The 576,716-nt window shown below is 39.6% G+C and overlaps 5 protein-coding genes, 1 long non-coding RNA gene and 1 pseudogene across 14 annotated transcripts in view; 5 read left to right on the top strand and 2 right to left on the bottom strand.

Moving 5' to 3' along the window:
- Positions 1-36,578: 36,578 nt before the first annotated feature.
- On the top strand, positions 36,579-121,852 carry CYFIP1 (cytoplasmic FMR1 interacting protein 1). Of its 2 annotated transcripts, none has more exons than XM_053888814.1 (30): positions 36,579-36,701; positions 36,777-36,866; positions 38,246-38,323; positions 38,576-38,677; positions 39,556-39,737; positions 42,877-42,973; positions 43,085-43,213; positions 44,469-44,573; positions 46,941-47,032; positions 50,154-50,271; positions 54,959-55,081; positions 56,147-56,272; positions 63,764-63,930; positions 65,144-65,291; positions 66,526-66,679; positions 68,394-68,550; positions 69,740-69,836; positions 72,146-72,222; positions 72,321-72,429; positions 73,447-73,566; positions 75,621-75,820; positions 82,590-82,677; positions 94,333-94,476; positions 97,305-97,395; positions 98,506-98,636; positions 112,734-112,806; positions 113,364-113,458; positions 117,875-118,113; positions 118,591-118,738; positions 121,036-121,852. In XM_053888814.1, exons 1-30 carry the CDS (start codon positions 36,585-36,587, stop codon positions 121,198-121,200), a joined length of 3,762 nt encoding a protein of 1,253 aa, XP_053744789.1. In that variant the 5' UTR covers positions 36,579-36,584; the 3' UTR covers positions 121,201-121,852. The 2 variants fall into 2 exon arrangements, with proteins under 2 accessions (XP_053744789.1, XP_053744790.1); XM_053888815.1 differs by lacking the exon at positions 66,526-66,679 and adding an exon at positions 66,106-66,253.
- Positions 121,853-140,640: 18,788 nt separating this feature from the next.
- On the top strand, positions 140,641-142,477 carry LOC109260143 (uncharacterized). Its single transcript, XR_002076883.2, has 2 exons — positions 140,641-141,305; positions 142,323-142,477. It is a non-coding gene; the product is annotated as an uncharacterized LOC109260143 (long non-coding RNA).
- A 627-nt stretch (positions 142,478-143,104) lies between these two features.
- Positions 143,105-169,248, bottom strand: NIPA2 (NIPA magnesium transporter 2). Of its 2 annotated transcripts, none has more exons than XM_019438167.2 (7): positions 168,962-169,248; positions 168,068-168,204; positions 160,149-160,376; positions 158,772-158,828; positions 149,544-149,634; positions 147,985-148,145; positions 143,105-144,605 (listed from the first exon to the last, which is right to left on the bottom strand). In XM_019438167.2, exons 3-7 carry the CDS (start codon positions 160,285-160,287, stop codon positions 143,971-143,973), a joined length of 1,083 nt encoding a protein of 360 aa, XP_019293712.1. In that variant the 5' UTR covers positions 160,288-160,376; positions 168,068-168,204; positions 168,962-169,248; the 3' UTR covers positions 143,105-143,970. The 2 variants fall into 2 exon arrangements, with proteins under 2 accessions (XP_019293712.1, XP_019293711.1); XM_019438166.2 differs by having other exon boundaries at positions 168,997-169,248.
- Positions 169,249-179,193: 9,945 nt separating this feature from the next.
- NIPA1 (NIPA magnesium transporter 1) lies at positions 179,194-262,669 on the bottom strand. Of its 3 annotated transcripts, XM_053888813.1 has the most exons (6): positions 242,892-243,011; positions 225,268-225,316; positions 224,156-224,203; positions 223,086-223,176; positions 183,476-183,636; positions 179,194-180,584 (listed from the first exon to the last, which is right to left on the bottom strand). In XM_053888813.1, coding segments are annotated over exons 3-6 (765 nt in total). In that variant the 5' UTR covers positions 224,157-224,203; positions 225,268-225,316; positions 242,892-243,011; the 3' UTR covers positions 179,194-180,072. The 3 variants fall into 3 exon arrangements, with proteins under 3 accessions (XP_053744788.1, XP_019293708.1, XP_019293710.1); XM_019438163.2 differs by lacking the exons at positions 225,268-225,316; positions 242,892-243,011 and adding an exon at positions 262,253-262,669; XM_019438165.2 differs by lacking the exon at positions 225,268-225,316 and having other exon boundaries at positions 242,892-243,013.
- Positions 196,910-197,477, top strand: LOC109260141 (putative teratocarcinoma-derived growth factor 3; annotated as a pseudogene).
- A 32,460-nt stretch (positions 262,670-295,129) lies between the features above and the next one.
- Positions 295,130-563,181, top strand: HERC2 (HECT and RLD domain containing E3 ubiquitin protein ligase 2). 5 transcript variants are annotated; one of them, XM_019438149.2, is made up of 94 exons: positions 295,130-295,242; positions 295,433-295,472; positions 295,900-296,002; positions 307,631-307,745; positions 330,808-330,945; positions 357,153-357,372; positions 361,190-361,290; positions 361,804-361,960; positions 363,792-363,902; positions 364,670-364,841; positions 366,757-366,930; positions 368,505-368,693; positions 369,301-369,452; positions 371,442-371,599; positions 371,688-371,801; positions 378,870-379,121; positions 384,089-384,282; positions 390,064-390,264; positions 395,717-395,945; positions 396,042-396,166; positions 400,110-400,288; positions 406,069-406,253; positions 407,487-407,642; positions 408,313-408,498; positions 414,950-415,120; positions 415,509-415,612; positions 416,935-417,085; positions 419,227-419,441; positions 419,912-420,044; positions 420,144-420,271; positions 420,356-420,551; positions 422,949-423,082; positions 423,633-423,806; positions 423,885-424,021; positions 424,386-424,537; positions 425,484-425,675; positions 440,208-440,395; positions 441,489-441,681; positions 443,101-443,283; positions 445,421-445,602; positions 446,171-446,318; positions 446,397-446,593; positions 446,827-447,057; positions 447,930-448,068; positions 449,606-449,749; positions 452,804-452,946; positions 464,280-464,547; positions 464,694-464,830; positions 465,319-465,417; positions 467,033-467,201; positions 467,302-467,427; positions 471,193-471,301; positions 471,417-471,556; positions 479,704-479,894; positions 480,827-480,932; positions 481,022-481,113; positions 484,478-484,653; positions 492,451-492,562; positions 493,997-494,078; positions 494,185-494,328; positions 495,822-495,912; positions 496,212-496,389; positions 496,576-496,657; positions 496,741-496,912; positions 497,679-497,823; positions 498,534-498,759; positions 505,267-505,438; positions 506,303-506,492; positions 507,034-507,174; positions 511,484-511,675; positions 514,452-514,605; positions 526,687-526,794; positions 527,600-527,731; positions 528,169-528,327; positions 528,410-528,528; positions 529,345-529,470; positions 531,303-531,458; positions 531,857-531,972; positions 532,072-532,270; positions 536,132-536,346; positions 541,688-541,865; positions 542,485-542,646; positions 545,241-545,332; positions 545,537-545,676; positions 549,614-549,801; positions 550,316-550,513; positions 553,291-553,374; positions 557,525-557,666; positions 557,831-558,025; positions 558,912-559,024; positions 559,637-559,827; positions 560,731-560,836; positions 561,225-561,437; positions 562,540-563,181. In XM_019438149.2, exons 3-94 carry the CDS (start codon positions 295,931-295,933, stop codon positions 562,810-562,812), a joined length of 14,514 nt encoding a protein of 4,837 aa, XP_019293694.2. In that variant the 5' UTR covers positions 295,130-295,242; positions 295,433-295,472; positions 295,900-295,930; the 3' UTR covers positions 562,813-563,181. The 5 variants fall into 5 exon arrangements, with proteins under 5 accessions (XP_019293694.2, XP_019293693.2, XP_019293691.2 ...); XM_019438148.2 differs by having other exon boundaries at positions 416,908-417,085; positions 443,104-443,283; XM_019438146.2 differs by having other exon boundaries at positions 416,908-417,085.
- Positions 563,182-572,858: 9,677 nt separating this feature from the next.
- Positions 572,859-576,716, top strand: part of OCA2 (OCA2 melanosomal transmembrane protein) — a 516,689-nt gene continuing 512,831 nt past the window's right edge. The window contains exon 1 of the mRNA XM_053888812.1: positions 572,859-573,006. The gene's annotated coding sequence lies outside the window, so the exon portion shown is untranslated. The remainder of the gene's footprint in view (positions 573,007-576,716) is intronic.

Raw genomic sequence — 576,716 nt, 5'->3', positions numbered from 1 at the left:
CTGTTACATGGTTTGTCTGTCTTTTCCTTGATCATTTGTTTTGTTTCTTAAATTCCACACAAGAAATTGTATGGTATTTGCCTTTCTCTGCCTGACCGATTTCACTTAACATTATATCCTCTAGATCCATCCATGTTGTTGCAAATGGCAAGATTTCATTCTTTTTTTATGGCTGAGTACTATTGCATTCTATGTATATATCACATCTTCTTTATCCATTCATCTATTCATGAGTGGTTTCCATAATTTGGAGGTGTAAATAATGTTTGCAATAAACATAGGGTTGCATATATCTTTTCAAATTAGAGTTTTCCTATTCTTTGGATAAATACCCAGTAGTGGGATTACTGGATGATAGAGTAATACTATTTTTAGTTTTAAAGAACCTCCATATTGTTTTCCAGAGTGGTTGCACCAGTTTGCCTTCCAGCAACAGTACCCAAGGGTTCCTCTTCACATCCTAACCAACACTTGTTTCTTGTGTTTTTTTATTTTAGCCATTTGGATAGGTGTGAGGTGATATCTCATAGTTTCGATTTGCATTTCCCTATTGGTGAGTGATGTGTCTGTTGGCCATCTGGATGTCTTTGGAGAAATGTCTGTTCATGTCTTCTCATTTCTTTTCTTTCTTTCTTTCTTTTTTTTTCCTTTTTTTTGAAAGAGAGCATGTAAGCAGGGGAGAGGGGTAAGGGAGAGAGAGAAAAGCTTAAGCTCAGTCACACAACCCTGGGATCATGACCTGAGTTGAAATCAAGAGTCTGGCGCTCAACCAACTGAGCCTACCCAGTGTTGCAGGGAGTATGGCCGGAGTCGCAAAAGATGAGTCCGCAAAGTGCAGTTAAGTGAAGGTCCTCATACTCAAGTCGGATTGAGGCCCCGAATCCAGAATGAAGCTTCTTTTTATTAGGATAATTGCTAAAGACTATGTGCATAAAGTCAGCTAAGCAAGTGTGTTAATCAATCTAATGGTTTAGCTTTTCAAGGTTGAATTTCGAGTTAATTGGTTTCTATAACACTAGGAAGGGTCCAGTGTTAAGGAGGATCCGGCCCTGGACAAAGTTAATGGCTCTAGGCGTTCCTTATAAGCCTAACTGCAGCTGCATTCAGCTGTGTAAATATGTCCTAAGGCCTTGCACCTTCTCCAGGCCTTCCCTTTTGAAGTCCTTTCCTTTGATGCTCCTCTCCTGCATCTCCCACAACCCAGGCTCATTTCTTAATTGGATTAGTTTTTGGGTGTTGAGTTGTATCAGTTCTTTATATATTTTGGATACCAATCCTGTATTGGATATGTCCTTTGCAGATAGCTTCTCCCATTCCATGGGTTGCCTTCAGCTATGTTAATTGTTTCCTTTGCTGTCAGAAGCTTTTTATTTTGATGTAGTCCCAGTAGCTGATTTTTGCTTTAAGTTACCTTGCGTCAGGAGACATTTCAAAAATGTTGATGTGGCCAATGTCAGAGAAATTACTGCCATGCTCTTTTCTAGGATTTTTTGGTTTCATGTCTCACATTTAATTCTTTAATCCATTTTGAGTTTAATTTTGTATATGGTATAAGAAAGTGGTCCAGTTTCATTCTTCTGCTTGTGGCTGACCAGTTTTCCTAACACCATTTGTTGAAAAGACTGTCTTTTTTCCATTGCATTTTCTTTTCTGCTTTATCAAAGATTAGTTGACCATGTAGTTGCGGGTTTACTTCTAGGTTGTCTCTTCTGTTTCATTGTTCTGTGTCTGTTTTTGTGCCAGTACCATACTGTTTTGATCACTACAGCTTTGTAATATATATAACTTGAAGCCTGGAACTGTGATACTTCAGCATTGCTTTTCTTTTTCAAAATTTAGGGTCTTTTGTGGTTCCATACAAATTTTAGGGTTTTTTGTTCTAGTTCTGTGAAAAGTGTGGTTAGTATTTGGATAGGAATTCCATTAAATCTGTAGATTGCTTTGGGTAGTATAGGGATTGATACAATTTTTATTCTTCCAATACATGAGCACTGAATGTCTCTCCATTTCTTTGTGTCATCTTCCTTTCTTTGATCAGTGTTTTATAGTTTTCAGAGTACAGGTCTTTCACCTCCTTGGTTAGGTTTATTCCCAGGTATCTTGTTATTTTTGGTGCATTTGTAAATGGGATTGTTTCTTTAATTTCCCTTTTTTTTAATGTATAGAAATGCAACAGGTTTCTGCACATTGATTACTTGTATCCTGCGACTTTACCAAATACCTTTATGAGTTCTAGTAGCTTTTTGGTAGAGTTGTCCAGGTTTTCTAAATACAGTATCATGTCATCTGCAAATAGTGAAAATTTTACTTCTTCCTTACCAGTTTGGATGCCTTTTATTTCTTTTTGTTGTCTAATTGCTATGGCTAGGACTTCTAGTACTGTATTGAATAAAAGTGATGAGAGTGGACATCCTTGTCTTTTTCATGGTCTTAGGGGAAAAGCTCTCAGTTTTTTCCCATTGAACTCTCAGTTTTTCATGTAAGGCTTTTATTAAGTTGAGGTATGTTCCTTCTAACTCTACTTTGTTGAGAGGTGGTTTTTTGTTGTTTTTTGTTTTGTTTTGTTTTGTTTACCATGAACGTATGTTTTACTTTGTTAAATGCTTTTCCTTCTTCTTTTGAAAAGATCATATGGTTTTTTTATCCTTCCTCCTGTTGATGTGAAATATCACATTGATTGATTTGCAAATATTGAACTACCCTTGCATCCTGGGAATAAATCCCACTTGATAATGGTGAATTATTTTTTTAATCTATTGTTAGATTCAATTTGCTAGTATTTTGTTGAGGATTTTTGCATCTATGTTCCAGAGATACTGGACTGTAATTCTCTTTTTTTTTTTTTTTTTTAGTGCTATCTGGTTTTGGTATCTGGGTATTGCTGGCCTCATAGAATGAATTTGGAAGTTTTCCTTTCTCTTCTATATTTTGGAATAGCTTGAGAAGAATAGGTATTAACTTTTTTTTTTTTTTTAACGTTTATTTATTTTTGAGACAGAGAGAGACAAGAGCATGAACAGGGGAGGGGCAGAGAGAGAGGGAGACACAGAATCTGAAACAGGCTCCAGGCTCTGAGCTGTCAGCACAGAGTCCGATGCGGGGCTCGAACTCACGGACCGTGAGATCATGACCTGAGCCGAAGTCGGACGCTTAACTGAGTCACCCAGGCGCCCTGGTATTAACTTTTTAAATGTTTGGTAGAATTCTCCTGTGAAGCTTTCTGGTCCTGGATTTTCATTTGTTGCAAGTTTTTTGATTAATGATTCAGTTTCATTGCTGATAATCAGTCTGTTCAAATTTTCTATTTCTCCTGCTTCAGTTTTTGGAGGTTGTATGTTTCTAGGAATTTATCCATTTCTTGTAGGTTGTCCAGTTTATTGGCCTGTAGTTTTTCATAATACTTGCTTAGAGTCATTTGTATTTCTATGATGTCAGTTGTTATTTCTCCTTTTTCATTGGTGATTTTGTTTGAGTTCTCCCTCTCTCTCTGTTTTATGAATCTGGTTGGAGGTTTATCAATTTTGTTGATTTTTTTCAAAGAATCAGCTCCTGGTTTCATTGATGTGTTCTATTGCTTTTTTAGTTTCTACACCATTTATTTCTGCTCTGATCTATTATTTCCTCCCTTCTGCTGGTTTGGGGGTTTGTTTATTGTTCTTTTTCTAGCTCTTTTATGTATAAGGTTACATTGTTTGAGATTCTTCTTGCTTCTTGAGGCATACCTGTATTGCTATAAACTTCCCTCTTAGAGCTACTTTTGCAGCATCCCAGAGACTTTGGATCATTGAGTTTTCATTTTCATTTGTCTCCAGGTATTTTTTTTTATTTCCTCTTTGATTTCCAGGTTGACCCATTCATTGTTTAGTAGCATGCTTTCAACCTCAATATATTTGTGCTCTCCAGATTTTTTCTTGTGGTTGATAGCATTGTGGTCAGAAAAGAGGTATGGTATGACTGATCTTTATGAATTTGTTGAGATTTGTTTTGTGATCTAATATATGATCTGTTCTGGAGAATGTTCTGTGTGTACTTGAAAAGAATGTGTGACCTGGTGTTTTAGGATGGAATGTTCTGAATATATCTGTTAAATCCATCTGGTCCATTGTGTCAGTCAAAGACCCTGTTTCCTTGTCGATTTTCTGTTTCAATAATGTGTCTGTTGATGTAAGTGGGGCATTAAAGTCCCTCACTATTAGTGAATTGCTACCGATTAGTTCCTTTATGTTTATTATTAACTGTTTTCTGTATTTGAGTGCTTTCCTATTGATTGCATAAGTATTACAATTGTTCTATCTTCTTGTTGGATTGTCCACTTTATTACCATATAGTGTCCTTCCTTGTCTCTTGTCACAATCTTTGTTTTATTTATTTTTGTTTTTTATTTTAATGTTCATTTTGAGAGAGTTTGCAGGTGCTTGTGCGAACAGGGGAAGAGAGAGAGAGTGAGAGAATCCCAAGCAAGCTCCTGGAGCTTGGAGCCTGATGTAGGGCTCGATCCTACAACTGTGAGATTGCAACCCGAGCTGATACCAGAGTCAGCTGCTCAACTGATTGATTCACCCAAGCACCCCTACAGTCTTTGTTTAAAGTCTGTTTTGTTTGATATAAGTATTGTTATCCTGGTTTGCTTTTCACTTTTTTTACATGATAATCCTTTTCCATCTCTTCCCTTTTAGTCTGCATGTCTTTAGGTCAAGGAAGCATATAGATGGGTTTTGCTTTTTTGTTTTATTCATTTGTGTCTTTTGATTGAAGTGTTTAGTCCATTTGCATTCAAAATAATTATCGATAAGTATGTATTTATTGCCATTTTGTTACTTGTTTTGTGCTTGTTCTTGTAGTTCTTCCTTTCTTCTCTTGCTTTCTTTCATGGTTTGCTGGCTTTCTTTAGTCATATACTTGGATTCTTTTCTCTTTATCTTTTGCATATCCATTACTGGTTTTTGATATGTGGTTATCATTAGGTTTATATGTAACATCTTATGTATATAGTAGTCTATATTAAGTTGATGGTTGCTTATGTCAGAACTCACTATTTGTGCCTTTTCCCCCAACATTTTAGGTATATGGTATCATACTTCACATCCTTTTAGTTTGTGAGTCTCTTGACTGAGTTGTTTAGGTATACTAAATTTTACTGCTTTTGTGCTTCCTACTTTTCTTACTCCTACTTATGGTCTTTTCTTTCCACTCAAGAGTGGAACATTTCTTGTAGGGCTGATTTAGTGGTGATGAATTCCTTTAACTTTTGTTTGTCTGGGAAACTATCTGTCCTTCTGTTCTGAATGATAGTCTGACTGGATAGAGTATTCTTGATTGTGGGCTTTTTCTTCCAGCATTTAAATATATCATGCTACTCCCTTCTGGCCAGCAAAGTTTCTCCTGAAAAGTCCACTGATAGCTTTATGGTAACTATCTTCTTTTCTTTTGCTGCTTTTAAGTTTTTTCTTTATAACTAATGTTTGCCCTTTAAATTACTGTATGTCTTAGGGTAGATTCCCTTGGGTTGATTTTGTTGGTAGCTGTCTGTGCCTCCTAGATCTAGATTTCTGTTTTCTTCACCAGATTTAGGAAGTTTTCAGCTATTATTTCTTGACATAAATTTTTCTATTCTCTCTCTTTTCCTTCTGGGATCCCTATGATGAGAATGCTATTACACTTCATGATGTCACTGAATTCCCTTAGTCTGTTCTTATTTTTTATTATTTTTCTCTCTCCTGTTCAGCATGATTGCTTTTCATTACTGTGTCCTACAGGTCAGTGATCCATAGTTCTGTTTGCTCTCATATACTGTTTGTTCCCTTTAGTGTATTTTTAATTTCATTTATTGAGTTCTTCATCTCTAATTGGTTCTTTTTTGTTTTCTGTTTTTTTGAGGACCTCCTTGAAGTCCTCCATTCTTTACTCAAGTCTAGTATCTTTATGACCATTATTTAATTTTTTTAATATTTGAGAGAGAGAGAGAGAGAGAGAGAACATGAGTGAGGGAGGGGCAGAGAGCAAGATGGAGACACAGAATCCCGAGCAGGCTCCAGGCTCTGAGCTGTCAACACAGAGCCCGACGTGGGGCTTGAACTCACAAACTGTGAGATCATGACCTGAGCCGAAGCTGGATGCTCAACTGACTGAGGCACCCAGGTGCCCCAGTCACCATTGTTTTAAATTCTTTATAAGGCATATTACTTATCTCCATTTTGTTTGGGTCTCTTGCTGTGATTTTTCCTGTTCTTTCATTTGGGACATATTTCTTTGTCTCCTCATTTTGTCTAACTTTCTGTGTCTATTTCTATGTGTTAGGAAAGTCAGCTCTGTCTCCTGCACCTGAAAATAGTAGCCTTATGAAGAAGAGGTTCTGAAGTGCCCTACAGGGCAGTATCCCCTGTTCATCAGAATGTCACATTTCAGGGGTATCCCCCATGTGCCCTACTGTTGTGGCTGAGCTGATTTGCCTTCAGTCCAGTCATGTGCAGTGGCTTTCTTTGCCTGTTGTGGTCAAGATTTGGTTCCTTTGTTGTTAGTATGTTATTCTGGGGCTGTCTTGGTCTTTTTTTTTTTTTTTTTTTTTAAGTTTATTTGTTTATTTTGAGAGAGAGAGAGAGTGTGCAGGGGAGGGGCAGAGAGAGGAGAGAGAAAGAGAATCCTAAGCAGGCTCTGCACTGCCAGCATAGAGCCTGACAAGGGGCTCAAACTCAAGAACCATGAGATCATGACCTGAGCCAAAACCAAGACTTGGACACTTAACCGATTGTGCCACCCAGACACTCCAGGGCTGTCTTGGTCTTGAGTCAGTTCAGGCATTTGCCAGAGCTGCAGTAGCACTGAACTAAAGGTTGCTTTCCCTGTATTGTCTCCTGAAGATCTTTCATTAGTAGGTAGGGCCTGCAGTCAGACCAGATGTCTTCTCCTAGCCTACTGCTGGGGCCACTGTCTGACTGGTTGTGTGCCTAGGCAGAGGCACTTTGAAGTGGTGTTGGCCTGTGTTGGGGCTGCTTGCATACTGTTAGACTTGTGACACCTCTTTGGGTGAGCTCCAACCAAGAGTGTAGTGGATGGGGCAGTCCCCAGGAGAATGCGTAGGTTGGGCTCACAGTGCCTACAAGGTCCATGCTGGTCCATTGTAGGAAGGCACCTGCTGCTCCTTGGGAAAACTAGGCTCGTGGGTTTGGTGATGATGGGTCCACAGAAGTGCTTGGGGGTAGGGGTGGGGCATACTGTTAGCAAGGTAGGTGGAGAGTGTGGGAGAGCACTGGTTCTCAAAGGTGTGCTTGTATTATATCTATGCTGGTGAGTTGGGAGGGTGGAGAATGGCACCCACCAGCTCCTTTGTTCCTAGTGAAGTCTCCCAAAGATCCCTGCCCTTCCAGGTTATGTTCCAATATTAGTAAATAAATCTCCTTCCTGTATTCCCCAGGCGTTTTTCAAAATGTTGCTTCTCTCTTGTATCTGAGGGGGACTGTTTGTTGTGCATTGCTTGAAGGGTGGGGACTCAGTTTTCTATTGCCCTCAGGCTCTCCCAGAGCTGACTGAGCTCACTGGTTTTTAAGGTTTCTGGTGTGATTGTAAGAACTTGCAAAGTTAGGCTCCTCTGGTTTTGAAAACTGAATGTTATGGGGATTCATATATCCTGTGTGGGAGCCTTGTGTGGGGTTCTGCTCCTTTCACCTTTCCATGCTTATGGTTTACCTCCCTCCTGAGGACAGTTCTGTGGGTCCATTTGGCTCCCGACCATATCTCCCCCCTTCCTACTTTCTTTTCTGTGGCCTCTTCTCTACATTTAGCTGTAGAGGGTCTATTCTGCCAGTTTTCAGGTTGTTTTTTGGGTCATTTACACTGATGTGGGTGTTATCTAGTTGTACCCACTGGACAAGGTAAGTTTGGGTTCTTCCTACTCCACCATCTTCCCTAGAAGTCCCTTTTTAAAATTTTGATGCTGTTGGAAATAGAATAAATAGAATGTTTTCTTTATATCTCTTTTTGGTTGTTAATTGTGACATAAAGAAATACAGCTGATTTTAATGTGTTGCTTTTGTATCTTGCAGTTTTGCTAAATCATTTATTAGCTCTAACGTTTTTTATTTTTATTTATTTTTTTTTAATTTTTTTTAAATATTTATTTATTTTTGAGACAGAGAGAGACAGAGCATGAATGGGGGAGGGTCAGAGAGAGAGAGGGAGACACAGAGTCTGAAGCAGGCTCCAGGCTCTGAGCTGTCAACGCAGAGCCCGACGCAGGGCTCGAACTCAAGACCGTGAGATCATGACCTGAGCCAAAGTCGGAAGCTCAACCGACTGAGCCACCCAGGCGCCCCTTAACGTTTTTTTTTTTAATATTGAGGATGTACTGCATATAAAATTATATTCTCTGAAGTTTCATGTATTATAAAGCTGTGTTGTTGGGTGCGTATGTGTTCATGATTGTTAAATCTTGCTGAGAGATTGGCCCTTTCATCATGTGTTTAGTATCAATTTTTATCAAGTGTATTTTGTTTCATATTTAATATTAGTAAAGCTACTTTTTGCTTACTTTTGGTTTCTCTTTACATAGTGTGTCTTTCTCTATTCATTTAGTTTCACATATTTTTATCTTTGGATTAAAATGTGTCTCTCATAGCATATAATTGGTTCATTTAAAAAAATTTATTAGGTCAGTGTCTGCCTTGGGATTGCTTAGTCCATTTACATTTAATGTAAGTACTTATATGGGAGGGTTTATATCTGTCATTTTGTTGTTTGTCTTCCTTATATCTTATATCTGGAGAATATCTGGTCGCAAGTTGGGGCCTTAAGCACAGGAACTCTGCAGGAGATTGTGGAGAACCTAGGCCCATGAGTGGGGCATAAACATGTCAGCTCTGGCCTAATTTCAGGTTATCTAATAGGATTTCAGAACATTTCAGTGATAAGATTTGCATTTGTATGAATTTTCTGCGTTGAAAGCCTCTTAGAACATGGTCTCAAGGAAATAGGGATGTGCTTTTTGTCTCTGGTGTGCATTTGTACTGTTAGCAGAAGCTTATTGAGCATTCATTTAACTGGTTGGTCCCTACCCAACATTATCATGACTGCCTCATCTTCTGTGCATGGCTGTGGGGATAGAAATGATGGACCTTAAATATGGCTTTCAGAGTTTTTAGTTGTGAGTATGACATATGGACAGTAATTACTACTGTGACCTAGAAACAGCATATTTGTGATTTGTATTTATATCTCAGGTATTCCACTAGCCAAACTTGTTAAGCCCAGTTCTTTGCTCTCCCTTGGGTTCATTTTACTCCACCTGGGAGAAGAACCAATGCTTAGAGAGCAGTGAGTTTCATCTTGGATTCTGATTCCATAGCCAGAATTTTGTGCCCAGACCTAGCATGGTCATTCCTGGTGCCCATGTTGTCTTGGCCATGGCAGTGGGGATGGGTGTTTATTCATCTTTCAAGATACTTGTCAAAAGAAGGTACGCTTTGCTCTGAAGAACCTTCTGGCCTCAAGTCAGAAGTAGTGATGAGTATTTGCATTGTATTTAAATCCCTGACCCTCTCAAGCTGTTTACTTTAAATAATTTTCTTCTTTTTCCACAAATCCTGCCTAGAAGGACCAGGCTTCGCAAAACCAGTGAGCTCTAAAACGACATGGACTCTTGATTCCCTGGGGTAAGCTGTCCCCAGAGATCACTGAATACCTTAAGTGTGTTAAATCAAGCAGACTTACGCATGTGTGTGATAATTTCATTGGCTCTGGAAAGTCAGTCTTGCTGCTGCTCTGGAGACCACACTCATAAGGTTTTTGTACACACAGTTGTAGTTTTTCCTTTGTTTTGATGGGCATGGGGGTTACGGGTCTTAGGATTCTCCAGAGAAACAGCCAATAGAGAGAAGGAGAGGAATTTATCTTAAGGAATTGGCTCACAGGATTATGGAGGCTGGCAAGTCTGAATTTGCAGTACGCTGGCTGGAGATGCAGGGAAGAGGTGATTTGGCAGCATGAGTCCAAAGGCAGTCTGGAGGCAGAATTCCTTACTCTTTGGAGGACCTCAGTCCTCTTATGTTTTCTCTTACAGCTATCAACTGATTAGATGATGTTCACCTACAGGGTGGAGGGTAATGTGCTTTACTCAAAGTCTGCTGATGTAAATGTTAATCGCATCTAAAAAATACCTTGACAGGGAAATACAAATCAAAACCACACTCAGATATCACCTCACACCAGTCAGAGTGGCTAAAATGAACAAATCAGGAGACTATAGATGCTGGCGAGGATGTGGAGAAATAAGAACCCTCTTGCACTGTTGGTGGGAATGCAAACTGGTGCAGCCGCTCTGGAAAACAGTGTGGAGGTTCCTCAAAAAATTAAAAATAGATCTACCCTATGACCCAGCAATAGCACTGCTAGGAATTTATCCAAGGGATACAGGAGTGCTGATACATAGGGCACTTGTACCCCAATGTTTATAGCAGCACTTTCAACAATAGCCAAATTATGGAAAGAGCCTAAATGCCCATCAACTGATGAATGGATAAAGAAATTGTGATTTATATACACAATGGAATACTACGTGGCAATGAGAAAGAATGAAATATGGCCTTTTGTAGCAATGTGGATGGAACTGGAGAGTGTGATGCTAAGTGAAATACGTCATAGAGAGAAAGACAGATACCATGTTTTCACTCTTATGTGGATCCTGAGAAACTTAACAGAAGACCGTGGGGGAGGGGAAGAAAAAAAAAAAAGAGGTTAGAGAGGGAGGGCGCCAAAGCATAAGAGACTGGTAAAAACTGAGAACAAACTGAGGGTTGATGGGGGGTGGGAGGGAGGGGAGGGTGGGTGATGGGTATTGAGGAGGGCACTTGTTGGAATGAGCACTGGGTGTTGTATGGAAACCAACTTGACAATAAATTTCATATTAAAAAAAAAATACCTTGATAGTAACATCTAGGTTGCATTTGAACCCAAACTAGGTAATACCATAGAATAGCCAAGTTATCACATGAAGTTAACCATCACATTTTTCCCATTTAATTAATTATATTAATTTTTAAAAACTAATTTTCATTTAGTTTTTATTTTGTGTTTTTTTATTTATTTTTTTTTTATTTTTTTTTTTAAATTTTTTTTTTCAACGTTTTTTATTTATTTTTGGGACAGAGAGAGACAGAGCATGAACGGGGGAGGGTCAGAGAGAGAGGGAGACACAGAATCGGAAACAGGCTCCAGGCTCCGAGCCATCAGCCCAGAGCCTGACGCGGGGCTCGAACTCACGGACCGCGAGATCGTGACCTGGCTGAAGTCGGACGCTTAACCGACTGCGCCACCCAGGCGCCCCTTTATTTTGTGTTTTAATAACTTGAAGTTTAGATAATTGCCTCTTCCAACAAAGATTGGCTGAGTACGTACTGAAGGGTAAGTCCATGCAAAGGGTGGTCATGGGTACAGGGAGGTCCTTGCCTTCTGGAACTGCCAGCTGTGTGAAGGGAGAGTCAACACTTCCCACCTGCCCTCTACCAGGAAAGGGGAGCACATCCTTTCACGTGTCACTTTTAGACCTTGCACATGAGCTGTGGGAGGCTGTAACCCTCTTCATGTCCATATATAGCACCCCCCAACACACACCAGGATTGCCCAGAATGGGGTGAGCCTACTTGTGGATGCCTCTGCCAGGGTGGCTGAGGATTGGGGTATTTGCCAGTTGCCACGGGGGATGTGGTTTCTTTTCGCCTCTCTGTGACCCTGTGCTGAGTTCCCTATGTATCATTTGTATTCTAGTCACACATATTGGGCTTACACCATAGAGTTCTGTAGAATTAGTTGTGATTCTGGAAGGGCTTTTGAGAAGCTTTTGGAACTCTCTGTTGCCCCAATTCTGCCCCAGGTCAAGGCAGGAAAGGAGATATGCTGTATTGTCTGATCTCTAGGGTGTGACTCAGTCTTGGGGACCCCCCAACAGACTGGGGTAGGGGTGGCCCTGGGCACTGTGGCCATGCACACCCTTCCTGCAGACTATGAGTGTGAAAGTCTCAAGGTCCCTCTGAATTCTCCCTTCTTATATAGGTCATGTGCATTCCTACAGTTACCCGAGATGATGTTTTTGAGAGTGTGCTTAGAACTCTGCCTCAGGAGGGGCGCCTGGGTGGCTCAGTGGGTTAAGCGTCTGACTCTTGATTTTGACTCAGTTCATGATCTCACACTTTGTGAGTTCGAGCCCCACATCAGGCTTTGTGCTGGTGGTATGGAGCCTGCTTGAGATTCTATCTTTTCCTCTCTGCCCTTCCCCTGGTTCATGCTTTCTCTTTCTCTTACAAAAATAAAATAAACTTAAAAAAAAAAAAAAGAATTCTGCGTTAGGAGCTTCTTGATTTCATTTAGAGTAATTGGGGAGCATGTCCCCACTAGAGAGCCCTGCCAGCTTTCCCAGAAGGTCCTGTTATCAACTACATGAGGAGGGGACATGCATGCTTGAAGACCAAGTCAGATTCCTTAGCTGGACAACTCAGCCAAGGTCTGTCCAGGCCAAGCTTAAGAACTAGTTGGTTCCTTGGCACAAAAACAGACACTCAGATCAATGGAACAGAATAGAGAACCCAGGAATGGACCCACAAGCATATGGCCAATAATCTTTGACAAAGCAGGAAAGACTATCCAATGAAATAAAGACAGTCTCTTCAGCAAGTGGTGCTGGGAAAACTGGACAGCAACATGCAGAAAAATGAACTGGACCACTTTCTTACACCATACACAAAAATAAGCTCAAAATGGATGGAAGATCTAAGTGCAAGAGAGAAAGCCATCAAACTCCTCGGAGGAGAAAGCAGGCAAAAACCTCTTTGATCTTGACCGCAGCAACTCCTTACTCAGCACATCTCCAGAGGCAAGGGAAACAAGCAAAAATGAACTATTGGGACCTCATCAAAATAAAAAGCTTCTGCACAGTGAAGGAAACAATCAGCAAAACTAAAAGGCAACCGACAGAATGGGAGAAGATATTTGCAAACAACATATCAGATCAAGGGTTAATATCCAAAATCTATAAAGAATTTATCAAACTCAACACCCAAAAAACAAAGAATACAGTGAATAAATGGGCACAAGACATGAATAGACACTTCTCCAAAGAAGACATCCAGATGGCCAACCGACACATGAAAAAATGCTCAACATCGCTCGTCATCAGGAAAATACAAATCAAAACCACAATGAGATACCACGTCACACCTGTCAGAATGGATAACATTAACAACTCAGGCAACAATAGATGTTGGCGAGGATGCAGAGAAAGAGGATCTCTTTTGCACTGCTGGTGGGAATGCAAACTGGTACAGCCAGTCTGGAAAACAGTGTTGTAGACTCTAAGTCTAAAGTTCTCTTTTGACCAGCAAAAGAGTGGACGTAGGATTAGAGCGAGAGATGGCTAATATCTGGGAAAAGACAAGAGCCCTGAATAAGGGTACCTGCCCCATATTTATTAAGATCAGAAGGCTTACAAACATGGCAATGGATGTGCACAAAGAGACAAAGAAACTGTGAACATTAACTTAAGGATGTGAGGGAAAAGGGGGGGGGGGTTTGAAGATATACAGTGTTTGGGGTTAGGGTCAATATAAAACCAAATCCTGGCATTGGGCAGATGGGCAGATGGTTGTTAACGGCAGACAGGAGGTGCGAGGCACTGCATCTGTTTAACTTAGCCAGCCTAGAGGATGAGACAACTAGAGGGAATAACCTCAGGGTTAATAAGGCACTTTTTCTTTTGTTAACCATCTCCTCCCTGGGCTGCTTTGCCTGCAGTGCAGTGGTCCATAGTCCAATTCACCAGTTTACCTAACTTGGCCCTTTCCTGCTGTGAAAGCAGCTTTTCTGGTATAGTACTAAATTGGGGGGCATTTTTGCCGTGCATGCCTGATCTTGCTTATCTCATATACCTTTGTATTGGGAGTCTTTGTACCCATTCCTATTTTGGGCCTTTGCCCCTCCCTCTCTATTCTGGGGGGTCTGCACCCCCTTTCTATTTGGGGGTGTCTTTGCGCCCCCTATTCTTGGGGTGCCAATCTGGTTTACCCAAACTCGGATGTGAGTATTCTATGGCTTTGTATTTCTTTATGCCTTGTTAACCCATTGGTGTAAGCCTGGAGGATTCCTAAGCCTAACCCCCACAAACAGTGTGGAGGTTCCTCAAAAAGTTAAAAATAGAACTACCCTACGACCCAGCAATTGCACTACTAGGTATTTATCCAAGGGATACAGGTATGCTGTTTCGAAGGGGCACATGCACCCTAATGTTTATAGCAACACTGTCAACAATAGCCAAAGTATGGAAAGAGCCCAATGTCCATCGATGGATGAATGGATAAAGAAGATGTGGTATACACACACACACACACACACACACACACACACACACACACACACAATGGAGTATGACTTGGCAATCAAAAAGAATGAAATCTTGCCATTTGCAACTACGTGGATGGAACTGGAGGGTATTATGCTAAGTGAAATTAGCCAGCCAGAGAAAGACAAAAATCATATGACTTCACTCATATGAGGACTTTAAGACACAGAACAGATAAACACAAGGGAAGGGAAGCAAAAATAATATAAAAACAGGGAGGAGGACAAAACAGAAGAGACTCATAAATATGGAGAACAAACTGAGGGTTACTGGAGGGGTTGTAGGAGGGGGGATGGGCTAAATGGGTAAGGGGTATTAAGGAATCTACTTCTGAAATCATTGTTGCACTATATGCTAACTAACTTGGCTGTAAATTAAAAAAATAAAGTAAAATAAAGAACAAAACAAAACAAAAAGAACTGGTTGGTTTCTGATGATTGTAGCCCCACGATGGTTCATAGCCTTTTGCCTATTCAGCTGGCTGCTCCCAGGAGGGAGTGATGGAGTTGTGCCATTTCCTCATCCCACATCTCCATCCATATGCCCAAGTTGGTACTTCTAAGTACCTCACGTTGCTTGAAAATTCAGTTTAAATAAATTATACACATTTACTCAGTATTTCTCCTTTCATCTTTTTTCTGCTTTATTAGCTCCTCCTGAAAAAGAAAGAAAGAAAGAAAGAAAAAAGAAAAAAGAAAGAAAAGAGAAGCAAAGAAAATTGTTTTTGGAAAGCACAGCATTTCACATCCCTATCATTTTCATCTGCTTGCTCCATCCCTAACATGACTCTGAACATGAGCTCCAGTTGGTGATTTATAAATGTAAACAGTATCTCTGTCCGAGTTTGGTGGGTCAGTCATAAAGTATGCATAGTTGATAATAGATAATAGTTTGAAAACTAAGTGATTGAGGTGTAGGAGACAATGTTGTACGATGTTGTAGTTGTGGTGGCCTTGTGCTGGCTGTCTTAGAACTTCCCATGCTTGCAAGTTGGAGTGAGGCTGACTGAACTGTAGTGGGTGCCTGGGCTGCTGGTACTCCTGATTTCCTCCATCTCCAGGATCTTTGCAGGAATGAACCTTTCAAAGGGTTTGTGTGTTAATCTGTTAAGGCTCTTCTAACCAAGTACCACAGATTGGGTGTCTTAAACAACAGAAATTTACTTCCTCACAGTTCTGGAGGCTGGAAGTCTAACAACAAGGTGTCGGCAGGGTGGTTTCTCTGGACAAAGCCTCTTTCTTTGGCTTGTAGATGGACATCTTTCCTCTGTGTCCTCACATGGCCTTCCCTCTATGCCTGTCTGTCTCCTAATCTCTTCTTATAAGGACACCAGCCATATTGCATTAGGGCCACACTATGACCTCATTTTACCTTAATGAGCTCTGTAAAGACCCACTCCCATGATACCTAAGGGATGGGGGATTAGGGCTTCAACATATGGATTTGGGGTAGGGGGAACATTTCAGCCCATAGTAGTTCATTTAGTTAAAACTTGGTGTTAACAGTGGCACTCTTCAGTTCCCTGGGCCAGACCCTCAGTGATAGGGCACCTGTGAGTCCTCAGACCTGTGGGCTACCACTGGTTAAGGGAGGACTGGGTCAGGTGAGTAGCTGTTAGGGCAGCTTAATTCCTTGTCCTTGTTAGGTAAAAATACAGTTGCCCCCTGTTTTCTTATATCATTGCAAAGGATTATATGGTATACCCCATATGGGAGACCAGTGTCCTGAAACAGTTTCTTACAGAATGGGCCAGAGACTCCTACCTTAGAATCAATGCAGGAGGTTAGGGGGTGGAGCTCTAAAAATGCAGGTGTCCAGAACCACCCTACCTCTAAAGAATTTGGGAAAGGCCTGAGATTTGGCATTTGGCATTGTATGTAAGTGATGAATCACTGAATTCTACACCTGATACCAATTTTATCATATATGTTAACTAGAATTTAAATAAAAATTAAAATTAATAAATAAATAAAATTTATAAGTAATATAAGTAAAATTTCAAAAAAAAAAGCCTCCCTGGTGGTTTTCTGCAGTATTTAGTCACAGCCAGCTCATACCCCAGCTGGGTATGAGGACCATTAGGGCATTGAGTGGGAGGGTCCCACTCAGAATTTTATGGTTTTCTGAATAAAGTATTCATCTTATGAGCTTTGTAGCAGCCTGAAAATGGTTGCAAAAACTGTTATCTCTTGAGGAGTTTTAATTACCACAGGGAAAAAAAGATGTAGACAATTAAAACTAAGCTGGAAGGAACTTCAGGGTTTTAAATAGGCGGGAGTGGCTGGAACCCTTTGTGTCTGCAGGCAGAGCCACTACCTGCTGCCTCATCACCCACAGGGACAAGGGATTTGAAATCTCATATATATGTGTATTAAACTGTTCATTGTGAGCAATTCCAAAATGTACAGAGATACCGAAAATAGGATTATGATCCCTCAACAGTGATCTTGGTTTGTCTGTAACCACCACCACACATGCACTGTTGTGAAGCAAATCCCAGATGTAGCATTTCATCTCATTCACAAATGCTTCCATGTGTATTCCAAGAGATAGGAGTTCTTTTTAAGAACATAAACAGTGTTGGAATTTTGTTTCTTTTTTTCTGGGCCAGAAGTGGAAATGGTTTTGCACTTTCAAGGTCTTTCACTATTTTCTGTAAGCTGTTTTCTTTCTGATCCTAAATATCTGGGAAGTATAAAATTAAGTAATTGAAGCTAAAAATTTGGGATACTATATATTTTCTAAACAAAGCCCAGCAATTTGTAGTAGTCTGAAGTGTTCTAGTTAAAGTACTAAAATGATCATTTCTGGGGGCTAAGTCACCTTTTAAAAGCCCTGCCTGAGGTTGTGTGCTTTCCAGGCCACCTCTCCATGAGGTCTTTTAGAAGTTTTCTTCCAGGAGTGTAGGACTCTGGGCAAAACCTTCCTCTGGGCGGACAGACATAGGGATTTCCAAGGTAGGTACTGTGGTTGGAAAGATTTATTTTACTTTGAAGTGGATGCAGGTGTGTAAACTTGCCATGGGTCATAGCAGTAAGGAGCTACTGAAACACACCTCCATTCAAGGACTTAGGACACATCTGTTTGAACATTAAAAAAAATTTTTTTTTTGAGAGAGCACGAGCAGGGGAGGGGCAGAGAGAAAGGGGCACACAGGATCTAAAGCAGACTCTAGGCTGAGAGCAGTGAGCCCGATGTAGGGCTTGAGCCCATAAACTGTGAGATTCAAGACCTGAGCCAAAGTCAGACACTCAACTGACTGAGCCTCCCAGGTGCCCTTTGAACATTTTTAATTCCTTTTCCCTTAGGTTCATAAAAAGTTTTCAGGGGAGTATTCCATTTTTACCCTTTTTAAATAATTTCAAACTGACAAAATATTGCAGAAAATAAAAACAGTACAAAGAGCATGCACACAGAGAAAACTTTTCCCTACTAATTTGAAGCTGTTTACTCTGAAACACATCAGTGTATATTTCCTAAGCATAATGTATGTATCCATAGGACAGCTACCAACTTCTGGCCTTTTTATAGGAAGTTTACTGACCCCTGCCTTACAGAATTCATTGCACATGTATTAATGTGCAAGAATTTTCCTCATAATTCATGATAACAAAGACCCTGTAACCAGCCTCGTGAGATTGGGCCCATAGACTATACTCCATTTGTTCAGTGGAATAGTATACACCTGTCAAAACCACTCTTCAAAGCAACCTGTGGTTGTGGATGCATCTTAGTGATAATATAGCAGTGGAAAAAAATTAGACAATTATATATAGCATGTTTTCCCTTTTTTAAATTTTTTTTTCAACGTTTTTTATTTATTTTTGGGACAGAGAGAGACAGAGCATGAACGGGGGAGGGGCAGAGAGAGAGGGAGACACAGAATCGGAAACAGGCTCCAGGCTCCGAGCCATCAGCCCAGAGCCTGACGCGGGGCTCGAACTCACGGACCGCGAGATCGTGACCTGGCTGAAGTCGGACGCTTAACCGACTGCACCACCCAGGCGCCCCTGTTTTCCCTTTTTTAATGATTAAAAAAGTGTCTTTTAAGAATATGTATAGATGAGATGCAACTTATATAAAAGAAAGTGGGGGATCAGTGCCTCCTGTTTCTCCTGTGGATCACATGTAGGTCCCCAGCTTTCATTGTGGATAGGAGTTCCTCTCCTGTTATGGCATTATTAAACATAATTAAGTTGAAAGATGTCAGGGTCTAAGAACAATTGTGCATCTGAGGTCCAACTTTCTGTGGACCTCAACATTACTTTGAAGTTAACTCTTGGGGATTAACTGTTGTCTCAAAACTGTTTCTCAGATGGGCAGTGTTTGACTTACGGAAGTGGGTCAGCAGTTTGCTGAGATGGGAGCTATGGATTAGAAACTGCTTCCTTCCCTGGGTGGGGCTCGCAGAGTTCTTCTGGGTAAATTTAGAAGTAAAAGAGGAAATTCCAATGGGAAAAGGCTGAAAAGGTTGATATGATAAAAATTTTATTTATTTATTAATTTTAATTTTTATTTAAATTCTAGTTAGTTAACATATATGATAAAATTGGTATCAGGTGTAGAATTCAGTGATTCATCACTTACATACAACACCCAGTGCTCATTCACAAGTGCCCACCTTAGATCTCATCACCTGTCTAGGCCGTCTCTACCTCCCTCCATCAATCCTCAGTTTGTTCTCTCTTGTTAAGAGTCTCTTATGGTTTGCTTTCCTCTCTTTTTTTTCCCCTTTGTTTATCTGTTTTGATATGATACAAATTTTAAACTGAAGTTTCAAAGAAAAAAGTGGCAAGAAAGGCATAGAAAGCCAAGTAACCTGATCTGGGAAAAATGTTGCAGCAGCTTTCACATGGTTTTAATGTCTTAATATCAGTGCTGTAGTGACCTGCCTGTAAACATTGATGAGGAAAATACCAACATTTTAAAGGATGAAATAACAGGAAAATAAATCAAACTGGCAAGTCACACAAGGGTAAAGAAAAAAATCCCACTAGGTTATTGTATAGGAATGTGTTCAGCCTTAGTAAGAATAACAAGAATGCATATTAAAAGAACATTGAGATACAGTTCCGCTTACTAGATTATAAAAATGACGGGGCTCCTGGGTGGCTCAGTCGGTTAAGCGTCCGACTTCGGCTCAGGTCATGATCTCACGGTCCGTGAGTTCGAGCCCCGCGTCGGGCTCTGTGCTGACAGCTCAGAGCCTGTAGCCTGTTTCGGATTCTGTGTCTCCCTCTCTCTGACCCTCCCCCGTTCATGCTCTGTCTCTCTCTGTCTCAAAAATAAATAAACGTTAAAAAAAAAAATTAAAAAAAAAAAATGAAAGTGATCCCTGGGTGCTGTGCTGAGGCTCCATGCTATCATCTCTGGGCCCCTGTGGTAGGACACCTCGCCTGAATCCACCTGCAACTTTTTTTGCCTGAATCCACCTGCAATTTTTAAAAATTGAGATATAATTGACATATAGCATTGTATTAGTTTACACTGTACAACATAATGATTTAATATATACATACAGTGAAATGATTACTTATGACAATAAGTCTAGGTAACATCCATCACTTCACATAGTTACAGAAAACCTTTTTTCCTGTGATGAGAACTTTTAAGGTTTACTGTCTTATGAACCTTCATATATGCAATACAATATAATTATTAACTGTAGTCACCATGCTGTGTATTACATCCCCAGGATTTATTTATTTTATAACAAAGTTAGTACCAGTTGACCACCTTTACCTGATAGATGCATCCTGTACCCCATGCTTCTGACAGCTACCGATCTGTTCTCCATATTTTTGAACTTGGGTTTTTGGTTTTTTTCTGTGTGGGTTTTTTTTTTTTTTTTTCAGATTCTAAGTGAGATTGTACAGTATTTGTCTTTCCTTGGCTTATTTCTCAGCATAATGCCTTCAAGATTCATCCATGCTGTTGAAAATGGCAGGATTTCTTTCTTTTGTATGACTGAATAACATTCCATAATGTGTGCATGTGTACACACACACACACACACACACCCCCCACATCTTCATTTATCCATCGACGAACACTTAGGTGGCTTTTGTGTCTTGGCTGTTATGAAGGATGACTCAGTAAAGATGGGGTTTAGATATCTTTTGGAGTCAGTAACTTTGTTTCCTTCAGATAAATACCCAGGAGTGGGATTGCTGGATCATCACTTGCAGCTTTAAAGACAGTAGTTTGATTTAAGAATCTCCTCCTGGGATGCTCAGCCAGGAAGGTCATCTGAAAACATACTGACTTTTCTGGTTAGAGATGGTAATCTTAGGCTTTTCTCTAGAAGAGAAAAATGTATTAACTTAAATGGTTAATACGAAGGGTCCGAGTGTTTGGAGAGCACTTATGAGGCTGTGTAAGTAAGGATGAGGCTGCCATCCAGTATGGAGTGTTCTTGGTGATGCAACCTGGGCAGGAAGCATCTAGGTCCACACTTATGGGGACTGGGCTTGGGACAGGCTAGGAGGGTAGGCCTTTTGTGCACTCCTGGGGGCTGAAGACCAGTGTGTTTCCTTTCTAAGTTTTTGTGCTGCGCAGGTGTTTCTGTGATGGTGGAGAAGATCTGCATGAGCTCGGTGAAAGAACTGCTCTCTGCTTTTGTTCAGTTGAGACTAAGTGCCAGCTGATGGCTTCACTGGTCTGGACAGATTCACTGTTGTTTTGGAGAGAACTGGGGGGTATCTGGCTCTAAGAATCAGGATTTTGGTTTCTATGAAGCTAAGATCTCCTCCTCTGAGTTCCTGCGCCACTTACAGAGTTGGCATCTTTGTGGGAAAGCCTCCTGCCTGTGCCAGGACCTCTCAGGACACCCGCTTCATGGGAACAGTGGGGTCATAGGGCACAGAGGAAGACAGCAAGTCTGATGTGGATATTTTCAGGCTGAATGGCTTGAACAGCAACATCCTGGGTAGAAACTGGGGAGTAGTGCGGTATAGGTAAGGTGGTGGCTAAGGTCAGGGTCATGGCCTCAGGCTAGAGGATACTAGGTGGAGTCTGGCCCAGGGCCACTGTCTGTCTGGTGCCCCTCAAGGGGTACTCCTGGAGTGGGAGGAACTTGGGCTGCTAGCGGGCTGCTCCAGAACCACTGGGGACTTTTTAGAACCCCGGTTGGCACCCTGCTATACCCAGACAGATGGGGATGTGGAAGGCTAGGGTCCTTGCTGGGTCAAAAGAAGGACAAGGAGGCACATTCAGGTAGTGTGAGGTGCCTGGTGAAAGTTGACCCTGCAACTTCTGTGCCTTTTTGTCATAGTCCTGCAGCTTTCTTTACCCTTAGAGGAGAACTTAGGAAGCTGGCCTAGCACTTGTTAGGTAAGGCCAGGGAGAAGCAGGCCTCACAGCCTTGAACCTTATGAGACCTGTTCCTCAGCTGCCCACAGGATCTGGTCCTTCAGAGCACAACACATGATAAGGGGAACGAGTCGAATTGAGAAGGCTAAGAATGCCCAGCCAAATGATGAACAGTGGTATTCCTCACCAAATGCTTAAGACAGTGCCCAGTGCTCATTGTGATGCTTCTGCACTCTGCATCACTCTTTTCATACACAACTGCTTAGGTGAAGGCGGCAGCACCACTGAGCTGGGGTTGCAGGGACAGCATAGGCCAACTTGTGGAGTGGGGGGGGGGGGGAGGGGAGAAGCTGAGCTGCTCCAGGGGAGTACAGTGGACCCTCCAGCTTCAGCTTCCCCCACTGTGAAGTGAAGAGGGTCATCATCCCTTGCACAGGGCAGGTCTCAAAGTTTGTTGATGGGCTTGTGTGGTGGGTGTAAGCCCATGTTTGGGTTAGTCTCTCTCATCTTCCAGGGCTTAATGCTGTCACTGAGGAATATAATATAACAGTGTTACACTAGTTTCAGGTGTACAATGTAATGATTCAACAGTTGTAGATATTACTCAGTGCTTATCATGGTAAGGGTGCTCTTAATCCCCTTCACCTATTTCACCCATCTTCCCACCTACTGTCCTCCCCACCCCCCTGCAGCTACCAGTTCTCTATTGTTAACAGTTTGGTTTTTGTTTATCTCCTTTTTTCTTTGTTCATATGTTTTGTTTCTTAAATTCCACATGAGTGAAATCATATGGTATTTGTCATTCTCTGACTTATTTCACTTAGTATTGTCCTCTCTAGCTCCATCCATTTTGTTGCAAATGGCAAGATTCTATTCTTTTTTTTATGACTGAGTAACATTTCATTGTATACAAATAGCACAGGTAGTGCCCTCTCTTATGGATTGACACCCAGACACATACCAGAGACTGCCACCGTGGGGTGTATTCTACTACCCACCTGGATATATTCTTGACTACCTTTGATGTCTCTTAAACATGTACTGGATTCTGTGTGAAAGATGAAAGACCACCACATTCACATGAAGAAACATTTAGCAATTAATACAACATGCTGTCTCTCTGGATCCCAGACCATGGAGGAAAACAACCAGCCCAGCAAGGAGAGTCCTGCTTAATCTGAATGTCTGTCAGATGGCAGTATATCAGGTTCTGTGGTGCTTACCTGTGTGCCTTGCATTCAGCTAGGGGGCCATTTCTTTCTTTTTTTAAGTATTTATTTATTTGGAGAGAGAGAACGAGAGAGCGTGCACATGTGCATGCAGGGGGTTGGGGGAGAGAAAGACAGGGAGATAGAGAATCCTCTCCTCAGTGTCGGCATGGAGCCTGACGTGGGGCTCAAACTCATAAATGATGAGATCATGACCTGACCTGAGCTGAAATCAAGAGTTGGATGCTTAACCAACTGAGCCACCCAGATGCCCCTGCGGGACTGTTTCTAGTGTTTCCACTTTCCCAAGGGACCCACAGGGGGCCATGGGAGGGAGAGCACCATACAGGCATGTCAGGCGGGGCCTGGGTGTTAGGGAGCTGAGGAAGGACAGCTGCAGGCTGTGGGGAGCGCCCTTAACTTTACATCAGGGATTGAGACTTTACTCTGGAATACTGGGCCCATTCTGCCTGTTATTGATTATTTTAGCATCAGAGTAGTTTCTTCATACAAATCTCAGGAAGTATACCAGTATATTAAATGGTAAAAGCAGGGCTACTTTCCCTTGCCATTATGGGGTACCCCAGGGTCTCACAGAACATGGTCTGAAAACCACAGCTATAGGTAGCAGTAGCCAGTACAAATGTAAAGCAGGAAAGTAACATGATCAGAGTTGTGCTTTGCACAGTTAAAAGAAGTTAAAAAGGAGGGTGGCAGACATGAGTGCAGGTTTGGAGTGTTCCGTGTTAGGGAGGGGCTGGACAGACAGTGGGGCAGTAGCAGGAAACCTGCAGTGGGGGCAGGAACCCTTTCAGGAGGCTGATAGCTCAGTCTTGGGAAGACCACACCTAGGGGCAACCTGACCCCCAGGGGGATGGAGAGCAGTGTCTTGGAGGGGGAGGGGTCCAGAGAGTCAAGATTCCCAACCCGACTCCATCTCAGGACTTCACCTTATTGTGATTTTCAAGCAGACTTGATTTTGTTTCTCTGTTGATGCAGCAGTTCTTTTGAAGTGATAGTAAAAGAGACTAGTGCTGCATTTGAGAATGGAATTTGAAGTTTTTGTTCATTAAAACAGTTGAGTTTCTTCAGCATTCAAGCTTGGCTAGAAAATGATGTTTAGTTTTTAATTATGAACTTTTTGCTTGGTGATCACAGCAGCCCCTTCCCCGCCCTTCCGTATCTCCCCTTAATCTGGAGAAATAAAATAGAGTCCATGCTGGTTGGTGATACAGAAAAACCCATTGTTTTATTTTTAATTTTTTATCTTTCAAAGTTTTAATTTAAATTCCAGCCAGTTAACATATAGTGTAAATTTAGTTTCAGGTATAGAATTTTAGTGATTCAACACTTACATACAACACTTGGGTGCTCATCACAAGTGCCCTCCTTAATCCGTGTCACCTATTTCAGCCATCCCCCACCCACCTCCGCTGGGCAACCATGAGTTTGGTCTCTATTTCCTGGTTTGCCTCTCTTCCCCCCACACTGCTGTGTTTCTTTGTGTTTTTTCCTTGAATTCCATATTTGAGTGAAATCATGGTATTTTTCTTTCTCTGACTTATTTCGCTTAGCATAATTCTAGCTCCATATAAGCTGTTGCAAATGCAAGACTTCATTGTTTTTGATGGCTGAGTAAATGGACACTTGGGCTCTTTCTATAGTTTGGCTATTGCTGATAATGCTGCTGTAAACACTGGGGTGCATGTATTCCTTCAAATTAGTATTTTTGTATCCTTTGGGTAAATACCCAAAGTATTTATAGTAAGGCACATTGTTTTAAAATGTGGGAGAGAAAGGCAAGGTTCAGTAAAGTATGCTTCTTTTCTTCACATGATTTATTATTTTACATGTGAACAGATTGCATAAAAATATTGGACATTTCTACTTTTCTGGGAAGTACCTTTATTTGCATATAGAAGAGGAAGAAAATCAGTGTTCATATGTTAGCAGAATCATTTCAGTTTCTTCTTTGGTTATGCTGTGGAGTTTGGCAAGCAAAATACTTTCAATTTGTAAAATAAAAATTTAGAAATACTGGGAAGACTCCTCTTGGTGGTCATGTTGACTCAGGGTGGAATCAACACGTGCATGGCACTCTCACTGTGGGTGCCACAAGCAGGACTCTTGAGTGGGCACCAAAGTGATCAGTTCTGCATTTTCCTGCCTGTGGTTTCACCATGTTTTGTAACCTTGGTGTTGAGCTGCTTTGGCAGTTTCTATTTTAAACAAAGATTAGTCCTCTCAGTGCCTGTGTAGAGCTGCCACTTGCTGGCTCTTGGATAGGACACACCTTCACTTGGCTTGTCTGACAGTGGGCCACACTCCTTGCAGATGTCCCCAGAGGGAGGCTCTGGATCTCAGTCTGTGCTAGACTCTGTCTCCATGTGTGCATGGTGGTAGTGCCTCCCCTGCAACATACCCCTGGGTCCCCAGCTTCTGGCCTCTGAATTGGTGTCCCCATGCCTCATTCCTTCCTTAGAGCATCCAGGTGCTAACTATTGCTGTACATACTGCTGCCTACCCTTCCAGAGCTTCAGGTCAATTTTTGACCTCTTTGTGAGCTGGGTTAGCTGCCACCCTATCTTACTGACAGTGAGAACCCAACCTAGTCTGGTTCCTGGCCCTTGGATGCTTACTATTTATTAATAGGCATGTACCTAACAATAGTTTTTTTTTTCCTAAAGTTTATTTATTTATTTTGAGAGCGATTGACAGAGAACAAGAGCGGAAGAGGGTAGAGAGAGGAGAGAGACAGAGTCCTAAGCAGGCTCCGCACTGTCAGTGTGGAGCCTGACTCAGGGCTCAAGCTCACAAACTGTGAGATCATGACCTGAGCTGAAATCAAGAGCCAGATGCTCAACCATCTGAGCCACCCAGGCACCCCCTCCCTCAGCATAATAGTTTTACTTTCATTTCTTTTTTTTTTTAATGTTTATTTATTTTTGAGAGAGAGACAGAAAGAGAGCACTAGCAGGGGAGGGGCAGAGAGAGAGGGAGACACAGAAACTGAAGCAGGCTCCAGGCTCAAACCCACAAACCATGAGATCATGACCTGAACTGAAGTTGGATGCTTAAACAACTGAGCTACCCAGACAGACACCTCTACTTTCATTTATATTTTTGTGGTGGACAGTAATTTATCTAGGTAAGACCTTACCTTAATAAAAGTTACAGATCTGTGAAGTTATTTGTTGAGTTCCTTTGTGAGTATGTGAGACCTACTGGAGTTAAGTGTTTGATTTACTAAAGATTTAAATTTAGAGGCTGTAGTAGGAACAGAAGTAACCAGAACCAGTTTGCTTACTGTTTATGTTTGAGCTGTCTCTCTTAGTGTTTTAAACCAGCCTTCTAAAGAAGCCACCTTAAGCTTGTCCATCGTCCCTAGGTTCAACCTTTATTGGCATTTATTTTCTTTTGCTCTTCATTTTTATTCTTTTACACTGGTAGATGACTGTCCTTCTTCCAAATACATGCAAATGATTTCACCCAAAAGTGTTTTCAGATATTTTCTGTTTCTAGAACAGTGTTAGAGGAATGGTGATAAAACAGAAATACATCTCTGTGGTGACAGAAGTTTATCCTCTAATCTGCTAAAACATAACCCCCCGGCCTGAGTCCTGCTCTGGGCTGGCCTGGGCTGGCTCCAGCAGGCAGTGCAGACTGAAGTTGTCCAGGCTCAGAGGAGGCCTCGTGTGGAGACTTCAAGTCAGCTCTGTAATACTGCCCCAGGAGCCCTGTGGTCACCCTGAGGTGCTGTTGGGGGTCTGAACTAGGGCTGGACCCTTCAGGAACAGATGCCTCCATGCTGTGCTCTCAGGGGACCTTGGCAGGGATGTCTGGACTGTGGATCCTCTTAGGCACCCCTTGTCAGCAGCCCCCAGCCACCTGCCAATCCTTTTGCTTCACCTGCCATGTCCATGTCTGAAGGCAACGGTCTTACCTTACACCTTTGTTTTGTTTTGTCTCTGCCACACCTTTCCTGACAGTATCCCATTTCCTAGGGATACTGGCTTATTGCAGACACACTCATACTGGTACATGTCACGCACACACACACACATCACTTTTTTTTTTTCTTTCTGTTTTCATCTCTTGGCACCACCCATACTGCCAGTTGAAAATCAGTCTCACTGCTTTAATTTTTGTGAATTCTTTGCAGCCTAAGTATTCTTTTTTTTTTCTAAGTATTCTTTTTTTCGAAGACCATTGAGTTGTATAAGGACTCATTGTGTATCGTTAACTTTTAATGGAACTGCCAGCAGACGGAGGCTTCCCTTTCTTCCCTCCCACCTACCCCCATGCTACCCAGAAACAGGGCAGACTATTAAATCATATTTATTTTTACTAAAAAGTTCTCTTATTCACTGTTCTTTGCTTCAAAAGAGTGTGGTAACTATTACATTTTATAGAAATCATCTTGCCTTTTCGCTTGGCTGCTTACTGTGGCTCTGTCCCCTGTTCCCATGCTTCCCACCTGCCCCTGGGCAGCTCTTTCGGGGGTTCTGGCTCTTGCTTGCTTCTCTCTTGCCCCTCAGGCCTAAGCTGCTTTAGAAAGCACACACACACAACACTCACCCTTGTGAAACTCGTTTTATTGACTTCTCTGTTTGCCTCTGGCCTTTACCCAAGTGGACACAGTGCCTGGTGCTGGGGTGGGTAACTCTGTCCCTGCTCTGTGGGACCTCTGAGCCTTACTCTGCTCATCTGTCAGAGTGTGATGGCCCCACCTTGAGGGTGGGTGAGAGGACAACTTATTGAGAGGATGTCAGGATAAATCTGAGCCTGAGGGGCAAACATTGCCAGGTGAAGGAGAAAGAAGAAGGTCAGCAGCCATGGGCCTTCAGCATGTCAGGTGGGTACTGCCCTTCTAGTGGGCAGCTGTGAGGAACTCCTGCCCAGTGCTGGGAACTCCAGCCTTCTGACTACTTGTGATTGCTTGACCTCTGCCTAGGGTCCTCTGATACCCACCTGTGATGGCCACCTGAGATACATGAGACATCATCCTTGGGCTCTAAGTCCAGGTGGGAGATGAAAGGAAGAGGTGCCCCTAGTTCCCTCTGCTCAGGAGCTGCACTGGCAGCGTTGTCCAGGCTGCTGGCCCTGTGTGAGGGGATTTATGCATGCCAGTATGGTCTGTATCACAGCGGAAGAGGGGAGTCTGCATTTAGATACCTCTTATGGAGGCAGATGCCAGCAGGATTTTGAAGACCCTGCCCTGCACAGACCTGAGCCTTCATTTGGCATGAGTCTGCTCCTGGCCTTGAGCAACCTGCAGTTTGACAACCACCTGAGGTCACCTGCATCCTGGGAGTGCCTCACTCAAGGGCAGGGAACTTGGGGCATAGAAGGAGGAAGTAGCCTAGCTGGGCTGGGAGTGTTATAGTGTGTCACAGCACAGCCTTCCTTCCTCTGCCCTGTTCCTCCAGCTCTAGCTCACAGGCATGTGGTCCACATACCAGGGTCATGCCATAGGGACCCTGCTGATCACTCAGCAGTGTCTTCCCCGGACACAGGCTGAATGAAGGAAAAGCTGGGTATGTGAGGCGCACAGTATAGTGTGCAGGGCTCCCTAATTCATACCACTGGCCAGCTCTCATGCACTAGTGTGAAAATGCTGAGTAGCTATCCAGAGCATAGGTGTCCCCTGAGCCAAAGGGACCCCTGCAATTGATTCAGGGGTACTTGAACAGTCACTAGAAGAGCAACAAACATATTTAGTATGTCCTTTGGAATGTTTATTTTAAAAGCTGTTAAGTTTACAAAATCAGTTGATGGTTTGTTAAAATGGCAGTTTTATAACTTGACAAGCTTGGAGACAAACCTGAGGGCTGGGAACTGCTGCCAATGGAGATTCAGTCAAGGAGGAAAAGCCTAGCTTGACATCATTTGTTGATGAAATGAGGGAGAGTTTGTTATTTGCAGTCATTTCTCTGTGACGGGAGGTGGATGCTCCCACACCAGAAGTGTCTATACTAGCTCTTTAAGACTGAGGCTCAAGCTTGTTTTTATTCCCAGCCATCTGCTTTTTCTGCATTGAGCATGTATTGTTTCATGATCAAAAAACAGTAGCGCATGGCGGATTTTAACAGCCAGTTGGTGCAAGGGCATAGGGACCCTGTCTGGGCAATTCTGCTCAACTCATTCTAGCTCTGTGTTAGTTTTCTTAGGCTGCTACAACAAATACCGCAGACCAGGTGGTTTAAGGAACAGAAATATATTGTCTTACAGTTCTAGAGGCTGAAAGTTTGAGATCAAGGTGTCTTCCAAGGTCTCTCTCCTAGGCTTGCGGACGGCCACCTTCTGTCTTGTGTTCCCACGTGATCTTCCTTTGGTGCTTGTGGTCACAGGCCACCCTGCCGTGACCAAGCCCCAGCTGGTGCGCATCTCTGTACATGAAGCTGTATGTGAGCTGAACTGGTGGAGACAGAAATGGGATTGAGTTATTAAACTGTAAACTCCCACCAGGCAGCACTGTTGGGTTTGAGCACTGTTCCAGATATGTGATTTTCATTACGCTTTTGGGCATTGGCATTGTGGAAGCTGGTTACAAAGTCTTATCACTCCTTCCAGTGCTCTGTCCCACAGGCCTTGTGGTAGCCAAGCAGATGACGCACACTTGTCCTAGGGATACCCAGGCTTTGTGGGGGCTGACAGTAACATGGGCAGTAGCATGGACCTGAGGGGATGAGGCAGGAAGAGGCAAATTCCTGTGGCTTGGGGCAGCTAGAGTGGTTACAGAGAGCATGGACTTCATTTCTAGAGTGGTGTGATGCCCATAATGAGCACAGGATTTGCTGGTGGCAGTTAGAGATGGAGAAAAGTAAATAGATTTAAAAGAAATCTTGGGGGTGGCTCAGTCGGTTAAGCCTCTGACTTTGGCTCAGTTCGTGATCCTGCAGTTGGTGGGTTCGAGCCCTGCATCGGGCTCTGTGCTGACAGCTCAGAGCCTGGAGCCTGCTTCGGATTCTGTGTCTTCCTTTCTTTCTTTTCCTGCCCTGCTTATGCTCTGTCTCTCTCTCTCAAAAATAAACAAACGTTAAAAAAAATAATAATAAAAGAAATCTTGGAGGTGGAACTGTGAGGTGTCAAAGAATAAATCAGGACAGAGACTTTGGAGACTTGGACCCAAAGCTGACTATTCCAAGTTTCTTTAATGTGGTTGAGGCAGAGGCCATGCAGATATACATTTGTGGAAGATGCACAGGATGGAGAGACGTGGGAATGTTTGTGGGGCCCTGGGATTGTGTATGTGTATTCATGGCAGAGTGTTTGTTGAGGGGTGTTTATGGCTGTGAAAAAGATGAAAATGTGACAAATAGGAAAGAACAGTAGTGAGGCACAAAAGGGCCTTGGCCAGTGGTCCACACAAAGCTAAATGGGTGCTGCGGGAAAATGTTCAATAGTTTGAAAATTTTTATTTTGAACATTTTTATGGAAGTTGGAAGAAAGAAGCAGCTTACAAAACAGCTTGTATCATATTCTCTTCATTCTGTGGGGGATGGAGGCTTTATGGACTTTTTTCTCTTTTCCATATTTTCTGATTTATGTATGGTAAATATTGCCTTTTTTTTTTTTGCTCCTGATTTTTGTTGTTGTTGTTGTAACATCAAATTTACCATTTTGACCATTTTTAAGTGTATAGTCAGTGGCATTGAGTGCATTCACGCTATTGTGCAGTCACCACCACCAACCTTTCCAGAACTTTTCTCATTTTCCCAGATGGGAACTCTTGTACCTATTAAACACTAACTCCCCATTCCCACCTCCTTCCAACCCCTGACAACCATTGTTTACTTTCTCTCTATGACTTTGACTACTCTAGGTACCTAACATAAGTATAATCACACATTCTTTGTCCTTTTGTGGCTGGTTTATTTCACTCAGTATGAAGTCCTCAAGGTTCATCCATCTTGTAGAATGTGTGAGAATTTCCCTCCTCATTAAGGCTGAATAGAGGTGTGTGTGCACCATACAAATATTGCTGTGTTTATATGAGAAAAGTATTCTTTAATAGTGATTTGAATAGAGCATTTATGTTTTTCCTTGAATGTGACCTAAGTGTTTCACTGAGTCTGTCTGCAGCCCTCTTGTACCACCTCTTCTCCCATCAAAGGTGGTCTTGGGCTCTCTTGGGCAGAGGTGGAGGAGGAAGAAGGGTCCTGTGGGCGCTGGGCAGAAGGCCAAGATGACTGGTCACATGGGCAGTATGGCTGTCCCACGGTAGTTAGCCTGACCTGTTTTCTCACTGACCAATTGCACAGGTGGCATGGGAGCATGGAGGGACTCCAGGAGCCCCCAAGCCTCTCCTGGCACAGATTGGGCTTGGGCCATGCAAAGGGCCAAAAGCAGGACTCAGGGCTGGATCCATAGGAGACATGGTGCCTTGGAAGATGTTACTGGGACTCCCTACTCTGGCTCTTTAGGGCAGTGGCCAGTGCGACAACCAGCCTTCACTACTTGGTGCTTTGCTATCCTGGACTTCTTCTTTCATAAGTATGCAGAAGAGGAAGTCATGATGATAGAAGGAAGTTGATGATGGAAGTTAAAAGGCCATCTTCCTTGTTTACAAAGGACCAGATATTTTGAAAAATTATCTGCTACATTTTAAATTTATGGTTAGAAACATGCAGAATAGATATGTTGTTGAAGGGACTTTTGTGTAAATGCTAAGTAGTCCCAGTAGGTCCTAGTATTCAGTTCCTCTGTGTTCTGGCTGATTTTCTGTCAAGGACAGAATTGTTGCTGTCAGTGCACTTGTGTATTTACTTCTCCTTTCAGTCCTGTTGGTGTTGGCTTGTTGTTTGAAGCTCTCTCCTTAGATGCATCCACATTGAGCATTGTTCTGTCTCCTTGGTGAATGACCTTCTGTCGTCACGCAGTGCACCTCTTGAGCCCTGGGAATTTCCTTGCTCTGAAGTTTACCTCTCACATAGCCATTCCAGCTTCCTTGGGACTGATGCTTGCATGGTTTATCTTTTCCTCTTTTACTTTCAACTTATGTCATTATATTTGAGGTGAGCTTCTTGTAGCTGGCATATAGTTGAGTCAGGATGTTTTTCATCCTGACAGTCTCTGGTCTTTAGGGTGTTTAGACTGTTTGTGATCAATGTAATTATTGGTATGTTTGGATATAGGTCTACCATTTTATTATTTCATACTTTTTATATTCCCACCCCACATACACTTACATATTTTTGTGTGTATATATGTGTGGCTTATAAACAATAGAAATTTATTTCTCACAGTTCTGGAGGCTTAAAAGTCTGAGATCAGGGTGTCAGGGTCCCAGCATGGTCTTGTCTGGTGAGGGTCTGATTTTTAATAAGAAATACGTATTTGGGGGCACCTGGGTGGCTCAATCGGTTAAGCGCCTGGCTTTGACTTTGGTTCAGGTTATGATCTCACAGTTCATGGGTTCGAGCCCTACATTGAGCTCTGCCCTGACAGTGCTTGGGATTTTATGTCTCCCTCTCTTTCTGCCCCTCCCCTGCTCATGCTCATGTGCACTCTCTCTCTCAACATGAATTTAAAAAAGAAATATATATATATATATATTTATATATTTGGTCTTCATGTGTTTCTGACAGAGAGCTCCTAAAATCCTTGTAGTTCCCTAAGTGGAAAAGAATACAAAGGTGTCTTGATATTCATTAACAAACCCCTTTCAAAAAATTTTTTTAACGTTTATTTATTTTTGAGACAGAGAGAGACAGAGCATGAATGGGGGAGGGTCAGAGAGAGGGAGACACAGAATCTGAAACAGGCTCCAGGCTCTGAGCTGTCAGCACAGAGCCCGACACGGGGTTCGAACTCACGGACCGTGAGATCACGACCTGAGCGGAAGTCGGCCGCTCAACTGACAGAGCCACCCAGGCGCCCCAACAAGCCCCTTTCAACCACATCTGAGTTTATGTTAATGAGGTAACTTTTGGAAAACTCCTTAAAAATGGGAGCCGTTTGCCAGGATTGTGGGGGTTGGAACTTTTAATCCCACCTCCCTGACCTTGGAGGTTGAATCCTTTGCCAATAGCCAGTTATTTAATCAATCATGCCAATGTAAGGAAGCCCACAAGGACAGGATTCTGAGAATTTCTGGATTAATGAAATATGTGAACATTTGGGAAGAGTATGGAACACTCAGAGAGGGCATAGAAGTTCAGCACCCTTTTCCATAACTTGCCCTATGCCTCTCTTCCATCTGGCTGTTCCAGATTTATATCCTTCATAATAAACTGGTAATCTAGTAAATAAAATACTTTGCTCAGTTCTGTGAGCCATTCTGGCAAATTAATTGAACCCAGGAAGGGGGTTTTGGGAATCTTTGATTTCTGTCAGAAGCACAAGTAACAACCTGGACTTTTGATTGGGGTCTGAAGTGGCACAGGGGGCAGTCTTGTAGGATTGAGTTCTTAACCTGTGGGATCTGATGCTATCTGCAGCTAGATAGTGTCAGAATTGAATCATAGGACACCCAGCTAGTGTCTAAGAATTGGTTGGTGGTGTAGGGGGAAAAAACCCATGCTTTGGAATTGGTCACAGAATCAGAGGACCCTTTTCCAGGTTGCAATCCCCAGCTTCTCATTGTGTCCTCAAATAGCAGAAAGAGGATCCCTATTTTTTCCATTGCTCTGCTTCCTTTTCCTGCCTTCTGTTGGTTATCTGAACATTTTTAGTATTCCATATTAATTTATTATATATGATCTTTTTATAAGTTATGTTACTTTTCATAACTTTTTTATTGGTTGTTCTAGGGATTGTAAAGCACACGCTTAACATTTCAGTTTACTGAGAATCAATATTTCACTACTTCAAATGGATTGTAGAAATCTTAACACCTTTCCCTTCCCCCCCTTATGTCATAGTTCTCTTACATATTATGTTTATAGTCACTGAAATCCTATTAGACAGTGCTTTAATTTTTTACTTTCAACCACAAAATATCTTTTAAAGAGCTCCAGAAGAAACAGTCTATTCTCTTGTTCAGTTTAACCTCTGGATCGCTTTTGCTTTGTTCTATGTGTCCCAGGTTTCCTTCTGGTATCACTTCCCTTTTATGTAAAGAACTTTGATTAGCCTGTTGTCTATGAATCCTCTTACTTTTCCTTTATCTGAGAATGTTATTTCACCTTCATTCTTTTTTGTTTTTAATTTTTTCCAGTGTGTATTTTATTTTTGAGAGAGAGTGCATGAGCATGAGCGGGGGAGGAGCAGAGAGTGAGGGGGACAGAGGATCTAAAGCAGGCTGTGCATTGACAACTGCAAGTCTGTTGCGGGGCTTGAACTCACAGTGAGATCATGACTTGAGCCTAAGTTTGACACTAAACCAACTGAGCCACCCAGGCACCCCTTCACCTTCATTCTTGAAGACTATTTCACTTGATACAGGAATCTGTGTTGACTGTTCTTTTCTTCCAGACTTTAAAAAGTGTCATTCTACTTCCTAAGGCCTCCTTGGTTTCTGAGGAGAAATCAACAGGCATTCAAATTGTTGTTCTGTAGGTAATGCATTTTTTTCTCTGTTTTAAAGATACAGTTTTTTCATCAGTTAATTTTTTTTTAAATATAGTTGACACCCAATATGTCACATTAGTTTCAGGCATACAACATAGTGATTTGACAAGTTTATACATTATGCTGTGTTCACCACAAGTGCAACTACCATCTATCCTGATACATCCCTGTTACAATACCATTGACTGTATTCATTATGTTGTGCCTTGTATTCCCATGACTTATTCATTCAAGATATCTTTTTTTTCCTTTGCTTTAGTTTATAACAGTTTGATTATGATCTGTCCCGTAAGGATTTCTTTAGGTTTATCCTGTTTGGGATCCATTAAGCTTCTTGAATTCATATGAGTGTTCTGCCAAATGTGGGAAGTTTTCAGTCATTGTTTTCAGCTATTTTTTTACCCACTTTCAGCACTCCTTGCACTCATAACACAAATGTTAGACCACTTTTCTCATCCCAAAGTTCCCCTGAGGATTTTCACTTTTTTCCCAACCTTTTTTCAGTTGTTCAGATTAGATAATTTCTATTGTTCACTGAATCTTTGTTTTGCTCTTGAGCTCATGTAGGGGCTTTAAAATTTTTCACACAGTATTTTTAGTTCTAAAAGTTTAAAGATTTTCTTTAGTTCTTTATATAAAGGTTTTTTTTTTCCTTTGACATTCGATTTTTTCTTTCAGTTTGGAAGTGTTGTCATTGTTAGAGCATTTTTTTTAGTAGTTGCTTTAAACTCTGATGCATGATTGTAATATCTGTATTATTTCATTGTTGGTATGTTAGTCATCTTTTCCTATAAGAATTAAGACATTTCTGGTTCTTTGTGTGCTGAGTCGTTTGGACTGCAACTGGACGTTTTGTATATTATGAAATGAGACTCTGGGTCTTAAGTCCTAGGCAAATGCTGACTTTTTATTTTAGAGTCAAACAACCTGGTTCAATTTAGGGTGTGGTTTTGACCTGCTTTCTCTGGCGTGTGATTCAGTGTCAGTTCTGTTCTTAGAGCCCCTGCGGTGCCATTTGGATCTGTCCTATGAGTGCTGCCTCTGGCCATCTGGGAGTTTTCTGTGGTCTCAGGGATTGGGGTGTGAGAGGATCAGATCCATGCATTTGTCTCTTGGGCATGGGCCCAAAGTTCATGAGCAACTTTATGGGCTTGCTCTTCTGAGATTCTTCCTCTCCACATTGTCCCTGGGGCTGTCCAGTACCTTTGGGTTCCTTTTTTGGTTCTTAAGCCAGCAGCTTGGGGGTTTGGTAACTTGCCCTACCATGTACTTCTATACCCACACTTTGTCTGGGGCCTAGTGTTGGGAGGATCTTCTTCCATTGAGTGTTCTCATCCAGCCTGTCTGCTGCTGTTTCCTTCTCACAATACATGTAGCTGCCTCATGTGTCCCATCTGGGGTCAGAGCTGCCCCACATGTCCTATCTGGGATCAGAGCTGCTTGGTGTGTCACATCTGGGGTTGCAACTGCTTCTACTCCCTGTGGCCTATCCAGGTTCAGACCAGCATTCAGCTGGAAGCAGGCTGGAGTGTGCGGTCTCCTCTCCTGGAGCTGGCACAGATGTGTTAGATGACATCCACCTTCATTTCTGTGCTTCTCTGTACTAGCCTTCGAGTTTATGCTCTCAGTCCTTTGCTAACACCTCCCTGTTTCATGTTGGCCCTTGGCCCTCAGCTTAGCCTCTACAGGCTGACCATGGAGAAAGGGCTCTGGCCTTTTCCATTTTCATCCTTAGTGTGTAACGTTGCTTAGAGGACCCACCTGGGAAGGTCTGCATGCTGGGAAGCACTGTTGCCCCCTTAGAGGATGTGCTGGCTTCCTTGAGGGCAGACATGGTGTTGAAGATGATATTCCCTACTCTGGCCCTGTAAGAGCCCCTCTGGGAGCCCTCTAGAGACGATGGCCTTAAGGTGGAAAGGGTGACAGGAAGCATGTACCCTGTTCTATGACACTCCTGGAAGCTAGAAGAGGCTACATCATGCCTCCATTGCCAGCAAGCCCTAGAAGAGACACCAGACTCTGGGGGATTGGTCCTGACACCTCATCCACCCCCAAGTTCCCTCAAGTGAGGGGTCAGGGGAAGGGGGTCTGATTGCCACACCTTGGAATGGTTGTCAGAGTATTACTACCCTTCCTCACAGTACAGGTGGCTCTGTGTTTTGTTCTAGGCCAGGATGGCAGCCCAGGTGACACTGGAGGATGCACTGTCCAATGTGGATCTCCTGGAAGAGCTGCCTTTGCCTGACCAGCAGCCCTGCATCGAGCCCCCACCATCCTCACTGCTCTACCAGGTGTGTGCCGAGTGGAAGTGGGGTGCATTGTCTGCAACACTGACCTCCACGTGATGGTTTTTCTCTTCCTTTCAGCCAAATTTCAACACTAATTTTGAAGACAGAAATGCATTTGTCACTGGGATTGCAAGATACATTGAACAAGCAACTGTCCATTCTAGCATGGTAATTCCTTCTGTATGTCTTTGTTTTCCTTGGGGGAATAGTACCTGTAATGACAAATGTAAACCTTTTTGGTATTATCCTGATATGATCTGTGGTAAGGAAAAAAAGAAGAAAGTGGATGAAAATGCCTTATGTTTTTAAAAAGACCTTTGTGTTTCTTATTATAAACATAATACATATTCTTTCTGAAAATTTAGCATTTATGGCCCAGAGAAAACCTTTGTCAGCATTTTGAGGGAGTCCCATTCTCTCTCCTCTTTATATTTTTATTATTTTTTTAATGTTTATTTATTGATTTTGAGAAAGAGAGTGCACAGTTGGGGAAGGGGCAGAGAGAGAGAGAGAATCCCAACCAGGCTCTGCACTCTCAGTGCAGAGCCCAGTGTGGGGCTCGAACTCGTGAACCGTGAGATCACTACCTGAACCGAAATCAAGAGTCAGATGCTTAACCGAGCCACCCAGGCACCCCTCTCTCCTTTTTATTTACACTTGTATTCACGAACACAGTTATACACTAAGATATGACTTCGATTGCATGAATGAATTGCAGTGTTATTATGTATTTTAATGATTTCATGAACTTTTCACTTGTCTTTAAAATGTGCCAGATAAGGTAATTTTTCATAACTGTATAGTTCATTTTGTAAATGTCCACAGTTGAATTACTTTTGCATGTTTACTTAGTTTCCCTTTTTTTCTTTGTAATAGAAAATGCAGTGATGAATATCCTTCCAAATCCATCATTATTCCCATTGGTAGATTTGTAGAAGTGAAGTTACTGGATTCAAGGTTGTAAACATTTTAAAGCATCTTAAGAATATGATGAAATTGTAGTTGATGTTTTCAGAACATCTCTGAACTTCTTACCATTTTTATCAAAGGAAACAATGTGAAAGGAGTAGACACTAAAGCAGTTTAAAAATGATGGCAGTCCTCTTTGCATGGATGCTCTCTCTGGATTTTAAGTGTTGCAGAAATATAGCTTTTCCTCCCCTGCACTGGGGATGGCAGAGCTGCCTCAGTCTTAAGAGCCTTGAAGACCCTGTGCGCATCTGTGCTACTTCAGGTCTGCACTGGCAGCAGGTTGTTTAGGGTTGAATGGAGCTGAGGAATAGTGGCTATGGCAGGTGCCTTGGGCTGTGCTGGCTCCTCTCCAGCCAACAGAAGCCGTGAGAGTGTTTGGGCGGTCATTGTGGCCACACTACTGCACTGAACGTCACCAGCCTCTTAGCACCTGTCTTGTGGTGTGCAGGTCCTGGTACTTGTCTATTCTCAAAGTGAGAGGATACTATGAAGTATCTGGGTTTTAGCAACATGGCATTTCCTTTCTTATGATCATTTTCCTACTTGGCTTTGATTTGCCCTTTGTACCCTTGCAGAATGAAATGCTGGAGGAGGGCCAAGAGTACGCGGTCATGCTATACACCTGGAGGAGCTGCTCTCGGGCCATCCCACAGGTGAAGCCATCCCAGCCAGGCCACGCTGTCATTCCCGTGATTCCATCCCTGCTGACCACGCCCCTACCACAGACCTCACTCCTACCCTTATGGTTCCCTCATCTCAGCCAGACCACACCCCCATGCCACCAGCCCTGCCTCTATCCCACCAGTACTTTCCCCCTCCTGCACCCTACCCCACAGCCTGCTGGGACTGCCTGCTCTCCTATCTAGCTAATTTGAAGCCTCTATGTCATACTTGTTTATTCCTAGGTGAAATGTAACGAGCAGCCTAATAGAGTGGAAATTTACGAGAAAACCGTAGAGGTCCTTGAGCCTGAAGTCACAAAACTGATGAATTTTATGTACTTCCAGGTAAAATGGTGAAATAATCCTAGGGGTTTAATGCAGAGGAGTAGGAATCTGGCCCACTCTCACCCATCACCATGACTTACTAAACAAAGTGTATGTGAATTAAAGCAGCCATCATGGCCTCTGAGACAAAAGGGCACCAGACCTTTGTCAGTCTACAGCTTTATTGGCCCTTCTAGAAAAAATACGTCTTTTGTGTTTCACTTCTCTTATTTCTTTAAGAGTGAATATTTCCTTCATGAAGACTGCTTTCTGTCAGTTCCAAATATGTTTGTCTTTCTGTCAGTTTGTACTTTTGATTCATCTGGTTTTTCAGATGTTTTTCTCTCAGCCTCTGCTGACTGTCCACTTAGTGGTCCTTGGCCTGCCTTGGCTCCTTTGGCCCATCGGTTGGGTGGAGTAGCCACAGGGAGGGGACTTGCTGGCTTTTTAAGGATATACTTTGGAAATGTATGAAGGTTTTTATTATAGATTCCTTCAGCAAAAGGAGAAGATAGAACTTATTAGGAGATGAATTTTTGTTTTATCTTAAAGGTTATTAAGAGGAATAATTTCCCTGCCCCCATCTTCACCTCTGAAAGTGAAAACATCTGTTTGTAGACCTTCTATTGGAGCATTTCCTCAGTAACTTTGCTTGAATAATCAACAAAATTCTTTTATTTTAGGGATATAGTTGGTAAAGTGGAAAATTAATGGTGATTATCACAGAGCAAAGGCATGTGGAAATTACTTTATAGAACAAGTCTCATTACCTGAGCTGTAAATGTCCACTCATTTGGGTGGGTATTTCATCAAAGAGTAACAGTGACTGTGCTTGAAGGTGGGCATGGAGTTGGCCCATCAGTGACAGCAGGTTTTTTGCCCTCCCTTCCTTTTTTCAGAGAAATGCCATTGAGCGTTTCTGTGGGGAGGTGAGGCGCCTGTGCCACGCGGAGAGAAGGAAGGATTTTGTGTCTGAAGCCTATTTGATCACGCTGGGAAAGTTCATCAACATGTTTGCTGTGCTGGATGAGTTAAAGAACATGAAGTGCAGTGTGAAGAATGACCACTCGGCATATAAGAGGTGAGCTTTGACCTTGTGCCCTAGGGCCTTGCAGAGAGTGCTCAGGCAGGCAGAGTGGTTCTTGATATAGCCGCATGCTCTGCACCTAGTAGGTGCACATCCCATATGTGCTGAAATAACCACAACTGTTTGGTAGTGGTTGTTTGGCAGGCTCAGGACTATTTGAATACACACTCCTACGTATAAGATGCAGGGGTAGCTGGCAGATTATGTGTGTGGCGATGTATTGAGTGAGATGTCTTCTCATAGAGTATGTGTACATTGTGGTTTTATAAGCTAGAGCGGAATATGGACACCCTGGTCATCCTCAAATGTTCGTTGAGGACCTCTGGGGGCTCAGCACATGTGAGAAGACAGATGTGCACAAGACCAATCCCTGTTACAGAGGGTTAGGGTCACCGTAAGGCTTTTGGCTCCATAAGCATCTTGATGAACAGCACCTCACTTCCTGGTTGTACATTTTGGGAAGGTACACACCATCACAGCAGTGGGCAGAGCTGGCCTGTGGACTGTCTTGGGGTCACACTGAGCTTCCAGGTCCCCAAAACCAGCTCTCCTCCAGGGAGAATGTGGAGAACTTCTGGAGAAGAGAATTGGAAAAGGTGGGTGTGCCATGGAATACTGTGAGGGAGCAGTTGATGGCAGGAAGAGGAAGAAGGGTGGTTGGTTAGAACAAAGCGAGCTGTCTTCTAATAAACTTTCTTTAGAAAGTCTGTGCTTGGTACTGTTGAAGGCATGGTTGGCTGGAATGAGATGCTGACTACTGTTTCTTCTGCTAGACAAAGAATCTTTGCTGTGAAATTAAATTTGATGAGATTTTACTTTGCATTGGAATAGGCTTTAGTTGTGTTGTATCTGAAATCACACAACCGTTGTCGGGTCTTTAAAATAAAATCAACATGGGATATAGTGCTAAACAGATCTAAGGTTGAGGCAGCAGTAGGAGTTAAGCTGGATCACCTAGGGTTTTAAGCTTGGTCCATGTGAAGTTAAGTGTAGGCATTCATCACCTAGAATTAGCTCTATACAGAAGCCTGGATCTCCAGAACTAGAGAATCCTTGGAGTTGACCTATTAACCTTGCTTGAATAGGAAAGTCTGGAGTTGACCTTGTTTGATGTGCTTGCAGGCAGTCTGCACCCCCTCTAGGAGCCACCCAAGCTCTCCTGAGCACAGAGTGGGCCTGGGGCACCCCCCAGCTTCCATTGGCTTCTTCCTGTGACCTCTGTTTGGGATCCCCTATCATCTTCCCAGATAGTAACCCCCATTTCTCCCCAGCCCTCACACACTTACACTCACACTTTTTATTTGCACCTGGAAATAGCTAACAGTACAAATGCTTCTGAGTATAAATGCCAGGATAACCTATATGGTGAGGCTTGAGGAAAATAGAAAACAGCATCTTTGATTTTAAGTTTATTTATTTTGAGAGAGTGAGACAGCATGTGCCTGTGTGTGTGCAGGAGAGGGGGCATCTCTCAGCACATAGCCCGATTGGGGACTCAGTCTCATGAACTGTGAAATCATGACCTGAGCCAAAATCAAGAGTCGAACTCTTAATCGACTAAGCCACCCAGGTGCTCCAAAAAAGTGCTGTCATATCAGGGTTCATATTAGGTTTAACTATATAATTTATTTATTTATTTTTTATTTTTTAATGTTTATTTTTGACAGAGAGAGAGAGAGAGAGAGAGAGAGAGACAGAGCATGAGCGGGGGAGGGGCAGAGAGAGAGAGGGAGACACAGAATCGGAAACAGGCTCCAGGCTCTGAGCTGTCAGCACAGAGCCCGACGTGGGGCTCGAACTCACAGAGTGCAAGATCATGACCTGAACCGAAGTCAGACGCTCAACCAACTGAGCCACCCAGGTGCCCCTAACTATATAATTTTTTAAAACCCAGAGAAATAATAGTGGTTTAAACAAGATTGCAGATTATCTCTCATTTCTCTCTCATCTGAAAAGTCCCAAAGTAGGTGATCTGCAACTGATGAGGGGATTCCACAGTCCTCATACCAGGGCTTCTGCTGTCCTGCTGCTCTGCCATCTTCATGTGTTGTCTCATGGTCCAAGATGGTTGCTTGAGCTCCAGCTATCATGTCTGCATTCCAGTCAACAGGGAGACAGTAGAATAGAAGGGATCATACTGTTTCTTATCCATATACTTCCAAGTACTTTGCAGTGCTTTTCATTATATCTCATTGCTCAACCATTGGTCATGTGAAGATGAAGCACATTGCTGTAACATGGAAATTCAGGATTTATTCCTAAGGAGGTATGGAGGAAATGACTGTTGGGATAGGTTATTAGCCTTTACCATAGGAATTTTTTTCAGTAAAACCCCAAAGTTTTTAGGTTGCACAGACATGTCCTTAGGTGGCCAGTTTACGCTAAACTTTTTGGGGGACAGCCCTAGATGTGCAGAATGCTCACATTCGCTGCTTTATGCTGCTTTGCAAGACTCAGAGACTCAGTGTGTGCCTTTCAGTCTTATTGGACCTAAGTGTACAGGCAATTCTGTGTATGCTGTTTCCTCTCTCCTCACATTTTCTCTGTGGGTAGGTCAGGTGGACAGTTGTTTGTTATAGATGTGATAAGTGAGGTTCAGGAGAGTTCAGGAGGTCAGTCCAAGATTGAGCAGTGTTTTGGTGGTGAAACCAGGATTCTGTCTCTGACCTTTGGCACCAGAACTGTGTGTGGTCCCTGACTTGTGGGAGACATGGTGGCCTGGAGGATTCTTGGTGGAGAACATGGACAGTGCCGGCCATCTTCATTACCATACTCTGGGAGTCACAGAGGGGGAGGCAGTCTTTCTCAGACTTAGGAACAGGTAGCCCAAGGGAGAGGCCAGTGTGCAGGAAACCCCCAGGAAGGCCTGTGGTTGGTGCTGCCATGTCTCTGAAGAAGTCCATTAGCTGTTGGACAGTGAGGTCGTGAGCTGTCCAGGTTGGCAGAAGAGTGACCTGGAGTCCAGGGTAGAGAAGTTTGAGGAGGCTGAAATTATAACTCGCTTCTAAGACCTACATTATCACAGATAACTGTAGCCAGATAAAGTAATGCTGATTTTCTATGCTTTTTTTTTTTTTTATCATTAAGTCCGTTGGTTATATGACTTTTTTTTTTTTTTTTTTTGCTTTCAAAGGGCTGCTCAGTTTTTACGTAAAATGGCGGACCCACAGTCCATCCAGGAATCACAGAATCTGTCCATGTTCCTGGCTAACCACAATAAGATCACCCAAGTAAGGCTTACCCCACCCTCCCCACTTTGGCTGATGGCGTGCACTGCTGGGGTCTGAGGGCCAGGGAGCTAGGAGCAGTCAATGGCATGGATTTCCCACTTTGTGTTTCAGTCTTTACAGCAGCAGCTTGAAGTGATTTCTGGCTACGAAGAGCTCCTCGCTGATATTGTGAATCTGTGTGTGGATTACTACGAGAATAGGATGTACCTGACACCCAGTGAGAAACACATGCTTCTCAAAGTACGTGTATGGGCATGGCTGCTCACATAACTGTGCAGAGAGACAGCCTTGCTCTCAAGAAGAGGCTGTGCTTTGACTGTGATGCTCTTGCCAACCTTATCTTATTCTCACGCTTGCCATGTGTGTGTGTGTGTGTGTGTGTACACGTACGTGTGTTTGTGTACACAGCACCCTCCACCCTGCTCACAGCCTGCACTATAGGCTCTCCAGACATATTCCTTTGAATGTGTCCCAGGCTTGATCCTATTGTCAGGTATATGACATGCCTACCCCTGGAGAACGTGCTCATGACTAAGGAGTCCTGGTCAAGGGCTTCTGTCAGCATTAGCTTCTTGTAGCAAAGTTATCATCAGATTCTACTTGTTAAGGATGTGATTCCTAAGAATTAACACTACTGTGTCTCCATGATTGTAGTAGACTTTTCTTGGTCAAGAGCATGGCCTTTCACCATACTTTTCTTTATTACTCAGTTTTAAATTGGGGAGTGTTTTCAGTGACATTTCTTACTGGGATGAGGAGAAGTCAGTTCTGCCATTGCATTTGCTCTGCTTTCCACCTTTGGGAAGGATGGCCCTGAAGAACACTGTGCTGAGTGTCCTGTCAGCACAAACCCTTCCCTATAAGAGTGGGCCCAGCCCCAAGATCTCTTCCCCACAGGAGAGCATGGGCGAGTTGGTGCCCTCTCTAGTGGAGCACTTTATGACAGTGGAAATATTCTATTTGTGCCATCTGGGGTGGGAGTCCCTGGCCATGGATACTTATGGAAATACATACTTAGTATTTCATTGGGCTTAATGAGAGGTGGGTGTTTGTGCCTGGAGAGGACAGTAAAATACTCACAAGAAATGACACAGATAAAAGAAGAGCTTCTTATGAAGGGATAGCTATTTATGAGGAGCTTTTAAAAGTGCTTTTTGAACTTTTTGTTTAATGTTTATTTATTTTTGAGAGAGAGACAGACAGAGCATGAGCAGGGGAGGGGCAGAGAGAAAGGGAGTTACAGAATCTGAAGCAGGCTCGAGGCTCTGAGCTGTCAGCACAGAGCCCGACGTGGGGCTCAAACCCATGAAACCTCGAGATCATGACCTGAGCCAAAGTTCGATGCCAACCGACTAAGCCACCCAGGTACCCCTAAAAGTGTTTTTTGAAAGAAGAATGAACTCCCACTTCAAATATATGAACTGTAGCATTAGAAGTTTTTATGAGTAATTAAACTTTTAGGTCTGAGTTTTATGTGCCATTTTGTGATTTTTAGGTCATGGGATTTGGTCTATACTTGATGGATGGGAGTGTCAGCAACATCTATAAACTTGATGCCAAGAAAAGAATAAACTTATCCAAAATTGATAAGTACTTCAAGGTGAGTTACATTTTTTTAGATAAGCCTTTCTTATCAAGTGTATACACTTAATTTTAGGAGTTAAACCTCTGTGCCCCATATTTGGAAACATGGGTGTGGGCAGTGGGGCGGGGGGAAATCACTGGCTCCCATCTGCAAAGGCAGCAGTTTTGTCTGGGTTTGAACCTTGTATAAAGGGCATCATGCCGGGTGTACTCTTTTGTATCTAGCTGCTTTCACTCACTTACTAGATTCATCTCTGTGAGATCCTGAAGCTGTAGTCCTTAGGTTTTCATTGTGGTATCACAGCCCATTTTATTATTATACCTCAACTTATTTATCCATTCTGCTGTGATGGACATGAGTTTTGGCTGGTACGAACAGTGCTCCTTTGATTTAGTGCACATCTGCGCATGTTTGTGTTTGCTCAGGGCTAGGATTGGGGGCCACAGGCATATACATTTTCAGTGTTAGATGTAGGCTAACAACTTCCCACATGGCTATGCTGATTTGCATTCCCATCAGCTATGAGTGAGCCTTCCTGTTGCTCCACATCCTTTGCCAACACTTGACACTCACTTTTTTGAGGAAGTGCATCCTAAAGGGTGTACATCATTGTGATATTTTTGGCTGGCATTTCCTTGTGGTTTAGTTCATATTTCTCTGATAACTTCACACTCTTCATCTTTTGTGTGTTCTCTTGTGAAGTGTCACTTCAAGTTTCTTGCTCCCTACCCCGCTCCCCCACCCCCCCTTGATTTATAGTTCTTTATATATTCTGGGTACGTGTTCTTTGTTGAATACATGTGTTATAAAATACATGCATTCTGTGCTTCTGGCTCTCCTTTTCACTTTCTTAAAGGTGTCATTTGGTGGACAGCAGTTTTTAATTTTAATGTAGTCTAATGTATCAATCTTTAATATCTACTTTAAGAAATCTTTGTAGGGGTGCCTGGGTGGCTCAGTTGATTAAGCTTCTGACTCTTGGTTTTGGCTCAGGTCATAGTCTCACAGCTCATGGGATCGGGCCCCATGTCAAGTTCTGCACTGACAGTGTGGAGCCTGCTTCGGACTCCCTCTCTCTGCCTCTCTCTCCCTCTCTCTCCCTCTCTCTCTCCCTCTCCCTCTCTCTCTCCCCCCCCCCCCCACTTGCTTTCTCACTCTCTGTCTCTCTAAATAAACAAACATAAAAAAAAAAGAAATCTTTATATAGAGCAGGCTTATGAGAATTTTCTTCTTGTTACCTTCTAGAAATAGCACTATTTCTTTTTCCGTCTAGATCTATAATCCTCCTCGATCTGGCCTCTGTGTATGGTGTGAAGAAGGGTGTTGACATTTTTTTATTTTTTTTTTCCCCTTATGGGTATCCAGTTGATTCCATCCATTTATTGTAAAGGTCATCTTTTCCCCCATTGCTGTGCATTGTTGCCTGGGTCATAAAGCAGGTGTCTATATATATGTGATACTGTCTTAGGTTTCCTGTCCTCCACCACTGCTCTCCATGCTCCAGGGCAACACTGTCTTAGTTGCTATAGCTTTCCGTAGAACAGATCTGCTTATCAAGAAGACTTCAAGTTACATTCTTCAAGATTATCTTGGATATTGTCCCTTTACCTTTCAAAATAAATTTTAGAATTGGCTTGTTGATTTCCATATACACAAACACATATATGCACTATCCATAAACCATTTTTCTTCTTGGAATATTGTTTTGTTTTGATATTTATTTATTTTTGAGAGAGCATGGGTACGGGAAAAGTAGAGAGAGAGAGGGAGACACAGAAACTCAAGCAGGCTCCAGGCTCTGAGCTGTCAGCACGGAGCCCGAAGCAGAGCTTGAACTCACGGACCACGAGATCATGACCTGAGCCAAAGTCCGGTGCTCAACTGACTGAGCCACCCAGGCGCCCTCTTCTTGGAATATTGTTTGGGATTCCATTGAATTTATAGATCAGTTTAGGGAGTAAAAAGTACCAAGTCTTCCAAAACGTTAACTTGATATATTTCTCCAGTTACTTAGAACTTTAAAACTTTCTCTAGAATTTTTAGTAGTATTTTTGTTTAGAGGTCTTGAACATATTTTGTTAGATTTATTCATATATATTTTAGGTTTTTTTGATGCTATTGCAAGTTGTTTCCCTTTAGATTTTAATTTTCTGTTTGTTACTAATATATAGAAATGCAAATTGATATTTTTTTATGAGCATGGATCTAGCAACAAGGTAGGTTAATTGTAATATTTGAATTAGTTTTATGAATATTTGTTCTTAAATTGTATTATGTGCAGAGATAGTATTCAGCCCATAGTAATTACTACCATTATTCATTGATTGTATTTGGTGAGTAAACATACATAATGACCTTATTTTTTTTGTTCTTTGAATATAGCAGCTCCAGGTTGTTCCACTATTTGGGGACATGCAAATAGAACTGGCAAGATACGTCAAGACCAGTGCCCACTATGAGGAGAATAAATCTCGGTAGGAGGAGAGTGAGTTGTCCAGTTAGAACATTCTGCAGTGTTCTCATTGTGGTTTTATAACACTTATTTTTCTAGAGAGAACACCTTTGACAGTTTTAATCATCTGGAACCAAAACCAAAAACCCATCTGGTAGGCCCTGTCACTTGTGACTGCCTACTTTTAAATTTATTAAAACATGCAATTTATTTTCTTCGTTAGAGAAATTTAACCAAGAAATTTAACCAAGAAATTTATTTTCTTGGTTATTTTCTTGGTTAGAACATCTGTATTTCATTTTTTTTTTAAATATGTGAAATTTGTTGTCAAATTGGTTTCCATACAACACCCAGTGCTTATCCCAACAGGTGCCCTTCTCAATACCCATCACCCACCCTCCCCTCCCTCCCACCCCCCATCGAACATCTGTATTTCAAATGTTAGTAGTGGCTACTATGTTAGGACAGCTATAGAACTTTTCCATCATCAATCGCTTCTCAGCCTTTTGGTTAAGATAAAGTATAGAACTTTTCCATCATCACAGAGAGTTCTTTTGGATAGAACTCACGGAGAATGTCCAAGTGTAAACAAGTGGCACACTGGTAAATGCTTAACAACTAGCCCTGCTGGGCAGTGGGATGTTTGCATTTATATTACAGAGCTTATAAAACTATCACTGAAGAGCCAAATCCAGCCCAGGGCTGTTTTTGTAAGATCTCTGTTGCTGTGAATGGCCTTTACATTTTTTTTTTTAATGTTTATTTATTTTTGAGAGAGAGAGGGAGACAGGATCCGATGGGCTCTGCGCTGATAGCAGAGAGCTCGACAGGGACAGGGCTTGTTGAACTCATGACCTGAGATCATGACCTGAGCAGAAGTCTGAAGCTTAACTGACTGAGTCACTCTGGCCTTTACATTTTTAAAGGGTTGGTTTTTGTTTTTGTTTTTGTTTTTGTTTTTTTTTTAAAGAAGACAATGGCTGTGTGACAGTGTAGCCCACAAATTCTGAAGTATTTACTTTCTGACCTTGTACAGAGAGAGTTGGCCAGCCCCTGGCATAAAGAAAGGGTCTGTAGCTCACAATTACAGATGAGAAAAAAAAACACACCATACTCTTTTTTTTTTTTTGTAGATTCCACATAGCTGGTTGAGTCTTCACGGGATGCTTTGTTGACTCTTGCCAAACAGGTGTATCCATAGCCAACCTACAATTGCAAATAGCCATGATTTTGAAAAATCAGTTACATCTCAATCTGCTTATTCAGAGGTTGGCAATCTTTTTTTGTAAAGGCTGAATTATAAACACTTTAAGGCTTTGCAGGCCACATGTGGTATCTGGCATATATTCTTCTTTTCTGTTATTGTTGCTTTTTTTTTAATTTAAGAAATGTGAGTACCATTTTGTATGGCTCTAGGGCCGTATAAACACAGGTTGTGTTTGGTCTGTGCTGTAGTTTGTTGAGGTCTGTGCTAGCTTATTTCCCAATAAAATTTACCATTAAATTTGATATACCATCCAGTTAGGTGACTTCTCATTCTTCTCTAAGTTACGTTCATTAAACTGAAACCTCTTTCTGCTTCAGCACTAATTCAAGCTCTGATCTGGAGCATGTGCTGATTTACATGGTGTAAATACTCCCGCCATGACTGACTTGAGGCTAACAACTTGTTTCAGCTCTAGTAGCATGCCATTACACAGTGCTTCTACCCTAACAGACACAGATGAGCTCTAGATGAGAGGTAATGGTAAAACCAGTAAGACAATCAGGAAACAATGAGTTTTGCATGCTTATTTCTATTTTTTTTTAATTTTTTTAATGTTTTTATTTATTTTTGAGACAGAGAGAGACAGAGCATGAATGGGGGAGGGGCAGAGAGAGAGGGAGACACAGAATCCGAAGCAGACTCCAGGCTCCGAGCCATCAGCCCAGAGCCCGACGTGGGGCTAGAACTCACAGATCGCAAGATCGTGACCTGAGCTGAAGTCGGACACTTAACCGACTGAGCCACCCAGGCGCCCCTTATTTCTATTTTTTTAATATGATTTATTATAAGTCAATAGCATATAATTGGTGTTAGTGGGCATTTAACAGCCACCTTGGGAGGTGCCTGAGCAAGTAGCGGTGAGCTTTGAGAGCCCAACCCACTAGCCCTGCACCGACATCTGGGTCTAGAAAGGGTGGCCAGAGTGTGTGATGTCAGCAGTCAGGTTCTGGGCTCTAGGGCCTTGCTTTAAGTGGACATGCTTTTTGGGGCCTGCAGGGGAGGCAGGTTTATTGAGAGTGGAGCCTGGTCTAGGGCCTGGGCCACATGTACTCATTGCAGACTCAGGGAGCCACCTTGGATGATGCCAACATAATCATTGCATCATCCTATGGTGGAATCAGAAAGTAAGAAAGGACTGTTGCTTGAGACAGTGTCCCCATTATTTTGAAAAGTGGTAATCTGAATTCCTTCCCTTCAAGCAAAGAGGACCAGCTTGTTAAAAACATGGCGAGAGTGTCTGTGCTGAGTGTGAGGGAGCAGTGGTTAGAGCCCTAGGGCCCATACTTTCTGCCTAAGAGCTCCAACAACTTTTAATTCTTAATAAACTTCTTTCCCATTAAATTGACTATTTGCTGCTAAAATGGTGTATTGTGCACATAAGTCAACTGTCTAACTTCCAAGTAATGTCAGTTTTCAACTCCCTATAAGGATAACTTTTGTTTCGGAGTCTTTGGCTGACTTGTTTTCTACTATAGCTTATGTTTTCACATGTGAGTAATAAAGAATTCTTAGTTCCCACCAAATCTGCAGTATGTGTCAAGGGTCCTTGCACGGTGATGCAGTATCCTAAATCCGGCAACACCTCTCAGCTTTTTGAAAGTAGTTGGCTGATTAAAGAGAAATTATGATTCCTTTTCCAAAACGCAGGTATCGGAAGATAGGACAGTGACCCTAACACAGGGAGATGGGGCTGGCTGGCTACTTCTTTGCTGAGAATTCATATTCTCTCCGAGCCTCTTTCTCCTTGGCAGCATGCAGGACCAGTAGGCCATCCTGTGTGTCTGCTGTGCATATGTCCCAGGCCACTCAGCATTATGATGTATAAGTCTTATGCAGGTACCCTTTCAGGTAATACACATTTTCCCTTCACTGCCAGATGGACATGCACATCATCCAGCAGCAGCCCGCAGTATAATATCTGTGAGCAGATGATCCAGATCCGGGAGGACCACATGCGCTTTATCTCAGAGTTGGCGCGCTACAGCAATAGTGAGGTAAGTGGATCTTCCGTGCCTGCCTGTGCTGGTACCTAAGGCCACAGCTGTGCAGGAGCCTCTGGCTGAATAGGAGGACATATCCTGTGCACCCAGAGGAGGGCCTGTAGTTGGGGGTAGAAGGAAGCACTGTCTCACCTATAGGTCTTTTTAATTCCTTCCAGCTTTGCAGCTGGGTTTTCTGTGTCCTTATTTGGGCTGGTCACATTTTTCTCATCTGCCAAGCATAGCTCCAGGCCAGCCCTGCCTGTATGTGGGGTGGATAGGAGTGGAGAGGTCTGAGTCCAGAGGAGCAGTGGGAATGTCATTTTTCACATCTGAGCAGGCAGGGCAGCGAGGTCAGGGACAAGCAGTAGTCAGTGGTATGGGTGTTACACATAGTCTTTGAGGGACCTGGGGACTTGAGACCACATACACCGGTCTGGTTTTTGAGACTGTGGTACCTCAGGGTTCTCAGGAGGACCATTAACATTTGGAGGGAGTAACTCTGTGTTGACCCCACCTACTGCAGGGCAATGAGCTCCCCTGTTTCTCACCCAGCAAACACTAGCCATCATGTAACCAGAATGACTGGAAGATAGTCCAAATGGCTCAGAGCACATGCTTATTCCAAGCAGACCCCTGGTGGCCAACTCCCCAGAGAGAAGGTAGTATCTCACTCCTTCCCAGCCACCAGCACAACCCACAGGATAGAAATGGGGTGGGTGTTCAAGAAGGCTGTGCTGATAGAATTGTAAACCAAACTCTTGGAAAGCTCTCAGACAACATGTAGAGTTGATTTCTACCCTAAAAATAGGCGCATTTGACAGCATGTATGGTTCCTGTCTATTTTTCCTCTGATTTCTGCTGTCATACCTTTATAATTACAGTAACGGTTTGAATAAGAAAAAAGAGATCTGTCTTTGAATGCTGCACAGTTGTTTTTTTTTAAATAAAGTTTATTTATTTAGAGAGTGAGAGAGAGAGCACAAGCAAAGGAGGAGCAGAGAGATGGAGAGACAGAATCGAAGCAGGCTTCACACCATCAGCACAGAGCCCAATGCAGGGCTTGAACCCACGAACTGTGAGATCATGACCTGAACCGAGATCAAGAGTTGGACACTTACCGAGTGCCACCGAGGCGCCCCTGCACAGTTTATTTTTAAACAGATTTATGGATATTTAATCCACATACCATACAATTCACCCATTTAGAGTGTACAATTCAAAAGTTTTTAGTTTATTCACTGAATTGTGTAACTACCATGATAGTCCATATTCGAACATTTATTACCCCCAAAGCAACTCCATACCCATGTGCTTCTGCTCTGTATATAGATCAGAGGTTCCAACCACCCTCTCCTTTGGGTTTCCATGTGACTTACAGAGATAAGGGCTCTTTTTAAACATGGCTATAGTACCATTATCATACCTTAAAAAAAAATCAAGTATTCCTTAATATTAAAATCATTGTTTAGTATCTTCTATCGACTCACAAATGGTTTATTTTTCCAAGTTTGTTTGCCTCAGTATCCAAATAAGTTTTGTACACCATAGTTGGTTGGTGTGTCTCTCACTCCCTGTGGTGTCATTTGCCATTGATATGGTTTGAAGTGTTGGGGTTCAGAGCCAACAGCCAGGAAAGAATTTTTGAAATGTCTTTGGTGCATAAAGGTGGTTTTATTAAAGCCCAGGGACAGGAACCATGGGCAGAAGAGCTGCACTAGGGTTGTGAGGAGTGACTAATTATATAAGATGTTTTGGGGTTTTTTTAAGTTTATTTTGAGAGATTGCACACGTATGTGTGTGTGTGAGCAGGGTAGGTGGAGAGAGAGAGAGAGAGAGAGAGAGAGAGAGAGAGAGAGAGAGAGAGAGGTTGTGTGCACATGCAAGCAGGGGAGGGGCAGAGAGAGAAAAAGAATCCCAAGCAGGCTCTATGCTGTCAGAGTAGAGCCTGGCGCAGGTCTTGATCTCATGAACCACGAAATCATGATCAGAAATGAAATCAGGAGTTGGACATTTAACTGACTGAGCTACGCTGATCCTCCTACATAAGATTTTCTATCCTTTGGAGGACAGGGTAATGTTAAGGCTCCAGGAAACAGTCTGTAGGTTTCTGGAGATTACCTTTTTTCTTATAAATCATTGAGACTGTTGCAAACTCACGGAGACTCGTCCTACATGACTGTGATCTCTATCAGTTAACCCTTTGTTTTTCCCTTCCTTTGTTCTTGGGTAGCTAGGAGTGCCTGAAGAATGTCACACATATCCCACTGGGGTGTGAGCTTGTGCTTTGCCTTCAGCTTGCCTTTTGCTCCTTCATCATCATGTCCCCTGTGCTTCCACTGCGTTAGATTCAGGGGCCTGATTAGACTCCTCTTTCATCTGGCCACCTGGCCCATAATTTGCTGTGCTGCAGTCTGCTAGAGTGCTGGCTGTCTCACCTGGGTTGTAGACAACCACTGTTCACTGCCAAATGTATGAATTCATTAGGGCTGCAACCTGATGGTACTCTATTCACTCCTTCTCAACTCCTCTAACAGTTGAGCCTTGCTCTGCATGTATGATTCCTTCAGGAGAGACAGGTCAGAGCTGGATGCCTTTACTATGCATATCACATTTTCAAATAACTGATTCTCTAGCATCATCTAAGGTAATAAACTTTTTTGAATACTCTTTTGAAGTAAATCTACTTCAGATTCTTTTTTTTTCCCTTTCATGCTGAAAATCCTGGTTCTTAATTTGACTACAGCATTTTTTGACTTGATGTCTTATCTTAGTATACACTTACCAGTCTTAAAATAGCAATACCAGCACTGCTAATAACCATATAGTTACTAGAAACAATATAATTGTATATTGTCATATGCGATGTTATAATATATTATAATGACAATATAATTACTAAAAAGTATTTTAAGATTTCTTTTGTAGTTAATTTTGTCCTTAGATTTTCTCCCTCTAGGATTAGAGAACAAATCATTTTCTTTCTTTCTTTCTTTCTTTCTTTCTTTCTTTCTTTCTTTCTTTCTTTCTTTTTCTTTCTTTCTCATTGTTTTTCAAAGTCACTTGAAGTGGTTTTTGTTGGTCTCAGCCTCCTGATAGTGATACCTGAGGGACTCACCTATCTTTGGCAGTCTCCATAGACATGTCCCCGAGCAGAGCCAATACTGTGGCTGCACAGGCCCTGTGGTTCTTACTACAACTGCAAGGTGTACCTCAGCAACAACCATCAGGGAACTTTGGGGGAAAAAGGCATATGTACTCAGAGTTCTGGAAGGCACATGGCATGCCTGGAGCCACAAAGTGAAGTGACAACGGAGTGTGGACCTCGAGCTCTGTCTTTATTAAAAGACCAGGGTGTAGGGTATCTAGGATTTCATTGGTTTACTCTTTATAGGCAAATTTCAAACATAAGAGCAGGAATGAGGGCAGTAAAGTGGGTCACTCGAGTGATGAGTTATGTAGGTCACCAGAGCTTTCTAGAAGGGGAACTTCATAGATTGGGCTACCTGGCTCTTTATCTACTTATGTAGCTGGTACTGTGTTTATTCTAGATGGATGTTTTTGAAATAGATGCCTCAGCAATCAAAAGCTTAATGCCAGGCACTTACACTATAATAAAAAAGCTCATTGTCAGATACCTGCACTACCTAGTTCCTCTGTGCAGTCATGCACCCAATTCAAGTACACACTTTAATTCATTGTTTCATTTTGCTTTTGAGTTTTAAGGATTGCTTTTGTCCCCTAATTTAATTTTATATCATAATTATATAAAATATTTATGTGGTTCCAAAGTCAGAGGTACAAAAGGAGGTATATTTCTCTCCACCCTGCACTTTCCTGTCTTTTAGGTTGCCATTCTTAAATTTTTTTTTTCTACATTTATTTATTTTTGAGAGACAGAGACAGAGCACAAGTGGGGGAGGGGCAGAGAGAGAATGAGACACAGAGTCAGAAGCAGGCTCCAGGCTTTGAGCTGTCAGCACAGAGCCCGATGCGGGGTTCGAATTTACAAACTGAGAGATCAGGACCTGAGCTGAAGTCCGATGCTTAACCGACTGAACCACCCAGGCGCCCCTAGGTAGCCACTCTTAAATACGAGTTTTCAGAGGCACCTGGGTGGCTCAGTCAGTTAAGCATTAGACTTCGGCTCAGGTCATGATCTCACAGTCCGTGGGCTTGAGCCCAGTTCCAGGCTCTGTGCTGACAGCCTGGAGCCTGCTTCAGATTCTATGCCTCCCTCTCTGTCTGCCCCTCCCCTGCTCACACTCTGTCTCTCTCTCTCTCTCTTTCAAAAGTAAAACATTAGAAAAAAATTTTTTTAACTCTTTTAAAAAAGTAGAAAAAATAAATTTAGGTTTTCATTTTTTATATAAGCAAATACACAGGATGTGCATGTTTTCCTTTATTAGCTAAGTAGAAGCATAACTATGCACATGGTTCTCTTAACACCATGTCCTAGAGATCCCTCCAGCACAGTCTGCAGAGACATTCTCTTCTTTGAGAGCTGCAGAATGTCCATTATCAGGGCTCTACTGTTGCCAGCCTTTTGTCATGGTAAAGGCTCATATGCCTACATCATTTTGTAGTTTTGCAAATGCACCTTTAATGTAGATTCCCAGTGGGTCTGATAGGTCATGGGGTAAATGCATAAGTGACTTTTCTAGATGTAGGGCAACTTCTTGATGTTCCTGTGTTGCTCTAGGTTGTCACAGGGTCAGGCCGCCAGGAGACTCAGAAGACAGATACCGAGTACCGGAAACTCTTTGACCTGGCGCTTCAGGGCCTGCAGCTGCTGTCTCAGTGGAGTGCTCACGTGATGGAAGTGGTAGGCACTCTATGCTTGCTTCTATTTGGAAATGCAGAGATCTGAAAGAACATATACCCCTGGTTGGTTACAAGTGCTTTTCTTCCCAAGGCCATCAAGAAATTAACTAAATGATATTTTTTCTGCATTAACTTTAGTCTTTGGTTCGAGAATGAATTGGCTTTTTATTTCTAACCCTAGAAATAAAAATGTGTATCAGTCTAAATCTTTCTAAGATGGCTCAGAATATGTTTTGTCTGTTTATAAAAAAAGTCTTATCTTTTAAAACATTTAGATAGAATTTGTACCATTATGATTTTTAATTCTCATGCAATTTATTATTTATTTATTTATTTACTTAGAGAGGGAAGGGAAGGGCAGAGAGAGGGGGAAAGAGTGAGAGAGAGAGAAAGAGAGAGAAAGAGGATCCCAAGCAGGTTCCATGCCCAGCATGGAGCCCAATGCAGGGCTCAATCTCACGAACTGTGAGATCATGACCTGAGCAATCAAGAGTCAGATGCTTAATTGTCTGAGCCACCCAGGTGCCCCTAATTCTCATTTTTTTAAAACGCTTTCTCTGTGGAGTTCCAGCCATTGGTTTCTTTTGTTTAGCATTACTAAAATAGTTTCTGATGTGATATGAAGATTTGGATACCTGTAAGTTTTGGAAGATTTTCCCTCCTCTTGTTTACTTTGATTAGATGAAAATTATTAAATCAGATGAGCACATGATCATTTGAAGAGCTGATTTTAAAAAGAAGTGGTGATGAAATGGCTAGTTTTAGATATTCAACACAAAATATCCTGGACATTTTACCTGATATATTTCTTAAACCTGAAGTCACATGGCTAGAATGTTATGGAGATGAACTCTGGTTTGTGTGTGTGTGTGTGTGCGTGCGTGTGTGTGTATGTGTATGTGTGCATAGTGTATGTGTGAGCATGCATGCATGTGTGTGATTTTCAGATGCAGCTAATATTAAAAGACTAACCTTTGGTTACTTTGGTGATGGCCATGTCAGTCAGACCAGAAGGTAAGCATTTTACGTTCAGTGTGGATGTCTCCCCCTTTTCTGACCACACCAGTATTCATGGAAACTTGTGCACCCAACGGACAAGTACTCCAACAAGGACTGCCCAGACAATGCTGAGGAGTATGAGCGCGCCACCCGCTACAACTACACTAGTGAGGAGAAGTTCGCCCTGGTGGAGGTGAGGTTTGCTTTCTTTTCCTCCTTTGACTCTGGCCTCAGACTATCTTCCCATTCAAAGCAGAGGCAAAATCTTGAGTAAAATTCAATGAATAGTTTCATGTTGTTGCTTCTGTATAGGACAACCCTTTGTATCTGTTGTAGTTGTCAGCAGAACAATAAAATAGGATGTGGGTTTCTGGTCTCTGTATTGATAGCTCCCCGTGAAGATCAGGGGTTTGTTCACAAGTGTCTGGGAGTAGGACACATCTTGGGGGAGGGGGCAGAAGAAGAACAAAATGTGGACCCTGGTGGTCTGAGAGGACCCCCTGTGTTTCCAGCTGTTGTCACCAAGTTCTTTGCTCTCACATATGTTGGCTGTGTTCCCTCAGCTCTGTAGTGTCTTCATGAGCCTTTTGATGAACAGAAGTTCTTAATTTCAGTGCCATCGAGTTTCTTTTCTTTTGTAATTGGACTGTTTTTTGTCTTGTTTAAGAAAACTTTGCATACCCTAAGGTCATAAGATATTCTCCTCTACTGCCTTCTGGATGTTTTATTATTCTGACTTTCACATTTAGATCTGAAGTTCACCCCAAGTTAGTTTATTTTTAAGTTTATTTAAGTAATCTCTACACGCAACGTGGGGCTCAAACTCACAACCCCAAGATCAAGAGTCACATACATCCTCTTCTAACTGAGCCAGCCAGGCATCCCTCTCCTCCCCCCGCACCCCAGGTTAGTTCTTAAAACACTTCTGCCCCCATTGCTCCATCTTGCCACCTTTGTTGTCAGTCAAGCGACCATTCATATATGGGTGTGATTCTGGTCACTTTTCTAATCCATTGTTTTAATTGGTCTATCCTTGTTCTAACACCACCTCCTTCTTAATTACTGTAAGTTGATTCTGTGTCAGGTAAAGCAAGCTTTTCTGTCTTCAAGAGTTCCTTGGTTATTCTTGCCCTTTGTATTTTCATACAAATTTTAGAATCATTTTTTCATATCTCACAGTGAAACCTGTTGGAATTTTTTGTGGATATATGAATAAACCTATAGATCATTTTAGGGAGAATTGATAAATTTAGAATATTGAGTCTTTTATGAACATGATATATCCCTCCACTTATTTAGATTCTCTTTTATAATCTGTAAAACTCTTCCACATCTTTTGTTAGCTTTATTTCTAGGTGTTTGATACGAGATGGTTTATTTTAAATTTTTTCTAAATGTTTGTCACTGCTATTTAACATGTAAATTATTTTTTGTATTTTTCTTTATATCTACTAACTTGTCTAAACTCATTTATTAATTGTAATAAGTTATCCATTAGATTTTCTACCTATATAATCATCTGAAAATGATGGCAGTTTTATTTATCCCAATTTTCCATTTTTATTTGTTTTTTAAATCACACTGGGTAGGATCCCTACTTGTTAAATAGGAGGCACTAGGCTTTGTCTCATTCCTCATCTCAAAGGGAAAGCTTTCAACATTTCACTGTATAATGTGTTTGCTATAGGTTTCTTAATGCCAACAATCATCAGTTTAAGGAACTTGTGCTCAATTCCTTATTTGCTAAGAGATTTTATTATGAGTTAATATTACTTCTATTAAACACTTGGCATCCACTGAGGTACTCCTGTGACTTTTCTCTTTCATTCCATTAATGTGTTAATGTTGTTGATTTATATTGATTGTGAGGGTCCCCCCCCCACTGGTTGGTTTGTCTTTTTGTTTTTTTGTTTTGTTTTGACCAGGTTTAAGGTAGCCTTGCATTCCTGGTATAAACTCAACTCAGTCATAATAGATTATCCTCTTTATATATTGTTAGATACAGTTTGCTAATATTTGGCTTAGGATTTTTATATCAAACTTGATGAGTGAAACTGTCTTTTACTATCCCTTTTAAAATAAACCTTTTATTTTAAAATATTTTTAGAGTTACAGAAAAATTGCAAAGATTATACAGTAAGTTCCTGTATACCCCACACCCATTTTTCACATTTTATATTAGTATTGTTATAATTAATAAACCCATATTGATACATTATTATTAACTAAAGTCCATATTTTACTCAGATTTCCTTAGTCTTTCCATAATGTCTTAATTCTGGTCTAAGATCCCACATTACATTCAGTTGTCATATCTCCTTAGGCTCCTCTGGGTTGTTTTTCAGACTGCCTTTGTTTTGAATGACCGGTCAGGTATTTTGTAGAATGTTTCTCCATTGGTATTATCTGATTAACCTGGGGTTATAGGTTTGGGGAAAGAGGATCACAGAGGTAAAGCACCATTTCAATCATATCACATCAAAGGTACATGTGGTCAACAAACTCATCACTGTTGGTGTTGACCTTGATCACCTGGCCAAGGAAGTATTATCAGGTTTCTCTGTTATGAAGTTACCTACACCTTCCCCTTATCCCTGTTCTCCCCTTTTTATAGTGTACTTTAGGGAAGGAAGTCTGTGCTCAGCCCACACCTGTGGAATGGGTAACATTACTTCTTTATAACCATCCATTCTAGTTTTCTGGATGCTGGCTTCATAAAACAATTTATTGAGGGCCCCCTTCTTTCTGTATTGTCTGTAGTGGTTTGTGTAAGGTTCATATTCTTCCTTAAATGTTTGCTAGCATTTATGTGATGGTTTTTGGTGATCAGTTTCTTTACCATGTACATTTTCTATTTCTTTTTATATCAGTTTTGGAAAGTTGTATTTTCAGGGATGGTAAGTTGTATTTTCAGGGAGTTCAAAGAATCTTTTAAATTTTTCTAATTTTTTTTGTAAAGATTTTTTAAAGTTATTTTTAACATTTATTCATTTTGAGAGGGGGTGGGGGGACAGGATACTAGCAGGGGAGGGCAGAGAGAGGGGGAGTCACAGAAACCGAAGCAGGCTCCAGGCTCTGAGCTGTCAACATGGAGCCCGACATGGGGCTCAAACTCCTGAACTGTGAGATCATGACCTGAGCCGAAGTTGGCACTCAACTGACTGAGCTACCTAGTCGCCCCTAAAATTTTCTATGTGTCGTAAAGTTTTTCATAATAAATTCTCCTCTTATTTTGTTAACAAATTTTTTTCCTACATCATATGCAATTCATCTGTTTTGAAGTATAAACATTCAATGCTTTTTTTTAGATATTCACAGAGTTGTGCAATCACAATCAAATTTAGAACATTTCTGTTATGTCAGAAAGAAACTTTGTACCCATTAGCAGTCACCCAATTCTCCCCTCCCTTTTGCCCTAGGCAGCCAGTCTGCTTTGTGACTCTGTAGATTTGCTCATTCTGAACAGTTCATATAAATGAAATCGTACAATATGTGGCTGACTATGATTGACTTCTGTCACTTAACATAATGTGTTTAAGGTTCACACATGTATCAGTATTTCATTCTTTTCATTGCTGAATAATATCCCATTGTATGGATGTATCACATTTTATTTATTTATTAGCTGATGGATATTTTGGTTGTTTCTACTTTTTCGCTATTGCGATTAATGCTATTAGCTTTTGTGGACTAGCTTTTGTATGGACTCATGTTTTCATTCCTTTTGATACACCTAGGAGTAGAATTGATGGGTCATATGGTAACTCTGTGTTTAACATTTTGAGAAACTACCAGATGGTTTTCCCAAGTGGCACCACTATTGTATACTCCTCTAAATAGTGTATGAGGGTTCTACTTTCTTAGAATCCTTATTAACACTTGTTAATTGTCTGTCTTTTTGGTTCTGGCCACCCTACTGGATGAGAAGTATATCTCATTATCATTATGATTTTGATTTGCATTTTCCTAACAACTAATGATGCTGAGCATATTTTCATGTGCTTGTTGGCAATTTATAAATCTTCTTTGGAGAAATGTCTATTCAGATCCTTTGTCCATTTTTTAATTAAATTTTTATCTTCTTATTGAGTTTTTTATATATTTTAAAGAGTTCCTTATCAGACATGATTTTCATTTTCTTCCATTCTTTGGTTGTCTTTTGACTTTCTTAATGGGGTCTTGGGAAGCATAAAGTCTTTCATTTCAATTAGGTTCAGTTTACTTATTTTTTCTTTTGCTGCTTATGCTTTTGGTTTTATATTTATGAAACCATTTCCCAACCCAAGTCATGAAGATTTACTCCTATCTTTTCTTATAAGAATTTTATAGTCTTGCTTCTTACATTTAAATGTGTGATGCATTTTGAGTTAGTTTTTTAATATGGTGAGGTAGGGGCTGTGTTAGAGGTTCCCAAAATTGCCCTTGGGCTTGATTTGCTAGGACTCACAGGACTGAGTAGCTGTTCTACTCAAAGTTATAATTTATTACAGTGAAAGTGATGAAGTTTTGGGGTGATGATGGGGGTTCGGAGCTGATGGCCAAGAATGCATTCTTCAAGATGTCTTTGGTGCAAAAAGGTGATTTTATTAAAGCACGGGGACAGGACCCCTGGGCAGAAAGAGGTGAACTGGGATTGTGACAGGTAACTGATTATATACCCTCAGGTTGGCAAGGGGGCAGGGACAGTGTAAGTCTCTAAGGAATTTTAGAAGCAAGGTTTCCAGGACCTTGAGGGGCTAGCTGCTGTTAGGAAAACACCATTTATTACTGTTTAGTAAAACCTCAGTCATGAGACCCTTCCGATATATATCAGGGGTCATGGCTTGGAGTCTGATTACCAGTGTTTATCTTGGGGAAGTTGAGATATAGGAAGTTTCCAAAGGAATTTTTATATGTTAGAGTAGACTTAAAGGTTTGGGGGGGGGGGCTTGTGGTGGTCAGGATAATGTTAAGCCAAGATTCTCTTTTGCCCCTAGCAAAGTGTCATCATTGAGGCAGCTGAGCTCCTAGAAGGAGGTCACTCTGCCAGTTTCAAGGACTTGTCAATGGGCTATAGGCAGTAAGGGAATTTAATTTTTTATTTGCCTTTGTTTCCCGTATTACCATGGCAAGCACTTAAACCCCTTTCCTTTGTTCTTGGGTAGCCAGGAGTGTCTGAGGAATATTACACATATTCCACCTGGGTGGGTCCAGGGGCTGCTGTTAGCCTGTACTTTGCCTTCAGCTTGCCTTATGATCCTTCATCAAAACGACACAGATTTAAATCAGCAAAAGGCACCTGGGCATAGTCTAGGAGAAACCAGATGCAAACTTCTAGGTATCCCCTACTAGTGCAGTTGTGCAGGATGTACTTTATTTTCCCGGCAAAGATGAATGGCAGCATGAGAAAAATGTTGCCAGTTAGGGAACCTTACGCAAGATCTTAGTGTCCAGGTTTAATAAAAAACCTCAATAAAGGGGGTTAATAATGTCAATAATGTAGGTCAGTAGTGTAGGCATGCAGCATGCCTGCATGATTGACCTCAGCTGCTCAGACTCCAGACGCCAGTGCAAAAATAGGTGTTTACCATAAATTACATTGTTGGTATAAACTATCTAGTCACACTGGTACTGCAGTGGCCCAGAGCCTTAGGTAGCCACAAACACTCTTTTCAGAATATTCGGAGGCTCAGAGCTCAGTTCCTAGGAGTTGGCCAAGGAAGGGCCAGTCCTAAAAACAGGGCTTTCTTGGGAATATGCAGGGTTTGATTATCTCAGTCCTCAGAGTTTATCCTTTCCTGCGTAGGAGTGTTTTGCATGTGGATATCTAATTATCCCACTACTGTTGAAAAGGTAATATTTCCCTGTTGAATTGTTTCCACACTCTTATTGAAAATCAGTTGACTGTAAATTGATAGAAATGTGTAAATTTCTGAACTTCTATTTCTATTCCATTGACGTGTATGTTTATCTTATGTTGATATAGTCACATAATCTGTTAATAGCTATAAACTGTGTGACAGTTGATAAGGTGTTTTGGGGTGATGGTAGGGTTCGGAGCTAATGGCCAAGAAAGAATTCTTGCATCATCCTTGATGCAAAAAGGGTAATTTTATTAAAGCACAGGACAGGACCCAGGGGCAGGAAGAGCTGTCCCAGACCCTGAGGATAGAATAGTTATATACTTGGGAGTTGGGGGGATGTAAAGTCTAGAGGAAGTTTCCAGTAGGATTTTCTTGTGCTAAAGAAGACTCATAAGATCCCGGAGGCCTAGCTCTTGTCAAGCTAAGGTTGTTTATTCCCTTTAGCAAAGCATGAACATTAAGACTGTAGGGAGTTCCTAGAGAAACATTTTACTCTATATTTGTCAATGGCTGCAGGTTATAAGGAATTTTAATTTTATTTGCCATTTCCTTCTTGCCTTTGTTTCCCCCATCAGTAATCATCCCCTTTTCTTTCTTAATGCTGGTAATTGTGGCTTGTCTATTTTTCTTGATTAGTCTTGGCTGGACATTTGTCAATTCTATTATTTGTTTACTTATTTTTTTAAACAGCTTTATCTTCATTGATCACCTTCTGTGATATGCTTGTTTTCTGTTTTGTTAATTTTTACTTTTATTTACCTCTAGTTCTGGGGGGGGTTATTTTGCTATTCTTTTTGTAGATTTATGATGAATATTAGATTATTATTATTTTCACACATTTTTGTTTTCTAATGTATGCCTCTAAAGCTCAAAATTTTACTTTTTAGCATACTTTTCCCACATACCATAAATTTTTAATATGTAGTGTTTTCATTTTCATTCAAAGTGGTTTGAATTTTATTTCAGTTAAAAAAATTTTTTTTAATATTTTATTTATTTTTTGAGAGACAGAGAGAGATAGAGTGCGAGCAGGGGAGGGGCAGAGAGAGAAAGACGCACAGAATCCGAAGCAGTCTCTGGGCTCTGAGCCATCAGCACAGAGCCCTATGCAGGAGATGATAACCTGAGCCAGTCTGATGCTCAACCAACTGAGCCACCCAGGCACCCCTTGAAATCAGTTTTAATTTGAATTGGGACATTTGCCTTTTTTTTGGCAGAAATCCCCCCCCCCCCCATTAGAAAAGCAACACAGAACCATCAAATAGATCCCTAAAGCAAACAAATAGAACACTAGAGTATGTAGTAAGCGCAGTATATGATGCTGCCACAGAGATGAACTTTAAGCATTTTAGTGTAGTTTCTTCCAGGCCTTTTTATGCATATTAATTTAGCATGCTGTTACTGTTTAGCAAGTGGAATTTGGGCTATAAACTCTTATAACTTCTTCTTTCTTTTCCAACTAATAACGTATTTGCTTTCTGGAATTTTTTTGTTCTTTTTCCTTTAAAGTCCTTCACAGGGCATGTGCCTTTATGCATTTGGGAGTGCTTTGAGTCAGTCACCAAATTCTCTGTTAGCTCCATGTCAAGCGAAGCAGATCCATCCCTGCCCTCAAGGCACTCGTGGTCTAATGGAGTCAGACCCTGGCATAGGGACAGCTACTGAGCCAGAGCTCCTGAGAAGAGTTACAGGGCAGCAGCTTCAGAGCAGAAACATAGGAGGCCAGGGAAAGGTACTATGCATGAGAGGGAGGCAGCTTCTAGGTGCAACTTGGCATCACCTGAGAAGGAGCCATCGCCTGTTCTCCTCCACCATACTGAAAGTCATGTGTCCCCCTGCAGGTGATCGCCATGATCAAAGGCCTGCAGGTGCTAATGGGCAGGATGGAGAGTGTGTTCAACCATGCCATCCGGCACACCGTCTATGCTGCGCTGCAGGACTTCTCCCAGGTTACCCTCCGGGAACCACTCAGGCAGGCCATCAAGAAGAAGAAGAATGTCATCCAGAGGTCAGCCTCAGTGTAATACCTCCCTGTGAGCTTGGAGTCCAAAACTGTTGAATTAGTTTAGTTTAAACAACCATATAGTTACATTTTCATAACTATGCTCAATGCATTTATATTCAACCTCCAAAATCCCTTCTGGTATATGTCCTCTAAATGTAATGCAGTGGGTACAATTATTCACCTGAACAATGTATAGTAAATCAACTACAGAATGTCTAAGCAGTGGAGCCACAGGGACAAGGGTGTATTTATCTTGGGGCAGGAGAGTGTCTCAAAATCTGTTTGATTATTCTAATCACCAGGCTTGTGGGGACAGGAAGCCCAGCATCACATTTTCCATCTCAAAATGTGTTGTCTTTAAGTATTTTTGCTTCTGTTCTTTTTGGCCTGTCCTACAAATTGGCCAAAAAATACATAGATATTGCAGACATCTTGTAGCGATCCTGAGCTAGTTTTCTCTTAATATTTAGCCTTTTAAAGTTGTCTTTCAGAGACATTTATGTAAAATGAAGCTTACAAGGGCTCACAAGTGTATTGATTTCATTTTCTTGCTTTATAATTGATGTGTTTATCACCTGGCTTGGTATGATTTTTAGCATTAATAAAATTTTATACTGTGAGTCTTCCCATTTTGCTCATGCTTGCTGTAGTAGGAAGCTAACCACATGGGAAATGTATAGTCTAAGAGTAACTTGGGTTTTAACTAGAATTTTCACCACGAGATAGGATAGGTACATCTGCCAAGTGTGGTGCCTATGGGGGGGTCTCCACATGGTGGGATGGGAGCATGTTTCAAATGTGTCTGAGACATAGACCCAGTCCCCACAGTTGTGTTGGTGACATGTTCCTTTAGAAATCAGGGAATCAGCCAAGGGAGGTCGAGTTTCAGCTCCCTAGGTGGATGTTTGTGGTCTGTCCTCTTGTTGCCCTTTGCATGACAGTGTTCAGGAAATAAAACACCACTTCCAGGCTAATTGATGCAAACTGCAGCTAAGTCAGATCTTCTGGGGCTACTAATGTCTCAGAGAAAACAGTCTATCCAAAGATAATTTCACTTTGAACTGGTCCATTATCATATCTCACACTGTCCCCAAAGGAAATTAGGTGTGAAAATTGGTTTTCCAGCTATGTGTTAGGTGAGGAGATGCAGTGATTGTAAAAGTCCTGAAGCTATAAGTGCTCCATGCCTCACTGATGACTTGATGGGGCTGTTTAGTGTTCTGCAGGCCATCAGGAAGACCGTGTGTGACTGGGAGACGGGGCACGAGCCCTTCAATGACCCAGCCCTGCGGGGTGAGAAGGACCCCAAGAGTGGCTTCGACATCAAAGTACCCCGGCGTGCCGTGGGACCCTCCAGCACACAGGTTTTCATCCTCCCTGCTCCCCTGCTCTATCTGTTCCCCTGAGTGGGCTAACCCAAAGCTGAGGGTTGGTAAGCAAGACCAGGAGTAAAATGACATCACCACTTCTGCTCAAGATGATCAAGTATTGCCTGTGCCTTTTCTGCTCCTTGGTTCCCTGCCCAAGTGAATCTGGAGCATTCTTGTGATTCTCAGATTTGATCATTTGCATGCAGAACTTAATTTGACTGCATCAACTCCTATCACAAAAATGTGGGTGAAAGTCTACGTGTCCGTATTTATGCTGTGTTTCCTGATAGGTGTTTAAATGTATGGTTATAATTTTTACATTGGGCGTAAAAATGATTGTTTCTGAAGATAAAACTTTTAGAAATTTAAGAATATACCTTTTTTGTATCCCTGGTCTTAAGCCACCACTGCTCTTCTCTCTCCTGCCATGCTCAGCCCCCTGCTCCCCAAAAGCAGCCTTATTCTGACTCTCATATCTGATTTAGTATGTCCTTCTGCTTTTCTCTTCCCATTTTGGGATGTAGTACTTCTTAACTCATCATTCTTCTGTTGAGGGTTTTTATAATCCCTTCTTGCCAATCTTTCAGAGAACTACCAGCAAAACACATTGTTGGCTGTAAATGAAACCTCTCAAATATCTGGGAGGAAAGCATTTGGCCCACCCAAGGAAGACGCTTGTCCTGATTCTGTCCAGTGTGCATGCACCCTTCCCACCCTCCGTTCCCATGTGTGTCTCCCCACCCCATGATGTGTGTGTCCTGTGACTAACGGCTCTCTCCCACCTCTCCCCCCATCTATCCATGTCTAGCTCTACCTGGTGCGCACCATGGCGGAGTCCTTGAGCTCTGCCGAGCTGCTGAGGCAGCTCAAGTCTTTGGGCATGGAAAGACTCTTGCATGTGGTAAACGCGTTTCTGAGGCAGTCCTACACCTATCCGCCTCTTTTAACCTTTGGTGGTAAGACATCATTTGTTTTTCTTGTTGACATTATGGCACGGAGGTGAATTGCTCCGTTACAAGTTCTTTCTCACAGGCAGCACCAACTTGGCTACTTAGATGGGCGCCCAGACCCACTTTGAGGAGCTGGCATAGTGGTAGGCTTACTGCTGCAGCCTGGCTCTGGTCAGGGCATAGCACAGTAGTCTTTCTCTTGTGGTTTATCTGAGTTTGGTATAACTAATGTGCCATGTGTATTTTCTCCCCCACAAATGTTTCCTTGGATAATGCAGCTTTACATGGTGAGAACCATGCTAGAGTCCCTCATTGCAGACAAAAGTGGTTCCAAGAAAACCTTGAGAAGTAGCCTTGAGGGGCCCACCATATTGGACATAGAAAAATTTCATCGAGAGTCATTCTTCTACACTCACTTGATTAATTTCAGTGGTAAGAGCTACTGCTGACCAGCGTCTGGCCCAGCATGTTCTAACACTGCTAACACTGTCTAGAATGCTTCTGCTGACCATCCCTGCTGTGGTCCCCTCACACACCCAGACAATGATCCATGTTGTAACCTTCGTGGTATTTCCTTGCCTGTCGCTTTAAATGCACGGCTGGCAGGGCTCCTTCCATGTGGCGTTGCCCTTAGAAAGATGAGGGCCGTGGGCCTGCAGCTGGCTCTGTGACCTGAATGCAAAGCCTTTGTAACCCATACAAGGTTAGAAACACAGACAAATGTCATCTGTCACCTGGCTCGAGAACAAGATAGTGATGAATATGAGAAACAACCTCCATGAGCACTGATGTGTGGAAGGTGGCAAATCACCTTGACCAGGGCATTGGGTGGCTACCCTTTGTCAATTTGGAGTCTGTGTTTACTCCAGTGCTGCAGCAGCTTCCTCAGAGCAGGAAGCCTCTATCTTGGCTGGGAGTATAGTGGGTTTGGAGTAAATAGTAAGGCTTTTGTTTTTCACTTGTCAAATGATGGAAACTTTTTTAAAGTTTATTTATTTTGAGAGAGAGAGAGAGAGAGAGGAGTGGGGAGGGGCAGAGAGAGAGGGAGAAAGAAAGAATCCCAAGCATGCTCTGCACTGACAGTGCAGATGCGGGGCCCAAACTCATGAACCGTGAGATCATGACCTGAGCCAAAACCAAGAAGTCGGATGCCTAACTAAGCCATCCAGGCACCTGGAAACATTGTTTTTAAAAAAAATTTCTGTTTTGCATTAGATAGATTTGTATTGAATATGCATGTAATGCTGCATCTTTATCCTAAAATAAAGTAACACGGTTTTTATTTATCCTTTTATTATTTGTTTATTTACTTACTTAAGGTTTACTTATTTTTGAGAGAGTTGAGAGAGACAGTGTGAGTGGGGGAGGGGCAGAGAGAGATGGAGACACAGAATCCGAAGCAGGCTCCAGGCTCTGAGCTGTCAACACAGAGCCCAACGTGGGCCTCAAACTCACAAACCGTGAGATGACCTGAGACAAAGTCAGATACTTAACCAACTGAGCCACCCAGGTGTCCCTATTTCCCCTTTTAAAAAGGCCATTTTGGGGCGCCTGGGTGGCTCAGTCGGTTAAGCGTCCGACTTCGCTCAGGTCATGATCTCACAGTCCGTGGGTTCGAGCCCCGCGTCGGGCTCTGGGCTGACAGCTCAGAGCCTGGAGCCTGTTTCGGATTCTGTGTCTCCCTCTTTCTCTGACCCTCCCCTATTCATGCTCTCTCTCTCTCTGTCTCAAAAATAAATAAATGTTAAAAAAAAAATTTTAAAAATAAAAAAAAAATAAAAATAAAAATAAAAAGGCCATTTTCCCCCTTCCCAGTCCCTCAAAGAAGCTCACAGGGTTGACAAGGTCCCATTGGCAGGTGGTGGTATACCAGACCAGCAGGGGCCAGATGCTGAATCTTCTCATTTTGTGAGCAGGAATGTGCAATGTCTAGGGTGGCTTTGCTTGCAGCCACTTCGTGGTTGTCTCATCCCTAGTGTGAGGTGCCGTGTGACCCCCCCCCCCCGCTCATATCTGCTCCCGCATGGCTCACGGCTGAGATTGAAAGAGTCAGCATCTCACACATGCCCCCCTCCCACCTGAGATTGTCCTGCTGAGTCTTTTCTGCTTGCAGAAGATTAACGTGATGTCGTTTGAATCCTTCAAGAAACGCTGCAGCAGTGCTGTGACCTTTCACAGTTGTGGTTCCGAGAGTTCTTCCTGGAGCTGACAATGGGCAGGAGGATCCAGTTCCCCATTGAGATGTCCATGCCCTGGATCCTGACGGACCACATCCTAGAGACCAAGGAGGCATCCATGATGGAGTGAGTGCCCTGTGGGCCTGTTTTAGTTATTTGTGGTAACCAGGGTCCGTGGTGGCATTTGGGAGCTGGGAGAGGGAGGAAGGGGCTGGACTGTTTTCAGCACTTTATTTGAAGTTGTCATACTTGGGGTAAGACTTCAGAGATTAATACAAGTAACGGGTTTCTTGGCTTTAGACTCCAACTGGAACATAGCAGAAGTCATTAAGTCCCACCATGTCCAAGTAAGGCCCTGGGGACTCAGCTAAGATCAGCAAAAGGAGATGTGGCCTGGCCTTTCGTGTGGCACAGCCTCTGAGCCAGAAGAATTTGGGAGAGAAAGTGTTAATTGAACAGCTTTGTTTTGTGGTCAGGACTCAGGGCCAACGGAGGGGATCAGAGATTTTGAAAATATGAGGTCCATGAAGGTAAACTAATAGAAAAGGGAGATGTCTTAGGAAGATTGGGAACTGACCCAGCAGGTTCTTCAACACACAGAGCAAATGTCTTTGTCTTTGCCTATGCACATCAGTTCTTATGTGGTGGTCAGGAGGGTGGCCTTCCACTTTCTCTGGAGTGGCCATATCCTCTGTTCTACAACACTGGAAATCTAATGCAGAGGCCTTGGCATGCCTCTTTGTCGCATATTTGGAGTTGAACTTGACCCCACTGCTCACACAGCCTCCCTTGCTGTGAGGTGGGAGTGGCCTTGTACACTCAGAGGATCCTTATTACTGGAGACCTCTGGCTGCTGCCTTCTGTCCAGACATGGGGCAGAGGGAAAGGGGCTTTCAAAAGCTATGCTGGTCATGGTCATGGTCAGCTGTAGGACCCGGGACCTTTATGTTTTTCTTGCTAAGTCAGACAGTTCATTCTTAGAAATAAGAAAATAACTTGTTTTTGTGGTTATAAAAAATACTGTATTCTGTGGTGAGAAACTTTAAACATAAATGAGAACTGCAGCTACAGGAGGCCCTTGTGGACCCAACGGGCCCTGGGCATGACCTCCATAAGTGTGTCCCATCTGTGGGATTGTCTGGCTTATTAGTCCATTAGGATCCTGGACAAAAACCTAGTTTGGTGTTTGAAGTAAGAACTGTTTTTCCTCATGTGAGAGGTCAACAATGAATGTTAAATTTCACTTGGAGTACGGGATGTGAGAGCCGAAAAGCCCTTTGTGGAAGGCTGGGCTGACCACTCGCCCCCTCTGCAGGTACGTCCTCTACTCCCTGGACCTGTACAATGACAGCGCACACTATGCCCTCACCAGGTTCAACAAGCAGTTTCTCTACGACGAAATTGAAGCAGAGGTGAGGGCCCAGGCACCTTTAACAAACTTTAATTTCCTTTTTCTCTGAGTGTTACAGGAAGCAGATTTTCTTTAATAGTACAGGAGGTTTAAACAATAGAATGAACTTTGAAATAAACATTTTGTAGTGAACCCTCCTATCTGTACTTTTCTCTCTGCATCTACACATGTGATGATTGACAGCATGTCATAAGCACCTGTTTCCTCACCTGTCTTCTGTTAAAAACACAGTTTAAAGCAGGTGCATCTACATAGTAGATGCACTGAACCAACCCCTATTTTATTTCTTTCATTTTAGTTTCTTAGTTTTGCATATTGTAAGTAATGCTTTGATGAACTTCCTTGCACCTAATTTTTTAACTGTGTTCAATTATTTTTTGAGGACAAATTCCTATAAGTGGAATTATTAAATTTTTCTACATGTAGCTAAGGAGATAAATCTAAGGAGAAAATTTAAAAATTTTCTAGTTTAATGTATAAGACAGTTTAAAGCTCAACAAATTACATTGTGCATCTGGATTTCCTTCTCTGCCTCCTCGCAAAAACTAAAAAACGCTTCTTAAGGGCAGACACCTGCAGGTCCTGTAGTGGTTCCCCTTTGAGCACATGGTGTCCTGTGAGCACCATGTGGGGTGGGGAGGCTAACCCTATTTGCAAGGGAGAATACAGTTTTAGGGGTGGAGTCATAGGGGTTTATCCATCCTGTGTGTCTTCACCAACCTCAGTGCTTAGAGCAGCCAGCCATGCTCCAGAGGATGCCACCACACACAGTAGTTCCTGGGACACACAGCCTGGTGGCAGAGCAGAACCCAAATACAATTAAACCACTGAGAACACTTGATAAAGAGAGACTTTTTCATACTCCTTTGCCTTTAAGAGACATGAAGCGTTTTTCTCCATCAGTAAGAAAGGTTCTGACATAATTCCAGTGGCTGTGTAGTGGTCACTCCTGGCCACACCATAATATATTTAATCTGCTGGTGTTAGACAATGAGTTTATTTCTTGGGGTGCCAGGGTGGCTCAGTCAATTGAGCGTCAGACCCTTGGTTTTGGCTCAGGTCATGATCTCATTCATGGTTTGTGGAATTGAGCCCTGCCTCAGCACAGAGCCTGCTTGGGATTCTCTCCCTCCCCTCTCTGTCTGCCCCTTCCCCACTTGCTCATGCTTGCTCTCTCAAAACAAATAATCTTAAAAAAAAAATTGAGGTTGTTTTTTGTCTCTCTTTGCTAATAATTGCCTTTGTTTGCCTTAACAAAAGATTTTCTTTTAATTTTATATTCCCAGAACTTATTCATTTTATAACTGAAAGTTTGTACCTTTTGACCACTTTCACCCATTTTGCCTACCCTTACCCCTGCCTCTGGAAACCACCAGTCTGTTTTCTGTGCATTCTTTTTTTTTTTTAAGTTTATTTATTTTTGCAAGAGGGTGTGAGTGCTAGGCGGGGAGGGGCAGAGAGAGAGAGGGAGAGAGAGAGAATCCCAAGCAGGCTTTGTACTGTCAGTGCAGAGCCCAGTGTGGGGCTTGATTCCATGAACCATGAGATTATGACCTGAGCTAAAATCAAGAGTCCGCTCAACCGACTGAGCCACCAAGGCACCCCTCCCCCCTCTTTTTTTTTTTTTTTTTTTTTTTAAGATTTCACACATGAGATTGTACTGTATTTGTCTTTCTTTGTTTGACTTACTTCAGTTAACATAATGCCCTTAGGGTCCATCCATATAGTTGCAAATGGTAGGATTTCTTTTTTTATGGCTGAATAGTATTCCATTATATATATATACATATATATATATATATATATATATATACACACACACACACATATATATATACCAAAATTTCTTTATATGTTCATCCATCAATGGACACTTAGGTTGCTTCCATGTCTTGGTTATTGTAAATAATGCTTCAGTGATCATGGGAGTGCAGATATCTTTTCAAGTTCATGTTTTTAGGTTTTTTTTTTTTTTTTTTTTTTTTAAACGTTTATTTATTTTTGAGACAGAGAGAGACAGAGCATGAACGGGGGAGGGTCAGAGAGAGAGGGAGACACAGAATCTGAAACAGGCTCTAGGCCTCTGTCAGCACAGAGCCCGACGTGGGGTTCGAACTCACGGACCGTGAGATCATGACCTGAGCCAAAGTCGGACGCTTAACCGACTGAGCCACCCAGGCACCCCTTTAGTTTTTTTGGATAAATACCCAAAAGTGGAATTTGCTGGATCAAAAGATTTTTTTTTTTTTGAAGTTGGGTTATTTGATCTTTAGGGAATAAAAATCTAATATATGCTTTCTTTTTCTTCAGGTGAATCTATGCTTTGACCAATTTGTTTATAAACTGGCAGACCAGATATTTGCATATTATAAGGTTATGGCAGGAAGGTATGTGGTTTATGATTTGGACATGAAATCTTGGGTTAGTTGACATTTCCATTAAAATTCACAGCATATGAGAAATGTCTTCTCTTCCTCTCTACTAGTTTGCTTCTTGATAAACGTTTACGATCAGAATGCAAGAATCAAGGGGCAACGATCCATCTCCCACCATCTAACCGCTATGAGACACTGCTTAAGCAGAGGCATGTGCAGGTGAGCCAGACCTCTCCTGGGCATTGTGAGGCATGGAGCCAGCACTGGAAATAGTGTGGTTTTCTTTGAGCTGACTGGGTATTAATAGATGTCAGTATGTTGTGTTACTGTGGAGAGATCCTTGTAAAGTGTTGAGATTTTAAAGACAGTTTCTTTTGGATACCCTGAAATACAGAGGAAGATTTGTAGCACTCTGCACCCTGTCCTGTTCTACCTCTGGGGAAAGGCATGGCCCCAGAGGGCTTGGGTCCTCTCTAAGAGCCCAAAATTCAGAACTTAGAAGGAATGAAGGTGAGAAACACTTGTCAGCTGAGTGTTACAGAGGAGCTCTCTCTTGGCCAGAACAAAGAATAAAAAATACAGTGTTTACTTTTGTTTCCTTAAAAACAGTATGTCAGAAAAATGAGTAAAATACAGAAAACTGTAGGGAAAAATGCATATAATTCTACAGATAATTACCATTCACATTTTGAGACATTTTCTACCAGGATTGTATCTATATGTTTATGTTATTGAAATGATATTGAGAAACACATATGTTTTTAGGATTCTGAAGTAGAGAGGGAATAATTTTCTCTTATTCATTCTTGTAATACTGTGAAAGTTAGGCATGCGCAGGCTGCTCTGTAGTGGGGGTTGGTCCTGAACACCATTGTGAGGGGTCCTAACTGACAGACCCAGATTTTCAGGGTGTATGGTGAAACAGAGTTTCTCTCCATGATGTTAAGTATAAATTCAGCAAAGGATGCTACAAAAGTCCTTTATGGTTTTGACCTGAAGGAATTTTAGCTCTAGGAAAGTAGAGTATTTGATCATGACACCTATATATATAATTTGATCTAAAATGTTTACATTTTGTGTATTATTTGTTTTATCTTTTGGAATTGGATTCTGGAACAGATATATTTAATATCTGTATAGGTGTATAAGTATATAGATGTACATATACATATATACATATACATATATACATTTGTTTTTTATTGCTCATTCTTTTTTCCTTTCTCCATCTTCCAGCTCCTGGGCAGATCCATAGACCTTAATCGCCTGATTACTCAGCGTGTTTCAGCAGCCATGTATAAGTCTCTGGAACTGGCCATTGGACGATTTGAAAGTGAAGACCTGACATCAATAGTTGTAAGTGCTCTCCCCTTTGTCAAGCTCAGCAGAAACTGGTCACAAGGATTGGAGCTAATTTTAATTTTGTGCTTATGATAAACTGAACCAATAGTAGGTTCAGTTTTTGCATAGAAATCAAAAGCTTTGCACTACTCGAGCTTGGCCTATCCTGAGTATCGTTTTTTAGTGTCTATTCTTATTGGCTGCAATTCTAAGATGACTTCAAAGAACAAATAGTCCTAACCTTGAATAAATTACACCTAACTATGGCAAGAGAATAAAAGAAGGAAAATTTGGGGCCTCTGGGTGGCTCAGTTAAGCATTTGACTCTTGGTTTTGGCTCAGGTCGTGATCTCACAGTTCGTGAGTTTGAGCCCCATGTTGGGCTCTGTGCTGACAGCACAAAGCCTGCATGAGATATTCATTCTCTCTCTCTCTCTCTCTCTCTCTCTCTCCCTCTCCCTCTCTCTCCCTCTCCCTCTCTCTCCCTCTCTCTCCCTCTCTCTCCCCCTCTCTCCCCCTCTCCCTCTCCCTCCCCCCTCCCTCCCCAGCTCCTCTCTCTCTCTTTCTAAATAAATAATTTTTTTAAAAAAGGAAAATTTTAAAAATCAAAAAGAAATGAACACAGAGAAAAAGGATTTGAAAGAAAATCATATAGAAGATTAACAATGAAGATCCAACATACAATACATATCACAAGGGTCTCCGAAGAGAAAAACCAAAGCAGTGTGACCTGAAAATTGTGTTTCCAGGAAACATGGATAAAATTTAGTACATGCTATAAATATATATTAAAAGCCTGTGGCATGTGCCTGGGAAAACTGACCCAAAGTGGCCAATACCAAGGAATATTTCAGTGGAAGTATTAGATTTTTTTTTTAATGTTTATATTTTTGAGAGAGACAGAGCATGAGTGGGGAAGGGGCAGAGAGAGAGGGAGGTACAGAATCCAATGCAGTTTCCAGGCTGTCAGCACAGAGCCAGATGTGGAGCTCCATCTCATGAGATGCAAGATCATGACCTAAGTTGGAAGTCGGATGCTCAACCAACTGAGCCACCCAGGTGCCCCTGTAGAAGTATTAGATTTTAAAGGAAAAGAAAAAATTAATCTGGATATCTGAGCAGAGTGATAAGAGAAAGAAAATTTGTCTTCAGAGCTTTGTCTACAGCTATTCATGCCAGAAGCCAAGGAAAGGAAATGAGAATTAAGGATTTTATGCCAAACCAAATAGATCTTCCAAGAATGAAGGCTTCAGACATTGTTAGTGAACATGTAAGAACACAAGGAAGGTTGTTCATTACTAAAGACACAGTTTTGGCTAGAACAAGAGAGGCGTCAGTGAGCACTGGGCTTCAGCAACTTGGGTTCAAGCATCTCCACATAGGGTGAGCAGTGCTCCTCATATTCTTCCACAGAATCAGGATGACTACATAGATATCTTATATTCTTTGTCTTCATACTTGGTCTTTTAAAGCTGGTGTGTAACTCACATGTACAGTGCACCTCAGTTTGGACCAGCCATGTTCTCATTGCCATTATGTGGCCATTGGCTACTACAGTGGATAACACAGACCTAAGCATATTTATGAGCAAATTAGAAGTTTAGAAATCTGTCTGTGAATGCACTTGCTGACTGTGCTTTGTCACTGTGCACAGTAAGAGAGGCTGACTCAGGCTGATGCCTGAGGACACATAGCATGCCAGCAGGGCAGGGGTGGATGCATCCTAGTGGTCTCTGCCCTAGGGGTGGTTGGAAGCCAGTGAGGGGGCAGTGTAGAGGTTTCCTTAGTGAAAAAAGGATGATTGCCCTGGAGGTGTGACCATGGTTAGGAGGGGTGTTTCCAAAAGAGTGGAGAGGACATAATGAATTTAGGTGTAAGAAGCAAGCTCCTGTGGCCTACTAGACCCCCACTGTGTATATTCTTGGCCTAGCTCACCAGCCTTACCTCTGTGTATCCTATTCTCTCCTACCCAGCCCACCCTAGCACCATGGCACTGCCCATGTAAGGAATGGGGGCCAATGAGCTGGGCTCAATTCTGTCCTCACACCCCTGTCTTTGTGGTCCTATAGGAGTTGGATGGCCTCTTGGAAATCAACCGCATGACCCACAAGCTGCTAAACAGGTACCTGACACTGGACAGCTTTGACGCCATGTTCCGGGAGGCCAACCACAATGTATCAGCGCCATATGGGAGAATCACCCTCCATGTCTTCTGGGAACTCAATTATGACTTCCTGCCCAACTACTGCTATAATGGCTCTACCAACCGGTGAGCATGTAACCTCATGGATAGTTTTGGATGCCCTTTCCAAAGGGTTACTAAACAGGATATCTCTGGGCCTCCACACTGTCCATTAAGTTGCTGTCTTTTTCCCTGTTCCTATCATTTGTCACGTCCAGGGTACTCAGGCCCTCCCAGTCTCCTCTTTTTGCAAGTATAGCCTTAGGCCAGCCTCTGGGCATGTTTTATGGCTTTGCATGTAGAGACTGCACTGGGGCACTTGCTTGTAGGTCAGGGCAGGATCTCATAGTGCACGTGGACAGTAGCTGCAGGGTCTGCACCATCTCCACCGTTGTCAGTCTACCTGATGTTGGAATATAGTGGGTGACTTTCTATTTTTCTTCCATTCTGGGATGTTGGGGTGTATGAAGATCAGTTGGTGAGCCACACTCTCACCAACCTACCATTTACTACTATGTTGAACGACATAAAAGTGGCCAGTTATGTGGGTGGCATGGTTGATAAGTGGTTTAGCCTCCTGATGTGGCCCAAATCCTGGGACAGCCCTGCCTTGGCCTCTGTGCACTGGGCAGCCACCTGTCCAGGTTTGTTCTCTGTGCTCTACTCTAAGCTGACCTTCTGCTCTGTGTCAGCATGTGCCAAAGACGTATGTGTGTGTGTATGTATGTGTATTATGACCACTTTTTAAAAATCACTGTCTTTGGCTTTTCTGCTAGATCTGAACATCCCACCATGTATTAGCTGAATTATTACTGACTTTCAAGCCCAGTTTTATGTCTCAAAGGACATACCGAGGACAGAAGGGAGGCCCTCCTGTGGTCTGATCATGTCTGCTATTGCCATTTTCTATTTAGGACCTCAAGGTTGGATTTCCTTATAGGGACACAGGCTTGGCCCAAGGTGCATGGGGCTATGCCATCACACCAGCCCCAGGTGGCTGACACTTGCCAGGCAGCAGTAGTGGGAACGTGACCATAGCTTCCAGAGCCACAGGGGGAGGAGTCCCAGTCAGTCTCCTCAGATTAGGGGGCTTCTGGGCCTGGCTGGGCATATACCAGAACCAGACTTTACACACTACTCATCATTGTTTAACTTCTTTGAAGGTGTCTAGTCTCCTGAAACAGATATCTTTCAAATTGTTAGAGTCTGGATTAACTGAAAATATATTTTTATTACATAAATAATGCATTATAATTGTAGAAAAGCTAGAAATCATATATACATATATGAGGAGGAAAATAAATCCCTAGAGATTGCTTGCATTAAAAAATATATCGATGGGGGGGGCATCTGGGTGGCTCAGTTGGTTACTGAGGTTCAGGTCATGATCTTACAGTTCGTGAGTCCAAAGCCCCACATCAGGCTCTGAGCTATTAGCTCAGAGCCTGGAGCCTGTTTCGCATTCTGTCTCTCTCTCTCTCTCTCTCTCTCTCTCTCTGCCCATCCCCTGCTTGTGCTCTCTCTTTTTCTCTCTAAATAAATAAACACTTAAAAAAATGTTTTGGGGCTCTTTGGGTGGCTCAGTTGGTTAATTTTCCGACTCGGGCTCAGTTCATGATCTCATGGTCATGAGATTAAGCCCTGTGTTCGGGCTCTGCGCTGGGCATGGATCCTGCTTATGATTCTCTCTCTCCCTCTCTCTCTACCCCTTCCCTACTCTCTCTTTCTCAAAATAAATGAATAAACATTTTTTAAAATGTGTATTTCTTCTACAGTTTTTGTCATACAGTCAGATATACATATATATTTTTTTATTTTGCAGAAATGAGTGCTATTAGGCATGCTGTTATATACACATTCTTATTCCACATGATATATCACAAGGAGGGTCATTCTGTATTAGACTATAAATATGCTTTTCTGCTTCTGAAAATCTGTATAAGTCATGGCTGATGTTTGCAGGACCAAAGAGTTGTTTTGGTTGATCCATTTGGAACCTTTGGAATTAATTTCTGTTACCTTTCCTTAAATTGTTTTTGCCTTGTCAGGTGTCTCTGAAGGTTACATGCAGCAGAACTCCACTATCAGTAGGCTGAAAAAAGGTGTTATGGTGAGGTTGGAATTGGGCAACACAGGAAGTTGTGATTTTTTTTGGTATTATTTTAGATTGTATTTTTTAAATGTTTATTTATATTGAGAGAGGGAGAGAGAGAGAGAGAGAGAGAGTGTGTGTGTGTGTGTGTGTGTGTGTGTGTGTGTGTGTGTGTATGTGTGTGTGTGTGTGTGTGTGTGTGTGTGTGTGTAGGGGAGGGGTAGAGGGAGAGAGAGAGAGACAGGGAATCCTAAGCAGGCTCCATGCTGTAAGCACAGAGCTCAGCCTGACTTGGGGCTCAAACTCACAAACTCTGAGATCATGACCTGAGCCAAAACCAAGAGTCAGTTGCTTAACCAACTGAGCTACCCAGGCTTTTTAAAAATTATCTAGCATTTGGTCTTCCTTTAAGGGATTTCTCAGAGATCTTGCAAAAGGAATAATGAAAGGTGTTCCCTGAGCCTCCTTTATGCCTGTTGGACTGCCCTGGTCTCCTTGGTGATGGTTCAATGGGTCAAGTCCTCAGAATTGATGTGAGCTGTGTAGAAGATCTGCAGAGGAGGATCAGGATTACATGATGATGAAAAGCCAGCGTTTGCCGTAAACTCTTGTGTTGAACTGCTATGTTTTCTGGAAGATACTTTAGACATATGAACACAAGTTTGGTGAGGAAGAGTGGAGTTAGGGAAATGGATCAAATTCTGAGTCCCTGCCCACCAAGATAGGCCCTTGTTGGATGCCCTGTTTGGGACTGATGATGGAGAACATCCCCCCATTCAAGGCTGCCTGGCCTGCTGGCAGTAGGGGTCTTATTGTCAAAGACAGAATTGACAGGGCTCAGGTTAGGAAGTTGGTACTATGAAGGGTAGAAAACCTCCAGGCCAGTGTCAGTTATAGGACCCTGGTAGAACTGTGTGAGGAACATTGAGGCATCCAATATGTAACTGAGGAGTGGTGTCAGGTCACACCTCAGCCCTCAGCTACCTGAGACCACACAATGTCTGATGTAAATGACAGTGAGCAGAAGGGGCAGCTTTGGGTGTTTCATCTCTTGTGGCATATTTCTTCCATTGGCCCATGAGATGTGAATACCCCTGTTTGCAGAGTGAGCACAGAGCCCATGGAGGCTGTGAGTGGGCCCCACCTGTGTTGTAAGGAGGCTGCTCTGCCCACCAAGGCTCCTGAGAACTGAACTGGAATCCTGAGAAGACAGACAGAATTGTGTCACCCAGTATTTTAATTCCATCCCTGAGGGTTTTCTAAGAACTGTTCAAGGGAAACCAGAACTTCACTGGTTGCTTATTTTTGATTAGTGATTTTGCCTGATGGCTCTAGGAAGTGGTTTAGGGTAGCCTATGACTTAAATTTAACCTATACAGCTGATAATTGTGTGAAAATGCTATAGCTCTGGAAATAGGCAATGATTGGGATCAAAGTCAGGCCTCAGAGGGAGGAAGGCCACAGAGGAATGGGTGTGTCCTCAGTGCAGTGTACAATGAAGCAAAGGGCATTACTTTGTCCGTTACTGGTGATGTTAACTTCTGTCTTTTGGTTAGGATGGTGGCTGCCTGGTTTCTCCGCTGATATGTTATCATTTTTCTGCTTAGAATTTATAAGTAATTTATAGAGAGATGGTTGAGACTTCATAAATAAACTGTTCCTCATTAAAATTTGGCCTACTAGTTTTACCATCTGTTGATGATTCTTACCCAACTCAGTTATCATTATGGTGGTTGACAATGGTGATTTTCAAATGTCATCATTCCATGTATATATATTAGTTGGCCTTCAGCTATATATGTTGGCATATATTTATTTGTTTATTATAAGTAAAGAGTTGCAGATTCTAACTCAGCATTGTAATCTGTTATTATCATGATTTGGTTTTTGTGGCTTAAATTGACCCCATTTTGGCCAGTGGGAGCCCCTTCCACCTGGTTTTGGTGTCCTATTAGCTGTCCACATCATTTTGAAGCACTGCCCTACTTTCTGCACCACAAAAAGTTCCAGGTTCATCTTGTACTTCTCCTGCTCTATCTTTGCAATTTGTTATTTCTACAAGGATTCCTTTTAGTGGAGAATATTTTACAACTAGGCTTAATGTTTACAAAGTAAGTCTGGGTGTTAGGTATGCTCATTGCTACTGGAATGTCATTGTTTCTAGACTCTTTTGATGTTCAGAGCTAGGGAGTACCTGACTATGTACTGTATTAAGTCCCTGTATTACCACAAACCTTGGGGCTTAAAACAACAAAAATTTATTTTCTCACAGTTCTGGAGGCTAGATATCCAAAACCAAGGTGTCAGCGGGGTTGTGCTTCTTCTGAGACTCTGGGTAGAGACTTTTCTTGCTTTTCCCCAGCTTCAGGTGGGTGGTCAGCAATTCTTGGCCTTCTTAGCATGCAGCTGTATCATTCCAGTCTCTGCCTCCTTAGACACATGCTGTTTTCCCTTCTTCCTACAAGGACATGAGTCATATTGGATCAAGGGCCTGCTCTGCTTCAGTATAACTTCATCTTGACTAATTACATCTGCAGTAGCCCCATTTCTAAATAAGATCACATTATGAGGTACTGGTAATTAGGACTTCAGATTATCTTTTTAGAGGACACAACCCCATAAAATGTTTATGTGGTGGGGGGTGGGGGTTGCTTCTCTGTAGCTGTCTACATGTTCTAACCCTGAATTCACACTAATATCTTCAATTCCAGTTCAGCACTGCAGTTCTCATTCTCGTTTTCTCCCTCCCTTTCCATTTTTATAACTCCTTTCTACAGTGAGAATCCTGTTTCGTTATTAGTATATTTACTCATTTGCTTAATTCTAGAAAATGCAGAAAATTCAAAATTACTAATCCTTTCCACCATGAACACAAGTCTACTAACTGGAATTCCATTTTTTTTAATCTTTACATTGAGTGTATATATACTCAATATATTTGACTATATATTTATATATTACATATGTATATAAATATATAGTCAAAATACAGTGCTTAAAAGTTATTTGGGATAATGAAGTAACAGGGTTTGGATATATCTTTTGCCTTAAACAAGTGAAAAATTTATGAAACCACTGTTTCATACATTGCCTATTTCTCTAGGGGAAAGGAAACAAAGGAGGTAAGCCCTATGACTTCCCTGGGTTTCTGCTTGGAAGCACTTTCTGGGCTTCAGTGTGGAAGGATGTATCCCAAGTACAGCTTTGAAGTCTTATTTGTTAGAAGGGACAGATTGGAAACAGAGGATGCTGAGACAGCTGGAATTTGCAGGGCAGATTTGCAGTATGAGAGAAGAGAGAGCTGCATAGAGGAATAGCTCCTGAGACCAACTTAGGGGCCCTTTAGTCTTTGCTTGAATATTAAACTGTGTGTGCATTGTGGATTGTGGAAATCCATCTTTGTGGATCTCCACGAAGATGGGCAAAGAACAACTTTTTGGGGCCTCTAAGCTGAAGAATTCCCAGAGCTGACACAGAGCTAGGAGCCATCTGAGGCCCTGCCAGCAAGAATGGGGAGACCTCACCAAATACCTATGCATTCAGTAGAATTGCCAGAAGGGCCTGCCTTAGTACTAGCCCTAAGCTGTTTACAATACCATGCCACCCTAATTATGAAAGGTTCCAGCTGACTTGCAAGCAGTTTTAACATTCTGCCCAATATAAGTCAACAGTCTTTAGAGGGTAACAACAAAATCCAGACACTCAAAAGCATGACATTTCTGTGTAAATGTACTCCCCTCAGATATGCATGTTCATTTCATGCACTGGTGGTATTATGCCAAGTACATCCTTTTTTATTTATTAAAGTGTAATATGTGTTAATCAAGTGCTTCATGTTTAATAGTTAGCAAATCCATGTAGTAATGATGCTTCTTTATAAAAGTTTTATAAGGTTTTTTGTTTTCTTTCTTTCTTTCTTTCTTTCTTTCTTTCTTTCTTGAGAGAGAGAGAGAGAGCAAGCAAGCAGGGGAGGGGCAGAGAGAGAGAGGGAGGGAGAGAATCCCAAGTAGGCTCCTCTGTGCTATCAGCACAACACAGAGCCCGACACGGGGCTCAGACCCATGAACTGTGAGATCGTGACCTGAGCCGATACCAAGAGCCAGACATTCAACCAACTGAGCCACCCAGGAGCCCCCAAAGTTTTATATGTTTAAATGAACTCTTCTGATATGAAAGTATTATCCAAGCTTTTCATGTCCACTTTAAAATCCAAGCATTTGATTTTCAAGGTCTCCTAATCCATTATCAAGCCAGTATGTTGGCTAAATGAATGTGGTTATAAGTACTTAGTTTGCTCTTTCTTCCCATTAGCTTGTAACTAGTGATTCGAGTAACTGGATATCAGTGCCTGTATCTTCCTTCCCACTCCTATCCCCGAGGTCATCACCATGTCCAGAGGCCCAGCAAGGCCTGAGTACTAGGTCATTACCACTTGTCAATGGACTGCATTAGGCATGAAATGGTCCTGGTGCCAACAGACCAGACTGTCTTCCAGAGTTTGGAGACTGCTTATGCAGTGGTAGGACCTGGGTGTTCTCACTCTGTGAACTCTGGATACATGTATATCATATTTCAGAGTGTTTATATCATCCGTACTATGGTTTTTGATTTCTTAGACTTTTCCTATGTGATGATTGTATCAGTTAACTGTGAGGAAGATTTAACTGATGGGTAATGGAAAAGTTCTGAATTTTAAAGAAGTGCCATTAAATTTTTTTGTTTTCTTTTTCTTTTTTTTCTTTTCTTTTTATCCATTTTGTTTAGATTTGTTCGGACAGTATTACCATTTTCTCAGGAATTTCAAAGAGATAAACAGCCTAATGCACAACCCCAGTATTTACATGGATCAAAGGTAGGTTCTTTTGTGTTTGTGTTAAAAAATTTTTTAAGTTCTCAATGAAACATATTTTCTAGTTTAGTTTAATTCATGTTAGTTGCAGTGATTTAGATGTATCATGCCATGTGTGAAATGTTATTGTTTTCTTCCATTAGCATCTTCCTAAAAAGTAATAGTAGTGTTAGGACAGCACTCTGGCTGTCGTAGGTGTCCAACTAGGCCTGGCCTCACTCCTGGCACTACAATAAGTGAGGTTGTCAGCAGATTTAATGGTTTAAAAATATCAAACCAGGAAAGTGTGGAATAGGCTCAGGGCCATATCTGTGACAGAGAGGGCAGGATATCTTGTCCAGGTGTGATGCCACAAAGGGAGGGGCTGAGGTGGGAGGGGGCGTGGAGAAAAGGGTTGACATCCAGAAACCACAGGCAAGCAGGCAAACTGGCAAAAGCCACAGAACCACTGCTGTCTAGTAAGGTAAGACAAGTGTCCAGGCTGAGGGTGGCTGAATTTGTAACAAGTTAAGAGTATTATTAAAGGTTAGTTTTGTTAATAATTAAAGCACTCTTAGGGTTTCATAAAAAAAAGACAAACCCTCTATAGTAAAAATGAGATAGATTTAATGAGCAGATATTTCCAAAAAATGTAGTAAAAAAAATAGGAATAGGTAACTGGCCTCACCAGTAATTAAAGAAAAATAAATGAGTGCACATGGGACTGTATGATTCTAGGGAGCCAGCTGAAATGTTTATCAATATTTAAATGTTCTCACTTGTAGGAAGCTGGACAGCTAAGGGAATAAATCAGACAAGTATAAAGTAAGGTCTGCTATGGGGGTGGTCATAACAACATTGTCATAAAAAATATGGAAGCAACCTAACTGACCATCAGGTAATACTCCAATAACTTACTGTCCACTGGAATACAGTCATCACAGGTAATTACATAGATTTTGTGATAGGTTGTGGGGGCTGTATTGTATTAAGTTGAAAAAAAAAAAAAAGATCACACTCCAAACAGAATATTCCTTATTACAAAAAGATAAACCCAGAGAAAAGATTAGTGGATGCTAAAAAGTGGCTGTCTCTGGGAGGGCTGAGTCTGAGAAACGTTTTCCTTTTCTGAACTCACTTTATGATGTGTGTGCATTGTTCTCACTAGTTATTTTAAGCTGTTCCCTCTGATGTTGGTGTCAGCCTCGGTCTCCACACAGCCTGTGGGCTGTGTGGGGAAGTGGATCATGGCCCCTGCCTGGTCATGGACACCAGCGCCTATAGCCTTAGAACCTAAAGCTCTGAGCAGCTGCTGCTTCATTCGGCTCTAAAGCTCTGAGGGGCTGAAGTTTGGGCAGTACCATCTCCATATTTTCTGCACATTCTTCTCACAGGTGCAGAAGTGAGCCTATTAATAATGACACAAAAGGACCACTCTTCACATCCCTAGTGCTGGCTCTCAGGAGGGTGTCAGAATTTCAGCCTTCCCTTCTGACTAGTTTTTGAAGAGACAAGTCCTTGGCTCACCCTCCTTCTCTCCCTTCAACTTCTCCAGGCTTGTGATGTCATCTCCCTTTGGCCACTTCTGTCTTAATCACAGCATCATAACACTTTACAAATTAATGTGACCATTTAAAGTTTTCAACCTGTCAGCCAAGAAGGAAATGGTAGATGTCTTAGTGGGATAAGCCAGAGGGTTAAGTAGAGGATATATTTGGGAGGAAGGGGAAACCAGTGTTGAGAGAACTAGAAACTGCCTGTGTTTTGCAAGGATATGTGGAACTTCAAGCTGAAATGGATGCTGTCTCTGTTTTCCACATTTGGGTGGTGCCATGTACTCTGCATTGTGTGTGGGAAGGGCATGTCCACTTGAGAAGCAGCATTCCTAGGATGCTGTGAAAGGAACTGTTGTGATAGAACCTTGGCTGGTTTTTAGAGAGGCCTTGCTCTAACAAGATCTGGATGCTGAGAAGGAACCAGCCCTGCACAGGACCCCGTGGGCCCGAGTCTCTGTCACAAGATGGGGGTGGGGAGGGGTGGTGTATGACAGGCAGCTTGGGCCGGGGTCTGAGGGAGGGACCAGGAGCAGATGGAGAATGATGCCAGGTGGGAAGATGTTATCCTAGTCCAGGCAGGAGGTGGTGCCTTGGACCAGGTGGCATTGACAGAGATAGAAGTAGCTAGACTCAAGGGGTATTTTGGAAGTGGATGTGACTGGACTTTGGCTAATAACCCAAAGATTGAAGGGGAGAGAAACGGAAGACCCAAAGATGTTTCCCAGGTTTCTGGCAGTTGGTGGGTGGAGGTGTCCATTTTTGAAGTCAGGGCTAGATTTAGGAGGGTTAAAGGGAAGAGGCCTTTATCCCTGGGGCCTGTGTCCACTCCTCTTCCTAGGTCTGTCTGCTCTGCACGTCATAGACCTTACTGTGAGCGGGGGAGGATGCTGCCCTGCTGGGTGTCTGTTTTGGACACATCAGGCAGGTTTCATGGCTCACTCAGCTGAGGCAGAGGTTGTGGGAGTTGGTGGGCTGGGTTGGAGGATCATATTGCCCCGTTTGTTAGGGTCAGGATTTTGGCTGCTGTGTTAAGCCTAGTGATGATGACCAGGAGTGAAGAAGTCCAGATGTCATTGTTCTTTCTGCTGTGTTCTGGGACTGAGTGTCATTTTTAAAAATATTAAGTAATGTTTTTCTTCTACCTATACCAAGTTGCAGTCATAGTCTCAGGGCTCACTCAGCAAGTGTTTCCTGAGCATGCGCTGTGACCCAGGCTGCACCTGGCCTGAGCCAGGGAGCAGAGTTCTTGGCTCAGCAGGTGAGTGCAGGCCTTGTTCCACAGAGGCCTGAAGGTGTGGACTGGGCCCTGGTGTGCAGACAGGTACCAAGAGCCTGGGCAAGGGAAGGGCACCCCAGCAGTTTTGGGAGCATGGCCAGTGAGGCAGGGAGGGTGGAAAGGAGACTGAAGCTGTTGAGATACAAGCAGGGGGCCACATGTCCCTAGTCTCTCCCTTCCTCCCACTTGGCCAAAGATTTCTCGCCTGCAGAGGAGTCCCCAGCAGCACTGCCTCAGAGAAGGGAGGTGGAAGATAAAGCACCTGACTCAGTGCTGCCTCTGGGAAACCCCACTGGTCAGACAGGTGATGCTTATGATGGGACACGAGGCCCAAGCAATTAACAGACTCTGCTCCTGTCCCATGCCCAGGAGACACCCACACTCTGTGGACCCTGAGAGAAAGCTGTTCTCATGCTCTGAGCTGCTGGTCAAGTGTAGCTGGCAACAGGTGTAGACCTGTGTACATGTGTTGAATCTCAGGGCAGTCGAGGCTAGGACACAGGTCAGGAGCTGAGGGGCTGCTACCCCACATCACCTACACTAGGACATCCTTTTAGATGTCAGCTGATCTGAGAAGTAGAAGAGATGCTTCTAACACATTCTTTCCTAATCTATTCTTTAGAGTGTGAACCTTTCATTTCTGTCTTCTTGTTTGCCTTCATTGCTGTCACTACAGATGGTAACTTGAACTTGATTGTGCTAGGACTACGCCTTTGGAAGTGGGCAAACACTGTGATTCTGGCTGGTGTATTGGTGTAGGCTGCCCACCTCCTCTGCCCCTCCAGAAAGGCATGAGGATTTTTAGAAGTATTAGAATAAGTACTCTATGCCCCCTTTCTGAAATTAAAATGTAATCAGTGTTGAAACCTATCCCGAAGCTGACCACCTGAAGTATGTATCAAAGACGAGTGAAAAGTCTTATTTAGGGGAACAAAAGAAAGCAATTATCAGAGAGAACTTAAAACAACCAGAATACAGTGTACAGGTATAGAATTCACATTCTATACTGATGCCACTACACTGATGCCATTTTACTCAGAATATATCATAGTTATGTTTAGTAAAATTCAATCATTTAAAAACAAATAAATAAATAAAGTGTAGTATTTTACCTTCTTGGAGCTAAAAGAAGTTTTATATAGTTTTAGAAGATAGGACTAGAAATTTTGGCAAGTAAGATAGAAATTTCTTGGGTCTGTGTTAACTAAAAGATTTGCTATGAACTAGGCTTGATTCTGAAGTTTAATCCCTGTCTTAGGCATGACCACAAAATATGTCTTTATAATGCTAAGATAAAAAGAGAAGAGCCTGTGGGAAGGAGGAACCAAGAAATGAAGTGATTTTTCCATTCTCTCCTCCATTTCCTCCCCTGCCCCAGCATTTGGAGAGGATGACAAGGCGTAAGGGAAGTTTGGCCCTTTGAGGAAAGGTAGATGCTCGTGATTTACCACACATTTGCACAGCATCTGGCCATGGGGTGTCAGACCAGCCTCCCGCATGGTCCTTGGAGGGATGGATTCCTGGGAAGAAGGCTTGTGGTGTTGGTTCTGAGAGAGCGGTTCCTCACCAGCACTATTGTGTCCATCCTGCTGCCCAAACACAGTGTGCATCCATCCTGGTGTTAATGGCTCAGGATTTGGTTTTATACTGCAGGTTTTGGTTTTATACTGATTTTCCTCCAGGAATTCAGGCAGCAGTGTTACTGCTTCTTGTACAGCAAAGATCCTGAGGGGCGTGGGGTCTGTGTTCACACCTCATGTGTCTTCAGGGGCGTGAGCAGTCTAGGGTCATCTGCTGTACCCATTTGGAGGAAAAGAAAGATTAGATGAATTGGACTTGATTATTCTTTTAAAAGTGATCAGCTGCGACCGAACTGCAGATTTCAGCCTCAGTTTGACAAATTACGTTTGTGTCATTTTCATTCTTATGCCCTAAACTAGTAATTTTTGTTAAATTGTTTGGATTCTAACAAAAAGTCTGCCAAAAATTTGGGTGAGTGACATCGATGTTGACTGTTCATCTTATATGATACTTTTTTGAGGACCAAAAAAAGCAGAATGACAATATATTATGATATCAGAGTTGAATATTGTATTCAGAACCATCATTTTACTTCATTTTGTTGCAATGCAGTTTATAGTGTTTGTACCTGTGAGATTATGGAATACCATGAATCCAGTTCAAAAATCTAATGTGTTTTTTTTTTATTTTAATGAATGATGAACTAGGATAAGTGTCTTGTGAGAATAATATTGACTTAGATGAGTGGCTCATTTATGATGCTGTTTGGTTCTTGGAATATCACCACTCTAAGTGAACATGCTCTTGAGTATGTCACTGATGTTCTCTTTCTGTAAGATAAGTAATATTGTCCCTGACTTACAGTTGAAGACTCATACCTTCAAGGGTGTTAGAGAACCCAAGACACACCACTAGTGAGTCTAGCTCTGTGTCCTCTGGTTTCAAGGTGAGACCCAAGTCTTTGTGTCAGGTGTGGCTGGCAGAGTGTTTCTTGAATTGAGCTGTAAGTATTTATTTTACAATAAAGTATTTGTAACTTTGCCCTTTTCAGAGGTAGTGCCTTCTCTTCTTCCTCTGAGTAGTTACACCACTTTAGTTGTAGTGCCCCTGGGATGTGCCCTATTTGGGGTGAGTGTAGTCCATAGGGAAGCTGGACATTAGCTGGGGGGTGGGGGAGTATTTTTTTAATGTTTTTTTTTTTTTTTAATTTTTTTTTTTTTTAACGTTTATTTATTTTTGAGACAGAGAGAGATAGAGCATGAACGGGGGAGGGTCAGAAAGAGAGGGAGACACAGAATCTGAAACAGGCTCCAGGCTCTGAGCTGTCAGCACAGAGCCCGACGCAGGGCTCGAACCCACGAACTGTGAGATCGTGACCTGAGCTGAAGTCAGACGCTCAGCCGACTGAGCCACCCAGGCGCCCCTTTAATGTTTATTTTTGAGAGAGAGAGCATGAGTGGGGTAGGGGCAGAGAGAGAGGGAGACACAGAATCTGAAGCAGGCTTCAGGCTCTGAGCTGTCAGCACAGAGCCCGATGTGGGTCTCAAACCCACAAACCACAAGATTATGACCTGATTTGAAGTTGGATGCTTAACCGATTGAGCCACCCAGGAGCCCCTGGGACCAGGTATTATTAAGCCACAGTCCCTACGCAATTCAGGGCAACTTTTGTTTGTTTGTTTTGTTTGTTTGTTTTAATTTTTTTTTTAACGTTTATTTATTTTTGAGACAGAGACAGAGCATGAACAGGGGAGGGGCAGAGAGAGAGGGAGACACAGAATCTGCAACAGGCTCCAGGCTCTGAGCTGTCAGCACAGAGCCTGACGCAGGGCTCAAACTCACGGACCGTGAGATCATGACCTGAGCCGAAGTCGGACGCTTAACTGACCAAGCCACCCAGGCACCCCTCAGGGCAACTTTGAAAGTGAATTTTCTCATTTGTAATATGAGGCCCTCAGATTTATTTTTGTTTTTAAGTTTTATTTTAATTCCAGTTAGTTAACATACAGTGTTACATAAGTTTAGGTGTACAATATACTGATTCAACAATTCCATACATCACCCAGTGCCCATCATGACAAGTGCACTCCTTAATCCCCATCACCTATTTCACCCATCCACCCCTCCTGTAACCATCAGTTTGTTCTCTGTAATTAAGAGTCTGACTCTGGGTTTACTCCTCTTTCCTTTTTCCCCCTTTATTCATTTGTTTTGTTTCATAAATTCCACATATGAGTGAAATCGTATGGTATTTGTCTTTCTCTGAGTGACTTCTTGTGTGTGTGTGTGTGTGTGTATGTTGTGTGTACACACACACACCCCACATCTTCTTTATCCATTCATCAATCAGTGGACACTCAGCTGTTTCCAGTTTGTTTATTGTAAATAATGCTGCTGTAAGCATAGGGGTGCATGTATCCCTTTGTGTTAGTGTTTTTGTATTCTTTGGGTAAATACCTAGTAGTGCAATTGCTGGATCACGTGGTAGTTTTAACTTTTTGAGGGACCTCCATAATGTTTTTCAGAGTGGCCGCACCAGTTTGCATTCCCATCAACAATGCGAGAGGGTTCCCCTTTCTCCACATCCTCACCAACACCTGTTGTTTCTTGTGTTGTTGATTTTATCCATTCTGACAAGTGTGAGGTGGTATCTCATTGTAGTTTTGATTTGCATTTCCCTGATAGTAAGTGATATTGTACATCTTTTCATGTGTCTGTTGGCCATCTGTTTGTCTTCTTTGGAGAAAAATCTGTTTGTGATTTCTGCCCATTTTTAATTGGATTATTTGCTCTCAGGCCTTTGAGTTTTATAAGTTATTTATATACTTTAGATACTGGCCCTGTATCAGATAGGTCATTTGCAAATATCTTCTCCCATTCTGTAGGTCACCTTGTAGTTTTTTGTTGATTGTTTCCTTCACTGTGAAGAAACTTTTTATTTTGATGTAGTCCCAGTATTTTACTTTCGCTTTTGTTTTCCTTGCCTCAAAAGATATACCTAGAAAGAAGTTGTTACAGCCAATGTCAAAGAGCTTATGGCCTATATTTTCCTCTAGGATTTTTATGATTTCAGGTCTCACATGTAGGTCTTTAAACCATTTCGAATTTCTTTTTGTGTATGGTGTAAGAAAGTGGTCCAATTTCATTCTTTTTGCATGTAGCTGTCCAGTTTTCTCAACACTGTTTGTTGAAGAGACTGTCTTTTTCTCATTGGATATTCCTTCCTGCTTTGTTGAAGATTAGTTGATCATATAATTGTGGGTATATTTCTGGATTTTCTATTTTGTTCCATTGATCTGTGTGTTCATTTTTGTGCCAATACCATCTGTCTTGATCATTACAGCTTTGTAATATAGCTTGAAATCTGGAATTGTGATGCCTCCAGCTTTGCCTTTCTCTTTCAAGATTGATTTGGCTATTTGAGGTCTTTTGTGGTTCCATACAAATGTTAGGATTGTTTGTTTCAGCTCTGTGAAAAGGCTGTTGCTATTTTGATAGGGATCACATTGAATGTGTAGATTGCTTTGGGTAGTATAGACATTTTTAACAATGTTCTTCCAATCCATGAGCATGGGATGTCTTTCCATTTCTTTGAGTCTCTTGGAGGCAGCGTATAGACAGGTCTTGTTTCTTTATCCATTCTAACATGCTTTGTCTTTTGATTGGAGTGTTTAGTCCATTTACACTCAGAGTAAATGATGGATATGTATTTACAGCCTTTTTTTTTTTTTTTTTTTTAACTCATTTTGTCATTGTTCCTGGGGATTTTCTCTGTTCCTTTCTAGTCCTTATCGCTTTTGGTCTTTCCTTCCCAACTCAGAGAGTCTCCAATATTTCTTTTAGGGCTTGTTTAGTGGTTTCGAACTCTTTTTAGTTTTTGTTTGGGAAACTCTATCTCTCCTTCTATTCTGATGATAGCCTTGCTGAATAGACTATTCTTGGCTGCAGATTTTTCCCATTCAGCACTTTAATATATCCTGCCACTCCCTTCTGGCCTGCCAAGTTTCTGTGGAGTGATCTGCTGCTAACCTTATTTGTCTTCCCTTGTAAGCTAGGGACTTCCTTTGTCTTGCTGCTTTTAAGATTTTTTTCTTTAGCATTATATTTCACAAATTTAATTACGCTACATTTTGCTGTTGGCCTACTTTTGTTGATTTTTGATGGAGCTCTCTGGTTTTTAAAGCCAAAATTTATGAATATTAGTCCTCTTATGTGAGCTCCCTGGTGCAGAAGTTTTTTTCTCTGTCCATTTTACACACTCAGTTCCCTCTTTTCTGTGGGCAGCCTCCTTCTGCCTTTCTGACCATTGTAACATTTCAGATGTAGCTTCTTCTCTGTATTTCGATGTGGAGTTTGTTCCCACAGTCTTTGGTTAGCTCTCCATCTTACTGACTTGGAAGTGGATCATATCTCATTGAAAACATGGGATGGGGTAAGCTCAGGGTCTTCCTCCTCCACCATCTTTCCTAGCTCCTGAAACCTTTAGATTTAACTAACAATTTGCATGTTTTTCTTTTGAAACAGTAGAACTTATCAAGCAAAAACCTAACATGGAATCCCAGCACTTAAATGCAAATTTGAGGAGGAGTTAGGAAGAGGATATATCTGGTCTGATGATCAAAATATGCCCCTTTCAAGTGTGATTGGGGTTGTAAGTGTGGGCACAGGACAGGCGCTTGGCAGTGCTTCCAACCTGGTCAGTGTTTTATTTGAAAATTGTTTTCAGTTTTCATACTTTCTGTTTTGGGGTCCTAGGACCACCCACACATTTTGATTCTCCGGAAGAACTCACAGACTCACTTGTACTAACAGCTATAGTTCGTTATAGCAAATGGATGCAAAACAGGATTGGTAAGGGAAAAAGATGTATCAGGTGTGACTGAACTGGGCACAGGCTACCAAAGTTGTCCTTCATGGGGGTTGCTTGGGATGTGTAGTTTTTCTGCCCAGCGAAGAAAGGTCCACTCAAATCCTCAGGTCCAAGGCTTTCACTAGGGCTAGGTACATAGGAATATGCCACCTATGTTGACTGTTCATAGTTACTGAAACCCCAGAACCCCCAGAAGGAAAAGAGCCCATCATAAATCACTGTTTGTACATATAACCTAAACAAGTTTATATAGCATGGTTAAGTGCCCTAGTGGTAGAAAACAACCTTATTGTGCACAGGCACCCCAATGTTTATAGCAGCACTGTCAACAATAGCCAAAGTATGGAAAGAGCCCAAATATCCATCGATAGATGAATGGATAAATGTACACACACACACACACACACACACACACACACACACTGGAGTATTATGTGGCAATCAAAAAGAATGAAATCCTACCATTTGCAACAACGTGGATGGAACTACAGGGTATTGTGCTAAGCGAAATTAGTCAGAGAAAGGCAGATATCATAGGACTTCACTCATATGTGGAATTTAAGATACAAAACAGATGAACATAAGGGAAGGGAAGCAAAAATAATATAAAAACAGGGAGGGGGACAAAACATAAGAGACTCTTAAATATAGAGAACAAACTGAGGGTTGCTGTAGGAGTTATGGGTGTGGGGAAGGGCTAAACAGGCAAGGGGCATTAACGAGGATACTTGGGATGAGCACTGGGTATTATATGTAGGGGATGAATCACTGGATTCTACTCTGAAATCATTATTGCACTATACGCTAACTAACTTGGATGTATATTTAAAACAAAACAAAACAAAACCCTTATTAGTTGGTAACAATCCAAAGGATGAATTCCCAGGAATTGCAAGCAGGCCTGCTGTGCTTGTTCTTCAGAATCCTCACTTTTCTGATGTGGTTTTCAGTGTATGTAGAGGAAATATTTAAGACAATGATTAAGGGGGCAGGAGGAGGATACAGGGAACCTAAATGGAAGTGAGATTGGTACACTTCAATCAAAGTGGTAAAATGTTGGTAACAGTGGATTATGATTAACTTATACAATGTATAAGACCTAAAACAACCACTAAAACATCCGTGTGAAGAGATACTCTTGAAACTACTATAGGTCAATTGCAGTGGAATTCTAAAAAATGTTTAAGTGACCCAGAGGAAGTCAGGAAGAATGAAACAGACCCTACTTAGATATCAATAATTACATTATGTGTAAATGTCCCAAATGTAAGTGAGACATCTAAATACAATTAAAATACTGAGAGATAGGCAAAGTGGAGTTAAAAAGTTGATTAAGCAAGACATGCACTTCAAATTAATGATATAGGTAGGTTGAAAGTAAAAAGATGGATTAAGATATACCATGCAAACATTAATCAGAAGAAAGGAGTGATTCTATTAATATAAGATAAAATAGAGTTCAAAACAGAGAATATTAATCTGGGACCAAGAGGAACATTACATAATAGGGTCAAACCACCAAGAAAATAAGGCAGTCCTAAATGTTTGTGTACCAAACAATAGAACTTCAAAATACTTGAGGCAAATACTATACTAACATGAGTGAAAGAAGAAATGAACAACTCCACAATTATAGTTGGGGAATTCAACATTTCTCTCTCTTAGTCATCAGTAGACAGAAAATCAGCAACAACAAAGAAGTAAACACCATCAAGCACCAGTAAATTATTGACATGTGTAGAACACTCTACCCAACAAGGGCAGAACATACGTGCTTTTCAAGTGCCCCTGGGGCTTCCCCCCAGAGAGACCATATTCTGGGCCATCAAACAAACCTCAAGAAAATTTTAAAAGAGTTGTTTTAAAAAGACAACCAAACTAAATGAAATGCAAATATATCAAAATTTGTGGGATGCACCTGAAAAGTGCTGAGAGGGAAATACACAGCACTGAATGTTTATTAGGGGTCTCCCGGCTGAGTGTTCAATCTGTGTTCTTAGACAAGCTTGGAGGTCTCCTCCTATAAGAAACCACCCTGATTTCCTTTCTCACCCATTCTCCCTGCAAGGGCTGCTGTCCCAGCTCCCCATGTGTCCCTGAGATCAGTGTTTGCCCCAGATGTCTCCACCAGGAGACTGGGAACAGCTCCAAGGAGACAGCAATGAGGATGTATTTGTTTCTCATTCCAGGACCTTAAACTGGCACTTTGATAAATCTTTGAAACCAAATGGCTTTGTTTTCTTTTTTCTGTTTTAGCAAGCTTGCTTGTCATGTTTTTATGTTGAAGATATAAATACCAGTAAGGGCAGTCTAATAAATTCTCTGGAATTCTCCATCTTAAGGGCATGGTGTATTGAATGCATCTTTGGTGCAGCAGTTTTTTCATCTTGGCTTCATAGTGACCACATTGAAAATTCTGGAGATTTCATTAAGCCCTTATATTCTTTGTCCCTCAGGCTTTGAACTTGGCCTACTCTAGCATTTATGGCAGCTACCGAAACTTTGTGGGGCCTCCGCACTTTGAGGTCATCTGCCGGCTGCTTGGCTACCAGGGCATTGCAGTGGTCATGGAGGAGCTGCTGAAGGTCGTGAAGAGCCTGGTATGTTTTCCTCAGTCTGCTTCCTTTTCACAGTGCAGTGTTCTGCACCCAATTCTTTTTTTTTTTTTTCCATTTATTTTGGGGACAGTGCAAGTAGGGGAGGGACAGAGAGAGGGGGACAGAGGATTTGAAATAGGTTTTGCACTGACAGGCTGATAGCAGCAAGCCTGATGTGGAGCTCGAATTCAAAAAATGAGAGATCCTGAACTGAGCCATGGTCAGATGCTCAACTGACTGAGCCACCCAGGTGCCCCTGCACCCAATTCTAATGTGGGGAGGGGGGTTTTCCACTCCACTGAGCAATTCTCGGATACCAACTGGGTGTCCTATAATTCAGCTCAATTCTAGCACTGTCTACCTTGAAATAGCATGAGTTCCTACAGATTAAGGGCTCTGACCCACAAGACTGCCCTACCCTCACCCCCACTAGATTTCAAGTCTAATTTGTCACCTGTGCCTCTGACCCACTGGCTGTAAATCAGAGGTTTCTATAGCCCCCTCCTTGAGTTCAATTAATTTGCTAGAGCAGCTCACAAAACTCAGGAAGCTGGTTTACTCTCTAGATTACCAGTTAATTACAAAGGATACAAATCCACAGCCAATGAAAAGATAACATAGGGAGAGGTCCTGAAGACAGGAGCTCCTCTCCTTGTGGACTTTGGAGCCCCTCATAGTGGCCTGTGGACCTGTTCTGGTTCCCAAATCTGTAAGCTCCCCAGACCCTACCCTGTTGGGGTTTTATGGGGGTTTCAGTATATAGTCACAATTGATTAAATCTCTAGCCTTTGGTAACTAAATTGACCTCCAGCCCCTTCTCCTCCCCAGAGGTCTGGGGGTGGTACTAAAAGTCCCAAATCCAACCATGGGGTTGGTTCTCCTGGCAGCCAGCCCCCACTGGTGGGTGGGCCTCCAAAAGTGACCTTAATAATGTAATAAGAGATGCTTTTAAGGCTCTCAGGATAATTTGAAGGTTTTAGGAGCTCTTTGTCAGGAATAGATACAAGACCAAATATATATTTATTATAAATCACAGTATCACACATAACCTTAAATTTTCTGGGGTGGAGAAGCCAGGGGTCCTTCCTCTGTGGTGTTTAGCACCACTTTTGACCATATGTAGTTTGATTTCTCTCCCATCTATCTTCCTTTTTTCTTTTTTTTTTTTAGTGTCTTTTTTTTATATTTAAAATTTTTATTTTAATTTCTCCCCCAACTTTCTTAATTCAAGAGAATAGGTCCATGTTATTTTAACTAATTTGTAGAAAAAGTTAAGGGGTGCCTGGGTGGCTCAGTCGGTTAAGCCTCCGACTTCAGCTCAGGTCATGATCTCATAGTTTGTGGGTTGGAGCCCAGCGTTGGGCTCTGTGCTGACAGCTCAGAACATAGAGCCTGCTTCAGATTCTGTGTCTCCCTCTCTCTTTCTGCCCCTCCCTTGCTTACTCTCTGTCTCTCTCAAAAATAAATAAACATTAAAAAAGAATTTTTTTTAAGAAGTTACGTACCAAAATATAGCTTTCTTATAAAGGACCACTGCTGTTGCCCAAGGGAACCATAAAGGCATTATGGAGAGACCATGTTTTAGTTGGCAAGCATCTGGGTAGGGATAGTTGTATGGAGAGGCCCATTTCTGATTGTGAAGTAGGAGTTTTCTTAAAACACAGATTTCCAGGAAACATTTATACTGGGGGATATGGAGGAGAGTCTGTTGGCCACGAGGAGTTCAGAGCTGTCTGTGGGGTAGGGCTGAGCAAGAGGCAGATGGGCTCAGCTGTGAGACAGTGGTGTGGGCAGGGTCCCGCTGCTGTTCAGACTTCTGTTGCCCAGCGATAGCTGGTTGTACCTGCAAGGCTGATGATGTGCGCCCCTGTCCTGGGTGCTAAGGGTTAAACTGTGAATAAAGGATTCAGACACTCATCTGTGTAACTTCAGATTGAGGTCAGAAGTTCTATGCAGAAGTATTTTATTTAAGTCTTTTTGCAAAGAGAAAGTGAGAGAATGATACATGTAGACTAACATGGATTTAGTTTTCTATGTGCTATTTCTGTTCACTGAGAAAGAACTTTATAAAATCTTAATCTTTAATCTTTTTCCATTATTTTAATAAACTACCTGTGATTAAGCCCATTTCTTTAAAATTTTTTATCGCGAAATAGAGACTTTCAGGTATTTCCCATGCTTAAAGCTGAATTAATGGCCACATAATTAAAGTAGCAGTCCATCAAGGAGATGATATGATCATTAACACAAAGCAAAACCTGACAGAATTCTAAGAGGTTGACAAAATATACAACCTGTTTGGATCAGAAATCAATTAGAATATATAAAAGTTGGGTCTTTTGGCACAGACACGAGCCCATGACCCACTCAGTCACTGCTGGGACCCCCAGCTAGAACCTCTGCCCCAAAACACATAACTTGTAAGGTGTTAGGCACATGAGGTGACATGGTCCAGTGTTGCAGCTACACCAAATCCGTCAGAGGAATACAGAAACTGCCCCATGAGGATGTCACTTCTTCAGAGCCACCGCACTCACCACAGATGGATACAACTAGAGCTCCTTGCCCTCCCACTGTCATACCTCAGGCCACTTGTCTCCTGAAAGAAGAATTGTGTTTTAGAAGATGCATTTAGTTATTCCTGTAAAGTCACTCTGGTGGAGGTTGTTTTCTTTCTGTGGATAGGATTTCCTTTCCCAGCCAAAGTGATTCTCAGTCCTGGTCATTACCATGTGTTTTACTAACAGACTCCCTTTTAGAAGCCCCACGCACCACTCACAACCTTTGAGACAGTGGCAGCCAGTGGCTGATGCAGCCTATTTCTCCTACAGCTGCAAGGCACAATCCTGCAGTACGTGAAGACGCTGATGGAGGTGATGCCCAAGATCTGCCGCCTGCCCCGTCATGAATATGGCTCTCCTGGTGAGTATGGGCACCTCCCCAGGAGTGCAGTACAGAAGGGACAGCATAAACATTCAGACCTCAGTGCAAGATGTCAAGTCAGAAATTACTGATAAGGGTAGGATCTCCTTTCCCCAGGTGGGAGGAGGCCACGAACCTAATCAAAGCCTGGTTGTTTCCAATGGAACAAACAAACCAGCCTTTCTTTTGGGAGCAGGTGTGTTGGAATCATCACACTTGGGTGAGGAAGATATGGGGAAGAGGGGCAATGCCGCCTAGTCACTGATGGGTGATGGGGCTCTGAACTCTGAACCCCTGACTCTTGCACAGCACTGGGACCTTGAAGATCACCAACCAGGGAAGGACAGGGAACTCAGCTTCCAGGTCCAACTGCCCTAGGGATCCTTGCAAAATGGCATTTGGTACCTGACAGTTGGGATGAGGGGTTTGAAAACTGTTAAGTCTCCAACTTTGTTCTTTGTAGAGTTGTTTTGGCTATTCTAGGTCTTCTGCGTAACCACATGAATTTTGGAGTCAGCTTGTGGACTTTTGACTGGGTCAGCATTTGAATGTATAGATCAAATTAGGGAATATTAGCTTTCTTCCCAGTGTTTATGCCTGGTGTCTTTTTGTGCCGTATCACAATGTGCAGGATCTCCAGGACAGTGATGAAAATGTGTGGTCTTGCTCTGGGGCTCAGAGAGAGAGAATGCAGGTTCCACCACTGAGACTCATGACATTAGCTGCAGGGCTTTTGTAGATGTACTTTAGCAGATTAAGTACATCCCTTTCTACCTATGCCTGAGAAGGGATAATGAATTTTATAAAGACCTTTTCTGCCTCTGCTGGAGATGATGATGTGGTCTTTCTCCTTTATTCTTGTAATGTGCCTCCTCAGAAGATACAGGGTTGACAGAGAAAGAGGCTTTGGAGCTGAGTCCCAAGGCCCAGGTGATGGACAGGCTACTGTTGCAAGGAGGATGTTGGGGTCAGGACACATGGCCATCTCCATACCAGGCACGATGGCAGTGTCAGAGGATGTTTCATGACCAACAGAGATGCTCCCAGCCGTAGAGCCCAGGCTGTGCCTCCAACCTCCCCAGTCCCCTTACTCACTCTCTGCTACTACAGGCATCCTAGAGTTCTTCCACCACCAGCTGAAGGACATTGTTGAGTATGCAGAGCTGAAGACCGTGTGCTTCCAGAATCTGCGGGAGGTGGGCAACGCTGTCCTCTTCTGCCTGCTCATCGAGCAGAGCCTGGTGAGTGCTCAGCCTAGCCAACCCCCAGGCCATGTAGAGTTATTCCCCATAGGTGACAGAAAAAAGAATTTTTTAGAGGCTTGATTTATTGGGGTTATTTAATGGGGGTAAAAAGGGAGTAAGTGTTACAAAGCACCATTTTTTTGTGTGTGACTATTTAGACTTTAATTTGAATTTGTTTCCTGCAACTGAAAAACAAAAATACAGTGTAGTTCATCATTTAAGAATGTTCTACTATGTGAGCACTGTGGAAATATTTTAATATGTAGTATTTGCTATACCTAAACAAACATGGGACATGTATGTAAGGATATAAAGCACTACTGCCCAGGAGAGCTGTTTGCATGATGGGAAATTCTATATCTGAGGCTGTTGAGCACTTGAAGTGTGGCTTAGTGTGACTGAAGAACTGATTTTTAAGTTTGGTTGAATTTTAATTACTTTATGTTTAAAAAGCTATATTAATGTCCCATGACTATTGTGGTGGATAGCATAATAGAGCAAATTCTGGAAGCTTACTACTACTGAAAAATTGCACAGGGGGACACCTGTTCTCTCCACTGGTTGCCTCCTTGTGGCGTCATTTAGCCTGTCTCTCAGTCCCCTCATGACAACTGACCATTCTGAATTGGAAAACCTAGTGACTGTAACATACACACTCTTGTGGCCTTACTCTGGTTTTCTCTCTGTTGTGACTAAGGTGGGCATCTTCGTTTGTTGCTTGTTTTTCCTATTCTGTTAAATCCTCATTGTGTCTTTTGCCCATTCTTCTCTAGCTTTATAGAAGCTCCTTGTATATCCTTTGTGTTTTACATGCATTGCAAATACTTCTCCCTGTTTGTGGTGTCTTTTCACTCTGATAGTGGTGATTTTTTTTTTTAATAAACTGATACTCTTAATTTGTTTTTTTTTTTTAAGTTTATTTATTTTGAGAGAGAACATGTGCAAGTGGGGGAGGGGTAGACAGAGGGGAAGAGAATCCCAGACTGACAGCGTGAAGCCCAACACAAGGTTCAAATTCACAAACTGTGAGAGATCAGAGTTGGACGCTCAACCAACTGAGACACCCAGGCGACCCCCTTTTCATATCTTTTTGACAAAGTTCTTTCCTACCTAGGGAGTCATAAAATACTCCCTTATATTTTCAACTGAAGATTTTAAGTTTTGTTTTCTAGATTTAAGTTTATAATCCTGGAATTGGTTTTTGTGAGTGATATGAGTGGATGAAGTTTCTTTTTTCTCTGTGGAGCTAATCAGTTGTCTCTCCTCCAGTGGCTGAAGAACCCCTCCTTTCCTTTATGATCTGCAATGTCATTGTCATCTGCCATATTTCTGTGGATGCACTGGTCAGTGTCCAGGCTTTTGCAATGTCCTTTCTGCAGGCCTTCATGCGTTGGTCATGTTTATGTCCATGGCATAACAACACATTGTCTTATTCCTGATAGCTCTCACTTAAGTCTTGCTACCTGACAGGACATATTTCCTTACCATATTCTTCTTCAAGGGTGTGTTGCCTCTTCATACATTTTTGCTTGGCTTAAAGTATCAGTTTACCAAATGTACTGAAAAAGCATGACATTTCAGTCTTAATTGTGTTGCATCTCTATACCTATTTGGGGAGATTTTTTGATGTGTTGTTTCTTAAAGGAGTCTCTTGTCTTCAGGACCTTGGGAGCTTGACAGAGGCAGGGTCATGCTTTACAGTGACCGGGACCAGGGTGCCTATATACATTTCAGGCCATGGCAGCCAGACTACCATACTCTAAGGGCTGAGCCACTGGATTGGCCACTTTACACCTAAATTTAAAAAAAAAAGAAAATACATTGTCAGAGAGTCCAGGGCTGGATGTGGATACCTCCAGGAGCTGATGGCCTCCCATTAGGACCTGCATCTTTTGACTTTACCCTCTGTTACTGTATTCCTGGGTAGACCCTTTCCATGTGTGTGACACAGAGGGGGAACCCCAGGCCATCTGCAAGTCAGCATGGACTCTGAGTGAGCAGCCCCTCATGTGCTATCCTCTTCCACAGCAGGAGTGACAGCATGAGGTGGAGGACCCACCAGAGTCACTTGGTGGGCTGGGCAATTCTGCAGAGAGCAGGTAGGCTGCCTGTAGAGGGAGCAAGCAGCTGATGTCCAGGGCAGCCTCGCTCCAGGAACATACTAGGGAGAACTGAATCTTATACTACAATATTTTGTGAATTTTTGACAAGCAGATAAGCTAAAAAGAATTATTTTAAATCATAATCTATCATGAAGTTTAAATATTTAATATAGGAAGATTCCCTTCATGTGTGACTTTTCCTGAACACATAGTGCCACACAGTATAAAGTGCCATCTCTCTCATCCATATATATCTAAACCTGAAGGTGCGTTTTAGTCACTGGCATTGAGTTATGGCAGGGAGCCCCAAGTTTTACTGAGGGAGGACTGCCTTAGAGAATTGACATTAGTTACTGGCAGAGAACCATTAGAAGGCTGATTTTTCTCCTGATCCAGCTGTGCTTTTAGGAAATACAATAAATGGTCAAAACCTTTTCTTCACCTACAAAATAGAACATGTCCAGGAGGCCTTGTACGGACATAAAAGAATATTCTTTTGTATTGGTGCCTCAGCAGTGGAAGAATCCCCTGGGCCTCAGGTGCCTGGTGAATGCTGGGTCTCTAGCAGCCAGTTGACACAGCTCCCCTTCGTTCTCTCCCTTCTGAGACTAGGCCTGTATCTCAAGTGTATACTCTTGTGCTTAGTTCCTTTGAGTGACAAGCATAGTATTGGACACTGAGAAAAGATGTTAATTAGTAGTTGTCAGTTGATTTGAAAGCAAACTTTGGCTTATGAGTATATGAATATTTCTGAAACAATGAATAAAAAGACTATCATCTACAGTTTAGTCATGTGCAGTTTTGTTTTTCTTTTTTTTTTAAATTTTTTTTAATGTTTATTTATTATTGAGAGACAGACACAGAGGTGAGCAGGGGAGGCACAGAGAGAGGGGGAGACACAGAATCCGAAGCAGGCTCCAGGCTCTGAGCTGTCAGCACAGAGCCCTATGTGGAGCTAGTACTCACAAACTGAGATCATGACCCAAGCCGAAGTTGGTACCTTAACCAACTGAGACACCCAGGTGCCCCGCAGTTTTGTTTTTCATGGCAGATCCTGTGACCCATGCCTGAGGCATAATGAACACCATGCATGGCTCTCTTCTGGTCGTGGTAGCCCTTCCCTATAAAAATGCCTGTCACCACCCTTCCTCAGGCCCTTTGCTTACTGTCACCCCTTCACTTCTCCCTTCTCCAGATCCCCTTGTCAGTGCACCTTGTGGAAGCGGTGAGAAGCCACATGTTCTGTGTTGGGCACGTCTGCTCCCAGGTTCAGTCCCAGATAGGAATTTTGTGGTGTTGGCTTTTGTCCTGTTGGAAGTAGGAGGTTATATTTTGCAGTATGTCCACTAGGGTAGAATTTCCCATGGTGGAAGGAGGTATGGCTGTTGTTCTCAATCTATCTCAGATGATTATGCCCAAGTCCCATCAAACCCAGGGACAGGTTTGAAGACACTAGACACTGATCTCTTCTTAGTGGTCTCTCCAAGGAAGGTGGTAAAAAATAAGTTTTGGTATTTGTGTAGGTTCTCACTATTATAAATGGAGATATTAAGGGTGAATCAGATTGTCACATTAGAAAAGTGGGGTAACTGTGACCCAGCTGCCAAGGCAACAAGTATTTGGGTGGGGGCCTCCAGGGCCTGTCTATATGTGGCCATGCAGTAGTTGTCCCAGTTGGCACCACGATTTGATTCAGTAACCAAAAATGTTGATCTTTTTTATTCTGAATTCATGCATTGGGTAGATACATGTGGTTTCCTGAAGTTTGTTTGTTTCATTCTATTTTCAAATTCTGCTCCTTAAACCCGACCTGGGTAGTATTGTTTTGGTGTTTTTTAGTTTATGCATGTGTGTCTAATAAACTTTTTTCCTTTTTATTTCTTTCTTTTTCTTTTTCTTTTTCTTTTCCTTTTTCTTTTTTTTTGTTTCATATGTAGAATTTACTGATTCATCACTTAAATACAACACTCGTGCTCATCAGTCATCATTAAGTGCTTTCTTAATACCCATCACCCATTTAGCCCATCCCCCTGCCCACCTCCCCTCCAGCAGCCCTCAGTTTGTTCTATATACAGACATGTATACAATGGACATTTAGGCTCTTTCCATAGTTTGGCTCTTGTTGGTATTGCTACTATAAACATCAGGGTGCATGTATCCCTTCAAATCACTATTTTTGTATCTTTTGGATAAATACCCATGAGTACAATTGCCAAATCATAGGCAATTCTAATAGATCAGTTCTATTTTTAGCTTTTTGAGGAACCTCCGTTCTGTTTTCCAGAGTGGCTGCACCAGTTTGCATTCCCACCAACAGTACAAGAGGGTTCCCATTTCTCCGCATCTTCACCAACATCTTTTCTTTCCTGTGTTGTTAATTTTTTTTTTAAGTTTGCAAATGCTTTATTCTTTGTCTTACTGAAGACTATAGCCTGAGAAATGGCCTTTTAGATTGCTCTGAAGAACTTTGAAGCTTGTTAGCTACAGGGGATTTTATATATATATATATATATATATATATATATATATATATATGGGAAAGGATATACGTTCTTTTTTTTTCTTTTTTTTTTCCTGCTCCTTTAATAGGATTTTTTTTTAATTTTATTTTTTATTCTTTAAAATTTACATCCAAATTAGTTAGCATATAGTGCAACAATGATTTTAGGAGTAGATTCCTTAGTGCCCCTTACCCATTTAGCCCATCCCTCCTCCCACAACCCCTCCAGTAACCCTCAGTTTGTTCTCCATATTTATGAGTCTCTTCTGTTTTGTCCCCCTCCCTGTTTTTATATTATTTTTGTTTCCCTTCCCTTATGTTCATCTGTTTTGTCTCTTAAAGTCCTCATATGAGTGAAGTCATATGATTTTTGTCTTTCTCTGACTGACTAATTTCACTTACCATAATACCCTCTAGCTCCATGCACGTAGTTGCAAATGGCAAAATTTCATTCTTTTTGACTGCTAATACTCCATTGTATATATATGTATATACTACATCTTCTTTATCCATTCATCCATCGATGAACATTTGGGCTCTTTCCATACTTTGGCTATTATTGATAGTGCTTCTATAAACATGGAGGTGCATGTGTCGCTTCGAAACAGCACACCTGTATCCCTTGGGTAAATGCCTAGTAGTGCAATTGCTGGTCGTAGGGTAGTTCTATTTTTAAGTTTTTTGAAGAACCTCCATACTGTTTTCCAGAGTGGCTGCGCCAGCTTGCATTCCCACCTGTGTTGTTAAGTTTAGCCATTCTGACAGGTGTGTGAGGTGGTATCTCATTGTAGCTTTGATTTTTATTTCTCAGATGATGAATGATGTTGAGCGTCTTTTCATGTGTCTACTAGCTATCTGGATGTCTTCTCTGGAAAAATGTGTGTTCAGGTCTTTCCATTTTTTTACTGGATTATTTGTTTTTTGGGTGTTGAATTTTATAAGTTCTTTATATATTTTGGATACTAACCCTTTATCAGGTATGTCATTTGCAAATATCTTCTCCCATTCTGTTGGTTGCCTTTTAGTTTTGTTGATTGTTTCCTTTGCTGTGCAAAGATTTTTATATTGATAAATTCCCCATAGTTAATTTTTCCCTTGCCTTTAGTTAGAAGTTTCTCTGGCTGATGTCAGAGAGGTTACTGCCTGTGTTCTCCAGAATTTTGATGGTTTCCTGTCTCATATTTGGGTCTTTCATCCATTTTGGATTTTTTTTTGTATATGTTATAAGGAAGTGGTCCAGTTTCATTATTTTCCATGTTGCTGTCCAGTTTTCCCAATACCATTTGTTGAAGAGACTGGTTTTTTTCCATTAGATATTCTTTCCTGCTTTGTTGAAGATTAGTTGACCATATAGTTGTGGATCTGTTTCTGGGTTTTCCGTTTTGTTCCTTCAATCTGTGTGTCTGTTTTGTGCCAGCACCATACTGTCTTGATGACTACAGCTTTGTAATATAGCTTAAAATCTGGAATTGTGATGCCTCCAGCTTTGGTTTTCTTTTCCAGGATTGCATTGGCTATTCAAAATCTTCTGTGGTTCGATAAAAATTTTAGGATTGCTTGTTCTAGCACTGTGAAACATGCTGGTGGTATTTTGATAGGGACTGCATTCCATGTACATTGCTTTGAGTAGTATAGATTTTTTTTTTTAATTTTTTTAATGTTTATTTATTTTTGAGACAGAGACAGACAGGGCCTGAGCGAGGGAGGGTCAGAGAGAGAGGGAGACACAGAATCCAAAGCAGGCTCCAGGCTCTGAGCTGTCAGCACAGAGCCCAACTTGGGGCTCGAACTCATCAACTGTGAGATCATGACTCACAAAAGGTAATTCCTTTTGGAGCAATTATAAATGGGATCGATTCCTTGATTCCTCTCTCTACTGCCTCATTATTGGTGTAGAGAAATGCAGTAGATTTCTGTACATTGATATTGTATCCTGCAACTTTACTTAATTCATATATCAGTTCTAGCAAATTTTTGGTAGAGTCTTTTGGGTTTTCTACATAGAGTATCATGTTGTCTGCAAATAGTGAAAGTTTGACTTCTTCCTTGCCAATTTGGATTCCTTTGATTTCTTTGTGTTATCTGGTTCCTGTGGCTAGGACTTCCAGTATTATGTTAAGTAACTGTCTTGAGTGTTGACATCCCTATCTCGTTCCTGACCGTAGAGGAAAAAGCTCTCAGTTATTCCCCATTAAGGATAACATTAGCTGTGATTTTTTCATAGATGGCCGGTCTCTATTATGTTAAGTTCCCTCTAAACCTACTTTTTTGAGGGTTTTCAGCAAGAATGGATGCAGTACTTTGTCAAATGCTTTTTCTGCATCTATTGAGAGGATCATATGTTTCCCATCCTTTCTTTTATTAACGTGGTGGATCACATCAATTGACCTGAGAATATTGAGCTCCCCTTTCAACCCTGGAATAAATCCCACTTGATTGTAGTGAATGATACTTTTAATGTACTGTTGGATTCGATTTGCTAGTATTTTATTGAGAATTTTTGCATCGATGTTCATCAGGGATATTGGTCTGTAGTTCTCTTTTTAAGTGGAGTCTTTGTCTTGTTTTGGAATTAGGGTAATGCTGGAGTCATAGAATGAGTTTGGAAGTTTTCCTTCCGTTTCTATTTTTTTGGATAGTTTGAGAAGAAAAGGTTAGCTCTTCTTTAAGTATTTGGTAGAATTCCCCTGGGAAGCCATCTGGCCCTGGGCTTTTGTTTGTTGGGAGATTTTTGCTTACTGATTCAATTTCTTTGCTGGATATTCTTTGCTCAAGTTTTCTACTTCTTCCTGTTTTAGTTGTTGTAGTTTCTAGGAGTTTATCTATTTCTTCAAGATTGCCCAATTTGGGGCATATGATTTTTCATAATACTCCCATAATTTTTTGTATACATATGGTGTTCGTTGTGATTTCTCCTCTCTCATTAGTGATTTCATTTACTTGGGTCCTTTTTCTTTTCTCTTTGGTAAGTCTGGCTAGGGGGTTACCAATTTTATTAATTTTTTAAAAGAAGCAGCTCCTGGTTTCATTCATCTATTCTGTTGGGGGGTTTTTTAGTTTCTATATCATTGATTTCTGCTCTAATCTTTATTATTTTCCTTCTGCTGGCTTTAGGCTTCTTTTTTTTTTTTTTAACATTTATTTATTTTTGAGAGACAGAGAGGGATAGAGCACAAGCAGGGGAGGAACAGAGAGAGAGGGAGACACAGAATCCAAAGTAGGGTCCAGGCTCTGAGCTGTCAGCACAGAGCCTGATGCGGGGCTTGAACTCATGGACTGCGAGATCATGACCTGAGCTGCAGTCAGCTGCTTAACCAACTGCTTAACCAACCCAGGCACCCCAGGCTTCATTTTTTTTTTTTTTCCTAGCTCCTTTATGTATAAGGTTAGGTTGTCTATTTGAGATTTTTCTGGCTTCTTGAGGTAAACCTCAAGAACTATATAACTATAGTTATATAACTATATAACTCACTCAGGACTGCTTTTCCTGCATCACAAAGGTTTTGAACCATTGTGTTTTAATTTTCATTTGTTTCCAGGTATTTGTTTAATTTTCATTTTTTTTTTTAATATTTTTTTTAATGTTTTTTAATTTATTTTCAGAGAGAGAGAGAGAGAAAGAGTGCATGAGTTGGGGAGGGACAGAGGGAGAGAGAGAAAGAGAGTCCCAAGCAGGCTCTACGCCATCAGCGCAGAGCCCACTGTCGGGCTTGATTTCACGAGCCATGAGATTATGACCTGAGCTGAAATCAAGAGTCAGTGCTTAACTGACTGAGCTACCTAGATGCCCCTCATTTATTATTTTTTTATTTCCTGGTTGACCCATTCATTCTTAGTAGGATGTTCTTTAGCCCCCATGTATGTGGTCTTTCCAAATTTTTTCATGTGGTTGACTTCAAATTTCAAAGTACTGTGGTTTGAAAATAGGCATGGTATGATCTCACTCTTGGTACTTGTTGAGACCTGACTTGTGACTCAGTATGTGATCTATTCTAGAGAATGTCCCATTGCACTTGAATAGAATGTGTTTTCTACTGCTTTAGGATGGAATGTTCTCAATATGTTTGTTAAGTTCATTTGGTTCAGTATGTCATCAAAGCCATTGTTTCCTTGTTGATTTTCTGCTTAGATGATTTGTCCATTGTTATAAGTGGGGTGTTGAAGTCCCCTACTATTCTTGTATTACTGTTAGTGTGTTTCTTTATGTTTGTTATTAATTGTTTTATATATTTAGCTTCTCTCAAGTTGGGGCCATAAATATTTACAATTGTTAGTACTTCTTGTTGGATAGACCCCTTTATTATGATGTAGTGCCCTTATTCATCTCTTTGCAGTCAGTCGTTTAAAATCTAGTTTGTCTTGGGGCGCCTGTGTGGCTCAGTTGGTTAAACGTCCAACTCTTGGTTTCGGTTCAGGTCATGATCTCGCATTTTGTGGGTTCGAGCCCCGCATCAGGCTCCATGCTGACAGTGCAGAGCCTGCTTGGGATTCTCTCTCTCCTTCTCTCTCTGCCCCTCCCCTGCTTGCTCTGTCTGTCTCAAAAATAAACTTTAAAAAAATCTTTTTTTAAATCTAGTTTGTCTGATAGAAGTATGGCTACTCTGGCTTTCTTTTGACATCCATTTGCATGGTAAGTGTCTCTCCATCTCCTTACTTTCAATCTGCAGATGTCTTTAGATCTACAATGAGCTATGAAAGGCAGTTGTACAGATGGGTCGGGGTTTTTTTGTTGTTTTTTTAATCAGTTCTGACATCCTTTGTCTTTTGATTGGAGCATTTAGTCTGTTTACTTTCAGGATAATTATTGATAGATATGAAGTTAGTGCCATTTTATTAATTTCTTTTGTCTGTGTTCGTTTTTACTCTTTGTCACTTTTCTTCCTTCATTCCACTTGAAGAATCCCCTTTAATATTTCTTACAGGGGGCGTTTAGTGGTTACAAACTCCTTTAGTTTTTGTTTGTCTGAGAAACTCTTTATCTCTCCTATTCTGAATGATAGCCTTGCTGGCTAGATAGAGTATTCTTGGCTGCAGATTTTTCCCATTCAGCACATTGAATATATCATGCCTTTTTCTTGTCTGCCAAGTTTCTGTGGACAGATCTGTTGCTAACCTTATTTGTCTTCCCTTGAAAATTAAGGACTTCTTTTGTCTTGCTTCTTTTAGGATCTGTCTTTGTCTCTATTGTTTGCAAATTTAACTACAATATGTCTTGGTGCTGGCCTGCTTTTGTTGATTTTGATGGGAATTCTTTGTGCCTCCTGGATTTGGAGGTCTGTTTCATTTGTCAGATTAGGGAGGTTTTTGGCTATAATTTCCTCAAATGAACCTTCTGCCCCCTTCTCTCCCTTTTCCTCTGAGACTCCTATGATATCAATGTTATTACATTTTATGGAGTCACTGAATTCTCTATGTGATCCATGATACTTGTTTCCCTCTTTTGTTCTTCATTATTTCCCATAATTGTATTTTTTTTATGTTACCTATTCATTCCTCTGCTTCTTCCATCCTTGTCATTACATCCAGGCAGTTTTGATAATTAGTTACTGCATTTTTTCATTTTGGTCTGATTAGTTTTTAGCTCTTTTATCTCTGTGGTAAGGGACTCCCTGGTGTATTTGATGCTTTTCTCAAGCTCAGTTAGTTATGATTATTGCTTTAAGTTCTGGATCAGGCATATTACTTATATCTGTTTCGATTAGATCCCTGGCTGTGACCTTTTCTTGTTCTTTCTTTTGGGATGAATTCCTCTGTCTTGCATTTTTTCTAGTTCTCTGTCTTCTTCTGTGTGTTAGGAAAGCCGTTATGTTTCCTGCTCCTGAGAGTTAATGGCTTTATGAAGAAGAGGTCATATAATGTCCAGGGCCTAGTGTTTCAAGAAGTGTCTCTGGTGCATATTGTATGCACTGTGCTGCTGTGTTACGGCTGCTCTTTCCTTCAGGTCAGTCCTCTGCAGTTTCTCCTTGCCTGCGGTGGGGAAAGTCTGGACCATTGCCAGAATATAGCAACTTTTAACTAGGTGTGCTCTTGTCTGCTTGTTAAAAGAGACTGGATTCTATTTCCACTAGAGCTAAAGCTTTGTAGAACTCCATGGTCCTTAGACATAGTGTGTGTGGGAATTTGTGCTGTTCTTCTGGAGAATAGGCCAGCGGCGCTGGTCCTTAGGCATACTTGCCCAAGAAAAGCACTACCAGCATAGCACAGGAGGGTGGAGCTTGGTGTAAGCAGTTTAGGCAGCCAGTATTGACGCTGTGGTATTTACTGAAGTTAGTTTATGCTGAGGGGCAGGGGAGGAAATGGCTCCAGCCAGCTCCTTTGTCCAGAGAGGGGAGTTCATGCTTGCTTCTGTTCAAGAAGCCCTCCCAGAGGAGGGAGCAGTTTCTCCTTGTGTGTCCCAAGCATCCTTCAGAACGCTGCTTTCACACTGTCTGGGTCCAAGTTGCTTGCCTGCTTGGAGCAGTGCAGTACACTTTGAGCTCTATCCCAGCCAGGCCAACTGAGTTTTAAAACTCCAGACTTTAGGGACCTAGCATGGCGGAGATCTGCACTCATCCCCTTGAGGAGGGTCTTGCCACACCGGGACTGATGCAGGTTTGTTCCAGAAGGATAGTTGTACAAAGTGCAGGAGGATGGGGTTTTAAGTAAAGTACAATAAAGAGCCAGTGTACAGGTTAGCCACCCTCAGCAGGTATCCCTGGGCCTATGCTGAGGTGTGGGGGAGGGAAATGATGCCCTCCACTCCTTTGTCCCTAGAGAGGCAATGCCACCTCTCTCAGATGCGCTCCAAGAAGGAGGAACGGTCTCTCCCAGCTCGGTCCACGGGATCCTCAGATCATGCCTTCTGCCTCCTGTCTTCTCTACAGGAGCACTGCAGTACCCTCAGAGCTTTATACTAGCCACACAATGGACCAACACTCCAGTCTTTGAGCCCCACTGGTTGCAGAAACTCAAGAAAATCAGCCTCTCGAGGCGCCTGGGTGGCTCAGTCGGTTAAGCGTCTGACTTCAGCTCAGGTCATGATCTCGCGGTTCGTGAGTTCAAGCCCCGCGTCGGGCTCTGTGCTGACAGCTTAGAACCTGGAGCCTGTTTCAGATTCTGTGTCTCCCTCTCTCTCTCTCTGACCCTCCCCCGTTCATGCTCTGTCTCTCTCTGTCTCAAAAATAAAACGTTAAAAAAAAAATTTTTTAAAAAGGAAATCAGCCTCTCTTTTTTTCCTAGTCAGTGGCTTTGAGGAAGTGTTTTCCTTGTGTCTGCCTCAGGGCCTGTGTATACCTTGTGTATGCCTCTCTCTTGCCTCTCAACGACCAGGGCTCCCTCCTCTCTGCAGCACCCATGATCTGTTTCTTCCCCAAACCATGTCTCTGCACCTCCTACCTCCCTTGAGGTGGACTCTTCTCTCCCTCTAGTTGTGCAGTTTGTTCTTTCAGTCCTTAGATCGATGTCTTGGGTATTCAGAATGATTTGATATTTATCTAGCTATGTTCGAAGTACGAGACAAGCCTAGGGACCCCTGCTACTCTGCCATCTTAGCTGTGCCTCCATTAAACTTTTTATTTTAGAATAGTTTTGATTTTAGAATAGTTTTCATTGCTTATTTGTTTTTAATGGTAGTTTTTATAGTTTTTAACAATAGTTTTTATATTTATAGTCTTTAGTTTTTATTGTTTTTATGGCTGTTCTTACTTTTTTGTTTGTTTGTTTGTTTGTTTGTTTGCTTCGGTTTGGGGGCAAAAATTTGAGCTCATTGGCAATAACACCTGGAAGCAGCACAGCTGGATGAACCACCTGTCTTGAATGGTATTGCTGGCCTGTAGGCTACTTTACTGCCTGCACAGCTCTCCTTGTGTGTGGCTCTGCCTCCAGCATCCTACCTGGTAGCTATGGTCCCTTGTCAAAGTTTCCCATCCTCCATCCATTTCCCTGAGTACTTTTCTTGCAGTCAATCAGCTTCCAACTGACCCCCTTACACTCTGACCATTCATTCATCTCCTCATTATTGTTTTCACTCGACAGTAAATATATCCTGGAGATCACTCTACATTTCTTATCTTTTTTGAGCTGCACATTATTCCATTGACATCACACTTCATTATGTGTTTGCATACCATGCAATCATCATCTGATCATGTCCCTTTTTTTTTTATCTTGTTCTTCTCTCCTCCACACCTTCTTCGCCTAGACTAGAAGGCCCAAGCGAACAGGTCCTGGGTACACTGGCCCAGAGGTGGCTTCTACTACATATATTCTGCATGAAGAGCTCATGCTTTGGTGCTAGCCTCAGGAATAGAAGGCAGAGTGTGGAGGGGTCAGTCTCCTGGTTGAACAGGTCACAGCTAACTGGCTGCTGCACTAGATTTATGTTAGGTGACCATAGGACACTCACTTATAAGTACAGAAAGTCTTATCTTCCTTTTCTTGGTCTTACCTTTGCCATCATCTGGGGAGATCCTTGGAAGGGAAAATAGCATCAGTTGGTATATGTCTTGACCTTCTGTTAATAGTTCTTTTGTTTAATAATTTTTTTTAATTATTATAGAATTATAAGATTTTAAGATGGGTATACAGTAGAAGGTTCTGTGGAGAGCCTGATGTAGATTGAGAGAGAGCTTACTCACCTCTTCTGCCTGCCCCATGGTGAACACACCAATCTTAGGGACCCTTTTTTGTGGTTTAAGAGCCTTCAGACTCTGGAAATAAGCCCTGTTCTTTTTTTTTAAATTTTTTTTTTTAACGTTTATTTATTTTTGAGACAGAGAGAGACAGAGCATGAACGGGGGAGGGGCAGAGAGAGAGGGAGACACAGAATTGGAAACAGGCTCCAGGCTCTGAGCCATCAGCCCAGAGCCCGACGCGGGGCTCGAACTCACGGACCGCGAGATCATGACCTGAGCCGAAGTCGGACACTTAACCGACTGAGCCACCCAGGCGCCCCAATAAGCCCTATTCTTGACCACCTTTAGATTCATGGTGGGTTTTTAGTTCTGCAACTCTTGTGATATTAGAAGTAAACTCTACCTCTACACTGCAATATTCTGGAGAATGGGTCTTCTTTTTATTACCTCTTTAAAAGAGTTGTGTTCCAAAAGCAGGTTCAAGATGACTACTCAGAACTTGGTTTGGGTGCAAGAATGATGCTGCCTTTCTTTCTGCCTCTAGTGCTGCTCACAGAGGAAGCACCTTCCTCCTATCTATGCAGTGGTGTCTTGTTATAAAGTCTTATAACCCAGTTACAAACTTAAGAGGCAGGTAGCAAAAGTAAATAAAATTTGAAATTCAGTTATTCAGGTGTACTAGCCACATGTGGCTAGTAACTAAGTGTATAGCACAAACAATACATTTCCATCATTCCAGAGAGTTCTGCACAGTGCTGCTTAGACTATTTATTTTACACTAAAATGACAAAGATATAGATCTTGTTTTCAGCACCAGACTTCTGTCTGTCTTTGCGGTGAGGTAAACTTCCTAATGCAACCTTCTGTTCCTTTGCTGTAGTCTTTAGAAGAAGTGTGTGACCTATTGCATGCAGCCCCATTTCAGAACATCTTGCCAAGAGTCCATGTGAAAGGTGAGTTTCTGTGCCTCTGACCAGGGAGTCCAGATTGCCTATGCAGTGTTGAGTGGTGACACGTGGTCTTTGTGACCAGAGAACTCAGTGCTAGTTTTGTTTGAGTTTGGTCCCTGTTCAGTCATAACTGAAGGTAACTGGAAATGTAACATAGTTAAATTAATATTGAATAATTGAAATATTTAAGACTAAAACGGTATATCTTGGATGTGCTTCAGAATAGCAGGGGACGTTGAGTATCTATGAAACAAGAGTGGCACGAGTTGATCCTCATTATAACAAATGGGTACAGAGAGTTTTTGTACTATTCTTTGATTTTGATTACATTTATAATTTTTAGTGTTTAAAAAAATGAATATTGAACAGAAAATCAGTTCTGTCATTTTGAGTTAAAATACCAAATGAACCAGTTTTCTAAAACAATGTTCAGAGAATCTGTGTGTATAATTTTAAGAAATCTTCATGTGTTTCTTTGACAAAATTAAACTTCAGCAATCATTTTCCATGCAAAGGAACAGAAAGTTAAAAAAAAATTAAAATATTTTTTTCTACTGCAGAGGGAGAGAGACTTGATGCCAAAATGAAAAGACTAGAATCAAAGTACGCCCCACTGCATCTTGTCCCTCTGATTGAAAGACTGGGAACCCCTCAGGTAATGCATACTGTGACAGCTGTCACTGTGGCAAGTTTGGTATGCACATCAGACCACTGGCATGGCTGGGGCTTCAGAACACAGGTTCTGGATGACCCACCCTGGAAGGTGTAATGAGGTTGGATAGGCCCTCTCAGGCCTCAGTGTCTCCAGTGGGGTTTGTAACTGGACCTTGTCCCAGGATGATTGGGAAGTTTAAGTGAGCTAACATGTGTAAAGGGCTTAGGACATCACCTAGCATGTAAGATGTACACAGTAAATGTTACTTTTTTGTGTGGTCTGTCCTTTCATGAAGAAGGCTTTTTTCATAGGTTTTTAATAACAGAAAGTGGGAGTCTCCTATAGGAGGCAAGGTGTCAGGGTAGAGTTCCATGATTTTATATCAACTTAAGCTAGAGCTGGGTTTCATAGTTGTGGCACTGTCCCCAGTTTGGACCAGATAATTTTTTGTTGTGGGGGCTGTCTTATGAATTGTAGGATGTTGAACAGTATCCCTGGCACAACAGCCTCATGGAAATATAGCATAGAAGCAACAGTGTGAAAAACACCTGAGGCAAATGAAAAGGAGAGTAGTTTACTCATCTCAGAGCGCATCTTGGAGGGATTGAGATCCTTGGAAGATTTCTCCAGGAACAAAGGAGCTGGCAGGCACCATTTCCATCCCCTGCCCCCAGCATAAACTCATGGCCACCTTCAGTATAGCCAGCACCATGTTGACACTTACTGCCTAACTTGCTAACATTGCTACCCCACTCCCCGCTGTGCTGCAGCAGATCCACGCCCTCTAGACAGGCTCACTTTCAGTCCCAGTATAGCAGGAACCCCCTACAGAGGACTGGTGCTGCACAAACTTTGCTAATACCACCAGATACCAGGCTCCCCTGCCCCTTGCCATTACAGCTCCTCCCCTCCAATATGCTCTTGGCCAGAGCCCATCGAGGGCAGTGCCACAGGCCTGGCAGTGTGCAAGTACCTTGACAAGGGTCAGTGCCAGTCCAGAATGACTCTTACCCTGGACAGAGGGAAAGATAACCACACACACAAGTCAAACGGTGGGCCCAGCAGTTGGCTGGGGGCAGACAACCAGTCTGGCTGCAGGCCCTGCCCACCAACGAAAGCTCAGGGGACAGTACAGGGAAAGCAGCTGTAGTTTGGTGCTACTGCATCTCTGGCAAACACCTAGTCTGACTCAACTCAAGCCCTAGGCAGCATGAGACTGGCCCATTAACACCACAGGAACCAAGCAAGTACCCACAATAGGCAAAGAGCCACTGCAGACAACTGAAGGAAAAGCTCAGCCACAACAGCAGGACACGCATAACATATATAGGAGACACACCTTAAGTGGCACTACAGGACCTCTTCATAAAAGCTACTTCTTTCGAGAACAGGAGACATAGCTGATTTTCCTAACACATAGAAAGAGACACAGAGAGTTCATTCCTAGGATGCAAGGGTGGTTCACTCACCACTGATCAATCAGTGTGATACATCAGTAAGAGAAAGGATAACAACCATATGATCATCTCAATAGACTTAGAAAAAGGATTTAGCAAAGTACAATATCCATTCCTGATAAAAACCTTCAACAAAGTAGGTTTAGAGAGAACATACCTCAACATAATGCAGACTTTATATAAAAAACCCACAGTGAACATCATACTCAATGGTGAAAAACAGAACTTTTCCCCTAAGATCAGGAACAAGACAGGATGTCCACTCTCACCAGTTTTATTCAACTTAGTACTGGAAGGCCTAGCCATAGCACTCAGGCAACAAAAAGAAATAAAAAGCATCCAAATTGGTAAGGAAGAAGTAAAACTTTCATTATTTGCAGATAACATGATACTGTATATAGAAAACCCTAAAGACTCCATCATAAAACTACTAGAACTAATAAATGAATTCAGTATGTTCCCAGGATACAAAATCAATGTACAGAAATCCATTGTACTAATCTGTACACTAATGAAGGAGCAGAAAGAAATATTTAGACAATCCCATTTATAATTGCACCAAAAATAATAAGATATTTAAGAGTAAACTTAACCAAGGAGGTAAAAGACCTGTACTCTGAAAATTATAAAATATTGCTGAAAGAAAGTGAAGATGATAGAAACAAATGGATAGATATTTCATGTTCATGGATTGGGAGAATAAATATTATTAAATATCCATATTAGCCAAAGCAACCTACAGATATAATGCAATCCCTATCAAAATACCAACAGCATTTTCACAGAACTAGAACAAAGAATGGTAAAATTTGTGTGGAACCACAAAGAAATCCCAAGTAGCCACAGCAATCTTGAGAGAAAAAAAACAAACAAACAAAAAAGCTGAAAGTATCATAATTCCAGATTTCAAGTTATATTCCAGAGCTGTAGTAATCAAACAGTATGGCACTGGCACAAAAAGAGATCAATGGAATAGGGTAGAAAGTCCAGAAACAATGCTTCAATTATATGGTCCATTCATCTTTGACAAAGGGGGAAAAAATACGAAATGGGAAAAAGATAGTCTTTTCAACAAATGGTGTTGGGAAAACTTGACAACTACATGCAAAAGAATGAAACTAGATCACTTTCTTATGCCATATACAAAAATAAATTCAAAATTGTTTAAAGACCTAAATGTGAGACCTCAAACCATGAAAGTCCTAGAGGAGAACAAAGGCAGTAATTTTTCTGACATTGGCCATAACAACATCTTACTAGATATGTGTCTTGAGGCAAGGAAAACAACACTATAAAAATAAACTATTGGGATTTCATCAGAGTAAAAAGTTTTTGCATAACAAAGGATACAACCAACAAAACTAAAAGGCAAACTGCTGAATGGTAGGGGATATTTGCCAGTGACATCCGATAATGGGTTAGTATCCAATATATATAAAGAACTTATACAACTGACACTAAAAAACCAAATCCAATTAAATATGAGCAGCAGACTTAAACAGATATTTCTCCAAAGAAGACATCCAGATGGCCAATAGACACATGAGGAGCTAACATCACTCATTCATCATCAGGAAACGCAAATCGAAACTACAATGAGATATCCTCTCACACCTCTCATAATAGCTGAAAGCCTAAACACAAGAAACAATAAGTGTTGGCAAGGATGTTGTAAAAAAGGGAACTTTCTTGCACTGTTGGTGGCAATGCAAACTGGTGGGTCCACTTTGGAAAACAGTATGGAGGTTCCTCATTAAATTAAATAAATAGATAGATAGATAGATAGATAGATAGGTAGAACGAACTATATCTAGGATCCAGTAATCGCACTACTGGGTATTTACCCAAGGAATACAAAAACACTAATTTGAAAAGTTAAACGCACCCGTTTTTATTGCGATATTACTTAAAAAAAGCAAGTTATGGAAACAGCCCACATGTCCATTGATAAATGAATGGATAAAGAAGATATGGGGTATGTATGTGTGCATGTATACATATATACATATACATATATATGTATATGTATGTGTGTGTGTATATATATATATATAAACACAGTGGAATGTCATTCAACCATCAAGAAATGAAATCTTGCCATTTGCAACAATATGGATGGAGCTAGAGTATAATGTAAGCGAAATAAGCTAGTCAGAGAAAGGCAAATACAATGTGATTTCACTCATATGTGGAATTTACAAAACCCAACTGCAGAGAACAAACTGATGGTTGTTAGAGGGAAGGTGGGTGAAATAGGTGAAGGGGATTAAGAATAAAACACTTTTCTGAGGACACCTGGATGGCTCAGTCAGTTGAGCACCTTACTTAGGCTGAGCCTTGTGAGTCTGAACCCCTCATTAGGCTCTGTGCTGACAGCTGGGAGCCTGGAGCCTGTTTCGGATTCTGTGTCTCCTTGTCTCTCTCTGCCCCTCCCCTGCTCCCCACTCGTGCTCTCTCTCTGTCTCTCCTGCTTTCTCTCTCAAAAATAAATAAATACACTTAAAAAAAATAATTTTCTTGATGAGCACTGAGTGGAATAGTTGAATCACTATATTGTATACCTGAAACTAATATGACACTGTCTGTTAACTACATTGGAATAAAATTTAAGAAACATTTTTTTAGAACACAGTATCCCTGACCTCTGCTGACTAGATGCCATTCACCTCACCCCAAGCTGTGACAATCAAAAATGTCTCCACACATTGCCACATGTCTTCTGAAGGCAAAATCACTCCCAGTTAAGAACGGCTATAGTAGACAGTTCTCCTAGACTGAAGTATATTTAATCTAGTAAGACATATATGTAATAGCTGACATATTTATGTTGCTGATGCTTATTTCTAGAAATCCTCTTCTGCAAATTAGGATAGTTTTCAAGTAAGTCAGAAATAAATCTGGGTAGTTTGGTTTCAGCAGTGAGCCTGCCATGGCTCATAACATTCCATCCTTTCTGCAGCAAATTGCAATAGCGAGAGAGGGGGACTTGCTGACAAAGGAACGTCTCTGCTGTGGCCTATCTATGTTTGAAGTCATCCTGACTCGGATCCGGACCTTTCTGGACGACCCTATCTGGCGTGGGCCTTTGCCCAGCAATGGAGTCATGCATGTGGATGAGTGTGTTGAGTTTCACAGACTTTGGAGTGCCATGCAGTTTGTCTACTGCATTCCTGTGGGAACACACGAGTTTACAGTCGAGTAAGTGTACTCAGTGGATGGGGAAAGTGGGAACAAGCTGGTGTTAGGCTCACATAGAAGACTACATTCCTCTGGAAGTGGACTAGAAGTTTTTCAAGTTGCTTTAAAGCTATTTAAGTGGAAGTTCTTAATGCTCAGGAGGTGACTCGGGGTGAAGTTTCTAGGTGTTCTCTGAACCCATGGAAACTTAGGTAAGTTAAGTTTTCTTAACTGTGCATTTTCTAGATGGGGGTGTCCACAGCTTCATAGAATCATTGTTCTTGGAGGGTCTGTGATCTGAAAGAAGGTTAGGAAACAGTGTGCCAAAGGAACTCAAAAGAGACTTTTACCAAAAAGGACACGTCATCTGCTGCTTGGCGTTCCCTTCCTGGCCTGTTCCCAGTAGATCCCTTGGTCATTGAATTCTGGACACCGAGTTGTAAAAGACTTTATAATTGTTTGTGATTGCTTGTTGTCCTTGTTGCTTCTTGTTTCTAGGCAGTGCTTTGGCGACGGGCTCCACTGGGCTGGCTGTATGATCATTGTACTTCTTGGGCAACAGCGGCGCTTCGCTGTCCTGGATTTCTGCTACCACCTACTTAAAGTCCAGAAACATGATGGCAAAGATGAGATTATCAAAAATGTGGTATGTGGAAGAGAATCTTCCACTATGTGGAAGTTTCACAAAATATTTACTAAAAGTTATTTTTCTGGGAATGTTTTTCATCCCAATACATAAGGTGACACCAACTGAAGCTTTCTTTTCCAAAATGAATCTAAACATACTTGCTAAGTAAAGCAGTCAGGCAATTCAAATAGTAATTATTCCATTTTCTTTCTCTTTTTAGGGTACTTAGATCTGCTTCATATTATACAGCCTTATAGAATCTGCATTTTTAGATTATTGGCATATTATTCCAGTTTCTGGCTTCCTTTGTTATAGTCAAAATGTGTGTGGTTTGTTTTGTTTTGTTTGATTTCTTTGTTATGACTGCTCTTTAGGTCTTTTTCCCTTTGTCATTTTATGGATTCTTTGTAATTCTAGAAAATACTCAGCCATTATCTTTTCAAATATTTTAGTTTTCTTCCATTCTGTTTTCTTTTAGGACTGCAGTTACTTACTTGTTAGATATTCTTCTGGTTTCCATATCCCTTATCCTGTTAGTTTTCTAATTAGGTTCCAAATCCACAACAGATTTCCACAGGCTTAGTGGTTTAAAACAACACCCATTCTCTCACAGTTCTGTAGGTCAGAAGTCTGGGTACAGAATGACTCAACTGACTTTATTTATCATCTCAAGGCCAAAATTAGTGTGTCTGTAGCACAGTGTTCCTTTCTGGAGCCTCTGGGGATGAATCTGCTTCCAGGCTCATTCAGGTGGTTGGCTGGTTGCAGTCCCTTGCAGTTAGAGGACCAAGGTCCCCATTTCTTTACTGCCCATTGGCCTACATCCTTCTACTTTCCACATGAACCCCTCCAGCCAAGGTGGGTCAAGTCCCTCCCATGCTTCCAATCTATCAACTTTCTGCTATATCTCCTGCCTCTACCTGAAGGAAATTCTCTGCTCATATGATTAGGTTGGATTCACCTAGAAAATCCAGGGTAGTTTCCCCATTTTAAAGTCTAATCTTAACTACATTTACAGTCTCTTTTGCCATGAAAGGTAACATTTTCATAGGTTCTGGGGATTCAGGCATGGACGTCTTTGAGGGGCTACTCTACCTTCCGTATCTCCCATTTTCTTGTCTCTCTGGGCTGTTCCCAGAGTACTTTATTCAGTTATCTAATTCATTCAGCTGTGTCTAATCTGCTGTTTTTAGTTTTGAGAAATACTAGTTTATTTTTAAATTTTTGATTCGGAGGATGCCTGGGTGGTTCAATCGGTTAAGCACCTGACTTGATCTCAGGGTCATGAGTTCAAGCACAACATTGGGCTCCACACTGAGTGTGAATCCTATGTACGTACATATATACATACATACATGTGTGAAGCCTACATATATACACACATACATACATACATACTTACAAGTTTGATTTAGTTCAAATCTTGGTGGTAATTGATCATTTTATCTTCTTCACTGAATTTTTCCCATTTTTTTTTTACACATTTGATGTATTATATTTTTTAATTCTAGTATGTGAGACCTCAAAGGTTATCTCAAATTCTGAAATGTTTCGTGTGTTAGGTTTTTTATTTGCCAGCTCTTGTCCAATTAAACTTAATTTGGATTGCTTTTCTCCCAAGATATTTATTTGCTTCTCATCTCCACAGGCTGTTACCAACTTGGGGCCACATTAGCCTAATTAGAGGGACCATGGCTTCAGGTGTAGCCCAGCTTGCTTACAGCCCAGGCCATCTCCTCATCTCACTGCTGCTGGTGGCATCTGTCCCTGAGGAGGTCCTGGCTTCTGCTTTACTTCCTGCATAGTCAAAACCTGCAGTGCTTTTTAAAGTTTCTTCCTGTGTGTGTGTGTGTGTGTGTGTGTGCGTGTGTGTGTGTGTCTGTCTGTGTGTCTGTGTGTGTGTGTGTGTGTGTGTGTGTGTGTGTCTTTTATTAAACCGGGAGGATCTATCAAAGTATCCTGTCTACAATAACTGGAAATCTAAAACTTGTATTAGATTACTGGTCTTTCCCCACTGACTATATTATCTTCATCTTTACATCACCAATTTTTAGCACACAGCAGGTTCTTAATACCTGTGTGTTGAATGAATAGGTCTAAGTTGTAAAAGTAAATCTACCATCAGTAGTATGAAACCGATAGAGAAATGTGTTTAAATGCAAAATACATTCATTGTTCCAATAGGTACATTACAGAGATGTGTGCTAGTAGTTTGCTATAATTTTTGAGAAAATGTGAAAATTCTGACATTTTGAAACATGAAAAATAAATGTACATGTTTTAATAATAAAACATCCTAATTTTAACTGTTGCAGCCATTGAAGAAAATGGTGGAGAGAATTCGCAAGTTCCAGATCCTAAATGATGAGATAATTACTATCTTGGACAAGTACTTGAAGTCTGGTGATGGAGAAAGCACACCTGTGGAGCATGTTCGCTGTTTTCAGCCACCTATCCACCAGTCCCTGGCCAGCAGCTGAGGACATGTACATCATGTTTTTGAAGAGTCCCAGTACTGACTGCATTTAATAACTATAAGGGCATGTTTTTCTTTCCATAAACTATTTAGTAAGATTTTTAGTGACTATTTTTCAGTATCTCTGTGCCTGTTAAAGGGGGTACTTTTCAATTTAAAAGCTTAATTTTATAAAATTATTTTTCTAGACTAAAATTGTATATGCCTTTGGTAATTAGAAAGTCTGAGAATATTAGCTGCTAATTGTTGCCATCATGTTCTTACAGAATTATTTTGCATTTTTCTATGGAATGTTCCAACAACTAGCTATGTCAAAATGCTGCTGAGTTCATCCATATATTCCTTAGCAAAGGATCAGTAATGTTTGGGGAAAGATTTATGGACTTAAGAAACTTAATACCAGCTCATTGTAATAAAATCCACTACCAATTAGAATTAAACTTAATGCTTATTTAGCTTTTGTTTAGGGGTTTTTCTGATGGTCTTTTATGAATAACCTTTTCTAAGTCATTGTTCCTTTTTTTGTGTCAGTGTGTCAGAAAATAGTGAACTTGATTCCTCTGCTTCTACTAAATCCAGTTGTGACAGTCTAATTTGTAAGGTATGATTTAAAGGTTACAGAAATCAAACTAATAAAACTTAATTGTGTTCATTCATTTAGTGTTGTTGATAAGGTTTTGGAGTGATGGGGGTCTGGAGCCAATGGCCAAGAAAGAATTCTTGACACATCTTTGGTGCAAAAAAGTGATTCTGTTGGGGTGCCTTGTGGGTCAGTTGGTTAAGTGTCCAACTCTTGGTTTGGGGTCAGGTTATGATCTTGCTGGTTTCATGAGTTTCATGAGTTATGATCTTGCTGGTTTCATCAGGCTCCACGCTAGCAGCCCAGAGCCTGCGTGAGATTCTCTCTCTCCTTTTTCTCTCTGCCCCTCCCTTACTCACCTTGTCTCTGTCTCTCTCAAAATAAATAAATAAACTTAAAAAAAATTTTTTTTAAACATGATTTTATTAAAGCATGAGGACAGGACCCATGGGCAGAAAGAGCTGCCCCGGGACAGTGAGGAGAGACTGATTATATACCTGGGAGTTGGGGGAGGTAAAGGCAAGGGGAAGTTTCCAAAGAGATTTTCATATGCTAAAAAAGAATCACAGGATACTGGAGGCCTAGCTATTGTCAGGCTAAGGATATTTTTCCCTCTAGCAAAGCGTTAACACTAAGACAGTAGGGGGTTCCTAGAGAAATGTTGTACTCTGTATTTACCTCAAGTATTTGTCAATGGGCTGCAGGTTCTAAGGAAATTTAATTTTACCTGCCATTTCCTTCCTGCCTTTGTTCCCCATATCACTATGGAGGAGAGGGTGATGTTGGGGCTCCAGGTAACTTGAGTCTACAGGTTTCTGGAGATAAGGCTATTGATAAGATTGCCTTTTTCTTATAATTTACTAAGATATTTGTAAACTGATGGAGACTCGTGTCCTGTATGACTGTGATCTCTATCATTAACCATTTATTTTCTTTACTTTCCTTTGATCTTGGGCAGCCAGGAGTGCCTGAGAAATATCACACATATGGTGGGGGATGGGGTGTTTGTGGGGTGTCAGCTTACCTTATGCTCTCTCATTTTGTGACCCTATGCCCTTGTTTGGGCAAAGTACTTTACTTATCCCAGTGCACACACCTGGCTCAGTAGGTCTGAGTCTAGGTCACCTGTAACCTTGCAGGAAGGGACAAGACCATGAGTAACTGCCATATGGCTTTGGAAACACACCACTAAAACCAAATCCAGCAGCATCATACATGATACTAAAAATAAAGTCTGTGAACGATTCCATTCTACTCTTTAACCTTGACTTATTATGAAATGAAACTATTCTTTACAAAAAGTTGCCTAAAAATGTTGCTTTTGATAATGTGAACTAATGGCAGATTGAGGTAGTATCTGTGCTCACTCTATACTGAAAGTATAGAATATGATGAGGAATTACGATTAATGGCTAAATTTAAGTAATTCATTTAATAAGTTCTGTAAGATTCTATTATAAACTAAATCATATGTAGTAAACATTTATGTACAAGACAATTTCAAGTGTTATAAGATGTTGAAATAAGAATTCATTAACCTATGCATTCTCAGTGAATGCAGTATCACACCCAACGGAAGTGAAAATTGATTCTTTATTATGTACAAAGTACAGATACACAGTACATAAACATATAGAATATGTGAGACGTAAGGGAAATGATTCATTTTCAGAAATACCAAATAAAAGCTGTGCTGTCTTGTTAGGTTTACAACTTATTGGAAAAATGTATGAATACCTCCCCACCACCACCACAATGGAGTCCCAAACCTTTAGACACTTCACTTCCTGTTTTTTTTTCCCCCTTTCCATTTTGTGAGCTTATTTTCACAGGTTGCATGTGCCAAAGAACAAAGGGAAGAGAGACTAAAAGTCTCTGTGACACCTCAGGGAATGTACATTTGTTCCAGTCAGACTACTTCTTGCCTTAAGGGTGTAGGGGATGTCTAGGTAAGGCTATAACCTCTGTAGTACTCAGCCAATGAGGAGCCAGAGAAGGGACTTGCATGTTAGGAGATAAATTGCTATAACTGCCCTGAGTGTGCCTTTCGGTCAGACACTAACTTTCTCAAGAATGTTGATTAAAGCCTCACTTCACTGTGCTCCAAGTCTCCGCATCCCTCCTTTGATTGGGTTGGTGGGCCTATTTCTCACAATTTGGGGGCTTGTCCAGTATTCACCTCAATCTGCAGGGTCCAAGTTCTGAGAAAGGGGAGACACGTCCCACCCTGGTTTGGGTGGCCTTTCCACGGGAGGACCCCTGGCCTCTGCAGGATCCATGGAGCTCAAGACTTTTTACCTTTGGAGACAGAAGAAGTGATGCTGGGGGAAGGGTAAAAGGTACCACAGCGACCTGGTAATTCCGTGCATGGTCCAAGATAGGAAAATTAGACTAAGTACTGCTTGGGGGTCAGGAAATCTTTGGAGGCTGAGTATTTGTGACTGAGATCTATCCTACATACGAAGTGAATGTAGAGTCTCCATCTGCAGTTTCGTTCTCCCAAGAGGGGAACGGAGGGAAACGGCTGGAGACAGACAAAGCGAGTCCTGGAGAGTGCAAGAAACCTCCATTGAGTGGTTGAGCACCCCAGGGAAACTCAGAAGCAAGAACTAACCTGGTTGAGGATGGGGAACAAAAATTCTAGGCCTAGGGATAAGGGAAGAGACACCCAGAAAGAGGTGGGGTCTCTTCAGATTCCTCCACATAGTCCCCAGAGTACTGGGAGGATGCTCCTTGTACAAGGAACAAGGACAAACCTAAAATGATCAAACTCTACTGCATTGCTTGGACTAAAGACCCAATTCAATGACTGTTTTTTGGCCCATTTGGCTCAGCGGAAGACTGGGTCTATGGCTGTGGTACTTCATGTGAATGACAAAAGTTCCAGTACAAGGGAGGAAAGGGACTAACTATGCTCTCTTCTGGTTATCAAGAGCTCTCCCTATGTTTTCAAGAGTAAAGTGAGAGAGATCTCAGGTTTCTATTTCAAAACCATGACTGTAAGGACTGAGACTGAGGAAACATGGGATCTTCAGTCCCCAAGGACTCTCCCTTGGGATGCCTTTTATCCCCCTGGAATCAATTCGATTGCAAGATCTAAGAAAAAAAAAAAGGATCTTTTATATTACTGCCTGGCCTCAATACTCATTAGGAGATGTGGAAAAATGGCCCATTAATGGGACATTAAATTTTAATACAATCCATCAGATCTCCTCTGCAAGAAATAGGACAAATGGACAAACAGGACAAATGGAGGTACCCTGTGTCCAGGCTTTCATGACCCTAAATAAGGATCCAGAATTGAGGGCCTCTTGCAGAATGTGTTTACCCAAATGTGTTTGGCTAGTAAACTCCCTCCTGATATATTGGATGATTGTCTAAACAGGCCTCCTCCAAATAAACCCAGGTTGCCAGAGGAAACAGGCCATCCCTAATGAAGGGGACTCTGACACTCTCTCTCACTGTTCCTCCTTCCTAATAGACTCTAGCTGTATGTGGGGTTTCTTCCTCATTCATTGCCTGGGTTAATGACTATGATAATTAGAGCTAATTGTCTGGTTAGTCTACCTCAGGGGAGAGACTTTAAGGAATATTCCCAAGCAGCTGCTGAAACTCCTTCCTTTTGTTTCAGGGAAATTCCCTATCTTCTCCAGCCTGATACAGACTCCATATTTCCACTTAGGTGGAAAAAAACATTGGCACCTGCTCCTCTGAGCTGACGAGGTTTAGAACCAGGAATCTCCTTTCTCTGCCTTCTCTCCTTTCTGCCTTCCCCTCCTCCTCCTCCTGTTTCTGCACACCTACGGTGCAGCCTGCATAACTGATTCTATACCCTCTTCTCTGTCTCTGGCACTATTGGCTCCTCCTCCCACCCTTGATGTCAAGGAGTGAAGAGCACTCACTTGGACCTCCCACTTCAGATTCCCCCACCGGTAAAAGCTGACAATTGACTGACTTTTAAGTGGATACAGGTGGAACATAACTCATGTATTGAGTTACCAGCATTAAATGTGAAGCTTGTTTTCTCAGCCAGAGTGTTCAGTCAACTGAACAAAAGTTTCCCAAAGTAGACAATGGGACAGGTGTTGCATCCACACGACTCCTGAAACAGAATGCTACGGGCACCAGTGACAGTCACAACAAAGTTTATTACAATGAGAGGCAAGGCCGACCGATCGGGACCAACACTCTTGATAAGAGTGCGGCCCCGAACAGCCAGGGTACAGAGTTTTTATAACCGATTACATCGTTTTATCATCACCTGGGAACAGAACAAAAACAATTTCCAGATGAGTTAGAAACAGTTGCCTAATGAGGTGTTTACTTTAAACTTTCTGCCTCTAAGTTGCAACCAGTGGATCTCCTTGACCCTGCCTCTGATGCTCTTTTCTTTGAACTTTTGTTTCCTTAATTGGTGAAGCCTAATTTACAAGAGTATGAGGCGTAATTTATAAGAGTAAAGCAAGGCTGTTATCTCTTAACCTTCAATGTCAACACAAAGCTATTATTTTTCAAGCTAAGCATTAGCCCTACACTACAATTTAACCCTTACATTTCCCCCTTTTCTTGTCAGTGAATCAATCCCTTGATTCATCATTAGGAACTAAGGGGATATAATTGGACCTGATCATCATAATTTTTATTTCACTAACTCGCTTCTTGACATATTGTACTAACCAATTGATAATGCATGGGCCAATAGTTAACCCGAGAAGTAACAATAGCAGTGGCCCAGCTACGGCTGTAAGCAATGATGTGAGCCAGGGGGACCAAGAGAATAAACTCTGATACCAATTATTGCTGGCTTCCCTGGCACGTTCCCTGGCCCTAAGATTATCTCTGACCAAACTGAGAGTGTCTCGGATTACTCCGGAATTGTTCGCATAAAAACAGCATGTTTCTCCGAGGGCCACGCAGAGGACCCCTTCCTTCATGAAGAGTAAATCAAGCCCTCTTCTGTTTTGTAATACAACCTCGGCTAAAGAGTCTACTTGGTGTTCTAGCCGAGAAATTGAAGTTTCCAAGTAGCCTAGGTCTCGGTCCACTTGCTTGCTTACAGTTTTGAAATTTTGGTCCCCCACAATGAGTCCAGCAGTTCCAATAGCTGTGGATCCTGCAATTCCCAGTCCCACTAGGAGTGGAATGAGGACTGGTGCTGCCCTTTTTACCCTGGAATGTCCTTCAAATAGACGTAAGTGTTCTCTCCCTGCTTCTCCGCTATATAGGTATATTTGTGGGAGAATATGAACTAGGATACAAATCTAGGATACAAACCCCAAAAGTATGCGGCTGCAATGCAGGGGGTAATTCCTGATGAGCAAGCAAACCAGGCTCCAGTAAGGGCTCGGTATGCTACATTTTGGGCGCTATCAGTATCTGAACTACTTGGAATATACACTTCTGCACAAGAGTTTTTGTAAGGGGAGTTCTGCCAATTATATTCTTGGGACACTATACACCAACCCTGCCCTTGGACGTCTCCTAGGATTAAAATTGGTCGTGAACCCCAAGGGCACAATGTCGTGCTTGGATTTAGCAATTTCACAACATGCTTTTCTATGTCTTGTCCAATGCTAGCATTTGTAGCCACTCCCACATAATATGGGGGTTTAGGGTTTAAGCACAGCCAACAATCTTGTACAATCTCGGTGTGAGATGAATTTAGCCAAGCATACATAGAATCTACTACATCTAGCCAATGCGTCTCAGGGGAGAACGGGTTCTGGATATGACCTGTAGTTGGTAATTCCAACTTTGTGGGGGCACCCGATTGCGGGGTAGGTTGGGAAGGGACAGTCGGAAAGAGTGGGGGGTGTAAAATCATATCCTTGTTTGGCCCTACCGGATTGGGTGGAGTTTTTCTTTTAACCCGTTGTATAGTAAAGGAAATGCCCTTGTCAACTCCTGGAGCATACATCCTGAGACCCCAAGTGTGTCCAGTGTCCCAGGAAGAGGAAAAGGTACTGGAACTAGAAACCTTTTTTAAACATATTTTTGTTGGGTTACATTTTCCTTGAGTCTTACATTTGGGATCTGGAGTTCTAAGGAGGGTGATTAAGGGATCATGGCCCTGTCCTGCCAGCCAGGGGGCCAGCGTTTCACAACCCCATTTTGCACAATGGTATTGGCCTTTTCCTTCACATTCGACCTTTCTATTTGCAGGGCAACTGTATAACCCTGGTATGTTAGCCAATTTTTGTTCTTGATCCCTGTGTCCACATCCATAGGTAACCATATAGGGGTTTTCGGGGACCAGAGGAGCGAAGCCCGTTGGCTGTTTATAATTAGTAACTAGAGTCCCCCATGAGTCCCCCACCAAGTCGCATAAATCAAACAAAAAACAAGGCACAGTGGAAGAGGTATTAGATGCTATCACCTTTCCCGTGACAGTGTCCCTGAGTTCCCATTGGTATGGCCAAAAAGATAGGGGATGCAATTCCATACAGTCCCCCACACTTATCACCATACAAACCCAGAAAATTATTCCCGCATCAGTCTTAGCTTTAAAGGATCTTCTGGATGCCTTTGAACCTTCCATTGCTCTTTGTTATCTGGTTCTGCATCAGTCTGGGTTGTTCCCGCCTTCACGCAGTTTTTCTTAACCTGAGAGTGATGAATCCAGGTTCGGACACCATCTACCTTCACGGCCGTGGGTGTAGTCAGAATCACGGTGTGTGGTCCTTTCCAGCGCGGCTCCAGGGTTTTAGGCTCGTGCCTTTTGACCCAAAGTCTCCTGGTTGCAAGGGGTGGGGAAGAACAGGAGGATGAGTGAAGGCTTCTCTCAAGGCCCTGGTTATTTCCTTCTGTACATGTTGCAGGGCCATGAGCGAAACCAGCAAATGGTCCTGTTCCAACTGTTCCATTACATCGTCTCCTAGCCTCGGCAGGATAGGTGGAGGTCTGCCAAATAAAATTTCATGAGGGGAAAATCCCTTGACAAATGGAGTACAATGCGCTCGCAAAAGGGCAAAAGGCAGGACATCAACCCAATTTTCGCCTGTCTCAAGGGACAATTTGGTTAAGGTCTCTTTTAGGGTCCTATTCATCCTTTCTACTTGACCCGAGCTCTGGGGTCTATATGCACAGTGTAATTTCCAATCTATTCCCAATGCCTGGGCCAGACCCTGGGACACCTGCGCCGTGAAGGCCGGGCCATTGTCCGATCCTATGCTCAGAGGCAGCCCGAATCTAGGGATTATTTCATTTAATAATTTCTTAACTGTCGCCTGAGCCATTTCTGATTTAGTGGGGAATGCCTCGACCCACCCGGAGAAGGTGTCTACAAAAACAAGCAAATATTTATATCCGTATTTCCCTGGTTTAATCTCAGTAAAATCTACTTCCCAAAAGCGGCCTGGCTCAATTCCTCTATCTCTTTTAGCTTCTGAAACCTTCCTATTTGCACCCTGATTTACTTGGGCACAGCTTACACATCTTTCAACCACCTCTTCAATCTCTTTTCCCAGCCCTTGCGCCCTGAACTTTCTCCGCACTAATTCCGCCATCTTCGTTTTTCCCAGATGAGTCCCTTGGTGGAGCTGACCCACCATGCGCCGCCCGAATGCCGCGGGTAAGAGGATCTTACCTTCAGGATCCTGAAACCACTTTTGTCCCGGCATCCTACTTCCCCCTTTTCTGGAAATCCACTCCAGAAAATCCAGTTAGGAGTGTAACTGGGCTCCAGTGGAAGCAGGGGCTCTGTCAAGATTGGTAGCTCCAAGGCACTTTCACTTTTAGTTAGGGCAGCTTCTCGGGCTGCTGCATCAGCCAGGCGGTTTCCGACTGCCTCTAGGGAGTTGCCTTTTTGATGTCCCGGGCAGTGAATGATTGCCAGCCTCGCAGGTTCCCAGATGGCTGCTAGAAGATCTAAAATTTCAGCTTTATTTTTGATGGCCTTGCCTTCTGCTGTGAGGAGACCACGCTCTTGATAAATGGATCCGTGTACATGCGCGGTTGCAAAAGCATAGCAGCTGTCCGTATAAATGTTAACTGACTTGTTTCTTCCAAGTTTTAGGGCTTTTGTTAGTGCGATGAGCTCTGCGCGTTGGGCTGAAGTTCCTGGGGGAAGGGTCTGTTGCCATAAAACTTCACGGTCTGTCGTCACCGCAGCACCGGCATACCTTTGCCCTTGAAACACAAAACTACTGCCGTCTGAAAACATGCTATCAGGGTCATGTAAAGGAATGTCCGTAAGATCAGAGCGGAGGGACGAGATCGTTGCCAAGGTTTCTGGGCAAGAGTGTAGAGGGGGATTCTGTCCTTCAGGCAGCAAAGTGGCTGGGTTTAAGATTGTGGGAACACAAAAACGTATTCGGGGCTGGTCAAGTAGCAATGCTTGATATTGGGTAATCCGAGCATTTGACAGCCATCGCTCTGGGGGAGCCCGCAGTAAAGTTTCCACTTCATGGGGCCCCGTGACAGACAATGCTTGCCCTAAGGTTAGTTTGCATCTTTAGAAGCGCAGTGGCAGCAATTTGTCGAATGCATGGGGGCCACCCGGAAGCAACTGGATCCAGCCGTTTTGATAAATAAGCCACTGGTCGGTGCCAAGGTCCTAGGCGCTGTGTCAGAACTCCCTTGGCTACCCCCCCTTTTTCGGCTACAAACAAATGGAATGGCTTGGTGGGATCTGGCAGGGCCAAGGCTGGTGGGGTCATGAGAGCATCTCGTAAGGCTTGGAAGGCTTTGGTTTGAGTCTCTCCCCACATGAAGGATTCTGGAGACCCTTTGATGGTGGCATACAAAGGGGCTGCCAGTTCAGCAAAGCCAGGTATCCATAGTCTGCAGTAGCCTGCCACCCCAAGGAACTCGCGGACTTGTTTGCGAGTTTTAGGCTGAGGAATATCGAGTATGGCCCGAATTCTTTGTTCACCAAGGTAGCGCTTACCTTTTTTAAGGTTGTAACCTAGATAGGTCACTGCAGTACGACAAACCTGTGCGTTTCTGGCTGACACTCGGTACCCCAGTTTTTGTAGAAGACTCAAGAGTCCTTTGGTGGCATTCAGGCATTCTAAATGAGAAGGGGCTGCCAGCAAGATATCATCAACATATTGCAATAGAGTTACCTGTGGGTTGGAAATCCAAAATGGCTCTAAATCTTGGTGCAGGGCTTCATTAAAAAGAGTAGGAGAATTTTTAAATCCCTGGGGGAGTCGCGTCCAGGTGAGCTGTCCAGCTTTTCCCTCTTCAGGATCAGTCCATTCAAATGCAAATAGTGGCTGGCTTTGTGGGGCCAGCGGGGTGGCAAAGAAGGCATCTTTTAAGTCCAGAACTGTATAATACACCTGAGAAGGGGGAAGCAGACTAAGGAGAGTATAAGGGTTGGGTACAGTGGGATGAATGTCCATTACCCTGGCGTTTACTGCTCTTAGGTCTTGAACTGGCCGGAAATCGGATGAATTAGGCTTCCAGACAGGAAGAAGCGGAGTATTCCATGGCGACTTGCATGGGATCAAAATGCCAGAGTCGCGCAAACGCTTGATGTGAATAGCGATTCCCCGCCTAGCCTCCCGGGACATGGGATATTGTTTTAGTCTTACCGGAAGTGCGGATGCCTTAAGTTCCACTATTATGGGAGCTTGATGAATTGCCAGCCCAGGTGGATTAGTTTCAGCCCATACCTGGGGAAAATCCGCCTGGAGGCTTTTAAGGAGGGGATCGACTGCATGAACATTTTCATTAGGCACTGGAGTGAGCAGGCCCTCTTCCCCAAGTGGCACAGTCACCATTACCGTTGTTGGGCCATCCTGGCCGACTTTAATATGCATACCCCCTTCAGTGAATTTCAAAGAAGCCGTTTATGCAGTAGGTCTCTACCTAGTAATCCAGGGTAGGGGCATTCAGGCATGATTAGGAAAGAATGTGTAACAGTTTTACGGCCTAAATCTACTTGTCGTTCAGTGGTCCATTTACAAGTCTGGGACCCAGTTGCTCCTTGCACCAGGGTTGCCCCTTGCCTGGTGGGGCCAGGATCTTGTTTTAAAACTGAAAAGGTTGCCCCAGTGTCCACCAAGAAGGTCTTAGGTTGGCCCCCTATATTAACAGTAACCAACAGCTCAGAAGGGGCCACCGAGCCGCGGCCCCGTCAGTCAAAATCGACTCCCATCACAGATACCTGGGGTGGCCCAGTTTTGCGTTGGGCTAAGTTGGGGCAATCCTTTTTCCAGTGTCCCTCTTGTTTGCAATATGCACACTGATTTTTTCCCAGTGACACTTTAACCCTTTGTTTATCTTTTTTCTTTTGTTCAGACCAGAATTCTTTGGGCGTTCTGGGTCCTCTTCCCTCACGGGCATCCAGGACGGCTGCCACCACCCTGCTTAATTTTTTTGTCTGTCTTTCTTCCTGAGAATCCCTATTGTTGAAAACCTTTTGGGCTATTTCAACTAACTCAGATAAATTTTTTCCTTCAAACCCATCTAATTTTTGTAACTTTTTCCGAATGTCTGGGGCTGCCTGTGAGACAAAAGCCAGATTTAATGCCCTTCTATTTTCAGGTGCCTCAGGGTCAATAGGGGTAAAGGTGCGGTACGCCTCCATGAGCCTAAGAAGGCCGAGGGGCTTTCCCCAGCTCCCTGAATTACTTCTGTTACCTTAGACATGTTTGTGGGCCGGCGGGCGGCCGCTCGGAGACCTCCCAGTAGAGTCTGGCGAAATAGGGTTAATGATTGCCTACCGTGAGGAGTGTTTGGGTCCCAACTCTCAGGATGCGAGGAAGGAAAAACTTCCTCCAGCACAGCAGGATCCACGGTGGGTTGCCCGTTTGGCCCCATCACTAATTTCTGGGCCTCACGACGGATCTTATCTCGCTCCTCAGTGGTGAAGAGAACCTGCAAGAGCTGCTGGCAGTCATCCCAGGTTGGCTGATGGGTCACAAATATGGTTTCAAGAAGAGAAATTAAGGTTTGGGGTTTCTCTGAGAACGAGGGGTTTTGAAGCTTCCAATTATAAAGGTCGCTAGTGGAGAAGGGTACATAAGTCATAAAGGGTCGGACTTCACCCTGCAGGGGTGGCCCTGGACGAAGGGGTAGGGCAGTGGGAGGGGGATGAAAGGGAGTCCCTGACCGGGTATGAGATGGCCTCAGGGGAGTGTCCTGACTCGGGCTTGCCTCCTGATCTGAAGCATCCTGACTTGTATTTTTTGAGCGAGAACTATAGGGCGGCGGGCGGTAAGTTTCTTCTTCTTCCTCTGGTGCAGGTGATAGAGGGGGCAGCCGCTTAGTCCCGTCAAGATTCTTATTTTGAGCTCCAGATGGGCTGCCTTTGAGTGGTAAAGCCTGTACTTTAGGGAGGTAAGGGGAAAGGGAAAGGAGAAGTTTTAACCAATCTGGAGGGTTTTCGATGAGGGTCCTCCATGCCCCAATATATGGGATTTGGTCTTCGTGCCTAGAAAAGACAATATCATGAACCTTATATATCAATGTAAGGTCAAAGGTCCCCTGTGGAGGCCATTCCACCTGAAAGCTGGTCCATTCCACCTCGCAGAGAGTTCGAAGGACTGGCTTCTTAACGTGGAGGCCGAAAACTGAGGCAGCTCTCCTATAGTCCTGGAAATGGGTTAGTATGAGACTCAGAGGGGTGGGGGTACTCTGATTTTGACCCATGACAAAGATAGGCAGAACTGACAAGGACGCACAGTCAACAGGAAGAAGACAATTAAGACACGAAGAAAACACAAATTTGAGATCTCTAGGCCAGTAGGCCGTGGCAGCCACCTGAAAATAGGATCCTTCTTGACAAAAACCAAACCAAATGGGGTCCACCAGCGTCCCGGTGGGATCAATGACTCTGGGTCTATAGCCGCGTCCAGCAGACCCTCCTGAGTCATCCAAATGGCGCGCCCCAAGAATTCCTTACCTCTCCCAATCCCGAGCTTCTTCCCAGGGGTCGGCGGAGCAATCCGCAGAAAGGGCCCTGTTTCAGACCTTTAACTTTCCCGCGGAACAATCCAAGAAAGGGCCCTGTTTCAGACCTTTAACTTTCCCGGCCAATGCACCAAATGTTGCATCCACACGACTTCTGAAACAGAATGCTACAGGCACCAGTGACAGTCACAACAAAGTTTATTACAATGAGAGGCAAGGCCGACCGATCGGGACCAACACTCTTGATAAGAGTGCGGCCCCGAACAGCCGGGGTACAGAGTTTTTATAACCGATCACATCGTTTTATCATCACCTGGGAACAGAACAAAGAAACAATTTCCAGATGAGTTAGAAACAGTTGCCTAATGAGGTGTTTACTTTAGACTTTCTGCCTCTAAGTTGCAACCAGTGGATCTCCTTGACCCTGCCTCTGATGCTCTTTTCTTTGAACTTTTGTTTCCTTAATTGGTAAAGCCTAATTTACAAGAGTATGAGGCATAATTTATAAGAGTAAAGCAAGGCTGTTATCTCTTAACCTTCAATGTCAACACAAAGCTGTTATTTTTCAAGCTAAGCATTAGCCCTACACTACAATTTAACCCTTACACAGGGTTGATTGGGACATTGATCCTGGGGACAGGGTTAGGATGCAGGATTTAAGAGAGCTAATAATCAAAAGGATCAGGAATAATCAAAAGGATCAAATCTACTCCAAGATAGAATGTTGCCAAGGCTTTTGAGATACAGCAAGAGAGGAGTACTACATGGCAATGAGAAAGAACGAAATATGGCCCTTTGTAGCAACGTAGTTGGAACTGGAGAGTGTGATGCTAAGTGAAATAAGCCATACAGAGAAAGACAGATACCATATGTTTTCACTCTTATGTGGATCCTGAGAAACTTAACAGAAACCCATGGAGGAGGGGAAGGAAAAAAAAAAAAAAAAAAAAAGGAGGTTAGAGTGGGAGAGAGCCAAAGCATAAGAAACTCTTAAAAACTGAGAACAGACTGAGGGTTGATGGGGGGTGGGAGGGAGGGGAGGGTGGGTGATGGGTATTGAGGAGGGCACCTTTTGGGATGAGCACTGGGTGTTGTATGGAAACCAATTGGACAATAAATTTCATATACTGAAAAAAAAAGAGATACAGCAAGAGAAAGAGGAAACCCCAGCTGCTTTCTTACAGAGGCTTAGGGATCAAATGAAGTATTCAGGCCTATATCTGGAGGACCTAGTGGGACAAGGTCTCTTGAAGGTTAATTTTGTAACTAGAAGTTGGCCTCATATTGCCAGAAGGTTAAAAAAGATGGATACATGGAATGAGGAGCAGATAGAATTGCTCAGGGAGATGCGAAAGATTTGTAAAGAGGGATGAGGAGAGAAAAAAATAGAAGGCAAAGATTATGGTAACTACTGTGGAGAAAATGATTGAAAAGAAAGGGGAAATAGAGAACCCCCTGGAGTGGAGGATGATGAGGAAAACAAGGGCAAGAGAAATGTAGCTTCAATAAATCTTACAGCTTGCAGCCCACTGATAGACATCTGAAACATGCAGAGCATGACCTTCCTTGAGGAACATATGGTTACCTTAATGCCTTAATATATTTGTTTTACTACCTAGGTTTACTGAAGGTCAAATTAGATATTGTTGGATATCTAATGAGATAAAATGCTAAAGCACTGATTACTAAACCTCAGTTTATGCTTTTAACTTCTTATTGCAGAGAAACTAAAGCTATTTGGGTCTGTTTGTAAATATGCTTTGTGCTTAATAGATTCATAAATTTGCCATCTAAAGAATTCTGACGAACGGTTCACAACTGGTAACTACTTAGTTTTCACATGGAGACTAAAGTTTCTAAGAGTTAAAATTCTGCTAACTGTAGTTAAGACTGATGGAAATAAGTAAAGCAACTCTGTAGAGAAGTAGATGTGTAAGAAAGATATAAGAAATGGAAATATATTTTTGTTGAAGGTAAAAAAAAAAAAAAAAAGTAATTTTGTCCTGAATGGAGAGAAATGGCTTGGGACAAAATCTGAATACAAAGGAACATTGTAGAAGGTTGATGAAGGGAAATCTTTGGAAAGGCATTTTATGTGTGGTTAGGATAGACTAAGGTTAAAATGAGTGGATTTTCTTTATTTTTATTTTTTTAATCTTTATTTTTGAGAGAGAGAGAGAGTGAGCAGGGAAGGAGCAGAGAGAGAGGGAGACACAGAATCCAAAGCAGGCTCCAGGCTCCAAGTTGTCAGCACAGAGCCCGATGCAAGGCTCGAACTCACGAACTGTGAGATCATAACCTGAGCTGAAGTTGGCCGCCCAACCAACTGAACCACCCAGGTGCCCCCTAAATGAATGGATTTTAAAGGTACACTGGTATAAGATTAAAATTGCTCATCCTTTCATCCAAAGGCTGGGGAAATGGTGGTGATACCCTCGCTGCTGGCATTTGTGTTGCTTCTGCAAGGCAGAGGAATGGATGACTATGATATATAGGGATTTTACCGAGATACATGGGAGCCATTTTGCTACACTTAGCAAAGTGTATGCTGACTTGTATAAATCTAGATACTTTAAAGTAGGGGTGACTTGGTGTTGAGCGTCAGGTCATGATCTTGCAGTTTGTGGGTTCGAGCCCCACATGAGGCTCTGTGCTGACAGTTCAGATCCTGGAGCCTGCATCGGGTTCTGTGTCTCCCTCTCTCTCTGACCCTACCCTACTCATGCTCTCTCTCAAAAATAAACATTTAAGAATTTTTGCGGGGCGCCTGGGTGGCTTAGTCGGTTGAGCATCTGACTTCAGCTCAGGTCATGATGTCACAGTCCTTGAATTTGAGCACCGCATCGGGCTGTGTGCTGACAGCTCAGAACCTGGAACCCACTTTGGATTCTGTGTCTCCCTCTCTCTCTGCTCCTCCCCTGCTCATGCTTTCTCTCTCTCTTAAAAATAAACATAAAAAAAATTTTTATTATTTTATTTTTTAAAATTTATATCCAAATTAGCATATAGTGCAACAATGATTTCAGGGGTAAATTCCTTAGTACCCCTACCCATTTATCCCATCCCCCCTCCCACACCCCTCCAGTAACCCTCTGTTCTCCATATTTATGAGTCTCTTCTGTTTTGTCCCCCTCCCTGTTTTTATATTATTTTTGTTTCCCTTCCCTTATGTTCATCTGTTTTGTCTCTTAAAGTCCTCATATGAGTGAGGTCATATGATTTTTGTCTTTGACCAATTTCACTTAGCATAATACCCTCTAGTTCCATCCATGTAGTTGCAAATGGTGAGATTATATTCTTTTTGATTGCTGAGTAGTGCTCCATCGTATATATATACCACATTTTCATTATCCATTCATCCATCGATGGACATTTGGGCTCTTTCCATACTTTGGCTATTGTTGATAGTGCTGCTATAAACATGGGGGTGCATGTGTCCCTTCGAAACAGCACACCTGTATCCTGTGGATAAATGCTTAGTAGTGCAATTGCTAGGTCGTAGGCAGTTCTATTTTTAGTTTTTTGAGGAACCTCCATACTGTTTTCCAGAGTGGCTACACCAGCTTGCATTCCCCCCCCAAAAAATTTTTTTAAATGGACACCCATGTGGCTAGAACATATTTATGTGGTCATTGCTGAAAAAGGCAAGGGAATAGACCTTGATGTGGCCCTTTTAGCCCCACTCAGTGGCCGATATTATCCTTACAAAGAAAAGGTTTTCAAATCCCTGTTGGGCCAAGATAAAATTATTCCATCCTCTACAACCAGGGGAGTCTTGCTTGATTGTAGTCAATACCCCCAAAGTCCCATAGGCAGCAGAGAGGGGTGAGAAATTGGGGAAGACAGGGTCAGCTTTCAGAGGTAGGGTCAAGCCTGGATAAAAGTGACTACTCCCAGCACCTTGCGAGACTAAGACTTTTTGGCTGCCAGTCGCATAGCCAACCAAAATGCAGGGTCAGGAGATGAGGCTTCTGGCCCACCATAAGAAATTGAGATAAGGGTTGTCTTTTCCTCTTTTTCTTAGAAATGGACAATTCCCCAACCAAGGCCAATAAAAAATTGAGATGATTTTGATCTACAAACCCTAAAGAAAAAGGGACTGCTTTTCTTTTGTACCAAGGCGTGGCCCCGATACAAATTGGCCTGGCAGCCACAAGGAAATAATACTATCCTACAATTGGACTTGTTTTGCAAACATGAGGGGAAATGGGGGTGGGGGTGTGTGTAGGGGGGAATCCCTTATACACATTTTGGGGCCTTAAAAAAATCAAGATACTTGTAAGCAGTGTAAGGTCAATCCTTACTGGTAACCTTTTCCAAAGTCTAGCAATCAGGAGGGGAAACAAGGGCCTGTACCCAAAGCCGACCTAGCGAAGAAGGAAGGGAAGTCTTCCACCTCAACCTCCTCCTCCTTGGGTCCTTGATCCATATATCCAGACAAAAATGAGCACTTCTGCTCCGTGCTACCCACCTTATCCAGGCCCTCCCCATAGTGTAACAGGCATGTTTCCTCTACAAGAAGCTAGGGTGCTGGAAGGAGAAACTCAAGGAGGCACCACTATAAGATTACAAGTACCTTTTTCATTACAAGATTTAAGTTGGATAAAAGAATGTCTAGGTAAATTTTCTGATGATCCAGGTAAGTATATAGAGGCTTTTCAGAATATTCATGTATGTTCTAACATGGAAAGATATAATGCTTTTGTTGAATCAGACTCTTAATGAGAAGCATGGTGTTCAGCAGCTGAGAGATCTAGAGATGGGACTGGAGGTCCTATAGGGGACTTCCAGTTCCCTACTGGAGCTCAGGCAGTTCTATCCCAAGATCCTAATTGGGACTATAATCCCATTGGGTAATGGTATCGCTGCCACTTCCAAGCCTGTGTTTTGGAGAAATTAAGGAGGTCTAAGTTTAAGCCCTTAATGCTAAATTAGCCAGTATTCTACAGACACAGAATGAGAGCCTGGTGACTTTCTTGGAAAGGTTAAAGGAGGCTCTCATTAGAGGGCCATCTCCTCTGATACCCTCTGAGGCTGAGATGATGCTAAAGGACAAATTTGCCATTCAGTTGGCCCAAGATATTTGGAGAAAGCTGCAAAAATTTGGCTCTTGGCCCAGAAGGGACCCTAGAGGTGCTCTTATGAGCACTTATGAGTATATTACAACTGAGATCAAGAGGAGAATAAGGAACAGGAAAGGAGGCCTAAGAAAAAAACCTGAGGCCTAGTTGCAGGCTTAGGTATTATTTCAGACCAGACTTCCCGAGGTCCTGGCACTAAGTGCCATTTATGTGGCCATTCAAGGCACTGGAAACAAGAATGTTCTCAGAGGGGACAACTGAAATCAAAACCCAGTATGCAATGCCCCTTGTGTGGAGACAATTGCTTGAGATCTTAATGCCCTCGGGGATCTCAATCTGCCAGGGCTCAGATAACCAGTGTCCCTGAAAGGGACAGATGGGGCCTGGGGCTCTTTACAGTGGCTCCCCCAAACCAACTATATATTGGAAACCCAGAGTCTCACATACCTCTGGATATAGAAGGAAAACCAATTGATTTCCTTCTTGACATCAGAGTCACCTTTTCTGTCCTTCTTTCCACTTCTAGCCAACTATTCTAATGCAGCATAATGATTGGAAGCATCTCTGGAAAACTTATGACTAAATTTTTCTCTCAGCCTCTGGGATGCATATGGGAGACATAATTTTTTTCACATTAAAAATTTATTTTTCAGAGAGAGAGAGAGAGAGAGCATGAGCAGGGGAGGGGCAGAGAGAGAGACACACAGAATCCAATGCAGATCCAGGCTCTGAGCTGTCAGAACAGAGCCTGATGTGGGACTTGAACCCACAAACTGTGAGATCAGACCTGAGCTGAAGCTGGACACTTAATGGACTGAGCCACCCAGACACTCCCACATTCTTTTTTGATAATGCCAGGGAGCCCCACTCCCTTGCTAGGAAGAAATATTATGACTGATGGAGCATAAGGCAAGCTGAAGGCAAAATATAAGCTAACAGCCCCCACCACCCCCAGGTGGAATATGTGTGATGTTCCTCAGACACTCCTGCCTGCCCAAAAACAAAGGAAAGGAAAGAAAACAAATGGTTGATAGAGATCACAATCATGCAGGACAGAAGTCTTCTTCAGTTTATGGATAACTTAGTAAACTGCAAGAAAAAAGCAATCTTATCCATAGCCTAATAAAAATCTATAGACTCCATTTCCTGGAGCCCTAATATCACCCTCATCAAGATGTAAGGGGTTTTCAGGGCAAGTACTTATCACTATGGTGATGTGGGAAACAAAGGCAAATGAAAAATTAAATTCCCTTACTGCCTACAGTCCAACTGACAAGTCCTTGAAACAGGCAGAGTGACCTTCCTCTATGAGTTCAGCTGCCTCGATGATGACACTTTAAGGGCAAAAGGGAATCTTGGCTTATCATCCTGACCCCCCCCTCCCCAGGATCCTGTGAGTCTCCTTAAACATATTAAAATTCCTTTGCAAACCTCCTTTATCTTTAATTCCTAAGAATATGTTGGCAATTATACTCCAAGCATATGGCTAATATACATCTGAAGGGTCTCATGACTGAGGTTTTACTAAGCAGCAATAAATGACGTTTTCCTAACTAGCCCCTCAAGGTACTGGAAACCTTCCTTCCAAAATTCCTTAGAGACTTACACTGTAACTCCTTCCCAACCTGAAGGTATATAACCACTCTTCACAACCCCAGTGCAGCTCTTTCTGCCCGTAGCATGTGGGCTGCACTGGGGTTGTGAAGAGTGACTGGTTATATGCTATGGAGTTGGGGGAAGTAAAGTCAAGAGGAAGTTTCTTAAAGGAATTGCCATATGCTAAAGAAGACATTACTGGAGGCCTAGCTATTGTCAAGCTAAGGTTGTTTTTTCCTTTAGCAAAGCATTATCCATAAGACAGTAGGGAGTTCCTGGAGATTAGGCTATTGATGATTGCCCTTTTCTTGTAATATTACTAAGATATTCGTAAACTGATGCAGACTTTTTCAGTTTAACCATTTGTTTTCTGTCCTTTCCTTTGTTCTTGGGCAGCCAGGAGTGACTGAGGAATATCACATATCCCACCTGGGGGTGGGGGATGTGGTACCTTATCCTTTGCCTTCAGCCTGCCTTATGGTTCCTCAACTCCAAAACCCCATCATGAATTACAGGCTATAGTGCTGCTAGCTCCAGGATGGATAAACATTTGCCTAAACTTATAGTAATTTAAATATCAAATATCAATCTTTCCTTGAGGTAAATTACACCTCATGGAATGCTTATGGAAACTGGATGGCCAAAGAAGGAATTGAGGATTGAGGACCATGAACTCTTTCAGAAGCTTAATTATTCTAATCAACAGTATCACAAGATCCAAATAAGTATGGAAAAGGGAGGAAAAACTATAGTTAAATTGATTTAAAAAAATATATATGACCAGACATGTCAGGGATTGTTTTGAATGGCTACAATATGTCTTTCCTTCCCATGGTGTGATCTCCTCCTGTTACAGAACCAGGCTGGAATGCTGGCAGAAAAACCAAGCAGCACTCAGAGATCTTGGTGGATCAGAGATTTATTTAACACCGGTTGGCTCAGAGGAGACCATTTCTCCAAAGATCTGAGTGCCGAATGCAAGTGGGAATGGTAATTTATAGTTGTCAGCTTCCATATCTGTGGGGTTTTTTGCGTGCATGGCAAACAGGGCAAGAAGAACCCAGAAGAGGTGTCTCCAAGCTAGAAACCAGAGCTTGTTTTAGTTCCATCGGCCATCTTGTGGTGTAAAACTTTATTCATTTTCCCAACACTTCCTAGGAGGCATTGCATTTAGAATATTAATGCTTGTTGGTATGGTATTCTTTTTATATGTCATTCATAGATGCCATTGCATATGCCAGAAAAATAGGACAAAATTTTGCTGAGACATTCCAAATAATTTCTCATTGTATCAGACCTCTGGCTTGACCTCTGAACTTGCCCTGCCATTCCAGTATTACCACCCCCTCAGCAGGAAGCAGTTAAGATTGTTGTCCCAATTCCTAATGGCAGTGTGGAGTCACATGTTCAAAGGGGGAATATGATAGGAAAAGATAGGATTCAGTAAACAGAGAGGGAAAGGTTAGGACCCAAGGTGCCTGGGTAGGGAAAAACATACTTTGGAACAATGCTGGGAGCATCTGACCACAGCAAACTTCAGGCGTAAGGTTCCTTTTAAGAATGTAACAGACACTACCTACTCCACTTCAGGTTTCCCTCAGGAATTGGACAATCCAGCTCCTAGAGCTATCAAGCCAGTAAGTTGGAAGGAACAGGAGGAAAGATGGGGGGCTGACCAGAATCTTACAAATTTCTGTGCCTTATGGCTAAAATAACCTGTTATTATTGGAAGATAAACCTGTGAGGAGAGCCAACACTTGCTGAGTATGTTTGTGACTTCAAACATAAAGGAAATATAAATGAAAATGGAATCAACTTAGAAGAGGGATTGTGAGAAGGGAGAGGATTCATCTTCAGAAATACCAAATAAGAGCTGTGCTTTATTTATGTATAGTTGTAGGTACAACCTATTGGATATTTACAACCTACACCCCCCCCACCCACCACAATGGAGTCCCAAACCTTTAGACGCTTCACTTCCTGGTTCTTCCCCTCTCTGTTTCGCAGGCTGCATGTGCCAAAGAACAAAGGGAGGAGGGACTGAAAGTGCAACTCCTTAGGCAATTTATTTTCATAAATCGTCTGCTGTAAGTGCCCTCAATGTGCCTTTCGGTCAGACACTTGCTCTTGAAAGGATGTCGATTAAAGCCTTGCTTCACATGCTCCAAGTCTCCATGTCCCTCCTTCGATTGGGTCAGTGAGCCTATTTCTCACAGTGTATCTGTGATATTAAGATTACATGGGAGAGGCAGTTAGGAAAAAAAATGTCTACAAAGGCTCTTTGCAGGATTAATAAGAAAATGGTGACGAAAAGGAAATTTATTTCATGAAATTTGGGAGACTAACTCGGTCCTGATAAAGCCAATGCAGAGCTGTGTGGGACGTTGCTGCCATTACCATAGTGAGGCTCTGGCAACCTCCAGGCAAGGACAGTGAGGCACCTGTGGTGACTCGTTACACAGTGGAGGTCAAGCTGGGTGACCTGGGGTAGGAGCAGCAGAGTGGGAACAAGCCTGTGTTCTTCCTATTACCCAGTGGATAGTGTCAACTGTCACTTTTATACGGCCAATTGCTATGATGATCTGTTTTGAAGCTGGATGGAGTTCATTATATAATATTCTACCTTTTTGCATACATTTGAAATTTTCCATAAACATTTTTTCATGGATGTTTTTAAAAGGTCAAAATATATAGTGGTCTACACAAACTCTTAAGTAAAATATCTGGTACGAAGAAACCATATTTTACAAACATCTTAAGTGTGTTCTAAGCATTCAGACTTAGATGAGAACTGTTTCAATTTTTCTTTTTATTATAACATGAACTAAATTTAAGAAATTAGTCTTTTGACTTTATTTCCCAGAGTTGTTAGATCTAAATGACAATATAACTCATTATGAAAATATACTGAAAAGTACAAGAGCTGATGTAAAATGGTAATCAAGGTTCCAGGTATCAAGGGATTAGAGTAAGTGAAGAATGAAACCGGTCAGGCTGTAGTCTGACAGACACAGGATGCGCTGGTTTAGCATGGTGCCATCAAAGAATAGGAAGACCATCAAATGTGTGGTGGTAAGTCACAGTGTGAGAAACATTGCCTCAGGCAACTTCCTACCCTCTTTTTTTTTTTTTTTTGTAAATTAGTTTTTCTTCATTTAGTAACTTAGGTTTCTCTTTTAACATTTTAAAATTAAAATAAGTCATCAAACAGGAGTCATTTTTACAGGTAAGGTAAATCACAGGATAATGTATTAGGAAAATTTTGTTCCTTTTTAAATCAAAAAGCCTTCAGATGGTCAGGGATTGATGGAGTGGGGAAGACAAATGTACATTTCAGATTTTCATCACCAATGAAAAAATACAGCATTTTTATAGACTTAAAACTGTCAGTGCATTTAGATTTTGGTGAAGGAAAATTTAAAATACCTCTATAATAATACAATGTTAATAGAAATTGGCCATGTACTGAGGTCATTTTAGTGAGCTACCATCATGTAAATATAAGAAAAGTAATTTCTTGGTCCAAATCAGTGAAACTTTAAAAAAGATTGTCTCTAGAGAACATTTTTTGAGAACAATGTTTTTTCAGACACATTCTGATACTCAAATTCACTTTATAACACAATTATAGATTAACCTTTTAATTACATTTTTCTTAAAAAGCTGTGAGATTTCCATTTCTTCGGGAGACATTTTCACCACTGTGTTGTTCAATTCCACAGGTTAAGTTTTCTTCATTATTACTAAGAACTTCATACATGTTAGACAGATTGCCATTCATTGCTTTTTCATCTTGTCGAAAAGACACAGGGAGACTTGCTAGAGTAAAGCTGACATCTTTAAAGGCATGCAACAAGAATATTCCCACAATGATTGTAAAGAAGCCACTCAAAGTACCAATGACATCATCAACAGGCATATCTTGCCACTCCTTAAAAAGAATAGCTGAACAAGTTAAAACTGATGCTGTAAAGAATACATAATATATTGGAGTCACAATGGAAGTGTTGAATATATCCAGAGCCCTGTTCAGGTAATTAATCTGTGTGCTTACACAGACTATAAGGCTCAGCAGCAGAATCCAGGCCAGGGGATGTCGCAGCACAGGCTTTCCAGCAAACAGCTCTTTGATAGCAATGCCCAGGCCCTTAACACAGGAGACTGAAAATGCTCCAATTACAGAGCAGATTGTTATGTACACAAGAATGTTTGTCCGTCCATGGCGAGGTCCCACCACGAAGATTAAGATCAATGACACAATGACCACAAGTGTTGCAAAGACCACAAAACCTGGAGGAGGCAAGAAGAGGCTTATTTAGTAATTGTGTAAGTATTAAAAGAAACCCCTGAGAATCCAAAACTCAATACGAAGGAGAAAAGGTGTGTCCCTAAAATAAGTACTAGATTTCTTTTGCTACCCTAGCAAAAGCACACTCATAAAAATTTAGTTAAGTGTATACACTGGAAGCACCATAACGTGCTTCATATTCACAAATTGTTATACCACTAACATTTTTAACATAGTATCTCAGGCCCCATGATAATTAGACCATAGGAAACATCAGAATGATTCACAGCCACCTATTCTAGAAGATCTTACTACTTCCTACCCACTGGAATGCTCTAATTCCAAGAATGGAAATAATCAGAAACTAGTGGAGAGAAATTATGAGATGATCTTGAACACTCAACAATTTATAGATGCTGAAAAGAACAGCAGTTATAAAGTTCATCCTAAAAGGAGTAAATTTTTTAAATATTTAGATACAATATTTAGAGACAAACACTGGGGTAAACAGCAAATCAATAAAAGAATCTGAAAAGTATTGGCAGGGTTCTCATTGAATATGGAGAACTGAACTTAGCAAACAACTGTGTAGCACCATGGGCCAGGCACTTTTCTCAGAAATTTGCACTGATTAATTCATTTAATCCTCACAACTACCCAATAATATCAATACTATCATCTGCATTTTAAGATGAGGAAATTGAGCAGTCACTCCTTAAACTCTGCTAATAAATAAGTAGTAATAGGATTCTTAAAGAAGCAAATGTACAAAAACAAGAACAGGTAAAGGAGATGACAGTAACATTATGGAAGCCAAAAAGCAGAAGATAACTCATAACTGATAAAGCATATCCACGAAAGCTGAATCCCACATCAGCAGTGATCAAAGACTAGAATGTAACTCAGTTTGCAGCACAGAACTTTCCAAAGATACAGTGTATCTCTGGAAGTGGGGTTAAGGGGAGACTGAGAAACAGGAGGCCTGGCTGAAAGTCTAGTAAATTATGATCCCAGAATCCCTGCTCAGTTCTGAACATCTGAGTGACTGTTCTTCCTGCCACAGTGAACTGGAGGACTCTGGGCCAGTTGAGTATGAAGGTACCACACTAACACAGAACTTTAGGGTAAGGTAAATGTCTATGCCATTGACTCCCCCTGTCCCACTCAACTCCCAGGACTCAGGCAGCCAAGCAGGAGGTTTTGCTGGGGATTTGACAAGCCCGACATTCAGAAGGCAGCCAAGGATCACCAGGAGAGGCACCAAAACAAACAGAAACAAACAATGATGAAATACCAGAGAAGCAACCAGAACTTGAAGGGGCAAAATTGGAGAAAAAGATAAGGTCCACACTCATCTCTCTGCTTTCTCCCTTGCAATGACTGCCAGTTCTAGAGTAGGGAGTAAGGATGGGCATAAAGACCAGCAGAAAGTGGTGACTTGAGGCATGTGGAAGTTTCAGTAGACTAGGCAAAAATAAACCTTGGAATTTTGGGCTGCCTAAGCAGCTAGGACACAATGGACCAAGATTCCAGAAAGGAAGGAACTGAAGACAAGTGAGCCCAAATTTCTATGTGCAACTCCCCTTAAGGCATTTGTAGGCACAGAAGCTGCACGTGCCTAGGTTAGAGAAGCCAAGTGGACAGCCTGGTGAAAAAGCAAGAGAGCTGAGTGAAGAGGCCTGCAATCTTGGAATGCTAACACAGACACTGCCATTCAAAGTTCACCAAGGTGGAAGGTCCAAGTAAACATCCCAGGCTATCAGTTGAGAGAAAAGGACTTTGATCAAGAATATAAGCAAAATGGAAAGACACCAGCCCCTAAAAAGATAGAAGCAACACTTTAAGTTAAAAGTAATCTGTACTTGTATCTGCCTGACAGAAGAAATTTAGGTTCTCTCTGAAGGAATAAAACATCATTTAGAGCCTTTACACTTTTTAATATTGTATGTCCAGCATTTAACTGGAACTGCCAAAAGACAAAACTAAATGACTGAAAACAAAAGAAAAAATGGAGCCCACAAATAATCTTGACGTTGAAGTTTGCAGAAAAACTTTAAAATAACCAGGACTCTCTGAGGACTTGCTGCATACCACCATGCATGTAGTTGACCATACATATATGTGAAATGTTGAGAGGGTGAATTTTGTGTTGTGTTTTTTTGGCACACACACACACCAAAGAATAAAAGCAAGCTCTTGGAAATTAAACATGAAATAGCAGAAATAAAAAGTCAAAGAGCTGTAAGACAAAACTGAGGATATCTCCCCGGACACAGAGCTAAAAGGAAAAATGGTAAAAACAGGGAAAATATATATAAGAAAAGTCATGGTACAATCAAGGAAGTCCAATCAACAGAAGAATAAGAATTTCACAAAGAGAAAACAAAGAAAATTAAAGGACAAACTGATTTCCTAGAGTGAGATACACATTTCCAGATTTAAAAAAATCCATCAAGTATCTGGGACAATGGATAAAACTGGCCCACAGCTAGGTACATCAGTGGAAAATTTCAGATGACAAGAGCAAAGACGACATCCTGAAGGTTTCTAAAGATAAAAGATGGGTCACATATTAAAGATAAAGAATCAACTGTGTTTGATTTCTTAGCAGCAACACTGGAAGTGAGAAGACAATGAGGTCACATAGATTAAAGGCATTTTTATATATACAAAGTCTCAAAAAGTCTCATCTCTTCTGTGCCTTTCTTCTCTCCTACAACAGTGGCTCCAACCAAAATGAAGGAGTAAAACCAGGATTCAGAGCAAGAAAAAATAGAAAGTGGAGGGGATCCTCTACAATGCTGATGAAGGAAAATCTAGAATGACAAATGTGCTAGCACCCTCAAGATACCAGTCTAGACTAAGGCCAAAAGAGTCTCTGGCAGAGATTTCCAGAAGAGATGAAACTGCAGAATACCTAATGTGTTTGAAATTTCTGAGGGGAGAATTAAGACCACTGGAGAAAAGCTTCAAGATGGACTGGTATATTCACAAAAAAGTTATCAAACAATATCCTTATTAGTAAAGGAGAAGAAATCACAATGTATCATATGTCTAAACTGGGAATAAAAGTTATGTAGTGATTATAAATAAATCACTTAAACGGAACTAAGTACATACAATAGGTAGTAGATATAACAGATGATGCCTAAAGCCAAAGAGACTAGCAGCAATATAAGCACGTTATTTATAGACAAAGAGTTAAAAGAACAAAATAAACAAGGGTTTAGGGGCTGATAGGGGAGGAAAATGACCACTATTTTTCCTAATAAGCTATGTAGAACAATTTGTCTCTTTACATGCACATAAAATTTTAGTTAAAATAAAAACTAAATAAAAAAGCAAACTAGTAAGACCGATACAGCTTTTATTATTTCTTACCTGGATCTCCTAGCTTGTGAGACATTTCATTTAGAGTCTCGATCTCCTCTTCTTTTGGAGCATGAATGACCATAACTGTAGATCCTAGAATACTTAGCAACCATCCAATTTTCCCATGAAGATTAAGTCTTTCATTTAGAAAGTATGAAGAAAGAATGGCACTAAAATGGTGGAGAGGAGTGTGGAACATTAAAATAATCACACTTTTCTCATATTTAAATATCAACACAACTCAGAATTTTAAGTTATTAAAAAACTAAAACACTGTGAACTTGTAAAGATTCTGGCTTTTAGACAAAGCTAAAATGAAAGTTTCCAGAGAAACACTGGTTTCATCATACACTAAACCAGCATAGTTACCGTATTTCCACTGTAGAATATATGAAACTTACAATAAATGGAGCTGTGGCACAAATTTATAGCATTTTTATAGCATTTTATAGCATTTATAGCCTATGAATATAAGTCCAAACCCAAATTTTGTACTTAAAATTGGCTCAACTTTATTTATCCATACTGGTTGATGCATACTTCCTATGTGTTCGTGTAATAATTTGTCTATTAATTAAATCATCAAGTTTAAAAATTTTTTTGATGTTTATTTGATAAAGAGACAGAGCATGAATGGGGAAGGGGCAGAGAGTGAGGGAGACACAGAATCCGAAGCAGGCTCCAGGATCTGAGCTGTCAGCACAGAGCCCAACACGGGGCTCAAATCCATGAGCTGTGAGATCAAGACCTGAGCCAAAGTCGGATGCTTAACCCACTGAGCCACCCAGGTACCCCTAAGTTATCAAATTTTAATACATTATAGCCAGTTTAATCCAAATCTAAAAATGTATATAATGTAAACCTATAAATATAATGGTATAATATACAGAAAATTCAGGGTAAAAGACAATGTACCATAATATATCATTATATATTACATAGTATCTTGAAAAATTATGTAATTTACATATAATATCAATTTATATATGTATACAAACTATCTTGGGGGAGAAAAATTAAAAGAAAACTTATTAATCAACTTTGAGAATAGTAGCCCAAATCCAACTTCAACTATTAGGGGCTAAGCTAATTAGCTATTGGGGCTAAGCATTAAGATAACAGAAAAAGGACAAATCTTGGACTGCTCCTAATGAGTACCCCGAATCAGGCTTCAGAGGCACATAATCTTGCACCAAATCACTGATTTTCTGTAGTAGGTATAAAAACTGATTTATCATCAACCATCATCTATCAAAGTGTACATGTCTCAAATGATAAATGTTCCAACAAGTCCAACTTGAAATTTTAAAAAATTGTAATAAAAGTAGAACTATCATTGGCTCTGAATATAAGCAAGAAAAGCATAGATGCATTTTCTCTCCCAAATCGACAGCATGCCTATGCACAAAAGATAACCCTTTAAAAGCAAATTAATACACAGCTTAAAAAAAGTTCTCAAGATTGTTTAAATATAAATTATTCTGAGCATGTATAATTAGATGGTACTGAATACTTCATGGACTAAAATACCGACTGCTGTTTCTACATATGAAATGTAGTGTCCTTACCTTACTAGGACGCTGAGAGCTCCTAACGGAGTCACTAGGGTGGCTGGTGCAAAGGCATATGCAGCAAAGTTGACCACCTCACCTGCTCCCACTTGGGAGATAGACAACAAAAGAAACTCAGGAACAAATCACTCAAAATGGAAATGACTGCATTTTATTTTCATTTAGAGTTGACCCATGAACTGGAGTTTAAACTTTGTCCACTTACATGTACATTTTAACCACTGTAGATGTATTCTGTATGATCTTAATATTTTCTCTAGTTTATTAAGAATACAACATATGATACATATAACATACAAAATATATGCTAATCAACTATGTTGTTGGTTAAGCCTTCTGGTCAATAGTGCACTAATAGTAAAGTTTTTAGGGAGTCAAAAGTTATTTGTAGACTGTCAACTGCACAGGGGGTTGGTGCTACTAACTCCCATGTTGTTGAAGGGTCATACACACACACACACACACACACACACACACACACACACACATATAATAATGTACTATTTATATATTATGTACTGTATATATATTATGTACTATTTCAATTGTATTTAGCAATTTATTTTCTCCCAGCTATTCATAAAGGTTCTTCTGTAAATTATCAACACTAAAGTTCCAACTAATTAGAAACAAATCTATAATTTTAACTGGAAGAGACCTAATTTATGCTTACAGATTTTTTAAAATAAAATTTTAATAGATACCTATATCCTATGAGAACAAACACAAATCAATTAAAAGCAGCTAAAACTGGTGTAAAAGCACTTCTCCCAAGTCTTTTTCACTAGCTTTTTCTTTTTTTAAAACCCAACTCTTATATTCGAAGGACATCCTTAGGTACCTACAATGTTCCAGATGCTGTGGTAGGATCAGGAAATGCAGCACTGAGCAAAACAAAGATACTGTTCTCCTAAAATTTACATTTTGTGAGGGAAAAAACAGGCAAAATAAAGGTCAAGTGATTAGCCCACGCAGTGTAGAAAAACAAAGTGACAGAAAGGAATGGAGTGCTGCTGAGGGCAGGATCGTGGTGCCAAACATGGGCACTCTGATAGGAAACTTTTAGACAGTCTGGTCTGAAGTAAAATATTTACCTGCAGCTATCGGGGGGGGGGGGGGGGGGGGGGGGGGAGAATGTCCCAGTCAGGGAGTACAGCAAAAAAAACCTCTGACTCAAGGCAATGTCTGGCATGTCTGAACAGCAAGGAAGGCAGGACGGCTCCAATAGAATGAGCAAGGGGAGAGTAGCCCAGGAGTCAGAGGTAGCCAGGGCCATATGGCACAAGTCCTTTGTGAGTCCTGACAAGGATTTCATCTAAATTGAAAGGCCACTGGGGAATCTTATGCAAGGGAAGGATGTGATCTTATAGAAAAAGATCACTCATGGCTACTGTTTTCCAAAATGGTTATACCAAATTTCACTTAGTAGAGTAACAGAGCTCCCTTTGTCCCACTTGGTGGTACTGTCAGATTTAGAAGTTTGCTAATCTGTTAATGGGGAATGGGATTATTTTATTATTCTTCCAATTTGCATTTCCCCTTTTCATGTGTTGGACAAAGGAAATCTTTTAATGGAGAAGCTGGTCAATTTTTTTTTCCTGTCTGCCAGTAAATCTATTTGTTTTCTCTTACTGATTTGAGGTAAATTTTTATATATTTTGGATGTAAATCTTCTGTGGGTTAAAAATTGCCCTAGGCAGGAGAGTCTTTGACAAGGTGGAGGGAAGTGAATCCAGAACACAGATGGAGGGGTTAGCCTAAGCAGGAGGAGGACGTTTTTCTTTGTAACGAGAAAAAGGGATGAGAACGAAGGTAAGATTTCAGATTTGGTGTGGGAAATGGAGGGAGTTCTTAATGGCTTTTATGATCTCTCTGAAGTAGAAGGCCTACCACTATTTGAGAGTGTGGAAGCCAGTGGAGTTGGAAGAGGAAAATAGAAGGTTTAAAACAGACTCACTGATATTTCTTTTTAAGTTTATTTATTTATTTTGAGAGAGAGAGAGAGACAGACAGACACTCCCAAGCAGGCTCTGTGCTGTCAACACAGAGCTCAAAGGGGGGAACTGTGAGATAATGACCTGAGCCAAAAATCAAGAGTCAGATGCTTAACCAACTGAGGCAGCCAAGTGCTCCTTATTTTATTTTTTAATGTATATATATTTGCAACCCCCCTCTCCCCCAAGACTGATTTTTAGGACAATTGAAACTACGCTGCATGACACCGTAACGGTTGATGTATGTCATTATACGTTTCTCTAAACCCACAGAATGTACATCAAGAGTGAACCCTAATGTAAATTATGGACTTCAGGTGATTGTTATGTGTCAGTGTAGGTTCATCAACCGTAGAAAGTGCACCACTCTGATGAGGGGTACTGATAATGGGAGAGGCTATAAATGTGTATGGGCTGGGAGCATATGGGAAATCTCTGTCCCTTCTCCTCAATACTGCTTTAAACCTAAAACTGCTCTAGGTTAACTAAACAACAACCAGAAAAAAAATAAAAATAAAAATTTCCCTAGGCATGTAATAGAGTGTGCTAAAAAAAAAAAGCCCTGGAACTGGAGGAGTTTCAGAATATTGGAAAGTCACAAGGACATGATGAAATGGAACTAGTGGCAAAGAGGTGCTATCTGGAAAAAGAGGAATGTGAAAAAATTAAGAGTTTTTATCCAAGGTAAAGCAAGTGCCGGAAGAAAACATCACAATAAAGTTAAAACAGCTAAAAGCTGAGGCAATATCAAAGAATAGCTTTGTAAATGAAATCATTTCACGAATCAAAGTTATATGAGAAAGTCCCATCAAAGGAACAAATATTGATAAGCTATTGTTTGGAATACTTTTGTATTGTTTTATATCAACCCTTTTTTCCACAGTGTTGACAATTTGATATCCATGAGATATCAACTTAATATTTAGTAATATTTTGAGTTAAATCAGTAAAATATTACAACCATTTTTTTGCCACATTCTGTAATTTGCCTTGTCATTCTTTTAAACTCTTGATAGTGCTTCCTACAACTTGCTTGAGAAATGTTATTTTTTAATTTTAATTCCAGTATAGTTAACATACAGTGTTGTTAGTTTCAGGTGTTCAATATACTGATTTGACAATTCTATACATTATTCACTGCTCATCTTTAAGTGTACTTTAAAAAATTTTTTTTATTTTTTAGAAAGAGCGCAAGCGTGGGGGAGAGGGGCAGAGGGAGAGAGAAGAGAGCCACAGACCTTCATCCCACAACTCCAGGACCATGACCTGAGCCGAAATCAAGACCAGGACGCTCAACGGACTGAACCACCCAGGCACCCCTTAAGTTTACTCTGAATACCCTTCACCTATTTCACCCATCTCTTATATGGGAGATCTTTCTTTAAATTCTTTATCCTTCAAATTCTTTAGTGTTCTCTTTCACATTTAAGTTTATAAACCACCTAAAGTTTTTATGTATGGAGATAGAAATCAAATTTTATTTTTTTCCATATGGATTGTTACAATAATATATACTGAAAAGCACATTTCTCTATTTCAATATCATCTTTGCAATAAATATACTGTTTTTGGGTTTGTTTTAGGGTTCGCCATTCTTTTCTATTGGTCTATTGTGTATTTTGGCACAGCACCATACTCAGTGTAGCTTCATAATAAATCTTAATACCTAGTAGAGTAAATCCTTTCACCTTTTCTTAAGAATATCTTTGCCTTAGGGGCACCTGGGTAGCTCAGTCGGTTAAACAGCCTTTGGTTCAGGTCATCATCTCATAGTTCCTAAGTTTGATCCCTGCACCGGGCTCTGTGCTGACAGCTCGGAGCCTGGAGCCTGCTTTAGATTCTGTCTCTCCCTCTCTCTCTGCCCCTCCCCCGCTCACATTCTGTCTTGCAAAAATAAACATTAAAAAAAAAAAAAGTATTTCTGCTTTACTTGGACTTCTGTATTACCAAATTAAAAAAAAAAATTGTTTTCTAACGTTTATTTATTTTTGAGACAGAGAGAGACAGAGCATGAACGGGGGAGGGTCAGAGAGAGAGTGAGACACAGAATCTGAAACAGGCTCCAGGCTCTGAGCTGTCAGCACCGAGCCCGACGCGGGGCTTGAACTCACAGTCTGTGAGATCATGACCTGAGCCGAAGTCAGACGCTTAACTGACTGAGCCACCCAGGCGCCCCTCAAATTTTTAAATCAACTTACCACGTAGCACATAAGCACATAGGTTTTAAAAGGAATAGCACTTAACCTGTCACTATGGAGAGGAATGTTGACTTTCCAATAAGGAATCCTTCAATCCATGAAAATAATATATCCTTGTATTTGTCTTTTTCTCAATAAGATTTCATTTTTTTCCATCAGTATCTTTCTCATCTTTTGTTAGATTTAGAATTAAATAATTCTTGTTTTTAAGAATTATATGCAAATGGCACCATTTTAACATTTCATTTTCTAATTGTTGCTGATAATACAGAAACACAGCTAAGTTTTGTATGTTGACTTTGTAACCCAACACCACTTTGCTAAATCTTAATTTTATAATTTATCTGCATATAATTTGGAATTTTTATACCCACAATCATACAATCAGTAAATAATAAGTTTATATGTTTCTTTCTATTTCCACCCCCTTGCCTTACTGCATTTATTATGAAATTCTTTCAGGATATTGAAGGAGTAACGAGAAGTCATTTGCTTGTTTCCAGTTTCAAAAAGAAAGCCTTCAATATTTCATTTTGGTGCTTATTTTGATTGTTCTGGTTTCACTGGTCTTGAAATGACTTATTTGAAATGGTTTTTTAGTTATGAATAGTTGCCGAATAAAAATTCGGTAAACTGAAATGATGCTTTTTCTGAATTTGTTAACATCATTAATTACAGTGATTGGTTTTCCAAAGTTATGCCAACTTTACCCCCCTAAAATGAATCTAGTTTGTTCATAATTTATTTAGGATTTTTGCATATATGTTCACAAATGAGACCAGACTATTTTTCCTTTCTTATACAGAGTCAAGTTTTGGTATTAGAATTATGCTAGATTTTTAAGAAGAGTAGGGGAATGTATACCGTTTTTTCTATTATTGGGAAATTACTCAATTGCAATTATTTCTTTTAAAAATAGGGGCGCCTGGGTGGCTCAGTTGGTTAAGCATCTGACTTCCGCTCAGGTCATAATCTTGCAGTCCCTGAGTTCAAGCCCCACATCGGGCTCTGTGCAGACAGCTCAGAGCCTGGAGCCTGCTTCAGATTCTGTCTTCCTCTCTCTGCCCCTCCCCTGCTTGCACTCTGTCTCTCTCAAAAATAAATATTAAAAAATTTTAAATAAATAAATAAATAAATAAATAAATAAATAAAAATGACCACAGAACTTGCCAATGAAACCATCTGGGCCCAGGGCTTAATGTATGCAAAGGTTTTAAAACTATAGACCCAACTGTACTAAGTTAGTAGAAATCTGCCTATTTTATCCAAGTTCTTATATTTACTGAGATAAAACTGTTCAAACATCCTGTTGGTATCTACAAAACTCTAGTTACATCACCAGCTATTCTGCCTTCTCTATTTCTCCATCAGTTTCAACAAAAGGTTTATCAATTTCATTTAGATCATAGACCCAAATGTTGGTTTTAATACCTTTTGTTTTCTATTTAATTTTAGCTCTTCTCTTTACTTCCTTCTACATTTTCTTCTTCTTTTTTTCTTGAACTATATGCCTCACCTTTCTTATTTTTAATTATATTTATTTAAAGCTGTAAATTTTAATTACTTCAGTAATAGTCCACAAGTTATATTTTGCATTGGGCACCAACATACTATTTTCTAATTTGAACATATTTTCTATTTTCATTCTGACTTCTTTAAACCATGGAGTACATAAGTGTATTTCTAAACTTCCACACATAGGGATTTTTATGTATTCTTTTTGTTACCGATTTCTAAGGTAATTATAATGATCTATGAAAACACTCCATTAAATCCTCTGAAAACTTTAAGACTGGCTTTATGGTCTAGCAAATAGTCCATTTGTATAAATATTCTTTCCATATGCCCTTGAAAACAATGTAGATCAATGACATGTCCAAGAAGTTTGTTAAATTTGCTCTTCAAATGTTCTATAGACTTAACAATTTTACTCTGCTTACCCTATGAGAGTGTTATATTAATATTTCACCATATGGTGTTGGATTTGTCTATTTCCCCTGTTCCTGTGTCAACTTCTGCTTTTAATATTTCAAGGCTATATTATTAAATAAAGTTAGAACTGTTAAAGCTTCCTGAGAAGTTGAACCTTTTATCTTTATGCTTTGAATTATATTTTACCTAGCATACTCTTCAATCTCAACTTTCTTCAGGTGTTTTTCCATTTTTCTCTTTCAGCCATTCTATATCCTTCTTTTACATGTGCATCTTGTAAAAGACATGTAGTTAATTTTTATTTGTTTTTATAATTCCAATACAATAATCTTGTCCTGGTTTCCATTCTTAGCAGCACCTGACTCTGACCCTTATTAGCCCAATTCAAAAGTTCACTCTCTCTCCTACCTACCTGCTCTGAAGTCTGCAATTACATCTAGAGCAGAAGTGTCTTCAGCTTATTCTGAGCTTTATGACTTTCTCTGATCTTGGCTAGGTAATTCACTACATGTTGGATCTTTCATGTTTTTAAGAGTTTATATTCTATCCAACCTTTTAACTTGTTTTCAGCAAATCTTATCAGTTCATCTTCAAAACAAAATCCAGTATTCTACCACTTCTTAACATGCTCACTGCAACTCCCTTGGGTCCATACCATCACCACCTCTTACCTGATTATTTCAATAACCTCCCACCTGGTTTTCTTGCTTCTTCCCCTATGTGGTCTATTCCTCAACACAGCAGCCTGAGAGACCTTATTAAAACCTAAAGCATATCATGTCACCCCTTTGCTCAAGTCTCCAATGACTTCCCACACATTAAAGTCAGAGTCATTTCTGTGATATACAAGACCCACCCTCATTACTTCCCTGAACTTATCCCCTGCTACTTCCCCCACATTCACTCTCTTGCTGTTCTTGCCTCTTTAATGTTACCTGAGGCTTTAATAATCCAGTGCTGCATTAATAAAGCACTCCAAAATGTGGCAATTTATTTATTTATTTAAAAAATTTTTTTTAACGTTTATTTATTTTTGAGACAGAGAGAGACAGAGCATGAACGGGGGAGGGTCAGAGAGAGAGGGAGACACAGAATCTGAAACAGGCTCCAGGCTCTGAGCAGTCAGCACAGAGCCCGACGCGGGGCTCGAACTCACATACCGCGAGATCATGACCTGAGCCAAATTCGGACGCTTAACCAACTGAGCCACCCAGGCGCCCCAATGTGGCAATTTAAAAGACAAGCCATATTTTCTAATGGTCAAGATCTCATGGTTTCTCATAACTTCTATTGGTCAAGACTTCAGAAAGGGATCAACAGGTACTTCTCACTCAGGGTTTTTCAAGAAGTTTATAGTCAAAGATATAAGCTGGGGCTGCAGTCATCTGAAGGCTGGATTTCCCTCAGTAAGCAACCCAAGCAATCAAGGCAAAGCCACAGGCTTTTGGTGACTTGGCCTCAGAAGCCACACATTACAACTTCTTTTGCATTCTATCACCACACTGGGCCAGCACTAATTCAGTGTGAGAGGATTATACAAAAGTGTAAATACCAGGCGGCAAAAATCATTCTGAGCTATCACACTTCAAAAGGTCAGGCATGCTTCACCTCATAGCCTTAATATTTACTGTTTCCTCCTGCTTAAAACATTCCTCCCCCAAATATCCATATGGCTAGCCCCCTCATTTCCTTTACATCTTTTATCCATCTATCCTTCACATCCCTTCCCTATCTTACTCCTAGCAAATGTTAGCATTTGTCACTAACACACACATTTTAATTTCTTTATCTTGTTTATTATTATTTGTCTTCCATCTAGAATGTTAAGTCTTATGTGCATAAGGATTTTTCTGTTTGTTTCAACAGTTTATCTCCAGCACCTACAACACCTGGCATACAAGAAACAATATTTGTTGAATGGTCAAATCAGTCTCTTTGTTATTTCAACTGCTCTTAAACTTATAAGAACATTTACATAATTTAATCCTGAATACTTTGGAGGCTCAGTGAATTAAATATCATTTTTTATGTACTTTTTAAAAATGTTTATTTATTTTTGAGAGAGCGAGAGAGAGAGAGAGAGAGAGAGAGAGCAAGCAGAAGAGGGGCAGAGAGGGAGACACAATCTGAGGCAGGTTCCAGGCTCTGAGCTGTCAGCATAGAGCCTGAGGCAGGGCTCGAACTCAATGGGCCAGGAGATCATGACCTGAGCCAAAGTCGGACGCTTAACCGACTGAGCCACCCAGGTGCCCCTCTATGCACTTTTTTAAAGGTAATCATCAAAATAAGCATGGACACTCTTATCAAATGGATACCTGTTTTCCAATTTGGAATGAAAGTCAATGAAGGGGGAGGAATTAAAAATGGGATGTTTTCTACAATCTTTTTTTTTTTTTTAAGTTAATTTATTTATTTTGAGAGAGAGAAAGAGTGCACAAGGAGGAGTGGGGCAGAGAGAATTCCAAGCAGGCTCCACACTGTTGGAGCAGAGTCAACAATCCCACCAACTATGAGATTATAACCTGAGCTGAAAACAAGAGTCAGATGCTTAGCCAACTGAGCCACCCATGTGCCCCTCTATGATCTTTTACTATCAAATTTATCTTCTTAAACTGAGAATTTAAAAAAACACAGGTATATTAAACATGTTTTAATCAGACAGGTAAAAGAAAGTCTTCTCATTCAAATTAAACTATTAAACTGCTTGCTAAATGACTTTTACTGGCTTAAGTTTTACTTATTTTGAGTACTGTTCATTAAAAAACAAGAATTTAAGGGGTGCCTGGGTGGCTCGGTCAGTTAAGCATTCAACTTTGGCTCAGGTCACGATCTTGTGGTTTGTGAGTTCGAGCCCCGCATTGGGCTCTGTGCTGACAGCTTGGAATCTGGAGTCTGCTTCAGATTCTGTGTCTCCCTCTCTCTCTGCCCCTCCCCTACTCACTCTGTCTCAAAAAAACCCCCAAAAAAACACTAAAAAATTTTTAAAATAAAAATGAAGAATTTAATTAGTTTTAAAATGTGCTAGTAATATGAAGCTGTACTAGTATATGCAAATATTTTAATATACAATTATATTTTCTTGAAATGTTCTCTATACATACTTGATAGCAATCCAGCCCACCACAACCATTCTTTAAGATATGCATGGCCACCTTGACCTGTGAATGAAAAAATATTTCACTTTTTGGGAAGATTATCAGACTCTTATAAATTTATGACAACTATTAGCTATGACAGATTTTAAAACATCTTATTTGTTGATGATTATTACTTTGAATAAAGGTTCCATCATGATTTCTTAGATAATATTTTTATGATTTTCTTAGAAAAGAGGATGAGGATAATGAAAATGTTACAATTTTTAGGTTTGCACTATACTACAAACCTCATTCCTTGAGTGAAGTAATTAAATTAATCCTTATATTCAGTCCATACTTCATTCTTTTGTTTCGTGAACTCAGCTTCAATAAACCAAGTAAAGAAAATGAACCAGTAAGTAGTAGTCCAGCTTCAAATGAATTAGTCTGAAAGTGGATAAGCCATATAGGTGTGGGTTAGCCCCATTTATGAGGCAGTTACCTTGGAGAAAGGGGTCTTATATTGACCATACATAAAAAGTTAAGCATTAATCACAGTCTGGGGCTGCTAGGATATTCACCCTCCTTTTCTACTTGACTTTCTTCCCAATAAAAATAATAAAACCAGGAAGCAACTGGTACTTAAGCCATTGTCCAAAAGAAAAAGCCAATGCAAATGAACTCCTTGATAAACATATCCATCATGGACAATGCAAGTACCTGTCTTAGGACAAGAATGAGGAATATACTTGTTCACGCAGTATATGCCAATACTCTCTCCTTTGCCCACTAACCTCTAATAGAGGCCACTATTTTAAGATGGTTTGATTAGCTCTGGCCATAAAGATGGCACAGGAAAGAGGGAGAAGGTGTTTTGTTTTGTTTTGTTTTGTTTTGTTTACTACCAAAGCAGGTCTTCCTGTGAGGTCAGAACCAGACTTAGAACTAAAGCAGAGACTGAGTGATGAAACACGGCCAGGATGCAACATAATGCTGTTGTGAATGTGCCAAAGTCAGAGTGGGGTTCAATCATAATGAGTATCCCCCAAGATCTTGCCTTCAGTAAGATTCTGATTCTATTCATAAACCCTCATTTCCTTCTCTGCAGAAATATCAAAATTTTAAGATAAGACTGGATGCTAATAGGGCACTGGTCCTTATTTCCACTTTGAAAGTAACTATAGGAGTGAACAGCTAGCTTATTAATGACATTGTCTCACTTTTATTTTTCTCATTACAAAGTAACTGATGTTTGATTCTCTATAAACATTTACAAGGCTTGCATAGTTCAAAGTTTCAAATATACTAACTAGGAATTAAGATGTGGTTGTCTACCATCAAGAACCTGAGTAAACAAGCATACACAGATATCATTTCACAGTCACATAGGGCATAGCCTACCTGCTCTCATGGAGCCTTTCCTGGCAAGGCGCAGAAGACCTTTTTTTTTCAAAATGAAACTCCCGCCAATGAAAATGCTGGAGCTCATAGCCAATCCCAAACCAATGTAAAAGTCATATTTTCCACGCCCCTGGATCATTTCGTTTGTTACTGAAGTTCTTTAAATCACACTGATTACAAAACAGAGAAACCGCTGGTGCTAGAGGCAGGGTTATGCAGTCTTCAAATCTAAACAATGCAAAACAAGACAAGATTTTCAGAGAATGATAGTGATAGTGCAAATGCAACTCAAAAATTTACTCCATTTCTCTTCTCATAAAGGAATATTTTCATTACTACTATTGATAATATACTTACTATTTATAATTTACCACTAATGTAATTATCTCTCTTCCAGTTATGGCAAAAGATAGGATCATGATATAAAGCCATACTAAAAAATCAAACTCATGGAATCAGGGAACAGACTGGTGGCTACCAGAGCCAGGGATAGAGGAGTGACAGATATGGGTATAACATAAAGAAGTCTGGGGGTATAATGTACAGCATGGTGACTACAGTTAAAAATACTGTGTTGTACATTTGAAAGTAACTAAGATCTTAAAAGTTCTCATCACAAGAAAAAATTTTTAATTGTGTGAAGTGATAAATGTTAACTGAATTTATTGTGATCATTTTACAACATATACATATATGTAATCATTATGTTGTATACCTTAAGCTAATATAATGTTTTATGTCAGGGATAACTCAATAAAACTGAAAAAAATTATGGGAATGCAAGCTGGTGCAGCCACTCTGGAAAACAGTATGGAGGTTCCTCAAAAAACTGAAAACAGAATTACCCTACGACCCAGCAATTGCACTACTAGGCATTTATCCATGAGATACAGGTGTGCTGCCTTGAAGGGACACATGCACCCCAATGTTTATAGCAGCACTATCAACAATAGCTAAAGTATGGAAAGAGCCCAAATGTCCATCAATGGATGAATGGATAAAGATGTGGTATATATATCTATCTATCTATCTACCACATGTATGTATACACACACACACACACACACACACACACACACACACACACACACACACAATGGAGTATTACTTGGCAATCAAAAAGAATGAAATCTTGCCATTTGCAACTACGTGGATAGAACTGGAGGATATTATGCTAAGTGAAATTAGTCAGAGAAAGACAAAAATCGTATGACTTCACTCATTTGAGGACTTTAAGAGACAAAACAGATGAACATAAGGGAAGGGAAACAAAAATAATATAAAAATGGGGGGGGACAAAACAGAAGAGACTCATAAATATGGAGAACAAACTGAGGGTTACTGGAGGGGTTGTGGGAGGGGGGATGGGCTAAATGGCTAAGGGGCACTAAGGACTCTACTCCTGAAATCATTGTTGCAGTATATGCTAACTAGTTTGGATGTAAATTTTAAAAAATAAAAAAACAAAAAAAACAGACCTCATCTGAACAGGCAGGACAGCCAGAGATTGTATACCATGTGCATGGTACTATCTATGCAAAATATGGTAGAGGAATATCTGTAGGTTAAATAAATACTGTTGAAGCAGTAAAAAAAAAAAAAAAAAAAAAAAAAAAAAAAGAAAAACAATACACTAAATTTAAAAATTTAAATTAATTTTATAAACTCTAGTTTCATATTTAAATAATGGTTCCAGTCTTAGTTGACAGTCCAAAGTAACAAAACTTTGCTGTTAAGAAAAAATATTCTACAGAACGAAAATAAATCATAAATATATACAAATTTAGTTCATAAATACATTTACCAGTTTCACAACATGTCCTTTTTAAATAATCTACACAGAGAAACTCAAAATTTTCTCACCCATACAGTTTCTTCTTTGAAATCTATGTAGATATAAGCAGATGGTTATTTATTTGTTATTTAGCCTATTTGGGGGTGTGTAGAAAGAAAACAGCTTCCACATTATTTTGTTAGCAGAGGATGATCATTCTAACAGACAGATGTTTGCCACAGTGCAAGTGTGATACTGATGGACTTTTTGGAGAACATGAGGGCCATGGACCTAGAGGGCTCAAACCACAAGACCAGACAGGGAGCAGAGGCTTATCAAAGACATTTCAAATGTCACTCATGAACTCTGCTAACAAATGAACTAAAGCAAAGTGCAGAAAGTAGAGGGAAAGATATTACTCAGCAAGAAGGTTTATGATTAGTTATAACTTACTGCCAGCCCAACTTTCTGGTAGGTCTTGAGATTTTTTATCCCACAAATTAACTACTGAGTTCCAGAACTAATCTACAATTCAGTCAGGATCCTCACTCATTAACCCTTGCCCACTAGCCAACTTTTTCCATTGTTCAGGTTATGAGATTCTGGCTTTTAGCAAAAGCATCATAACTCTAACCACCTAACCCCTCAATTGCTTTATCCATTCACTCAAACGGTATTTACCAAACATAAGCATTAAGCATTATGCTAAGCTCTATGCATAAAATGGTGATAGCTAAATTTTAGTCTTCCATGGGAGACAAACAAAAGACAGTTAAATAATGGACGATAATGTTCTGTAATAATGGTAAAAAGGGGCCAAAGGGGCCAGTGTTTAGATTTGCCTGTTGAGTCACATTATGGTTCCCAGAACCCTTCATAAGAACAGTCCTTCCCAATCCATTGATTTGGGGCTTGGCTCCGTGGCTTATGCTGGCCAATGGGGGGGAAGGTGTAAGTGACAGGAGTGCCAGTTCCAAGTCTAGACCTAAAGAGGACCTTTATATTTCTGCTTGCCCCTTTGCACCCTGCCATCACCCTGTGCACAGCCAAACACAGAGTCATCCCTGCTGACTTAATGAACCATGAGTACGATCATAAATAAATGCTACATGCCACTGGGATAACTAACTTACACACCTAAACAGACTTACTACAGGTAAATATAAAATTCCCATCAGATTTTTGAAAAACCAAAACTTGTCTGCAGAAATGGGGATCAGTGGTAAAGATGGGTGGCAGGCAGACAGGGGTTCATTGTTAGAGAGAGAATAATACTTCTCTCTATTCTATATGTACTATGTATGTTTGGACGTTTCCATATCAAGGTTTTTTAAAACACATGTTGCAGTGCTCAAGAGCTGCAGAGATGTCAGGAGAGAAACAACTAACAAGTCTCAAAAGCAAAGTCACCCCACAATCTAGGATAAGATAATACTGAAACATGGAAAGAACATAAGACACTCAAGTCAGGGAGGTGCTCCAAGTTTTATAAGTATCAGTCACATACAATATGGATGAGATTAGCTGTCTAATTGAAACCTTTCCAGACTGATCTTTCTCATAAGGATTTGGAGAAGTATCCCTAGTCCTCTGAATGCCACTCCTAAGGGAAGAAAATGCATCGAGAAAGGTCCAAGGCAGGGAATTTGGAAGATCCAGTCCTGCCTCTAGCTGGGTGCATGACCTTGGTTAAGTCGCCACCTTAACAGAGACTCATAAGAAAAGAAAGAAGCTAAAGAATCTGTAAAGTTATTGATTTTCAAATTTCAAATAAAATAAACTACTGGTCTCTTTACGTGCCACATATTGGTAACCCCAAACTTCAACTTAACTTCAGCTTGCCTTTGGAATAATTCTGGACTGTGACAATCAGTTATGTACAGAGACATAAACATATGCAGGGAGGGGGGAGGCAGAAAATTTGGGAATAAAATGGTTAGCAGAAAGAATTACTTCTATAGACTGTAAGGGCACCTCGGTGGCTCAGTGGGTTAAGCGTCATCTTTGGCTCAGGTCATGATCTCGCAGTTCATGAGTCTGAGCCCCATGCTGGGCTCTGAGCTGACAGCTCAGAACCTGGATCCTGCTTCAGATTCTGTCTCCCTCTCTCTCTGTCTCTCCCTAGCTCATGCTCTGTCTCTCTCTCTCAAAAATAAACATTAAAATATATAGAGAGAGACTATAAAAAGATTATGACAACAAAAAAAGTGTGCTTAATGGTATTCCCAGCACACTCTAAATGACTCACTTAACCATGTTTATGACCCAGTCTTCCTCACTAGACTGCCAGATGCTGGGCTCCTACAGCTTCAAAATATGTCTTAATATCGGTTTTCTCAGTGAATATAGATGAATGGAATAATTATAATTGGCCCTAAAAATAAAGCTGTATCATTTAGATCAGCTTCCTAAAATGTAACAACTGTTTTTACAGTGTATAAACTTATGAACTGTAAAAAGTTGTCAAAGTATGCTGGGAAGTGATAGTATTATATGTAAGTGAAAATGCAAAGGTAACAGTAAAAAGTCTGGGAAGATGGGAGTAAAGAAACCTAGCTACCAAACACACTTCAGCCCACTCTGCATTCCAATGAACAAGGATCACCTAATATTCATCAAAGCACCCCCTAACTTAAAATCAGCTCCTTTAACCATTATCATCATGAAGCACTGTTCTTAATTATCATTCAAATTCTACTGAGGAAGTGACTACCTAAAGTTCTCTGGTCCACAAACCTCCCTTTTAAAAGTCTGAACAAGCTGATTTATAGTTTGAATATTCTGAAATCTATAACATATAACTTTGTTACCTGCATAGATGATACCCATAAACAAGTCAGGTTTAGCTACAGTTCCAATCCAATAGCTTCACAAATCCAAATTCAGACTTCACTTACATAAAGCTCATTTTTTAATTTTTTTATTTTAGAGAGAGACTGCAGGCACACTCACAAGCAAGTGAGAGGGACAAAGAGAAAGAGAAAGAGAAAGAAAGAGAGAGGGAGGGAGGGAGGGAGGGAGGGAGGGAGAGGGGGAGAGGGGGAGAGGGGGAGAGAGAGTACACCTTAAGCAGGCTCCATGCTTAGTGCAGAGCCTGGCGTGGAGCTCGAATTCACGAACCCGCGAGATCATGACCTGAGCCGAGGTCAGACGCTTAACTGACTAAGCCACCCAGGTGCCCCTGAAATGGATTGTTTTATTCTTGAGTATACTATGAAGTAGGGCCAGGTTTAAAGACAGCTAAACAAGAAAACTTAGTATGTTTCACTTCAACTATGTTCTCAAATCAGAGATGACAAGCTTCAGGTGATAATGTGCCCATCCTACCTCTGACAGGGACCAGGTAGAAGGTCCCATCCCATTCTCCTCTCCTCCAGCTGTTATTATTATTTATAGTGTGGTCATCTGTTCAGTAAACATGCGGAGCAGCTCTAATATGCCAGATGTTGGGGTTATAAAGATGATTTGATCACAAGTCCCTGACCTCAAGGATTCCACAGCTGAGTAAAATGATCTGAAGTGACCCATTTTAATTTTAAGCACACTTTTAAAGGCTCTTAGAATTTCCAAATTGTTCTTTCTAAAGTTTAACTTTCAAAGGTGATTTTACTTTTACGAATATTTATAACATTAACTTTCATTAAATACAAGTTATGTTAAAAATGAAATAAATATATCTTAAAGAAAATAAAGTTTTGAAATTGGTCCACCCTCTTCTAAAATATGGAGAACATGTAAGTAACAGGAAAAGATGGGACTAGTATTCTACCATCTATAAGATAAGATGATACTAAGATTTGCTTTGCAAAATGACTAACAGTAGGCAACACAATTACCAAAGTCATATACTTTTTAAAAATATACCAACAGAAGTACATTTACAGCTTTAAACTTGTCACAGCATTTCTGACATTTCATTTCACAAAACCTTGAAAGGTATGTGGTGAGGGCCCCATGAAGAGAAAACAGGTACAGAGATGTCAAGCAACTTCTCAAGAAGTGGGTAGGTAGCAGAACTAGTGCTAGAATCCAGCCTTTTGCCTTTCCCACTGGAGTCTCCATTTAGACCCAGAGGTGGAACACAAGGAAGAAACAGCTCCAACCTGGCTGTCAGTGTAAATCATCATCTGCCCAATCTGCTCCTCCTTGTATTCTGACCATGGCTTCACCATCCTCATTACCCAAACTGGATACAAGGGCCAAGAGTACCATATGGAGTATACCTTTGTGAAATACAGCCTCATATCTCCATGGCTCTCCCAATCCTCATTCAGCTTCAACAATGATGTTATCACACTGCTCTATAAAACACATCTGTGCTATCTCATTCTGCTTAAAACCTTAGAATGGCTACCCAATGTTTACAAAAAGAAGTTCAAATTTTGTAATCCTCTAACACCTTTCACCATTTGTTCCCAACCTAACTTTTGTATCTTATTTCCCTATACTATAATTCACATACCCTATGATACACCAGAGGTCAATATACTGCTGTCATTCTTACCTACTCCTTCTCCTCCTCCATACCTTTGTTTATATTCTCCCTTCATCTTAAAAAAAAAATTATTTTTAATGTTTATTTTATTTTTGAGAGAGAGAGAGCATGAGCAGGGGAGGGGCAGAGAGGGAGACACAGAATCTGCAACAGGCTCCAGGCTCTGAGCTGTCAGCACAGAGCCTGACGCAGAACTCGAATTCACGAACAGGCTCCAGGCTCTGAGCTGTCAGCACAGAGCCTGACGCAGAGCTCGAATTCACGAACTGTGAGATCATGACCTGAGCCGAGGTTGGACGCTTAACCTACTGAGCCACCCAGGTGCCCCTTCCCTTTCATCTTTTAAGGTGCAAACTCAAAATGCACCTCCACAATGAAGCCCTGCTTGAATTCCACAAACCAGAGAAATCAATCTTTTCTGAATTCCTTGGCCTTTAAACCTACACTTCTCTTTGGACACTTTTCTAGCCTATATTATGGTTACTTATGTATACAACTTAAATCCCCTTCATGGTGGCTCCTTGTGGACAGGTGCTTATCTCATTTACTCAACCAACAAACATTGACATGAATATATACTATGTTCTAGGAATGGGAATACAGCAGTGAATAAAACAGACCAAAACCCGGCCCTCATGGAATTTACCTTGTGTTGGAGGTAGGGCAAGACAATTAAAAAAAAAAAAAAATAATAATAATATTATATTGGAAGGTGGTAAACGCTATGGTTAAGGGCATTGAGGAGTTGGGTTGAGGGGATTCTATTTGAATTAGTTTGGTTAAGAGGCCCAGTGGAGAAGATAACACTGAGTAAAGCCCTGAAAGAGACAGGAAAAGAACAAAGCTGAGAAAAAATGCAAAGGCATGGAGGTATGAACTGTTATGCAGCTTTCCAGGAAAAGAAAGGCCACTGTGGCTGACACTGAGTGAACATGGGTAGGCAGGATACCACAGCAGGGTATTTTTATATAAAAGAAATATCCTGAAAACAAGTGTAATTCTTTTTTATCATTTCCCTCTAAATAGTAATAGCTACTACTTACTGAACACCTATGAAGCACTGTTCCAGGTAACTGATACACATTATTTCTAATACATACAATGAGAAGAAGGTATCTTTATCCCCACCTTACAACTAAAGAAACCAAACCTCCAAGGGGTTAAATCACATGCAGAGGACCACACAGAAAGTTATACAGTCTGAAATGGAACCTAAGTGTCTACTAGACTCTACTTCTATATGGGCTGCCCACGCTGAATGAAAACTAATATTAGAGTTCTTAATCTTTACTTCTGTTTGGTTTCCACTGATTTAACTTTTTCCAATCTCTTACTTTGCTAATTCTTTTTAAAAAGTTTTCTTTAATGTTTATTTTTAAGAGAGTGAGAGCGAGCGGGGGAAGAGCAGAGAGAGCGAGAGACAGAATCTGAAGCAGGCTCCAGGTTCTGAGCTGTCAGCACAGAGCCCGATGCAGGGCTCAAACTCTCCAACGGTGAGATCACGACCTGAGCAAAGTCAGCCAACTTAACCGACTAAGCAACCCGGCTTCCCGCTAATTATTTTTAAAAACGGTACTTATAAATACTGCAGAACCTAAATCCCCAATCCTAATTTAGCAACATCAGTTATAAATTAAAATTTTAACTTACATGTAAGTTTAATATGGTCTCTCTTATGAAAAAAAAGGCTGGAAGAGGTCAGAGATGACTTATTCACTCTCATTTCCTTGTAAATAATACTCTTTATTCTCATTTAAAGTTTTAAACCCTGGTAGAGTAGCTCCGGCCTGGAAAGAAGAAAATACATAAGTAAGCAAAAGGACTGAACAGTTACCAACAGTTTCAAAAATTTGGCTACTAGCCTCCATACTCTTTTTACTTACCAACATGAAACCTACTCAACCAAGCATAAACATAGTACTTCAACAGATAGCCTACTGCAATGAAACAAAGATCTCTACTCTCCCATCTTACTTTTACTACTAAAAAAAAAAAAAAAAAAAAAAAAAAAATACTACCTAGGTATATGGTTTATAGAGAATTTCTAAAAACAGAAAACGTAGTCCTGTATTAAACGAATTGAAAAACCTAGTGAACAAATTAAAGAGACACATAAACAAAACTAAACGTATATAGAGTTTTTATGAAAAGGAAGGAGGGATTAAATGACTTTATAAAAGTTAGGAAATTAAAAGTCATGTTCAACGGCTGACTTCTAAAACTTGTTCAACGGTCAGTTAATATCTCCGCAGCAGCTGAAACAATCTAAAACTCACAACAAAACGAAAACTATGTGAATGAGCTGAATGAACTGATGCCCCGACAGGGTCAAGCCAGATTTCCATAGGATTTAATAGCAACCCAATTCGCAGTGGGATTCCTTGAGGCAGGATAAGAGGAAAAGCCCTTCCATTTCACAACACACGTGTTCCCAGGGAAGAGAAAGGCGCCCCTGAAGGGCCCCTGCCAACCCAAGACCAGCAGATTCGACCACAGCCCCTTCGCCCTTGCTTGAAAGAAAAAATTAAAAACTGGCGACCTCACCCCAACTGGAGGCCGCCCATGGTCCCCTCCACTACCTGGCCCTGGTCACCTCCGCTCACACGCCCACACAGGCCGCACGGGCCGCCCCTTCTTGAGCTCGCGCGGCCAGTGTCTTAGACGCTGTCCAGTAGGAGGTGAGAGCATCCAGGGCTGCAGCCGTGCGCGCCGCCTCCTCCATGGGGGAGCGCCGAGGGGAGCCTGCCCCGGATGACCCGCGACCGCCGCCGGGACCTAGAGCTGTAAGTAACCGAGGAGAGCCTGGGCGCGGTCGAGTGACGCAAAAGGAAGCGCGCGCACGCGCAGTGCAACGCAGCAAAGGCCCGCCCCGGCCCACCTTACTGTGGATTTCCGGTTTCTTTAGCTGGCCTTGGGCTGTGGAGAGCAAAGAGAGCGGGGCGGGATGAAGGAAGGAGTGGATGCAATATTTTGCAAAGTAGGTTCGACGACCAAGTGATTGAAGTCAAAGAACTGTGTGCTGCTTGCTTAAAATGCGAATTCCCTTACGCGGTTACCGTGTAAAGCTGCGTTTTAAGCCGACTGCCTAGCAATCCCTAGGGAAATGGTGCTCCGAGAGGGCAAGGGGCGGAGCTAGGGCTGGGCCAGGAGGCTGGAGGCGGGTCCCGGAACGCGGAGGTGCGAAACCAAGTGGTGGGGGCGGGGTTGGGCTCCAAGTGGGGCTCTTTCTTCCCGAGGGTGACCTAATCGAAACCCGTAGAGAAGGCGTTCTTTTTAGTGGTTTGGTAAAAGCGCCTCTTAAGACACTTGGAGCAGAGATGTATTTCTCATGAGATACATAGGCAACCCACTGTTAGACTGTCCCGCCTTGGCTTTCTTAGAACCCACAATCATGGTTTTCTATAAAATGGACAAAGACAGAGGGCTCATTTATAAGAGGAGGGGGCGGGATGGGGTGCGACTAGCCAGGTCGGGTTATAGGTGCCAAGGTCCTCTGGGTATGTTGTTCCTGTTTCTGAATAGATTAAAAAAAAATAACAAACTAGTATTTGAAATGTTAATCATGTAGAATGGGATTTTTTCTTTAAGTTTATTTTGAAAAAGAGACCATTGTGGAGAGCTGTGGAGGGGTGGGAAGAGAGAGAGAGAGAGATCGATCTCAAGCAGGCTCTGCACTGTCAGTGCAGAGCCTGAGGTGGGACTTGAACCCATGAACCATGGGATCAAGACCTGAGCTGAAATCAAGGGTCCCATGACCACCAACTGACCCACCCAGGTGGGGGCGGGGGGGGGGGGATTTTTTTTAAGTGAGTGCTTGTTGAACCAGAAAATGCCAAATATAATTTGCTCTTTTCAGACTAGTCTAATTGGACTACACAGCCCCTACACTCTGGTTTTGTTATAAGTGACTATGCAGCCACTAATTTAAAGTTTTTAATCTTTTGTGAGCTTGGTAACCAGCTAATCATGCCATTTTAGAACTGACTCAGAGGGCCTTTTTTGCTTATTTCTTTGGTCTCAGCCAAATTCTAGCTGGATATACATAGCCAAATAAGGAATCACATTACATATTGAAAGATGGTTAGCATGTTCGTCTCTGATGATGTGATAGATTGATGAAAAATGGCGGCAATTCTCTGCTTATAAATGTACCCAAACATTTTGCAGAGTGACTTGGCAGCTCCACCCCATCCCCTGATTCTGCCTTGGCCTTGGGACTGGGGATAGTTTTCGGCCAAGAAAATGTGGTGGTTCCCAGCCTAAATTTTGCTAAGAAACTGGACCAGCTTGCTGGAGAAGGAGACCATGTGGAACAGAGCAACTTGCAAAGCTACCAGATGAACCATACTATGTCCAGACTCCAGAGACTGAGCCAACAGACTGATCCAATTGGTTGAATGCACTGTTGATCCACAGACCTATGAAAAAGACTAAATGATTGTTGCTTTAAGCCACCAATTTTGATGTGGATTGGTATGTAGCAATAACTAACAAATGCCAACAGATACCTATAGGAGGCAGATGATTATAATGAAAGTAGTGGTTTGCATGAATACTTAGAAATTATGTTAATTTAACTTAAGGAATTTGTTTGCAGGTCTTTTCTGCCAGTATTCTAATCATTCCAGCAAAGCCCTGCTTCATCTATTCAGCTTTCTCTCTTTGTTGTAGTCCACAGACTCCTCTCACATTTATCTGGTCCTCCCATCTGACACTTAACGGTCACATTATACAATGCATTGTTTCATAAGTGTACATAACATACCTTGCTAACATTATGCAGGCTTCTTAAATGCCCAGATCACTCTCTAGCACATGATGCTGTATTTCTTTTTTTTTTTTTTAATTTTTTTTAACATTTATTTATTTTTGAGACAGAGAGAGCATGAACAGGGGAGGGTCAGAGAAAGAGGGAGACACAGAATCCAAAACAGGCTCCAGGCTCTGAGCTGTCAGCACAGAGCCCGGCGCGGGGCTCGAACCCACGGACCACAAGATCATGACCTGAGCCGAAGTCGGACGCTTAACTGACTGAGCCACCCAGGCGCCCCAGCATTTATATAACGTGAATGCTCAAGCATTGATCATAAGACATTTTTAAATTTTTAAATATCCACTTCCTTTTCAAACACTGCTGGTGGGATTATAAAATAGTGCAACTTCCTTGGAAAACAGTTTGGCAGTTCCTTAGAGAGTTAAACATGTATCAACCATATGACCCAGATGTTCTATTCCTAGGTATTTATCCAAAAGAAATGAAAGCATATATCCACTAAAAGACTTGTAATTGAACATTCAATAGCAGCTTTATTTGTAATGGCCAAAAAAAATGGAAACAACTCAAATGTCCAACAACAAAGCAACTGTGGATGAGCAACTATGGTGTATCCATATAATAGAATACCACTGAACAATAAAAGGGAATGAACTACTGATACATGTTATAACATGGCTAATTCTCAAAATAATTTTGGTAAGTGAAAGAAGCCAGACCAAAGGAGTATATAATAAAGAATTGTAATATATAGCAACAAAGTGGGTGGTTGACTGGGAGTGGAGGGAACAAGAAAGGCAGAGAGGGATCATAGTGGGTGGGGCAAAAAGAAACTTTGGGGTGATGTATATGTTTGCTGTTTTGCTCATGGTGATACGATCAATCTATAACATCATATCACATCAAAACCTACCAAATGTATATTTTATATATGTGCAGTTTACAGTATGTCAATTATACCTCAATAAAGCTGTAAAATTTTTTTGTCAGTTATAGAAACAAGTTATATAAGCAAGACTTCTCTACTAAACAGTATTTTTGAAAATCATGTATTAGTAAATCAAATAGTTTTCTCATGTCTAAATTGTTCTTAAGTTGCTCTTCTGTGTTTTGGTTTTGTTACCACAGAGGCCAGCCAAGAGCCCAAGAACAGCATTTCAGGTATACAATATAGTGATTCATCACTTCCATACAACACCATGTGCTCATCTCAACAAGTGCATCACCTGTTTAACCCTAATCCTCATCACTTATTTAAACCATCCCCCACCCCCCCCCCATCTCCCCTCTGGTATCTCTAGCATTTTAAAGGTATTATATAAATGTTTTCCAATTAATATTATTAAGTTTACTCAAGACCATAGACTTAAAAATGTAGTAGGGCATATTCTAAAAACATTTGTTGGAGGGAGAGAGGAGAGCTGTCTGGAAAAGATAGTAATAACTTGAAGTAAATTTAGGTAGAACACTAGGATGTTCATTAAAAGCCAGGAATTGGCTTTTAATAATTACCTCATTTGATGAAATGGGGAATGGATATGGTAGGCAGAATAAAGCCCCCTTCCCCAAAGATTTCCACAGTTCTAACCCACAGAACCTGTTACTATGTTATGTTAGAGGCAAAAGGGACTTTGCACCTGTGATTGAATTAAGGGTCTTGAGATGGGGAGATAATCCTGGATTGTCCAAGTGGGTACAAAATAATTACACGGGTTTTTGTAAGAAGGCAGGGTCGCCTGCAGGCTCAGTCAGTTAAGTGTCTGACTTGATTTCAGCTCAGGTCATGATCTCCTGGTTCATGGGATTAAGCCCTGTGTCAGGCTCCACACTAAGAGCAGGAGGCTGCTTGGGATTCTCTCTCCCCGCCCCCACCCCCACCCCTCCCCGTTTCTCTGCCTCTTCCCCGTGCACACATGTTCTCCCTCTTAAAAAACAAATAACAAAACAAAGGCATAAGTGTCAGAGACAGAGAATGAGATATGACAACGGAAGAAGGATCAGGGAGATGCAACATTGCTAGCTTTAAAGTTGGAGGAAGGGGAATGAGCCAAAAAATGTGCAAGGCCTCTGCTGAAAAAGGCAGGGAACAGATTCTCACCTAGAGCCTCCAGGAAGAATATAATCCTGATAACACCTTGATTTTAGCCCAGTTAAATTCATGTTGGATTTCTGTCCTCCAGAACTGTAAGATAATAAATTTGTGTTGTTGTAAGCCAAAAAGTTTGTAGTAATTTGTTAGAGCAGCAATAAGCACACCAAATTAGGGTAAGGAGGACACTAAGATCCCCCTAACATCATCACCAAAAATAAAAAGATTCCATTTTATAGACAGGCAACCACACTTTGACTTCTCCATCTTCTATCCCTTTATTTCAGTTATTTTATATGGATTTGTTGTGTTTGTTACTTGATTAGCATCCCTCCTACCCTGCTTGCCATGGTGCAATTCAAATCCCAACTTTCAAATTTCCTCAACTGGAATCCTTCTCCTCTGAACTGCTAGTACAGATAGAAGTATCTTTGTTTTTGTTTCCTGACTGCCTTAGCTCTCAAACACAAAAAAAACTTTTTGAAACGACCATGTGAGGTTTGAAATATGGTGTACCAGGTGATAAACATTAAAACAAAGATGCCAACAATGCCATGCCTCAGAGTCATCAGAGAGGCTGTTTCTCAGGAACAGAGAAAATAGAGCATAAGCTCTTTGGAGGGCAGGGGGCATGCCTGATTTTATACAACCCTCAGAACTAGGTGCAGTACTACTAGCTACTACTGTGCTTGGCTAGAAGCTGAAACTTAGTTCTATACTAGTAACCAACCAGGACAAGTTTTTGTAGAATTTGGCACTTACACGCTTCACAACCTCAAAAACCTGTGTGGAAAGGGGTATCCATAGGAACATTTGGTGGTTTTTAAAAATGTCTGTTCCTGATTTCTAAATAGATATAGTTTGATCAAAATGTGAGTAATTAGGGGCACCTGGCTGGCTCAGTCAGTGGAGCATGTGATTCTTGATTTGGGGGTTGTAAGTTCAAGACCCACTTTGAGTGTAGAGATTGCTTACAAGTAATCTTTTTAAAAATGATTTTAAAAATCTTTTTAAAAATGTAATTAAATCCTTTTGGACAGAGCCTAAAAAATACATATTTTTTCTCAAATAAAATATTTTTCTGTTTAACAAAGTGACTTACAGGACACTAAAAAGATTAATAATAAGATTTCTGATGATACTTGTAGTTTTAAGATGTGTTATAATTCTCTAAAGTTTTATGTGCTTAAAATATAATAAAATGTTATGTTATATACTCCCCAAACATGGAAAAGATATTAATATATTAAAATATACCTGGTTTTCTTTAATTGTATCAGAAGGTAATCACTAGATGGTAAATTCCTTCACACATCATGGTTTTGCTCCCTAAGATATTCACAGGCACATATTTTTTATATCATGATGGGAACTGGGCTATTTGTTTCTGTAAAGAAAATGGGAAACATTTAATTGAGGAATTAGGATGATATGGAACCTGGGACTACATGGGTGTTTCAAGTAGTGGGTAAAAAAAAAAAGCAACAAATGTTCAGCTAGAAATAAGTTATTTTATTTTAAAACACATACAGATTAATAAATATTATTGGAAAACTTAATAAATAGCCTTTTTTATTTACATAAGGCAATTACAACATGCTATGACTATTTCTATAAAGCAAAAGATAAGCAAGTCTTAGCCATTGACAAATGTGTGTATGTATGCTAATTGGAAGCTCCCCTGATACATTTACAGGAAAAAACTTATGCAGTCAATCAACATTTTACATTTTTTATCTAGTCTTCTTCTCTTTCACGATTATATTCCATTTTACAAGAAAGTAATAGTTGTCATTTAAAAAGGCAACAACACTCAGGAATGCTACTGGAAAACAGTACCTTTAAATTATTCCAAAGTGCAAAAACACTGACATAGAGGTGGGGGGAGGGAATTAGTACATTCTGACAAAGAAAAGAAACTTTTCAACGTGACCTTTTGGCACTAGTGGTTTGGGAGCTCCTGACATTTACCTGGTGTCAGGTAATTCATGGTCAGGGTTGAGCTGCTTGGAAGCAGGAATTTCAGCATCATTCCTAACAAATTTAACACAACAGAATCAATCTGGTTCACAGGTCATTGAATCTTCTGCAGAACATAAACATATGCAGAATGTCAGAAAATCTTATCACATCATCAGAATGTGATCTTTCAGTGCAGCTTTTAAAAGTCCCTGTTTAACCTTCACGTTTTATAATAGAATATATAAAACCCTTCCTTAAAAAAAAAAAAAGAAAAATTAAAGCTTCATGGAATCGTGCAAACTTTACACCCAGCACTTCCTTTGCTTACTCAGTGCTTGAAGCTGCATGTCTAAAGCACAGTCCTGAGCATACAGGATGCCCAGTGCAAGCTGAGTTTCCACTTCACCACTCCAGAGCAATCCTACACATAACACTCTTGTCGGAGGCTACCAGCACACGCTAAAAGTGTGAGTGCTCTAAAACAGGTGATTTGGAGAACCATCTCACCCCTTTAGAGGTAGAGAAACTGAGGCACAGAAAGGTTAAGTGACTCACCTATAGTTGCACAATTCAAGGAAAAATAGAGAAAAGAACAAATAAATCTTTCTCCCTGGCTCATGCTCTGGGGTCCTAGACAATGCTTTTTATCACATTGGGTACATCTGAAATAGATTTATTTACATGATCATTGTTCTACTGAGTATCAACTTTTTACTACACAATAATTTTTGATGTAACATAAAGTTACATTTTTTAAAATATAATTCTCTTGTTGCATTTCACAGCATGTGAGAAATGTATATGAAAATAAACAAGTAGTGATACTGAGCCAAATTCTCATTCTCATTCCTATAATTCTTAATCTTTTCAAGTATATGATGGAGGTATAAGAATCCGGCCAGATGTGAAAAATCACCAATAAACTAAAGGACAGACCCTTAAAATTCATCACCAGTACAACTGTGAGGTGGAAGTGAGGAATACAGAAAATTGAGGTATTTTATATGATAAACTGTTTTATGGTGTGACTGGTGTGCAACTTGATCTTTTCTCTTTCCAACTCAAGTTAACAGGCTTCTAGCTATGACTATGAGTAAAACATATGAAAAACTAACATGGACATGTCCTTGGGAAGAAGATCAATACTAAGTTGTTAATGTTACATTTTTGGTCCCTGAGAAGGCGGAACACCAAGATTCCATCTAATCCTGCTTGATGGGTGAACTACTTCCTTGGTTTCAAACACAGTGAGAAGGATAACTCCTTCAGACCACTGGAACCAATCAGACAGTCATGAACAGATCTAAATTGAAGCATTTTTCTCTTTCCAGTTTCCTACTCAGTCATAAGAGGTCTAAGTCAGGATCAAGTAGGCATCAAAAAAGAGCAATGGCCATGGCTCTGTAGACAATTGGAGCACTTTCTCCACTATTCTAGATTAGTTGAGCAGCTTGGAAAAGAGAGGTACCATCTCCCAATAAGAACTAGGCAGCCATCAATACCTTTGGTCTCCATGGACCAAAGTGCTTGTCTACACCTGGAAGACACTGCATATCAGTGCTTTACAAATGTCTAGGAACTAGCTTCTAGAAGTGAGCACAGTATTTACAAAGAGTGAAGCTGTCAAGGAAGAAGGAAGATGAGGGGTGACTGTACACGTTAATAGTGTTCTGACAGACATGAAACCCAAAGAAAAAGAACAAAGACCAACCTACTACAGCTGGAATGAACTTCTGGAGTTAATACTGAGTATAACAAACTGGCTTGAAAAGTAGGAATTGAAAGAATATTTCTTATTGCTGAACCAAGAGCAGCAAAGTGTATTTCACTAACATTCTAATGTGAAAATACTATAGTGACATCTGACTGAAGAACGAGTTATGAGCAGTTCTTATTCCTTGTGTGGCAAGAAGCAGACTACCCTTCCTCTCAAGGACCTTCTCTACAGAGATGGAATAGTCCTCTAGAAGAACAAAATGCCCAGGGTGGTCTCAGAATCCTTAATAGGCCCTACACTTGATCAATTAGCAAAACAGAAAGCAATCTTTTCAAATGCAAAGATTCAGATGAAAAAACAAAGCATTGTCCAAGTAGCAGAGGAGAGAAACGGCTTATTTAAGTATCCAGAGTAAATTTGCAAATTGTGATCAGAAACATAAGATTTTAGAGAGGCTTGAAAACAAGTAGGCGGTAGGTAAATTTCTTCTTAGTTTATCAGAGATAAAGCCCAAGGAATAGTATAATCATGAAAATGTTTCATATGTATTTACTTTTGGAGAGACCAATGAGACCCATTCCCATTCTAGCTCCTCCCAAACTCTCACTTTGAGGCCTTTTTTTTCTTTGCAATTCCAAATGAATTATGAAAACATGAATTTATAAAATATATATATATATATATATATATATATATATATATATATATATATATATAAATAAAATTAAATCAGAAGTTATATGCTCTATGTCAAACTTGAAAATTGGGCTCTTTAGACTGGTCATGCCCATTTGAGGCTAGAGTCACACACTTGAAATACAATCCTAAGAACTTTGTCCCACTGGAAGGAAAGCTGTTCATCCCACCAAAATAATCTGCTAAACCTGGGAGAGTCCAACTGTTCCAGAACAAGTCATCCTTAAGAGGAGATCAGCTATTACTACTTTCAGATTTTGTTTTGCTATAAACAAAACAAAACAAAACAAAACAAAACAAAACAAAACAGGGATGATCATCCAGAAAATACCACTGCTGAGTATCCATGGTGTAACCGTGAACTAAAATATAATGAGGAACACTAATAGATGAATTTAAACTAAGCTTCAACTGTAAGCTGTAACAAAATAAACAAGATAATTTCCTTAAGACACATGAACTTTCTCAGTATACTTTTGTTCACCACATGTATTCTTTTAATGTCTCAAACTCCTTATGTAGGAAACTATTATACTGACACTGCTACATGATATTTTCAGAAAGTTCAGTTCAATAAATTAAGGCTTGCATTCCTAAAAATACCTGATAATAAAAAAACCCAAATCTTTAGGAGCTGATAAAAAAAAGTGAGGGACTTTTTGAGTATTTATTAACTGTCAGTTAATGTAAGATTAAAAATTTTTTAAACAATTTTGTTGCTGCTCTTAGTTCACTAATCACTGACAACTCATGCCATCACATCTACTTTTAATTCATAAAGGTGTTCTTCACTGTATGTTAAACTATCCTCATTTTATTTAGCCTCTTTTATTTAGCCTTTTATTTAGCCTCCCCACACTTTAGGGAACAATTTCTTTGGTCTTTAGAAATGTTCTTTTTGCCTGAAAAAATATTTTTTTCCTTAGTGAGTAACTTTAATTGGGTATTATTAAATGTGATATTCTAGTTCGCTAATTCTGCCTTACCCAATCCCATTTTCCAACTTGGCACAGTTCCCTATTTAGATAAAACATTGCATATGAAGTACATGATATCTTGATGAAATAATTTGCATCACTTTGTGCTTTGCTCCCACTTACTATACATAGGAGGTTACTATAAACAGACAAATGATCTCTTTGATCCAAATACTGGCATATTTAGTGGCTATTTTGCATTTCAGAAGATTAATAAGAGGTTGGGTGAGGAATTGTAGGGTGCTCTGCCATCTCAAACAACAGGGAGATGGCTAAATTAATTGTTTTCATTTTAGAAGAAATTCTTTTGAAAACTTACTTTGTATGTTCCAATTTTCAGAAACTTGCCTGAGCTTGACTGTGTCTTTTAACCTGTTCCTGTATTATAGGGAACCTGACATATGTGCTATTGAACAGTTACTCTCTCATCTAACAACCTTATTATCAAGTTGAATAATTTATTTCTTTGGAATGGCCACAATGGTCACTGAAAGAGAATGTGGATATATTTGATACTGGGTCCCAGTTACATAGATTAAATACAAATAAAATACCTTATGCTACTTAAGTCAACTGTCTTTAATTGGACAATAAATACATGCTAAAAAGGTCAATTTGCTCTTATGTGTCTTTCACTGTGACTTTCTTCCAACAAATGAATATACTGTTATTTCTAACTGCTCTATACATTTATATTTTGAATAGTGAAATATTAAAGTATAATCAAAGAGTTATTCTAAGAGAACATACACATAGTAATAGTCAAATTAAGTGAAGAGTTCAAGTGATAAAGGCACTGAAATTGATTTGAGCTATTGAAAGTCATCCTATAAATGGAACTCTGCATCATGTCCACTCATTCTCTCTATGTTCAATTAAAATGTCTTGGAGTAGGAGGTGGGAGAGTCAGCTCATTAGCGGATTAAAAACAATTAAATGTATATACTTCTTATTTGGATGAGGTACCTGAATTTTATACATGCTTAATGCAAAATAACACAACTATAGACACATTTACTGTATAGTCAGACTATAAGACAACAATTTCCCCCATTTCCAAAGTAATCTTCTAAGTAACAATATCTGCTCCCCTGCAAAGACTAACCGGAAAGAGCCCAACTTTATTTTCTATTAAATAATGTTAAAATATTGTTAAAGGAAATAGTATTCATGAAAGCTTCCAGGTTAATGGCAATGAACATGAGATTCCTCTCATCAGAGAGAGATGATGCCCAGACAACCATTTAGCAACTTTAGACTGCAGAGGGCTGGGCCCCTACTTGGATGCTGAGCGATGCTCCCTACTGTCCACCAGACCACCCATTAATATGCAAGCAACTTTAATACCAGTGATTAGGGTCTCTTCTACTTCACATCAAATTAGGACCAGAAACCACATCCATTTCCTATTCCTTGAGCCACCCACCCCCCTGTTGCATCCTAGTCTGTTTTCATATTAGATTTGTTCATCTCCCCAAGGTTGAAATTGAACTCTTTGAACACCTGTATAAGGACAATCCCAACAGAGACAGTAGTGAACCCACAGGCCATACCCAAGAAGTCCACCAGGCCCACGTTGCTCCATTCCCGAAAGAGGATGGCCGAGGCTAACAGGACGAGGGTGGTGAATACGACGTAATAGATGGCCCCGAACACAGAGGAGTCGAAGCACTCAAGTGCCTTGTTGATGTACCTGAACTGGACAATGATGCTGCAACCAAGCACGGCGAGGAGCACCAGGCACAGGCAGAGTGCCCGTTGACTGGATGGGTTGTTGTGGAAGATGTCTTGGGCTGCCAGCCCGATGCCCTTGGTGGAAGGCACGGTGAAACTCCCCAGCAAAGAGCAGATACTGATGTAGACCATGATGTTGGTAGGCCCATGGGCTGGTGCAATCCAAAAGATGAGCAGTAGCAGCATAAGGAGCACGATACACAAATAGCCCACAAACACTGGAAAACAGACAATTTTCTTACTTTGGAGTCAATTCAACAAACCCTAGGCAGAATGTGGTCCAGTGTGTGTGGCCAGAGTGGGAGGGTTCTTCAGGAACATGTGGGGTAGTTGTGGCTGTTGCAGTGATTTAAGGGCTACATATAGTGGGCCAAGGCCAGGGGCCCTGAGATGTGGAGACAGTACCACACAAAAATCTCATTCTTCTCACAACTTCTGAGGGTCTCCTTGGACTTGTAAGTGACAAATGTGCTTATAATTATCAGAGCCTAGAACCCAGTTATATATAAAACAAAATAATTTTTGCATATATTTAATATGCACTGAATTTTTCAGAACTTCATTAAGAACTTCATCCCATTGCTGACAACAATATCCCCTGAATGTTTGAGTTAATAGCACGACACTCCACATGAGTCTTTATTTACAGCTCCCAGGCTCTCAGCAACTCCACAAGGCATGGGGTCTACTGGTATGTCTTCTATAGTTGTACCTGAGCATTCTATTTTATTATAAAGTACTATCCTGCTATTTCTCCTTCATATTACAATTAAGGCTTTATTTGCTTTGAAGTTATGTGTACAAAAGGAGGTTGTAATTTCTAATTCAATCTGAGATTATAAAGGAGGTGTTAGAAGCTGGGCCTGACAGGGCTAGGAACAGCCTGGACATGCACTAGGCAGGCTGTGGCTCTTCCTCAAACGTAAGAAGAAAAAAGAACTACGGAGCCCTGTTCTGAGGGAAGATTCAGGAAGATGACCTTAAAATTTCTTCTGAGGCAATTCTTTGACAAAAAAATTCATAATGTTTTTTTAACCTTTAGAAAAAAAATTTAAAAACTTAGAAGCCTCTTGGGGTGCCTAGGTGACCCAGTTGGTTAACCATTCAGCTCTTAATTTCAGCTCAGGTCATAATCTCACAATTCGTGAGATCAAGCTTCACATTGGGCTCTGCACTGGCAGCATGGAGCTTGCTTGAGATTCTCTTTGTCCTGAGCATATAAGCACGTGAGCTCTCTCTCTCAAAATAAATAAACATTAAAAAAAACTTAGAAACCTCTTTAATTTATAAGTGGCTAGAATAGGGGCACCTGGGTGGCTCAGTCAGTTAAGTGTCTGATTTCAGTTCAGGTCATGATCTCGCGGTCCGTGGGTTCAAGCCCCACGTCAGGTTCTGTGCTGACAGCTCAGAGCCTGGAGCCTGCTTCAGACTCTGTGTCTCCCTCTCTCTGTTCCTCCCCTACTTGCATTCTGTCTCTCAAAAATAAAATAAACATTAAAAAAAATTTATAAGTGGCTAGAATAACATCATTTTATATTCCAGGTTAAAACACGTTATTCATGTTAAAAAGAAAAATCTTTTAGGGGCACCTGGGTGGCTCAGTCAGCTAAGTGTCCAACTGTTGATTTCAGCACAGGTCATCATCTCACAGTAGTGAGATTGAGCACTACATCGGGATCTGTGCTGACAGTGCAGAGCCTGCCTGGGATTCTCTCTCTCCCCCTCTCTCTGCCCCTCCCTGCTTGAGCACGTGGCTCTTTCTCTCTCAAAATAAATAAATAAACTACAATTTAAAAAAAAGAAAAATCTTTTTGCTACCATCATATTTTCATACCAAATTATTATGGCAGTATTCAAATTAGATATGTTTTTTGTAAAAGTTAAGACCTGAATATACTGGTATCATCCACATTTATCAGAAAGTAAAAAGCCTTTGGATATATTTTTCTGAAAATTACATAAAGTAAATTCTTCAGGATATTCATATCCATTTTTCTGATTTTTTTCATGTTTTTGTACTTTCATTTCTCACAGTTTTGGAAATATTTTGGCTTTTACAGGAGGAAGTAAATATAACAATGCTAAATGTTTAGGGATAAAAAAATTACAGGAAAATACAGTCTTGGTTAATTTCATTATGAATCCCTTTTGAAATTTTACAGATATTTCCACTGCAATGTCATTCACTGCCAATTAAAAGCTATAAAAGAGTGGTGAGGTATTTGTGGCTTAGAGATGTCTGTATTTGGGATATTGGTGTGGATGCAGTTTTGTGCTGGCACGTGTCTAAAATTGTTGGTAAGCAATATAAGATGGTCTGCTGGGAGTAATTTAGAAGAATCTATACTTTAGGCCAGTACAATTATGTAGACTGTTGTTTTTTATAGCATTTGTCATGTCAAAAACATGTAAAAAACTATACAGAGATCTCTATGGGAAATCCAAAGATAAATCAAATTGGGTCTCAGCTCTCAGTTTCACATTACAGGGAAGTGTAGAGGCTTGGGCACAACAGTGGTCCTGAGGGGAACATGGTCCAGACACATTACAGGGAAGTGTAGAGGCTTGGGCACAACAGTGGTCCTGAGGGGAACATGGTCCAGAGCAGATCCCAGGAGGACTGACACAAAAGAGAAGAGACAGTAGGAATGCAGGAAAGGAGGTAGGGTGGGAGTACTGGGAGGTGGCAAGAGGTGACAGGAGGAGGCGTGTGGGGGGTGGTCATAGGAGGTAGGGGAATGGGAAGGCCATGGTAAGTGGGAGGTGGGTGCTCATGGGATTGAGGCCTGAGGGGATGAGGCCGCGTTGAGGGGGCCAGGTGATAAAGGCACCCATGTGCAAGATCCCAGAGGTCCGGAAGAAAGCAGAAGCAGTACTGAACTCCAGGGAGCAGGGATGCAAGGTCCAGAACCACCAGACCTCCTCCCACTCCTGGGGCAGCAGGAGAGCAGGGGATGCTATAAAGTGTAGGGCACAGCAATGGCCACTCATGTGCAAAGTCAAACACAGGGTCTGTGAAAACAGACCATAGGTAGGCCAACCCAAGCCCAGGCCTGGATCACACTGGAGACAGACAAGCTCTCTGGCACCTTTGCTAGAAAGGAGTTACCTGGGTTAGTCAGCTTCTCTTCCAGCTCAGCCTGAGTGGTCACACTCTCAGATTTCGGGGAGTGGATAATCAGTACAACAGAACCTGCACAGCTTAGCAGACATCCCAACTTGCCCAAGATGTTGAGCTTTTCCTTTAGAAGATAAGAAGCTAAAATGGACCTTTGTTTAAAAAAAGAGAGAGAGAAATCGTTAAAATTTAATACTATCTGACCTGTTTCTACTAACTGTAGTTATTTTAGAAAAGCCGTATTTTCTTGACAGCCATATTCATTTTTAACTTAGTTTTTAAGAGTAGAAAAGATTAGGAATTTATTGAAATTATTAAACACAAAGGATTTTCATACCAATACCATGCAGTCAATACATAATGACTCTTAACTCATACTGCTATACATTATTTCAGTAGATATGAAATAGATCAGAATAGAAAAATAAGTCATCATTCATAAAATGAGGTTTTATGGTTAAATAAAAATATTCTTTCCTTACTTATTTTTGTTTATTTATTTATTTTGAGAGAGAGAGAGAGTACGTGTACAAGTGGTAAAGGGGCAGAGAGAAAGGGAGAGAGAATCCTCGCTGACAGTGCAGAGCCTGATGTGGGACTCAATCGCACAAACTGCAAGATCATGACCTGAACCAAAACCAAGAGTCGGATGCCTAACTGACTGAGCCACCCAGGTGCCCTGTTTCCTTATTTTTAAAAGCAAACAATCAAAGAAACTATGTTAAGTGGGAAAGTAGGATATGAAAACTGTTAAAATAATTATAAGGCATTCATGATCAAAACACGTCAGTTAAAACAAATTAAGAAAATGCACAAACAAGAAAAAAACCAAAATGCTAATAGTAATTACATTATGGTAGGAGTATGGGTGATTGGGTATTTTTCTCTTCTATAATACCTCAAATATTTAAAATGTGGTCACATTATTTTTTAATGCAAAAAAAAATCTTAAAACATCTACAATTTTTTAAAAAAGTTTTTGTTTTGTTTTGTTTTTTTAATTAAATAGGCTCCACGTCCAACATGGGGTCTGAACTCATGACCCAGAGATCAAGAGTCGCATGCTCTACCTACTGATTGATCCAGCCAGGCACCCCAAAATCTCTATAATCTTAAGGTTGGTAATATGTTTCCTTTTTTTTTTTTTTTTAATTTACATCCAAGTTAGTTAGCATATAGTACAATAATGATTTCAGGAGTAGAATCCGGTGATTCATCCCCTACATATAACACCCAGTGCTCATCCCAATAAGTGTCCTCCTTAATGCCGGCTGCCCATTTATCCCATCCCTATATTTCTCCATATTTAAGAGTCTCTTATGTTTTGTCTCCCTCCCTGTTTTTATACTATTTTTGCTTCCCTTCCCTTATGTTAATCTGTTTTGTATCTTAAATTCCACAGGAGTGAAGTCCTATGATATTTGCCTTTCTCTGACTAATTTCGCTTAGCACATTACCCTCTAGTTTCATCCACGTTGCTGCAAATGGCAGGATTTCATTCTTTTTGGTTGCTGAGTAATACTCCATTGTGTATATATATACACACACACCAAATCTTCTTTATTCACCGGTTGATGGACATTTGAACTCTTTCCATACTTTGGCTATTGTTGATAGTGCTGCTATAAACATTGGGATGCATGTGCCCCTTTGAAACCGCGTACCTGTATCCCTTGGATAAATACCTAGTAGTGCAATTGCTGGGTCGTAGGCTAGTTCTATTTTTAATTTTTTGAGGAACCTCCATACTGTTTTCCAGAGTGGCTGCACCAGTTTGCATTCCCACCAGCAATGCAAAAGCATTCCTGTTTCTCTGCATCCTCGCCAGCATTTGTTGTTGCCCGAGTTGTTAATTTTAGCCATTCTGACAGGTTTGAGGTGGTATCTCATTGTGGATTGGATTTGTATTTCTCTGATGTTGACCATTTTTTCCATGTCTGTTAGCCATCTGGCTATAGATGACTATCTTTAGAAAAGTGTCTATTCACAGGGGCACCTGGGTGGTTCAGTCAGTTGAGTGTTGGACTTCGGCTCAGGTCACGATCTTGAGGTTCGTGAGTTGGAGCCCCGCATCGGGCTCTGCACTAACAGCTCGGGGCCTGGAGCCTGCTTCAGATTCTGTGTCTCCCTCTCTCTCTGCCCCTCCCCCACTCACACTCTGTCTCTCTCAAATATAAATAAATATTTTTTAAAAAGTGTCTATTCAGTCTTTTGCCCTTTTTTTCACTGGATTATGGTTTTTGGGTGTTGAGTTTGATCAGTTTTTTTAATAGATTTTGGATACTAGCCCTTTATTTGCAAATATCTTCTCACATTCAGTCGGTTGCCTTTTAGTTTTGCTGATTGTTTCCTTCGCTGTGCAGAAGCTTTATATCTTGATTAGGTACCAATAGTAGTTCATTTTTGCTTTTGTTTACCTTGCCTCTGGAGACGTGTTGAGTAAGAAGTTGCTGTGGCCAAGATCAAAGAGGTTTTTGCCTGCTTTCTCCTCAAGGATTTTGATGGCTTCCTGTCTTAAGCTTAGGTCTTTCATCCATTTTGATTTTATTTTTGTGGATGGTGTAAGAAAGTAGTCCAGATTCATTCTTCTGCATGTTGCTGTCCAGTTTTCCCAACACCATTTGCTGAAGAGACTGTCTTTTTTTCCATTGGATACTCTTTCCTGCTTTGTCAAAGATTAGTTGGCCACACGTTTGTGGGTCCATTTCTGGGATCTCTATTCTGTTCCATTGATCTGAGTGTCTGTTCTTGTGCCAGTACGATACTGTCTTGATGATTACAGCTTTGTAGTACATCTTGAAGTCTGGAATTGTGATGCCTCCAGCTTTGGTTTTCTTTTTCAAGATTGCTTTGGCTATTCGGGGCCTTTTCTGGTTCCATACAAAGTTTAGGATCATTTGTTCTAGCTCTGTGAAGAATGCTGGTATTACTTTGATACGAATTCACTGAATATGCAGATTGCCTTGGGTAGTATCGACATTTTATTTTTTATTTTATTTTATTTTATTTTTATTTATTTATTTATTAAAAAAAAATTTTTTTTAACGTTTATTTTTGAGACAGAGAGAGACAGAGCATGAACGGGGGAGGGTCAGAGAGAGAGAGGGAGACACAGAATCCGAAACAGGCTCCAGGCTCTGAGCTGTCAGCACAGAGCCCGACGCGGGGCTCGAACCCACGGACTGCGAGATCATGACCTGAGCCGAAGTTGGACGCCCAACCGACTGAGCCACCCAGGCGCCCCAGTATCGACATTTTAAGAATATTTGTTCTTCCAACCCATGAGCATTGGAATATTTTTCCATTTTCTTGTGTCTTCTTCAATTTCTTTCATAAACTTTCTATAGTTTTCAGTGTATGGGTTTTTCACCTCTTTGATTAGGTTTATTCCTAGATATTTCATGGGTTTTGTTGGATAATATATTTCTTATTTCTCTGTATAACATCAGTATACACTTTGAATTGGAAAACCAAGACTTTTAGTTATCATGGGACTAGTAATTGTCACTTTGTTGTTGTCTATGCCAAATGCGCTCAGAGAACATGAATATCCATGAGGAAGGCACACCAGACCCAGATATACTGGATTATTTCCTTTTTAATCCTTGTTTACAGATAAAAAAGCTGAGCCTCAGAAAGGATTAGCACTGAACCCAAGGCCACAGAAAGCTAACAAGAGGTGAAATCATGGTGATGACATACACATAAAGCCAAAGCTCCAACTTTTTCCATATACCACTTGTGTCTTTACCCCTACACAGCCTGGCCCTCAAGGAAACCTTGGCAATGTACTTGGAGAAATAAATAACATCACTAAAAGAACCAACAAATGATGTTAGAATACACAACTGGGTGTTAAATTGAGGGGCTCCTCATAGCTGCACACAGAAGTGGAAACCAGAGGACTGGGAAGCTCTCAGGGCAAGAGATGAGCCTGGAATGATAAGCAGGCTATGCCACAGTGGAAAGTGGCTGCCATGCATGAAAGCAGAGAGGCAGCTATGAGCCTGAACCACAAGGCCAACTCATCTCTTAGTCCACTGTAAAATACCAGAGTACAAATTAAATAGTACTGCAAAATAGTTTATTACTCAGTTTCCAAGATGAGGGGTCATAGCAACCACTATACAATACACTATGCGGAGCCACACAGGGAACCACAAGGGTTGGTCATGAGATGGGGGAAAGGAAGAACCTATCGTGGTTTCTGTGAGAAGGAATGGGGAGGAAGGGTAAGCCCAGGTTTAGAATTGGCTAATGTGATTAATTTCAAGACTCTGGGGCATAGGGGCTCTCCCTAGTTGTCTCATACCTGGCCCTGGGGAGATTAGGCTCTGGATTAGTTGGTTTACATTTGAAAAGAATGCCTCCCCCACCTAAGGGGTGATAAATGGGGGAGAAGGCCAAGGCAAGGTGACTTGGGCTTATTATTGGATTGTTCAGAACTAGGTGTGTTTAGCACATGCATGTAGGGCAGATGTTAAAACATCAAGTTTAGAGAAGTTAGAAACATAGTATAGTACTGTCTCATTTAAGGACACATGAAGAAAGGATTTGGGCAACTAATTACCTCTGAGTCTATTCCTCATTAAGAATTAGTCCTTGCCCTCCCCTCTGTGGCTAGGAATGAACAACCCCATGGTGGCTGCGATGGAGGCGGAGTATCTACCTAACAGGCCTCCGCAGCACGAAATCACCAACTATTCAATTCAAAACCTTTCTCTTATTGCTTTTCCTGGGCTGCAATCATTAGAGCCTATTGGCTTCTGAGCTGAGATTAGATGAAAGGCAATCACGAATCAACAAACTGTCCCATAGGCCCAACCCAGACTATCTACTTTTGTAATTAATGTCTTACTGTACCACAGTCATGTCCACGTGTTTTGTCTGGTCCATGGCTACCTTCCACTACAACACTAGAGTTGAGCAGTTGCAACAGAGCCCATACGGCCCACAAACCATAAGGTATTTGCCATCTAGCCCTTGAGAGAAAACGTCTGCCACCCTCTAAGTTAAATGGTTAAATGTTCAGTGAAACTGATGGCATAGCTACCTGGAGAGCTGGTCTGAGATGTAGCTACAAGTTACATGTTGGCATCAGGGCCACAACACAGAGAAGCAGTGTCTGCACTGGTGAGGGTGGGGGTGGGAAGGTGAAGTGGGGAACAGTGTGATAAAGAAAAGGCAACAGAAAGAGGAAGAAAGAAACTTAATGCCAAGAGTCAATAAATTATCTCAATAAACATATAGCAATAGGAAACAAACAAAATGTGCTATTCACAATAGCTAAAACATGGAAGCAACCAAGTGTCCACTGATGGATGAAAGGATAGACAAAATGTTGTCTATATTGGGGCACCTGGGTGGCTCAGTCGGGTAAGTGTCTGACTTCAGCTCAGGTCATGATCTCATGGTTTGTGAGTTTGAGCCCCGCATTGGGCTCTGTGCTGACAGCTCAGAGCCTGGAGCCTGCTTCAGATTATGTGTCTCCCTCTCTCTCTGCCCCTCCCCCACTCACACTCTGTCTGTCTCTCTCACAATAAACATTAAAATTTTTTTTTAATAAAAAATAAAAAAATAAAAATGGGCAAGATGGTAAATTTTATGTCTATTCTGCCACAATAAAAAAAAAATTTCTTTAAGTGTTCAGAGAGCAGGAGAGTGCTCATGTTCCCATGAGGGTGGCCATTCAGAGAAAATTTAGGTTATGAGAAGGAAACATATACCATGGGAAGAATCACTTACACACACATAAAAATGCTGTGGAATTAGGAGTCTGAGTTTAGGAAAACTCAGGGATTTACTAGATTGACTAGATATTTTATTATTTATTATATTTACTATAATCTACCTATCTATATTATTAAAATAAAATCAAATTAACTTTTTAAGAGAGCAACTTATGACAAGTTTATTTGGCAAAGTAAATAAAAGTCAGACTTTTTTTTTACTTGAGAGTGCATGTAAATATATTAGTGATATAAACAACAACCTTTTCAGAGTATGTTCTCTTTTTACTTACCTACTGAAAAAAATTTTTTTAAGTTTGAGAGAGACAGAGATAGCACAAGTGGGAGAGGAGCAGAAAGAGAGGGAGACAGAGAATCTCAAGCAGGCTCCATGCTGCCAGCACAGGGCCTGATGTGGGGCTTGAACTCATGATACTGCAAGATCATGACTTGAGCTGAAATCCAGTCAGACGCTTAACCTACTAAGCCACCCAGGAGCCCCTACTTACTTATTTACTTGGGGCAAGAAATGAATCTTTGTATCTATATGATTCAAATAGTATTTTCTAAAACAAATGTTGGAAGAAATTGATGCTGCATTTCTAAGACAGTGGTAGCTACAAACATTTTTCAAATGACAGCATTAATAAACACTTAGTGGATATGTTATTAGGAGGTTGCTAAAAAAAATGAAGGTTAACTTTTTCAAATGATTTGTCTTTCCTCTTCTAACAGTATCTTGTGTCATACTGATGAGTACCAAATTATTTGCCCCAATTTTATTATAAACAATGTTACAACATAAAAGGCAATTTAAAAATTTAAAAACGACAAAATCTCTCCATGCTGTCAAACACTTATTTACTTTCTAACATTCTCCTCAGTTCTATCCATATACACATATTTTTCCTTGAACTCACAATGGGCTCCATCATGCTGTTTGTTCCCCCTCATCCACTGCTTCTCTAGGAAATTTACTTGTGAAAATACTTAGGACAGTTTATGGAACATGAAGCACAATAAATGTGGTTCTCTTTCATTTATAAAACCATTTAAGTATGTTATAAAACTGAAATTGTCTTTGAATATTCAATATCATTTGACATTTATATTGGTACATATACATATATCAAATATTTCCCCCTAATCATTTTCTAAGATTCTGTTCCTCAAAACTGGACTCTCGCTTAAAGATCAAACACTTGGATGACTCTGGATATCCACTGCCATTATGCCTTCTGAAAGTCTATATTAGTTTAAATTGAATAGACAGTTTTTCTATTTTCTTTCTTTTTCACAGTTTTACTGAGATACAATTAACATAATACAAAATTCACCCATTTAAAGTGTATATGTAAAGTGTATGGAATAGAATTACACATCGATCACCACAATCAATTTTAGAACAAACTTTAGTATGCCAAAAGCAACTCTTTAGGACTCCTTAGCCATAACTCGCCATGCTCCCTCATGCATACATCCCTAAGCAACCACAAATCTACTTTTTGTTTATATATATTTCCCAATTCAGGACATTTCATATACATGAGATCACATAATGTATAAATGGCTTATTTCACCTAGAATAAAGCTTTCAAGGTTTATCTATGTTATAATGTATATAAGCAATTCATGTATTTTATAATAATATCCCATTGTATGAACACACCATCTATTATATATCCTTTAAATTTTTTTGAATGTTTACTTATTTTTGAGAGATAGAGAGCGCACGTGAGCAGGGGAGGGGCAGACAGGGAGATACAAAATCCGAAGCAGGGTGCAGACTCCAACCTGTCAGCACAGAGCCTGATGTGGGGCTCAAGCTCACAGACAGCGAGATCATGACCTGAGGTGAAGTTGGATGCTTAACCAACTGAGCCACCCAGGCACCCCTATTATATATCCTTTCTCACTTGATGGACATTTGAGTTGGTTCCACTTTTTGTCTGTAATGAATAATTCTACTATGGGCATTTGCATACAAATATTTCTATAGACATATATTTTCATTTCTCTTGGGAATTTACTTAGCTGTGATTTGCTAGATCATATGGTAACTCTATGTTTAACTGTTTGAGAAATTGCCAGGCAATTTTCCTAAGTAGCTGCAACAGTTTGCATTCCCACCAGCATTGTAAAAGGTTTCCATTTACTACAAGTTCTAGCCAACACTTGTTAATATCCTTCTTTATGAATATAGCCATCCTAGCAGAGGTAATATCTCATTATGGTTGATCTGCATTTCCCTGTTGGCTAATGATGTGTATTACTTAATAGGTTTATGAGCCATTTCTAGATCTTTGGAGAAAGGTACACTCAGATCTTCTGCCCATTTTTAATTTGAGTTATTTGTCTTTTTATCAATGACTTGTTATGTAGTCTAAATACGAGTTCCCTATTAGATATATAACTTCAAAACTTTTCTAATATTCTGTCAGTTGACTTTTCACTTTTTCTTTTCCAGCTTTATTTATATACAATTGACAACAGTATGTAAGTTTACAACATACAATGTGTTGATTCAATACACTTATACATTGCAAAATGATTGCCACCAGTGTTAGCTAATACCTCCATCATGTCACATAATTTCCACTTTTTTTTATCTGTATGTGTGAGAGCATCTAAGAACTCTTCTCTTAGTAACATTCAAGTATATAATACAGTATTAACTATAATGACCATGCTGTACACTGAATCCCAGAATTTTTCATTTTCTAACTAGAAGTTAGTATACTTTGACCAACGCATCCCATTTCCCCCACATCCCACCTCTCATACCCACCAGTCTATTTTTTCTTTTTTTTAAGTTAAAATCCAGTTAGTTAACATACAGTGTAATATTAGTTTCATGTGTACAGTGTACTGATTCCACACTTTCATACAACACCACTTGCTCATCACAACAAGTGCACTCCTTAATCCCCATCACCTATTTAATACATCCCCCTACCCACCTCCCCTCTGGTAACCATGTTTGTTCTCTACAGTTAAAAGCCTTTTTCTTGGTTTGCCTCTCTCTCTCTTTTCCCCCCTGTTGCTCATTTGTTTTCTTTTTTTTAATGTTTATTTATTTTTGAGAGAGGCAGAGACAGAATGTGAGTGGGTTAGGGGCAGAGAGAGAGGGAGACACAGAATCCAAAGCAGGCTCCAGGCTCTGAGCTGTCAGCACAGAGCCCTACGCAGGGCTCAAACTCACGAGCTGTGAGATCATGACCTGAGCCGAAGTTGGATGCTCAGCCGACTGAGCCACCCAGGCGCCCCTCATTTGTTTTGTTTCTTAAGTTCCATATATGAGTGAAAGTCATATGGTATTTGACTTTCTCTGATTTACTTATTTTGCTTGGCATAATAAGATGTGGCTGCTCCATCCACATCTTGCAAATGGCAAGATTTCATTCTTTTTACGGCTAAGTGGTACATATACCATTGTATACATATATACCACATCTTCTTCATCCATTGATCAGTCAATAGACACATGGGCTGTTTCCATAATTTGGCTATTGTAGATAATCTTGTTATAAACATTGGGGTGCATGCATCCCTTTGTATCCTTTGGGTAAATACCTAGTAGAGCAATTGCTGGAATATAGGGTAGTTCTATTTTCAACTTTCTGAGGAACCTCCATACTATTTTCCATAGTGGTTGCACCAGTTTGCATCCCCACCAATAGTGCACAAGTGTTCCTTTTTCTTCACAACTTCGCCATATGTGTTATTTCTTGTGTTGTTAATTTTAGCCTTCTGACAGGTGTGAGGTCTCATTGTAGTTTTGATTTGTATTTCCCTGATGATGAATGATGTTGAACATCTTTTTCACTAGTTGGCTGGCCAGCTGTATATCTTCTTTAAAAAAATGTCTATTCATGTCATCTGCCTATTTCTTAACTGGGTTATTTGTTTTTTGGGTGTTGAGTTTTATAAGTTGTTTATATATTTTGGATTCTAACCCTTTATCAGATATATAATTTGTAGATATCTTCTTTGATCCCATAGGTTGCCTTTCAGATTTGTGGATTGTTTCCTTCACTGTGCAGAAGCATTTTATTTTAATGAAGTCCCAATAGTTTACTTTTGGTTTTGTTTCCCTTGCCTCAGGAGACATATCTAGGAAGAAACTGCTACTGTTGATGGCAAACAGGTTACTGCCTGTGTTTTCTTCTAGTATTTTTATGGTTTCATGTTTCACATTTAGGTCTTTATTCAGAATTCCATTTTGAATTTATTTGTGTATGGAATAAGAAAGTGGTCGAGTTTCATTCTTTTGCATCATGATGTCCAGTTTTCCCAACACTATTTCATTAAGAGACTGTCTTTTCCCCACTGGCTATTCTTTCCTGTTTTGCCAAAGATTTCCTGCTTTGTCAAAGACTAATTGACAACAATTAGTTGACTAGTTATGGGTCCTGGGTTGTCTATTCTGGGTATTCTATTCTGTTCTATTGATCTATGTGTCTGTTTTTGTGCCAGTAACATACTATTTTGGTTACTACAAGCTTTGTATTGTAATGTGAAGTCTGGAGTTGTGATGTCTCCAGCTTTGCTTTTTCTTTTTCAAGATTTCTTTGGCTATTCAGGATCTCTTGTGGTTCCATACAAATTTCAGGATTGTCTGTTCTAGATCTGTGAAAAATGCTGGTGGTATTTTGATGGGGATTGCACTGAATGTGTAGATTGCTTTAAGTAGTATAGACATTTTAACACTATTCTTCTAGTGCATGAGCATGGAATGTTTTCCATTTCTTTGTGTCACCTTCAATTTCGTTCATCAGTGTTTCACAGTTTTCAGAGAACATGTCTTTCACCTCTTTGGTTAGATTTATTTGTAGGTATCTTATGGTTTTTGGTACAATTGTAAACGGGAATGATTCCTTAATTGCTTTTTCTGCTCTTTCATTATAGTTGCACAGAAACACATGAGATTTCTGCATGTTGATTTTTTATTCTGCAACCTTACTGAATTTGTGTATTGGTTCTAGCAACTTTTTGATGGTGCTTCAAGTTTTCTATATACAGTACCATGTCATCTTCAAATAGTGCAAGTTTGACTTCTTCCTTGCTGATTTGGATGCCTTTTATTTGTTTTTGTTGACTGATGGCTGTGGCTCGGACTTCCAGTACTATATTAAATAACAGTGGTGAGAGCGGACATCCCTGTCTTGTTCCACGCAATAAAGGAAACCTCTCAGTTTTTCTCCATTGAAAATGATATTAGCTGTTGGTTTTTCATAGATGGCCCTTATTATGCTGAGGTACATTCCCTCTACACCTACTTTATTGAAGGTTTTTCTCATAAATGGATGTTGTACTTTGTCAAATGCTTTTTCTGCATCTATTGAGAGGATCATACAGTTCTTATTCTTTCTTTTATTAATGAGGTGTATCACATTGATTGATTTGCAAATATTGAACCAAACGTGTAGCCTAGTCATAAATCCCACTTAATCATGTTCAGTGATTCTTTTAATGTATGGTTGGATTTGGTTTGCTAGTATTTTATGCAGAAATTTTACAAACCTGTTCATTAGGAATACTAGCCTATAGTTATCTTTTTTAGTGGAATCTTTATCTGGTTTTGGTATCAGGGTAATGTTGGACTCATAGAATGAGTGTGGAAGTTTTTCTTCCATTTCTATGTTTTGAAATAGTTTGAGAAGAATAGGTATTAACTCTTTAAATGTTTGGTAGAATTCTCCTGTGAAGCCATCAGGCCCTGGAGTTCTGTTTGTTGGGAGTTTTCTGGTTACTGATTCAATTTCTTTGCTGGTTAGTAGTCTATTCAAGTTTTCTATTTCTTCCTGTTTCAGTTTTGGTAGTTTATGTGTTTCCAGGAATTTAACCATTTCTTTTAGTTTGTCCAATTTGTTGGCATATTAATTTTTTTCAATTTTTAAATTCCAGTTAGTTAACATAAAGTGCAATACTGATTTCAGTAGTAACACTGTGATTCATCACTTACAACACCCAGTACTCATCACAAGTGCCATTTTTAATACCCATCTCCCATCTAGCTCATCTCCCACCCAAATCCCTACATCAACACTCAGTTTGTTTTCTATTTTTAAGAAATAAAAATAAAACATTGTTTGTTCCCTATTTTTGCCCCTCCCATATGCTCATCTATTGTATTTCTTCAATTACACGAGTGAAATCATATATTTGTCTTTCTTTGGCTGACTTATTTCCCCTAGCAAAATACACTCTAGCTCCATCCACATCATTGCACATGTAAAGATTTCATTCTTTTTGATGGCTAAGTAATACAAAATCGTATGTGTGAGCATGTATGTGTGTGTGTGTGTGTGTGTGTGTATATATATATATATATGCACATATATACATAAACACCACTTCTTCTTTATCCATTCATCAGTCAAAGGACATTTGGGCTCTCTCCATAGTTTGGCTATGGTTGATAATGCTGTTATAAATATCGGGGTGCACGTACCCCTTCAAATCTGTATTTTTGTATACTCTGGGTATGCACCTAACAGTGCAATTGTGGGATCATAGAGTAGTTCTTATTTACCTTTCTGAGGAACCTCCATACAGTTCTCCAGAGTGGCTTCACCCGTTTGCATTCCAACCAACAATGCAAAAGTATTCTCCTTTTTTCATATCCTAGCCAACACCTGTTGTTTCTTGTGTTGTTAATTTTAGTGATTCTTTCAGGTATGAGGTGGTATCTCATTGTTGTTTTGATTTGTATTTCCCAGGTGATGAGTGATGTGGAGCATCTTTTCATGTGTCTGTTAGCCATCTGGATGTCTACTTTGGAAAAGTGTCTATTCATGTCTTTTGCCCATTTCTTAACTGAGTTGTTTCTTTTTGGGGTGTTGAGTTTGCTAAGTTTTTTATAGATTTTGTATACTAACCCTTTATCAGATCTGTCATTTGCAAATATCTTCTCCCATTCGGTAGGCTGCCTTCTAGTTTTGTTGATTGTTTCCTTCACTATGTAGAAGCTTGTTATCTTAATGAAGTCCCAATAATTCATTTTTGCTTTTGTTTCCCTGGCCTCTGGTAATGTGTCTAGTAAGAAGTTGCTCTGGCCAAGGTCAAAGAGGATGCTGCCTGTGTTCTCCTCTAGGAATTTGATGGCTTCTTGTCTCACATTTAGGTCTTTCATCCATTTTGAATTTATATTTGTGTATGGTGTAAGAAAGTGGTCCAGGTTCATTCTTCTGCATATTGCTGTCCAGTTTTCCCAACACCATTTGTTGAAGAGACTGTCTTTTTTCCATTGGATATTCCTTCCTGCTTTGTTGAACAGTTGACCATGTAGTTGTGGGTCCATTTTGGGTTTCTATTCTTTTCTTCTGATCGATGTGTCTGTTTTTGTGCCAGTACCATGCTGTCTTGATGACTACAGCTTTGTAATGCAGCTTGAAGTCTGGAATTGTGATGCCTCCAGCTTTGGTTTTGTTTTTCAGGATTGCTTTGCCTGTTTGGGGTCTTCTGTGGTTCCATACAAATTTTAGGATTGTGTGCTCCAGCTCTGTGAAAAATGCTGGTAGTATTTTGATGGGGATCGTGTAGATTGTTTAGAGTAGTATAGACATTTTTTTTTCAATATATGAAATTTATTGTCAAATTGGTTTCCATACAACACCCAGTGCTCATCCCAAAAGGTGCCCTCCTCAAGAGTAGTATAGACATTTTAAGAATGTTTGCTCTTCAGATTTTGATCATGGCCATTTCCAAAGCGTTTGAACTGGAATTCACTACCACTGGGTTGCACCACCCATGTGAACTTGCACATCCCTCTCAGGGAGACCTGGCCTCAGGAGATGACAGCATTCAGTCCTGGGAGGAGCCTGCAATTAGTCATCACTTGCAGTTGGTGCCGTCCCTAGGAATCCAGAACTGTAAAGAGCTAAACGAAACCTGCTGTCTGAATGGGTGAACCTGCATGCTGGGGTCCTTCTGTGCCTGCCCCCCTCCTTCTATGGCTGGAACTGTGAGCATGATTCACACTAAGAGAACTGTGAGTCTGGTGCCCCACGGCACCTGGCTGCCCAAGAGATGGTCCATGTATAAATGCTGGCACTGCCAGGTTTCACTGCTTTCCTCCAACATTTCTACCGAAGGTGTGATGGCCATGTGATGGATGAGCACTTCCTGGTTTCCAGGACTCCAGAATTAACACTGTGTTCAGGCACCATTTTTTGCTAGCTGGCATCTGCCTTGCTATACAAGATACTGTTAATGGACACTTGCATATGCAATATTTGCTATGCAAATTCTGTAACCTGTAAAGACTGTCACTCTAATGTCCTAACTGGAAGGTGACCATTTGCCTTGAAATAGTGGACAGATTTTCATCATGGTTCCTAACATTTTCTTCTTTTCTTTTTTTAAGTATGTGATAATTTATTTATTGTTTTTTTGATTTTAATTTACATCCAAATTAGTTAGCATATACTGGAACAATGATTTCAGGAGTAGATTCCTTAATGCCCCTTACCCATTTAGCCCACCCCCCTCCCACAACCCTCAGTTTGTTCTCCATATTTATGAGTCTCTTCTGTTTTGTCCCCCTCCCTGTTTTTATATTATTTTTGTTTCCCTTCCCTTATGTTCATCTGTTTTGTCTCTTAAAGTCCTCATATGAATGAAGTCATGATTTTTGTCTTTCTCTAATTTCACTTAGCATAATACCCCTCCAGTTCCATCCACATAGTTGCAAATGGCAAGATTTCATTCTTTTTGATTACTAATACTCCATTGTATACATATACCACATCTTCTTTATCCATTCATCCATCAATGGACATTTGGGCTCTTTCCATACTTTCACTATTGTTGGTAGTGCTGCTATAAACATGGAGGTGCATGTGTCCCTTTGAAACAGCACACCTGTATCCCTTGGATAAATGCCCTATAGTGCAATTGCTGGGTCATAGGGTAGTTCTATTTTTAATTTTTTGAGGAACCTCCATTCTGTTTTTCAGAGTGGCTACACCAGCTTGCATTCCCACCAACAATGCAAAAGATCCTCTTTCTCTGCATCCTTGCCAACATCTGTTGTTGCCTGAGTTGTTAATGTTAGCCATTCTGACAGGTGTAAGGTGGTATCTCATTGTGGTTTTGATTTGTATTTCCCTGATGAGGAGTGATGTTGAACATTTTTTCATGTGTTGGTTGGCCATCTGGATGTCTTCTTTGGAGGAGTGTCTATTCATGTCTTTTGCCCATTTCTTCACTGGGTTATTTGTTTTTTGGGTGTTGAGCTTGATAAGTTCTTTATAGATTTTGGCTACTAACCCTTTATCTGATATGTCATTTGCAAATATCTTCTCCCATTCTTTCAGTTGCCTTTTAGTTTTGCTGACTGTTTCCTTTGCTGTGTGGTCCCTAACATTTTCTTAAAGTCCCTACTACTTTCCTCTGCCCTCTCCTCTCCAAAAAACTTGTTTAAAAAAAGCCAGCCATATTTACATTGTGGCCAAGTTCCAAGTGTTTCTTATTATTTCCCTTTAAACAATTGAAGTCTATCTTCATATTATTAAAGACTACTCCTAATGTGGAACTGAGGCTAAAGCTTGGAGTAGAGTTGATCAAAATCAATAAAGACCTCATCTTTAGGGGCGTCTGGGTGGCTCAGTCGACTGAGCATGCAACTTCAGCTCAGGTCATCATCTCATAGTTCATGGGTTTGAGACCTGCATCAGGCTCTTTGCTGGACAGCTCAGAGCCCGGAGCCTGCTTCAGATTCTGTGTCTCCCTCTCTCTCTGTCCCTTCCTTGTTCATGCTCTCTCTCTCTCTCTCTCTCAAAAATGAACATTTTTTTAATTAAAAAAAAAAGAATGTAAAAAAGACCTCATCTTTAAAAGGAAAGGAAGCCTCTGTAAATGCTAGAGAAGACAAGGGCAGCCCTTTTTTCTCAATGCATTGTAAAGAGATTGAAGTCTCCTTGGAAAAAAATTCTACCTAAATTTCCCCAACATGGGGCACCTGGGTAGTTCAGTCAGCTAGGCATCCAACTTCGGCTCAGGTCATGATCTCAGGGCTTGTGAGTTCGAACCACATGTCAGGTTCTGTGCTGACAGCTCAGAGCCCGGAGCCTGCTTCAGATTCTGTGTCACCCTTTCTCTCTGCCCCTCCCCACCCACGTTCTGTCTCTCTCTCTCTCAAAAATAAACATTTAAAAATAATAAACTGTTTTCTCCATACAAGTATTTTAACTGTTGTAATAAAGAAAATGTTCACAATATATGCATTTAGTTGTAAACCAGGTGATAAAACTATGTACTGTAAAACTCATTTTTAAAATACATTGTGTGTATGAGTATGCTCAGTAAAAATGGGAAATCTATGGACCAAAAAAAAAAAAAAGTTTGCTCTTTCAATCCATGAACATGGAATGTTTTTCCATTTATTTGTGTCCTCCTTAACTTATTTCATAAGTTTTCTACAGTTTTCAGAGTACAGATCTTTTACCTCTTTGGTTAGGTTTATTCCTAGGTATCTAGTTGTTTTTGGTGTAATTGCAGATAGGATCGATTCCTTGATTTCTCTTTCTGCTGCCTTGTAATTAGTATATAGAAACGCAACCAATTTCTGTATGTTGACTTTATATATCATGAGACTTAGCTAAATTCATGCATTAGTGTTTGCAATTTTTTGGTAGAGTCTTTGGGTTTTTTACATAGAATATCATGTCACCTGCAAATAGTGAAACTTTGACTTCTTCCTTGCTGATTTGGATTCATTTATTTTTATTGTCTGATTGCTGAGGGTAAGACTTCCAGTACTATGTTAAATAGTAATGGTGAGAGTAGACATCCTTGTCTTGTTCCTGACCATAGGGGAAAGGATCTCAGTTATTCCCCATTGAGAATATTAGCAATGGGTCTTTCACACATGGACTTTATAATATTGAGATATGTTCTATATATCCCTATTTGTTGAGGGTTTTTTTTATCAAGAATGGATGCTGTGACATGGTGCCTGGGTGGCAAAGTTGACCATCTAACTGTTGGTTCAACTCAGATCATGGTCTCATGGTTGGTTTGTGGGATTAGGCCCCGCATCAGATACTTCATGGACAGCCCCAAGCCTGCTTGAGATTCTCTCCCTCCCTCTTTCTCTGCCTCTCCCCACTCACACACACACTCTCTCTCAAATAAATACACATAAAGAATGGATGTTGTATTTTGTGAAATGCTTTCTTCTCCATCTACTGACTTGATCATATGGTTTTTATTCTTTGTTTTATTAATGTGGTATATCATGTTGATTGATTTGAGAATATTGAACCAGCTCTGCAGCCCTGGAATAAATCCCACTTGATCATGATGAATAATTCTTTTAATGTACTAGTGGATTCAGTTTGCTAGTATCTTGTTGAGAATTTTTACATCCATGTTCTTCAGTGGGGTCTTTCTGGCTTTGAAATCAAGGTGATGATTACAGACTCATTATAGAATGAGTCTCGAAGTTTTCCTTCCATTTCTATTTTTAGGAACATTTTGAGAAGAACAGGTAGTAACTCTCCGTTAAATGTCTGGTAGAATTCCCCTGGGAAGCCATCAAGTCCTGGGTTTTTGTTTCTTGGCAGATTAAAAAAAAATTTTTTTTAATGTTTATTCATTTTTGAGAGAGAGAGACAGAGCATGAGCAGGGAAGGGGCAGATAGAGAGGGAGACACAGAATCTGAAGCAGACCCCAGGCTCTGAGTTGACAGCAGAGAGCCTTACGTGGGGCTCGAACTCATGAACCATAAGATCATGACCTGAGCCAAAGTCAGAAGCTTAACCAACTGAGTCATCAAGGCACCCCTCTTGGGAGATTTTTGATTAGTGTTTCAATTTCCTTGCTGGTTATGGGTGTTCCAATTTTCTATTTTTTCTTGTTTCAGTTTTGGGAGTTTGTATGTTTCTAGCAATTTATCCATTTATTCCAGGTTGTTGGCATATACTTTTTCATAATATTCTAATTGTTTGCAGTTCTGAGGTATTGGTTGTGATCTCTCCCTTTTTATTTGTGATTTTAATTTCTTGGGGTCCTATCTCTTTTCTTTTTGATAAGTCTGGCTAGAGGTTTGTCAATTTTATTAATTCATTTGAAGACCCAGCTCTTACTTTCATTGATCTGTTCTGGTTTTATTTCTTGTTTCTACAGTGTTTATTTCTACTCTAGTCCTTATTATTACCCTTCTTCTGCTGCCTGTAGCCTTATTTTCTGTTCCTTTTCTAGCTCCTTTAAGTGTAAGGTTAAGTTGTGTATTTGAGACCTTTCTTTCTTCTTGAGGTAGGCCTGTATTACAATATACTTCCCTCTTATAACCACCTTGGCTGCAATCCCAAAAGTTTTTGACTGTCATGATTTCATTTGCTTCCATGTAATTTTTTATTAGGTCTTTAATTTCCTGGTTAACCCATTCATTCATTAGTAGGATTTTCTTTAACTTCCATGTATTTGTGGTCTTTCCGAATTTTTTCTGGTGGGTGACTTCAAATTTCATAGCGTTGTGGTCTGCATATATGCACAGTATGATCTCAGTCCTTTTGTACTTGTGGGGGGTTGATTTTATCTTTTTTAAAAAGTAGGCTTCATGCCCAATGCAGGGCTTGAACCCACAACACTGAGATCAAGACCTGAGCTGAGATCAAGAATTGGATGCTTAACTGAATAAACCACCCAGGATCCCCATGTGGAGGGTTGATTTATGAACCAGTATGTGATCTATTCTGGATATTGTTCCATGTGTACTCACAGAGAATATGTATTCTGCTGCTTAAGGATGGACTGCTCTGAATATATTTGTTGAGTCCATCTGGTCCAATGGATCACTGAAAACAATTGTTTCCTTGCTGATTTTCTGCTTAGATGATCTGTCCATTGCCGTAAGTGGGATGTTAAAGTCCCTTACTATTATTGTGTCATCAGTGAATTTTTGTTATTGATTTATATATTTGGGTTCTTTCAAGTTGGGGGAATAAATACTTACAATTGTTAGGTGTTCTTGATGGACAGACCCCCTTAATTATGATATAATGCCCTTCCTCGTCTCAAGTTGAGTCTTTGGTTTAAAATCTACTTAAAATTGGGTATAAGTATGGCTACTCTGGCTTTCTTTTGCCATACATAAGCATGATAGATGGTGCTCCATCCCCTCCCTTTCAGTCTGCAGGTGTTTTTAGGTCTAAAATGAGTCTTCTAGGCTTCTGTGAAGATGGCGGCATAGGAGGACACTGGGATCACCGCATCCTGGGGATCACTTATATTCCAACCACACCTGCCTAAATAACCCAGAAAACCGCCAGAAGACTAGCAGAACAGACTCTCCAGAGCCAAGTGTAGACGAGAGGCCCATGGAAGAGGCTAGGAAGGGCGGAGAGGCGGTGAGTGCCACACGGACTGGTGGGAGGGAGCCGGACGGAGGGGCAGCCCGCCGGCAAAGCAGAGCCCAAGTCTAGCTTGCAAAAACGGAGGGGCCGGGTGGAATGTGTTCTGATAGCAAGTGGGACTTAACATCCGGAAGGTTATAAGTTAACAGATCTGCTCAGAGAACGGGAGGGCTGGAGGACAACGGGAGGGAGAGTTGTTGAGCCCCGGACAACAGAGCGCAACTTGGCGGGGAACAAAGGCGCTCGCCAGTGCCATCTCCCTCGCCCATCCACCAGCCAAAATACCAAAGGGAACCAGTTCCTGTCAGGGAACTTGCTTACACCACGTAAACACCCAACGCTTCTGGGATCCAACCCTCTGGCACGTCTGACTCTCTCTCAGTGCTGCAGGGCTCCTCCAGAAGCGGATTTCCGAAGGAAAAGCAAGCTGAGCCTGCCCCTCCTGCCCCTGTGCACCGCAGCTAATACGCCAGATTCCCAGCACCACCAGCCTGGCAGTGTGCAAGTAGCAAAGACGGGCCACGCACCCCACAGGGAATCCCGCCCCTAGGAGTGGGGAAGAGAAGGTACACACCAGTCTGACTGTGGCCCCAGCGGTGGGCTGGGGGCAGACATCAGGTCTGACTGCGGCCCCGCCCACCAATGCAAGTTATTCAAGACAGCACAGGGGAAGTGCCCTGCAGTTCCGCACCACTCCAGGGACTATCCAAAATAATGAAACGGAAGAATTCACCTCAAAAGAATCTCCAGGAAATAACGACAGCTAACGAACTGATCAAAAAGGATTTAAACAATATAACAGAAAGTGAATTTAGAATAGCAGTCATAAAATTAATTGCTGGGCTTGAAAACAGTATAGAGGACAGCAGAGAATCTCTTGCCACAGAGATCAAGGGACTAAGGAACAGCCAGGAGGAGCTAAAAAATGCTATAAATAAGCTGCAAAATAAAATGGAGACGACCACAGCTCGGATTGAAGAGGCAGAGGAGAGAATAGGTGAACTGGAAGATAAAATTATGGAAAAAGAGGAAGCTGAGAAAAAGAGAGATAAAAAAATCCAGGAGTATGAGGGGAAAATTAGAGAACTAAGTGATGCACTAAAGAGAAACAATCTATGCATAATTGGTATTCCAGAGGAGGAAGAGAGAGGGAAAGGTGCTGAAGGTGTACTTGAAGAAATAATAGCTGAGAACTTCCCTTTTCTGGGGAAGGAAAAAGGCATTGAAATCCAAGAGGCACAGAGAACTCCCTTCAGATGTAACTTGAATCGATCTTCTGCATGACATATCATAGTGAAACTGGCACAATACAAGGATAAAGAGAAAATTCTGAAAGCAGCTAGGGATAAACGTGCTCTAACATATGAACGGAGACCGATAAGACTAGTGACGGATCTCTCTACTGAAACTTGGCAGGCCAGAAAGGAATGGCAGGAAATCTTCAATGTGATGAACAGAAAAAAATATGCAGCCGAGAATCCTTTATCCAGCAAGTCTGTCATTTAGAATAGAAGGAGAGATAAAGGACTTCCCAAACAAACAAAAACTGAAGGAATTCATCACCACGAAACCAGCCCTACAAGAGATCCTAAGGGGGATCCTGTGAGACAAAGTACCAGAGACATCACTAAAAGCATGAAACCTACAGACATCACAATGACTCTAAACCCATATCTTTCTATAATAACACTGAATATAAATGGACTAAATGTGCCAATCAAAAGACATAGGGTATCAGAATGGATAAAAAACCAAGACCCATCTATTTGCTATCTACAAGAGACTCATTTTAGAACTGAGGACACTTTCAGATTGAAAGTGAGGGGATGGAGAACTATCTATCATGCTACTGGAAGTCAAAAGAAATCTGGAGTAGCCATACTTATATCAGACAAACTAGACTTTAAATTAAAGGCTGTAACAAGAGATGAAGAAGGGAATTATATAATAATTACAGGGTCTATCCATCAAGAAGAACTAACGATTATAAATGTCTATGCGCCAAATATGGGAGCCCCCAAATATATAAAACAATTACTCACAAACATAAGCAACCTTATTGACAAGAGTGTGGTAATTGCAGGGGACTTTAATACCCCACTTACAGGAATGGAGAGATCATCTAGACCATGGTCAATAAAGAAACAAGGGCTCTGAATGATACATTGGATCAGATGGACTTGACAGATATATTTAGAACTCTGCATCCCAAAGCAACAGAATATACTTTCTTCTCGAGTGCTCATAGATCATTCTCCAAGATAGATCACATACTGGGTCACAAAACAGCCCTTCATAAGTATACAAGAATTGAGATCATACCATGCATACTTTCAGACCACAATGCTATGAAGCTTGAAATCAACCACAGGAAAAAGTCTGGAAAACCTCCAAAAGCATGGAGGTTAAAGAACAGCCTACTAGATGCATAGGGGCACCTGTACCCCAATGTTTATAGCGGCACTCTCAACAATAGCCAAATTATGGAAAGAGCCTAAATGTCCATCAACTGATGAATGGATAAAGAAATTGTGGTTTATATACACAATGGAATACTACGTGGCAATGAGAAAAAAATGAAATATGGCCTTTTGTAGCAACATGGATGGAACTGGAGAGTGTGATGCTAAGTGAAATAAGCCATACAGAGAAAGACAGATACCATATGGTTTCACTCTTATGTGGATCCTGAGAAACATAACAGAAACCCATGGGGGAGGGGAAGGAAAAAAAAAAAAAAAGAGGTTAGAGTGGGAGAGAGCCAAAGCATAAGAGACTGTTAAAAACTGAGAACAAACTGAGGGTTGATGGGGGGTGGGAGGGAGGGCAGGGTGGGTGATGGGTATTGAGGAGGGCACCTTTTGGGATGAGCACTGGGTGTTGTATGGAAACCAATTTGACAGTAAATTTCATATATTAAAAAATAAAAAAAAAAATAAAATAAAAAAGAACAGCCTACTAAAGGATGAATGGGTCAACCAGACAATTAGAGAAGAAATTAAAAAATATATGGAAACACACGAAAATGAAAATACAACAATCCAAACGCTTTGGGATGCAGCAAAGGCAGTCCTGAGAGGAAGATACATTGCAATCCAGGCCTATCTCAAGAAACAAGAAAAATCCCAAATACAAAATCTAACAGCACACCTAAAGGAAATAGAAGCAGAACAGCAAAGACACCCCAAGCCCAGCAGAAGAAGAGAAATAATAAAGATCAGAGCAGAAATAAACAATATAGAATCTAAAAAAATTGTAGAGCAGATCAATGAAACCAAGAGTTGTTTTTTTTTGAAAAAATAAACAAAATTGAAGCCAGACTTCTCACAAAGAAAAGGGAGATGACCCAAATAGATAAAATCATGAATGAAAATGGAATGATTACAACCAATCCCTCAGAGATACAAACAATTATCAGGGAATACTATGAAAAATTATATGCCAACAAATTGGACAACCTGGAAGAAATGGACAAATTCCTAAACACCCACACTCTTCCAAAACTCAATCAGGAGGAAATAGAAAGCTTGAACAGACCCATAACCAGCGAAGAAATTGAATCAGTTATCAAAAATCTCCCAACAAATAAGAGTCCAGGACCAGATGGCTTCCCAGGGGAGTTCTACCAGATGTTTAAAGCAGAGATAATACCTATCCTTCTCAAGCTATTCCAAGAAATAGAAAGGGAAGGAAAACTTCCAGACTCATTCTATGAAGCCAGTATTACTTTGATTCCTAAACCAGACAGAGACCCAGTAGAAAAAAGAACTACAGGCCAATATCCCTGACGAATATGGATGCAAAAATTCTCAATAAGATACTAGCAAATCGAATCCAACAGCTTATAAAAATAATTTTTCACCATGATCAAGTGGGATTCATTCCTGGGATGCAGGGCTGGATCAACATTCGCAAATCAATCAATGTGATACATCACATTAATAAAAAAAGATAAGAACCATATGATCCTGTCAATCGATGCAGAAAAAGCATTTGACAAAATTCAGCATCTCTTCTTAATAAAAACCCTTGAGAAAGTCGGGATAGAAGGAACATACTTAAACATCATAAAAGCCATTTATGAAAAGCCCACAGCTAATATCATCCTCAGTGGGGAAAAACTGACAGCTTTCCCCCTGAGATCAGGAACACGACAGGGATGTCCACTCTCACCGCTGCTGTTTCACATAGTGTTGGAAGTGCTGGCATCAGCAATCAGACAACAAAAGGAAATCAAAGGCATCAAAATTGGCAAAGATGAAGTCAAGCTTTCACTTTTTGCAGATGACATGATATTATACATGGAAAATCCGACAGACTCCACTAACAGTCTGCTAGAACTGATACATGAATTCAGCAAAGTTGCAGGATACAAAATCAGTGTACAGAAATCAGTTGCATTCTTATACACTAATAATGAAGCAACAGAAAGACAAATAAAGAAACTGATCCCATTCACAATTGCACCAAAAAGCATAAAATACCTAGGAATATATCTAACCAAAGATGTAAAAGATCTGTGTGCTGAAAACTATAGAAAGCTTAGGAAGGAAATTGAAAAAGCTACAAAGAATTGGAAAAACATTCCGTGCTCATGGATTGGAAGAATAAATATTGTTAAAATGTCAATACTACCCGAAGCTATCTACACATTCAATGCAATCCCAATCAAAAATGCACCAGCATTCTTCTCGAAGCCAGAACAAGCAATCCTAAAATTCATACGGAACCACAAAAGGCCCCAAATAGCCAAAGTAATTTTGAAGAAGACCAAAGCAGGATGCATCACAATCTCAGACTTAGGCCTCTACTACAAAGCTGTAATCATCAAGACAGCATGGTACTGGCACAAAAACAGACACACAGACCGATGGAATAGAATAGCAAGCTGAGAACTAGACCCACAAAAATATGGCCAACTAATCTTTGACAAAGCAGGAAAGAATATCCGATGGAAAAAAGACAGTCTCTTTAACAAATGGCGCTGGGAGAACTGGACAGCAACATGCAGAAGAATGAAACTAGACCACTTTCTTACACCATTCACAAAAATAAACTCAAAATGGATAAAGGACCTGAATGTGAGACAGGAAACTATCAAAACCCTAGAGAAGAAAGCAGGAAAAGACCTCTCTGACCTCAGCCACAGCAATTTCTTACTTGACACATTCCCAAAGGCAAGGGAATTAAAAGCAAAAATGAGGGGCGCCTGGGTGGCTCAGTCGGTTGGGCGTCCGACTTCGGCTCAGGTCATGATCTCACAGTCCTTGAGTTTAAGCCCTGCGTCAGGCTCTGTGCTGACAGCTCAGAGCCTGGAGCCTATTACAGATTCTGTGTCTCCCTCTCTCTCTGACCTTCCCCCATTCATGCTCTGTCTCTCTCTGTCTCAAAAATGAATAAACGTTAAAAACAATCTTTTTAAAAGCAAAAATGATCTATTGGGGCCTCATGAAAATAAAAAGCGTCTGCACAGTAAAGGAAATAATCAACAAAACTAAAAGGCAACCAACGGGATGGGAAAAGATATTTGCAAATGACATATCAGACAAAGGGCTAGTATCCAAAATCTATAAAGAGCTCACCAAACTCCACACCCGAAAAACAAATAATACAGTGAAGAAATGGGCAGAAAACATGAATAGACACTTCTCTAAAGAAGACATCCGGATGGCCAACAGGCACATGAAAAGATGCTCAGCATCACTCATCAGGGAAATACAAATCAAAACCACACTCAGATATCACCTCACGCCAGTCAGAATGGCCAAAATGAACACATCAGGAGACTATAGATGCTGGAGAGGATGTGGAGAAACAGGAACCCTCTTGCACTGTTTGTGGGAATGCAAACTGGTGCAGCCACTCTGGAAAACAGTGTGGAGGTTCCTCAGAAAATTAAAAATAGACCTACCCTATGACCCATAGCACTGTTAGGAATTTACCCAAGGGATACAGGAATACTGAATACAGGAATACAAGTGCATAGGGGCACTTGTACCCCAACGTTTATAGCAGCACTCTCAACAACAGCCAAATTGTGGAAAAAGACTAAATGTCCATCAACTGATGAACGGATAAAGAAATTGTGGTTTATATACACAATGGAGTACTACGTGGCAATGAGAAAGAATGAAATATGGCCCTTTGTAGCAACGTGGATGGAATTGGAGAGTGTGCTGCTAAGTGAAATAAGCCATACAGAGAAAGACAGATACCATATGTTTTCACTCTTATGTGGATCCTGAGAAACTTAACAGAAACCTATGGGGGAGGGGAAGGAAAAAAAAAAAAGAGGTTAGAGTGGGAGAGAGCCAAAGCATAAGAGACTCTTAAATAAAACTGAGAACAAACTGAGGGTTGATGGGGATGGGAGGGAGGGGAGAGTAGGTGATGGGCAGTGAAGAGGGCATCTTTTGGGATGAGCACTGGGTGTTGAATGGAAACCAATTTGACAATAAATTTCATATATTAAAAAAAATAAAATGAGTCTTCTATAGGCATCGTGTAGATGGGTCTTGTTTTTGTTTTGTTTTGTTTTGTTTTGTTAATCCATTCTGATACCCTATGTCTTTTTATTGGAGCATTTAGTCCATTTACATTCAGGATGATTACTGAAAGATAGAAGTTTTGCCATTGGGTTACCTGTAAAGTTGGTGTTTCTATTGATGTTCTCTGTTCCTTTCTAGTCTTTGTTGCTTTTGGTCTCCCCCTCTTGCCCCCTGCCCCACTCAAAGAGTCCCCTTTAAAATTTCTTCCCTGATTGGTTTAGTGGTCACAAACTCCTTTAGTTTTTACTTGTCTGGGAACTCTTTATCTCTCCTTCTATTCTCAATGACAGCCTTGCTGGATAAAGTATTCTTTTTTTTAATCAAAAGGAATAACAAGCGAATTTATTATTTACTTATTACTGTATTTGTCGCTTGATAGATATCATGTAACCATTACTTTTATTAATATGTAATACACTTAAATATAAATGGCACAAAAAATGAATAAAACATAAATGTGACTATATATATATTTCCAAAGTTTATATCCATTAAAGAACCTCAGAATTAATCAACAGATTAGTACTCTATTCCTGTTTTGATAGTTGAATATATTTTTCTTTTTAGTCTGCTATCTTAAGAGGCTGTTAAATTATAAAGTAGGTATCGTAAAGACAGTAATTTTGTGATCAAGAAAAAATATTTAAAGAATTTTGAGTGGGGGGCACCTGGGTGGCTCAGTTGATTGAGCCTCTGATTCTTGATTTCAGCTCAGGTCATGATCACATGGTTCATGATATACAGCCCTGCACTGGGGACTGCCTGTGATTCTCTCTCTTCCTCTCTGCTCCACCTCGCTCATGCTTGCTTGCTCTCTCTGTCTCTCTCTCTCTCTCAAAATAAATAAACAGGGAGGAGCTGTTGGATAAATAATTTTTATGTGTTGGAATGTTAAATCTTGATTTAAACCCTGCTTGTTCCATGTTCTCAATCCTTGCCCAGAATCACCTGAGCCATGCAGGAAGATCAGCAAGGCGCTGTGTGCTGGCAACACCATGCAACGCTGCAACCGAATTGAATCCAATGCAGCCGCCATTGCTGCCGCCCAAGGAGTTTTGTCTGGATAAAGTATTCTTGATTGCATATTTTTCCTTTTCAGCATGAATATATCCTGCCACTCCTTCTTGGCCAGCCAAGTTTCTGTGGACATATCTGCTGTGAACCTGATCTGTCTTCCCTTGTAGGTTAAGGATTTTTTTTTCTGTTGATGCTTTCAGGATTCTTTCCTTGATGTATTTTGTGAATTTGTCCATGATATACTTTGGCGATGGCCAGTTTTTGTTGAATTTAATGGAAGGTCTCTGCATTTCTTGGATTTTGATGTCTATGCTCTTCCCCAGATTAGGGAAGTTTTCAGCTATAATTTGCTCACATAAACCTTCCGCCCCTTTTTTTCTCTCTTCATCTTCTGAGACTCTTATGATACAAAAGTCACGGAGTTCCGTAAGTCTGTCTTCGTGATCCATTACCTTTGTTTCCATCTTCTTTTCAGAATCATTATTTTCCATAATTTTATCTTTTATATCACTAATTCCTTTCTCTGCTTCATGTGTCCTTGCTGTTATGCAATCCATTTGGGTCTGCATCTTAGTTATAGCGTTTTTATTTTTGGCCTAAATTTAATCTCTTATCTCTGCAGTAAGGGATTCTCTAGTCTTCTATGATTTTTTAAATCCTACCTCAGATATCTTACTTATATCTGTATTAATTGAATCCCTGGCTGTCATTTCTTCACGTTGTTTCTTTTGGGGCAAATTCCTCTGTCATCATTTTGGAGGAAAAAACATAATAATAAAATAAAATAAAAATTAGAAAAAAAAGGATGCTAGATCCTAGGTGTGTTTTGGTCTGCTTGTTAAGAGAAGCTTGAGAGAAAAAAAGTAAAATTTTTAAAAAAAATCTGCTTTTTCTGTATTCAAGAAAAAAAAAAAAAAAAAAAGAAAAAACAAAAAGCCAGATCCAGTTTCCCCTAGAGCTGATACTTTGCAGCACTCTGTGATCAGCAGACTTAGTGCATGAGAGGGGGTTGTGTTGGTTTTCTGGGAGAGTGGCCTGCTGCTCTCATTCTCAGGTATATTTGCCCTAGTGGAGATGTGCCTGGAGGATCTGGGGGTGGGGGTGGGGGGGGTGGAGCTTGGTGTAATGTGTCTGTTCTCTGCTTGGTGGTGCTGTTTAGCTCACTGAGGTTGATTAGTGATAGTGGGCTAGGGGTGAAAATGGTTTCATCCCCCTCTCTAGTCTCTGAAGCAGAAAGTTCCAGCCCTCACAGACACACATATGATCCCCTCTGCTCTGTCCCTGGTGTCCTTGACCAGGCTATCCGCTTGCCTAGGCGTGGCAATCTTGTGTTTTATACCTCAGGTGCAGCTGTGTTTCAAAACTTCACACTTCAGACAATGCACTGCTTGAACCCACTGCCTGATCCTGAGGGAGGTTCTTGACGCACTGTGGCTGGTACCAGCTTTTTACAGAAAACAGAACTGTGCAGCAGAAGTGGCCTGAAGTTTATGGTAAACCACAAAACACAAGGAGCACTAGGGTATGCTGCCCTCAGCTGACACCTTTGTTCCTATACTGGTGAACAGGGCCACCCCACTAGGTCTTTTGTGCATGAAGAGGCCCTATCACCGCTTCCAAATGCACTCCAAGCAGGGGAGCCACTTCTCCCCGTGCAGTGAAGGGGATCCTCAGACCATGCTGCCTGCGCCTTGGGCTCTGCCCTGCTTCCTTACCAGAGCACCACCAGGCACTGAATTCCAAAGTTTCAGATTCTGTGCTGTCTATTTATTTTTAAATTATTTTTAATTTTTAGAAAGAGAGACACACACACACAAGCCAGGGAGAGGAGCAGAGAGAGAGAAAGAATCTTAAGCAGGCTCCACTCTAAGTGCACAGCCAACATGGGACTTAATCCCACAACCCTGGGAATATGATCTGAGCCGAAATCAATGGTCAGATGCTCAACTGACTGAGCCACCCAGGTGTCCTTGCACTCTGCCATTTATAAAAACCTGGTGGTATGGAAACCCTCTTCTTTTTCCATGTCAACGGTTTTGGGGAACAGTTTCATTTGCAATCCCTTGCACATTTTTATGCCCCCTCCAACTTACCTCTCTGCAATCAGGGCTCCCTCCCCGCATCAGCAGCTGAGCCTCTTTTCTCCCAAAAGTCAACTCTCTGCAGTTCCTACCTCCATGGGTTGTTGGTTCTGCTTGTAGATGAGAAGCTTTGTTTTCTTTTTTTTTTTTTTTTTAATTTTTTTTTTTCAACGTTTTTTTAAATTTATTTTTGGGACAGAGAGAGACAGAGCATGAACGGGGGAGGGGCAGAGAGAGAGGGAGACACAGAATGGGAAACAGGCTCCAGGCTCCGAGCCATCAGCCCAGAGCCCGACACGGGGCTCGAACTCACGGACCGCGAGATCGTGACCTGGCTGAAGTCGGACGCTCAACCGACTGCGCCACCCAGGCGCCCCGAGAAGCTTTGTTTTCTAAGACTTTTGACTGATTTCTTGGATGTTCAGAATGATTTGGTATTTATCTAGCTGTTTTCAGGAGGAAGCAAGCATAAGGCTGCCCTACTCCTCTGCCGTCTTAACCAGCATATAGTTTTTCATAATATTCTCTTATGATTGTTTGTACTTCTGTGGTGTTGGTTGTTTCTCCTCTCCCATTTGTGATTTTCTTTATTTGGGTCCTTTCTCTTTACTCTTTGATGACTGGCTAGGGGCTTACCAATTGTAATTTTTTAAATTATTTTTTATTTAATTTATTTTTTAAATTTACATCCAAGTTAGATAGCATATAGTACAACAATGATTTCAGGAGTAGATTCCTTAATGCCCCTTACCCATTTAGCCCATCCCCCCTCCCACACCGCCTCCAGTAACCCTCTGTTTGTTCTCCATATTTATGAGTCTCTTATGTTTCGTCCCAATCCCTGTTTTTATATTGTTTTTGTTTCCCTTCCCTTCCTTTCTGTTTTGTATCTTAAAGTCGTTATATGAGTGAAGTGATATTTGTCTTTCTCTAATTTCGCTTAGCATAATACCCTCTAGTTCCATCCACATAGTTGCAAATGGCAAGATTTCATTCATTTTTATTGCAAAGTAATACTCCATTGTATATATATACTACATCTTCTTTATCCATTCATCCATTGATGGACATTTGGGCTCTTTCCATATTTTGCCTATTGTTGATAGTGCTGCTATAAAGGGGGTGCATGTGTCCCTTCGAAACAGCATACCTGTACCCCTTGGATAAATACCTAGCAGTGCAACTCCTGGGTCATAAGGTAGTTCTATTTTTAATTTTTTGAGGAACCTCCATAATGTTTTCTGGAGTGGCTGCACCAGCTTGCATTCCCACCAGCAGTGTAAAGAGATCCTCCTTCTCTGCATCCTTGCCAACATCTGTTGTTGTTGGGATTGTTAATGTTATCCATTCTGACAAGTGTGATGTTGTATCTCATTGTGGTTTTGATTTGTATTTCCCTGATGATGAGTGATGAGCATTTTTCATGTGTCAGTTAACCATCTGGATGTCTTCTTTGGAGAAGTGTCTATTCATGTCTTTTGCTCATTTCTTCACTGGATTGTTTGTTTTTTGGGTGTTGAGTTTTATAAATTCTTTATAGATCTTGGATACTAACCCTTTATCTGATATGTTGTTTGCAAATATCTTCTCCCATTCTGTCAGTTGCCCTTCAGTTTTGCTGATTGTTTCCTTCGCTGTGCAGAAGCTTTATATCTTGATAAAGTCCCAATAGTAGTTCATTTTTGCTTTTGTTTCCCTTGCTTCTGGAGACGTGTTGAGTAAGAAGTTGCTGCGGCCAAGATCAAAGAGGTTTTTGCCTGCTTTCTCCTTGAGGATTTTGATGGCTTCCTGTCTTACGTTTCAGTCTTTCATCCGTTTTGAGTTTATTTTTGTGTATGGTGTAAGAAAGTGGTTCAGGTTCATTCTTCTGGATGTCACTGACCAGTATTACCAGCACCACTTGCTGAACAGACTGTCTTTATTCTATTGGATATTCTTTCCTGCTTTGTCAAAGATTAGTTGGCCATACATTTGTGGGTCTATTTCTGGGTTCTCTATTCTGTTCCATTGATCTGAGCTTCTGTTTTTCTGCCAGTACCATACTGTCTTGATGATTATAGCTTTGTAATACAGCTTGAAGTCCAGGATTGTGATGCCTCCTGTTTTGGTTTCTTTTTCAAGATGGCTTTGGCTATTCAGGGTCTTTTCTGGTTCCATACAAATTTTAGGATTATTTGTTCTAGCTCTGTGAAGAATGCTGGTGTTATTTTGATAGGTATTGCATTGAATATGTAGATTGCTTTGGGTAGTATTGACATTTTAGCAATATTTGTTCTTCCTATCAAGGAGCATGGAATATTTTTCCATTTCTTTGTGTCTTCTTCAATTTCTTTCATAAGCTTTCATAGTTTTCAGTGGACAGATCTTTCACCTCTTTGGTTAGATTTATTCCTAGGTATTTTATGGTTTTGGTGTGTAATTTTTTCAAAGAAAAAGCTGGTTTCACTGATCTGTTCTGCTCGTTTTTTAGTTTTTATATCATCTATTTCTGCTCTATCTTTATTATTTCCTTCCTTCTGATGGCTTTAGGCCTAACTTGTTGTTCTTTTTCTACCTCCTTTAGGTGTAAGGTTAGGTTTTTTATTTGGGATTTTTTTTTTTTTTTTTTTTTTTTTTCCTTCTTGAGGTAGGCCTGTATTGCTACCTACCTACCTCTTAGCACCACTTTTGCTGCATCCCAAAAGTTTTGGGCCATTGTGTTGTAACTTTCATTTGTTTCTATGTAGTACTGTTTTCTTTCTTCCTTGATTTCCTGGTTGACCCATTGATTGTTCATCTACCTTCTGTTTCCATGAGTTCAGTTTTTTTTAGATTCCACATATCAATGATATCTATAGTATTAGTCTTCCACTAACTTATTTCACTTAGCATGATGCCCTGAAGTATTCATGTTTTTATAAATAGCAGAATTTTCCTTATAGTGATTTTCCTGTCTTTTTCAATAATATATCACGTCTTTTTTTTTATCCATTCATTCATTGATGGACATTTAGTTTGTTTGCATACCTAACTATTGTGAACAATGCTGCAATGAACATGGCAGTGCAGACAGCTCCTTGAGATCTTGTTTTCATTTCCTTTGGATATATACCCAGCAGTGGGGCTTCTGCATCATGTGCTAGTTCTATTGCTAGTTTTTTGAGGAACCTCCACACTGTTTTCCATAGTGGTTATACCAATTGACATTACCGCCAATAAAACACCAGTGTTCCCTTTTGTTAATGCCCTTCCTAATACTTGTTACCTCGTAGTTTTTTTGTTTGTTTGTTTGTTTTTGATAATAGTATTTCTAACAGGAGGGAGGGGATATCTTACTATTGATTTGATTTACATTTCCCTAGTGTTAGTTCTGTCAAGCACTTTCTTGTAACTGTTGGCCATTTGTACATATTCCTTGGAAAAATGTCTATTCATATTCTGTGCAAATTTTTAAATCATATTGTTTGTGTTTGCTGTTGAGTTATAGTTCTTTATACTTTTTGGATATTAACCCCTTATTAGATACACGATTTGCAATATATATTCTCCCATTCTGTTGGCTGTCTTTTCATTTTGTTTCTTTTGCTGTGCAGCTTTTTAGTTTCATGTAGTCCCACTTATTAATTTTTGCTTTTGTTGTGTTTTAGTTTATATCCAAAAAATCATTGTTAAGACCAATGTCAAGGAGATTCCCCCCTATGTTTACTTCTAGAAATTTTATGGTTTCAGGTCTTATGTTTAAGTCCTGAATACGTTTTAAATTAAATTTTGTGAGTGGTGTAAGAAAGCGGTCCAATTTCACACTTGTGCATGTGGTTATCCTATTTTCTGAACACAATTAATAGAAGAAACTATCCTTTTCCCTCTCCACTTGGTTCCCTTGTCAATGTTAGTTGACCATATATGTAAGGGCTTATTTTGGGGCTCTCATTGCTGTTCAACTGGTCTGTGGAATGGCCAATACCATACTGTAATGATTACTATTTTCATGCCAATAACATACTGTTGTGATTACTAGCTTTATATTCTAGTTTGCAGTCTGAAAGTGTGATGCCTCCAAATTTTTCTTTCATTCTCAAGGTTGCTTTGGCTTTTGCAGACCTTTGTAGTTCCATATACATTTTAGGATTATATTTCTGTATCTGTGAAAAAAGCCATTAAAATTCTGATAAGGACTGCACTTAATCTATAGATGGTTTTGCATAGTATCAACATTTAAACAATATTAATTGTCCTAGCCCATGAATATGAGATTTCTTTCCATTTGTACGTGCCTTCAATTTCTTTCATCAAAATCTTGTAGTTTTCAGAGGGTTCAAGATGGTAACATAGAAAGACCCTGAACTCACATCTTTCCAGGGACACAGCAAATCTATACCTACATATAAAGCAATTCTTCCTGAAGAACTGAGGGTTGACTGAATAGCTTCTGCACAACAAAGGATAGAGGGACCACACAGCAACTGGCAAAAGAGACAGAGGCATGGTAAACAAGGAAACCCCACCCCTGATGCTACAAACTATAGTGGGAAAGAATAGCACTAGGGGACCTACCTGCATGCATATTCACCTGCCCTAGGACACAGAAAAAAAAGCTATGGCTTAAAGGGAAACTAGAATTGAAGTGAAATAAGCCTGTAGCACTTGCCAAGTAGTAGAGAAACTGCTGGAACTCTCTCCAGGTTCAGAGGTACTTGTCAGCACCACTGTTTATGTTCACCTTCCACCTTGAAACCACAGATCGGAGTAGGGTGCAGGTGCCTGAGCTGGCATGCCACCTCAATGAGCACCAGGCCTCTAGCTCACACCAACCCCAGCATATGCCCCAAGGCAGTCCCTAGAATGATGCCTATAAGGGCTCTGTCTCCACAAGGAGGCCCCCATACTGATGCCTGCTCAAGCTCCAGCCATCCCACTAACACTGCCCCAGTATGGTGGACATTGGGACTCCCCTGAAGTGCTCCCACTACAACTCTAGCCATCTCACCAAGGCAGCACAGGTACAAAGCTCCCAGAAAACCCCCAGCATGCATCTACTTCAGCTCTAGGTAGCCCTGATGCAGAACCCCCTGGATCACCAACCATCAGCCACATCAACTCAAGCTGACCCACAAAGGCACACCCTTCATGAACACCCCAGGACAGCCAGGCCTGTGCCTACTTCTGCACTAACTGTCCTACACTGTATGTTAACTAACTTGAGGATAAATAAATTTTAAAAAATATAAACAAACAAATAAATAAATAACGACCAGGAGACATACTGTTTCGCCTAATTCATAGAAACAAACACAGAAAGCCAAACAAAATGAGGAGACATATAAATATGCTCCAAACAAAGGAATAAGAAAAATCTCATGAAAATAATTAAATGAAATGGAGATAAACAATCTACCTGATAAGGAATTCAAAGTAGTGGTCATGATGATGCTCAATGGACTTGAAAGAAAAATGGATGGGGGCACCTGGGTGGCTCAGTTGGTTAAACGTCTGACTTCAGTTCAGGTCATGATCTCACGAGCAGTGGGTCTGGGCCCTGTGCATCAGGCTCTGTGCTGATAGCTCAGATTCTCCCTCTTTCTCTGCCCTCTCCTACTTGCACTCTGTCTCTCTTTCTCTCAAAAAAAAAAAAAGCTAAAAAAAATTTTTTAATAAAAATAAAAATGTATTCTTAAGTATTTGTTTGTTTTGGTACTATTTTATAATTGAATTGTTTCCTTAATTTTCATTTTTGGCTTGCCCACTGCTACTATATACAGATACAATTAATTTTTTATATTGATCATATATATAGCAACCTTGCTGAACTTGTTTATTAGTTCTAACAGTTTCTTAGCAGGTCCTTAGGATTTTCCATACATAAGATCATGTCCTCTGCTAACAGAGATAGTTTGACACCTTCCTTTCCAATCCAGGTGTCTTTTAATTCATTTTTGTTCATTTAATTTGCTTGCCCAGCTACAGTGGCTAGAACCTTTAGTACAATGCTGAATATAAGTGGCAAAAGTAGATGGCTTTTTCCTGATCTTAGGGGGAAATCATCCAGTCTTTAACCATTAAATATGATGTTAGCTGAGGGTGGGGATGGGGGAGGGGGATTCACAGAGGTCCTTCGCCAGGTTAGGAAGTTACCCTCTATTTCTAGCATATTGATTGCTTTCATCATGAAGGGGTACTGAATTTTATAAAAGGATTTTGCTATGTCTATTGACATGTATTTATTCTATTGATGAGGTGTATTAACTAATTTACACTGATGCTAAATCTATCTTGCATTCTTGAGATAAATCCCACTTGGTCATACTGTATAATCCTTTTTATATATTGCTGAATTTAAATTAGCTAGTGTTTTGTTGAGGATATCTGCATATACGTTAATAAGAGAATGGTTTACAGTTTTCTTTTCTGCTGATTTCTTTGGTTTTCTTACCAGGGTAATATTGCCTTATAGACTGAGTTGGGAAGGGTTCCCATCTCTCCTATTTTTGGGAAAAGTTTGTAAAGAATTCTATTAACTCTTCTCTAAATGCTTGAAAGTACTCACCTCAAGTGAAACCACCGCTACTGGAATTTTTCTTTGTTGGAAGTTTTTATATTACTAATTCAATCTCTTTACTTGTTGTAAGTCTATTCAGATTTTCTATTCTTAAAACATTTTCAGTAGTTTGAGTCTTTCTAGAAATGTGACCAATTCATCTAAGTTATCTAATTTGTTGACATACTGTTGTTTATCTTATTTGCTTATAATTTTTCTATTTCTGTAGAGCTGGTGGCAATATCCCTCTTTTGTTTCTGATTTTAGTAATTTCAGTCTTTGTCAATCTAGCTGAAGGGTTATCAATTTGTTGATCTTTTTAAAGAACAACCTTTGGGTTTTGCTGCTTTTCACTTTTGTATTTCTGTTCTCTATTTCATTTATTTCAGTGATTTTGCTTTCTGATTTCATTCTATTGCAATCAAAGAAAGTATTTTGTATGGTTTCAATACTTTCACATTTATTGATGATTATTTTTATTGCCTAGCATATGGTCTATGCCAGAAAATGTTCCATATATACTTAGGGAAATGTGAATTCTACTGTTGGGTGGAGTGTTCTCTCTGCCCTTCCCCCACTCACGCTCTCTCTCTCTCTCTCTCTCTCAAAAATAAACATTAAAATTTTTTTCAAAAAATCCCTTATATCATAGCTTTAATTACTGACATATTTAACTTAAATCTTTTTCCATTTTATTTTTTTATTGTAGTAAGTGAAACTTTTCATTTTTATTACTTCAAACTTTAGACACTTCTTATCTTTTCAACATCTGAAAGATACTCTTTTTTTCAAGTTGTAAAAATAAAATTTTTCTTATCCATGGGTCATAAACCATGGAAATATAGCTAACTTTTTTTCCCCTCCTCTTTTACAGATTAAACCTCCATCACACATACTATGGGTTGTGCTAAAGTAAAGATGCAAACTTATTCAGTAAAAATCAGAGATAGAAAATGTCTACAGCTATATGTAATGGATTACTGGGTACATTAACTCATTGGATTTGCCACAGCTTTACACCGAACGCTGAACTCTGCACTACTGAGCAGGTTGACATACTTCAATATATCACATAATTCACATGAGTCATGCACTGCAATAGTATCAACAAACCATTCAATGTTGTATTTGCCTCTGTTTCCACACTTGATGGCCATCCAGTATATAATGTTTTTATTCACTTATTTTGATGGTTCTATGATTTAAATTGATGTTCCTACAAATTGCTTACCAGTTTTCCCAATATAATTTAAAGGAAAAAAAACCCTCTCTCTTTTAGACTAGAGACATGACTGTTAAATGCAGTTTCCAATACTAGACTAGATCCTGTGCTAGGAGGAAAAATGATGGCACAAATGAGAAACAATGGTATAAAAATAATGGTATAAATGGTAAAAACAAAGGTATAAAGAATAATGGTATAAAATAAGGGTATAAGGGGACAATTAACAAAATCGGAATATGGAAGGCAGATTAGACACATGTATTACAATGTTAAATTTATTGAAATTGATCATTGTACTATAGTTATTAAAGAATATTTGTGGGGTGCCTGGGTGGCTCAGTCAGTTAAGGTTCTGACTCTTGGTTTTGGCTCAGGTCATGATCTCATGGTTTTGTGAGTTCAAACCCCACATTGGGCTCCATGCTGACAGTGTAGAGCCTGCTTGGGATTCTCTGTCTCCCTACCTGCCCCTCATCCACTCACGCTGTCTCTGTCTCTCTCAAAATAAATAAATAAACAAACTTATTTGTCATGTTAGGAAAGAATATTTGTCATGTTAAGAAATACAAACTGATGTGTTTAAAGGTGAAGAATCATGATAGAATACATAGTATTCTAGATCAAAAAAACCTCACAAAACAAACAAATAAAAAAACAAAGAAACACCACATTCATATAGAACAATGGTTCTCAACTAGGGATGATCTGCTTCCTCCCCAAGGACATTTGCAGTGTCTGGATATATTTGTGGGGGGGAGGGGTACTACTGGCATCTGATCAGTGGAGTCCACAATGCTACTAATAAGCGCCCTACAATGTACAAATCAGCCCTCACAACGAAGAATGATCTGGTCTCAAATGCCAACAATATTGAGGTTGAGAAATCTTGATGAAGAGAAAGCAACTGGTAGAGCAAAAGGGATAAAATAGCAACAATAGCTGTGTCTAGGTGAGCGTTATGAGTGTTGTTTTGATTATTCTTTTGTTTTAAAGTTTTTATTTAAATTCCAGTTAACATACAGTGTAGTATTAGTTTCAGGTGTACAATACAGTGTCTCAACCACTTACAGACTCCACCTGGTGCTCATCAAAAGGGCACACTTTAATCCCCATCACTTATTTCACCCATCACCTGTTTTGATTATTCTTTTTTTTTTTTTCTTAAGTAGGCTCCACACCCAGCGTGGAGCCCAGCATGGAGCCCAGGGCAGGGCTTAGACTCACAACCCTGAGATAAAGACCTGAGCTTAGATCAAGAGTCAGACACTCAGCCAACCAGACACCCCCCCACCCTGAATTTTAATTATTCTTAATCTTGTAACTTTTATGTAATTTGGAAATTATTTCCAAATAAAAAGTGTTTTTAAACTTCTTTTATAATTTTTTTAATGTTTATTTATTTTGAGAGAGAGAGAGAGAGAGAGAGAGCGAGCATGTGAGTCAGGGAGGGGCACAGAGAGAGGGAGACAGAGAATCTGAAGCAGGCTCCAGGCTCTGAGCTGTCAGCACAGAGCCCGACACAGAGCTTGAACTCACAAGCTGTGAGATCATGACCTGAGCCCAAGATGAACTCTTAACTGACTGAGAGCCCCAGGCACCCTAAACTTCTTTTATCATACACTGAGTCATTACAGAGAAAAGTGGACCTATTTTGGGGCTCTGTATTCTATTTCTAGTCCATCTCCTGAAGATTTGGAGAAGTGAACATTTCTGGTGAGGTGACTTAATAACTGCTAAAGTCCACAGAAAGAGTTCTTTGGGTCTTAACTAAGCAAGGTATTTTAATATATGCATATTAAATGTGCAATGTGCAAAGATTCCAGGGTCAGATTATTTGCCTGATTTTTTTTTTCCAGGAGAACAAATCAGAGTGAGGTTGGGCTCTAGGAAGTTGGAGCAGTGATTCCCCAAAGTGAGCACCACTCATGCAATCCAAGCTCTTAAGGGCCATCCAGACACAAAGCAACATCAAGCCACGTGTGATATTAGCCTTTTGGGATAAGAGCAACATCCTACAAACACATTTCCAAAGGTTAACCTCTAGAAAACACGTTTGTGCTTTCAGCCTACAGAATTTTAAAGCCTAATTAACTTTAAAGTACAATTTAAATGTAATCATAAGACACCCTTCTCTGAGAGGATTTGGGAGTCTGTCTGGAATGCAGCAGAATACCAATAAATAAATGAGTTAGAAACTTGGATTTTATTTCTCTTCTATTATATCTCTGTTTATTAATAACTTCTCCAAAGGTAAAACAGAATATAAATAGGTTCACAGGAGGATATGTATTAAGCTATTTAATAAATGTTTCATAAAATCATTTTTTTAGGTATGCCAAATGTAATAAAAAGACTCTACTTGTAATGCATGCTGGCTGGCAGCCTTCGAGCCCCCAGTCCCACCTTTTTCCCTTTGCCCCACATCTGGGCAACCTGATAAGAAAGCCTGCTCATACCCTTAGACCTTTGGTGTCCTCAGTCCCTGGCACTGGCAGAAATTTCAAACCACACAAGCCCCACCTGAGTGTGGGAACCTCCATCCCACTCACTTTCTAACAATAAAAACCCAAAGTCCCACCTCCCTCATTTCCCTCTGGACCAAAGAGAAACCCTTCTCCTAGGTGTGGGGATTCATGTGCTATTGATTGTTATGAGTCATGAACTCTATTTTACACCCATTGGTGCCCATGTGTCATTTGTCCCAACTCCATAATTTCCCAGGGTGGAGTGGGAGAATTGTCCAGTGTCTGGTAGAGGATTCTAGCTACCCAGATAAAACAGTAACTGACTAGTTTTGCTTAATGATTTCTCAGAATCACTTGTCAAGGCAGCAGGAAGACTCTAGTCTCTAAGTCTTCCAGGGCAAAGACCAGAAGAATGATAGGATCATACTTACTGATGTCCACACATAAGTTAGGGTCTGAAATATACCAAAGCAAATTTCTATGAGAAAGGTTAATAATTCACAAAACAAAATTGAAAGGATAAAATTAAACCATACAGAGTAGAATACTGAAGTTACAATTAGTTACAATTTTGATTTTACTATTATAGAGACAATTAAAATGGAAAGTTTTTTTTTAAACTACATGTTAAAAACAAAAACACAGACTCCCAGCTCTCACCCAAACGGCACTCCAAGGGCACCCAGTGGAGTCACCAGGACTGTGGGGACCGCCGTGTAAGCCAGGAAGTTTCCAATCTGGCCAACAGCCACTGTCAAGAGAATCACAAGGATACCACTTGCAATTGCAGCTCTCTTTCAGCAATGATCAGAGTTTAATTGGGCAAGGAGCTGTTCTGAAAGGGCTATTTCTTCTCTATTACTTGTAAGGAAGCAAATGTGGAGCATTATTTGCATAATTAAGGGTCCTGAAGGCAGGGGAGAGCAGGCCCCAGAGTGTCACTGACCCAAACTGGAAGACTAGTTTCCTCTGTGGAAATTCCCAAACTAAATGGCAATGATTGACAGTAGGCGCAACAGAGTATATTTCCACTTTCCCCTTAACACATCCTTGTTTTACAACTAATCGCGTAGAATTTCTTGAGCCCCTTCAATGGCCTGGGACTTAACTCCAGTATAGACCACTGGGCCACAGTGACACGCTGCTGATATACCAGGTAGAAACACAACTGCCTGCATAGGACTGCATTCAGGGCTATACTAAGAGAGCTTAAAGATGAGCTCCTCAATAAAAGGAAATAATATCTGCTAGGTAACATCTTGCCTGAAAGGCAATGTGTGACAAATAAACCTCATAATATTGTTGAATTTTATAGTATAATTTTTCTTTATATATTTAGGGTTCTGAACTCTAATCTTATTAATTTTTATATGATAGCACATAACCTCTGCATGTGACCTCTTTTATCAGTCTGATTGAAGAAACTCTCCTTTGTAAAACCAATTACGTTCGACAAAACAAGAAATTTCACCAAGTGCCAACAGCCTGACTACAGATGAGTAAGCAGGAGCTATTTTAATTTCTTTGGAACCAGGACAGTCTGACCTGGACTAAATTCAGGGCTTATTGCAGGAAGTAGGACCCTCTACCTCCTCCCAACCGTGACTCCCACCCTGGTCCACAGTCCAAAGAATGCAGCCACACTCATTCCACCTCTGCAGTCCTGCTAGAGGAATGACTGATCTTAAGAAAGAAAGCACATCAAACTGTTCACCACACTGGGTACTTACTTGCAATTGTGCCTGCCCACCACACAATGTCTGTTAAATAGGAAGTACCTATGAAAGAGTGAGATAAAAAGGTCAGAAAAGTACAAAGCAAGAGGTTTACAAACTATATACTTTAAAAAAGGAACTTTTACTTGAAAATAAAATTGAAAAGAGTATTGAATGCCATACTGCTTAGTCACCATTTTAAGAATCTTTAAGTTAGTCTATAAATAGCAGCATGAAAAACCACTAAAAGTGGCAAATACAGGTAATTTTTTGCAATGAACACAAGCTGACCCAAACAAGTCAAGCCTTTATTAAAGAAACATTTTTGAGCTCATCATGTGACCCAGAGTCACAAATATTCTTTGGCATGAAGTTTTATGTTGAAGTCCAGTTCTCTCATGCATTTACTATAAGCCATTTATATGATAATTTTATTAGTATAGGCTTCAATGACTTGGTGCTTAAACAGGTTAGTCAATTTTCAAAATTTACCTTTCTCATATGGCTCTTTTTTCAACCATTTGGGCAGCAGACCTTTTCTCTCACTCAGTGATTTGACATTTTACACAGTTTCTTGTACTCTCTTAGGTTACCCTCATATACCCCATGTATAGTCAGACAGAACCATGAGCAGGTGCCCAGGCCTCCCCATCACATGGGTCCCTCCTTCCTGTACGAGGAACCTGCAGCAAGATGGTCTCCCAACCGTTGAGACACAGATTTGTCCCACTTCAGATATGTCAAAATGTTTGTCTGAGAGGTTTCTTCACTTCAGGTTATAGTACCTAATTCTAGAGTTTAGCCATTCTAATAGGTGTGAGATAATATCTTATTGTGGTTTTGATTTGCATTTCCCTGATGAGTGATGTTGAGCATCTTTCCATGTGTCTGTTGGCCACTTGTATGTCTTTTTAGGAAAAATGTCTATTCAGATCTTGTGTCCATTTTTTAACTATATTGGGGGTTTTTTTGGTGTTGAGTTGTGTAAGTTCTATAAAGATAACTTATATCTTAATATTTTGGATATTAACCCTTATCAGATATATCATTTGCAAATATATTCTCTCATTCAGTAGTAAATGATGTTACAATAGGGATGTAATGGGACAGATGGTAGCTATACTTACAGTGAACACAGCATAATGTATAAACTTGTCAAATCACTAAGTTGCACATCTGAAACGAATGTAACATTATGTTATCAGCTATACTCATTTAAAAGTAACTCTGTAGTTACCTTTATAGGGAAATTACTTTTTAAAAAATAAAGTACCTAATTCTAACTGGACATTCTAATTCTTAATAATTTAGTATAATGAATTCCAGTGATTCATGGAGGAACAGAATTACAGGTATTACAATATGTACTTGAAAACAGTGAAATGGGGCTAATAAGTAATGACAGAATAGGAAGAATGGATGAGTTAAAATATCATCATTTGGCAACATCACAATAAAAACCAATTTAGCAAGAATCACTAATGGATACTAAAGCAAGTGGATAAAAGTTTGTTGAGGAATATAAGATTGCCACATAGTCTCCCTTAATCACCTCCATCAGTTTTTCATTAATTATTAAGAGAAAAACTTACCTTTACAGTACTCTATAGACCCTGACAGACATCACCTAACTAAGTGGCTCAAGTTATCATCAGCAATGGGACAAATCAATATTACATGCTTCCTGAGTGGATGCGCTGAGAAGGATACATTATATCTGGTATTCCCGCCAAAGTGCATCACTTGAATTTAAATATGAGGAAACTGTGAAATAGACTATGAATTTGCTGGTTTGCACTCTAAAAAAAGGCAAGGTCCTGGGGCACCTGGTTGGCTCAGTCAGTTAAGAGTCCGACTTCGGCTCAGGTCATGATCTCACAGTTAGTGAGTTCAAGCCCCACGTCGGGCTCTGTGCTGACAGCTCAGGCTGACAGCCTGCTTCAGATTCTGTGTCTCCCTCTTTCTTGCCTTTCCCCTGCTTGTGCTCTGTCTCTCTGTCTCTGTCTCTCTCAAAAAATAAACATTAAAAAAAAATGTTTTAAAAGACAAGGTTCTAAAGACAAAGAAAGGCTAAAGAACAGTTGCAGATAAAAGAAAACTAAGACATGGTAACTCAACACATAAGATGCTAAATGAAAAAAAAAAAAAAAACGTTGCTATAAAGGACAGTATTAGGGCAATTGGCAAAATCTAAATATGGACCGTTGTCAAGAAAAGACTTATAAAACCCATTTTCTTTCTACATGAGAATGTGACTCAAGGTTCACTTTCTGGTTCTAGGAAGCTGACAGCCATGTGGCCAGAGGATAACACTTAGAAATGACCTCTGATGGACAAATAGTACCTGACTGGAGGTCGGTGAACACCTGGTAGAGATCCTATTACTTGGACTCCCGAGTGCAATGCCTCTGGGAACAAGTATGTCTCCTGTGGGGCTTGGGAGCTTTGCCTCTGTGACTTTACCCTAGGGGGTACAAGGCTCATAAGGCAGGGCTGCTGTGGCATTGCCTACTGCAGCTCTGCCTCCAGGCCCCTGAGCCATGCTTTGCCTCTGCTGCCAACCTCCAGCAGGAGAGGGCACAGCACTAGCTATGGCTCCTGTCCTGTGTCCCTGAGTGTGTCTGAGGCAAATGTGGACCATACAGCTGAGCCTAAGAAAGCCCTTCCTAGTAAGCACTGTAGACTAGTTACCAGATATTAGTGCAAAATCCATGTTGAATTTCGTGAATGTGTTAATCACACTGTGTCTACTTAAAAGAATGCCCCAGTACCCCCCAAATACTTGCTATATTTAAGAAAAAATTTTTTTTAGTTTTTATTTTAAGTAGGCTCCATGCCCAATGTGGGGCTTGACTCATGACAATCAAGAGTCACATGCTCTACCAACTAAGCCAGCCAGGCACCCCTGCATGCTGAATTTAAAGAATGAAAGTTCATGAAGTCCACTTCCAGAATGCTGGTGTGAGGAACCCTGTGGACCAGTTTCCCACTGAAACAACAATAACTGCCAAATAAAGTATTAAAATTGTTTTTCAAGTCTCTGAAATTGCCCTAAAAGCATACAGCAAATCAAGAAACGTATACTCAAGAAAAATCTACTAAATCTCAGTGAGAACAGTGTAAGACCTTAGCACATGAGCTAAGACCTATTTGTTCTCTCCCTCACTGCAATTCAGCTTCACAGAAGCTCCACTCCAGGCTGGTAACCAAGAAACTGAGGTCCCCTCTCCCTTTAGCTCTTCATCACCAGGAAGAGCAGTTCTTCAGCATTTCTTATCCCCTTCAAGTTGAATAGGCTAAATATCTGATCGGTGTATCCAAGAGTTTAGGGACTTCTTTCCCCAACCCAGGCCCTACCCAGAGACTCTATCCCTGGTACAACAGGCCCTGATCATCCTATCCTGTTTTAAGCCTGAAGGTAGGGTGCAAGTCTCATGCTTAGAGAGGCAAGCAGAGATCAGAGGCTACCAACTACTCCCAATAACTAGTCTCAACAAATATACCTGCCTTAAATTAACTGGACAAGACTATGAAGCAACTAAAAGCTAGATGTGATACCCAATGAGGCAGACAAGAGAAAAATTAGGTAAAGAAACAGTCAAAGATAGCCCAGCTAGTCATCTCAAGTAAAGGTGCACATACCCAAGACTATAACCTCTGAGGTGTGTGTCATTACAGGCTTCACAGGGGAAACAGACTTTACCAAAATACTCCACTAAACAAATTTAGGTCACTAAACAAATGAACAAGCAAACAATCCACTGAGAGAAGGAGGTCAATCAAATTCCAGAGTTGCTATCATACATTACCTAAAATGTCCAGATATCAACAAAATTCATGACAAAACAACAACAAAACAACACAATTCAAAAATAGCCAAAAGACTTGAGTAGACATTTCTCCAAAAAGATGCACAAATGGCTAATAAGCACATGAACAGATGCTCAACATTGCTAAACATTAGGGAAACACAAATCAAACCCATATCACTTCACATCCACTAAAGTGACTACTATTCACAAAAACAAAACAAGTGTTGGTAAGGATGTGGATAAACTGGAAACCATGTGCACTGCTGGTGAAAATGGAAAATGGTGCAGCCACAGTGGAAAAGGGATTACATATAGGATCACCATATGATCCAGCAATTCCCCTTCAGGGTATATACCCAAAAGAACTGAAAGTGGGGACTTAAACACATATTTATTTGTACATCATGTTCATACCAGCATTATTCACAATAGACAAAAGGTGGAAACAACAAGTATTCTACAGCAGATGAATGAACAAATGGACAGACAAAATACAATGGACACGGTCCTTTTTGCTATACACGAAAAAGCAGCAAACGGTACAAGAAAGATTGTTATTCAACCTTAAAGAGGAATGAAATTCTGATACATGCTACAGCACAGATGAACCTGAGAGACAGTATGTTAAGTGAAACAGCCAGTCAAAAAATAACAAATATTTTATAAGTGAACTTAACATGAGGTACTGAGAGTAGTCACCTCCATAGAAACAGAATATGATAGGGGCTGGGAGTGAGAACGGGGGGTTCCTGTTAAATGGGTACAGTGTTTCCGAAGGAGATTATGAAAAAGTTCTAGAGATGAATATTGATGATGTTTAACACAACATGAATGCCTTTAACACAGCCAAACTATACAATTAAAAATGGTTAAAATAGTAAATTTTATGGCATGCATATTTTACAACAATAAAAAAATAAATGGAGCAACAGAGGCCTGAAAATGTTAAGCCCATGACTCCCTATCATCTTGAGATATAAACTAAGTCAAGAGCTTCCAGCATTATGAATCATAAACCAGAACGTCCATGGTAGGAGTGCCTGGAGCCTCCACAATATCTGCAGTCCATCCTACAATGACACTATTGCCATCTAGTGGTCCTTGAGCCCTAGACCTTTGGGGTCTCCTGTAACCTAGGTGCTATTCAACTTCAAGAGGAGATGCTGGGTCAAGTCACTCTCCAGGCAGTGCTTCTTGATGGGAAAACTGTTATTTCTGTCTTTTTTTTTTTTTGGTGTTTAAATGTACTAAGAAGATGGATATAGGGACCATTCTACAGAGATTCTGTGCCTTTTTGCTCTTGATAGTTTGTCTTCATCTTTTTCCTTGTAGGTCTCTTAGGGGTTAAGTAGTATCAAGAGGAAGCAAGGCAAAGTTTTCTTGTTTATTCTGCATGCTGGGAATGAGGAACATTTTAGGTTCATGAATAACTTATTGTATATTTGTATTATAATTAAAGATAAAATATTCTTGCTCCATTTGTTACACATGAAACAGAAGCAAAGAACACAAGGTAAACTATAATTAAGTGCTTGAATGATGTTGGTTTCTATTAGGTGTAAAAGTTCAAAGAAAAAAATGCTGTGTGATGGCATGATCATGTAATAATAAAAATAAGAACCCCCGCTCCCTAAATACAAGACATACAAAAAAGCCAGGAGAATGTGACCTACATTACATACACTATACAAACAGGGAAAATGCAGGCAACTAAAACTGCCTGTAAGAGAGCCTAATTTCAGACTTCACAAAAATCTCAAACCATACATTAAAAATATGTTCAAGTTAGTAACTGGAATTAAGATAAAAACTTAAAAAAATATGTTCAAATAAGTAAAGAAGCCACGCTTAAAGAAGTAAAGAAGGTATGTGTAAATACAACTTCTCATCAAATAGAGAGTATTAATGAAGAGATAGAAATGACTTAAAAAAAAACAAACCCAAACTGAAATTCTGGAATTAAAAAGCACAATACTGGAATGAAAAAAGAAATCAATAGCAAATTTGAATATTCTCGGCAAAAGAAAGATTTAGTGAATTTGAACATAGATTGATAAAGACTGTACATTCTGAAGGGGGGAAAAGCATAAAGAAAAATAAACAGAACCTTAGAAAAATGTGAAACAACATTAAGTACATCAACACAGTCATAATGTTACTACCAGAAGGAGAGAAGAGAGGAAGTAGAAGAAAAAACATTCAAGGAAAAAAAGGCTGAAATTTACGAAACATGATGACAATTCAAGAAGCTCAACAAACTCCAGGAGTTCCACACACAAGTCACATTGGTAAAAATGCTCAAAGATGAAGAAAAATTTTAAGAGAAGCAATAGAAAAATGAATGATAATACGCAAGACAATCTCAGTAAATTAACAACTGATTTCTTAGCAAATTTTAATTACAATTTTTAAAAAATGTTTAATTACAAAACACAAATTTGTTTCCCTTTCTCACCTTAACTGATTTGAAAAGCTATGGGACATATGTGCACAGAACTGTTGTTGGATTTATAATACATAGAATTGTAATATATTTAACAATAACAGCATAAAGGATGTGGGTGTGATCAAAGTTTTACTGAGTAAGGACATGGTAACTTAATAACTTGAATGCCGTAAGAACAAATAAAGAGAACAAAGAATGGTAAATAAAAAGGTTAACATATCGATGGGGTGCCTTGGTGGCTCAGTTGGTTGAGTGTCTGACTCTTGATTTCAGCACAGGTCATGAGCTTGGAGCTTAAGATTCTCTCTCTGTCTCCCTCTTTCCCTCTCCCCCAGCTCTCTCTCTCTCTCTCTCTCTCTCTAATAATAAAAATAAAAATAATTAAAAATTTTTTTAAATGGTTAACATATTAAACTCTATAAATCTATATTTGCTTTTCTTTATTTTGGAAACTTCTTTAAGGACATAAAATTATATAAAGCTTGCATTACTTTAATTATGTATTGCAACAATATATTGTTGGGTTTGTAACATAAAAACAATAACACAAATAAAAGAAGCAGCAATATACAAGCAAGGCTTCTATATCTAATTAGAATTAAATTAGCGTAAGTCTAAAGTAGATTTCTTAAAAAAATTTTTTTTTTAATGTTCATTTATTTTTGAGAGAGAGAGACAAAGCGTGAGCGGGAGGGGCAGAGAGAGAGGGAGACACAGAATCAGAAGCAGACTCCTGGCTCTGAGCTGTCAGCACAGAGCCCAACTCCGGGCTGAAACTCACAAACCATGAGACCATAACCCGAGCCAAAGTCAGCCACTTAACTGACTGAGCCACCCAGGTGCCCCTAAAGTAGATTTTCTAAGTTAAGATGTATATGGTAAGTTTAGAGCAACCACTAAAAAAATAATGCAAAAATACATTGACAGGGAAAATATCAGGAGGATGAGATTCAAGTGGTAAAACAGGAGGATCCTGAGCTCCCCTCCTCCCATGCACACCAAAACTACAGCTACCTATAGAACAACTCTCTAGGAGAACTACCTTAAGACTAACAGAATAGTTATTCTGCAACTAAAAATATAATGAAAAAGCCATATAGAGATGGGTAAGAGGGGCAGAGAGTCTAGTAGGAACTCATGCCCCCAGAGTAACAAACCAAAAGCAGAGGGATATCACAAAATGGAGGTTATCTCTCAGGAGCAAGGGGATCAAGCCCCACATCCGGCATCCCTACCCTGAGGACCTGCACTGAGTAGATGAGCCCATATAAAATCTGACTTTGAAAATCAGCCCAGCTTAACTCGGGAAGAACCAAAGGGCTACAGGATATTAAGACTCCAATCTTAAAGAGCCAGAGCACTATACCACTCACTCCATGACTCAGCATAGAGCCAGAAGTTTGAAAAGTAATTGGACCATGCACGAAGGAGATTATTTGACTAATTTTAGGGTATCCGCTAGAGGGGCTGGGATCTATAAGAACTTTCTCCAGGAATGGAAGTGGTGGTACAATTTTTATTATTCTCCTTCTAACTAGCTGACCTGGTGCTGGTGGGTACCATTTCTGGTAACTTCCATGCACCTTGCTAGCACCACTCTCCCCACCCTGGGGACTCACCCCACCTACCCTGCCCACCCAAGCAGGCACACTTCCCAAGTGGCTTCCACCTAACTGCCATCCCCACAGCAGCTGGTGGGAAGCATCAGCTGAAACCACACCTTCCTCTAGGGACTCCCACAGGGCAGAAGGGAAGGAGGAGCATCCTTGCCCACCAGCACACTCACAACAGTAGTGGCCTGGTTTCACAGTCAACCACACCAGGGGCCAGTCAAGCCCACCAGTGTGCCCACAGCAGTCACGGCTCAGCCATGATAGGAGGACATATGAAACCCACAGAGGCGACATCCCTGGAGCATGTAGTTCTGATAACCAGGGGGGATGGTGCTTCTGGGCCCCAAAGGAGACCCTGTATATAAGGCCCCTCTTTCAAGAACAGAAGACATAGTTGATCTACTTAATGCAAAGAAATAAACACAGAGAGTTAGACAAAATGAGGAGACAGAGGAACATGGTCCAAATGAAAGAATAAGACAAAAACCTCAAAAAAGAACTAAATGAAATGTAGATCAGCAAGCTACCTGACAAATGGTTCAAAATAATAGTCATAAAGATGCTCACCAAATTTGGGAGAAGAGTGAATGATCTCAGGGACAACTTCAACAAAAGAGAAAATATTAAAAAGTTCAATCAGAGCTAAAGAATACAATAACAAATAAAAGACATACTAAACAGAATCAACACCAGATTACATAATACAGAAGAACAAATCAGGAATCTGGAAGAGAGGGTAGAGGAATTCAGCCAAGCAGAACAGCAAAAAGGAAGGAAGGAAGGATTTTAAAAGATACTTTAGGGAACCCCTGGGAAAGCATCAAACACACTAACAATTGCATTACAAAGGTCCAAGAAGGAGAAGAGAGAGAAAAAAAAGGCAAAAAAGTTATTTGAATGAAAACATAGCTGGAAACATTCCTAATCTGGGAAAAGAAACAAACATCCAGGTCGAGGAAGTAAAGAGAGTCCCAAAAAAGATGAGCCCAAAGATGTTCATATAAAGACACATAATAATTAGAATATAAGAAATTAAAAACAAACTCTTAAAAGCAGCAAGGAAAAAGCAATTAGTTACATGCAAGGGAACCACTGTAAGTCTGTCAGCTGATTTGCAGCAGAAACATTGCAGACCATAAAGGAGTACAATGAAATATTCAAAGTGCTTAAAAAAAAAAAAAACTATTGAGAATGCCCTACCTGGCAAGGTTATCATTCAGAATTGAGGGAGAAATACAGAGTTTTGGAATCAAAAGTTAAAGAAGTTCATTACCACTAAATCAGCCTTATAAGAAATGTTGAAGTAAATTCTTTAAGTGAGAAAGAAAAGGCCAAAACTAGAAGAAAATTATGAATGAAAAAATTTCACTAAGAAAAGGAAACATAGTAAAAGTGGTAGATCAACCACTTATAAAGCTATTATCAAGGTTAAAAGTCAACATTAGTAAAATCAACTATGTCTAAAATAATTATAAGAGATCCACAAAATTTAAAAATGTAAAATATGACATCAAAAAATTAAAATGTGAAGGGGAAGTAAAAGTGTAGCATTTTTACATAGTGTTTGAACTTAAGTAACCATCAACTTAAAATAGACTGCTATATGTACAGAATGTTATATATGAACCTCAGAGTAACCTCCAACCATAAAACTATAATATACAAAAAATAAAAAGGAATCCAACAGTAACACTAGATAAAATCATTGATTCACAAAGAGAGCAAGAGAAAAAAAAAAAGGAACAGAGAACTACAAGAACAAACAGAAAACACTGAACAAAATGACAATGTGTACATGTCTATCAATAATTACTAGAAACATAATTGGATGAATGCTCCAGTCAAAAGACATAGGGTGGCTTAATGGATTCAAAAAACAAAAAAAAAAACCCACCAAGATCCAACCATATGCTGCTTACAAGAGACTCACTTCAGACCAAAAGACATGTACATATTGAAAATGAAAGGATGGAAAACAATAACCCATGCAAATAGAAATAAAAAGGAAACTGGCATAGCAATACTTATATCAGACAAAAGACTTTAAAATAGACTACAACAACAAAGAAAGGTATTATATAATGATAAAGGGATAAATCCACAAGAAGATTAGGGATTTTAGGTATCTATGCACCCAATATAGGAAGGTCTATGTATATAAAGCAAATATTAACAGATTTAAGAAAGAAATTTACAGTAATGTATTAAGAGTAAATGGTTTTAATACCCAACTTACATCAACAGATAGGTCATCCAGATAGACAGTGGACAAAGAAACAGTGGACATAAATGACACATTAGACCAGATGGACCACATGGACTTAACAGATACACACAAAACCTTCCATCCAAAAACCGCAAAATACACATTCTTTTCAAGTGCACATGAACATTCTCCAGGACAGATCACATATTGAACCACAAAACAAGTCACAATAAATTCAAGAATACTGAAATCATATCAAGCATCTTTTGACAATTACAGTATGAAACTAGAAATCAACTGCAAGAAAAAAACTGAAAAAAAAAAAAAAACCCCACAAACAAGTGGAGGCTAAAAACAGCATACTACTAAACAACTAAGGGGCCAATGTAAAAATCAAACAGGAAACTTAAAAATACCTTAAGACAGGTGCACCTGGGTGGCTCAGTTGGTTAAGCATCTGACTTTGGCTTAGGTCATGATCTCCCAGTTTGTGAGTTTGAGCCCTGCATTGGGCTCTCTGCTGTCAATGTGGAGCCCACTTCAGATCCTCTGTCCGCTCCCCCCTCTCTGAACGTCCCTTATTCATGATCTCTCCTTCTCAAAAATAAACATTAAAAAAATAAAAATAAAAATAAAATACCTTAAGACAAAACAAAACACAAACACAATACTCCAAAATCTATGGGATGCAGCAAAAGCAGTTTCTAAGAGAGATGTTTATGTCAATACAGGCTTACCTCAAGAAACAAGAAATATCTCAAACCACCTATCTTTACACATAAAGGAAGTGGAAAAAGAACAAAAAACCCCCAAATTAATAGAAGGAAGAAAATAGTAAAGATCAGAGACTAAAAGAAACAACAGAAAACATCAATGAAATCAAAAGCTGGTTCTTTGAAAAAATAAACAAAATTGATAAGCCCTTAGCCACACTCATCAAGAAAAAGAGAGTGACCCAAAATAAATAAAATCAAAAATAAAGAAGAGAACTTACAACTGATAGCACAGAAATACAAATGACTTCTATGAACAATTATATGTAAATAAATAGGACAACCTAGAAAAATGGATAAATTCATATAAGCACACAATCTTCCCAGGCTGAATCAGAAAAAAATAAAAATTTGAACAAATCTACTACTAGTAATGAAACTGAATCAATAATTAAAAAAAAAAAATCCAAACTCATTCTATGAAGCCAGAATTACCTTTGATTCCAAAACCAGACAAAGACCCCACTAAAAAGGATAATTACAGTCCAATATCCCTGATGAGCCCGGATGCAAAAATGCTCAAAGGATACTAGCAAATCAAACTCAACAATACATTAAAGAATTATTCACCATGATCAAATGTGACTTACTCCTGGGCTGCAGACTGATTCAATATTCACAAATCAATGTGATACACTACGTTAATAAAAGAAATAAAATAATAAGAACCATACAATCCTGTCAATCAATGTAGAAAAAGCATCTACAAAATACAGCATCCTTTCTTGATTAAAAACCCTCAAGAAAGGAGGGATAGAAGGAACATACCTCAAAATCATAAAGGCCATATATAAAAGACCCATAGCTAATGTCATCCTCAATGGGGAAAAGCTGAGAGCCTTTCCCCTACTGTCAGGAACAAGACAAGGATGCTGGTACTATTTAACATAGTACTGGAAGTCTTAGCCTCAGCAATTAGGTAACAAAAAGAAATAAAAGGCATCCAAATCAGCAAGGAGGAAGTCAAACTTACACTCTGCAGATAACATGACACTCTATATAGAAAACCAGAAAGATTTCACCAAAAAATTACTACAACTAATACATGAATTCAACTAAGACACCGAATATAAAATCAATGTACAGATATCAGTTGTACTCGTATACACCAATAATGAAGCAGCAGAAAGAGAAATCAAGGAATAGATCCTATCTGCAACTGCATCAAAAACAATTAGATACCTAGGAAAACCAAACCAAAGAGGCAAAAGATCTGTACTCTGAAAATTATAGAAAACTTAAGAAAGAAATTGAAGAGGACACAAAGAAACAGAAAAACATTCCATGCTAATGGATTGGAAGACTGTTGTTATAATGTCTATACTACTCAAAGCAATCTACACATTTAGTGCAATCCCCATCAAAACACCACAAGCATTTTTCACAGAGCTAGAACAAACAATCCTAAAATTTGTACAGAACCGCAAAAGACCCTGAATAGGCAAAACAATCCTGAAAAAGAAAAACAAAACTGGAGGCATCATAATTCCAGAATTCAGCTGTATTATAAAGCTGCAGTCAAAATAGTATGGTACTGGCACAAAAACAATAAATCAATGGAACAGCATAGAAAATCCAGAAACGGACCCACAAGTGTATGGCCAATTTATCTTTGACAGAGCAGGAAAGAATATCCAATGGAAAAAGTTTCTTCAACAAATGATGTTGGGAAAACTGGATAGCAACATGCAGAAGAATGAAACTGGACCACTTTCTTAAACCATACACAAAAATAAACTCAAAATGGATGAAAGACCTAAATGTGAGACAGGAAACCATCAAAATCCTAGAGGAGAACACAGGCAGCAACTTCTTCGACATCAGCCACAACAACTTCTTGCATATATATCATCAGAGGCAAGGGAAACAAAAGCAAAAAAAAAAAAAAAAAAAAAAACAAAAAACTTTGGGACTTCATCAAAATTAAAAGCTTCTGCACACTGAATGAAAGAATCAACAAAACTAAAAGGTAGCTTAGGGAAGGGACCAGATATTTGCAAATGACATATCTGATAAAGGGTTACTATCCAAAATCTATGAAGTTAGCAAACTCAACACCCAAAAAAACAAATAATCCAGTTAAGAAATAAGCAGAAGATATGAATAGACACTTGCCCAAAGAAGACATCCAGATGGCTAACAGACACATGAAAAAATGCTCTACATCACTCATGATCAGGGAAATACAAACCAAAACCATGATGAGATACCACCTCACACCTGTCTGAATCCCTAAAATTAACAACAGAAAAAAAAAACAGGTGTTGGCAAGGATGTAGTAATGAAAACTGGTGCGCCACTCTGGAGAACAACATGAAGCCTCCTCAAAAAGTTCAAAATAGAACTACCCTACCATTTAGCAATTGTACTACAAGGTATTTACCTAAAGGATACAAAACTACAGATTTGAAGGAGGACATGCCCCCAATGTTTAAAGCAGCATTATTTTTTTTTAACGTTTAATTATTTTTGAGACAGAGAGAGACAGAGCATGAACGGGGGAGGGGCAGAGAGAGAGGGAGACACAGAATCAGAAGCAGGCTCCAGGCTCTGAGCCATCACCCCAGAGCCCAACGCGGGGCTCGAACTCACAGACCACGAGATCGTGACCTGAGCTGAAGTCGGACACTTAACCGACTAAGCCTCCCAGGCGCCCCTTAAAGCAGCATTATTAACAATAGCCAAGCTATGGATAGAGCCAAATGTCCATCGACTGATGAATAAAAAAGATGTGATATATTTATATAGGAATGTTATACTCAGCCATCAAAAAGAATGAAAACTTGCCATGTGCAATGATGTGGATGGAATTAAGCAAAATCAGAGAAAGATAAATACCATATGATTTCATTCATATTTACAATTTAAGATACAAAACAGATGAACATATGGAGGGGGGGAGAAGAGAGAAGGAAACAAAGCACAAGAGACTTAATGATAGAGAACAAACTGAGGGTTGCTGGAGGGAGATGGCTGGGAGATGGGCTAGATGAATGACGGGTATTAAGGAGGGCACTTGTAGTGAGTACTGGGTGTTGTATGTAAGTGATGAATCGCTGAATTCTACTCCTGAAACCAATACTGTACTATATGTTAACTAAAATTTAAATTAAAAAAAAAAATAAATTCCCAACAAACAAAAGCCTAGGAATAGACACTTCACAGGTAAATTCTACCAAACATTTCATGAAGAGTTAATACCTATCCTTCCCCAACTACTCCAAAAAATTTGAATAGGAAGAAATGTTTCCAGATTCATTCTACTAGACATGCATTACCCTGATACCAAAGCCAGACAAAGAGACTACAAAAAAATAAAAATTATAAGTCAATATTCTTAATGAATGAATATAGGTGCAAAAATCCTCAAGAAAATATTAGCAAACTGAGTTCAACAATACATTAACAGGATCATTACCACAATAAAGTGAGATTTATTCCAGGGATGCAAATGGTTCAATATCCACAAATCAACCAACCTGATACACTACATTCACAAAGTAAACGAGAAAAATCATATGATCATCTCAATAGTTGCAAAAAATGTATTAGACAAAATTCAACATCCATTTACAAATAAAAACTTCACAAAGTGGGTAGAGAGGGAATAAACTTCAACATTAAATAAACCACATAGGGGTGCCCGGCTGGCTCAGTCTGAAGAACATGTGACTCTTGACTTTGGAGTCTTGAATTCAAGCCCCACATTAGGTATAGAGATTACTTAAAAAAATAAATAAAACTTAAATACGCACATACGTACATACATACCATATATGACATTACCACATATGACAAACCCTCAGCTAACATCATACACAACAAGGAAAAGCTTTTAAAATCAGGAATAAGACAAAGATGCTCACTCTCACCACTTTTATTCAACATAGTACTGGATATTCTAGCCACAGCAAAGCAAAAAAAGAAAAAGCAAAAAAGCAGAAAAGCAAAACAAAAACAGAAACAAACAAAAAACACCCAAAACTATAAAAAGAAAGAAAAAAAGAAAGAAAAGTCATCCAAATTGGTAAAAAAGGAAAACTGTCACTATTTGCAGATGACATAAAACTATATATATAGAAAACCCTAAAGACTCCTCTAAAAAATGATTACAATAGATGAATTAAGTAAATTTTCAGGATACAAAATGGACATACAAAAATCTGTTGTGTACACTTATAATGTATACACATTATATGTAAGTGTATATACACTTATAATGACCTAGCAGAAAGAGAAGTTAAAAAAATAATCCCATTTACAACTGCATCAGAAAGATAAAATACCTAAGCATTTAACCAAGGAGGTGAAAGACCTTATAGTGAAAACTGTAAGCCACTCATGAAAGAAACTGAAGACGACACATACAAATGGAAAGATAAACCCTGCTCATGGATTAGAAGAATTAATATTGTTAAAATGTGTATACTCAAAGCAATCTACAGATTCAATACAATCTTTATCAAAATTATCAATGGCATTTTTTTCACAGAAATATTACAATCCTAAAATTTGTATAGAACCACAAAAGACCCAAAAATAACCAAAATATTCTTGAGAAAGAGCTAAGCTGGAGGTATCATGCTCCTTGATTTCAAACTACACTACAAAGCTCTAGTAATCAAAACAGTACATTATTGGTGCGCGCGCGCGCACACACACACACACACACACACACACACACACACAAAGACACATAGATCAACAGAGCAGACAATAGAGCCCAGTTATAAACACATGCTTACATGGTCAATCTACAACAAAGGAGGCAAGAATATACAATGGGGGGAAAAGTCTTTCCAATAAATGGTGTTGAGAAAACTGCTTGCTCACATGTGAAAGAATGAAACTAGATCACTTTCTTCCACCATATATCAAAGTTAACTAAAATGGGCTAACCACTTAAATGTGAGACCTGAAAACATTAAACTCCTAAAAGAAAACATATGCAGTAATTTCTTGGACATCAGCCTCCACAATATTTTTCTGAATTATCTCCTCAGGCAAGGGAAACATAAGCAAAAATAAACTATTAGGACTATATCAAACTAAAAACCTTTAGCACAGCCAAGGAAACCATCAACAAAACAAAAAGGCAACATGATGAATGGGAGACAATATCTGCAAATCACATACCTGATAAGCAATTAACATCCAAATTATATAAAGAATCCATACAACCCAATACCAAAAAACCCCAAATAATCTGATTAATAAATGGACAGAGGAACTGAATAGATATTTCTCCACAGAGGACATACAGATGGCCAACACACACATGAGAAGATGCTCAACATCACTAATCATCAAAAAGACAAGAAATAACATGTTGGTAAGGATATGGATAAACCCTCATGCATTAAGCCCTTATGCACTGTTGGGGGGGGGCATAAATTGGTGTAACAGCTAAGAAAAACTATATAAAGTTTCCTCAAAAAATTAAAAACAAAACTACCATATGATTTAGTAACTCTATCCCTAGGTATCTACCTAAAGACAACAAAAATACTAATTGGAAAAGGTATATACACCCTATGTTTATTGCAAGATTATTTACAATAGCCAAATTATGGAAGCAACCTAAGTACCCACTGACAGATGAATGGAAAAAGATGTGGGGTATGTGTGTGGATAGATAGATAGATAGATAGATAGAGATATAAATATATATATACATATACATAGAGTGGAATATTAGTCATAAAAAAGAATGAAATCTTGCCATTTGTGACAACATGGGTGAACCAGACAGTATTATGCGAAATGAAGTCAGACAAAGAAAGACATATATGGTGTGATATCACTCACATGTGGAATCTAAAAAACAAACAAAAAAATGAACAAAGAAAACAAAATAGAAACAGACTCATAAAAACAAAGAATAAACTGTTGCCAGAGGGGTGAAGAGGGGGCAGGGGAAAGATGGGCAAAATAGGTGAAGAGGATTAAGAAGTACAAACTTCCAGTTATAAAATAAGGCATGGGGATAAAAAGAAAGCAAAGGGGATACAGTCAGTTATACCTTAATAACTACATGTGGTGACAGATGGTAACTAGACTTGTCATGGTGATCATTCTGTAATGTATGGCAATGTCAAATCACTACATTGTACACCTGAAACTAATATAATGTTGTATGTCAACTGTACTTCAAAAAACATATATACATAGTGAAAAATCACTAAAGGAATAAAATATTACACTAGAAAAATTCACTTTATGCAAATAAAATGAGTATAGAAACAGAAAGTATGTGAAGCATATACAACAAAGAGTAAATGGCATACATAAATCCAACTGTAATAATTACAATATTTAACGTCAGTTGGTTTATAGTATCATTCAAGTCTTCTATTCCTCGTTGATCTTCTGCCTAGTTTTCTATAAAAACTTTATTAAATAAATTTTTGAAAGTAGCATACTAAAGTCTCCAACTATTATTGCTGAATTTTCTATTTCTTTTCTATGTCAATTTTAATGTATTTTGAGACTGCTGTCAGGTACATACTGATTTAGAATTGCTACATCATCCTCATAGATGGACCATTTCATTGTTATAAAATGTCCTTTGGTTTTTTTTTTTTATAATTTTTTTTAACGTTTATTTATTTTTGAGACAGAGAGAGACACAGCATGAATGGGGGAGGGACAGAGAGAGAGGGAGACACAGAATCAGAAGCAGGCTCCAGGCTCCGAGCCATTAGCCCAAAGCCTGACGCGGGGCTCGAACTCGCGGACCGCGAGATCGTGACCTGAGCCGAAGTCGGACGCTCAACCGACTGAGCCACCCAGGCGCCCCTGTCCTTTGTTTCTAATAACAATTTTGTGTTAAAAATCTACTTTGTTTCATATTAGTATAATCACTCCACTTCTCTTTTGTGTATAAATAAATATTCTCATTAATTTAAATAATTGTAAATGTACATCATCCTACAACATCTTGAAGCTCATTTGTATGGCAGATGTGCACAATAATCTACTCAACTTTTTAAAAAGTTCTGTATTAGATATAACAAGATTTGAGGGACTTTAAAATTGAGGAATTAGTCACAATTGTGGGGAAACAGAATGTTGGGGGCAGAGAATGGTCAACTCCTTTTATTGCAATGAATATAGTCTGGTCATCAGTGCTTATGGAGTCAGGGATTGCTGCCGCAGCAGTATCTGGAATATGGGTGACCCTCCTGGGGCAGAAACTGGTCCAAGGATGCCAGGAGCCAATGCAATGAGACCCATGGGTTCTCCTCTTTCACTGCTACATTACCCAACACCATTTACCACCATATAGCACATGCATTTGGAGGTTTAGGAAAAAAAGTGTTAACTAAAATGGGGAAAAACCTGGGACACAAGGTACCCAGGGATGGGGAAATAGGCTTTTGGTCTCCCTTTTGTCAAAGGATACAAATCAGCTCCAAGTGTCTCAGACTCTTCCACTTATATGCACCAGGAGGAGCTTGCATTTGCTAAAATCCAAAAGCTTTTTAGATCACCCTCACATTTTAGGGCAATATCAGGCAAAACTTTTCTGCTTCCATGGACATTTAATAAGTCAGACTTTCTGTCTGTATACCTGTCCCACACCCTTTACTAGAAACCAAAGTGAAGCTCCTGCAGGTGGTCCCCAAGGGCTTCAAATGAGTAGTATCCCTCAAACAAGTGCTCTGCCTAAGGGTGGATAGGCTGGCTTGCCCATCCACCTGTGCACAGCCTCCTCACTGAGCTGGCTGCCTCAGGTTCCTTCCTCTTTTTATAGTCATGAGCTCCCAGATGCCTGTATTCCATAACAGCTCTCAGCCTCTGTCATAAATAGAAGTTTTTCTCTTATTCTAAAACCAGTTGGTTTCTTCACAGTTTCATCTTCAAACATCACTGTACCTAAAGATTTTAAAGTCACTCACCTTACATCAGGAGGCACTCATTCAAGCTTATGCCCACACTCCGTTTCCCAGCTGCTTCCCAGGACACTTCAAGTCCTCTGGGATCAGCAAGAACAGAGAGCCACAGAATTGTAGAACACTGAGGATTTTTTGTTTGTTTGGCTACGCTCACATGTCCTCTCCTCCACTCCTACGTATGGGCTGCAGTGATCCTAATAGTTAAGTTGTAGGGGTATTTGTCTCACATTGGAACCCCTGGGTGCTGAGAGTTGAATGGCTGTTTATAACAGCAGAACTATAAAACAAAGAAATGTTGTGCGAATACAAAAAAGACTTGTCAGGATGATAACATCAATTGGCAGTGATGCTGTCCAACCATGGACTTGTAGCTTTTGAAATCTTCCATTAAGTTATGTAAGTGCATCAGAAATATCCTTAAATATGACTTTCTAGCACAAAAATAGATAGTCATCTAGTTTATTTACCTTTTGGATTATACCATGGAAAAATGGCTTCCTTTCATGCATGCTCCTAGAGCAACAATAGAAGTTGCTTCAAACAGCAAAAATAGAGTGCATCACTATGTCCTTTACTAATTAATTAATGCTTCAACTTAAAAAAAATGTGTAACATGATGCTACAGTTTTCAGAGTTCTTTAAAAAGGACTAATAAGAAATTTTATTTCCAAACACCAACGTAGCTAGATGGGGGTATTAATTAGAATCAATTTGAGCACTGGTATTCACCAACTTATAAATCGATTTAGCATTTGAAGTTCTTTTGTACATCAATTATTAAATATGTAGAACTTATTTTCCTATAGAAATAGTTTGGCAGTCTTGAAAAAGAGGAACAAAGTTGTAGGGCTTATACTATCTGATTGTAAATTTTACTATAAAACTACATAATCAAGACAGTGTGGCACTGGCATAAGGATAGCCATATACAATGAAACACAACACAGTTCAGAAATAGAACCATACATGTACAGTCAAATCATGGGCTGAAGTGGCAGTATAATTCAATGAGGAAGTCACTTTAATAAATGGTGCTGCATCAACTAGATACCAGTAGGGAAAATATTGAACCTTGATTCATGCCTCAGCTATACCCAAAAGTTAACTCAATAGCTTACAGACCTAAAGGTAAAAGCTAAATCTACAAACTACTAGAGGAAAACACAGGACAAAGGCATCATGACCTGAGGATAAACGAAGATTTCTTAGGCAGAAATCAAATAAAAAAGCACCAATCATATAGAACAAAAGAAGTTACAGAGGTTAGAAGATGGTGGCAGAGTAGGAGGACCGTAAGTTCCCCTCGTCCCATGAATACAACTAAATAACTATCACATCATTCTAAATACCCCCCATAAATTGACCTAAAGACTGGCAGAACAACTGCACAGCTAACAGTAGAGGAGAGGTCACATCAAAGAGGGTAGTTAGTGCAGAGCTGTGGTTCGGGAGGGAAACAGGTTGTGGCCATTGTGATGGGAAGGGAGCTGTGGCTGCAGAGATGGATGAAAGACAGACTAGCACACAGGAGAATATGCAGGGAAAACAAATCCCTATAGCAATTGCCTTAGAAGGTGAGAGGGGTTGAATTTCATGAGTTCTGGCAATGAGCCAGACTTAAAGCCTGGACTTTTAAAGGTCAGTGGGCTAGGATGGGATAGAGACTGGAGGGTATCATGCTGCTCTTGGAACAGAGGCAGGCAACAACTCACAGACATACAATGTGGAAACAGCAATCTGAAGAGCGCCAGGGATACACAATGGGAAGGCTCTTCATTTCAGAGTGCATTCTAGAGAGAGTGTTCACAGAAAACACCTCCAAGAACAAAGGAACTGGATAGTGCCATTACCTTCCCCTATTTCTCAAAAGCACAGGACCACCTGCAGGTGGCACTACTTAATTACACCCAACCCTACCCCATCCCACACACACTCGGGTGGAACTACTCCAATTCATCCTTGCCTCCGTCCACATGCAGTAGGCCCCACCCCTAGAAGACCTGCTCACACTGCACTTCCCCAAGGGTTTTGCAGAGCCTGGATTCAGGTGGTGGTGGTGACAGGTCTCATTTCACAAAGAGACCAGAGTACACCTAGTGAAAATATGTCACATTCAGGCTAGGAATCCAAAACTGCCCACAACAGACAAAGTGAGCCTTTGCAGACAACTGGCCTGAGGGATAAAGCAGCCAGGAGAAAGCAGAAGAGCACATGCAGCACACAGTGGAGATACACCTGGAAGTCCCAGGCCCTGGGCACTGAAAGATACTGTACTTCAGTGCACTACGTGACCTATTCTTCATAAGGCCAATACCCTTAAGAACAGGAGACACGGCTGATGTTCCTAACACAGAGAAAGAGGCACAGACTTAGACAAAATGAGAAGACAGAGAAATTTATTCCAAATGAAAGAGCAGGACAAGGTCATGGCCAGTGATCTAAGCAAAACAGATACAAGTAATATGCCTGATAGAGAATATAAAATAATGACCACAAGGATACTCATTGGACTTGAGAAAGGAATGGGAGACATGAGTGAGACCCTTAACACAGAAATAAGGAATAGTAGAGACAAAGGGTTCAATAAATAAAATGAGAAACAAGCTTGATGGAATGATCAGCACGCTGGAAGAAGCAGAGGAACAAATTAGTGACCTAGAAGCTAGAGTAATGGAAAGTCATCAAACTTAGGAAAAGAGAGATAAAGGAATTATGCATGATGAGAACAGACTTAGGGAAATCAGTGACTCCATCAAATGTAACAACATTCATATTATGTGAATCCCAGAAGAAGAGAAAAGGGAGGAGGAAAATGTAATTGAAGAAAAAAATAGATGAAACCTTCCTTAATCTGGGGGGAAGAAACAGATATCCAGATCCAGGAGGCAGAGAGAAACCCCAACAAAATCAACAAAAGCAGAACCACACCAAGAAATACTGTAATTAAGTTGACAAAACATACTGAAAAATATAAAATTTTAAAGTGTAAAGTAAAAAAAAGATAATAACTTACATGGGAAAACACATAAGGCTAGCAGGGGATTTTCAGCAGAAACTTTGCAAAGCAGAAGAGAGCAGCACGATACATTCAAAGTACTGAATACGAAAAGTCTGCAGCCAAGAATATTCTATCCAGCCAGGCTATCATTCACAGTAAGGAGAGATGTAGAGTTTCCCAGACAAACAAAAACTAAAGGAGCTTGTGACCACTAAGCCAACTCTACAAGAAATATTAAAGGGGGCACTTTGGAAAGGAGAGACCAAAAGTGAGTATAGAGGTAGGAAACACAAATGCATTAAAAATGACTATTTCTATAAAAAATCAGTCAAGGAACTCACACACAAAAAAGTATATAAAATACAATAACACATAGCTAAAATGTGAGGAGAGAAGAGTAAAGAATGGGTTCAAACTTAAACGACAATCAACTTAATATGGTATGTGTCATATATATATATACATACATATATATATATGTATGTATATGCTTCTTCATATATATATGCCTCTCTCTGCCTCTCCCTTGCTTATGCTGTCTCTGTCTCTCTCAAAAAATAAATAAATAAACTTAAAAAAAAAGTGAAGGAATGGAGAATCATCTGTCATGCAAATGGATGTCAAAAGAAAGTGTGTGAAGCAATACTATTATCAGACAAAATAGACTTAAAAACAAAAAGTGTAACAAGAGACAAGAAAGGACACTATATAATAACAAAGAAGACAGCTGAGGAGAGAGTTAAGATGGTGGAGTAGGAGGGGGATCCTGGGCTTGCCTTGTCCCTCAAACACAGCTAGATTAACAACAAATCATTCTGAACACCTAGGAAATCGATCTGAGGGTGAAAAGAACAATGTGCACAATTAGAGGGAGAGACTGCGGTAGGTACAAGGTGCAGAGACATAAATTAGGGGAGAGAAAAGCCGTGGTGCCACAGAGGACAGAGAGCCCTTTTGCAAAGAGATGAGAGAGAGAGAAAGAGAGAGGGGGAGAGATAGCAGTGTGTTGGGTTTGTGTAAGAAAAACACTTCCCCAAAACCACTGACTGGGGATCAGGAGGATGGATCACAAGTTTTCACAAGCAGCAGAGCTCAAATTCTGAGCTTTTAGAAGTCTACACCATTCAGCAGAGTCGAGCTGGTGAGTGCAGTGGAGTTCCTGGGGAGAAGGAGGGCAGAGGCCTTGGAGCAAAGAGCATGGTGTAGGGATCCCTGGGCTGCACTGGGAGAGAACATTCCCCTTCCTGGAGTACTTGTGGAAGAGGGTATACTGCCTCTCCAAGGACAAAAGACTGATGGTCGCCATTTGAGTAACCGTTCAACAGCAAGGGACAGAAGCTCACACAGAGAGTAGATAACCTGGTTGCTGCTTTTCACTGTTTCACAATAAACTCTAAGCACGAGTGCAGCCATACAACTGCTTTGCTGGGACAAAACAGCACCAGATGCACCATGGCAAGTCTCTCCTCTGTGGGAGGGAAGCAGTTCCACACCCTGCAAGGGTCCTTTAAGATTTGGATTTCTGAATCCCAGTCACAGGCCAGAGACAAAATACAGGAGAACTGTGGCCCTAGGCATGCCAACAGACTTGTCACAGACAGGGTGAGAGCAGGAATCTGACAGAAGCCAGGAACACAAGAGGGAAATTCTTCAATCTGTGAGAGATTCCTGTTAGTAGGTGCCAGGTCTCCACTCCGGAGACCAGAGAGCAGGGTGATGCCACTTTCTCACTACAAACCAGCATGGACAGACTTCAGTGAGCAACACAGCACCCACAGTGGAGGCTGGAGCCACTTACCCCAAACCTTACCCTGCCACTCCACACCCCCCCCCCCCACAATGTCCTGCAGATACATCTTTACTAGGGCAGGTGTGACTGTGACCCAGTGTAGTGGGCCTCTCCCCCAGGGGACCAACCATCACAGGCTACCTGCAGTCACAACTCTATTGATCACAGAGTGCTCCGAAATGTCGGCTTCAGATCAGGTGGAAATAGGACTAGGCTTTTTTTCCTCCCCGCTTTGGAATTAGGCTTATAGTTGTTTGTTTTTTCATTTCCTTTTCTCTTTTTTTGGACCAGGCTTTTTATTTTTTCTGTTTCTTTGAAATCAGGCTTATGGGGTTGTTTGCTTTTTTTTCTTTTTCTTTTCTCTTTTTCTCATTCAGACTTATTATTATTATTCAGGTTTATTTTAACAAACAAACAAAGCACACCTAATTAAAGGTCCAAACACTCCCCACTGCAAGCAAGGAGAAACTCTCCAGAGGACTGACCTGTGGGAAAGAGCAGCCAAAACACAATAGCAAAGTGCACACAGCATACACCAGAAACACTTCTGAAGTACCTGGCCCTGGACAGTGCATGACCTCTTCTTAATATAGCATTACTCTCAGGAGCAGGAAACATAACAAGCTTTCATAATATGTAAAAGACAGAAACATAGCCAAATGACAAGATGGAAGAATTCTCCCCAAAAGAAATACCAAGAAGAAGTCACAGCCAGGGATTTACTCAAAACTGATATAAGCAAGATATCTGAACAAGAATTTAGAACAACAGTCATAAGAATACTAGCTGGGTAGTAGAAACCAGAGAAACGCTTCCTGCAGAGATCAAAGACTGAAAAACTAATTAGGCTGAAATTAAAAATGTTATAACTGAGATGCAACTGGATACAGTCACAATAAGGATTGAAGAAGCAGAGGAGAGAGTAAATGACATAGAAGATAAAAATTAAAGGGGTACCTGAGTGGCTCAGTCAGGTAAGCATCCAACTGTTGATTTCAGCTCAGGTCATAATCTCCCAGTTTGTGCTTGAGCCCTGCATCAGGTTCAGTGCACAGTGTGGAGTCTGCTTGGGATTTTCCGTCTCCCTCTCTCTTCCCCTCTCTGCTCATGCTCTCTCTCTCTCAAAAGTAAATGAGTATTAAAAAATGAATGAATGAATGAATAAATAGAAAATTATGGAAAATAATGAAGCTGAAAAGAAAAAAGAAGAAAACTATCAGATCATGAAGGTAGATTTAGGGAACTCAATGACAAAATAAAGTGCAATAATATCAGTATCTTAGGAGTTCCAAAAGAAGAGCAGGAAAAAGGGACAGAAGGTTTATTTGAACAAATTATAGCTGAGAACTTCCCTAACCTGGGAAAGGAAACAGGCATTTAAGTCCAAGAGGTATTCAATGTGCTAAATGGGAAAAATATGCACCCAGGAATCCTTTATCCAGCAAGGCTGTCATTCAGAATAGGAGAGATAAAGAGTTGCCAAGATAAACAAAAAAGGAGTTCAGGAATACTAAACTAGCTCTGCAAGAAATATTAAAGGAGACCCTTCCAATGGGAAAGAGAAACCAAAAACAACAAACACTAGAAAAAAACAGAGACAATCTACAGGAACATTGACTTTACAGGTAATACAATAGCACTATATTCATATTTATCAATAATTATTCTGAATGTAAATGGACTAAATGCTCCAATAAAAAGATAATGGGCATCAGAATGGATTTTTAAAAAAGATCCATCAATGTGCTTCTTACAAGAGACATATTTTAGACCCAAAGAAACCTCCAGATTGAAAGTGAGGGGATGGAGAATGATTAATCATGCTAACAGACATTAAAATAAAACTGGAACAACCATACTTATATCAGACAAACTAGATTTTAAAACAAAGAATGTAATGAGAGATGAAGGGTACTGCAAAATAAAAGGGTCTACCAAAAAGATTTAACAATAATAAGTATTTATGCCCTCAACTTAGATAATCCAAATATATAAATCAATTAATCACAACCATAAAAAAACTCATTGATAATATAATAATAGTAGGGGGCTTTAACACCCCACATACAGCAATGGACAGACCATCTAAGCAAAAGATCAACAAGGAAACAATGGCTTTAAATGACATACTAAAGCAGATGGACTTAACAGATACATACAGAGCATTTCATTCTAAAGCATTCTAAAGTATATCTGTTCTTTTTGAACAGATATACCACAGATATACCAGCAATTATAAGAGAATGTTACAAAAAACTATATGCCAACATATTGGACAACTTGGAAGAAATGGATAAACTGTGAGAAACATTATTAAACTACCAACTAAAACAGGAAGAAACAGAAAATTTGAGCAGACTGATAACCAGCAAAGAAACTGAATCAGTAATCAAAAAACTCTCAACAAACAAAAGTCCTAGACCAGAAAGCTTCACAGGCAAATTCTACCAAACATTGAAAGAAAAGTTAATACCAATTCTTTTCAAACTATTCCAAGAAAAAAAAAAAAAAGGAAGGAAAACTTCCAAACTCATTCTATGAGTCCAGCATTACCCTAATACCAAATAAAGGCACCACTGAAAAAGAGACCAACATCCTGGATGTTCACATGATGCAAAAATCCCCAACAAAATTCTAGCAAACCAAATCCAACAACACATTAAAAGAATCCTTCAAAAAAAAAAAAAAAAAAGAAAGAAAAGAAAAAAAGAATCCTTCAACACAATCAAGTGGGATTTATTCCTGGGCTGCAAAGGTGGTTCAATACTTGCAAATCAATCAATGTGATACATCACATTAATAAAAGAAAGGATAAGAACCATATGATCCTTTCAGAAGATGAAGAAAAGCATTTGACAAAGCATAACATCCATTCATGAGAAAAACTCTCAACAAAGTAGGTTTAGAGGGAACACATCTCAACATAATAAAGGCCATCTATGAAAAACCAACAGCTAATATCATCCTTAATGGGGAAAAATTGAGAGTTTTCCCTCTACGGTCAGAATAAGAAGGGATGTCCACTCTCACCACTATTATTTAACATAGTATTGGAAGTCCTAGCCATAGCAATAAGAGAAGGAAATAAAAGAGATCCAAATTATCAAGGAAGAAGTGAAACTTGCACTATTTGAAGATGACATGATACTCTATATAGAAAACCTGAAAGACTCCACCAAAAAATTGCTAGTAATGACACACAAATTCAGTAAAGTTGTGGGATACAAAATCAACATACAGAAATCTGTTGCATTTCTATACAGCAATAATGAAGTAACAGAAAGAGAAATTAAGGAACAATCCCATTTACAACTGCACCAAAAACAGAAGATACCTAGGCATAAACCTAATGAAAGAGGTTACAGACTTGTATTCTGAAAACTATAAAATAGTGATGAAAGAAATTAAAGACGACACAAAGAAATGGAAAGACATTCCATACTCATGGATTAGAAGAAGAAATATTGTTAAAATGTCTATACTACCCAAAGCAATCTACACATTTCATGCAATCCCTATCAAAATATCACTAGCATTTTTCACAGAGCTGGAAGCAACAATCCTAAAATTTGTATGGAACCACAAAAGACCCCAAACAGCCAAAGCAATCCTGAAAAGGAAAAGCAAAGTGAGAGGTATCACAATTCCAGATTTCAAGTTACATTACAAAGCTGTAATATAATCAAAACAGTATGGTACTGGCAGTAAGACAGACATATAGATCAAGAGAATATTATAGAAAACCCAGAAATGAACCCACAAATGTATGGTCAATTAGTCGTACTGGAAGTAAGATAGACACATAGGTCAAGAGAACAGAATAGAAAACCCAGAAATAAACCTACAAATATATGGTCACTTAATCTTAAAAAAATTTTTTTTAACATTTATTCATTTTTGAGAGACAGAGAGAGACAGAGTGCAAACAGGGGTGGGGCAGAGAGAGAGGTAGACACAAAATCCAAAGCAGGCTCCAGGCTCTGAGATGTCAGCACAGAGCCCAACATGGGGCTCGAACTCACAAACTGTGAGATCATGACCTGAGCCAAAGTCAGAGGCTTACCTGAGCCACCCAGGTGCCCCTATGGTCAATTAATCTTAAAGCATGAAGGAATATCTAATGAAAAGACAGTCTTATCAACAAATGATGATGGGAAAACTGGACACTTCATGCAAAAGAATGAAACTAGACCATTTTCTTACACCATACACAAAAATAAATTCAAAATGTATTAAAGATCTAAATGTGAGACCTGAAACCATAAAAATCCTACTAGAGAACATAAAAATCTGAGAAGAGAACCTTGGATTGAAGTATCCTCTTTGACATGGGCCATCGTAACTTCTTTCTAGACATGTCTTCTGTGGAAAGGGAAGCAAAAGCAAAAATAAACTATTGGGACTACATCAAAGTAAAGTTTCCACACAGCAAAGGAACCAATCAACAAAACTAAAAGGCAATCTATGGAATGGGAAAAGATATTTGCAAATAACATATCTGATAAAGGGTTATCCAAAATATATAAAGAACTTATAAAACTCTGGGCACCTGGCTGGCTCAGTCAGACCATGCGACTTGATTTTGGGGTTTTGGGTTTGAGCCCCATATTGGGTGTAGAGATTACTTAAAAATAAAATCTTTTTTCTTTTTCTTTTGTTTTTTTTAGCGTTTATTCATTTTTGAGACAGAGAGAGACAGAGCATGAATGGGGGAAGGTCAGAGAGAGAGGGAGACACAGAATCCGAAACAGGCTCCAGGCTCTGAGCTGTCAGCACAGAGCCCGACGCGGGGCTCGAACTCATGGACCACGAGATCATGACCTGAGCCGAAGTCGGCCGCTTAACCGACTGAGCCACCCAGGCGCCCCAGAAATAAAATCTTTTTTAAAAAAGTACTTATAAAACTGAACACCCAGAAAGCAAACAATCCAATTTAAAAATTGGCAGAAGACATGAACAGACATTTCTCCAAAGACATACAGATTGCCAACAGACACATGAAAAGATGTTCATCATCATTTACCTACCATCAGGGAAATGCAAGTCAAATCCATAATAAGATATTACCTTACACCCATCGGATGGCTAAAATCAACAACACAAGAAACAACAGGGTTTGGTGAGGATGTGGAGAAAAAGGAACACTTGTGCACTATTGGTGACAATGCAAACAAGTGCAGCTACTGTAGAAAACAGTATGAAGGTTCCTCAAAATGTTAGAACTGCTCTATGATCCAGCAATCACACTACCAGGTATTTACCCAAAGAATACAAAAACACTAATTCAAAGGGGTATATGCACCCCTATGTTTATAGCAGCACTATTTACAATAGCCAATATATGGAAGAAGCCCATGTGTCAATCAATAGATGAATGGATAAAGAAGATGTCATATACACACACACACACACACACACAGACACACACACACACACATACAATGGAGTCTTATTCAGTCATCAAAAGGAATGAAATCTTGCCATTTGCAACAACATGAATGGAGCAAAAGAGTATAATGCTAAGTGAAATAAGCCAGTCAGAGAAAGACAAATACCATATGATTTCACTCAGATGTGGAATTAAAGAAACAAAACAAACAAGCAAAGTGGAAAAAAAAAAAAAAGAGAAAGACAAAACAAGAAACAGACTCCTTTAAAAAAATTTTTTTAACGTTTATTTTTAAGAGAGGCAGAGCACGAGCAGGGTAGGGGCAGAGAAAGAGGGAGACACAGAATCCAAAGCAGGCTCCAGGCTCTGAGCTGTCAGCACAGAGACCAACCCAGGGCTTGAACTAACGAACCATGAGGTCAAGTCGGACGTATAACCAACTGAGCTATCCAGGTGCTCCAAGAAATAGACTCTTAATTATAGAGACCATACTGATGCTTCTTGGAGAGGAGGCAGGTGGGGGATGGGTGAATAGTTGATGGGGATTGAAGAATGCACTTGTGATGAGTACCAAGTGATGTATGAAATCGTTGAATTACTGTATCGTACACCTGAAACTAATATAACAGTGTAGGTTCAGTTACTGAAATTAAAATTAAAACAGAACACACACACATACACACACACAAAATTAAACTTCATCAAAACTAAAATTTTCTGTCCTTCCAAAGGCACCCTTAAGAAAATGAAAAGGCAAGCCACAGAGAAAGATTTGCAATTCCTTTATCTGACAAAGGACTTGTATCCAGGATATACGTACAAACTAACAATCAATAACAAAAAGACACAATCCAATAAAACATAGGCAAAGCTCTTTAAAAGACACCTCATTAAAAAACATATACAAATGGACAATAAACTCATTAAATCAAACTACCAAGAAAAAGAGAATGAAAATCACAGGATACCACTGTACACTTACCAGAAAGGTTAAAATTTAAATATATGACAACACTAAATGTTGAAGAGGATATGGAACACCTAAAACCCTCATATATTGCTAATGAGAATGTAAAATGGTACAATTAGAGTGGGAAAAATGTTTAGTAATGTCTTAAATTTACTTACATACCTACTATATGATCCAGCACTATTATTCCAAGGTATTTCACGAAAGAAATGAAAACATTATGTTTTAAAAAGAATTATATGAGACTTGTCATTGCTCCTTTATTCAAACTGCAAAACTTTGGAAACAACCAAAATGTTCATCAACAAGAGAATGAATGAGCAAATTATGGTATATTCAAACAATGGAACACTATTCAGCAATATAATAAATGCACTATTGATAATAGCATAATGAATCTTCAACCATGCTGAGCCAAAAAATAAAATAGACGTAAGAAAGTACATACTATATAATTCCACTTAAATGAAGTTCAAAAATAGGCAAAACTAATTCATTCTATGCAGATAGGTATCAGAAGATTGGGTACTCTGCTGTGGTGTGGGGAGCACAGAATATAAAAAAGACATGAGGGAACATTCTAGGGCTACAGCAATAATCAATTTCTTTACTAGGGTGTTAGATACACACATATATTTATTTGTCAAATAACCCTAACCCTAACCTAACCCTAACCCTAAACTCACCAAACTGTACCCTTAAGATTTGTGCAGCTTATTCTATGTAATTATACTCTAATGTTTTTAAAAAAGAAACAGTTTATAAGCAATACATAAACTTCTAGGTTAGCCCACACAATGGTGACCATAATGCAATAACTGCTATGGTAGTTTCTCAGTTTCTTCAGGAAATGACATTGTGTTTCAAGAGGAAAATTAATCTGGTATATATTAACACATTCTCCTTCCTCATCATACTCCCCCAGAAAGCTCAATGCAATACTTGTATTCTATTTTCTTACTGTGTCCATCTATCACGTATTTACTAGAATCATCATGTACACAATCCTTAGTGAATACGAAGACTTAAAAAGTCTCCCAAGGGATGGTTTCTGCCCTTAAAGAGCATCCACTTCCTCCTTGCTGTAACTGCAGAGCTTTCTCTCCCATTTTTTTCCTCACAGAGATGGAGGCTGCCCCCAACCCACCCTGAGGGCAGAGAAGCCAAGGTGACTGATTCTTGCTTTCATGACAGGTAGATGTCAGATATTTATAGCTGTACTAGTGTGCTCTGTTTATGTGAACAGAACAATCTATGATAATGAGCTCTCAGTCATGACTAGTAGAATGCAACTATCGCAGAGAGAAGCCAAAATTGTGGAAAACAAATTTTGGGAATATATGTTTATATTTCCTCTACATTTAAATATGAGCATGGAAATAGATATGATATTCCTGGAAATCTTTTTGGCTATATATATATGTATGTATAATAGATACTTGTGTATGTATACAGTTTATAAAAACATCACTTTTAGGGGCACCTGGGTGGCTCAGTCAGTTAAGTGACCAACTCTTGATTTTGGCTCAGGTCATGATTTCATACATCACCCAGTGCTCATCACAACAAGTGTACTCCTTAATCCCCATTACCTATTTAATGTGAAAAGTGGTCTTTTCTAGTCCATCATGGTTAAAAAACGTTTTTTTTTAATGTTTACTTATTTATTTTGAGACCTCACACATACGTGCAAGCAGGGCAGGGGCAGAGAGAAAGGGAGAGAGAGAATCCCAAGCAGGGTTTGTGCTGTCAGCATGGAGCCAGATATGGGGCTCAATCTCATGAACTGTGAGATCATGGCCTGAGGCAAAATCAAGAGTAAGATGCTCAAATGACTGAGCCATCCAGGCACCCTCCCCCCAATTTTTTTTAAAGTTTATTTGAGAGAGAGAGAGAGCATGTGCAAGAGTGAGCAGGGGAGGAGCAGAGAGAGAGGGAGAGAAAAAGAATCCCAAGCAGGTTCTGCACAGTTAGCATGGAGCCCCATGCAGGGCTTGAACTCATGAACCGTGAGATTATGACCTGAGCTGAAATCAAGAGTCAGATGCTTAACTGACTGAGCCACTCACGCACCCCCAAAATTTTTTTAAATGACTGTTTACTCATTACGGACTTAATTGGACTGAAAATATAAATAACATTTTATACTATACAAATATTTTTGAGGAAAAAATATATTTTGTTCAACAGCAATCCAATAAGACCAAGGGGTATTTCACTTACATTGTATGAAAATGAGAATAAATTTTTATTTGCCTTAAAGTCTTTGGGTATTATTCACAGTTATAATAACACAGTATCAGATTAAAAAGTAAATTTCACACTTAAGCCTTATCTGTAGGTAAATCTATCTTCCCTCTTACCTTCCCTACAGGGACCAGGGCAAAATAGATGATCTTCATAATGAGCATGAGCTGGGTTAAAATCCTGATACCAGCAGTTCCACATCAGGTGCATGCCTCAGGGGATCTATGCCCTTATACATTCCCCTCCCACACTGAACCTGGGTTGGCCCTGAGTAAGCCAATAAAATGTGGCAGAAGTGGCACTGCAAAACTTCTGAGATCAGGCCACAAATATCCACACAGCTTCCACCATCATCCTTGGAAGATCTGGTCTAAGGGAAGCTACCCACCATGCAAGGGATCTGACTTCCCCATGAGACCATGGAGTAAGGAAGCCTAAGGTAGCCACATGTGAAGAGACTATATGGAGAGATGGAGAAAGGGAGGGAAGGAGGAAAGCAGAAAAGGAGGGAGGAAAAGACAGAAAGAAGAGAGGGGGGCTCAGCAAGCTGATAGATACATGAGTCTGGGACACCATGGGTTTCCTATTAGTAGCCTCCTTTATCTTCTCTTCTTATGGAAACAGTATCAGTTAAACCAGGTACAGGCTTCAGAGCTATTCTCACCATGTTCCTTATCAACAATGATCTCTCTTCAGGACTAGACAGAGATCAGATAGGTGTAGATCTTCAGATGTAGCAGTAACTCTGGCTTCATTTACTTAGTAGAGGCCACAAGTAAATGATGTCAGCTTTAAGTACCTTGAAGAAAGCTCTGAAGTCTTTTCATAAAATATAAGGTCCAGTTTTACCTTCTTCACTCAAGTTATACATGGCCAGTTAGCATTACTGAGTATCCATCACATGCCTCCCAAGTGGACAGGAGCTGTGCCCTGCCTTGAGAAGCCAAGATCCAGGGGAACAGACAAGTAAACAGGCCATCATCCCATGGGTTTCAGAGGCAGAAGGGGGTTGAGGACCAGCGCCAAGGAAATGCATGGGGGAGGAAACTGACCCCATCTGTCAGGGTCTGGAGGGTTCACAGAAGCAGCAGAAACTAATCGCAGACCACTGCAGGGATGAAGACAATGTGTGTCTGTCTTCTCTGTGGATGTGGAGGCACATGCACCTAAGTGTGCCTGGAGATGGCAGGAGAAGCAACGAGAAAGAACACATACATCCCACAGCCAGGGAATGCACGTGCTTCAGAAACAATGTACAGAAGGCTTGGGACAGCAGGCGGAATGCCTGAATCCCCGGTTCCATGCTCACAACACAACTCACTCACCTTTCCAGTGTCTTAACAGTATGACTACAGTTTTAGACCATACTCCTCAGGAAAGAGACTATGAAACCTGGAAAGGATTTTTATTATGGTAAAATAAACATAAAATTTATCATTTTAAACAACACTTTTAAGTGTACAATTCTATGACATTAAGTACATTCACATTGTTGTACAACTATTACCACCACTGATCTCCAGAACCTTTTCATCTTCTCAAACAGAAACACTGTACTCATTAAACACTAACTCTCCATTCCCTGCTTCTTGCAGTCCCTGCAACCACCATCCTACTTTCCGTGTCTGTGAATTTGACTAAGTTCCGCATGTGAGTGAAATTATACAGTGTTCATCTTTTTTTAACAGGCTTATTTCACTTAGCATACTGTTCTCAAGGTTCATCCATGTTGTAGCATGTGTTAGAATTACCATCATAAAGAGGCTAAAAAGGCTAAATAACATTCCATTAAATGTATATACCACAATTTGCTTATCTGTTCATCTGTCAATGGATATTTGGATTGCTCCCACCTTTTGTTTATGCTATGTCCTTTTGTTCTTGCTATAAACATGGGTGTACAAATATTTGTTTGAGACCCTTCTTTCGCTTCTTTTGGGTATATACCCAGAAGTGGAATTGGTGGGTCATATGGTTAAGTCTGTGTTTAATTTTTTGAAGACTCGCCATACTGTTTTTCAAAGCAGGTGCATCATTTTTAATTCCCATCAAAAATGCACAAGAGTTCCAATTTCTCCACACCTTCACCAATACCTGTTATTTTATGTCTTGCTTTTTGTTTCTTTTATTTTTATAATAGCCATCCTAATGTGTGTAAGGTGGTATCTCCTGGTTTTGAAGAAAGGGATTTTAAAAAGATCTGCTGGTTCATCCTGGTCTAGGGCATTCTATATAAAGTAACTTACTATGCAATTTTCCAAAGCTTCCAGCAAATTCAACCACATGACTTTCCTGAGACTGTTTCCACAAAGCTTGTCCCAGGGCAGGATACCACCCCCAGGCTATCAACCTCCCTAGCCATCATTGCCTACGTGTGCCAGAATTCTGAAGTTCTAACTGGCTTTCCACAAATGCTTTCACACCCCACAATTACCTTGTTTTTCTCACTTAAATCTTTCTTCAACTGGACTCTGACACTAGGCATACTATAAATGATCTGTGGCCCCTTGTGCCCCCTGCCCTCTTCTCACACAGAGTCCTTCAGAGGTGCCCCAGGAGTCAGGTAGTCCACCATGAGCTTGTGTTATGGAAAGTGCTCCTGGACTATCCGGGAACTCTGTTTATTGGGAAGGTCCCTTCAAGAGTGAGTGAAAGCTTGTAACAGAGGAAACTTGGCCCCAAAACCCCCAGTAGAAGGGCTGTGACCAAAACTTGCCTCTCCTGAAGCTAAAACTCAATGCTCTCATGTGGCACTTTGTTTAAAGTTGAAACTGCCCATTTCTTCACTGGATTGTTTTCTGGGTGTTGAGTTTGGTAAGTTCTTTATAGATTTTGGATAGACACTTCCAAAGACGACAACAGATGGCCAACAGACACATGAAAAGATGCTCAACATCGCTCATCATCAGGGAAATACAAATCAAAACTACACTGAGATACCACCTCACATCAGTCTGAGTGGCTAAAATTAACAACTCAGGAAACAACATACATTGGCAAGGATGTGGAGAAATGGGAACCCTCTTGCACTGTTGGTGGGAATGCAAATTGGTGTAGCCATTCTGGAAAACAGTGTGGAGGTTCCTCAAAAAATTAAAAATAGAATTACCCTACCACCCAGCAATAGCACTACTAGGAATTTATCCAAAGGACACAGGAGTGCTGATCCATAGGGGGACATGTACCCCAATGTTTATAGCAGCGCTATCAACGATAGCCAAATTATGGCAAAAAGCCCAAATGTCCATCAACAGATGAATGGATAAAGAAATTGTGGTTTATATATACAATGAAATACTACTTGGCAATGAGAAACAATGAAATCTTGCCATTTGCAACAACGTGGATGGACTGGAGGGTATTATGCTAAGTAAAATAAGTCAGTCAGAGAAAGACAGATATCATATGTTTTCACTCACATGGAATTTGAGAAACTTGACAGAAGACCATGGGGGAAGGAAAGGGGAAAAGTTGTTTCAAACAGAGAGGGAGGCAAACCATAAGAGACTCTTAAATACAGAGAACTGAGGGTTGATGGAGGGGCGGGGGAGAGGGGAAAATGGGTGATGGGCATTGAGAAGGGCACTTGTTGGGATGAACACTGGGTGTTATAGGTAAGCAATGAATCATGGGAATTTACTCCCAAAGCCAAGAGCACAGTGTATACACTGTATGTTAGCTAATTTGACAATAAATTATATTAAAAATAATAATAAAGTTGAAACTTTCACTGAGACAGTTTTTTACAGTGTAAGAAACTGACTGGTCTCCCTTAATGCAAGACCTTGACTTCCTAGTTCTTAGCTACCTCCTCTTTCCTCCTATCTCTCCCATATCAGTCATTTCATAATGGTCAACTCTGCTGCTTGTTAGCAGAGGTGGGAAAAGATTTTAAGGAGAGTAGATTCTGAAACTGCATATCCTCATAATAAAAGTTTCAAGAATATCTGTTGAACAAATCAAAACTACATTTATCAAAACAAGACTATATGTCTGTCTTCCATCACAGTGAGCAACTCAGCTAACTTGAATCTGCAGCAATGGGTTGTAAGTGGGAAAGTATGAAATTAGCAAATAGCACATTTTCACTTTATTAATTTAAAGGCATAGTACATAGTTATAAATAACAGCATCAATTATGGGTGGGTTTTTTTTCTGGTTGTGTTTTTTTTAATTTTCTTATTCACTAATATCCTCAAACACATAAGCTGAGCTAAAAAAACACATTTTAGTTTTACTCAATAATTGTTTGTTTTTATTAACTAAAGTCCGTATTCAGGTTTCCTTAGATTTTACCTAATATCATTATGTGTCCTTAGACGACTCCTGTCTGTGATAGTCTCTCAGACTTTACAACCTTGGCAGAGGACTGGTCATCTATTTTGCAGGATATTTCTCAATGTTTGTGAGATGTTTTTGTTATGGTGAGACTGGGGTTGTAGGTTTTTGGAAGGACACTATAGAGGAGGAGTGCCCTTCTCACATATCTTATCAATGGGCACGTGTTATGTTTAAGTTACAGTAAACACTTCACACACCCCTGAAACCTGTCAAATTGATAGGTGCTTCCAGAAAAATAGGCCAATGCCAGATGTGTCTTAGAGACATGTCTGCATCCCAAGGAAAGCATACTTGGTTTTATTTGGATTTTATGTAAAGTTCAGTGTTTTCACTTCTAAGTTGAATTCTTTAAACAAATATCCATGATTTTATATTTTCATTTGAGACTGCAGTCTTTCTGAAGGGATTTTTGGCTCTCCATCCAGGAAACTCTGAGAAAGTTTCACCTGTGTTCTGGAATCAGCACTATTAAATAAGTTTACTTATTCTCAAACCCTTGACCTGGTGGTCTCATTTTCCTGAGAACTCTTAATACTATTCTTGTGAAAAGAACAGCTAACAACCCACAAGATTCTCTGTCCTCCTGAGAGCAGCATTTGTGTCTCACAGCATGCTACATCTTGCATTCAGTAAATCGTCCCAGGGTTCTCTTAACACAGACGCTGTCAACGAACTGTGCTACATCTCTCACTTTCCACATTACTAAGGAGTGGGGTCTGGTGGCTTATCCACCAGGGGAATACTCAGTTGACCCATTTTTTGCTTTTTCAGAAAAATCTGCCTTCAGCTTTCTCCACACTGAAGATCACTTGTAGCCAGATGGCTCAAGTCTAAACCAGAGTATCTCAATCAAGGACCCCAGGAACAGAAGCTACAAAGAAGCACAGACCTCTTGCTTGACCCTGCGAGTGAGAGCCTTCTTGGCCCACCTGTTCCCCGCTCCAACCCCCGCGGCCCTGCCTCGTGCACAGTTCTTTCTTCTGCACTGGCGTGGTCACTGCAGGGGGTTAGGGGAGGCAAATTAGCGGGTCTTGCTCTCCCCTAGGCCGAGGCCACAGCCTAGGCGAGAGGTTGCTCCTTCTGGGCAAGCACTGCACTCCGACCATTTTGGGATACTATAAACCGGAAGGTTTCCCTAGCAGCGAATGGGTGCGGGTGACAGGGTCGCCTAGGCTCCAACCGAAGGGCAGGTTGGTAGGCTGCGCGGCTGCAGAGGGAGTGGGAGGGTCTGGGAAGAAAGAAGTCAGCTGGTGAAACCCTGTAAAATTGAACAAAGCCTCTCTAGACGCTAGGAAAAGAGAAAAAGGGTGGGGGAGACACAACTATCACGGCTCAGGGTGCATCGGTTGATTCTCGGACAGCTTCTGGAACTGCGAGAGGACAAGACGCGGCAGCGGCTGTTACGCTTCTAGGGCGCAGGGCCGCGGCAGTGCCTGCGCTTCAGGTGGGCGAGGAGACTCCCGCCCTAGCAGCTTTGCCCTCCGAGGTGCTCCGCCTTGGCCCTAGGCCGGGTCTAAGCAGCGACCCAAACACCCCCAACTTGCGGCCGCTCCCCTGCTCATCTCCCGGCGGCTGCTACCTCCATCCTCACCCCCTTAACCCAAAGCGCAGCTCCTGCGGCCCGCCCTACCTCGTCGCTTGGCGCGCACGATGCCCTTTTTTTGCAGCACGAACGTGGACCCATTCACCAGGCTCGACACGACGGCCACGCCCAGGCCAAGCGACACCGCGGCGGGGCTCGGGCTGCGCGCCCCCTCCCCGGCCGCCGCCGCTGCCGCCGCTGCAGTCCCCATTCCGCCCGCGCCCGCCCTCCGCGCCTGCGCCTGCGCGCCGCGTGCGCTGGGGCTGGAGGGGGTGGACCCGGGGATCTGCTGGGCCTGGACAGAGTGGAGGGTTGGGTTCGGACCGGGTGTGGGTGTGGGGAGAATTCCGAGTTCCGCGGAGGCGGGAAAGGGGAGGAGTAGAACTTGGTCTCCGTGAAGAGGTTGCAGTGGGGGAGCCTGGGGCTCGTCCAGTGGGGGTGGAGCCCTGGTTCCGCGGAGCCAGGTGATGGAGTAGAGAGGAGGGGAGTGACAATGAGGAAGGAGAGTGAGGAGAGGTAAGAGGGGGCTGTGTGAAAGGGATACAGTGGTAGATGGGTGGGTGGAGGTAGGGTTCCCAGATTTGGTAAATGAAAATACCGGAAGTCCACTTAAGTTTTTATCCGAGATAAATAATTTTTTAGTGTCCCATGCATTATTTGGAACCAGAAGGAGGTCGGCACGACACCGCCTTTGCTGGGATCACGATCCCAAAGCTTCTAGTCGGAGGCCGTCAGGGAATCTAAAGTGGGTCCTAAAACCTGGACGACTCAGCTGTAGACACTCAAATGGGACTGCTGAATCGGGTGAAGTCAAGCTGCCTCCACAGTGGAGCAGGGAGCCTGTAACCATACCGTCTAATTTCCTAATTTATTTTCAATAAAATATATCAAAATTATGGAAAGCATGGAAAACAGGAAATAGTTATTTTGAAATTCCACAATCCCAAAACACTATAGTCTAATTATTATTTATTTTCCCTTAGTATACATTCTTTTACGTATTTCCAGTTACAATATACAAAATATCCTTTTTATTTAAAGTTATAATCAGTTTCTTTGTTGCTACATAATTATGATTATTTTAATGACAGTATAATTTCCCATAAAGTTAATTACCATAGTTTGTCCAACCATTTAGCAGTTGTTGGTTGTATGGTAGTTTTGACTACCAGTTTTTTTCTATTATAAATGATGCTATAATAAACATCTTCATAAATTTTGAAAATACTAGGTTAGAGTATAAAACCTATGCCGACAACATTATTAGTTTGTGGAGCAGTATGAAATAATATACTATTCTGCACGAAAACTAATAATGAATCTAGCCCATTGTTTATTCTTTTGTATTGTGGTAACATACAGTTGACCCTTGAACAACAGGGACTTGAACTGCTTGGGTCCACTCACACTTGGATTTTTTTTACAATATAGTACTGTGAATGTGTTTTTTCTTCTTTATGATTTTCTTGATGTTCTCTTTTCTGTAGCTTACTTTATTGTAAGACTACAGTATATAATACATATGTAAAACGTGTTTTAATCTACTCTTTATGTTATTGGTAAGGCTTAGGTCAACAGTAGGTTAGTAGTAGTAGTAGTTAAGTTTTTGGGGAATCGAAAGTTATTTGTGGATTTTTCTGTGAAGGGGGGGCAATGCCCCGAAACCCCAGATTGTTCAAGGGTCAGTTGTATATAACATAAAACTTGTCATTTTAACCATTTTTAAATGTACTATTGATATTAATTGTGTTGACAATGTTGCAACCCTCTCTATTTCTAAAAATTTTCCATCATCTGAAACAGAAACTCTGTAGCCATTAAGCAGTCATCCCCATTTCTTCTTCCCCCTACTTCCAATCTTCTAATCTACTTGCAGTCTCTATGAATTCACCTATTCTAGATATTTCATGTAAATGGAATTATATAATATCTGTCCTTCTGTGACTGGCTTATTTCACTTAGCTTGGTTTTCATTTGGTTTTAAGGTTCATCCATGTTGTGGCATGTATCAGAACTCGATTCCTTTTTATAGCTGAGTAATATTCCAGTGTGTGTGTGTGTGTATATATATATATATATATATATACACACACACACACACACAACATTTTATTTATCTGTTCATCTGTTGATGCACCCTTGGGGTGTTTCTGCCTTTTGGCTTTTGTGAATAATGTTGCAATGATCACCACATGAAAGTATCTGTTTCAGTCCCTGACTTAAAATGTTTTGGATACACTGTACCTAAGAATGGAATTGCTGAGTCATGGTAATTCTATGTTTAGTTTTTTGAAGAACTGCCAAACTTTTCCATAGTCTCTGCACCATTTTACATTCCCACCAGCAATACACAAGGATTCCAATTTCTCTACATTCTCACCAATACTTATAATTTTCCAGTTGTCTTTTCTTTAATAGCCATTGTAGTAAGTGTGAAGTGGTTGCTTATTCTTTTTAAATATACTTGTGAACATCAGTGGTATTTCCTGAAACAAGCAGTAAATCCCATTATAACTCTTAGAGGCAAGTGAAAGCAGCAGCAGCAGCAGCAGCATTGCCAACATAGTCATAATCATTTACTTCTCTAATAATGCCAGTATGTATATGTAAATATATAAATATGTATGTAAACATATACATAAACACACACACACATGCCTTCAGTGCTTTTGGCAAAAAGAGTAATGTTCATTAAAAAAAAAACTCAGTGAATTCAGTAAATGCCAGAGAATATAAAGCCTCACCCCAAATTCCATCACCCTAAAGTAACTATTATTACCATTAAGAACTCCACTACAAACATTTTTCCAGATGAGTAAATGGGTAAAAGGATAGACATTTATCACATGGGAAGGCACATATGGTATTTTAATTCAAAGCTGAAACTATATTACATGGATTTAACATTTAAAAAGCTGAAATAAAAATGGAGTGACTACTGAAGCTGAGGTAAAATGCTATTCTACCACAAGAGGTATTAGTTCCTAAAAGATGCTTCTAAAATTAAAGTCAGTGAAAAACATTAAGAGGTGGGAGTAACTATGTTTCATTTAACTCTTAACTTTTAGACAGTATAAATTGACTCCTTGCAATAACAAATGAGGAAATCAGCTCACTTTCCAAATCCTTGCAATTTTTTTTTGTATTTGCCAAGGCTTATAACATTTAGAGACTACCATGTATTCATAATTCTATACTTGTATAATCTTAAATATATATTTCACTGGGTTCATTATTCACATCACTCTTTTACCAATTTTTTTTTTCTATATTTCAATTCACTAGAAAATTTTCAATGAACAGACACTGAAAATAAAACATAGGTGCTATAATCTTTGAGGCTTTTAAATGTTATGGAATGTTTACGTGAACCACAAAATGGACAGATTTATTTATTTATTTATTTATTTATTAATGTTTATTTATTTTTGAGACAGAGAGAGACAAAGCATGAACAGGGGAGGGGCAGAGAGAGAGCGAGACACAGAATCTGAAACAGGCTCCAGGCTCTGAGCTGTCAGCACAGAGCCTGACGTGGGGCATGAACTCACAGACCGCAAGATCATGACCTGAGCCGAAGTAGGACGCTTAACCGACTGAGCCACCCAGGCGCCCCTAAAATGGACAGATTTAATATTTTCAGACTGTACTTCCTTTCCCTAAAACACTGCAGATGTTATTTCATCTTTTGGCATTAAATGTTATTTTAAAAGTCTGAGGTCACATTAAACACAAACAGGGTCTAAATAATGTTAAAGAGGGTTAATTTTCTTGGGTGTGCTAATAAGATTGTGATTATATTAATATCTTTATTACAGACAATTGGTTAAATATTTACAGCTGAAGTGATTATGTTGGAAATCTGCTTTTTAAAAAAAATTTTTTTAAACGTTTATTTATTTTTGAGAAAAGAGAGACAGACCATGAGCGGGGGAGGAGAAAGAGGGAGACACAGAATCTGAAACAGGCTCCAGGCTGTCAGCACAGAGCTTGACATGGGGCTCGAACTCATGAGCCATGAGATATGACCTGAGCCAAAGTCGGATGCTTAACCGACTGAGCCACCCAGACGCCCCGGAAATTTGCTTTTTATTTATTTATTTGTTTCTTTATTTATTTTATTTAAAAAAATTTTTTAACGTTTATTTATTTTTGAGACAGAGAGAGACAGAGCATGAATGGGGGAGGGTCAGAGAGAGAGTGAGACTCAGAATCCGAAACAGGCTTCAGGCACTGAGCTGTCAGCACAGAGCCCGACGCGGGGCTTGAACTCACGGACCGCGAGATCATGACCTGAGCCGAAGTCGGCCGCTTAACCGACTGAGCCACCCAGGCGCCCCCGGAAATTTGCTTTTTAAAATGTTATAAGGTTGGGGTGCCTGGATGGCTCAGTTGGTTAAGCGTCCAACTCTTGATTTCAGCTCAGGTCATGATCTCATGGGTCATGAGGTTGACCCTTGTGTTGGGCTTTGCAGTGACACTGCGGAGCCTGCTTGGGATTCTTTCTCTCCCTCTATCTCTGCCCCTCCCTGGCTCAGGAGCACATGCTTTCTCTTTCTTGCTCTTTCAAAATAAATAAATAAGTAAACTTTAAAAAAAATTAAAATAAAATTTCATAAGTAAATAAGATGAGTGTGTAAGCATATGTGTAAATGGATTTATCAAGCGACACCTGTTACCGTCTCCAGGCAAGGAAAAGTCCTACTGCATGGAAGATAGCAGAGTAGGGAATGGATACCTGCCACCAAGAGCAGCAGTCACAGGATTTCCACTCATTCCATGGTATATAAATGTCAGGGTCACCAAGAGAGACAAGACTCACATAGGCACTGGATAGCACAAACCTTTACTCTCACACAGAAGAGACAGAATAAGATCAGCTTCAACAGTAGGTTTCAGTCTCTCGTGGTCAACAGGTCGCAGCCTGCAGCCAATGTGGGCAATGGCCTGCATGCACCCCTCTTTTGCTGCAAGCAAAGGACCCCATTCCCGCCCCTCTGGGAATGGATATAGTAGTGGGGTTGGCTAAGGGCCATATGATGCGCCTGCTTAAGCAGAACAAAGGAGTACACAGAACCTGAAACAGGGAAAGAGATTGTCACTCAAGGTGATAAACCCAGAACAGGCTGCCAAGGCTCTTTACTTCTTGATAAAGAAGTATTCTGTGCCCTACACACATTCTCATGCAACCAGGTAGGGATCAGAAGACTGCACACAAGTGATTGCCTTTCCCACCAAGTTTAAAAAAGTAAAAACAGGGGCACCTGTGTGACTCAGTCAGTTAAGTGTATGACTCTTGATATCGGCTCAGGTCATGATCTCACGATTCGTGAGTTCAAACCCATGTGGAGCCTGCTTGGGAGTCTCTGTCTCTTTCTCTTTCTTGAAAATAAACAAATAAACATTTTTTAAAAAGTAAAAAGAGCAGAAAGTTGCTAACTGATTAAGTTGGGTAATGTGTATGAGGATTGCATGCTATTCTCTGTGTTTGAAAACATTCTCTTTTTAAAGTTTATTTATTTATTTTAAGAGAGAGAGAGAGAGAGAGAGAGAGAGAGCAAGCATGCAAGCAAGGGAGGGGCAGTGAGAGAGGGAGAGAGAGAATCCCAAGCAGGCTCCATGCTGTCACTGCACAGCCCAACACAGGGCTTGATCCCACAAACCTGGAGATCATGACCTGAGCTGAAATCAAGAGTCAGATGCTTAACTGACTCAGCCACCCAGGTGCCCTGAAACCATTCTTAATAAAAGTATTTATGGTTTTTTTTTTTTACTCTGAAGACAGCCTGATTTTTAAAAATATATATTTTTATTTCTACACTTGAGAAGAGTTTAAATACAAACAAGTAATCAGGAAAGATTGAAAAATCTTTTTTTTTACTTTATTATAAAATATTTCAAATATATATGGAAGTGCAGAGAACATTTTTAAAAATCCATGTACCCATCCCTCCAAATCTGTCTAATCATAATATTTTTATAGGAAACATATAATAGCAAAGTCCTCTTTTATTCTATCTCTCTTACTTCTGCCCAGAATCTGCAGAATTATTCTCCTTGAAGCTCAATAACTCAATCAGGATATAACAGTACTGATCAATCTATACCATTTCTCCTAGTACATAGCATATTCTTTCTTTTGTAAATTGTTTTTCCTTCTTTCAGCAAATTTCTATCACTGTGTTTTTATTTTGTATCTTTTTTTTAAAGTTTATTTTGAGAGAGAGAAAGAGAGAGAGAGTGAACAGGGAAGGGGGAGAGAGAGAGAGAGAGAGAGAGAGAGAGAGAGAGAGAATCCCAAGCAGACTCTGTGCTGTCATCGCAGAGCCCAACATGGGGCTGGATCTCACGAACCAAACCGATCATGACCTGAGCAGAGATCAAGAGTCAGACACTTAACCAACTGAGCTACCCAGGTGCCTGCCACTGTGTTTTTAAACATCCCCAAGCTACCCCTCCCCATCTTACGTTCTATCAGGTGAGTTCTCTATTTTAAGGACACCAATTATTCTTATGTTGGATATTCTTTTATTATGTTATGTTTTTTTTCTTCTGAATTATCTTGGTATTTATCCTCTATGTCTCTAACCACAATAGGATAATGGTGACATTCTATTTACTTCATTAGCTCTGAAATCTTGTTTTCTTCAAATCTGTTGTTTGTTATATAGTCCTTGAGTTCTTCTTTTACTTATTTTATGTTCTTATTAAGTATCTGTGTCAGGACTTCTCAGGACCACCCAGAGGTAGATGATTCACTTAGGTAGACTCACAGGACTTAGCTTATAGTCATATGAATGATTATGATTACAATGAAAGGATGCAAAGAAAAATCAGCAAAGGGAAAAAGTCCATGCAATGAGGTCTGGAAGAAACAAGGAGCTTCCAAGAGTTCTCTTCAAAAGAAGTAACACACATGTGCTTAATTCCCCCAACAGGTTATGATGATATGTCTGAAACACTATCTACCAGGTAAACTTGCCTAGGAGTGCAGGGATTTTATCAATCCAAGAGTCTCTAAAGGAAAGCAGGTGTTCAGCATAAACCATATTGCTTGTACAAACAATGTAGGCACAGTGAGCCACTCTAATCAGTTAGGGAAATGGATAATAATTTAGTGGTAAGAGGACTCTCCAAATTCAGATTCCCAGATACCAGCCCAAGGCAAACTTTGAAAGCAGGCCTAAAGACAGTAGTCTCACATATGCTATGCTCTCTTCAGAACAGCATCCTGGAGTAAAATTCTTATCATGGAGTTTACTCTTATTCCTTGGGTAATGTTGTCTTCCAGACTGTTTTCTTCATCTATTTATGCATATCTATGTATCTATCTGCATGTCTTTCTTTTTCTTTTCTTGTCTGTCTTTTTTTTTCTTTTTTTTTTTCATTTTTTTATTTTTTTCCATATATGAAATTTATTGTCAAATTGGGTTCCATACAACACCCAGTGCTCATCCCAAAAGGTGCCCTCCTCAATACCCATCACCCACCCTCCCCTCCCTCCCACCCCCCATCAACCCTCAGTTTGTTCTCAGTTTTTTTTTTTTGTTTTTTTTTTTTTTTTAATTTTTTTTTTTAACGTTTTTTTATTTTTGAGACAGAGAGAGACAGAGCATGAACGGGGGAGGGGCAGAGAGAGAGGGAGACACAGAATCGGAAGCAGGCTCCAGGCTCCGAGCCATCAGCCCAGAGCCCGACGCGGGGCTCGAACTCACGGACCGCGAGATTGTGACCTGAGCTGAAGTCGGACGCCCAACCGACTGAGCCACCCAGGCGCCCCTGTTCTCAGTTTTTAAGAGTCTCTTATGCTTTGGCTCTCTCCCACTCTAACCTCTTTTTTTTTTTCCTTCCCCTCCCCCATGGGTTTCTGTTAAGTTTTTCAGGATCCACATAAGAGTGAACATATGGTATCTGTCTTTCTCTGTATGGCTTATTTCACTTACCATCACACTCTCCAGTTCCATCCATGTTGCTACAAAGGGCCATATTTCATTCTTTCTCATTGCCACGTAGTACTCCATTGTGTATATAAACCACAATTTCTTTATCCATTCATCAGTTGATGGACATTTAGGCTCTTTCCATAATTTGGCTATCGTTGAGAGTGCTGCTATAAACATTGTGGTACAAGTGCCCCGAGGCATCAGTACTCCTGTATCCCTTGGGTAAATTCCTAGCAGTTCTATTGCTGGGTCATAGGGTAGGTCTATTTTTAATTTTCTGAGGAACCTCCACACTGTTTTCCAGAGTGGCTGCACCAATTTGCATTCCCACCAACAGTGCAAGAGGGTTCCCGTTTCTCCACATCCTCTCCAGCATCTATAGTCTCCTGATTTGTTCATTTTGGCCACTCTGTCTTGTCTTTCTTTCTTCTTTTCTATCTTTCTGTATTTCTTTCTTTCTTTTTGCTATTTTATGTTTGCATTAATAGCCTCTCCAATACAGAAGTCAATTAAAGCCAAGAAAGTATGCCTGAAAAAGTTATTTGAGTAGATAAACTAAATACCATAAAGCCAACAGATTGATTCTATTAATTTTAAAAGCAGGTGAAACTCTGAAGTCTCACTCAGAAAAGCTATCTACTCTTATGTTACACACAAAACTAGTAAGATTTAAATTTTATTAGGACTCCCTAAACTATTATCTGGTGAAAAAATGTTGATAGGCTGTGGACAACTGGGTAACCATATAAAAAAATTAAATTGGATCTATTCATTATAACTTAAAGAAAGATAAGTTCCAAGTAGGTGACTTTTTTCAGTGTTAAGAAGAGCCTCATTTGTTTTCTTTTGTTTTTTTAGATTCTGCACATAAGCAAAATCATGTTGTATTTGTCTTTCTCTGCCTTATTTCACTGAGCATAATACTCTCTAGGTCCATAGGTCCATTCATGTTGTCACAAATGTCAAGATCTCATCCCTTTTTATAGCTGAGTAATATTCCATTATATGTATATGTATATGTATATGTATATGTATATGTATATGTATGTGTGTGTGTGTGTGTGTATTCTTTATTCACTTATCTATTGATGGACACTTGGATTGCTTCCATATGTTGGCTGTTGTAAATAATGTTACAATGAACATAGAGGTGCATATATCCTGTCGAATTAGTGTTTTTGTTTCCTTAAGGTAAATACCCAGTAGTGAAATTATTGGATCATATGGTATGTATGTATGAATGTATGTATGTATGTATGTATGTATTTTGGTATTTCTTTTTTTAGGTTTTTGAGGAACCTCCATACTGTTTTCCACAGTAGCTGCACCAACTTACATTCTTACCAAAATGGATGAGGATGTAGACACATCAACACTTGTTATTTCTTATCTTTTTTTCTAGCCATTCTGACAGGTGTTAGGTGATATCTCATTATGGTTTTAATTTGCCTTTCTCTGATGATTAGTGATGTTGAGCAACTTTTCATCTATTCTATTGACCAAAACAAAGAAAAATCAGGGGCACCTGGGTGGCTCAGTGGGTTAAGTAATTTACTCTTGATTTTGGCTAGGGTCTTGATCTCATTGTTCATGAGTTTGAGCCCCACACTGGGCTCCTGCTGCCAGTGCAGAGCCTGCTTGGGATTCTCTCTCTCTCTCTCTCTCTCTCTCTCTCTGCTCCTCCTCACCTCTCTCTCTCAAAAAATAAACTTAAAAAATTTAAAAAAAAACACAAAGAAAAAGCAGAAACAGACCCATAAATACAGAGAACAAACTGATTGCCAGACGGGAGGCAATGGGGAATAGGGCAAAATAGGCAAAGGGGAGTGAGAGATACAGGCTTTCATTTATGGAATGAAATAAGTCATGGAGATAAAAGGTACAACATAGGGAAGATAGTCAGTGGCTTGTAATAGCATTATATGGTTGGTGGATGGTAGCTACACTTGTGAGCATAACTACATATAAACTTGTCAAATCACTATGTTGTACACCTGAAACTAATGTAACATTGTGTGTCAATTATAATAAAAGTAAAAAAAAAAGTATACTTAAATTTAAGTATAATTTAAATTTAAATATACTTAAATTAAAAAAAAAATTAAAAGAGTGCCAGTCAACATCATGATTGCAGCCTTTTAAGACTCCAAGCGAAGGATCGAGCTAAGCCTTACTCTCTACCCCCAGAAACTGTGAGAAAACAAATATTCTTTGAAACTTAAAGTTTGTGGTAATTTGCTATGTAGCCATAGATAACTAATGCAGTTGCTAGTTTTTTTGTAGCATAATTTAATGGGTACCTCTATCATCCGTATTTTCTATAAACTAGATGTCACTTCTAGATGTTTGATTAGATTACAGTTGTACCTTTTAATATTAAAAATATGACATAGATGGTGCTAGTGATTTCTATTGCATCAAATCTGGAGGCACCCAATGCCTGATAAGGTCAGTGGGTTCAGGTAGTGAGAACCTGTTCTTTCTTCTGTAAACTTCCCTATCATCCTTCCAGCTAAAAGTTTCATCCATGAAACTTTGCCTGATGATCTTTGCCTGATTAAATAAATTAGATTAAATGCCAAAATAATGATGTTTAAAATTCAATCATTTTTTTTTACTTACTAACTGGAATCTTTCTTAAGTGTGCAGCTTGGTCTATCTATATCTATATCTATCTATATATCTGTATCTATATCTATATCTATACCTATCATCCCCCCTACCCAGATCAAAATATAGAGGATTTCTAGGACTCTAGAGGTTCCTTCTGGATCTATACCTTCCCTCAAGAAAATCACTATTCTGACTTCAATCATTATCATTTTGTTTTGTCTTCTTGAAGTTCATATAAATGAAATACAGCACATTCTCTCTTGTAGCTGGTTTCTTTCTTTCTTTCTTTTTTTTTTTAATGTCCCTTCCCAAAGTTTCCAGTGTTATTTTCCATTGATTCTAGCCATGGCTCTCTTGCTGTTCCTCATGTATACTCATGATTTCTCATGTTGGTCTCATTATCTACAAGTTCCTTGCCTAGCTCTTATTGCACCATGCAATCAATGTATAATAATTTGAGGAACCTGGGTGTCTCAGTCTGTTAAGTGGCTGACTTCGGCTCAGGTCATGAACTCATGGCTCATGGGTTTCAGCCCCACATCAGTCTCTGTGCTGACAGCTCAGAGCCTGGAGCCTGCTTCAGATTCTGTGTCTCCCTCTGTCTCTCTGCCCCTCCCCTGCTCACACTCTGTCTCTCTCAAAAATAAGTAAACATTAAAAATTATAATAATTTATTTTGTTACCTGTGTATTATCTTGGAAGAGACAAGAAAGCATCATTAATTTTTTTTACCTATTCTTCTCTCTCTCTCTCTTTTCTTTTACTCTTTAAAGGAACTAGTCTGAGGCCAACTCCATAATCAGATAATCGTTTCTCTAAATTTGTTTTTTTTCAATATATGAAGTTTATTGTCAAATTGGTTTCCATACAACACCCAGTGCTCATCCCAAAAGGTGCCCTCCTCAATACCCATCACCCACCCTCCCCTCCCTCTCACCCCCCATCAACCCTCAGTTTGTTCTCAGTTTTTTTTTTTCTTTTTTTACGTAAGGCCACGCAATTTCTTTTTTTTTTTTCACGTTTATTTATTTTTGAGACAGAGAGAGACAGAGCATGACAGGGGAGAGTCAGAGAGAGAGGGAGACACAGAATCAGAAGAGGATTCTTCAGAAGGAGACACACTGTTTTCCAGAGTGGCTGCACCAATTTGCATTCCCACCAACAGTGCAAGAGGGTTCCCGTTTCTCCACATCCTCTCCAGCATCTATAGTCTCCTGATTTGTTCATTTTGGCCACTCTGACTGGCGTGAGGTGATATCTGAGTGTGGTTTTGATTTGTATTTCCCTGATGAGGAGCGACGTTGAGCATCTTTTCATGTGCCTGTTGGCCATCCGGATGTCTTCTTTAGAGAAGTGTCTATTCATGTTTTCTGCCCATTTCTTCACTGGGTTATTTGTTTTTCAGGTGTGGAGTTTGGTGAACTCTTTATAGATTTTGGATACTAGCCCTTTGTCCGATGTGTCATTTGCAAATATCTTTTCCCATTCCGTTGGATGCCTTTTAGTTTTGTTGGTTGTTTCCTTTGCTGTGCAGAAGCTTTTTATCTTCATAAGGTCCCAGTAGTTCATTTTTGTTTTAATTCCCTTGCCTTAGGGGATGTGTCAAGTAAGAGATTGCTGTGGCTGAGGTCAGAGAGGTCTTTTCCTGCTTTCTCCTCTAGGGTTTTGATCGTTTCCTGTCTCACATTCAGGTCCTTTATCCATTTTGAGTTTATTTTTGTGAATGGTGTGAGAAAGTGGTCTAGTTTCAATCTTCTGCATGTTGCTGTCCAGTTCTCCCAGCACCGTTTGTTAAAGAGACTGTCTTTTTTCCATTGGATATTCTTTCCTGCTTTGTCAAAGATTAGTTGGCCATACGTTTGTGGGTCTAGTTCTGGGGTTTCTATTCTATTCCATTGGTCTATGTGTCTGTTTTTGTTTGTAGCTGGTTTCTTTCACTCAACAATATGTGAGATTCACCCATGTTGTTGAATGTTCCAGTACTTAATTCTTTGTGTGTGTGTGTGGGGGGGGGGGGCGGCGTGGTTAGTAGTATTCCATTAGGTAAATATAACACAATTTATCCTTTCTCTTTTTGATAGACATTTAGGTTGTATCCAGTTGGAGACTATCATGAATAAAAATGGCTCTGAACATTCTTATACAAGTCTCTCTGTGGACATATGCACTCATTTCTTTTGTGTACATACCTAGGAGTGGAATTTCAGAAGGTAGGCATAAGTTAAGCCTTAACAGAAAACACCAAACAGTTTTCCAATGTGATTATACCATTCTATACTCCCATCAGAATTGTTTGACAGTTCAGGTACCACCACACCTTTCTGATACTCCCATTTAATCTGTTAACTTTTAGCAGAGATAAAATAATGGAAAGACCCAAAGTATATAGGCATGTTCCTAAGAACACTCAGTAAAGCATTGTTCACCCAATTCTGGTACTTAAAACTATGATGTGGCCAGACTGAAGAAAGAAGCCTGGCAGAACCCTCTGGGTGAAGTGCATGTCCCTTCGGTGAGCTATGTATCCCATACACTCAAGTCCCAGGAGGAAGAGAAGAGATAAAGAAGGTTCCTTCTGGGCATGCTAATCTCTTCTGGACTTTTTCACCCTTGGGTCTCTACAACAGAATGAGACAGAGAGAGAGAGCACAAGTGAGAGAGAGAGAGACAGAGAGAGAGCTCTGACAGTGTCAGAGAGTAGTGTCTCCTGCCTCACTCTCCATGAGAGGCCAGCCTCTTGGCTTCTCTTTCAGGAATTCTGAAATCCATAGTTCCTTGGTATGCTCATTTATTAAACATGGTTTATTGTTTTTCATTATGAAAAATTTAAATCCAAGTTAGTTAACATATAGTGTAATAATGATTTCAGGATTAGAATCTAGTGATTCATCACTTCCATGTAACACCCAGTGCTCATCCCAACAAGGGCCCTCCTTAATTCCCATCACCCATTTAGCCCATTCCCCTACCCAACACCCCACCAGCAACAAACCCTCAGTTTGTTCTCTGTATTTAAGAGTCTCTTATGGGTTGTCTTCCTCTCTGTTTTTATCTTATTTTTGCTTCCCTTCCCCTATGTTCATCTGTTTTTTTCTTAAATTCCACAAATGGCTGAAATTATATGATATTTGTCTTTCCCTGACTGACTTATTTCACTTAGCATAATACCCTCTAGTTCCATCCATGTTGTTGCAAATGGTAATATTTCATTCTTTTTGATTGCCAGGTAATCCATTGTATATATATGGATGCCAAGTCCATTGTATATATATATACCACCTCTTCTTTATCCATTCATCAGTTGATGAACATTTGGGCTCTTTCCATACTTTGGCTATTGTTGATAGTGCTGCTCTAAACAGTGGGGTGCATGTATCCCTTAGAATCAGCATTTTTTAATCTTTTGGATAAATACCTAGTAGTGCAATTGCTGGGTCGTAGGGTAGTTCTATCCTTAATTTTTAAAAGCTTATTTATTTATTTATTTATTTATTTATTTATTTAGAGAACCAGTGGGGGAGACCAGTGGGGGAGAGAGGAGCCGGAGTAGGCTCTGTGCTTACAGCAGAGAGCCCAATGTGGGGCTTGAACCCATGAACCACAAGATCACAACCTGAACTGAAGCTGGATGCTTAACTGACTGAGGTGCCCCTATTTTTAACTTTTCAAGGAACTATTAAACATTGTTTTTAAAAAAATGTTTTAATGTCTATTTATTTTTGAGAGAGAGAGAGAGAGAGAGCCAGCCAGGGAGGGGCAGAGAGAGAGGGAGACACAGAATCTGAAGCAGGCTCCAGGCTCTGAGCTGTCAGCGCAGAGACTGATATGGGACTTGAACCCACGGATGTGAGATCATGACCTGACCGGAAGTCGGACACTTAACCGACTGAGCCACCCAGGTGCCCCTATTAAACATGTTTTAAAGCAAAGTCTCCCAGCTCTGTTGGATGGGTCCCCATGAGGGGAGCGAGGGCCAACGAGGGGTCCTTTCCTAAAGGGCTTTTTCTTTTTTTTTTTTAATTTTAAATGTTTATTTATTTTTGAGAGACAGAGAAAGAGAGAGAAAGAGTGGGGGGAGGGGCAAAGAGAGATGGAGACACAGGATCTGAAGCAGGCTCCAGGCTGTCAGCACAAAGCCTGATGCGGGGCTTGAACTCAGGAACTGTAAGATCATGACCCGAGCCGAAGTCAGACATTCAAACAACTGAGCCACCCAAGCGCCCTGAAGGTCCTTTTTTGAAGGCAGCACTCTGGTTAGAGTCTTCGGACCTCCAGGTCTTGTAATTACGGTGAGACTCCCTAGAAAAAGCCTTCCAGGCACATGGTAGAGCCAAATGGCTTTGAGAAGGCAGTATTTGTCCCCACCCTAAAGAACACTCATGCCCGTTTGATAGGAGGGCTTGGGGGTGTGCAACTCTGGGCTGAGTCAACTATCTACGAGCAGGACTCAATGGAGCAGAGGGAGACCCAGCAGGTCTGACCTTGAAAGAAATAAAGCCTTTCTAGGTGCAGGTCTAGTCAGTCTTGGGCACCTACTCTATAATTTCCAACCACACTCAGAAATACTGGCACACAAACCAACTAGTGAATAATAGATTTCTAGATCTAAAAAGGGCCTTAGGAATATCTATTCTAAATCAACACATGCATTATGCATTTTATACGAACTGGAGGCTCCATAAATGCTAACAACTGCCTGTTTGGAGGTCACGGCAAGCAGACTAGATTTTTAAGTGCAATGTGAGTGATGGGGGATGGGCTTTAAGATTTTAGGAACAGAAAGAAATGTATTTTGAGTGAAATGGGTAAATTGAAAATGAGGTTTTAAGTTAGAACCATTAAAAAATTTTTTTAGAAAAATCTCTCACCTCCAAAATTATCAGCATTTCTACAGAGGTAACTGAGAAGAAGAAAGAATTCTTTGTGGGGAATGAAATTTAAATGTCTTTGTGCATAGCTATCAGGGTTTTTTGTTTTGTTTTTATATTTTGTTTATTGTGAAATACAACACATTTGGAAAAGTACATAAAACAAATGCATAGTGGAACAACATGTTATAAAGTCAATTCCCAGGTAAACACAAACCAGTTCAAGACCTACCTCCATGGTTGGCAAAAGCCCACAAGAACCTGCCTGCTCCTGTCTCACAGCCACCTCCTCCCACACTAGTGGAACTACTCTTTTGCTTTCTTGCTTTTCTTTAGAGTTTTATATCCCAGGGGTAATGAAAGCATTGGAAAACTACAGCCTACAAGCCAAATCTGGCACCCACTCTGTTTTCAAATAAAGTTTTGATGGAATATAATCACACCCATTACTTTATGTACTATACTGTTTACACCTACTTTCAGGCTACAAGAGCAGAGTTGAGTAGTTGTTGTAGAGACCCAGATGGCCAGCTAAGTCTAAAATATTTCTTGACTCTTCAGAAAAAATTTGGTGCTTCCAGGTGTATTGTATGATTTACCAAACTTGTAGTTTGCTGCCCCCTGGTGTAGTGAAGGCGCTACCAATTTCCCACAGCTGTTGGGAGGATTGGCTGCACAACTGCCTACTTCTGGCAGTTCTGGGGGGGAAACCAGGCCAGAGTGTGTCTTGGTGCAACCCTCAGTCAACTGATGATATTATAAATGTAATTGTCTTTTAATTTCACTTTTGAATTCTTTATAACTAATTTATAGAAATACAAATGGTTACCAATATTGGTCTTGTGTCCTGCAACCTCAGTGAACTTGTTTCTTACCTCTAATAAATTTTTAGTAGACTCCTTAAGGTTTTCTACATAAAGCTCATGTCATCTACAAAAGTTTTACTTCTTCCTTTTTCATCAAGTTGCCTTTCATTCCTTTTTCATGCCTAATTGCCCTACCTAGAACCTCATGTTGAATTTGTTGAACAGTTATAGCAAGAGCAGACATTCTTATCTTATTCTTGATCCTAGGTGGAAAGCTTTCAGTCTTCCAATTAACTATGTGGTGAACTTTTTTGTGGATGCCATACGTCAGATTGAGGAAGTTCCCTTGTATTTCTAACTTGTTGGGAGATTTAAAAAAATCATGAATGGGTGTTAGGTTTTATCAAATTCTTTTTCTGACTACTGAGATGATATGCATTTCCTTCTTTTCCTATTAATATGATTTTTACGTGGATTGAATATCATATGTTGAAACAACCTTGAATAGCTGGGATAAATCCCACTTGGTCACAATGTATAGTCCTTTTTGTATAGCTGCATTTGGTTTGCTGGTATTTTGCTGAGAATTTTTGCGTCTATATTGATAACAGATACTGGTTTATAGTTTTCTTATGATGTCTTTGTCTGGTTTTGGTATTCGAGTAATACTGAACTCATAGAATGAATTTGGAAATGTTCTCTTCTATTTTGTGAAAGAATTTGTGAAGAGTTGGTGTTAATTTTTCAAATATTTGGTAGCATTCACCAATGAAGCCATCTGGTTTGGATCTTATCTCTGTGGGAAGGTTTTTGAATATTGATCAATCTTCCTTACTTTTTATAGACTTATTCAGATTTTCTTTTTCCTCTTGAGTCAGTTTTGATATTTTTGTCTTTCTAGGAATTTCTCCATTCCATCTAGTTTATCTAATTTGTTGATAAGTAATTATTCATAGTATTCCCATATAATCCCTTTTATTTCTGTAAGTTTGGCAAATTAACATCTCCAGATATATTCCTGATTTTAGTAGGTTGAGTCCTATCTCTTCTTTTGTTGGTCTAACAAAAGGCTTGCCAATTTTGTTAATCCTTTCAAAGACCAAACTTTTAGTTTTGTGATTTTTTCTATTGATTTTTTATTCTCTATTTAACTTATTTCCACACTAATCTTTATTATTCATTCCTTCTGCTTGCTTTGGGTTTAGTTTAGTCTCCTTTAGTTTGTTCTTTTTCTAGTTTTTAAGTTGGAAGTTTACATTTTTTGAGGTCTTTTTTCTTTTTTATTTATTTATTTTTTAATGTTTATTTTTGAGAGAGAGACAAAATTCAAGTGGGGAGGGGCAGAGAAAGAGGGAGAGACACAGAATTTGAAGCAGGCTCCAGGCTCTGAGCTGTCAGCACAGAGCCCAATATGTGGCTCGAACTCACGAACAGTGAGATCACGACCTAAGCCAAAGTCAGGCGCTTAACTGACTGAGCCACCCAGGTGTCCCTCTTCTTTTTTAAATGTAGGCATTCACAGCAGTAAATTTCCCTATAATCATTGCCTTTCTGAGTGCCATAAATTTTGGTATTTTGTGTTTTCATTTTCATCTAAAATATTTTATAATTTTCCTTCTAATTTCTTCTTTGACTCGTTTATTTAAAGTGTGTTTTTAAATTTCCACCTATTTTTGACTTACCAAATTTCCTTCTATTATTTTATAATTTCATTAGAATTGAAATTACTTTGTTTAATTTCAATCCTTCTCACTTTATTGGTGCTTGTTTAATGACCTAACATATGGTGTATCCAGAGGAATGTGTCATGTACACCAAGGAAGAATATTTGTGTTGCTGTTGTTGCGTGGAATGTTCAATAGATGACTGTTAAGTCTATTTGTTTTTTTTAAGTCTATTTGTTTATAGTGCTGTCAAGTCTCCTATTTCCTTGTTGATCTTCTGCCTAGTTGTTCTAACCATTATTGAAAGGGTGTATTGAAGTCTCCAACAATTATTTTGAATTGTCTATTTTTCCCTTCAATTCTGTTCATTTTTGCTTCATATATTTTGATGATCTGTTATTAGGTACATAATGTTTATAACTATGTTATATCTTTTTACCATATTGAACATTTTATTAGTATGTAAGGTTCTTTATCTCTTAGAAACTTTTTTAAAAAATATTTTTAATGTTTATTTATTTTGAGAGAGAGAGGGAGAGCACATGAGCAAAGGGGGGAGGGGCAGAAAGAGGGAGAGAGAATTTCAAGAAGACTCTGTGCTGTTAGCGCAGAGTCCAACGTGGGGCTTGAACCCATGAAACCGCGAGATTGTGACCTGAGCCAAGATGAAGAGTCAGATGCTTAACCAACTGAGCCACCCACATGCCCTGAGAAACTTTTTGATTTAAAGTTTATTTTGTCTGATATTGTACAGTCACTTCAGCTCTTTTTGGTTCCTATTTGCATGGTATATCTTTTTACTTCTTTTTACTTTCAACCTTTTTTTGTTTTTGAATATAAAGTGGGTCTCTTACAGATAGTATATTGCTGGATCATGTGGGCTTTTTTTCCCCCTTTTAAATCCATTCAGCCAGTGTTTAACTTTAAATTGAAGAGTTTAATTGGTTTATAGTTAGTGTAATTATTGATAAGGTAGGAGTTATGTCTTTGATTTTGCTATTTTTGATATGTCTTATGTACTTTTTGTTATTATATTCCTCAATTATTGGCATTTTGTGTTAAATAAATATTTTCTAGTGTGTCATTATAATTTCCTTGTCATTTCTTTCACCATATAATTTTCAGTTAATTTTTAGTTGATTCTTGAGGGTCACAGTTAAGCTTGTGCTATTTCAACCCTCTAGATTTCAGTAAGGGCAATTACTCCCATGACATAAAGGCCTTGTTTCCTCTGTTTGTTGAATTTCAAGTTATAGGTTCTGAGTATAAACAAATATTCCTCGGGTACCAAGTGTTGTCTCCTTTGCTTGTTATTTCTCTGGTGTCTGGGATCTGACTATTGGCAACTCTTCACTGGAAAATAAGGCCTTGTCAACTTTTTTGTTAGATTCAATGTTTCTAAGGTTCTAAGGAAAAGCAATTTGTCATAGCAGCATGGCCTTGTTGCCTTTGCTTCTTGGATCAAACATCTGTAGGTTCTGAATATGAGCAACAACAGTGTCTTAGTTTGTTTGGGTTGTTGTAACAAAAATTCTCTGCTTGTATAAACTGTATGGCTTATAGACAACGGAAATTTATTTCTCATAGTCTAGGAGCTAGAAGTTGAAGACCAAGGTACTGTCAGATTCAATGTCTGGTGAGGGCCCATTTCCTCATGGTTGGCTGCCTTTTCACTGTGTCCTCACATGGTGGAAGGGGCTAGGGAGCTCTTTGGGGTCTCTTTTATTAGAGTACTAATCCCATTCATGAGGGCTCCAACCTTACAATCTAAGCAACTCCCAAAGGTCCCATGTCCCAATACCATCACATTTGGTAGTGGGAATACTTGGCTCATACTCAGAACCTGTAACTTGACTCAGCACACAGAGAAAACAGGGCCTTTATATTCTGGGAGTAATTGCTCTTACCAAAAACCTAGAGATTGAATTAATTTCAACATATGGATTTTGAGGGGACATCAACATTTAGTCTATACTTAACATGGATGGCTTCTTTTACTCTTTCACTCTTCTTGCAAATCTCTGCATCTAGGATCTAATTCTGGACATGTATTCTTTAGGCAAGAAAGCCTTATCTCCTCTTTGTGTTAGATTCAGAATTTCTAGGTTCTGAGGTTGGGCAACTATACCCAGGACATCCAGACATTAAATCCTCTGTTTGGTAGAAAACAAATACAGTATTTATATTGTGATAATGGACAACTACTTCTTCTGGCCTTTTCCTCACTGCTTCCTCACTCAAAGATCCCCAGAACACGAATAAGTGGAACTACTCTTGGGGGCAATAGGCCTTACCCTCTTTACTTTTTATATCTCAGATCCCTAGGTTCCAAGCATGAGCAACAACTCCCACTACAATTAGGCGTTGTTCTCCCTTTGTTGGCTTATACATCTCTAGGTTCTGAATACGTGCACCTGGGGGCACCTGGGTGGCTCAGTCAGTTGAGCATCTGACTTTGGCTCAAGTCATGATCTCATGGTTCTTGGTTTGAGCCCTGCATCAGGCTCTGTGCTGACAGCTCAGAGCCTGGAGCCTGCTTCAGATTCTGTGTCTCCCTCTCTCTCTGCCCCTCCCCTGTTCACACTCTGTCTCTCTCTCAAAAATAAATAAACATTAAACAAAATTTTAAAAAATGAATATGTGCACCTGTTTCAAGAGTTCCAAAGCCATGTCTTCAGTTTGTTAGATCCCAAATTGGTAGGATTTGATTTATGGGTACTAATACTTCAGGGCACTAAGACCTCATTTCCTATAACTGTTAGATACAATGAAGGCTAACTACTTTCAGGGCAACAAGGCTTTGTCCCTTCTGCTTGTTATACAACATTCTTTGTATTACAAGTATGTCCAACTTCTTGTCTCCTCTGCTTGTTGGATCCCAGGTCTTGGTTCCAAATATGGGAAATGACTTCCAGGTCAGCAAGGCCACTGCTTGTTGGATCAAACACCTCTAGGTTTCCAAGCCTCTATTTCCTGGGCTTTAAAACTTGTTCCCACTGCTTGTTAGGTCCAAGATGTGTAGTGTAAGTGCCTGACAATTAACTTTCTTTTTTTAACTGTAAGTGCCTGACATTAAGATTTTGACTGCTGAGGCATCCATTTCAAAACATATTGCTAGCTGTGTGATATAGTACGAGCTACACAACTAGATCAAGAGCTAGGCTGCTCTATTCATGAAGTTCCCCCTTTTAAAAAGCTCATGGTGGGGCGCCTGGGTGTCTCAGTCGGTTAAGTGTCCGACTTCAGCTCAGGTCACGATCTCGCGGTCCGTGAGTTTGAGCCCTGCGTTGGGCTCTGGGCTGACGGCTCAGAGCCTGGAGCCTGCTTCCGATTCTGTGTCTCCCTCTCTCTCTGCCCCTCCCCCGTTCATGCTCTGTCTCTCTCTGTCTCAAAAATAAATAAACGTTAAAAAAAAAATTGAAAAAAAAAAAAAGCTCATGGTGACCTAGATAACTAAGTAACCCTGCTTTTCCTTTCCCATGCTTTAATTCCTGCTCTTTGTTTTAAATTCACCAGCAAAAATGAACTTGTGAAACGCTAGGCACCCTACCCTTGATCCCCATAAAGTCAGAACCCCAGGTCTATGCATACACACACACTCTCTCTCTCTCTCTACCTGTGAACTCACTATAAAGCCCTGGGCATGTAGTGTACCCTCTAGGACCTATGAATAATAACATAACTTTTTTTTTTTTAACAAAGTTACCTGATTGTTGTTGCTGAAGCATGTTTTGCAATCACAATAAACACCACAAGGGTCTATCCAGCTACAACATTGGCTGCAGTTGGAGAAATGTCTGTGGGGGCTACCACAAGTAATATGGGCACAGGTGAGAGCCCCAAGTATTCCTAGCTGACAGTATTACTATACATAGGCTGAGACCAACACAAAACAAAATGTCTAGGATTCAAGTATAAGTGCATACTTTCTGGGCACCTAGACCTTGTACTATATACTTGTTGGATCCAAAGTCTCTAGGTTCAAAGTATAGAGAACTATTCACAGGTTATCCAGGGCTGGGCTGACCTCCTCTCTTGTTGGTACCAAAATCTAGGTTCACAGTAGAGGTACAAACCCCAGTATGCAAAGACCTGGTCTCTTCTGCTTGTTGGATCTTAGGCTTCTGGGTTACAAATATTGGCCATAATTTGACTCTAAGGCCTTGTGTGTTTTTGTTTAGCAAGACTTTAGGTTCCTAATGTGGGCTACTACTCTCAGCTTAACAAGGCCTATTCTGTTTTGCTTGTTGGATATCTAATGTCTAGGAACCAATTTGAGCAACAAGGCCTTGTGTCCTTTGCGTTGTATCCCAGGTCTCTATTCAAGTTTGAGAAAATACTCCCAGAAAACCAAGACCTGGTCAAATTTCTTTAGTAAAAATGAGCCTCTAGTTTCTAGTATGAGCCACTAATCTCCAAACATTAAAACTTAAAAAAAATCTGCTTATTGGATGCAAAGTGTCCAGAGTTTGAGTAAGAGAAACCATGTCCAAGGCATGAAAGTGTGTTTTATTCTCCTTGCTGGATCTCAGGTCTCTAGGTTCTGGGTATAGTCACTGGACTTTGAGGACATCATGCCTATTCTCTTCAGTTTATTGGATCCCAGGTAACTACATCTTGAACCTGGACAACTACACTCAGGACATTAGGAACTCATCTCCTTTCTTGATGGATTCTGGATATTTATGTTTGGAGTATGGGCTTATATTCTCAGGTTACCACATCTCCTCTGCTTGTTGAAATCCTGGTCTCTAAGTTCAGATTTTGAAGAACTATTCCCAGAGCACCAGAAAGGTGTTTCCTTTGCTATTTGTTTTCCAGGTCTCTAAGTCTTGAGTACATGTACCTTCTAAAGCAGAGAACCTTGTCTCCTTGCTTGATGGTTCCTAGTTTTCCAGGAAGCGGCCAAGGAACTACTCCCAAGGCACAAAAGTCTTGTGTCCCCCACTTATTGGATTCTAGCTATCTATGTTTTGGGTTGGGGCAACTTCTTCCCAGGAAAAAGGTATCACATATTTTGATTTTGGGACTCCAGGTCTCTAGATTCCAAAAATTGTTACATGCTTTCAGGGCACTAGATCGATTTTCCTCTGCTTGTTGGGTATCATATCTTTAAATTCTGATTATGGGCAAATAATCTCCAGGCACAGAGGCATAGGTTACTTTGCTTGTTGGAGTCTAAGTCTCCAGGATCTTAGAATGAGCAATAACACCAAGGGTACCCATGACTTTGTCTTTTTTCCTTAATAGACTTTCAATCTCAACGATCTGAGCATAAGCAACTGTTTCCAGGGCACAAAACCCCTGGCTACTCTGCTTGAAGGAATTCAGGCCTCCAGGTTCAGATTATGAGCAATGATTCCCAGGGCACCAAAGACTATATCCTCTGTGTGTTCTCTAATTTCTTCTAAGAATGAGAACCTACTCCTAGGGTATCAAAGCCTTGTCTCGTCTCCTTGATGGATCTCACTTCTATGATTCAGAAAACTCTTGCAAGGGCATCAAGTGGTCTCCTTTTTTGTCACATTGTGGATCTCTGAGCTGAGCATGGACAACAATTACCAGGGTACCAAGGTCTTGTGTCCGCCCCTTGTTGTGTTCCAGGTTTGTACATTTTCAATATTTCTTCCCCAAGCAAGAAAGTCTCATATGTTCTGTTTCGTGGATTCAAGGTCTCTAGAATCTGAGAGTTGGTAAGTACACTTAGGGCACAAAGTTCTCTGCTTGTTAGATCTTAGGTTCTGATCATGGGAAAATATCCTGGCAGAGGTATAGACCCCTCTGACTTTTGGATTCCCAGTATATATTCTGGGGCTTGACCACTACTCTTAGGGCTCTGAATCATTGTCTCCACTGTTTGATTTTATGAGCTGAGTTTCCAAATATAGGCACCTATTTTCAGGGCACTGAGACCTTGTCTCCTCTGGTTGGTGGAAATCAGTCTGCAGGTTCTGAGTATGGTCTACTATCTCTAGGCACAAAGGCCATGTCTCCTATCTTGGTTGGATCTCAGGTTCCTGTTCCAAGTAGGGATAACAATTACCAGGTCATTAAAGCTGTCTAAACTACTTGTCTGAATCTAGTTATTCAGCTTCAGATGATGAGAATCCCATGTGTTCCACATAGGGTTAACTACCCCCAGGGTGTCAAGGTCCTGTCTCTTCTGTTTGTTGCATCCTTGGCCTCTATGTTCTGGCAATGAGTCTCTACTCCATGGGCAACAAGGCCACATTTCTTCGTAGATCTCAGACATCTAGGTGCTGAGTATGGCTGACTTCTTTAGGATTCACAGCCTTGTCTGCTTGTTGGGCTAGACTTAGGCTCCCAGCATAAGCAATTATTCTCTGTTGCAGGGAGTATGGCCGGAGTCGCAAAAGATGAGTCTGCAAACAAAGTGCAGTTAACTGAAGGTCCTCATACTCAAGTCAGAATGAGGCCCCAAAACCAGAATGAAGCTTCTTTTAATTAGGATAATTGCTAAAGACTATGTGCATAAAGTCAGCTGAGCAAGCGTCTTAATCTAATGGTTTAGCTTTTCAAGGTTGAATTTTGAATTAATTGGTTTCTATAACACTAGGAAGGGTCAGGTGTGAAGGAGGATCCAGCCCTGGACAATGTTAATGGCTCTAGGCGTTCCTGCTAGCTGCAGCCACGTTCAGCTTGTAAACATGTCCTAAGGCCTTGCACATTCTCCAGCCCTTCCCTTTTGAAGTCTTTTCCTTTGATGCTTCTCTCCTGCATCTTCCACAATTCTCTGTGCTCCAAGTCTTGTCTCTCAGATTTGGATTCCCAGGTGTCTAAATTTCAAATATGGGCAACTACTTTCATGTCATAAACACTTTGTCACTCTATCATTGCTTTAGCTCTCATTTCTAAATATTCTTGAGATTTCTCAACTTGGCTATATTAAAAAAAATTTTTTTAACATTTATTTATTTTTGAGACAGAGAGAGACAGAGCATGAACGGGGGAGGGTCAGAGAGAGAGAGGGAGACACAGAATCTGAAACAGGTTCCAGGTTCTGAGCTGTCAGCACAGAGCCGGACCCGGGGCTTGAACTCACGAACCGCGAGATCATGACCTGAGCCGAAGTTGGATGCTTAACCGACTGAGACACCCAGGCGCCCCTCAACTTGGCCATATTTAAAATGTAACACATTTCCATTATGTCTAGGTGTTTGTTTTTTTTTTTTTTTAATTTTTTTTTCAACGTTTTTAATTTATTTTTGGGACAGAGACAGACAGAGCATGAACGGGGGAGGGGCAGAGAGAGAGGGCGACACAGAATCGGAAACAGGCTCCAGGCTCCGAGCCATCAGCCCAGAGCCTGACGCGGGGCTCGAACTCACGGACCGCGAGATCGTGACCTGGCCGAAGTCGGACGCTCAACCGACGGCGCCACCCGGGCGCCCCTATGTCTAGGTGTTTTTAATGGTAGGGTTTTTTTTTTTCCCTCGGAAAATCTATTCCATCATATTTTCAGTAATCAATTTTGCTAGTTAACTAAAATAAATGTTTACACTCCAATTTTTGTTCTGAAGTTTTATTAATTTTTAAGAATATAATTTTGTGTTTGTATGTTTAGAAAATTAGAAAATACAGACAAGCATAACTAAGGGAATAACAACATCATTTTCCACTGTGCAAAGTTTATCATTATTAATCCCTGAGAATTACATTTCCAGATCTTTTCCTATGCATGCACACACATATACAGATACTCTTTTGCTAAAATGTTTCCATCCTATACATTATTTTGCAACTTGTTTTTTCTGCATCAGTGATATCCACCTATTCAATGTCAGTATTTATTCACTTTATTTATTTATTTATTTATTTATTATATTTTAAAAAATGTTTTTTTAATTTTGAGAGAGAGAGAGAGAGAGAGAGAGCACGAGATGGGGAGGGGCAGAAAGACAGGGAGACAGAGAATCCCAAGCAGCCTCTGAGCTGCCAGTGCATAGCCTGATGGGAGGCTCAAACTCAAGAACAGTGAGATATGACCTGAACCCAAATCAAGAGTCAGAGACCTAACCAACTGAGCCACCCAGGTGCCCCTTACATAATTTAAAATCCAGATTTTATTCAGATTTCTCCCATTGTCCTTCAAACAGCCTTGTCATACAAATTGTCAAAAATATCCAAGCCAAGACTCTGCTTTTATATTTGGTCTCTTAAATTGCTTAACTAGCTCTTAATTCTCTTTTCATCTAACTGAGACCATTTCTTCACACCATTGACTTGTAGATGAGACTAATTCAAATTATTTTCTTTTGATGTCTTTAGCAAGTTTCTCTATTTCCTGTGTTTCTGATAGCTCAAAGGTTATAAGATCCCAAAGATGTGGTTTAATGAAAACTTTAAAAAAAACTATAATGTATCATAGTGATATTGTGCATTTAATATTGTGTCAGAAGACTCAAAATATCTAGTTGACCCTTCACAAGTGGTGCTAAGAGTGGCCACTGAATTAGGATGATGTCAGTAGGAATGCTCTGCTCCTCATTAACCATTCACAAAATGGTTTAGCAGGAGTTGCCTGAGTCAATGTAATTAGGATTTATAAAACACTGATTCCTTAAGTATGCAATTACTTCTACATTTATTACCTGGCTTATTCTGGGAAGTATATAATAAGAATAGATGGGGATATGCTGCAGGAGCAAACAACTCTTGAATCCTGATGACTAAAAAAAATGTTTTCTTCTTGGTCAAGCTATATGTCAAATACTGTTTAGTAGTGAGACCTCTGCTTTCACAATCACTGAGGGACTCAGGTTGATGGAGGCTCAAATTCAACACCTGCTCCCATTATTGTCATGAAGAAGAGAATGCTGGAATGTCTCACATTAGCAACTTACTGCTCCAGGCTGGAAGTGACACACATTACTTCTATCCATGACCCACTGGCACTACCTCACTTCAAGGAGAAATACAATCTTCTGATGTTCTTGGAAAAAGGGGGACTACTGCTGGCACTAACACTGGTTATTGAACACTTACTCTTTGCCTGCCACCTAGTATACATTGTCTCCAACTGGCTGTACATTCCAGGAGGTAAGTAGTTATATCCCTATTCCATAGACAAAGAAAGTGAGGTTAAAGATTTCTACAAGGTCACCTAGAAAGTATCAAAGTCATAATTCAAATCCAGGTCTTTGTGACTCTACAGCTCATGGAGGGATCTTTTGGTGGGGTAGTGGGATGAAAGTATCTTCATTTATTTTGTCTTGGAGTTTGGGGTCTTCTTAGGCTCTGGTTGACCCTAAGGATAACTGGAGTTAGGGTGAGGCCAAGGAAAATGATGATGAAGATGATGACAATGATGGTGATGATGATGATGGTGATGATGATTATGACATATATTGAGATGTTACCAGGCATTTATTAAGTGTGTTGCATCAAGTACTTCAATCTTCGAAGTAGCTCTATGAGGTAAATACTTTTATTCATTTTAGAATGAGGCTAAATAACTTGCCAAAACTCACATAGCTAGTAAGTGGCAGAAGTGAGACTTGACACAGGCAATCTGACTGTGAAGTTTTTCCTCTTGATGACTACAAACCTAATCAATCAGTCAGGCCTGGTCTTGCCTTAGACTTTACTAAGAGATAAAGGAATTTTGACAGCTGTGTTATAAGTTCTTACCCAGTTCGTACATTTTATTTGAAAATGTATCAATCCTATAGCTTCTGCAAAAGGACTGGGTCCAAGAAGGTATTTTTCACTACATGACTCACCTCCTAGCTCTGGTGACTGACACTAAGGATGGAGACTTTCCTCAAGAAAGAGGGACCCTCCATAGCCTGGCAATAGCCAAGGAGATTTTTTTCTCTTGGGAATCAGGAGTTGGGGCATGGAGTCAGGTAGATAGTGGTGGGACTTTGAGCCATGTACAAACAAATGAAAGCCAGACAGATTTCGGAGGAAATATCATTTTAAGTAGAGAGAATGGCAAGTGCAAAGGTCCTGAGACAGAAACATGTTAGACATGTTGGAGAAGTAGCAAGAAGACCAATGTATTTGGAATGAAGTGGGTGAAGAGGGAAGCAGAAGTAACTAAGAACAGAGAAGGAGCCAGGAATAGATCAGGCAAAACCTGTAGTAATGGCCTTGGATATTATTTAACATATGATGAGAAGATATTAGAGAATTTTGGTCATGGAGAGAGATAATCTGAAACATATTTGAAAAGTATCATATTGGTTACTGGGTGAAGAATGGATGATAGAGCACAATAATGGAATCAGGGGGTGCAGTTACAAGGCTCTTGCATAGATGCAGGTGAGAGATGAAGGTGTTTTGGTTCACATTATTGTAGAGGTGATGGGAAGCGGTCTAATAAAAGATAGAGCCATAGAGTTTGTTCTTGGATTGGATGCTGGATGTAAGAGAAAGAAAGGAGTCAAGGATGATTGCGAAGGTTTTGGCCTGAGTAATTGGGTGCATGGTGATCTATTTATGGAGAGGAATAGGGTATGTGGAAGGGAGATCCTACATTCAGCTTTGGACATGTCAAATTTGAGGTACATTTTATTCTTCCAAGTTGGATGTGAGACTATGAAATTTAGAACTGGAGATCTATATATTTTAGATCCTCACTTCTGAGATACACATTTTCTGTATATTATTATCTCTGAAACCAGGATATATCCCATTATCATTGGCTGTCAGACAAGTGGCATTTGTGATTTAGCTATGACATCTTCTTTTGACACCTGTTAGTAAGATCAAGAAAATAACGGCATCAATACATCTTTGATTTAATGAAAGATGTCAAACCTGGGGGTATTGGTGTACTGAAAGCCATGAGATTAGCTGACACTATTCAGGAAGTGTTGATAAAAAAGAGAGCTGAGGAATAAGCTTGGGTCATTCCGTTATAGCAAAGTCAGGAAAATAAGGAGCCCGATGAGGGATTTCCAGTCACATAGAGGAAACTGGGAAAATGTGAAGAAAAGATATCCATTATGAAGTCACGAGCAAATGTGAACAAACTACTAGGAGCTTACATATGGTGAGGATTGATTACATGAGATTTAGCCAAGTGAATATCATTGGTAACCTCTGTAAGAATATTCTGGTGGAGTGGTAGGAACAAAGCCTGACTGTTGTGGTTTAAGTAAGAGTGAGGTGAAGTAGAAGTATAAAGTAGGGACCATTTGAAAAGGAATTTTGCTATTAAAAAAAAACAACAGAAAAAGGAGATATATTCTGGAAGGATATGTGGAATTGAAAGGAAGGTCTTTCTTTATTTTTTGAGATGAGAGGAGGGGAAGGGGGAGAGGGAGAGAATCTTAAGCAGGCTCCATACCCAATGTGAAGTCCAACATGGGGCTCTACCTCACGACTCTGAGATCATGACCTGAGCTGAAATCAAGAGTTGGATGCTTAACTGAGCCACCCAGGCACCCACAAAGGAAGGTCTTTAAAGCTAGGATCCCATGCATATTTATCAGTTGATAGGACAGATGCAGCAGTGAAGGAGACATTCAGGGAAGAGTGAAGGTGAGGTGAGGCAGCGACTAATACCTGAGTGGAGTCATCGATATGTGAGGGGGTGGACCAAGAGTACTAGTAGGGGGATTGTCTACCCACAAGATATGGAAGCTTTATCCACAGTAATAGAATGAAAAGGAAAAACTACATAGTTATGGTGAAAATTTTCATGATGAGAACAGTTTTATTAGGGTGCTTCTGGCTTTAATAATATCTGCTTGTTAATTATTTCTAACTTTAATAAGTCTGGAGGTGGATGGACACAAGACTGGGTCAATCAATGGTGCATATATGATTTCCAGGACCTCCTTTTATCCATCCACTCTGTTGTCCCCAGCTGGCTGGCTTTTCTTCCTTAGGCCTGTTGTATCCTTGGTACCAGATGGTTGTGTGGCACTAGGGAAAAGGAAAGGTCTGTGGAGTAGATATTCAATTGTGTGCCTCAGGAGTTCAGGCACATAGTAACTACATGAAGCGGATTCACCTAGCATTCAGGTTTGCCAGGCAAGTACAATGGAGAGAAAGAGGAATAAATGATTAGAAATTATGGACAAGCAATATCATGGACTGCAAAACTGAACTTGGCAAAAAAGAAAAGTGAGGATGTGAGTCAAGACTTCTAGAGGGGTTGAAGATTGTTTGCGTAATTACTAGAGGAAGTGAACTGGAAAGATAAGATGCAGTGATCAAAGAGTCAGAGGCTCACAACTGTGATATTCTAAATGATTTCATGAATGGAACAGATCATGGTGGTGAGTAGCTCAGGAGCGGCAGGAAACAGGATGGTTAAAAGTAAGGCCATGAGGAAGTAGAGGCAGGAGCACTGAGTGGGTGACTCCTGTGCTAGGAAAAGCCCTGACAATGGAGCCAGTGATAGCAGTGGTAAAAAGGTCATAAGTGGAGTGGTTTAAATCTTCAATGAACATGAAAAGTGATGGATAGTACCATGGATTGTTGCAATCAGGAGGGTGGTATAATCCGGTATCAAGTGTTTCAAAGAAGTTCAGTTTTGTCTTGTTCTTAAGTGAAGCAGGAGGAATAATGGTCTAAAAGTGTCAGGGATCTACTTCTTGCCCTAAGATGTATGAATGTGGAAGAATAAAAAGCCACTGCTTTCCACAAGGACTATAGGTTTTTCATTAGAACAGGACTATGATGAGAATAGGCCTGTAAGTTCCACAGGGTTCAGGGGTAGGGGTGTGGGAATAGATGAGAAATAGGTACCTAAAGATAAGACTATGGAAAGAAATGAGATTAGAAATATACAAAGCTTTAAATTTACTCATCTTTTTTTGGGTTGTCATCTGTGCTTTTGGTGCCATAATTAAGAAATCATTGCTAAATTCAATGTCATAAAACTTTCCCCCTATGTATTTTTCTAAGAGTTTTATACTTGTAGGTCTTATGTTTAAGTTTGATTCATTTTGAGTCAGTTTTTATATATGGTGTAAGGTAAGGGTCCAACTTCATTCTTTTGCATGTGGAAATCCAGTTTCCCCAGCACCGTTTATTGAAAAGACCAACCTTTCACCATTGAATCATCTTAGCACCCTTGTTAGAAATCAATTAACCAGATATGTGAGTGTTTATTTCTGGGTTCTGCGTTTTATTCCATTGATCTACGTGTCTATCCTTGTGGAAGTACCACGCTATTTTGTTTACTGTAGTTTTGTAAGTTTTGTTATCAGGAAATATGAGTCCTCCAACTTTGTTCTTTTCAAGATTGTTTTGGTTTGTATATAGGTTTTCATAGGTGTTCATTAGTAGGTTGAGGAGTTCCCTTCTCTTCCTAGTTTGCTCAGAGTTTTTATGAGATGTTAATTTTTGTCAAAGCATTTTCTGCATCTATTGGGATGATCTCATGATGAATTACACTTAGCTCTGAATGTTAAACCAACCTTGAATTCATGGGATAAATCCCAGTTATGCTGTATAATCCTTTCTAATGTTGCTGGAATCCATTTACAAAAACCTTGGCTAAGAATTATTATACCTAATGTTTATGAAGGATTTTGGTTTTAAGTTTTCTTCCAATGTCTTTTTCTGGTTTTGTTATCAGGGTAATACTGTGGGTATTGAATGAAAATTTTTCCTCCTCTTCAATTTTTTGGGAGAGTTTATGTAGAACTGTTTCTACTTCTTTATTAAATATCTAGCAGAACCAGAATCTATCAATGAAACAATCGGGGCCTGGAGATTTCTATTTTGGAAGGTTTTTAAACTGTGAATTCAATGTTGAAAATAGGTATAGTCCTGTTCAGGTTATCTATTTTGTTTTGGCAGCGTATAACTTTCGTGGAATTAGTCCATTTCATATAAATTGTCAAATTTGTATGTATAGAATTTTCCTAGTATTTTCTTACTTTCATTTTTGAAGATTTTATTTTTAAGTAATCTTTACACTCAGCATGGGGCTCGAACTTACAACTCCAAGATCAAGAGTCACATGTTCTACTGACTGAGCCAACTAGGTACCCACCCCTACCTTACTATCCTGTTGGAAGTCTGTGGGGTCTTTACTTGTATCTTCTCTTGTATTCCTGATATTGGTAACCTGTATGTTTTCTCTCTTTCTTTCTCTCTCTCTCTCTCTTTATTGGCAGTCTTATAGATATTTATCTTTTATCTTTTCAAAGGAACAACTTTTAGTTTCAATTACTTTCTCTGTTGTTTTTCTATTTTCAATTTAATTTATTTCTACTCCTGTATTATTTCCTCCTTCCTCCTGTTTTGGATGTATATTGCTTTTCTTTTCCTAGATCCTTGATTTTAGACCTTTCTTCTTTTCTAAGAAAAGCAGCTAATGTTATAAATTTCACATTCATCACTGTTTTAGCTACATCCCACAAATTGTGATGTTATATTTTAATTTTTATTCAATTCAAACAGTTGTATTTCCCTTGAGATTTCTTCTTTGACCTGTGGATTACTTAGAAGTATATTGTTTAATTCCCAAGTGTTTGGAGATCTTCATATTATCTTTCACCGATTTGTAGTTTAATTCTATTATGGTTAGAGAACATACTTTGTAGGAATTCAATTATTTAAAAAAGTTTAAAGATATGTTTTTTGGCCACTGGTTCAGTGGTACTGATTCCCTTCTCCGATTCCCCTGCTCCTTGAATTCTGCCTAGGATTTTAGTTGCTTTCAGTGGGACAGCAGGAGGCTCTTACAGACTCAAGACAGCCTCCCGCGCTGTGTTCTCACCTGTACAGGTGCCCACGGCACACACCCTTGCAGCTCGGTGCAACCCAATCTCCGTAAGTCCTACCACGCCCACAGGTGGTTCAGAACTCAGTGCTGAGCCGGGGACAGGAGTGTGTGCGTGCAGCGGAAATCCCGCCCCCCGGCGCCTGCGGTTGGCCCTGACCGCGAGGGGTGAACCCCTAGGAGGAAGATGAGCAGGGTTGAAGGAAGCAGGAGAGATGGGAGGAAGGGCGAGTGGGCTCCTGTTTTCCATTGGCTGGGCCTGCCTCGTAGACTCTCTGTGATTGGCTGGGCGCGGGGGCGGTAGTCCCGTGTCGGCCCGCCCCTCCGGTCGAAAGAGGCATAGGGATCACCAGCGCCGGCGGAGCCAGCGGCTTCTTGGAGGCTGTGTCCGCACGCCGCCGAAGTCTGGCGGCAGGGCCTTAGCGCGTCAGGTCCTCGTCCCCGGGGGCGGCGAGGGCGGCGAGCCGCTGGGGCGGCGCGGGTCGGGACCCAGGGCACGGTCGAGCTAGGGCGCGGCGGGCGTTGGCGCGGCTGCCGGACCTGGGCCTGCGCGGACCGCCCGCGGAGCGCGTCTTGGGCTGTCTTTCCATTTCAAAGTGATTATTTTGGATTTTTCTGCAGACGTGACTTTTGATTAATTTGTTTCACGCACCACTTACTGGTACGGAATAAGGCAGATGCATGCTACTGTCATTTGTCGTTGAAATGTGGGCTTCCTGTCTTTCCTGTGTTTACCTTTTGGATTTAAGGGAAGGGGATGACATTGTGATTTGGTCTCCTGTGACCGTCCATTCTCAATGTCTTGACGACGTAGTACAGAAACCAGGCGGATTCCGTGTGTGGCTTTTACCTATATTGGAAGTAGGCTTTTTCGTTCCTCCTCCTCCTTCCTGTCTCTCCATCTTTCTCTTCCTTTCTCTTCCTTTCCTTCCCCTCCCCCAACGGTTCTCTTCTCCCATCTTTCTCTGTGTGTGTGTGTGTGTGTGTGTGTGTGTGTGTGTGTGTTTTCCCGCATTAAACCTTGTGGGAGGGTCTTTGTACAATTCTGAAAAGCTTTAGGTGTTCCAACATTTATATTTTACTTGCAGGACTAACAACTGGGAGGAAGCTGGAGGAAAGATGCCCTCTGATTCTTTCTGTTTGGCTGCCCAGACTCGACTTGACTCCAAATGGTTGAAAACAGATATACAGGTGGGGTTTCCACATGCCTTTTTCTTAGTGTGTTTCTGCCTCCATATTTAATTTTCTGTTTAAAGCTTTATATGGGATAAGTAAGAGGATGCAGATCAGATCTCGCCATGGTAGAGAAGCAGGTTTATTTCCTATAATTTAAAATGTACTTTTATTGTATCAGTTTTTATAGACTGTGGCTACATTTTAATTGAAGTTATGTGTAAGTGCAAGAAACTTGAGATCTGATTATGCAAACATTTTTCCTATTACTATTTTTAACAGGTCTGTGTTATTCTTAAGTATACCTTGGTGATATTTAGTGATAGTTTTTGAGATGTTCAGATAGGAGGGGAAGTGACATGTAGTAATTTATTATGTCCTGCAGAGACTCACAGGACCCTGTGTTTGTGTTCCTGGAGAGACAAGAGTTCATTTGAGCTGTTTATTTAGTATTTGTGAGTGGTCGTATTAATAGGAAGTGCTCAGGTTTTCACATAAAGAATGTGTGGAAACAAAATGTTGGCCTTAGACTTTCTAATGTTTTGATTTAATAATGTAATTGCAAGCTTGTCCAGACATTGTCAAATAAATAATAGCGGTAATGTTTCTGTAGACTTTTTTTTTTTTTTTTGCCACAAGTTAGTTTTCTTTGTAAATGGTTTGTAAAAACTACTTTTGTTAACTCCATATTAACAGGAAAAAGAAGTGTCTGAAATATTTTGTAGTATATGTGGGTTTTCTTTCTCTTTCCTGAGGTTAACTGTTTTAAATATTTATCAAGTAATCTACCTTTTTCAGTATGATCTTGCACAGTTAATCAAGAGTCATATATTCTGTAAGCACTTGATCATAGATACTTGAAATATTATTGCCCTTCCTTTTTTTTTTTCTTTTAAAATTTTTATTTAAATTCTAGTTAGTTAACATACAGTGCAGCATAGGTTTCAGGAGTAGAATTCAGTGATTCATCACTTACATACAACATCCAGTGCTCATCATAACAAATGTCTTCCTTAGTACCCATCACCTATCTAGCCCATCCCCCACCGACCTCCCTCCCCTCAGTTCTCTATCTTTAACAGTCTTTTATGGTTTGTTTCTCTTTTTCTCTTTTTATTCCCCCCCCCCCATATGTTCATTTGTTTTGTTTTTTAAACTCCACATGAGTGAAATCATGTGGTATTTGTTTTTCTCTGACTTATTTTGCTTAACATAATAACACTCTACCTCTATCCACGTCACTGTGCAAGATTTCTTTCTTTATGATGGCTTAGTAATATTCCACTGTGTATTATGTATTTGTGTGTGTGTATATACACACACACACACACACACACACATATAACATAGATGTATACGTACATATATATACACTACCACATTTTCTTTATCTATTTTGTATTCATCAGTCAGGGACATTAGGGCTGTCTCCATAATGTGGCTATTGTTGATAATGCTGCTATAAACAATGGGGTGCATGTACCCCTTTGAATCTGTTTTTGTATTCTTTGGGTAAATACCTATTAGTGCAGATGCTGGATTGTAGGATAGTTCTATTTTTAAAATTTTGAGAAATCTCCATGCTATTTTCCAGAGTGGCTGCACCAGTTTGCATTCCCACCAACAGTTATTGCCCTTTCTTAGTTTTTTTTTTTCTTAAGTGTTGAGTCTCAAGTCATGATCTCATGGTTTGTGGGATTGAGCCTTGTGTTGGGCTCTGTGCTGGCAGCACAGAGGCTGCTTGGGGTTCTTCTTTCCCTCTCTCTCTGCCCTTCTCCCGCTCACATGTGCACGTGCTCTCTTCTCTCTCAAAAATAAATAAATAAACATTAAAAAAAAAGTGTTGAGGCCTAGTAGGTATGAGAGCCAAGTGCTTAGAACTATGTTGTGGATTTTGGGATTGTTATTAATGGTATAATGTTAGATTAAAGCACAAAGAATTGGGTTATGAATTGGCATAGTAGTGACTCTTTTGGTTTGTTATTGTTTAAACGTTGCCTTTTATTTGGCAATTACTGTTCATTTTCTTTTGTTATTTTTTTAAAAAGTGGGGTTGTGGGAGGTAAGATGAGTAATTTCTTATTTCTGAAATCTTGAGATTCAGGGAAACTGATTTTAAGGCTTGTTTTTTAAATTAGTGTTTTTGTATTTTGCAAAACTTGTTGAAGTAAAGAACTTTATCTCATGAAGTTTTTCTTTTCTTTTTAATCAGTATTGAATAACTGCTTAATATGAGTTTTAACATCTTGATCTAAAACCAGTTTAATGCTGAGTTTAGTGCCTATGATGATTCAGGCAGATATGCTTAAAAAGAAACACTGCTTATCCTTTAGAGTGCTTACTATTTTCCTTTTGATTTAATGTAACATACGGTACTTGGCCCTTCATAGACATTTCAAATATTAGTCAAAGTCATGCAAACTTATCCCAGGAGTAAGTGAAGAGATCTATGTTTTGGAGAGTGCACCAGAGGGAAAATGTGTTTTAGGTATTGAAGCCACTTAATATCATGAAAAAGGTGATCGTGGACCTTGGTTATATATAGTTTCTCAAGCATTGCTTATTATATGTGAGGAATAAATGTCGTTTTACCCTAAGAAATGACTTAGACATAGTTTCACTCTTTGGAATCCTTCCCGCAGACACATTGCAGATGCAAGCCTTGTACCGATAGGTTTTACCCTCTCTACCAACTGGAGTGGGAAGTGCCCCATTTCTTAGGTAGAGCTTTTGTATTGGGAACAAAATTGATAACTGGTTAATTAATATTATGTGGGGTAGAAACATATGTTTCTTAACCATAGGATTTAGCAAATCTATTTTCTGCAGCTGTTTTTGTTTGAAATGTCCTTGAGGTTTTTAGCAACTTTAGAAAAGAAAAATTTTTAAAGGCTATGGAAACTTTTAATATGTGTATATTATGAAAAGCATGGACACTGATCCTAGACTTTCTTGTTAAATGTGTCAGGCCTAGGGTGTTGCAACGAGCTGCCCCTAATGGAGTGACAATTGTATGGCAGGCGTATATCTGGCTTTTACATATATAATGCTTTTTACGTTTCCTTAAAATTTTTTTTTTAATGTTTATTTATTTTTGAGAGAGAGACACATACAGAGTGTGAGCAGGGGAGGGGCAGAGAGAGAGGGAGACATAGAATGTGAAGCAGGCTCTAGGCTCTGAGCTGTCAGCACAGAGCCGGACATAGGCCCGAACTCACTAACCACGAGGTCATGACCTGAGCCGAAGTCGGACGCTTAACTGAGCCACCCAGGCACTCCTGCTTTTTATGTTTTTGATACTCTTCTTTTTTTTTCTTTTAGAATTAAAAAAATTTTTTTTTTAACATTTTATTTATTTTTGAGAGATAGAGCCCAAGTAGGGGAGGGGCAGAGAGAGACACACACACAAAATCTGAAGCAGGCTCCAGGCTCTAAGCTGTCAGTACAGAGCCTGATGCAGAGCTTGAACCCACAAACCACGAGATCATGACCTGAGCTGAAGTTGGATGCTTAACCAACTGAGCTAGCCGGGTGCCCCTTCAATACTCTTTTCTGCTTGTTGTGTGGAGTACTTTGAATCGGCAGTTCTTCACAACTCTCTTGAAGAGTCAATAAAATACAGAGCTAAGAGATGTTATCTACATAATCACTACCGTTACCATTTTTTATATTTGAAGTAAAAGTCCTGTTTGATGTGATTGGTAGTTTCTCAGTGAACTGAAAAGTCAATTAAGCAAAGGAACTATAAAAAATAGTTTTTTTTAAAGGTATATGATACCTTAAAACCTTTTTATTCTTTTTTTTTTTTTTCTTAAATTTGATTCAAGAGATAGAGAGCAAAAGGGGGAGGGGTAGAGAAAGCAAGAGGGAGAGAGAGAATCTCAAGCAGGCTCTACACTATCAGTGCAGAGCCCTATGCAGGGCTCCATCCTATGAACCCGGAGATGATGACCTGAGCTGATATCAAGAGTTGGATGCCTAACTGACTGAGACACCCAGGTGCTCCAAGAGCTTTTTATTCTTAAATCATATATGCACATTTATTTGCTAGTCTTGATGTAAGGCTAAGGGTATGTCTTTGAGCATGGTCCAAGAATGGTATTATCCTTTTCTTGCATAATCTGTACTCAGATTAATCTCCTTACAGTTTCTATTTTTGGGTTCTTTGAAGTAGAGCATGAAATTAGATATGTATGATGCAATTTTTTTTTAACTTTTTATTTCGAAGTAATTATAGATTCATAGGAAGTTGCAAAGAAAGTGGAGATGTCACTGTATACTCTTCACCCAGACTCCCCCAGTGGTTACATCTTATATAACTATAGTACAGTATCAAAACCAGGAAATTGACATTGGTACAATGTGTATATAGTTCTCTGCCAATCATGTAATTATACCACAAAGATCTGCCTCTTGCTCCTGTATAGTCACACCCTCCTTACCCCACCATCTCTGACCCCTGGCAATCACTAGTCTGTTTTCCATCTTTTTAATTTTGTCATTTTGAGAATGTCATATGGTAATGTGACCTTTTGAGATTGGTTTTGTTCATGGTGTAATGCCCTTGAGGTCCATCAAAGTTGTTGAGTATATTAATAACTAAACTCGAATCATTTGTCTCTTCTAATCATCAATTTAAAATGAGTAAAGATAAGTTAAATATTAAATAAACATAAAATTATTACATGTATATACTGTCACTTTATGCTTGGAAATATCAGTACCTTAAAGAACATAAAAGTGATCATCTTGGTAAATTCTATTCTCAGGTTTTCCAGTTGACAGATGAGATGTAGAAATAAAAGAATTTTGTAAATACAGGTAACTTAATATTCATAATGGTATCTTTTGATTAATTTCTTGTCTATAGGATAGGTAGCATACCTCACTTTTTTTTTATTGATGAATTTGGTTATTTGTCTTTTTCTCTGTATTTTGGATTTATTTTATCAGAGCTTTATACATATTGTTAGTCTTTTAAAAAAAAATAACTGTTCTTAGAAAAGACTAATAATGTTTATAAGGAGAATATAATAAGGTTACCATCACACATTGACCGCAAGACTTTTTTGCAGAAGAAGATTGAGTAACACATTTATGGCACCCTCTAAGAAAAGAAAATGTGAGCCAAGGATGTTATATTCTAGTAAAACTGACTTTTCAGGTAAAAAAGGCACAACTTTATCAATGAACGAATATTGTTCCCATGAGCTCTTCCTGAGGAAGCTAGTAGAGAAGGATCTTTAGATGACTTAATGACTATAGACTGGCATGAAGACTCTTGGTTATTTGTGGAGCCTGGAATAAATGAGTTTTAAAAGGGAGAGAGCATATTATGTAATTGCTGTAAGCTTAGACATGGTACATTATAGTATAACTGTTCTGCCAGTATCTTAATCTATTAATGATACGCATCGAAAATTTCACTTTAGGTGTTGTATTTCATCTGGGGTTCCATTCAGGTCCTTTTTATATCTTCCATTTCACTTGTCATCAGGTTCATATTTTCATATTTGTGAGCCTATGGACATATCTATATAATAATGCTTTTAACGTTCTTGTTTGCTAATTCTATTATCTCTGTCACATCTAGCTTTATTTCTATTGATTGCTTCTGTTGTTTCCATTGATTGATTGCTTTGATTATGGAGCATTTTGTATGCCAGGACATTATAAATATTATGTTATTCTGTGCTGGCTTTTGTTTTATTTATTTTTTTTATTGAATGCTGGACATTATAAATATTGTATTATTCTGTGCTGGATTTTTTTTTTTTTTTTTTTTAAGAGCATTAGTTTGTCTGGCATGCATGTAGGTTAGTTGGGATCAACTTAACTTTTTTAAAGCTTGATTCTCAGGTTTTTTCAGGCTGATGTAGCACAGCCTCTAGTCATGTGCTAATTTATCTGCCTTACTAAGGCAATACCCTCCTTAGGACTCTTCCTAATGTTCAGTGTGTTGGGTGCTTTTTTCATTCTGTTTGGTAGAAACATAGGCTTTTCTCAGACTGGAAATCATGGGAATTCTGCCCACTTCTTTCTAGAGCTTCTTTCCCTAGCCTTGATAATTTTTTCAACTATCGGTATTCAGCCCAAGACTCAAAGTGTCCCCTCTGCCCATCTCTAGGGATCATTCTCTACAGCTCCCCCTTCACCTGTATTCTTGTCATTTTAACCTACTTATAGCTGAACTGTCTCCTCAATTCAGCAAGACCTCTGGGCTCTATTTGGATTCCCCTTTCCTGTGCTGCATCCTGGAAGCTGCTTCTAGGGAGTAAGCTTGGGCAGTTGTAGGGCTTCATTTGTTGCCCTTCTCAGGGGTCATAGCCCTGGGCTGTTGTTGTCCAGTGTTTGAAAACAGCTGTTTGATGTACTTTGTCTGGTTTTGTAGTTGATTACAGCAGAGAGGTAATTCCTAAACAAGTTAATCCTTCACCAGCAGAAGCAGCATAGGCCTTCCTAATCTGCTTTTAATCTCATTCAGAGTTCTTAATTATTGATAATGTATTTTTTTGATTCTAGAATTTCCATTTTTGTTTAAATGGATTTTATTGAGTGCAGTTATATTTAGTAAGGTACATCTATTTTAAATGTTTAGTTTCAAGTGTTTTGGCATTTTTTTTCCTTCCTTTATAGTTTCTTTGACTGCATCTTCCCTTCCCTCTGGGCTGGCACCCCAGCATACCCATGGGCTGCCCTTCCCCTGCAGTCTTGGATATAATGCCACCAATAGCATGTGGGTTATGGCTTCCCAACTGCCTACCACGGAGCCAATGACACAGCCTACAAGGTGGTGGGAGAGCAGGATCTAGCTCCCCATGGACTGAACATTCATCTCTCGACAAGGAGAGATAAAGGAACTGGTATTTTAATTTATTTCTTTTTTCTTCTCTCCTTGGATTGTTGATGGTTTCTTTTTGCAAACCTAGTAGAAGAGCCCCACATGCCTAGTGAATGTGCCCAGTCAACAACCTGCTGTATCTGCTATTCACTGTGGAGTAGGGCCTTTTTCTGTAAAGGGCTAGATGGTAAATTTTTCTGTGAGCCGTGTGTTCTTTGTAACAACTACTTACCTCTGCCATTGTCATGCCACACATAATATATAACAAGTATGTCTGGGTTCCATTAAAGCTTTATTGGTACTGAAGTTTGAGTGTCATAATTTTCATGTGTCACAAAATATTTTCCTTGACTATTTTTCAGCCATTGAAAAATGTAAGAACCATTTTTGGTTTGTGGGCCATATGAAATCAGGTAGTGGGCCAGATTTGGCCTGTGGGTTAGGCCTTAGTTTGCTTACCCCTGTGGTAACGTGCTGTGTCTTATGCTTCATGTATTCCCTTGTCCCCCTTTCCCCTGCCTCTCACTGCCCTGGGCTGACATCTGCCAAGTAAAGTGTCAGGACTTTAATCTATTGCTCAGGCTCTTCTTTCTAGGACAGTCTGTGTCTATATTTCTATCTTTTGCATCTGCTCTTGGTCTGTTTCTATTGTCTTCTATACATTTTTTTTCCATTTTTCTGTCACATTATCTTGCCTTATCCATTATTATTTTTGTTTGAGTTCCAGATAACTGTGTATGAAAAATTATTGTGATGATTTGAGGCTCTGGCTCTGGGTGACAGTTTCCTCCTCTGGAGGGGAATCTATCAGTCCAGTTGCACTAGCAGTCCCAGGTCACTGCAGAGAAGTTGAGAACTGAGATGAATCAAAACTGGGCTTCTTCCCTAGGAATGCCATCTGCTCCCACTTCACCCCTGCTTCTGGTGTGTGTGGCCCTTCGAGGTTTTGCTCAGAGCAAGGTTTATTTACTAGGCCTTTACCCCATGAGGACCCTGGCTGCAGCCTGTCCCCCAGCAGCTCTGCTCAGCTATTGGCTTAGTCCTGCTCACAGAATTGGCAAGTGCCTTTTGGGGAAGCAGACTTAGGTTCTTCGGGCTGTACTTCTCTCTTGGGTCTCAGGCCTCCTATTCCTGGCTGCCTGATGTCTTAAAACAGGTGTACTTTATATTTCTATCTGACCTTCCTTGGCTTACTTTTTAAGTGTATTCTCTCTCTGTCTCTCTCTCTCTCTCTCTGTCTCTCTCTCTCTCTCTCTTTTTTTTTTTTTTTTTTGGTATCTCTAAGCTCTAAACACCAATGTTATTCAACTGGGACTGCATCCAAAGACATTGATGCAGTCACCTTGTGGGTAATCCCAGTGTGCAGTTGGGGTTGAGGATGCTGGTTACTCTCTCTCCTTGGGCGTTGGCATTTCCTCCAGGTCCTGATCCTATATCCCACTTGCTGATGACTCTCAAATTTGGATCTCTAGTCCTGAACACTCTGTTAACATCTGGATTTGTATTTGCAGTGTGTATGTGTGTGTGTCTGTGAGTGTGCATATAAGTATATGCATGTGTGCATGGAGAGAGGATCTCGGTGTTCATGTTCATAGTTAGTGCAAATCTCAGTGGTTAACACTGAGTTAGTTCTCTCTCGTTCTGATTCTATCCCTACCTTTTTTTCCATTTGTCTCATCTGTCTCATTTGATCTGAAATGTCTTAAGTACTTTACTTTCCTTGTCTTAGTTTAGGCTGTCATCCTTTTTTGGGGTGGCTCTTGGCAAAAGGCTCCAAAGTTATTTTCTTTGTTTCTAGTTTCTTCTTCTGTCTCTATCCATTGCACTGATAGTGAGTTACGCCTTAAATGATGATCATTTATTCCCTGGACCACCTAAAGATGCCATGTAACTGCTGGAGGCACACATGAGGCTGGTTAATCTGGCTCCTGTTTGCGTCCCAGGCTATGTGGCTGTGTGGAAGCTGGACTGAACCCCGGCAGTGTTAGCTGCCCTCCTCTTACCTAAACGAGTAGATGGGCCAGGCTTTTCCCTTCCCTTATTAAAACAACAGGGGTGCTGAATGTTTGTGGCTCACTCTTTAGGAAGGAGTTTCCTTTTCTCCCTGCCAGTTGATACTTTTATCTTTTTTCTTCTTTTAATTTTTGTAAATGTTTATTTATTTTTTTTGAGAGAGAGATACAGTGTGAGCAGGGGAGGAGCAGAGAGAGAGGGAGACACAGAATCTGAAGCAGCTCCAGGCTCTGGATTGTCAGCACAGAGCCTGATTCAGGGCTCGAACTCACCGCGAGATCATGACCTGAGTTGAAGTTGGAAGCTTAACCGACTAAGCCATCCAGGTGTCCCAAGAGTCATATATTTTCATTCTAAGTGTGTTTATGGCAGTTATCTTGTTAGTAAGGTGAACAAATAAAATATGAGGGCTGAAAGAAAGCTGTTGCTTCTATGAAAACTAAGTTGGATGCTGAATTGGTTTTCTCTTGCTGTATAACAAGTCACTGGCCACAAATTTAGCACCTTAAAACAACTCATGTTTATTCTCTCTCTGAGTTTCTGTGGGTCAGGAGTCTGGCCACAGCTTAGCTGGGCCCTCTGCTTTGGGTCTAATAGGCTGCATGAAATCAGGGTGTGGGCCATGGTGTGCTCTCATTAGTGTCCTCTTTGTCAGAATTTAGTTCGTTGCAGTTGGGGGACTGAGTCATGGGCTCCTAGATGCTGCCCGTCTGCATGGCAGCTCATGGCAGTTTGCCTCTTCATGGCTGTAGAGAATGTCTCTTCTGGATGGCCCCACACTCTTTAGGGCTTACACCTGATCAAGTAGGCCCTCTAGGGTAATCTTCTTTTTTATTAACTAGAAATCAACAGATGTAAGGACTTTAATTATACGTGAGAAGTTCCTTCATGTTTGCCATAGATGGAAACAAAACCTGGTCACAGGTGTGATGTCCCATCTTATTCATGGGTACCCACCCAAACTCAGAGGGGATTACACAGGGTATGTATGTACTAGGGGAAGAGGATCTTGAGGGCTTAGACTTTTGCTTACCACACATGCTTTGGATAAAAGTGAGATGCTGAAAATATTATTTGTACAGGTTAGGTAAAAGAGAACTCTAAAGGATTGGGGAAAAGGTCTTGAAAATCTGGAAGAATTCTAATCTGAGATTGCTCACAAAGTGCCCTTTAATTCTTGCTCCATTTAAAGAATTGGAGACTGGAAATAGTGGATGCTTCATGAGGGTGGTGCATGCTAGAATGATGACAGGGAACAAGGAACGAGTTAGTGGACTTGTAAAAAAAAAAAAAAAAGGCCCTGGCTTTTCTTTAAAAGATGGCCAAACAGGGACGCCTGGGTGGCTCAGTCAGTTAAGCATCTGACTTCGGCTCAGGTCCTGATCTCACAGCTTGTGAATTGGAGCCCTGCATCAGTCTCTGTGCTGACAGCTTGGAGCTTGGGACCTGCTTCAGAGTCTGTGTCTCCCTCTCTCTCTCTCTGCCCCTACCCTGCTCACACGGTCTCTCTCTCTCAAAAAATAAATAAACATTAAAAATAATAATAAAAAAAGATGGCCAAACAGATGTGTCTGTTTTAGTGTAAAGTGTCTTGTGTGTATGATATGAGGGCTTCTGTTTTCAATGGGTGCCTTCTCTGGGTGTCCACCCCTGTCCCTCATTGGCTGCTTGCTCTGGGAAGCCTTTCTGACTCCTAAGTACTGACAAGTGAGAGTTATTTTTGGTTTTTTTTCTTTGAATATTACCATGGACTCATGTGTTTTTATTTACTTTTGCAGTCCACTGCAGTTATGTATTTTGATGCTCAAAATTGTTTTAAATTTGGTCAGTGGATTCCCCATAAGTCCTTAACGAGCTTTTTTGGTGCAAACACAAAATATTCCAGGCTCATCTTGTTGCCCTGACCCTTGAATCAGCCTTTTTTCCTAAGAGCCCAGATTTTGTTCAGTGGGAAGTGAGATTTAAAAACTGATACGTGGGTGCTGGGAGTACTAATTGCTCTCAGAGTGTCATTGATTCTAGGTCCTTTCCAAAACGAAACACATATATTCAAGTATAAATTCATATTGAGATTTCCAGTTCAGTTTGTTCTTAAAAATGTCCTTGATTTTATCTTTTATACTTAAAACATTCATATCTAGTAAAACTAACATAACTGCTGTAAACACGTTTTATTATGTTAACACTGCTGTATCATACAATATATATGAGGTAGTTTTAAGATTTTAATTAAAGTCAATATTATGATTATTGATAAGACCAATGAGTAAAGTTTAAGATATTTTTTCCCTTAGAGTATATTTGACTAATGATGTATAATTGAAAAGGCCCCTGAGATGCTTTTCTTTGTGATAAATGTAGGTTAATTTGCTTGTTACCAGTTGTAGATTTTGCCTTTTTATATTGAATTTTAATTTTTGAAGATCAAAATCATTGCTCTGTTTTAGAAGTAAAAATATATAAAGTTTATTCAAAATCTTTCATTCATCTCTACTGCCCATGTTCCCCTCCTTGTCTCCCTGTAGATAATTATTATTATTTGTTTCTGGTTTATCTTTCCAGAGTGCGTATGTGTGTGTCTTTTTTCTTGTGTCTTATGCAAGTTAGCATGGTATGTATACTGTTATGCTCTGTGCCTTTTTCACTTAACTATATTTTTTGGGATGATTTTTATTAAATGTTGATGATTGAATAAAAAAGAGGAAATGAAATTTTTAAAAAAATCATCTAATTCTTTAAGAATTGCATTGTGAGTATAATCATTCTGTAAGTTTATTATTTATCGTTACCAGCTTGCTTTCACACGAGATGGGCTCTGTGGCCTGTGGAATGAAATGGTTAAAGATGGAGAAATTGTATATACTGGGACAGAATTAAACCAGAATGGAGAGCTTCCTTCTAGAAAAGGTAAGGACCTTTCACTAGTAGTTTTCATTTTGTAAAGACCTTTATAAATTGTAGTTTATAGAAATTTTGGAATGTGCAATGGGAATATGAGTACCTGAACATAACTCTGAAATTTTGTTTTCTCTTTGGTGATTGTTGTCTAAATTACAGTTAATTATGAGCTACCTGGATTTCATTGTTCTTTGTAAATGAAGGTCTTTTCATTGCAAAGCTACCTTGCTCTGGTGTCCTTCCTCAGTTAATATTTCTTCTTTTAAGTTTTACAATATATCTTGCCTTGTCAAACTATAAATAGTAATTATTATAAGAGTGAGGAGATACAATTATTCCTGAAATTTTTCCTATCTGACTCTTCTATGGGAATATATAAAACACTTTTTGTAAGCCTTTGGCCTGTGGACTGGACTTGGCCCCTTATTTCATTGTATCTTGTATTTTTTGCAGAGAAATACCAGCAAACACTCTTGTTTAGGCCTGTTGTTATGAAAAGTCAACAAGACTCTGTCATTTAGTTGTTCTCGACCTTGGCTGTGGCTCAGAAACTTTTGAGTCTTTAAAAAGAAATGGATGCCTGTACCCACCCCAGAAATGTAGAATCTCAAAAACCCACTTGAGATCTGCTGAAGTTGCTGAAGTTTGTTAGTCCCACTATTTGAAAGCCATCAAGGTGGATAAAAATACTACTTTGGAAAGTAGTTCTTATCCTCTTTGTAGAATGAATTGAGATAGTGTCCATTTGAAAATACACTGGAAAACATTGGTATATTTTTTTGGTTACAACAGCTAGAATTTTCTCTTTTTTTCCTGGCATTTCATTGTGAAAATTTCCATACACCCAGAACAACTGACATATCTACATAGTGAGCAGTTGCAAACCCCACAGATCCTACCACAAGTGTTTCTCTTCACTTGTTTATCTCAGGGGTCTGTGGATCTCCATTCTTCTGTCCATTGGTGCATCTTACCTGGCTCCCTTACTTCATGCATATCATTTACTTGATTGAGTTCAGTTTAGCTTTTTGTCTTTCAGTAAAATACATGCATAATGAAATGCATATGTTTTATTATTCCACAAGTTTTGACAAATGTAACTTGTGTAACCTAAACCTCTCTCAACATTACTTCCCACTTAGAAAATTCCCTTGTGCCCCTTCCTGGCCCCTCCCAGACCCCACTTTCTAGATGCAGACATGGGTCTGATCTTTCTTTCTGTTGATTAGTTTTGCCTGTTCTAGAACTTCATGTAAATGGAATGATGTAGTAGTTTGTTCTTTTGTGTCTGGCCTCTTTCACTCTGTAATTTATTAATAGTTTCAGTGGTTCATTACGTTTAAAAAAAAAAGTTTCCCATCTCTTCTTCCCACCCCTCCAGTATTTGTTAATGAATTAAACAATATTTCCCCCAATTTTTTTTTTTATGAAACACTCATTCTAAAAGATGCTCTGAGAAAAACTATTTACTTGGAAAAATTCAAAGTATATTTCTGATTATATTTGATGAATATGTTTTCTTCTTTTGAAAGTCATATGGTTAGAAAGCAAAGCATAATTTTTTTTTTTAACGTAGGTCCCAATTGAATAGTTTTTTGGGGATCATTTTTTTGGTATTCAGTAAAAGTTTCTATTTTAGGTGTGGCCTGATGTGTGCTTTTTATTGTTAGAAAATACTTTTTTCACAGATAGGTTTATATCTATACCAAATTCCATTTAGAAGACTATGTATGTTGATGGTATTGTAGCTGATTATGAGGAAAATACAGATTAGAGTAGAAGTTCTTTAGATACACAGTATTCCTTGTTGTATTTTCAAAGATTACTTTCTTTGGGAAAGGATCTGTTTCTTTCTTCCACAAACAGCCATGCTAGGATAGGTTTTTATTGTTGTCAAGTTTGATTCTTTCATGGCTTATTTCTGGGAAATAGTGGCTTTTAATAATTTCTATTTCCCCAGGAATAAACTTTATTACTTTCTTTTGCAATCAGATGTAGAACTTGCTAGTCCTACTGTTGAGGAAAGAAAGCTGCCTCCCATGTAGTACAATTTTTTGTTAATTTTTGGGGATATTCCCCCACAAAAGACAGGCTGGATTATGGTCTCATACTTTTTCAAGTGAATGTTTCTAATTAACACCCTATGTGGGGTTGTTTGTATTTATTATTTTGAGGGAAAGTAGAGGAGGGAATAGGATATTAAAACAAGAAAGTTAAGAGGCTACTAAAAGATATGCTAAGCTTATTTTTTATATTTACTTAGGGCTGCCTTGTATGAAGAATTTAAGCATGAGCTCTTTAATTTATTGTAAACCTTTTTAGTCTATGCAGGTAGTAGAAATATTACCCAGTACTTTGCTTAGCTGCTATATTTTTTTCTTGAAAGTATTTTCTCATTATTTCCTTTTATCTTCAACTTTACCAACAAACGGAAGGCACAGTTTGCACAAATAATAGGGGAAGAGCTGGAAATTGAAGCGAGGCCTCTTGACAAAGTTTCGCTGCTATTTCTTTTATACTACAGATATTATTTATTGACACCAGGATCAACTTCTTGTAGTTCCATGGAGCTGATGAGTTCATGTTGTGTATAAGTGTGATAATTGTTTTGAGTGTGTGTATGTGGGTGTCTAGTCAGTACTCTTTATGTGTTTTTAAGAGCTCAGAGATTATTTATTTGAACATGAATGTTTCCATTATATCCTATGCTGATTGGCAGCTTTCCTGCTGTTTTATAACTTTTCTTTGGAGTTGTAAAACATTAAATGTGGGCTTTTTCCCACAATAATTCATGATTATTTGGGCAAAAAAAAGAGTGTGAGCAGATCAGGGGTAGTGTTGGCTGAAGTTTGAGCAACAGTTATGGAGACCTGGTCTGGGTTTGAGGGATGGTGGTATGTGAGGTTATGTAGGAGAAGTGGGCACTGGCCTCCAGGTGGAGGACTGTGGAAAGCAGGACTGGCAGTGGATGTGCAGGGGCGACAGGGAGCAGTGAGCAGGAAGCAGCAGAAGTGTGTTGTGCCAGACTGTAGTGAAATGTACTCTTTTAGGTGCCCTGCTGCATCTAAATCCTGGGAAGTATGCTTGTTGATGCAGTGGACACATTCCCTGGGTGACATGTTTATACTTTGAAGTTTGAAAGCCACTGCACAGAGGGCCGTGAATATTAGGAAAATTAAAGAAGACTCTGTCCTGAGTGGGAACTTGAGTGGGAACTCAAAGAATTAAATCCTGATTCCCTAGCCCAAGGAGTCTCAACCTCTGTTGCTCATTAGAATAACCTGGAGGGCTTGGTTAGACACCCATGGCTGGCCCTTCCTCCAGAGTCTCGAATTTCTTAGAGTTGGGATGGGGCCTGGGAATTTGCATTGCTAACATGTTTCCAAAGTCCCAAGGATGATGCTTGCTTTTCAAAGAGTGTGTCATGTTTTCTTTTAAGGCACAGTCTATTGCTTTGGGAGTTAGAGATGCAGAGGAAAGGAAAAGAACCTCCTCACGTGCTGCTTAGGAAATAAGAATATTAAAGAAAACCAACCATATTCCAAAGCAAATGACCACAATTAGATTTCCCTCATAAACTTATTCTGTTCTCTATAATTAGTTCTTGTTGCTTTGGATCTCGAGTCCTTTATGGAAAGCGTAACCCACCTCTGGGAGTCTGCCTGGTGTCTACTGGCAGGGGTGATGTCAGCTTCTGCTGGAGTCTGTTCCCTACAGGATTAGTAGTTCCACTGAGGCTCTGTGTTCTTGTTTATTGAAGAACCATTTCTGGCCTTCACCTTTGGAAGGAAGCAGATAAGACATAAAGCTCTGGTTAATTGATTATACTTAGCAACAGTATCAGAATGGACAGGAGTAAAATTCTTGGCATGATGGGCTTCGTGGCTGTGTGTGATTTGTTTGTTCACCCTGGGGGTTAGAACATAGCAAGGGCAGCGAGGCATGGATGCATCTCTAGGGTCTCTCACTGTCCTGGGAACTACAGAGTGTTTGTTCATATAACATGCTACTTGTATGAAATCAGGCATCTTAATTTTCTCTTTTTGATTTGCTAGCTCTTCCCATACTGTGGGCCTAGAGCACAGGGAAACTCTAATGATAGTAGTGAGCTAATAAATAAGGAACATCCCAACTCTACCTAATTTTATGTTCAGCCTTCCTTTTGCTTGTGAGCATTTCATCATGAATTCTGTGATGTGGGAGCCCATGTTTGTTATTCTGGTCATCTGGAAAGTGCCAAAGACCATTGGGATGTAAAAACACCTTGACAATTTTTAGTTCAGAATTTTGAGTCTGATCCTGAGAAGATGGTATCAAACAGTTTCCACAGGAATCTGACCTGGGCTCTAGAGGGGAATGTCTATGCTCTGACTTTTCCCAGCTGGCATGGAGAAGTGGTTACAGAGAGGAAACCCAGTCTAGTAGTAAAGGGCTCACACTTTTGTTTCTTGATCAACTTGGTAAATTCTGACACATTTTTACAGATTTTGTAAACCAAGGCAGATAATATGTGAATTTGAATTCTATGTGGGAAAGTGCTACTTATTTAGTAGTAGAGATTTTTTTCTTTGGGACAACCAATACAAAACAAAGGGGTAGCAGAAAGCAAACATATGAAGAAAACGTAATAGGGTGGTTCAAGAAGCTTCCAGGGAAGGTCCCTGAGATCAGGTGCCAAGGCCTTATGCCTTGTTCACATCCCCTCACCCTGCTATGCCTTCACATTTACATTCCTCACCCTGCCTATAACAACTCTATAATGGCTATGACCCGTGGGGACAAGCTCTGTTTTTTCACCATGGTATGTACCCCCACCACCAAGCAGAATGCTGGCACACAGGAGGGATCCCATAAATAAGTAATCTGTGTTGTGAATTAGTGAGTACTTTCAGCTTCAGGCCGAAGAGGGGTGTACAAATTCCCCTAAGAAGGATGGGACACAGAGGATAAGTGACCTTTTATGTATCATTCAAGTGAATGCTTTGAGCTTTTTTACTCTGCTATCCATCCTTCTGAGTATTCTTCCTTAATTTTATTTCTCCATCTTTTAAAATCCAGTTATTGGTTTGATCGTTTTTTTTACTGGAGAATGAAATTTTCCTGTTAAATGAACATAGGTATCTTTTTATTTATTCTGAACTCTTTAAATTGTAAGGTTGCCATGTTACATGTATTACATTACTAATAATGAGCTAGACATAAGAGATAGTTGCACTGTATCTTTATAATGCAAAAGAATATTGGGGCACCTGGGTGGCTCAGTCAGTTGAGTGTCCGGCTTCGGCTTGGGTCACGATCTCATGGTTTGTGCGTTCGAGCCCCTTGTCGGGCTCTGTGCTGACAGCTCAGAGCCTGGAGCCTGTTTCAGATTCTGTGTCTCCCTCTCTCTCTGCTCCTCCCCCGCTCGTGCTCTTGTCTCTCTCTCAAAAATAAATAAACATTAAAATTTTTTTTTAATAATGCAAAAGAATATCAAGGGAAATTGGAATGATCACTTCTATGTTTGTGTTCTTTTTATTTTATTTATTTATTTATTTATTTATTTATTTATTTATTTATTTATAATTCACATCCAAGTTAGTTAGCATACAGTGCTGTAATGATTTCAAGAGGAGATTCCAGTGATTCATCCCCTGTGTATAACATCCAATGCTCATCCCAACAAGTGTCTTCCTTAATGCCCCTTACCCATTTAGCCCATTCCCTCCACCCAGAGCCCCTCCATGTGTTTATGGTCTATTAGAAAGTTGTCACGTCTAATCTCTCTTAAAATTGTACTTCTTTGTAAGTAGAAAAAAATTTCAGTGTCATACAAATACATAATACAGTATCTTTTTTTAACTAGTATTTGATTAGTTGGGACCCTTAGTGTGATGGTTAAATTATGTATCAACCTTGCTGGGCCATGTTGCCCAGATGTTTGGTCAAATACTATTCTGGTTATTTCTGAGAAGGTGTTTTTTGGATGAGATTCACATGTAAATTGATGGACTTTGAGTAAAGCAGATTACCCTATAATGTGGGTGGGCTTTATCCCAAGCAGTTGAAGAGCATGAATAGAAAAAAGACTGACCTTCAGCAAGAATGAATTCTGCCTCCACATTTCCTTTGGATGCAAACTAACATAACTGGTTCCTGTGTCTCCAGTCTGCCAGCCTGCCCTGAAGATTTGGGGCTTGCACTTCTATAATTGTATGAGCCAGTTCCTTAAAATAAATAGCTTCTGCCTCCCTCTTTCCCTTTCTCTCCCTCTCCTATACATTCTTTTGGTTCTCTTTCTGTGGAGAACCCTCACTAATGTGCTTAGTTACCCATAGTTTTCTCCTACAATCAATCAGTCTGTCTGTCTATCTATCTATAGTTTATTTTTTGAGAGAGAGAGAACGGGAGAGGGGCAGAGACAGAGGGAGACAGAATCCCAAGCAGGCACCAATCTGTCAGCGCAGAGACTGTTGCGGGGCTTGATCTCATGAACCATGAGATCTCATTACCTGTGTGGAAACCAAGAGTCAGATGCTTAACTGACTGAGCCACCCAGGCGCCCCTCCTGCAATCTATTTTTCAGAAGCAATTGATAGTGAACAAGATTTCTTAAAGTTAGTGATTAAGGTAAAAACAAAACCCAAGTGAACCTTCTCGGATGGTGAAATGCTGATTTTCCTGATGGTGGCCCAAGACTGTTACACGTATACCCCTCCTGCTGTGTCCCCCACAGAAGTGCCTTCTGACTCTAGGCTGCTGCTGCCCCTGGGTGCCAAGCCTTCATACCTTGGCACTCATCCTTCTGTAGGTCCTGGATATAGCAACTTGAATGGAAATCACTTTGGATGGTTTGTAAAAACTTCCTCACTGTAACTGGACAGAAAGGTCTTAAAGTCCTCAGGTCATCCAGTCCTAGTTCCACTTTCTTTTTTTTTTTTTTTTTTTTTTTACTCATTTAAAAAAATCCTTTTTTTTTTTTGAGAGAGAGCACACATGTGAGCAGGGGAGGGGCAGAGAGAGAGGGAGACACAGAATCCACAGAAGTCTCCAGGCTCTGAGTGGTCAGCACATAGCCCAACGCAGGGCTCGAACCCACTGACCGTGAGATCATGACCTGAGCCGAAGTCAGACGCTTAACCAACTGAGCCACCCAGGCACTCCCCTAATTCCATTTTCAGGGACCAGCTGGCAGAGGTCTCCCCCTTCAGTGGCCTCTCAGGTATATGGTCTTGGAAGGTCAGCTTCTCCAGTTTCTCCTTCTTCCCAGCTTTCCATGATTTGTGATGTGTTTGGGCGGTTTGTGTTCTGTTTATTTTCTCTCTGTAAACTTTTAACCCTGCATCCATAAAAAGGAGAGCAGACAAATACTGAAGCGAATGTGATGTTGTCTCTGGTCATGCTAATTCTTATTGTTTTAATTATTCTTCTCTGTTGTTTTCTTAACCTCTAGTGACTTCATTCTGCCTTTGCTGTTGTAAATGTTCTCATTTATGCCCCTGAGAATAAAACTTGAGGTATGCTTAAGTGATACTTCTTGTCTGCTTCCTGGTGACTGTCAAAGCTTTTCATCCTGGACAAGAGATTATATGACCAGTATACCCAGTTTAAAATGATCATTTTGTATTCTTATTTGTAAAATTTTAGAATAGTATAGGTCAGGCGTTGGCCAATTTTCTGTAAAGGGTCAGATAGTAAATATTTTAAGCCTTGTGGACCATAACTATGAGGTAAGTATGAGACCCTGCAGCTGTTGTACCAAAGCAGCCAAAGGCAAAATTAAGCAAATGGATGTGGCTATGTGCCGATAAAACTTTATTAACAGACCAAAATGTGAAGTTCATATAATGTTAATATCACAAAATATTATTATTCTTTTGATTATTTTTCAGTCATTTAAAAACATAAAATCATGGGGTGCCTAGGTGGCTCAGTCAGTTGAGTGTCTGACTCTCGGTTTTGGCTCAGATCATGATTCTAGGGTCATGGGATCGAGCCTTGCGTTACCCTGAGCATGGAGCCTGCTTGAGATTCTCTCTCTCTCTCTGACCTCTGGCCCTCTCCCCTACCCTCTTTCTTTCTCTAAAAACAAAAAGTAAAATCTTTTTTTAGCCTTTGGGTCAAACACAAATTGGACTTGGGCTAGAGTTGGCCCCTGGCTCTGTCAGTGGACCCCACAGTGGAAACCCAGGGCCTAGCAGTTAGAGCCAACACTGTGTTCTAGCCCCAGCTCTGTTTCCCTGGCTAGGACCTACTCTGGGAAGCACAGTTTCTACATATGTGAATGAGAGACACCAAAGCCTGTCTCCGTGAAAGGTCATTTGTAAAGCTTAAAAAGGATAATATTGTTTGGCTAGATGCCAAACTATGTAGTACACATTGGTTTATTTTCATTTTTCGTTAGCTGTCCCCCCCCCCCCCCCCCTTAATATCCTGCTTTTTGGGGTATCATTTCTAAAATTAAATGTATCTTGTTTCTTAAGATACTACTTTGTTCTCATACTTCCCGTGTTATTAGGTTAAAATAAGGGGCTAAATAAATCACTTATTTAAATTAGTGTTTAGTTTCTCAGGTCAAGATAGAGGGTTATCTACTGCAGATGCAAACTGTTTTCCCCCTATCCTTAATACATTTCCTCATGTCTTAACTGGCCCAAGGCCATGTCCTGCTCTAGCTTTCAGGACATAGCTCATTGCCTGAAAGTGCTTCTTCCAGACTCTTTTCCAGCTGTCTTCCCTGGTCCTTGATAAGTCACTCAGGACCAAAGCCTGATTTGTATTGATTAGTTATGTATGTGATATGTATTTTCTAGAAGTTCTTTAGGGCTATAGAAGGTATCTTTTACTTTTGTATAAAAGTGTTTACCATGGTACTTTGATGTGCTGGGTGGTAAATACATGTTTGTTGAACTTAATTGAAATTTTACTGTAATTTTAGGGAAAACCATTTAAACAATTTTTATTTTTAAAAGTAATATGGTGCAATTTATTCCTTTTAGATGTTCAGTTCAATAAGTTTTATATATATATTTTTTTTAACGTTTATTTATTTTGGAGACAGAGAGAGACAGAGCATGAACGGGGGAGGGTCAGAGAGAAAGGGAGACACAGAATCCGAAACAGGCTCCAGGCTCTGAGCTGTCAGCACAGAGCCCGACGCGGGGCTCAAACTCACAGACTGCGAGATCATGACCTGAGCCGAAGTCAGCCGCTTAACCGACTGAGCCACCCAGGCGCCCCAATAAGTTTTAAAGACATATATAGATTCATGTAGCCATCATTGTGATTACGATTCAGAACAGTTTCATTGTCCTTAGAAAAACTCCCTTGTGTTGTTCCCTTGTGTCACACATTTCCCCAACCCCTAATCCCTGGTAACCACTCATCTGTTGTCCATCACTGTAGTTTTGCCTTTTTGAGAATTGTCATATAAATGGAATTATATGTAATATAACATTTTGAAATTGGCTTTATTTACTCACTAGTTATATCTTTAAGATTCATCCAAAGTGTGTACCAATAGTTCTTTGTATTAGAGTAATATTCCATGGTTTGTACCACAGTATTTATTCATTTTGGTTGTTTCTATTTTTTTTTTTTTTTTGGTAATTATAATCTGCTATGAACATTTCTGTACAAATTTTGCATGAATATAGTTTCCATTTCTCTAGGATAAATACCTAGAGATGTATGACTGTTGGGCTATATACTAAGTGTATGTTTCACTTCATGCAAAACTGCCAAAATTTTTTTTCACAGTGGCTTTATTATTTTGCCTTCCCTCCAGCACTGTGTGTTAGTGCCTGTTGTTCTGTATCCTTGTCAGCACTTGGTATCACCAGTACTTTTAATTTCAACTATTCTTACAATTATGTAGTAGGAGCTCATCTTGGTTTTATTTTGCATTTCCTTAATGGCACATAACGTTAAATACCCTTTCATGTCATCCTTACATCCTGTTTGATGAAGTTTCTGTTTACAATATTTGTTAATTGGTTAATTAGGTTGTTTTCTTTTTATTTAGTTTTGAGAATTTTTTTTATGGTTTGTATTCTCATTACAGGTCCTTTCTCAGATACATGATTTGTAAATATTTTCTCTCAGTCTGTACCTTGGTTTTTTATTCTCTTAATAGTGTATTTTATAATTTTTTCTTTTATGGATTGTGCTTTTGATCTCATGTCTAAGAATTTTTTTGCCTGTTGTCTGGCAATGAAGATTTTCTCCTATGTTTTCTTCTAAGAGTTTTATAGTTTTTCATTTTATTATTAGACCATTAGTCCATTTTGAGTAAATTTTTGTATAAAGTACAAGGTTTGGGTTGAAGTTATTTTTTATTTTTGCACATGGTTATCCAGTTTTTCTAATACTATTTTTTCCTATTGAATTGCTTTTGTACTTTGTAAAAAATGAATTGACTTAATTTGTATGTGATTATTCCTGGACTTTCCAGTCTGTTGCATTGATATGTGTCTATCCCTTTGCTAATGCCACACTGTTTGCTTACTGTGGCTTTATAGTATTAGAATTGGTTTTAGGACTGTGGCTGAGTACTGAGTATTAAAATTGACTCTTCCAACTTTATTGTTTCTTTTCATAATTGTTTTATTTATCCTAGTTTTTTTGCTTTATATGTAAATTTTAGAATCAGCTTCTCTAATATCTACAAAAAACTTGCTGGGCTTTTGATTGGTATTCTGTTAAATCTATAGATCAGTTTGGGGAGAATTAACGTCATTACTATATTTTGTCTTTCAATTCATGAACGTAGTATATCTCCATTTATTTAGGTAGTGTTTTATTTCTTTCATCAGGATTGTGTACTTTTCTGCATACATTTCCTATACATATTTTGTTAGTTTGTACCTAAGTATTTACTTCTTCTGGAGCTATTGTAAATGTTTTAAATTTTTTTTGCTTTCCAACTGTATGTTGATATTATATAGTATGTCTTCTACATTATGTCTGTTATGTAGAAAATATGTAGATGATACTATATATTACATTTTTGCGTGTTGGCTTTGTCTCCTGTGACCTTGCTAAATTCACTAGGCAGTGCTTGTAGAATGTTTCTTGGGATTTTCATGAAGGCAGTCATGTTGTTTTTGAATAGGAACAGTTTTTTTTTTTTTCCAATTTTTCTTGCCTTATTGCATTAACTAGGACTTATAGTACAGTATCAAATATGGGTGAAGAGAGTGGATATCATTGCCTATACATCAATTGATAGTATCAAGTGATTCTTATTTCTGTTGGGGGGTTACATTGATTGATTTACAAATATTGAATCAGCATTGTATTCCTGGGATAAACTCCTCTTGGTTTTGGTGTATTATTCTTTATATGTATTGCTGGATTCAGTTTACTAATATTCTATTGAGAATTTTACATCTATGTTCATGAGGGATATTCATTTATAGCTGTTATTTTTTGTATGATTGACCCTTGAACAACATGGGTTTGAACTGTGTGAGTCTGCTTCTATGCAGATAGTTTACAGCGTTGTACTGTAAATGCATTTTCTCTTCCTCATCATTTTCCTAATATTTTTTTTTCTGTAGCTTACTTTATCGTAAGGATGTAGTATATAATACATATAACATACAAAACATGTGTTAATTGACTATATTATCAGTAAAGCTTCTGGTCAACAGTAGGCTATCTACTAATAAAAGTTATTAGTAGATAATTTTTTTGAGGAGTCAAAAAGTTATATGCAAATTTTCAACTGGCAGGAAGTTGGCACCCCTGCCCCCCGTGTTGTTCAAGGGTCAACTGTACTTTTGTTTGTCCGGTTTTGGTAAATGAGCTGGGAAATGTTCCTCCTCCCATTTTCTGGAAGAGATTGTAGAATTGGTATAAATTTCTTCTGTAAATATTTAGTTGAATTCTCCATTGAAACCTTCTAGGTCTTGACATTTCTAGTTTGGAAGGCTTTAAACTCTGAACTAAATTTCTTGAATAGTTATCACACTATTTAGCTTATCCAGTTCTTCTTGGGTGAATTTTGGTAGTTTGTGGTCTTTGAGGAACTGGTGTATATCCTCTAAGTTGTTGAATTTGTGTATTTAGAGTTGATGTAGTATTCCCTTATCCTTTTAATATCTGTACTGGCTCTAGAGATACCCTTCTTTCATTCCTGATACTTGTAATTACTGTCTTTTCTCTGTTTTTCTTTTCCCAACAGTCTTGTGCATAGTTTATCAATTTTATTTATCTTTTCAACAAATCAACTCTTAGTTTCATTGATTTATTTTTCTGTTTTTCTCTTTTCAGTTTTATTGATTTCTGCTCTTCATTATTCACCTCTTTCTGCTTGCCTTGGGTTTATTTTGCTTTTCTCTTTCTAGTTTCTTAAGGTGGAAGTTTAGATTGTTGACTTCAGACCTTGTTTTTTTTTTTTTTTTTTGTAAACATAAGCATTTAATATTATAAATTTCCCTGTAAAGACTGTTTTAACTGCACCCCAGAAATTTCGATGTGTTTTCATTTGATTCAAAATATTTTTAAATTTCCCTGGAGACTATTTTAACCTGTGCATTACTTTGAAATGTGTTAATTTCCCAGTCTTTTGACATTGTCTTGTTATCTTTCTGTTAATTGATTTCTGAGTATATGCCATATAGACAGGCCATATATACTTAGTATAATTGATTTCAGCTCATTTAAATTTGTTAAGATTTGTTTTATGACCCAAGACGTGGTCTATCTTGGTGACTATTCAATGTATACTTTAAAAAGAATGACTTCTGCTGTAGTTTGGTGATCAACGTGTAAAATGTTGATTTTGTACTTTTGGTTGAGGTCATGATCTTCAGTACTTTATTATTGCCGGTTTTCTTTCTACTAGTTCTATTACTGAGAGGGTAGTTTAGATATCTCTAATATAATTGTAAGTTGGTCCATTTTACCTTGCAGTTCTCATTTTGTGTTTTGATGGCTTATTGTTAACTTCATATGCATGTAAGATTGTTATGTTTTCTTGAAAATTTACCCCTTTATTATTATTGCTCTTCATCTCTGGTAATTTTCTTTGCTGTGGAATCTGTTTTGTCTCATATTAATAAAGTCATTTCACCTTTCTTTTGATTAGTGTTTCTTGGTATATATTTTTTCCACCCATTTACTTTTTTTTTTAAGTTTATTTATTTATTTTGAGAGAGAGAGCGCACGCAAACGTGCAAGCATGCAAGCAGAGGTGGGGCAGAAAGAGAAGGAGAGAGAGAATCCCAAGCAGGCTCCATGCTGTCAGAACAGAGCCTGATGCAGGACTCGAACTCATGAACCACGAGATCATGATCCAAGTGGAAATCAAGAGATGGACGCTTAAGTGACTGAGCCATGCAGGCACCCCTCCACTCATTTACTTTTAGTTGCCTTGTATCATTACATATTAAATGAATTTTTAGAGATGGCATATAATTGAGTCATTTAAAAAAATCCGTTCTGACACTTTGTCTTTTAATTTGTGTTTAGACTATTTATATGTAGTATAATTAATGATATGTTTCGGTTTAAGAATATCATTTTATTTGTTTTTTTACTTGTTTTCTGCTTTTTTTTCCTGTTTACCTTACCTGCCTCTTTTAGGGTATTTGAACATTTTTTTAGTATTCCATTTCAATTTTTTTATTGTGATTTTTGAGTGTATTTGTTTATAGTTTTTTTAATGGTTGCTATAAGGGATTACAAAATGTGTACTTAAACATTTTGGTTTATTTAAATCAGTATTTTACCACTTTAATTGAATGTAGAAACTTTACCACCTATAGGTATCTTTACTCTTCTCCCTTTATGTTATAATTGTATTATTTATATATTACTTCCACATGCTTTGAAAATCTTATTAGACAATGTTGAAATTTTTGCTTTCAGTCTTCAAATGAACGTAAAGAAACCTAAGAGAAGAATAATTTATTTACTGTTATATATATCACTGCTATTGCTCATTATTTATTCCAGATGTTCCAAATTCCCCTCTACTATTGTTTCCTTTGTTCTTAAGATCTTTTTAGCAATTCTATTAAAATAGGTGCTGATGACAAATTCTCTTAGTTTTTCTTCATTTGAGAATGATAGATCTATTTGCTACATGTAGAATTCTAGTTAATAGTTGTTTTGTTTCAGCACTTTAAACATGTAGAACCCTAATTTTAGTCCTTATACCATAATTGGCCTTTTGATGCCATGACATCAGTTTAAACCTTGGTGATGACTGAGACTTTTAGGGGGAAAAGTGCTTCATAGGAAGTGAGTTCGTACTTGACCGGGGAAGGAGAGGACCATATGGTGAGGTGGACGTCAAAAACGTGAACTTTACAATTATCCTTTGTTATGTAAATATAGTTCATCAAGTGACCCCTGTGGTATTGGTGTGGGAGTATGTGCCCCCAGGGGGCGTTCATTTAAGGTTAATCATTACCTGTGGCAATGGTGACAAAAATTCCTTTTGCCAATTGTGAGTAATTTAAATAGAAGTTCTCTGAGGAGTCTATTGTGCTTCTCAAGTAAACTTGATGACTCCTCTTCTAGGCGAGGTGGAAGTGTCATTGAATGCTTTCCTAAAGAGCCCAGCATAGTGTATTCTGAGAAGTGGAATGAATTCTTTGGTCAACTCCAGAGGGGTGTAAGGAGTAATGGTCCTTGTCCTTACAAGGATAAGACAAGTGAGGCCTCATATTGGGGCCTTATAATACATAGGGATGTATCACCTTGATTTATATTTTCAAGTTTTCTTTCTTTTTTAATCTTTATTTTTGAGAGACAGAGAGAGAGACGGAGTGCAAGTGGAGGAGGAAGAGAGAGGGAGACACAGAATCCAAAGCAGGCTCCAGGCTCTGAGCTGTCAGCACAGAGCCCAATGCAGGGCTCGAACTCACTAACCTCGAGTTCATGACCTGAGCCAAAGTTGGACGCTTAACTGACTGAGCCACCCAGGTGCCCCACCTTGATTTATAGTTTCGATGTCTGTGAGGCAAGAGATTCTTGGAGTTCTTTACCCCCAAAAGATCAACACTGAGGCTATGGCTCAAAGGTTTGTAAAAATGTGCATATGGGGCCATTTGTTGGTTAGAAAGTCCAGTGCTAAAACAGCTGTCAGAGGTTTTGCTAATTGTACTGGCCTTTGGGTCCCATCCTTTCTTAGGGACACCCTCACAAGGGGATGAAAGCAGCAGCATTCCATTGAGCTCCATCACATATGATGGTAGAGATGTTGTCCATAAAGTGTGTGAACTCCAAGTTCTGTTCATTCAGTTGATCTAAGGGGCTCCCCCAGTAGCCATGGAGAGGGGTGACTTTCAGCATTGTGGCATTAGAAAAGGGACTGAGAACAGGGGAGTCCACCCCCTTGTACAAGTGGGCAAAGGGGCCCAGGTTTGGTTCCATGTTATAGCTGTGTCAAGCTTGTAGGGAGGTTGCTTCCATGACCCAAAGCATAGTGGGGAGCTGAGTGTGGACGGTCATAGGCTCAGGTTCTTTGGGAGCCTCTGTTTCCAGGAAAACTCAGTATATGGCCAGCAGTTTCCACTCCAATGATGCATAGTGTAGGGCTGGTAAGAACCCTTACATCTGAAGCCCCTGGGCAACATGTTGTCGTTACAGGTGGTTCGGAGACTCCAGGGGGCCTGCAAGTAAGGAAGTTTAGGAAGTAAGTTCCTTAGTAAGTTCCTAAGCCTCTTTAGTGAAAAAGTCTCTGAGGGTGTGAAAAAGGAGTATTTGTTATTAATTTCCTAGGCCTGCTGTAACAGAATACTACAAATTAGGAAGCTTAAACAACAGAAACGTATTGTCTCACAGTTCTTCAGTCTACAAGTCTGAAATCAAGGTGTCAACTGGGTTGTATCCTTTTGAGGGCTAAGAGAGAAGGGTCTTCCAAGCCTCTCTCCTTGGCTTCTAGATGACATTGTCTCCCTGTGTTTTCACATTGTCTTTCTTCTGTGTATATCTGTGTTCTGTGTTCAAATTTCCTCTTTTTGTGAGGATACTAGTTATACTGGATTAGGGCCCACCCTAATGATTTCATCATTAAAACATTTTTTTTTAATGCTCATTTGTTTATTTTGAGAGAGAGAGAGAGATAGAGTGAGCAAGGAAGGGTCAGAGAGAGGGGGAGAGAGAGAATCCTAAAAGACTCTGCACTGCCAGTGCAGAGCCTGCTGTGGGGCTTGAACCCACAAACAGTGAGATCATGACCTCAGCCTAAATCAAGAGGCATACACACAGACAACTGAGCCACCCAGGTGCCCTTCTGATGGCTTCATCTTAACTTGGTTATCTGCAAAGACCGTTTTTGCAAATAAGGTCACATTCATAGGTACTGGAGATTAGAACTAAAACATCTTTTTGGAGGACAAAGTTCATTGTATAACAGGTCCCATATTTGTTAAGCCAATTTATAATTGCTAAATACTTAATTTTAATTAATTATTCATTGTGTCAGAGCATCTAGGCCTACGATGGGATATTTTAGGGCAGTAGTTGCTATGACCAGGGGAAATTTAGGCAAGACAGTAGTTCTGATGGTTAAAATAAGGCATACCTGTTGTCCTATAGATTATATGTAGTAATTTTCCTAAGATTATAGGGGGTGCTTTGTTTACATTTAGTGGGATCTCCAGGCATAAATGTAATCTGAGCCCCACTATTGATTAAAATCCCTGGAGGTTTGCCAGTTGGTGCATTTTAGCAGATACTAAAGTTAATTCAGAACCTGTAACATATATAAAAATTCTCAACAAGATACTAGCAAATAGAATTCAACAGTACATGAAAAGAATTATTTATTATGATTAAGTGGGATTTATTCCTGGGATGCAAGGCTGGTTATTTCTACACCACATTCCTAAGATAAAGGATAAGAACCATATGATCCTGTCAGTAGATGCAGAAAAAGCATTTGATGAAATACATTCTGGATAAAAACTCTCAACAAAGTAGGAATAGATAAAACAACCTCAACATCATAAAGGCCATATGTGAAAGACCCACAGCTAATATCATCCTCAGGGAGAAAGTGAGAGCCTTTCCCCTACGGTTAGGAACAAGACAAGGATGCCCACTCTCACCTTTACTATTTAACATAGTATTGGAAGACCAAGCCTAAGCAATCAGACAACAAAAGGAAATAAAGGGCATACAGATCAGCAAGTAAGAAGTCAAACTTTCACTATTTGCGGACAACATGATACTCTATGTAGAAAACCTGAAAGACTCCACCAAACAATTGCTAGAGCTAATCCTTGAATTCAGCAAAGTTGTAGGATATAAAATCAACATGCAGAAATCTGTTGCATTTCTGTACACTGATAATGAAGCAGTAGAAAAAGAAATTAAGGAATCAGTCCCATTTATAATTGCACCAAAACCAATAAGATACCTAGGAATAAACCTAACTAAAGAGGTAAAAGATCTGTGCTCTGAAAACTATAGAAGACTTATGAAAGAATTGAAGAAGACGCAAAGAAATGGAAAAGCATTCCATGCTCATGGATTGGAAGAACAAACATTCTTAAAATATCCATACTACCCAAAACAGTCTGCGCATTTAATTCAGTCCCCATGAAAATACCACCAGCATTCTTCACAGAGCTAAAACAAACAACCCAAAAAAATTTGTGTGGAACCACAAAAGACTGGAATAGCCAAAGCAGTTCTGAAAAAGAAAACTGGTGGCATCATGATTCTGGATTTCAAGCTATATTGTAAAGCTGTAGTCATCAAGACAGTATGGTACCAGCACAAACACAGACACAAAAATCAGTGGAACAGAATAGAAAACCCAGAAATGGACCCACAACTATATTGGTCAGCTCATCTTCGACAAAACAGGAAAGAATAGCCGATGGAAAAAAGACTGTCTCTTCAACAATGGGTGTTGGGAAAACTGGATGGCGAAATGCAGAAGTATGAACCTGGACCACTTTCTTACACCTTATACAAAAATAAACTCAAAAGGGATGAAAAACCTAAATGTGAGACAGGAAATCATCAAAATCCTAGAGGAGAACACAGTCAGCAACCTCTTTGAGCTTGACCAGAGCAACTTCTTAGTAGATATGTCACCAGAGTCAAGGGAAACAGAAGCAAACGTGAACTACTGGGACTTCATCAAGATAAAAAGCTTCTGCACAGTGAAGGAAGTAATCAACAAAATTAAAAGGCAGCCTAACAGAATGTGAGAATATATTTGCAAATGACATATCTGATAATGGGTTAGTACCCAAAATCTATAAAGAATTTATCAAATTCAGCACCCAAAAAACAAACAACTCAGTTAAGAAATAGGCAGAAGAACGAATAGACACTTTTCCAAAGAAGACATCCTGATGGCTAACAGATCGTGAAAAGATGCTCAACATCACTCATGTTCAGGGAAATACATATCAAAACCATGATGAGATCTAACCTCACATCTGTCAGAATGGCTAAAATTACCAATTCAGGAAACAACAGGTGTTGGCAAGGATGCAGAGAAAGGGGAGCCCTCTTGCACTGTTGGTGGGAATGCAAACTGGTGCAGCTACTTTGGAGAACAGTATGGAGGTTCTTCAAGAAACTAAAAATAGAACTGCCCTACAATCTAGCAATTGAATATTTGGTATTTACCCAAAGGATACAAAAATAAAGATTCGAAAGGGTACATGCATCCCAGTGTTTATAGCAGCATTATCAACAATAGCCAAACTGTGGAAAGAGCCCAAATGTCCGTTGACTGATGAATGGATAGGGAAGATGGAGTGTGTTTCATCAAGAGAATGAAATCTTGCTATTTGAAACGATGTGGATGGAGCTAGAATGTATTATGCTAAGTGAAATAAGTTAATTAGAGAAAGACAAATACCATATGATTTCATTCATGTGGAATTTAAGAAACGAAACATGAACACAGGGGAAGTGGTGGGAAAAAGAGAAGAGAGGGAAACAAACCACAGAGAATCTTAGCGATAGAAACAAACTTAGGGTTGATGGAGGGAAGTGGGTGGGAGATGTGCTTGATGGGTGATGGGTGTTAAAAGAGAGCCCTTGTTGTGATGACCACTGGGTGTTGTATGTAAGTGATAAATCACTGAATTCTCCTGAAACCAATATTGCATTGTATGTTAACTAAAATTTAAATTAAAAACATGAAAAGTAGGTTTACATATTTTTAATAATTTTTAAAAAAGTTTTATTTGAGAGAGAGAGTGTGTGCGCACAAGCAGGGGAGGGGCAGAGAGAGAGGAGAGAGAGAATTCCAAGCAGGCTTCATGCTGTCCGTGCAGAGGCGGACATGGGGCTCGACCTCACGAATTGTGAGATCATTGCCTGAGCTGAGATCAAGAGTCAGATGCTTAACTGGCTGAGCCACACAGGCGCCCCTAAACATTTTTAAATTAATGGAATGATAATGTTCATTGTAAACAAGTTTAGTCAACACAGCCGAGTATGAATAAAAAGAACCCTGTATTATAGAGTCATGAAAGCTCATTTATCTTTTTGTTGTATAAGTTCTTTCAGTAAACTTTGGGGTTCCAGTTGGGTCAAATTGTGGACCTTTGTTTCAATTTAATTTTTTTTTCCTCCTAAGAGCTTCAAGTCAGTATTGTCAGGGCTAGGAGCCTCCCTCATGGCACTGGTTGCTTTATAGGATTTAAGGACCCTGGTGTACACTGGCCTTGAATTAACCCCTTTGCTGTGCCCACTGCTGCCGTGGATGTTTTCTCTACAGACTTGGGGATCAGGATCTTTGTTGTGACAGAGGCGTGGGCAATGGAGTGATGGGTGTAGTGGACCAGTACAGGGCCCACAACCCAGAGGGTAATGCTTTGAAACCATTCTCTGCTTTAACCTTGCCTTTTCTTTCTGTGCTAGCCTTTGATTCTCTGTCTTTGTCTCTCTTTCCTCCCCTTCTCCCTTCCCTCTCTCCCTCTCCAAATTTTCTCAGTATTCTGGCATTTTCTGTTTTGTGCAGTAACTCATAGTGATGATCTTCTGAGTTGTTACAGGAAAGATTTGGGGTTCTGGTGACCTGCCTCTTCCTCTACAGAATGCCAGTCAGTCTCCAGGAGGTTGGGGTCTACATATCTAGTAAGATTATTTGTGTCTGGTGAGGAGCAAATGGGATGACACATGCGAGCTGGGGCCAAGTCCTCCATGCAGATGCTGGTGTTCCTCTGTCATATAGCAGGTTGGAGGTGGGCTTCTGAGCTTTCACTGATGGCAGAACTGAAGGTTAGAGATGTTGACTGATCTTATGCCTAACTGCTTGTAAAAGATTGAATTTGGAGAATCAGGTTTTCATTCCAGGACACTTCTCTCACACTTGTGCAAAAACCCCAAAATTTTGCAAACCCCTGTTCTTAATTAAAAAACTCAGTAACAATTCTTTCATTATTTAGTTTTTAGCAAAAAGACAGTAACTTGTTAAAAACACAAGTGCCATAGTTATTTGGCCTCTCCTGTCACTTGTCTTACTTTAAAAAAAAAAAAGTTTTATTCTGTGTGGCCTTAGTTTGTTACATTAAGAGAGGTTGTGGTATCTAAAACACTACCATTGTTACTTGAAAAACAAATAATCCAGTGAAGAAATGGGCAGAAGACATGAATAGATACTTTTCCAAAGAAGACATCCAGATGGCCAGAGACACATGAAAAGATGCTCAGTGTCACTCATCATCAGAGAAATACAAGTCAAAACCACACCGAGATACCACCTCACACTGGTCAGAGTCGCTAACATGAACAACTCAAGAAACAACAGATACTGGTGAGGATGTGGAGAAATGGGAACCTTCTTGCACTGTTTGTGGGAATGCAAACTGGTGCAGCCGCTCTGGAAAACAGTATGGAAGTTCCTCAAAAAATTAAAAATAGAACTACCCTACAACCCAGCAATAACACTACTAGGAATTTATCAAAGGAGACAGGAGTGCTGAGTCATAGGGGCACATGTACCCCAATGTTTATAGCAGTGCTTTCAACAATAGCCAAATTATGGAAAAAGCCTAAATGCCTATCAACTGATGAATGGATAAAGAAGATGTGGTTAATATATACAATGGAATACTACTTGGCAATGAGAAAGAATGAAATCATGCCATTTGCAGCAGTGTGGATGGAACTGGAAGGTATTATGCTGAGTGAAATAAGTCAGTCAGAGAAAGACAGATATCATATGTTTTCACTCATGTGAATCTTGAGAAACTGAACAGAAGACCATGGGGGAAGGGAAGGGGAAAAAACAGTTACAGAGAGGGAGGGAGGCAAACCATAAGAGACTCTTAAATACAGAGAACAAACTGAGGGTGATGAGGGGGTGGAGGAGAGGGAAAGATGGCTGATGGGCATTGAGGAGGGCCCTTGTTGGGATGAGCACTGGGTGTTGTATGTAAATGATGAACCATGGGAATCTACCCCCCCAAACCAAGAACACACTGTACATACTGTATGTTAGCCAATTTGACAATAAATTGTATTAAAAAAAAAAAACCAAAAAAATCTACCATGTTGTTTGGTCAGTTGCATTTACACCGAGTTAGTAAAATTATATCTTCTGTGCTAGTGATCCTTAATACTGGCTGAATATTAGAAATACTTAGCAACTTAAAAAAGGTAGTGCCCAGGTCCTGTCCCAGAGCAACTCAACCAGAATCTCAGGTGACAGAACTCAGGCGTGGTATCAAAGATATGTGTGCGCATGTGTATATAAGTGTGTATATGCATACCCCTCACCCAGTGCTTCTGAGGGCTGAGAACCTCATTCCAGGTCTTTTTCTATGACTTAAGCAAACATTAGTGCTTAATTTAGAGGTGCTATGTGATTTTATATTTGCAGTGTATAAAAATGTACATATTTCAAATAACATCTGTCTACCCTTTGGCCACCTGTGCCTCTAGCCCCACATTTCCACTGACACTTCACGTTACTTAATTATCCAACAGATCATTGAAGGCTTACTTCTTGGCTTGCATTGTTCTAGGTACTTGGGATAACCAAGTACCAGATGAAGAGGGGGAAAAAATCCTGTCTTGGAGCTTATATTTTAGTTTACGAACGATTGCCAATTTGGTGAATGTAATGTAGTATTTTATTGTTTTAGTTTATATTTTTATAAACATGAGTTTGAGTAACTCTTCATAGCATTAGTCGTTTGGGATTTCTCCTGTTTGATATCTGATAATTTTCTTACAGAATACGGGAGTTTCTTGAGTGCTTGTCACTTGTTGGTTTTAGTTATTTTTAGATACTCCTGTTTGTAATATGATATCTCTTTCACAGATTTATATGTGTATTTCTAATTATGTTATGTAGAAAATAATTCATTTAGTATTGGCCTTCTAGGATAGGACATGTTTATACTTCAAGGTTTAGGTGAGCTGTGTCTTTATTTGCTCTGTAAGGAGTTTCATGACATTTGTTCTTGACTGAAACCTAAATTGTCAGTAGTCTAAAGTCATGCTTTTCAACTTTTGGGTCCCAAAACTCCTGAATTATACTCTGTCAATGGTGGTGGTCCTGTGTAGCAGTGGTTCTCGGTGGAATAGGGCAATATATAGAGTTAAAAATGATTTTTGAATCATGCTTCCATTACACATCCTCCCTTCTTTTGGATGCACTTGGGGGTCACTGGATAAAAGCAGTTCACATGAAATTCAATTAGGTGATATCAAAGCTAAGTTTCTGGGGGGCACCTGGCTGGCTCAGTGGGTAGAACACATGACTGTTGATCTTGGGGTCATGAGTTTGAGCCCCAAGTTGGGTGTTGAGATTATTTAAGGAAATTAAAAAAAAAAAAGACTAAGTTTCTTAGTTGTGAAATGTAGTAAGGAATTGATGGAATATTTTAGAAGACATGCTTCAAAGAAGAGTTTGAATGATATATTGATTTCTTTATTAAAAGGTTACTGGGCCATTCATTACTTCATAAATCACACTGTACCTTTTATGGTGATGATTCATATAATTTTCTTTTAATCCTCAAACTTTCAGCTAATGTTGAGTATTGTAATGAACTTTCCATTTTTGGGAGGGACATTTGCAAAGAGACTGACAAGTGGATGCTACATTTTGAAAAGGAATTTATAGATATTTTTTTGATTTTTAATTTTTTAGATGATGGAGTTGATACTCAAAGTGGAACAAAGAAAGAAGATCTGAATGACAAAGAGAAAAGAGATGAAGAAGAAACTCCTGCACCTGCATGTAGGGCCAGATCAATCCTAGAGAGCTGGGTATGGGGCAAACAACCAGGTATGTATTCTGAACTTCGGAGATTCTGGTACTTTGGAAAGTATCAGATGGACCAGATGGACATTTGTTTTTTGGTAGTGGAATTCTTTTTTTAAAATTTATTTTAGAGAGAGAGTGTGAGGGAGAGGAGCAGAGGGGAAGCGAGAGAGAATCTTAAGCTGGTTTCATGCTCAGCACACAGCCCAAACGTGGGGCTTGAACCCATGACCCTGGGATCATGGCCTGAGTCGGAATCAAGAGTTGGATGCTAAGCCGACTGAGCCATCCAGATGTCCCAGTTATGGAATTCTTTAAAAAATTTTTTTAATGTTTATTTATTTTTGAGAGAGAGAGAGACAGGGCGCAAGTGGGGAAGGGGCAGAAAGAGAGGGAGACACAGAATCTGAAGCAGGCTCCGGGCTCTGAGCTGTTAGCACAGAGCCCGATATGGGGCTTGAACTCATGAACTGCAAGATCATGACCTGAACCAAAGTCAGACACTTAACTGACTGAGCCACTCAGGCACCCCCAGTTATGGAACTCTTAAAAATTTAACTTAAAATTTTTTTTATATTATGGTAAATTCTACATAACATACAATTGACTGGTTCAACCACTTTTAAGTATACAATTCAGTGACATTAAACATGTTCACAATGTTTTGTAATTATCACCACCATCCATTTACAGAACCTTTTCATATTCCCAAACTGATGGAAACTTTATACTTATTAAATGGTAACTCCTGTTCTTCCCTACCCTCAGCCCCTGGAAACACAATTCTACTTTCTGTCTTTAGGATTTTGACTAGTCTGGTTACCTTGTGTAAGTGGAATCATAAAGTATTTGTCCTTTTATGTCTGGCTTATTTCATTATTTAGCATAATGTCTTCAAGGTTCATCTATGTTGTAGTATGTGTGAGAATTTCCTTCCTTTTAAAGGTTGAATAATAGTCCATTATATGTATAGATCACATTTTGTTGATCCTTTCATCCATGGATGGGCATGTATGTTGCTGCTATCTTGTAGCTGTTGTGAATAATGCTGCTATGAGTGTAAGTATACATAAGTTCTGCTTTCAGTTATTTGTGTATATACCCAGGAATGGAATTGCTGCATCATGTAGTGATTCTGTGTTTAATTTTTTGAGGACCTGGCAAACTTTTCCACAGTGGCTACACCATTTCATTTCCAGCAGCGTATGAGTGATCCTGTTTCTCTGTGTCCTCACCATCAATTGGTGTTGTCACTTTTTTTTATTATTAGGTGTGTGGTGTGGTATCTCATTGTGGTTTTAACTTTAAGAATCCTGTGGCTATTTACCATCTGTGTATCTTCTTCAGTAGAATACCTATTCATGTTAGATTTTTCTTTTTCTTTTTATCATGGTGTTTTTACACTTCTGTATATATTCCAGATACTAGTCCTTTGTCTTATCTATGGTTTGCAAATAATTTCTCTCAGTTCATAGCTTATCTTTTCACCCTCTCAACAGTGTCTTTAGTGCAGCAAAAGTTTCAAAATTTTGATAAAGTTCAGTATAGATTTTCCTTTCTTTTTCTTCCTCCTCCTCCTCTTCCTTCTCTTCTTTGCCTAGACCTTGAGCCTGAAGATTTTCCTCTATGTTTTTTCTCTAAAAGTTTTGTAGTTTTATGTTTTTCATGTATGCTTCTGTTTCATTTGAATTAAATTTTGTGTGCAATGTGAGGTTTAAGTCAAGTGTTTTTATTTTTTATTTTATTATTTTGCTTATAAATAATTGCTCCACCATTTTTTGAAAAGGCTACCTTTTTTTCATTGAATTGGTTTTGCACGTTTGTCAAGAATTATTTGGGTATACTTGTGTGGTCTATTTCTGGTTTCTCTATTCTGTTCTACTAATCCATATGTGTATCTGTCTGCCCACAGCATGCTCTTCATTACTATAACTAAGAGTAAGTTTTGAAATCAGATAGACTGGTTCTTCCCACTTTATTATTCTTTTTTCATATTGTTCTAGCTGTTCTGATTCCTTTGCCTTTCCTTACAAATTATTAAATAACTTTTGGATAATTTAATATCCATGTGTTCATTGCTAGTATATAGAAATACAATTTATTTCTATATGTTTATCTTGTATCCTGCAACCTTATTACTCTAGGAGGCTTTCTTGAATTTTCTATGTAGACCATCAGTTTTATTTCCCCCTTTCCAATCTATGTGTTTTCTATTACATTTTTTTGCCTTATTGTTCTGGCTAGAACTTCTTTACTATGTTTTATAAAAGTGGTGAGAGCAGCCTTACTTTATTCCTGATCTTAGGGGAAAACATTTAGTCTTTTCATTGTTAACTATAATGTTAGCATAAGTTTTATAGATGCTTTTTATAAAGGTGAAGAAGTTCCTGTCTATTCCAGTTTCCTGAGAGTTTTTATTGTGAATGAGTGTTGAATTTTATCCAATGCTTTTTCTACATTGCTTGATTTATCATGTAATTTTTCCCCCCTTTAGTTTGTTAATATGAAGGATCTGATTTTTGACTATTGAACCAGCTTTGCATTCTTGGAATAAACACCACTTGGTGATGATGTTCTTTTTATTAATTCTAGAATTAAGTTAATTCTACTTACTAATATTTTGTTAAAGATTTCTTGTGCCCATATTCACGAGAACAATATTCTATAATTTTTTTTTTTTGGTACTGTGTTGGGTTTTGATATCATGCTAATACTAGCTTCTTAAAATGTATTGGGAGTATTGCCTTTTCTATATTATAGAAGAGATTGTTTAGAATCTGTCAATTATGTTTTAATATTTGGTAACATTCTTCAGTGAAGCAATCTGAATCTTGTGATTTCCTTTTTGAGATTCTTAAATAATGAATTCAATTTTCTTAATAGTTGTATGGCAGTTTCTTTTTCTTTTTAAATTTTTTTTTAATTTTTAATTTTAATTTAATTTAATTTTATTTTATTTTTTTATTATTTTTTTTAATGTTTATTTTTGAGAGGCAAAAAGAGACAGAGTGTGTGTGGGGGAGGGGCAGAGAGAGAGGGAGACACAGAATCTGAAGCAGGCTCCAGGCTCTGAGCTGTCAGCACAGAACCCAATGTGGGGCCCGAACTCATGAACCGTGAGATCATGACCTGAGCTGAAGTCGGATGCTCAACTGACAGCCACCCAGGCGCCCCTAAAGTTTTTTTTTTTTTAATGTTTATTCATTTTTGAGAGAGAGAGAGAGCGAGCATGAGTTGGGGAGCAGCAGAAGGCGAAGGAGACACAGAATCCAAAGCAGGCTCCAGGCTCTGAGCTGTCAGCACATAGCCCAACATGGGGCTTGAACCCATGAACTGTGAGATCATGACCTGAGCCAAAGTCAAACGTTTAACCAACTGACCCGCCCAGGTGCCCCAGTTGTATGGCAATTTAAATGATCTGTTTCGTATTTGCTGAGTTGGGGTAGTTTGTATTTTTTGAGGAATCTGTCCATTTTGTCTAAGTTGTCTAATTTATATGTGTAGAATTGTTCCCTAATAGCTCCTAATTATCTGTAGAGCCCATTTCTTTCTTTCTTTTTTTTAAGTTTATTTTGGGAGAGTAGGAGTGTGAATGGGGGAGGGGCAGAGAAAGAGGGAGCATGAGAGAGAATCTCAAGCAGGCTCCGTGCTGTCATTGTAGAGCCCGACATGGGGCTTGATCTCATGAACCCTGAGATGATGACCTGAGCCGAAATCAAGAGTTGGATGCTTAACCGACTGAGCCACCCAGGAGCCCTGAGCCAGTTTCTTTCATGATATTTGTAATTCATGTCTGTTCTCTTTTTGTTTTTTGTCAGTCCTCTTTATGGGTGTGTCAGTTTTTGTGATCTTTTGAAAGAACCAGTTCTCTGTTTCATTGATTTTTCTCTACTGTTTTTTCCATTTTTCAATCTTACTGTTTTTGCTCTTAGTTATTTCCATTTTTTTTTTTTTTTTGCTTACTTTTTGATTTATTTTGCTATTTTTTTCCTAAGTTGCTGAGATGGGAGCTTATATTTATTGATTTGAAAGTTTCCCACTTTTCAGATTACGTATTTAGTACTGTACATTTCTTTTTTTTTTGTTTTTTAAAGTTTATTTATTTATTTTGAGAGAGAGTGAGCAAGCAAACACAAGCAAGTAAGTGGTATAGAGAGAAGGGATAGAGAGAATCCCAAGCAGGCTCTGCAGTGTCAGTGCATAGCCTGATGCGGGGCTTGATCTCATGACCCATCAGATCATGACCTGAGCTGAAATCAAGAGTGGGACACTCAACCAACTGAACCACCAGGCGTGCCAGTACTGTACATTTCTCTCATGACTGCTTTAACTCCCCCCATGACCCCCAATTTGCTCTGTTCTATTTACAACTTAATTCAAGTCAGTATATTTTTGATATCCCTTCCTCTCTGACCCATGGATTATTTAAGAGTGTGTTGTTTTGTTCCCAGGAGTATGGCGATTTTCCCATTATTTTTCTGTAACTGAATTTTTCTGTTTCTAGTTTGTTTCCATTGTTTTGGAGAACATACTCTGTGATTTCACTTCTTTTAAATTTGTTGAGGTTTGTTTTGTGGCTCAGGATATGACTGTTTTGATATTTGTTGTGAATGATTGTGTATTCTACTATTGGCTGGAGTGTTTGAAACATGTTGATTAGATTGTGTTGGTTGTTCCAATCCAAGATCCTGTGGGTAGATCCAGTGGTGTTGTTGCATTCTTTTGTGTCTTGTTGTGTCAGTTGTTGAGAGAAATGTTGAGGTCTTCAACTGTAAGGGTATGTAAATGTCCTTTTCTCTTTTCAGTTTTTTTGTTGTTGTTGTTCACATATTTTGTGGTTTGGTGCATACACATTTAGAATTATTATGTTTTAATGGTGGATTGACCATTATCTCATTAAAATTTTTTTTTTAAGATCTACCCTATGACCCAGCAATAGCACTGCTAGGAATTTACCAAAGGGATACAGGAGTACTGATGCATAGGGGCACTTGTACCCCAATGTTTATAGCAGCACTCTCAACAATAGCCAAATTATGGAAAGAGCCTAAATGTCCACCAAGTGATGAATGGATAAAGAAATTGTGGCAGTCAACAGCAATGAGAAAGAATGAAATATGGCCCTTTGTAGCAACGTGGATGGAACTGGAGAGTGTTATGCCAAGTGAAATAAGCCATACAGAGAAAGACAAGATACCATATGTTTTCACTCTTATGTGGATCCTGAGAAACTTAACAGAAACCCATGGGGGAGGGGAAGGAAAAAAAAAAGAAACAAAAAGAGGTTAGAGTGGGAGAGAGAGCCAAAGCATAAGAGACTCTTAAAAACTGAGAACAAACTGAGGGTTGATGGGGGGTGGGAGGGAGGGGAGGGTGGGTGATGGGTATTGAGGAGGGCACCTTTTGGGATGAGCACTGGGTGTTGTATGGAAACCAATTTGACAATAAATTTCATATATTGAAAAAAAATTTTGTTTTTTAATCTTATTTTTGAGAGAGAGGGAGACAGAGTACAAGTGGGGAGGAACAGAGAGAGAGGGAGACGCAGAATCCAAAGCAGGCTCCAGGCTCTGAGCTGTCAGCACAGTCTGACTGGGGGCTTGAACTCATGAACTGTGAGTTCATGACCTGAGCCTAAGTCAAACACTTTACTGACTGAGCCACCCAGGCACCTCTTCTCATTTTTTAATGTTGCTCTGTGTTTCTAGTAATTATCTTTGCTCTGATGTTTACTTTATTTGACACTAGTATACCCGTTCTTGCTTTCTGTTTGCATGCTTTTTGTTTTTTCTGTCCCTTTACTTTTGCCCATTTGAAGTTACTTTCTTGTGTATGGCTTATAGTTGGGTTCTGTTATTTAGTCTACTCTGCCAATATCTGTCTTTTAATTGGTGTCTTCATTTAGACTGCATTGAATTTCATGTAATTATTGGTAAATTGTAGCTTAAATTAAGACTTCTGTTTTACATTTTCTCTTTGCTCTGTTTTATTCATTTTTGTTTTGTTCATACTGCCTCTCTTGACCATTTTTAGAATTCCATTTTGATTTATCTATAGTGTTTTTGAGTTTATTTTTTTGTGTATCCTTTTTAGTAGTTTGTGTGGTTAATACATTATATATGTATAACTAAGGACAGTTTCCTGGTTGTGTCATTTAACCAGTTTGATTGATGTACAGAAACCTTCCCTTTATCCTTTTCTGTTTATATGAATGCCTTAAATATTTTGTTGCTTGTATTTATAACCACATTTGGTAATACTATAATTTTTGGGTGAAGGTTCAGACATAAGTTAGAAAAGTCAAGAGATGAAGAAAATACTATTGTATTTACCCATGTATTACTTACAGTGTTCTTCCTTCCTGAGTGCCAAGGTTTTCCTTTTATTGTTTCCATTCTGTTTAGAGAACTTCCGTTAGCCATTCTTTTAGTGTGGGTCTGCTGATGACACATATTCTTAGTTTTCCTTCATCTGAGAATGTTTTATTTTCCTTTCATTCCTGAAGGAGGTTTTTGTTGTATTTAGGATTCTGTGTTAATGATTCCTTTTTTTTCCCCATCACTTTAAAAATATTTTGTTGCTTTCAGCTGGCCTCTGTGGTTTCTGATGAAAAATTTGCTGTTACACGAATTGTTATTCCACCATAGTTAAGGTGTTTTTCTTTGGCTGTTTTTACAATATTTTCTTTGCCTTTAGTTTAATTATGATGTGTCTTAGTGTGGATTTCTTTGGGTACATCCTGTTTGGAATTTGCTCACCTTCTTAGATTTGTAGATTTACATCTTGCTGATATGGGAAGTTTTCAGCTTTACTTCTTAGAATACTTTTTCAATCCCACCCCCTTCTTTAACCACCCGAAGTTCAATGAGAAAAATGTTAGATCTTTTATTATATTCCCATAGGTAGGTCCTGTGGCTGCTCATTTTTTTTTTTAAGATGAGGTATAATATATATGAGATATATAATATGTATGAGATATAATGATATATGTAATATTATGTTAGTTTCAGGTGTACAGTATCTTGATTTGGTATTTACATATATAAGAATGATCACCATAGTAGTCCAGTTACCATAGTCACCATATATAATTAAAAAAATTTCTGTGATGAGAACCTTTAAGATCCACTCTCCTAGCAACTTTCAAACATGCAGTACAGTATTAGCTATAGTCACTGTTGAACGCTACACCCACATGACTTACTCATGTTATAACTGAAAATGTGTGTCTTTAGATCCCCTTATCTGTTTTGCCTGCTCCCTCAACCACCCTACCCCAGTGACTCAAAACAACCACTAATCTGTTCTCTGTATCCTTGAGCTTGGTTTTGTTTGTTTGATTTTGTTTTGTTTTCGTTTTTACATTCCACATACAAGTGAGATCATCTAGTATTTATCTTTTTATATCTGATTTATTTCACTTAGCATAATGCCTTCAAAATCCATCTTTTTACGTCTTCTTTCACTTAGCATAATATTTTCATAGTCCATCTATGTTGTTACAAATGGCAGTATTTCCTTTTTTATGTCTGAATAATATTACAATGTGTATATACACCATATTTTCTTTACTCATCTATCCATCAGTGGACATTTAGTTTATTCCTATTTCTTGGCTATTGTAAATAATGCTGAAAATGGGGGTACATATATCTTTTCAAATTAGTGTTTTTGTTTTCTTCACATGAATACCAAGAAGTGGAATTACTGAATCATATGGTAATTCTGTTTTTGATTTTTTTGAGAAACCTCCTTAGTGTTTTCCATAGTAGCTGCACCAATTTACATTCCCAAAAATCGTGTAAGAGTGTTGCCTTTTTTCTACATCTTAACCAGGACTCATTATTATTTTTTTTTTATTCTAGCCATTCTAATAGAGGTGAGGTTATATTGATTTATAGTTGTTATTTACATTTACTTGATAAATGTTGTTGAGTACCTTTTCATATACCTGTTGTCCATCTGTATGTCTTCTTTGGAAAACTGTATATTCAAATCCTCTTCTCATTTTTAATTACATTTTTTTTGCAATTGAGTTGTGTGAGTTTTTTAAAATATATTTTGGATATTAACACCTTATCCCTTATCAGATACATCATTTGCAAATATTTTCACCCAGTTGGTAGGTTGCCTTTTCATTTTGTTGATAGTTTCCTTTGCTATGCAGAAGCTTTTTAGTTGGCTATAGTCCCATTTGATTATTTTTGCTTTTGGTGTCAGATTGAAAAAATCATTGCCAAGGTCTGTGTCAGGGAGCTTATCACAAATGTTGAATTCTAGGATTTTTATGGTTTCAGGTCTTACATTCAAGTTTTTTATCCATTTTGAGTTAATTTTTGTGTGTGGTGTAACATAGTGGTCCAGTTTCATTCTTTTGTGTGTGCCTGTCAAGTTTACCCAACACCATTTGTTGAAGAAACTGTCCTTTCTCCATTGAATATTCTTGGCTCCTTTGTTGTAAATTAATTGACCATATATGCATAGGTTTATTTCTGGGCTCCAATCTGTTCCATTGATCTGTGTGTCTGTTTTTATGTCAATACCATATTGTTTTGATTAGTATAACATAGTAATATAGTTTGAAATTAGGGAGTGTGGTGCCTCTGGCTTTGTTCTTTGTCTCAAGATTGCTTTGGCTATCTGGTCTTTTGTGGTTCCATACAACTATTAGGATCATTCTGTTTCTATGAAAAATGCCATTGAGATTTTGACAGGGATTTTGAATCTGTAGATTGCTTTAAGTACTATGGACATTTTAACGATACTAATTCTTCCAGTTCATGAATATGTATTATCTTTCCATTTATTTGTGTCATCTTCAGTTTCTTTCATCTATGTCTTCTATTTTTCAGTGTACAGGTCTTTGGCCTCCTTTGTTAAAGTTATTCTTAGGTATTTTATTCTTCTTGATGCAGTTATAAGTGGGATTGTTTTCTTGATTTCTCTGATCATTATTTATAGAAATGCATCAGATTTTTGTGTATTGAGTTTTGTATTTTACTGTACTAAATTTGCTTATTAGCTCTGACAGGATTTTTTTTTTTTTTTTTTTTTTTTGGTGGTCTTCAGAGTTTTCTCTGTAGAATATCATGTCATCTACAAATAGTGACAGTTTTATTTTTTCCTCTCCAATTTGGATGCCTGTATTTCTTTTTCTTGCCTGAATGCTCTAGCTAGGATTTCTTATACTATGTTGAATGAAGTGGCATCCTTGTCTTGTTCCTGATTTTTGAAGAAAAGCTTCCAGGTTTTCACTGTTAAGTCATTGTTAGCTGTAGGCTTGTCATACATGGCTTTTATTATCTTGAGTTACATTCTGTCTATACCTGCTTTGTTGAGAGCTTTTATCTTAACTGGATGGTGAATTTTTTCAAATGCTTTTTCTGTATCTATTGAGATTATCATATGATTTTTATTTTTCATTTTGTTAATGTATACACCACATTGATTGATTTGTGGATGTTTATCATCCTTGCATCTCTGGGACTAAATCCCATATGTTCATGGTGTATGTATTGTCCTTTTAATGTATTGACGAATTCAGTGTGGTAATATTTTGTTAGGGATTTTGGTGTGTATGTTCATTAGGGAAATTGGCCTGTAATTTTTTTTTTCTTGTGATGTCCATATCTGGCCTTGGTATTAATTCTCGCCTTATAAAATGAGTTAGGAAGTATTCTCTCCTCTTCAATTTTTTTGGAAGAGTTAAGAGAAGGGTTGGTGTTAATTCTTTTTTGAATGTTTGACAGAATTTACCAGTGAAGCCATCAGGTTCTGGACATTTTTTTGTTAGGAGGTTTTTGATTATTGATTAAATTTTCCTTATATTTGATATTCTCTTTTTCTTTCTCATTCAGTCTTGGAATGTTTCTAGGAATTTGTCCATTTCTTCTAGGTTGTGCAATTTGTTGGTGTATAATTGTATATAGTAGTTTCTTATGAACTTTTGTATTTCTGTATTGTCAGTCTAACATCTCTTTCATTTCTGATTTTGAGTCCTCTCTTTTTTCTTGGTGACTTTAGCTAAATGTTTGTCAATTTTGTTTAAATTATCAAAGAACCAGCTCTTGGTTTCATTGATGTTTTCTTTTGCTTTTTATTACTTATTTCATTATTTCATCTCTGATCTTTGTTTTTTCCTTCCTTCTATCAACTTTATCCTTCATTTGTTCTTCTTTTGGTAGTTCCTTGAGGTGTAAAATTAGATTGTTTATTTGAGATGTATCTTGTTTCTTGATGTAGGTGTTTATTGCCTATCTCTTTTAGAACTGCTTTTGCTGCATCCCATGAGTTTTGGTATGCTCTATTTTTATTTTCATTTGTCTCCAGGTATTTTTCGATTTCTCTTGATTTCTTGGTTGAAGCATTGGTTGCCAAGTAGTGTGCTGCTTAATCTCCACATATTTGTGAATTTTCCAATTTTCTTTTTGTAATTAATTGATTTCTAGTTTCATACCATTGTGGTTGGAAAAGATGCTTGATGTGATTTCAGTCTTCTTAAATTTATTAAGACTTTTCTTGTGGTTTAATATCCTGGAGAATTTCCATGTTGACTTGAGAAGACTATATATTCTGTTGTTTTGCCGTATATATCTGCTATGTCCATCTGGTCTAATGTGTAAATTAAGGTGATCTTTCCTTACTGATTTTATGACTGGATAATCTATACATTGATGAAAGGAGAATATCAAAGTCCCCAAATATTTATATGGTCTTATGTTGGGTGCATAAATATTTGTAAATGTTATATCCTCCTGTTGGATTGACTTTTTAAAAAAATGTTTATTTATTTATTTTGGTGGGGGAGGTCAGAAAGGGGGGAAAGAGAATCTGTGCTGAAGGTGTGGAGCCCAGCATGGGGCTCAGTCCCACCAACTGTGAGATCATGACCTGAGCCGAAATCAAGAGTCAGGTGCTCAACTGACTGAGCCACCCAGGTGCCCCTGCATTGGCTTTTTTAAATCATTATGTAATGCTTTTCTTTGGTTCTTATACAGTCTTTATTTTAAAGTCTGTTTTGTCTGATATAAGTGTATCTATGCCCACTGTGCTTTGGTTGTCATTTGCACAGAATATCTTTTTTAATCTCTTCACTTTCTCTTTGTGTCCTTATGTCTGAAGGTGAATCTCTTGTAGGCAGCATAAAGATAGATCTTGTTCTTTTATCCATTCAGCCACTCCATATCTTTTGATTGGAGAACTTTCTGTACTTACATGTAAACTGATTATTGGTAAGTATGTGCTTACTGCCATTTTGTTAATTGTTTTCTGGCTGATTTGTAGTTCCTCTGTTCTTTTGTTTTCTTTGTGGTTTGATGGCTTTCTTTATTGTTATGCTCAGATTTCTTTCTCATTATCTTTTGTGTACCTGCTGTAGGTTTTTGTATTATGGTTAGCATGAGGTTTGCATATTTATAAGTCTATTTTAAGTTGGTAACAGCATAAGTTTGAAAACATTCTAAAGCTCAGACTTTTTACTCTCACCCCCATGCTTTATATTTTTATGTCACAATTTATATCTTTTTGTACTGTGTATCTCTTAATTATTGTAGTATATACTGTACTTTTACTAATTTTGTCTTTTAACCTTTATACCATGTTTATAAGTGATTGATCTTCTACCTTTACTATATATTTCTCTTTCCTGTGAGAGTTGTACTTTCATATATTTTCTTGTTACTAATTGGTTACCTTTCTTTTCAGTTTAAGGAAGTCCCTTTAACGTTTTTTGTAAGTGGTTAGTAGTGCTGAATTCCTTTAGCTTTTGCTTGTCTAGAAAATTATCTCTTTTTCAGTTCTGTATAACTTTGTTGGGTACAGTATTCTTGGTTGGAAGTTATTTTCTTTCAGCACTTTGAATATATCATGCCAGTCTTTTCTGGCCTGCAAAATTTCTGCTGGAATATCTTCTGAGGGTTCCTTGTATGCAACAAGTTGTTTTTTTCTTGCTGCTTTTAAGATTCCTTTTTTGTTTAATTTAGGCATTTTAATTTAGTTACAATGTGATTTTAGTGTGGGTTTCTTTGAGTTGTCTTATTTGGAACTCTCTGAGCTTCCTGGATCTTGATGTCTTTTCCTTTGTTAGATTAGGGAAATATTCGGATGTTATTTTTTCAAAGAAATTTTCTGTCCCTTTCTCTTTCTCTTTCTTCTGGGACTTCTATATTGTCAATGTTAGTTTACTGGATGTTGTCCCAGAGGCCAACAGAGAAATTTAGTAGGAATGTGGCTGTTGGCTCCCAGGATCTGAAGCTGCCAGGCTGATGAAGGTAGTGGCCTCATGGCTAGTAATCATTAGAGACAACATACACAGGATACTCGTGCTCTTGCCAACACTGGAAGCTTTACTGGTGTAGGGAATTTGCAGAAGGGAACTTAATTTACTGCTCAGCTTAAGGCAGTGTTATGTTTAGTTAGGAGATCAGAATCCTTTGAATTATTTTCATTCATGTAGTTGTCTTCTAGGTACTTAAAAAAAAGCTCCTTAATTGTGGAAAATTCAGACATACATTATATAATAGAGCAGTATAATGGAAATACCACTTACCTATCACACATTTTACTACAGTTAGTCTTTGAACAATGTGAGGATTGGAGCACTAATCCCCATCCAGTCAGAAATCTTCATATAGCTTTTGATTTCCCCAAAACTTCACTATTAATAGCCTATTGTGGACTGGAACTGGAAACATAAGCAGTCAATTAACATGTATTTTTTTAATATGTATCATACACTGTATTTTTATGGTAAAGTAAGGTAGGGAAAAGAGAATGTTATGAAGATCATAAGAAAAAGAAAAAAAACATTTAAAGGACTGCAGTGTATTGGTGCAGTAAGTTTACATGGTCTGTTTTCAAGATGAATTGTCAATAATATTTCGATATTGTCTTATATGATATGCACTAGATATACATATTATAAATGCTGGATAGTAAAAATGAAAAGATACTTGGAAAAAGAAATTCCTATTTATTTACAGTTATAATGATTCATGAATCCATAACAAAGAAGCAGCAATGTGGTTGCTTTATGGTAGCCTAGTGTAATTGATACAATTGCTTCATGGTGGCCTCACCTATACGCTAATGAATGGATTGTTATAAGATTTTTATAGCATACTGTATTACAGTCATATTCGTAATGCAATATTGGAAACATTGTTAAAAGTTTTTAGAAAACCACTTACCTGTGATGATAGGCTGATATACATTTTCTCCAATTATGAGAGTGAGAGACAGAGGGGTGCATACTGTACAGTAATGTAATTCTTTTCTTTTTTTTTCAATATATGAAATTTATTGTCAAATTGGTTTCCATACAACACCCAGTGCTCATCCCAAAAGGTGCCCTCCTCAATGCCCATCACCCACCCTCCCCTCCATCCCACCCCCTATCAACCCTCAGTTTGTTCTCAGTTTTTAAGAGTCTCTTATGCTTTGGCTCTCTCCCACTCTAACCTCTTTTTTTTTTTTTTTTTCTTCCCCTCCCCCATGGGTTTCTGTTAAGTTTCTCAGGATCCACATAAGAGTGAAAACATATGGTATCTGTCTTTCTCTGTATGGCTTATTTCACTTAGCATCACACTCTCCATTTCCATCCACGTTGCTACAAAGGGCCATATTTCGTTCTTTCTCATTGCCCTGTAGTACTCCATTGTGTATATAAACCACAATTTCTTTATCCATTCATCAGTTGATGGACATTTAGGCTCTTTCCATAATTTGGCTATTGTTGAGAGTGCTGCTATAAACATTGGGGTACAAGCGCCCCTATGCATCAGTACTCCTGTATCCCTTGGGTAAATTCCTAGCAGTGCTATTGCTGGGTCATAGGGTAGGTCTATTTTTAATTTTCTGAGGAACCTCCACACTGTTTTCCAGAGCGGCTGCACCAGTTTGCATTCCCACCAACAGTGCAAGAGGGTTCCCGTTTCTCCACATCCTCTCCAGCATCTATAGTCTCCTGATTTGTTCATTTTGGCCACTCTGACTGGCGTGAGGTGATATCTGAGTGTGGTTTTGATTTGTATTTCCCTGATGAGGAGTGACGTTGAACATCTTTTCATGTGCCTGTTGGCCATCCGGATGTCTTCTTTAGAGAAGTGTCTATTCATGTTTTCTGCCCATTTCTTCGCTGGGTTATTTGTTTTTCTGGTGTGGAGTTTGGTGAGCTCTTTATAGATTTTGGATACTAGCCCTTTGTCCGATATGTCATTTGCAAATATCTTTTCCCATTCCGTTGGATGCCTTTTAGTTTTGTTGGTTGTTTCCTTTGCTGTGCAGAAGCTTTTTATCTTCGTAAGGTCCCAGTAATTCATTTTTGCTTTTAATTCCCCTGCCTTTGGGGATGTGTCGAGTAAGAGATTGCTGTGGCTGAGGTCAGAGAGGTATTTTCCTGCTTTCTCCTCTAGGGTTTTGATGGTTTCCTGTCTCACATTCAGGTCCTTTATCCATTTTGAGTTTATTTTTGTGAATGGTGTGAGAAAGTGGTCTAGTTTCAACCTTCTGCATGTTGCTGTCCAGTTCTCCCAGCACCATTTGTTAAAGAGACTGTCTTTTTTCCATTGGATGTTCTTTCCTGCTTTGTCAAAGATGAGTTGGCCATACGTTTGTGGGTCTAGTTCTGGGGTTTCTATTCTATTCCATTGGTCTATGTGTCTGTTTTTGTGCCAATACCATGCTGTCTTGATGATGACAGCTTTGTAGTAGAGGCTAAAGTCTGGGATTGTGATGCCTCCTGCTTTGGTCTTCTTCAAAATTACTTTGGCTATTCAGGGCCTTTTGTGGTTCCATATGAATTTTAGGATTGCTTGTTCTAGTTTCGAGAAGAATGCTGGTGCAATTTTGATTGGGATTGCATTGAATGTGTAGATAGCTTTGGGTAGTATTGACATTTTGACAATATTTATTCTTCCAATCCATGAGCAGGGAATGTCTTTCCATTTCTTTATGTCTTCTTCAATTTCCTTCATAAGCTTTCTATAGTTTTCAGCATACAGATCTTTTACATCTTTGGTTAGATTTATTCCTAGGTATTTTATGCTTCTTGGTGCAGTTGTGAATGGGGTCAGTTTCTTTGGCTTTCTGTTGCTTCATTATTAGTGTATAAGAATGCAGCTGATTTCTGTACATTAATTTTGCATCCTGTGACTTTGCTGAATTCATGTATCAGTTCTAGCAGACTTTTGGTGGAGTCTATCGGATTTTCCATGCATAGTATCATGTCATCTGCAAAAAGCGAAAGCTTGACTTCATCTTTGCCGATTTTGATGCCTTTGATTTCCTTTTGTTTTCTGATTGCTGATGCTAGAACTTCCAACACTATGTTAAACAACAGTGGTGAGAGTGGGCATCCCTGTCGTGTTCCTGATCTCAGGGAAAAAGCTCTCAGTTTTTCCCCATTGAGGATGATGTTAGCTGTGGGCTTTTCATAAATGTCTTTTATGATGTTTAAGTATGTTCCTTCTATCCCGACTTTCTCGAGGGTTTTTATTAAGAAAGGGTGCTGAATTTTGTCAAAGGCCTTTTTGCATCGATTGACAGGATCATATGGTTCTTATCTTTTCTTTTATTAATGTGATGTATCGCGTTGATTGATTTGTGAGTGTTGAACCAGCCCTGCAGCCCAGGAATGAATCCCACTTGATCATGGTGAATAATTCTTTTTATATGCTGTTGAATTCGATTTGCTAGTATCTTATTGAGAATTTTTGCGTCCATATTCGTCAGGGATATTGGCCTGTAGTTCTTTTTTCTACTGGGTCTCTGTCTGGTTTAGGAATCAAAGTAATACTGGCTTCATAGAATAAGTCTGGAAGTTTTCCTTCCCTTTCTATTTCTTGGAATAGCTTGAGAAGGATAGGTATTATCTCTGCTTTAAACGTCTGGTAGAACTCCCCTGGGAAGCCATCTGTTTCTGGACTCTTATTTGTTGGGAGATTTTTGATAACCGATTCAATTTCTTCCCTGGTTATGGGTCTGTTCAAGCTTTCTATTTCCTCCTGATTGAGTTTTGGAAGAGTGTGGGTGTTTAGGAATATGTCCATTTCTTCCAGGTTGTCCAATTTGTTGGCATATAATTTTTCATAGTATTCCCTGATAATTGTTTGTATCTCTGATGGATTGGTTGTAATTATTCCATTTTCATTCATGATTTTATCTATTTGGGTCATCTCCCTTTTCTTTTGGAGAAGCCTGGTTAGAGGTTTATCAATTTTGTTTATTTTTTCAAAAAACCAACTCTTGGTTTCGTTGATCTGCTCTACAGTTTTGTTTAGATTCTATATTGTTTATTTCTGCTCTGATCTTTATTATTTCTCTTCTGCTGGGTTTAGGCTGCCTTAGTAATGTAATTCTTTGAAAGGAAAGTTATAAAACAGCAAGGAAACTAACACATTATTAATTTTATATTAAATATCACTTTATGCCTCTATAAGGGTAGGCTATCTACTTCCATATAAGTCTTGCACACGACCTTCTAAATGTTGAATACTTATGATGATGATGTTGATGATGATGATGACAACATAAAAATGTCTTCTACAGTTCTTGGTGTACAGTTATTAGATTTTCACACAATGGCACTCACACATATACATCAGATAACTTTATTAACTTTATGGCATGATTATTCATTAATTGGAGGTGAATTATCATAAAGGTATTCATTATTGTCCTAATGTTGTGTAGGTTGAGGAGGAGGAAGAAGAGGAGGGGTTGGTCTGTTTGCCTCAGGGGTGGTGGAGGCAGAAGAATTGGAGGAGGTAGAAGGGGAGGCAGGAGAGGCAGGAACATTCAATGTAACTTTATGGGAATACATTGTAATTTCAGACTTTTTTGCCTTTTCATATCTCTGAAAATGTTTCTATATATACCAACCCTTCTTCTACTGTTTGCTTTGGTTTCGTTGCCCATATCATAAAAGGGTCCACATTGTAAAAGAAGTCAAAACTGTTTTTGAATAATTGGAACCCTTCTGCGAAGTTGTGTAATGTCACTTTTTTTTCTGGCATTGCTTCTACATCTTCTTGTTACAGACTTCACAATGTAACTGTTTACACTGCAAATATAAAAATTTGTAACAAGGGTTAATCCGTAGAGCAATCAAGAATACTTATGTATGGTAAGAAATAACAAAAGAATATGTGTGTGTGTGTGTGTATGTCTGTGTATATACACATACACACATATATATGTATACATATATACACTGTCTTGCTTGCACTGATTGGGAATCACTTATCTTCATTACATTATCTTCTGTTAATTCCTCTGGTGTGGTGTCTGTTACCTCTTGAATTTCTCCAGGATCCATATCTTGAAACCCTTTACTCCTCACCCTTTTGCCTTATCCACAGCCTCTTTCGTGATTTCTTTGATTGCCTCTGTCATAAATCCCATGAAGTCATGCACAACATCTGGACACAGTTTTCTCCAACAGGAGATTTGTTTCAGGCTTGATGGTGTTTATAGCTTTTTCTATAACAGCAATGGCATCTTCAGTGGTGTAATCCTTCCAGACTTTCATGATGTCCTATCAGGATTCTCTTCCACAATGTTAGTGATCCCTTCCACAGAGTACTGTGTGTAATGAGCCTTAAAGGTCCTTATGACTCCCTGATCTAGAGGCTGAATTAGAGACATTGTGTTTGCAGGCAAGAACACCACTTTGATGACACCTTCAGTGTTAAACTCAAGGGGTTCTACATGGCCAGGGGCATTGTTCAATATCAAAAGAACTTTAGAGGGGAACAGGAAGTTGGTGGCGTAGGAGGATGTTGGGCTCACCTCGTCCTGCTGATCACTTAGAATCCACCCACATCTGCCTAAATAACCAAGAAAACCACCGGAAGACTAGCAGAACGGACTCTACAGAGCCAAGCGTAGACAAGAGGCCCACGGAAGAGGGTAGGAAGGACAGAGAGGTGGTGCATGCTACACGTACTGGCAGGAGGGAGCTGGGCAGTGAAGGGGCAGCCCGCCAGGCAAGGCAGAGCCCCCGAAGTCTGGCTTGTAAAAGCGGAGGGGCCAGACTCTGTGAGTTCTGACAACCAGCGGGACTTAACATCTGGAATGTTAAAAGTCAACAGCTCTGCTCTGTGAGAGCTGGGAGGGTGAGAGGACGCCAGGCGGGGGGGGGGAGGGGGGGAGGGTTGTTGAGCCCCGGAAGGACAGAGCTTGGTGGGGGAAAAAAGGCGCTGGCACACGCCATTTCTCTCTCCCATCCCCCAGCCAAAATTCCAATGGGAACCCATTCCTGTCGCTGAACTTGCTGGCACCGTGCAAATGCCCAAAGCTGTGCTTCTGTGGATCCATCCCTCCAGTGGGCCTGCCTCCCTCCCAGTGCTGCAGGGCTCTTCCCTCAGGGGACCACCAAGGACAAAGCTAGCTAAGCCTGCCCCTTCCGCCTCTGTGCACCTTGCGGATCCACCCTGGCTAGTATGCCCTTGGCCAGATCCCATCGAAGCAGTACCACAAGCCTGGCAGTGTGCAAGCAGCCCAGACAGGGGCCACACCACTCCACAGTGAGTCCTGCCCCTGAGAGAAGGGAAGATGAGGTACACACCAGTCTGTGGCCCCAGTGGTGGGCTGGGGGCAGACATCACGTCTGACTGTGACCCTGCCCACCAACACAAGTTTCTCCAGACAGCACAGGGGAAGTGCCCTGCAGTTTGGAGCTACCACAGGGACTACCCAAAATGATGAAATGGAATTCTCCTCAAAGGAAACTCCAGGAAGTAGCGACAGCTAACGAATTGATCAAACTGATTTAAGCAATATAACTGAACAAGAATTTAGAATAATGGTCATAAAATTACTCGCTGGGCTTGGAAAAAGCATAGAGGACAACAGAGAATCTATTGCTACAGAGATAAAGGGACTAAGAAATAGTCATGAGGAACTAAAAAATGTTATAAATGAGGTGCAAAATAAAATGGAGGTGACCACAGCTCAGATTGAAGAGGCAGAGGAGAGAATAGGTGAATTAGAAGATAAAATTATGGAAAAAGAGGAAGCTGAGAAAGAGATAAAAATATCCAGGAGTATGAGGGCAGAATTAGAGAACCAAGTGATGCAGTCAAATGGAACAATATCTGTCCGTATCATAGGAATTCTAGAAGAAGAAGAGAGAGAGAAGGGGGCTGAAGGTGTACTTGAACAAATCGTAGCTGAGAACTTCCCTGATCTGGGGAAGGAAAAAGGCATTGAAGTCCAAGAGGCACAGCGAACTCCCTTCAGACGTGACTTGAATCAATCTTCTACACGACATATCATAGTGAAACTGGCAAAATACAAGGATAAAGAGAGAATTCTGAAAGCAGATAGGGATAAACATGCCCTAAGACAAAGGTAGACAGATAAGGGTAGTAGCAGACCTATCTACTGAAACTTGGCAGGCCAGAAAGGAATGGCAGGAAGTCTTCAATGTGATGAACAGAAAAAATATGCAGCCAGGAATCCTTTATCCAGCAAGTCTGTCATTCAGAATAGAAGGAGAGATAAAGGTTTTCCCAAACAAACAAAAACTGAAGGAATTCATCACCACTAAACCAGCCCTACAAGAGATCCTAAGGGGGATTCTGTGAGTGAAATGTGCAAGGACCGCAAAGTACCAGAGACATCACTGCAAGCATGAAACCTACACACATCACAATGACTCTAAACCCCTATCTTTCAATAACAACACTGAATGTAAATGGACTAAATGCTCCAACCAAAAGACATAGGGTATCAGAATGGATAATGAAACAAGACCCATCTATTTGCTGTCTACAAGAGAGACTCATTTGAGACCTGAGGACACCTTCAGATTGAAAGTGAGGGGATGGAGAACTATCTATCATGCTACTGGAAGTCAAAAGAAAGCTGGAGTAGCCATACTTATATCAGACAAACTAGACTTTAAATAAAGGCTGTAACAAGAGATGAAGAAGGGCATTATATAATAATTACACGGTCTATCCATCAGGAAGAGCTAACGATTATAAATGTCTATGCGCCGAATACGGGAGCCCCCAAATATATAAAACAGTTAATCACAAACATAAGCAACCTTATTGATAAGAATGTGGTCATTGCAGGGGACTTTAATACCCCACTTACAGGAATGGAGAGATCATGTAGACACAGGGTCAATAAAGAAACAAGGGCCCTGAATGATACATTGGATCAGATGGACTTGACAGATATATTTAGAACTCTGCATCCCAAAGCAACAGAATATACTTTCTTCTCGAGTGCGCATGGAACATTCTCCAAGATAGATCACATACTGACTGGGTCACAAAACAGCCCTTCATAAGTATAAAAGAAGTGAGATCATACCATGCACACTTTCAGACCACAGTGCTATGAAAGTTGAAATCAACCACAGGAAAAAGTCTGGAAAACCTCCAAAAGCATGGAGGTTAAAGAACAGCCTACTAAAGAATGAATGGGTCAACCAGGCACTTAGAGAAGAAGTTTAAAAATATATGGAAACAAACGAAAATGAAAATACAACAATCCAAATGCTTTGGGATGCAGCATAGGCAGTCCTGAGAGGAAGATACATTGCAATCCAGGCCTATCTCAAGAAACAAGAAAAATCCCAAATACAAATCTAACAGCACACCTAAAGGAAATAGAAGCAGAACAGCAAAGACACCCCAAACCCAGCAGAAGAAGAGAAATAATAAAGATCAGAGCAGAAATAAACAATATAGAATCTAAACAAAACTGTAGAGCAGATCAATGAAACCACGAGTTGTTTTTTTGAAAAAATAAACAAAATTGATAAACCTCTAGCCAGGCTTCTCACAAAGAAAACGGAGAGGACCCAAATAGATAAAGTCATGAATGCAAATGGAATTAGTACAACCAATCCCTCAGAAATACAAGCAATTATCAGGGAATACTATGAAAAATTATATGCCAACAAACTGGACAACCTGGAGGAAATGGACACATTCCTAAGCACCCACACACTTCCAAAACTCAAACAGGAAGAAATAGAAAACTTGAACAGACCCAGAACCAGCGAAAAAATTGAATCAGTTATCAAAAACCTCCCAACAAATAAGAGTCCAGGACCAGATGGCTTCCCTGGGGAATTCTACCATACATTGAAAGCAGAGTTAATACCTATCCTTCTCAAGCTGTTCCAAAAAAATAGAAAGGGAAGAAAAACTTCCAGACTCATTCTATGAAGCCAGCATTACTCTGATTCCCAAACCAGACAGAGACCCAGCAAAAAAAAGAGAACTACAGGCCAATATCCCTGATGAATATGGACGCAAAACTTCTCAATCAGATACTAGCAAATCGAATTCAACAGCATATAAAAAGAATTATACACCATGATCAAGTGGGATTCATTCCTGGGCTGCAGGGCTGGTTCAACACTCACAAATCAATCAACGTGATACATCACGTTAATAAAAGAAAAGAAAAGAACCATATGATCCTGTCAATCGATGCAGAAAAAGCATTTGACCGAATTCATCCTTTCTTAATAAAAACCCTCGAGAAAGTCGGGATAGAAGGAACATACTTAAACATCATAAAAGCCATTTATGAAAAGCCCACAGCTAATATCATCCTCAATGGGGAAAAACTGACAGCTTTCCCCCTGAGACCAGGAACACGACAGGGATGTCCATTCTCACCGCTGCTGTTTCACATAGTGTTGGAAGTTCTGGCATCACCAATCAGACAACAAAAGGAAATCAAAGGCATCAAAATTGGCAAAGATGAAGTCAAGCTTTCAATTTGCAGATGACATGATATTATACATGGAAAACCCGACAGACCCCACCAAAAGTCTGCTAGAACTGATACATGAATTCAGCAAAGTCACAGGATGCAAAATTAATGTACAGAAATCAGCTGTATTCTTATACACTAATAATGAAGCAACAGAAAGCCAAAGAAACTGACCCCATTCACAACTGCGCCAAGAATCATAAAATACCTAGGAATAAACCTAACCCAAGACGTAAAAGATCTGTGTGCTGAAAACTATAGAAAGCCTTATGAAGGAAATCGAAGAAGATACAAGGAAATGGAAAAACATTCCGTGCTCATGGATTGGTAGAATAAATATTGCTAAAATGTCAATCCTACCCAAAGCTATCTACACATTCAATGCAATCCCAATCAAAATTGCACCAGCATTCTTCTTGAAGCTAGAACAAGCAATCCTAAAATTTGTATGGAACCACAAAAGACCCTGAATAGCCAAAGTAATTTTGAAGAAGAAGACGACCAAAGCGGGAGGCATCACAATCCCAGACTTTAGCCTCTACTACAAAGCTGCAGTCATCAAGACAGCATGGTATTGGCACAAAAACAGACACACAGACCAATGGAATAGAATAGAGACTCCAGAATTGGATCCACAAACGTATGGCCAACTAATCTTTGACAAAGCAGGGAAGAACATCCAATCAAAAAAAGACAGTCTGTTTAACAAATGGTGCTGGGAGAACTGGACAGCAACATGCAGAAGAATGAAACTAGACCACTTTCTTATGCCATTCTCAAAAATAAACTCAAAATGTATAAAGGACCTGAATGTGAGACAGGAAACCATCAAAACCCTAGAGGAGAAAGCAGGAAAATACCTCTCTGACCTCAGCCATAGCAATTTCTTACTTGACACATCTCCAAAGGCAAGGGAATTAAAAGCAAATATGAACTATTGGGACCTCATGAAGATAAAAAGCTTCTGCACTGCAAAGGAAACAATCAACAAAACTAAAAGGCAACTGACGGAATGGGAAAAGATATTTGCAAAGGACATGTTGGACAAAGGGCTAGTATCCAAAATCTATAAAGAACTCACTAAACTCCACACCCGAAAAACAAATACTCCAGTGAAGAAATGGGCTGGAAACATGAAGAGACACTTTTCTGAAGAAGACATCCAGATGGCCAACAGGCACACGAAAAGATGCTCAATGTCACTCCTCATCAAGGAAATGCAAATCAAAACCACACTCAGATACCCCCTCACGCCAGTCAGAGTAGCTAAAAGGAACAAATCAGGAGACTATAGATGCTGGCGAGGATGTGGAGAAACGGGAACCCTCTTGCACTGTTGGTGGGAATGCAAACTGGTGCAGCCGCTCTGGAAAACAGTGTGGAGGTTCCTCAAAAAATTAAAATAGATCTACCCTATGACCCGGAAACAGCACTGCTAGGTATTTACCCACGGGATACAAGAGTCTGATGCATAGGGGCACTTGTATCCCAATGTTTATAGCAGCACTTTGAATAATAGCCAAATTATGGAAAGAGCCTAAATGTCCATCAACTGATGAATGGATAAAGAAATTGTGGTTTATATACACAATGGAATACCACTTGGCAATGAGAAAGACTGAAATCTGGCCTTTTGTAGCAACATGGATGGAACTGGAGAGTGTTATGCTAAGTGAAATAAGTCATACAGAAAGACAGATACCGTATGTTTTCACTCTTATGTGGATCCTGAGAAACTTAACAGAAGACCGTGGGGGAGGGAAAGGAAAAAAATAAAGGGAGGGAAGCAAACCATAAGAGACTCTTAAAAACTGAGAATAAACTGAGGGTTGATGGGGGGTGGGAGGGAGGGGAAAGTGGTATGGGCATTGAGGAGGGACCTGTTGGGATGAGCACTGGGTGTTGTATGGAAAGCAGGTTGACAATAAATTTCATGTATAAAAAAAAGAATTTTAAAGGGCAGTCCCTGTTTGATAAGGTACTTCCTTGCATCAGGGACAAAGCATTGATGGAAGCCATCCAGAAAAAGGGTTCTTGTCCAGCCCTTCTTGTTGGACAACCAGAAGACTGGCAGCTGGTGTTTATATTTGCGTTTCAAGACTTGGGGATTAGCAGCTTTATAGATAAGGGCAGTCCTGATCATAAACCTGACTGTATTTGTCTATCCCTGCCTGCCTTAAATTCTGGTGCTCAGTTGTCTTCCTTAGTAATAAATGCTGTTTGTGGTATTTTCTTTTTTTCCAGAATAGAACACTTGCATCTGCATTAAAAACGTGTTCAGGCAGATTTTCTTTCTCTTCAGTGACACTCCGAATGGCATCTGGGAACTTGTATGCTTCCTCTTGGTTAGCAGAAGCTGCTTCTCCTGTTATCTTGACATTTTTTAAGCTAAGCTTCTTTCTAAAATTACCAAACTGTCATTTACTGGCATTAAATTCTCCAGATGTTGATCTTTGCCTTCTTTTTGCTTTAAGTTGTCATATAATGACTTCGCTTTTTCTCAAATCACATTAATGCCTCTATAGGTATGCCTTTCTATAGCAATCCTGCACCCATATAAAAGCTGCCTTTTTAGTACTAGATAAAAGGTATTTCGCATAAAGTGCAGTGTTTTTGTGTTTGCTAGTAGTGTAGCTGGTGTGTCAGCTTCATGAATTTTCTTTTTTTCACATTGGTTTTTATACTTGATTCATTTATCTTGAAATGGCAGGCAACCACAGCAGCAGACCTCAACCTATGGTCCATATCAAACAGTTCAACATTTTCTAGTAATGTCATGACTTTTCTCTGCTTCTTGGGAGCACTTCCAGCCTCATAAGTGGCACTATTTATGGGTCCCATGTTGTTATTCAAGGTTTACGGTATTGCACTAAACACAATGAAAGTAGCAAGAGAACTACCAGAGATCACTTTTTACTGCAGTATGCAATTTAGTAGAGAGATGAACTGCTCATGTGGAGATGATTAGCATCTTTTTGGCATTTGAAGTGGATATTCGGAACACTTGAGCTCACTGCAGTACCAACAGGAGGTGGTTATGAAATTATTACAGTAGACATTACAGTAAGTCTGTACTGTTGTTAATTTTATGCTGTTATGATTTAATACTGAATCTTTAGATTTGTTTATGTTTCTTTCGACTGTGAATGGCACCATGTAGGGACTGTATTTTTGTGTGTAAGTGTTGATAAATTTTAACTTTATAATAGATTTGTGTATATTTTATAGTAATAAATGATAAAATAAACTAGTAGCTACATACATTTTATGCATTCATGACAAACCTAACATTAATTTTTTCATAGTTGAAATTTGAATATTGAGATTTTTCCTATTTGTGATTTGTCTGTAAGTTTTAAAAAAAAAGTGTTGCAAATCTCCATAAAATTTTCCAATATATTTATTGAAAAAAATGTGGGTATAAGTGGACCCGTTTAGTTTCAAACTGTGTTCTGTAAGGGTCAACTGTAATTACTTTATTTTTCCCTGAAATATTCCAATAAATATATTACTTTTCATGAGTCATATATGCTATGCAATTTTCTTCCTTCCTTTCCTTTCCTTTCCTTTCCTTTCCTTTCCTTTCCTTTCCTTTCCTTTCTTTTCCTTTCTTTTTTCTTTTCCTTTCTTTTTTTCTTTTCTTTGTGAGAGTGAGAGCATGAGTGGAGGAGGGAAGAAGAAGAGGGAGAGAGAGAATCTTAAGCAGGCTTCATGCCCAGTGCAGAGCCTCGTGCAGGGCTCAAGCTCACGATGGTGATATCATGACCGGAGCTGAAATGATGAGTTAGACACTGGGGCACCTGGGTGGGTCAGTCGGTTAAGCATCCGACTTCAGCTCAGGTCATGATTTCACAGTTCGTGGGTTCAAGCCCCATGTGGGGCTCTGTGCTGACAGCTCAGAGCCTGGTGCCTGCTTTGGATTCTGTGTCTCCCTCTCTCTCTGCTCCTCCCCCATTCATGCTCTCTCTCTGTCTCTCAAAAATAAATAAAAGTTAAAAAAAAAAATAAGAGTCAGATGGTTAACTGGCTGAGCCACCCATGTGCCCCTATGCTGGGCAATTTTATTGAAACATGTATATTTTGAATTTGGTTATATAGCATGAATATAATGGATAGCTTTTTTTCTCTGTAGGAAATATGCTGCTAAGTACTGACTTTATAATTTTATGTTAAAAACTTTTATATAGTGTTTCAGAGAGGCAGCATACCGTGGTGGCTAAGAATGGTCTGTCTCATGTGCTGTAATCCTTTGGGTCACCTTGCACAAATTCTCTGTGCCTCAGTTTCCTCCTCCTTAAAATACATGTACAATACTACCTCTTGATGGTGACTGAGAGTTACTTAATAGGTGTAAGGTGCTTAAAACCATTTTGGCACATACTAAGTGTCCAAGTGTTACATATTATTGTTACCATTCACTTTATCATCTTTATAACAAACTATGAGCAAGATATTGAGAGGCTGGGTATTTTCTTCTTGTTTTCTAGATGTGAATGAATTGAAGGAATGTCTTTCTGTGTTGGTTAAAGAGCAGCAAGCTCTGGCCATCCAGTCAGCCACTACCACCCTTTCAGCCCTGAGACTCAAGCAGAGGCTGGTCATCTTGGAACGATATTTCATTGCCTTGAATAGAACTGTTTTCCAAGAGAATGTCAAAGTTAAGTGGAAAAGCAGCAGTATTTCTTTGCCTCCTGTGGACAAAAAAAGGTAATAATATAATGAAGAAGGAATCCTGATACCAACTAAATATAAAATGCAGGCTGTTTGGTTGAGGAAAGTTTAAGTACAACTTTCATTATAGTCCCTTCCATTCTTGCTTTCCCTTTTTGTATGTTTCATATAATCTGGAGAATGGCTTTGCTAATTTGCTGAGAGTAACAGACTATGCTTCTTAATCTGTGCCATTATTTATTTATTTAAAAAAATTTTTTTAATGTTTGTTTGTTTTGAGAGAGAGAGAGACAGAGCATGAGCGGGGGAGGAGCAGAGAGAGAGGGAGACGCAGAATTTGAAGCAGGCTCCAGGCTCTGGGCTGTCAGCACAGAGGCCAATGAGTGGCTTGAACTTGTGAACTGTGAGATCATGACCTGAACCAAAGTTGGGCATTTAACCAGCTGAGCCACCCAGGAGCCCCTGTGCCATTATTTTAAAATGCTTTTCTGTCAGTAACTGTGGAAGCCAGTGAAGGTGTAGATAAGCATATCTAGATTTTTGAAAATGGGTCCTGAACATTATATTGTTTTTGTTTTGTTTTATTTTGCTTTTGGATAGGGAATACTCAGATCATCATATTTAGTGGCTAGCTAGTTTAGATGCTTCAGTTTTTTCTTCCTAATGTGATTTTCTTACTCTTTTATTCTTCAAAATTTTTTTTAATGTTTATTTATTTTTGAGAGAGGGAGAGAGAGAGAGTGAGCACAAGCAGGGAGGGGCAGAGAGAGGGGGAGACCCAGAATCCGAAGCAGGCTCCAGGCTCTGAGCTGTCACCACAGAGCCCGACGCAGGGCTCCATCTTGTGAAACACGAGATGATGACCTGAGCCAAAGTCGGTTGCTTAACTGACTGAACAACCCAGGTGCCCCATCTTATTCTTTTATTGTAAGAGATGCTTTCAGATATATGATTTTTAATATACTGGTGTACATCAGCAGATTGTTCTCAGACGTAACTAGAATGCTTAAGGCTTGTGTAAAGTTTTCTTTTCCCAAAATGTAGCTTTCTACCACAGTTTTGTTCTCAGAAGCCTCGACTAAAAGATTTCCAGATTTAACTCATATTTTATGTAGTAAAAAGAATTTGTTTTATTTGATTGTAATACTGATTTTTATTCCCTAGAGAGCACATGGAATGTACAGGGGCAGAAAGAAGCAGGGGGGAAACCTTATTTTGCTACCGGGAGACAAGAATTGCTAAATGTATCATGTTTCATGTATTTTTCCTTTTAAATCTAGTTGAAACCACATTACATGTCCTATATTTGATAGTAGTTTTAAGATAAATTAAACCAAGTGACAGAGGAGGATTCCTGCCCATGTGGTGATAACCAGCAGCACAGTTCTTTCTTTCTTGGCTGGAGAGTGAGTGGTCTTTGTAGTGATCATTGATCAGGGAGGGGTTCTGCAATGGGGATGATAGATTCTAAGCCTTTTAAGTGTTCCTGTGTGTTTGTTGAATGAAAATGAATTCTCTAAGATGCAGAAGTGTCTTAGACCCCAACTGATTTTTCTTTGTGCTTTTTTCTTTGTGGTGACATAAGAGTTGGTGAGTTAATTGAAATCTGTCTTTCACTGAATCAAGCAAATTCCTAAAATTAAAAAAAATTCATATTTTGAGATAATTATGGGTTCACATGGAGTTGTAAGAAATAGTACAGATTCCTTATACCCTTCATCTACTTCCCCCCAGTGGTAGCCACTTGCAAAACTGTGGTATACTATCACAATGAGGATATTGACTTTGATACAGTTTACTTATCTTACTCATATTTCCTCAATTTTACATGTTTTCAACTCAGTTTTTTACATGTTCTCAGTGCATGCATGTGTCCATTGTGTTTCCATACAATTTTATCACAGGTTTGGATTTCTCTCACTATTGCCACAGTTAGAGTACAGGACAAGGAGCCTTTTTATAGCCACACTCACCTCCTTTTCCCTCCTCTTTGCCTTATCCTCTTTCAGCCACTAATGTGTTCTTCATGTCTATTATGTAACCTTGGCTTTTTTCAATCAGGGTTACCTCCTTGAGATTCTTTCAAGTAATTGTATGTATCATCATTGCATAGTAAAATTCTGTGACATGGATGTGCCTCATTTGGTTTAACCATCCAGTGAAGGACATCAGTTATTTACAGTTTTTGAGTTTTATGAATTAAAGCTGCTGTGAATATTTGTGGACAGGTTTTTGTGTGAACCTCAGTTTCATTTTTCTGGAATAAATGCCCTGGAGTTCAATTGTTGGGTCTTATGTTTAGGTTTGTAGGTCATTGCTGCACTCTTTCCAAAATAGCTGTGTAATTGTATAGTCTCATCAACTATGTATGAATGATGTAGTTTCTCCATAGCCTTGTCAGCGTTTGAATTTGTTGCTGCTTTGTTTTAGCCAGTCTGTTAGATGTGTCATGATATCTTCTAAATTTTTGTAGATTTCTTCATTTCTCAATTTACTGAATAGTGGTAGATTTCACCTTTTTTTGTGGAATTAGCAATGGGTTGGATTGTTGACTGGTGTGGATGAGAGTGGGTCTAAGCTATTTGCTTTTTTTTTCCTTGAGTATCTGTAAAATAGAGAGTGACTTATTGAAGATTTAGCAGTTCTTAAACTGTGCAGATTGAGGACTGTTGGGCACTTTCTCAGGGGCCATTATGATTACCTGAGGGGAGCCCCTGTTTCATGCTTTTCCTGGAGCAATTTTCTCCCAGAGGGAGAATAGACTTAGCATGTGTACTTCCCGTTTTAAAGACCACATGTATTATTATACATATGTATCTTGTAATATTTATATTTCTCATTCAGAAATAAAGTTTAAATCTCCTTAATCCTGTCTCCTAGGCACCCAGTCCCCTCATTAGAGGCAGCCACTAATTACAGTTTCTTGTGTCTCCTCATGAGCTTCCCTCATAGAGCTCAGGATTCACAGAATGTGCATACTAGCTGCCTCTCTGGGATCCTCACGTTCTTCACTGCTAATTTTACTTGACATTGTATCTTGGGAAGGTCATTCCATATCATTACCTATTTTTCATAGCATTTCCCCCGATTGTGAAAGAAAATTATAGTAAGTTTGAAAAGTATAATACATAGTAGAAATATTCAGCCGTATAAAGTTGCATGATTGAGTTTATACTGTACACTTTTTTTGTATTCTAGTTTTTTTTTTTTTTAGAATGTCATGGTATACTATTTGTATAACTTTAAAAAATATGCATATCTTGTTAAATTTACATACAGAAGTAGTAAAAAGCTTAAAAAGACATGTGAGAGTGATAAGCACTAAATTCAGGAGAGGATAAACTCAGCAAGATGAGGGTGAAAGAGAATAGGACAGGTACATGGAGTCTCTACTGGTCAGCACATAGACCTAAAAGGGGCCAAAGCAAATACAGATTCCATAGCCCTGGGTGCAGTCCCGGGAATTTGTCGTATTGTTCTCTCAACGCCCTCACCTGCCTTTTCTTTGCTACATGAGCTTTAATCTCTCCATTTATGTATTTATATGTTTATTTTCTGTTTACCATGTGTATCTCCCTGACTAATAATATCAGCTCTCTGAGATTATTTTGCAAGTCATTTAAAATTCTCTGTAAATGCCTTTTTTTTTTCTTCCTTAAAGAGGGAACTTCCTTTACAAAGGACATTTGGTAAAAGTTTTTAAATATGAAACTAAAAGTCACTTGTGATCCTGCTGTCTAAAGAAATTCAGTGATCACATTTTGGTACAAATCCTTCCATATTATTTATTTTATTTTAGTATTTGCACAGTCCTCTGACCAGTTATCACAACTCCCATGTGTGTTGTCCGCAGTTCCCGACCCACAGGCAAAGGAGTTGAAGGACTTGCGAGAGTCGGATCCCGAGCAGCTCTCTCCTTTGCCTTTGCCTTTTTACGCAGGGCGTGGCGATCAGGTATGTGGGCCCAGAGTGTCGTTCGGTTTCCTCACCACATCAGGGGACTTGGGTTCTCTTCTCAGTTCTGCCACCACATGCCCTTGGGCTGATCCCATATAGTCTGTGTGCCTCATTTTTCTTGTTTGTAGAATGAGAGGCTTCAGTCTATTTGACTTTTCAGGTCTGTTCTTTAAAAAAAAAAAAAAAATAAGAAAAAGTGTGTATGTGTTTATATCGCAGGTAAACCACTGTTAGTACATCAGTGCTGATTTATTTTCTAGGAGAACAAGAAGTTAGAATTGCTCATGAGAGAGTCATAACATAAAGAACTGACTTTGGGGCACCTGTATTAAGTTTTAATCTCTTGAGTTCTTGGAGTATCTCATTGAGAGGAAAGTGAGGGATTGAAAATGTGACAGTGGTATCTTCTCACACAGAGGGGTTGGAGGACCATCTGGGAGAGTGGGGAGGGCTTTACTTGTCAGTGCTGCCTGAGGAGTGGATGGCCTCCTCTGATGCATGTGTGCTCAGGTGAAGATGCGGATCTATGCAGCGAGCTATTGCAGGAGTCCCTGGATGCCCTGAGAGCCCTGCCTGAGGCCTCGCTCTTTGATGAGAGCACAGTGTCCTCTGTGTGGCTGGAGGTGGTAGAGAGAGCAGCCAAGTTCCTTAGATCCGTCGTGACAGGGTGAGTTCTTTCTTTTCACATCTTAACTCTGAATGGTTCTAACATGTTTCAGTCTTGTCTCACCTTCTCTTTAGAGCAGGTTTGTGTGTATGTCTCCAACCTGCCCTCAGCTCTGTTATTCTGGATCTTGGTTTTCAGCTTTTCAAATGTTTGCTTTTGATATTCTGATTAGACCCTGGAAGCTATCATATTGAATCAGATGGAAAAATGAAAAATATTTTTGTAATGTATTTTTTTTCAGATATTTATGATTTGGGTATCAGTCATTAAGTGAGCATCTATTGTGTGCCTTTCAGTGAGAATATGGATGCTACCATTCTGAGTGATGGGTGTTGTCTTAATAGACAACATGGTACTAAACAGCTACTCAAGATCAAAATGTTTAAACCTCAATCTATTCTTTTTAGTGTAAAAAATTTTTGAATGTGAATCATTTTTCTATAAGGAAAACCCTGAACTCTGGTCTTGGGTGTTACATATTTTTGTTAACTTTAAATTTTTAGGTTTTTAAAAAGAAAAAGTATATATACTTAATACATAATTCAACGCCAAAGACATAATTAGAGGAGAAGTGAGTCTTTTCTCATTTGCTTTGTCAAAAGAGGTCACTGCTCTGCCCCTTCCAATGTGCAAGGACACCTGTGGTCTCTGTGCTAACAGATTGTGAGTTTGGCTCCCTAGAGAGCTGATGTAGGCATTGTGACAAGGTTTTGGGCTGGGGGCCCTGAAAATAGGCTTTGAATTACAGTTGATCCTTGAACAATGTAGGGGGTAGAGGTGCCAGCCCTTCACGCAGTTAAAAATCCACATATAACATTTTACTTCCCCAAACTAAACTAATAGCATATGTTGACTAGAAGCCTGACCGATAACATGAACAGTGGATCAATGCATATTTTATGTTGTATGTATTATTTACTGTATTTTTATAATAATACCCTTTTCTTAATTTTTTTGGTATTTCTAAGCTACATGGTTCATCTGTGAGTTTTTTCAAATTGTTGCAAATCTCCAAAAGATTTTCCAATATCTGTATTGAAAAAAAATCTGCATATAAGTGAATTTGTGCAGTTCAAACTCGTGTTGTTCAGGGTTCAACTGTAATTTCAAATATTCAGCTATAATGTTGATGTCAGAAGGCCCTCCATTCTCCATCTTGGGTTCAGAAGAATTGTCATTTATTGGGAAAAGTTAAAATATTTATTTGATAAAAGATAAAAATAAGCATAGACATTTTGTCTAGAGTCTCAGGTGCTTTTAGAAGTTGATTTTTCTCCATTTTCATAGAGGGATGTTGATACTCCAATAGCCTTAGATTTCACTGAAAGTGGAAACATATCTAAACATGTTTCTACTCATGATTTGAATAATGATATAAATAATTTTATGCTGTGGAAACTGGAATATGTGTTTTCTAATGTAGTCATCTTTTGTATCTGAAGTCTTTTAATAAAAACACATCTTTTTAAGTTAATTGTATACTTTATTTTTTATTAAAATTTTTTTAATGTCTATTTATATTTAAGAGAGAGAGAGAGAGACTGCACGAGTGGGGGAGGGCAGAGGGAGACAGAGACAGAATCTGAAGCAGGCTCCAGGCTCTGAGCTGTCAGCACAGAGCCTGATGCGGGGCTTGAACTCACAAGCCAGGAGATCATGACCTGAGCTGAAGTCAGATGCTTAACTCAGGCACCTCGTTAATTGTATACTTTAAAATCTGATTAAATTTGAGTAGTAAGTCTCGGAAACTTGATTCTAAATATTAAAAATATACATGCTGTCTTTAAGTTCTCATGTTACTTTGTTCTTGCATCTACTGCTGTCATTTCAGAGATGTTCATGGAACGCCTGGTACCAAAGGGCCAGGAAGCATCCCCCTGCAGGACCAGCACCTGGCCCTGGCCATTCTGTTAGAGCTGGCTGTGCAGAGAGGCACACTGAGGTAAGGGGTGCTGCAGGCTGGGAGCATTTCATGGAACACCTCTGTATCTGAACATCTGTTTCACTTTATGGCATTTCATTGAATCATTTGTGTTTATAAAAATGTGTGGTGTTCTATAATCAAAGAACCGTATCCCAGGACTTTCTCTTCTTTCAAGCCTGGGTACACTTAGGTTTTCTTCACTTCCCTTTTTTTTTTTTTAAAGTTTGTTTATTTTTTTTTTAGAGAGCAAGCAGGGGAAGGAGAGAGAGAGAGGGGGAGAGAGAATTTCAAGCAAGCTCTGCACCGTTAGTCCAGAGCCCGATGTAGTGCTCAAACCCACAAATTGTGAGATCGTGACCTGAGCCAAAAATCAAGAGTTGGCACCTTAACTGACTGAGCCACCCAGGCGCTCCTCTTCACTTCATGTTTTATGTTCAACTTTTGTAGTCTAAGACCTGTTCCTTTTTTTTTCTTTTTAATTTTCTTCAAATGATTTTTATTCCATTAATTTAAGGTCCTAGAAATTCTCTTTAGAAAGTGCTGTTTGAACTTCTTAACTGGTTTTATATTTCTTATCCTCAGAAGGTGGATATGTTGTGCTAAAATCTTGGCATTGTTTAAGTGATTTTACTGCCAAGAATTGTTTTCATGGCGTTATTTTAGTTTCCTTTTCAATCTAAAGTATTTTTTCTATTTTATTTAGCTGTCTGCTTTTATTTTTGACAGTCCATGGCAATAAAAGCTAATATGTTTTTACTAGATAATGAAGATATTTTCTCTTTCAGCCAGATGTTATCTGCCATCCTGTTGTTGCTTCAATTGTGGGACAGTGGGACGCAGGAAACTGACAATGAGCGGTCTGCCCAGGGTACCAGTGCTCCTCTTCTCCCTTTGCTGCAAAGATTCCAGAGTATCATCTGCAGTAAAGATGCCCCTCATATAGAAGGTGACGCTCACGTAAGTACCGTAAAAAAACTCTGCCTTTAAGTAGCTTTCTTAATTCAGTTATCCTAAAAGAGTTAGACTTTTGTAAACAAAACCAGAGTGCATGTCTGTGGCAGTAGTTGTCTCTAGGGGAAAGTGTGTATTTGGTGATGACAATAGTGAGTCAGATGTAGGACAGGTGTGGGATATCATGGGGTGAGTTTCATTCAATGCGGTGGAATATCACTTGAGCATATGGCATCTGTGTGTGTGTGTGTGTTCTGGATTGTGTATACTTAGTAGGGAGAATGTATTTCTTGACATATATCAACTTGTACTTTTAGAGAGATTCCTCTACTGCTTTTTGACCATGTAGTTTTCTTTCTGCTGGATTAGAGCCATTTAGCCCTTTGTGTTTGTGGGTTTATTATTACCTGTGTGTTCCCAGTAACCAGTCATGTTGTGCTTTGGCTGTGATGGAGGGTGAGTTTAAGATGCTGTGGAAGATAGAAAGAAGGCATGCTCACTTCCATGAAAGAATTAGTTAGTAGAGGCATGAAAATGGGTAAAAATTCTGACAATATTTCAAGAACAAAGTGAGAGAGTCAAGCAGGTCCTTATGGGCACTTGCAGTAATAACATGGGGAGGCGGCACAAGTTGTTGAAGCTGAGCTGGTGTGGGATGGAGTGTGTGTTCGGTTCTGAGGATGTGCTCCACCGTGAGGTCGTGTAGTTGCCTAGTGGTTAATGTTTATTTGTTTTGACCTGCCTTGAGAAGTCTGGTAGTCCTTCTCTTCCATGTTCCTCCATATACTGTTTATGGAGAAAACAGTTCAACGAGCACCAGCTGTACTGCAGCACAGAGCTAAGTCTGACATACCCACTTTTAAATACATATTATAAAAAGAGCATTGAAGATAGTGGCTTACTTTTTGGCCCTTTCTTTGTGCAGAGCACTGCATGGCGTGTGTCACCTAAGTCATCACTGTGTTTGTCCTAGGAAAACAAGGCTGGTAGCAGAGGAGGGCCTGTCTGGTTCCTGGGTCTGAACCCCTGGGACTGCTTCTTTTTAGAAGTACAAGTTTGATCTTGTAGGTCTTTTTTTGGGGGGGAAGACAGCCATTCCATTATAAAGTTAATTTTCTATCACTTGGCAGTCTTTAATTGTAATAAGGCTTTCTGCCTTTAGAAGAATTAGATTTGGGGTGCTTGAGTGACTCAGTTGGTTAAGTGTCCTGACTCTTGATTTTGGCTCAGGTCATGATCTCACAGTTCATGGGATTGAGCCCTGTTTCGGGCTCTGCGCTGACAGCTGAGGCCTGCTTGGGATTCTCTCTCTCTCTCTCTCTCTCTCTCTCTCTCTCTCCCCCTCCCTCCCTCCCACTTTCTCCCCCTCACCCTCTCCCTCTGCCCTTCTTCCCCTCTCATGCTCTCTTTTTCTCAAAATAAATAAATAAGCAATTTTTAAAAAAGAAGAATTAGATTTACTTAATGTTACTTAATGTCCGAGTAACATTAGGTTTCCTTCAGAGTAGGTGGCATTAGGTTTTGGTTTTCAGTTTGTAAAGCCAGGTTGAGGTGTAGTGCTGTGTTCCTAGGAAGCTTCCTCTGCATTCTGAGGGCTGTTGGCTGGGCCAGGGGGTGGGGGGGGGGGAGTGGGGTGGGGAGCCTGCAGGATGTCTGGACCATGTCATTGACCTGTGTAGAGTATGCACATGCGTGATGGGTGTGCAAATGTGCAGGCACTGCTGTGTGCAGTTTTACAGCAGATGTGTATATATGTAGATGTGTAGGGTCAGTGCATCAGCAGTACTTCTCATCTGATGGCTAAAAGGAGTAGATGATGCACAACTGTGAATACCAAAATATAAAGAGTTGTTAATGGCTAATTGTGTTACTTGAATTTTTTCCAGCGTTTTGAAGATGCTTGTTTACTTTTCTTCTCTAGCTTTTGTCTGGTCCTCTGAGCCCTAACGAGAGTTTTCTGAGATACCTTACTCTTCCACAAGATAATGAGCTCGCCATTGACTTACAACAAACTGCAGTTGTTGTCATGGCCCATTTAGACCGCCTGGCTACTCCCTGTATGCCACCTCTGTGTAGCTCGCCAACATCTCATAAGGTACCTGCGCTAACAGTGTTTATTCTTTGTATCTTTGCGTGTACTATAGTCATTAGCACCTGTAGGTTCTCATCCTGTGCCACTTTCTCTGGTATTGGGGGTGGAGCTGGCTTACAGCCTTTTTTTTTTTTTTTTTTTTGGAAGTAGGGTCCATGTCCAATGTGGATCTTTAACTCACAACCCTGGGATCCAGAGTTGGATGCTCCACTAACTGAGCCAGCCAGACACTCTGCTGGTGTACAAGTGTAAACATGTATACAATTTAAGGTATTGTCAGTGGTCAGAGTGAGTGGTGAGCAAGCTGAGGTGTACATGGGTTGAGGACCCAATTCAGTGTTGCAGGTTCCAGATTCAGGAGGTATAGCTCCAGAGAGCTCTCCTTTATCCAAACAACCACATGCTGTCCTGCCTTCCTTAGGGAGATTCCAGTGTACTTTTTTGTACACTAGGAGCTTAGAACATGGGCTGTCTGTAATGCTGCTCAGAGCACTGATGACACTAATCTACATGTGTGTAGAGCCTGCCAGTGCGGGCCACCTGAGGACTTCACATTCACAGTTGCATCTGACCATCACAACACTACCCCACTGTATTGATGAGAAAACTGCCATTTGGAGTGGCAGTGAATTTTGGCAGGGTCACACAGAATAATCCTGGATTTGAATCCAGTTTTTGCTAACTTTTATTTTTAGCAGGATGTGTATTTATTTCATTTTATAGTCATTTGTTTTTTTCCAAATAAGTATATTCACATGGTTCAAAAATCAAAATTAAATGCAGAGATGATGTTATTTCCCTGTCCCCCCACCCACCTGGTTTTGCACCTGCTACTTTTCATTTTTCTAGTCTCTTATATATCCTTCAGTATTCTCTGAAATGAATATATTAGTGGTAGCATGTTGTAGCTTATTTTTGTCATTACACAGTTTGTACCAAGGAGTTTATCAATAAACAAAGCCTCTCTCTTTATTTTAATGCAACTCAGTATTCCATGTATGGTTGTATCATGATTTTTTTGTTGGAATCTGTGTTGTCAGAAGTCTACTATTCCAGTAGTGCTGCAATGACCAACCACGTACATTTGTTCTTGTTCGTGCAAATGCATGCACCAGTGGTGATGTACCTGATGTGGGTGGACACTAGCTGATTACCACAAAATTGTTCACACACAGCTTGATCCTTCTCATCCCCACCAACAGTTGGATACTTGTCTGCCAGCCTTGTGCTTAGGCTTTTAGGTTTCTGCCTGTTATGGTAAAAATGGTAACCTGATATGGTTTGAGCATTTGTTTAAGGTTTACTTGTATTACTTTTTTTTTTTTTTTGTATTACTTTTTAATGGGCTCTGTTAAGATGAAGTGCTGTGGAGAAATATGCTTTATCTTACCTGTTAACTGAGGTAATATGGGATGTTTTGAGTTATTTTGATGTTTTGGATCATCTCCTTTCTTTACTTGCTTTGTTTTTATCCCACAGTATCTCAGTGTTACTCTTAGCATAAATTATTCTTTTTTTGACTAAGAAAGAAATTTTCTTGCCACTCTAAACAAAATGTTTACTTTATTATCTTACAGGGATCATTGCAAGAGGTCATAGGATGGGGGTTAATAGGATGGAAATACTATGCCAATGTGATTGGTCCAATTCAGTGTGAAGGACTTGCCAATCTGGGAGTCACGCAAATTGCCTGTGCTGAGAAGCGCTTCCTGATCTTGTCAAGGAATGGCCGTGTGTACACGCAGGCCTACAACAGTGACACACTGGTGGGTGTTCTGGGCCCAGATTGCTTTCCTTGGTGGGTGGTTTTCTACTACAGGAGCTACAGAGGTGTCTAGTCTTTAAGTCATTTGATTTCTGAAGATTTGGAAACCTCTGTTCAGTGTATTTTATTAGTTTTATTTAATAATCTCAATCATAATTGTTGCCAAAATCTTGGGGCAGAATTTCTTAATTGTTAAGATCAGGAGCTCCTTATAGTAACACTTATTGCCCATTATGAATCCCATTTTTAAACTAACTTTCCATGTGTAAACTCAATTGACTTTGGGGGTGAGGCAGTATCAGATAATCTGAGGAAATTGGGCCTTGTCAGATAGTACATGTTCCTATTAAAGAAAGGTGCTCTTTACCTGGGGTTGTTGAGTTTTCATTGTGTGGAGGTGGCCTAGTAATGTCACAGAGCTCTTGGAGGCTGCCCACTCTTCTGTTGGTAGTGGGCAGGGCATCTAGACAGTTGGCTGGCAGTCTCCATAGGCTCATGTTCTTTCAGTTCCAGGAGCGTTTGTTAAAATAAGATGCGTGAGAAGAGTCATGCTGTTTTCATTGTCCTTGGACTGCTTACTAATTTTCTTCCTATTTTTATCCTTTTAGGCCCCACAGCTGGTCCAGGGTCTTGCCTCCAGAAACATTGTAAAGATTGCTGCCCATTCTGATGGTCACCACTACCTGGCTCTGGCAGCCACCGGAGAGGTGTACTCCTGGGGCTGTGGGGATGGAGGACGGTTGGGCCATGGGGACACTGTGTATGTATGGCCCATTCTTGTAATTGACTTGCTCTTCTTTTGAGTTACTGTATCCAAAATAGGGTGGAAAAGGAGTGTGAATGGGTGTTTTCCAGCTGCTCTGACATTTAGGGCGAGGGTGGAGAAAGCAATCAAGATGTGTCAGCCCCTGGGTGATGCTATGGGAGTTCTGCCCACAGCACAGAAGATGACATCAATTGGCCTTCGTGTTCTTCTCTCTCAGATGGAATGCTTCCAGCTTTTGTCACTCCTGTTTTAACTATACATGGCACACCTCACACTGTGGAGTTTTCTAAAGCAAATCCCACGCTACTTGTTTCTTCATTCACAAACACTTCAACATATCTCTATCAGATATGATCCTCCTTTCCTTGAGCCATTTCATTTTCATAGGTACAAAAATATTTCTTAATGTCCTATTTTGTAGAAGCTTTTGATTTTTGTGAGAGACCAGGAATAAAACAAAATGATTGTTCTAAATGCAATGTTGTGAAAATGGAGAGTACCCATAGCTGCCACAGAATGGTGGGAACACTTTTATATATTGCTGGTTTGAGTGGAGCCTAGTGGAGCAAAACTTGGGCATTTGATTAGAATTGAAGATGCACTTGAAGAGGGTCAGAGGCATGAACAGCACTGTTGAGAGGAGTCTGGCCTGTTCTCACTGCAATGGGATGCAGTTGGACATCCCTGGGTAGAATCCCAAGCCATGAAAAAAGCTGAGCAATGTGTATTGAGTGTTAGCATTCAGCAGAAATATTCCAAACTTGGCAGTATTGTCAGGGATTCAGACAAGTGTGGTAAAACGATGGTGAGAAACAAAGGAATGATAACTACAGAATTTAGAATTGTTATTCTCGGACTGAAAGGGATGAGATGGGCAGGGCTCATAGGATTTGAAAGGATGGAGATACAGGGTGGAGGCATTAGTTTTTATTTCCAGTATGCTAGTTGTAATTTGTACTAAATTACAAAAAAAAAAAACTACCTTGTAATAAAATAATACTCAGTTGAGGTTAAGTGCTAGATGATAGGAGTTGGAGAGAAACTTTGGGAGATTGAAACTTGAGCTGAACAGGAGGGAGAAATGGTATCAGAATAGGGTTGTTCAGCGCTCCCTGTGCCTGTACGTGCCCCTGCCTCTGTGTGTATTTATTTATTTTGCAGAATAGTGGGTCACAAAGTTAGTATGCCATGTTTTTGGAGAGGCTAGAGTAGGTGTTAACAATCACAGTGAACATGTTATGGATTGAAAGCATAAGGTATTTTTCTAGTTTTGAAAGTGAAGAGCCAACTAGTAAGGCCTCTACCTGCTGAATTCTTACTGCCTCCTACTTTTCAGTTGTAAAATATAATTTGGAGTGTGATTAGTAAACCTTGCTCCTTCATTCCCTCCTCATTTATTTAACAAATGTGTAAATTTTAACCATCTGTATGAGGTTTACAAATCCATCAATTTTAAGAGAACAGTTTAAAGTATTTCAGCAAATGCACCATAACTGAGACACAAATTATTTCCATTGCCCCTGCTATTTTCTATGGATCCTTTGCAGTCAACTCCTGCTCTCTACCTCCAGTTCCTGTCAACCACTGATCTGCCCTCTGTCACTATATGGTATTTTGTTTCTGGCCCTGTCACTTAGCAGAGTTCCTGAGCTTCAGCCAAGTTGTTGGGCGTGTCAGTACTTGCTTTGTCCCTGTTGCTGAGTGATCTGTTTATGGACGGGCCACTGTTTTGGACCATTGTGAACAAAGCTGCTCTTAACACTGTTTTGATATTACTGCTGGATGTCATGCTTGGCATTGGGTGCCCAGTTAACACACAATCATGGAAATGTTACGTGTTTGAATTCTGTGTTCCTTAATTATTTCATAAGACAGCTGAAAGGCCAAACTGTCTGATAGTTTATTCTGATAGTTATTTTCTTTGCTAACACTAATAGGACATGCTTAGAAGGACATTCATATTTGTTCCCATTCTCTCCACAGGCCTTTGGAAGAGCCTAAGGTGATCTCTGCTTTCTCTGGAAAGCAGGCTGGGAAGCATGTGGTGCACATCGCATGTGGAAGCACATATAGTGCAGCCATCACTGCCGAGGGGGAGCTGTACACCTGGGGCCGAGGGAACTACGGCCGACTAGGCCATGGTACATTTGCTGTGAGCTGGCTCGAGCATGTGGTGGGAGGTTTTCTCTTTGAGGGACTTACATTAATGATAGTCCTATCTGTTTGAAGGCTCCAGTGAAGACGAGGCCATCCCAGTGCTGGTAGCTGGGCTTAAAGGATTGAAGGTCATTGATGTGGCATGCGGGAGCGGGGACGCTCAAACCCTGGCTGTGACGGAGAATGGTATGCAGTACTCATGCTGCCCTGGGCAGGTTCTCAGGATGAGGAGTGCCGCTTTCCTAGAGGGAGTAAGCTTTGGAGTAGAGTGCACCTCATATGGTTGCCCCTTTGTCCATTTTTAAGTGGTGTGCACCTCTGGGTCCTTGGAAGAGGTCCAGAAGTTATAAGACTTTTAATTTCTGTTGCCCAGACTGCTAATTAGCAGCTACATCCTAACTATTTGGGCATTTTATTTTATTTATTTATTTTTTTATTTAAAAAATTTTTTTAAAATATGAAATTTATTGTCAAATTGGTTTCCATACAACACCTAGTGCTCATCCCAACAGGTCCCTCCTCAATGCCCATACCACTTTCCCCTCCCTCCCACCCCCCATCAACCCTCAGTTTATTCTCAGTTTTTAAGAGTCTCTTATGGTTTGCTTCCCTCCCTTTATTTTTTTCCTTTCCCTCCCCCATGGTCTTCTGTTAAGTTTCTCAGGATCCACATAAGAGTGAAAACATATGGTATCTGTCTTTCTGTATGACTTATTTCACTTAGCATAACACTCTCCAGTTCCATCCATGTTGCTACAAAAGGCCAGATTTCAGTCTTTCTCATTGCCAAGTGGTATTCCATTGTGTATATAAACCACAATTTCTTTATCCATTCATCAGTTGATGGACATTTAGGCTCTTTCCATAATTTGGCTATTATTCAAAGTGCTGCTATAAACATTGGGATACAAGTGCCCCTATGCATCAGACTCTTGTATCCCGTGGGTAAATACCTAGCAGTGCTGTTTCCGGGTCATAGGGTAGATCTATTTTAATTTTTTGAGGAACCTCCACACTGTTTTCCAGAGCGGCTGCACCAGTTTGCATTCCCACCAACAGTGCAAGAGGGTTCCCGTTTCTCCACATCCTCGCCAGCATCTATAGTCTCCTGATTTGTTCCTTTTAGCTACTCTGACTGGCGTGAGGGGGTATCTGAGTGTGGTTTTGATTTGCATTTCCTTGATGAGGAGTGACATTGAGCATCTTTTCGTGTGCCTGTTGGCCATCTGGATGTCTTCTTCAGAAAAGTGTCTCTTCATGTTTCCAGCCCATTTCTTCACTGGAGTATTTGTTTTTCGGGTGTGGAGTTTAGTGAGTTCTTTATAGATTTTGGATACTAGCCCTTTGTCCAACATGTCCTTTGCAAATATCTTTTCCCATTCCGTCAGTTGCCTTTTAGTTTTGTTGATTGTTTCCTTTGCAGTGCAGAAGCTTTTTATCTTCATGAGGTCCCAATAGTTCATATTTGCTTTTAATTCCCTTGCCTTTGGAGATGTGTCAAGTAAGAAATTGCTGTGGCTGAGGTCAGAGAGGTATTTTCCTGCTTTCTCCTCTAGGGTTTTGATGGTTTCCTGTCTCACATTCAGGTCCTTTATACATTTTGAGTTTATTTTTGAGAATGGCATAAGAAAGTGGTCTAGTTTCATTCTTCTGCATGTTGCTGTCCAGTTCTCCCAGCACCATTTGTTAAACAGACTGTCTTTTTTTGATTGGATGTTCTTCCCTGCTTTGTCAAAGATTAGTTGGCCATACGTTTGTGGATCCAATTCTGGAGTCTCTATTCTATTCCATTGGTCTGTGTGTCTGTTTTTGTGCCAATACCATGCTGTCTTGATGACTGCAGCTTTGTAGTAGAGGCTAAAGTCTGGGATTGTGATGCCTCCCGCTTTGGTCGTCTTCTTCTTCAAAATTACTTTGGCTATTCAGGGTCTTTTGTGGTTCCATACAAATTTTAGGATTGCTTGTTCTAGCTTCAAGAAGAATGCTGGTGCAATTTTGATTGGGATTGCATTGAATGTGTAGATAGCTTTGGGTAGGATTGACATTTTAGCAATATTTATTCTACCAATCCATGAGCACGGAATGTTTTTCCATTTCCTTGTATCTTCTTCGATTTCCTTCATAAGGCTTTCTATAGTTTTCAGCACACAGATCTTTTACGTCTTGGGTTAGGTTTATTCCTAGGTATTTTATGATTCTTGGCGCAGTTGTGAATGGGGTCAGTTTCTTTGGCTTTCTGTTGCTTCATTATTAGTGTATAAGAATACAGCTGATTTCTGTACATTAATTTTGCATCCTGTGACTTTGCTGAATTCATGTATCAGTTCTAGCAGACTTTTGGTGGGGTCTGTCGGGTTTTCCATGTATAATATCATGTCATCTGCAAATTGAAAGCTTGACTTCATCTTTGCCAATTTTGATGCCTTTGATTTCCTTTTGTTGTCTGATTGGTGATGCCAGAACTTCCAACACTATGTGAAACAGCAGCGGTGAGAATGGACATCCCTGTCGTGTTCCTGGTCTCAGGGGGAAAGCTGTCAGTTTTTCCCCATTGAGGATGATATTAGCTGTGGGCTTTTCATAAATGGCTTTTATGATGTTTAAGTATGTTCCTTCTATCCCGACTTTCTCGAGGGTTTTTATTAAGAAAGGATGAATTCGGTCAAATGCTTTTTCTGCATCGATTGACAGGATCATATGGTTCTTTTCTTTTCTTTTATTAACGTGATGTATCACGTTGATTGATTTGTGAGTGTTGAACCAGCCCTGCAGCCCAGGAATGAATCCCACTTGATCATGGTGTATAATTCTTTTTATATGCTGTTGAATTCGATTTGCTAGTATCTGATTGAGAAGTTTTGCGTCCATATTCATCAGGGATATTGGCCTGTAGTTCTCTTTTTTTTGCTGGGTCTCTGTCTGGTTTGGGAATCAGAGTAATGCTGGCTTCATAGAATGAGTCTGGAAGTTTTTCTTCCCTTTCTATTTTTTTGGAACAGCTTGAGAAGGATAGGTATTAACTCTGCTTTCAATGTATGGTAGAATTCCCCAGGGAAGCCATCTGGTCCTGGACTCTTATTTGTTGGGAGGTTTTTGATAACTGATTCAATTTTTTCGCTGGTTCTGGGTCTGTTCAAGTTTTCTATTTCTTCCTGTTTGAGTTTTGGAAGTGTGTGGGTGCTTAGGAATGTGTCCATTTCCTCCAGGTTGTCCAGTTTGTTGGCATATAATTTTTCATAGTATTCCCTGATAATTGCTTGTATTTCTGAGGGATTGGTTGTACTAATTCCATTTGCATTCATGACTTTATCTATTTGGGTCCTCTCCGTTTTCTTTGTGAGAAGCCTGGCTAGAGGTTTATCAATTTTGTTTATTTTTTCAAAAAAACAACTCGTGGTTTCATTGATCTGCTCTACAGTTTTGTTTAGATTCTATATTGTTTATTTCTGCTCTGATCTTTATTATTTCTCTTCTTCTGCTGGGTTTGGGGTGTCTTTGCTGTTCTGCTTCTATTTCCTTTAGGTGTGCTGTTAGATTTGTATTTGGGATTTTTCTTGTTTCTTGAGATAGGCCTGGATTGCAATGTATCTTCCTCTCAGGACTGCCTATGCTGCATCCCAAAGCATTTGGGTTGTTGTATTTTCATTTTCGTTTGTTTCCATATATTTTTAAACTTCTTCTCTAAGTGCCTGGTTGACCCATTCATTCTTTAGTAGGCTGTTCTTTAACCTCCATGCTTTTGGAGGTTTTCCAGACTTTTTCCTGTGGTTGATTTCAACTTTCATAGCACTGTGGTCTGAAAGTGTGCATGGTATGATCTCACTTCTTTTATACTTATGAAGGGCTGTTTTGTGACCCAGTCAGTATGTGATCTATCTTGGAGAATGTTCCATGCGCACTCGAGAAGAAAGTATATTCTGTTGCTTTGGGATGCAGAGTTCTAAATATATCTGTCAAGTCCATCTGATCCAATGTATCATTCAGGGCCCTTGTTTCTTTATTGACCCTGTGTCTACATGATCTCTCCATTCCTGTAAGTGGGGTATTAAAGTCCCCTGCAATGACCACATTCTTATCAATAAGGTTGCTTATGTTTGTGATTAACTGTTTTATATATTTGGGGGCTCCCGTATTCGGCGCATAGACATTTATAATCGTTAGCTCTTCCTGATGGATAGACCGTGTAATTATTATATAATGCCCTTCTTCATCTCTTGTTACAGCCTTTAATTTAAAGTCTAGTTTGTCTGATATAAGTATGGCTACTCCAGCTTTCTTTTGACTTCCAGTAGCATGATAGATAGTTCTCCATCCCCTCACTTTCAGTCTGAAGGTGTCCTCAGGTCTCAAAATGAGTCTCCTGTAGACAGCAAATAGATGGGTCTTGTTTCATTATCCATTCTGATACCCTATGTCTTTTGGTTGGAGCATTTAGTCCATTTACATTCAGTGTTGTTATTGAAAGATAGGGGTTTAGAGTCATTGTGATGTGTGTAGGTTTCATGCTTGCAGTGATGTCTCTGGTGCTTTGTGGTCCTTGCAACATTTCACTCACAGAATCCCCCTTAGGATCTCTTGTAGGGCTGGTTTAGTGGTGATGAATTCCTTCAGTTTTTGTTTGTTTGGAAAACCTTATTTATTTCTGAGAGACAGAGAAAGGCAGACCATGAGTAGAGGCGGGGGAGAGAGAGAGAAAGAGAGAGAGATACAGAATCCCAAGCAGGCTCCAGGCTCTGAGCTGTTTGTTAGCCCAGAGCCTGATGTGGGGCTCGAACTCACGAACTGGGGGACCGTGACCTAAGGTGAAGTCGTATGCTCAACTGGCTAAGGTACCCAGGCACCCCTGTGGATTTTATTTTCTTAATATAAAATGAGAGTTACAGTAGAATAACTGACATTATGAATTGTTTCTGGTTATTATGTTTCTTAACGTCTAGCTATCTTTGATTCCCTGTGGTGAATCCTGCTTTTGTCTGTGTGGATTCAGAGTATGAAGCTACATTGTTGGCTTGTTTTTGATTATACTTTTGTATTTGTCTTCATTAGTGAGACTGTACTCATTTTGCTTTTTTTTGAGCGTATATTTATTAGGTTTAACGGTTAGAATTAGATTGATATTTTAAACTGTTATTTGTTAATGTTGTGAGGGTCTGTCCTCAGAATCGTGGTGATCTGTCAAAATCAGCTGGGGAGCCTGTCTGCCCTCTTCCTGCAGAAGTTGAATGGCAGATTGGGAATTGACTGACTTCTGGGAATTTCTTTAGTAAGAGGACAAAAATAATTTCAGTTATCTTCATGTCCACATAGGGCCCCTTCCCGCCCCACACCTATTCCCACTAAAGGATAGGCATAGAGTCATCTTTCTTCTGCTTCTATGAGTCTTAGAGAAAAATGGTCTCATTAGTCATCTGAAAGTTCTCTTCTAGCATGAAGCTTTCAGTTTGACGTCTTGTTTTTAAGTGTCCATTGTTGAGTGATTGATAATATTTTATAAAACTCTTAACAAGGAAGTTTTTTCTTAAGTAAGCCTTATTAGGGCTTGTTCTTGAATTCTTAGTGTGAAACTGCTACATAAGTAAAACTGTGTAAAGTGTTGACTAAATTGCCTTGATTGGAAACTGTGCATGCTGTTTACCTCACACTGGTGTTTCTTTGGTGTGGGTGTTATAAAGGGAAATGTCCCTGGTATGTTACTATTCTTTGAGAAGACTGGTATAGTAGAAGCCTGCTTGCCTGTTAGGTCTGGTCCTGGATGACAGGCTCACTGAAAAAAATTGGAGAAAGTGGGAATTGTGGGCTGGGCTATGTGAACAACAGGCATTTTGCAAGGCATGTAGTATATGCATATTCTTTGATAATTGTGTATGGGTCTGCTGAGTTGAACATTGCTATTTTTCTTTCACTGACCACCTGCTAGTGTATCATATACAGTTTTAGATCAGGGATTGACTGTTTTTGCAAATAGACTGATATTGGAATGCCACCTTGCTTATGTATTATCTGTGGCTGCTTTCCTATGACAGGGGAACAATTAGATAATTGTAACAGAGACCACATTGCCCACAAAGCCTAAAAATACTTACCTTCTGGGCTCTAACAAAAAGTTTGCTGGGGCGCCTAGGTTGTTCAGCTAGCTAAGCATTCGACTCTTGATTTTGGCTTAGGTCATGATTTCACGGTTTGTGGGATTGAGCCCTGCATCGAGCTCTGTGCTGGCAGTGTGGAGTCTGCTTGGGATTCTCTCTCTCCCTCTCTCTGCCCCTCCCCTGCTCTCTCTCTCAAAATAAATAAATAAACATTAAAAAATATTTTTAAAAATTTGCTGATCTTTAGATTATTTAAAATAGAATGGAGGAGTGTCTGGGTGGCTCAGTCGGTTGATTGTCCGACTCTTGATTTTGGTTCAGGTCACAATCTCATGGTTGTGAAATCGAGCTCTGCACTGAGTGTGGAGCCTGCTTAAGATTCTGTCTCTCTCTCTCTCTCTCTCTCTGTGTCTCTCTTCCCCTCATCCTCTACTACCTCTCTTCCCTGCTCGTGTGCTCTCTCTCTTTAAAAAAAAAAAAAAAAAAAAAAACTTAGTCACTTATGGAGTGATGTAATTTCTTCTTTTATATTTCTTCTCGTTTCTTTTCTACAGTTTTCACCTGCACCTAATTTAGCAGGTTTCTTTTTTAATAATTCATATTTATTGACTTTTGCAAATTATCAGAGTAAATATAAAACAAACATATTTTTGTAATTTATTGCTTTAGATAATATTTAATTAGATTATACTCACAAACATTATTAGAAAGAAATGCCGTCCTGCAGTTGACTTGTGGTCAGCATGACAGGAACAGTGTGCAGGCAGACTTGAGAGAGAGTGGCCAGGGAACTACAGCGGTGTTTAATGGGTCCAGTTATAGTATTTTATGGAGGCAGTGGGTCTTTTGTTCTGTTTTCACTACTTGGTTGAACTGAACCCAATCATTGAGCACAAACTAGTAAGGGTCAGGACTTTATTATTCTTTTAGCTAAAAACAAAAACAAAAAACCACACCCAGCTTTCCTTTTCCTATTGCTTCTGTATCAACCTGAAGTATAAACTAGATTTCATTTGGTAAGCGGTCACCTGGTTATTGTTATTATAGTTATTATACTATATATATAAGTCTAGATTTATGTTATTGGTTATATTGAGTATTTTCAGCCACTTAGAAGTTGCATTAAGATGTACAGTTATTTTTACTTAAATATATTTGTATTTTTTAGGTCAGGTGTGGTCTTGGGGAGATGGTGACTATGGAAAATTGGGCAGAGGTGGTAGTGATGGCTGCAAAACACCAAAGCTTATTGAAAAGCTTCAAGACTTGGATGTTGTGAAAGTCCGATGTGGAAGTCAGTTTTCTATCGCTTTGACGAAAGATGGCCAGGTTTATTCATGGGGAAAAGGTGACAATCAGAGACTAGGGCATGGAACAGAGGAACATGTTCGTTATCCCAAACTCTTGGAAGGCTTGCAAGGTAAGTGCAAAATGAAAACTTTTAAAACCTTTTGAAGCTTTTTCTTTAGCAATCTTTTAAAGTTTGTAGGTCTTTCCTTTATTTACCTAATATTTCACAAATTAACTCATCATTAGAAGGCTTTTACCCACATTTTTATAGGTATAGATTATAAATGGAAAATGGTTTTGTTTCTATTCAAAAATGGTGTAGAATTATTCTCACCAGATTTATTTTGAAATTCGTTCAGTTTTACAAATATTGGTGCCAGGCATCTATTCATCACTATGTAAGCTGGCCTTAGTGAGATTAACTTCTGTTGGTGAGGTCACCTGTAGTTATACTGTAGACACTGCTAAGATGACGGGTGTATATAGTGCTGTGGGAGCACAGTGGGAGATAGGATTGGTGTGCCTAGAGTGGTCTCATTTGAAATTATCCTTGATAGGTGAATCCTGCTTATTTGGTTTCAAGGGCATCTAGCATGCATTCTAGATAGAATGGGAGCCCAGGCATGTAGGTGTGCTTTGCAGATGCCTTCTGAAGTGTGGGAGAGGTTGGTGATAGGTTTATCAGGTGGGGCTTGTAGTGCTTTATCTAAGAGGTGAGCAGACTGTTTTCCTAAAGGACCTAGACCATAAGTATTTTAGCTTTGAGTACCATACACTGTATGTCTCAACTACTCTTTTTCTGCTTTTGTACCCCAAAAGTAGCCATGGACAATATGTAAACAAATGGTCCTGGCTATGTTATGGCTTTATTCATAGAAACAACCCTTGGCCTGTGTTTGGCATGAGGGATGAAGTTTGTTGGATCTCTGTGCTGGATCCTACTTTATGTTTTTGCTTTTTTGTCAAGGGAGTTTAAAGGGAGACTTTTACATAGGACTTGATAGTTTCTTTCCTGATGACAAAGTTTTATGGTGTCTATTGTTTTCTAAGTTTCTGAGATAAGTTGTAGGGTAATACAGTTGGTTTATATTATGGAGCTATGTTTAAATTTTGTTAGCCTTTCTTGTTTATATTTTTTTCACTTAGCTAAGGAAATATGCTTCCTCAGCAACATTTATTAGATACAGAGAAAACTTATCATGAAAATATTTAAATAATTTTTGGTACATTTTGGTTGTTGTCAACTTATCATAGGCTCTTAGAATTGTTCTCCTTACTCTAGTAGAATTTTGCAGCTGAATTATTTTTTATGTTGACATTTCTGAAGACATTCCTTGTGCTGGTCATGTTAGACTTACTATTAAGCAAAAATATAATACTTGGATAGCACTATTTAAATAGGAAAAATGTATTATTTGACTTTAGAAAAAAGATTTTTGTCTTAGAAAACTTCCTTAATGAAGAGGGTACTTTGATATTCATCAGGATAGCCCACAATGTGGGCTATAAAACACCCCTTAACATATTTAAAAGAAGGGAGATCAAACAATGTCTGCTGTCAGACTACAATATAATTAAACTAAAAATCAATAAAAGATAGCTGAAATATCCCCAAGTACATGGAGATAAACTTCCAGGATGCCGGGGTTGCTAAGTCAGTTAAGCATCTGACTGGCTCAGGTCATGATCTCATGGTTTGTGGGCTCCAGCCCCACATTGGGCTGTCTGCTGTCAGCTCAGAGCCCACTTGGGATTCTCTGTCTTCCTCTCTCTCTCTCCTGCTTGTGCATACTCACACACTGTTTCTCTCAAAAATAGATAAACATTAAAAAAATATTAAAAAATAAACACTAAACTTCCAAATAACACATGGTCAAACAAAAAACTCTCAAGAGAAATTTTAAAATATTTTGAACTAAATGAAAATGAAAACAACTTACCAAAATTTGTGGGATGCTGTGAAAGCAGTGCTTAGAAAGATATTTATAGCACTGAATTCATGTATTATAAAAGAAGAAAGATCTAAAGTTAGTAATCTTTGTGTTCAGGAAAGGAAACCATCACCAAAATGAAAAGGCAACGTACAGAATGGGGGAAATATTTGTAAATCATATATGGGATAAAGGATTAATATCCAAAATATATAAAGGACTCATACAATTCAATAGCAACAAAACAAAACAAAACCTCCAAAACCAATTTGTTGAAAAATTGGGCAGAGGATCTGAGTAGACATTTTTCCAAAGGTGGCTTATAGATAGCCATCAGGTGTATGAAAAGGTACTCAGTGTCAGTAATCTTCAGGGTAAATGCAGATCAAAACCACAGTGAGATATCACCTCATACCTGTTTGAATGGCTATTATCAAAAAGATAAGAAATAACTAGTGTTGGTGAGGATGTGGAGGAAAAGAAACTCTTGTGCACTGTTGATGGGAATGTAAATTGGTACAGCCACCATGGAAAACAGTAAGGAGGCTTTGCAAAAATTAAACAAACAAACAAAAAAACCAACTACCATGTGATCCACCTGTTCCACTTCTGAGTATTTATCTGAAGGAAATAAATATGCTAACTCAAAAAGGTACCTGCATCCTCCTGTTCATTGCAGCATTATTCACAGTAACCAAGATATGGAAACAACCTAAGTGTCCATTGATAGATGAGTGGATAAAGAAAATGCAGTATAATGGAATATTATTCAGCCACAGAAAAGAAGGTAATTCTTCCATTTGTGTTAACATGGATGGACCTTGAGGGCATTATGCTAAGTAAATAGGTCAGACAGAGAAAGACAAACACTGTATGATGAGAAATGAGAGAGAAGACATACTACAGATCCTTTGAACTTTATAAAGATGATAAAGGAATACTAAGAACAACTCTATGTCCCCATATTTTGTAATGTAGATGAAGTGAACCAATTCTTTAAACGACACAATTTGCCAAAACTCATATAAGAAGAAATAGACAAACTGAATCGGCCTATATCTATTAAATTGAGTCAATAATTGATAACTTTCAGAAAGCGTGAGGCCCAGATGGGTTTACTGGTGAATTCTCCCAAACATATAAGGAAGAGGGAGAAGTTATACCAATTCTCTATAATCTCTGTTTCAGAGGAGAGAAGCAAAGGGAATACTTATTAACTCATTCTATGAGGCCAGCACTACCCTAATATCAAAGCCAGACAAAGACATTATAAAAAAATTACAGACCAACATCTCTCATGAATATAGATGCAGAAATCTTCAATGAAATATTAACAAATCAAATTCAATAATGTATAGAAAGAATTATATATCACCACTAAGTTGAGTTTATTCTGCATATGCAAGATTGGCTAATTCAGCATCCAAAAATCAATGTAATCCATCAAATCAAGAGAGGGATAAGAAAAATCACATGATCATATCAATAGATGCAGAAAAAACATTTGATAAAATTCAATACCTATTCCTACTAAAAACTCTCAATAAACCAGGAATTCTTTAACTTGATAAAGAATATCTATAAAAATCCTACAGCTAACATTATACTTAATGGTAAGAAACTTGAATCCTTCCCACTAAGATCAGGTACAAGGAAAAGATGTCTCATCTCACCATCATCTCTTTTCAGAATCATGCTGGAAGTTCTAGCTAATGCAGTAAGACAATGAAAGAATAGTAAAGGAATGCAGATTGAGAAGGAAGAAATTTTGTTCACAGATGACATAAAAGTCTATGTAGAATATCTGAAAGAATTAACAAAAAAGCTGGAAGTAATAAATGATTATAGCAGAGTTGTAGTATACAAAGTTAATATACCAAAGTCTTGTTTTTTTATATGTCAACAATTGAGAAGTGGAATTTGAAATAAATACATAATATCATTCACATTAGTAGTAAGGGAATGAAATAAATAGGTATAACTCTGACAAAATAAGTACAAGAGCCATATGAGGAAAACTATGTAACTGATGAATGAAATCAAAGGAGAACTAATAAATTGAGAGATAGTCTTTGTTCATGGATAGGAAGACTGAATATTGTCAGTTCTTTCCAGCTTGATCTATAGATTTAATGTAATCTCCATCAAAATCTGAGCAAGTTATTATATTGGTATTGACAGACTGATTCTAAGTTTTATGTGGAGAGGCAACAGATCTAGAATAGCTAACACAGTATTGAAGGACAAGAACAGGTTGGAGGACTGACACTATGCAGCTTCAAAACTTAATATAAAGCTACAGTAATCAGGACAGTATGACATTGATTACAGTATAGATAAATTGATCATTGAAACAAAGTAGAGAGCTCAGAAATAGACCCACATAAATATAGTTAATTGATCTTTGAGAAGGGAGCCAGGGCAATACAATGAAGCAAAGGTGAGTTTTTCAACAAATGGTGTTGGAACAATTAAACATTCACATGCAAATAAAAGTGAATACTTGATAATAGGGGAGGCTATACATGGGGTGGAGAGTATATGGGAAATCTCTGCATATTTCCTCAATTTTGCTGTGATCCTAAAATGTTCTAAAAATAGAAAGGAAAAAAGATATACTTTGCATGATTATATCTTGGGACAGGAGAATACGATTTAATGATTAATTAAAAATACACTTATCTCTTTCTGAATGAAAAACTGAATATGGAGAAAAAAAATAACAGCTCTGGGGTGCCTGGGTGGCTCAGTCAGTCGAGTGTCCGACTGTGGCTCAGGTCAGGATCTCGCAGTTTGTGTGTTTGAGCCCTGTGTTGGGCTCTATGCTGATAGCTCAGAGCCTAGAGCCTGCTTTGGATTCTGTGTCTCCCTCTCTCTGCCCCTCTCCCACTCAGGCCCTTTCTCAAAAATAAATAAACATTAAAAAAAAAAAAAGGTAACAGATCCTTTTCATACCTTAACATTGTTTAATTTTCAGGCTGCAGGTCTTAATAAATTGTAGCTAGTAAACCATAACAAGGGTTTTAATAACATACATGAAGCAGATGAATTATGCATAGTATTAAAGCAATGAATTATCCTTTAGAAGTTGACATTAAATACCTTCTGACCTGAATGATCTACAACAGAAGTCAGGTGTGAAGCTGTATTGTATCTTTCCTCTCAGGGAAGAAGGTAATTGATGTGGCTGCAGGCTCCACCCACTGCCTGGCTCTGACTGAGGACAGTGAGGTCCATAGCTGGGGCAGCAACGACCAGTGTCAGCACTTTGACACCTTGCGTGTGACCAAACCAGAACCTGCTGCGCTGCCAGGACTGGATACCAAACACATAGTTGGAATTGCCTGTGGACCTGCTCAGGTACTGAGTAGATAGTTTGGTTAGATATTTTGTAGAATTTTGGTTGCCCATCCCTCATTGCTAGGATGTTGAAATACCATTGACTTGTGTGTGTTGTTCTTATATCCTGTAGTTGTACTAAACTGTCTTATTAGTTCTAGGAGTTTTGTGTCAATTCCCTGAGTTTTCTTCAGAAACATAGACACAGTTTTATTTCGTCTTTTTTCTATATTTCTTTCCCTTGCCTTATTGCACTGGCCAAGACTTCCAATATGATGTTGAAGAGTGGTAAGAGGGCAAATCCTTGTTCCTGTTTGTAGCGGGAAAGCATTTAGTCTTTCACTATTAGCTAGGATGTTAACTGTAGGATTTTTTTTTTTTAGTAGATGCCTTGTGTCAGATTAAGGAAGTTTCCTTTAACTCCTACTTTTTTGAGAGTTTTTTTTTTTTTAATACTGAATAGATGCTGAATTTTGTCAGATACTTTTTTCTTCTCAAATGATATGATCATGTAGTTTTCTTTCTTTAGTCTGTTTATATGGTAGACTATGTTAATTGATTTTCAAATATTAAGCAAACCTTGCATTTCTGAGATAAACCCCACTTGGTTATGGTGTATTATTCTTTCTTATATATTGCTTTATTTGATTTGCTAATGTATTGTTGAGGATTTTTCTGCTGATGGTCATCAGAGATAATTGGTTTGTGGTTTTATACTGTGTGTCTTTTTATCAGGTTAAAACTGGTCTCATAAAAGGTGTTGGAAAGTGTTCCTTTCTCTTCTGTTTTCTAGAAGGGATTGTGTAGAGTTAGTGTTATTTCTTCTTTAAATTTTTTTTTCTTTGGTGAATCCATCTGAGCCAGGAAATTTCTTTCTCAAAAGATTTTTATGTAAAAATTGTTTCTTTAATAGATACAGAACTATTCAGAGTGTTTCTTCTTGAGTAGGTTTAACGGATTTGTGGCACTCAAGGAGTTGTTCCATTTCATCTAAGATGTCTGAGTTTTGTGTATAAAGATATCCTTAGTATTCTTTTACTAACCTTTTGAAGTCTTTGGGGTCTGTAGTAATATATTCTCTTTCATTACAGATATTAGTAATTTGTGTGTGTGTGTTTGTGTTTCTTTGTCAGTTTTGCCTAGATATTTATCCATTTTATTGATCTTTTTAAAGGACTTTTAGTTTCAAAAAACTTCCCTTTGTTTTTTGCTTTCAATTTCATTGGCTTCTTCTCTTTGTTATTTTTTTTCCCTTTCAGCTTGCTTTGGGTTCACACTTTTCTATTTTTAGTTTCTTCAAGAAAAAGCCTAGGTTAATTTTAGACCTTTCTTCTTTTGTAATATTTAAGCAGTTGATGCTGTAATTTCCCTCTAAGTAGTGCGAATTTGCACTCACACATTTTGATGTATTTTGTTTTTGTTCAGTTCAATATACTCTCTAATTTCTTTTGAGAATTGCTCTGTGACCTATGTATTATTGTGTCATTTAATTTTAAAGTGTTTGGAGATTGTACTAGTATCATTCTCTTACTGTTCCTCATTTAATTTTATTGTGGTTAGGGAACAAACTATATGATTTCAATTCTTCTAGGTTTGTTAAGATTTGTGTCTCAGGATATGTTCTCTTAAGTGAATGTTCTGTGTGTGTGCTTAAAAAGGGTTATGTATTTTGTTGTCCATGTATTTTGCTGTTGTTGGGTGAAGTGTTCTATAAATGTCCATTAAATCCAGTTCATTGATGGTATTCAATTGTTGTATATCCTTGCTGATTTTCTGTCTGCTTCTATCTCTTTCTAGGAGGATAGTGTTGGTATTTCCAAGTACAATTATGGATTTCTCCATTTCTTTTGGCTCTATCAGTTTTATTTTTTTTTAATATCAGTGCTTTTGGTCATTAAAAAAATTATGGTTGACTATAGAGTGGCATTAAGTATATTCGTGAGACTGTGTAACCATCATTGTTATCCATCTCCAGAACTTTGTCATCATCCTAAACAAAAATTCTGTACCCATTAAACATTACTCTCCTTTTCTCTTCCCTTTGGCCCCTAGTAACCTCAAATTTACTTTCTGTTTCTGTGAATTTGCCTATTCAAGATACCTTATATAAGTATAATCATATAATATTTGACCTTTTGTGTCTGGCTTATTCCACTTAGCATAAGTTTTTTAATTTTTAATTAAAATTTTTTTTAAGCATAAGGTTTTTAAGCTTGTTCTATGTTGGAGCATGTTTCAAGATTTTATTCCTTTTAAAGGCTTAATAATATTCCATTATATGTATATCCCACATTTTGTTCATTTATTTCTCCTTTTTTGTACCTTTGGCTATTGTGATTGTGTTGCTCTGAGTGTCTGGGTCCACGCTTTCATTTTTTTGTTTTTGTTTTTGTTTGTTTGACTATATATCTAGGAGTGGAATTGCTGGATCATATGGTAATTATGAGGAATTTGAGGAACTGTCAAACTGTTTTCTACAGCAGCTGCATGATTTTTACATTCCCACCAGATAGGCACAAGGGTTTCAGTTTCTCCACTTTTTTTTTTGGCCAACCCTGGTTATTTTCTGGTTTTCTTTCTTTGATTGTTTGAAGCCATCCTTGTGTGTATGAAGTGGTATCACACTGTGGTTTTGATTTGCACTTCCCTAATAGAAAAGATGTTGAGCATTTTTTTATGTGTGTATTGACCATTTGTATATCTTCTTTGAGGAAATGTTGATTAAGTCCTTTGCCCCTTTTTGAATTTTTTCTTGAATTGTAGGAGTTCTTGATGTATTGTGGATATTAATCCCTTATCAGGTATATGATTTACAGCTATTTTTTTCCCCATTCTGTGCTTGTCTTTTCATTTTGTTGATAGTGTCCTTTGATGCACGCAAGTTTTTAATTTTGAGTAAGTCTACTTTATTTTTTCTTATGTTGTCTATGCTTTTGGTGTTATATATATTCAAGAAATCTGTTGTTATGTAGATTTCACCCAGTGTTTTCTTCTAAAAGTTTTATAGTTTTAGCTTTTATGTTTTGGTCTTTGATCCACTCTAAGTTAATTTTTGTATATGGTATAAGGTAATGATCCAATTTGGTTGCTTTGCAGTTTTCCCAGCACCTTTTGTAGAAAAGATTGTTCTTTCCCCATTGAATGGTGTTGGCACTTATCAAAAATCACTTTACTGTATAGGTAATGGCTTATTTCTGGGCTCTCCATTCTGTTTCATTGGTCTGTATGCCAGTATTTCATTGGTACTTTATGCCAGGACCATGCTGTTGTGATTACTGTAGCTTCGTAGTGTAGTAGGCTTTGAATTAGGAATTGTGAGTTTTCCAGTTTTGTTCTCTGTTTCAAGATTATTTTGTTTATTTGGGGTCACTTGAGATTCCATGTACATTTTAGGATGGGTTTGTCAGTTCTTGTTTCATAGATTTTGAAGCTCTTTTTTTTTTTCCTTTTTTTAAGATATGTGCACATTTAGGGTTGCTTTGTCATCTTGATGAATTGGCCAAGGGCATTATACAGTATGCCCCCTTTATCCTTCTTTTTCTTTGCTCTGAAGTCTGTTTTGTCTGATTTTAGTGTAGGTGCTTCATTTTTCATTTATTTTGTAAAAATTTTATTAGGTTTATTTTGGGAGAGCATGCATGTGAATGGGGGGAGGGGCAGAGAGAGAGGGAGAGAGAGTATCTTATGCAGACTCCGCGCCTAGCACAGAGCCCAATGCGGGGCTTGATTCCATGAACTTTGAGTTCAGACTCAAGAGCCAAAATCAAGAGTCAGACTAAGTGTTAAGTACTGACTGAGCCACCCAGAGGCTCCTTGCTTTTTATTTAATAGTGTTTGCATACTGTAACTTTTCCATTCTTTTAATTGAAAAAAAATTAAAAATTGAAATAATTATTGTAGGAATTTGCCAATGTCATGGGTTTTGTTTATTGAGGTTATATAAGAAGTCAATATTCTAGTTCCTTTCCCTTTCCATATAAAATTTAGAATAGTCTTGTCTATGTCAGCAAAAACATCTTGCTTGGACTTTAATAGGAATTGTATTTAACCTGTCATCAATTTTTGGAGAATTGGCAGTTTTGCTATATTTAGTCTTCCAATCAATGAAAATGGTATGTCTAGATATTTATTTACATTTTCTTTGATTTCATTTATTAGCATTTTCAGTATATAAGTCTTTGACATGTTTTGTTAGATTTATATCTTTTACTTTTAACCCACATGTCTCATTATGTGTATAGTGAGTTTCTTGGGTGCCGTGTATAGATGCATTTAAAAAAAAATGCTTGAGTCAATCTGTCTTTTAATTGATATATTTAGATCATTTATTTTTACTCCAATTTTTGACGTACGTAGATTTGAGTCTTTCATTTTCTTGTTGGCTTTTGTTTGTTCTGTTATTCCTCTATTGTGCTTTTCCTGCCTTTTTTGGGAGTATATGAACATTTTTTAATATTCCACTTTATTTATTTTGAATTTGACTTTATTTCTTTATATAGTTTCTTTTTAGTGGCTGCTGTAGGTTTTACCATAAACATACTTAATTCTTTGCAGGCTACTTTAGAATCAAAATGTAACCATTTTTAATTGGAATGTAGAAACCTGTTGTTTAGTTTTCAAATGCTTAAGAGATTTTTCTAGTTATTTACATCTAGGTTATTCTTATTGGCTTCTAGTTTCTGTTGGTTTCTAAGAAGCTTAATTTGATTATGTTCAGAGAACATATTCTATGATTTCAATTTTTTTATATAGGTAAGAAATATTTTATGATTAAATATTTTAAATATGACTGTATTCTGTTGTGGTTTTCTAGTAAGTGTCAGTTTGATCTAGTTCATTGATGGTTTTATTAGTTTCTTTTAAAGTTTTACTTTTTTTTATCTCTCTTTGTTCTATGTTATTAGGATAATTTTGCTGTCTTCAACTATATTTTTGGATTTATCTGTTTCTTTCATTTCTGCCAGTTTTTACTGCCGTGTGTTTTGTGGTTCTGTTGTTAGGTACATATCATTCAACATTGTTCTGTCTTCTTGTGAATTGACCCTTTTATCATTGTATAATGTCTCTGTTTAGCCCTGGTAATTTCCTGTCTCTGAAGTTTGCTTTGTTTGATATTAATATAGCCATTTTCTATTCCTTTACTTAAACTTTTTTAATCTTTATATTTAAGGTAGATTTCTTGTTGATACCATATAGTTAGATTTTGGTTTTCATACCTCCTGACAATTTCTACTTTTTGTTAGTATGTTTAGACCATTTACATTTAATTTAATTATTTATAAGTTAGATTTATTTCTACCATTGTGAGGTTTTGTTTGCTCTCTTTTTTTATTCCTTTATCTTTTCCTGACTTCTTTTGGGTTGTTTGAATAATTTTTAGTACTCCATCTTAACTTACTGAGTTGTCTCTTTGTGTAGTTTTTTAGTGGTTGCTTTAGAGATTAAATACACCTAACCTTTTATTATTTACTTACAGTTATTTGTAACTGTTCAAGTAGATTATGATCCTCACTGTTATCTATTAGTGTGCATTAATAATTTTGAGAGTGAAAAGATTATAAACGTTGTATCTTTTTATTTGTGGCACAATGAGATTGGGACCTAAAATGAGAGAGAAGATTGGAAGCTGATAGTGTATAAACTAGACAACCATGAAAGTACATTTGTATTGGGGACAATTAGAGGTATGAATAAGTAATAATTTAAGGCATCTTCATAATTCATAATGGTGAATCTTTTCTGTGAAACAGTCCAAGAACTGAATGTGTGAATTCATTTTAGGTTGTTTTGTTTCTTCAATAGAGTTTTGCTTGGTCATCTTGTTCTGAGTGGTCCATTGGCCTCCGTGTCCCTTTTGTGGTAGATATCTGCTCAATGACTTTTGAGCAGCTGGACCTCCTACTACGGCAAGTGAGTGAGGGGATGGATGGCACTGCTGACTGGCCTCCACCTCAAGAGAAAGAATGTATGGCTGTGGCAACACTGAATCTTCTACGACTTCAGGTATTAATGATTTCCTTTCCTCTCCCTCCCTTTGTAAGTGTCTTAGGTATTTGTAATAATGTTTGTGTATATTGAAGGGTATGCATTTTAGCCTGTTAATTGAACTGCTAATGAAAAATGTAAAGTATTTAAAGTGTTTAGATTATTTAGATTAGATTATTTAGATTATGATGGAATGTAATATGTAGGAGGCTTAAAAAAATCAGTCTAGGGGCGCCTGGGTGGCTCAGTCGGTTAAGCATCCGACTTCAGCTCAGGTCACGATCTCGTGGTCTGCGAGTTCGAGCCCCGCATCGGGCTCTGGGGCTGATGGCTCAGAGCCTGGAGCCTGCTTCCGATTCTGTGTCTCCCTCTCGCTCTGCCCCTCTCCCATTCATGCTGTGTCTCTCTCTGTCTCAAAAATAAATAAATGTTAGAAAAAAATTAAAAAAAAAATCAGTCTAGTTATATTTGTTCTGGAAGTCAGTCTTGGCATGCAGGGTGAGAGTATATATGGATTGTTTTATTTCTGCAATAATCAGCTTGTTTGCATTCATCATGGAATCACTCTTGAATTTACTGTTGTATGTGGAGAAACAACTGAGTGAGATAGTGGATAACTGAGAGACCAGTTGGTGTGCTAGCCAGTCTCTCCTCTGGAGTATGAAAGCTCAACTCTGTAAGCTTGTCTCCCTTCACTTTGTCACAGGGAAGGTTAAGGTGAAAGGTCAAAATAAGAAAACCTACAAACATATTTTTCTTCCCTTTTTTTTTTCTTTTTTTGTTTGCTTCTTTGTTTCTTTTTTAAAGAAAAACTATAGCTGAAATCTTTGGTCATCATATTTCTCTTGGCAATAAAATCCTATGACTGAATGTCAAGAAACTAGTTTTTCTCAACAAAATAATTTTTCCCTTTATTTTTTTTATTATTTTTTTTACACTTTTATTTTTTATTTTTATTTTTTTAATTTTTCCCTTTATAATACAAGGATTTCTATGTAACCCATCATGTCCCCCTCTTCTTCTGTCCCCTTCTTGCCTTGGTTCTTTAAAAGGCACACAGCTTATGGTAAGTGATGAATCACAGGAATCTAGTCCCGAAGCCAAGAGTACACTGTATACACTGTATGTTAGCTAACTTGACAATAAATTATTAAAAAAAATAAAAAATAAAAAGCACACAGCTGAATTTAGTGTTTAGTTGCATTAATCAAATTAGCAGAAGTTTGGAGAGTACTTCTCTTTCCCAAAAATCGTCTAAAGGAGCTCATTTATTAGGGCCTCTGTGGTTCCCTTCCGTGATTCCACCCAGTTGTTGATTCCCATGGTTTGTAGCAATGTTGCTATTCTGGTCAGTGCTATGGAGAAAGACCTCATACATGTTGTTTTAGGTTCAATTCCTTTTGGCCTACATTTACCTGGTGACATATGTTTTTCTGTTGCTTTATTCTGTTTTTTTTAGGTCCTTATGTTTTAATTGCATCATTTTAAAAATTCACTTACAGAGCTTGATTATTTTTTTTTATTTTTAAAAATTTTTATTTTATTTTATTTTTTTTTAACGTTTATTTATTTTTGAGACGGAGAGAGACAGAGCATGAACGGGGGAGGGTCAGAGAGAGGGAGACACAGAATCTGAAGCAGGCTCCAGGTTCTGAGCTGTCAGCACAGAGCCCGATGCGGGGCTCGAACTCACAGACCGCAAGATCATGACCTGAGCTGAAGTCGGCCACTTAACCGACTGAGCCACCCAGGCGCCCCAAAGCTTGATTCTTAAAAAGAATCCAATTTGAGGATCTTTATTCATTAGGTGAATTTAATTTTTTTATAGTTTTTGTGATTGCTAATGTATTTGAATTTAGGTCTTCTGATAAGTTTTATGTAAGTTTATTCTTCATTTTATTATTTCTCTCTTCTTTTAAATGTTTGTGTATTTTTGAGAGAGACAGAATGTGAGCAGGGGAGGGGGCAGAGAGAGAGGGAGACACAGAATCCAAAGTAGGCTCTAGGCTCTGAGCTGCCAGCACAGAGCCCGATGTGGGGTTTGAACTCACAAGCCGCATGGTCATGACCTGAGCCAAAGTCAGACACTTAACTGAGCCACCCGGGCGCCCCTATTATTTATCTCTTGATCAAGTTTCGAAAACAATTTTTTTAAGTTTATTTATTTGTTTTGAGAGCAAGAGCAAGAGGGGAAGAGGCAGAGAGAGAGGGAGAGAGAGAATCCCAAGCAGGCTCTTTGCTGTCAGTGTGGAGCCCCATACAGGGATTGAACCCACGAACTATGAGATCATGACCTGAGCCGAAACCAAGAGTTGGATGTTCAACTGACTGAGCCATCCAGGCACCCCTCCAAAACAGTTTTTTCTTTCATGATACCTTTAATTGTTCCTAAATTTTTAAATCTGATTTCTGGATATTAATCATGTCACAAAAAAATTAAATATTTGTTAATTCCACAAAATGTTAAGTAACTAGTCCTTCTCTTCCTGAAAAATATAGGGGCTATAGGATGCATTACCCTAAGCTCCCCTTTCCACCTTTTGTGTTTTAATTGTCAGGTAGTCTGTTATTACATTGGATCCAATGCACACTTTTTTGTGTATGTGCCCCTAAAAGAAAAATCCTCCCATTTGTGATGTGTAAGATAAATTTCTGATTTAAGACATGAAAAGAAATGCCTGTTAGGATTGGTGAAATAATTATTTTTATATTGTTACAAAAATAATAATCATTTTTCACTTTTCTTTGAATTATTATAATCATAACTGTCATTTTAATTTTTTAATTAAAATTCTTTTTAAGTTTATTTATTTTGAGAGAGACAGCACAAAATTGGGGAGACTGCCAGCAGAGAGAGAGGGAGAGAGAGAATCCCAAGTAGCCTCCATGCTGTCAACACAGAGCATGATGTGGGGCTTGAACCCATGAAACTGTGAGATCATGACCTGAACTGAAAGCAAGAATCAGGCACTTAACGGACTGTGCCACCCAGGCGCCCCATTATAATCGTCATTTTTAAAGAGACCATGCTTACTTTGATGTAGCCTTTTTTTCTTTTTTTTTTAACCAATTTGTTTTGTCATTGTTGCTTATATCTTCTCCCTCCTGGGTACCTCCTTCAGTAAGTTTCTTCATCAAGGTCTGTGAGTTGTAAAGTCTGAAAACTGTTTGCTTGAATGTTTCTTAGGGTAGTTTAACAGGGCTTAGCTTTCTAGGTTACATGTTATTTTATCAACAGTTTGAAGATGTTTTGTCTTCCAGTCTTTATTTTTGCTGATGAAAATTGTTTTATTGATGTAATTGTTTATTTGTAGTTAAGGTGTCTTTCTTTTTGGTAGCCTTTCAGATGTTCTTTTGTTTTGTAATTTTAATATATTATGTCTAGGTGAGGATTTATATTTGTATATGTAACTTGAGGTTATGATTCTCATTACATGTTTTGTTAAGTTTTGAAAAAATAGTCACCATTTAACCATTGAAATTAACTCTTTTTTTAATCTACTTTATCTACTTCTCAGTGTATGTTGAACTTCTCTTGTCTTCCTAAGTATCACAACTTGTTTGATATTTTAAAAATCTTTTTATCTTTTATGATGTTCATTTTCTGTCTTTTCCATTCTGCCTTCTGGTTTTTCATTCAATGCTCTCTTTCAGTTCCCAAATCCTTTCTTTAGATGAATGTTCCATATTTTTGAATTGTCCATTATAAAATAATTACTTGTATGATCATTGCATTCCATGCATTAACTCATTAAATCAGTGTGCCACTCATCTGAGAGTTAGGACCTGTGATGTATATTGCATAAATGAGGACACAGAGAGAGGTTCAGGAATGTGGCCCAGATCAGGTACCCATGGCCTCAAGGTTTAGGGCTGGAACCTGGGCCCAGGCTTTTCACACTTCTGCCTTGAGGTTTTTATTCTTGTAGCTGTTTTTTTTCATTTTTAGAATTTATATTTGGGTCTTTTTCAAAGCTTTCATTTTGTTCATTATATTCTTCTGGGTTCTGTTCCTTCCTTGATCTCTAAGAACATTTTCTTTTTTTATGGATTCATTCCATTGTTTTTATTGCTGCCTAGGGGTATGAATTTTGCCTCTTGTAAGAGCTCTGTTTTTTGATTCTACCTTGTGGTGACCTAGTATGGCTTGTCCTTTCTGACTGCAACTTTCACTTTCAGGGGAGGGTTTGCTAGGGGTATCCCCTTGCCTTTGGCTATGATGATGTCCCCAGAGGGCAGTTTTGTATTTGTGTCTCTTAAGTGTCATGAGTTTCTCAGGCTCCAGATGAGTTTTGGTTTTCAGTTCTTGACTTGTGATATGTGTACCTCGATGGTTGGTGTAAACTTGATTTTACATCTGTTCACAGGACAGATTTTACATCTGTCAGGTCTCTGATTTATTGTGGGGTCTCTTTCTACCAAAAGCTTTTATGGACAGTGTTGTTTTCAGGCCCTGGCTGGCAATAGATGGTGATCTTCAGTGGCTCCCAAACTTCTGCAGGAAGCTCAGGTTCAGTGGGCTGTCATGGGCAGCTGGGATCTCATGCCCCAAGGCCTTGATCTATTCTTAGAGTCCAGAACCTCTTGGCTCCTGCTGGTGTATCTCTGTGAGTTCTGGTTTGGCCCTTGAGGAACTTCCTTGTATACTCTCAGCTTGGCTATATAATCTTTTTTTAAAAAACATTTTTTAAATGTTTATTTATTTTTGAGAGAGAGCATGAGAGGGGCAGAGAGAGAAGGGAACAGAGGATATGAAGCAGGCTCTGCATTGACAGCAGTGAGCCCAATGTGGGGCTTGAGCTCACAAGCTGCAATACCATGACCTGAGCTGAAGTCAGGTGCTCAACTGACTGAGCCACCCAGGCACCCCTATATTTTTTTAACAGCTTTCGGGTTGTATTATATTCGCTATTTCTCTGTGTTTGGTGCAGATGACTGGTGGTGGGGTGGAGGTTGCTGTTTCCACTTGATTTTATTTCTTTTAATGTTTACTTATTTTTGAAAGAGAGAGAGAGATAGAACATAAGTGGGAGAGGGGCAGAGAGAGAGGGATACACAGAATCCGAAGCAGGCTCCAGACTCTGAGCTGTCAGCACAGAGTCCGATGTGGAGCTCAAACTCACAAATCGTGAGATCATGACCTGAGCCAAAGTCGAGTGTATAACCGACTGAGCCACCCAGGTGCCCCTGTTTCCACATGATTTAACCTCTCCATTGGTCTTGAGCTCTTCCATATATGTATTTATAGTGGGTTTAAAAAATTCCTCTTAAAAATACCTTACTGTGGACTCTCACCTAGTATGAGTAAAAGTTTTTAGTCTAGTTAAAAAAATTCATATAGCAGAGCTTTTTTCTTTATTATTTGAATAAAACTCAATAACAATAAAACTCTTGTTATTTAATCTTTAACAAGATTTGAAATACACTTGTTTTTAGGACTTCTAAATTAAAATTCTTTTTCTCCTTTCAGTTGCATGCTGCCATTAGTCACCAGGTTGACCCAGAATTCCTTGGTTTAGGTCTGGGCAGCGTCCTCCTCAACAGCCTGAAACAGACTGTGGTGTCTCTGGCCAGCAGTGCAGGTGTGCTGAGCACCGTGCAGGCAGCTGCCCAGGCTGTGCTGCAGAGTGGGTGGTCCGTGCTTCTGCCCACTGCTGAGGAAAGGGCCCGGGCGCTCTCTGCTCTCCTGCCCTGTGCAGGTGGGTTTGGGGATGGGGTGGAGTGGTGGGTGCACAAGAGGGTGCCAAGGGGCATTGGCACTTACCTCACATTGTCAAAAACACTTTCCTTTCCAGTTTCAGGCAATGAAGTAAACATAAGTCCAGGTCGTCGATTCATGATTGATCTTCTGGTGGGCAGCTTGATGGCCGATGGAGGCTTAGAGTCGGCCTTAAATGCAGCCATTACTGCAGAAATCCAGGTATGGTTCTAGGAGTATGTATGTGAGCTGACAGAGGCAAGTTTTACCTATCAGTGAGCTGAGATTGAAACACTGTACTCAGGTGAAGAAATAACATTTTGTAAGAATTATTGAAAAACTGAAACATTAAATGGTTAGTAACATCCAAATATTTTCTGTAATTAAAGCTTTTTTATCTAACTAGTTAAAAAACTTGAGATATTAAGTATGATAAAATATACTCACTTTTATCTACTTAAATGAATGTGACAGATACCCTGATCATATTATGAATCATTTCCATCACCCTAGAAAGTGTCATTGTGCCTCTTTGCACTCCAGGACTCCCATCCTCCCTCAGATTAAATTAGTCTTGCCAGTTCTGATTGCCACATAAATGGAATCATATAGTATGTACTATTTTATGTCTGCTTTATTTTACATTGATAATTTTCAGACTCATCTGTTGTTTTTACCATTGAGTATTTCATTGTATGATTATGGCACTGTTTGTTTATTCATTGTCCTGTTGATAGACATTTGATTAAAATTTTTGATTCTGTAAAGCTGCTTTGATCATGCTGTATACAAGTCCTTTAGTGAACATGTGTTTTTCTCTTGCGTAAATACTTGGAAGTAGAATTTGCTAGGTCTTTTGGTGACTTGTGTTTTTACAGTTTCCTAAAGTGGCTGTGGCATTTAATTTGAACCAGCCAATATGAGAGTTCTAGTTCTAGCTCTTCTTGACCTCAGTGACATGAGGCATGTCATTCTTCATAAATTTAGCTATTCTGGGGGAGGGAAGTGTGGTTTTAATTTGCATTTGTATGTACTTATTGGTCATTCATAGCTTCTTTTGTTGCTTTTATTGTTGCAATAGTTTTTTATCTAAAAACTAACACTGATAAAATTAGATGAAGTAAATACATTGAAAATATCTTGAAAGCATACTTAAGAAGTACTTTGATTAAATTGAAAAAAAAATAGGGGCGCCTGGGTGGCTCAGTCGGTTATGTGTCCAACTTCAGCTCAGGTCACAATCTCATGGTTCGTGAGTTCAAGCCCTGTGCCAGGTTCTGTGCTGACAGCTCAGAGCCTGGAGCCTGCTTCTAATTCTACTTCTCCCTCTCTCGCTGTCCCTCCACTGTTCATGCTTTGTCTCTCAAAAATAAATAAAAACATTAAAAAAAAATTTAAATTGAAAAAAATAGAAGAAATCGTATAAATAACATTAGGAACAACTACAGTTCTTTGTATAGCTATTATTTTCCAGGTACTATGCTGTGTACTTTATTTTGATTTTCTCTTTTAACTTTGTCAATGGTGTTGGGTGGAAAAAGTGGCTTAAAATTCCATTTTATAGATGTGGACATAAGTACCACAAAAGTGTAGTGATTTGCTAAGGTGTTAGGACTAGTGAGTGGTAGGTTTGCTGATTCCAAGCCTCTTCCTTTTCTTCCTCTTCCCCACACAGCTCTGTGTGACAGCTTACCTGATGGGAGCCATGACAGAGAACAGACAGAGGAAGTCCACGAGTGGGCCAGATATGACCCAAGCAGTATTTTTAGAACCTATTAATTTAGTTAGCAAATGTTTATTCCTCACTTCCTGCTGGACAGAGGGAGGGACCTTTAAGGAGGTATTGGAGGCAGGGTATTGCAGAGGTAGAGAGGCTACAGAGATACATAGATTGTGATTTATATAATCATTAAGCCTAAAAGATAACTAACAGGCCATTCATTTTAAAACAAAATTGTTATAAAGCTACAGAAAGACGTAAACAAAAACCTCATATTTAAGAATTATTAGTATGCCAATATTGTTAATATTTTTGTTTTATTGTCTGACTTTTGAGGATGCAAATGTTTACTAATGATGTGATTATGGGGCTAGAATTAATTTCAGTGGTGTGTTAATTTGCATCTTTTTTACTCATCAGGTTGCCATGTTTTCTGTTGTATATTTTACCGTCCATTTGTTCTGTTGTTTTGGAGAAGTCTGTCATATGAAAAGGGAATTCCTTCATATTCCTTTTTATTTTTTATAAATAATCTATTTACCTTTTAGGTTTTAGATATTTTTACTACAATTATTAATTATATTCTTTTTAAAAATGTAATTTATTTTGATAGAGAGTGTGCATGAGTGGGGGAAAGGGCAGAGAGAGAGGAGAGAGAAAATCCCGAGCAGGCTCCAAGCTGTTAGTGCAGAACCCAGTGCAGGGCTTGATTCCATGAACTGTGAGATCATGACCTGAGCCAAAATCAGAAGTTGGATGATTAACTGACTAAGCCACCTGGGAGCCTCTAAGTATATTTTATGGATTATAAGTAATTGAATAGAGTATAAGAATGATTATTAGGAAAGAGTTTTAGAAATGAAATTGTGCTGGGTTAAAAGGATGCACATTATTCGTTTTTCTGATTTATGTTGCTTTCTTATCCTTAACAGTGGGTAGTCACTGAGGCTGAGTCTTCATCCCTATACCCCTCAAAGATTGGGATGGATTGTTGGTGTTTAGACTGTTCTTGTTTTTGCCATTAGAAAATGCCCAGAAGGAAAGAACTTTCTTGCTTTTTCACCATAAATTTGGTTACTAGAACAATGCTTGGTATATAGTAAGTCCTCAGGAATATTGGTTGTGTTTGGCAAAGATACCTTCTATTTTTGTTTTTTGCCTTTTTGTTTCTTTTTTTTTTTAAATAATAGCTTTATTGAGATCTAATTCACATACTATAAAATTCACTCTTTTACAGTGTATAATTCAGTGGTATACTCACAGAGTTGTGCAACCATCATCACCAGTGATTTCAGAACCTTTTCATTACTTCAAAAAGAAACTCTGTGCCCCTTAACAGTCACACCCCCTATTCCCTACTTGTCTCAACCATTGACAACTGCTAATCTACTTTCTGTCTCCTGAAGAATTTCTAGCTCTGGACATTTCATATAAATGGATTTATACAATACGTGACCTTTTGTGTCTGGCTTTTCACTTAGCCTAGTGTTTTCAAAGTTTATTCATGTCATACTTAATTTTTTAAAATTGCTAAATAATATTCCATTGTATGGCATAGCACATTTTGTTGATACATTCATCAGCCAATGGACATTTAGTTGTTGCTATTTTTAAGTTATGAATAATGCTGTTACGAACATTTGTGTATAGGTTTTTGTTTGGACAGGCTTTTTTTTTCTTATGGGTGTATGCCTAGGAGTGGATTTGTTTTGTTTTATAGTATCTCTGTGTTTAATGTTTTGAAGAATGGCCAGATTTTTTTCTTAAGTGGCTGTGCCACTTTATATTCCCAGTAGCAATGTATGAGGGTTCTGATTTCTCTACATCCTTGTCAATGCTTGCTACTGTCCAACTTTTCTTTTATAGCTATCCTAACAGATGTGAATTTCCCTGATGACTAATGATGCCTAACATCTTTTCATGTGCTTATGAGCCACTTATATATCATCTTTGAAGATACTTCTATTCAAATCCTTTGCTTATTTTTAAGTTGGTTATTTTTTAATTGTTGAGTTGTAAGAATTCTTTCTGTATTCTGAACACATGTTTCTTATCAGATACATGACTTGGGAATATATCCTCTTATTCTTGAGTTCTTGCTTCATGTTTGCAAAATAGACTGTGTGTGTATGGGGCAGATCACATTAAGTATTTCTTAGATCCAGTAGCAGGAGAAAAGATTTTAGGGACTTTACAGAAGGAACCTGGAGAACGTTAGCAATGGCAGCCTGGGTAATGGATTTATAGGACAAATAGTCTGTTTAGAAACTGAGCACCTGAGCAGTGGGGTTTTCGACAGTGGATGTGGGCCAGTGTCACCAGGTGGTTTTGTGAGTTAGTGCACAGAAGCTGGGACATCTGCTGTGAGATCAGGGCTCAGCTCAGGGTGTATTCACACTTGGTACTAAGATAACTGGTAACCAGTTTCTGTTTTATGAATTACAGGATATGGAAGCCAAAAAAGAAGCACAGAAGGAAAAAGAAATTGATGAACAGGAAGCCAGTGCCTCGACATTTCATAGAAGTAGGACTCCATTGGATAAAGATCTTATTAATACTGGGATCTATGAATCTTCTGGAAAACAGTGTTTGCCTCTGGTTCAGCTCATACAACAGCTTCTTAGGTAAATAGTATTAGATATATTTTAACAGGAGGATTATTGGTTTTCATAGTAAGATAGTGAGATCTAGCTAGTACTAGGGTCTGAAAATGTTTTGGCTGTTGAGGTATACTCTGAAAATTATGTAGAATAGGTTTTGGGGTAAAGAGCAGACTCTTTTAAGTTTTTATTTTAATTCTAGTTAATAAACACACAGTGTTATATTAGCCTTAGGTATACAATATAGTAATTGAACAGTTTCATGTATCACCCTGTGCTCATTTTAAGTGCACTCCTTAATTTCTGTCACCTAGTTAAGCCATCCTCCCACCCCCCTCCCATCTGGTAACCATCAGTTTATTCTCTGTAATTAAGAGTCTGTTTCTTGGTTTGTCTGTCTTTTTCCCCCCTTTCCTCATTTGTTTTATTTCTTAAATTCCACATATGAGTGACATCATATGGTATTTGTCTTTCTCTGCTGACTTAAGTACTTAGTATTATACTTTCTAGCTCTATCCATGTCATTGCAAATGACAAGGTTTCATTTTTTATGGATGAATCATATTTCATTGTGTATACACACCACATCTTCTTTATCCATTCATCTGTTGAGGGACACTCGGGCAGCTTCCCTTTGAATGAGTGTTTTTGTATTTGGGTAATACCCAGTAGGATGATTCCCAGATCATAAGGTAGTTCTGTTTTTAACTTTGAGGAACCTCCACACTGTTTTAAGAGCAGACATTAAATATAGATGAGGGGAGAGTTTGGAGTGTGTGAGGTAGAACTGGAGATTCTAAAGATTTTCAAACAAGAGAAAATTGGAGTGTATGATAAACAGGAAAAGATTCTTAGCCTCATTAGTAAGGAGTAGATGCAAATGAAAATCATTTTGGTAGAACTATTTTTTTTTTAAATTGGTTGTATCATTGCCTCATTGTATATGTCATAGAATTATATGTATTACTAAGACAACTTTTATTTTTTTATCTTTTTAATTAATTATTTAATATAATTTATTGTCAAGTTAGCTAACATACAGTATGTACACTGTGCTCTTGGCTTCAGGAGTAGATTCCCATGATTCATAGCTTACATACAACACCCAGTGCTCATCCCAACAAGTGCCTTCCTTAGTGCCCATCACCCATTTTCCCCTCTCCCCCCACCCCCCATCAACCCTCAGTTCTCCGTATTTAAGAGTCTCTTATGGTTTGCCTTCCTTTCTGTTTGAAACAATTTTTTTCCCCTTCCTTCTCCCATGGTCTTCTGTTAAGTTTCTCAAATTCCATGTGAGTGAAAACATTTGATATCTGTCTTTCTCTGACTGATTTATTTCACTTAGCATAATACCCTTGCAGTTCCATCCACATTGTTGCAAATGGCAAGATTTCATTGTTTCTCATTGCCAAGTAGTATTCCATTATATATATAAACCACATCTTCTTTATCTATTCATCTGTTGATGGACATTTGGGCTCTATCCATAATTTGGCTATTGTTGATAGTGCTGCTATAAACGTTGGGGTACCTGTGCCCCTATGAATCAGCCCTCCTGTATCCTTTGGATAAATTCCTAGTAGTGCTATTGCTGGGTAGTAGGGTAATTCTGTTTTTAATTTTTTGAGGAACCTCCACACTGTTTTCCAGAGTGGCTGCACTAGTTTGCATTCTTACCAACAATTGCAAGAGGGTTCCCTTTTCTCTGCATCTGTTGTTTCCTGAGTTAATTTTAATCATTCTGACTGGTGTGAAGTGGTATCTTGATGTGGTTTTGATTTGTATTTCCCTGATGATGAGCCATGTTGAGCATCTTTTCATATGTCTGTTGGTCATCTGGATGCCTAAGACAACTTTTAATTAAAAAAATTTTTTTTAAATCTTTTTATTTATTTTTGAGACAGAGAGAGACCGAGCATGAGTGGGGGAGGGGCAGAGAGAGAGGGAGACACAGAATCCAAAGCAGGCTCCAGGCTCTGAGCTGTCAGTACAGAGCCTGACATGGGGCTCGAACTTGTCAACCACGAGATCATGACCTGAGCCGAAGTTGGATTCTCAACCGACTAAGCTGCCTAGGTGCCCCGACAACTATTAATTTAAATGCTGAAGTAAATAAAAGAATGGTGAGCATTATTTCTGAAGGCCCTATCTGGAGGAGGTAAGAATCAGTCAGAGTCAGAATATAAACAGGAACCTTGGGCTGAAGTGATCAGACACTGTTCCTGAAAAATGTCAGCCAACATTTCATTGTCATTCAAAAAGACCAAAAAAGCAAGGTGATTTCTGAAAGGTATTTGTTAGACAATGGAAAACTCTTGGCTCTTCTATTTAACAAAATTCTTTCGTGTGTAAACTTGGCTCCTGTTTTGTTTCATTTTCTATACATAAAGAAAGTATTCTAGAGTGTTGGCTCAGGTAGTAGCCAAGTTCAGAGAGCAGGGGGCTCTGCATGTATGTCCAGAAGAGTGGTGGGTGGTATGCTGCTGGTGTGGGGGCAGCCTGCTGTCCATACCTGAAGCACCAGAATTTACTGGACACATTGGGAACTTTTAAGAGGAAGTTTTAGAGCTAGTTCTTTAAATAGATTATAGTAAATGCTAATTAAAAAAACTTTCCTATTTTTTTTTTAATCTGATGATTGTTTCTTTTGACCAGTATCTCATACATTCTGATCTTTAGTACAACAGATTGAAAGTGAATTAACTCAGTGTAGTTGTTGGTAGTGGAAAGACCCTGGGATTTATTCCTAGAAGATTTCACTTGTGACTGCTTGTATAAAATTGGCAAGTGAAACTCTCCCCAGTGTGGTAGCTGGCAGAGTAATAACAGGAGCAGTGTTTATAGAGTTAAGGATCAAATGAGAAAATGGATGCTGAGTGCTTTGTAATTAAAAAATGAAGTTCTATGCAGAAGTTTTAAAGCATAAAGCATGTATTTTCTGAAACAATATTGAGTTCTTGAATGCCCTACCCTTTGCTGAGGAGGCTGTGTCAGGACTCCTGGTGTTTCTGTCAGAAAGTGAGTGTGTGTTCCCTGGCCTATGGTAGGTTGCCCAGCTTGTTTATTCTCTTGGTGTGGAGAGACTTGTCTGTTTTACCCATCAATGCCTGCTACTGTACAGTCTGGAAGTCTCTTGCCATGTTTGACTGATTAGCACTTGGAATGTGTCCAGTGTAGGTGAGACACTGAAGTTTTATTTTTTATTAATTAAAATTCAGTTATTTTAATTGAATGATTAATTATTTATTAAAATTCATATTTAAAACCTTGGACTTGATTCAGTTGTTAGAAAACTTTTAAGTGTGTTTTTGAGTTTAAGTTTTATGTTGAAATAGTATTTTCAGTATATTGGGATACTTTATTAATACTGGTTTTACATTTCTTTTTTTCTTTATTAATGTGACTGGCAGAACATTAAACATTTTTTAAAGATTATTTGTTTATTTTGACAGAGCGAAAAAGAGCACAATCAGGCAAGGGGCAGAGAGAGAGGGAGAGAGAGGATACCAAGCAGGCTCCTCACTGTCAGCATAGAGCCCAATGCGGGGCTCAGTCTCACAAACTGTGAAATCATGACCTGAGTCAAAATCAAGGGTTCAGTGCTTAACTGACTGAGCTAGCCAGGTGCCCCAGTGACTGGCAGTACATTTTAAATGACATTTGTGGCTTCCTGGCATTATGTTACTATTGGACAGCACTTTCTAGACCATTTCATAGGTTGTCTTCTGAACCTTTGGTAACACAGGGAGGAGCTGTTTCCACAGCAGTCTTATAATAATTATATACCTGGTTAAAAAACACAAAAACTGAACCCTGGAAGTAAACAACACTTTCCAAAAGTTTTAGAATATAGAGAAAGGAAAATGTATCAACACCTTTCTCACTAACAGAGTGCCTACGATCCAGACTCTTTTCATAAATGTAGAAAGTGTACTTCTCTCATGTACAGAGAGACTTTGATATTTAATTTTCTTACCTTAAGTGTGATTGAAGGTAGCTCAATGTGTTGACTTAGCTGATACAGTTGTTGAAAAATAGTCTAAAGATGGAAGAGATTGTAGGGATGTTTTGTATACTTTATTCCTTGGAAAACAGGTTAAAGAAATTGCAGTTTGCCAAGAATAAGTTGTGAAACAGATTTCAGAGTAATGCTTTAGTCTTACACTGGCAAGAAGCCACAGAAAAACATTTATATAAAATCAAGAGCTATGAAGATTTTTTAATTAGTGAACTCAACCAGAATTATACATTTTGATTATGGTTCAGGATTTTTTATTAAGGAAATAAGTTAACATTTATATTAGTGTCCTTTGCTCCTTCTTGTATAGCATGAAACCCAGATTTTTTCTACTGTCAAGGCAGGGTGTCAGGCAGTAGAATAGAAAGGTGAGGTTGACTAGAGGCAAGACCCTGTGAGCACCTACCTTCATTTTGTGTGGACGGAGTATCCCTGTGCAGTAGCCAAGGGCTTCTTGCTGTTCTTTCTTAGCAACTTTTGGATGTGTGTTGGAGTTGTGCTGGAACTCCTCAAATGTTTCCTGCTCCTCTTCTTCCTCACAGTGCTGTTAGTTCCAGGAATGAATCATGGGGGCAAGTGCAACTGACAGGTTTCCCACAAACCTACTGTCAACGTTAGAAATCAAAGGAGTGGAATAGAATTCCTGTCTGTGGCCTGGTGTTATGCAGAGTTCCCAGACTTACCTGCTCAGTGGCAATGCCAGGTGTTGGCTGGCTGGCCCTCACCCGCCCTGAGATGGAGCTACTTTGACAGCAGCCCAGAGCAAGGCTCTGTTTTAGCTCTTTTCTTCCCCTGATTTATTCCTCTGTTCTTAGTACGGGGATCAGGCCTTGTTTGACTGGTGGTGGGACTGTCCCTGGGTGGCAGGGTCTTATCTGGTAGTCTGTGTCTCCTCTATGTTCACACTCATACCGAACTTAATTTCCTCAAACATAAACAGAACATACTCTCCTTTTGAAGCTTCAGGGGCTGGCTCAGCATTGCAGAATCTAGTACCAGCAGCCGGGCACTCTATCACCTACAGTGTCCATTCCTCTTCATTCTCTTGTCTTGACTTGACTCTCTGCCCTTGTTCCTTTGCAAGTTTCTTGTGGAGCCAGAACATTTTACTACTGTTCTAATTTTACTTTTGGGACCCATGTTTTGTTTTGTTTTTTTCCTTTTTCACCCTGTTAACTGATGGTTTGTGGCTCAAGTTAGATCCCACAGTTGGAATTGGAGCCTCTGCTCCTTTCTTTGCTGCTGTATTGTTTGAATACCTGTTACTCTGACCTGGTCTGTTTGCACCCACTTTGGTCTTCCTTCCTGTGCTTTCTGAACCCTGTGTGCCCCCTGCATTGCCCACCTAGGTACTTAACTTGAGTAGGTCTCAAGGCAGATTTGTGAGGCAGATGCAGAAAGGCGAGTAAATCTTGTATTTAAGAATAGTGTCACATCTATATTTGAAATACAGCTTTGGACAAAAGTAAAGACACAGTTGTTTTTTCCCCCAAAGGTCTGTTTTCTATCATTTTGGACCATTCCACACAGCTCTTTAGAGCACATTTGTAAAGCAAAGGGCATCATTATATCTTTTACAACTTCTGTGCTTCTTTTCTCAGTTTTGACTGAGGTTGTGTTTACTGCAGACACACCTGACTCATATTTGGGGAAGGAAGCCCGCTACAGGTCACCTGGATGCATGATTATATTTCTGAGTTTAGTTTTTGTCGTGCTTTCTTAATACTTTTTTTTTTTTTAATAGACATAGCTTGTTAAATTTTGCAATCTTCTTTCCTCTGCATAGAAACATTGCTTCTCAGACAGTAGCCAGATTGAAAGATGTTGCCCGTCGGATTTCATCATGTCTAGACTTTGAGCAACATAGTCGTGAAAGAACTGCTTCATTGGATTTGTTGCTGCGCTTTCAGCGCCTACTTATCAGTAAACTTTATCCAGGAGAAAGTATTGGTCAGACCTCAGATATATCTAGTAAGTTGCTTAAAATTAAAATGTCTTATGTGTATTTTGGGCTTTTTAATTTAGGCCTATTCTATATTCCCAGATGAGTAGTTCTTATATTATTAAATGTGCCAATTTGGGGAGACTTCATTTTGTATCCACTTTTTTTGGGGACAAATATTAGACTCATCAATATTTTTTGTTTCTTTGTCTTAATATTTAAGTTCTTTGGACATCAAAAATAGTTTCCTTTATGTTCAAGTTAGTCTTAACAGACAATTTATCAGACTTACTCTACGTGTCTGTTATGGAGTGTTGGATACTAACATAATGTGGGAACAAAGTAGTGACATAGCATTTGTTGATCGCACTGAAAACCAGGTGGGGAGTAATGCAAGGAATGAATCATCGTTGGAGGAAGGCTGGGTCTCAGTTATAGCACTGGTTTATTAGCCGCTAGACATGGGACTAAGTCTGAGACTTACCAGGGGGCTGTAGGTTGCTCACCTGCGGAACTGGGATAACATCTGAGGGTGCCTATGAGGATTAAAATAGGATGATATTTAAGCACTTAGTTCTGTGCATGACATAGATTAGAGTACTTTCCACAAGCTCAAAAGATGGCTCTGTGTAAATTGGCTTTCTCTGTCAAGGATGGAAACATCCGCTGCTGTTAATATTTTTATAGATGTTATATTCTAAAATATCTTAGTTGCTGAAAACTGAAAAGGTTTATATATATTCTAAAATATCTTAGTTGCTGAAAAAATTAGGCATTTGTAGATAGAAAATTTCAGGTTGAAATAGGTGAACTTATAGTCCGAAAGAGACATCTCAAAGACAAAGTCATGAGGACTGAAAAGCTATTAAGGGCCTTGTAGGAAGAAAAGTTAAAGATTTTAGGAGATTGAAAAATGCCTAACTTTGTTTATTGAAGTAATTTGCAAGTGTTAAGACTTGAAATTTGATAACATTTGTGTGTATTAGGTGTAAGGTTTTAAAACTCTATAAATTATGACTTTAGTATTTACATTAAATAAATTTTCTAGGTATTATATAGTGCAGTGTATGAAAATTTACATAACCAAATTCACTGTTTCTCAAATTCTGTGACATAAAAACAGCCAAGGAATATGGGTTAATTTTCTCCTTTGAGAAAATTGTTATACATAAAAGATGTATAGATGAGGGTGGAATCAATGCGATTTATTTACAAAGTAAATTTTAATGGTAAAAATGAAATTTTCTAAATCTTTCTTCAAGGTCCTGAGCTTATGGGTGTTGGTTCCTTGCTGAAGAAGTACACAGCCCTTTTGTGCACACACATTGGAGATATACTGCCTGTGGCAGCCAGCATTGCTTCCACCAGCTGGCGGCACTTTGCAGAGGTGGCCTGCATTGTGGAAGGGGACTTCACTGGTACCTTTTTTATATCCTACCTTCAGACATTTATTTATTTTCAGAGATAGATAAGACTTAAAATTTATCACTTCCTGATAAACCTGCATGCCTTTGCCCCATACATTTTCTAGTCATGTTGGCTTTTCTCCTTTTCTTTTTTTACTTGCTTGACAATTCTGTTGGTGTAGGAGTTGTGTCACTGTAAATGTAATTAGTGATTTAGAGTCATACAGCCATTATTAACATTTCAATAATGAGGTCATTGGGAATTGTCTAATTTTATTTCAGCCCCATAAAAATTAGTTGCGCCTTTCAGGACCTTAATAATTTCCAGTATTTCTTAATATGTTTTCAAGTTAATTCTGTGACACTACAGCATTCTTATTAAGTGCTTTTTTACTGATAGTAAACTTAGTTGTAAACACTTAAGTTTTCTGAATAAAAGACAAGTTCACAGAAGTGTTGAAACACAGCGGTTTTGAAAAGTATTCTTGTAACTCAGAGGGTTCTGTTTGATACCTTTGTTTGTCTTTTTCAAAATGAAAGATAAAATAATCCTGTAGAAATATGCTTTCCTTATTTTGTGATTTATCAGAATTTGAACATAGAACAAGCTTAGAAAGTAGTTTTATAGGATATATGGTTTTATTTAAATCTTAATGCTGTTTTTTTTTCTTTTAAAATTTAGGTGTTCTCCTTCCAGAACTAGTAGTTTCTATAGTGCTTCTGCTCAGTAAAAATGCTGGTCTCATGCAGGAGGCTGGAGCTGTCCCTCTGCTGGGTGGCCTGTTAGAACACCTGGATCGGTTCAATCACCTTGCACCGGGAAAGGAAAGGGATGATAATGAAGAGTTAGCCTGGCCTGGCATCATGGGTATGACATCTTAACTTCTAGAACTTCTGCTGAGGAAAGTTTATCCTGATCTAACCTATTCTTGCCTTTTTATCCGAAAGGATACTTCACAAAGAGAAACCAATATTTGCCATTTTCACTGATGGGAGTATAAGTGGAAAATCAAGATAATCCAAATCAGAACAGATTTAGATTATATATAAGAAATGATTTTTCTGTTAATTGTTGTTACTTTCTGAATTGGACTATTTTAGAAAGTTCTGGAGAACCCTTTCTTGGGTGTTGCCTCCAGAAGTACTGTTGCGGCGATTAGATATAGTCCAGCTTTGGAGGCTGACATCAATATGGGATGACTTTTTAAACTCATTTCTAACTGATGTTACTAAGTTGTGGAATTCCGATATTTAGCTGAGCACTTCCCTTATATGTACTGTCTATAGTGCTTACCAAATTGGGATGGAACTTGTCTTCTCAAAGTTTTCAGCTTTGACATTTTTTAAGTGTATGTTACCATACTGTGTATGGTTCTGACTTCCTGGACTCATAGAATTAAATTGAAGTTGTGGTTCATTTGTATTTTGTAGGAAAGCTCAGGCAAGCTGGGCTTTTTTCCCCTTCCATTGTAGACTGTCATCTTATAGGAGTTTCAAATAAGAAGTAACAACTATCCTGAAGAAAATAACAATAGGATATGGAGCATAGTTTTTAATTTTTTTATATCACTAGTATTTTTAGCACCATTCATTTGTGTTTATGAAGTTAAATGTTATTTTTGTCTCTATAGTTAGTATGGTTGAAGGCATTTAATCTGATTAAGCAGTTCAAATTTACTCATTTAAAAATCTTTTTTTATTATGAAATATACTCAAAAGTACAGAAAACAGCTCTGTGACTGATCATAGAGAAAATCATTTGGGGCGCCTGGCTGGCTCCATTGGTTAAGCGTCCGACTTCACCTCAGGTCACGATTTCACGGTCCGTGAGTTTGAGCCCTGCGTCAGGCTCTGTGCTGACAGCTCAGAGCCTGGAGTCTGCTTCAGATACTGTGTCTCCCTCTCTCTCTGCCCCTCCACCACTCTCTCTCAAAAATAAATAAACATTAAAAAAATTAAAAAAGAAAAGAATATCCATCCAGATTAAGAAATGGAATGGTGGCAGGAACATCCTAAACACTGCTTCTTGTCTCCTGAAAGATACCTCTCTCTGGTCTTGTGTGGTTGCTGCTCCTCTACTTCTCTTTATCATTTTATCAGACAGGCTTGTGCTCCTTAATAGTTTGTTTAAATATTCTTATGTCTGTTTGTTTTTTTAAATTTTTTTTAAAATTTATTTTGAGAGAGAGCAAGAGTGAGGGAGGAGTAGAGAGAGAGGGAGACCCAAGAATCCCAAGGAGGGGCTCAGTCTCATGAGTTGTGAGATCATGACCTGAATCAAAACCAGGAGTTGTGTGCTTAACTGATTGTGCCACCCAGGTGCTCCTCTTATGTCTGTTTCTTGCTGGAATTAATTATGTCTATTTCTTGTTGGTTTGTAGGGTATGCTTTAGTACAGAATGCCAGGTTTCCATAGTGATTGTGCTGATTTTCATCTCCATAGAGTGTGAGAGTTCTCACCATTCCACCCCTGTGCCAAGAGGTCACGTGTCATTTTTTCCCTAGGCATTTTGTCCACAGGTTCATTGTACCAGCACTCTTGGGTGAAAGGCGTGTCCTTGGTCACTCTTCGGGAGTACCACTTTTGTCAAAATCAGTTGACTGTCTCTGCCTGTGTCTATTTCTCATCTTGCAGCTTCCCTTTGTGACTTCTGCACTTGTTAGTACCCTCTGGTGCATTGTTGAATACAAATGGTGATACTGGTCAGCCTTGTCTTGTTTAGGAGCAAAAGAAAAGCTTTCCAAATTTCACACATGAAATATGAGGTTTGTTAAGGGATTTCTTTGTAGAAACCTTTTTTTAAAAAATTTTTTTAAGTTTATTTATTTTTTGAGAGACAGAGAGAGACAGAGCATGAGTGGGGGAGGGGCAGAGAGAGGGGGAGTCACAGAATCTGAAGCAGGCTCCAGGCTCTGACCTGGCAGCACAGAGCCCGACGTGGGGCTCGAACTCGTGAACCGTGAGATCATGACCTGAGCCGAAGTTGGACGCTTAACTGACTGAGCCACCCAGGCGCCCTCTTTGTAGAAGCCTTTACATATTAAGGAAGTTTCCTTCTATTCTGCTTTGCAATGAAGTTTTAATCTCAGTGATCATATAATTTTTCTTTTTTCTATTAACGTGTTAATTATTGATTTTTCAAAGGTTAAATCAGCCTTCTGCATCTGGAATAAAACTATCTTGATTGTATTATATTGGTCATATTAATATGTGTTGCTGGTCTTGATGTGTTTTGCTTTTTTCCAACAATTTTGCATCTGTGCTTGTGAATTGTAGTTTTCTTTTAATGCCCTATAAGTTGCTGATAATCACCCTTCCACTAGCAAACAGGCTGTAATTTAGGAACATGACAGCTTCCCATGCAATCTCTGTTAAATTTCTTTTTGCAGTCTGTCAGCTGAGAATATTAGCTTGTTGGTAGAAACTATCTGAGGGATCCAGTAGTACAAAAACATAACAAGACATTTAAAGTTTTAGTAAGACAGGCTGTGCTAGTCTCTTAGAGTTACTTAGAGAATGTTCTTTCCTCTTCTTTTTTTTTTTCCTCCCCAGAAGGGTATGTATAAGATTGGTAGAATTTGCCAGATAATCATCTTGATCTGTAGTGTTGTGAACAGTTTTTTTTTTTTTTTTGGTTTTGTGGGTGGTAAGATAGAGTGGAAACCCAACTTTTTTTTTTTTTAACTATGGTGAAGTATACATAACATAAAATTTGTCATTTTAACCATATTTAAGTTTTCCATTCTGTGGCATTAAGTACATTCACGTTATTGTCCAACCAACACCACCATCCAGTTTCAAAACCTTTCATCTCTCCTGAATTGAAACTCTGTACCCATTAAACATTAACTCCCCATTCTCCACTCCCTCTCACCCTTGACAACCACCATTCAACTTTCTGTTTCTGTGAATTTGACTACTCGAGGTAGGTCATGTAAGTGGAATCATACAGTATTTGTTCTTTGGTAATTGTCTTACTCTATTTAGCATATCTTCAGGGTTCATCCATGTTATAGCATGTGTCAGAATTTCCTTCCTTTTTAAGGCTGAATAATGTTTTATTTTTTTTTATTTTTTTATTTTTTTAAATTATTATTATTTTTTTTAACGTTTATTTATTTTTGAGACAGAGAGAGACAGAGAATGAATGGGGGAGGGTCAGAGAGAGGGAGACACAGAATCTGAAACAGGCTCCGGGCTCTGAGCTGTCAGCACAGGGGCCCGATGCGGGGCTCGAACTCACAGACCGCGAGATCGTGACCTGAGCCGAAGTCGGCGCTCAACCGACTGAGCCACCCAGGCGCCCCTGAATAATGTTTTATAATATTGCAAACAAAATGGTTTATCCAGTCATCTCTTGATATACACTTTGGTGGTTTCCACCTTTTGGCTGATGTAACTAATGCTGTCATGAACATGGGTGTGCAAATGTATGTTTGAAGCCCTGCTTTCACTTCCTTTGGGTTAGAGGCTAAAAGTGGGATTGCTGAGTCATATGGTAATTCTGTGCTTAACTTCCCACCATAATGTTTTCCATAGTGGCTGTTCCATTTTACACTCCCATAGGCAGAGTACAAGGAAGGGCTCTAATTTTTTCACATCCTTGCCAACACTTGTTTTTTTCTGTTTTATTGATAACAGCCATCCTAATGGGACAAAGTGGTATTATAACGTAGTTTTCATTTGGTTTTCCTTAATGGTTAGTGATAATGTATGTCTGTTCTTGTGCTTATTGGCCATTTGCATATCTTTGGAGAAGTGTCCATTCAAGTGTTTTTCCTATTTTTGAATCAGGTTTTGTTATTGTTGCTATTGTTGAATTGTAGGAATTTGTTTTGTATTCTGGATGTATATGATTTAGTTATATTTTCTCCTTATGTGTGGATTGCCTTTTCATTTTGTTGGTAGTGTCCAGTGATGTTTAATTTTGATTGAGTCCAACTTAACCTAGTTTTTCTTTTGTTGCCTATGCTTTTGGTGTCCTGTTCAAGAAATCATTGCCAAATTATATGTCATGAAGGATTCCTCCTGTTCTTTTCTAAGAGTTTGATATTTTATAGTTTTAGCTCTTCAAATCTTTGATCTGTTTTAAGTTTTGTATATGGTGTATAAGGTAAGGGTCCAACTTGATTTGTTTGCGATTGGATATTCAGTTTTCCTAGCACCACTTGTGGAAAAGATTGTCTTTCCCCCATTGACAGACAGTGACACTCTGTCCAAAACATTTAACCATATATATGAGGATTTATTTCTGAGTTCTGTATTCTGTTCCATTGATCCAATTGTCTTTATGATGGTGCTACTCTGGTCTTTATTATTTCTTTTCTTCTTTCTTAGGGTTTAATCTTTTTCTAGCTTTTAGAGAAATGATGTTTTGTTCATTGTGAAAACACAGATAAAAGTAGGGAGAATAGGATAATGAACCTGGATTTATAAGTATTCACATTTCAGCTTCTCCTCCACTTAACTTAGTGATTGAATGATTGAATCATTTTAAAGCAGATCTCTTTAAGACATTTTGACACACATTACCTGTTAATGATTAGAACTTCTTTTTGGTAATAAAACCTTAATATCATTATTCTGTCTAAGATTAACAGTGATTCCTTAATGTTACATGCAGTCTATGTTCCATTTTCCTGGATTATCTAAAAAGGTCTTTTTATTAGTGGTTATTTTGAATCAGCATCTAAATATGTTTTGCATGTTATAGTTGGTTGATATGCTTCCAGTCTTTTTTTCCTTTAATAGTGTATCTCTAGGCCCTCCTCTTTGTCTCTGTGGTCATGCTCTTTATTTGTCAAAGAAGCAGGGAATTTGTTCTGGAGAATTTCATATTTTCTGAATTTGGTTGATTGCCCTCTCTTTTAGTCTAACATCTCTCAGTTACACTTTCTCTAAACAGTTGGTTATATGTATAGGGTTGATGAGGTTTGAATGCAGATTTGAATTCAGTTTTTGATAGAGTGTGTCTGAGGTCATGCTGTGTGTTTCTTGTTTCATTGGCTCTGAGGCCTGTGATTCTGTGTGACACCCACCTTCAGTTCTGTTCAGATGGACCAGGGAGTTCATATACAGTCTGTCTTCTATAAAATCCCCTAGCAACCTTGCCTTCATTTGTTTGGTTAGTACAAAGTACAATTTGTACAGGTAAGGACATGATCCTAGCTTGACTCCCCTCTTCAATCACCTCCCTGTATCATTTTTCAGTGATACTGAGTTAATGTCCTAGCACTTTGAAAGGTGACCAATGAGGCATTCTTCCTTCATCTTTCCCTTCATTCCTCCCCCCCGCCTGCTTTTATTTTATTTATTTATTTTTTATTTACTTATTGTTTTTGAGAGAGAGAGTGAGCCTGGGAGGGGCAGAAGGAGATGGAGAGTGAGAATTTAAGCAGGCTTCATGCCCAACACAGACCCTGACTCAGGGCTCGATCTCCTGATTGTGAGATCATGAGCTGAGCCGAAATCAAGAGTTGGACACTTAACTGACTGAGCCACCTAGGTGCCCCTTTTTAAAATTTTTGACTATCATGAGCTCTTAGAATTTTATTGATTTAATGTTTATTAACTTATTTACTTCTTTGCTTTTTTTCCCCCTACTATATATATTTAAAGGTATAAATGCCCTTAAACACATATTTAGCTCTAGAAGTGTGGATCTATAGTATTTTCATTATCATTCATTGTATTTTTTCTATAGACATTTTTTTGTGGGAAGTCAAATATGAATTTTTATTTTATTTTTGTTACCTATTTGTAATTTAACTGCATTGTAGTCAGTGCATATGCTCTGTAACTTTATTCCTTTGAAATTTTTGGGATTTGCTTTATTGCCTTATACATAGTCAGATTTGCTATTCATGCTGCTCATGTGATATTGTTTTTGTTTTGTTTTATAATCATTGCATGTCCTTTGTGCATTTATTTATTTTTTAATGTTTTTATTTATTTTTGAGACAGAGAGACAGAGCATGAGCAGGGGAGGGGCAGAGAGAGAGGGAGACACAATCTGAAGCGGGCTCCAGGCTCTGTGCTGTCAGCTCAGAGCCCAATGCGGGGGTCGAACTCACAGACTGTGAGATCATGACCTGAGCTGAAGTCGGACGCTCAACCAACTGTGCCACCTAGGCGCCCCAAATCATTGCATATTCTTAGTGAAATTTTGTTTGTGGTATTAGTTACAGCGAGAGATATGTTAATCTCCTATTGTGATTATGGATTTGTCTATTTCCCTTTATAGTTCTTTTGCATGATTTGTTCTATTGCTTTATCTCTTGATCTATTGATTGATTGATTTTGGTTTCTGTATATGCAGAATCATTTTTTACAGGTCAGAACTGTAGAAATAATGAGGAGGTGACACAGATACGCAAAGCTGATTTGGAGAACCACAATAAAGATGGAGGCTTCTGGACTGTGATTGATGGGAAAGTATATGATATAAAGGACTTCCAGACACAGTCATTGACAGGAAATAGTATTCTTGGTAAGGCCTCACTTTCTACTTCATGGTTAAAAGTTACAGCATGTGCCATTTTGAGCAGAGTATTTGTCTTTTAAGCGATCAGTTGAGTAAATTGTTCCACCCCCCACGTTTTAATCTACTGGTGACTTTGGTGTGTGGCCTATCAGCGAATTCAAGCAGGTTTGAAGAATTCCTTATCATTTTGCATTTGTTTCAACACCTGTTGAAACTTGTTTCAAATCCTGAGTTGGCGCAGGCAGCTCTGGGAGGGGGTGAAAGATCATTATTATACTTTGGTAACCCTCACACTGGAGTCACCTGCCTGATCTATTTCCTACTTGACATTTCTACTATGGGTGTCTAAGCAAATTGTATTGAAATAATGTTGCTTTTGTTTTTTTTGTTTTAGCTCAGTTTGCAGGGGAAGACCCAGTGGTAGCTTTGGAAGCTGCTTTGCAGTTTGAAGACACCCGGGAATCAATGCATGCCTTCTGTGTTGGCCAGTATCTGGAGGTGAGGCTGTGTGCGTGGGCATCATGGTGAACGTCAGGGGAGACCTCCTCTGTATATTTGTGATAGGTGGTTTTTACCTTGAAGTATTATTGATAATAGGGCCTTTCGGTGGGGGTGCGTGTCATTAAGTGATACATATGAAGATCCTTTAGAAGTTTTTTCATAAATGAATTTATTTACACTTATTCGTGTTAAGATTTATGAAGTATTGGTCTTGAAAAATTGTAAAAGTTATTAATTTGTAACACATGTAGATACTTTTCCACACACAAAAAGGGGTTAACCTTTGGCCTTTATAGTTTTATTGTAAGCTTATGTAGAAATTTGAAGTGGCTTACTATCTTGAGATATATATTTTTGGGGGAAGAATTATCTAGTAGCATAATTCTTTAGAATAGAAGTATGTCCTACCTATGCATGAGCTTTGGAGTTTATATGTTGGGATTGGTTTTCCAGGTATAGATCCATAAGTAATAAAATTTATTAAATGCCACATAGGTAAGACTTAAAGCATTGCATAGGGAGAGATTGACTTTGCTTGTAAATGATCTAATAAGACTGGCAAAGTTTTTTTTCATCTGATCTCTTTTCTAACTGGTTTCTTTTTGTTAACATAAATTTATACCTCCACATATGTGGTCCTAGTTCACTACTCACAGCAGTCCTTTCATATTTTTGGGTTTTTGGGGGTGTTATTTATGCATGTAACAATTCAGTATATTTTCTGAAGTATACAGTCAATCTGTAAACTTCTATTTGATTCTTTAAGGAATTATCTAGTTTACCTGTTGTTTTTTAAATTTTTTTAAAAGTTTATTTGTGTGTGTGTGTGTGTGTGTGTGTGTGTGTGTATGTGTGTGAGAGAGAGGAAGAGGGAGAGAGAGAGAGAGAGAGAGAGAGAAACAGGGGAGGAACAGAGAGAAAGGGAGAGAGAGGATCCCAAACAGGCTCTGCACTGTCTGTGCAGAGACCCAGGTAGGGCTCGAACTCATAAACCGCGAGATCATGACCCAAGCCGAATCAAGAGTTGGACACTCAACTGATTGAGCTACCCAAGAGCCCCTCTAGTTTACCTGTTTATCTGAGCTTTGGTTTTACCACCAGTAGATCTGTGTGTTTACCGTTTGCTTTGTAGGGTGTGCCTACAGCACACAGCATGTATAGCAGCATAATAGGATGTAGGAAAAGGGTGTCCAGAGCATCTGCTTCTCTTCCTCATGGAACTTTGTCTCGTTTAGGGATATAAGCTGTTGCTCTTTTGGTTTTTATGTTTTCAATTAACCCTGTTTTCTCAGACTGATGATGAAATTTATCTTTCCAAGCCTGACCAAGAAGTTGTTACCATACCAGATCTGGGAAGTCTCTCTTCACCTCTGATAGACACAGAAAGGAATCTGGGCCTACTTCTCGGATTACATGCTTCCTATTTAGCTATGAGCACACCACTGTCTCCGGTTGAGATCGAATGTGCCAGTAAGAAAAATTTGCTTTCTGCTAACAGATTAGAAGGTTATTTTAGCTGAGTCTTACGTGCTATTTAGAATAGGAGAAGAAGAATCAACACAGTTGTTGGTGAGTAAAAATAAGGATCATGGGACTATGACACTAAACCAATGAAATAGAAATAGTTGTGAATGGCTTTCATTTGCTCTCATGACCTGTGGCAGTAGAGGAAGCTAACAGGTGCATGGAAATATCAGTCCATGTGTGCTCTCACTTTTGCTTCCTGTAACAGATGGGTTCAACTTGGCTGTCGTCTCCACGTGACATGGATTGGCTGTTCCTATTGGGGATAATATTCTTTTTGAGGATTGTGTTTTTACTAGACCCAAATACCTTTTGGGATTGCGACCTTTTTAATGACCTCAAGTAATAAAATTTCACTATATTCCATAAGATGGATTTAAAGTTTTGTTCACATATTCCTACATTTGTCTGCCAACCATCCAGCAAGCATTTACTGAGTAAATACTCAGTATGAGTTACCATGCTAGGTGCTCAATGCATTAAGTGTGGAATTAGACACATTTCTGCTTTTAGGTGCTTTTTGTGTGATGATGAGCCAGACATTATAATAGAGCAGTACGCAGGGTAGAAGAGCATGAAATGGAGACATTTGTAATTTGTTCTGATGGGGAAGAAACCCCATCAGAGGTGAAGGAGTAAGGACATTGGAGTCCCAGGAAAGTGAGTGTGTGAATCTTCTAGGCAGAAATACAGGTGTGTGAGGAGCATTTGTTAAGAAAAGTAGGGCTTCCTGTTGCTTGTGTATGTGTACTGTCAGGAGAGAATGCTAGTGGGCAAGGATGGTCAATGTACTTGGTCAGCCCAGCCTTCTGGAACAAGCCTTTGGTGTGCATGCTGGGCATTTTGCTGCCTGCAGAGCCTCTCAGGGGGATGGACTCATCCTTTCCCTCAAATATTTGTAGTATGAGGAAGATACATTTCTTCTAAATCAGCAAAGAGGGTGGGAAATGAGAAGAGTCAGAGTAAAATTGATCAGAAGGTACTATGGGCCCTGGTGGGTGAGGGGCCTAAGCCATCAGAAACCACCTTTAGAGCAGTATCTTTGAGAGATTAGAGGGAGTTCTAAATGTAGAGACGTAGGTAAGGTCATGATCATATTTGTGTTTTAGAATTAATGTAGCACTTAGGAGAATGCTCCTGAATCTTCTAAAATCTAAATTTTCAGTAAAAGAACATGGAGTACATCCCAGATTTGATTGCTTGGGTTCTGGAGGACTATTTTGATAACAGAAGTCATTGAAAAAAATTTGTAGCAATGAACAAACTGATTCTTCATTTTTTTTGGTGAATCTCACTCCAGTTATGTTAACAATTAGAATGAGCATCCACATTGGCACTGATGCATATTCTTGTGTGTCTAGCCATGCCTCACACAGGTCTCCTTTGTGAGACACACATAGTCTACTGGGTCTCCAGTCTCCAAGGATCTGTCTCTTACTAAGGTCCCATGTTATATGATTAGTAGTCTCTCATTTTTATTACTAGATTAATGCTCTAGGGAAATATGTCCTGCCCTGAGCATGTTTTTTCTTTGTAGACCCCTTCTCATGTGCTGCTTTCCTGCCTGGATGCTCAGTGTTTTTGTCTTTATCCAGATCTCCGCTCAGTTGTCACTTCCACAGAAAATCCTTTACCGACTCTTGAACAGTAGTGGAGGTCTATACTCTTGTACCAACTGTAGTACTTTGTAGCATACAGTTATCCTAATTGAAATTGAGTGATTGCTTGTGTAAGTGTTGCCTCCATGCTGCTCTCCCTAGTAAAATGCAATGCCCCAGTGTTCCCACAGTATCAGTAGAATCGGTCAGCTCTGTGTTTTACTGGGTATCTAGAAAAGTTGTACTGGAACTATTATACTGAGTTCTGATACCATGCTTAAGATGTAGTGAATAGCCAGAAGTGTTAACCTATTTTCATGCAGACATAGGAATTATAAGCCAGTGTATATAAATGTTAGATGTGACTCTTTAATATGAATGATGCTGAATTTTTCCTCTTAAATCAAATATTCACTTCTTTTATATCAATATTTATTTCTGAATAGTACACTCAAGTTTCTCTTTAATGTTTGCATATGTACTTTCTAGAGTGGCTTCAGTCATCCATCTTCTCTGGAGGCCTACAGACCAGCCAGATCCACTATAGCTACAATGAGGAGAAAGACGAGGACCATTGTAGCTCTCCTGGAGGCACTCCTGCTAGCAAGTCCCGACTCTGCTCCCACAGACGGGCCTTGGGCGACCATTCCCAGGCATTCCTGCAAGCCATTGCTGACAATAACATACAGGATCACAATGTGAAGGTGAGCGAGGCCTTCCCACACTTAGTATCCTTGGTTTACCGTAGAACTTTGATATGTGAACACTTTCATGTTCTCTGATTTGCTTAGCACAGACTTTAGTTACATATTATTTGTAGGGCTGGTTTTGAGGTAAGAGGCTGGTTCAGTTCTGGGTGACTGACTCTTGACTTGAGGTCAGGTCACGATCTCAAGGTCGTGAGATAGAGCCCTGTGTTAGGCTGTGCACTGGGCATGAAGCCCGCTTAAGGTTCTCTCCCTCCCTTTGCTTCCTCCCCTGTGTGCATGCGCGCTGTCTTTAAAAAAAAAAAAGAAAAAGAAAAAGAAAAAAAGGCTGATTCAATTCAATATGTCGGTGATGTTTTAGAAGCATTGCTGATTGCAAGTACATTAGAAATTGTGGCATGTAGTTTGGAATTTATGAGGGCGTGTTAGGTGGCTCTGAAGTTACCCTCCAGCTGTTTCTGTTACAGGACTTTCTGTGTCAAATAGAAAGGTACTGTAGGCAGTGCCATTTGACCACACCAATCACTTTTCCTCCTGAGCACCCTGTGGAAGAGGTTGGCCGCTTACTATTATGTTGCCTTTTAAAGCATGAAGATTTAGGTATGAGTCTTGACATTTTAGCTATACCATACATTTTTCAACTGACATGCAATGTGCATTCATTCTTATGCTGCCCCTTTTTAAAAATGTCTTTTACAGGTCACGTGGCATTATCTTTAGTTCATGCAGGAACACTTGGTATTGAGCAAGTAAAGCACAGAACATTGCCTAAATCAGTAGTGGATGTTTGTAGAGTTGTTTACCAAGCAAAATGCTCACTCATTAAGGTAAATACATTTTTATTCTTTTTTTTGTGCTTTGCAGATAGTTGGTAAAATATTTAAGTTGTCTTTTCATATTTAACTTTGTAGACGCATCAAGAACAGGGTCGTTCTTACAAGGAAGTCTGCGCTCCAGTCATTGAACGTTTGAGGTTCCTCTTTAATGAACTAAGACCTGCAGTTTGTAATGATCTCTCTATAATGTCCAAGTTTAAACTGTTAAGTTCTTTGCCCCGTTGGAGGAGGATAGTTCAGAAGATAATTCGAGAACGAAGGAAAAAGAGAGGTAAAAGATGGGAAAATGCTGTCAAAGTGTGTGCTTTTCCCCAGTACATTTGAGTCTGTGATTTGAGTGAAGCTGTTTGCTACTGCTTAGTACATGTGGATTTCCACAACTGCCATAATATTTGTTATGTGTATTTATGATTAAATAGACAAATCCTGCTTATTTTTCTTAGACATCAGATAATGATACAACTTTGCTATTGAGTATGTTATGATTTGGTAATTACTAAATTGATGCTGTACAAGGTAAATACTATAAACTTTATTAAATTGATGGGGAAGAGGAAGTGTTTTTTTTTTTTTTTTTTAATCACTTGTTCTGGTAAATGAGATATATGAGAATGTTTATTCTTTTAGTTAATCTTGCCATTATTGTAAGGAAATGTTTTCCTTTGGAAATATTGAGTATTCTGATACATGGAGAATTGTTATAAAAGGAACTAAAAGAATTACTAATATTTCCAGGAAGCAACTATTTAGGGATGTGGAGAATTTTTATATTAAATGAGCAAAATTTGAGTACAAGTACATGAAATACTTTGGAATTTGGTTAATTATGATTATAAACACGTTTTGCAGAAATTTCTGATTATATTCTTATGAATTATACCAATTTATTCACAGATAAGCTTATTAAACTATTATTTACTGAGTTTTTGATGGACATTATGAACAATGATGTCATAAAAGACTAACTTTGTGTTAGAAGCCGTCCTGAATTGATTGTTCTTGAGAAAATTCTTAACCACAACAATTTGCCTGAATCCTAGAGATGCTCTGAATCAGGAAATCATGGTAGGAATGCTTCTGAGATCCCTTTAACCTAGGTAGTGAGGAAATTCATAGTAGAGGCACAGGCCTGGGAGACCACCATCTCAGCTTGAGGAACAGTGATTCCCTCACCACCTGGCCATCACCTCCATGGATTCTGAGGCCATGTTGTCACCTCTTAAAGTTTCTTGTTGTGGGTTTAAATATTTAGTTGTGTGAGTTTGAAGCTGTTTTTGTTTTTATTTTAAGAAAATCAAATAACTTATAAATGATTATTACTGGTGCTGTGTTAGGCTCACCAAAAGCACCCTTAAATTTGATGATTCACTGGACTCAGAAGAGCTGTTATACTCACAGTTACAGTTTATTACTGTGAAAGGATACAGATTAAAATCAGCAAAAGGAAAGGCACATTGAGGGAAATCCAAAGAAAACTAGGCCTAAGCTTCCAGTTCCCTCCCAGTGGAGCTGCACAGGGCCGTGCTTAGTTCTCTCAGCAGTGATGTGTGACAGCATGTGTGAAGGGCTGTCAGCAAGGATGCTCACCTGAGCCTTGGCGTCCAGGATTATTATTGCGGGTCAGTCACATAGACATATGGGGCCTGCATGGTTACTCTCAGTTATTTAGACTCTAGCTTCCACAGTAGAAACAGGTGATAACTGTAAGTCACATTCTTAGCATAAACTGTTCAAACTGGAAAACATGGCCTTAGACCTCAGGCATACAGAAACAGTTTTCTCAGGCAGAACATGTCAAGGACTTCGATCTCAGTTCACAGGAGATGGCCAAGTGCTGAAAGGACAGTGTTTCTTGGGAATTTGCAGAGTTTGGGCAACCCAGACCTGCTGTGTTGGTGTTTACTGCTCGTGTGTATTATTAATTATATTCCTTATTGTATTACTTGCTGAGAAGAAATAAACTAAAAATCTTGAAAGGGAGCAAAAATATGAAAGCAACACCACATATCACATTGAAAATTCAATAGAAATTTCCCAAATTAAAGATACTAACATAGTAAAAGGTATCCAGTTAATTCAGTTCAGTTGCATAGTGGTGACAGATTCATTGCATTGGTTCAGAATGGGCAAGCTGGGGACAAATGCAGCCTGCTGCTTGCTGTATGTTGCCCATGAGCTAAGATTGGGTTTTGAATTTTAAAGTTACTTTTTAAAAGACCAAAAGAAGAATAATATGTTTGACACATGGAAATTATATGAAGTTTAAATTGAAGCATCTGTAAATAAAGTTAGCTGCTTTTCAGCTTGCAACAGCAGAATCCAGTATTTGCAATAGACTGACTGGCCTGCAAAGACTAAAATATTCACCATCTATCTGGCCCTTTAAGAAAAAGTTTGCCGACTACTGGGCTTCTCTTTCTGTATGACCATCATAGCACCTTCCCCATCTTTCTGTACATGATGTGGAGTAGCAGAGTGTTATTATTGAATGTCATGTGAGAATAATCATGATAGTTTTTACTTTTGTAGTTTGAGCATTTCAGTTGACAGTGGTATTTACATGTTTGAGTAAAATAGGTCCTTTACCTTCATGCATATTTAATACTTCTTAATTTAAAATTGTATATAAGTAAATGAATTTTATAATGAAAGATGTTTTTAATCATAGTTCCTAAGAAGCCAGAATCTACAGATGATGAAGAAAAAATTGGAAATGAAGAGAGCGATTTAGAAGAAGCTTGCATTTTGCCACATAGTCCTATAAATGTGGATAAAAGACCCATTACAATTAAATCACCTAAGGTGAAGTATTTTCTGTGATTCTGAGGCTGGCTGAATAGAAACACAGCACATAGCAAGGGAACCCATAAGTATTGTCACTTTGTCCTTGAGCATCTATAAGATAGAGAGTGTAGTGGGTTACTATACATATGGGTGACCGCCCCAGTCATGCCTAACACACTTGATTTATGGTGTCCTGGTTAGATCGATAGCTGGAAAAGTGTTCCCTTTTACTTTTAGTAGTACATTATATCATTATTCATTTGCCATTCGTTCACTGAATGTATACTTTGCTCTAGAAACTGTCCTGGTCACATAGGCTGTTGAAACCTATGATAATTTAACTTTGTATAGTATGTTAGTCTGTTCCAAAGTATGTAAGTATAGAGATTATAAATTCATTTATAAGCCTATTTATGGCATAGTTATTTTTGCCATAAATTAGTTACTTAATTTAAAGTATTTTACCAATTTAAACGTACTTGCATTTATTTATAATTTATTTGAGTAACTGTTTCAGAGCCCATGTTAATAAGGTAAACTAATGGTGAAAATGGCTTTCCTTTGTCAGGATAAATGGCAACCACTGTTGAGTACCGTTACAGGTGTTCACAAATACAAGTGGTTGAAGCAGAATGTTCAGGGTCTCTATCCCCAGTCTGCGCTCCTCAGTACAATTGCTGAATTTGCCCTTAAGGAAGAGCCAGTGGATGTGGAAAAAATGAGAAAGTGCCTACTAAAACAGGTAAAATTTGCTAAAAACATTCTCCTCTGCATGGGATAATATACACAACATTTAACTGTATGCATTCATATTTTGCAGTTGGAGAGAGCAGAAGTTCGTCTGGAAGGGATAGATACAATTTTAAAACTGGCAACCAAAAATTTCTTACTTCCATCTGTGCAGTATGCTATGTTCTGTGGATGGCAAAGACTTATTCCTGAGGGGATTGATATAGGGTAAAACTTTATTATAACATTTTTTCTTAATAAGGGAAATTCTGGCAACAAGACATTATTTTATTGAAATTAAAAGTCTGGCAATATTCTGATTTTTTTTTAAATGTTTGTTTATTTTTGAGAGAGAGAGAGCACGCAAGTGGGGCAGTGGGGGGGGGGGGGAGTGGGCAGAGAGAGAGAGAGAGAGAGACAGAATCTGAAGCAGGCTCCAGGCTCTGAGCTGTCAGCACAGAGCTCGACATGGGGCTTGAACTCATGGACTGTGAAATCATGACCTGAGCCAAAGTCGGACGCTCAACTGACTGAGCCACTCAGGCGCCTCCTTTCTGGCAATGTGCCAAGTAAAATTCTTTATCTTTGAAAGGGAACCTCTTACGGATTGCCTAAAGGATGTTGATTTGATCCCACCTTTTAATCGGATGCTGCTGGAAGTAACTTTTGGCAAGCTATATGCTTGGGCTGTTCAGAATATTCGAAATGTTTTGATAGATGCAAATGCAAAATTTAAAGAGCTTGGTGAGTTAAAAAAAAAAAATCTGATGTTTAAAAGGCTGTATTAAGATTGCTGTTGAAGTATTGCCTGTAATCATGTTAGCATTATCTTATAGTTTGGCTCTTAATTATATGTTGTGGAAACTTACAAATGCTAATTTTTTGCTCTTTGAGAAGACTTTAATAACTTTGTACATTAGAATGATAATCTTTAAAAAATTTTTTATTTTTATATTTATAGATATATAAATATATTTATATTTTATTTTTATTTTTTGAAAATGTGCACACACGTTCCTATGCGTGGGGTCAGGGGCAGAGGGAGAGGGGGAGAGAGAATCTTAAGCAGGCTCCAATGCCTAGTGTGGAGCCCCAACTCAGGGCTTGATCTCATGACTGTGAGATCATGATCTGAGCTGAAATCAAGAGTTGGACACTTAACTGACTGTGCCACCCATGTGCCCCTAGACTGATACTCTAAGCTGCTTTAAGGTTTCTCAAATTTTAAACGGAACTTTCAAAATTCAGCAGAAGACACAATTTTGTAGTGTCCTAATACTAAGCTTTTACATTTTAACGTTTTCATGTGTATCACTAACACCATATACCCTAAAGTGTATATCCTTTATTAATACTTAATTTCTTGAATAGTTTGAGCACCTGCAGAGAAATGCTAGGATTGGTTTTGTGGAAGAGAAGTGAAATATGACTCTTGTATATGAAATAAAATGAGTAAGCCACCAGGGATATTTAGAGGAGCTGCATGATAAGTTTTGCAGACAAATGGAAATAGCTATATGTGGATTGATGGTGGTAGGATTATTGCAAAGCAATGAACAGCTGCCTGATGTCCACACTCTTTGGAAACCCATTGAAAAACATAGTTTTTAAAAAATTGCTATTGCTTTCCTCATCTGTATGTTCTTATATCCACATGTAAGAAATTTATGTGGGTGCTAATGCCATTTAGGTATCCAGCCTGTCCCTCTACAAACCATTACCAATGAGAACCCGTCAGGACCAAGCCTGGGGACGACCCCACAAGCTCGCTTTCTCCTGGTGATGCTCAGCATGCTCACCCTGCAACATGGTGCAAACAACCTGAACCTCCTGCTGAACTCTGGCATGCTTGCCCTGACACAGACAGCACTTCGGCTGATTGGTAGGTTGACACTAGTCATTTATGAAAATGCTAAGGTTTTTCCTTCATCTTTTCTTTCTCTTTATAAATTTTTTTTATTGTGGTAAAATGAAAATAACATAAAATGTATCATTTTTTTACAATTATTTTATTTTATTTTTATTTTATTTATTTTATTTTTTTTCAATATATGAAATTTATTGTCAAATTGGTTTCCATACAACACCCAGTGCTCATCCCAAAAGGTGCCCTCCTCTATACCTATCACCCACCCTCCCCTCCCTCCCACCCCCCATCAACCCTCAGTTTGTTCTCAGTTTTTAAGAGTCTCTAATGCTTTGGCTCTCTCCCACTCTAACCTCTTTTTTTTTTTTTTTTTTTTCTTCCCCTCCCCCATGGGTTTCTGTTAAGTTTATCAGGATCCACCTAAGAGTGAAACCATATGGTATCTGTCTTTCTCTGTATGGCTTATTTCACTTAGCATAACATTCTCCAGTTCCATCCACGTTGCTACAAAGGGCCATATTTCATTCTTTCTCATGAGGGTACAAAAAAGTTATGTAACTAGATACTGGTAATGCTTGTACAACACTGTGGATATGCTTAATGCTAATCAATTATAAAGTTGTTTAAAATGATAGTAAAATGTATCATTTTGATAGTAAAATGCTAATCAATTATAAAGTTGTTTAAAATGATAGTAAAATGTATCATTTTGATAGTAAAATGCTAATCAATTATAAAGTTGTTTAAAATGATAGTAAAATGTATCATTTTGATAGTAAAATGCTAATCAATTATAAAGTTGTTTTAAACAACTTTATAATTGATTAGCATTAAGCATATCCACAGTGTTGTACAAGCATTACCAGTATCTAGTTACATAACTTTTTTGTACCCTCATGCAAAGCCATACCCATTTAGTGGCAGCTCCTGATTTCCCACTCCTCCAGCTTTTGGCAAACAAATCTGTTTTAAGCTCTGTAGATTTTCCTATTCTGAATATTTCATATAAATGTAATTTTTATATTTCATATAATTTTTAGCCTTCTGTATATGGCTTATTTCACTTAGCATGTTTCAGTACTTCATCTCTTTTTATGGCTAAAATATATGGATATACTACATTTTATTTATCCTTTTATCCATGGTTGGACATTTGGCTTGTTTCTACTTTTTGGCCATTGTGAGTAATGCTGCTAGGAACATTTGTGTACAAGTTTTTGTTTGAACACCTGTTTCCATTTCTTCTGTTATATACCAAGGAGTGGAAGTGCAGGGTCATAAGGTTATCCTATGTTTAACATGCTAAGGAACCTCCAGTCTTTTCCCTAGCACTGCACCATTTTCCATTCCCCCTCAGCAATGGACTGGCTTCTAGTTTCTCCACATCTTCACCAATAGTAGTTTTTCTCTGGATGGATCAAGGCCATCCCAGTTGCTATGAAGTGGTATCTCATTGTGGTTTGATTTATATTTTGCTAATGTAAGGACATTGAGCATCATTACACATATTTGTTGGTCATTTGTATATCTTCTTGGAGAAATTTCTTTTTTTTTTTTTTCTGGTGTGTCAGTTCTGCTTTACTTTTTTTTTTTAATTAAAAAAATTTTTTTTATGTTTATTTATTTTTTAGAGAGAGACACAGAGTGAGAGACACAGCAGGGGAGGGTCTGAGCAGGCTCCAGGCTCCTAAACAGACTCCAGGCTCTGAACTGTTTTCACAGAGCCTGATGTGGAACTTGAACTCACAAACTGCGAGATCATGACCTGAGCTGAAGTTAGACGCTTAACCAACTGAGCCACCCAGGCGCCCCTTTTTTTTAATTAAAAAAAATTTTTTTTTGTATTTTAATTTACATCCAAGTTAGTTGGCATATATTGCAATTATGGTTTCAGGAGTAGAATCCAGTGATTGATTCATCCCCTATGTATATAACACCCAGTGCTCATCCCAAGTGTCTTCCTTAATGCCCCTTATTTAGCCCATTCCCCCCACCCACAACCTCTCCAGCAACCCTCAGTTTGTTCTCTGTATTTAAGGGTCTCTTATGTTTTGTCCCTCTCCTTGTTTTTATATTATTTTTGCTTCCTTTCCCTTATGTTCATCTGTTTTGTATCTTAAATTCCACATATGAGTGAAGTCATATGATATTTGATATTTGTCTTTCTCTGACTAATTTCACTTAGCATAATACATTCTAGGTCCATCCATGTAGTTGGAAATAGCAATATTTCATTCTTTTTGATTGGTGAGTAATACTCCATTTTGTGTGTGTGTGTGTGTGTGTGTGTGTGTGTGTGTGTGTGTGTACATTTCCATACATTGGCTATTGTCAGTAGTGCTGCTATAAACATTGGGGTGCATGTGCCCCTTCAAAACAGCACGCCTGTATCCCTTGGATAAATACCTAGTAGTGCAATTGCTGGGTTGTAGGGTAGTCCTTTTGTGATTTTTTGAGGAACCTCCATACTGTTTTCCAGAGTGGCTGCACCAGTTTGCATTCCCACCAGCAACGCAAAAGAGATCCTCTTTCTCTGCATCCTGACAAACATCTGTTCTGGCCTGAGTTGTTAATGTTAACCATTCTGACAGTTGTGAGGTGGTATCTCAGTGGTTTTGATATGTATTTCCCTGATGATGAGTGATGTTGAGCATTTTTTCATGTGTCTATTAGCCATCTGGATGTCTTCTTTGGAGAAGTGTCTATTCATGTCTTTTGCCCATTTCTTCACTGGATTCTTTGTTTTTTTTGTGTGTTGAGTTTGATAAGTTCCTTTATAGATTTTGGATACTAACCCTTTATTTGATATGTCATTTGCAGATATCTACTCCCATTCCATTGATTGCCTTTTAGTTTTGTTGATTGTTTTCTTTGCCCTGCAGAAGATTTTTATCTTGATGAGGTCCCAATAGTTCATTTTTGCTTCTGTTTCCCTTGCCTCCGGAGACGTGTTGAGTAAGAAGTTGCTGTGTCCAAGATCAAAGAGGTTTTTGCCTGCTTTCTCCTCGAGGATTTTGATGGCTTTCTGTCTTACATTTAGGTCTTTCATCCATTTTGAGTTTATTTTTGTGTATGGTGTAAGAAAGCGGTCCAGGTTCATTTTTCTGCATGTCACTGTCCAGTTTTCCCAGCACCAGTTGCTGAAGAGACTGTCTTTATTCCATTGGATAGTCTTTCCTGCTTTGTCAAAGATTAGTTGGCCATACGTTTGTGGATCCATTTCTGGGTTCCTTATTCTGTTCCATTGATCTGAGTGTCTTTTTTTCTGTCACTACCATACTGTCTTGATGATTACAGCTTTATAGTACATCTTGAAGTCTGGGATTGTGACACCTCCAGCTTTGGTTTTCTTTTTCAGGACCATTTTGGCTATTTGGGGCCTTTTTTGGTTCCATCCAAATTTTAGGATTGTTTGTTCTAGCTCTGTGAAGAATGCTGGTGTTATTTTGATAGGGACTGCCTTGAATATGTTGATTGCTTTGCGTAGTATTGACATTTTAATATTTTTTCTTCCAATCCAAGAGCATGAAATATTTTTCCTTTTTTTGTGTGTCGTCTTCTATTTCTTTCATAAGCTTTCTATAGTTTTCAGTGTATAGATTTTTCACCTTTTTGTTTAGGTTTATTCCTAGGTATTTAATGTTGTTTGGTGCAATTATAAATGGGATTGATTCCTTGGTTTCTTTTTCTGTTGCTTCATTATTGGTGTATAGAAATGCAACCAATTTCTGTGCATTGACTTTATATCCTATGACTTTGCTGAACTCATGGGTCAGTTCTAGTAGTTTTTTGGTGGAATCTTTTGGGTTTTCCATATAGAGTATCATGTTGTCTGTGAAGGATGAAAGTTTGACTTCCTCCTTGCTGATTTGGATGCCTTTTATTCCTTTGTGTTGTCTGATTACTGAGGCTAGGACATCCAATACTATGTTGAATAACTGTGTCGAGAGTAGACATCCTTGTCATATTCCTGACCTTAGGGGAAAGGCTCTAAGTTTTTCCCCATTGAGGATATTAGTGGTGGGTCTTTCATATATGGCTTTTATGATCTTGAGGTGTGATCCTTCTATCCCTACTTTCTTGAGGATTGTTACCAAGAAAACATGCTATATTTTGTCAAATGCTTTCTCTGCATCTATTGAGAGGATCATGTGGTTCTCGTCCTGTCTTTTATTGATGTAATGTATTACATTGATTGTTTTGCAGATATTGAAGTAGTCCTGCATCCCAGGTATAAATCCCACTTTGTTGTGGTGAATAATTCTTTTAATGTATTGTTGGATCCAGTTGACTACTATCTTGTTGAGAATTTTTGCATCCATGGTCATCAGGGAAATTGGTCTGTAGTTGTTCTTTTTAGTCAGGCTTTGGGTTTGGAATGGAAGCTTTCCTTCCATTTCTATATTTGGAATAGCTTCAAAAGAATAAGTGTTAACTCTTCTTTAAACGTTTAGTAGAATTCCCCTGGAAAGCCGTCCAGCTCTGGGCTCTTGTTTCTTGGGGATATTTTTGATTACTAATTTGATTTCTTTACTGGTTATGGGTCTGTTCAAATTTTCTATTTATTCTTGTTTCAGTTTGGTAGTGTATATCTTTCTAGGAATTTGTCCAATTCTTCAGATTGCCCCGTTTATTGGCATATAATTGTTCATAATATTCTTTTGTTATTGTTTGTATTTCTGCAGTGTTGGTTGTGATATCTCCTCCTTCATTCTTGATTTTATTTATTTGGGTCCTTTCCTGTTTCTTTTTGATCAAACTGGCTAGGGGTGTATCAACTTTGTTAATTCTTTCAAAGAATCAGTTCCTTGTTTCATTGATTTGTTCTGTGTTTTTTTGTTTTTTGTTTTTTGTTTTTTTTTTTATTTCAATAGCATTGATTTCTGCCCTCATCTTTATTATTTCCTGTCTTCTGCTGGTTTTGGGTTTTATCTGCTGTTCTTTTTCCAGATCTTTAAGGTATAAGGTACGTTGTGTATCAGATCTTTCTTCCTTCTTTAGAAGGTCTGGATTGCTATTTACTTCCCTCTTATGACTGTCTTTGCTGTGTTCCAGAGGTTTTGGGCTGTGGTGTTATCATTTTCATTGACTTCCATGTACTTTTTAATTTCCTCTTTAACTTGTTGGTTAACCCGTTCATTCTTTAGCAGGATATTCTTTAGTCCAAGTATTTGTTGTCTTTCCAAATTTCTTCTTGTGGGTGATTTCAAGTTTCATGGTGTTGTGGTCTGAAAGTATGCATGGTATGATCTCAATTTTTTGTACTTGTTGAGGGCTGATTTGTGTCCTAGCATGTTATCTGTTCTGGAGAATGTTCCATGTGCACTTGAGGAGAATGTGTATTCTACTGCTTTAGGATGAAATGTTCTGAATATATCTGTTAAGTCCATCTGGTCCAGTGTTTCATTCAAGGCCATTGTTTGCTGGTTGATTTTCTGTTTAGATGATCTGTCCATTGTTGTAAATGGGATATTGAAGTTCCCTACTATTATGGTATTATTGTCAATGAGTTTCTGTATGTTTGTGATTAATTGATTTATATATTTGGGTGCTCTCACATTTGGCGCATAAATGTTTACAGTTGTTAGGTCCTCTTTGTAGATAGACCACTTAATTATTATATGATGCCCTTCTTCATCTCTTGATACAGTCTTTATTTTAAAATCTAGTTTGTGTGATATAAGTATGGCTACTCTGGCTTTCTTTTGTTGACCATTAGCATGATAGATGGTTCTCTATCCCCTTATTTTCAATCTGAAGGTGTCTTTAGGTCTAAAATGGGTCTCTTATAAACAGCATGTAGATGGATCTTGTTTTCTGATCCATTCTGTTACCCAGTGTCTTTTGATTGGAGCATTTAGTCCATTGACTATTTTCAGGAAGCAACTGTTTAGGGATATGGAGAAATTTTTATATTAAATGAGCAAAATTTGAGTACAAGTACATGAAATACTTTGGAATTTGGTTAATTGTGATATAAACACATTTTGCAGAAATTTATGATTATATTCTTATGAATTATACCAATTTATTCACAGATAAGCTTATTAAACTATTATTTACTGAGTTTTTGATGGACATTATGAACAATGATGTCATAAAAGACTAACTTTGTGTTAGAAGCCGTCCTGAATTGATTGTTCTTGAGAAAATTCTTAACCACAACAATTTGCCTGAATCCTAGAGATGCTCTGAATCAGGAAATCATGGTAGGAATGCTTCTGAGATCCCCTAACCTAACCTAGGTAGTGAGGAAATTCATAGTAGAGGCACAGGCTTAGGAGACCACCATCTCAGCTTGAGGAACAATGATTCCCTCACCACCTGGCCATCGCCTCCATGGATTCTGAGGCCATGTTGTCACCTCTTAAAGTTTCTTGTTGTGGGTTTAAATATTTAGTTGTGTGATGTTTGAAGCTGTTTTTGTTTTTATTTTAAGAAAATTGAATAACTTATAAATGATTATTATTACTGGTGCTGTGTTAGGCTCGCTTATTTGCTGCTCTGCTTCATCCCTGCTTGCCGTCGTGGCATCCATTTGAGATTGCATCTCAACTATAGCATCTTTAACTTTGCCCTGACTAGATTTTATATTGTTTACCTCTGCAGAAATGGGTTCTATGCTTTTTTTCAACCCCAGCTGGTATTCTTATTATTGTGATTCTAAATTCTGGTTTAGACATCCTGCTTGTGTCTGTGTTGATTAAGTCCCTGGCTGTCATTTCTTCCTGTCCATTCTTTTGGGGTGAATTCCTTAGTTTCATCATTTTGGAGGAAGAAAAAGATTTAATAAAATAAAAAGTAAAAATTGAAAAAATTAAAAACAACAGAAAAAATCAAATAAAGGATGTTAGATCCTAGGTGCGTTTTGGTCTGGTTGTTGAAAGAAGCATGATAGAATAGAGAACAAAGGGAAAGAAAAAGGGAAAAAAAATAGGAAAACATTTGGAAATTTAAAAAAATACAATAAAATAGAATAAAATGAAAGGATGAAAGTAAATGGAATAAAAAATTACAAAAAAATACAGTAGAAAAAAATTAAAAATCTTTTTAATAAAAACATAATTTCTGTTTTCACAAATAAGAAAAGAAAAAGAAAAAAAATTGAATAGATGGACCAGCTAACAGAATGAAATATGAATGAAATTACATCCTGTTTCTTCTAGCAGTCAAACTATGAAGCACTTTATAGTCCTTCAACTAAGCAGGCAGAGAGCCTTGTGGTGGTCATCTAGAGCTTGGCTGGCACAGTTGGACGTGATGGTGCTTTTTAGCTTACTGGGGTGGATCGTTGTGGTGCATGAACACGTGTATGCACATGCGTGTGATAGGTGAAAATGGTGTCACCCAGCTACCCAGTCTCTAGTATCAGAACTCCGTGCTCTCATGTACTGGCAATCAAGCACCCTTTCTTTGTCTCCGGCTTCCATCTACTCCCTGCTTTTATACTGTGTGGGACCACGCCGTCACTGTGCAAGGTTGCACCTCCCTCTTGAATTTCATCTCAGATGAGGCTGTTTCCAAATCCCTTCTGAGGGCCCTGTGGCTTTGACCTGCTCAGACCCTCTTGGGGAGGGTCTCACTGAGCAATGGCCAGTTGCCAGCCTGCCCTCAGGAATGTTCACATGATGGTACTGTTGCAGATGCCTAGATACTGTGGCCTAGATATCTGTGGGTGCCAGCCAGCCCCAGAAAAAGTTGGCGTGATTGTGTAGCAGCAGTGTTTCAGGGATTATGGTAAATCACAATACATGTCTGGTGCCAGGCTTCACAGCCCCTTAACGTCATGTTCCAACACCAGCAAATATGGCTGTTCTATGGGTTCCACTGGGACCTTTGCCTGTGGGGAGGCTGCATAGCCTCTACCAAATGTCCTCTCAGCAGGGGAGCTGCCTCTCCTTATGTGGCCAGAGGACCCCCTCAGACCTTGCTGTTGCTCCTGGGGATTCGCCCATCTCATCAGAGCTCTGCCACATATCGAGAGTTTCAACTCTGTACTCCCCTTTTATAGATCCTAATGGTATTTACAACCTTCTCCTTTCTCCTTCCTCCCTTTCTTGTTCAGTCCCTTATGGGTGTTCCCACTCTCTATCTCTCAGCTACTTTCAGTTGGAGTGCTTTTCCCCTACTCTTCCCTCTGTCTCTGTCCTCTCTCTGCAAGCAAAAATAGCTCCCTACCCTCCGTGGCTTTTCTCTTTCCCAGTTCTCCTCTCCATGCTGCATCCCTGCTAAGTTCTGTGGCTTACGTTATGCAGATTGTTGTGTTGATCCTCATATCAGTTTTCTGGGTGTACAAAATGGTTTGGTGCTTATCTAGCTACATTTCAGGAAGGAGAGAAGCAGAAAACTTTCAGCTACTCTGCCATCTTGGCCTTTCTTCTCTTTCTTGGAGAACTTGCTATTCAAAACTTTTGCCCAGTTTTAAATTGAGGTATTTGTCTTTGTATTGTTGAGTTGTAGGAGTCCTTTACATAGTCTGGATACTAGACCATTTTCAGTTATATGATATGAAGATATTTCCTCCCACTCTGTGGGTTGTGTTTTACGCTGATGCACAGAAATTTTAAATTTTGGTGAAGTCCAATTTGTCTGTTTTTCTTTTGTTTCTTGTGCTTTTGATGTCATGTTCAATAAACCATTGTCAAATCCCAGTTAATGGGGATGGCTCACTGTGTTTTCTTTTTTTAAGTTTTATAGTTTTAGTTTTTATAGTTAAGTCTTTAGTCCATTTGTAGGCAATTCTTACTACGGTGTGAGGTAAGAACTCCTTTTACTTCTTTTGGTTATCCAGTTGTCCTAGTACTGTTTGTTGAAAAGACTTCTTTTCCCAAGGTCTTGGCCCCCTTGTGAAATCATTTGACTATAGTTATTATGGTTTATTTCTAGACTCTCTATTTTGTTGGTCTATATGTCTGTCATTATGTCAGTACCACATTGTTGTGAACACCAGCTTTGTGGTAAGTTTTGGAATAAAAAAGTAGTTTTCCAACTTTATTTTTCTTTCTCAAGATTATTTTGGCTATTTTGGGTCCTTAGCATTTCAGGAATTCAGGTCCATAGGAATTTCAGGGCTGGCTTTTCCATGTCTGGAAAAAAATAGCTATTAAGATTTTCTAGAGGTTGTATTCAATCTGTAGATTGTGTTAGGGAGTATTGGTATCTTAACAAATATTAAGTCTTTCTTTCCATGGTCATGGGATGGCTTTATATTTATTTAGGTCTTCTTTCATTTCTTTGAACTGTATTTTATAGTTGTGTTGTTATAGGGTAATGCTGGCCTCAGAGTGAGTTAGGATTTGTTACATTCTATTCTATTTTTGGAGAGTTAGAGAATTGGTATTAAGTCTTCTTTAAAAGTTTGGTAGAATTCACCAGTTATGCCATCTGGCTCTGGGTTTTTCTTTGTTGAGAGGTTTTGATTACTGATTCAGTCTCTTTACTTATTCTAGGTCTACTCACGTTTTCTATTTCTTCTTAACTCAGTTCAGATCATTTGTGTGTTTCTAGGAATTTATCCATTTCATCTAGGTTAGCTAATTTGTTGTATAGTTGTTCATATACTCTCTTACCGTTCTTTTTATTTCTGTAGAATCAGTAGTAATGTCCTCACTTTCGTTTCTGGTTTTAGTTATTTGCATCTTGTCTCTTTTTTCTTAATCTACCTAAACGTTTGTCATTTTTTTGATATTTTCTAAAAAACTGACTTTTATTGATTCTATTGTTTTTTAATTATCTCTGCTCTAGTTTTTATTCTTTTTTTCTTTCTACTATGGGTTTATTGTGTTTTTATTTTTCTAGTTCCTCCAGGTGTAGAGTTAAGTTACTGATTTGAGATTCTTCTTCATTTTTGTTAAGTTTATTTATTTTGAGAGAGAGAGTGTGTGTATGCAAGTAGGGGAGAGGCGGAGAGGGGGAGAGAGAGAGAGAGAATTCTAAGCAGGCTGTGCACTGTCAGTGCAGAGCCCAGCGTGGGGCTCAAACTCACGAACCATGAAATTATGACTGGAACTGAAATCAAGAGTTGGACTTTTAACCCACTGAGCCACCCAGGCACCCTCTTCTTTTTTCAATGTATGCTTTTGTAGATAAAAAATTGCCCAATAGCACTGCTTTTTCTGCATCCTATAAGTTTTGGTATGTTGTGTTTTTGTTTTCTTTCGTCTCAAAGTATTTTTTTTCAATTTAAATTTTAGTTAATTAACATACAGTGCAATATTGGTTTCAAGAGTAGAATTCAGTGATCATTACTTATGTACAACACCTAGTGCTCATCAAAGTGCCCTCCTTAATACCCATCACCCGTCTAACCCATCTCTGACCCACCTCCCTCCATTAACTCTTAGTTTGTTCTCTATCATTAAGAGTCTCTTGTGGTTTGTTTCTCTCTTTCTTCTTCCCCTCCCTTCCCATATGTTCATCTGTTTTGTGTCTTAAATTCCACATATGAGTGAAATCATATGGTATTTGTTTCTCTCTCATAGACTTATTTCGCTTAGTATAATGTATTTTAGCTCCATCACATTGCTGCAAATGGCAAGATTTCATTCTTTTTGATGGCTGAGTAATATTTCAGTGTGTGTGTGTCTGTGTGTGTGTGTGAGAGAGAGAGAGACAGAGAGAGATTGTTTTTGTGTGTGTGTATACCACAGCTTCTTTATCCATTCATCAGTTGATGGACATTTGGGTTCTCTCCATAGTTTGGCTATTGTTGATAATGCTGTAAACATTGGGGTGCATGTACCCCTTCAAATCTGTATTTTTGTATTCTTTGGGTAAATAACAGTGCAGTTGCTGGATTAGTAGGGTACTTCTATTTTTAGCTTTTTGAGGAACCTCCATACTGTTCTCCAGAGTGGCTGCACCAGTTTACATTCCCACCAGTAGTGTAGGAGGGTTCCCTTTTCTCCGCATCCTTACCCATGCCTGTTGTTTAGCCATTCTGATAGGTGTGAAGTAGTATCTCATTGTTTTGATTTGTATTTCCCTGATGATGAGTAATGGTGAGCATTTTTTTCATGTGTCTGTTAGCCATCTGGATGTTTTTGGAAAAGTGTCTATTCACGTCTTCTGCCCATTTCTTAACTGGATTATTTGTGTTTTGTGTGTTGAGTTTGATAAATTCTTTATAGATTTTGGGTACTAACAAAATTTCTCTCATGATTTTTTTTTACTTTGGGTGGTTAAGTGTTTGTAATTTAATTTCCATATACTTGTAAAATTTGTAGTATTCTTTTGTTATTTTCAGTTTCATTCTGTAGTTGTTGGAGAAGGTAATTGGTATGATTATAGTATATTTCAGTTTATTGAGACTTGTGGTCTAGTATACGGGCTATCCCAGAGAATGTTCCATGTACCCTTGAGAAGATTGTGTATCCTGCTTTTTTTCAGTTCTGTATATATGTGTGTCTGTTAGATCTGATTGGTTTCTAATGTTTTTTGTGTGAACTTTGAAATACTGCAGCGTCAGTCTTCTAAGTCCAAGTGAAAAAGCAAGGCTTTCTTAAGCTCTTTGGTCTTCTCAATCTTTGTGTCCACATGACCCATTCAAAAATATGCATCAGTCTAGAAAACAGTCAGCCTCTATGAGTCATGCATCTGATTTCGTAAGACCTCATGAGTAATTAAAAAATGCTTTTAAAAAGTCTCAAACTTGTATTTCCATCTAGAAATTGCCTCTCTTTTTATATCATCTCCCTTTTTTCCAGAGGATCCAAATAGGTAAAAGTCATAGCACAAATTATTAATTATGGGGGCCTTTGTTAGGAGTTTAAATTTCAACCTTCCTCCTGGCTACAGAAAGCAAGGGAATTGTGTCCCATGAATATATATCTATATTTACCACTTTCCTTGATCAGGATTATTTTTCTTTAATATAAGATATTATAAGCTGGGTGCTTGGGTGGCTCAGTCAGTTGAGTGTCCTACTTCAGCTCAGGTCATGATCTCATGGTTCATGGGTTCAAGCCCTGCAACAGGCTCTGTGCTGACAGCTCAGAGCCTGGAACCTGCTTCAGATTCTTTGTCTTCCTCTCTCTCTGCCCTTCTCCTGCTCATGCTCTATCTCTCCCTCTCCCTCAAAAATAAATAAAAACATTAAGAAAAATTATAAGCATGTAATACTTTATATTAACTTTATGTATGCATCAGATATCACAGCCACAAAATACAAAAGCACTTAAGAAAAGGTCCCCCTTTTTTTCTTATTGCAAATGTATTCATATCCTTTGCAGTAAATTTGGCATTTATAGGGTTAGCATTATATCTGCCAGGGGAGCTCCTAGCTGGAATGTAACAGATGCCCTTTTTGAAGTCTCATTGAGGCACCATTGAGCTGGGCTGAAGAAAAGAATATTTTTTTTCCTAGTAAAACTGGGGAAAAGCTTTACTTTATCTAAAGCTTTAGTCCAGCCCTAAGAATTGACTAACCGTTTTTTTTTAATCCCTTTTGGAGTAGAGAGGATCACAGACTATGTACATTTTTGACCCACCCAAGCCCACCTTTGGGAATGTTTGGGCACCTTTTCCTCCCACTTGGAGGAGAGAACAAAGACTGAAGGAGTTACCAGGACTGTACTTTCCCCCCACCTCAAGTTAGCCAACAAGACCAAAAGCAGCCAGGGGATCCAGCACGCTGATTCCTGGGGTTAAATTCACTATTTTAAAATCCATTTGTAAATTTTACTTCTTGTAGCTGATGGTTCAGCTTCTGTTTTATATTATGGATGATTTCATAGCCATCAAGGACCAAATATTCATCATACTCCACCCCTTCATTCTTCCTTTTACCAAACAATACTTACGCAATATTTCAGCTAGTCAGGGTTGTTCTAGAGATTCCTACTGCTGCCATCCCTGTGCCAGAGTCCCTAAGACCACGCCCAGATTCAGTGCTTTGTGAGAAGACCTTATCAGACTCGCAGTATAGTCACACTGAGCGCTAAGATTTACTACGGTGAAAGACTAGGAAGGAAAATCAGTGAAGGGAAGGGGCACATGGGAAAAGTCCGGGAGAAACTGACACGAGTCCTGTCCTAGTGGAGTCACACAGGATGAAGTTCATTATCAGCAAAGAGTTGTTGATAGTACATGTGAAATGGTGTCTACACCTGGGAAGCTCACGAGAGACTCAGCACCTAGGATTTGCACAGGGGCAGGTCAAGTAGGCACCTCCTGGCATATACCCAAATTCTAGACCCCTAGAAGGAAGCAGGTTTAAGCAGAGACCACATTGTACAAATAGTTTAGGCACTGTGAGGCCTCTTATCAGGGAGGGGTGGGAGCCCTCCTGAGATCCAGGTTCCCAGAGGCCAGTTGAGGGCTACCTTGCAAGCCAGCCCTTCCTAAGGACAGTGGTATCAGGCCTGCTGTTCTTAGCTCTTTTCTGCATAGTATCATAATTAAAGTTTGTTAATTTCTCATTGTTAGACATTTAGGTGATTATCCTTTGCCTTACTGTTCTAATAAAACATGTGATGAGTGTTTTTCTAACTTAATCATTTGCTTTTTTTGGAAGAGGGGCATAATTCCTAGAAGTAGAGTAAATGTCTCTGTTGATCATTTTATATCTGTTATATCTTCTGATGCTTTTCTTTAATTAAACTTTTTTTTTAAAGTTTATTTATTTTGAGAGAGAGAGAGAGGGAGGGGCAGGGAAGGGCAGAGAGGGAGAAAGAGAATCCAAGCAGGCTCCACACTGTCAGTGCAGAGCCCCGATGTGGGGCTCGAACTCACGAACTATGAGACCATGACCTCAGCCGAAAACAGGAGTTGACTTCTTTTTTTTTTTTTTTTTTAATTTTTTTTTTTTTAATTTTTTTTTAAAAAAATTTTTTTTTTTTTAATTTTTTTTTTTTTCCAACGTTCTTTATTTATTTTTGGGACAGAGAGAGACAGAGCATGAACGGGGGAGGGGCAGAGAGAGAGGGAGACACAGAATCGGAAACAGGCTCCAGGCTCCGAGCCATCAGCCCAGAGCCTGACGCGGGGCTCGAACTCACGGACCGCGAGATCGTGACCTGGCTGAAGTCGGACGCTTAACCGACTGCGCCACCCAGGCGCCCCTAGGAGTTGACTTCTTAACCAGCTGAACCACCCAGGTGTCCCTCTTCTGATATATATTTATATATTTGGTTCTCCTTTTATCTTTTTAAATTCTCATCAGTAAATCTTTCATGGTGCTTATTATATTGATAATACACTATACACTATAGATTCTTTAAAATTATTTTCATCAGTCCTTACTAATTTTTGAAAAAAGTGTATTAAGGGGTGCCTGGGTGGTTCAGTGGGTTAAGCACCTGACTTCAGCTCAAGTCATGGTCTCATGGTTCATGGGTTTGAGCCCTGCATCGGGCTCTATGTTGACAGCTCAGAGCCTGGAGCCTGCTTCAGTTTGTGTCTCCCTCTCTCTCTGCCCCTCCCCCATACTCTGTTTCTCTCTCTCAAAAATAAATAAACATTAAAAAAAATTAAAAAGAAAAAAGTGTATTAAGATTAGGATATTGTAACTACTTATTGGCTCACCTGCTGTTTTTGATGCTCTGATAGGTCCTAGTTGTGATAATGTTGAAGAGGATATGAATGCTTCTGCCCGAGGAGCTTCTGCTACAGTTTTGGAAGAGACAAGAAAGGAAACGGCTCCTGTACAGCTGCCAGTTTCAGGGCCAGAACTGGCTGCCATGATGAAGATTGGAACCAGGGTCATGAGAGGCGTTGATTGGAAATGGGGTGATCAGGTACTCAGATTTGATTTTAAACACATTAGCCACACATTAGTCACCATCCTTACTTGCATGCTCTTAGTGGGTGGAATTGGAATATATAACTATGTTAACTCAGGGCCTATGCAATTGACAGATGACGTAGTTGTGGATTCCTGGGCAGGTGAATAGAGTCAAAACAAGTAGAGAGTATCAGTGGCTGTAGGGGCACCTCAAGCAGGATCATGTATTTAAGGAGTCATGGCTGTTTTTAGAAAACTTCCTGGCATGGGCTCAATTTGAGGGGGAGCCTAGAGTAGGAGCAGGAGTAAGCAGGAAAGAGTAGACTTCATCTTATTAATAGTGTTCTAAAAGCTGTGAGGCAGAAAAACCCAGGTGCTGAGAGATGGTGGCCATGTGCCCAATTAAGTGCCCCAACCTAGCAGTTTCAGGTGTGCCAGCTGGGTGGTGGCCACCTCTCTGTTTCTCCTTGTGGCAAATCACTCCCAAGCTTCTGTGAGGTCTCACAAGGAGAGATTGTGGGGACTGGTGTCTGTGTTATTACCGTAGTCACTAGCTAAGGATAGTGCTCACCTTCCTACAGTATGGTAGCATTCTTGTCACCTCTAGGTTTTCTCAACCTCACTGTTAAGCATGGGTCTTACCAGAATCATTTCAGAAGTGTCCTAGAACAGGTAGCAGCATCCTAAAAACAGCTTTCACTCATAGACATGAGAGACAGAGTCTCCACTCTAGTTCCAGAGAGAACACTGAAGAACAAGAGGAAAACAGGAGATGCTGGTGCTTGTTTCAGGTTTCTGGTATTTTGAAGCCCAATGGAGGGATCGAGCCAAGGAATAGGGCATCAGGACTAGGCTGGAAAGCCTCATCTCTGTATTGGTTTAGGGAGGATGCTGATTGAGGCAATTCTTTTCCCAGTTACCTCTTTGGTAAAGGAGCATAAGCCAGTTATTTCCTGATGTTTGATTTAAGGTGATGATGTGAGCTGTGCATGGTGCAGGTGGGTTTGGAGCAGTCTGTGGGCACAGTGACACAGCAGTCCTTACAGGCTTTGTGCGACAGAACAGGCGTGGGCCCTCTTAACTGATCTTTGTTTTGGCTTCCTCAGGATGGACCTCCTCCTGGTCTTGGGCGTGTGATTGGTGAACTTGGAGAGGACGGATGGATCAGGGTCCAGTGGGACACAGGCAGCACCAACTCCTACAGGATGGGGAAAGAAGGGAAGTATGACCTCAAGTTGGCGGAGCTGCCAGCCTCAACACAGCCCTCAGCAGAGGACTCGGACACAGAGGATGACTCTGGTGGGTGCCTTCGGGTTGTTTAGTCTGGGGCAGCTTGGCAAGCTGTGTGCTAATGCTAGCTGGCTGTCCTTTTCATCTGGAAGTGAGAACAGTGTATCAGGACTCACCTGCAGACAGTGCTCTGTAGTTTTGGACTTGTCCCTAAAGGTTCAGTTTAAATAAGCCCCAGGTAATTCTGATATAGGAGTTAAAAGCATGGCTCTGGTGACTGGCAGCCTAGCTGGATTTGACTCCCTTGCTCCCTTTGGGGACAGTCCAGTAAAGTTTGGCACTGTAGGGCTGGCTTGCTTGCTATGTCTTTACCTCTAGTGGACCTTCTCATTTGGCTCTGAGTCTCCTGTGTGAGGTAGTGAGTCAGTGCCTGGTGAACTAGGAATAATGTGGAATTAGTCAGTACAGTATTACCTTAAGGAAACCAGAAATGAAAATTTGGAGTGAACCCAGAAAGTTAAATCCTATCTAAGTAAATCCAAGGTTGTGGGAGGAGGACTTCATGACATTTTCCGATGTGTCCAAAAGGCTTTGGGATGTGTGAATGAAACTTCCCATGGCTGGTCTTGGTGAGACTGTCCAGGAGGCCTGGGCTGATTCCTGGGGCTCAGGTGCTAGCTGTATGCACTGCATGGTCAGGCTTTGGAAGTCACTTGTATGGTCAGGAGAGGAAACCTAAGAGGCTGAGCTCAGTAGAAGATGGGTGGTATGGAGAGTGGAAAAGGCTCTGCTCCATCAATGTCACTTGTGGGGGCCCACGCCACCTCAGATGTAAACAGATGATGCCTTGTGGAGCTGTTGGGAGTAACATATGTGAAACTTGGAGTCGTGCTTAGTTGGTCAGGGCTGGTTTTGTTATCACTGCGTCTGAGCACACGATGTCTAGGCCACTTGTCCCTCCTCCCAGTTCTCTGTCTGGGGTCTTCACTCAGACAAGTCAGAACCTGAGCAGAGCTGGCTAAGTGACAGAACTATAGCTTGGCTGTCATGTGCCTCCTTGTCAGAAAGTCAGTGGCTTTGACACATGAGCCTCTGCTTCCCCTCCATGGAGCAGGCACTTCTGTCTTCATCCAGGGCATAGCTAGCTCATCAGCAAGCAGTTCTTGACATTTGATAAGTTGTCTTTCTAAAAGAATAAATCCTTGTAATTGTTTTAGTGCTTCTGAGCCATATGTGGAGATAGCTTTAAAAAATTAAACTATAATTTGGAAGGCTTATTTTCTTTGAGGAAGGTGGGGACAGAGATGATTACGGTGTTTAGTGTATTTTGAATTCTTTTCTTGTAAAGAGCTACTTCCCTTTCCACAGTAAAAATTGTGATATTAAATTCCTTAAAAGACTGTGTTATGAAATCCCTTAAGTTACATGCAGGGATATTTTCCAGTTCTATTTGGGAATATAGCTTCTTATTTTGATACTTTTTTCCAGAAGCTGAACAAATTGAAAGGAACATTCATCCCACTGCAATGATGCTTACCAGTACTGTTAATTTACTACAAACTCTTTGTCTCTCTGCTGGAGTCCATGCTGAAATCATGCAGAGTGAAGCCACCAAGACCCTGTGTGGACTGCTGCGAATGTTAGTGGAAAGTGGAACGACGGACAAGACATGTATGCAATGAATAGTTGTGGCCTACAGAGTACTGGGGCTATGAATTTGGTGTGTGTGTCAGTGAGTGTGAGCATGTGGGTGAGTGTGCGTGTGTATTAGTGTCCTAGGGCCGCTGTAACAATTTACTTCAAACTTGGTTAGTTTGTTTGGGCTGGCACATCAAAGTACCGTACACTTGGGTGGCCTAAATAATAGAAATTTTTTTCTCTGTGTTCTAGAGACTAGAAGTTCAAGGTGTCAGCAGAGCTGGTTCTTTCTGAGGGCTGTGAGGGAAGGATCTGTTCTAGGCTTCTCCCTTACCTCCTGTAGTTTGCTGGCAATCTTTGACATTCTTTAGTTTGTAGATTACTGACCTCATATTTACCTGTGTGTGTTTGTCTCCAAATCTCACCTTTTTATAAGGACACCAGTCATAATTGGATTAGGGACCCACCTTAACCTAGTTTAAGTTCTCCCAAACAAATTATATCTCCCCTGGACCCATTTCCAAATAAGGTCACATTCTAAGGTACCAAGGGTTAGGACTTCAACATACTGATTTTGGGAGGCAGGTAGGACACAGTTCACCCCATAATGGAGTTATGGAGACCACATTTTCCAACATCAAGGATTTTTGGAGACCAGAAGTCTAACATCAAGGTGTCAGCAGGGCTGTGTTCCCTGCAAAGACTTTAGAAGAGGATCCTTTCTGTCTCTTCCAGCTTCTGGTACCTCCAGGGTATCTTAGCCTGAGGCCACAGCACTCCAGGCTCTGCCTCATTTTCACACAAAGGACTGCCCTGTGTCTCTTTATGTCCTTTTCTGCTTCCTTATAAGGACTTTCATTGGATTTAAGGTCCACTCTGATCCAATACAGTATTATATCAATCCTTACTTTAAGTAAGTACATCTGCAAAGAGTTTATTTTCAAATAAGGTCACATTCTGAGGTTTTGGATGAACATGAATTTTGGGGGATACAGTTCAACCCACTGAAATGTTTGCATGAAAATGTGAATATGTGTAAGTGTGGAGAGAAGGAGTTGATGGAGTGGGAGGGGCGAGTGTGTGTGTATGTGTGAGAGTGCTTGTGAGTATGGGAGAGTTTGTCTGTGAGTGAGACTGAGTATGTGAGTGGCTACAGGTGTGAGTGTGAAGTGGGGAAGGGAATGTGTGTGAGTAGCTGGGTGTGTTTGTGAGTGTGTGTGGTAATTATGAGGGATTGTGTGTGAGTATATCAGTGACTGAAAATGAGTATGTGGGATTGTGGTAGGGTGTGACTGTGAAAGTTGATGTGTGTGTGTGTCTGTGAGTGTAACTGAGTGCAGGCATGAACTTGTGTCTGATGGCGATGCCTCTGGAAGCGTAGAGAGCAGGAGGGCTGGGCCCTGGCAGGCGGGCCTCTGCCAGGAAAGAGTGGAAGCCCCTGGGTACCCATGAGTGGAGACCTGGAAGCCAGGAGGAACAGACAGGGTCAGTTGCATCCGTCAAATTGGATAAACCTCATGAAAGCCTCCTAGTCTTGTTCTATTACTGCAGACTTATTAAACTTGGATTGGAAATTTATGGTGCAGATTAAGTATAAACAAGATCATGGGAGATATTTATTATTATTATTTTTAAAGTGTATTTATTTTTGAGAGAGAGAGAGCACATGTGTGCGTGTGAGCCAGGGAGGGGCAGAGAGAGAATCCCAAGCAGGCTCCGTGCTGTCAGCAAAGAGCCCTTTGTGGGCTCAAACTCATGAATTATGAAATCATGACCTGAGCTGAAATCAGGAGTCAAACACTTCATCCACTGAGCCACCCAAGTGCCTTGATGATATATAACACGTGAGGTTTTAAAATATACAAGATGCACTCTAATAACTGCTGTTTGAATTGTGAATCATTTTCTTACTGCCTATAAATAATAAGTACATGAAACTCCTTAATTGGTTTGAGCTACTCATGTACTTTGAAGGTTTTAAAAGTGTTGTAAAATGTTCCTTTAGTAGGGTTTTCTCTCACTCCTCTCATTTTGAATTAGTGAAATTGTAGTATATTTGTAAAGTAGGCTATTATCGAACATAACACGGTAAGTACATTAAAAGTATAGATTGTGCTGAGTATTTATTTCTAGAAATTTGGTGCCAAGCTGGTTTGTTTCACTGTGGCAGCTTCCCCAAACAGGCTGGTCTGCCGGGAGCAGCACCGGAGCTGGTGCACGTTGGGCTTTGTGCGGAGCATTGCACTCACGCCACACATGTGTGCTGCCCTGAGCTCCCCACAGTGGATTGCCCTGCTCATGAAGGTTGTGGAGGGACATGCACCTTTCACTGCTGCCTCGCTGCAGCGACAGGTAATTGTGCTGCTGGGCTGATGCTGTTCAGTGTGAATTTTGAAACTGTGCAATCCCCTTAAGAGGTGGCATCAAGATACCAATTCTCCCAGTCATCATAATTAGGTGCCTGTACTCAATGAGTGCAGAAAAGAACTGGAACTAACCCAAAGTAGATTTTCTAGTGCAAGGGGCTGAAGTCCTTGATTATTTTAAATTGATTTTAAGTTGCTAAACTAGTTGACTTGCTTTTCTTTGAAGTGATAAATCCTACCAGCTTCTCTTATCTGCTTCATAGGAGTTGTAGTATAATTGTCTTCAGAAGAATTAAGCTGAAAAGAATTATTTTTTAATTAAGTGAATATCTGCATCTGTAGTGTAGCTTTTTCCAACTCCTGATAATCTATATCATTAATCAACTTGGGTGTAATTATCTGGTTGTAAAATAATGGATATCTGAATTTTCACATGATTAATTGCATTGCAGGGACAAAAAAAAAAAAGAAAATAAAAATCTGTTATCTCTTAATGTAAAACCACAGATTATGGTTTTCTTTAATGTTTGCCGTTTTAAATTGCCTTTTGTCAGATCTTAGCTGTGCATTTACTGCAAGCAGTGCTTCCATCATGGGACAAGATCGAAAGGGCAAGGGACATGAAATGCCTTGTGGAAAAGCTGTTTGGTTTCTTGGGCAGCTTGCTCACCACCTGTTCTTCAGATATCCCGTTCCTCAGAGGTGGGCCTCTCTCCTTACTTGTGTCCTGGGTCAGTGAGCAGGGCACCATGTAGCTCCTCTCTCACATGTCTCTTTCAGAATCTACTCTGAGGCGGCGGAGGGCACGCCCACAGGCCTCTCTGACTGCCACTCATAGCAGCACCTTGGCAGAAGAGGTGGTGGCACTGCTCCGCACACTCCACTCCCTGGGTCAGTGGAACGGCCTCATAAACAAGTACATCAACTCTCAGCTCCACTCTGTCACCCGCAGCTGCACAGGAAAGCCACCAGAGGGGGTGGGTGCTGCGTTTTCATATCTGTTAGTTTTTCTTTGTAGAATGTTGATTTCACTTTTAAATTATCTTTTGAAATGACATGTATTTTGTTTAAAGATATTTTAAACCATACTGTAGTGGAAATAACTATTGAAGAAACTAGTATAAAAATGAACTTGGCTTAGTTATAAATGTGTAAGAAACAGGCAGCACCCTTGGCTGTCTTCTTCAAACTAGCTGTCTGTCTGCATTAGGCCCTGTTAGAGGATTACTTTCCTGACTCCGAAAACCCAGAGGTGGGGGGCCTCATGGCAGTCCTAGCTGTGATCGGAGGCATCGATGGTCGCCTGCGCCTGGGGGGACAAGTCATGCATGATGAGTTTGGAGAAGGCACGGTGACTCGCATCACCCCAAAGGGCAGAATCACTGTACAGTTCTCAGACATGCGGATGTGTCGCGTTTGCCCATTGAATCAGCTCAAACCAGTAGGTGAACTTGTATTCAGTTACTTGGTAATAAGGCAGAGGAGTTTTATGCTGGAACTGAGTGCTAACATTAGTGCTAGAATGAACTTGATTCTTGTAGTTCATGCACGCTGTCTAGGAAACTATGCAACCTGAGGAAAGCCATATGTCTATCTTCCCTTGTTTGCTTTGTGTCTGTGATAAATAGGGCCTGGTCTCATGGTGTTACACAAATTACTAGTTCATGTCTTATTTTAGCCCCCAAAGACATAAAAGGGCGTTAGCAACATAGAAGGTACTGGTAATTATGTTTGTTAGTTTTAATTATCTTAAAATGTAAATTTATGAAGTCTGACTTTTATTGAACAACTCAACTTTTAAAGAAACCTAAAAATGATTCCTTAAAAAAATGACCTTTCTTCATAAATGCTTATTTATTGTGTTGAGTGACATGACTTATGTAGCAGATGCTGTCATCTTAAATCTGTGAATTAAGGATGTATAGGGAAAGAGAGTCATTTATATTATTTTGATGTAATCTAAGTATAACCTGACTATATTTCTATAAAATACTGTTTTTGATTTATAAATGAATACATGCATGTTGTAGAAAATTTTTAATGCATAGAAAATGCCTAAAGAGATAATCATCACCAGCCTGACATAATTATTATTGATAAGTTGTTAAAGAAAAAATTAATTTAGGTTATGTTTACTATACATATAAATCTCTATTTTATCTTTAATGGCATATTTTAAAATGATTTTCAGATATAAAAAGACTTACAATATGTATATTTTAGAATTAAGATTCATGGTTTGATAATTTTTAGAACGTTTCATTTGCTCATTTCATTGGACAGACTTTGAAGGTTTCTATCTTCTTGCTTTAGCTCCCTGCTGTGGCATTCAGTGTCACCAACCTCCCCTTCACAGAGCCTATGCTATCTGTCTGGGCTCAATTGGTAAACCTTGCTGGAAGCAAACTGGAAAAGCACAAAGTAAAGAAGTCACCTAAACCGGGTTTTGCAGGTCAGTACATGGTACTTCTTGGTGGAACAACTACAATCTTAACTGGTATTGCTTGGACAATGTCATTTTGTGAGAGCAAGTTCCTGTGACTGTCAAAGTCTTTGGGTTTCAATGGATTGACTATTTGTTGAGTTATAGTGGACATGAAAGCTTGAATGTGGTGATAAGAGTGTATAGTACCAAGAATGACACCATGGGGAGAGTGGCGTCTGAAGAATCCCTAGGTTTCTCCCCACCCCTGCCCCATGCTCCCTGACTTTCCAGTGCCAGCATTTATCCTGAACAAACCTTTTGAAGAGGAATCTGTGTTTTCTCTCCCCACCGTTAACCCTCCAGCCATGGCTCTTTAGTTCAGTTGCCTTTTAGGAGCTTTGCTTCTGGCCTCATCAATGCCAGACCCAGTAAGGCCTGCATGTTTAGACCTGCCTTGCTTCATATCTATAGACGTTGGGCTAAAACAAAGGTCACCTGTGCTTAAAGCCTTCCTTCCTTTGGTCTGGAATACTGCTCCCTTAATTTTCCTTACGTTGCCACTTGCATGTTCTTTGAGGAGTTCTTCTCCTTGACTATTCTTTGCACATTGGAAATCCTTGTGGGTTTCTCCATAACTTTTGGCTCATTGTGTCCACTCTTACTGAGCTTTTTCACCCATTTCTCCCCATTCTTGTGATTGCTGCTGCAACATTTATGATAGTGATCACCTTTAACTCTGAATATCCAGTTCACATTTCTGGCTGGAGGGCCATGTGCATGTATACCACAGCATGTTCAGAATTCCGCTAACCTTATCCCTTAGTCACTCTTTCTCTTCACAGTGAATAAACCTGGCTGCCAGGGAGTCAGGCTTGATGCCTGAGAGGCACCTGTGATCCTCCATCCCCTTCCATCCTATGTTGCTGTTGGCTATGTTGCCTTCTGTGGCCTCTGACATGCCCTGCTGGAACACTGTTGCCACAACTATAATCCGGCTGTACTTGTGGTCTGCCTGCATTTTGTGGTAGCTTAGTTTCCTCCTCAGTTGGCTGTCAGGCACCACTGCAGTCATTTGTTTAGATAAGACTCCAGGGAGTGCCATGATCTTGTTGAGTTAGAGAACTGTATGTTGTGACTATCTGACAAAATCATCCTGGAGGAGTGTTGGCAAGAAAAGGTGAAGATATTTTGTTTGTGACATAGATATCTGGTTGAAATTTTAGCAATATGGGAAACATTTGATTATACTAATAATAACTGACATGGATCTAACTTTGTTAAACCATTTAATTCTCACCCTAATCCATCAAGGTAGTTGTGTGGGCAGCAGGAAAAGGGGAAGACCCAGGGGAGGTAGAGGATACTTATCCAGAAAGGCAAGTCCTTCATTATTGACAGTATTTGGCATGTCCAGCTAATTCCTACAGGGCAGGGCATTGTTTGTGCCACTTTACAGGCATGGCACTGTGGTGCAGGAGGCAGAGCACTTTCCCTAAGGCCACACAGCTGGTGAGGAGAAGAGCCCAAGCAAGGTGTGCCGTTCCTGAGTCCTTTTCTCCCACAGGACAAGTAGACCTGGAGCTGCTGAGGTGCCAGCAGTTAAAACTGTACATCCTGAAGGCGGGCCGTGCGCTGCTTTCACACCAGGACCAGCTTAGGCAGATCTTGTCTCAGCCGGCTGTTCAGGAGGTCACAGCTGCTCATACAGGTATCTTTTTAAGGAAGCTGTTATAGATATGTAAGGAATGCAGGTACTCCCATAGAAAACAGGCAAAAGACATGAGCAAGTAGTCCATAAAAAGGGAAATAGAGATGGTTTTTAAATGCATGAGAAAGATGTGTAACCTGGCCAGAAATTGATGAAGTGCAAATGACAGTGTCATAATCTTATAAGACAAAAGATCCATCTTTCCATCTTTTATGCCTACCCCCAGAAGACACCTTATCACTTGACACAAAAGCAATTCTCTCACCTCTATGGCCTTCCTTTTTCAAATACACTTATACCTCTCTAGTAGACTTATCATCCTGAATATCAGACCTTACCATACAGGTCCCTGCCACAGCTCTAAGTCAGTCTTATGTTTCACCCTGGTATTCAAGGCATTCTATCACATTCAAGGATCTGATGGGAAGGGGGGGGGGAAAACAGTAAAACAGTGGTGTCCTGCTTTGTTACTTAAAGTGTGGCTCATGGACCAGTAGCACTGATGGCACGTAGGAGCATGTTAGACACGTAGATTCTCAGGCTACACCCCAGACCTAAGAAATCAGAGTTTGCATTTTAATAAGGCCCTAAGGTGGTTCATACATATCTAAAGTAGCACTGCTTTAACACATTGCTTGTGGGAATTTAAGTTGGTACAACCAACATTGAAGAAATGTTACACTTTAAAATACATGTGTATTAGGGGCGCTTGGGTGGCTCAGTCGGTTGAATGTCTGATGTCGGCTCAGGTCATGATCTTGTGGTTCGTGAGTTCGAGCCCCGCGTTGGGCTCTGTGCTGACAGCTCAGAGCCTGGAGCCTGCTTCAGATTCTGTGTCTCCCTCTCTCTCTGCCCCTTCCCTGCTCATACTGTGTCTCTCAAAAATGAATAAACTTAAAAAAAAAATTTTAAATACGTGTGTACACATGCACACACATCTGTATCTGCATCTCTGTATCTAGCTCTGTATCTCTCCATTGACCTGGGAGTCATCTTGTGGGAATTTATCACATGAAAAGGCATGAAGATATGTGTTTATGGATGCCCATTATGGCTTCTTTGTTGGTATTGTTTTTAGGTTGAAAACTGGAGACAATTTTATGCCCATTATTAGGTGGTGTATCCATATACTGGAATACCAGCTGACTTTATTTTCTTTAGACTTTTCTTTATTTCTTCAATTTTCTGGAATAAGCTTATATTACTTTGAATAGAAAAAAAAAGCTATAAAATATTTTTTGATTATCTACTCTTAAAAAAGATGTGCTAAAGTATTATAGGGAACAAGATAGTCCTTGTTTATGACCCCAAACTCTCTGGGGTCAGAGGGAAAAGAGAAAATGCAGATGGCTCTGTACAGGTTATGATGCCAGTGCACTGTGAAATGTGTAATTGTAGTTCCACAAGTGTCTTGGGGATACAGGTGGCTGAGGGCTGGTGAGGGCAGCTTCTGAGGGGTGTGGCAGACTTGAGGTGCAGCATGATGAAGAAGCTCTATTTTGGTGGAAGAGACAATAGGAGCACAGATGTATCAGTGAGTATATAGGAGAATGTTGAAGTGCTTCACTTTGCAAGGAGCTCAGGATTTATTGATGAATGTGGGGCAAAAGCTGGAGAGGTCAGCTGAATTCATGTGATAGAATGCCTTGAATACCAGGGTGAAACATAAGACTGACTTAGAGCTGTGGCAGGGACCTGTATGGTAAGGACTGATATTCAGGATGATAAGTCTACTAGTGAGGTATAAGTGTATTTGAAAAAGGAAGGCCATGGAGGTGAGAGAATTGCTTTTGTGTCAAGTGATAAGGTGTTTTCTGGGGGAAGACATAAAAGATGGAAAGGTGGTTCCAGTAGATCATAACCTGGTGGTTTTGATAATAACCTCATGGGAAACCAGTGAAAAGTCAAAGATGGCTGATGTTTCAAGCTTGAGCTACCGGGAGGACAGGAGGGAGTGCCTCCGATGAAGATTAGAAAGCCTAGTATAGTGTGCAGTTTTTTGTTTCTTAATCTTAAGAGGGTATTGTGAATTTAATTTTAATGTGCTGAGTATAAGGTAAATCTAATGAAAGTGCAGATTTATTCTGTATTAGTCAGTAGGGACCTTGAAAACTATCCATAATTATAGAAGATCAGGAAACCAGAGACCAGGGAATTGGACTGACTGCTCTCTGGTCACCCTGATGAGTAGCTCTGTAGGAACTGAATCAGGGTTACTATGTCACGGTTGGGACAGAGTAGGGGCTCCAGATAGCTCTGTAGAGTAGGGCTTGACAAATTATCATGGTTACCTGTTTTTATAAAGTTTATGGGAACACAGCCGCACCTACTTATTTACACGTCATCTTAGGTGGCTTTTACTCTTCAGTGGCAGAATTGAGTAGCTGTGACAGACCATGCAGCTGATAAGCTTGAACTGTTTACTCTCTGTCACTTCAAGAGAATGATTTTCCAACCCCTGGTCTAGAGAATTAGTTGAAGTTGTCACCAAACCAACCAGCGAACTCAAATGGTGAGTGGGCTCCAGGCAGTGGGACTCAGTGGGCCTGTGGCAAACAGGAAGTGCTAAATGCCTCACTCAAAGCTGCTCAGAGATTAAAACAGACAAAAAGATGTTACCCTGACCACACAACATATCTGGAATTGGTCTCAGTTTATGGTCTGAACAAGGGTTAACAGGAAAAGCCAAGGCTAAAAATAAAAAGGGAGTGTTCATAGAAGAGGTTTCTGAAGCAATGAGTGTGCACCAAGCAAGAGAAGGTATATGAACTGGACAAAAGGCAGAAATCTGGGAGGTAGCTTTTTTTTTTTTTTTTTTTTTTTTTGGCTCTGAGGAGACAGATGAACCAACAAAGGACAGATGCCAAAAAGCAGGGAGTGAAACAATTTTTAGACTAATTTTTGATATCCAAGCCTTGAAGATTTTGATCATCTAGTGCTTGAAGAGGTAGAGATCATACTCACTTTAACATGTTCAGTGCATCATCTTTAATAGTAAAGAGATGTTAGGAGTTGAAAATGTGATGTCGTGCATATTTTTTTTTTTATATTCAGATGATGGAGCAGCTGCATCCCCTGACCTTGGGGACATGTCTCCTGAAGGGCCACAGCCTCCAATGATCCTCTTGCAGCAGTTACTGGCCTCGGCCACCCAGCCATCTCCAGTGAAGGCCATATTTGACAAACAGGAGCTAGAGGTACGGTAGCAGCCTCTGCAATTTTAATCTGGTACACTAAATTTGGAACATTTTTTTTCCTAGATGTGTATTTTCTTAAGGATATATTCTGAATTTTAAATAATATGCTAAAATAATTCTTATGACTAGTTAGGCTTTAACCATGTTTGTCATAGAGCATTATAATACTAGTTAGAGGGTGAATGAGTTGAAGTTTAACCTTATTTTGAATATATGTGAATTCTTTGAAAAAGTTAATGAGATTCAACATGGGTCAGATGCTCAAATATTCATGGCATGATCTTTTTCTAGGAAATAATTGTTATTGAAGGAGCCCATTAGACCTTGGAATATTGCACTGGCATGTTTGTTCCACTCACTGCAAAGGCTTTTTTGGGCATGCACTGTTGCTGCCAGGCTCTTGGTCCTTGCCCTGTCGCAGAGCACCTGTGCTGCACAGTGTAGCTTAGGGATCAGGCTGTGGGCATGTTCCCATAGAAAAGACAACATGTGATCAGGTCTAAAAGTGATGACTTTCATGGCCTGCAACATGAGGGACTAGATGTTTCTAAAAATCCTTCTTTCTATGTAATATGTAAAAAACTCTGGATAAAATATTAAAGACAAAAACCAAACCTAGAGTACTCAAGTTGCCAGGCAGAATATACCCTAATAGAAATTCTTTGAGACCAGGACTGCAGGGAGTTGGATCCGAAGTGAGGAAGCAGCTGTATCAGGTTGATGGGAGGGCTGACAGTAGTCCAAGAGTGAGGTAGGAAGAAGTAGGTAGCAAGAAAGTAAGAACTGAGGTAGGAAAAAGGTGGGGTGCAAAGGGAGAAGGCAAGAAGTATTGAGCATGAGAATAGGGAGCAGTACAGTGCCTTCTTTGAACTGGCCTGAATGCCAACTACTTGCTAGGTCTAAAAACCGCTAAGATGAGGGTCAGGTTGAAGTGGCAACAGAACAGCAGGGTTTCTAGTCACTTCTAAAGATAAAAAGAGGGCATTGAAAGCAGTTGAAGAGCAAATTGGGCAGAATGCAACCTGGAATCACACTGGGAGGTACCCAGTGTTAAGAGGAAAGATGTGTAAGGAAACAGGGAAACGTAGAGTTATCCTTTAAGAATTGGGAAGGACTACCAAAGAGAGATCTTTCATTGTTTTATCTCCATTGATTTAGATGAAAATTCAACCATCATTCTTATTCTGTTTGAAGTGCCTTTTTGTCATAGACTCTGGGTCTAAAGTTCTTTCTTGTCTAGCAAGAAAGCGGGACTCAGGATTAAATGAGAGAGATGGTTAATGTCCAGGAAAAGACAAGAGCCCTGAATAAGGGTCCTTGCCCTGTTTTTATTAGGATCAGAAGGCTTACAAACATGGTGATGGACGTGCACAAAGAGACAATGAAATTATGAACATTAACTCATGGATGTGAGGGAAAGGGGGTCTTGAAGATATTAGGGGTTTGGGTTAATACAAAACAAAATCCTGGCTCTGGAGGCAGCTGAAGGTTGTTTACAGCAGACATGAGGCACCAACTCTGTTTATCTTAGCTAGCCTAGGGGATTAGACTGATAGAGCAAGTAACCTCAAGGTTAACAAGGCACCTTTTCTTTTGCTAATCAGTTCTCCTCTGGGCAGCTTTACCTGCAGCCCAGTGGTCTGTAGCCCTATTTACTTGTTTACCTAATTTGGTCCTTCCTTCCTGTGAAAGCAGCTTTCTGCTATAATACTAAATAGGGGGGAACTTTTGCCCTGAATCTCTAGTCTTGTTTACCTCATATACCTTTGTATTGCAGGCCTTTGCACCCCCTCTCTATTCTGGGGGCCTTAGCCCCCCTTCTCTATCCTTATTCACCTAATCTTGTTTACCCAAACTTGGGTGTGAGCATCCTATGGCTTTGTAATTCTTTATGCTTGTTAACTCATTGGTGCAAGCCCAGGGAATTTCTAAGCTTTTTCCTCACACATTTTTTCTCCCATTCTGGCTGCATTTAATATTTTGTGATTTGTTTGTTTTTTGTTTTGTTTTCTACAGTTTGACTAAGGCATGCCAATGTATGTATGTATTTTTTCTCCCCCATCCTCTTGGGATATGCTTAAGTTACTTGCATCTCTGGCTTGATATTCCACCCCCCCCCCCCCGCCGACCCCCACCCCTCCGCACCAAATTTGGAAACTTGTTAACTATATTTTCCTGTCCTGTTCTTTGCTAAGACTACGGTTACACATCTGTGAGATTAATTTGTTTCTGTGTGTTTTATAGGTCTTTTTCTCTTCGTTAATAAACTTGGCTAATTTTCTGGATCTGTTTTTAAGGTCAGGCTGTTCTGCTTTGTTGGGTCTAAATCTGCTGTAAGCCATCTAAGAGAGTCTTTATATTTTCAGATCTCACATTTCCATTTGGCTCTTATTTTATAGCTCTATAGTTCTGACAGTACTTATCTCTTCACTCTCTATTTCTTTACTGTATATGTATGTAAAACATATTCCTGATAGTTGTGTTAAATTTCTTTTTAACACGTGGGCCAGCTGTCAGTCTGCTACTATTGGCAGTTTTTTTCTCTTGATTATAATCAGTTATTGGTTCTGCTTCTTCACCTATATGTAGTTGTTAGTATATTCTGGATGTTTTAGTTCTTTTTTAAATGTTTACTTATTTTAGAGAGAGAGTGCATGCATGTGAGTGGGGGAGGGGCAGAGAAAGAGGGGGGGACAGAAGATTGAAGTTGGCTCCACATTGACAACAGAGAGCCCGATGTGGGGCTCAGACTCATGAACTGTGAGATCATGACATTAGCCGAAGTTGGCATCTTAACCGACTGAGCCACCCAGGCAGCCTGTATGTTTTAGATATTACACTGTGTCGGCTCAGTGTTCTGTCAACATCTTCTGGAGAATGTGAATTTTATTCTCATAGATGGTTTAGTACCTGGCAGTTCTCCCCAATCCTGTGGAGGCTTCGTTCTAGACTTTTTATTTATTTATGTATTTTATTTATTTTTAATACGAAATTTATTGTCACATTGGTTTCCATAAAGCACCCAGTGCTCATCCCAACAGGTGCCCTCCTCAATGCCCATTACCCACGTTCCCCTCCCTCACAACCTCCATCAACTCTCAGTTTGTTCTTAGTTTTTAAGAGTCTCTTATGGTTTGGCTCCCTCCCTCTCTAACTTTTTTTTCCCCTTCCCCTCCCCCATGGGTTTCTGTTAAGTTTCTCAGGATCCACATAAGAGTGAAAACATATGGTATCTGTCTTTCTCTGTATGGCTTATTTCACTTAGCATCACACTCTCCAGTTCCATCCACATTGCTACAAAGGGCCATATTTCGTTCTTTCTCATTGCCGAGTAGTACATTGTATATGTAAACCACAACTTCTGTATCCATTCATCAGTTGATGGACATTTAGGTTCTTTCCATAATTTGGCTATTATTGAAAGTGCTGCTATTAGATACTGCTGCTATTGGGATATTAGATAGTGCTGCTATTGGGGTACAGGTGCCCTGGTGTTTCAGCACTCCTGTATCCCTTGGGTAAATTCCTAGCAGTGCTATTGCTGGGTCATAGGGTAGATCTATTTTTAATTTTATTAAAAATTTATTTTATTTTATAAAATAAACCTCCACACTGTTTTCCAGAGTGGCTGCACCAGTTTGCATTCCCACCAACAGTACAAGAGGGTTCCCGTTTCTCAACATCCTCGCCAGCATCTATAGTCTCCTGATTTGTTCCTTTTAGCCACTCTGACTGGCGTGAGGCGGTATCTGAGTGTGGTTTTGATTTGCATTTCCCTGATGAGGAGTGATGTTGAGCATCTTTTCATGTATCAGTTGGCCATCTGGATGTCTTCTTCAGAAAAGTGTCTCTTCATGTCTTCTGCCCATTTCTTCACTGGATTATTTGTTTTTTGGGTGTGGAGTTTGGTGAATTCTTTACAGATTTTGGATACTAGCCCTTTGTCCGATATGTCATTTGCAAATATCTTTTCCCATTCCATCGGTTGCCTTTTAGTTTTGTTGATTGTTTCCTTTACAGTGCAGAAGCTTTTTATCTTCATGAGGTCCCAATAGTTCATATTTGCTTTTAATTCCCTTGCCTTTGGAGATGTGTCAAGTAAGAAATTGCTGTGGCTGAGGTCAGAGAGGTTTTTTTCCTGCTTTCTCCTCTAGGGTTTTGATGGTTTCCTGTCTCACATTCAGGTCCTTCATCTATTTTGAGTTTATTTTTGTGAATGGTGTAAGAAAGTGGTCTACTTTCATCCTTCTGCATGTTGCTGTCCAGTTCTCCCAGCACCATTTGTTAAAGAGACTGTCTTTTTTTGATTGGATGTTCTTCCCTGCTTTGTCAAAGATTAGTTGGCCATACTTTTGTGGATCCAATTCTGGAGTCTCTATTCTATTCCATTGGTCTGTGTGTCTGTTTTTGTGCCAATACCATGCTGTCTTGATGACTGCAGCTTTGTAGTAGAGGCTAAAGTCTGGGATTGTGATGTCTCCTGCTTTGGTCTTCTTCTTCAAAATTACTTTGGCTATTCGGGGCCTTTTGTGGTTCCATACAAATTTTAGGATTGCTTGTTCCAGCTTCGAGAAGAATGCTGGTGCAATTTTGATTGGGATTGCATTGAATGTGTAGATAGCTTTGGGTAGTATTGACATTTTAGCAATATTTATTCTTCCAATCCATGAGCGCGGAATGTTTTTCCATTTCTTTGTATCTTCTTCAATTTCCTTCATAACCTTTCTATAGTTGTCAGCATACAGATCTTTTACATCTTTGGTTAGGCTTATTTCTAGGTATTTTATGACTCTTGGTGCAATTGTGAATGGGGTCAGTTTCTTTATTTGTCTTTCTGTTGCTTCATTATTAGTGTATAAGAATGCAACTGATTTCTGTACATTGATTTTGCATCCTGTGACTGCTGAATTCATGTATCAGTTCTAGTAGACTTTTGGTGGGGTCATGTCACCTGCAAAAAGTGAAAGCTTGACTTCATCTTTGCCAATTTTGATGCCTTTGATTTCCTTTTGCTGTCTGATTGCTGATGCCAGAACTTCCAACACTATGTGAAACAGCAGCGGTGAGAGTGGACATCCCTGTCGTGTTCCTGATCTCAGCGGGAAAGCTGTCAGTTTTTCCCCATTGAGGATGATATTAGCTGTGGGCTTTTCATAAATGGCTTTTATGATGTTTAAGTATGTTCCTTCTATCCCGACTTTCTCGAGGGTTTTTATTAAGAAAGGATGCTGAATTCGGTCAAATGCTTTTTCTGCATCGATTGACAGGATCATATGGTTCTTATCTTTTCTTTTATTAACGTGATGTATCACGTTGATTGATTTGCGAGTGTTGAATCAGCCCTGAAGCCCAGGAATGAATCCCACTTGACCATGGTGTATAATTCTTTTTATATGCTGTTGAATTCGATTTGCTAGTATCTGATTGAGAAGTTTTGCGTCCATATTCATCAGGGATATTGGCCTGTAGTTCTCTTTTTTTGCTGGGTCTCTCTCTGGTTTGGGAATCAAAGTAATGCTGGCTTCATAGAATGAGTCTGGAAGTTTTCCTTCCCTTTCTATTTTTTTGGAACAGCTTGAGAAGGATAGGTATTAACTCTGCTTTCAATGTATGGTAGAATTCCCCAGGGAAGCCATCTGGTCCTGGACTCTTATTTGTTGGGAGGTTTTTGATAACTGATTCAATTTTTTCGCTGGTTCTGGGTCTGTTCAAGTTTTCTATTTCTTCCTGTTTGAGTTTTGGAAGTGTGTGGGTGCTTAGGAATGTGTCCATTTCCTCCAGGTTGTCCAGTTTGTTGGCATATAATTTTTCATAGTATTCCCTGATAATTGCTTGTATTTCTGAGGGATTGGTTGTACTAATTCCATTTGCATTCATGACTTTATCTATTTGGGTCCTCTCCGTTTTCTTTGTGAGAAGCCTGGCTAGAGGTTTATCAATTTTGTTTATTTTTTCAAAAAAACAACTCGTGGTTTCATTGATCTGCTCTACAGTTTTGTTTAGATTCTATATTGTTTATTTCTGCTCTGATCTTTATTATTTCTCTTCTTCTGCTGGGTTTGGGGTGTCTTTGCTGTTCTGCTTCTATTTCCTTTAGGAGTGCTGTTAGATTTTGTATTTGGAATTTTTCTTGTTTCTTGAGATAGGCCTGGATTGCAATGTATCTTCCTCTCAGGACTGCCTTTGCTGCATCCCAAAGCATTTGGATTGTTGTATTTTCATTTTCGTTTGTTTCCATATATTTTTAAATTTCTTCTCTAAGTGCCTGGCTGACCCATTCATTCTTTAGTAGGCTGTTCTTTAACCTCCATGCTTTTGGAGGTTTTCCAGACTTTTTCCTGTGGTTGATTTCAACTTTCATAGCACTGTGGTCTGAAAGTGTGCATGGTATGATCTCACTTCTTTTATACTTATGAAGGGCTGTTTTGTGACCCAGTCAGTATGTGATCTATCTTGGAGAATGTTCCATGCGCACTCCAGAAGAAAGTATAGTCTGTTGCTTTGGGATGCAGAGTTCTAAATATATCTATCAAGTCCATCTGATCCAATGTGTCATTCAGGGCCCTTGTTTCTTTATTGACCCTGTGTCTACCTGATCTCTCCATTCCTGTAAGTGGGGTATTAAAGTCCCTTGCAATTACCACATTCTTATCAATAAGGTTGCTTATGTTTGTGATTAACTGTTTTATATATTTGGGGGCTCCCGTATTCGGCGCATAGACATTTATAATCGTTAGCTCTTCCTGATGGATAGACCCTGTAATTATTATATAATGCCCTTCTTCATCTCTTGTTACAGCCTTTATTTAAAGTCTAGTTTGTCTGATATAAGTATGGCTACTCCAGCTTTCTTTTGACTTCCAGTAGCATGATAGATAGTTCTCCATCCCCTCACTTTCAGTCTGAAGGTGTCCTCAGGTCTCAAATGAGTCTCTTGTAGACAGAAAATAGATGGGTCTTGTTTCATTATCCATTCTGATACCCTATGTCTTTGGGTTGGAGCATTTAGTCCATTTACATTCAGTGTCGTTATTGAAAGATATGGGTTTAGAGTCATTGTGATGTGTGTAGGTTTCATGCTTGCAGTGATGTCTCTGGTACTTTGCGGTCCTTGCACATTTCACTCACAGAATCCCCCTTAGGATCTCTTGTAGGGCTGGTTTAGTGGTGATGAATTCCTTCAGTTTTTGTTTGTTTGGGAAAACCTTTATCTCTCCTTCTATTCTGAATGACAGACTTGCTGGATAAAGGATTCCTGGCTGCATATTGTTTCTGTTCATCACATTGAAGACTTCCTGCCATTCCTTTCTGGCCTGCCAAGTTTCAGTAGATAGGTCTGCTACTACCCTTATCTGTCTAACTTTGTCTTAGGGCATGTTTATCCCTATCTGCTTTCAGAATTCTCTCTTTATCCTTGTATTTTGCCAGTTTCACTATGATATGTCATGCAGAAGATCGATTCAAGTCATGTCTGAAGGGAGTTCTCTGTGCCTCTTGGATTTCAATGCCTTTTTCCTTCCCCAGATCAGGGAAGTTCTCAGCTACGATTTGTTGAAGTACACCTTCAGCCCCCTTCTCTCTCTCATCTTCTTCTTCTTCTAGAATTCATATGATACGGATATTGTTCCGTTTGATTGCATCACTTAGTTCTCTAATTCTGCCCTCATACTCCTGGATTTTTTTATCTCTCTTTTTCTCAGCTTCCTCTTTTTCCATAATTTTATCTTCTAATTCACCTATTCTCTCCTCTGCCTCTTCAATCTGTGCTCTGGCCGCCTCCGTTTTATTTTGCATCTCATTTATAGCATTTTTTAGTTCCTCATGACTATTTCTTAGTCCCTTGATCTCTGTAGCAATAGATTCTCTGCTGTCCTCTATGGTTTTATCAAGCCCAGCGAGTAATTTTATGACTATTATTCTAAATTTTTGTTCACTTATGTTGCTTAAATTCGTTTTGATCAGTTCATTATTTGTTGCTACTTCCTGGAATTTCTTTTGAGGAGAATTCTTCTGTTTTGTCATTTTTGGTAGTTTTCTGTTCCTTATGCATTTTAAAGCTTGTGTGTTCTGCACCTGCGAGCACTGCTGTATTAAAAGAGGGTCATACACTGTCCAGGGCCTGGCCCTTCAGGAGGTGTTTTTTCGGAGATTGTTACTTGCTCTGTGTTGTTGTGACTTTGGTTATATTATTACTGTACTTGTAGTAGTATTTTACTATGAGTAAATATTTACTACAAGTAAAAAAACTTTCCACCAGGTGTGCTTTGAATTTTTCTTTGGAGTAACCCTGTAAAGGAAAACAGACAAACTGGAGACAAAAACATGCAAACACACAAACAAATAAAAGCAAAAACCTAAAGTCTAAAAACAAAAAACCCCAAAACACCTACTACAAGTAAAGAAGAAGGTGAAAGCGGTGATGATGGAAGAGCACATACAAAGAGAGAAATGACTGGAGCTGGGGAGGGGGGCAGAGAAAAAATAAACATTGATTAGGCAGAGAGACTAAAAGGCCTAATCCAGAGAGAGAGAAAGGAAATAAAGAAGGCGGCAGAGAAAATTAATGAAGATAAAATTACCCAGACAGAGAAACTGTATGGCTTGATTATTCCAGGGAGAGAGAAAGGAGTGTGAAGAAGAAGCTGTAGAACATGTATCAAGACAATGGATTAAATATGTCTTTTTAGACAGACCAATAACCAGAGTAACCAGCCTAGGGGAAGGAAGAGATAAGGAGGAGAAATGGGGCAGAGGGGAGGATATATCTACATATCCAGAATTGACCTATAGTTAATCCTGGCAATGCTGCATCGCTTGTAGGTAGTAGTATCTTCAGGGTCTGTGCCACTCCGGTGGATATGCAGTTACCCAGTGCAAGGGGGCATGGTTTGGTGTTTTCTGGACCAACTTCCACTATGGGCCTGGGAGTGATCCCTGAGGCGCCGCCTTGGTGGTGGCAGTGGTGGTGGTGGTGGTGGTGGGATGGAGGGGCGGGGGTCAGAGGGTGGGGTGGGGGGGGAATGGTGATTCCCCAGTCTCTTCTCCATGGAGCTGGAGCTAGACCTGGTGGACTCAGTTTGAGTCATCCTCACTGTGCCGTGGGCACAGATGGGGTGGGCCTTCTCTCTCTACCAACTCCCCTGACCCTGCGCTTGGCTAGGATTCAAAGTCTCGCTCCATGGTTCTGACGCTGGGGAAGCGCCTTTCAGTGCAGGATATGTGGTCCCGGCTGGCTTTGTCTGTGCTGCAGCACTTCAGGGAGGACCGCCTTCTCCTACAGAGGAGCTCCTGGGGTGGCATACGAAGGCAGGCTTTGTTTTTTCCCACAGCACTCCAGGGGAACAGTGGCCTTACCCTCCTGTAGACTGAGCCCTCCACCCAGCCACCGTACCCGGAGGTGGCGGACACAGGCAGGTTCTGTGCTATTGCGCAGCCCTCCAAGGAGGGAACCTCTTTCTCCAGCTGCAGACTGAGTCTCTGACCTACCACCGCACCCAGGCCTGGCTCCTCTCCTCCCCAGGTGTGCGAACAGGGAGCTGGCCCAGTCCAAAGAAAGCCCCCCAGTTAGAGATCAGATGCCTCTCAGTCTCATTCCAAGGTCTTTCTCTTGTCCAGATACAGTCCTGCACTTCCCTTGCCGCTCTTTCTCTTCCCTTTGTCTCTCGCAGGAGGGAGTGTCTCCCCTCAATGCCCATGTGGCCTTTTTTTTATCTCCCCCAGTTCACAGTTACCCACCTTTTTTCCAGTTTTCCCATTTTCTTCCTAGTAGATTCAGTCTCTTTTCCTCCCAGGCTCTGGTGTTCAGAGTCTTTGCTTCTACAGTTCTTTGTTTGAGAGATGCAGGACGTATGGATTCCCCCTACTTCTCCACCATGTTGGCCGCCCTTCCGGTGGCCAATGGCCAACCACCAGTGGTGGTTGATTTTTGTTTTGCTCTTAGTCTTGATTTCTGTATTCTAATTCTGCAGGATGTAGAATCATTTCCGAGGCTTCAGTGGAAACCTTTACAGCTTGACCAACTCCATCTAACTTGGTTGGACTGGGACCTCAGACTGTCTCCCTAGTATTGCATAGGTATAGAATCCCTCTAGCCTTCCAGCAGTTCCTTTATGCTGGGTTCTTCAGAGTCTCACAAATGCTCAGTTTTGGAATCAGCCAAGAATTTGGGATGGTTTGTATGCACATTTTGTGATTTCTCCCTCACTTCCGATTGCTTTGGCAGGACTGAATTCCAGCTTCTGACTGCAGTCTAATAACACTGCCTGGTCAGCTTGCCTGCTGGCTTCCCTTGTGGTCAAGGGTTGTATCTGTTTCAGTTTTGATTGCTTTGGCTGTTCTCCAGAACCTTCAAACTGTTTTTAAAAATACTTTGTTCAGGGTTCATAGTTATTATCAGTAGAGGTTTAGCCCAGTTCACCCTAACTCCTCATTATCACAACCAGAACTCTAAACTCAGTCTGGTTCTGAATTGTAAGCTTTTAGGATGAAGACCATCACTTGTGAGTTATTCACACTTCACAGCAAAACCCTAGGTTTTTGACACTACCTAGGCACTGGAAGGCTTAATGGAGTCCTCCTTATTTCTTCCACCCTGTTTCTTCTTATTCCTTCCTCAGATGCTCAGTTCAAAAAATATAGCAAGTCTTAGGCCATATGAAAGTAATTGGAGATGAAGAGCAGAGTGTTGCAAGTAGTTCAGTGAAAGGGTTGTGTGTACTGGGAGTAGGGATTCCTAATGATAACCTCAATAATGCATATATTCATTGATTGTAATTTATTTCCCAATATTTTTTATTTCCTTTATTTTTTTTATACCATGTTTAACTTGCAGAGTGGTTCTTTTACCCTTGAATCATTGAGAGTTGATTTGATGGTACATGAGAGAATTCCATGTCGTCTCTGACTTGTTTTACAGAAGAAGAGAGCAGGAGACCGGACCCTGCCTCCTGGGGCATGGGGAGGGGGTGAGGGACTCCTTCTTTCTCATCTGTCCCCTCTCACTCTGCATTTAACTTGCTCAACTTGTTTCCTACTTAGAGCGGCTATGAAGTTTTCTTTAATGGGCACTGATAACTGGCTAATTTCCTGGGCTCTGTGTGTGTTGCAGCAGGAGTTGTTTGACCATCACATCTTTCCTCTCCATTAAACCATGAAAGTTGTCTTTGTTTGTTGTTAACATGTTTTTATCCATTCATTTAAAAATAACACATGTAAGTCTGAATTCTGTTCTTCTGTACTGTATTTCATAGTAGAAGTTTGTAATTTCCATTTTCACAGACTGCTTAAGTCTTTTGACTTTTCTAAACCTCCCAGCTTCACTCTCATTTGTCCAGGCTGCAGCACTGGCCGTATGTCAGTGTTTGGCTGTGGAGTCCACTCACCCGTCAAGCCCTGTGTTTGAAGACTGCAGCTCCAGTGAGGCCACAACACCTGTCCCTGTACAGCATGTTCGCCCTGTCAGAGCAAAGAAGCGCAAACAGTCACCTGCTCCTGCTCTGCCTATTGTGGTTCAACTCATGGAAATGGGATTTCCTAGAAGGAACATAGAGTTTGCACTGAAGTCACTCACTGGTGCCTCAGGGAATGCTGCTGGCTTGCCAGGTATTTTGTTTTCCTTGTGGGTGTTTCACTTAATTTGCCCACACATTTGTTTGTGGGTTTATCTTGAGATGCTAACATCACATGCCTATGGGCAGGTGGGTGCTGTGGATCCTCACTCAGGGTGCACTGTGTGTACTTGCTTGTAGGTGTGGAGGCCTTGGTTGGGTGGCTGCTGGACCATGCTGATGTGCAGGTCACAGATCTTTCGGATGCAGACACAGGGTCTGAGGAGTGTTCAGATGAGGAGGTGGTGGAGGATATGGACGACGCAGCCTACGCTGTGGTTAGTGCCTCCTGTGTGGTTGCCCATCTGCCTGTGTCTACTTGTCCTGTGCTTTGGGTTTCCTGTATGCTGTTCCATGAGGTCTCTCTGCAGTTTTGCCAGGCACACAGTAAAGCTAAGTGCTAATTGTTTTTTTTTGTGCCTTAATTACTTTAGCTGTAAAACAGACCCTTGTTCAACATCTAATGGTATTGGGTAGCCAACACCCATTTTTGTGTCATGTAAAAAGCATGTTTTATATGACACAGTTACTTCTAATTTCAGTAAATTGTTTCATGAGATTAATTTGGAAATGTCTCAGAAATTTTCTATACTTTTAGCTTTTGATATTCATTCTGTTTACCATATTGTGTCTTTTAGAATGAAGAATTTTATAGTGAAAATACGTATAATATTTCATATTTTATTTTTTGATATTAAAGATTTCACATACTTCAAGTAGGCTTATCTGGCTCACAATTTTTAAAAAATGTATTTATCTTTTGTAGTCTACTGGTGCTGTTGTAACAGAGAGCCAGACGTACAAAAAACGAGCTGATTTCTTGAGTAATGATGATTATGCTGTCTATGTGAGAGAGAATATTCAGGTGAGTAAATGTCTTAGGCTGGAACGTTGTTCAGGTTTTCAGTGAGCAGAGGCCTGGCGGAGGAGGGCACAGAACCCAGCAGGGAGGCTGTTGTGACTGGAGCAGAGGACAGAGGAAGAGAAGATGAGCAAGGGGTACCAAAGCTAGAGAGCCATGGCACAAAGACCTGTGCTTCTCAATTATTCCCATTTTGGACATTTTAAAAAACCTATTTCTGCTTGTTTTTCTTATATCATTCTTACTCCCATCTAATTTTTAAAATCTAGTTAGGCTTTTTATGTAGTCCTTTATGTATCTTAAATCTTTTCTTTAGTTGTTTTAATTCTTTTGTTCTAGTTAGTATACTTTAGAGAAAATCCCGGAAATCATCTCATTTAATCTGTAAATCTGTTAATATGCATTCCTAACACAAAAAGGATTTTGTTTTTGTTTTTGTTTTGTTTTGTTTTGTTTTGGTGAGCTCTACACCCAGCATGGGGCTTGAACTCACAACCCTGAGATAAAGAATTCCATGCTCTACTAACTGAGCCAGCCAGGTGTCCCGATAAAGGATTTGTTTATAACAGCATTACTGTTACCTAACATTAGCTAAGAAAATAAGCAATAATTCTATAATATCATCTCATATCCAGTGCTTACTCAGATTTTCCCACTTTTCTCAGAGATTGCTTTTTGAAACAGTAACATTTTTGAATTTGGATACAAACAGGGTCATACACCTGACATTTGGGTGAGGTCTCTCTGAAGTGTCTTTTAACCTGGAACAGTTTTCCCCTCCCATTTTTTTTTCTCCTTTCTATGTCATTTATTTGTGGCTTCTTCCTCCCTCTTCTGCATCTCCTGTTAAATCAGAATAAGGGCTGGTGGGGTCGGGGAGCTGTTGGACTCAGGCAGTGTCTTAGGCACGAATGCATCATCTGGACCAAAATGCAGTGTTGCTGGTTAGGTCTTGTTAGTCTATTCCATCTGCTAAGAAGTTCTCTATTGTTCACTTTTGCACTTTGATATCCATTTGTGTTACCACCTAGACTTTTTATGAGGGGTTGCATAATAGTGATTTTCTAACTTTGTCATGCCTTTCAAATTTATTAGCTGGAGTTTATTCTTTGACGAATGCTTTTTAAATCAACTCTAGTTACTCTTTATAATATAGTTATATAAGAAAGTAAGAATAAGTGCTTGCTTTTTTTTTTTGTTTTTAGGTTTTTGTTTTTGTTTTTGCTTTATCAGTTTTCAGAATGGTGAATTGGTGCCATGGAACTTACACAGGTGACCAAAAGAACCTTTGCTTATTATCATTGTGATAAATTTATTGACTGATATGGATTTGATGTGTTTCAACCATTATTCCTATTGATTAAATTGTTCTTTTGAGTGAACACATTAATCTTTGAGCATTCCCTTGCTTTATGGCACAAGTTGATCCATGCTCATCTTGTGTATTTCCTGCTCCAGACATTGAGCCAGCAAGTTTTCTAAAGAGCCCTGGTTCCACTTAGTGTAAAATGATTTTGAGAGTACATTCAGTGCTAGAAGAAATCCTTTCTTAGATAATGCTATGTATAATTGTTCATCTATACATTGGACTGAATTTTTAATTTAATTTTAATCTTAGGTGGGAATGATGGTTAGATGCTGTAGAACATATGAAGAAGTGTGTGAAGGAGACGTGGGCAAAGTTATCAAATTGGATAGAGATGGATTACATGACCTTAATGTGCAGTGTGATTGGCAGCAGAAAGGAGGCACTTACTGGGTTAGGTATATTCATGTGGAACTTATAGGTGAGCACATTTTCAAGTGAGTTGTTACACTTTTTTCTTAATTAGTGACAGAGTTCCCAGGAATGAATACTAATTATAGTTCGCTTATTGTAATTTCTAGGCTATCCTCCACCAAGTTCTCCTTCTCACATAAAGATTGGTGATAAAGTTCGTGTCAAAGCCTCAGTCACCACACCAAAATACAAGTGGGGATCTGTGACTCATCAAAGTGTGGGGGTTGTAAAAGGTAATATTATCCAGGCAACAAAATTCCAGATGTTAACTTTTCATCAGCTAATATGATAAACTCATTTTTTTTTTTTCGTTCAGGGGCAAGAAAAACAAGTATGAAGATAGCTTATGATATATAGTGTTTTTTTGCTTGTCAGTGTTCTCTAGACCAGGAACTCACATATAGTTGAAAGAGTCAGGTTTATTAGCTCATTGCCACTTGTGAGGATGCATACCCCAGAAAATGGGGTGTCTCCATAGGTGGGTATAGCAAAGGATTAATGGGGTTTGTGTTGGATACTTTGGGAAAAGTTTAAAGGAGTAGGGTTATTCTAAGAATGGGTGTCTTAATAATTATTATCTATATGTCAGAAAGAATGGAGCTAGGATGAAGTTAATGATTGGCAAGGAAACAGTTGTTCATATTAACCAGGATTGGAGGTTAGGGGAGGGTGTCTGGTTGTGTTTGTGGTTTGGGTTAGATTTGAACTTGATCAGACATGATTAAAGAGCAGTTTTGGTTTTGTCTTGATTCATTACAGTCACAGGGTAATCTTATTTGATGTTGGTGTTCTGTAAACTTGTTCTGTCATTCTGCCAAATGGCCTATATGTGAGTGTTTGGCCAACCCCCTCAATTGGGGACTGTTTCTGTCTCTCTCTCTCTGCTATATAAAAATTTAGGACTAAATTTAAGAAATGGAAAAGTGCAAATGATGGGATTTAGGAACTGGAAATACAAAATTCTTTTCAGTTTATGTTTAAATGTGATATTATAGAGATTTCAAACTAATCAGTGTACTTTAAAAGGTATACTATGTCCATTTGAACAATTACATGAGAAGTAATTAAAAATGCATGTGGTTTTATTTTATCTTTAAACTCTTTTAATGGCATAAAGAGATCCTGTTTTGTTTTGTTTGAACCTTCTATAATACTCACTGTCAAATACCTTAGATTAGAAATGGCCATAATGGTGGTGCTTGTCTAGTGCATGGGAGTGTTAGAATGTCTCAGGTTACATGAGAACAAATGGTTTATTTAACATTTTACTTTAGTTTAACATTTTTCTTCAGTTAACAGGTTCTTAAAAGCTTTATGAATCAAAACAGATTTATTTTGTTAACATAAGTTTTTATTATTACAGCATATTTGACATATGATGTTATATTAGTTTCAGGTGCACAACATAGTGATTCAACAATTCATTATATTATACAGTGCTCATCACAATGAATGTAGTTACCATCTATCACCATACAATGTTATTACAGTATTACTGACTATATTCCCTATGTTTCATCTCTGTAACTTTTTTATTTTGTAAGTGGAGGTCTGTACTTCTTTTTTAATTTAATTTATTTTTTAAATTTACATCGAAGTTAGTTAGCATGTAGTGCAGCAATGATTTCAGGAGTAGATTCCTTAATGCCCCTTACCCATTTAGCCCATCACCCCTCCCACAATCCTTCCAATAACCCTCTGTTCTCCATATTTAAGAGTCTCTTATGTTTTTGTCCCCCTCCCTGTTTTTATATTATTTTTGCTTCCCTTCCCTTGTGTTCATCTGTTCTGTGTCTTAAAGTCCTCATATGAGTGAAGTCATATGATACTTGTCTTTCTCTGACTATTTTGCTTAGCATAATACCCTCTAGTTCCATCCACATAGTTGCAGATGGCAAGATTTCATTCTTTTTGATTGCCAAGTAATGCTCCATTGTATGTATATACCACATCTTATCCATTGTTGGTCATTTGGGGTCTTTCCATACTTTGGCTATTGTTGATAGTGCTGCTATAAATATTGGGGTGCATGCGCCCCTTTGAAACAGCATACCTTTATCCCTTGGATAAATACCTAGTAGTGCAATTGCTGGGTTGTAAGGTAGTTCTATTTTTAATTTTTTGAGGAACCTCCGTACTGTTTCCCAGAGTGGCTGCACCAGTTTGCATTCCCACCAGCAGTGCAAAAGAGATCCTCCTTCTCCGCATCCTTGCCAATATCTGTTGTTGCCTGAGTTGTTAATGTTAGCCATTCTGACAGGTGTGAGGTGGTATCTCATTGTGGTTTTGATTTGTATTTCCCTGATGATGAGTGATGTTGAGCATTTTTTCATGTGTCATGTGGCCATCTGATGTCTTCATTGGAGAAGTGTCTATTCATGCCTTTTGCCCATTTCTTCACTGGATTGTTTTCTGGGTGTTGAGTTTGGTAAGTTCTTTTATAGATTTTGGATACTAACCCTTTATCTGATACGTTGTTTGCAAATATCTTCTCCCATTGTCAGTTGCCTTTTAGTTTTGCTGATTGTTTCCTTTGCTGTGCAGAAGCTTTTTATTTTGACTCATCAAAATAGTTCCCAATAGTTCCCAGTAGACTCCCAATAGTTCATTTTTGCTTTTGTTTCCCTTGTCTCCGGAGACTTGTTGAGTAAGAAGTTGTTGCGGCCAAGGTCAGAGAGGTTTTTGCGTGCTTTCTCCTCGAGGATTTTGATGGCTTTCTGTCTTACGTTTAGGTCTTTCATCCATTTTGGGTTTATTTTTGTGTATGGTGTAGGAAAGTGGTCCAGGTTCATTCTTCTGCATGTTGCTGTCCAGTTTTCCCAGCACCAGTTGCTGAAGAGACTGTCTTTTTTCCTGCTTTGTCAAAGATCAGTTGGCCATATATTTGTGGGTCCATTTCTGGGTTCTCTATTCTGTTCCACTGATCTGAGTGTCTGTTCTTGTGCCATGTACTTCTTTTTTAAAATTTATTATTATTTTTTAAAATTTTATTGAAATTCAAATTCTAACATAATAATGTAATAATGATTTTAGTAGTAGAATTTAGTGATTCATCACTTACATATAACACTCATTGCTCATGGCAACAAGTACCTTAATGCCCATTACCCATTTACTGCATCCTCCCCACCCAGTACCTCTCCAGCAACCCTCAGTTTGTTCTCTGTATTTAAGAGTCTCTTATGACTTGCCTCCTTTCTGTTTTTATCTTATTTTTGCTTCCCTTCCCTTATGTTCATCTGTTTTGTTTCTTAAATTCCACATATGAATGAAATCATATAATTTTAATGTTTATTTTTGAGAGAGAGACAGAATGTGAGTGGGCAAGGAGCAGAGAGAGAGAGAGACAGACAGACAGACAGAGACAGACAGAATCAGAAGCAGGCTCCATGCTCTGAGCTGTCAGCACAGAGCCTGATGAGGGGCTCTAACTCACAAACTGTGAGATCATGACCTGAGCCAAAGTTGGGACGCTTAACTGGCTAAGTCACCCAGGTGCCCCTCATGATAAATTTTGAAAATAAGAACTTGGTTCAGAAGTTAATGTTTTGTAGCAGAGTGCTCTCACCCAAGGTCAAGAGATCTCTTAACATTATTATTAGTTTTATTTCCTAAGATACTAAATGGAGTTTTTGACTTGATGTAATTAAAAACAAAGTAACCATATTGTGGAAAATTTCAAACATATACGAGTAGAGAATATAGTGTAATGAGCCTCCATGTGTCCATCACTTGGCTTCAACAGTTGTCAGCCCCTGGTCAAAGTTGTTTCATCCATGATCCCCACCCTTGGTTATTTTAAAGCTAATCCCTTATTGACACCATGTGTTAGTTCATCCATAAGCATCTTAGTATGTCTCTCTAAAAGAGAAATACTCTTGGTAAAACATAAATAACTATAATGTAATTATCACATGAGTAGTTAGGTATAGTTTTAATTTTAATTTTAGGTTTTTATTGGTGACTGAGATGTTTCAGCAATTTCTATTGTGTCCTAGCATTCAGTGCAAATGGAAAAGATGTCATTGTCGACTTCCCTCAGCAGTCTCACTGGACCGGGCTGTTATCAGAAATGGAGTTGGTGCCTAGTGTTCATCCTGGGGTTACGTGAGTTAATTTTTATATCACTAGATTTGTTTTGGGGGAATGTTTTTCTTTGTAATTAAATTTAATAAACGGCCTTATCTTTTTCTTATCAACTCAATGGTTTTTTAAAAAATAGGTGTGATGGCTGTCAGATGTTTCCTATCAATGGATCTAGATTCAAATGCAGAAACTGTGATGACTTTGATTTTTGTGAAACATGTTTTAAGACCAGAAAACACAACACCAGACATACATTTGGCAGAATAAATGAACCAGGTATGATAGAATGGTTGTTTTTTTTTAATAAAATATTATTAATGAAATCATTGTGCACACATATGTATTTAGTTTACTCTTTAAAGGTCATGTTTATATGGTGAGCACTGCATAGTGTACACAGTAAAACAGGAAAGATGATCTTACACACTTGGTAACTTGGTATCTTTTTTTTTTCAAGTAGTGAGGCACTGTGAGAATTGAATAACAGGATTTCTTTGCTTGTATTTTCATAAAGAACATTAAAAAGATCTTAAGAAACTAAGAAGTGTTTTATTCGATGGGGTGTGGAATTGGATAGATGGAGAGTGAGACTTTTTATTTGTGTATATTTTATTATAATTTTTTGTTGTGGCAGAATGCAACATAAAATTTGCCATATTAATCACTTTGAAGTGTAACAGTTCAGAGAATGTTGTACAACCATCACCACTATTTATTTCCGAAACTTTTTCACTGTTCCAAAAAGAAACTCTGTACCATTAAGCAATAATTCTCCATTCTCCTCTCCCCCAGCCCCTGGCAACCTTTAATCTGCTTTCTGTCTCCATAAATTTGATTACAACATGTACCTCATATACGTGGAACCAAAATTTGCCTTTTTGTGTCTGGCTTATTTTACTTAGGATTATTTTTCCAAGGTTTATCTATGTTGTAGCATGTGGATACTTCTTTTTATAGCTGAATATGTCATTGTACGTACATACTACATGTTGTTTATACATTCATCCATTAATGAACATTTGGGTTGTTTCTGCCTTTCAGCTGTTGTGAATAATGTTACTGTGAATATTGATGTACAAATCTGTTTGAGTCCTTGTTTTTTAAATTGGTAGTGGAATTGCAGGGTCATATGGTAGTTCTTTAACTTTTTGAGAAAATGCCAAAATTGGCTGCACCATTTTATATTCCCACTAGTAATATATAAGGGTTCTAATTTCTCCATGTCCTTACCAACATTTGTTATTTATTATTATTATTTTTTTCAATTACAGCCATCTGATTTTGATTTAAGTTTCCCTAATGACAAATGACATTGAGCCTCTTTCCTTGTCATTTTGGCCATTTGTATATCTTTTTTGGAATATATCTATTTAAGTCCTTTGTGCATTAAAAAACATTTTTTTTTTTTTAATTTTTATTTTTGAGAGAGAAAGACAGAGTGCAAATGGGAGATGAACAGAGAGGGAGACAGATTCCAAAGCAGGCTCTGAGTTGTCAGCACAGAGCCTGAGGCGGGACTCAAACTCATGAACTGTGAGATCATGACCTGAGCCGAAGTCGGATGCTTAACTGGCTGAGCCACCCAGACGCCCCTTTTTAATTTTTTTAATGTTTATTTATTTTTTGTGTTTTACCCCTTTTTAAACCTTTGATGCTGAGTTATAGAAATTCTTAAAATATTCTACACATCAAACTCTAGGAGATAGGTGATTTGCAAATATTTCATCTCCTTCTTTGGGTTGTCTTTTCACTTTCTTGATAGTCTTCTGTGATACATAAGTTTTTAATGTTAATGAAATCCATTTTATCTATTATTTCTTTAGTTGTCTGTGTATTTGGTATCATATTTGTTTTCGGTGTCAATAAATCCAAAGTCATGAATGAAGATTAATACCTATTTTTCTTTCTAATAGGTTATATAGTTTCAGCTCTTAAACTTAGGTTTTGATCCATTTTGAGTTAATTTTTGTACATGGTATAGTGTAAGAGTTCAGTTTCATTCACTGCACATGTGTGCAGTCCAGTTTCCTGACACTGTTGAAAAGACTATCTTTTCACCATTGAATGGTCTTGGTACCCTTTTTGAAAATCAATTGAACATAGATGTGAGAGTTTATTTTTGGGCTCCCAGTTCTGTTTTATTGTTTATTTGTTTATCCTTATGCCAGTAGCAAACCATACATTGTGATGATGGTAACTTTGTAGTAAGTTTTTGAAATTGGGAAGTGTGAATCCTCCAAAGTTGTTCTTTTTCAAGATTGTTTTGACTATTTGGTATCCCTTAAAATTCAATATGAATTTGGGGATGAATATTTCTGTTTTTATAAGCATTATTTGTATAGGAATTGCATTGAATTTCCTTATTGCTTTGGGCAGAATTGTCATTTTAATCATATTAAGTCTTCCAATATATGAATGAGGGATATCTTTTCCATTTATTTACTAGACCTTCTTTCATCAGTTTTTCTTTCAGCAATATTTTGTGATATTTCAGTTTGCAAGTCTGTGCCTTCTTGATTAAATTTATTCCTAAGTATTTTTATGCCATATTAAATGGAATTCTTAATTTCCTTTTTGGAATATTTTTTGTTAGTATATAGAAATATACACTACACTTTCAACACATTTTGTGTGTTGAGTTAGTATCCAGCATCTTTGCTGAATTTATTTATTGTCTCCTACAGTTTTTTTTTTTTTTTTTGGTGTTTTTAAAAAATTTTTTTCTACATGTAGGCATAGTATCTATGCACCAAGATCATTTTACTTCTTCCTTTCTGATTTGAATGCCTTATATTTCTTTTTCCTGCTTTAGCTAGTTCTTCCAGTACTAAGTTGAATGGAAGTGGCAAAGTTGGGCATCCTTTTCCTACTCCTGATCTTAGGGGGAAAGCTTTCAGTGTGTTAACATTGAGCATAATGTTAGCTGTGGGTTTTTCATAAATAGCCTTTATCATGTTGAGGAAATTGTCTAATTCTAACTTTTATTATTTTCTTATCTTTTTGTAGTAGATTTGTAAAATGTAGAGTTATCTCCTTTTCAAGGCTAACTTAGAATACTTTTTTCTTATTCAGCCTGCCGTGGGTTTGTCAATTTAATTATTCTCTCTCTCTCTCTCTCTCTCTCTCTCTCTCTCTCTTCTTTTTTTAAAGTTTTTTCAGAGAGACAAATTTTGGCTTGGTTTGTTGTTTTTCATATCTTTTTCTTTCTTTTTCCTATGGAATTAGGATTTAGATTGATTCCCCCCCCCCCCCCCCCCCCCATCTTGAGGTTAATGCTTATCTCATTTTCTCACTCTGTCTTTTTTAATATATGAACTTAAAAATTTAAATTTATCTTTAAGCAAGGCTTAAGCTGTTTTCTGCAATACTGCTGTGTAGTAGTAGTATTTTTAAAATTCCATTAGGATTATTTTTTTGTATTCATTGGTTTTTAAATTTTCAAACACATCAACATTTTTACTTGTTTCTGCATTGCATTCAGAGTGTGTATTCTGATTGATCTTTGACATTTTCTGAAACTTGCATGTGATCATATGACTTAGTATATGATTGGATTTTATAAATGTTTAATGTGTGCCTAAAAGAATGTCTCCTGCAGTTCTGTGGTAAAGTTAGTGTTTGCTTAGTGTATCTTTTTTAGCCTTTTACCCTCAGTCTTTCTGTATTCTTATATTTTCAATATATTTTTTATAAGTTGTAAGTAGTTTTTTAAAATTCGAATATGATTATTTGGATCCTTTAGGTATTTACAAGGCAGTTTATGATGTATTTTTATTTAAAGTGATCAAATTCTCAGTGGTTTTTATTTGTCCCTCCTGTACTCTGTTCCCCTTTCTGCATTCCATCTGTGTTTGGTCTGATAATGTTTTTTATTATTTAACACCAAAGCCCCCCCCCCCCCCCCCGCCCTTAGTGGCTTAGAAGTTACATACATTTTAGTGTATATTTATATATTATATGAGTAGTGTGTATGTTATACACATTTTTAGTATAAGTCATTAAGATAGTAAAACATTCATCTTTGACTTATCAAAATCTAATTATTATTTAGTATTTTTACTCTCTTCTAAGCAATGCAGAGATCTTACTTCCCTTTAACTTTATTTACTCTTATTTTGATTTAAATTATCATGTTTTTATTTTTTTTTACAATTTTACACACATTTTCAACCATATAAGACATATTATTGGTATTGTATATAGCCATTATTTATTTAGATTTTTTCACATACTTAACATTAACAAATTTTTTTTAAGTATTTATTTTGAGAAAGAGAGAGCACGCATGTGTGCGTGAGTAGGGGAGAGGCAAAGGGAGAGAGAGAATCCCAAGCAGTCTCCGCACTGCCAGCACAGAGCCCAACATGGAGCTCGATCCCATGAACTGTGAGATCATGACCTGAGCAGAGATGAACAGCCAGACACCCAACTAACTGAGCCACCCAGGACCCCCTCTATTCTTCTCTATATCTTGCCTTTTTATCTGTCATTATTCTTCCACCTTAGGAATAGCCCTTAATTTTCCTTAATGGGTCTCCTTCTGTAATGCTAATGAATTACTTTTTTGTGTTTCTGAAAATATCTTATTTCTCCTTCATTTTAGAAACACATTTTTTAAAGAATTTCCTTTAAAAATACTATTCCTAAAAAAAAAAATACTATTCCTTTGGGGTGCCTGGGTGGCTCAGTCGGTTAAGCGTCTGACTTTGGCTCAGGTCATGATCTCATGGTTTGTGAGTTTGAGCCCTGCCTCAGGCTCTGTGCTGACAGCTCAGAGCCTGGAGCCTGCTTCGTATTCTGTGTCTCCCTCTCTCTCTCTGCCCCTCCCATGCTCATTATCTGTCTCCCTCTTTCTCTCTTTCTCAAAATAAATAAATATCAAAAAAATAAAAAATAATTAAAAAATGCTTTTCCTTTGTAATTTGGTTTATATTATTTCTTGAAGTCACTTCTATTAAAGCGGATCATCTTTGTATTTCCTCTTCGTCTGTTTTTGAGTTACTTTTTTGTTTTTATCTTGCACAGATTTTTAAAATTTTTTTAATTTTTTAAATTTTTTGAATTTACATCCAAGTTAATTAGCATGTAGTGCAGCAATGATTTCAGGAGTAGATTCTTTAATGCCCCTTACCCATTTAGCCCATCACCCCTCCCACAGCCTCTCCAGTAACCCTCTGTTTGTTCTCCATATTTAAGAGTTTCTTATGTTTTATCCCCCTATTTTTATATTATTTTTGCTTCCCTTCCCTTGTGTTCATCTGTTCTGTGTCTTAAAGTCCTCATATGAGTGAAGTCATATGATATTTGTCTTTCTCTAACTAATTTTGCTTAGCATAATACCCTCTAGTTCCATCCACGTAGTTGCAGATGGCAAGATTTCATTCTTTTTGATTGCCAAGTAATGCTCCATTGTATATATATATATATACCACATCTTCTTTATCCATTTATCCATCGTTGGTCATTTGGGCTCTTTCCATACTTTGGCTATTGTTGATAGTGCTGCTATAAATATTGGGGTGCATGCGCCCCTTTGAAACAGCATACCTCTCTCCCTTGGATAAATACCTAGTAGTGCAATTGCTGGGTTGTAGGGTAGTTCTATTTTTAATTTTTTGAGGAACCTCCGTACTGTTTCCCAGAGTGGCTGCGCCAGTTTGCATTCCCACCAGCAGTGCAAAAGAGATCCTCCTTCTCCACATCCTTACCAACATCTGTTGTTGCCTGAGTTGTTAATGTTAGCCATTCTGACAGGTGTGAGGTGGTATCTCATTGTGGTTTTGATTTGTATTTCCCTGATGATGAGTGATGTTGAGCATTTTTTCATGTGTCATTTGACCATCTGGATGTCTTCTTTGGAGAAGTGTCTATTCATGCCTTTTGCCCATTTCTTCACTGGATTGTTTTCTGGGTGTTGAGTTTGGTAAGTTCTTTTATAGATTTTGGATACTAACCCTTTATCTGATACGTTGTTTGCAAATATCTTCTCCCATTGTCAGTTGCCTTTTAGTTTTGCTGATTGTTTCCTTTGCTGTGCAGAAGCTTTTTATTTTGATAAGGTCCCAATAGTTCATTTTTGCTTTTGTTTCCCTTGTCTCTGGAGACTTGTTGAGTAAGAAGTTGTTGCGGTCAAGGTCAGAGAGGTTTTTGCGTGCTTTCTCCTTGAGGATTTTGATGGCTTTCTGTCTTACATTTAGGTCTTTCATCCATTTTGAGTTTATTTTTGTGTATGGTGTAAGAAAGTGGTTCAGGTTCATTCTTCTGCATGTTGCTGTCCAGTTTTCCCAGCACCAGTTGCTGAAGAGACTGTCTTTATTCCATTGGATATTCTTTCCTGCTTTGTCAAAGATCAGTTGGCCATATGTTTGTGGATCCATTTCTGGGTTCTCTATTCTGTTCCACTGATCTGAGTGTCTGTTTTTGTGCCATTGCACATATTTTATATGCCCATAGAAATGTATTTCTTTTTATTTATATTCTTTGAGGTTAGCAGGATTCTTTATTTTTATTTTCTTTTTTTCCCCCTTAGCTGTATTTAGGAAATAAATTGACATATAACATTGTGTAAGTTTAAGATGTACAGTGTGACGATTTGGTACATGTATATATTGCAAAATGATTACCACCGTGGGGTTAGTTGGTTAGTTGACAAATCCATCACTTCACATAATTACCTTCGTGTGTGTGTGTGGTGAGGGTAAGAACACTTAAGATCTTCCTCAGCAACTTTCAAAGCAGGGCTTTTTAAATCTCTAGCTTGATATCTTTTGTCAGTTCTAGAGATTTTTCAGTCAGTAATATCTTCAAATATTGTCTGTGTCCTATTGTCTCTTCTGTTTTTGGGATTCCTATTTCACCAGTGTCAGAGCTTCTTTCTATTCTCTTTCACCTGCTCTTTTATGTTTTCTAAGCTTTTGCTCCTCAGGACTTCTTTCTAGATATTGTTTAGTAATTCTCTTTTCACCTGAGTCTCTTGTGCTAGTAAACCTATTCATTGAGTTCTTAATTTCAATTACTACATTTAATAATTTTTTTTAATGTTTATTTTTGAGAGTGAGAGCGTGTGTACTAGTGGGGGAGGGGCAGAAAGAGGGAGACAGAGGATCCCAAGCAGGCTTCTTGCTGTCAGTACAGAGCCCAATGTGGGGCATGAACTCACAGACTCATGAAATCATGACCTGAGCCAAAATCAAGAGTTGGCCACTCAACTGACTGAGCCACCCAGGTGCCCCTAACAACTTTAATTTTTCTGTTTTTTAATATAATTTTCAATTCTCTGCTGAAATATTCACTGTTCTTATCTTTTCAGACATAAGTAAGTATGGTTATTTTAAAAACTGTCTTATAACTCCAATATCTAGAGACTCTGTGGGTCTGTTTTTATTGTCTGTTATTTCTGATAGTTTTTTTAGTCATGTCTTAGTCTAGTCTCCTCATATGCCATTATGTACTGGACATTATATTAAAAAAAATTGTTTCTTGAATCATTTTGAGGCCCAAGATATTATCATTCTCCAGAGACTGAGGGGAAAGAGGGTTGGTCTTCCAGGTAATTGGGGTAAGTAACTATCTGAGCTCACCTCAGGCCGGTTTCAGCGACTGAGATGATTTCATGCTGAACTTTAATAAAATAAACAGCACTGCACAGTTCACTCTTCCTCTTGGGATTTTTCCTGTTGAGATCCCAACCCAAAGTGTGGGTTTTTCTGTGGCTATCTTCTTCTCTCCTGGTGGGCTCTGGACTCCAGTTCTTGGTCCCCATCTCTCCCCTGCCCAAGGCTGTCCAAAGTAGTGTGGTTTTTTTGGAGGCTCTCCTTACTGACAATTATGATCGGGGACAAGTAGCTTCTGATCCATGGTGTTGCTCATCTGGACATCTCTTTTCATCTCAGCTTTTCTTAGATTCTGGTCCCATAATTCTTTGCCATCTTGTTATTTCGGATACTTTTAAGATTTTTTCATCTTTAAATGTTTTATCTGCCTTTTCTAGTTGTCCTCAATGGGGGGGGGGGGAATAGATGAATTTCCAGATTTGCCATTCATGGATGTAGAGACTCTTTACAGGTTTGGTTTTGCTTTGCATTTGTAACAGCATTTTTAATCAGAATGGCTTTTGTTAGAACTGTTGCTGAACTCCCTCTCTCCCCCAGCTTCTATGTATTCTTTCATCTGGAAATATGTCACTCTGTTGTTACTTGACAGTCAAGTAGAATAAGCCATAGCATTATATAAACTTCATTTCATAAATTGGTATAAAATACACTGACTAAGCTTTTGAAGCTATTTTAGGTATTCTGTCCTTTTAAGTTGAAAACTTACTATTTTCTTGAAGTAAGAACTTCTCACTGTGTAGTATTCTTTATTTCTTGGTTGTGAAGGTCCTTCCATACACATCTTAACACTGTTTGACCACCATTAAATAGGACAGTCTGCAATATTTTGTGGCCGTGCTGGAAAACAGCTGAAGCGTTGTCACAGCAGTCAGCCAGGAATGCTGCTGGACAGCTGGTCCCGGATGGTAAAGAGCCTAAATGTGTCATCCTCTGTGAACCAGGCTTCTCGTCTTATTGATGGCAGTGAGCCCTGCTGGCAGTCTTCTGGCTCACAAGGAAAGGTAGTGTGCCATGTGGCACTTCTGGAAATGCTTTCATTTAGATGGCTTTACCATTTTAAACTTCAAAATGAACTTTGAAAAATCTGCTAAGTTACATACACTGTGTTGATACCTGCCAGTACTGATTTTATATTTTAGTTCAAAATTATTTTTAAAGCTATGAGTAATACACCATCCAATATGTATTGTCAGATTTTTTTTCTTTTACCATTTTTTATTTGTTTTTGAGAGACAGAGACTAAGCATGAGCAGGGAGGGGCAGAAAGAGGGAGACACAGAATCTGAAACAGGCTCCAGGCTGTCAGCACAGAGCCCGATGTAGGGCCCAAATACATGAACTATGAGATCATGACCTGAGTCAAAGTGAGATGCTTAACCGACTGAGCCACTCAGGTGCCCCTATTGTCAGAGATTTTAAGCAATATATGTAACATATTATCTAACTGACCAATTGATAGAAGGGGGTAATTGCTGTTGTTTTTGTTAACTCTCCCACATAAAATGTATGAGTTCAGATTCTGCTTCTGGTGAGCACTTTTTCTAATATATCTGAACAAATATGTGTTGCTCTTTGGAATGTTATCATGATTGCGCTCACATGTGGGTGTACGTCTTTTGAACTCATGGTCAGTCTTGGAGAAAAGGGTTTTTTTTTTTTTTTTTCCTATCTTGACTCTAGTATTTTTATAGTCCATTCCTTGATGGGTATAAAGAGGCCACTGAAGATCAGGAGTCTCTAAACACATAGTTCCTGGGGTTCAGAGTGAGACTTTCTTGTAGTGAACAATTAAGTAGTAGAGTAGAATAGTCCTCTCTCTCAGGTCATATCATATATTTAGAAAATCTCATGTAGATTCAGTCTTCAGTGATACTATTTTAATAGCTAAAATATGGCTGAGTTTTACTAATTGAGAGTACATTTTTTTTTAAAGCATTGGATTCGTTTGGAGATTTTCCCAGATGTTCTTGTTCATAGATTAAAAATGATAGTTGATCCTGCTGACAGTAGCTACATGCCTTCCCTGGTTGTGGTGTCAGGTAATTGAATTAGTTTACTCAAAGAATATCTTCTCTCATATGATAAAAACTCCTTTGTCTGATTCCTTTACTCTGTTTTTCCCCACTAGGTGGAAATTCCCTAAATAACCTAATTGAACTAAAGACAATCAACATTAATCCCACTGACACCACAGTGTCCCTTCTGAATGACTGCACAGAGGTATGATATCGTTTTTGATGGTTTGCAAAGGACAGTGGAGGTGACTTTTTTGATTGTCTCTAAACTAACATTGAGCCTGCTTTCCCCCCTGAATTAGATTAAACAGGTATATAATTTGAATTTGCTGCTTATCAGGTCAGCTTGAAAAGGAAACAAAATAAATTTCATTCTCACTATCTTAAGTAAGAAGTGAGGGTAAAGCTCCTAGCAAAAGTTGTTACCGGGCACATCATACTGGTTTTTGCATCCAGCACAGGATTGTTTTTATTAAGTATCTATTAAGATGTGATGGTTTTTTTTCTACCTGCACATGTGACACCTAAATTGCTTTTTTGTTTTCATTCCTGTTGGCATCAAGTATGGAACATGTCCTGAAATACTGAGCTATTGATTTGATTGGTTATAAAGTAATTTTTAAAATGAATACAAGTTTATTATAAATCTTGAAAATGCTGTCAAGGTTCTTTTACATAGTCCCTCTATTACAGAGCAGTGAGACTGTCTCATATCTTTCAGTAAATCTTTTCACACAGATGTCAGTACAATTTTAATAAATATATTAAAAATAATACAAAATAATATAGTTTTTAATACCACCTATATATTATTGTTTCATGAGGACTTATTTAATTGGTACAATGATAGTATAGATATCAAATAATTGACATTTATTCATCTAAAATTTATAAGTGAGTTTAAAAAAATTTTAAAAAAAAGTTTTTTTAATGTTTATTTATTTTTGAGAGCAAGAAAGAGACAAAGTGAACAGGGGAGGGGCATAGAGGGAGGCACAGAATCTGAAGCAGACTCAAGGCTCTGATCTGCAGCACAGAATTTTTGAACTTACAAACCATGAGATCCTGACCTGAACCGAAGTTGGATACTTAACCCACTGAGCCATCCAGGTGCCCCATAAGTGAGTTTATTTTTAAATTATTAAATTCAGTTCAGCATTTATTATTACTATTATTGTCATTGGTCTACCCACATAAGAGCAGACAAGTTCAAGGTGGTCCTAGTGTGTTATTTAAAAGAAGCTGATACATAGCCATCAAGTTAATTTGTTCATGGGTGAAAAGTTGGTAACTTGTGTCTAGTCTATGGGAATGTACCAGCTTCTTTTCCCAGGTCTAAGAGGTGATGATCCGGCCTTTATTTTCAAACTTCAATAAATAGATTATGGGAAACCATTCATTTCTGAATGTCACTATTTTGGGATATACCAATTAATTAATTGATAATTAGTACCAGTGGTGGTAATAAATGAATAAAGTCATAAATTATTGAAAGGAAAGATAATATTGAATTTTTCTGAAAAAAGGTAATACCGAGTTTTAGTACATTTTACTGTTAACTCATTGCTAGATAACTGAAAGCAGCTTGTCTAATGTCTTAATTATACTCCTCAGTATTGTTGTACTTTAAATCAAGTAGAGTTAATTAAATCAGTAACTAACAGATGATTATTCATAAAAGGTGTATTAATTGTAATACAATAAATTTTCAACTTAGAACAATTTATTACATAATATTTGGTAAGTATAGAGTAGTGTACATGACATGTGAGAAATATGAAGCATTGTGAGTAGTTGGAAAACTCATGACCCACTCTCTATTCCTCCAACCAGCTTAAGAACAAGAATATTATCATTCCTGGGAAGCCATTGGACATTCTAGCATTGCCTTTCCTATAAAAATGGCTTGTTGTGGTAATTTTCTAACATAACCAAAAATAAAAAGGATACTGAATTCCCCACAAACCTTTGACACATCTTCAACAATTATCAACATTTTTGCCATTCATGTTTCACTGTCTCCTATATCTTCCCCTTTTTTTAAAATTCCTAGAGTGTGTAAAAGCAAGTCCTAGATATGACCTTATTCCATATTATGTACTTCAATATTAACCTCTAAAAAATAAACATAAAAAATTAAATTAAAAAAATGAATAAATAAAAAATATAAAAGTGATGCCTGGGTAGCTCAGTCAGTTATACGTCTAACTTTTGATTTTGGCTCAGGTGATGATCTCATGGTTGTGAGATCAAGCCCCAAGATCCACGCCCAGCGTGGAGCCTGCTTAGGATTCTCTCTCCCTTTCTCACTCTGCCCTCTCTCTGCTCGCTTGCTCTCTTTCTCTCTCTCTGTAAATAAATAAACAAACCTCCAACAAGGACTTTGAAAATGTAACCACAATGCCATGATCACACCTAATAGTTATTCTTTAATATCATACAATATCCAGTCAGTGTTTACATTTTTTGGAGTTATCCCATAAATATCTTTTTGCAGTTGGTTTGTGTGCCTTTACTTTGCACTTCATTTAAGTCTTGATTCTCTTGGTTTTGTTTTGCCAAAGAAAGAAATTGGTTTTCATTTCCTGTAGAATTTTTCATTTTTTCATTTGTTTTTTTGCATCCCAGTGGTTTTGTTCCATCTGTGTTTCCTGAGACATCTTAGGTAGTAGATCTTGTGGTTTGATCAGGTCCATTTGGGGCAATAAGAAGTCAGTGGAAGTGTGTGTGCTTCATGCTGCCTCATCACTCTTTGTTCACAGGAAATATAGGCATAGAGGAATACTGTAGATGCCAGATACAGGATGTGGGGCACTCTGCAGGACAAAGAACCAACTTTAACAAATGGATGTCAAAGGCATAACAGAGAGAGGTTGCATCCTGTTTGGATCCTGATTTGAACAAGCCAAGAATAGAAAAATGTTTATGAGATGATCAGAAATGTTGATTACTGGTAGCATATTAGATGATAGAAAGAATTATTGTTTTAGGTATGACCATAATAATGTGGATGTATTTTTTAAATGCTTGTACTTCAGTGACACACTGAAGTTTGAAACAACATGGTCCCTGGAATTTTCTTATGATAATCTGTGTATGAACAAAATTGCTCATAATGTTGATAACTTGGAACTAGGTGATAGGGTTGTGGGGCTTTTTGTGTGATTTTCTCTAATTTATATATATTCAAGTATTCTTTATTCTAAAAGTTAAGAATGCTCTGAACTACCTGACATTTAATCTCTTTCCAAATAATTCTTGGTTCTAGAATGCTTTAAGACAGAAAAGTTTGTAGTCATTCAGTAAGGCTATTATGCTGCTTCATTTTAGTAAAAAAATGAGTATGAGTCCCATACCTTGGATATACATACGTGGTGATTAATGACTTTTTAAAACTGTACTCAAATGTAGCTGTATTAATATTGCCTAACTTGCTTGAAATTTCCAGAACTAAAGTGAAAGAGCTGTAACTTTCCACACATTCCATGTCTCAAATGTGTTGCTGTCCAGTTTAAGTATCTCATGTATTTGAGTTTAAAAAGTCTGTAGCTTACCGTTTTTGTGTCTAGTATCACAGGTATATTGAAATTGCAATAAAGCAGTGCAGGAGCTCAGGAATTGATTGTAAAATTCATGGTCTCATCCTGCTGGGGCGGATCCGTGCAGAGGAGGAAGATTTAGCTGCAGTTCCTTTCTTAGCCTCTGATAATGAAGAGGAAGAAGATGAAAAAGGAAACAGTGGGAGGTGAGAGCCATTTGTTACTGGTGGTGCTCATTGCAAAATTCTCACCCTTAAAAGCAAATATTTAATTGGAGTGTATTTAATAATGAGAGTAATTTTATGCACTCAGGAATGTTTGGAAAATTTTAGTTGTTTTAAAAATTTTTTAACTTAATTTTTGAAAAATGTTTAATGTAGAAACACATTGGGGTGCCTGGGTGGCTCAGTTGGTTGAGCATCTGACTTCAGCTCAGGTCATGATCTCATGGTTCGAGACTTCGAGCCTCGCATTGGGCTCTGTGCTGACAGCTCAGAGCCTGGAGCCTGCTTCAGATTCTGTGTCTCCCTCTCTCTGCCCCTTCCCCCATGTACACACGTGTGTGTACTCTCTGTCTCTCAAAAATAATTAAATATTAAAAAATACCATTAAAAAGAAGAAATAAAAATGTTTAACTTTTCTACCTGAAATATCACAGTTAATATTTTGATATATATCCTTTTAGTTTTCTTTTTTATCTGTCCCTAATTGTGTTTTTCCAAGAGATGGTGTGATATGATATACATTTTATAAACTTTTTGCTAAATATTTTGTTAACTTTTAAATTGAAATATTGTGTAAAATATATATAATAAAATTTATCCTCAACTATTTTTTTTATTAAAAATTTTTTTTTAATGTTTATTTATTTTTGAGAGAGAGAGGGAGACAGACAGACAGACAGAGAGACAGAGCATGAGAGGCAGAGGGGCAGAGAGTGAGGGAGACACAGAATCTGAAGCAGGCTCCAGGCTCTGAGCTGTCAGCACAGAGCCTGATGTGGGGCTCAAACTCACAGAGTACAAGATCATGACCTGAGCTGAAGTCAGAGGCTTAACTGACTGAGCCACCCAGGCGCCCCAGCCTCTTAACTATTTTTATTTTTTGATCAAGTGGTATTCATTCCTGGGCTTCACGGCTGGTTCAACACTCGCAAATCAATCAATGTGATACATCACGTTAATAAAAGAAAAGATAAGAACCATATGATCCTGTCAATCGATGCAGAAAAAGCATTTGACAAAATTCAGCATCCTTTCTTAATAAAAACCCTTGAGAAAGTCGGGATAGAAGGAACATACTTAAACATCATAAAAGCCATTTATGAAAAGCCCACAGCTAATATCATCCTCAGTGGGGAAAAACTGAGAGCTTTTTCCCTGAGATCAGGAACATGACAGGGATGTCCACTCTCACCACTGTTTCACATAGAGTTGGAAGTCCTAGCATCAGCAATCAGACAGCAAAAGGAAATCAAAGGCATTAAAATTGGCAAAGATGAAGTCAAGCTTTCACTTTTTGCAGATGACATGACATTATACATGGAAAACCCGATAGACTCCACCAAAAGTCTACTAGAACTGATATATGAATTCAGCAAAGTCTTAGGATACAAAATCAATGTACAGAAATCAGTTGCATTCTTACACACTAATAATAAAGCAACAGAAAGACAAATAAAGAAACTGATCCCATTCACAATTGCACCGAGAGTCATAAAATACCTAGAAATAACCCTAACCAAAGATGTAAAAGGTCTGTATGCTGACAACTATAGAAAGCTTATCAAGGAAATTGAAGAAGATACAAAGAAATGGAAAAACATTCCGTGCTCATGGATTGGAAGAATAAATATTGTTAAAATGTCAATACTACCCAAAGCTATCTACACATTCAATGCAATCCCAACCAAAATTGCACCAGCATTCTTCTCGAAGCTGGAACAAGCAATCCTAAAATTTGTATGGAACCACAAAAGGCCCCGAATAGCCAAAGTAATTTTGAAGAAGACGACGACCAAAGTGGGAGGCATCACAGTCCCAGACTTTAGCCTCTACTACAAAGCTGCAGTCATCAAGACAGCATGGTATTGGCACAAAAACAGACACACAGACCAATGGAATAGAATAGAGACTCCAGAATTGGATCCACAAAAGTATGGCCAACTAATCTTTGACAAAGCAGGGAAGAACATCCAATCGAAAAAAGACCGTGTCTTTAACAAATGGTGCTGGGAGAACTGGACAGCAACATGCAGAAGGATGAAAGTAGACCACTTTCTTACACCATTCACAAAAATAAACTCAAAATGGATGAAGGACCTAAATGTGAGACAGGAAACCATCAAAACCTTAGAGGAGAAAGCAGGAAAAAACCTCTCTGACCTCAGCCATAGCAATTTCTTACTTGACACATCTCCAAAGGCAAGGGAATTAAAAGCAAATATGAACTATTGGGGCCTCATGTAGATAAAAAGCTTCTGCACTGCAAAAGAAACAACCAACAAAACTAAAAGGCAACCGATGGAATGGGAAAAGATATTTGCAAATGACATATCGGACAAAGGGCTAGTATCCAAAATCTGTAAAGAACTCACCAAACTCCACACCCGAAAAACAAATAATCCAGTGAAGAAATGGGCAGAAAACATGAATGACACTTCTCTAAAGAAGACATCTGGATAGCCAACAGGCACATGAAAAGATGCTCAATGTTGCTCCTCATCAGGGAAATACAAATCAAAACCACACTCATATACCACCTCACGCCAGTCAGAGTGGCTAAAAGGAACAAATCAGGAGACTATAGATGCTGGAGAGGATGTGGGGAAATAAGAACCCTCTTGCACTGTTGGTGGGAATGCAAACTGGTGCAGCCACTCTGGAAAACAGTGTGGAGGTTCCTCAAAAAGTTAAAAATAGATCTACCCTATGACCCAGCAATAGCACTGCTAGGAATTTCTGCAAGGGATACAGGAGTGCTGATGCCTCGGGGCACTTGTACCCCGATGTTTATAGCAGCACTTTCAACAATAGCCAAATTATGGAAAGAGCCTAAATATCCATCAACTGATGAATGGATAAAGAAATTGTGGTTTGTATACACAAGGAATACTATTGGGCAATGAGAAAGAATGAAATCTGGCCTTTTGTAGCAATGTGGATGGAACTGGAGAGTGTTATTCTAAGTGAAATAAGTCACACAGAGAAAGACAGATACCATATGTTTTCACTCTTATGTGGATCCTGAGAAACTTAACAGAAGACCATGGGGGAGGGGAAGGAAAAAAAAAGTTAGGGAGGGATCCAAACTGTAGGAGACTCTTAAAAACTGAGAATAAACTGAGGGTTGATGGGGGGTGGAAGGGAGGGGAGGGTGGGTGATGAGTATTGAGGAGGGTACCTGTTGGGATGAGCACAGGGTGTTGTATGGAAACCAGTTTGACAATAAATTTCATATTAAAAAAAACCTTTTTAAATGTATGTAGTTCCTTGGCATTAAGTACATTCATATTATTGTGTAATTACGGGCAGTATTTATCCCTCAAATATCCATACCATTAAATAGCCTTTTGTCAGGGCGCCTGGGTGGCTCAGTCGGTTAAGTGCCGCCTTCAGCTCAGATCATGATCTCAAAGTCTGTGGGTTTGAGCCCCACATCGGGCTCTTGGTGACAACTTGGAGCCTAGAGCCGGCTTCAGATTCTGTGTCTCCCTCTGTCTCTGCCTCTCCCCTGCTCACACTCTGTCTCTCTCAAAAATAAAATAAAAACCTAAAAAAATTAACAAAAAAATAGTCTTCTGTCATGTAATTTTATTGAGTGCAGTATTTCATCTTATGACGATGTTCTCATTTGCTTACTCAATTAGATATTTTGCATGAATATTATAGTGATGAATATTAGTGTATTTATTCATTCACCATCCATCTATTGAATACCTGTTATGAGCTAAATCCTATTTTCTGTCCTGTGAATGCTGTGGTGAATATGCAAATTAAGACAAAGACACACATCAGAATTCATCATCAGAGTGGCTGTGGAAAGTGCATGAAGGAGAAATGCATGGTGCTTTGAGAGTCAAACAAAAGACCGTTGATCTACAAAAGAGCATTGATCTGTCAGGAGAACAAGAAAAACTCTCTCCAAAGGCATACTTTCAGGAAAAGTCAGAGTTTTCAAAACAAAGTGGGCAGAAAAAGGTGTTTCGGGCAGGGGAATAACATATACCAAGGGTTAAGAAAGACATCTGCCAGGTTTCTGCACATTCATTTTTTTAATTCTTTTTTTCCCCTTACATACATACATACATACATACATACATACATACATACATACATACATACATTTATTTATGACCTAGAGAGACAGAGCACAAGTTAAGGAGGGGCAGAGAGAGAAGGAGACACAGAATCTGAAGCAGGTTCCAGGCTCTTAGCTGTCAGCACAGAGCCCAATGCGGGGCTCGAACTCACAAACTGTGAGATCATGACCTGAGCTGAACTTGAACGTTTAACTGAGCCACCCAGGCGCCCCAGAAAACAGTGCATTTTCAAGTGTTGTGTGTGGGTTATATTCAAATGGCTTTGTTTCTTAAGGCATAAGTAAGAAATTTTCATAAAATAGAAAAATTCATACAAATAGTAAAACCAATATCTATCTTGTACAGAAAAAAATTTAAATATATATAAAAATCCAAGATGGCTTTTAGACTGAAATCTAACTACTTCTGAAATATATCTAGATTATAGGTTCTTTCTTTCTGTCTTTCTTTCTTTTTTAATTTTATTTTTTATTTTTTAAAATTTACATCCAAATTAGCCTATAGTGAAACAATGATTTCAGGAGTAGATTCCTTAATGCCCCTTACCCATTTAGCCCATCCCCCTTCCCACAACCTCTCTTGTAACCTCAGTTTGTTCTCCATATTTATGAGTCTCTTCTGTTTTGTCCCCCTTCCTGTTTTTATATAATTTTTGTTTCCCTTCCCTTATGTTCATCTGTTTTGTCTCTTAGAGTCCTTATATGAGTGAAGTCATATGATTTTTGTCTTTCTCTGACTGACTAATTTCACTTAGTATAATACCCTCCAGTTCCATCCACGTAGTGGCAGATGGCAAGATTTCGTTGTTTTCGATTGCCAAGTAATACTCCATTGTATATATATATACCACATCTTCTTTATCCATTCATCCATCAATGAACATTTGGGCTCTTTCCATACTTTGGCTATTGTTGATAGTGCTGCTATAAACATGGGGGTGCATGTGTCCCTTCGAAACAGCACACCTGTATCCCATGGATAAATTCCTAGTAGTGCAATTGCTGGGTCGTAGGGTAGTTCTATTTTTAGTTTTTTGAGGAACCTCCATACTGTTTTCCAGAGTGGCTGCAACTGCTTGCATTCCTATCGCTTTTTTAATTCTAAGATGTTTATGGAGGACTGGAGTGTGTAGGCAGATGTTTGAGCTCTGTTCACGTCCCAGTAGAAAACAACGTAGATAAATCACTTTCCTCAGATAAGTTGTATTTCCCTAGAGAAATTGCTAAAAGTACATTGCTAAATCAAATGATATACAAAGTCAGTTGATACGTGTTACTGTTGTCCTGCTAGTGTAACCTGTTCCTTGTGGATACTAGAAGGAGGCAGGTACCCTAGTGCTAGCTGAGTTCTTCTGCACTGCCCTTTTCACTAAGTGTTTTTTAGTTTTTTAGACAATGTAAGCTGTCTTTCTTTTAGAAACAGAGGAGCTCTGCCTCTCACTGTTATTAAAACACATTCTCTTAGTCGTGAATGGGTGGCAACTGTGGTAATGAATCAGGTTATTCTGGGGTTCTGTGATCTTGGGTTTGGATTCTGTCGTGTTTTATTTTGGAACCTTTGCACTGAAACTGAAAAGAAAATAGTATATATGACACTACCTCATCTAGAATATATATCATATTGTATGTTATGGTTCAAACTGATGGTATCTATATACGTTAATTAAGGAAGGAAAATTCCAGTTTCCTTAAATGAATCATTGAGATTTTTAAGAGGAAGATCTATAGATTTGCATATTCTTATTCAGTAGCTATGAAAATGAATTGGGCAAATATGTAAATATATGTACTATATACATGAGATAACCAAAAATGTTTGAGCTGTACTCATTGATGAAATTTTTACATAATTGAATACATTAACAAAGTAATTCTAGGTATTTGAATGTAATGTTTTTTCCTGTCAGATTTTAATTAGCTAACGATTTCAGGGTGAATGAGTAGTCCAGACAGTCTTCCCTGCCCACACTAACTACCCACTGACCTCCATTCCTGCTGGTTGATAATTACATGGTACCAGTTGTTTCATTTCTTGCATATCACTCTTGGTGTCCCATACATATTTTTGACTAAAATGTGTTGTAAGTATGTCAAAGATACATGGTCCCTGATTTACAGTAGTTTGACTTGTAAGTTTTCAACTTTACGATAGTGCAAAAGTGATACACATTCAGTAGAAGCCATACTTGGAATTTTGAATTTTGATCTTTTCCCAAATTAGCAATTTGTGGTACAATCCTCTCTTTTAATACTGGATGGCAGCAGCAAGCCTTAGCTCCCAGCCATGTGATCACAAGGGTAAATAACCAATATACTTATTATAGCCATTCTGTTCCTATACCATTCTGTTTTTCATTTTCAGTACAGTATTCAAGAAATTACATGAGATACTCAACACTTTATTATAAAATAGGCTTTGTCTATTTTGTCCAACTGTAGACTAAGTGTTCTCTGCATGTTCAAGGTAGGGTAGGCTAAGCTATGATTTTCAATAGGTTAGGTGCAGTTTTAAAATGCATTTCAACTTATGGTATTTTCTATTTATGATGAATTTATTGGGGTATAATACCATTGTAAGTGGAGGAAGATCTGTACTTACAATATACATTACTTGTTCTCTTTTGCCTGGTATCAGATGAAAGAATTTTCGTACATTTTTATTCCCAACCCATAATATTTTGATCCCTGAAAGTAAATATTCATTAGTATATAATGTATTACAAAAATCTTACTTATCTGGAATCCAGTCTCGAGCCTTCACTTTTCCATCCTCACTTATAAAAATAGAACAAAAGCAAACAAAAAGGCAAACACCTTAAATACAGAAGAAGCAGTTCCTTAGTAGCTGGCATTACCTGACAACGAAGAAAATCTAACACTGTCCCATTTACTTGGTGGTCTCGAGTTCAAGAACTGGAGTACTTTATTGATTCAACTTCCAACCCATTGAGGGCAGGTCAGGAGATTTAATGAACAAGGTGGTGCGAGCCAGTAGCCAGAGCTTTGCTTCAGGAGCCTTGGGGTACAGAGCAGGCCCCTCAGGAGAGCAAGGAGGTGGGGGATCTCTAGCCCAGCTGCCCTATGTGGAGGGCAGAGGGTGTGAAGGATAAAAATTACATTTTGCTTTGGGACATGTATCTGTGTTAGAGTACCTCAAAAGTCATATGGCTAAATCTATTTTATTACTTCTTTGAGGGGAAAAACGTTTATTGTTTAATAAACCAGTTGTTTATTTAGATTTACGGACATTGCCACAATGCCAGGCCCAGTGGTGATTCCTGAGGCCATTTAATCATTAAGTGTTCTCTGAATTTAACATCTGTAGTAGTTGTGTATTGAGGCATTGGGCGGGTATATCTGTGAGACAGTAAAACAGTTGTTTTGTTCAACTTGATGTGTAAGAAGAAAGAGAGCTTCATAGTGTGTCATAGAAAGGTCTCCGCCAAAAACAAGGCTAGAGTTAAATTACAGTATTGAAAGGTATTATGATGGCATCTAGAAATTTTGACCCTCTGGAATGCTAACTTGTGTATTTACTTGAGGTTTTGTTGTATTAAAACAAAACTTTTAAGAGTTTCTGATAATAACCAGCAAACTTTGCTTGCTTGAGGTTGCTTTCCTTTTTGTTTAAAAAAATTTTTTATATTAAATGACTTCTATTTCTGTCTTTTTTGTTTGGTTAGCCTTATTAGAAAGAAGGCTGCAGGGCTGGAATCAGCGGCTACAATAAGAACCAAAGTGTTTGTGTGGGGACTGAATGACAAGGACCAGCTGGGCGGCCTGAAGGGCTCTAAGGTACCCCTCTCTGCCTGAAGTTCCTCACCTGACACTCACCTGTCATCACCTGTCATTACATGATCGAGGAGGATCTTTGCTGGTGCCTTTGTCCCAGAGAGGCTCAAAAATAATCAGACCTCTTTGGAGGTTTTTATGATGGTTTACCTTCTATAAGTTGTTGTGTAAATTGGCTTTTCTAAAGACATTCTTGATATGAACTTGCAGACATTATCAGATTTAGTTTCTATTAAAGCCTCTGTCCTTAGAAAATAGTGCACTTCAGATGTAGTGGTATTATTGCTGTTTTTTAAACTAGAAAATATACTTTTGGAAAGATTTGACAAACAGATGAAAATTATAGACTGTAATTATGTTTTGCCTTCAGTACAATAAACATTTTCGCTAACCATGAACAAAATAATGTGTAAAAAATGCCATAGTGGCATAAAGATGAGCAAGACGTCATTTAAACACTAGGTACAAATGATGCATTTGAACTAGGGTTGAATTCAGCATCTGTTATGTTACTTAGTGTCTCTTAACCAAGGAGCCACAAAACAAATTACTCGAAATTTAGTGCCTGGAAATAGTTTCCCTTCCGATAAGTGTCTCTGCCTTTCAGTATTCTGTGAGACTTCACCCATCATAAGATCCCTTATTAACTTGCATTGTTGAGAAGCTGATAAGGAAAGTTAGAACTCATTTTAAGTCTCCCCTTTCAAATACAATAAATTTTCATCTTTATTTGAACATCCTTGAATCAATTTGTGTTTTAAAGCCCCAAGGCTCCATTTGGAGGTGGGCAGGGGGCAGTAAGCTCTGGGAGTCTCAGTTGTAATGGTGTGGGGCTGTATAGAGGATTTGTTGGAGTTTGCACGTGAAGCATAGATTTGGCATTCCATGGTTATGATGAAGATTCTTTCTGGTGCTGGAGTAGTGATTATCTGATAATTTTGGGGAATTATAAAGATAAAGTCTTTAAGAATTTTAAATTAAGTCATACCCATACCAATGGGAAATTGAAGCACATAATTTCTGAGAGATGTCAGAATCAATAAGAATGAGCAGGAAGTGACATGAAATAAAATGTTTACCAGATGCTGGGTTACATCTTTACATTATATATATTTTATTTTTCACCTTTTATTGTGGAGCTTTTCAGACATAGCAGGTAGAAAGAATAGGGACCTGAGCCCTCATGTTCCTGTCCAGCTTCAACCATTAACAGTAGAGGGTTATGGTTTTTGTCTTTATTTATTTTACACCTCCACCCCTGTTTAAAGTAGATCTCAGCATATCATTTCATCTTTAGAATACTGTACTGCATCTCTTAGAGAAAAGAACATCTTTGGTTAATATAACCATCCAAATTACAAAGTTTACATGTAATTTTAAACGTGTAAATAAAATTATTTTTTTCCTTCTTTTGCTTAACAACAAATCCTGTTCTAGATAAAAGTTCCTTCGTTCTCGGAGACACTATCTGCTTTGAATGTAGTACAGGTGGCTGGTGGTTCTAAAAGTTTGTTTGCAGGTATGATTATTCTTACACTAAAAAATTTTTAAATTATGCTTAGCACTAAAAACATAGTTGTTATGTTGTGAAAAGTGAATCCTATCCTCCTTCTTGTTCTTTGCAGTGACTGTGGAAGGGAAGGTATATGCCTGTGGAGAAGCCACAAATGGCCGGCTGGGGCTGGGCATCTCTAGTGGGACTGTGCCCATCCCTCGGCAGATTACAGCTCTTAGCAGTTACGTGGTCAAGAAGGTGGCCGTTCATTCAGGTACCGGGCCAGAGTTGGCACTTGTATGCAGATAAGCCTTTTGCTCATGCTCTGTAAATAACTATGGCCCTTAAATATTTTTCCTGAGGGCGTCCTTGGATTCCTTTTCAAGTTTTACTTAATTGTTAAGAATAAAAGTTGGATAATGTAAATCTCCAGGTGGTCTAGAATTTATTGTTGGTACACAAGGCTTTTTAGAGACCAGTAGTTGTAGGCATTCCAGGCGTGTGGGGACTAACCCTCCAAGGTATGCATTTTCAGTCTAGAAACAGTGGTCACTGGTTCATGACATCTTTGAAATCATCATGTTCTGTGCTTAAATATAAGCTTGAATATCTTTCTGAGGAAAGAGCCTATAACTTTCCTCAGATTTTCAAAGTGTCTGTGAACCCTAGTGATAAGAAAGATCCTCTGAAAAAATCCCACTCCCTCAATTTAGAACCTTTACTGAAAATTATTCCAAAGCACTGTGTGAGGCCTCTGAGGAATGGAACTAAATTAGATACAAAACTCAGTTCATGCCTGCACTGAATAGGTTTGGGTTTAACCCCATATAAAAGCAAGTCCAAACAGTAGTGGCATGAGCAGGATAGAATTTTACTTTTCTCCTCTGTAAAAGTCTGGGGCTGGGGTCCAGGGCCAGTATGGTAGCTGAGTGCCCACGAGGAGCATAAGCACAGGCTCGCTCTTTCTGTCCATCCTTGATAGATGGCCATGCAGCTCTCCTAGGTGAGCACAGACAGGTGTTTCCTCCAGCCCACTCATTCCGTCTAAAACAGTTTTCAGGAAGCCTTGCTCACTTCTGTCATGTCTCTGTCACCATCCTCTCTGGACAAGGGAGTCTGGGAAGTATACTTTTTAGCTGAGTGTATTGTTACTCTCCTTGCTGTGGGTTCTGTTGGTAAAGAATAGGGCAGAATGAATGTTGTGGGGGACTGGGATCTCAGGAGTTGGCAGGTACACAGGTGACAGAAAATGCCAGTAAAGATAGTGTTGTTCAATCTTGGGGCAGAGTGGATGGACTGGGACAGTGGTCCACACTGGGGAAGAGCATGAGCATGAAGATTGAGTACAGTGCCTTAATTGTAAATGATGCTGTTTTTGCTTAAATAACTTCACTGTTGGTGTGCATTTTTCTAAAGCTTAATTGCCAGTACATTTGATAATTTGCCTAATCACAAATGTACTTACTTCTACTTTTTTTCCATCTGAATTTTGATCTTTTGTATATTTAACATAACAGGAACCCCATTATTAAATGGCACTGTTTTCTTCTTCATTGCAAGTAAAATTCTTTCTAGGATTTCAACTTTGTAGTTTAATAAAATTTCACTTACTTTATGTATTTGTCACCCTGAAATGTTGATCCTATCTACTCATTTATTCAGCACATATTCATTGAGCACATACTCTATGCCAGGCAGAGTAAGTAATTACACTGTGAACTTTTTGTAATGCAACTTTGGCAGCCCATATCTGTGTGGATGTTGCAGGTGGCCGGCATGCTACGGCTTTAACGGTTGATGGGAAGGTGTTTTCCTGGGGTGAAGGTGACGATGGCAAACTTGGACACTTCAGCAGAATGTAAGAATATTTTCTTCATTACTTGCTAGTAAGAAACTGTTACTGATAATAATAGTGAACATCTTTTGGTAGTTATTTTGCAGAAAATTAAATAGGATAGGTCATTTTTGAAAATGGAACTTAAAATATGTATTTGTTAAAAATATCTGTGCATGTGATTTGGCCTCTCATGATCTGTTTTAATGTTTGATAGTTGATCTACAGATGTTTGACTAAATGTGGATCAGTGTTGATGTCCTTTTTTTCTTCTTTAAAAAGACTTGATCAATTATGGGGAATATTATTTTATCTTGCTTTAGGAACTGTGACAAGCCACGGCTTATAGAGGCCCTGAAAACCAAGCGTATCCGAGATATTGCCTGTGGCAGCTCGCACAGCGCAGCCCTCACATCCAGTGGGGAGCTGTACACCTGGGGCCTTGGAGAGTACGGCCGGTTGGGACATGGGGATAATACAACACAACTGAAGCCCAAAATGGTGATTATACACATTTTTGTTGCTTACAGAAAACTTACCATCTGCTGATTTCAAGAGAAGATAAGCTTCGAGTCTAGGAAAGTTCATAAAGACATGTGCATTATTGGCTTTCAGTCTGTGGAAAAAATTTCCCTTGTTTTTTCAGTGCCTGTGCTTGATTCTGTTTTTAAATTTGTAATTGAGTAGGTCAAAGTCCTTCTTGGTCACAGAGTAATCCAGGTTGCATGTGGAAGTAGAGATGCACAGACCCTGGCTCTGACTGATGAAGGTGAGCTGCTGCCAGACTCTATGTTTCTGGGTGGGTAGGAACATCATGAATGCTGGCCTGAAGTACATATTTTTTGAACCTAGGTTTGGTATTTTCCTGGGGTGATGGTGACTTTGGAAAATTGGGCCGAGGAGGAAGTGAAGGCTGTAACATTCCCCAGAACATTGAGAGACTGAATGGACAGGGTGTGTGCCAGATTGAGTGTGGAGCTCAGTTCTCCTTGGCTCTCACCAAGTCAGGAGTGGTATGGACTTGGTACGTAAACTCCCGGTCACCCATCAATGTGTCCGTGTCCATGTAGACAGTGGTGGGCCTCCACCCTGTACCCCATGCCTACCCTGGAGGGATGGTTAACTCTTCATTTTCTTACTTATCCAGGCATCTTTGTTCTTTTATTTATTTTGACTTAGGATTAGTGACAATATTATAATAATAAATTTCTCATTGTAACTCGGTCATTTGGGAAAGAACAGTAGAGAATTTTTAGCCCAGCTTGTCTTTTCTGTTTAGATGAAGTTTATAAAGAGGGTTTCTTCTTCCTTACCATGCCAGAAGCCTAGTGATCAAATGGACAGAAAGCAGATTTTTTATTTCTTTGATCCTGAAAAAGTTCATGTCTGTCTTGTGAAAGCTTATTTTATTAAATTTAAAAGGAGTAGGGCACCCAGCTGACCTTGTGACAGTGTGATGGGCCTTTGCTTGAGTGTTATGACTCAGCGGCAGCTTGAGGAAGAATTAGACCTGAGAGGACTTTTAAGAAGCATTTGAAATTGTCATGTGTTCAAACTCTTTATATTAAAATCTACATCAGTAACTTAAGTGTTGTACAATATATGTTAAGGATCTTACTATAGAATTAGTGAATTAATTTGAATTAATGATATACTATTTTATAACATAATTTCAGAGACCCTAGGCACTTAGTCTGATGTTAACATGTTGGCTTTAATGGGTGTTTTCCTGTGGAACATTACCTGATGATAACCATATATTAAAATGCACACTGTTGACTTTCTTGCAGGGGGAAGGGGGATTACTTCAGGTTGGGCCATGGCTCTGATGTGCATGTGCGGAAGCCACAGGTGGTGGAAGGGCTGAGAGGGAAGAAGATTGTGCATGTGGCCGTCGGGGCCCTGCACTGCCTAGCAGTCACAGACGCAGGGCAGGTAAGCTGAGGTGACAAGTCCTTGTATCAAAAGTGTAACTTATGATGAAATGAAATGAAATGATGAAGAACTAGGAGGGTGGGCTGTGCCCATTTTGTTCCTGTGTGTATCTGTCCAGTTGTAAGCATGGGCAGGGCACCCAGTAAAGAGTTGTTGACTAACATGTATTACAAAGTAGTGGGTTTTCCTGCTCTAAAATCCACCTGTAAATGAGAAAAGATTATTGTCATGGAAGGTACTCCTACTGCTAAGGTGTTAGCAGTGTTTCACTTTAGAAATTGATAGCTGATGGAGAGATATACGTACATCATTTTAGAAATAAAGTCATTCATGACAAGTATTACTCATCCATGACAGGCTCATGAATGTTATATTTTAAAAATTCATTTATGACAACAAATTAGCACACTGTTTTTAAAACAAAATGACTTAAATTCTTCCTTCTAGTTCTGTAAAGCCAAGAAGTGAATTACTGGAAAAGTGAAAATATTGTTTTTGATCATTTTTCTTTGCAAAATAAAGGAAAAAATAAGTATTGAACCTTATTGAAGAGGAGAATCTCCCTGCTTCCTAAAACAAAGCCAAATAGATGAATTCATTGGATTGATATTAAGTAGATACTTATTGATAGTCATTGGAAAGAATTTTGAAGTAATTTTAGAGAAAATGTTTGAAATGTTGAAAAATTCTGTTTTTGTTCCCTGTAACAGGTTTATGCTTGGGGGGATAATGACCATGGCCAACAGGGCAATGGTACGACCACGGTTAATAGAAAGCCCACACTTGTGCAAGGCTTAGAAGGCCAGAAGATCACACGAGTGGCTTGTGGGTCTTCACACAGTGTGGCATGGACTACTGTTGATGTGGCAACACCCTCTGTCCACGAGCCTGTTCTCTTTCAGACTGCAAGAGACCCTTTAGGTGCTTCATATTTAGGTAACACAGCATTGTTTTTAGTATGAGATCCTTCTGTATGGTACAGCAACATTCTAGATAGAATATTTAATAAGACCACCAGATTAGAGTTTGTAGCACTGTATTAACTGCATTCTGAACCAAGATCATGGTACTCTGATTTTTGCATGCTGGAATGAAAATTTTAAAAGGAAGTACTGATGCTGATTCTTATATTATGATCAGGTCTACTCTGACAGTGCTGTATAATAACTGCTTGACATATGTAAGCACTGTGCTGGGCTACTTGGTATTTTCAACAGCTCTATTCAGGTATAATCAACAAACTGTACATATTTAAAGTGTAATTGCTGTGAGCTTTGACATGTTTGTGCCTGTGAAAGCATCACTGAGTCAAGATAAGTGAACACAGATATATCTTTTGTGCCCCTTCTCAAGTTCCCTTCCTCCCACAACTCCTGACTTGTCTTCTGACACTATATATAGATTTGCATTTTTTAGAGTTTTATATAAATGGAATCGTACAGTATATACTTTTCAAATCTTTTTTCATTCAGCATAATTATTTTGAGATTCTTCCATGTTGCATGTATCAGTAATTCTTTCCTTTTTATTGTTGAGTAATATTTCACTTATGGATATACTGTAATTAGTTATTTATCACCTGTGGTGATAATAATACCACCTCCATATTTTTGTCTACACTTGGTTTGGTCAGTCTTTATAATTTTAGCCTAGATTTGTGTAGATATGTAGTGGTATCTCATTGTGGTTTTACTTTGCATTTCACTGATGACTAATGATGTTAAGCATCATGTTTATTTACTATCCAAATATATGTTTTGTTGTAGTGTCTATTCCTATCTTTACTGTAGTTAAAACTAGGTTGTTTTCTTATGATTGAGTTTTGAATGTTCTTTATATATTCTGGATCCAAGTCTTTTGTCAGATATGTGACTCGCACATATTTTCTTGAAATACGGCTTATCTTCTCATTCTCTTCAGGTCAGTTTTAAAGAGCAGAAATTATTAATTTTGATAAAATCCATTTGATCCAATTTTTTTTAAATGGTTCATACTCTGGGTGTTATATCTAAAAAAAACCTTTGTGTACTCAAGGTCATAAGATTTATTTCCTGTGTTATGTAAGATCTTTAGTTGTAGATATTTAGGTCTATGCTTGATCTTGAGTTAAATTTTATATATTGTATGAGATGTGCATTGAAATTCTGTTTTGGAGGCATGTGTGTGAATACCCAGTTGTTTCAGTTGCATATATTGAAAAAACTATTCTTTCTCCGTTGAATTGTCTTTTGAACTTTTGTCAAAAATCATTTGTCTGTGTATGTGTGGATCTATTTCTGGATGCTCAGTTTTATTGACTTATTTTTGTGTTTTGATGCTAATACCACATTGTTTTGATTACTATAACTTTATAAAAGACCCACATTCAGGCTGTGGTAATTCTTTAGCTTTGTTCTTTCTCAGATGCTGTTTTGAGTATTAGAATCAGCTTGTCAGTTTTTATGAAATAGCCTTCTTGGAATTTTGATTGCATTGACTATGGATCAGTTCAGACATCTTCGTAATATTGAATCTTCCAATCCATGGATGTAGCATTTCTTTGCATTTTTTGAGGTCTTTAATTTTTCTCAGCAATATTTTATAGTTTTACTTTATAAGTCTTTATCGTATTTATCCCAGAGTATTTTATATTGTTCATACTGTTATAAGTGACATTTGAAAATTATTTTTGTTCCTTGTGTATTATCTAGAAATACTCAAGTTGGCACTTTCTAATATATAGAAATACAATTGATTTTTTTTAAGGCAACTTTATCTTTCTTTATTCTAATAGAAATGTATTTTTTTCTCCTCTGTCACTCATGAGGGGACATTCAGTCTCCAGCATCATCGGCTTTTATAATTACCTGAAATGTGGTCTTCTGGCTTCACCATTTATCAGCTGTATAAACTGGGGCAAGATCCTGAGCCTTCCTGTGTGCTGTTTCCTTTTCTGACATAGATGAAACTGGGGCTTGACTGTAGTCTTGTCTTTTCCAATTTATATTAATCAGGGGTTCCATGTGGGTCTGCTTAACTTACAGCTCTTTTCATGTCACATTATGTTGTTACATTTTGACATTGCCCTTTCCCATCAGCACAGTACTCTGGAGAGTCATCCATGTTGTTGCATGTTTCAGTAATCCATTCCTTTTTATCACTGAGTACTCTTCTATGTTTTAACTATTCACACACTGAAGGACATTTGGATTATTTCTAGTTTTAGGCTATTACAAATAAAACCTGCATGAATATTCATGTACAGGTGTTTGAGTCTGTCTTCCATATCTGGGATAAACCCCCTTGGTTTTGCAGCTTTTTGGTTTTTAAAATTTTTCTCTGTTGTTTATCTGCTTTTAGCTGTCTGTTCTCATCTTCATTAGTTCTTTCTTTATGCTTGCTTTATGTTTATTTTGTTATTTTTTGTTTAGTTTCTTGATCATCTCATTGATTTGAGACCTTTTATTTTTCCTAATGTAAACTTTTAATAGTATAAATTTTCCTTTCAGCACTGCTTTTTAGCTATAGCTCACAAATTTTGATATGTTGTGTTTTTTTTTATTCACTTCTATGTATTTTAAAAATTCCCTTTTAAACTTTGTTTTGACTTATGGGTTATTCTTTGTTAGATTCAGTTTGCTAAAAAAAATTTTTAAGAACCTTTTCCTCTTTGTTCGTGGTAGATAGTGGTCTGTGCTTCTCAAATGTCTCTGTATGGTTTTGGTATCATGGTCAGGGTAATGCTGACCTCATAGAATGAAGTGGTAAATGTTCCCTGCTTTTCATTTTCCTTTTAAATTTGTGTATAATTGGTACTCTTTCAATAGAATTCATTAATGAAGCCATATGGGCCTAGTGTTTTCTTTGTGGGGTTTCTTTCTGTCTTTTAACCACAAATTTAATTCCTTTAAGGGATACAAGTTTATCTCTTTCTTTTCTAGTAAGATTTATGTCTTTGATGGAAGTTGTCCTTTCATCTAAGTTGTTGAATTTATTGGCAGTATTGGCTTATTTTCCTTTTAATATTTGTGGAATCTATAGTAATGCCATTTCTTTCATTCCTTATATTGGTGACTGTATCTTCTCTTTCCAGTTTGTCTAGAGGTTTATCAATTTTACTAATTTTTTTCAAATAACAAATTTATAGTTTCCTTGATTTTTCTCTATTGTTTTTCTGTTTTCTGTTTTAGTGATGTGTGCTCTAATCTTGTTAATTTGTTTCTTTTTCTTTTGGTTTAATTTGTTCTAATTTCTTATATTAGAAGCTTAGGTCATTGATTTAGGATCTTCCTGCTTTTCATATGGAGCCATTTACTTTGCTCTCCTTGATTATTTGACTTTGTAATGATTCTGTCAGTTATCCTTTTTATCCCTTTGCTTTGAAGTTTTTTGTTTTTAAAATCTAATTTGTCCCATATTAATATAGCCACTCCAGCTTTCTTTGATCAGTGCTGTATAGTATATAACCATGCTATTCCATGCACTGTGACATACTATATCTTTTTCATCCTTTTCCTTTTAACGTATTGTGTCTTTATATTAAAAGAAGTTTCCTTGGGGTGCTTGGGTGGCTCAGTCAGTTAAGCATCCAACTTTGGCTAAGGTCATGATCTCATGGTTCATGGGTTTGAGCCCCATGTTGGGCCCTGTACTGACAGCTTAGAGTCTGGAGCCTGCTTCAGATTGTCTCCCTCTCTGCCCCTCCCCCACTCATGCTCTGTTTCTCTCTCTCTCAAAATAAATAAACATTACAAAATATTTAAAAAAATAAAAGAAACTTCCCTTTAGGCAACATATAGTTGAATTTTGCTTTTTAAAATTTGTGCTGACAACCTCTAACTGGGGGTGTTTAGTCCAATTACATTTAATATGATTAATGTATTTGTTTTAAATCTATCATCCTGTTTTTTTTTTATCAGTCCTCATTGTTCATTGTTTTCTTTTTGCCTTCCATTAAATTATTTTTTAATATTTTTTCTCCTTTGTTTTCTAGGAGTGCTAACATACTATGCTATTTTACTGATTATTTTAGAGTGTATATTATACACCTTTAACTTATTATAGTCTATCTTTAGATGTTACACTATTTCACATATAGTATATGAATTATATAACAGTATATTCTATTTCTTCCCTCCCAGACTTTGTGCTATTGTTGTCATATTTCTGTGTATGTTATAAACATCACAGCATTTAAAATTAATTTTCTTTATTAAAAAAAATCTTTTTATGTTTATTTTATTTTTGAGAGAGAGAGAGAGAGAGAGTGACAGACAGACAGACAGACAGACAAGAGCATGAGCAGGGGAGGGGCAGAGATAGAGGGAGACACAGAATCTGAAGCAGGCTCCAGGCTCCAAGCTGTCAGCACAGCTTGACAGTCAAGCAGGACTTGAACTCACTAACCACAAGATCATGACCTGAGCCAAAGTTGTGCGCTTAACTGACTGAGCCACCCAGGTGGCCCTAAAATTAATTTACTTTAAACATTTGGTTATCAATTCAAATGTTTTAAATAATAAGAGAAGAATGCCTCTATATTTACTCATGTAGTTGCCATTTTCAGGGTTCTTCATCCCTTTGTGGAAAACCATGTTTCCATCTGGCATTATTTTCCTTCTACTTGAAGGACTTCCTTTTTTATGTTTTATGGTGTAGATGTGCTGGGGATTTTTCCTGTCAGCTCTTAATGTCTGAACTAGTCATTATTTTGCTTCATTTTTGCAATTTATTTTAGCTGGGTATAGAATTATAGGTTGACAGCTTTTTCTTTTAGTTCTTTAAAGAAGACCCAGTGTCTTCTAGCTTGCATTGTTTTCATTGGGAATTTGCTGTTATTCTTATCTTTGTTGTTCTGTATGTAATGTGTCTTTCTTCTCACACAGTTTTGAGACTTTCTCTTTATCCCCCTGGTTTTGAGCAATTTGACTACAATGTGTCTTGGTACAGTTATCCTCATGGATCTTGTGCTTGTACTTCTTGGATCTTTGGGTTTATAATTTTCATCAAATCTGGAAATTTTTCAGATTTTTTTTCTTCAAAAAATTGTTTTTCTGTACCTTTCTCTTTCTCCTCTTTTGGGAACTCTGGTTCTCTATGTGTTAGGTCTCTTGAAATTGTCCCATAGGTAATTGGTGCTCTGTTCATTTTTTGCTTTCTTTTCTCCTCAGTTTCATTTTGCATAGCTTCCATTGCTATGTCTTCAAATTCACTAGTTTTCATTTTCTAATGTGCTGATTATGTCACCAAACTATTTTAATCTCAGACATTGTAGTTTCCTTTCTGGAAATTTGATTTGAGTGTTTTTATATCTTTCACATTTCCATTTCCCCTTTTGAACATACATAATATAGGTATAATAAGTGTTTTAATTTCCATGTCTGCTGGTTCTGACATTTGTGTCAGTTCTGGGTTATTTAGATCCATTGATTTTTCTTAATATTTATGAATTGGCTAGTATTTTCCTGTCTTCCTGCCTACCTGGTAACTTTTAGTTAGATACTGTACATTGTGAACTTTACTTTGGATGTTGCTAGAGCTTTTTGTATGTCTATAAGTCTTCCTGACTTCCTTACTCTGAAACATTTTGTTCCTTTTGGGTCTTGGTTTTGGATTTGTTTAGTGGCTTCAGACCTCTTATTAGTCTGGGGCTGGTTATTCTCCACTGCTGAGACAAGATCCTTCTGAATACTTAGTGCCCAATGAATCATGGGGTCTTCCTGTGTGGCTGACGGGAGCAAGTGATATGCTTGTCCCTCTGTATTCTTCAAGATGGTGCGCTGGGCCTCCAGTCCTTTCATGTAGTTCTTTCTTTGACTTTGGGAAGTTTCCTGTCATGTAGGCATGCATCACCTTTTGCTGCATCCTCAGCTGGGGTGAGTGAGGTTACCTGCACAACTTCAGAGCAATATCGGGGCAACTCTCTCCTCTCTGCTTCTGTTCTATGAACTCTGACTATATTGGCCTCCCTGACTCTGAGGTCTGCCCCCTTTATGCACATAGACTACTGTACTCCACCTGGTTCCCTTCCCTTGGCTGAGGCCTGTGAGCTCTTTGGGCAGTGAAGAGTCGGAACATGTGTTTAGTAAGACTATTGGTGAACATCTTGTCTTCTCTCCATTGTTTTGTATTATTTTTTGTTTTGCATTTCAGTGGTAAGTAAATACAGGCAGTTATTGTATTTTCATAGCACATATGTAATAAATGCATTTAGCAAAAATCTGCATATTTTTTTTTCAGTTATAGCAAATCTTTGATGAAAATAGCTTGTTTTTAGAAGTATAGATAAATAATTGTTGTTGTTTTTGTTTTTACTCTGGGAGACCATTAATGAACCTAATACCTGATCTATGAAATAGGAAAATGCAGATTACAGTGTGTTTTAGAACTAAACTGAAAGGTCAAATAGGAATAGAGCAAACTCTGATCTTTAAAGTTGAACCCGCACTTTATTTTCCTTTTCAGGTGTGCCTTCAGATGCTGATTCTTCTGCTGCCAGTAATAAAATCAGTGGTGCAAATAATTCTAAGCCAAATCGCCCTTCTCTTGCCAAGATTCTTCTGTCATTGGATGGAAATCTGGCCAAACAGCAGGCCTTGTCTCATATACTTACAGCATTGCAAATCATGTATGCCAGGTAGGCTTCTTGGCTAACTTTTGAAATCCTGTAGTTATGTAAACTTTGAGTTTCTGTATTTTTGTTTGATCATATGTCTAGGAGACTATTGTGGTGTTATCTTTAAATGCTGTGAGTTTTAGTTCATATACCCTTAGATAGTGAATGATGGTATCTTTGTGCTTTCTTTAATGGGGAATGAAATAGGAATCAGAAATCCAAACTTAAAAAACATTTTGTTATTCTTTATGGTGAGTAAACTCTAAGCATTACTGTTTGAGGAATGATATTGATGTGTATTGATACGAATATGCAGTAATGTTTAAGACCACTGGTCATCTTCTTCACTCAAACACTTGATGAGGCAGAGTTTTGATAATACTGACTTTCCAACATCTTGCTGCTATTTTCTCAGTCTGAATAAGTTGCCCATCTGTCATGGTTATGGACTTGATGAGTAGAAATAAATTACATAGGAAAGTTAATTTCAGACCAAAGTCCAACTCTGTCATTGAGAAGATGTTTAGTCTTTGCAACTTTATGTGAAGCACCCTTGGTACACAGCTCTCAGTAAATAAAAAATTATCCTCTAACAATAACCATAGAAGATTTCTCAGGGAAATCCAGGGGTTTATTCTTGTCTGATTTTTATGTTTGATATTTTTCCACCTGTCATCACTGTGGTCATTCAGATAAATAAGATCTTAAATAAACATTTTAGCTTTTAGTTGATGAATATTAGCTCATTAGTTTCCCAAAACTCCTTTATGTGTATCCTATAAAAATGAGGGCATCATTCAGTAAGGGCTTGTCCCTGCTCCTGACTCTTCTGTCCTGCAGTGGTAAAGGGCAGTTCACCACAGGTCTGGCTTTCTCTCCTGACAGAGATGCGGTGGTTGGGGCCCTCATGCCAGCTGGCATGATCGCCCCAGTGGAGTGTCCCTCATTCTCCTCCTCGGCACCTCCTTCTGATGTGTCTGCTATGGCCAGTCCTGTGAATGCAGAGGAATGTGTACTGGCTATTGATATTGAAGACAGACTGAGTCCAAATCCATGGCAAGAAAAGAGAGGAGAGGTAAAAATAAATAGAAAAGCAATAAAGCAACATTAGATCAAAAAGGAAATGGTAGCTACTTTGTATCTAGAGAAGTATAAGTCATTCTTCCACTAATTCAGAGTGCTTTTGTGCCTACTTCTGTGATTTTTGGCTTGGATTAGAAAATATTTTATTTAAAAGGATCTTTTTAGTGCTTAAGTAGAAATAGATTTATTCGTTTAAAAAGTTGCTAAATTCAAATCCATAGTCCTTTATTTGCAATTCTGACACCTTAAAGCTATTTTGGGGAAAAACCCAACTTGAAGAGTTGTGAGCTCATTTTAATCTTCATGTGACCATTGTGAATATTAATAGGTTTTCATGGGAATATGAATGTGCTTGACTTTGCAGGGTTGCCCTGTACCCCACTGGAGCTGGTGGTGTATGCTCCTTGCTAACCTCTATAACATCTGTGACATTCCAGATGACCCAAGGGGTTTGAGATCAGGCTTTTTGAAATTGTGTGGGAAGTGTGCCATGTTGCTGAGTTTTTCCTTTTCTTGTATACTTTTTAAACTAGATGATCTCTTCTGAAGATGCCATGACCCCCTCTGCAGTGACCCCATCTGCTTCCTCAGCTTCTTCTAGACCATTTATCCCAGTGACGGATGACCCAGGAGCTGCCAGCATCATTGCAGAAACTATGACAAAAACCAAAGAGGTCAAAGGGATTTCTTTTTTAACATTTTATTTGGAAATAATCTTAAATGTACACAAAAGTTGGAGAAATAGTACATAGAAATACAACACATTATACTACCATATACCGTTCACCTAGGTTCTCCAGTTGTTGGCATTTCTGAACCATTGTGGGGGAGCTGTAGGGCACAATCCCCTTTCATCCTCAAGGCTTTAGTGTGTATTTCCTGAGTGTCAGGGCATTACATTGATCCAGGATTACTTTCTAATCCATAGACTTAATCAGGTTTTTGCTCATTGTTCCAATAGTGTCCTTTATGGGTTTAGAACCCATCTCAGGGTTGTGTGTTGTTTCTTTAGTACTCAATATGGGACATTCTTTAGTCCTTCCTTTTGGCTGAAACACCATACGAAGGATGTAGAGTTCTTTTCATTGCACCCCTCTGGGGTATGTTCATTGTTGATTTGCTGCATTACTAGTGATACTAATTCTTATCACTTAAGAGTATCTGCCAGGTTTCTCTACCAGAAGTTAATAAGAGTGTATTAGTAATTATTCATGAGGAGATACTTTGAGACTGTAAATACCTATAAGTACCTTGTTCCTCATCATATTTTTACCCACTAGTTTCTAGTATCTGTTGATGATTCTAGCTGAATTCGTTATAACTGTGTTGTCACATGATGATTTTTCAGATTTCATCATTCCTTTTGGAATAGAATTGTTGCTGTTCTTCTGTGAGAAGCTCCCTTCTCATCTTTGTCTGTCTATCTATGATGATATAAAGTTGGATGGGATCCTACTTTACTCAATAATGACATACATTACTATCCTCATTTGACACCCCAATTATCCTAGACTTGGCCCTTGGGAGACCTTTTTGGCTGGTTCATTTGTCCTGACATGCCCCCATAATTCTTTGAGCACTTCCTTACTTTTTGGTACAACAGTGTGTTCTGGACTTATCTTTCATTTGCCCTGTCCCTGCTCTGGAATCACCCATTTCTCCAACGATCCCTGATTCCTTTTAGTAGATCATAGAGTTTAGAAACAAGATCTGGAAACTTGGTAAGTTGACTGCTATCGGATGTTCTTGGTTTACACCTTCTCAGCAAACATGCATGCAGCTGAGCATTTTTTTTTTTTTTTTTTTTTTTTTAGCATCTTCTTTATAATAAACACCATGAGGGGTACCTGGGTGGCTCAGTCAGTTAAGCGTTCCACTCTTGATTTCAGCTCAGGTCATGGTCTTGCAGTTCATGAGATCGATCCCCATGTCAGGCTCTGTGATTGTACCTTGGAGCCTGCTTAGGATTCTGTCTCTCCCTCTCTCTACCCCTCCCCCACTTGTGCATGTGCTTGTACACTCACTCTCTCAAAATAAGTAAACGAAAAAACCCCCAGCAAAACCATGAGTAGTTCAAACCACTATTTCAGCTTAGAATGAAAACCAAAAAACATTTTCAGTTTCAGTCCAACAACCACAGAATTTATCTTTGCTCTCTCCCTTTCTGTATTTAAAGTATATAATTCTTTTATTTGTTGCTGGATTGATTTGCTATTTTGTTGAGGGTTTTTATAGCTGGTATTCATAAAGGATACTACTAATCTATAGTTTTCTTATGATGTCTGCCTGGTATTTGAGGAATACTGGCCTTAGTGGAATGAGTTGGGACAGTGTTCTTTTTTACTGTTTCTTTTTTAGAATAGTTTGAAGGGTTAGTGTTACTTCTTCTTTAACTATTTTGTAGAATTTTATGTGTCCCTTTAACCTGTTCTCATCATTTTTTGCGTGTTTCCTTGCTTTCTGGCACAACACACAGTTCTAGTCTCAACAAAATGATTTATTCTCCAGCCCAGAAATCAAATGTTTCTCTAGGAAGTCTTGGTTCTTTTTAGTGGAGAATGGCATTTAGAAGGCAAGATCTGGGCCTTCATGTCCTCATTTAAGTTGGGGTATTGATGTTCTCAAGCATTCTTAGTGGACACAGCTAGGGAATAAATGTGTATGTGTATGTATATACACACAATAGATATGTATTCTTATATTTATTTCACTATATACCTACATATCTTGAAAACCACTGGTTCACAACAGTACAATCAATTCTAATACCTACACAGGATTCATTCTTCTTTTCTCCCCCTCTGTATTTATAACTCTCTTCTCTGAAAGTGAGAAACCTGATTCCTATTATTGGCAGTTTATTTACTTCCTCTTAGGTAGCCAGCCTCCCATGTTGGCTGCCACACCTTGCCCCACATGGATACCCCCTTTTCTCCACACAGCTTCTGACACTCAAAACCAGAAGTCATCCCCAATGGATACCCCCTTTTCTCTGCACGGCTTCTGATGCTCAAAACCAGTTTGACTTCTGCTCAACTGCTTGATTTGTGACCTCTCCCTCACCTCCCAAGCTGGCTTGCCAAAGCAGGGACCCATTCTGTCACACCAGCCACCACCACATGTGGACACCCTCCCCACCCCCACTTAGGTGCTCCCTGTGCTGGGCTATCTTACCCTGCTCATACTCTCTCCCTTCTTCTTTGGGGACAAACATGCGTTTTTTTTTATTTTTTTTTATTTTAAGTTTTTACTTAAATTCCAGTTAGTTAACAGTGTAATATTAGTTTCAGGTATAAATGATAGTGCTCATCAAACAAGTGTACTCCTTAATCCCCATCACCTACTTAACATGCATTATTTTCAATTACATTTGGAACTCTAGATTTATTATTTTATTACTACTGGCAAAAATATGTCCTATGGAAATTATTCTTAACCATCTGTGGTAATAAAAAGATTGCCATTTATAAATTAGGTGTCTAGACTCAGCTTCTCCTACTTCATGATCTCCTATGGTGAAGGTTTAATGCAGAAATTATCCTGAATTATGTAAAATTTTTGCTTTTAGGTAGAAGAGGGATTTCTTTCCTACCAGTTTATTTAAGAGACATAGGCACTAACCAGATTATACCCCTAAATTCCTATCATTTCAGTTTTGGTTTGAGTCATAAATAAATAAATAAATAACATAAAATGTAAATGTAAATAAATAATTTTCATATTAGTATTAGGTTAGTATTAATCACGTGTTAATATATTCCACTGAATGCTTTTGCTGCTCTTCAGTGAGTGAGATTCTGTAATGGCATCATTTCTGATGAACTACACTTAACGATCTCTGGGAATCCATGCAGAGGTAGGAGCAGGGTCCATTTCTTTAAAGGGAGGAACTGTGTTCCTAGCACAGAGAAGTATGGTGTCCAGGGCCTAAGTCTGTGGAATTTGCACATTGGGTATGTCACATTTCCCTTAAGTTTCCTATGTGGGGCTTGTGCTTCCTTTATCTCGTTTCTTTTTCTGGAAAGGTTGGCACTAGTTTTGCTGAGATCCAGAAAGCAAAAGAGAAAAGGAGAGGCACATCTGGGATCTTGTTCTTCCCCTAATGATCCAGACTCTGCCTGGGGAACTAGAAGGTCCTGTGTTATTCCCCATTCAGCACAGGGTCTCAGTGATTCCCATTCCCTCTACGTCAAAAGCTCTGGGATTTCTCATCTCTGATGGCTCCTTGTTCCTTTCTATAAGTCAAACCCCACTACAACCCCCAAGACGCTCTTAGGTGTTGGATAGCAGGCTGTGAGGCAGCAGTGCTGGATGGGACATCCTCACAAGGTCAGAGGCTGCCACAGGCAAATAAGGGGCTCCTTTCACCTGCTACAGAGGAGGGAGAGGTAAATGATGACAGGTGGGGTATGTTCTAACTGACATACTGTGAATGAGAAGTAAGAGGAGAATATCTATTTTCATTTTCAAAGTACCCAAGGAACAAGAGATAATGGATACTGTGTTACGTGCCAGCCAACAAGTCACTTTAAAGTGATTTAGAGATTCTAGGAAAGAGTTATATAGAGAATGTAGGCAAAACATGTTAAAAGTACAAATTTAGTTGATAGAAAATTCCCAAGCATATCTTATGAATCAGGGAGGGGTAAATTGTATATGTTGTGACTTCATTCCAGGCCGTCCACCTATGATTCGAATTTGGTCACAGTATAAATTGTCATTTATTTATAGTTTACGCATGCCTTTTCATAGATATTATCAGTATTTTGTAAAATAGTTAATTGGTCTTGAAAGCATAGTACATGGTGGTGGAAATTTTAGAGGTCTGTCCTTTCTTAACCTGGCATTTCATGCTCTTAAAAGCTAAAGGCCTCAGAAAGTCCCTTATTCATCAGTAGTAGTCATGTATTCTTTGAGTTTATGGGTAAACTGGTGACTATTTCATAATGTATCATTCCTCATTTTAATTGTTGGACTTTTTAGGATGTTGAAAGCCAAAATAAAGCAACAGGCCCAGAACCTCAGTCCTTGGATGAATTCACTAGTCTGCTCGTTGCGGATGACACTCGTGTCATGGTGGACTTGCTGAAGTTGTCCGTGTGCAGCCGGGCAGGGGACAAGGGCAGGGATGTGCTGTCAGCTGTGCTGTCTGGCATGGGTACCGCATACCCACAGGTGAGCCATGTGATGGGTGTCGTGGGCTTCTCTCTGAGAGATATGCTACTGTTGGCATCACACCTTCTCTCGTGCTTGATTTTATTCTAGGAGATAGCAGTTCAGAAGGACTCCTTGTAAACAAGCCCTTTCTCTGTCCTGTGTGCTGTGGTTGTCCTCACTGTGCCTTCTGACATCATTTTGGTATTTTTTGCCATTTAGAAATTTCTGATTTTTATGAAGTTGGATCTGCCAGTTTTTTTCATTGATGGCTTCTGGATTTTGTATTATGCTGAAAAACTGCTTGCCTATGTGACATTATTTAAAGAAAATTTTCCAAGTTTCTTCCAATTATTTTTATGATTTCATTTATTATATTTACATTTTTGAGCCATCTGGGATTTATCTTGATATAAGGGATAATGTAGGGATCCAACTTTATTTTTTCCTAGATGGCAAACTTGTTGTCTGACAACCATTTATTGAATAATAGTAATAATAATCCATCCTTTTCCCAATGATTTGAAAAACATTTTAATCATATTGTAAATTCTTGTATATATTTGCGTCCATTTATGGACTCTTCTGTACATTAACCTAACCATTATGCTTTAAAATAGTTTTAATATTTGGTAACACGAGGTCCATCAGGATTTTCTACTGTGGTGGCTAGCTGAGCCATCCGGTATAGTGGCTTCCAGTCACATGTACCTGTTGACCACTTGATGACTAGTGCACCTGAAGAACTGAAGTTTTCATTTTATTTAGCTTTAACTAATTTAAATGTGTATAGCTACATGTGGTTAGTTTAGGGTATAAAGTCAGCATCATATCAGTACATCTTAGAAATTGGATTGATCAGTCCTAAAACTTTTTGGCTTCCTAACGACTCTTTTATTTATCAGTGGCCTTCTGCCTTTTTAGAACTGGCCACATCAGGGAGTCTGATGCCATGAACTCTGTACAGAAATGTAACCTGTGTTTTTCTAGACCTTATATCACTGCCGCCCAAGTGAGAAAATACTTAAGTGTGGTTGAGTGGTCTTGAAAACATAGTAAATGATTTGGTAGTTAGTAAATTAAATGGTTTGGGGCTTGTTATTTCTTAATCATATTCAGGAAGAACAGGAGGTAGGTTTCCTACTTTCTAGTTTTTTAAGGCAAGGTACTTGGCACAATTCTGAGAGATTGAATCAAGATGAATTGCCACAAGCAAAAGCTTTTTGTTTTTTGTTTTTTTGTGTTTTTGTTTTTTCACAAGTTTATTGCATTTGTGAGAGGAAAGGATATGAATGAGGACATGGATTTAAAGTAATAATGCCCAATATTTAGTACACACATATCTGCCAGGCCCAGTTGTGAGTGCATTCTCAGTATAGATGGTAGATGTTCTCTGTTTACAGATGAGGAAACTGAGGCTCTGAGACATTGTCCACTGGCTGTGGACACTCAGGTTGCTGGTGGGTGGGAGAAATGGGACTGGACCCTGAGTGCTCTGAGGGAAAAGCCACATCTGTGATGCCTGTCACCCTCTTCTTGTTGACCTCTCCTGGGGGAGTGATGGGATTTTCAGAGGAGGATTGTGAAGCCCAGAAAACTCCTGGTGGACTGTGTGGTAGGTGTTTGATGCTCCCAACATGTGTGTCCCAGTGATGCACACTACGTTTAAGGGGAAACAGAAGCAAAGATAGGATTGTCTTCAGACTATCCTGGCCAGGGGCAAGATGCTGGTCTTGTGTCACCCCAACCTAATATTTGGGACTCTTAAAAGAGAGATGTCTGAATTTATAGTCCTGTTACCTAGATAGCAGTGATATTAGTTTGTCATTAACGAAACTATTTACTAAGCTCATCTATTTGTTATCTAAATGTGAGGAAAAATAGAGGAGAAAAATAATTTATTCCTGGAAAGTATAGAATACACAATAGTTTTTTTCTCTAAATTTCAAAAATTTTCAGGCTCTTACTGCTACAATAACATATTCTTATTTGTTTTTAAAAACAGAAATCAAAGAGTTTATAATCACCAGTATTTACCACTTCAATGGTGTGAATCAGTAAAATTTTAAAATGAAATAAGTATTGGGGAGCCTTGGTGGCTCAGTTGGTTAAGCATCTGACTCTTGATTTTGGCTCAGGTCACGATCTCATTATTCACAAGTTTGACAACTGCATCAGGCTCTGTGCTAACAGTGCAAGCCTGCTTGGGATTCTCTCTCCCACCCTCTCTCTCTGCCCCTCCCCTGTGTGTGTTCTCTCTCTCAAAATAAATAAACTTAAAAAAAAATGACATAAGGACATTATGGATTGTTCAGAGAAGATGGTATTGGGGCTGACCCTTAATGTCCTGGGTCAAGGGAAATCCCACTTATGTTTGTGCTTGTAGCTGTTTGTTTCAGGTATTATGCTGCTGTTTGATCTGGGTGGCTTGATTGTTCCTATCTATTCCTGCCCCCTCCTGTTTGACCCCCAATGACTTCTAGGATCTTGGTCATTTTTATCACCTTTCTGCTCCTGCCCTGGGTATTTTTGTTCCTGAGGCAGATTTTTCCTCACTAGGAAGTAATCTTGTCTTGGTATAAAAAACTGTTGTGATCACAGTTTCATTGGTTGGCACATATTGAGTGTCTTGTGTATGTGAGGCAGCTCCCAGCTACTTACAAGCTTAACAGCACCTCTGAGGTCTGTGCTATCTTGATGTTATAGGTGAGGGAACCAAGCCCTGATTTAAACTAGATTTGTCAAATTCTGAAGTCCTATCCTGGTGCCCTGATCATGTCCCTGCTTCCTCCCCCAGGTGGCAGATATGTTGCTGGAGCTCTGTGTCACTGAGTTGGAGGATGTGGCCACAGACTCGCAGAGTGGTCGCTTGTCCTCTCAGCCTGTGGTGGTGGAGAGTAGCCATCCCTACACAGACGACACTTCCTCCAGTGGAACAGTGAAGATACCAGGTACTCAGCGCTGGCCTAGGGGGACGAGGGGGGAAGAATCTCTGCCTATAGAATAGCTTCATTTCTATAATTGTATCAGAAGTACACCATTTTATAGAAAAGAAGCTACAGAATTGCTTTAGACTTATTTCCCAACTTTTTAAAAATACTTTTTTTCTCAAAATAAACATGATACAGAAAACCATGCAGAATGAATATTTAGCTTAACGATTATCAGGTGTGGTTGCCATAGTCCCCAAAACTCAGATCTAGAAGAAGTCCTGTGCCAGTTTCCAGAAACTCTTCTTGTGTCCCCACTAAAGTGATTGCTGCCCGCCCTTAGAGATAATGCTGACTTGTATTTCTGGGCAGTTTCTGTTACCCAGGTGTGTACCCTCTTCTAAGTCTCTTTCTAATTAATAGTTTCTATCTTTTAAGTTTCTTATTGTAACTTTAGTTCTTGATTTTCTTTTTCCTTTTTTTCAGCAATCTATGTGTTGAGGAACCTCAGCCTTTAACCCATTGGTCTTCCCTGCAGCCTGGATTTACATACTCCTATTGCACTTCAGCCTATTCTTGATCCTTGTCTTTCTGCAAATTTCTCCTGATTCAGAGTTCCAAGTAGTTCAGACCTTTGGCAAGACCATTGGTGGTTGTGTCCCTGTGCCTGCTTGTCTTTCCTTATGTGATGTCAGCAGCTACTGATACTCAGAGCCTGAGGCCATTAATCCATTGAGGGTTGCAAAATGGTGCTATTCTAATTGTTCCATTCTTTTCCTGTTTATTAGCTGGAATACTTTATAAAGAGTTATTTCCCCTCATCCTTTAGTTAGTTACCTAGGGGTGCTGTTTGCATAAGCAAGACAGGATTAAAAGCTTTCTTCTATTTATATTTTTAAGAGGATGAATTGATTCCCTATCATTCTTTGAAGGTAACCAGAATTTTTTTTTCTTTTATATTGTTATGCACTTACAGATTTAAAAATATATGATGGGCTTTAATCTCTTGTGACTCTTATTCTGTTGAAGCTCAAATTATCCCATCTCTAGATATCAGGAACCTCTTCAATTTGTTCCAGAAATGACATTGGTGATCCATTGATAACCTCCATGCAGTCTGGTATAACAAGATTCTTTGGGCTTGTCATGTAGTTTCTGCCCCCTACCTGGAATCTTCCTTGGTGTCTTTCAGTGGAGAAGGCATTTTAGATTACTGGGCTGTCATTGTTTCTAGACCTTTTCAATAGACAGAGGTAGGATGAATGGTTGGGCAGTCCCCTTTCTTTTGAGTTCATACTGATACATTGGATTCAAATTCAGAACTGCAAGGTTTCTATTAACCTCTTACATTACTTCTGTGTTTTCTTCTATACTGAAAATCTTGATTAGATAGGGGATGACAGAATTATAATATCTCAAAATTATTCATTTGCTTTATTTGACATTTCAGAAACAAGAGACTAAGGATTCAAATCTAATATAAGCAAACATGAATACAGTTCCTGAAATAGCAAAAAAAAAAAAAAAATTTTGGCTTATTCTCTCTTCCTTCTCCCAACTTTATTAAAATGTTATTATACTGTATCTACCAGAGCATAATAACCATTACATACCGTACTTCTGTTCAATCTTCATTTAGTTTTATTTTTACTCTGTTAATGCTCACTTCTAGTCCTTTGTCTCTATCTCTCTTTTTTAAAAATATTTATTCATTTTGAGAGGGAGAGAGAGAGTGTGTAATCAAGGGAGGGGCAGAGAGAGGGAGAGAGAGAATCCCAAGCAGGCTCTGTGCTTAGAGCACATCATGGGGCTAAATCTCATGAACCATACCATGACCGGAGCTTAAATCAAAAGTCGGTCGCTCAACTGACTGAGCCATCCAGGGGCCCTATCTCTTTTTTCATTATGATTGACTGAAGCTCACACTTTAGTCAATTCTTCAGTGGGCTCAGGATAGCAGCCCTGGGATCGGCTTGTCCATGACAGTTTGTGCTCAAACTTGAAAGTTAGGTTTTCTTGGTAGTAAATTTTTGGATCACCTGTTCTTCCTCTGTGAAAGTGTGATGGTGGCAATCTGTTTTTCCACTTATGTATTGTGCTTTGTTTCAGTAATTTTACTAGAATATGTTTTCAAATGGTTATTATAGGCGGTATTCACAGATAGGTGGTATGTTCCTTTAAAATGCAGTTTCAGACCTGCAGTGCAGACCTGTTTGTGTTACAGTTTGTACTGTTTGTAATCCCTTAGCCCTCTTTCATGGACCCGTGATCATCATGGTGTATTAGATACCTTTTAGACTCCATGTTAACTATTGCCTCTCAAATACTTCCTACCTTTCTCTTTTTCTTCTTTTCCTCCTTCTCTTTGTTTTAAAGCGCCATCTATTTGTGTTCATTTACTCTTATGCCCTTTCTAATTTAGTCTGTATTTAAAATTTTTTTTAATGTTTGTTTTTGAAAGAGACCAAGTGTGAGTGGGGGAGGGTCACAGAGAGAGGGAGACACAGAATATGAAGCAGGCTCCAGGCTCTGAGCTGTCAGCACAGAGTCCAATGAAGGACTTGAACTCATGAGCTGTGAAATCATGACCTGAGCTGAAGTTGGACGCTTAACTGACTGAGCCACCCAGGTGTCCCACTCCAGCTTGGTAATAAAACTTGAAGTCCAGAATTGTGATGCCTCCATTTTTGCCTTTCTTTTTCAAGGTTGCTTTGGCTATTCAAAGTCTTTTGTGGTTCCATATAAATTTTAGGATTGTTTGTTCTAGCTCTGTGAAAAATGCTATTGGTCTTTGGATAGGGATTGCATTAAATGTGTAGATTGCTTTGGGTAGTATAAATATTTTAACAATATTTGTTCTTCCAATTCATGAGCATGGAACATCTTTCCATTTCTTTGTGTCTTCAGTTCCTTTTGTCAGTGTTTTATAGTTTTCACAGTACAGGTCTTTCACCTTTTTGCTTAGGTTTATTCCTAGGTATCTTATTATTTTGGGTGCAATTGTAAATGGGATTTTTTTTTTAAATTTCTCTTTCTTTTGCTTCATTATTAGTGTATAGAAATGCAACAGATTTCTGCACATTAATTTTGTATCCTGTGATTTTACTGAACTTATTTATTAGTTCTAGTAGTTTTTTTGGTGGAGTCTTTAGAGTTTTCTGTGTGAAATATCATGTCATCTGCAAATCAGAAAGTTTTGCTTTTCTTTCTTGCCCATTTGAATACCTTTTATGTCTTTTTGTTTTCTCAATGCTGTGGCTAGGACTTCCAGTACTATGTTGAATAAAAGTGGTGAAAGTGGACATTCTTGTCTTATTCCTGACTTTAGGGGGAAAGCTCTCAGTATTGCCTCATTGAGTATGATGTTCGCTGTGGCTTTTTCGTATATGGTCTTAGTTATGCTGAGGTATGTTCCCTCTAAACCTACTTTTTTGAGGGCTTTTAGCATGGATGGATGTTGTACTTTTTCAGGTGTTTTTTCTGAGTCTGTTGAAATGATCATATGGTTTATATATCATGTTGATGAATTTGTGAACGTTGAACCATGCTTGCATCCTCAGAATAAATCCCATTTTTTGTGGTGAATGGTTTTTTTAATGTAATGTTGAATTTGGTTTGCTAATTTTTTGCTAATTTGGTTTTGCTATTTTTTTGAGGATTTTTGCATCTATGTTTATCAGAGATATTGACCTGTAGTTCTCTTTTTTTATGTGGTGTCTTTATCTGGTTTTGGTATCAGGGTGATACTGACACCATAGAATGAGCTTAGAAGTTTTCCTTCCTCTTCTGTTTTTTGGAATAGTTTGAGAAGAACAGGTATTAACTCTTCTTTAAATGTTTGTTAGAGTTCACCTGTGAAACTGTCTAGTCCTGGACTTATATTTGTTGGGAGTTTTTTGATTACTGATTCAGTCTCCTTGCTGGTAATTGGGCTATTCAAATTTTCTATTTCTTCCTGTTTCAGGTTTGGTGGGTAATATGTTTGTAGGAATTTATCCATTTTTTTCTAGGTTGTCTAATTTTTTGGCATATGGTTTTTAATAACATTCCCTTACAATTAAAAAAATTTCTTTTACTGTTTATATATTTTTGAGACAGAGGGAGACAGAGTGCGAGTGGGGGAGGGGCAGAAAGGGAGACCAGAATCTGAAACAGGCTCCAGGCTCTGAGTTGTCAGCACAGAGCCCGATGCGGGGCTCCAACCCATGAACCCTGAGATCATGACCTGAGCTGAAGTTGGACGCTTAACCAGGCGTCCCTCCCTTACAATTTTATATATTTTTGTGGTGTTGGTTGTTATTTCTCCTCTTTCATTTGTCACTTTTTTTTATTGGAGTTGCTTTTTTTTTTCTTTGATGAGTCTGGCTAGAGGTTTATCAATTTTGTTGATCTTTTCAAAGAACTAGCTCCTGGTTTTATTGATCTATTGTTTTTTTTTAGTTTCTATATCATTTATTTCTGTTCCAATCTTTATCATTTTCTTTCTTCTGCTGGTTTTACGTTTCATTTGTTGTTCTTTTTCTAGCTCTTTTAAATGTAAAGTTAGGTTGTTTATGTGAATTTTTCTGTTTTCTTCATGTAGGCCTGTATTGCTATAAACTTACCTCTTAGAACATTTTTGCTGCGTTCCAAAAGTTTTGGACCATTTTGTTTGATTCCATGTACTTTTTTTTCCCCAAAGTTTATTTACTCATTTTGAGAGAGAGAGTGAGCATGAGCAGGGGAGGTGCAGAGAGAGAGGGAGACGGAGAGAGAGAAGAGAGACAGAGAGAGAGAGAGAGAGAGAGTGTCAGTCCCAAGCAGGCTCCATGCTGTAAGCACAGAGTCAGATGTGGGGCTCGAACCCACAAACCGTGAGTTCATGACCTGAGCTGAAATCCAGAGTCGGATACTTAACCAGCTAAGCCACCCAGGCACCCCTGATTCCATGTACTTTTTGATTTCTTCTTTGATTTCTTGGTTAACCCATTTATTTTTCAGTAGCATGTTATTTACCCTCCGTGTATTTGTGGTTTTCCAGACTTTTCCTATAGTTTCATAATGATTTCTGATTTCTAGTTTCATAATGTTGTGATCAGAAAAGATGCATGGTATGGCTTTGATTTTCTTGAATTTGTCAAGGCTCGTTTTGTGGACTACTCCGTGATCTGTTTTGGAGGATGTTCTGTGCCTTCCTGAAAAGAACATGTATTCTGCTGTTTTTGAATGGAATGTTCTGAATATGTGTGTTAAATTCATCTAGTCCAGTGTGTCATTCAAAGCCACTGTTTCCTTGTTGATTTTCTGTTTGGATGATCTGTCCATCAGTGTAAGTGGAGTGTTAACATCTACTATTAGTATGTTACTTTCAATTAGTTTCTTTATGTTTGTTATTAACTATTTTATGTATTTCAGTATTCCTGTATTGAGTGCATAAATATTTACAGTTGTTATATCTTTTTGTTGGAGTGTCCTCTTTATTATTGTAATGTGTCTTTCTTGGTATGTTGTTACAGTCTTTGTTTTAAAATCTACTTTAAGTATTGCCACTTTGGCTTTCTTTTGACATCCATTTATATGATAAGTGTTTCTTCACCCCCTCACTTTCAGTGTGCAGGTGTCTTTAGGTCTGAAATGAGTCTCTTGTAGGCAGCATATAGATAGGTCCTGTTTTTTTGTTCGTTTGTTTTGTTTTTTATCCATTCTGACACCTTGTGTCTTTTGATTGGAGCATTTAGTCCATTTACATTCAAAGTGATTATTGATAGATACCTATTTATTGCCATAAATTGATTGTTGTTTTGCAGTTGTTTCTGAGGTTTTTCACTGATCCTTTTTTCTTTCTTTCGTGGTTTGCTGGTTTTCATTAATGATATATTTGAATTTCTTTCTCTTTATTCTTTGCATATCAGTAGGTTTTGATTTGTGGTTACCATTAGGTTTGTATATAACATCTTCTGCATATAAGCAATCTATATTAAGTTGATGGTTGTGTAAGTTTGAACCCATTTTTTTCTCCTCTCTCCCCCAATGTTTTAGTATATGGTGTCATATTTTACATCTGTTTATATTGTGAATACCTTGACTGATTTTAGTTGTGTCATTTTGTTCCCCCAGTCTTTGGGCCTCTTTCTGAGTTGTTTGCTCTGATGTGAGTTACCTAGTTGTATCTGTGGGGTAAAGTGAATTTAGGGTTTTCCTATCTGCCTTCTTCCCCAGAAGTGCTTATCATTTCTACTTTTAAAATATATACATTACAAACTTAGCCATTTCTCTCTAACTCCAGGCCATTCTGGGTCCAACCACCTAGTCACATCCAGTTTATTATATGAGCACCATATATTAGTGGGCTGCTCATGTTCCCACCTCTACACCTAACCTTCTGTGTCCTCCAGAATCATCTCCCTACAGGACATCCAGAGATGCTCTCTTAAAACCACCCTGTGAACCAACCCAGTCAGAACATGCTGGTCCTCTGCTTAAAACCCACCAGTATATCCCTATAACCTTAAAATAGGAGCTAAACTTCTATAACCATGGCCTATGCAACTTTGTATGAACCCTGATCACCTCTTCAATGTATTCCTTTCTCCCTCGTTGTCTCTCCTTCCTGGCACCTCCTCATCATCTTCTTTCCTAGTCCTGAAATATATTCCAGGTTCAGGATATTTGTCTCACTTCATATTTGCCATCTGCCTGAAATATTCTTCCCCTAGGCAATTAGTTATAGAGTTCTGACCATTCTCTTGTTCAGAGAATTCTTTCCTAACCATCATATGCAGAAACAGCCTTTCCCCAATCTCATTTCATACATGTCTTTCTTTATAGCAGTTTAAAGGGCATCATCTATTCCTTAATCTAGAGCAGAGACTGACTACAATCAGTGTTGTATACAAAGAGGGAGAGTGGAAATCCTTTTCCTTGTTCCAGTAGGGTGAATATATTCAGTCTCTCAGCATTAAATTCATTAACTATAGATTTTTCATAAATGCCCTTATCAACTTGGGGAAGTTTCTATTCCTACTTAGTGGGGGGTAGTAGGTACATTTTATGAATGAGTGTTGGATTTGGCAAATGCTTTTTGTGTGTTTTGTTACTCAGTAATGCATATTGCAGAAATCAGTTTTTGGATATTAAACTCACTCTGATCTTAAACAAATCACAGTTGTTCATAATGTATAATCTTTATTATATGTTACAGGATTTGGTTTGCTAATATTTTGTTAAGAATTTTTGCATCTATTTTCATGAATAGTATTGCCCTATAGCTTTTTTTTAGGTTTGTATTTTAAAATTTATTCATTTATTCATATAGCTTTTCTTTCTTGTGATAGCTTTGCCTGGTTTTGGTGTCAGGATAATACTGGCCTTAATACATGTTCCTTCCTCCTCTTTTCTCTGAAAGAGTTTGTGTAGGATTGACATTCTTCCTGTTGGGAACGCAAGATACCTCTCTTCCTGTTGGGGTCTGCAACTGATGAAGAATGGTAGGGCATGAGAGCTCCCCATTCTAGCCTCCTGACTTCATTTGAAATGAGGTGTCCTTTATTTAGCTTCACACATAGGTTTACCAGTTTATTGTAAAGGATATTATAAAGGGTGCAGGTGAATAGCGAGATGAACAGGTACATAGGATGAGGTCAGGAAAAGACCTGATACAGGGGCTTTTGTTGCTATGAAACTGGGGTATATCATCCTCCCAGCTTGGTGTCTTATCAAATCTTGCTATTCAGGAGTTTTATGTATCTTAATCTACAATACCCCCTCCACCTTACCTCCCCTTCCCAGAGATCTCTTGGTGGTATTAAAAGAGCCAGCCCTCTAATCATTTGGTCTTTCTGGTGACCAGCCCCATTCTGAGGTAATCTAGAGACCCCACCCTAAATTACCTCATTAGCATAAATTTAGGTGGGCTCAAAAAGGCTCCTTATGAATGACAAAAGACACTCCTAACAGAAAATTTCTAGGGTCTTAGGAGCTTTGTGCCAATGATGAGATACAAGATATGTATAATAAAATACATATTTTATTATAACACAATAGTGATATTCCTTCTTTTTTTCCTGGTTTTGATCATTTGTATCTTCTACATTTCTGCCCCCACCAATCATTCATCTTAAAAGTTTATTTTGTTGATCTTTTCAAAGGACTAATTTCTGGTTTCATTGATTTGTTTTGTTCTTCAGTTGTTTTTCTGTTTTCTCTTTTACTGATTTCTATTCTGATCTTTATAATTTTCTTCCTTCTGTTTCAGGTACAATATGTTTTTGCTTTTTGTTTTTAGTTTTTTTAAGGTAGAACCATAGATTATTGAGACCTCTTTTCTAATAGAGTTTGAAGTGACACATTTCCTTCTAAACACTGCTTTGGCTATGCCACATAAATTATGATAATGCTGTGTTTTCAAGTTTTGTTCAGCCTAAATATTTCCTAATTTCTTTTTTGAGATCTCTTGTTTGAACCATGGATTATTTAGAAGTGCCGTTTAAGTATTGGAGGTTTCCCAAATTTCCTTCTTTTGTTGATTTCTGATTCAATTCCACTGTAATACAATTATGGTTGTAGTTGTTCAGTCATACATTGAATGATTTCACATCTTTTAAATTTATTGAAACTTGTTTTATAGAATGTGGTCTATCATAGAGAATGCTTCATGTCTGCTTAATAGGAATGTACATTATTCCTTTGTTGGGGGAGTGTTCTGTAATTATTATCTGTAAGGTTAAGATGATTGGTAGTCCTGTTGAAATATGTAGTCTTATTGATTTTCTTTCATTCATTCTGTCAGTCCTGGAGACTTGGATATTGAAATCTTCAGCTATAATTGTGGACTTGTCTACTTCTTTCATTTCTATCAGCTTTCCATTCATATATTTTGGAGCTTTGTTGTTAGGTGTGCATACCTTTGTAATTGTTATTTATATCTGATGTTTGACTCTTTTTTCAGTGTGAAATGTCCCTTTTTGTTTCTATTAACATTTCTTGCCTTAAAGTCTGTTTTGTGTAATATTTGTATAGCGACTCCGTTTCTTTTATGGTGATTGTTTCCATACTAGATTTTTTTCCATCTTTTTACTTCGAACTTTTTTTTGTCTTTGAGCCTGGGTTTGTCTCTGGTTATGCACCTTTTAGTTGCATCTTGCTTTTTTCATCCAGCAATCTCTGCTTTTTGATTGAGATGCTTAGGCCATTCATATCTAATGTAATTATGGCTTTGGTTGGATTTACATCTGGCATTTTGCTATATTTTCTCTAATGCCTGTGTCTTCTTTTGTTCTTCCTTTAGTGCTTTCTTTTGTGTTAAAATTTTTTCGTGTGTAACATTTTAATTCCTCTGTTGATTTTCAGCCACTTTTTTTAGTGTTTGTTCTAGGGTCTAAAATAAGCATTTGAATATATCACCATCTACTTCATGGTTAATATCTTAATTCTGGTAAAATGTAGCAACTTTGCTCCAGTGTAGTTCTATTTCCTTTTCTCTCCTTTTTGCTGTTATTGTCATATATGTTACATTTATATATGTTAGAAATTTGTGCCACATACTTGTAACTATATCTGTTATACATACATGTATATGGTATGATAATCATTGCATTATGTCAAGGATTAGCAAACTTCCGTGTGTCACAAAATATTATTTTGATTTTTTTTCTAACCATTTGAAAATACACAAATCATTCTTTGCTCACAGGCTATGCAAAAATGGGGGGTGAGACAGATATGGCCCATGGACTATAGTTTCCTAAGCTCTGCTCCATGTAATATTTTGTATTTTAAAAGTATTAAGAAAAGGAAAGGGAAAAAAAATACTTATGCTGTCTCTTAACCCACATATTTCCCTTTTCCAGTGCTTTTTATTTCTTCCCATGGATTCAGGTTTCCATTTGATATCATTGTATTTCAGCCTGGAATACTGTAAATGGTTTTTGTAAAGCATATCTGCTAGCAGTTCTCTCACTATGTGTTTATTTGGGAATGTTTTAATTTTGCCTTCACTTTTTGAAGGATAGTTTTGCTAGATATAGATTTCTTAGTTGAGAAATCTTAGAGTTTTTCCCTTTTATTATTTTAAACATGTCATCCCACTGGTTTCTGATGTCCATTGAAGGCAGCCATTAATGGTATTTTGTACCCCTAGGTGTTTTGTGACTTTTTTTTTTAATCTTGCTGCTTTCATGATTTTCTCTTTTTGTCTTTGGTTTTCAGTAGTTTCAGTATAATATCTAGGTGTGGATCTCTTTGTTTTATCCTACTTGGGATTTATTAATTTTGGGAACTGTAGATTAATGTTTTTCATCAAATAAGGAGGTTTGGGCTGTATTTTTTAATTACTCTTTCTGTGCCCTTTTTTTCTCTTCTGTTTTTTGGGAGGAAATTCCCAGATGCATATGTTTGTATTCCTTAATGTTGTCTCCTAGGTGTTTGAGACTTTCTCATTTTTCCTGTCTTTTTTCTCTTATTTTCCAGGAGTAAGAGAGAAATGATACAGTCTTCAATTTGACTCCCTTTTTTCTGCCATTTTGCCCATCTAATGAATTTTTCATTTGGGTCATTCTATTTTCCAACTCCAAAATTTCCTTTTAGTACTTTTTTCATAGTTTCTCCCTCTTTATTGAGATTCTATATTTGTTAAGTCAGTCTTATCATTTGTTACCATGTTTTCTGTGTTATCTTATTTTCTCTGGTTTTCTTGGATTTTTCGAACATTTCAGTTGCTTTATTGTTTGCTAGATCTAGCATTTGGGCATCAGAGTTCATTTTTATTGACTGATTTTACTTTTGAGTATGGCTCACATTTTTCAGTGTTTTTGCTTGTCTCATAATTTTTTTGAAAAGCGAACATTTTAGGTAGTAGTATGTAGTATCATCTGGATTCTGATATTCTTTTTCAAGATTTGTATTGGTTGATAGGTTATTTTCATTGTGTTCTGTACTTGTTTTGTAACATGACTGTAATTCTCTCTGAAATCTGGTTCCCTCACAGCATGTGGCCTCTGATGTCCTGGTTTCATTCTTTTGTTCTCATTTTTGTTCTCTAGCCTGACTTCTAGGGTTTGTTCTGTATCCTCTTGGCTTATGCTCAAGCCTGTTGATCTCCCCTTCTGTTGGTGGATCTACATGCGGGTGGGAGCAGGGAGGGCATAGAACTCTGTTTTGGCAGTTTTCCTGTGCGTGCGCATCCCAGTTTGTCCAGGCCTCCGTGATGCCCTCACTGGCCCTTCTGTGCTCTCTGAATTTTATGATCTCCTTGTTAAATTTCTGGATAGTTCTCAGATTTGATACTTACCTCTCAGATTTGATACTCACTCGCCAAACCATGTTCTCAGGCCAGTGGAGATGGAGGCTTTCTTGTTGGTCTTTTTATTAGCAGTGCCCCTGGCATGCATTTTCTGCTCCCTGCTCTGCACCAGTCAGCTTCCCCTGGAGGCAGAGTCCCATCTTGGTAGAACTGTCCTCCAGCTTGGATGGAAACATACCCAGGCAAGAACATCATAGGTACTCCCATCTCTATCCAAGTTTGGCAGTTTTTTTCATGAATAAACACTTCTCAACTTGTTGTTTGCCTTTAATTTATTTGCAGAGCCCTGAGATCATCATCTTTTATAATTTTGAATGGTTTTATAGCTGCTTTGAAGGAGGGGATTTGTTAACCTCTTCCCTCCACCATAACCTAGGTCCTGCTCTTCATTAATTCTTTTGTAAGCTAACTTGTCCCACAGAAGACTCTAGATCTAATACTAAATGTTGATGAATATGGTTTCATGTGGCATTTTAAATGTGTGTGGGGTGGGGGGATAATAAAGTTTGGTCTGGCAACTGAGGTTGCAGCCTGAAAATTTGCCCAGAAATGAGAGCACAAAATGAATTTGCCAAGCAGAAGTGTATTCTTGGGCTTTCCATCACAGGTGAAGTCTTCTGTGGGAGATAAAGTGGGGGGAAAGAGGCAGTCAATCTTAGATTCTTGTCTATGAGGTCAGTTCCTCCTGACTTTCTGCTTTTCATTAGCTGTTAAACATCATATTAGTCTCACTGTTTCTATGTGTCTGTTGCAGCTTATGGCCTTGTCTGTGGTATGTCATTTGGGAGTGATCACTGTGTGTTTTGTGCTCACTTGACCTCCAGGTGCAGAAGGACTCAGGGTGGAGTTTGACCGGCAGTGCTCTACAGAGAGGCGTCACGACCCTCTCACAGTCATGGATGGTGTCAACAGGATTGTCTCCGTGCGGTCAGGTGTGAAGGGAGGTTGAACAGGACACTATCTGCCCACCTTCGTAGAACAGAACTAGTAACTTACTAAACAGAATGCTACTGCTTCATTCCTGTGTGAGACTAAAGGAAGGGATAGTAAGCTATTTTGCTGCAAAGTATAGAAGGTTTTGTCTGCCTGTTCACAGTACTTTGAGTAAGATAGTTATGAGAATGGTATCTGCACCTCACCAGTGGCGGTAGAATTACTGGGTTCCTGGTAGGTCCTTGTCAGGACATTGGCCATCTTGGAGGCCCAGTTTCACCCAGATAGCTAGAGATGGTGCTGTAAGACATATGGGAGTACCAGGCTTGTGCAAACTAAAATATGATGTATGAAAAAGCTTCCTAAAGGGACTTGGTTTATAATTGACTGCAGTAAGGGCTGGGCTCAGGTTTTGGTAAGATTGCATGCTCTGTGAGGAAATCTGGGGCTCTTTCTCCTGTTTCCTGGGTAACTGCCATCACATAAGACCTTCCCCAGGAAACTCTCTATAGCCCTTGACCTGGGCTTGTGTGCTGCTGGCTCTGCAGTGTTGTAGCTATGTATCAGGGTAGTGCCCACCTGTCTTCATTTTCCCTAGTACTTGATGTAATGTGTATGGAAGGGCAGTATGTATTAAATATCATTCACTAGGAGTAGAGGGAACTCAGATTTTGGAGAACTTGGGTTGGAGGAGCCAGCTGTTCTTGAGACATAGTGTGAATGATTTTGCTTTGTTTTTAAAAAAGTTTGTGTTTATCACATGACATAGTGAACCCAATCCTGGGGCATAATTTTCCCCACTAGGCCGAGAATGGTCTGACTGGTCCAGTGAGCTACGCATCCCAGGGGATGAGTTGAAGTGGAAGTTCATCAGTGATGGGTCTGTGAATGGATGGGGCTGGCGCTTCACAGTCTATCCCATCATGCCAGCTGCAGGTAAGTAGGGGGCTTGCGATGTCCAAATCTTGATGACTCAAGCAAGGTGGACACATAAATTGTTTTCATTTAGTACATTGTACTCTGCCTTCTCCTGTTGTGTTGGGAGCCAGCACTGCCCAAGGCCCCACCACAGTGGTGATCGTAACTGCCAAAGAGCAACCTTAGTAGCCCAGTTGTTGGGATGTTAGGACTCCATTACCTAATGGGAAAGGAGTTATTATTGTTGAATGAACTTCTTAAGCTGTTTGATTTTCAGATAAAATGTCTAATACAGTGCATAGTTGTGTGACATAGACAGTGGCGGTACCATGGGCACCCTCTAAGCATGGCATCCGAGTAGATGAGGACCACTCTTGGTCAGATTGTACAGGTCTCCTTGTGGGGTAGCCCTTATCCTGTCCAACATGGAAACATTTACAGTGCTCATTTCGCAGGCCCTAAAGACCTCCTTTCTGATCGCTGTGTCCTCTCCTGTCCGTCCATGGACTTGGTGACATGTCTGTTAGACTTCCGGCTCAATCTCACCTCAAACAGAAGCATTGTCCCTCGCCTTGCAGCATCACTGGCAGCCTGTGCACAGCTGAGTGCCTTAGGTAAATAGCACCTTTATTATGTCTGTTGTACTTGATGGGAAAAATGGTCAAGCTTCTGATATTTTCTGTCTGCTCATTTAAGCTGCCAGTCACAGAATGTGGGCCCTTCAGAGACTGAGGAAGCTGCTTACAACTGAATTTGGGCAATCAATTAACATAAACAGGCTACTTGGAGATAATGATGGAGAAGCAAGAGCTTTGGTATGGAACATTACCTCACAGTTTCTAGATGTTTGACTTTGGGAATAAAATGTTGCTTGAATAATTTAAGGGGCATCTGGGTGGCTCAGTCAGTTGAGTGTCTGACTTCAGCTCAGGTCATGATCTTGCAGTCTGTGAGTTCGAGCCCCACATCAGGCCCTGTGCTGACAGCTCACAGCCTGGAGCCTGCTTCAGATTCTGTATCTCCCTCTCTCTCTGCCCCTCCTCCACTCACACTCTATCTCTGTCTCTCAAAAATGAATAAATGTTAAAAAAAAATTTAAAAAAAATATTGCTTGAAAAATTTAAGTCACTGAGAAGAGTTGGGAAATTCTACATAACAATAAGCCTGCTTTTGTCCCATCCAGACTCCTTTATGTTACTCCATATACTGAGTGCAGGCTGGCCTGTGATTTTTGGAAACAAAGATGTGTCAATGGCTGTGAGCATAGGATTGTATCTGTTAGACTTTGCAACAAGTCTGGCTCACCACATCCCCTTATTTTGTTGGATGAGGTAGTTACTGTTAAAAGGATGCTTGATCCTAACGATCTTGGGAGATGGGACTTTGTAGGCCAAAAAGGGCCTTGTTCCCTGCAAGTGCTGTATTGAAATCTAGACCAAGCATTCTGAGGTAAATTTTCAAGCTCTTCTTTTAAATTTTAGTGTTCATCAAACCTATTTGAAAATATCAATACACATTTTTTAGGGAGAATAGTATCAATATAACAAAACTTTTGACTCACAGAAATAAAATGGTTACTTTCCCTACATTTTGGATTGCTTTACTAGGATATAATCTTGTTGTTTTCTTAGAGTTTTACAGGTAGTGCTCTTGCTGCTTTGGTAAAAGGCCTTCCGGAAGCTTTGCAAAGGCAATTTGAATATGAAGATCCTATTGTAAGAGGTGGCAAGCAACTGCTCCACAGCCCATTCTTTAAGGTAATATTTGACTTGTTTTAAAGTGATGAGATCCACAAAAGTATGGCCAACGATTAATCTTTGACAAAGTAGGAAAGAATATCCAATGGAAAAAATACAGTCTCTTTAACAAGTGGTGCTGGGAGAACTGGACACTGCAACTGCAACATGCAGAAGAATAAAACTAGACCACTTTCTTACACCATTCACAAAATAAACTCAACATGGATGAAGGACCTGAATGTGAGACAGGAAACCATCAAAACCCTAGAGGAGAAAGCAGGAAAAAACCTGTCTGACCTCAGCTGCAGCAATTTCTTACTTGACACATCTCCAAAGGCAAGGAAATTAAAAGCAAAAATCAATTATTGGGACCTTATGAAGATAAAAAGCTTCTGCACTGCAAAGGAAACAATCAACAAAACTAAAAGGTAGCCGATGGAATGGGAAAAGACATTTGCAAATGACATATCGGACAAAGGTCTAGTATCCAAAATCTATAAATAACTCACCAAACTCCACACCCGGAAAACAAATAATCCAGTGAAGAAATGGGCAGGAGACATGAGTAGACACTTTTCTAAAGAAGACATCCGGATGGCCAACAGGCACATGAAAAGATGCTCAACATCACTCCTCATCAAGGAAATACAAATCAAAACCGCACTGAGATACCACCTCATGCCAGTCAGAGTGGCTAAAACAAACAAATCAGGAGACTATAGGTGTTGGCGAGGATGTGGAGAAACGGTAACCCTCTTGCACTGTTGGTGGGAATGCAAACTGGTGCAGCCGCTCTGGAAAACAGTGTGGAGGTTCCTCAAAAAGTTAAAAATAGATCTACCCTATCAGCCAGCAATAGCACTGCTAGGAATTTACCCAAGGGATACAGGAGTGCTGATGCATAGGCACACGTGTACCCCAATGTTTATAGAAGCACTTTCAACAATAGCCAAATTATGGAAAGAGCCTAAATGTCCATCAACTGATAAATGGATAAAGAAGTTGTGGTTTATATATACAGTGGAATACTACTTGGCAATGAGAAAGAATGAAATCTGGCCTTTTGTAGCAACATGGATGAAACTGGAGAGTGTTTTGCTAAGTGAGATAAGTCATACAGAGAAAGATGCCATATGTTTTCACTCTTATGTGGATCCTGAGAAACTTAACAGAAGACCATGGGGGAGAGGAAGGGGAAAAAAAAAGTTACAGAGAGGGAAGGAGGCAAACCATAAGAGGCTCTTAAAAACTGAGAATAAACTGAGGGTTGATGGGAGGTGGGAGGGAGGGGAAAGTGGGTGATGGGCATTGAGGAGGGCACCTGTTGGGATTAGCACTGGGTGTTGTATGGAAACCAATTTGACAATAAATTTCATATTAAAAATAAATAAATAAAGTGATGAGAGAGCTGGTTGGCTAGGAGAGACACAGAGAGTGGTTGTGTGTAGTGCACCACATTTCAGGCCTCCTTGAGGACATGGGTAAGTATTGCTGAAGTTGAATATGAAAAATTTCCAGAAATGACTATGACCTAATAAGCCCTTAATACTTTAGCCAAGTATTAGTGTACTTTGAGATGCTTGACTTGGGCAGTAAGTGTTGTGGCAGTTGTCAGATCTGAGGTCTTGTGTATAAGGTGCATCACTAGGAGCTGGGTGGGAATAATCCACACCACTGGTAGTGGTAAAACACTTGCAGGCACATGGCAGTCAGCCTGGAATAAGGAGCTCCTGAATGAGAACTCACAGAAACCCTGTAATGGTGTCTGTCTTTAGCATGCAGTGTTGGTGAAGTAGATTCTTAGCTGCATTTCTGAGCTTCCTTGTTTTGTTAATTTTTGGTTGCTACAGGTACTGGTAGCTCTTGCTTGTGACCTGGAGCTAGACACTCTCCCTTGCTGTGCTGAGACACACAAGTGGGCTTGGTTCCGAAGGTACTGCATGGCCTCCCGCGTTGCTGTGGCCCTGGACAAAAGAACACCATTGCCACGTCTTTTTCTTGATGAGGTATTGCATGTTATTTTGGAATGTAAAAACATTTTCCTTATTCAGTCATGGTGTAAACAGATGCCAATATTATGAGACACAGCAACATTTCTCTTACAAAGGGATACCATAAAGAAAAAAATCACATAGGTGAAAATGAATAAATGCATACTGTGAATTTCAGTTAAAGTTTATTTTTAGTAAACTAAAGATATACTAGTACTGCCCAGACATTCCAATATCTTAGACTTGATTATAATTGTATTGATTTTGCTTATTAACTATAAAATCACAGTATTGATGTTGGCATTCCCTCAGATTCTGCAATCGGGATCACTCCTGTGTTGTTACCTTAATATTATGTGTTTCATTTTTGAGAGGTGAGTGTTTATTGATAATCTCATAATAATGTTGTCTAGGTGGCTAAGAAAATTCGTGAGTTAATGGCAGACAGTGAACACATGGATGTTCTCCACGAGAGCCACGACATTTTTAAAAGAGAGCAAGATGAACAACTTGTGCAGTGGATGAACAGGTTATTATATCAGAACCAAGAATAATGCTGTACACTGGGGAAAGGTGTTGTATGTGCAGTTCTTTCCCATGTTAATTGTTCACTTAATGTTTGTTGTAGGCGACCAGATGACTGGACTCTTTCTGCGGGTGGCAGTGGAACAATTTATGGATGGGGGCATAATCATAGGGGACAGCTTGGGGGCATCGAAGGTGCAAAAGTTAAAGTTCCCACTCCATGTGAAGCTCTTGCAACTCTCAGACCTGTGCAGTTAATTGGAGGAGAACAGACTCTGTTTGCAGTGACAGCTGATGGAAAGGTAAGGGTGCCTTTTGTGTGTCATATGTTAAAAACTAAGAGACAGCTATGGCTAGAGTGCGTTATTGGTCCATGGTATGTGTAAGGACTCTATTAAAACGTTATCTCAAGGTTAATAGTACTTATTGTTGGAAGCAGTTATCATTCTAAAATATATCTGTATGATCTTTGATGTGTTCTATAACTTTACAGTGTTTTATTTTGAAATACAGCGTACGTAGAAAAGTGTACTGTTTGCATATCAATAATACATTAGAGTATTCCTTTTTTTTATTTGCTAGTGTAATGCTTTTTAAAAAATTGCTTCTAGTATGATGAAATGGTTGATACATATATATTGTCTTTATGTTTGGTGACCTTATTCAACTATTTTCTTTCTTTTCTATATCTCAGGATTTCTTGTATCTTCTTTATAGAGTCATAATCTGTAAATCAGTTTTGTTCCTTTTCAGTTCACCACTCTTATTTTTTCCTTTTTGTGTGGAAGAAAGGAAGCTCATTGTATTGGGTTGTTTTGGTATAATATTGAGCAGGGGTGGTAGTTGTGGGCTTGTTCTTGTCTTAATCCAGTTTGCAAAGTAAACACTGTGATTGAACATTTCACAAACTTACTGTGAGGTTTTGGTGGATGATCTTTATGAGATTAAGGAAATTGCCTTCTCTTTCTACATTAAAAAAAACTATTCCTAGGGATGTTTTCTCCTTTAGTGGATTTATGTTGTGAATTGGATTAATTGGTTTTCTTATATTTAACCCACTTGCATTCTGTGGAGACACCCACCTTGGTCAGGATGTTTTATATTTTTTTGGTTTGTGTTTGTGAATATTTTCTTTGGGATTTTTGGGAGCTCCAAGATCTTAAAGTGCGATTATAATAATGTTTCTGTCTTATATATTCCTTGTCTGATTTTGGTACTCTATTATTATATATCTATTTAACTTACAACAATTAACTTAAAAATGCATGTTTATTATCTTGCAGTTTCTCTGCGTCAGGACTCTGGAGGTGGCTTAGCTTGGTCCTCCCACCTAGGATCTCTCCCCAGGCTGCAGTTGCCTCAGGGCTATACTGAGCATTCAGTTCCTCATGAGCTGTTGGTTGAGGCTGCCCTCAGTTCTTTGCCACATCACACTGTAGCAGCTGGCTTCCTCAGAGCAAGCAAGGGAGGTGTGGCAAGACACAAGTTACAGTCTTGTGTGACCTAATCCAAAAGTGACAGTCCATCCTTGTTGCCATATTCTGTCCATTAGAATTGAGTCACTAGGTCTAGCCCATGTTCAAGGAGAAGGGATTACACAGGGTGTGAATTAGGGACTCTTGGGAACCACATCAGAGACTGCCTGCCAAGAATATCAAGATTGTGCTAGTCTCATAAAAAAGGGTTGAAGTGTTTTGTTTTGTTTTTTTCCCTTTTTCTATTCTCTGGAGAATTCTATGTCTTTTATTGTTTCCTGGTTATTATAACATGCATATGTAAAATCTGAAGTGAATTACTACTTCTGTCCTCCTCCCAAGTAATACAAATAGCTGATACTTTGTTATCCTGTGTTCTGGCACAAACCCATTAGGGAATGATAGGCATTATTATTTTTGTTGTTATTTTTCCAGATTTACCCAAATGTTGCACATGTCTTTGCTCACATTATTTCTTATGTCTCAGACCTTATATCTTTAAACAGTTTCTTCTACTTCATTTTGCTTCTACTTTATATTTTCATTTTTCTTTAGTGAGTCTTTTGTTGGTTTATCCTCAGATTGTTTTTGTTTATTTGAATATGTCTTTATTTTATCCTTTATCCTAAGTAAGAGTTGCAAACATTTTCTGTAAAGGTCGTGATAGTATTTTTGGCTCTATGGGTCATGTGGTCTCTGTTGGCAACTATGAAAACAAGCCTATGAATGATATGTAAATGAATGTGTCTGGCTATGTCCAATAAAGCTTTATTTACAAAAGTACATGGTGGGCCTGATTTGACTCATGGGCCATAATTTGCCAACCCCTGTTCTAGAGTATGAAATTTTAAGTTGACTATTATTTTCAGTCAGCCTGTTAAACGTTTTATTCTTTTGGATTTTGGACTTCATTGTTGCTAATGAGATGTCAGCAGTCAGACTAACTTTTACCCAAATGGAGGTAATAAATCTTTTCTCTATGGCTACTTTTAAGATATTTCTTTAGTGATCTGCATTTTGCTGTGATATATTTTTATTGCCCTTTTTTGTTTTACTTTGTTTTTGCCAGGTGGTAAGGGATGGGAGAGGGGGGCTTTCTGGCTCTTGAGAAGTTGTCTTTAAACAACTCTGGTAAATTCCTAGACTGTTTTTTTGCCTCAGATATTGCTTCTACCATATTCTCCGTGTGATCTCTGCCTGAAAATGTGTTCTGATTGTTGAGTGCTTTATATCTCTATCTCCTTCTTTCCATGTTTCCTCTTCTCTTTGTGTTTCTATGCTATATGCTAAAGAATGTCTTCAGATTCATCTTCTAGTCTCTTGTCACCTATTTATAATCTGCTATTAAATGTATCTGGGTATTTAATTTCAATTATTGTTTTTTTAATCCCTGGAAGTTCTGCTTTGGGTAATTTTGTAATTCTTATTCCTTAGGGATACTTTCAAGCTTTTATTTCTTTAAAGATAATATTGGACTGTTGTTCTGACTCCCTCATGGCATCTTTTTTCAACTATGAGCTGACCCTTTTCCTTAGAAAATTTTATGTAGAAATTCTTTGAGGCTTAGTTGGAAATCACTCATCAAAAGAGAATTTATAACCCTGGGGTACTACAAATCTAAGTCATTGTAAATTAAATTCTCAAAGGAATTTAGACCATACATAGTATAAATTTAGACTGAAAACCAACCTAATGACCACCTTTCATGGTTGTTAATTCTCAGGAGAGCTTTTTCTCCATATAATTTAGTGCTGAGATTGAGAAAGGGAACTTGCTTTGTTGTTTTCTTTTTATTCCTCACAGTTGGCCCACTGGAGGATCATCTTTCTAAAAGGAGACTCCTTTTAAGCTTGGTACTTTACCCTCGACACCCCGTGTGCTGAAGATTCTCAAAACCTTCTCAGGGGACACTGGCTTTAGGGCTCTTTTATCAATCTGAGTTCTTGGTTTCACTTTCTGTTTTAGTCCTTGAGGTTTTCCTTACTATTGTGTCATTGCAGCAATGCATTTGAAACAGTATGAAACAATATTTAAATTTTTATAGGAGGGATGTTTGACATGCATTTGGAAAAGGCAGTCTGATTCTTTTTTAAATTAATGATAAACCTTGTGCCCTGAAATAATTACTCACTTAGAACGAAAGAAAAATAGTGTATTCTACTGTGTGACTTATATGCAGCCTTGCTGAAATACTACATCTATTTATAGTTTTTCTATGAGTGTTTCTATCAGTGTTACTATCAGAGATTTGCTTCCAGGGAAAAGATCTTCTTTTTAAAATACATTTTGTGAACTTGGGATTTTAAATAGTCATAACTATTTCATTTTTAGTGTTTGATAAAGCATGGAAAAGTCTTAAACATTCTTGTAACTTTTTTTTTTTTTTTTTTTTTTTTTTTTTTTTTTTTTTGAGAGAGAGCGAGCGCACATGTGTGTGAGCCAGGGAGGGGCAGAGGGAAAGGGAGAGAGAGAATCTTAACCAGACTCCATGCTCAGTGCAGAGCCCAGTGCAGGGCTCAATCCCACGACCCTGACTGAGCCACCCAGATGCCCCCATTCCTGTGATTTTTAACTTTAAAATTCATTTCTCTGTGGTAAAAATATCTAGAACACTGATTGAGTTTGTTAATTACTAGAACATAGGGATATTTAGATAAAAATCTGATATTTATATTCTTCTCATCTTAGCTGTATGCCACTGGATATGGTGCAGGCGGCAGACTAGGAATTGGAGGGACAGAGTCGGTATCTACCCCAACATTACTTGAATCCATTCAACACGTGTTTATTAAGAAAGTAGCTGTGAACTCAGGAGGAAAACACTGTCTTGCCCTCTCTTCAGAAGGAGAAGTTTACTCTTGGGGTGAGGCAGAAGATGGGAAGTTGGGGCATGGCAACAGAAGGTATTATGTGAAAACATTATTTTTGATGTTATGCTTTCCTTGTTTCTTTTACCTCTTGTATAACATATTGGCACTTTGTTTTTCAGGACAACATTTATAATAATCTACTCAAGTTAAATGTTAATGACTCATTTGGCAGAAATAAGTTCATGTTACAATGTGTGGGCTTGCCTCCACTGCCCTTCTATTTGAGGGGAAAATCAATTCTGAATTTTCGATTTTTAAGTACTAAGTACATTGAGCTTCTCTTCGTCCTTCTCCCCAAGTTTTCTTCCTCTGATCCCAAGTAATTCACTGAATCAACAGTTGGCATTTTGGTAACATGTGTGATACTAAAGCTGTAAATACAGAGGAAATGGAAGGAGTGAGGATAAGGGGACACACAAATGACAATATTTTTTAAACAAAGTAACCAAACTTTCTAGTTTTTAAAAATTAATGGGAATTACCTGCCCAGTTGGAGTAACAAAGACCTTCATCTCTGAAATAACTTAAAGTACCAGACTAAATATATGAAACAGCTGCCCTAAAGACAATGGATAACAGGCAGTAAAGTTACATACAGTGATCTACGGAGGTGAATACTGACAGTCACATGTGTCAGTGGCCAAGGAACTCAGAGGCCAAGGAACAAACCACCCAAAAGGACTAGAAGGAATGGTCCACAGAGCTCACAGAGGGCAGACAATACAGCTTGCTTCCAAAACCTGATAATTCCCAGAACATTGGTTAGAGGACTAAGAATGATGTTGCACAAAAGTGGGTAAAAAAACTAAAGGTAGACTGTTGCTCTGATCCCATCAAAAACACTTAAAAGCAAAACCTGAAAGGATTAAATTGTTCACAAGGAACCATAAGCTCAGGAATATCTTTATCAATACAGACATATCAAGCGCTCAGCAAGAGAAACGTCACAATGTTCTATATCCATTCAGAAATTACCAGGCATGTGTCTCTTCAATAAATAGTATTGGGAAAATTGGATATTCAAATGCAAAAGAATGAAATTAGATCCCTGAATTATACCACTTACAAAAATTAACTCAAAATGGATTAAAAACCTAAATATAAGTTCTGAAACTATAAGAGTCCTCTAAGAAAACATAGGGAGAAAGCTCCTTGACCTTGGTCTTTGCAATGTTATTTTGGATATGACACTAAAAGCACAAGCACCAGAAGCAAAAATAAAGTGGGACTACATTAAACTAAAAAGCTTCTGTACAGCAAGTGAAACAATCAACAAAATAAAAGGCAGCCTATAGAATAACAGAAAATATTTGCAAACCATATAACTGGTAAGGGATTAATGTCAAAAATGTGTAAGGAACTTGTATAACTCAGTAGCAAAAACTAAAAAAAAAAAAAAAAAACCCAATTAACAAATGGGCAAAGAACCTGAATAGACATTTTTCCAGAGAAGACATACAGATGACCCACAGGTACATGAAAAGTTGCTTAGCATTACTGATTTTCAGGGGAATGCAAATCGAAGCCGTGAGATATTACCTTACACCTGTTAGAATGGCTTTTATTAAAAAGACAAGATATAAGTGCTGCTGAGGTTGTGGAGAAAAGGGAAACTTTATACACTGTTGGTGGGAATATAAATTCATGCAGCCACTATAGGAAAACATAGAAAAAAGTAAAAAATAGAACTACCATGTGATCCAGCAATCCCTCTTCTGGGTGTATATCTGATGAAAATGAAATAATTTTCTTGAAAGGATCTATACTCCAGTGTTCAGTGTGGCATTGTTAATAATAGCCAAGACATGGAAACAACCTAAATGTTCATCCACAGATGAATGGGTGAAGAAGATGTGGGGTGGGGTGGGGTGGGGTGGGGTGGTGGTAGTATGTGTGTTAGAATATTATTCAGCCATAGAAAAAGAAATCTTGGCATTTGTGACAATTTGGATTAACCTAGAGGACATTATGCTAAGTGAAATCAGTCAGAGAAAGACAAAACACTATGATTTCACTTATATTTGGAATCTAAAAAAACTGAACTCCTAGAATTAGAGTAGACTGGTGGTTTCCAGGGGCTGGGGATTGGGGGGTTGGGAGATGTCGACAAAGGGTACTAACTTCCAGTTATAAGATGAATAAATTCTGGGGACATAATGTACAGCATGGTGACTGTAGTTAACAATACTTTATTGTATCCTTGAAAGTTGCTCAGAGGGAGTAGATCTTCAGTGTTCACACCACACAAAAATTATTATGTGAGGTGATGGCTGTGTTAACCTTATTGTGGTAATCATTTTGCAGTATATATGTATCAACTCATCATATTGTACACCTTAAATTTATACAATGTTATATGTCAATTATATCTCAAAGCTGTAAAAAATTTATCAGGCATGCAAAAGAGTAGGAAAGTATAGCCCATATAAAGAGAAAAATCATTCAATTAAAACTGACCCAGAAATGACATAAGTAGTAGAATTACTAGATAAAAATATTAAAACAGTATTTTAACCACATGCCTATATCTTTAAGAAACTTGAGGGAAAACTTAAGCATGTTAGAGATTGAAAGGTATTTTAAATGCCCTAATCAAAGTCTGGGGTGAAGAATACAGTGCATGTGTTTAATATAGATTAAACATAGTAGAGGAAAAGATCAGTGAGCTTGATGACGTAACAATAGAAACTGAAACAAATGAAATACACAAACATATAAAATGAATATCACATGAGTGAATTGTGGACAACAGCCTCAAGTGGCCTATTATATAAGTAAAGTCACCAAAGGAGAGGAGGATAGGGGATTTTGAGAAATGATGGCTGAAAAATGTCCAAATTAGATCTAGGAATAAAAGAGAACTTCTGTAACTTGATAAAGGGCATCTCTGTTAAATATAGAGCTAATAGTGACTTAATATGACATACTGAACTTCCCCTAACTATAGGAACCAAGACCAAGGACATCTGCTATCAAGATTCAGCATTGTACTTCAAGATTGTCAAGTGAAGTTCAGCAGTATAAAGATATAAAAGGCATTCAAATGGGAAAGAGAATTAAAGCTGCTTCTTTACACGTAGTATAATTGCTTATATAGAAAATCTATGGTACCTACAAAAAAGCTACTAGAATCAATAAGTGAGGTTAGCAGGGTTGCAGGATAGATCAATAAATAAAAAGCAATTGTCTTTATACTAAGCAAATGTAATCAGAAATTGAAATTTAAAAATACCATTTATATTACCCTCCCCCACAATTGAAATAGTAAGGGATAAATTTGACCAAAAAAAAAAACAAAACACATGGATGACTTAGAGAAAACTATAAAATATTGCTAGGGAAGATTTTAGAAGACTTAAAAATCAACAAATGAGTATACTGTGTTCATGGATTAAAAGACTCAATATTGTTGATTTATTAGTTTTCCTCAAATTAACCTATAGATTGAACCCCTTCTCAAACAAAATTTCTGTAGAAATTGACAAGCTGATTGTAAAATTCATAGAGAAATACAGAGCACCTAGAATAATCAAAGCAACTTTGAAAATCAGGAGCAAAGTTGGAAGACGCTACCTTATTTCAAGCCTGATTTTAAAGCTACAGTAATCAAAACAGTGTAGTACTGTTGTAAAGAGAGAGAAATGTATTAGTGGAACAGAATAGAGTCTCAAAATGTACCACAAATACTGAATAATGAGTGTGGAAAAATGAAGTTTGATTTCTGCCTTATAACTTCCAATGCACAGTTTACAAAAGTGCAGTTTATTGGAGAACAGAGCTTTTTCAACAAATGGTCTTGAACAACTGGATAACCATATAGCAAGCAGTGAACTTCTTGACTTGCACTGTATCCAAAATTAACTCAAAATGAATCATAGTCATAAATGTGAAACCTAAGTCCAAAAGCTTATAGAAGAAAACATGAGAGAAAACCTTTGTGACTTTAGGTCAGACAAGGAGTTTTAGAAAGAACTCCAAAAGCATGATCCAGTAAAGAAAAACAGGATAAATTGGACTTCATAAAAATGTGAACTCCGGGTGTTTGAAAAGACATGCTACAGACTGGGAAAGCATTTGCAATCATACATCTGGCTTAGGTCTTACTTTCAAAATTATTATAAAGAGCTTTCAAAACTCAGTAATAAGAAAATAAACTTATTGTCAGTGCTTGGCACATTGTAGGCTAGTTGACATTCATTTGATAAAACTCTATAAATGAAATGTTGATTTATAGCAAGGGTGGATGAATTGTTTTGGTAAAGAGCCAGGTAGCCTACATATTTTAGTCTTTGTAATATATGCTTCTTTCCTTTTTTTTTTTTTTTTTTTTAACAACCTTTAAAAATGTAAAATTCATTCTAGGCTCATTGGCTTTTCAAAAACAGGCCATGGGCCAGACTTGGCCCACATTTGGGCACTAGTCTCCTGGCCTCTGATTTAGCAAGTCTCCTGCTCAGTGGCATTAGGACAACTGGTGTAAAGGAAAACATTTAGGAAATTATAAAATTTTGAGTTCAGGTCTGAATGATTCTTCTTAATTAACAATTGATTTTATGACAATAACCAAAGTGTAGAAAGAGCCCAAATGTCTCTTGACAGATGAATGGATAAAGAAGATGTGAGATATGTATGTGTGTATACACACACACACATACATACACATACTCCATTATATATATATATATATATATATATATATATATATATATATATATATAAATGATGATATAATGATAAGATATATATACATATGTATGTATGATATACATATATAAGGTATATATACATATACATAAGATATATATACATATACATAAGATATATATATAATGGAGTATTACTTGACAATCAAAAAGAATGAAATCTTGCCATTTGCAACAGCATGAGTGGGACTAGAGTGTATTATGGTAAGTGAAATTAGAGAAAGACATATCATATGACTTCACTCATGTGGAATTTAAGATACAAAACAGATGAACATGAGGGAAGGGAAACAAAAATAATATAAATACAGGGAGGGGGACAAAACATAAGCGACTCTTAAATATAGAGAGCAAACTGAGGGTTGCTGGAGGGGTTGTGGGTGGGAAGATGGGGCTAAATGGGTAAGGGGCCTTAAGGAAGACACTTGTTGGGATGAACACTGGGTGTTACACATAGGGGATGAGTCACTGAAATCTATTCCTGAAATCATTGCACTATATGCTAACTAAGTTGGATGTAAATTTAAAAATAAAAAATAAACATAAAAAACAATTCATTTGAGAAGTGTACATTGAATAAGTATATAACAAACCAAAAGCCTAGTATTTAATACTTTTAAAATATTTAAGAATAAAACTATTTCAGTTATATTTGGTGGCCTTTTTTGCAGTCCATGTGACCGCCCTCGCGTCATTGAGTCTCTGAGAGGAATTGAAGTGGTTGATGTTGCTGCCGGTGGAGCCCACAGTGCCTGTGTCACCGCAGCAGGGGACCTCTACACATGGGGCAAAGGCCGGTATGGCCGCCTGGGGCACAGCGACAGTGAGGACCAGTTAAAGCCAAAGCTGGTGAGAAGGCGCCTTGAGAAGGTGCTCAGAGGCCTGGGGTGTCTCCTCACACCCTCACTTTTGAAGGTGGTGGGGAGGCAGCTTCTCATTGTCATTATGCCATTTTGATTTTTAAAAGTCAAAAGTATTTCCTGTTCTAGTTTCTTTTTAGTTTTAGAGTTGATGGTCTTAGCCTCATTATTTACAAGGAGGTTTATATTCCATGTGTCATTTAAACAGAATAGTATTTGAAATCTACTTTTATTATTTTATTTATATTTTACACATATAAATATATATAAATAAATATTACCTGGCATCTAGCTAAATGCTTTGGCTTCTAGAAGGCCCACTGTATTTTGGGTGAGGCAGTGAATAAGACTTCCTGGTGTGGTAGGATTGGCTCACTAGGGACACTGATAACCTGCCTCCTATCGTTTAGATTGATTTGGTTCAGATTGATGAAGGTGTTTTTGGTCTTATCTTACATGATTGTTAAAATTACACATTCTTTGTAAAGGCTTAAAATAGTACCGCCCCCACTCTCCCAACCCAAGAGCATCACAGTACTTTAAAGCCTTTCCTTAGGTAAACCTTCTTTCTGCTGTGATTGCATAACTTTGATTTCTTTTTTTTGAAGGTGGAAGCACTGCAGGGCCACCACGTGGTTGATGTTGCCTGTGGTAGTGGAGATGCCCAGACCCTCTGTCTCACTGATGATGACACTGTCTGGTCCTGGGGGGATGGGGACTACGGCAAGCTTGGCAGAGGAGGCAGTGATGGCTGTAAAGTACCCATGAAGGTATTTGTGTCTGCACAGTGGGAGAAAGGCACCTTTCCCAATGATCTGGGACTTGAGGGTTCCACGTCTTTGTGGAGCTCTTAGAGCCCGCCCCTCCCCACCCCAGGCCCTCCTAGGCTTACCACCCCATCCCCCTCTGCATGCTTCTCAGGAGTCTTTTAACCTCATCTTTACCTTCTTTGCAGAAAATATAATGGGTAGTTGAGTAAAAAGTGAAAGGCCCAAAGGTATTAAGATATATTAAGTGCTATTTGTGCTGTCTTGGGAAATTTATGTAAGTTAGCACAACCTGTGGTTTTATGTAGTATATAGACCTGTTTGAAGAAAGGGATAACAAATTGTTCATGGTCTTTTCAATTCACAGAGTTCTGTAGCTATGATTGTAACAGTACTTGCTGAAAGGGTTGCAGCTGGCTTAGCCAGAAGCTGTGTTAAATAGACATCCTGTGACACACTAAGAGAAGAGACTGTAGGCCTGGGTTGGGGGTCAGATTGCTTTTCTCCATGTGATCTGCATGACTCTGAGCAATTTCTTAACTTTGTGAAGTTTGTGAACTTGCCCTTGTGAATGGGTAGTTGGCAGAGATTAAGTTCATTGATGTGTTTAGATCATGTGCTGACTGCTGTGCTGCCTACAGTGCATGAACATGATGGAGCCATTTAGCTGAGGTGCTTTGCTGTGGATTTGGGAGTGTGTGTGCTGTGAAAGAAAACTAGAAATTGTTCTCTGCTTGGTGTTTGGTCTTGTTGGGGATCTGGGACTGCATGTGAGGAGTGAGGAGTAGAGACCCTTACAGCCCACAGGCAGCTCTGTGGGGGAGGAGGGCAGCATTCTACTAGAGCCCCCTCAGATGGGACAAGAGCCTGGCTGAAACTGCATAGCTTTTCTTCCCAGAGCTGTGCAGCCCAGTATAGGAGCTGTTGGCCACACATGGCTATTTAAGTTTAAATGTAACTCAATTAAAATTCACTTCCTTGCTCATTCTGGCCGCATTTCATGTGCTCAGTGTGAGCATGTGTCTGGTGACTTCTATATTGGGCAATGTGGACACAGAACATTTCCATTACTGCAGAGAGTGGTTTTGGCAGGCAGTGCTTAGAGCCAAAGCCTGGTGGAGATGTGCTTGGAGACATCCCTGCATGCTGGTGGGCACTGCTGGAGAACCAGAAGCTCAGTGCTTCCTCTTCATTCTTATCATTTCTTATTCCTTTTCTCTTGCAGGTATACAGTATTTTAACCACATTACCAGTTACTTAAGGTTTCCAAATTTATGAAAAAAATTGTGTGTTGTAGACTTTCTTATGCTTAGGAAAGCTTTAGACATAGGCTTTGCACCTTCAGGGATTAGGATGTTGAGCATTGGGGGAATGGAAGTTACTACTTGATATGATTGTGACAGAGGTGAGGGTGAGGAGAGAACTGAGAGAATTGTTTTTAATTAATTTAAATTTAAAATCAAATATGAGGGGTACCTGAGTGGCTTGGTTGATTGAGCATCTGGCTTCAGTTCAGGACATGATCTCGCAGTTCTTGAGTTCGAGCCCCATGTCAGGCTCTGTGCTGACAGCTCAGAGCCTAGAGCCTGCTTTGGATTCTGTGTCTCCCTATCTCTTTCTGCCCCTCCCCTGCTCACACTCTGTCTCTCTCTGTCTCTGAAAAATGAATAAACGTTAAAAAAATCAGGGGCGCCTGGGTAGCTCAGTTGAACGAACATCTGACTCAGCTCAGGTCATGATCTCGCAGTTTGTGGGTTCAAGCCCCACGTCGGGTTCTGTGCTGACAGCTCAGAGCCTGGAGCCTGCTTGGGATTCTGTGCCTCCCTCCCTCTCTCTTTCCTTCCCCTGCTCACACTCGATCTCTCTCTGTCTCTCAAAAATAAACATTAAAAATTTTTTTTTAAAAAATCAGATATGAGAACTTAAGTCTGAGAACAGTCACAGGTAACAAGGAGCATAGCTTGCTGGCTGAGAAAAAGTGATGACTAGGTTAGTGAGCCCCAGTGAAACTTCTGGGTGTTGGTTGTGAAGGGCCTGGACCCCCGATGTACACGGGTGGAAATGACTTCTCATACTAGCCTGACCAAGGTCATGTTTGATTTGATTAACCTGGATAGATGGATAGGTTCTAAAGGCCAGAACCTGGTCCTCTTGGCCAATCCTCCTCCCCCTTTTTGCTGATCCTTTCTTGGGGGCCTGTGGGGTCTGAGAGGGTTGGAGGGCAGAGGAGCATTGCAGGGCTTACTGGAGAATGGGGCCGCCACACCAGAAAGAGAAATAGAGTTGGGAGAATAGATTCTGGGGGGAAATGATCATAGAACTTCCAACTGTGACATGTCCATTTTTAGTGACACATGCTGAGTGTCATTGTGCAGTAGCATGGGCTCGTGGCCTAGTGTCAGCAGGTGTGCCTTCAGAGTCAGGCATCCTCCTGAGAATATTACTTGGTTAAGTGGAGTAGGACTTTAAGTTGTGTGAAATATTTGATCTGAGTAAGGATTTTCAGAGTTCTTTATTAGATTTAGTTCAGTCTCTGTGTGGTTGCAGCAGTCAGAAAAAACCTTGATTCAGTCTGATTGAACCTTTTTCCCTTCCAGATTGATTCTCTTACAGGCCTTGGAGTGGTTAAAGTAGAATGTGGATCCCAGTTTTCTGTTGCCCTTACCAAATCTGGCGCTGTTTATACATGGTATGCAAGATTCTGTTTGTTTAATCTCACAAAACCAGTTTGTTAATTTGAAGTTATATTAACTGACATCTCATAGACTGAGATGTAACTTCTATAGCAGGCTGTGATTTGTGTCCTGAAGTATGGTGCTTATGCCAGGAGGGTGGGACGGGGTGGTAAACGACAGGGCCTTGCACTCATAATTCGATGTTTCATTTTGTGCAGGGGCAAAGGTGACTATCACAGGCTGGGCCATGGATCTGACGACCATGTTAGAAGACCTCGGCAGGTTCAGGGGTTGCAGGGGAAGAAAGTCATTGCCATTGCCACTGGCTCCCTGCATTGTGTGTGCTGCACTGAGGACGGTAGGTGGGGAGGCCCGGTGTTGCAGCACAGAGGCCTTTAAATCTAAGAAGTCCGGTCAGGGATAATATATGCATATATATTATCTGAGAATTTCTGTGGTGAGCAGGGCCTGGTGTTAACACCTCTGAATATGTTAAATTTCATGGCTGTGCAGAAAAGAGCAGAGTATACCTGATACTGTTGTCCTTAGGAAGGGCTGCTTGCAAGGTGAGCCTCAGCTGGCTGCTGGGAAACGAATTTGGGGAGGGCTCTCTCCCTTCCCTAATTGACAAGAGGCCTTGCTTTGCCTAAAACTGCACAATGTGGTCTCTGCTGAAACCTGTTTCCTGGAACATGGGTATGTGCCAGGTGGAGGTGCCCATGTGACAGCCCTAGTGAAAACTAGGGGCTCTAATGAGCTTTCCTGGTCGAAGGCACTTTGCATGTGTTGTCACAACTCTTTGCTAGAGGAATTAAACTTGTGCTGTGTAACTCCACTGGCATAGGGTCCTTGGAAGCTTGCATCTGGTTTTCTCTGGACTTCACCCATGCGCCTTTTCCCTTTGCTGATTTTATTTCATATTCTTTCACTGTAATCATAGCTGAGTATGACTATATGCTGAGGCCTGGGCATTCACCCAATGAATCAGCAAACCTGAAGGTGGTCTTGGGGACCCCAGTACAATGGCAAAAGGGACTTTATAGATAGAAGTAAGGTTGATCATTAGCTGACTTTACAATTGAAGTTATTCTAGATTATTTGGTGGGCTAGTGTAATTACATAGACCCTTCACAACAGAAAAGGAGGCCAAAGAGTCAGTCAGATGTGACAGAGAAGAGGCAGGAGAGAGTTTTCAAAGTGTGAGAGAATCTTGATCCACCATTGTTGGCTTTGAAGATGGAGGAAAGGGACCAGGGAATATTGGTGGCCTTGGGAAGCTGGGATCAGCCATCAGCTGATAGCCCACAAGGAAACAAGACCTTGGTCTTCCCAAGAACTGAATTCTTCCAACAGTCTGCATAAACAAGGAAATGAGCTCTCCCCTAGAGCATCCGGAAAGGATGAGCCTGCTGATATCTAGACTTTAGCCTAGTCAGACTCCTGTTGGTCTTCTGACCTACAGAACTGAAAGAACTGTTTAAGCCAGTAAGTTGTGGTAATTTGTTATGGCAGTAATAGAAAACTAGTGTATCATCTTTTATTAAAAGAGCCATTTCCCCCCAGTTTTGTCTCCTTTTAAAGCCTTTGATAAATTATATGAACATGTGCCCTTTAATTGTCTCATTGATGGAAAAGTTTCCTATATGAATAAGCAATTTTTATGGCTTATCATGGGACTGGCATTATAGTTCTTAACCAAGAACTTACAATACATTTTTTTATTTGCTTTAATTCTTTAAATTTTTGAAGCAAATCACACACTTAGAGAATAGGTGGAAGTGCAGTACAAAGAACTTTTTTTTTTTTTATCCGTTTGAGAGGTGCTGCCCTGATGCTCCATCACCCTGAACATTTGAGTGTATATTTTACAAATAGGAACAGCTACTAAACATTCCCAACATGGCTGTTCATTTGGGAAATTCACACTGGTTATTACTCCACCTAATCTTCACTCCCATTCATGTTATAGTGCAGGTTATACTTAGCTGTCATTTTAATGTCTCATCTTCTCTGAGACAATCCTCAGTTGTCCCTGAGTGTCATTCTTTGACACTTCTTCAATCTTCCTGAGCTTTTTGGACTGTGACACATTTAAAGATTACAGGCTGTTTATTTTGTAGAACATCCCTCAATTTGAGTTTGTCAGATATCTCCTCAGTAGATTCAGGTTGCACATCTGTGATCTTAATTCAGTCTGTGTTGTTAATTCATTCTAAATTCATCAGGTGTCATATAGTTTTTCTTTGTCCCAGTGGTGTTAACTTGATTAAGGTGGTGGCTGCTAGGCTTTTCCATTCTGAATATCTTTTGTAACTAGTAAGTATTTGGGAGGGTATTTGAAGCTATTTAAATATCCCTTTTCTCATTGTATATTTTATTCTCATCAAATATTTGATATTTGTTTTTAATTTATATCTATGTGGGACTCATGGTTTCTTAATTTATTCATTGGATTGTACGTAATCTGTTACTGTTAATAATTTTGATGCTGAAATTGGCCCTGTTAGGCTAGCTTTATTTCCTTTTTTTTTTTTTTTTTTTTTTTTAACGTTTATTTATTTTTGAGACAGAGAGAGACAGAGCATGAACAGGGGAGGGGCAGAGGGAGAGGGGGACACAGAATCTGAAACAGGCTCCAGGCTCTGAGGTGTCAGCACAGAGCCCGATGCGGGGCTCGAACTCACGGACCGCGAGATCATGACCTGAGCCGAAGTCAGACGCTTAACCGAATGAGCCACCCAGGCGCCCCTTTATTTCCTGATGTGTGCCCATCATTCACTGGGTATTTCCTTGCTTTCTGGCACAGTAAGACACCCTATCTTCTTGACCCTCCAAGGCCCAAACCTAGCATTGACCATTCCACAAGGAGTCTTGGTGTCTTTAGAGGACAATGGTGTTTAGAAGACAAGATCAGGTCGATAGATGTGCTCATTGCTCATTGCTCTCTCTGGCTCAAAAATAAATAAACATTAAAAAAAGATTAAAATCCTTGATAGTCTACAACACACTAGAGAGGTTAATATGGTAACTAAAAGGAGAACAATGGCCAAGGATGTGATGTGCTCATTATATATATATGTAAATAATATACAAATTTGCATCTATGTTTATTTTTGTGTGTATATATATATATATATATATATATATATATATTGAATACCACACATTCACACCAGGAGCCCAGGTTCTAGTTCTATACCACAGGATTCATTCTAATTTTCTTTCTTTCCACACTTACAACTCCTTTCTCTTTTGGTGAGAAGTCTGGATTTCATTATCTCTAATATAGGTATCCACTCACTCTGCCTGAATGTGACCAGTGCCCCATCATTACCTTTGCTCTCTCCCCTGCATGGATCCTTACCTGACTCGGGCTGTGACTGCCCATTCTGGGCCACCCCCACACATGGGCCACTCTGCTTGGGCCAACTCCCCACACTGAGTGACCCCCTGTATGGAAGTTTTTGTCATGTATGGATTCTGATTCTCTGCATCCACTTGTACCTCTGCAGAGAAGTCCTCCTCTCCTTACTTGTGCTGTAACACTGACCCAGTGGCTTTAGGACTGAGTTGTCTAGGGTGGGAATGGGCCAGCAAGCACACTGCCGTTGATCATGTAAGCACTGCACTTTACAGAGTGCTGCTTATGGCTGCATGGCTCTCTTAGGAGTCTTTGTGGAATATGGCAAGGCTAATCTCTAGAAAACTAACCTCATTTCTATTTTAGTCACCAAGTGACCTTACCCTAGAATAGTTTTCTGGTGGTGTTTCATGGTTGGGATCTAGTATGGTACACTGAGAAATATGATTCTCATTATGATGAATCTCATGTTTGGGATATGAATAACTATAGGAAGAACTATGTGTTCCTTTAAAAACAGGTTGTGTTTTTAAAAAAAAAAACTGATTTTTTTCTCTCCATTTAACATAAAAAATTAATTTGGGCAGTTAAGGATATTACCATCTGTTTTACTATTACTTGTTCTGATAAAGAACTGTTACAGTTATGTGCTTACTCCTGTGAACAAATGCTATTGTATTTTTAAGACCAGAGTCTTGTGCCTCTTACTAGAAAAGGCACGTTGGCCAGCAGGGGCTCTCAGGAGTTCTGAGAAGCGTGCTCCCTCTTTGGATGCTGCAATTAGAGACATCTAGGTCACACATGAAGTTGACATTCAGACAGCTGACCACCAGCACCATTTGAAGGGAGAGATGATTGTGATGGGAAGATGGTAGAGGTTGTGCATTCACTGGTCCTAGTATACAAGTTCTTGTTCTAAATCCACTTCATTTAGGTGAAGTTTATACGTGGGGTGACAATGATGAGGGACAACTGGGAGATGGAACCACAAATGCTATCCAGAGGCCTCGGTTGGTAGCTGCCCTTCAGGGTAAGAAGGTCAACCGGGTGGCCTGCGGCTCAGCACACACCCTTGCCTGGTCAACCAGCAAGCCTGCCAGTGCTGGGAAGCTGCCTGCCCAGGTTCGTACTGGTTGGGCTGGGTGGGCTAGGAGGTATACAAGTAGTGACAGAGTTACTATCTGTATATTGAATTATGCATGTAAGTAAGCCACACTCACATTTCATTTTCCATTGTATATTTACACAGGTGTTCCACTGAAAATAATTCAGGTTAATATTCACATTAACCAACATTGTCCATATATCCATGTGTCACCTTCATTCTAAATCTTATAAACTGTACAAAACCATTCTGATAGTACAAGCTGCACACTTTCCTTAGTAAATGTATTTCTATAGACTAATTTTTAGCATTTTCCTTGGTTCACATTACTTGGCTCAAGCAGTCAAACTGGCCAGAATATTATTCTAAAACCAATAAAGTTTTTCACATCAGACTCCGAAGTCTCAATGATTCCTTGTTTTGGAAAAAAAAAAAAAAAAAACAAAACACTTTTTCAGAATTCATCTACAAACTGTGACTTATCTGTGCATTTGACACCTAAGTTGATTTAATGTAGTTTCAACATTTCAGGTTCCCATGGAATACAATCACTTGCAGGAAATCCCCATAATAGCACTGCGGAACCGGCTGCTGCTTCTGCATCACATCTCAGAGCTCTTCTGCCCCTGTATCCCCATGTTCGACCTGGAGGGCTCTCTGGATGAAACTGGACATGGGCCTTCTGTGGGGTTTGACACTCTACGAGGAATTCTGATATCCCAGGGAAAGGTACTCTTGTAGCAATCTTTGCTATAGGCAAAACTGGTATTTTCAGTAAAATTTAATCCAACAAAAATTCCCAAACTGGGAGTAGACAGAATACAGTTTATTCAGCAGAGACTCATTGTTGAGTACCTGCTATATGCCAGGCTCTGTTCTGGGTGCTCAGAATGTATCAGTGAAAAGCAGACAAAAATTTCTTCTCTTTTGGAGCTTACATTAAAAATTAATAGTGTGGTGCGTTATTTCCCTGTTGTAATCTCTGCTTGCTAATATTCCCCTTTAAGGGGTGGGGTGGTTTGCAAAACTAAGCCTCGTTCTTGCCCATGTTCTCTGCTTACCTAGCCATGAGGCATTATGGCAAATCTCCACTGGCAGCAGGAAGGATAAATGAGATAATTTCTTCCCCAGGGATGTCCAGCAGAGGGTGCCAGATATTATACATCATTTAGATAGAAATTCAATATCAGGATATGTAGAGATTCCTAGTCAAAGGATAATTTGTGAATAGAATCATGAAGGAGGGCATCTAAAAATCACTGGACATATTTTGACCCATTGACATTTGTAATAATTTGAGCTTTTTAGAAATAGGATGCCTGATTCAGGAGTTAAGAGTTTCCCATTACTGGATATCAAGTTTCTGGCAAGTAGGTTGGCAGGATGTTCTAAAAGAACCATTGTGTGGTAGGGGTAATATTTGTGTAGAAAAAAGCATAGAGGTCAGATTGAGAACTCCTAACTCTGAAAAGCCTATGATTCTGAGACCTATTTTGTAACTTATTTTGTTATCAAAGATTACGGTTCCTTTTTTTTTTTTTTTAATAATAAAATCTGTATTATTTGGAGTCCTATCCAAACAGATTTATTCTTTTTTAAGAATAGCTTTGTTTGCACTTAGCTGGAGGGGACTGGTCCACACATTTTATTTTCATGTGTGGCTTAGAGACAAGTGGACATTGATAAGGATTGTAGTAATGTAAGATCTCTCTGATGATGGGGAAGAGGAAAAAGTTGTATGCAGTTAACATTGATAAGAAACTTAACTTCAACCATTTTTTTTTTAATTTTTTTTTTTAACGTTTATTTATTTTTGAGACAGAGACAGAGCATGAACAGGGGAGGGGCAGGAAGAGAGGGAGACACAGAATCCGAAACAGGCTCCAGGCTCTGAGCTGTCAGCACAGAGCCTGATGCGGGGCTCGAACTCACAGACCGTGAGATCATGACCTGAGCCGAAGTCGGACGCTTAACCGACTGAGCCACCCAGGTGCCCCAACTTCAACCATTTTTTAATAATAAAAAGTAGCAAATTGATCCCTTTTACCATTTTTTAAAAATCAATCAGAGTGGAGATGATAATAGGCAGCTAGGAAAAAGCCTTTCCTCAGGGAGACAACCAAGTGAGAGGCAGGATGGATCCCACATGGATTGCATGAGTGTTCTGCAGGCTATGAGCACAGGGGCAGGACAGCAGGAGCACTGAAGGAGTCTGGCAGGCAACTTCAGTGGCAGAGAATGTGTAATCAGCCTCTGTTTTGGTCCTGGGTGAGAAAGGATTACATCTGCTGGAAAATTTGGGAAATGCGTGTTGGTGGTGACCATGGAACATTATTACCAGTATGCAATTCAGAGCACAGAAGAGAGAGCATCATAGGAGACCCCTGCTGGATCAGGCCATCAGAGAAGGGAAATGCATGTCCCTGTGGAGGAGGAGCTGTCCTTGGCTCTGGGCAGAGCAGTCAGGAAAGCAGAGGTCAGGTGGGATGGAGGACAAAACTAGCTGGTAGGTGTTGTACAAGGGTGCATGGTGATGGGTGCACCTATGCGAGCCCCTGTGTGGCGTAGGGTGCCCTGTGAAAGTCCCTTTGTGGTAATGGGTGGACCGCTGTGAGGTGTGATGGGTCTGTCTCTGTGGGCTGGTTGCCTCTATGACACTCTTACTTGACTTTCTCTACCTCTGAGGCCTCATCTTTGGGCTGCTTAGGGCTCTTGCCCTTCCTGCTTTCAGAGGTTGGAGTTCTGACCTGGGAGAGGGACCTGGATACTCTTGTAGGTACCTTGTGCTCCCCCAACCATGCTATCTGTGGACAACGGCAGAGTTATCCACTTGGCAGAGACCTGGGACTCCCATCGCTCCTATCTCGTTTGTGTCTCTTGAGTCTCCTTCCCTACCCCTGTGCTCACTGGTGCTGCCGGTGCCCTGGTCCATATGAGTATGGCAAGCCTACCTGTACGTGGGTGTCATTGGGCCCCAATATTCAGGTTTCTGTCAGTGTATGGTACCTATATGTTTCCTCCTTCACTGGTCTCCCATTCTCACCCCAAGCCTGGATCAACATACAGGACTCCCTGGCCCTGCTGCTGGTTTGTGGTTTTGTCACAACAGTGACACTGAGGCATAGTGTTTAATGTCAGTCCTGCCACGAGTGGACTTGTGGTCTGTCTGGGAGACCTTGGCTTTTCTAGTTAATCCTCAGGGCCTGGCCTGAGTCCCAAGTCAGAGCAGATATGTGCCAGACTCTGGCCCTCCCCACCCTGTGCCCAGAGCATGGTGGGCTTCTCTTGCCTCCAGATGGGGGGCAGAGAGCACAGGTGGGCCTCTGCATAGGCTGTGCCTCTGGCACCACCTCACAATTTGGAAAAGAAGAGTTTGTAGTTACTGTTCTTAAGAAAATTTGACTTTTAGGAGAGAATATTTAAAACAAAACTATGACATGATTTATCTATGGATAATAATATTTCCTATGTCAGATTCTAAATTTTGTCTATCCATCATATTTTAGGAGGCAGCTTTCCGTAAAGTAGTACAAGCAACTATGGTGCGAGATCGCCAGCATGGGCCTGTGGTAGAGTTGAACCGAATTCAGGTAACAAGTGGAAATTGTTCTGAGTCTGACACTTCTCAGATAAGATGGTTTTGTGGTTGGGAGTTGTGGCTCCACAGCCTGGGGGAACAGCAAACTTTCTCTTGTGCCCTTGCCTTAGAGAGCAAGGTATTACCTGTCTATGGTGTCCTGTGGTGCTGAGCTTTTTAGTTGGGAATGTAAATTGTTTTGTTTGTAACAGAAGTAAGAAAGATTTATTTCAGATAATCCAGAAGCATGCATACAGATAAGCAAAGAGGGGTAAAAATGACCCATATTTCCACCACATGGCAATAATTACTGCTGACAGTTGGAGGTGTGTTTGTATGTTTGTTATAACTGAAACTGGGTGCCTCTCTTTTGTAACTTGCTATTTTTTCCCCCTGAAAACACTGTAAGCACCTCTCCTTGCAATACAGTGGGAGTGTGGGATTATTTTTGCTGACCAGCTACCCCATGTTCTCTTGGTTTTTCTGTGCAGGAGGCTAGAAAACCATGCCCACTTTTCTGGAATACAGCTGTGCTACTCATCACAGCCCAACTACAAGTGTATCTTCAGTTGCCCTTCTTGGGTTAGGTTCTGAGAAGGAGGTTAGGTCAGAGGCCCTCCATGCATCAAATTGTATGTGGGGACAGTCCCCATACCCACCAGCCTCACACCCTTCCTGGCTCTGATAGCTTTCTTTGCCCACTTAATAGACCAGAATCACTAATACTGTTCTCTAGTAATGAATAAATGAAAAGTAGACCATCTCTGAATTAATACTGCTGCCAAGTATAGATAAGCTTACAATTTAAAAAATTAACTGGATACCAGAGGAGCTCCAGTACTGATTATGGTATTGTGTGGTACTTGACATTTAACATGCAAATGAATTGGGCCCCACCTCTTGGAACAGAAACAGAGAGTTATGAAGAACAAATTCTTTGTTCCTTTATATTAACACATGATTTCTACCCTGGTGTTGGTTATATGACTAGACATTTCTCCAGAGTTGTACTTGGGGGCATTTTGAATTAAGACACAAACTCTTATCGTTTGTTGGAGAACACATGTGACCACACTGATGGATGTGGTCCCTTCACTGACGTCAGACTGTTTAATGCTAAGCTCTAGGTCAGTCAGCCTACTCTACAAACAAATGGGCTGTTTAATTAGGTTCATGAAAAAGGTTTTATTTCCGCACCTTGGAGGATCATTTTGGTTTGCTCTACATTATTAGGTCTTAAACACTAAAGTTCATAAGTGAGGAAAGCTCACCTAACAGATTGTTGGGCATTCCTAGATCGTATGCATGCCCTAGCCACATATAGGTGCCTGATCAGGGTCAGTGACCTGATACAGGTGGTCAAATCTGGGGCTTTTGGCATCATTGAACCTTGCTTACCTGGAACCCAAGTTAGGTGTGCCTTTTCTATCTTTCCCTTACCTCAGATTTTGCACTCATCATGTTTGGATGCCTCTTTCCTTCTAGTCTTTATATTCTAGCACAATGCCTTGTGTTATGAAAATGTTCAGTACGTGTTTGAAAAAAACAGAATGGATAAAGGGCAAATTAATATTAGCATTTTTAAAAGGCACATAAACAACTTTCAATGCAGCATGCCATGCTATTCCAGTTATACCCAGTGACCTTCTGGTACCAGAGCCAGATCTTTTTCAATTCAGAGTTCATACTTCCATCCTGAAGCTGGAAAGATCTTCCACAAAGATAGACATAGAATTGTTTTTCTGATCAAAAATAGAGTACAGGATGAGAGTGGAAGGTATTCCACGAATCCAAGTTAAACTCAAGATACCAGTTGATCCAGAAAGGTGGTATCAACCATCCTGTGGTCACAGGATGCTCCTGGCATCAGCCTCCTCCCATGGGGATGCCACTGTAGATATTCTCATATTGTCTGTGCAAAGTGTTCTGGAGACACTAAAACATAGGCGTGTTCCTGGAGGGTTTTCTTTGTTTGAATTTGATTTAGTTTTATAACAGAATCTGAAAATCAGCGTGCATAAAAATTTTTAATTTAAAATTTATTACAGAATTAATGCATACTCATTTCTGAAAATTTAGAAAATTCAGATTAAAGGCAGTTAAAATGACTTATATTTCTACTGTCCAGAAGTAGCCACTGGTACACAGGTGCATCCATGCAGAGTCATAGCTGTCTTATCATAGCCATTTCCTTCAGAGGAGCCAAAAGCATCAGCCTCTGTTAACTGGTATTATGAATGGAGGTGATGTGACATTCACAATGGGAAGCTGGGTCTGTGGCTTGTTCCTTATGAACAGACACACCCCTCTTCCTTTCTTTAGCACAGTTTCCATCAGGGATTTGGGTACCTTAAAGAACTGCTGTGAGGTTTAAATAAAATCACATCTGTGAACATAGAGCCAAATGTGTGGCACACACAGAAAATTTCATTCCTTAGGAGTCTGTTATCATTAGTGTTATTATTTATAAGTCTTGTTTATGGTTATTTGTGTGTGAGAATTAGCTATTTATTTTAAAAATTTTTTTTAACGTTTGTTCATTTTTGAGAGATGGAGAGAGACAGAGCGTGAGTGGGGAAGGGGCAGAGAGAGAGGGAGATATAGAATCCAAAGCAGGCTCCAAGGCTCTGAGCTGTCAGCACAGAGCTGACGCGGGGCTCGAACTCACGAACCATGAGATCATGACCCGAGCTGAAGTTGGACACCTAACCGACTGAGCCACCCAGGTGCTCCAAGAATTAGCTATTTAAACTCACCTTAGAACTCATTAAGAAGTTAAGGATTGTAAGAGTTTAGCTGGAGGAGGCAACAGAAAAGTGCATTTTCAAGATCATTTTTTCTTAACTTTTCATTTTGCAATTATTTCAGGCTGAGCTTCTCAGGTGATTCTGAAGCACAGCATAGCTAGCAAAGCTGTAGGGTTACTGAGTCCATACCAGGTGAGGGCCTTAAGGGCTCTTGGTCTGATCTGTTTGAAAATCTTAGATTGGGGGCACCTGGGTGGCTCAGTCGGTTAAGCGTCCGACTTTGGCTCAGGTCATGATCTCATGGTTTGTGGGTTCGAGCCCTGCATCGGGCTCTGTGCTGACAGCTCAGAGCCTGGAGCCTGTTTCAGATTCTGTGTCTCCCTCTCTCTGTGCCCCTCCCCCACTCACGCTCTGTCTCCCTCTGTCTCAAAAATAAATAAACGTTAAAAAAAATTAAAAAAAAAAAAAAGAAAATCTTAGATTAGGATGAGAAATAAAGATAGGAAAAGTGATTGGGGGAAATGCAGTGACCCAAGGGTTGGAGTAGGATATGTGCAGGTGAGTAAGGGAGGGGAGCAGGGTTCTGTTCTGGCTGAGATAGTGGCTCCAGGTTTGGGTTCATAGTGCTGAAAGTCTGCTAAGGAGAGCTGCTTTTGGAGCTCCTGGCATCTTATTCATGGAGGCCAAAGCAGAGTGGTAAAGTGGTTGGCCATAGTTAAGTTATGAAATGTGTGGATGAATCAGATTGTAGTTACCCCACCAGGTGCCACCACTCTGTGTGAATGACCAATGAGGTTTGTGATTTCTTGAAGGAATGTTTACTTAGACACCACCAGTCCTGAGGGGTGCTGGGCTGTGGCAATGTGCTGCAGGCATTTGGGTGACCAGAGGCCATGCCTCCCATGATTATAGCAGAGCTTCTATTGGCACAGCTGTCCAGCAGGCATCCTGTGCACGAGGCCTGAGCAGGTAAACATGTGTCGAGTGAGGGGAAAGGAGTGTGAAACCAGTCTTTGAGGTCCTCAGAAGGTTTGTGTGCAGGAAGTTAGAGACATGAGGTCCCTCTTGGGGGGAGGAGGGAGAATCATAGAGAAATGAGGTATGGCTTAGTCTAGAAGCTCTTCCACCTTGTACAGATGTGTTTTGTGGGTTTTGCTTTGTTTTGTTGGGTGATCACAGCAGCATCTGAGTGCTGCTGGCTGTGGACTCCATTCATGACAGCTCTTTAGGTCTGGTAGCAGAGTGCTGGCTGGACTTCTACTCTGGTGACCAAGGCAGAGGAAAAAAAAAGGGTAACAGGAGGGGTAAGTGGCTATAGGGCTCATTATTGCCTAGGGCTGGTTGGCTGTGGAAGATAGAAGCTGTGTCCTTTCTGCTGCTGCAGCTGTTTCATATTTCTTTCTTTCTCCTCTGTAGGTCAAACGTTCAAGGAGTAAAGGTGGCCTAGCAGGCCCTGACGGGACCAAGTCTGTCTTTGGGCAGATGTGTGCTAAGATGAGCTCGTTTAGTCCTGACAGCCTCCTCCTCCCCCACCGTGTCTGGAAAGTCAAGTTTGTGGGTAAGAACTTGCATGCACTGCAGACCTGTGGTCCTGAGGGTTGTCAGTCTGAACACAGGCATTAGTGCAATGGGCATTACAAGGAGAGCTGAGAAGCCCAGCTGGCTGCACCCTGTGGGGTTTGCTGGGGTGACTATGAATTACTGATTCTCTTTTCTTTCAAGGTGAATCTGTGGATGACTGTGGTGGTGGCTACAGTGAGTCCATAGCTGAGATCTGTGAAGAACTGCAGAATGGACTCACCCCCCTTCTGATCGTGACGCCCAATGGTAGAGATGAGTCAGGTGCCAACCGTGACTGCTACCTGTTCAGCCCGGCCGCTAGGGCGCCCGTGCACACCAACATGTTCCGCTTTCTGGGTGAGCCTACTCACACAGGCATCGTGTGACTGTGTGTGCCTTAGTTAGCTTAATGTCTACTGTGTCTTGGGAATCACAGATATTTTGAGTACTGTATTTGGTCTTAGCTTTTTTGATGTGTACCTGCAGGGACATGCAGAACCCAGCCATCATTTGCTGGGTGCTAAGGGGCAGAAAGTGTCTTTGGCACTCAGAAGATCTGAAATTTCATATTTCTGTAGTTTAAATGTATCTGAAACTTGGAATCAGATCTGAGAGGATTTTGGTAGTTGGCCAGTCCCTTCCTCCTGTTGCATTAAGTATTTGTGCTGAGTGCTCCTGTTGCTGCCTGTACTTCTCCAGCCATTGCACCTACCTTCCTTGAGAAACTCCAGCTTTTGTTTTGTCATCAAAGGAACGGGGATTGGCCTCTGTGTGGTTTATATCCTTTGGTGGAAAGAGGAGGAGAATTAGAAACTCTCCCATAGGAATAAAAGGAACAAAGGAAATAATGAATTTAGAATAGGACAAAATGTTTTAAGGATGGACCTAACTTGGGGTGCCTGGGTAGCTCATTTGGTTGAGTGTCTAACTTTGGCTGAGGTCATGATCTCATGGTTCATGAGTTCGAGTCCCACATCGGGCTTGCTGCTGTCAGCACAGAGCCTGCTTCAGATCCTCTGTTCCCTTCTCTCTTTGCCTCTCTCTCTTTTTTTCTTTCTCAAAAATAAATAAACATTAAAAAAAAAAAAAAGGATGGACCTAAGTCTCCATGAATTTGGGTAGCACTGGGTTAGAAGGCACTGAGGCCCCAGTGTAGAGCTAGTCTCTACTGTGTTGTTGATTGAACTAGCTGTTTCATCATTGATTTCAAGTATCTACTGTCACTTGTGCTTTGAATGAGCAGGTGTGTTACTAGGCATTGCTATCCGGACTGGGAGTCCCTTGAGCCTCAACCTGGCTGAGCCTGTTTGGAAGCAGCTGGCTGGGATGAGCCTCACCATTGCAGACCTCAGCGAGGTAACCACCAGGAAGGTGGGGATGGGGAAATATGACACTTTGTGTACCTGATACAGAGTACAGGGGGTGCCTCAGGCTGCAGACTACCTTCTGGTAGCAAAGAAGGTCTATGGATATGAGGCCAGTTTGCTGCCATAACTTGGTAGACCATCTGTTTTGTGGTGCTTTGCAACTTGAAATCTTGTCAGATAATAATGTTCACCATTTTTCCTGTGGAGGAGGGGAGCTTGTGAGTGGCTGAGTGGTGGCTCCGACTTTCAGTGGGGGAGACATGACTGACCAACCACAGCCAGCATCCTCCCATTGGCCATCCTTCCCTTGGTACCATGACTGTAGGGTGAGATTCATCTCCATCCAGTGGCTGTTGCTCTCTTATTGGTTAATTTTAAGGACTTCCTTGAATTACAAGTTCTTTCCTCAGCTCCCTGGGTGAAGTACTTTCTCACTGCTGGTCTCTGTTATTTCCTGGCGTGTACAGTGCACCAACAGCTTGAGGTATGCCCAGTGCAGACTGAGGCCCCCTTGTGGCTGAGTGTCTCAGGTGTGAACTGTAGTCAGAGGTGTAGGAAAGAGCCAGACTTAACATGTCGGCTCCCTTTTTTCCCTTAAAAGGTTGATAAAGATTTTATCCCTGGGCTGATGTACATCCGTGACAATGAAGCCACCTCAGAGGAGTTTGAGGCCATGAGCCTGCCCTTCACTGTGCCAAGTGCAAGTGGTCAGGACATCCAGCTGAGCTCCAAGTACACACACATCACCCTGGACAACCGTGCAGAGTATGTTCGGCTGGCAATAAACTACAGGTGTGTGGTCATCTATCCTCCATTGTTTTGATTCAGTAAATAGCAAAAATAGAAAATGGTTTGCTTGGATGGCTGCATTTTTCAGAAATATCATACAGTAAAATGCTAATGGACTTGGTTCCAACTGCTGCTGATCTGTAGTCATCAAAACTTGTTTTGTAATCCGAGTCCGAGTACTCATTATTGCCTGAGATTCCTGGCTCTGACTAGAATACCAAGGTGGATAGAATTGCCCTGTTTTGGGAGCTGTCCGAACAGAGATCACAGGGCCTTTGGGTGCCCATCTGTGATCTGTCAACACTCCTGGGCAGGACTGTGCCTGGCCCCTGCCTGGCCATCACACCAGCATTCTGCATGGTTGCTGTGCGGCAGGATTCGCAACACCTGCCCTCCCCATACAGCTTCTGCTCATTGCTGCTTCCACCTGACATTACAAATCCATACAGTGTGGTCCTTGGGGACCTCATTCTCCAGAAGCACCTGGCCAGGTGTTGTGGTGAGACTGCATATTGGGTGGACTTTACTTGCTGAGTTCTGCTTGTGAGTGGTCCTGGCAACTGTGCTGTGCTGTCTCTCTGTGTTTATTTCTGCCTTGTGCCCTAACTCACCAGTCATGGGGGCCACAGTATCTGCTTCCAGAGGGTTCTTACTGTTGGTGCTCTGGAGCCTGGTTCTCTGATTATGCATATCTAATTCTGTGTGCAATAAATGTTAAGAATTGTGTCTTGGAAGCTGTAGGTAGTTTTTAAAATTATCTTCTATGTGCCAGTGTAGCTGCACTCAGAATGTGATGCCATTTCTATAAGATGCATACCTTGGTCATCTGAGTGGTAAGTCTTGTTATAAGCAGGACAAGATCTGTGTTACCAAAGATAGAAATGCAAAGTGATTTTTCTCTTTCAGACTCCATGAATTTGATGAGCAGGTGGCTGCTGTTCGGGAGGGAATGGCCCGAGTTGTGCCTGTCCCCCTTCTTTCTCTGTTCACTGGATATGAATTGGAGACAATGGTATGCCCCTAAGTGCTACTGCCCTGGAACTGCCTTTTGCATATTGAGCCACCAAATCAGTGCCACTAGTTAATGTCTTGATTAAATCTTGCCCTTAATTTACATCTGAAGTAGCTCATGCCTGTTGAATGAAGTGAAAACATGTTCAGGAAGCTGGTGTTCCCTGCCTGCCTCTTTCCCTCCCTCGCAGCTATCACCCCACACCAGGGTGGAGCACAGGGTCAAGTGCACATCCATCTGAACACACAGGACCTATCCTCCCAGCCATCCACTCCAGCTCTCACAGCCATCCTGCCCCAAACAAGCCTTGGTAGAAAGAAAGAATGATTTGACTCTGTACTGAAGAGTCGAAAGTGTCAACCATCCCTGACAGTGTGTCCTTCTGCAGGTGTGTGGCAGCCCAGATATCCCTCTGCATCTTTTAAAGTCGGTGGCAACGTACAAAGGGATCGAGCCTTCTGCGTCCCTGATCCAGTGGTTCTGGGAGGTGATGGAGTCCTTCTCCAACACAGAGCGTTCCCTCTTCCTTCGCTTTGTGTGGGGCCGGACGAGACTGCCCAGGACCATCGCAGACTTCCGGGGCAGAGACTTTGTCATCCAGGTGCGGTTCCTCCACATCTCATGGTGTCAGCTGTGGGGGCATGCTCCTTGCACACGATCCTACAGCAGATTAGAAATGGGACTCTCATGTTATATGGTTTTTCTTTCTTCCTGGGAACAATAATAAAAAGCACACCAAACTTCTTTGATTTGATCACTCAGAATTTTATGACTACAGGATTTAGGTCTCACTTTCTACTTCTGGAAAATTTATCTGGCCACCACAAGAAGATACTGCTATTATGTTAGCACATTTGAGATTTTGAGCACACATGTCATTTAAAGCATATGTCTGATTCTCTGGTTGAATTAGGTAAATTAAGTAATGTTACTTACTGAGAAAAATAAGAGCACCATCAGACTGAGAGCAGGAGTTTTGCTTTGATTTCTAACTCGGTGATCTGATGGCCGGAAATAGGCTCCATTTATCTTCCAGGTCATGGGGACTCAGCTGCCCTCTCTCTCCCTCCTCCATCCTGAGGCACTGAGTATGACTTTCCAGGTAGCAATACCATGGGAGTGGGGAGCTTCCTCAGAGGGCAGATTGGGGTGGAGGGTCCATTCTCTCTGCATGCTTGGAAGGATTTGGGGATGGGTTTCTTCCTGAGCATAGCCTGACTCCAGTCTCTGGCCAGGGTTGCAAAAATAGTTGGAGATCTTTGAGAATACATATAGTTTTTCTCTCCTAAGGTGGGTAATTACTGGATTTCATCCACATGTCTTGCTGGCTTCATAATATCATATCTGTAGTAATTGAAAGGGGGTTAATGGTTCAAGGAGAATTCCCCATGTAAGTGAGTGCTGAGGACGTGCCTTCTGCCTGCCCTGTGCCAGGCCCTTTTTACAGCACTGATTTGTCAAAAGTAGTTGTCACAGTAACCAATTGCTATTTTTGACCATAAGTCCTAGGAATTATTGAGCTGTTCCTTTTAATTTCTAAAATTGACTATAGAGTATATGTTTTCTGATATTTTGTTACTCTTAGCCAAAAATGTTACGATTTTTGTGAGAGTCAAGAATCTAATGAACATAATAAAATACATTTGCAGTTTTATCTGTCCTTGCACACCATCTCTAATTATTTAACATTTTTTCATCAATAGGTATTGGATAAATACAACCCTCCTGACCACTTCCTTCCTGAGTCCTACACCTGCTTCTTTTTGCTGAAGTTGCCTAGGTATTCCTGTAAGCAGGTGCTGGAGGAGAAGCTGAAATATGCCATCCACTTTTGCAAATCAATAGACACAGATGATTACGCTCGCATAGCCCTTACGGGAGAGCCGGCTGCTGATGACAGTAGTGACGACTCGGAGAACGAGGATGTGGATTCATTTGCTTCAGACTCTACACAGGATTATTTAACAGGACACTGAGATAGAGAAATGCCATTCATCGCAAGACACCACGAGACTGAGCAAGAAGGCAGAGCATTACAGTTTAGAGTGCAGGAGGTATAATGTATTTGATGAGAAATATTAGGTCTCTAAAATGCATGGGGGTGGTCAGGGAGACTGATCGCTGGTGATTGAACAATGAATGGAATAATGATTGGGAAATCAGCCCTTGCACGAGGGGCACTATGTGGACACTAACATTTATTTTTGAGACTTAAAAGGGTCTTCTCACCCATAATGCTGCATTACATGTAGGACTTCTGTGTTTACTACAGTGTGTAAATGTTTATATAAATACTGAATTGCAGCATCCCAAAATGAATAAAAAGCCTTTTTACTTGTGGGTGCGATAGACTGTGTTTTTTTCTTTTTTTTCTTTTCAAGTGTTGTGCATTGTCTTGATTGTACATTGGAAATACTGTGTAATGATTAAATCGTATTATAAATACTTCAATTAATATTACCCTGAATTTGTTTATTAAAAGTTTTTTGAACATTAAATGATCAGTATTACTTGAATGCATCCAGAGATTATTTAAATCAAAACCAAAATAAAAAGGCCCTTGGTCTCCCTCTTCTCCCCAGGTGCACATTTTAGCATATGCGGTATGTAACTTGAATTGAGGCCTTTCTGTGAGCAGTATCTATGATAGAAGGTATACTATATATAATGCTTGTGTCTTGTATATCCCTAAATTTTAATTCCCTATGAATAAAACATCTGTCACAAAATTATAAGCTGAACTTTCTTACCTGGTTAGACTAGCACTTGGTGGTGTGCTACAACCAAAAAGTAGTCTTTGATATAGCATTAGTTAAAGCCATTCCAATCTAGGTTAGACTTTTTTGGTTACAAAAACCAAAGTCACTCTGGTGATAAAGGAGGAATGGGTATTAGGAGAAAGGAAAGTTTCAAGAGGAGTGGCTGGCATTGGGAGCTGGGGACCAGGAGCCTTCAGGATCCATTCCCCTGTCCTGCACCCCACCTGTCCTGGTTCCCATTCCCATCTGCCTAGGGTCAGGGGTGTGTTTCTGGTCTAGCCGGCCATGGGGTACTATTTGAGGTGCTTGTTCTAGGGTTGTGTGTATGGCAGGTTCCCTGCAAAGGGAAGGACAGAATAGGGTATGAAAGTTGGCCGACAGGTCTGGTGCACTAGAACTTGAGGTAAACTAGATGTAGGCAAAAGGAGGTATTGTATGTTGGGAGATGATTTCTTTATTCTGGGATACTACGTTTTGCATTAGAAAATCCAAAGAGAGGAAGTTTTTCCAGGAATTTATCCATGATCAAATTGATGAATGCCCAGATTAGTCTTTTATTTTTAACTCAGCTCAAAATCTCCATAATCTGCAAGGTATTTTTTAAATCACCAACCCTTTTGTTGTCAGTCAGCTTTTGCTGCTTAACAAACTACCCCCAAAGTCAGTGGCATACAAGATGCAGCATTTATTTCTCTCATGATCTGGGTTGGCTAGTCTTGGCTAAATGGCTCTAGACAACAGGTAAGGTAGGGCTCTGCTTCACAGATCTTTCTGTCCAGGGCAAGAGAACAAGTGAAAACAGGTGAGGCCTATGCTCAGAACTGAACTTTCACCTCCACCCACATTCTGTGGGCCAAAGCCAACCAAGTATGTGGCCAACCCCAAAACCAGTGGGCTGACAAATGTCTTTTGCCTATAGAATAGCAGTTCTCAGAAAAGTCTTGTTTGAGGATCCCTTGAGTTCCCTTTCATGGTGTCCCAGGAGGTCTTCCCTTTTCCAGCTATATATCTGCATGAGGCCAAATTTTCTTTATATCCTTCAACTGAAACTATATTGTAATATATGGATGGCAGAAGCACAAATGGGATTCCAGGTATCTTCTCATAAGCCAGATAGTAAAACAGATTAACATGTTTAATACCATTCGTCCCACTAAATTTTTTAGTTTTGGAAAATAATTTTTCAGAATAGTATTCATGTTAATAAATAGTGGGTTTGTTTTCCTTTTTTTTTTCAATATATGAAATTTATTGTCAAATTGGTTTCCATACAACACCCAGTGCTCATCCCAAAAGGTGCCCTCCTCAATACCCATCACCCATCCTCCCCTCCCTCCCATCCCCCATCAACCCTCAGTTTGTTCTCAGTTTTTAAGAGTCTATTATGCTTTGGCTCTCTCCCACTCTAACCTCTTTTTTTTTTTTTTTTTCCCTTCCCCTCCCCCATGAGTTTCTGTTAAGTTTCTCAGGATCCACCTAAGAATTAAAACATATGGTATCTTTCTCTGTATGGCTTATTTCACTTAGCATAACACTCTCCAGTTCCGGGTTTGTTTTCTTTTAAAATGAATGAATATTTTAAAACTTTTTAGTTTTAATTTCCAACATGGTAACAATTGATAGATAGAACCTGGATAAAAATTAGTGAATGAAAAAAGGGTTCTGAGTCAAACTGCTGCAGAGGAGGGAACTGCAAAGTCATGACCAGAAGTGTGGTCCAGAGATGTGCAAACAGATTGGGTACCCATACCTTCTACCACACTGGCTTTGTCTTTGCTGGGTTTGCACTGTTCAGAAGCACTTGTTTAAGACCTACTTGTTATGAGCTCTTTTTCTTTAACTTAGGAAATAGTGGAGGATTATCTATTTCCTATTTTTGTACTATTCCACTAAAAAAAAAAAAAAATTAGGGACTTTGATTTTTTTAGGAAGAGTTTCATTTTTGTCCAAGACAAATCTCTAAGACAGTTACAGATCCTCTTCAATTTAATCTCTTTCTCTTATTTATGAAGCCTAAAGTTATAGTTCATTTTTTTAATGATAAACACTAAATAAATAATTTTGTGAGAGTGAGAGAATGTGAGTGTGTGTGCACGTGCAAATGTTCAGGGGAGAGGCAGAGAAAGAGACTCCCAGGCAGGCTGTGCACTGTCAGCACAGCGCCTGATGCAGGGCTCAAACCCATAAACCTTGAGATCAAGAGCTGGACACTCCACCAACTGAGCGACACAAGTGTCCCATAAAGTTATAATTCATTTTGGCAGACTGAAATTAGTACAGCAGAACCTATGGAAGGATAAACTGTAGGAAAGACAGACCCATCCATGCTAGGAGTGAAAATCCTCAGTCACTGATAAAGACTACTTAATTTTATTGGCAGATTCCATCAACATTTTGAATTGTGGATTCTTTCTGAGGCATCAAGTTGGTGTGATACATCATGTTTGCTTTTCTACCAATAAAAATGGTAATGGATGTGCATTTACAATGCATATGAAGCTACATCTGCTTAGATTTATAAAAACTTAATATGATGCCTGACACCAATGTTCACCCTTAGAATCCCTGACAAATTCTTTTTGGTTTTCTAAGCATAGAGCATCTCCAGTATTGTCTCCCAGGGCCTGATAGCCTTCCCTTCCCTAGTGCTTGCTCAAGGGGCTGTCAGCCTCTTGTGCCTTTGTTTGAACTTACGTACCCTCCACACCTCCACATGACCAGCTGCCTTGCTCTGCAGTTTTTCATTTGGTACACCCCATCTTTTAAAGCCCAAGTACAAGCTCCAGGAGCTGGGATCAGTTTCCTTTAGCATGTCCCAGCGCTGGGACCAGGCCTGAGTGAAGAGCAGTGCAGGGTGGTGTGGAGTGGGTAGCCTCTGCTCTGCCACTTGATCTATGACCTCAGAAGTGGCTGCTGGCTCTGTGTTGTTGCTGGACACTGGGCCCAAGTCTGACAGGTCCACTTCTGGAAGACACATCTTACCATCTATAAATGGCAGCCCTTGCCCTAGTGGCTGTTTGAACGCTAGAGAACGTAGAGACAGTACCTGGCTGACAGGTGTTCAACAATGAACGCTAAGGAAGGTTATTAATTTTCACCAGCATAGAATACTACTGTCCAGCATCAGGGTGACCACTGGTTTCTGAGGTTGTTAGAAACATCTGGGTTGACTAGAAATTGGCATACCAGAGAGAGCTTCCTAAGTTCATGTACATGTGAATTGTCTTGACTTGCAAAACTAGCCAGATACTTTCTTTTGGGAACAGTGGAAGAGAAGGGAGAAGTCTGAGGTATAGGTGACCTAGCCTGGTCTTTCATATGCTAGCTGTTCACATATGTACCAGGCACTGGGGTTGAGGCCTTCTCCAGGCTGGATCTGCTGGCTGGAGGAGCTAGGGAACATGGAGTGTGACACCCCTGGGGTTTCAGTCTGCTCTGTGGATTAGGGTCTTCTGATCCTTCCTATCTCTCAGTCTCATTACAACTCAGGCTTTAGCACTGACAAGGCTGATTAATCACTCCTTTTTTGTAGGTAAATACTTTATAGCAAGTGTCTCTGATAGGGCATGTCTCTTGGAAATCCCAATGGGCTTAGTAAGAAGGCCATGTATCATGAATCTTGGGTGTGGATGGGCTGGGGACACAGCTCCTTTTGTGGGTCCATCTTCCCTGTCCATCTGTTCTGTCAGAGCTCAAGGGTGCCAGGCAGGCTGGCCAGGGCTCATGCCCAAGACTGCAGGAATAGGCCATGAGGGTTACCCACTCCTGCCCTGTACTAGCCCTAGGTCCTTCCAACCACAGGGCTGCCCATAGTGAACCTCTGCCTCTTTGTGAATCAAAAAGGGAATCCATGATCATGGGACTTCTACCCCTTGAGGGGCGCATCTGAGACTAATGTGGCCATGGCAGCGTCCAGGGTTACCTGGTTACCCCACCACCCCACACTGGCTGGGCAGCCTAACATTGCTCTCAGGAGGCACAGGTAATGTTCCTGTGGTACCACTCTGTCCCGGGGTGCAGGCTGCATGAGGTGAGTCCCTGAGCCGTCTGCTTGAGTGCAGGGACATGCAGGGAGCACAGGAGATTTGAGAACTGGTTCTACCAACCCTGCTATACTGTGGGGTCTTTTGGCCTGTGGATAGGTGAGTTCTACTGTATGCAACACATGCCACATACTATAAATGCTGCCACCAGGCTGAGAGTAGTCCCTGGCCTCCTGCACTTGCTCTTGTTGGCATGTCATGGTGGTCACAGGCATTTGGTGTCTCTCTTGTCCTTAGAAAATTCTTTGTGTGTCATTGCTGTGACCTCAGCCTCAGCTTTGCACCCTGTTGTGTATGTGCATGCCCAGTGGAGGCACCCGTGCCCCGGGCTCCTCCTTTAGTTGGCTTGGATGGAAAGAGGCCCTTAGAGGGAGGGACCATTATTTCTCAAAGCAGTAACATCCCAGTCTCAGTGCAGGGCACAGAAAAACCTGTAGTTGACACATTGGTCCTAGTGAAGCCAGCACAAATGCAGGACTCTGGGCATTTCCTTTCTGCCTCACCAGGGCTGGAGTAGGCTAGACCTACTGCTGGCAGTGAGTCTCAAGGACACCGTCCTCATGGGTGAGCAGGTGTGAGGAGCAGGCCCTTCTCTGCTGCAGGGAGCTCTACCTGGTGAGCCTCATTCCAGCCACTTTTCAAAGGTTTTTTTCCCCTGTATACAATGGAATCTGCACAATGAATTTTCCTCTAGATCATTACATTAAAAAATAGACTTTTATTAGAGCAATTTTATATTTACAGCAAAATTGAACAGAAGGTGCAGAGATTTCCCATATACCCCTTATTCTCACATATGCATTGCCCCCACCAGAGTGGTACATTTGTTGCAACCAATGAATTTACCATTGCGGTATCACATAGAATAGTTTTACTACTTTAAAGATCTTTTGTGCTCTGTCTACTTACTTATCTCTCCCTCCCCCAAACCCCTGATCTTTTCATTGTCTCCATAGTTTTGCCTTTTCCAGAGTGGAATCTTTTTAGATTGGTGTCTTTCACTTAGCAATGAATTTAAGATTCCTTCATGTTTTTTCATGGCTTGATAGCTCCTTTCTTTTTAGTGCTGAATAATATTCCATTGTCTGAATGTGCCAGTTTATTTATGCATTCATCCACTGAAGAACATCTTGGTTGCTTCTAAGTTTTGACAATTATGAATAAAGCTGCTATAAATATCTGTGTGCAGGTTTCTGTGTAAATGTAAGTTTTGAACTCCCTTGGGTAAGTAGCAAGCAATGCAACTGCTGGATCATATGGTAAGAGTATGTTTAGTTTTGTAAGAAGCTGCCAAATTGCTTTCCAAAGTGGCTGTGCCATTTTGCATTCCCACCAGCAGTGAGAGTTCCGGTTGCTTTACAGCTCATTACATATTAAAATGCCTTTAAAGTGCAGACTTGAAGGGGTTCCTGAGTGGTTCGGTCAATTAGCTTTTGATTTTGGCTCAGGTCATGATCTCCTGGTTTATGAGATTAAGCCCCAATGCCAGGCTCTGAGCTGACAGTGTGGACCCTGCTTAGGATTGTCTCTCTCCCTCTCTCTTCCCCTCCCCCACTCATTCCCCACCCCCCCCCCCCCCATGCCTCTAAGTAAAAGAATAAAGTACAGACTTGAATCCCAAGATTCCTCCCATTGCTTGCATCATGCCTTCATTGTTTCCTTGCTACATCCTTGGCTAGGATGCAGTCTGGGGCAATTTAAACACGGCTCTAATGTTCTTTGACATTTTCCCATCAAGAACTGGAGACTGTGTCCTTTTCCTTGAATCTGGCCTCATGACTGCTTGACCAATGGAATATGATGGAAGTGACACTGGCCAGTCCAGGGTGCAAGGCTGAAGGAACTGGCAGCTTCCAATTCCTGTCCCTTAGGCCCCAGCCGCCATGCTATGAGCAAGTCCAAGAGTCAGGGCAGAAGCCACATGGCAGGGCAGGCAGTTTCACAACAAGTGAGTGAGGGCACCTCCAGATGCTTCCATTCCCCAGTCTCAAGTTGCTTCCTGCCTTTGTGCCACCTTGACTGTACTGGAGCCCAGATGAACTATTTCCACTGTGCCTTTCTGAGTTCCAAGACCCATGGCATCTGGGAGCATGATAAATGGTTGCTATTTTTACCACTAAACTTGGGTGGTTTGTTACACAGCAGTAGATAAAGAGAACCCATGTGAGTCTACATTTGATTTTTCTTCTCTCTCAGGTCACTCTCTGGGCTGGGCTAAGAGACAGAAAAGGAAGTTGCCCTGGCTGTCTGCCCAGTGTCCCCTCTCTCCTACATCTTTTAGGAGTCAGTGCACAGGCTGGGAAAATTGAACTACCTGTGGGCAGCAGTGGAGAAACAGGATGTGTAGCCTATGCAGTCAGAGCAGGCCAAGTCTGGTGGCCAGAGAGGCCTGCACAGTGGGTGGTCACAGGGACCCCTGAGAGAAGGTGGGATTTCCAAAGGGGAGTTGCAGACAGGTTTCCATGTGAAATGGGGCTGGAGGACTGGGATGGAGATCACTCTGAGTCACACCTATCTGTTGAGGGTGAGAAGCCAGGGGCACTTCACTGGATCACCCACAAAGGCAGAAAATATGTACATCTGCACATCCATATAAAACTCACCACTACTTATATAATGTAAGCAAAGGGATTTTATTACAGGTATATAGGAATTTATACATTCAAGTACTGCATACTATTTTTTAAAATTTTTATTTATTTTTAAGAGAGAGAGAGAGAGAGCATGTGCAAGCAGGGGAGGGGCAGAGAGAGATGGAGACATAATCTGAAGCAGGATCCAGGCTCTGAGCTGTCAGCACAGAGTCCAATGCGGGGCTCGAACTCACAACCCCTGAGATCATGACCTGAGCCAAAAAGTCGGACACTTAACTGACTGAGTCACCCAGGTGCCCCTCAAGTACTGTGTATACTTGAAAATAGCAACCTTATGTCAGATTCCAATGATACTGCTCTTTGCTAAGAATATTTAGAAAGTCCCTATTTTGGAATATCCCTTGGTGAAATCTTCCTGCCCAGCTCAGGAATCACATCATTTCTGACATTGTCCCCAATCACTTCTGACTGAAGAAATCAGAACCTCTCCGTGGTATAGCACCGGCACCATGAATTATGCTGCAGGTTTCCAGTAACATCATCTGCATCCAATCCTCATTCTTAACTGCCTGAAAGGTACGCTGAATTGGACCTGGCTTCAACAACCAAGAGGATGGGCTGCCAATAACTGAGGAGCCCAGAGATGGAAAGCTTGATTCCTGTTCCAGTGTGGAAACCTGTACTGTGGGGGCTTTGTTGCCATGTGGGTTGGGACATGTAGATGCCAATCTCTAGCAGGGGTGGGATTTCCTCCATAATTTAGGCCACATGCACCCACTCCTGGAGCAGGAGTAGTTGATCCCACCACAGACATTAGGGGCTTATGATGAGGGAGTGAGAAGGAAGCATGCAGTCAGCCCTGCTCACCAGGCTTAGAGTCAGTAGGTGGACATTAGTAACACAGGCACTAGGCACCATGTGTTTGGCCATGGTTGTCCTCCTAATGCTTCATGATCCTCCTTTGGACCTACTGGCCTGCACACCAAGGTTCCTCGGATATGGATACCATTCTGTAAGGGTGGGAGCAACCCAGAACCTTCCAACCATTCAGAGTGCCTGCACATTCATGCTCTGGGCTCCCCCCCTTGACACTTTCTATCCTGTATTGGTGTTTCTTGAGGCATTGGAGGAGAATGTGCAGGCTCAGGGATGAGCATGGATGAGCCAGCATTTCTGCTGTGTTCACAGGCTCAGTAGTGCCCTGCCCCATGTGGATGGAGTCACCAGGCACAGCATATATGAACTGTGTCCACACCCAACGTGTGCAGTGATATGATTTGAAGTGTCTGAAATGCCGTACTGGACCTTACTGTAGAGAACTTGGGCTCTCTGGTGGTTGTGGCCAGCTTGGGGACTGCAGTGTGACAGTGCCCACCATGCTCTAGGAGGCCCAGAGGCTCTTTGGATCCCTGGTGTCTGCTCCTGGGTAGTCTGACCACTTGTTATGCAACATGCTTGTTATAAAGTCTGTGCCTCCCAAATACCTAGCATAGCCAGACTCCATGAAGAAACAATTCTCCCAGAGAGGTTTAAAGAGACATTTTCCAGAAAGAGAACGTTTGGGTTTTGCCTGTTACATGGTGGAGGACCCAAGAGCCTCTAACTTCCTGCCAATCCTTGGGCAGTGCTTGGGGTGGGGTGGAGTGGGGCTAAGATCCCACTTGAGCTGCCTGGCCCACTGCAGGCCTGGGTGTCTGTGTCTGTGTAGTTTATGTGTTTGTGTGTGGCTCTATGTGTCTTGAGTGTGTCTGTGCATGGGTGTTGGTGTGTGTAGTTATGTGGCTCTCTGTGTGTCTATTTATATTTCTGTATTTCTGTGTGTGTCCCTGTTTCTGTGTGTGGTTAATGTGTGTATAGTGTATGCTTGTGATATGTGTGTCTCTGTGTGTGTGTCTTTGTAGTTTGTGTTCTGTATGTGTGTGTATCTATATGTGTGCCTGTATTTCCTTGTGTGTTTGTGTCAGTATGTAGTTTATGTGTCTATGTTTGTGTAGTGTTTGTGTGGTGGGCTGGTGGCCATGTGTATACTTATCTGTATCTGTGTTAACTTTATGTGCCTGTGTGTCTATTTGTATGTCTGATGCATCATGCATGAGTTTGTGTGTCTCTGTTTATGTTTCTTTGTGTGTGTTGTATGGGAGAAAGGGTGAGCCTTCTACAAATATAACATTGACCACAGCCCAAGGCTTGAGGGGGAACAGGCAATGAGAAAATAAGAGGAATCTGGTCAGGTTTATCAGTTCTAGCTGAGAACTCTTAAAATGCAGGAGAAAAAAGGAGGCAAAATATGCACTCAGTTTATGTTTTCCCCAAATCTCGTTCACAGGAAAAAACCTGTTACAAGTACTTGGCTACCTTCTATAAACCAGACCCTGGAATAGGCACAACAAGCAGACTGTCCGCTTTCAGAGAGGGTCCGGCCTTCTACATTTTCTCCATTTTTTCCCCCTGCATTCCCGATGGGTCTTCCATAGCTTTTGGGGCGAGGGAGCCCTCTCCTCCTCTCCAGGGCAGGCGGCCCTGGGTCTGGGGGAGTCTTCCAGAGGTGCCGTCTGTGGGAGTGGCCAGGCCCGGAGGTGCGGAGGAGGGCTCGCCCCGCCCCCGCGGTGCCCACGCCCGCATCCAGTCCCAGCAGAGTTTTCCTTAGCTCTCCACTCACCCGTTCGGGAGCTATCAGTTTGTATCTTACAACTTCACTTTTGGAGAAAGATCAAGTCGTCAGGCCAGTGGGGAGAGCGGACGTGAGGAGCTAACCTGTCTGTTCTGGGAAGCAGGTAGGGTTTTAAAAAGCCTGTGTTGAGTCGTTGCTTTATGGAGGGGAAAATGAGTAGCTGGTGTGAGCACAGGGCGCTCATTACCACACCAGGCATTTTCTAGATTTAACGGGAGCCGCTCACTGAGAGGCAAGTTCCCAGGACAAACCGGGCCCCTCACCCCGGGGTGGCCCATGGGGATACTGAGGGGCGTTTGGACGTGTTCAGACAGCGAATGTTCTGCTTGAACTGCAGGGCGGCATCTGCTCCCACTGCTGGCTTCACACACGTGAGCGCTAGTCAGGCGTTTCTGTGGAATGCGCCGGCGGGGGGGTGGGGGTGGGGGAAAGCATTAAATCCCCCAGAGCCTCTTCTTTTCACTCTGACCACACACAGCGGAATAAATGGATTGGATGTCGCTAGCTCATTCCAAGGATATGGATAGTAAGCACAAGCTTCCCTGTGTGGATATTCTTGGGGTTACAGACCCAGGCCTGGCTGGGCCAGGTGCCTAGCATTCCACCACACAGAACAGGCTGCTCCTGAAGTTCCGCAGGTGATCCTTTGAGCACTTCGGGGATGTGACAACTCCACAATATGCAGTGATTCTGAGGGAAAGCAAACAGGAGGCTGTTGTCAGTTGTGAGCAGTTATCTCCTGAATGCAAGGCAGTCCACTGTTACCTAAACCGCCTAGGAAATACAGTTCCTGAATTTGCTTATAGGGGTTGGCATGGAGTCTGCTGTCCAGGCCCCTGGGGCAGTGCCTGCTATCCAGGTCCTTGGAGTAGGACTTGTGGGGGCTGGGAGCTTCACTGCTTCTGGTGATACCAACTCACATAATTGCTAATGAAGATTAAATCTCATTAAAAACAACAGAGGTGAAAGCTGTAGGTAAACCATGAAGGACTGAACAAAAACTGCTTGTTATTGCAATTTAGTTTACAAACATTTGAGTGCAGTTGTTCACATCAGATGTAAAGTGCAAGTGATTTAGGAACATAAGTTTTATTACACTGATGAAAAGCAAATACTGATACTGTTTTTATTCTTGAAAAAGGTCATGGCCCCTTTGAAGTTAGCTGAGGTCTGAGGAACATCAGGAATTACATAGGAAAGAAAAGCCCTGTCTGGAGATTTAGCAGTGCCCACACCTGGGACACCTGGGAAAAGTTTTAAGCCAGAGGACACATAGTCTGATGTGTATTTTGGAAAGATCACTGTGGTTGGGTGGTAGCTAGCTGAGTCTTGCCCACTGAGAGGTAGTTGCACAACCAGGGCAGTGGTAGGGGACACTTCATAGGTAAAGGGTCTGCAGGGTGAGGACAGTTCTCAGGCTCTGGGTTTGTGATGGGTGCATCTAGAAGGATGCTGGACATCAGGGGAGACAAGAAGGCAGCTGCACACAGTGATCTAGGCTGCAGAGGGCAGCTTGGGAGCATTGCCTGTCCACTAGTGAGATCTAAGCCTTTTGGGAGAGGGAGAGGAGTAGGGCCTTTTAACTCTGGGGTTAGTTGGGGGATGGTGGGGATAGGGTGGGGAGGATTTGGCTTGCAATGGAAACATGAAAGTCCAGAAAAGGGGGAGGACAACCTAGAGGCTGGAGTCCCAGAGGAGGCGGCCTGTGTACACAGGAAGGGGAGAGCCTTTCGGGGAGTTTTCAATCTTTCCTATATATTGGAAAATAGGAGGAGAGACCCCACACACCAGGTGTCTCTGGTTAGCTCCTGGGGGCAGCCCTACCACTTCGCAGAAGCACTTTCCTGTGCTTGAGAGCAGTCTCCTCTCGGCCAGTTGCCCACGCACTGGGCACTGTCCTAGTGGCCCAGGCCCTCGTGAGGTGGGGCCCGATTCGGTGGCCTGTGAGGCCACTCTGCGATGAGGTCGGTGCTCTGGCCGCGCCCCAACCTGCTGTGCCCTGTGCAGCAGGAGGCGCGCTCTGAGAGAGAAGGGAGCGAGGACTCGCCCCAGCACGGGTCTCTCTCTCTCTTTTTTTTTTTTGACGGGCAAAGGACAGTTTCAAACTTGTTTGCAGGATGCGCGAAAAGTCAACAACACAGAGCCGCAGGAATAAGCGAAACAGCCTGGAATGCAGGTAGAAGAGATGGATACTCCTTCGCCTGGGGGCTGGTGGCAAGGCCTGGCGTGAGAGGGTGTCCTGCCGAGGCAGGCAGGCGAGGGCAGGAGGCTGAGCACAGCGGCCCAGTTCCAGACTGCAGCGGGGATAGCGCTGCTCCTGGAGGCACTCAGAAGCGCGCCCACTAGTTACCTTCCCTGGGCACAGCACGGGGAGAGCATAAAAGGGATTACAAACTGTCCTGTTGGGTTGAGTGTTCTAGACACTTCTACCCAAATTCACATGTTGCAAACCCCATCTGAAGAGATACAGGGTCAGACTCTTGTGTCCTGGCCTGTTGTGCGGGTGGAGGCACAGCCCACCCTGCGCTACCCACCACAGACATATCTGCCTTTTCTCAGAGTGGACTGAGAAGTAGTCTGACCGGGGAGCTGGCCTGCAGCAGCCTCCTCACCCTAGGGGCTGTGCCTCTTTCCAGGCTTCATCAATTAGAAAGGTGCACTGGGCTCAAACTGCTGCAGCCTCGTCCCCACAGACAGCCACACCCCTGTGGACACAGATCCTCCTACAGCCACACCTGGAGGCCTCAGCAAGCAAATGCAAATACAGCATTTACCCTTCAGAGGCAGCCACATACCCCTGGAGACACAGCCACTGTGTCTCCACACTAACTGCGGAGCTTTGGGCCTCAGTAGTGCTTACCATGGAAAGGAACATTGGAAGATTCGAGTGTTTTTTTAGGACCTTGCACAAGAGGAGAAGATTAGCTGCTGAGCAGGTTATTTTCAATAACAAAGTTTTCACAGCAGCCAGTATACTCTTTTCTTTTTCTTTTTTCATTAGTGTATTATGTCAAGTGATTAAAGAACTTGAAGAAAAGTGTTCTTAAAATTCACAAACGATGTATATTGCTGCTACTGATTTACTGTAAAACCAACATGAGGATCGTCCTTCAGTAATTTAATTAGTTTAATTGGCATGTCTGTGCAGGGGAAGTTATCAGATCCTCAGAACGGGAGGTGCACAAGGTGTCAAAAAGATAGTTGTTGGACTGGGGTGCACAGAGGGCAGGTTCCTGGGACCTCTGTTCTCCTGTTGCTTCCTGCCCCTCATGCTCTGTCAGGCCATTTGCACGAAACTTGAGTTGTGCTCCATAAATGCCAACAAACCCTGCCATGCCCACAAAAGCCCAGCCAAGTTCTGTTAAGAACCATTGGGTGCCCTGGCCTGGCTCTAGCATCTGGGATCAGCTCCGCAGATCCCCGCCTTTCTTACATCTCAATTGTCTGATCATCGTCTCAGGCCCAGCAACCAACAACAACTGCTGGACCAAGTTGAGAAAGGCCCAAAGGCAGAATTCTGTTCTCTCCTCAACATTGGCAGGTATTGGAACCTGTGTCCTATGCCCTGCCCCTGTGCACTGAGCCTTGGCCTCCAGCCACTCTTGACCTAGAGCTATCCTCCCAATGAGCCCCTCCACCACATCACAGGCACATCTCTGGGAGGAGCAGCAAGGCCAAATAGCACAACCTGAAGCAGGGTTGGTGAACTTCAGCTATGTCTCCAGGCAAGGCATGGTCAGGGTGTCAAGTCTGTGGCAGGACACACCAACAGGAGGAGGGCCTAGGTGGGCAGGGTCCTTGTAAGACCTGGAG

Source organism: Panthera pardus, unplaced genomic scaffold, assembly GCF_024362965.1.
Source record: "Panthera pardus isolate Hobbes unplaced genomic scaffold, ASM2436296v1 HiC_scaffold_24, whole genome shotgun sequence".
Taxonomy (NCBI): Eukaryota; Metazoa; Chordata; class Mammalia; order Carnivora; family Felidae; genus Panthera; species Panthera pardus.
Note: the sequence above shows the minus strand (reverse complement) of the source record. Positions and strands in the feature narration are given on the sequence as shown.

Coding starts and splice junctions, on each gene's coding strand:
- CYFIP1 (XM_053888814.1), top strand. CDS start 36,585: ATGGCAGCCCAGGTGACACTGGAGGATGCACTGTCCAATGTGGATCTC. Junction 50,272..54,958: donor CGCGCTACAGCAATAGTGAG/GTAAGTGGATCT, acceptor GTGTTGCTCTAG/GTTGTCACAGGGTCAGGCCG. Junction 82,678..94,332: donor AGTATTTACATGGATCAAAG/GTAGGTTCTTTT, acceptor TTTGTCCCTCAG/GCTTTGAACTTGGCCTACTC.
- NIPA2 (XM_019438167.2), bottom strand. CDS start 160,287: ATGATCCAGGGGCGTGGAAAATATGACTTTTACATTGGTTTGGGATTG. Junction 158,829..160,148: donor GAAAGGCTCCATGAGAGCAG/GTAGGCTATGCC, acceptor TTTCATTCACAG/GTCAAGGTGGCCATGCATAT. Junction 149,635..158,771: donor GTGGGCTGGATTGCTATCAA/GTATGTATAGAG, acceptor CTATCTCCCAAG/TGGGAGCAGGTGAGGTGGTC.
- NIPA1 (XM_019438163.2), bottom strand. CDS start 262,415: ATGGGGACTGCAGCGGCGGCAGCGGCGGCGGCCGGGGAGGGGGCGCGC. Junction 224,204..262,252: donor CGTGCGCGCCAAGCGACGAG/GTAGGGCGGGCC, acceptor ACTCTTTCATAG/GTACTTCCTATTTAACAGAC. Junction 183,637..223,085: donor GCCCTTGGAGTGCCGTTTGG/GTGAGAGCTGGG, acceptor TTTTAAACAAAG/GTCCATTTTAGCTTCTTATC.
- HERC2 (XM_019438147.2), top strand. CDS start 295,931: ATGCCCTCTGATTCTTTCTGTTTGGCTGCCCAGACTCGACTTGACTCC. Junction 541,866..542,484: donor ACCAGTTAAAGCCAAAGCTG/GTGAGAAGGCGC, acceptor TTTTTTTTGAAG/GTGGAAGCACTGCAGGGCCA. Junction 559,828..560,730: donor CGGCTGGCAATAAACTACAG/GTGTGTGGTCAT, acceptor TTTCTCTTTCAG/ACTCCATGAATTTGATGAGC.